At 40.8% G+C, this 439,592-nt stretch overlaps 9 protein-coding genes, 1 long non-coding RNA gene and 1 other non-coding gene across 32 annotated transcripts; 5 read left to right on the top strand and 6 right to left on the bottom strand.

Moving 5' to 3' along the window:
* The first annotated feature begins 20,196 nt into the window (after positions 1–20,196).
* Positions 20,197–69,404, top strand: WIF1 (WNT inhibitory factor 1). The gene is made up of 10 exons (XM_068934740.1): positions 20,197–20,438; positions 20,590–20,729; positions 46,304–46,412; positions 52,345–52,485; positions 56,610–56,705; positions 58,374–58,469; positions 59,909–60,004; positions 64,144–64,239; positions 64,863–64,958; positions 67,360–69,404. The coding sequence occupies exons 1-10, from the start codon at positions 20,306–20,308 to the stop codon at positions 67,479–67,481; spliced, it is 1,125 nt and encodes a 374-aa protein (XP_068790841.1). The 5' UTR covers positions 20,197–20,305; the 3' UTR covers positions 67,482–69,404.
* Positions 69,405–125,313: 55,909 nt separating this feature from the next.
* On the bottom strand, positions 125,314–180,587 carry TBC1D30 (TBC1 domain family member 30). Of its 5 annotated transcripts, XM_068934710.1 has the most exons (14): positions 179,977–180,587; positions 177,371–177,535; positions 149,521–149,582; positions 149,068–149,133; positions 146,624–146,749; positions 144,920–145,105; positions 142,738–142,906; positions 141,107–141,275; positions 136,111–136,216; positions 130,320–130,432; positions 130,013–130,152; positions 128,013–128,219; positions 127,749–127,805; positions 125,314–126,363 (listed from the first exon to the last, which is right to left on the bottom strand). In XM_068934710.1, the coding sequence occupies exons 1-14, from the start codon at positions 180,245–180,247 to the stop codon at positions 125,582–125,584; spliced, it is 2,619 nt and encodes an 872-aa protein (XP_068790811.1). In that variant the 5' UTR covers positions 180,248–180,587; the 3' UTR covers positions 125,314–125,581. The 5 variants fall into 5 exon arrangements, with proteins under 5 accessions (XP_068790811.1, XP_068790796.1, XP_068790805.1 ...); XM_068934695.1 differs by lacking the exon at positions 127,749–127,805 and having other exon boundaries at positions 179,977–180,387; XM_068934704.1 differs by lacking the exon at positions 177,371–177,535 and having other exon boundaries at positions 179,977–180,387.
* Positions 180,588–181,985: 1,398 nt separating this feature from the next.
* On the top strand, positions 181,986–203,990 carry GNS (glucosamine (N-acetyl)-6-sulfatase). Its single transcript, XM_068934643.1, has 14 exons — positions 181,986–182,323; positions 183,181–183,240; positions 183,936–184,142; positions 185,699–185,764; positions 186,181–186,279; positions 188,888–189,055; positions 192,733–192,815; positions 194,218–194,336; positions 194,993–195,096; positions 195,508–195,609; positions 196,830–196,937; positions 197,631–197,741; positions 199,673–199,833; positions 200,576–203,990. The coding sequence occupies exons 1-14, from the start codon at positions 182,072–182,074 to the stop codon at positions 200,649–200,651; spliced, it is 1,716 nt and encodes a 571-aa protein (XP_068790744.1). The 5' UTR covers positions 181,986–182,071; the 3' UTR covers positions 200,652–203,990.
* LOC104142058 (adipocyte plasma membrane-associated protein-like) lies at positions 203,527–215,274 on the bottom strand. Of its 4 annotated transcripts, XM_068934654.1 has the most exons (10): positions 215,157–215,274; positions 214,901–214,971; positions 214,662–214,751; positions 214,022–214,143; positions 210,604–210,702; positions 208,776–208,925; positions 208,219–208,331; positions 206,782–206,942; positions 205,777–205,972; positions 203,527–204,889 (listed from the first exon to the last, which is right to left on the bottom strand). In XM_068934654.1, the coding sequence occupies exons 2-10, from the start codon at positions 214,942–214,944 to the stop codon at positions 204,692–204,694; spliced, it is 1,173 nt and encodes a 390-aa protein (XP_068790755.1). In that variant the 5' UTR covers positions 214,945–214,971; positions 215,157–215,274; the 3' UTR covers positions 203,527–204,691. The 4 variants fall into 4 exon arrangements, with proteins under 4 accessions (XP_068790755.1, XP_068790773.1, XP_068790763.1 ...); XM_068934672.1 differs by lacking the exon at positions 208,219–208,331 and having other exon boundaries at positions 206,782–206,935; XM_068934662.1 differs by lacking the exon at positions 214,901–214,971 and having other exon boundaries at positions 215,157–215,259.
* Positions 215,275–216,918: 1,644 nt separating this feature from the next.
* Positions 216,919–331,492, bottom strand: RASSF3 (Ras association domain family member 3). Of its 4 annotated transcripts, none has more exons than XM_068934623.1 (6): positions 331,431–331,492; positions 297,032–297,156; positions 223,674–223,781; positions 222,090–222,357; positions 220,864–220,979; positions 216,919–219,774 (listed from the first exon to the last, which is right to left on the bottom strand). In XM_068934623.1, the coding sequence occupies exons 2-6, from the start codon at positions 297,083–297,085 to the stop codon at positions 219,625–219,627; spliced, it is 696 nt and encodes a 231-aa protein (XP_068790724.1). In that variant the 5' UTR covers positions 297,086–297,156; positions 331,431–331,492; the 3' UTR covers positions 216,919–219,624. The 4 variants fall into 4 exon arrangements, with proteins under 4 accessions (XP_068790724.1, XP_009670055.2, XP_009670054.1 ...); XM_009671760.2 differs by lacking the exon at positions 331,431–331,492 and adding an exon at positions 316,732–316,951; XM_009671759.2 differs by lacking the exon at positions 331,431–331,492 and adding an exon at positions 301,196–301,256.
* On the bottom strand, positions 223,789–237,528 carry LOC138066300 (uncharacterized). The gene is made up of 3 exons (XR_011139598.1): positions 236,955–237,528; positions 234,903–235,789; positions 223,789–233,376 (listed from the first exon to the last, which is right to left on the bottom strand). It is a non-coding gene; the product is annotated as an uncharacterized lncRNA (long non-coding RNA).
* A 3,263-nt stretch (positions 331,493–334,755) lies between the features above and the next one.
* Positions 334,756–365,429, bottom strand: TBK1 (TANK binding kinase 1). Of its 9 annotated transcripts, none has more exons than XM_068934530.1 (21): positions 365,317–365,429; positions 361,379–361,498; positions 359,387–359,527; positions 358,470–358,599; positions 357,718–357,899; positions 356,924–357,084; positions 356,421–356,531; positions 354,112–354,291; positions 352,435–352,631; positions 350,210–350,268; positions 348,308–348,399; positions 347,777–347,878; positions 343,791–343,869; positions 342,975–343,096; positions 342,772–342,848; positions 342,399–342,438; positions 339,916–340,017; positions 339,732–339,828; positions 338,607–338,713; positions 338,127–338,198; positions 334,756–337,345 (listed from the first exon to the last, which is right to left on the bottom strand). In XM_068934530.1, the coding sequence occupies exons 2-21, from the start codon at positions 361,463–361,465 to the stop codon at positions 337,294–337,296; spliced, it is 2,190 nt and encodes a 729-aa protein (XP_068790631.1). In that variant the 5' UTR covers positions 361,466–361,498; positions 365,317–365,429; the 3' UTR covers positions 334,756–337,293. The 9 variants fall into 9 exon arrangements, with proteins under 9 accessions (XP_068790631.1, XP_068790661.1, XP_068790694.1 ...); XM_068934560.1 differs by lacking the exon at positions 365,317–365,429 and adding an exon at positions 365,019–365,137; XM_068934593.1 differs by lacking the exon at positions 365,317–365,429 and adding an exon at positions 365,097–365,120.
* A 6,712-nt stretch (positions 365,430–372,141) lies between these two features.
* XPOT (exportin for tRNA) lies at positions 372,142–401,100 on the bottom strand. 3 transcript variants are annotated; one of them, XM_068934518.1, is made up of 26 exons: positions 400,743–400,999; positions 399,987–400,429; positions 397,054–397,187; positions 395,120–395,202; positions 393,855–393,911; positions 392,176–392,245; positions 390,245–390,463; positions 389,453–389,637; positions 388,896–389,064; positions 387,321–387,557; positions 386,982–387,020; positions 384,078–384,140; positions 382,982–383,106; positions 381,955–382,099; positions 381,679–381,798; positions 381,413–381,507; positions 380,513–380,582; positions 379,830–380,068; positions 379,042–379,327; positions 377,647–377,836; positions 376,252–376,368; positions 376,051–376,166; positions 375,522–375,569; positions 374,135–374,206; positions 372,879–372,935; positions 372,142–372,347 (listed from the first exon to the last, which is right to left on the bottom strand). In XM_068934518.1, the coding sequence occupies exons 3-26, from the start codon at positions 397,111–397,113 to the stop codon at positions 372,321–372,323; spliced, it is 2,889 nt and encodes a 962-aa protein (XP_068790619.1). In that variant the 5' UTR covers positions 397,114–397,187; positions 399,987–400,429; positions 400,743–400,999; the 3' UTR covers positions 372,142–372,320. The 3 variants fall into 3 exon arrangements, with proteins under 3 accessions (XP_068790619.1, XP_068790617.1, XP_068790610.1); XM_068934516.1 differs by having other exon boundaries at positions 399,993–400,429; XM_068934509.1 differs by lacking the exon at positions 399,987–400,429 and having other exon boundaries at positions 400,743–401,100.
* Positions 401,101–402,754: 1,654 nt separating this feature from the next.
* Positions 402,755–406,309, top strand: RPL18A (ribosomal protein L18a). The gene is made up of 5 exons (XM_068934497.1): positions 402,755–402,894; positions 403,308–403,487; positions 404,095–404,224; positions 405,663–405,772; positions 406,169–406,309. Exons 1-5 carry the CDS (start codon positions 402,877–402,879, stop codon positions 406,259–406,261), a joined length of 531 nt encoding a protein of 176 aa, XP_068790598.1. The 5' UTR covers positions 402,755–402,876; the 3' UTR covers positions 406,262–406,309.
* On the top strand, positions 404,848–404,979 carry LOC138065874 (small nucleolar RNA SNORA68). The gene has a single exon (XR_011138919.1). It is a non-coding gene; the product is annotated as a small nucleolar RNA SNORA68 (small nucleolar RNA).
* Positions 406,310–409,848: 3,539 nt separating the features above from the next.
* On the top strand, positions 409,849–420,638 carry KICS2 (KICSTOR subunit 2). Of its 2 annotated transcripts, XM_068934485.1 has the most exons (4): positions 409,853–410,186; positions 412,288–412,361; positions 412,440–412,576; positions 417,844–420,638. In XM_068934485.1, the coding sequence occupies exons 1-4, from the start codon at positions 409,952–409,954 to the stop codon at positions 418,658–418,660; spliced, it is 1,263 nt and encodes a 420-aa protein (XP_068790586.1). In that variant the 5' UTR covers positions 409,853–409,951; the 3' UTR covers positions 418,661–420,638. The 2 variants fall into 2 exon arrangements, with proteins under 2 accessions (XP_068790577.1, XP_068790586.1); XM_068934476.1 differs by having other exon boundaries at positions 409,849–410,186; positions 412,288–412,576.
* Positions 420,639–439,592: the final 18,954 nt, after the last annotated feature.

Genomic DNA, 439,592 nt, shown 5'->3' with positions numbered 1-439,592 from the left:
TATATTTATTCAGTTTTATCCAGTTGTTTCAAATACTACATGATGAACATGAAAGGACTTTATGCTTATAGAACTAAACTAAAAAAACTGTAAAACTAAACTGTCTTTTTACTAAGACAACTAATTTCCAAATGTTACAATTGCTGCCACCATACTAGTTCTGTGTAGACAGGCTCACTTCCACATCTCTGTTCTAAATTCTTGTATCTCCTCCTTAAAACATCCACGCAAGTTTTAGTAATGATGGTGAAGCCATCTTTGTTAAATATAACAGTGCTGTAAATGGAATCATATTATCTTTTGTTAGAGGATTGACCATCCCATTCTACAGCTAAGGCGGTGTGTTTTGCTAATGCATCTTTTCCTGAGCGCATCCCATTAATGTTTGAAAGGCTTACACCATCTCTAGTCTTAGCGTTGCTGCCTATTTCTAGCAAAGAGGCGAGGTGTCTTATGCTCGTATTTCCCCTTTGGTGCTGAACTGCTTGAATTCCCCTGCAGCATATTGCAACAGTGTGAGCACAGTGTGTTAGATACCCCACATCCTGCAAAAAGGCAATGTGTTTCCAGATTACAGTTCTTGCCTAAGTGTCCCACAGTAGTTTCACTCCCACACACTGGAGTGATAACCTACTATGACTGTGCTCTTGTCCTTAAAAGCAAACAAGCTTATTTCATAAGTGTGAGGCTTCCTGAGGCAATATAATCCCATCCTACAGTTAATACTTTGCCTTTGATATAACTTATACTGGTCCACAGAGTAGTAAGTTCTCAACTAGGTATTCATCCTTATTCCGGGTATATAATTCTTGGCTCATTTTATTATGAGCTGGGCTCTGGAATGGGACCATTATAAGCAATACAGCTGACTCCATATATTGAAAAAAAAAAAAAACACAAATAAGAACTGCAAACCTTTAAGACTTGCTTAAAAATGTATTTATTTAAAAATACGTATGGGGAGTTTATTCACATTGAAGCTTTTAGTTAAAATTTGCTTTGCATGTTCAATACTTTTCTCAGGAACTAGAATGATTAGGTATATTTATTTTAAAATATGAATCTGAGCTGTCCATCTCCCCAGGAACTGAGCTTAAAGAACACCAGTTGTTATAAGACAGGAGTTTTCATGACAGGGTCTTACAAAGAAATAAGAAGGAAAAAAGCTCCTAGAAAAACAAACAAACAGACAAACATAGATACAAGGGCTTTAGGATTAAAATAGGGGAAGAATAGTGGCTAAAACCTGATGCTTATTATGGTAGTCAGTTTTTACCTTTCAGCCTCTTTTGTGGAACGATACCAGAAACATTGCAGTTGCAGCAGAGGCTGATGTATGAACCCCTGAAAGCAAAAGAATGGTTGGGAGGCCCACTCTGAAGCTATTCAGAAAGAAAGGGTAGATCTCATAAATAGGGCAGTATCAACACGTCAATCAGTTGTTGATCCTTGAAACCTTCCTGCGCTGTTATCCTGCATCTCAGCGTAATTGTTGCTACGAGAGCAGCGGATGCTGTAATTGATAATTAAAATGGATGACAAATCAGTCTTTTAATTCATTCTCTAAAACATTACAGTAGATTACTTCCAGAGTATTTCATTTAAATTTGAAATGGAAGGAAGTGAAGCTAACCTTAGTGGTCTAGCAGAGTGTATTTTCATATTGTTTGACTACTCTTAACATTCAGAAACTCCGTCTAGGTATAACAGATATTTGCAAGCCAGAATTGACAGAGAGACCGCTACACACATATGGTGCCCTTCCAGCATGCTCGTGGCCAAAATGGCAAAATGGCGTGGCAATACACACTGTTCTGGCTTTCAGGCAACTACTTTCCTACCATTAGGTACCCGTTCCAGATGCTTGCTGTCAAGGACTAAGGAATGATAAAAACTAAAGATGCATCCTTAACTACAGGGGAAGGGATCTTGTCTATCTGAAATCAACAGAACTCTGCAAATCTGGAGATGCCTCATTTCTTACATTCCTGTACCTCTGTTCCTCGAGGACAATACCTGTGAGCACCATGTAGGATGTAGACATGTTGAAAACACCTGAGTTTTGGTGGGGGGTGGGTTGTGAGGTCCTGAGCAGCTTTTAATATGGGTGTAAACATGGCACTCTAGCTTGGGACCTTGACAGGCAGTATCTGGCAGCAACCTAAAGAGCACTGAGCATAGACGTAGCCACAAAGAGCTCACTGTTTACAATTCTATCCCTGACTTTGATCCAATGCTAAAATGCCTTGAAGATTTACGTTTATTTCATTCATCTAACAAGGTTTAAAAAAAGGAGCCATCATTCATGAAACAGAATAAATTAAGTTTATTTTTTACATTTTTATTTTAAGGTTAATGGTGTGATTCATCTCTTGTGCCTCAAAGCTCTTATTTCAGTTTATTCAATGAGTAAACAGAGTATAAAGACATGCAATAGACTATAGAGAAAAATAATTGAACTTAAATCAGTGAAATCAGAGACGTTCAGAATAGGCCCACCATTCTGCCTTCTGTGCATGTCATTAGGCTTTTGCAAAGCACTAAATTTAGTGTGTTCCAAAGTAGAATTATTAGCATAACTATCTATGCTACTTTAGCACTTAGAGACCTCACCTAGTTTCATTGCTCTCTTATACCTGGCACTGTACAAACATAAGAGAAGGCATTCCCTCTCTCTTGAAGTTACACTTGCCTTCATCACCTCCCATCTGAACTGCATGCAAGATACATAGGCAGGAAGCCAGCAGCCCTTACAAAACCCAGGTACCTACAGAAATCTCTTGCACATCTCAGCAGCATAGACTACCACAAACGTATCGGTCTCTCCTGCTCTCAACTTGAATCAATCCTTTGTTGGTAGTACTCAGAGTGGTGGGTCAGGCATCTTTAAAAGACCTCCTGAAGCTCCTCTGCAATTAAGTTCAGTGTCAATAACTCCACACACACACACATTTTCTCCCATCAGGAAAACAAACATCCTAAGAACCGGTCACAGACAATGGCAACAAAGTCCCACTGACCCTGAGGACTACCATGTTCCACTCCAAGTACATGCTGCATTTCTATAGCTTTGTTTTCTCTCATAAAAATCAAGTTCATTTAGGAAATGTTCACAATGTTTAATTTTTGGCCTAAAGGTAAGCTATCCACATCTCTGTTCTAAAGGCAGTTTGGTCCTGCCCTACCCAAAGCTTTTTTTGTCCACGCATCATGGGAGTCTATAGTCTACCACACACTCCTGTTGTAGCCACATGTCATTGCACTGATGTGCGCTCTGCGAGAGTGTTGTACTGAAAATGTTCCTTTGCCGCTGCTTACCTGTCCTCCCCAAACCATCTTGCCAATGATTTCTGCACCATTGCTTTAGCTTCTACTTTATGGGACATGATACTGCAGCAACCCCAACAGTAGGCCACGTTCATCCTTCAAAAGGCGCTGAAGCAGACACCAACGTACGCCTGGTTCCTTGGCAGGGAACTGCTGCTCCCACTGTTTGAGGGTAGAGCATGGCAGAGAGGACCAGGTCACACCATTCTGGAAGTCACCTAAGGTGTCTGTCCTTTACTCAGAAAAATGTGGCTGTAACCACACTACACTTTCTCCCCCTACTACTCTCTGGTTGACCCAAATTTAAGCAAAGTAAAGCATTCTTCAGAGCTAGTCTCCTTTGCCAAAATTGTTGAGCATCTTGATCGGAGAATGAAACTAGGGTTATGCAGGAACTGATGTCCTGGCTCTGCAATAACGTCCTCCACTTACAGAGCCTTTTGTTCCTAATGCCAGGTGGTCATTACAGGCCAGAGTTCTGCTTCTCCTCTTCTGTGCCAGACTTCATATGAAAGCTGGATCTTTCAAGTCCAGAGAGCCCATGTAGCATCCTGGCCAAAGATTTTTATCTAACTTCTCAGAGTGGAGACTCATCTGACAAGCCACCCTTTGATTATTGTACCTGATCCCCACCCCGCAAAAAAAATGATGGCGTTCACCTTGCTGAACTTGCATTAGAACTGCAGTCCTTTAACTGTAAACCGTTAGATCAGCACCAGTATTACTTATGGGAAATCCTCACAGCAGCAAAATCCTAGTCCTTTCCCTGCGCAGCCAGACAAGAACAATGGTTTCTGCCAGATCTATGACTGGAATTGGGCTTGAGAGTGGAACATCTCTCTTTTCACATGGAAAAGGAGCATAAAAAGAAAAAAAAACACACATAGAAGTAAAACCGGGAGAAGACACAGTAGAAATGGGAAAAGTGTCATAAAGAAATAAGGACGGTAGAAGAAACAGAAGAGAGCAGAGGGAACAGTAGAACATAGTAATAGCAAAACACACAACAAATGAAGAGGAAAATATTGAAATGGCAGCTTAATCCCATATGAGCTGTGAAGATTTATAGGATGGTGCAGAACTGTTCTTACAAGGACTCCTAGAGGAAATAATTGGAGGAACGATATGTACATTTATGACGAAGGTGGAAGAGGGCGATTTTCTGCTTTTCAACCTCACTGCACAGGGATTGGTAGGTGGTGTGAACTCTCCTCTTGTCTGTGCCATGACTTCACTTGAAATGGAGACAGTTGTGTTCCAGATGTGTGTAGAAGAGGAAAATAACCTTTGCATACCTGAAGAATCAGGGATTCATAGCACGCCAGGTAATATACCCTCTGAGCAACAGAGGAAAAGCTCCTCTAGCATATTCCTTTCCATCAACTGTGGAGACAGGATTCCCCACCTAACTTTTCTTTCTGAAAAGTTCCTGGGAAAAAATAAACAAAGTAGGAAAAAACAAAGGTTACCCAATATAACAGTATACTGAACAATTCTCCCCTGCAAGGAACCTGTTAGAAAGAATGAACCACTTGTATATGGCTGATGTACTACTGGAGGGTGTTCCTACACAGTTGTGATCTGAGCAGAATAAGAAATGGGAACAAAATAGCTGTCTACCTTTTCAATTCAAAACAGGCAAACAGACTAACAATGGGATAAGGACGTATTAGTATTCTTTTAAGGATAGGGATCTAAGATGCAGGGTAAGATACAAACTTCTCACACATTTAAGTTTCTACTTAACTTAGTCTTAAGCACCGTGAATAATCTTTAAAAAATGCTTAAATTAAACATGCACTTAAGTGTTAGCAGAATAAAGGATCCAAATGACTCACCCAAGGTCATAAAGACGACTGTGGCAGAGCTGTGAACTGAGTTAATGTCGTGAGGGCACCATACAGGAAACGAAGAGACTTGTACTTTGTTCTTGGCTCTGCCACTGCCTTGCTGTATGGCAAGTCACTTCCTCTTCAGGTGACTCAGTTTCTCCCAAAGACAAGTGGAAATAATGATTCATCTTTATAAAAGTCCTTTAAGAATGAGGATGGAAAATGTTATAGAAGAGTGAAGTAGGAATTCCATTCCAGTGCTTTTCCCAGCCCACCCTTTGCCCGCTACTTACTGGGTTTTTGGAGAGCGATGCCTGTTACCTTGAATGATATCCCTGTTAGGCATATCCAGCTGCAAATTATGTAGCAAAAGCATGTTAGTGAATGAAATGCAGGAGGACTTCTCTTATGTTCCCTAAATGAACAGAAAATGTACATTAAGGTTATTCCATGTTTACTCAATGATAATTGAAATAGGAAATTTTCTTTTTACAAAAGAAAAGTATTTGTGTTGCAGAGTCAACCAGGCAAAAAATAAAATGCCAAATTTGCAGTTGGCTATTCAGTCTGGTGGAAGAAGTATGTGACTATGTAATTAAAGATGTTGTTGTCTGTAAGCAGATAGGTGTATACTGTGGTGGTGAATATTCTGAGACCTGTAGAGGGATGCTGAGACAGTCACAGATAGAACTGAATGAGAATGAATTAGACCACAACAGGAATATTTTCCTTTAGAAGCCAACAACCTTGTCTAGAGCAGAAAAAAGAAAATATATAGGAGTTGAGGTAAGATGCTAGAAGTGAACAAAAAATAGCACAGACCTTAGGCAATGGCTTGGGACGGAGGGAAACTGAATTAGCTCTGCTACAAGCTTCCAGATGTAAAATAGGGAAGATATGTAAACCAAACTTTTCAAAAGGGGCCCTTTGTAATGTATTCATTATCTTCTAAGTGTCCAAATTCAGATGTAGATAAGAAGCCAAATTTTTAGAAATGCTAAGCATTCGGAAATCTACATGAAATTAATTGGAAAAGCACTTGGAAAAATATAGAAGGGAAATTTTTCCAGCTAAAAATTATAACAGCAACTATTATTAATTACTTGTAAGCACATTTTCAAAATAACGCATGCACATTTTCAACCTAATCTACATCTGCTATTTGTTATAACCGTATGACAATCTACAAACAGCCAATTAGCCAGCTGTATCTTATATTGATCAACAGGGCACGTTCAAATTAATGTTCAAATCTACATTTTACATATGCTGTTAGCATGCATAATGTAGAAATGATGACTCCATTTTATTCATAAAATGTTTTTAAACCCTCCGGCATTAAGAACACTGCAGTCTCAGTAAAAACAAGATCCAATAGCTCTTAAACGTAATTTTATTCTTGCTCTTACCCATGCAAGTTTTACATGCTTCTCTACAGATCCTAAGCTCAAGGACAACTACATGTCCATCTCTAGATAGAACTAAACCTGTTTTGATCTTCTAAAATAATAAATACATATGTATGAAGCAGAATTGTTCCATGACTAGCGTAGGTGCTTCAGTTACTTACATATCTCTTGGATGACGCTGTGACATTATTTTATATCACTGCCTTGTAATTTGGTTTTAGCTTTAAAATATATATTTTTGCTTTCCATGGCCTTTAAACTGACTCTCTGGAGCATTTTCTATTTAAATTATCGTTTAGTGAAGCCACGCTTTAAGACCTGTCACTCCTTACTAATTCTTCCAGGAAACATTTTACTATGCACAGAACAGAATTTTTTACAGCGTTTTACATCATTCATTCTGGCATTGTGTTGACTGTGCACACTCCCTTCCTCATTCTCTTAACTGTGGAAGTTTGTGCCCTTTTAGACCTATTTGCAGTTGTCATTAGGATTTTCTGATTTTTTTGTCCCAGGCCAAAGTCTGTCAATACAAAAAGGCTCTTGTGTGTTCTTTACAATCTGGCACTTGTATAAAAACATTTCTGGGTCCTGGCTATTGAGCAAAATCTCCTTCTCCGGGAATTAATAGGACAAATAGGAATCCCAGTGTTGAGTTCTCTAAGCAGTACAGTCCCTTTGTACGTCACGTAGGCACCCAGTATCAGCAGGGTCTCTTCTGCAGTAGACCACACAAACCCCAAATTCGTCTGGAAAGCCTACGGATTTCAGTAAAAAAGCAGCTCTACCCTGCTGCAGAGGTTCAGCAGTCTCTCTTATTTTTCCCAAATTTCCTAGCTTAGTTAGATAATTTTCAGATTTCCCATTGAGTAAACATGGAAGAACCTTATGGCAACTGAAATATATGTGCAAATACTGTGTTTAATGCCATGCGCTTCATATTCTCTTGCTGATTGCTTCCAGAATTTTTCAATTTACCAAGCACCTTGTCCTTCTATGTCTGTTACTGGATTTTTTCTCTCCACCTTGCAATCCTTGGCATTCAGTTCTTCAGCTCCTTTACCCTTCATTACCAAAAGGACTGTAAAGCCTTTGCCCTCTCTCCAGATGTTTTGATTCTCTGTACCCACTCCCACATGAAAACCACCCCTTTGACTCCCCCTAGCCAAATGCTGAGGCAGCTGAAAGTTGTCAAAGATTGTATTCCCTCATGTGGGAGAAATTAGGTTTACCAAGTGTAAGAAATACTAAGAGTTAGAAAACAAAACGTGGCACTTGAATGCCCAAGAGACAGAAAAATTAAAACTTCTTTGCAGAAAACAATTTACTGGGGAAGGAATATTCAATAATTAGAGAATGTAAGAGGCCCTAATAATAAATTCATTATTTTCTTGGTATAGCTTCTATTGTTTCAGATCACCAGTCTGTTAATTTTTTCCTCCATTGAGCTTTATAAATGATGTTATATTATACAGCTTCCTTCATACTGTGGCATGTTGTTATACCTTTGCATACTTCCCATGTAAGCAAAACTGCCACAAGTCACAGCTTCTGCTAACATTTGCATTTTGAATGTAGCTCCTGCAACGCAGTCCTTACAGGTGTCTCATGTATATGCTGCCGTCTCGCTAAGGAAAGTGGCAAAACTAAGGAATTGAAGGGGTTTCGCTTCAAGGAGAAAGGCAGCTGGATTCTCCTTTCTGTAAAACCATTATCAATAGGCTGCTCAAAAAAACAAACAAAAAAAAAGTGACAGGAAAGGAAGAGCTTACAAATCAGCCACTCTTCACAGTGTCATACTCCTCATACCACCTGAGAAGCACATGAAATCCAGGATAGAGGCAGTCTCACTCCAAGCAGCAAATAATCAATGTTATTTTGTGTTTCTACCAGAGGACCTGCATAGTACGGAGGAGCCTGGAGGTCAGGGCATTACCTCAGCAGCCATCTGCACAGTTATCCTGAGGAACACGGGGGCCTAGAAGATATACAAGATAGAAATCCTGGCCCCATTAAGTCAATGGCAGTTTTACCGCTGTTTAGGCTGGGATGGCAACCCGTGTGCCTGACTCATTTGCTGCAGAAACTCTGAACTGAAGGATGGGGATCCCAGGTCCATCCTTCTGACTGTGGCCCTCCCCACCCTTGCTCTCCTGCTTCCTCGCCAGTGCCAGAGTGGGGAAGGTTTGAGAGGGAGATTAACGGGGCCATGCTGTACTTTCTTTAGCACTGTTCAAAGCACTGTGTAGGCCCAACATGCAGCTTCTCATACAGCATGTCTGGAGCCAGCTCTGCATAGTGTACAAAGGCAACACGAGAATGCAGTTGAATGGCTGCACTTCAAAAATCACATGATTTTTGGATTATTTTGTTCTCCCGTGCAGTTTGATGCCAGAGGGGAACATATGGCCCAAAGTGATTTTTCCTCCGCTTTACAATTCACATATTCTTTACCATATGCTAGGCATTATTTCATGCTATGCCATCTATAATCCTTCCCATGTCTATTCTTCCCTACCCCAGAGTGGACAACGTACATTTGTCTTTCTGTTCCTAAGGTAATGTCACTCTAATAGTCTTTTCAGGCACTGGCTATATTTTTTCCAGGGATGTTCCTAGAAGATTCTGATATGCTCTTTGAGAAATTTTAATGATATCTTTAGTTTTAGCTTCAATTTTGTAAGCGCTTTATGTAGTCCCCAGCTTTCTTGCTAGGCAAGTTACAGATCACTTTATCCGTTGTCAATGAAGCTTGCATGACCCCATAGTTACAGAATTTGAGCTTTTAATCTCCAGTGTATGGCATATGCATCAAAGGCTTTGTGGGCAGCCACATTCAGCGACAAATCACATAGGTCTCATACATTTCATTCCTTTTCAGTGAGCAAGATTTATCAAATCTGCCTGCTACCTCCTCCAATAGATGTAAGTGTTCAACTATCTGAACCTTATGTTGTAAGAAAGTAACTTTCATGGAAGAGATTGCTTCCTTTTGTACAATACAATAACAATTTTTAAAGGATGAATTTCTGTCAGCCCTTATTAATGTTTCCCATCATTTCTAAGGTAGAAATTTAATTGCACCCACTGTGCTCTCCTTTTTCCCTTTTATTTTTTCTTTGTTAAGAACTGCTGGCTTTCTCTGTAAAACCCCAATACTAAATTCAGTATTGCTTAGCACAAAACAATGTCCACTGGAGTGGAAAAAATAAATCCCAGTACCCCTTCACAAGATCTAAGGAGATATGATTTGTCCCAAACAGACCAAAGCAACTAGGCGTTGTTAGAAAAGAGCTAAAACAGTTAGTCTATGTAGAAATGGGATAATGAACAACACTGGCAATTTCAGTAAGTCCTGAATCTAGTACAGACTGAATTACTACGGTTTGCATCTCATGACTGACTGACTTTCTGTCTGGTAAGGTGTAATCTTAGACTGAAGTTTCCCCTGTATTTGGGCTATCTTTACGGTCTCTTTTCCACATAATTATCTGATATCCAACAACGTGTGAGAACACACTGCACCTTCCGTCAGAGACAGGACATTTGGAGGATATCTCTTTTTTTCTACCCTGCTACTTACTACTTAGAGTAAGATATCAAATACCCCCTTGAGACCTATTGCTATCTGTCAAAATTGGCAGAAATAAACTGACAAGTTCACAGACATTGTAATTGCATAGATGCTGTTTCAGTCGTAAACCAGACTAAAAAATAACAAGATGCCCTTAAGAAAAATCAAGGATGTGACCTCAGCTGGAATCCTGTGAGCAGCCCTTGCCCACGTATCTCTAAAAGAGTATTGCAAAAGTAGCAAGTAACCAGAGAAGGGGGAAAGCAATGGCGAAGGACATGGAAAAAATCTGATAAAAAGAAAAAGCATGATGCTGCGCACTGTGAGAAAGGCACTAACAACTGGAATCATGATAATATTTAGAGCACTAAATGGTGGAGAGGAGAAGGATCAGGGATGTTTGTTCTCCCTGTTCTACAAAACAAGGATCTAGGAATGCTCATGGAAAAAGAAATGAAGAAACTGAAAACTGGCAAAAGATTTGCCCTTCATCCCCAGAACGAGCAACTAAACTGTGGAATTCACTGTGTCTGAGAGCAGCCTCCAGAGAGTGCCTGCAACAGCCTTGCAGCCTCATAAATGCCTCCAGCATTTCTAAAACATGAGACCTTGCAATACTCCCGGGCCAGGGCTCCAGGCAGGAGTCCTGGCACTCCACCTAGTGCTACGCGCATGTAAGAAGTGCAGACCCCAAGGCCTGAGCAAGAGCATCTCCTCATTGTGTTTTGTTTCCATGAAAGCAGGGCAAACAGCTGCCACCCAAGCCATTTCTCATAGGCACTGCATGAAATGTCTGCAGAAAGCACAGCTCCAGACCCAGTGAATCTGCTGCATGGAACAATATTGCCCACCGATATTTTTCAGAGAGGTTTGTTTCTTCTTCTTCTTCTTCTTCTTCTTCTTCTTCTTCTTCTTCTTCTTCTTCTTCTTCTTCTTCTTCTTCTTCTTCTTTTTTTTTTTTGCATGTGTGGAGGTAAAGTATGGAGGAAATCTAAAGTCTTTTTGTTTGCTGTTTTTCTTTTTTATACCACCTGAGAAATTCACCCTGGTAAACAGAATGACACAGTTAAGAGACATGGCATTTTTATATCTTCCTCAAAAGAACCAGGGTGGGCATCCACTGGAGTCATGACCCTGGGCCAACTGCCTAACTCAGCACTGCAATTTCTATGTAATGTTACATCATCTCTCAAGCATCACAGGGCAAAACACCTTGGTGAGGTGGTAATAATCTCTGTATTCACTAAAAAGTACTACAGAAGTTTCATAAATGCAAAGAATAAAAGTAACTCATAAGAATTTTTTTACATATATATTTTTCAATATAAAGATTTATTTTAGTGATTTCCAAGAATATTTCACAACTAAATACTTCAGTGCAACTTGAGTAAATTAATTTCAAATTTTCACTCTAATTTTAAATCTTATAAATAGAAAATGTAGAATAAATTATGCTTATGCTAAATTAATTTTAAGTATTTAGCTTAGTATGCTTTTCACTTGCTTTATAGACATATAATTTTCATGATTTCCCATATTTTCCAATCAAAAACAAATTTGATAAACAAGATTTGAGAAAACTGAAGCAATAAAAAAAATCACTTGTATATAAGTGATTTATAAAAGCAGAATAAAGTTGAACACCAAAGGTCTACATTTCTTCACTTAAAATTATATCAGTCTGATTGTTTCCAAACAAGGATTCACATCTCTCAGTCAAACACCAGATCAGTTTCAGAAATGGACTGAAGCAAAGTTAGAAGTCATAACACCAGGACAAACAGTTGGGAACTGATGCCTTCAAGCTCATAGCGATGATCAATTTTAGGATGAATTAATAGTCAGTGTGCACTGCTCCACTTTTAAAATGAGGCTATTAAAGTCTCAATTTACTACAATCTATTAAAATAATGAAAATGAAAATAAAAGCTCATAAACTTAAAGCAGTTCATATACTGAAGCTTAAAAGAAGGTAAGATCTGTTTTTTAAAAGCTAGGAAATGGCACACAAGTTATAAAGAGAAACAGTATGCAAAACATTGCAAATCTAAAAACTTCTAAAAATCCCAGAATGATTGATGAGTGTGCATATTACACACATTCATGCATCATAAGATGGTACTTAATGATACAGGTCCATAAAGCAAACAATGCCAACTTGGTGCTTTATATTTGCCCAGCTCTTCATAATCTGGCCCAGATCTTCTCTGGTAAACTATCCTTTTTAGAAGATATTTTCACACCATCGTTGGAACTACCCACCTCTTAAGGTGCAGAGAGAGGAGAGAACAAACATAAGAAAATACAGACAAGTCAATTAGAACGATAGCAACCCCATAAGTATGTATGGTCTAACCCTTTTGTGACGCTCTGTGCAGCCTGCTTTCTCTGGAATAAAAAAAAATACTTTTCCTGCCGTCTCCAGTTCATGTTGCTAAAGAGAAGCCCATTCTTCTCTATCTGGAGGATTCGATTACTAGTGAAGTCCTTTAGCTGGAAATCCTGCTGCTGTCCAGCTAGGGTTTTGAAATTTTAACACTGTGCTGGCACACAAAAGTCAACTGACACGAGGCTCTACCCTGCCACGTGTGTCGTGTCCAATGTACTTCACAACACCCCTGTCATCTGCAAGTATTAATCTACTTCATAGGACGCAAAATGAAGCAGCAAGGGATTAAGTCAAAGGTTTCAGCAAACTTTCATGGAGTTTCAGAAATAAAGAACAAATATTGGTGACCGCTGGGGAAAAAGAATTCTTTTAAGTAACTTGCTTATTGCCACATAGGAATGTGACATAGAAAAGGACAAGACCCTCTCTTTGTTCAACCGCTTTAACCATTAAATGATCATTTTTTACTCCTGCAAACGTCTATCTTACTTGCTATACACTTTTCAACTTAAGCAACCAATGAGGCATGGACTCTACAAATAATAGTCTTCTTCAGTACCCACCTTGATTCAGTTCCAGATCAACTCCATGCTCTCCAATTGATGAAACATGGATATTGCAGGAAAAGAAACAGAATAGGTAATGCAAAACTGCATTATAAGTAATGTAAAAGAGGAGTCCTCTCCTACCTTTAGAGCACTTGACTTTACAACCTTCAGAGTGTTCCTTTAATACACTTTCCAATACTACAATACATAATATATTCCAAAATAAATAACTGAAATGTTATATTCAGAGTAATTGATGCAGAAGACTTTGATTTCTTATATGAAATTTTAGAAACATCAACATACTCCAATTTCAGCAAAATTGGTTTTTCTAATAAAAATAGTTCTAAGAAATTTTTTCCTGCCAGCTCTGAATGCTTTAGCCTAGCCAAAAGGAATTTAACAGTATTTAATTCCTATTGACTAAACATTGTTTCCACTGAAACTAACAGGAATTTTATGATTCGCTTCAGTGAAGTAAACACAGGGAAGACTGAGCACTTCTGAAAATCCTACTGCAATCTGGCGTATCTCTCCTTATTTAAATTATGCAGATGTTAGTTTAGTATCATCTGTCAAAAATGCATTTAGTATTTCTGTACACCTGAGGGGACGCAGCATGTATAACCTTTGAGATGAAAATTATCACCTCAGGCTACATTTATGTGCCACTATTATTACTTATGGCTTTTTCTGCCTCTTTTTATATTACTCATAACCAATGATCAAAGGGCATCAGATATTGACTTCCATATCACTTCCTCAATATATTATCATTCAAAACCTTCATTCATTCCAAGATGGTCATGAGGAGGATGCTGTCAGTAGCAATAAATATCAGACCAGGCCACAAATAGGCTATAGATGCAGTTCCATGAAAGTTAGCAAATCTTGACAGCCACATTCATAAAAAGTCCTGTTTTCCTGCATGTTTTCCAATCCGTTAGAGAACTACAAAATATTAGCTTTCCCAAGTATATTCCAATTCACTTCATAAGGCTCTCAAGTCAATTAAAAGGCAATGTGCAATGCATGCTAGGAGAAAAAGGCATTTAAATAAGGGATCAAGAAGAAATTTAACGAGCTCCTGATTAGATCTTCACATTGCAATGCAAGCTTTGCAAACTGTATCCTTGATGAATCTCATGGCACTATTACAGCAGAAACGGACTCAGCTGAACAAAGAACACTGCAGTACAAGAGGCCAACCTCAGCACTAGTACTAGGCTCGTCTTTGCCTTGGTAGATGTACCTGGACAACAAATACACTGAGTCAGAATGCACACAGAGGAGTATATGGGCTCAGACAATCTGTAGATACAAATACATACCCACTGAATAATATTTCAGTCATTACTTATTTCTGCAGAAAGCAAGCTGTCATTACTGCAACCTGTACTCAGCACTATATACTACTGGAGAGGGAGATTTGCATTATACTATTACATGTTCAGAAATGATGTTGCATCAAGGAATATTACTTGGCCTTCAAATTTCCTTCCCTTATCTGATCTTAAGAAAGATTCTTTAGTGATAAATAACAATGCAAACAACTGTTTTAGAATACAAAATTCTTATCTATACTAAGGTCCCATTTTAGCCTCTTCCTAAAAGCTTTATAGTTCAAATGTTATTTTTTCCACTACATTTCTATTTAGTTACAAACTTAAATTTGATTGTATATTTTGGAGGTATGAAAAATTAAACATAGAATCACAGAATCACAGAATGATTTAGGTTGGAAGGGACCTCTGGAGATCATCTAGTCCAACCTCCCTGTTCAAGCAGGGTCACCTAGAGCATATTGCCCAGGATCACATCCAGACGGCTTTTGAATATCTCCAGCGAAGGAGACTCCACTACCTCTCTGGGCAACCTGTGCCAGTGCTCTGTCACCCTCACAGGAAAGAAGTTTTTTCTCAGGTTCAGATGGAACTTCCTGTGGTTCAGTTTCTGCCCATTGCCTCTTGTCCTGTTGCTGGGCACCACGGAGAAGAGGCTGGCCTCATCCTCTTGACACTCCCCCCCCTCCAGATACTTGTACACGTTGATGAGATCGCCTCTCAGTCTTCTCTTCTCCAGGCTGAACAGGCCCAGCTCTCGCAGCCTTTCTTCATAGGAGACATGCTCCAGTCCCCTCATCATCTTGGTAGCCCTCCGCTGCACTCTCTCCAGTAGGGACATGTCTCTCTTGTACTGGGGAGCCCACAATTCGACACAGTACTCCAGGAGAGGCCTCACCAGGGCTGAGTAGAGGGGCAGGATCACCTCCCTCCACCTGCTGGCAACACTCCGCCTAATGCACCCCAGGAGACCATTGGCCTTCTTGGCCACAAGGGCACATTGCTGGCTCATGGTTAACTTGTCCACCAGGACTCCCAGGTCCTTCTCTGCAGAGATGCTTTCCAGCAGGTCAGCTGCCAGCCTGTCCTGGTGCATGGGGTTCTTCCTGCCTAGATGCAGAACCCTGCACTTGCCTTTGTGGAACTTCAGGAGGTTCCTCTCCAGCCTCTCCAGGTCCCTCGGAATGGCAGCACAGCCTTCTGGTGTGTCAGCCTCTCCTCCCAGTTTAGTATCATCAGCAAACTTGCTGAGGGTGCACTCTGTCCCTTCCTCCAGGTCATCGATGAATACATTGAACAAGACTGGACCCAGGACTGACCCCTGGGGGACACCACTAGCTACAGGCCTCCAACTAGACTTTGTGCCACTGACCACAACCCTCTGAGCTCGGCCATCCAGCCAGTTCTCAAGCCACCTCACCGTCCACTCATCTAGCCCACACTTCCTGAGTTTACCTAGGAGGATGTGATGGGAGACAGTGTCAAAAGCCTTGCTGAAGTCCAGGGAGACAACATCCACTGCTCTGTCCTCATCTACCCAGCCAGTCATTCCGTCAGAGAAGGCTATCAGATTGGTCAAGCATGATTTCCCTTTGGTGAATCCAGGCTGACTACTCCTGATCACCTTCTTGTCCTCCAGATGCTTAGTGATGGCCTCGAGGAGGAGCTGCTCCATCACCTTTGCAGGGATGGAGGTGAGGCTGACAGGCCTGTAGTTTCCTGGCTCCTCCTTCTTGCCCTTTTTGAAGACTGGGGTGACACTGGCTTTCTAAACATGCTTAAAATCAAAAGATTTTTCTACTTGGGAGCACAAAATAAAATCCAGCAGTAGTAAAATTTCCAAAGGAATTAAAAGATGTGGTTTTATAGATATCTCAAGCTTCTACATGCAGTAATATTTTGGGACCTGTTTTTTTTAAACATCAGTTGAAAGTTAATCTCTCTACCTGTTTATCAGATTATTCAACAGGATGCATCAAAAATAGATGTATACTCTAATGTCATTTAAATGGCTTTCAATAGTCCAAACTATGAGGATTAGACCCCTATCATGCTCCTTAGGCATGTTGGGTGCAGTAGGAATAACTCAGCTGCTGAGAGCCACTTTGTCCACAGGGGAAAGGGAGGTGTTCCTGCATGAAGGTAACACACTAACAAGCCACTCGAATAGAAACCCAGCCTCTCTGCTTCAGTGAGCAAACCTGCGATTTGTATACCTGACAGGCAAATTATGCATACTGTTAGATGAAGAGGTCTCCTGGCTGTTGCAATGTAGAGAGCTTAGAAGGAATGTATCTTGGAAGAAACGTTTTTGCTCTTTTGTAAATCTACTTCATATCAATTTTCAATGCCTTTGTCACTTGGAAGTTAAATTAGGCACTCAACACTTTGGGATCATGAAGAAAGCTAAGTTAACAAAAAAATCAGCAATGTGGTGATTCATTAGTCCAAGTAGATCACGTTCAGAACACTACAACAATAGAAACTCCTGTATTTCTGGGTACACTTGAAGATGTCTTGTTAATAACAAAAACCAAATAGCGTGGTTCACAGTTCCCTAGGCCACTGTTGGGCGACGTGGTTTTAAACAGCACAAGTTTGAAAGCAGTCAAACCAGTGCTGCTGCCATGCATAAAGAAGTGAACTTATGGTTGGATGCACGGGCTTTCCGTTTCCATCATTAGAAAAGTGTAAGACATAGCGTTGCTATTGATGCAGACAATCGAATTATAAAACATACTTTTAGCTGAGCTTTTCGGGTGATTTTGACTCGCGAAGCGCTGGCAGTTTTGCTCCTCCAGCGAGTTGCTGTGAACAGCATCTGCCTGTGGAGGGCCACCTTGCACCAAGAGTCTCCCCACCGACGAAACCTCGGCAGCTGCCTGTGAGAATGGAAACCAGCCTCCGCTGTTTTAGAGGGGAAAAAAGGTGAAAGCATAGGCTAACAGTCTCAGAAGATAGAAAACACCAATTCTTAGAAGTAACCTTATAGCTGTATATAGTCATTTAAGGAATAAGCACATGAATATATATAAGAATATCAGATGAATATATAGTATAATGAATTTATAATACCACATGACTATGTGGTATAAAGCACATTTTAAACAAAATATCATATGGTATTTAATTACCCTTATCTCATAAGCAACTATAAACGGGGTGGGGGCTTTATTAGGATACATACACTAACTTCAGCTTTTGGATGCTAACTTTTCTGGTTGGGCTAGTTGCTAGGTGATTTAGTAGGACTTCATATACTTGCCCACAAATGTATTTCTCAAGTAACCTTGTGCAATTTGCTCCATCTCTGTATCTCAGTTCCAAATCCATAAAGCACAGTGAAACCACAAGGAAAAATATTTGGAAGTGCTGTGAGGTGCACAAATGCCATAGTAACAGGAGCCTTAGAGGTACTTGTGTACAGAAAACTTGAGAGTTTTCTGTTAATGTTCTGTTTCATAATCACAAGATATTTATGAATGTGTCTATTTACATACACACAATATGTAAACCTATATGTCTCTCTCCCTCCGTTATGCGTGTGTGCTGTTCAGACAAATTTAACAATGAAATTCAATGCAGTCAAAACAACAGAAATGAGGGAGATGCATATTCTAGTACAGTAATACTGGATTAGCAAAGTGATCCATCTAAGGTGGGAGAAGACTCCTCAGAAGGAGATGCAAGAAAACTCAGAAGAGCATGTCATTGGGGAGGTAGAGATTATTCTGTTTGTTGAAGCATAAAACTTTTGTTTAAAAAAAATCTCTATTATCAGTGTGGGTATGCTCTTCACACACAAAAAAAAGATAATGATGCAGCTCAGTATCCAGTGTCATTATCATGACACAACATGTGTCAGCTGACATGAAAAACATCATTCAAATAGATCTGCCTGAAAAAGCATGACTGTCTTCATATCGTTTCTGCAACTTGAAGAATTTAGCTTCAGGTAGTTAACTCACAGCTAACTTTTGTAATCACACTAACAGAACAGGATGGACACAGTAGTATCCAGGGACACTTTCTTAAGCAGAAAATACCCTCCAACTCCCTTCCAGAAAGTTACAGATAGAAACATAGGGGTTTTTTTCCAACCTTTATCTACCTTCCCCCTGGTTAGTTTTAACTTTTAAAAAAGGCACTTTTTTGTACCAAAAACAGAGACAATTTAGAAACAATTTAATAAAATTTGCCTTTAGAAGGCATGGCTCTGTTTAAGAATCCCCCAGCTTTTCTAGTAGGAACATTTTCAGCTCTACTTAGTTTTTTACTGGGCCAGTTCTGGTTTCTGTGTAATTAGCAACATATTCAATGTTTCTCAGAGTCTCCACTGTTCCTGAGACCTACAGACAAATGTAAGGTAAAAGCATCCTCCCTCTTTAGCGCATTTATCCCATTCATTCACCAGTACCCCAGAGATGAGGAAGAACTGCTTCTCAGTGTGGCCAGGCTGGGCGCTAGGCTGTGCAGCCCAGCCTGAGGGTGCCACGGGCACTTTGCCTGGCTTTGCTGGGATCCCTGCGGGATGCTCTCCGGGGAACACACATGCCCCTACCCAATGCACACACGTGCCATTTCCATCACGCCTCTCCAACCCCTAGCTCAAACACAGCGTGTACCAGGCAACTGGTGCTAGCAAACATAGTTTCTTCAAGCAGGCACAATTTTCTTCCAGGGTGCCTTTCTGGCCCTCGTGATGCCACAGGGTGCTGCCCGCTGCCCCCACAACACAAGCCCCAGGAGGGCGCAGAAGCACATAGCACCACATGCCTGCACGGCGTGTAGCAGGTGTAAGGCCAGCCCAGCATGCCTATCCCAGGTCTCCTGTGGCGGAGGAGGTGCTGGTCATGCACCATGTAGAGATATTTGATGGTGTCTGTGCAAGAACAGGCAGTCACATGAAGGCTAACTGTCTAATCACGCCATTGCTTTTACTTTTCATGGTTAAGCTGGAGTGCAACTGCCCTTCAGGACAGGGGAAGGAGCGTGACTGAAAGAGTGAAAGCAACAAACTCCTTGCTAACCAGAGGAAGGTGACATGGCTTCGCCTGGGCTGTGCTGTCAAGCCGGAGCAGCTCTGGCTAAGCCAAGGGACCACAAGGGTGCAAAGGGGGCTGCCCCCTGTGCCCATGGGCCTGCACTGCACTCAGCCTCCCATTCTGCTATCTGCAGCTGTGGGGCTAGTTAGCCCCACAGGCCTCTGGGGACACGGTGCTGGGGAAGATGGTGTGGGGGAAGATGGAGCTGCCTGTGAGCCTATGAGGAAGATGGCATAGGGGAAGGTTGTGTCAGGGAAGATGGTGTGGAGGGAGATGGTGTGGAGGGAGATGGTGCTGAGGAAGATGGTGTGGAGGGAGATAGTGCTGAGGAAGATGGCAATGGGGAAGATGATGCTGAGGAAGATGGGGTGGGGGGAGATGGTGCTGAGGAGGGTGGCAACGGAGAAGATGGTGTGGGAGGAGATGGTGCTGAGGAAGATGGCAATGGGGAGGATGGTGTTGGGGAAGATGGCATGAGGGAAGCTGGCATGGCAGAAGACAGCACTCTCCACAAGCCCGTGGGGAAGACGGCGTGGGGCTGGACACTGCTGCCCTAGATAAAGCGCAGGGCAAGAGCGCCCACGGCCCCGTGACCGCCGCCCCTTTCGCCGCTCCCCAGGGCTCCGCCGCCCCCGCCGGCGGCGCCCCCGGCCCGCCCGCCCGCCCGCCCGCCCGCGCCCACCTCCCGCGGCCGGCGGCGCCGTCCCGCCCGCCCGCCCGCCCGCCCGGCGTGTGGCGGCGCGCAGCGGCAGAGGGCAGGCGCAGCCGGAGCCGGAGCCCGAGCGGTGCGCGGAGCCGGAGCCGGGCGGCGGCAGCGGTGCGGTGCGGTGCGCGGAGCATGGCCCCCTCCAGCCGGCTGTGCGCGGCGCTGCTCTGCGGTGCCCTGAGCCTCTGCAGCCTGCGGGCCGCGCCGCGGCAGCCGGACACGCTCTACATGTGGATCGACGCGCAGCAAGCGCGGGCGCTCATCGGTAAGCGGCGCCTCGCCGCTCCGCGGGCCGCACCGCGCCGCACCGCACCGCGCCGGGCGGGCGGGCGGCCTCCGGGCCGGGGGCGGGCGGCAGCGCGGGGTGCCGGCGGGCGCGGCCGCCCTGCGCCCAGCCTCGCCTTTGCCTTCCGCAGGCTTCGAGGAGGATATTCTCGTCGTTTCCGAGGGGAGAATGGCCCCGTTCACGCACGACTTCAGGAAAGCCCAGCAGAGGATGCCCGCCATCCCCGTCAACATCCCGGCCATGAATTTCACCTGGCAGGCGACGGGACGGGTAGGGGTCCGCAGGGCGCGGGCGAGCCGCTCTGCACACCGGCCAGCATCGGGCGCTGTTAGGGCAGGGAGGCGAGCTCCGGCCGGGGGCGACCCCGCGCCTCGGCCACCTGCGGGCTGCGGCCGCGGGAGCGCGGAAAAAGCGCGGGCGGAGGCGGGGGAGGAAAGCGGCGGGGCAGCCCGGGCCCTCGGGACCTGCGGGCAGCGACCCCGCTCGTGAGCCCGGAGCAGGCAGCCCGAGTTCAGCAGGAAGACGTTAACTGCGGTTTAGATAAAACTTTACCTGGCGGTGCTTGCAGGGATGCAGTCTGATTTTCGCTTTCTTTAGCCGCTGAGCCGCTGCGACAGGTTGTTCATTGGTCTCTGGTTATTAAACGTGCATGCTCAACGGGTAGTTCTGGTACATAAACGCACTTCTGTCGCACAGGCACTTTTACAAAGTATACGGGCGAGACTGTGCAACTCGGCAGTACGCTGAACCCACAACTCCCTGTTTGGATTCTTTTGTTGAAAAGATAAGGATGCATGACGTGTTTTGGTGAAAAAGCATATGCACCGTTTGACACGCTGACGGCGTATGTTAAATTTGCATAAAGCTGTAACACGTTAGCGTAAGTTGTCATGGGTACAGAAAAAAGCCATTGTAACATAAAAATGATGGATAAAATCATTTTTCAAATGCTGAATGTCGATCTTATAAAATCAAGAGTTTGATAAACAGGAAACAGTACATGCCTTCAAATACTCCGTGAAAACTGGTTGTTCAATTCAGCTAATTGCAACTTCACAAATTTAGTTGTGTTTTTGATTGTTTAAAAATACTCTTTGCTTCCTTAGGACTTGTTTGACTTTGAATTGTTGTCAAAGGGCCTCATAGTTTTTACTGTTCTCACAATGCCTTTGGGTTTGAGAAGCTTTTCTTCTTCTTTTAAAGGTGATGGGGAATATGGAGAGAGAAAACTTCTTATGAAGTGACTTGCCCAAGGTCATTTAAGTTCCAATCCGATATTACAGAGAAAACAACAATATAGTGCATCAAGGGCTGACATGTAAATAACTAGAAATAGTTAGTTTCAGGATTGTATTTCTTGCCCCATACCTCTATCATCTTCTGTTGCTGTCCATGATAAAAATACCTCTTTTTGGAAATGAGACTTGAGAAGTTAGCCTGAACCCTACCCCTCTTCTCTTGTCCTTGGTTTTATTCTGTTCTCCCTCTTTTGCAGCCTGCAAGATAGCTCATTAGGCAAAGATGACTGTAACACTGATTTCAATGGGAAGAGTCACAGGCTCAAAGACAACAAAAACAATTGTTCCCCTTGATGCAGCTTGCAGGATGGAGCCCCTTCTGAACTGTGGCAAAGTGGCTTAACCAATTATTCCTCCTTCTCTTTCCTAAATTACTGAACTCTTGTTACACAAAAAGTACTCGATAAGTGAAATATGGAAATGGTTAAAGTAGCATCATCACACTACTCTGTTCCTAAAACAATGTTACCTTTCAGATATTTATAGTTCAAACAAACGCTAAAACTAAGAGACTCTTCATTCGGAGATTTTATAGTCCCATCTAGTCACCCCTTACAACTGCATCTGCGTGTAAAGTCTATATTAACTTTGGCACTCTGGTCTTACAGCTGTGGATATTTGAATACTTATGCTGGTGTGCAGATGAAGAGAAGGATTTCAACCAGCAGCCTAAGCTAAGGAAAGAGTCTCAACCCTCTGGTGTTGTAGGACTTGGGGAAAAAACTAGCATACTTAACAACCTGAAGAAAATGTCTACTCTTTGGAAGCACAAACAGTACTGCTGGTTTTTGCCTCCCTTAGAGGTGTTTTAGTACAGCTGCCTAACTGTTATAAACATTTCTTGTGATCTTGTGTGAAAACTAGGGCGTTTATGGTCTCTGTCCCACCCAACCTTTTACCCAATGAGAAAGGATAGAAGCAGGTATGAGTATTTTTGTAGTCCATAGGGCAGCAACCATCACTGGCACACCGTTTTTGATATATCTTAATTGGAGAGGGCCCACAGCGGTGTTGTAAATAGAGTAGAGTAAAAGTTATTTGTGGCAACAGAATTGTTTCTCCAGATTTTCCAATATTTTGTGAGGAGAGGGGAAAAAGACTATATGTAAGTGTTAAAATGTTTTTCCAGTGTTCTGTTTTGTTTGTAAATATACAGGTCCTAGAAGTTTCCGCTGATACATCCAGGGAAGTACTAAATATTTACTAAATATTTGCTACCTTTATTCTGGCAGAATACTTTTGTTTGGGAACTTCTTAAGTCAGGAAAGGCAAAGCAAGGGGAAAGAAAAAAGGCAAGGCAAAGGGTAAGGAAAAAATAGGGCAGGGAAAGACAAGGCAAGGCAAGGGAGAAGGAAAAAGGAAAGGCAAAGGGGAAAGGCAAGGGAAAGGAGAATGAGGAAAGGAAGGGGAAAGGAAAGGCAGAGAAGAAAGAAAGGAAAGACAGGAAAGAAGAAGGAAAGGAAATAAAAAGGAAAAAAACACTAGTATTCTTTGATAGATAGAAGAACGGCACACTTAACATTGAAGTAGTGGATTGCTTTCTGTCAGACAACTGTTAATTAGCATACCGTTGTCTCCTTTTTGGTAAAACTGAGGCCATTTCTTCCGTGGGCACCTTATATCTTGTGCTTTATAGACCTCCTACCCTTGTGTCCCACCAAAGAGATATGAAGATGTTTCTCCAAAGTTTAGGGGACTGGCAATAGTGTGTGCCACAGCCTCTGGCAGTAGCTAGACCCTTTTGGGGTCTGCAGGAGATCTTGTCTGTGTCACTGCATAGACCCTAACCATGCTATTGCAGGACCTCCAGTAATGTAAGGTTAAGTTTCTCCTGCCAGGCACCTTGGATCCCTGTTTACACCTGTGCAAAGTGGGTGTAAATAGGCTGTGGGCAGTTTACATCTACCTCATCCTAGGATAAGTAATAATGCAAGTTGTAAGGTAGTAGATAATCTAGCCTGGAGACTGGCAGTGCTTCTTGATGCTGCACTGCTGCCTGCGTCTATTTTTTAGTTCAAATATGTCTGTTGAAAGGAACATTTTAAGGGCTATATAATATCTGTATTCTGTGTAAATTGAAGTTGAAGTGGTAAAACCCCACTACATTTAGCAGTTATGCTTCTAATACTGTGGCCTGTGTGTCCTGGATCCATTATAAGTGCAAAATTTTTTGTAAGGTAAAGGAAAAATTAAAGCAATTTTCAGTAGAAAATAGGAACCAAAGAAAACCATTAGTTGCTTTTAGTCCTTAATCCATTAGTCCTAATTAATTATTAGGAAATATTAGGGGAAAACCAAAATTTAAGACTCTGGAGATGCTGAATGCCTACTTTTCCTAGTGAAGCCAAGATGAGCCACAGGTGCTGGGAAGGCTAGGATACTGCAGAACAGGACTGTTATATTTTTATGCACCTTATGTTTTTACCTATAAATTTAAACATAAAACTGAAGATGTTATATTTTCTTTGGAAAAAATATAATCTGGGCAATTTGGCAGTTATAAAGATTCGTCCTTGATTTGCAAGGTTTAAAAAAAAATTCCAGTGGTAACATATAGCATACAGCATACATCTCTGTAAACCACTAGAAGTCACTTGTGTTGCTTCATGCTTTCATTCTGTGTGCTTTTTACAAAAAAAAAAAAAAAGAAGAAGAGTAAATTTGGGAAGTCTTGTCCTCTGAATGCCAGGAGTGGGGAAGACTGCACCCATAGACTTCCCAGTGGGCAAGAATAGACCCTATTATGCTAACTAGTGCTGCAGCATGTTTCACTCTGTCCACCAGTGGAAGGTACCAAAGATTGCATCACTTGATGCAATGTTGTCACTTGATGTGATAACATCATTTCTGCAGTACTTAAGAACATATGACAATTATTCAAGCTCCAAATCTACAAACACCACTATGTATGCTTAACTTTCAGTGGGACTTCTGCTGGCAATACATTTAAATACTCACGTGAATATTGGTGGGAGGAATGATATAAAAAAAAAAGAGATTAATCGGTGCACAGGAAGCAAGTGCTCGCAATTCTGTGATAGAGCAGCAGCTGGGTTGATTTAATAGATGGGGCAGGAAAAAAGGAACCAAAAAGCAAGATGGAATTTTTGGTCTATAGCAATCTCTGGCATGCTCTACGAAAACAATCCATCTAGGCCACAACCTGTGCAGGCTGCCTTCTTTCCTTCAGACATGGGAGAAGTATTTGGGGTCATATAAACTATTGTAGAAGCTTGCTTCCTACTTCCAACTTTCATGAGTGCCCCATGGCTCCTCTCCTGTTGCATGGTTGAATGTGTGCCCATTGTGTGACATCTGAATACTCAGTCATGTGCCGTGTGACAGGAGGGTGGGCATCTCATCGTGTGTGGATATCACATGCATATTGTATGGCAAAGATATATCCAGTCATGTGCTGCAGGATGCACACCTTTTGGTGGTATGACAGGAGTAATCCAGCCAGGAGACAGGAGATGTGCGCATGTGCACAGCATGATCAAGTGCTGGGGAAATGCCTGTGCTCTAAGGGTGCTTCTGGTCACAGGACAAGAACAAGTGTCAGGGGATAAGGGGGACATCCCGGCAGGTAGTCCTCAGGACCTTTATAAGATGCAACTGAACCTGTCCTACTGGAAAAACTGGGTTGCTTCACATCAAAAAGTTATTGCTAACCATGAGTAAAGCAGAAAGATGCCCACCTCTTAGGGAAAGTTGGGGAATATATGTCATTAGTACATTTTCTAGCATCATTTCTATTTTGTAAAGTAGAGGTTAGAAAAGGGCATTAAGATTACAGCTCCTGGAGGCTTAGTCTGATCTCAGCAGTGTGACCATCAATCCCAAATAGCTCGATTGCTCTCTTTGGGCTTACCCTATTCCTGAGACATAGCCTGACAGTGATAGAAAAAATTAATTTCCAGTTACGCCAGGAGAAGTTTTATATTTCCTTGTCCTGAGGAAAACTTATAAGACCACTCATTATAAGGCATTATTGTTACAACTGGGAGCTCCTTTCAAATGTTACTATTTCCTTGATAAACTAAAAGAAAACAAAGGATGGTGAATTTCAAAACAAGTATGTCTTCAAAGGAACAGCTGAACTTTTCTTCAAAGAAATTGCTGAACTTTTTGTAACTCTTATTCATACCTAATGATACAGTGGGACTTTCCAACTTAAAAAATGTCTAATGTGCACAGTTCACTATGGCTGTTTTGGAAGTTTGGTCAAGGCAATTGCATAAACTTGCACTCTTAGGCTTTGCAGTAGTACCTTCACTGTGGCTTCATGTCAGCAAACAGAGGAAATACTTTGTTTTCTGACCTCTGTACCAAAATTTCAGTGTGGAATGTGAAGATGTTTACATACTGTGAGCATGATTTTTGGACAGGGGGTTCTCATATTGAAAGCACGGCTCCAAACCTTTAATATTTAGATTCTGTTCGGCTGTGGTATTTTGCATCTCAGTGTTGTAGACATGCCACCGGGGATCAAAGTAATGCTGTAGAGATCCCACTTCACTTAGTAAAGCAGGCATGTGCCAGCCATCTGTTGTATCTGATGATAGAAAACAGCAGTAAACTTTCTCAAAGTTTTGCCAAGAAGAAAAGGGGAAGGGGGTTTATTGCTCAGCAGAGATGAGTTACAAGGCACCTTGTAGGGTAGGCTACATCTGGTTTCCATAGTAATTTACATGGTATATGTGTAAACTACACAATTATTCTTTTTACATAGCAGTGTAAATAAATACATACATACATAATACATAGCTGTGTTAAATAAATCCTTCTTCAAGATTTTCTTTGATTTTCTTTTCTATATATATACTAATACATTTTTAACAAAAAAGCTTAAGTAATAAAATATTTTCGCTACTTTTACGGTAGTAGTTGCGTTGTACAACATAACTGTCGAAAAGTATTGGAACTCACAGGACACCCCAAACTTCTAGACTGTATTTTGTGAAAACATACAGATTTCTCTCCATATTGCCAATAGTTTTTCTGAAATATAAAATCCAAGGTGATCTGCTTTCCTCTTCTCTTTGTAAATGAAAATGTTTTCTGTCAATATCACTTCTTTTTTACAGGCAGTTTCCTAATTGCACTGTAGGGCTCTAAAGTTAATCCCATTGCAAGTAATGCCAGAGAATAAAAAAATAAGAACTAACTGTAATGAAAACTGACTAGAAGAATTTCTTAATGTATTTAAGAACTTATTTTTGATGTCAGGCTTTCTAAAGAGCTTTTTGGGATAGCTAAACTTTGGATCAAGTATGAATGACTTGCTTCTATTAAAGTGTCCAATGTACATTAAAAAACCACATTCTCTATAGGTCATGCCCAGTTGTACGATATATGGTGTGATCCAGGGCTTTCAAAAAACTGATACATAGTAGGTACTTGCATCATGTTGAATTTAAACTATTGTGTTTACCGTAGCTCAGAACAATGAGTTCCTGAAACCCTCTGAGTTTTCCATTTTAAAGTAGTTGAAATATGTTTTCCCTACTAAGAAAGTAATAGAAACTAGTTGCCTAAATATTCAAAATCAGTGCTTTAAATCTGAAAGATCATTGTCTCATTTACCTCTTGTGGCACCGCATGGTGATGGTACTTCTTACATACTGATCATCTTAGTTACTTTACTTAGTGTCTTTACAGACTCCTTCTACAATGTGTTCTCTCCCATGGCATTGTTAAGGCTTTTGACTCATACAGAATTTAGAGTCATTAGGAGTTTGGGACATAACAGCCTTTTACATTGCCAAACTTGTGTTTTCTGATCTTCTCAAAGGCTCCACGCTTACTCTGCCTATTTGTTTCATTAAAAAAAAAAAAACATTTAGTTTTTGCACAGTCTAGACTTTCCTCCTAAAGAGGAAAGATAATATCCACAAAGATAATATCAAGATCAGCTTTCTAAGATTTTCTGGCTGATACTCTCTTATGGGATAAATTCCCACAGGATTTCATTCCTCATAGTCCCTTCAGTCTTGTGGAGTGAACATGATGTGGAGTGAACGTTATCCACAACTTAATCAATAAGGGGACAAATTAATAAAAATAAAAACGTTGGTTTGTGGAGGTGGGTGGCTTAAACTAGTCAATATTCTAGTGATGACATCAGAAGTTTCTGATCCCTCCAGAGTCATCCAACATAGATACAGATGGAAGACTTAGAAGTATAGAAGACAGGAGAAGCTGTTGGTGAGGAAACTGGAGGTAGATTTGGGTTTAAGGAGACTGGATTTAACACTCACAGTGATGTGGCTTGACATTTGGGAAGAGAGCAGCTTCTACAGCTCTGTAGGTGTGTGAAACCACTTTTCTGTATGCTTTTAACTTAATAATTTGACTGAGTACCTTAGAGACCTCCCTATACCTGGATACCCCAGGCATACCTGGGCATCCACATCCTAGTCTTTTATTATACATGCCTCTCCATTCCTCTGATCATTCTTCTTATTCTTCTCTGAACTTCTTTTATTTATAGCTCTACATCATCTATCTTCTTTTAAGAAAGGTTGTCCAAACTTAGTATTCAAGAGCTGGGCCCACCGAATTTCTAAGAACGTAACGATGTTTTCTGTTTTGCTTTCTGCAGCTTTCCTGAGAGTTCTCATGTTCCATTTCCCCTTTTGACCACTTCTTAGTGCTATGCTGATCTTCTCAGGGAACCTACCGTAATCATCAGAGCATTATTTCCTGGGTATTAGTAATAGTTAATTTAAAATGCCTCATTATGTTTCACAGTTTTTCCATGTATCACACTTGTCAACACTAGTTTTGATCTGTGATTTTACTAACCAGCCACTTGGTATCATGTTAGCCTTCCCTTCACAGACAGCTTTAGTTGCGACCTCCCTAATATTAGTAAACTTTACCAACTCATTATTCATTCCCTTTTCTACAATTATTATGAATAATTTGAACAGTGTGATTCTCCATGGATCCCTTTGGTAAACTCTCTTCATTGTGAATACTGATGACTTACAGACTGTTTAGTTGAGTGTCTATTGATTATAGTCTTTTGCTTAGGACAGATTTCAGCTGTAGTCATCAGCTCTTCAAGTACCTACTGGAGCTTTGTTCAAAAGCTGAAGTTGGAAAGGACCTCTGGAGATCACCTGGCCCAGCCCCCTGCTTTCAAAGCAGAGTCAACTAGAGCAGATTGCTCAGGGCTGTGTCCAGTCAGGTTTTGAATATTTCTGAAGATGGAGACTCCAGAACCTCTCTGGGCAACCTGTTCTAGTGTTCAATCACCCTTATAATAAGTCATTTGTTTCTTATGTTTAAATGGAATTTCCTATATTTCATTTGTGCCCATGGCCTCTTGTTGTTTCAGAGGCTACCACTGAGAAGAGTCTGGCTCAGATCCACCCTGACTCTTCTCTTCTCTTGGCTGAACAATCCCAGCTCTTGCAACCTCTCATATGTCAGATGCTCCAAGCCCATAATCATCTTTGTGGCCTTTTGTTGGACTTGCTCCAGTATGTCTATGTCTCATCCTGGGGACACGGTATTACAGTCTGAGCAGAGGGAAAGGATTGCCTCCCTCAACCAGGTGGCAATTTTCTTCCTAATGCAGCCTAGGAGGATGTTGGCCTTTTTTGCCCTGAGGGTGCATTGTGGGCTCATGTTCAGCTTGTCCACCAGGACCCCCAAGTCTTTTTCTGCAAATTTGCTTTCCAGCCAAATGGCCCCCAGCCTATACTGGTGCATGGGGTTATTCCTCCCCAGGTGCAGGATTTGGCATTTCCCTTTGTTAAACTTCATGAGGTTCCTGTTGGACCTTTTCTCCAGCCTGTTGAGGTCCCTCTGAATGGCAGCACAACCACCTGCTGTATCAACTGCTCCTCCCAGTTTTGTATCATTTGCAAATTCTCTGAGTATGCATTCTGTCCCATCATCCATATCTGTAATGAAGATGTTAAACAGTACTGGCCCTGGTATCAGCCCCTGCGGTACACCGTTACTGACAGGCGTCCAGCTGGACTTCATGCTGTTGATCACAACCCATGGAGCCCAGCAGTTGAGCTAGTTTTCAGTCCACCTCACTGATCACTTATCTAGCCTGTACTTCATCAGTCTGTCTATGAAGATAATATTGAAGACAGCATTGAAAGCCTTACTAAAGTCAAAATAAAAAACATCCACTGCTCTCCCCTCATCCAGCAAGCCAGTTATCTCATTTATAGCTAGCTAGCAGGTTGGTTAAGCATAATTTCACCTTCATAAATCTATGCTGGCTACTCCCAGTCACCTTCTTGTCCTTCATATGTTTGGAAATGGTTTTCAAGATTAATTGCTCCATCACCTTCCCAAGGATTGAGGTGAGGCTCACTTGCCTGTAGTTTTCCAGATCTTCTTTTTTTGCCCTTCTTTCAGACAGGAGTGGCATTTGCTTTCTTCCAGTCCCCAGTAATCTCTCCTGATTGCCACGACCTTTCAAAGATTGCTGAAAATGACCTTGCAATAACATTGGCCTGCTCTACCAGCACTCATGGGTGAATCCCATCATGTCCTATGGACTTATGTACATCTAGTTTGTTTAAATGTTGCCTAACCGGATCCTCCTCCACCAAGGAGGTGTCTTACTTGCTTCAAACTGTCCCACTGGTCTCAGAAATCTTTTGCTCTTAGTAAATCTAGGGTGCAAAACAGCAGTAACACGAACCAAGGCTGGCTTGTACGATCACAGCAAAGCAGCAAGCCAAAATCTGCCTCAGATAAAGTATTATAAATAAAGCAAAGACAGTGATACTGTTGTATGGAAGCACTGAGAATATGGTATCCAACAACGGTTTCTTAATTCCACCGCAGCATATGCTTATTTAAAGTCTGCTTATAGGAGAGCACTTAGCTGCTCAAAAATGCTGAGGCGTAGCTGACTAGTCTATCTGACTTGGAAAAGAGAAACTTGCAGGATGGAAATGCCTTAGCGAAGGCTAACAAATGTTTAGGGATGGATTTGTTTCAACCAAGCAACAAGAAAATCTCTGTTTTGTGTGTGTGTTGGGGGGGGGTTCATCTAATAGATACGTTAGATGTATGAAAGTCTGCTTTGTTTTATAACTAACTGGTGGACTCCGTCTTATTAGGCTGTACAAGGGCAATTACCTTCCAACTACACCAGCACTTTCTGCCATCATTGCCATATACTTCAATATATAACTTAGAGACTAAACACCACTTTCAGAACTGGTCCCACAAATCCTCTGAAGTTACTTCTTAACTGGGATAAACAATCAGCTCAGCCTAACCAATGCTAAAGGAAATAAATATGCCGGACATCAAACCTGGCAGTCTGCCAGCCTTAGGTTTTGGCCCAACACCAGAGAAAACAAATTCCCCAAACAGCAGCCCACTAATGAGAAAACCTGTCACCAGCTCTGAGCACTCAAGCACAGAAACCAGTAGCACGAGCAGCACAGCCAGCCTTCGCAGCAATAGCTGGCCAGAGGACAGGGCAGCCTGTTGGACCATCATAAACATCAGAACAGAGAACTAGTTCTGAGCCTTGAGTCCTGGGATTATGAACCTCTTTTTTTCTCAGAGCACGAGGCAAGCATGGAGAGATCATAACTTTTTGATGAGCAGAAGAACATAGGCTCTACCTGCAATGTTTTCTACTTCCTCTCAACTTGCAAATGTGGAAATATTGATATAGTCAATGGGAATCTGAGACTAGAAACCACACAGGCAAATATCAAGTCTGCTGAACAGTAAGGAGTACAAATACAACCTTCAGTCTGTTCCTTTTAAACTGCAATAAACACTACTTTCATTTTTCCAGGTTTGAGCCTTAGCCAGTTCTCTTTCTTGCAGTGGTTCTGGGAAATAAATTGAATGTTGAAACAGAGTCCATTTGAGTTACCAGGCTGAAACAAATTTATTTTTTCCTTGTGAAGCCACGCATACATCAAATAGATGCAAGCAAATACCTGTGGGATTCCGTGCAGGGATGGGCAGGGAGAACAGACAGGTTGCACTGCAGAGCACACTAGGATCTGTCAGAGATGGAGAGGTGGAATAGAGTTATCTGTCTGACTCTGTAATCACAAGCAACAGAAAAAAGGCATAGCCACATTAGGAGTTGAGAAATAATTTGTTGGCAGGACGTGCTAGCACTTATATCAATTTTTGGTTCTTGACGTTTCCCCCCTTCAAGTTTTGCACAAGAACATCTATTCAGATTGAGTAGGCATGATCAGATTTCTGTATTTGTAAAGGGGCATAGCTGAAAGCTTATGACCCAGTACGTTGTTCTCTTCCAGCCAGGGCTGTGGCATGCTAGTAGTAGGTACAAGGTGGAAAAGCTTTTATTGTTCCACCTGGACAGAAACTAGAGGCCTTCATTGCATCAAGAACCACTTGGGTTTCACTCTTTTACTTGACCTATTGGCAGAATTCCTTTGATGGAACAAAGTCTGTGCCTTACCCTGCCCACTGATGTGGTTCACATTTGGATTTTATCAGTCTGAATATCCTGCTTAGTTGATGGACCTTTTTAAATTGTCCTGCCAAACATTGCAGTCATGTAAACCTCATAATTTATATCGTTGGTGCCATGCTGCCACCGTTACTATGATTTGTTTAGACAGCAATTAATTAAAACCTAGCAGTGCAATTGCAGTGTTTAAAACATTTCTGAGTATTCAACATACTTAAATAGGGCCTTTATTCATCCAAAAGTGAGGTTTTTTCTTCCAGTACAATATAATCAAGCAGTGTAATTTCATTCAATTAAATTAATGCAGAACAAGGAATCTGAAAATTTACTAGCAAGGTGAATGCTTACCTGAAAGTATAGAGCTTTCAGCCTCTGCATGTTCTCATGAAATCTGTCTTTTTCTCCTAATTCCCAACAACTCCAACAGAAACTCGGAGGTCTCATGAAGAGTGAGAAGCAGAGAGCCAGTTTTGTGCAAGATAGAAAGGGACACCCATTGCTCTTCTGTGAAAATGACATTGGAGATTCCTTTCCCTTTCATTCTTATATGACCACTCTTGTCAAAACTGCAGAAGATCTGAAAACTAATTCTCCTTGCTCTGAGGAGAAGGTCCGTCCAGTCTCCTATATGAGCTGTGTTTAGTTATTCTTCCCCAGGAATGGAGAAAGTGGAGAAGGCAGCCAGCCCAAAGGGATTTCTCTAAGCATGATGACACATATAAAGGAGGGCTGAAGCCTTGCTTACAATCTTAAACTGATATTGAATTATGAAAGTTTGCATCACTGACATTTGTTTTACCCATTACTGCTATGCCTTACAACAAATTTAATATTGCAACCCCAGCCACATTCATAGGATATTTTATTTTAAACACATAAGAGTCTACTCTGATAATAATCAAGAGACATTTGTGTTACGCATGCTTTTTTTCTCTTAATATAGACCCTCAGATAAGCTGGAAGGTGTGGTAATGGCATCCTTAACTTAGTGCCTATGGCTAAGTCTAAGTTATATTTCTGGCAAGCACGAGATGAGCTTTGACCACTTCCAATGCACAGAAAATATCTGAAGATACTTCTTTATAAAAGCAAAAGGCCTTAGGTTAAAATGTGTACAACCTGCCTATTGAAAACACAACCCTTAACTAAACATACCTTTCAGTATAGCATGGCACCTTCTACCTGAGGTGCATTGTTCACCTGTTGTCTTGTAAGAGTATGTTGATGGCCTGCAGTTAAATCATTGTTTTTCTGAAAACAGATTTCTACTACTTTAAAAATCTGCATTTGAAAATGTGGGTGGATATTTGCATATGACCAATATGGTTTGGCTTTGAGCGTTTTTTTTCCATACACATTTCCCCAAGAAGCATTTCTAATGAATCTTGTGGTCAGCAAGTTCTAGTATTCCTGTTTCTGCCACGCTTAATTCATATGCATCTCAGTTTGTTAGATAAAAGTGAAAGGTTGCAGGGGCAAACTACTGTATTAAGATAGTTGGTCTTTATGTGCAGGCATATTTTGCCTAGGCCCCTGCATGTCTTGAATGGTGAATGTGAGTTACTGTGTATCTGAATATTAATGTCTATGGTTGACTTAATTTTCAAATATTTTCAAAGGCTATTCAGTATTTACAAGAGCCATTCACTGTGAGGAGAGTTGCAGGTCCTCAGCACCTTTGGGAAATCAGGCCCTCTTGTCAGGTCTCCACAAAATCCACACTAGTATCAGTTCTTTAGCACTATAAGATTTATGGTTTTAGAAGAAGCTGTATGATATTATCTCTCATAGTTGAGAATTAGCATGGGATCGTACACTTGATGAGTTTTTATCTACTATAAAAAACAAGCAGACAGAGTTAAAATTGTATGTACAGCATTATTTATTGGTATTGCCTCATTTTTGACTGCTTACCTTGATACTGTGAGACGTCTCTAAAATTATGTTCAAACAAGAGGTTTGTATGAGCAGGTTGTATGGCATCTTCCCCAGCTGCAGCACTTCTGATCTGCACATGCATGGCCCTTCTCTGGTACCTCTAAGGAGATCCACATGAGGGAGCCCATATGCTGTGTGCACCACTGTAACTGCAAAGACTGCAAAAGAGTGTCAGGCTCACTCGAAGAAGGAGCGCAGATGTTCCAGTCTGGTTTGCTTGAGCACCTCGTGATCAAGAGCAGCAGAGTGTGTGCCTCACCTTGACAAAAACGGCACGTTCTTAGCTGAGGCAGGTCACCCCCTGATGGGTGGATTTCCTCACTGGCAGTTACCTACTATATGTATAACTTTTATGACCACAGAAGCCCACTGGAACAGCATACTTGTCCACTCTCTTGTGTAACTCTTCTGTAAAAACATTTTTCTAATACAGGGCAGACGGCCACCTGAAAACAGATGTGCACCATATCCTCAGTTCAGCAGCACAGCACACCTAAGTGGCATGCCACAGTCAGAAAGCTGTTACTTGCAGGTTTCTCACTTTGCTGAGAGATGTGGCACATTCACTTTAATGAGTACAGCTCCCTGACCACATTTTAGGAAGGTGTCTGGATTCCTGTGTCGCTCCAAAGAAATCTGTTAATAGGAACTGCCGCAAGTTTACAGACGTGGCAATCATGAGTGAACTGACTTATTCCCAATGTATAACCTTAATGAGCAACTGCAAGATCATATTTCTGATGGCAGGCTCATGTGTTTGTATTTTAGCTCAGAGATAAAAGGCCTGGTCTACGTGAGAGGTCTGGTACCATCAGGAATGTGTATGTTCCATTTAGATGCAGGTTCTGTTTGTTTCACCAGTGCATTGGAGGAACCAGCTTCTTACTGGTATTTCTGGGCTTAGTTTCTTCCCCACTGCATAGTAATGAAACTTGAGAGTGCAGTGAGAAATCTGATATCTGTCATGGAGCCTCACGGAAAAATTAGCCTCACTTCCAGGGCCATACTACAGCAGCTTCAGCCCAGCTAAGGGGCTGACACAGTCCCATCTCCTTTCACATCCCCAGTTACATCCCATTTCCGTTCTCTTTCTTGTGCCAGTGCTCGTGGGGCCACTCAGGGAGCTGATCTTATTTTTAGCTTGATCCACTGTCTTTGTTAGCTCATCACATGCCCACGTGTGTAGAGGGTAGGACTGCAGCAGCACAGTCTAAGGCTGCCTTGAGCTGCCCTGATACTGCATGTTGTTCCTGGTATGCAACATGCTGAAAGCTACAGAAAATAACAAAAACAAATCAAAACAAAGAAACAACTCCTAAAGCCCATACCTCTTCTAACTGGCAAAAATTCAAGCACAACCAAGCAAAATGGACTTAATTTGACTGAGCTGACTGGTATCAAAGTGAGTCCCACTGCAGATAGCTGGTAGCATTTGCCTGACAGGCTGGGGTGATCAGTGCTGAATTTCTGTACCATGTGGTGGTGATTCACAGTGCAGACCTGGCAGCTCAGCAATGCTGCAGCACAGGATGTTGTGCTACTTCGGTGTTCCTTCAAGGACTGAGGATCACACTCAGCCTAGAGCTACTCACTTACTTAGTCAATAAAAGCTGGTTTGGGGGATTTGGAGAACCTCCAGCAGCCTTTGCCTCCAGCTGAAGTTATGGACTGTCAGCACATCTGGGAAGCATTGAGTGACAAACAGGACAATTTGGCCTCAGTCTGCAACATCAGACCAGATTCACTATAACTGTGCGTCAAGGAATAAATTACAGCTCTTGATCTCAAAGCAAAACCCTTTAATCCCAAATGGGAGGAGTTGTCTCAGAGCAGAACATAGACTTCTGCTGTCACCAGGCTCCCTCTGTTTTTTCATTAGAGGTAAATTTGGGCTTGGGGAGGTCCACGCATTCAGTACATTCCTGGATTGTTGTCTGAAGCTGAACTGTCCAACTGTCATTTTCTCCAATAAAAAAGAAGTTAGGGCCTCTGCAAATTATTCTCATGATGAACTTTCAGATGCTGGGGCTCCCTGTAAGGATTTGTACTGGCAAACTACAGGTCACATATTATCCAGAACAAGGAACAGCCAAAGGGATGCTGATTTCACAAAATAAACTTCATATTGTGTTCCTGAGGAGGACTTACACCTAAGTGTGTGTGTGAAGGGTACACTTCTGGAAGCTCACCCTTATCCTGCTTGTCAGAATCTGCTCTGTTTCATAACTCTTCCTAATTTCTTTCATTTTCCTCTAATGAAAGATTGTCCTGGCCATGCCAGCACTGTCTACATCAGAACACTACTTTCGTTTTTAACCAAGTTCATCTGAACAAAACTTTTAGCCTAGAAAGTGCCAGGGCCACATCTTAGTCCCATTGAAGAAAGGAACGATAGCAGAAGGAGAAAAAAGCAAAAAACAGCATGGCACTTTGCCTAGGTTCATCATCTGAATCACCTCTAAAGGAAGATTGTGACAGGAAGAAAGGGAAGGCAAAAAGGTCAGGACTTGAACAGTAGGAAAGGATAATAGACTAACAGTGTCCAGGGAAAGAAGGAAGAAATTTTTGGCAAGAGGGCTTCTCCAAAAAAATTTTGCTAAAACTCAGTATAGTAATATAGCACACAGAAAACTCTCCGTGTTCTACAGCACAGGCCAGCTGCCTTATGTAAGTTCAGAACTCATCGCCTTTCTGGGATATGACTTCCTTTAGCAAATAAGTGAAGAGAAAGTCAGCAGAGACAAGGCCAGCTGGAGATGCCTAAGTTATGAGTAGACTCCCATCTGTAGCCAGTGGAGAGAGAAAGGCGTTTCAAGAGGACAGGTAGATCATACCCTAGCTGGGCTGAATTTTCTTCTACAACTGCTGGCCTCCCTCTGCTGAGCATACGAGAAGTCTAAGATGAGCAGGCTTTCAAGAAGACAGTTCATTTAAACTCTGGAAAATAGGTGGGGCCATTCTGGACCATAACTCAAAAGGCTAGACCCAATGAAGGCGATACTCTAAGCTAAGAAAGAAGCTGTACAGACTCTGCTCTGACTTCCCACATGTGCTAACAACCCATGACTTCAGCAGTCGGAAAGCAATCTGACCAACGGAAAAGTCAGTTGCAGAAATTGTTCAGTTCCTCATCAGAAACTGGAGGTAAGGTAATATTACCCTCTGTTATGAACATAAATCCATTTTGCTTTGATGAACTCGAGGTACAGTTACGGAGGCCATAGAAATCATCAAGGTAGGAGCCGTCTTTGGAGTCTGTGTAGTACATGGAAATGTTATTGTAATATATATCCGCTCACTGACACCTGTCTCAATGGACATATCAGCATCATTTCAGGTGCAACATCTAATATAAACGTATTTTTTTCAGATACATTGGTCAAATATTCTATTTAAATAACGCATTTAATTCTTCTTTCCTGGTAATATCTAGAATTTGTTTTGGTGAATGGCAGCATGTAAAACAAGAACAAAATGTCTCTTTAGCTATTCACAGAAAAGGTGTTTAAAATCCATGCAGCAGATGCTAAAAGAGAGCAGTGTTAGCAGGAAGTCATTCTAACAGCTAGTCAGAAAAGAGTTCAATTTTTTTCGAAATCTTTTCACCATAAATTTTAAACAACAGTTTGCTTGGAATATAATGCTAGTGCTCGTTATCTATGGAACAGTAAATAAACAAACTCTTACTTTCAAAGGTACTGAGAGCTTTCTTTCACTTAGATATGCTAAAGTGGAAGCATCATCCTATGAGACCCAGAAAGGACTGCAGTCTGACAGTAGCTGCTGTGAGTTTTCATAATTTTTGAGAAAGTTCATTGCTTACATTTTGGCAAGAGGTATTTATTATATAGGAGTGCCAGTTAAAGCCAAAAGTGAAACACATGGACTCAATAAAGGCCCAATAATGTGACCTTTGCTGTTTGCCACGCTTTTAACTTGTGTAAGTTATTGATTACACTTTCATGAGATCATAATCAAAAGGTTGTTCTTTGGTAATGGTGTGCTAGAGGAGTTTTATCCTGAACTTCAAAGCTGTCCTGTGAGGCTTAAGAACAAAGGGTTGAAAGTTTGAAGCGCAGCCAAAATGAATCTGTATGCATTATCCATGTTTACCACCATGCAAGAGGTGGATTAGCTTATTCTTCAGCTGTGAACTTTCTCTCATCACATCAGTTGAGCTACCATTTCTAAGATTTACATTTGTACTTTTGAAAAGATTCTGTTTAATTAAATGTAGTATTTGCTCAAATCTCCATCATAACTAGTCTAAATTAGTTAGTGCAATAATTTCCCTAACTGTAGAGGTTTATTGAAATTATTTGACATTCCCTGAATGCATCTAATTGTTTAATAATAAATAAATCAATCCAGAGCCTGAAACTGCAAACTGTCTACAGTCTACCTGAAAATGCATTCCCAGGGCTGGCTGACCCAGGTTTTCACTTATTTTTCAAGCTCTGAGGGAAAAGAAATAACCTTACGGTTTATTCTAGATATAGATGGAGCTGTGTAGATATGCTGCAGGTGGCAGGCCTGTACAGCTTCATTTTGTTAGAAACTAATGTGATGAGGCAGTAGTTTACTTTTTTTTTCTTTTTTTTTTTTCTCCTAAGGAGCACTAATAATTTATCCCTTTTGCATTAGCCTTAGGAAATTGGGGTTTTGAAAAGCCCTGATTATGAAATCTCCACTGGAGACAGCGCTGATCTTTCGCTGAGTGACAGAGGAATGAATTAGCCCGTGTTGTGCCAGTGCAAGAAATAGCTTTTCAGCAGAAAAGCTTTTACCAGTTCTCTGGATACCAGAGCAATATATTTCATTAAATATTTGAAGATCAGTGCAGGTTTGTGTATCTTTTACTTTTTAATCTGAGCTTTTACTAGTATTTCTGCTTTTGGTGTTCTGCTTGCTCCTCTCCCTTCCCCCAAAGTAGAGGTATCTAATTTTTGTCTGTGAGACGTCAGAGAAAACAATTGAAAGGAAACTTCTACAGCACATATAAATTCCAGTCTGGTTCTACCATTTCTTTTAGAGATTTTCAAGATATAATTAGCTGTGCATATGTAGCAAAACCCTAATGATTTATGTCTCCTTTTAGCTCAGTTTTCTTGGAAGTAGCTCTAGTAAAACAGAAATAAAATACAGAAAACCTGTTGAACAGGAAACCTTGTAAACAGGGGCAGTTGTGCTCCCTTGCTTTCTCTTTTATTTCTGAATAAAGCAAGGTAAAGAAGGAGTAAGACTCTCCAAGTCTTTTCTCTACGACTAGCCGTAAATTTATCATGACTTTCTACATAAAACTTGTAGGTTCTCAAGAAAAATAAAGGGTTTTTCCCATGTGAGTTGGTTTTTAAGAAATCCCGCATGCTGTTTGCCTTTGTGTGTACTTTTACCTCTCTGGAGGCGGCTGTGGATCTGCTCCTCTGCATGCTGTTCTCCAAGCCTTTTGCCTTGTGGATGGCCCCACTGATGTCTGAGCTCTGTCCCTGTTCCAGTTACTTTCTGTGTCATAGGATTGGTTCTGAGCTGATCCAAAACTGTATTTTCATTAGCAGATTGGTGACGGACAGGAATGTGTAACAGGTGTTCAACTTTCGGGTAATCTGCTTTTGCTGCTCTTGAGGATGAGTTTCAAACTTAAGGATCTGCTGCTGCATTTAGATTTTTCTTGTTTGTTAGTGTCACTCCAGAACCTCACTCTTTCTGCCAAGTTCTTTAGCTTCCAGTCTCAGGTTGTTTTAAAATGACATCTTCAAACACTACGGTACTTCCACAGCTCAAGATCTAGCAAGAGAAAATATCAGCCTAAAATGACCAAGTAGCCACCTTGTTTTCCATTTCTTTCAAACGTCAGACTAACTGCCAGAAAATTAATTGCTAAATGTAATCTAAATCTGCTACTCTGTGGCCTCATCAAACTTCTTGACAGTGGTTTCTTCATATTACTGACCTTTAAAGTAAATTACTTCCTCATTACTATAGCCTTGGAAGACAGGCTAGTATATTCTGCATAGATTTCGGTCTGCCTTTCCTGTGCAAAGCATTTGTAGAACCTTGTAATACTATCTTCCAAAATTCAGAGTTCCTTTCGATAGTGATCAGGAAATTTCTCATTTTTGCTGCTTTCTAAATCATACCGTTGAAGGATCTGATCTGCCATCCACAGCCTCATGCCGCAGGAGACATTAAGCAGCAGTTAGTCATCTTCCATGGAAAAAATCAGAGAGGTTTTGTACCGTTTGTCTTACAAAACACAAAACCATTAGAACCACTGTTTGAACTGAGTTTATTCCGCTGGGAATAACTCATTTTAACCCGCTCCTACGTGAATTTGAGTCCTTCTTGATTTTCTTAAAGTAGAGAAAAAGGCAGAAGAGACAATCCGCAGAGTTGTGTGCATTTCACAGCATCATTGGGCATCTGACACTGTAAAATAATTTGTTTTTCTTTGAGATTGCCTGTTTTGATGAATTCTAATTTGGGTCCGTCTATTTTAGAGATAAAAAAATCTCTGTTTTCTTCTTTTGTGTGCATCTCTACTTTTCTTTATGCTACTATTTCATTCCATTCCCATGCCCTTAGAAGCTTTCCCAGCACTTTGCTGGTACTGGAAAATGGGCCAGCAATTGAGAATAAGGTTATCCTGTCTTTTGTGTAAATCAGTTTTCTCAGAGTATATTTTTGCGAGAGTTATATATCACTTTCTCCATATTGTTAAGTGTGCCTCCCACTTTGGGACTGCCTCGTGAGGCTGATGGCAGGTATCTTTGAAGGTCACACCGAGGTGCAAAGAATGGTTTACACATTCTGTGACGAGACTGATTAACAGTTAAGGCCAAGCTGCCTTTTCTGGCTCTGGCGGTTAGCAGAAAAATAAAGCCTTGTAGGCAGACAGTTTATTATCTGCTTGTCTAAGGAGGGATCTGTATGTTGTTCATTACAGCAACGTCTAGACAGTTTTGCAGTAACAAAATGTGTTGCTGACGTACTCATTTCTGGCCAGAATGCATCAGTAGCCTGGTACACGCAGTACTGATAGAGCTTCCTCTCATTGTTGAAATTTGTCTCCTTTCATCTTGGAGCACAGAAGATCCACTTCTCTGACCTAATATTAACTAATGCAGTTAATATTTTGGAGAAGCAGTGATCCATGCCGTAAACACCTAACAAAAACATACATTGCCTCACTATGTGATTTTATTTATGGCGTACGCAGCTGTGAGCATCTGCTATGTATAATGCAGGCTAGAACTTTCTAGAGTGCGCATAGCCAGAAATAGCTATGGATCTGTGATAAAAAGGAACTCTTGATGAGTTTCTTTCTGTAAATGTAGAAAATTGGCATGAGGGTGTATCTGTCATGTAATTGATAACAGAATAGAACATTCAGCAATCATATTTTTAAAATAATGAAAAGGAAACATGGTTCATTTCTTACATCTATTTGCAAAGTTAACACAGATTCTCTTTTCTTCGTTAGAAAGGCTGCACATTTCATTAAGTTATTGAGCTGTGACATGCAACAGTTTAAGTTACTCTGCTTCGCTTTCAGGTACTGCCATTATTTCTAATGCTACATCTTTGATATAAAATGAAGAGAGCGTAAAGCACATTACTCTGGGTGCTTTGATGATTAAATATGAAACAAAAGCATGGTAGCAACAACATGGCATTTCAGCCATGAGACAACTATAACAGTAGATCTTCCACTGAAGACTGGCGTTCTGTAGGAATTTTAAGAGTATATCCTTTAAAACCCAACTGCCAACAGATGTTCTCTGCAATAGTTGTTAGAGGGTTTCATTATTTTTATAACCTTTTAAATTCCTCTAATTTATAGAAAACTTCAATTTAAAGTCCATAAAAGTTAATCCTGACCATGGAATTATTTGCCTAAAATGAAATTTCCTCCATTTGCTGAGGGATTTCCTCACATGGGGAACTGTTAAGAGGTGGCCATGTGGGGCTACCTGCTGCCTAAAGGCACCACAGTCCCCAGACTGTTCACACAAGGTCTGCAGAGGCCTTTGCCTCCATTTCTGAGGGTCTCGGACAAATTTTTCACACATACGTAAAGAGTATTCTTCCTCAGGTACGTACTGAAGTCAAGCCAAACCTAAAAAAACCCCTGCACATGTAAAGCGTGCAATTGTCAGAGATTAACAATTCACAGCAAAACCCATTTTCTTCATCATATCTAAAAACACCATTCCTGTCAGATTTTTAGCTTCAATACCAATTTTTGCCCTTCAAGTGACAGACAATTCATAGACTGTCTTCAAAAAAAGTCGCAAGAATGTTTTTTGTAATGGAAAAGGGATTATAGATTACGTTTTTTCCTCATTATCCCTCAACAGTATCTGAAGAAATTTCATTCACACTACCAGGTCACACACAATGACCGTTTTCAGTATGAATTAAACTAGTCAGTGGGCAGTATTAAAATATCTAGATTTTAATTGCACAGACCTATCTCATCAATTAACGATCAAGACTAAATTTCATGCTAGGCTGAAGCCTAGTAAATATGTTTTGAGAGTGTGTTGTTTGCTTTTCAGTCATGCTGATTAATGCAAGTTAATTGGCAATCAACTCAAATTACAGCAGGACAATACTGGAGACTAGATGTAGAGACTGTGTCAAGACAGATTGCCTCCGAACAGATAGGATCTGTGGCAGTCAAATCTTGTTTCAGATTCACAGGCTGGAGGAGTTAAACCACGCTCCTCCTCTGTGCAGTCTCTCTAGACTGTAAGTTTTGTATGTTATTTTTAAATCAAAATTTAACCAACTCAGTCTAGCACACATGATTTACAAACATACTCTGTAGCACAGCACACGCTTTAAAAACTTTGAAATCATGCTAGCTGGAGCTACTTAAGGAGTTTCAGGACTTCTTAGATAATACCATTGTAAGAAGTTCAGTTTTTATAAGCTAAACAGATGCGTGGGCATTTGTACATAAGTGGTGAGAGTAGGCATCTCTCCTCAATGCAAAGAGTGATTTTCCTCTTGAGAAGCCTGATGCTTGTGCAGAGTGTCTCTCGCCACCATTTAAATGTGTGAGCAGAACTTACTCCAGCCTCTAACATTAGTCATTACTGTGCCTTTATTCTGCTTAAAAGAACTCCTTCCTTGAAAGGCAGTAAGTATTGTAACTCATGTAGCTACCGATTCCCTTTCCCTCAGTGAACTTTCTTTATATCTTTGTCCTTAGACATCACTTTTGACTCTCTAGAAGTTGGGACTCCAGTTCCTTTCTTACCAGTCAGGACTCTGGCTCACGAACTGACCTGCTACAGTAGCATCCTTGGGCAACCTGCTCTCCCTGACCCTACTTGAGCAGGGGGGGCTGGGCCAGATGATCTCCAGACGTCTCTTCCAATCCCAACTGTTCTGTGATTCTGTGATCACTAGAATGGAAATATGGGAGTGGAACTATTTGGGTTAGTTACCAGTTATTGTTTACTAGAATAGTAAGAACATAATGTTTTAATAACCCAACCCATTATGACCTGGTTTAGATATAACCAAACATCAAAGCTAACCAATGAGAAACAGACAGTACAGCATTGACTTTGTTATTGTAGTATACTATAGATGTGTGGAGAGCCTATAATTATTTTTCTGAACCAAAGATTTGTTTGAGAACAAAAATGTTCACAATCTAAGACTTTATGGTTTGTTTTCATATTTTGGCATGGTATATTGTATTGGAAAAAAAATTCTTTAATTAAAAGCAGCCTTTTGAATATTACTCCAGACTTTAGTTTTGATCTCTTATTTTACTGCTTCTCTCCATGTCCCCTCTCCTTCCCACGTATCCTCCACGTGTTTAAGCCACCCTTAACTTTCATCGCTTCCTGCCCTACTTGTTCTCGTGTGAGTCCTTCTCTGAGCTCTCCACCCCTATGTGACACCCTGTGAAGACACCATCTGTGCAGAGTGTAGCCCCTCATAGCCTTCTGCATGCTGTTTGGGATCTCTCTGTCGTCCCCAGAGACAGCACAGGCTAGACATGGTGCCAGGGTTGATCAAGGCTTTTGTAACAACCTTTCTACCCAGCTCTCAAATGCTTTGCTGGTGTCACTAAGAACTAGAAGGGTCTTTCGCACACTGTCAGCGCTTCTGCTGGTGCTCAAGCTGGCAGGGAAGAAACAATAAATGTGACATACACTAGTTAGGACAGCATGGGGCTGAGAGGTCTAGGACTATAGGAAAAGGGGACAACCTGGCAGCGTGGGAGGACCAGAGGCAGTAGCGCACAGGGAACGGAGAAGTAAACAGGGTCAGTGGGGAGCAAGAACAAATAACAGGCTGAAGAAAACAAGAGCAAAAGGGAAATGGGACGGTCCTGGTATTAGAACGATCTATGGTATCTGTAACTTCTGAACATTTTCTTGGAGACCCTGGAACTGAGCACAGGAGTCACTGATCTCTATGTCCATCTCCTGTTAGCATGTAGCTAAGAAACGCACTGGCAAAACCTACATTTTTTTCTCTTTTGAGTGCTTTTCAAAGGGGGTAATCACTTCCTACTACTACCAGTTATTCTATTAGCGTAAGTGATAGAGCTCTATGCTATGAACCTAAAGGACCTACCCATGGCCTCATAGTTTGACAGGATGGAATTCATATCATTTTGATTGTTTCTTTTAATGGAAGAATACTCTGAAAGTTATTTTTAAAGGAGGTTTTAAACCCTGATTTTAAGAACCGTCAAAACAGTGGCTGCCCATGTCATTAGCTGTGGAGTTTGCAAGATGTGTAGTACCTTGTGCAGGGATATTACAAGAGAAAAAGGATAGTCTTCTGGCTCAGGATGTTGACTGTCATCTTGTAGAAATGAATTGATTGCCATTTATTAGTCCAAAGTTCTTGTCAAATTTTAGCTTTAATGTCTCTTTATTTCACTACCCTAGCTATGAAGTAGGTACAACAATACTATCTAATTTCACTGAATGTCTGAAAACACATTTAGCCAATGTTCTTGCTAAGACCTCAAGTGCTTTTCTGAAAGCAGCACATAAAAATACTTGTAAGGACATTCATAATCCCTTATATGCTTCAGGGTAAATGGGAAGCCAGACTTTAGGGAAATAATTCGTTTCCACCATCTTTCAGCACCTGCAGTTGTGCCTTAGGGAACGCCTGTCTGCATTAATGTAATGGAAGCCACAGGTAACTTCTTGCTAAGATGCCTACATCTCAGGTGCAAAACAGTGTATACATCTATGCTGAAGACACCTGACATTAGATGAGAGGAAACCCACTTTATGTCATATGTGAAGAAATATTGATCAAATTGCTCAACAGTGAGGCCAGGGTCCTATGGAAGAAAGTACCACGGACTGCAACCTGTACTACAATGCAGATGCATACAGGGAGTAAGACTAAAGTAGTGGAAAGTAGTTTTCTGATCATGCCAGTACCTCCTAGGGATAGCCAAAACAAATCATTTATCTTGGGGTAAATAAGGAGCGACATGAGCCAATAAGGAGCCAACTCTAGAGGAGAGCTCTCAGCTCCACCCCTTGAACAATTTAAGGAGCTGAGGTAATATTGAACAAGCCAATGCCAAACTGTAAGCGAGCAAGGTGTGTTAGCACTGCACTCCAGTAACATGGCTGCTCATCGTCTCGCACTGTTTCCCCAAGGCGATGCACTGGGCTGTGTGTTTCAGGCAGGAACAAGCCTGAATATCCTCAAGCCACAGTTGCTTCGTGCAGTGTGGGTATGTGGCCGATGGTGCAGGCAGGTTGTCCAGGCTCACCAGTCAGCTCTATGAGAATTCTACCCCAAAAAAATACCTTCAAGAATTAGCCTATTGTTGATACAGCTCTGTGCGGTCCATTAGATAAAAGATGTGGCTTGTAAAAAATGTCTTCTCTGTATAACATAAAGTTCACTGTATGCATGCCATTTTCCTTACTGTTAGGCTGATTACTGTGTGGTCACTTGTCAATCTCTCAAAGAGAAATTTATGAAAATTATTGTTTGCTAAAGATGCACTCAGGGAAATAAGATAAACAAATCCAGCAAACGGCATAAAGACTAAAAGTGTAATGTTTTTCTGCTGTGGTTTAAATGCTAAATATTATACTTCAGTGAATGCAATTAAAATATGTATTGATTTCTCATGTATTTTGTCATAGGCTGAGTACTTTTACGAGTTCCTGTCTTTACGCTCTTTGGATAAAGGTATAATGGCTGATCCAACTATAAATATCCCCCTGCTTGGAACAGTTCCTCATAAAGCATCAGGTTTGTGCTGTTGATATTATAAATTGTGTTCCTGTAAAAAATATTCCACAGCAAATAAAATCTAAATGTCTTATTATGAATTGCACTTTTTATTGCTAAAGAAATGCTTGCCACACTGCTGGACACTAAGTAGTTTATGAGTGCCTTGCCTGACTACAGCAGCATATTTTTTCTGAGCCAAGTCACATGAAGCTTTTATGTGTAGATAAAGCAGCAGAAATTTGTCCAAAAAACAGAGTGTACAATTAATGCATTTGAAACATTATTAATACTTAAGTTTTGCAACTTATGGACAACACAACCTTTGATCACTATAAGGAATAGTTATCAAATTATACTCCTTCTTAGAGGTTACAAACTTAGAGGTTCACAAACTTTATACTTTCAACTGGGGTCTAACGCTCTTACCAGGCATTCAGCGCAGAGACACATGTTCTCATTTAGGGTATTCCTTTAATTGTGCATTATCAATCCTCTGCTGGAATGTATAGCTCTGAATAGAGGTTTACCCAAGGCTGACAGGAGTGCTCCAGAACCACCGCAGTGCAAAGTGAGCCGGGTCAGTAAAAACAGCGTTCCATGAGAGGTTATCTAATCTACTTGACTTTGCTCTTCAGTGGATGAGAAGCAGTCTACATGACCTCCTACAGAAATAATATATGAGAGTGGTAGACTCTGGCAGAAAGGTGGAAATGAATATCTGGATGATGGCAGTGTCTTACGGTACAGTTTCATAATCAACCTTAGCCAACCTAAGATCTTGTGGGTAAAAAACGGGAAGGAAGTGAGAAGAGGAACAAGAGAATGATGCAGCTGCATATGGATCAAAGTGAAGCACTGGTATACAAATTTACATCTTTGGCCAGTCTGTTTTTTTTTTTTTTGTCTTCCCCTTTTTTATGTATAAGTTCTGAATGCTTGTATTTCATATCTTCCATTTTCAGCTTCTACTGGAGTGATATTGAAGTGATGTCACAGCATGGCTTTTTGCTGTGGCACCTGGAATTTAATGTAAACGGTTGAACTTTCCATTTACTGTGGATTGAGCGAGTGGTGTTGAAAATGGATTTGGGTGAAGAGAAGAGAGCAACAATATTTGTACCACAGTTGCTATAGTTTAATTGATTGCAAGCCCAATACATTTGCAAGTAAAGAGAATTACTCTATAAGTTAAAAAAAAAGACACAAAGGCAAAATTCTTATTAAGCAAAGTTCTCTCCATATAAAGAAGGTGAGATACGTGGGAAGCTCTGCACTCAGCATCCTCTAATCATAAACTAGTTTCTTGTTTGATTTTTCAATATTTAGAAAAGCTAGATCAAAATGATCCCCTTCTGACTCTGTTTAGGAAAGCATATGATCTACAGAGAAGCCAGAGATGAGATCTGAGAGTTCCAGCAAAAGTTCTGTTAACTATCATGATGGGAGGTCTGATTAAAAGCAAAAAGGACCAACCCTGTTGGTAGCACGGGTAGCTGAGTTCCAAGACTAATATGGATATGTCCATGGTGTTTCCTTACGTTGAGCATGTGCAGTGCACTAGTGTCCTCGGTATAAGTAAGCTGTATTTAAGTCATGTTTGGCATTATAATGTGTGTGGTGTTTTACAGCAATTGGTAATCAGCACATGTACAGTATTTGAGGCATCTACAGAATTTAACGGTGAGCCACTAATGCGATGATATTTTTTATGATGGCTACTAGCTGACCTTAATTAGCTAAGTAGCCTTAAATAATTGCATCCATAAAAATAGTGAATGGTTGCTATTTTGTAGTTATTTTTATAATTTATGTGTTCACAAACTATTTTGAAATCAAATCTAATTTGGCCAGAATCTATCAGTCGTTCTTCTACACATATGCGTGCCAGGAAAAAATTGGTCACAAGTTTGCATTTAATAACAAATCAAAGGTAATAGGTTATTTCTTGAAAAAGCATTTTAGCCCAAACAATTACACTAGGACAATTAAGGAGGAGTAAAGAGGAAAGACAGCTATATTAGACACAAGAGATTGGGAAACGAAAATGAAGATTAACAATTAGATATCTTACTCAAAGGTAGTTCAGCCAAGTGTTGTATGAAATTTTTAGTAATATAACTCTCGTCAAAATCAGTGGACTTTTAAAGCTTCTATGAGGATAGTTGCCTATCACCAATAAAGCACTAGAATGGCTTTGGTGGATTAGGGCCTCTCTAGCCTGGGTCTTGTCTTATGGCCAACAGTGGGCATAAGCAGGCCTGTGGAAGCGCAAAAAGAGTGCAAGCATACATGTACCCTCACAGCCTCTGACTAGCTTCAGCTCAGAGGATTTCCTGAGTCTCAAGTGGTTTGCCTTTTTTGGTAACCCTGCTTGGGTTAAATGTAAACTTTTGGTGTCTCCCATCCTTTTGCCAGGGAGTTCCACTGCCTCCTCCCGCATGAAGAGCCACCTCCTGTCTTTTGAATCTGGCTGCTACTAGCTTCATTTGATGGGCTCTAGTGCTTGCACCGGTACAGACAACAAACAGCCAATCAGTGCTGTCAGTTCTGTGCAGCCGTGATTTTACACATCTTTTCTTCAAAACTAGGAAGTTCTCCAATTCTTCTCTTTTCCAGGCTGCAGATTCCTAGCCTACTCAGTTGCTCCTCGTTGGACACAACCTTGTTGCCCTTCCCTCAACCTTTCTAAATTCAGCATATCCTTCTTGAGATGAGGAATCAAATTCTCCTTGAATTTAAATTAGATTTACATCACTTAAGTTCCTTTGAAAATCCCATCCCCAAATCCCAGGGTTGGTGCCCGATTGCACACTTAGAGCATTGTTCATGTTGCACCTAACCACATAGTAAAATATAACTGTATGATAGGAAGGCTTGAGAAGATGCCTTTCAGTGAGAGCTTAAAGAACTGAGACTACTTAGCTTAGTTTAAAAAAGATGTTTAAGAGGAGCCTTGATTATAGCATGTAGATAACTGCCCAGTGAGAAAAGATTGGCTGCTAATGTCACAGGGGAAGCCTGCTAATGTCCAGCAGTTCAAAATAAAATCAGAAAGTTCAAAACTAGATCAGGCATTTCTGATAGTGACAGTGATTTCCTCCCTTGACCACCACAGGGAGGAAGGTCAGACTGGCTGTTGATCTCAACATGACTATACCCAAAGGAAATGTAATGGCCTGCTATTAAAAAGGGGATGGTCCCCTAAGTGCTCAGAGCTGGCCAGTGCTGGTGCCAAGACAGCACCAAGCAAGCTGGCCTGTCTCCACACCAGCAGAGGCCACATGGCGCCCCAGGTCCTTACAACAGAGCAGCTGTGGCAGGGCAGCACAGTGCTCGAGCCAAGTAGCCCTTCAGCTTGGTAGGGGAGATTAACCGGGCAGAGTGCCATGCTGTCACGTCCCGACTGCTTCTGGCTCTGAATCGAGCTCAGCTGGATCCATCCCTGGTTAATGCGCACAGCTTTGCCCTGTGTGGGTCACGGCATGGGTCCATGGGCCAGACTCAGGACTCTTCTCTGCCCACTGCCAGTGTTGCAACATCTGAAATGTAGGGGCTGAGCCACCAAGGGTGCAGAAGCTCTCTCCACAGAGAGACTGGTGCCTTCCCCAGTCACAGCAGTATCTCTGCTTGCTTTCTGCCATGCTAACCATGAGGAACTATGGGCTACAAGGTTTGGTCAGCTCCCGCTCTTTTCTGGACCCGCATGCCTGCTTCTGCTGGGATTGGAAACTCAAGAGACATCCCTTAAGAAATCCCACTCCTTATACTGGAGATGGCTTTTGGTGGTGTCTTCTGCTTGTTAAACAAGTGGACAAAGCATTTGCTCGAGAACTAGAAGACCTGTGCTGTAAATACAAGAGTATTTACAACCACCTCAGCTTCCCTGTAATGGAGATGTGAATCTTTGTGTAACAGAAAGAAAAGGCCTTAGCTCCCAGACAAAAGGAATTAAATCCGCATCCTGCACATCCCAGGATAGTACTCGTATTACCAGCTAAAATTAAATTAGAAATCGCTGGAAAGGGAGAAAATTAGAAATCAGGAAAGGGGGACCAGCACTGAGCTTTGCCCTTCCACAGCCCTGCTCAGCCTTTCTGTGGGTCGCGAGCGCGTGACCACGTTTCTAGATGCAAGGAACTTTTGCTCTTCACGGTATGTCGAACGCAGCGCTGTGGCTCTGTGCTAAGCCTTACCTCAGTGACCTAAAGGGCTGGGGACTTAGGCAGGGGCTGGGGACTTGTTATCTCAGCTCCGAATCCCCACGGAGCTCAGTTAGGGTCTGGAGGCCAGCTGCTCAGAGGAGGCTGCTTTACAGCATTTTTGTGTGTCTAGAAGTCTAGGTATATGGGAAGTTCAAAAATATAGACATTTGCGTGATGGGGAGAGCTGGAATAAGGAGTTTCTGTCCTGTCCTTTTGGATTTTAGCCCTAGGGGATGTATGCCTGGTTTTTGCCCTGTGCGTTTAAACCCACAGGCTGACATAATTTACAGCCAAATCTGTGGGGAGATCAGGGATTTGTGACTGACTCCATGAAGACCAGATATAGCCCATGGTGCCATCCTTACATTTCTGCCACATCTTCCTCCCCATAGCTGTTTGTTCAGCTAAACCACACACGTGCTAATACAAGTCTCCTGAGCGCTTGAGTCTCTTGAATAATTTCCTACGCTTGAGCTAGAAGAAGGTTACTACAGTTTAAGTAGTGCACTGCATTTAAACTGTTTTTAATCCCCTGTAAGAGTTTTCTTCTTACCACATGGTTATGTGCTTTTTATAATAGTCTTTTAAAAGATCAGTGTAAAAGCCCCTCAATAATGAAATTGCTTTATAATGAAAACTACAACAGGCCTTTCACTCTGCAGGATGTATCAGAAGCAGAATGGGCTTTAGCAATAAATTATTCTGTATTTTACCAAGGCAACAAGTAACAAAAATGACCCAATTATGACTTGCAAAATTTTTTATAGCAAGCAGTTTAAATCAAACCAAGGGTAAGCTGTTAGCTCAAAATTTTGTTCTGAAATCTCAGGCCAACTTCAGAAAAAATGAATAAATGGTTACTATTAGCTGGATCTAATTTATAAAGGAGCTGGGAGGAGCCAATTTTGAAGAAAAGAGAATTATTTCATCTGAAGATTATTTAAGATCAATTGTGACAATCATAGAGCAGCATTCCATAGCTCTGAGGTATGAGGCTTGCTTCCTCATTAAAATACTCCGGATTTACTGGTCTTAATTATTTACTTAGACTCTTTGTAGTTCAAAAGTGTTTGAATACTTTTCCTGGAGAGCCAATCTCCAAATACCCATTACACTTAACAAGTTCTATCACAGTGATGTGTCTCTGTATTCTTTTTAAATATTTGCACCCATGAGCTTATTTATTAAGTGTACCATTTTGCCAGCACTATACAGAGTAAGTTTTGATTAAATCAATATTTTACCTAACTGTTAATTGCAATATCCAAAACAGGAAAGCACATCTAGTGTAATATTGTTTCAAAAATGTATGAGGTCTTTCTGCCGAAGTGATGTGAGAGCCAGTAACATTTAGACTCAGAAGATCAAGTCAGCTCAGGAAATGAAATACAGGCTTCCAGGTCACTTAGGTGGTATTGAAAATTGTGTCCTCAGATAATTCCACATGAGTAATTGCCTTGGCTGCAGGCAGAAGTATGTTTGTCTATGTTGCAGACTATTGGGGTTATATAGAAATGAGCCCAGGCTCATTTCTCATGAGCTGTAGTTTCAGTCCTGGAGCTGGTTATCAATAAGATGGCCTACGTAACTCTATGTTACATTTTTTCATCAGTGGCTGTACTTTAAAGTTAAAATGTAAATGCTTACTATCTACATTTTTATTTTATTTATACAGACACGTATATAATAATAAATTATTATTATTATTATTATCATTATCATTATTATTATTATTATCATCCTTTTAGTTGTTCAGATTGGATTTCCTTGCCTTGGAAAACAGGATGGAGTTGCTGCATTTGAAGTTAATGTGATCATAATGAATTCAGAAGGCAACGTTATTCTCCAAACACCACAGAATGCCATCTTCTTCAAAACCTGTCAGCAAGGTAACGCTTAAGAGGACATTACTAAATACCATTAGACTACATCATGTAATTCATGTTTTGTTCAGGATAACGGCTAGACAAGATGGAAGTAGAGTGGTCACACAATCTGCAGCAAGGGTCATGCATTTCAGGCTCTTCTGGCTCTGTCTGTGGATTTGTTGCTCATTTACTGTTTGAGAAACCTTTTTCTTAATGTGAACCATGCCACACTTAAGAGAGTCTCTTGTAGGCATTTCTCCTCCTGTTCACAGCTCATCATGTCAAGGATATTGATAGAAATTTAACATATGGCAAATAAATACAAATAGCAAACTATCTGAGGTGTTTTGAGAAGAGTTAGCAAAAACAAGCTGAGGCTAACACTTTCAGAAATGGCACATAATTTTAAGAATGAACTTCTGGGATCTGTGGTGGGGGCTTCAGTTAATGTTATCTTGTGCCACAGTTCAGCAGCTCCTGACATCTCAGCTTGCACATCTGAAATGAATCCAGAAAGCATAAATATGAACATTTTGCAGAAGCTGGCTTCACCTTCTCTGGAGCTCTGGACAGCAACTTGTTGTTGTTGCTGGATACAACATTGTTCACCAGCCGCAACAACATGTCATGTTGCCTGTTGCTGTTTACAAAGTTTATGAGACATAAACTTTGTGAAGTTTATGTCATAAACATATGAGTCAATGAGAGAATGTCCTTCTCCCTTACACGCATTAACACTTTATTATGCATGTTGCTTGTTTGATTTTAGTAAATTGTTTGGATAGTAAAGCATTATTCTGGAAAGGTGACGGAAAGTAGTCCTCAATATTTGCAGGCATCAGTCAATAAACGCACACAATGTCCTGACAGAAGAGCAACAGAAGGACGTCATAGAGTTATTGTAGTGTTTACTTGGAAAGCAGAGAACCTGTTCATTAACCAATCTATAAGCGCTATGTAAGAAGACCTTTTGGATTAAATTGATACACCACAAACAACTGTAATAATTATCATTTTGAATTGAGGCTGTGGAAATCGAAAAATAAGATCAGTATCTAGGATAAGGCAGTTATCCCATGTTGGGTGCAATTGTATCAGATTAACTCGTGGCAGGGCTGATGTACAAAGAGTGAGATTTTTATTCTTCTCCTATTAAATCTTTGTTCCCAGTCCCACACTTTCTTCTCTGCGCTCTTTTCTCTGAGCTAATTGGCCATAGTGCAGCTTCAAAGAGCAAGCGGCAGGAGTAGGAGCTGTTTATTCTCTGAAACCTCACTACACCTAAATAGCTAAGCTGTTTGTCTCCTTTGAAGCTTTGCTGCTGCCAATTAGCCTAGAGAAAGTGGAGGAGGGGAAGAAGAAATGGGGAGTGAAACGGGAAGGAAAATGGGTGCTTAACAGAAGTAAAATCAGGTCTTGTGTACGAAGTCGTGTGTCTGATGTAAATACAACACAAAACATTTCATGACTTTTTATTGTTACTTTGGTTCAAAGATACTAAACTTAATAAACTTTGGAAATAGTGTTGGGGTAATCTAATAGGGACAGCAGAGTTATGAGCCTGTATTGTGGAAAAATGTAGCATGAGCAGGGAGGGCTCCATCCTCTTTTTTTTGGTAGCATTCATCCAAGCGCTGGTTTCTGTGCTCTTATTATTATCACTATTTTTGCTGACAAAAAATATTTAACAGTCCAACAGTATGGGATCATACGGCTACTCGGAGGATGGTTTTCTAGTCCGTAGAGGTAGGCAGGAGAGTTTTCTCATCTCCTATCTTTCAGCGCATACTAGGGTAACTTCCATTCCTACACTCGATTTCATGACACGGATACAGCAACATTTTGGGCCAGATATTAAGAAAGATGAGAATGTTCTAACCAGTTGGTATTAGTCTAGGAGTTAGTTTCCTTCCTTTGAAAGAAGTCCTTCATGGCGAGAAGCTCAGATTCCTCCTGCCGGGGCCCCAGGTCATTGTTTCCAGTTATTCTTGGCCAGCCAGAAGGGGCCTCCGCTAGAGGAAGTGGAGAAAAACGAGGGAGCAATTTTGTGGGAAAGAAGAGTCTTTGTTGTGGCTAAGAGGTGGCCACACAAAAAAATTGTGTTTTCCTATTTTTCTGTTTGAAATGGGATGTATTTAAGCATGCATTTTCTGTAATGAATAGCAGCTCCACATTTGGGTATAAAGAGAGAAACATTTCCAGAAAGAGTCCTAGAGTGTAGTGTTGGAACAAAATAAGACAAAAAGCCTTTACCATTATTATTACCACTGCTAATAGCTTTACTTTGAGAGTAATACTTTTTGCTTCATGTGTCCGTGGCTTTAGATAGAAGAGCATTTTAAAATTTTACCTTTTTCCCTTGTCCCTTTCCTGTTTGTTTGACAGTTCTACACAGCATCCAGCCACCTGACAATTACATCAGATTTTCTTCCCTTTTGTTTACTCTCGGGGTTACCCTTCGTATCCCGTTGGATAGCGAAATATTGCAGGAGCACAGCAGGAACAGAATACTGCTCCTGGTTTCAACAGTTGCCATGTTTTCCTGTGGCTCTAATCAGCTATTAGTCAAATTTTCAAAAAATAAAATTTGTCGATAAATCTAGCTAATAGGTACGTCACCTGGCTGAAGCACTGTAAGAGCAGAGAGTCATTCAGGATCTGTTGAAGTTTGGGATTATGTTTTCCTTTGTAGTTACAGTTTGGAGTTACAGTTTCAAATATCTCTGTGTGCTGCAGAAATGTCTCAGGCAACCCGATCCACCTCAATTTATAGACATCCTAATGCTCCTTGCCACTATAAACATGTGCACTTTAAAGGCTGTAATTGTTTGAATTTGAACTCAGTTATTATTCAAGTGGGAACTGGAGTGAATCAATGGCACAGCTTTCCTGCCTAAGCATGGTAGGTACCAGCACCTCTGGTAAAATTAGGTTACAAGCCAGTAGAGAAGAGTTAAGGATACTGTTGGGAGGTATTGCCAGTTACAGACGTTTACAGCACTGTTACACCAAAGAGGGAACAAAGAAAAAAAGATACGATGCCACCATTGCAGCCAACTGCCTTTTTATAGGTGACCTTCCAGTTTAGATTAAGATGGTTGTAACAAGATTGCTCTCTGAGGGTCTACCTCAGAGGTTTTTGAACTCTGTCATTCAACAGGGTTCAACACCCTTTAGCAACATGCGGTTGGTAAAGATGCCGCATAGACAGACCTTGTCTTCCTGGGAATGCATCAAGAGGAGATGATCATACCTCCTCTGTTAAAGCTACCTTGCACCCCTGGTGCTCAATCACCGGATGCAATGTGCACTACTTCTCATGGGAGCAGGCAGCCTCTCACACCTTCCTCCTTATCTGTGAGAGATCTGGGAAGGTATTTTTGAGTAATTGCTTTTCTACCCTGCAGTTGTGTTTTCATTGGCTTCCATAGGGTTCCAATTTGTTCTGCCTCTTGTTCGATGGACTCTGACGTTTTGAGGCTGATGATGATACCCAGATGTATTTCTTGTCCTTCTGCAGTCCAGTCAGTGTTGCCAAATGCTTTAACCACTGTTTGATAGATAGCTGAGATGTGAGTAAGAGTTGGATGATGATATAAGATCACTCTGCAGGAATGCTTTTATCTTTCTTTCTTCCTTCATCTGGCCTTGAAGCTGACTATTTCATTTGAATACAGATTTCATCACTTTGTAACCTCAAGAGTAATGGATGTAGTAATTAATGCAGTGCAAGCTGCAGTGCAGTTTACTTAAGGCTGCACAACAGGTCCTATTTATTAAGGGCACTGCAAGTCCTGTAGTGGGTACCGGTTCATTTCTGAGTAGGACTGAAAGTGCTGGATTACGCAAAGGGTCCACACTACTAATTCACCTACAGAATACCAGAGGAATAGAGCACATCCTCTGTCAACAAGCCCATCATGTTTATCTGAACACACAGTCAAAACTGTATTTGTAGATTAACAAAAAGGACACTAATTTCTCTTGAGGAGTTTTTAGCTGACCTTTCATTTCTGTCAGCGTTTGCCTGCCTGTCAGTGAATATTTTTACTGTTGTATCAAAGGAATATATTGATCCTACTGAAAGTTGAGTGGCAGCTGAAGTATGTAATAACCGTCTAAGACTGTCATTATCTCTTATGAAGCGGAGTGTCCAGGAGGATGCAGAAATGGAGGGTTTTGCAACGAAAGACATGTCTGTGAATGTCCAGATGGATTTTATGGGCCTCACTGTGAGAAAGGTAATTTAAAAAAAAACTTCTCAACAGTTTTCTTTACCATAATCTTAACAAAAGTGTAACTACTGCACTGTAACCTCTTCTAAAAATGGGAATGGCCTAGTCTGAAGGCTTCATATATTTTGAATCTACACAAGTAAGAGAATTACTGCTGTGATCCATGGTTTAATGGAAACCTCCATTGCTTACAAGAAAAATGTTTTCTGAGAGACTGTTTTTAACAAAAATTGACACAATAGTTAAGGGATACTCAATCACGGAGACTCAATCTGGCAAAAAGATTAAATAGAATTCTTCTGCTAATGAAGACTAGCTGGGAAACACAGCCCAGGACTTCTGTTGTTCTGCCTTTGTTTATTTGAAGATAAGATGTAATTTGGAGGCAGAATGACAAAGAAGATGGGAAGCATGAAGGAAAGAGTCTCCCTTTTCCTTCCATTAGTAACAGCCAAAACCAGCATTTCTGGGAGGGAGGGACCTGAAAGTTGTTGTGAATTGGTGAGGAAAATAGCTCTTCTTCATACTTCTTCCTTCCTCCTCCTCCCGTGGGAACCTTTCACTGGGGTGACCCAAAATGGCGCGAACCAGCCCCAAGGACATGCTACTCCACTGTCATCCTTTGGTTGGCTCCCAGAAACTCTGGCCACATGTGAAATATTAAATACAAAGGGTCAGGGACCATTCTGTGGCCTGGAGGCCAGCTGACGCAGCACAGTTTGTGTTTGTACGTTTAAACTTTTTTACTCTCCAAAGCAAAAGCCTCCCAACTCCTGGCGTGGAGGAGCCCCAGGTGCCGCTCGCCCCGGGCCGTGCCTGGGCGCTCTTTGGGAGCGCCCCTGCCAGCCGGGGACAAAGCCCTGCCAGGAACGGCACTGACAATTTCACGGGATGGATGAGTCCGTGTCCCTACTCGGCCCTGAGCCCAGGCTCTGTTTGGCTCTCTGGTATAGGCACAGCCTCGCTGCATATAGTAGTTGTGGCCAACCACGAAAGGAAGTGCTGTTCCCTACTGGGCCCCCGGGACAGATTTGTGGAGTGGCCACAACTGTGGAGAAGTCTGCAGGAGAGCACAAGGGCTCTAAAAAATTTGGGGAGGGGCATCCAGGACAATTACCCACTAAACCAGGCCGCAAGCAGCTCCCCAAGCCTAAATTAGGTAGCCGTGCTAGTGCTCAGGTATGCAGAGGGTGAAGGGAAGGCTTCGTTGTAAAGCCCACCTGGGAACCCCACTAAATTATTGACACCTCTGAGCACAGCCCCTAAAGAAACAGTCTTGACTGCAGAGCTGAGACACAAACGGGAGCACAGGAGTCCCATGATAGAGAGGACTGGGATAACAGCAACTTCAAATTTCCAGAGGGTGTTGATGAGTCTAAGTGGGCAGTTTGCTCCCCTCAGTTCAGTGTTACACTGTACAGGGGACAGTTTTTGCTTAGAAATGGAATCAGATTTAAACTTAAATCTATCTTCACTTTTTTAGTAATACTGTATACAAATCACCAGATATCAAGCAGAAATACAATTGATTTAACTCACTAACAAAGTTCCTTTGTGAAGCCGGCTTGTTACATTCAGCAGAAGGAAAAGGAGCGTAGGGGAACTATGTTGTGGCTTTATGTGATCACTCACTATGCAACCAGCGATGTGATTTCTTCCCTTGCTTCTCCGCAGCTCTGTGCACTCCTCGCTGCATGAACGGCGGGCTCTGCGTTACGCCCGGCTTATGCATCTGCCCACCTGGATTCTACGGCATCAACTGCGACAAAGGTAACTGCGGGATACAAACCTAGGGACCTGTGTCTGCCCTCTTTTCCTATGGATGCGCTCCATATCCTGCATCCACTCTTTGTTCTCTCATGCTAATTTCCCTCTAGGAGTGGATTTTGGAAAGTTGAGCCAGTGATCAAGCAAGTAGCAGGTTTTAAAAGATGTAGTTTTGTGGTTCTTCTGTGGAGACTTTACCACAACTGGGAGCTGTAGTAAAAATCCAGGGACTTGCAACACGTCACAGGTATATGTGAAGGTGTCCACACATGCCTGCTCAGGGGAGGGTAGTTTACATAGTCGCTTTATTTGCTCCTTTAGAAGCTGTGGGTTCTACCACAGAATTCAGTGGTCTATGAAAAAACGATCTGGGTTAGAACTCTGGTTTTTCCTGAAGTGTTAGTACATTAATTTGTTCAGTCTGGACACTTAGAAAATAAGTCGTTTATTCATTTTTTGTTGCTGCATTGTGGCTCAGGGATGAAAAGGAACAGTCAGCTCTTCAGAGCAGTCCAGACTCCCATGCAGAAAGAAACAAGAAGTTTGCTACAGAAGTATAGCTGACCAGCTCATGGCAGAGAGGGTTACAGAACATCATGTTGCATTTACTATTGCAGAACCATATATGAACAAATGAAAAGGTCCTAGTGGAGTTTAAGCCAAAATAATGCCTTACCTTTTAGGCCTTTGGATACGTATGTATTCCATACGTATGTATTCCATACGTATGTATGGAATGTTGTCATCAACATCCTTCTGCCTTGTATCTCATCCTTGATGAGAACTTTGCCACATCTGAAAAATGTTTTAAGAGTGCACTGTGATGAAATGTGCCCAGTATCTTGAAGGAGGTTGAACTGTAAGATCAATATGAACCCCAAATGTTTAGTGAAAAATCTTGTCTAATGCAATGGAAGTAATTTAGCAGGTCAGAGACATAGCATTTGCGTCCATGTCACCATACAGCAAAAACTTACAGAGGTCTCTTTCTAGTTAAACCTAACATCTCCCAGGGCCCAAATTAAGAGCTGTACTTCTTCATTCAGTTAGTGAAGTATCTGCCTGTAACGGTGACTTCCAGTCCTAGATTATGTTCCTTTTACCATGCACTGGCAGTTTCAATAGCAATAATGACTTAATTCTTCGCAAGCTTTGCATGTGAGGATTGACAGAGCCATAACACAAAATCTCTCCTCAGGGTCTCATTGCTGTATTGTTTGTTTCTTTCTGCCCCTTTCTATTGACTTGTGCGTGTGCCAGCATCAAGCACTGTCAGAAAAACTGCATTTCGGTCTTCCTTTGTAAACTGAATGAAAATATGTTAACGCAGCTTTTAAAACCCTACTCAATGTCTGTTTAGGATGAGCAGTGGAAAACATTAAGGGCAAATCAAAGTGAGTTCATATTAGTGATTTAGTTTATTCCTGTTTTATTTGTTTTAGCAAACTGTACAACAACCTGTTTCAATGGAGGAACATGTTTCTATCTGGGAAAATGCATTTGTCCTTCAGGATTTGAAGGAGACCAGTGTGAAATTAGTGAGTATCATTTCTATGTGCTCCCTTTTACTTACATCAGGCTATGCTATTTACAGTGCCTTAAAGATGAAGCGCCACCTGCTTCTGCTAGGCCCGCAGTGAGGGTCTCAGATGGCAGATTGGGGTCCCTGAGAAAGCGAGGTGCCTTAGGCCTTGGAATGAGAGTCTTACTGAAAAGCTTTGACTTGTCACTTGACCATCTCATCCCCTGCCATGTTTTGGTTTTACTAGCAGCTGGTCTTGGAAACAACCCTTGAGTTGTAAGTATGCAATCACTACCCTGTGCAGCAGATGTGCTGTTGTGCCAAGCCCATGTGGAACAGATATTTTCAAAAGCTATGGCAATGCACACTTGTGTACAGAACATTAGATTTAAGCCCATAGCTCTGAAAGGCTACTAGAAACTGGGAGTGGAAGGGTTTGGGGTAAGGGGAGGATTGAACCGTAATCGCTGAGAGCTTTCACTTAACGTATTAAGTTGCATTCACAGGGCAACTTGAAAATCCATGTCACAAACATCAAAAGACTTGCTATTTTCAGAAGTTTAGCATCAAAGCTATTCAAAATATTTTAGCCCATGGTTGATCTAAGCGTTCTGCGTAAAGCTGGGGGTGGAGACAAGGCCAGGCTGGAACAGAACTGGGAGGTCAGCTGTCAAGCATTTGATCTCACTAAAAGAAGAGTTTTCTCACAGCTCTGTTAAATTGGATTAATTCTATAGTTCCCCACACTTGAATGGCGTATGAGCATTTTGGTTTTGAGAACATGCACCCGGGTCATTCTTTCCGGGCTTAAAGCTTCTAACAGATCACTGCACGTGGACCTTCCCCACCTTTCTGCTGTAAATAATCTCACTGACTTTCTGAAGAGCAAGGAGAGCAAAATTTGGCCTTGTATGCGTAAGAGTTGATTTCTTAGTAGGCATCAGCAGAGACAGACTCGTCTCATAGTTATGAATTTTATATCAACAAATACTAATTCACACATTTCACACGTGCAAATTTACTCTAATATGCTGCCAGCTGAGAGGGGACAGTAAACAAAAGTTATTACTGTGCAAAGAAAGAAGAGCACAAACACCATATGACCTACATTTTGCACAGTATTTTTGTGTAGATAAGAGCAGACTTAAGTGAATGCTTCACCGTATCCCTATGCATTACAAGACATCTTGCAATTCTGTTTCACCTCATCAAAATTTGAGCCAAGCAAGCAGCAAAGCTTTATTGTTATTAAATTAATAACGATGGTCCTTTGATATAAAGTCAGATCAGATGTAAGCAATTTCAGCAGTATGGATTTCGACTGCGTTTACCTTTGTTTACATCAGGTTCAAATTTAACACTTTGTCAGGACCTCATTTCTTTCTTTATTTCTCAGAAAATCTACTTTGTGGTACTTCTCAAAGGACGAATAAGATTTTATTCAAAGTCCAGGGAGCACGTGCTTTGTGTCCATGGCATTTTTTGTGGAGTATCCTTAGAACTAATATAAGATGTATAATTAAGAGTATTCCATGTAATTGGTCTGTCCGAAGGGCCCTTAAGTTCATTGTTGTTCACTGCTGCTTAGGCCAGGTGCAACTGACTTTGGCTTCTTGCAAAGGATTACCTGTACAAGAAAATTAAATTAATTAAAATGCAGGCAATAAGCTAGTTTCTGTTAAAAAACAAAAAAGAGAGAGAGAAAATTCAGGATCAGAGTTTGCTAAGAGCTAAACCGGGAATCTGTTGATAAGGAGGCTATGCACTTGCCTAGGCTTTTGTATAGCTCCGATGACAATTGTTAGAGCATGATTGATGGCTGCTACCACCTCTGGGCACTGCACCAGTACCAGCACAACAGTGGAGGACTGAAAAAAATGCTGGGCGAGGCTTATGAACATCAGAGGAGAAACAAAATTCATTCTGCTTTCTTAGATCCAGGGCCAGCTATATTCAGGCTTGGGGGTCTTGAAATAACAAAAGGAGAAAACTTTTGCAATAGGCAGAAAGCCATCTTCAGAAAACTGCAAAGATTTTTTAAATGTTGTTTAAAGTTTTTGAGAGCTTTTCTAATAGTTGAATCACGCCTGGGAAATTTACTCAGCTCCGTTTACAATACTAACAAGCATTCACAGTCTTCCAGTTTTTTTCTAACTATAGTTATGCGTTGTCTCTAATTAGTGTTTCAGTTTGAGTCTAGAGAGTTTTATTTTGTTTTTGAGTCCTCTCCTATTTGTTACTAACTGTTTTGTTGCTTTTTCCATTTCTCAGTTAATAGCATAGAGAGTTATTAGCCTTTCCTGCATTCTGTGAAAATATTTGAGTCCAAAATTAGTTGAACCATGTCGAGGCAAATGCTTGCTTAATGCAACACTGGAAGTCTGTATCACACCCTTGACCCATATTCTCCAGCCTTACTTCAAGAACTAGGAAAATTCCTGGATTTTCTTAGCATTGTTCCTTTCAGTCATTAATTACTGCAGATGCAAATGGGAGCAAATTAGAGTACCTAGCGGTTCCCTGCCCAGAGGCTTCTGCAGGGAGACTGAGCTTTTGCAGAAACTCTCCTTAGCACGGTTTGTTCTGTAGGCTGGTTATGAAGTTTGTTTCTGGGCTATTAAAGTAAGCCTATACATATAGGAACAAATGCTCCTTTTATATTGACAAGGTGCACATGCATCACAGAAGTTTGACAGGATGGAGAGCTGAGCAAGAAGTACGTGGGGTGTTTAGTTCCCAAGGGGGCACTCTGTTACTGAGATGAGCACGTTTGCTGAGGTTTCCAGCACAGTGAAACAGCAGTGGAAAAGACGAGTGTTGATGTTTAAATTACCGTGTGCAGGTCTCAGAGTTAACAGCCTTAAAAAAAAAGAAAGAAGAGAAAAGAAAAGGAAAGGAAGCCATTTGCTGCTCCAGCTTCCAATTCTTGTTTGTTTACAGACTCAGGCCAATATTAGTGCTAAGCCTAGGCCAGACATAATTTTTTTTCTGAAGACCCCCAAAAATGTTGTCGGATTAGAAAAGAAGAGAAATCTGGACAATAACAAGAGAGCTGCATTGCTACATACGGCCACAAAAGAGGCAAGAGGCTCAGAGTGTGGCTCCTGATGGCCTGATACTGCCCAGGGACTTGGAAATGAGTCGGCTTTAGCCTTTGCTAAGGAGCGTCCTTGCTCTGGGGTGCTGCGCTGGTCCTTTCCAGAGGCAAGTGAACGTGTAATTAGTTAAATAATGCAAACAAATTCTAACAAGGGAGTCAGTGACTGACAGACTGGGGAGGAGAGACCTCGCTTTAGGTTTGAGGTAGGCCCTCGAAGGCCCCTTGCTCTGAATCAGGCCCAGCAGGAGCGTAAACATGGGTCTCCTCCGTGACCGGTGAGCCAGGGCCAGGCTTCCTACAGCAGCGCGGTCAGAGCCAGGGTCTTCCTTCCGCAAAGCGTGCCTGTGAGGGAAAGTAGTTTCTAGACCAAAAAGAAAAGCCTCGAAAAATGTCTGCCAGGTCTAATTACAGTTACCAAAGCTGCTCTGTGCTTTACAGGCAGGAAAGAAGGGCACATTCTGTAGTGCGCCTTTAGTTTCTGAGCTGTGGTGTGGAGCAGTCCTCACTGCACCATCCACAGCACCATGGCACGCCAAAGCCTTTTATTACAAGCTGGCAGGCCCAACCAGTCTGTTTATTTTCTGCAAATAGCTGCCATACTTGTCAGTTCTGAGCTTCCCGTTGCTTAAAATATCTCTCAGATGCCACCAGACTTTCTTCTGCTTGTGCCCTATGGGCACGGATCCCATGTTTTGCACACGGTAGGAAGAAAGTCTGTAGGTTACCTCCTCCCTTGAGAAGGGTGAGGAGCAGGAGGCAATACTGACCGGTGGTGCAGGGGATCCTTCCAAGTCCTAGTGGCACAAATCCGGGCAAAAACTGTGGGCACCTGGGCACCAGGCTTTGGCCATGCTCCCTGCAGGCCTCCTTCCGTGCAGGATGCACGTCCATCTTGGAAGCACAGCCTTGCCGACGGGTCCTCCTGCCGGCTCCGCAATACCCCTCTTTCCCCACCATCAGATGAGTGTTTCAGGTACAAGATAGGCTTTTCAGACAGATGTCTCCAGTACTTGCAGTGAATTAAGGCCATTGTTTTTCATGCTTCCTATTTCTAGGTAAATGCTATCAGCCCTGTCGAAATGGAGGTAAATGTACTGGTAAGAATAAGTGCAAGTGCTCCAAAGGTTACCAAGGAGACCTTTGTTCCAAGCGTAAGTACTAAAGCCACTCAGACAGCCCTGGTTGTACGAGCACCAACCTCATATACAGTATCTTTTTACATAATGTCAGCACTAACTGCTTGTTGTCAAGGTATTGCAGGTTAACTGGCTTCCTGGGCATACCGCAGACACGAGCCTTAAAAGAGCTATGAAGCATGGAAACGTTTTCTTTCAAAAGCCTCCCCACAACTTTTTCTGTACTATGAGTTTCTTTAAAACAGTGATGCGTCTGTATAACAATAGCAAATATTGCTAGACGTATACTGAATAAAACGGCAATACGTTGCAGCATTAAAATCCTACAGGAGCATTTCGCCTGCCTTTCCTGAGCGTAACGTGGGCTGGATTCTCCTCTTGTCTGCTCTGGTGGGCGCTGAGCGCTGCTGTTTGGTCTGCTTCTCTCAGAGACGCTGAGCCAGACGTTTTAGTTCAATGGTGGGGTGAACTGCTTCAGGAGCCTGCCCACGTTCAGTTTGAAATCACAGATTTACTGTGAAAGCCCCAGGCAGTGCCAAGACTAACATATTTGAAGGAACAGCAGGGAAAGAAAATATGTAACTTAATCTCTGAATGAAACGTCAAGAAGTCAGATGTATGCTCTCACTTTATTACAGCTGTCTGTGAACCCGGCTGTGGATTATATGGCACTTGTGTTGAACCTAACCAATGCCAGTGCAAAGAAGGCTGGCATGGAAGACACTGCAATAAAAGTAAGTAAGTGAGGAATAAACCCGGAGAGTCCACATTGGAGACTCGTATAGAGCGGGTGCCTTACAGCGATGACTGCCTCAAAACCTTTCCACAACCGTTACTAACAAAGCACTCCCCCTTTTTTCTAATCTAAAAACAAAACAATAAAACTAAGGTTTTAATATTCCATAATTTTAACTACTTAAAAGGAAAACAAAATCTTTTAAAACTGCTTTACCAAAATCAGCCTTCCTTTTTATAATAGAAGTTCTAGATTCTCATATCAACAAGATTTCTAGAAGACCTCCATATCCTCCACCCATGGTATTGAACTGGTTTAAAGCCCTTCAATAATGCCCACTAATGTTAGCTGGCTTTAAAATGTTGGATAGGCATTTTTATAAATAAAACTCTTTCAGTTTTCAAAGCTGATTAAAATTAGGAAAAAAAATCAAGCGTTATTTAGAAACTTTGGGAAAAATTTGAAAGCTTATACAAAATATGTGCTTAGCAACTTCAAGTCTTCTCCTCCTCTTTCCCGCGCACACTGCACAGAGTACAAAATATGTTGTCCCAAGGCAAAGCTAAATTCACTAAAATGAATTTGTGTTTTGCTTGTGGATCCTTATGACATGTAGCGAAAGCGAAGCAGCTGATCATTTCAGGGATTTAAAGCAGCACTATGAAATGAGTTGAAATACAATTGGATGTATCCAGGTAGCAGGTAGCGAATTCACATGAAGTTTTGTATTTCATGTGAGATGATAGCGCTGTGAGCTAATTACTCGCATTGACTCTGTTAAGTGGCAGAGATAAAAAAAGTTGCAAAATGCTGTAGCTATAAAATGCACCAATTAGCCATAAGAAATGTGAATCTTACATGGCTGCATCAAATGAATGATCATTTTTATGAAATATTGTTGATGCTTGTGATTTACATCACATTAAAATGGATCAGAATAAATACAATTGTTTTGTAAAAAATGTATAGGATCTAACTATAACAGATTATGCAGTGAAAATTTGGTTTGGGGAATCTACTTCTGTGCTGTTAGCTAGTAGAGCGGTATAATTACATATTTCATTCCCTGAAGGAGAAATAATGTTGACATAAGTAATGGTTAGAGAAAAGGTACATGGAAATCAATACGAACTTCAATTCCATATTCCCATAATACTCTTATTATCTTCTTGTAGTGCTTTTGTTATAAGCAGCTTAGATAGCAAGAGAAAGAGTATGTGCTATGAGTGAACATCCCCAAAGAAATAATTAGCTCTACAGCGAAAACAAAATGCAGAGTGTGACTGCCATATAATGAAAATTCAGTAGTCAAATGTTACTGTCAGCTCCAAGATTTTGAAACCTTCATTACTTGGATTTAAAGTTTAGGTACAGTCTTGCTGTGTTTAGCACTGCAAAACACTTTGTGTTCAGCAAAGAGACTGAGAATGGGCCATTTGGGTAAAATCCACCCCTGTTTGAAGTGCCTGTGTAGGGCTTAAATTGCACATACAGCTCCGTGTGTGGCACTGCAATTCACTGCTTTCAAATAAAACCCAATATCGCTTGATCTTTAGAGAAGATTTATAGTCGATTTCAGAGACTTGCTTCATACTCATTGCACTGCGAGTTCAGCAGTCATACAGCGTTAGAGTTTGCCGCTAGAAACATCAAAGTTTAGAAGAACCTAAAACGTGCATGTTTGTGTGAAATGAATGGCTCCTCAGTAAAACTGCGCTCTAAAAAGAAGTGGTTAAAAAGACTGAATTTAGGACTTTGATTTCACAAGTCATTTCCGTGAGCTTGAAATGATGAGCTGGGTAAATGAAACTGTAAACAATCACAGCATAATACTTGGCATTCCATTTTTATTGTTCGTTTTTATTTTCAGCAGCAAAGCAGCTCTGCTAAGCCTGTTTGAGACGCCTTTTTTTTTTGCAGGTGTTTATTGTTGCCGCTGTTCTTTTTCTTTCTCTAAAAAAAAAAATATATATATATATATATATATACACCTAGCGTATATACCTACGGCAGGATGTCCCTTGCCCCAGAGGGACGCTCACACCCCATGAGCAGTAGCGCTCTTGGCGGCTTGTCGCCGGCAGATGCGCGTGGCTCAACACGTGCGAGCTGCGCGTGTGCGAAAGCAGGGCCGTCCGACGGCCAAAGTGTGCTCGCATGTGCTCAGGTCTCCGCTAAGGCGGGCGATGCGGTTGCCTCTTTCCAGGGGTAACTCCCGTCTCACAGCACGTCAGTCTTTCTCGGGGGCAGGAGAGAGGAGGCGGAAGGGGGAGCGCTTGTGCAACACCTATCTCAGTTCTTTGCTCAGATGGGGGGGACTGTTTCCGCTTGCAATATTAGTAGGGACCGGCGAGCCTGCTTCTGTGGTTTCTTTTCGCTTGAGCTGGCTAATTTTGCAGGGTACGGAGCCAGCATCCTGAGCGCCCTGAGGCCGGCAGGCCCCAAGCACCGGCAGCACACGCCTTCCCCGAAAAAGCCTGAGGAGAGGCATGTGCCACCCGAATCCAATTATATCTGGTGAACTCAGACATCTGAAACAGTTTGTGTTACACATAGTTCATAGCCTTCATTAACCTTTCATGGGTTGAATGGTAAAACGCTGTTCGTTACAGTTAAGATTACTGGCTGGAATTTTATTAGCTTCGTTATAAACCACTGAGCTGATATTTGCTATTCCTTTTATGTTTTATAAATACTTCTATAGCATGATTATATAGCCTTCTTCTTTCAGTGCTTTGGATGATGTTTTGTACTATATTTCAGTTATGTTTAAACTTCCATTTTTGATTATATAGCTGCAAATATTTTCCAAAAATTAGGTAACAATATTCCAGGAGAGAATCTCGTAGATGCTAACCCGAATCATTTCAATGACTACAGATTTATCTTGCTTAAGATAAAGGCAAGATGTCTTCTACATTTTTGCAATGGTGTGTTTAGACTTTGCCTTAATAAAAATAAATAAAATAAATAAGAATTACCTAATTTAAAAACAGAATAACTCAATTCAACAGTATTTTTGGTCTTTCAGTTTTTGGCCTTTCAAGTACTGTGTATTAAAAATACACTGCAGTAGCGCCATTTAAGCGTCATAATATATTGTAAACAAAGTAGAACTATAATGTATGAACTTTTTGCATTGGCTTGAAGCGATATAATATATTGTAAACAAAACAGCTCTTATGTAATAAACTTTTTATACCGGTTGTTATGTATAAAATAAAGATGCTGCTTTAGTTTTCCGAGTAGTGGTCCGTGTGGTCTGCTCCAGTTGCACGAGCACGGGGCGGGAAGGACGGCTGCTCTGGGCACCCACCTCGAAACGAGGAGGGACCTGGCAGAGCTTCCCCGTCTCTGCTTCCCTCCTGCTGAATGTCACTAAATCACTCCGGCCAGCTAGCGTGTTAGTTCCTCGGCTCTGAAAATTATTTCAGAAGAGCAATTTCTTCCCGTGCCTTTGGAAAGGAGGCGAGAGCACCACAGGATGGGCTTTGCCAGAGGCAAGTCACTGCATCTGCCTCCAGGGCAGCCTCCTTCCCCCTGCCCGGCAGGTCCAGGCGGCCTCGGCGAGCTACGGTGCCTTCATCTCGCAGCCTCGGCTGCCCCCAGTTTTCCTCTCAGAAGAAGAAAAATATCCACCTCAACAAAAAAATGCTGTCCCTTGCTCTACAGCAGCATCATCTGCAGGAAAAAGAAAAAAGATGCAAATAAAGTACACAGCGTGTTGCACACAATGTTAATGTTAATTGGTGAGCGGTTCTGAGTTGCAAAGGGAAAACGCTAGTTCACTAGCCTGATCCGGCTGGTCTTATTTAGGCAATGCACCTGTTGGCCGAGCAGAAAGATTGGCTCAGTTAGGCCAGAGAGAGGGAGGACAGCTCTCTAAGGCACAATTTGCTCGCTGCCCTAACGCGCTGGGAGCAGCGGCAGGGCCGGGCCGGCCCCCGCTCGCACGGGAGGCAGAGCCGGCCGCGGGGCAGCAGCGGCCTTCAGCCCCCACCTCAAGTTCGCGCTTGCCAAATATATGTGCTTTTAACCAAAACAGGAGAGAAAGCAGGGAGCGTGAGGCATGAGAGAAGACATTTGGTCAATGAAAGCTCTTTTGTCAGGGGGGGAGGATGAGGAAAGGAAGATTTTTTGATATTTTCCTTGAAAGTGAGCAAAGGAGGAGCTTAATTTTAGGATGAGGTGAAACGTGTCACCCCTCCCACCATCTCCTGGCCATGCTGACTGACTCTGCAGGGAGCGATGCTTCCTTCAAGAGAAACTATTTTGGAAAGGAAAGTCTGGATCAGCTGAATGTCCGTCACTGTCATTAGTTAACTAAGATACATTTGTGAGGCATGATTTTTCTGGTTTTAATGTGCTTGATTCTTCCCTGCTCTGCTGTATTTATCGTCGTGTCTGCTAATTCTAGCCTTTATTAAAGGACCTACCGATCTGCACATCTCCTGCTCTGCGTTTCCAGGGGTGTCCCAGGAGCCCTTCGTTAAGCATGAGTGTCACTTTTTGCTCTTTGTGTAACAAAGATTGCTTTAAATGACTGGTTACATGCTACAGGGAAAGGCACAGAAATTGCATACTTAGGGTTCCTCAGAAAATTTGACTGAACATTTTCTGATCCTGTGGATCGCTTTTTAAATGCTCTCTTAAAAATTGGGTTCTCTTAAACTGAGTAATGTATTTTGCCACTTGTTCCCAAGACAGTAAATGCTACTTCTTTGCTTTTTGAATTTCACCACTGATTTTGGGAAGGGTCAGTAATCATGAGGAGAGCATGGTCAAAAAAGTTACAGAAGGAAAAAAAAAAAGTCCTTAAAGGCTTGCAATGTGCACACTGTAACACAACTATTTTTTTGAATAACATCAGCTTTCTACAAGCCAATTTTCCACCAAATTGTCTCTAATGCCAGCATGAGCACAAAGTACAGGAAATCCTCTGTTTCATAAAAGTTTAAGTCAAAGTTCATGATATATGATAATGCCATGAGAAGACATAATTCTTCAGAAAAAGTCCAGCATAATGTTGGAAACAATTTTACCATTAGAAAATAAACTATAGAATTTATTATTCCTTATCACTCGACGGTGCATATGTAAGAGGTGCCAGCCCTGCCAACGTCCCTGCTCTGGGTGGTGTCCGGGCCTTGGTTGGAGCTATTGTGTTGAGCGGGGCCAGCCCTTGTGGTCAGTTCAGCTCAGGTCTAAAGACCCTGCATCAGCCAAAGTGCTCTGATCCATAGGAGGGATTCAATCCCCAAGGTCTTGCACTGTGAAGGTAACTCCATGTTCAGTGAGGTGACGAGGCGCTACAATTAGCCAAGCCAGGGCAACACCTTAAGATCATGGTTAGACCGGCAATATCCTCTTCAGCTCTCAACTGTACCAGTAAGATTGGCTCAGGGGATGCTTTAGTGCAGCAGTAAAACAGCAAGCAGCTAAAGAACAAACGCACGCACACACACACACAATTTCACAAGTAAAATGAGTCTCAGTTGTTGCTTATTTTTTATTGCAGCTCTGTGACGGGGTGGCTGCTGAGCTACAGGCCAGCAACATGTCGGTGGCTCTCAGCCCCAAGGTTCTGCTGGAGCCCAGCTAATTGCACCCTCCCGGGTGCCTGGCTTACGGCGCCGGTACCCAGCGCAGGTGTGGAAAGTGAAGCATGCTCAAATATTCAGGCAGAGCTGGGAGGCTGAGTGCATGCGAACAAAGTGCCAGCCCCAGCTCTTTGAAACAGTTGCATTTCATACCAGAAAGCCTGAGGAGACAGAGGAAAGACATGCACTGCAGGATTTATCTTTCTTAAGGGAGTTTAGAAATGCATGTAGTCAGAAGTCAGTCCCCCTCAGCTTGTTTTCTGATGCAAAGCTGAACTGTGCGCAAAGCGGCGCTGTGCACGGAACAAATAGGTTAGGAGAACAGTAGGGTTTGGAAAATACATGCAAGCAGATCTGAGTAGATTTATTACCTACCTCTGTGACTTTCTGAAGTTCACAACAGCATTCAGATTATATTATTTCCAAGCAAAGCATCATAATTTAGAGTTAAAAAAGAGCACTGTATATTTCTGGCTTAGCTCAGCATATTGTATTGTTTATACTAGCTACAGAGAATGCATTTTAATCCCTTTACAGAGAGCACGTCAGAGGCCAGGAACAGCCTTGTTGCCCAAATCTTTCCATGGGGATGTGAATTTTTCAAAGGGTTTTCAAAGCGCAGCTCATAGGCAATTAAAACGCCTGCGAGGGATGTCCTCACAAGTCCTTTCCAACATCTTTCCCAGCGGATCTTTGTTGGTTCTCCTGAGCGAGAGGGTCGGCCCCATGACAGAGGAGAGGAGGAGGAGGAGGATGGGAGCGTGCCCACGGGCTGCGTTCACCTCTGAAGAGACCTGGCATAGTGCTCAGCCTGGAGGCTGCCTTGTTTGTGACCACTTAGCATTATTTATGTTAAAACCCAAAGAGAAAGCTTGCTTTTCATTAAAGCCATTTACACATTTGTTCAGGGTGTCTAAATCAAAAGGTTAAATGTCCCAGGAGAAGGGAAAAGGGATGAGCTCTTGCCTGAGACAAGCTGTGCTTCCAAAACATGTTTTGGATAGTTAGAGTCCAGCTAGATTTTACAGGGAGAGCGAGGTACTGAACTCCTTGAACTTGCAGTGACACCGTTTACACCATCTGTTAGCACATTGTGCCCTTCCGTGCCTGAAAAGCAGAACATGAAAGCAGTGGGTCATGCACACAGCAGCTCCAGTGAGTACCTGGCCCTGTGTAACTGCTCAGCTTGATGATGGGCTTTCAGACACCTTCTTTCTGAGTCTCTGCCTATAGAGCCCATCCGTAATGGGCATGAAGGGGTAGTAGAAAACTGACCACTTGTGCTGAAAGGCTAAACAGCTGCAAAATCAAAAGGCAGATCAATGCTTCTTGCACCACTGGGTTTTGTAAAGGCCATGTTTGATCTGGGTCACACCTCAGTCTCTGCCTCCCCCTGCGCTGCCCAGCAGAGCATCCTGCGGCACCTGATCAGCCTGGGCTTGCAGGAGCAAACCCTGTGGCATCTGCAGTGCAACCTATGAGCAAGCACTTGCTAATATACCCCAATCACTGCTCCTGCAGGATGAAAGATGGAGACCCAGAGCCACCAAACCCAGGGCACACCCCCCCCGCTTCCTCAGGCTCCTTCAGCCAAGCCCACTGTAGACATGAAGCCCCCTTTGGGGTGGCAGCTGCAGCTTGCAAGAAAGATGCATCTACCTATGTTTAATGTCCTGCCCATCCTGTGTCCCGGATTAGAACCGTAGAGGCATTTATGCATATCCCAGATTCCCTTTATATTATTTACATATAAAATCTTGCATTTAAAGCACAGCATTTGGGTTGTAAAGTCAAACACTCAGACTTCAGGACAGCCAGACACAGTTGGCTGTATAACCCAAATCAGCTCCCCCTGGCAGGCAGGTATATGCTACAGTGCCGTCCCTCTGTCCCAGGGCTACCAACCTCTGCCAGGCCATGGGGTGGCAGTGGCCCTTCACTAGGCAGCTCCTCAGGCTTCTCCATGATCTTATCTCCCACAGCTTTCCTGTATGCTGTTCACCCTCCCTTCTCTGCTTTTCTGAGTTGTTCACTACCACCCTAGTACAAATATAAACACATTCATTATCTTCTCTCATCCTCCCCATCGGTCTGATAAAGGTCTAGACAAAGATTAAGAACAAAATACCCACTAATTCGGAGTGCCTGATATGAGACACATTGGACCTGTTTTCCAGAGAATGCAACTTTATAGCACTTAATATATCCAAAGACTTCAACTTCCATTGTGGCTGCAAGCGCTGAGTATTTCTGCTAATCACACTCAACTCTCACAAGCCAGAAAACAAATGTGCATCCCCCATCTGTGGTACCAAGTGATTCATTAGCATCATGTGAGTGCTGTGACAGAAACAGGGATCAAATTTGGGGCTCCAAGGCAACATTCAATTGCCTTAACCTTGAGACCATCCTCCCACTGACCTCACTCACTATCTGCCATTTAAATTCATTTGCAAATTTGGTAGGAATCCTACCACAGCATAACTCAGATCCTTTCCCCAGCAGGAACCACCCTGCTCATAGGTTCTTCAGAAAGTCAGATAAAATGTGATCACATAATCAGTGGCTATCTTTTAATTCATACACGTGAATACACATACACATACACAAAGCTGCCTGTATAACCTGCCAGGTCATTTTGTAATTCATAATTTTAGTATATAACATTTTGTAATCTCAATAAAATGTTCATCTAGCAGTGCATGCAATCATGGGCATGTGCAATTTCTTCTTTTAAATAGATCTAAGATATTCAAAATCTTTGTATAGCGTTTTACGTATGCCTCTCCTCTTTGTGTTGTAACCTCTAGCTCCACAGAGAAAACTGCACTTGGTAGCAGTAGCAGACAGCCGTCTTCTCCATGGATCTCATATACTTGGGGGTGAGACCCACACTCTGCTAGCAGGTTTTGTGGTTACTTTTTGAGAGCAGAGGAAAGAGACGTTTCCAGGGTGTGATTGAGTAGATGCAAGCTCTGCTGCTTGGTCTCTCTGTGCCTGAGCGCTTCTCTCCCATCCTTTCTTACCTATGTCAGACATGTCTTTATTTCTAACTTTCAGGGGCGAGGAGGGTTGTTTGTCTGCTTGCTTGCTTGCTTTGCCAGTCAGTTCTGGTCGTCTTCATAGGATCTTTTCATAAATTAGGTGGCAGGGATCTCTGGACAGTTACATCTTGGGCAGTGACTATTGTGAATGGGTGAGAGATGCCTTGACTCAGCCTCATTCAGATTCCCCAGCCAGCAACCTAGTGAGTTTAGCTGAAAGTTTTGGACATGGCCTAAAGTTAGAAGCAACTTGAAGGGATCAGGGCACCTCTGAATAAGTCCAAGCAGAAGTGGGCCTCTCTGCTGCATGCAGGTCCCTCTCCCACCACTTGCTGCCGGCATTCATGCTGTGGACCCTGGCCCAGCCAGGCTGGCAGCACAAGCCAGACACGTCTATCCAAGGAGGACAGTATGAAATCATAAAGCTGTTTCAGGGGGATACAGAAGAAAAGGACCACTGTAAAGCTGTCAGATGTCTTCAGTAAATAACAAATCAGACTAACTCCAAAGGCAGTTTCATGGCTGCTCATTATTGCCAACTTACTACCCACAATAGCCCACCGAGTTTCTTTCTTTCACTTCATATTTCCTAGTTTCCATTTCATTTATACACTTGCCAGCTCTTCATACCAGCAGTTCCAATAAAAGTCTAGAAATTGTTCATCACCCAGTGAATGCATGCTGCATTATTCCTAAGCCCATCAGGTGCTGACATACTTCACTCACCAGCATATTCCCCCTGTGCTGCTTCCTGCCTGCCCAGCTACCCAAGCAAGCTTCGCACATAGTCAAGGACCACCGAGACATCATTAATTCTCCAGCAGAGATTATTTGGAAAGGCAAGCTGACACCGTTAATACCTACTGTGCCAGGTTTCGGCAGCTTCTGCATTATCCATCATGCCCTGATCCCAGGAGCCTTGCCCAAACGGAGCCTGCCATGACCCTGGCCTGGCATTTCCCCTAGTCCTCATACTACCAATTACCAGACTTCATTGGACAAACTCAGCTACTAGGCAAAATCCTGAAGTGCTGGGCTCTGGCCTGCTTCAAGTCAGAGCTCTCAGTTAAAGTCCTGGCTCTTTCAGTGTCCTCAGTTCCACCACCCAACTACAAGGAGGTGGTCGTTGTTGGTACAACCTTTCCTCTTTTCTATCCAGAGGATGACCCTCCCAGCTAGTACATCTCCCACATGGTACTGCCATTAAAAGCTGTTGAGCTAAAAAGAAGCACAATTCATCTCAGTGATGTGCTTTTTTTAAAAAAAACACCAGATTATACAAAGGAGTAAAGCTTTCTTTCCTTTTACAGTTACGCTTACAGTTAAGAGGGTAGTTTCTGTACCAGAAATTTGGTACGGAGTCAGTATATTGCTTTATTTGTTACATGCAATGTGGTGATTCAGTAGTGACAGTTGCACCTCCAAGGCTTACTCTTGAAAGGAATCAATCATGTTTGAAATGCAGCCGAAATGCAGCCTAGCTGGAAACCGTCTCCCACTCCCCCCCAAAATTATCAGACCTTCCCAGTGTTTCAGCTGTCATGAGTTACACTGACTTGCTCAGCAATGAGGCATGAGGGTTTTTCTTTTTCTTTTTCTTTTTCTTTTTTCCTTTTTCTTTTTTTCACTTCTGGGTACCTTTGAGATCAGTGGGAATAAGAACAGAGTCACCAACTCTCCCCAGAGCCTGGGTCAGCTGAGCAGACAGCACTGCGGTAAGGGCAGAGGCTGCTCCCCCAGCAAGGCTGGTGCACCGACCCTCTGGGACCAAACCATTCTTTGTCAGCTTCATGGAGCTGAAACTGGGATCTCTGAAAGCCCTATGGGTCTCTGCAGCTATTCCTGAACATCTTTATAAAGCATGATTTAGTCGTTTTTCCCCACCACTTCTACTCTCTTTTTTGGATAAGGTAAAACTCGGTAACTTTAAATAAACAAAAAAAGTCAAATAGGCCCCAAGTACCTGAAAAAAAGCAAAAAACTGCATGTGTTCTGAATTCCTCACTGTTAGGCTATTTGGAAAAGTCTTTCAATACTGCAGTAACGATACGTTTAACTCTGCCCTTTCCCTTTGCAGTACAGCATTATTATAACATTTTTGAACACCTTATGGACCACCCACAAGCAAAAAGAGCAGTGACTGCGTGGCCAGTACAATGCCTTGAATGTGACGTTTCCTTGGGGATTTAAAGGACAATAAGAAAACAGTTTGTTGGTCTGTATTTTGACTGGAATAGCTTTTGATCACTCAGACGAGTCTGTTCTGCTTGAGAGACGCCAGTCTTCTCTGAAGCAAATCAGTCCCACAAACACCGAAGTCAAATGGGGGAACTGTTAAGTACAGAAAGTACCTGAAAGTACTGTTACATCCTGTTACAGTACCTGTTACATCCTCATGCAACAGCTCTGATTATGCTGCAATATTCTCATATCCATTGCAAAAGTTGTTCTGGAAGAGTTGAAGGTAAAAGAAAAGAACACAACATCTTGAAGGAAAGAGGAATGCAGATTCCCAGATTTCGTTTTAACTATGCTTCCCCTCCTAGCACAAGGGCATGTGGTAGGAGCACTACCATTTATTTTGCATGGCTACCGTTTCTTTTTCGTGTAGCCCCTTCAGCATCCCAGAAAAAAAAAAAAGAGAGAGAATAGTAATAGGGAAAAGAGTGGCTAATCAGGGGGTATGTTTTGTTCATCTTATTCAGGGCAACAAGTCAGGTCCCTTGGAACATGCTCTAAAAGACAAGCCAATGAGTGTCTCTCTGAAATAAACGGAGGAAATCTATTTAAAACCTTGCAAGCTGTTTACAGGAATTATAACTTCATCAGTTATTGATGCCACCTTCCTATCCACTGTCTAACACTCCATTCAGGCTTCCTCCTCTTACAATAATACAAGAGTGGTATTTCATATCTATGAAGTTATTATTAGGCAAATAATTTTGCTGTGAAAGTGGACTGCAGCTGTAAAACTGCTACCTCACTGCTTCAGTTGTGAAAACAACTGCTGTTCTGGATCAGTTTTGCTAGTGTCAAGCCCTTGAGATTGTCCCAGACTGGTGAGAATCTTACACTGTTTGATCCTGCCCACTTTTCCCAGTTTGACAGAGCTCTTCCAGCTGAGTTATCCATCCAGGTACAGATGGCAGCAGTGAAGAAGATCTGATAGTGGCTCTCTTCCTTTCAGTTCCTACTGAAAGATCCCTCACATGAAAGGGCAGGAGAGGGTGTTGCAGTGATGCTAATGTAATTTTCTATGACATACAAAATTAAAGATCTTAACTTATGTTTGTTGTTATTAAAGAGGTTTAGCACTAGTTCCAGAAGAAAAAAAAAGGAGTCCCTATTTCAGAAGAGGTCTTGGATAACGTACGAGAGTTGGGAAGAAGGCCGCAAGAGTTATTCAGAATCGTGGAAAAGCGTGTCAAAGAATGGGAGCCGCTGAACACGACTGAACAAGACTGGCTGAGCTGATCAAATAGCTCACTGCTGCTGGAAGAGAAATCTGTCTCTCTCATGCGCCATCTTCAAATGAAAAAAAGAAAGTCTTCTGCTGGATAAGCTAGCTCAATTAGCTGTCTAGCAGATCAGGTGAGTGGAAAGAAGAAGATCTTTAAAAGGTATCTCAGCCGTGGAAGTGTCCTCAGGGGCTGAAACACTGAATATAAAGAAATTTCAGACTGGATTCAGGGTACATGTTCTAGCAATGATTTAAGTAAACATTAGAAGCTATTTGGGACTACTGGCGAATTAAGTAACCATTAGGTCTGACTTGGGACTATAGCAGATTCTTTATCACCTTAGTCTTAAAACCAGGGCTTTCTAAAGGACACACTATTAGCTGAAGAAAGAAGTTACAGTCTTGATGCAGAAACGACTGGACAAGGTTCTGGTTCTTCCCACATTATGATCATCTGGTATGAGTTTTTGTCTAACAGTTTATTCTGGCCTTAAAAGCAGAAAATGACATAACTCCAGAGCTAGGGCCAAATCCAGGTGTTACATTCCTGATTCCTCTATGGTTTCAAATGACTTTATCATTCTTCTCATTCTGTTCTGCAAAACACGGCTGGGTAGAGTCGCTCCTCATTGTTGAACAGCTGCCGCGTTTCATTCCAGAGGTGCACAAGGCCTATTAGCGGCTGAAGGTACTATTGTGTGTTGTTTATATATGCTGTGAGTAAGAGGCATATTACAACTTTAGCTAGAGTGACAAAGCAAAGACTTCAAAGCCATGTCAAACCCTAAAATGTATAATTTCTGAAAAGCTGTGGCTTTTTTATTTCCTTCCTTGCTCTTGAGCTCTGAAGTATAAGTTTTTTCACTGTGCCGTGGCAACGGCAACTTTCTCCTTATCATGTTGTTAAGTGACAGGATTTTTAAAAAAACCTATTATGAAGGAGTCATGATAAAAATGTCAGAAATTTGCATCATTTAGAGATTGTGACCAGAGAAAAGTTCAAAAGAAGGCCAAAGAATAGCAACAAGCCTACAGAGAAGAGCCTTTATAAAGGCAGTTACTCATGAAAGCTCTGCAGCACAATGAATGGTTCAGTATATTTTAAATTAGGTGTTTTTGCAAATATGATCACATCCGTGTGGCCTTCACTTTTCTGGGTACCAAGTAGGGTCACAGTGGGTTACGTGATTGTTCCTGCGTATCTTGGCAAGTTGGGTTTTCCAGTCCTGGCCAAACTCCACCCTGGACAAGTGTTGCCTTCATTTGCTGGCAGATCATTCAAGGGATCTTTTTATTCAAGTGACAGCTGAAAGGCATTAAATTCTACAGTAAATCATTTAACTGGAGCCTAGAATGTGTGAACACTGAACCACAAACTCTGACAGAAGAGAATCAGAATTTATTTTCTGTTTTGAACAGTTTTAACATTAATGGCCCAGTTCAACCACATATAACAAGCGTAATCTGTTCAGTTTTCAGCAAGGTCTTCAACTGGATATTATATACCTCTTTGGTGGTTTCCTATAATTATTTGAGGTTTCTTGCTTAGGATTTTTATTTTTAAAATGAATTTTATTCTCTTAAAAGGTGACAGAATGCTAGCTGTGGAAGACAAAGTCTATCCACACCACAGTTTAGCAGGAGCAGTAGCAAACCTCCTACACTTCTCCTGATCCCACCATGCAGAAATGAAGAATGAGGGAAGCCAATTCGGGATGAAAAGCAAAAAAAACATGACACTGTTCACACTCATCCTCAAATTCTCAACTCCCTGGGGAGTCTTTCTGGGTTCAAGAAATGCTTCCTTCTGAGAGTTTTATAAGAAAAATATATATATTCTTACGGGGGAAAAAAAAGTTGGTTTTGACAAATCAGCATTTCCTCCAAGAGCCATTTCATTGCAAAGTCCCAAGATGCTCTATTCAGTATCCTCATCCAGCATCCAGCATCCAGTCTGGCTGCGTATATGCTCAAAAAAGAACTAAAATGGAAAGCCATGTTCTGAAATCAAAGGGGACCAACCAAGACAAGGAGAAAGCCACAGGCTGAAGAAAAGCGAGCTCAGCAGGCAGAAGAAGACAGCTGTTAAGGGAAGATCTGCTGGGAGCATCCCAGGAGCTGAGAATGGGAGCTGAGAGCAAAGGCTGCTGCTGGCAAACCAGCCACAGCCGGCAGCAGGGACAATGTGCACTAATTTATTTACCCTGCACTGGACTGCCCCAGCAGTTTGGGAAGTGGAGAATTAATTATTTATTATAACCATGAACAGTTCTACACCCAGATAAAGCCCAGCTTTTCACCTATACAACCATCAGAGAGCAAGCCTTGGCTGTGGGAACATCTGACGTGCTATAGCCAGGTTAGTGTTTGGAGATGGGTAACGGCATTACTGCCAGAGCATGTGGCTGCCTGCAGAGCTGGGTTCCCCAGGGCCTCCTGTGGCAGTGGGAGATGTTGCCCTCGCGAGTGGCCAAAGCTATGCAGAGGCAAACACATCATCTTCTGCCCAGCAAAGGTGCTTCACAGCCGCCAGGCTGCCTGGCTCCTCCGCTGGCCTCATCCGCACCATCCACCTGCCCATTTCTCTGTCGTGACTGCCAAATGGGTAGAACATCCCATCCAAAGTCCCTGGGCTACCAAACTTATGGGATTAGCTATAAGAGGAACCAACTCCAAAGCTACAGCAAAGCTTGCAGCAACCATACGTCTCTAGGTCACCCATTTGAGGGGAAGAGTCTTACATGCATAGCAGCGTGTAAGCAGGGGGTCCCTCCCGCCTGGGATCCCCTGCCACTCCGCCTTTACCAGGCTTCTTTCAGTTGCATCCACTAGTGTGGCACAGTAAGCAGAGGCTTTGATTTTAACATTGCTGCTAATTTCACCACAGTCAGGATCCATGTACTGCTCTCATTCCTCCCATCAGCTACCCTGTGGCGTACAGACAGTCAGTGCCACCATGCTCCCAATGTGTACTGGGTAGCTGGGAAGATAAATGCTGTAGAAGCACCATCCTTAGCACCCTGGCGTGACCATGCTGGACTCGCCAGCAATCCTAACCTCTTTGTAGTCCCATGTGTTTCTTTTGTACTGCGCTTTCACCCTCATTATTTTCATCTCAGCACAGCAGTCCATGCTGGTGGGGAGTTTGTCTTGTTCATTTGAAGCGGGTTAATAAAATAAGAGCTATGAAAGAAACTAAAAGAAGTGCCACATCGCAGAGCTAAAGAGCAGAAGGACTCAGGAAGCTTCTGCCCCGTCTGTGAGCGTCTTTAGCGCTGTGAGCCACTGCCAGGCCGCCCTGCGGCTGCCCAGGGCTCCCATGACAGTGGAATTTCAGCCTTTTCGACTTTAAGCAGTTTGGATGGCTCCTATGTTTGAAGTTGCTGGAACTACATCAAACGGCCAAGAGCAAAGAATGCCGTTGAAGGATTTATTCAGCCTGGATATGAGTGTTACTGATGGGAGAAAAGGGAACAACAAAGATTTCTCAGCCACCATTGTGATCTCCCCATTTAAAAAATAAAAAAAAAAAAAGGTTCCTTTTTACTATCAAAACCATTTGGCTGAACGTTTTACTGCAGACCCAAAGTAAGTTCCAAATTGCCTCGGTTGCATAAATACCTCTTCCACCAGTGAGCGTTTGCAAAAGGAAAACATTTATAATTGAGTAGTAAACCTTACTAAGTGGCAATCATGTGATACAATACATTAAAAAGAAGCCAAATGTCAAACTTTCAAATTGAAAACCTACAGCTGGAAATATGAATTCCAAAACAACAAGCAAATTAAAATGCTACTGTAATTAAAATAATTAGTTTCACATTGGTATAATAATACATCTTTGTACAAGAGGTAATAAATTGTAACTTTTTTGCATGAGGAAGCAGATTTTTTTTAAAAGATCATTTTTCTTTAGTTCCTGTTCTGTTTTCCATATTTTATTCCCACTTCAGTGAAGAACACCAATCCAACATATTTTCATCTTTATCTTAAATTTAGGCAACTGAGTGTAATTCTGGAGAATTAATTATAACAAAGGAATTTAAAGGGGGGGATAGAACACTGTCATGAAATATGTGTTATTTTGTCTGTGCTGTCATAGGTTAAGATTCGAAAGGTTTCATACTTGATTCCTCTGTGACTTTGGAAAAAAACCCTGTTCAGAGGGGTTTCAGAGTGTTTATATCCTCTCTTTCAGGAAAACTCAGTAGAAAATCCGTTGAGGCCTGAGGACTGCTAAAGCATATTAGGTTTGAGATACACATTGTTCCATACAGGACTGGGGCTCTGCTGTTCTTTACAAAGAACAAGCTGAGAGAAAACAAAAAGACACATTTAAGACCAATATATACTGGTGTTGTTCAACACCCATAATGCCCCCTGACCTGGAGAGAGGACAAAACAACAAGAGCGCATGGGTGAAAGAAAATACTTGAGAAAAGTGACTCCCCTAAAGGGAAGGTATAGAGAAGACGGAGCCAGACTCCTCCAGGAGGAGCACAGTGATATACCATGAAAGGCAACAGGCATAAGCAGCAGCAAAGGATATTCCAGTTCAGTAAAAGGAAACAAAAAAAGAATTTGCCATGACAGTGCTCAAACACTAGCCCACGACCTCAGAGAGGCTGTGGTTTCTCCATCCTCGGACATATTCACAACTTGCCTGGACACCGCCCTGGGCAGCCTGATGCAACTTCCAGGCTGGCCCTGCTCCAAGCAGAGCTTTGGACCAGGAGATCTGTAGAGGTCCCTTCCAACCTATGTTATTCTGTAAGTCTGTGATGGCCCACAGTGAAGGGACACATGTAAGATCACAAACAAGTAGGAACTGTACCTAATGTGTATGCTCTATTTCTGCATATGGTGTCAAGATAGGTTTGAGACAATAGATGAAATATTATCCAGTATTTATGTCAAAGAAGTGCAACAGGCATGATTTCCTCAGACCTCTGATTTCTTTTTTAAAGAGATAACACAGCCCAGGTCGGCTGGGATGCATAAGTAGGACAGGTAGTGCTCAAATCGAAACTTTTGCTCCATACCCATAACTGAAGACACTTGGAATTTGAGATAAGTCAGCCCTTTGGATGTGCATGTCCAAAAGACTTTTGGGGATGCCTTTGCACTTATAAGCACTGCTGTAAGTTTAAAGCACAATTTGCACTTGCTCTGCAGTGGTCGTAAACTCATCAGCCATTTATGATAGGCTTCGCACACAACCACACTGTGTAATGACCGTAACCCGGGGGACTGCAGCATTTCCTCAGGATCTGTTGCCACCTCCCTGCTGGACTCTGGGTCACAGAGCAGGAAAAGGTGGGAAGTGGATGGAGAGGGGATCAGGATGAGACAGCAGGGCAAAAATTTGCCTACCAAAGTGTAGAACACCTTCATTTTGTTTAAAAAAGGGATAGTGAAATCAAGGACTGATGGTTTGGGGATTTTTTTCTCCTGAGAACAGAAAGGAGAGGCCAAGCAGGACTGTATGTGAAAAGGGAAGAGTAGCAATGAGTCAAGGACAGGGCAAGTAGCAACCTTAAAAACCACCCCAAATGCTGCTGTCTCACTCTGACTGGTGGCCACTTACCTCTTATTTTCCTGCTCAGCACACAAAGCAAAAATCCTCTCCTTTCAGTGGTTTCTTTTTGCCTGGTGAGAACTAAAATACCTAAGTTTAAGTTAGTATTTCATGCTAGTTTGGAAATATGTCAGTTTTCTTGTGTGTGTGTAATATAAATACCTCCCACTGCAATTAGTGTCTGCTACAAGGGGAGGAACAGACTGCATCAACATTGCTTTTCTGCTGAAGTGCTGCTGCAGTTTCAGTTCATCTTATAAATGTGGCATTGTCTCCTAAAATTACATTACTAATTACAGCTAATACACCCAAGCCCGGATGAATGAAACTTTGATCTGGGCAGCACCCCTACGCAATCCCTCTGGCATGTAAATGGCAATTACACAACAAGGCTCAAATACAGTTTGAAAGTAAAGATGTAAGGCCAATTTATTTAGCACCCCTAGACTAAACAAGGTGCTTATTCCAGTGCCAGATTATGATTGACTGAGATTTACTCACAAAACATTTCCCACCGAGAATGTGCGACAAACTGCAATTATTACTAGTCTAGTTGGTTTTAAAAAAAAGCCCATCTTTAGCTGCTATTTTGGCTGGGCTGCCTGACCTTTAGAAATCGACTGCCAACTTCAGCAGCAGAACAGGCGAGGGGAGTAGGTGTGGGGTACAAAAACCAGAACAAGGCAAGCTAAGGGTATAGCAAGGAACAACAGAAAGGAAAAAGAAAGAGGAGAGAAAGGGAGAGAGAACACACTTGAAAGGGGCAAGGAAGAAAGGAGAAAATAAGAGCGATTAAAGGAACATAAGGACATAGGAAGTAAGCATAGAGAGGGGGGGAAAACAGATGTGACAAAATGAAGGCAACTGAGAAAGAGAATAGAGAAGACAGGTTAAAAAACAAAATGAAAAAGATTAGCCAAAGATAGTTGCCTTGACCACTTACCACACACGGGGAAGAGCTGGACCACATGCCTTCAGTTTCTGCAAGTAGCCAAGTTATGCTTCTTCTGTTGTAATCAAGCGCGTGAAATCCCATTTTCTCATATTAAACAGTAACAGGCAAGAGTTCAAAAGCAGAGATCTCCTCAGCACAGCTAAACCAGAAAGCACTTGCCACGTGGCACCTAGTCCTAAACGCTTCGTGTACTAGCTTTGCCACGTAAACCAACCTGAAAGAGCATGGGAAGACTTCACTTAAGAAAAAGTTCAGGGTCAGTAATTTAGCAATACAGCATCACAAAACTAAAGAGCTGCTTAGGAAGCCAGATGCAGAACAGATATACACATCTGATAAACAGGTATGTAGGGGGAAAACAGGTATATATTGGGGAAAAAAAATCAAAGAAATAGAATTTTTTAACTGCACAAAAACAGGGAAGATTTTTTTGTGCACTTCAGAGTTACAAGAGAGGATCACAAGCCAAATCACAATGGTGCTTTTTATCTTCTGTGATGGAAAGTAGATAGATACTACAGATATTTGGCTGATATATCGGTGGAGCTGAGGTAGATAGAAAAGAAAAACTGACAATCAATAAAAAAGTAGTCTGAAAGCATTTACAACTTTTTATTCTCTGAAGAGGCAGCAAAAATGTATTTAGAAGACACAAATCGCATCTTTCCCTTCTGCAGAAAAACCAAAAAAAACCCAAAGAACTATTGTGATAGGAAGACTGACATGAAAAAATAGAGAGATATACTCTGCTTGTCTTAACATGGAGGGTGATACAAAGCCAACTCCTTATTTTTTAATTCTTATTTACTCTTATTTTTAATTCAAGTCTTTAATTCAAGTCTTATTTTTATGATTTAATATCCACATTTAAACTTACCAAGATGAAGCGTACAGCTCTCAAATAAAATTCAGTTTTAACAGATGCAAATAGCAGAGTTATTAAAACATCAATTGAATAAAATTGTTTTTTGCAATAAGAATAATAATACATTTAATATAAAAATCTTAATGAAATTCAAGTCAAACAGAAGGCAGTTCAGTGGAACCCGAATGATGTTTTTAAGCAGGAACTAGAGACTAAACTGTGCAACAGTATAAAATCCTTTCAATGACTCACTCTAAGCTTATCTACTGGAATCCTGCATAAATATTCAAGGTAATTACTACTTAATCACTAAGTCATGCTGCCATGCGGGCCTAATTTGTTTTGAGAGAAATGAAAAATAGGAATTGTCTCTTCAGGCAACACATCAGGGCAGGAAACCCTAGGGGAAGTTCAGGTTCTTATTTGTGAGCATTATTTTTTTCAAGTTAAATCAATCAAGCCAAAATCACAAAGCAGATCTGACTGCACAATAACCTGGCCTCTTTCAATTCTTTGGAGTAGCAAGTAGGGTTTCTATCCATTTTCAGTCCCCACTCAGAACACCCTTTTCTTATAATTAGGAAAAATAGGAAATAATTTAAATACCTTAATACCTGAATAACAACTCCTGAAGTCGAAGGTTTCTTTCCATAGCCTTGTGTAGACTTTACAAGAACAAAGAAACCAAATACTTGTTAAGCCATAATGTTATGAGGCACCCTTTACAACTGGGTCCAGATCCAGCAGGGTTATACTACATTTACTTGTTCTGAGGGATTCATCACAGCCAGGAGCTAAGTGTGCACATGAAAATTCAACAGCTGGCTCTCATCTTTATGATTTTTTTAAAAACGTCTACCCCCTTTCCCTTGTTCTAAAAAAGCTTGCTAAAAAGCAGCACAGGCTTCTAACTCACCTTTTCCCCTGAGTGAATGAAAAGCCACCATAGGAGTTAAGGTCTTAAACTGAGACCATTATAACACAATCAAGTAATATCATGTTGCATGTGTTGACTTTGCCACCCCCTTAATTTTTAATAAGAACAGACTATACTGTGGTCGTCACGCTGAACTGAGGAGCACTGGGTTCAGTTCTCTGCTCTGATGCAAACTTGGACATGTGACCTTGGGCAAGGGACTTAATAAATCCCCATCAGTAAAATGAGGATAATAACCATATGACACATAGATGTGTCTATGTAGGCCTTGAACAAGCAAATTCTTAAAGTCTGTGACATCCTATGTAACAGTAGACATAAAGATGCCAGATAGCAAGAAGGTCAGAGTCTGACTAAAAACTGGTTTGAGAAGCATCTCTCTTCTGAAGCACAGTACCCAGGACGGCAGGACTTCCAGCATTACCACTTCAATGCAATAACAAACAATGCATCCTGTGGTCTTTTCCAAAGCCAGAAGCAAATGTTCCTGCAAAATATGCAATTAACAAGATGCTAAAATTGTTCTGTGGCTATGAAAGTGCTCAGAAACGTTCATTTTTAGCTTTCAGATTATTTGGATAGATTTTTCAAGGGACTAGGTAAAGATACTAGTCCTGAAAGAACCATTGTCAACTTTGAACTTGTGTGCCACCTTATTCCCATAGCTTTAAATCTCCTATAACGTTTAGATGCCCTCTTTTTGGTACTGGCAAAGCAGTCAAGATATTGTCATCAGATATGGTTTCACGACTGCTTAGGGTTCTTAGATACAGCCAAAGCCCAGAAGCCTAAAAGAAAGACTTCTAAACAAGAGAGGGCAACAGCGGTCAGTGTTCAGGCTGTACCTGAGACGTCACAGCACATGGAGCAGGTGCTAGTGGCTGCTCCATGCTATACAGGTATGATACAAACAGTTGTGGGCACAGGGATATGCAGGGCAACAAGACACTCGCTTTCAGCTGCTGGAAAAGGGGTTAACTAAGCACCTATGGTTGGGGTTAAAGACTAGATGCATAACAGATTTAGAAAGGGATCTGCAAAAGGAATATGGCACTTGGCACCCAAGAGTCAAGGAAATTCCTAACAGAGTAGGGCCCCTGGTACTCTAGACAAGCTTCCTGAGCTTAAAACTCAGAATGAGTTTCATCAGAAAGATGAAGGAAGATGCTTTCCTGATGCGCAGATGACTCATAAGTGCTTGAAAAAGCATGTACATTGTTTTTATGGATTTCACCTGTAAGCATCCAGTTCTGAGGCTTGTAGTCATGCGTAGTGCAGAGTTCAGCACTCTGCACTTTCAGAAGGGAGCAGGTGTCTACGGCTCAGTGGCTGGGAATGGGCAGAACTAGGCTTCAGTACCTCTCCTAAGGAGTCCTTGTGTTGTTTATCCAATGAGCAGTTCACCTAAAAAGGAGAACCAATGTTAGAAAAGGAAAGCAAACTCTGGGACCGTCTCTTCCCAGGAAAGGCCCCCAGTCACCAGTCCACACACACTTTTAGACCCTGTTTCTACATCATTGTATCTTGAATTCCTTGTTGTATTATGATCCAAGCTTACATACATATCTCTAACCTCGCAGGTGAATGCTTTAACCACCAGATTTTATAATAATGAGAAAGGACAGCCACAACTGTTTTTGGAAATCATAGGTTTAAAAGCTCATCTAGCAAAGAGAGGAAGAAAAGCCAAGTGCTCCACTTTCTGGGCTGCTTCCTTAATTATAGAACCACTGTAGTTTAGGCAGGGACCATGTTTTATAAGAAGGAAGCACTGATCAGTTCTTCCAAAGACAGCTTGTAGGCACTTCAGCTGAAAGAACCGGTTCAGGCTTTTTGCCGTATGTGAATGAAACTACCTTTTGAAACCATAGGTGTTGCATTCGGATAGCTTCCTGGTCAGCCCGTTGGCTATTGTGGATCTTCTGAGGGTCCTGGGCACTCAAGGAGCCAGGGAAGCTGGTCCTGGGATCTAGGTTCTGCTCTAGTGCAGAAAAGCTGCCTTGCATTGTCCTCCTTTCAAGCAGCTAAATCTTCTTTAAGTCTTATCTCAGGTATGTCCATGCAGGAGGAGAGCATTTGTTGCTGAGAATCAGAAGTAGAGATAACTATCTCTGGCCAACCATGACAAGTTAATAATGTTCACCCTGACATCACCCTGCTGGCGCTGGGGACTTCTTGTTGAATAGACAAATACCTGAAAATTACCATCTTAGATGTCTAGCTTTATTCCCATGCTCAGTCATGGACCAGAACTGCCTGATGCTGAAAGTCCCAGCAGGTTCTCAGGGAGTGTTCCAATACAAAGCCCTGCTGAGCCGCACATAAATCACTTTTTAAACCCAGCTATTGTTCCTGCAGATAATATCGCTTTTGCCACTCCTTTTTGTGTCTGTCTGGGGATTCCTGAGAATACAGCGCCTAGAAAAGAAAGAGAAGAAGCTCCAAATTTTCTCCAGGTCCCCGGGAATGTTTCCTGTAATTTAGTTCTTCCCCTAGAGCGAGAAGTCCCTCTCTGCTTATATGTGCATATGATAAACATATGGTTAGTTAGGGAAAAAGGCTTAGCTTTTCTTCCTCTTAAATCACTCTTTCAATGATTTTTTCACAGAACATAAAGAAGTTTATTTTTATCTCTATTTTAAAACTCAAATCCAACGGGACATCATATAAGATGCAGCTTTGCTAAAATCTGGGAGGAAAGGGTTTCTCTCTGGAGAAGAAAGCTTTGCATAAAATGTTTTTCTTCCATCTCTCCCCACCCCTCTCAATCTTTACCAACTGTTTAGAATGAGAAAATACCAGGGCTTTGACTTGGTCATTCTAGCTTTCCACTTGATCCAGGTCCTGTCAGCTATTTACTCCTGAAAGTCTACCTGGCCCAGCTGTGACCAATTTAACAACTAATAACCAGCCAAAAGCATTAGAGCAGCTTTATCAAGATTTCATTCTTGACGATTTTGCTCTATAATAGACCCAGCAGGACCCAGGGTTTACTGTAGCCTACTCTTCTAAGATAAGAGTGTTTTAGAAAAAGCAGTTCAAAAATAAATGAGTAATTTCTTAGATACAGAAACTGTAGAGGAGATTCTGCACTCTGCTGCTTACATGGCTGTTGAATGAGAGAGACTTAATGTTGGTTCCCTGTCACCGTTTTGAGATGGTGCCATTGCATGCTACCAGCTAAGGAGAGAGACGTTTCTGAACTAGAAAAGTGCAGGAAGAAGTCAGAGATCTCCAAGTAGCCTTGCCTGGAAAGAAAAGCAGACAGACAATGGAGAGAGCATTCCTGAATTATCGTGCCAGTAGGTTAGATACAGCAGGTAAGATTCTTTTTGCTCATCTTTGAACCGCCTCCATCCTCAGTGATGAGAAGATAAATACTTAGTTTACCAACTTTTTCTTAATTTTCTTTATAAGAGGAAACTAGAAGAGGAACTATTTTTGTAATCAGGCTTTTCCCCTCTCTACCCTCAAAAAAAAAAGGAAGAAGAAGAAGGAAGAAAGAAATTGTGATCTGTATAAATAGTCTGATTTCTTGCTGCTAGTGAGTAGCAGATACAGAAACCATTTTCCTTGCCCACAGTCATAATGAGTTTGAAAAACTTAATAATGGCAGCAGTGCTTCTTTTAAAAGTAATGATCCAGTTGTGAAGGCATGGCAGCTGCACCTTTTTGTCAGTGATTTTGGGGATTTTTCCACCTTTGCAAACCTAACATTACTTTTTATAGCTGCAGTTGCTGACTCTACACAGTAACTAAGCATTACTGTTTGGCATGGCAGCACTGAGAACAAGGAGATGCACCCATTTCGTCTGTTTATTTTTAAAGCTTCCTCGTTCTTGCTGTTTTTGTGGGTTCAAGGACTGTAGGTCCGTCAGCAGATAAAGAGGGCTTTCCTGATTGCTGAAGGCAGGCTCTAACAGCTGCTCTGTCCAGAGGGAAGGAAAGCTATGTTAAAGGAATAAAAAAAGACACCACAATTGTTAGCTATTTGCTAGTATGTTTAGGCAATGAGATCAGAGTGGTCAAGCTGAAGAAAAGTTTGCTCAGTTCTGATTAAGAGAAACAAAAAGCTTCTGGCACATAGGTTTTCATCTTGCAGTAAATCAAAGTAGTCTCTCATGAACAAAGCCCTTTTTATATTTTACAAACTATAAAACACTCCAGTGGGTGTTTACTTGTAAATGACAAACAAAATGACATGCAGATTTCACAGTACATTGGAAAACACTGGTCAGAAGTTAGTTTATATTCAAAAGCAGTTGTTGTAAAGTTGATTGTGTAACATGCTGATCTTTAACAGCAAACATCTGCTTATTCTTCTCAGACATTTATTTTCCCACTTTTCTTCTAACAAAATGCTTTGAATACTGGATAATGAAAGGATCTCCACGCCATGTAGAATATTCATGCATATAAAGTCAATGTGCAAGCATTTTCCAGACACATCACATGAAAGTTCATATGGTTTTACTACCAACAACGTACCCCAGAGCTGAGAGATACGTCTGCCACAAAGCATAGGTAAACAGAACTTCATTTTCATGTCTGTATTTCAAAAGATTATTCTTTAAACCATTCCAAGTTGTCTGTAACCATTGGGATATCGTCTACAATGAAAAAATGATGAGAAATATTTGCTTCCAAACATGACTCTCTAAGGCTGGAAATCAACAACACACATTGATTGCAGGTAAAAGCCATTTGCCAAGACATATTCTAAAAGGACATTCTCACTGTATACCTGAAAACCGCAGGTATAAATGTCCACATTATCAAATGTCCCTTCTACCTTTGTTCTGCTTCTTCTGAACATGAGGAAAAACTTTTTCACTGGGAGGGTGACAGAATAATGGAATAGGTTTCCCAGAGAGCTTGTGGAGTTTCCATCCTTGGAGATATTCAAAAGCCTTCTATGGGCTGTAGGTTCAAAATGCAACTCTCTTCATCTGACTGATACCCACTGAAACCTAGAAAATAGAGCAAAGCCCAAACAGGGTATGTCCTTTATATAATTAGGTTAAGAGGAGTTGGAGCTGTCTGGTTTGAAGAGCTGTGTAATTGTGGTGTCAGTACAGCTCAAAAATTAAAACAAAAAAAGGAATGAGCTTCAGGGAAGTCACCCACTGGGAATATTACTTGACCCCTGTGCTGACCATTACTCATTTCAGATGGATGTATTCAAATGGATGTATTTCAGATGGATGGGTGCATTAGAATTAACATACTGCACTTTTCAGAAGAGAAACCCACAGTAGCCCTTCAGCAGCTGTAGCAGTGGGAGCTGGGGACACTTTAAAAGCAACATTTTCAGTCCTCAAGGGAGGAGGAAGTGCCCTGTGCTACTCAACAATGATGTGAATGGATGAGTAAAAGCCACAACCAGGGAGGCCCTTCTAGCTGCCAACCACAGGAATGGCTGGAAGCAGGGCTTCTAGCAGCTGGATGTGCTGGGCCAAATCAGTTTGGGCACTGCACTGAGCGAAAATAAGAAAATAGTGGCATCCTCGCTGATTTATCCCTGGTAGGAGGATAGGGAACAAGTGTGACTCTGCCATCAATAAATGATAGGTCTCATCTCGCTTGATGTTAGATAGTGAGCTAAATTTATGCTAGTGACCACATGCTCCCTTTCTAGTCCATGGAGCACTTTGCTGGAGCAACTGCTCTGTTTGTTTGTTTAGGATGCTGTAGAAGTGCCTGATTCTCTCCCTTAATTAGAGGTGGCATCTAGAAGACTATCTTAGTTACAAACATCTACACTGGTCAGTTGAGATCCTTCTAAAGCAAACTGCCAGTGAGCAGAAGTTCAGAGTGTTTGGGTGCCTTGGCTAGGAACCTAACCATATCTTTCCAGCAGGTATGAATCATATGGCTGGGGAAGAATCAAATATTTCTGGGAAACAATATGTTGTGGGTTTTATATATAATACAGGTAATAAAAGAGTCATTAAGCACTGCATATTCTCCGCCTAGTCTGCATTTTCAGTGGCATCTACTACAGCATTCACCCCAGCAGTCTCATCCTGTAATAGAGCTATTGAATGGTATGAGTAGTGGAGGAAGTGCATAGCTGAAGGCACAGCTGAAGGCAAAAGGACTGGTGGAAGAACAGGCATGGGTGCTGCTGAGTGTATGTACTAACTAAAGAGGCATAGTACTGTTGGATAGGAGCTTGGAGCAGAGGGGCTCACTTGTTCCCAACAACTGCCTAAAATACATTTCTCTGCAGTGCACTCCACTTTAAAACAGTAAGGTAGGAGGGACTGTGAAGATAAGGCATTTTACTTGATGGTCAAGGTGGAGAACTGCACAGTGGAACAGGACTGTGAAGAGGAGAGAGAAGCTGCAGAAAAACAGGACTAAGAACAAATGAACAGGCAGTGGATCTTCCTCTTCTCCTACCAACCAGGAGAGTTTCTCCTCTCACCCTCTGTCACATGCTAAGACATCTCAGTCTCCACTCTGAAAGGCTGGTCACCATACCCATAACAGCTCTCAAGTACTAGAATATCGTCATTACGAACAGCGTCACATTAGATCATTACTGAAGAAACAGGGCACCTTTTCAATAAAGTGAGCACGGCTCTACTTTGCATTGTCACCCATTCGGTCAGACTGCAGTCAGGATGCTTTCCTGACCGAAGGGACTGTGACACTGAGGTGAAGAGAGAATCATTGGGAAAGGACCTTATCCATGAGGTAAGACACAGAAATTTCACATGCTTCAAAACTGCTGCAAGTCCCAGAATAATTCTTATCATGCTGTGTTGGCTAAAATAAGGATCACACAGAGACTGCATCCTGCAGGTGCTCTGGTACACTATTACCTGTTCAGCCAACAAAAGTGCTGGATTTGCAAAGGTCTGGGTGCCTCAGGATGCAGGAAGGAACATTCTGAAAGTCTAATTAGGCAATTAATTCCCATTGCCTACTTGCATATTTAGCATGCAGGTATCTTTAAAAACCTGTCCCCACAGAAATTAAATCTTTTTTTAGGACTTAGTATTTTGCCAGTCTGTTAGATGGGATTGTTTGACACTAACTCTCGTGCCCAGGGCTGTGACAATATTGAATGTAGGAAGTTAAATGCCATGTTATGGGCATGAATTTTTTCAAAGGCAACAGGGTACTAAAATCATTATCCAAAGCAAGGTTCACTCAGATGGAGCTCAGAGGAAAAGGGTAGAGGAAAGTGCCTCCCCAGTTTCACAATATTTGCATTTCTTCTTTTATTTGAGCCTTCTGCTCACTTTGTTGGTGCAAACAGAAAATTCACATCCCTGGCCTTGGTAACGGCTCCGTTTAGGCCAATCTCAGCATCACCAACCCTTAGCACAAGCAGACAATCCTAGATTTTATGCAGACTTAGAGATCTTTTCATGCAGAAACAGCTTGCAAGGCTGAGGAATTTTACCATGCTAATGTGCCACAACTTTGTACCCATTCTGCAGGTATCAGATTTCTTAGGACCCCTGTTTTCTCCCAGTAGAGACTGCTGCTAAGTTCAGACACAGAACTGACATGGCGTATGAGTGAGTTGGGACCACAAAAGGAACATCATCTTACACTTTTCAACACTGACGAACTCCTGAGGACAACACATTCAGCTCTCATCATGTTCTCATTCTTCTGCAAGTAAAGCTGAGCTAGGAGAAAATGGTCTGTAAAGTTTGTTGTCTTTCTTAAATAAGTGAAAATCTGGAGTCTTTGCTGGAACTTCCCTGCAATATTTCTTTTGGTATTGATAACTACTTGGTATTGATAGACATGTGGTAATCTTACTGCTTCAAAGGATGCCCCGCTCCTGAATATGAGGAAGCACTGGTGACACAAACGAACCTTTGCCATATCTTAAGGATATTCCTCTTAACTTTCTTCTCCTACAGAACATTCTCTGCTTTTTCAGGTATATTTTTTCGATCGGAGCTGCTCTTAAAATATGGCAGACTTCCAGTAAGATAAATGCAATCTGATCCCTGTTATTTATAGATATTCACACAGCAGCAGTTCAAATGTTGAGGCTGATCAAGCCCTTACCATTCCTTTTGAAGTTTATGGCAGATGAAGATACTGAAACTTTTTGAAAATGTGGACGTATTTATCCCTGAAACCTCAGAGGCACTTCCCTGGAACACAGTTAATAATACAGAGATAAATGACAAACTAAAATCAAGAAGCAGCATTCCTGGATGCTATGACAAGAGTTTGTTGTAGGTTCTGAGAAAAATTTTTCATCTCTCAATAGGCATGGCCAAATTCTAGAGATACAACTGGGGATTTGATTTCCTGTAGAAATCAGTGAAATTAGACATCTAAATACATACGTGGACCTGGCATAGAGATATATGAAGAGTTTCCCAATCTGGCTAAAATCCTGAGGGCCTCCACTAGATTATATAGCAGCTTCAGCCTTCCAAGCTCATGCTGTGAACTGCATTGGCCTTTACTCAACCCCCCAGCCAGGGAACCCCTGGAAGAAGAGACACAGTTGTCATGCCTGCCTCTGAAAACACAAGGACAGTGCTGAAAAGACTGGTCCTGAGCAGTTTATTCAATGTGACATAGGAAGCAGGGGTAGCACAACCAACAGAGAAGCCAACCAATCTTTAATCACAATACCTATTTGCAAAACCTTTGCTATTTCCTCTCCAGCATGTAGCAGGCATAGCCCAAACACAGTCACCTTATACACGAGGTCCTGTGGAGACAAACAAATAGTACTTGATCTGGAAATAAAAACTACCACCACAAGTTGGGACTTAGATCCTATTCTGAAGAAAGCAGCTCTGTTTCCCTGTCTCAGCCTGAGCCGTCTCACCCTAAGGTTCCCATTCCCTGCAAATGGCTTTTACTAGGCTGTCACCATAGGGATTCCCAGCAAGAACACAGATGACTTCCAGGCAAGCTAACTCAGTACAAGTCACTCTCTTTTCTTTAGCACAGGTAAGTGCAGTTGTGCCTAATGCCCACTATGGAGAATTTCTAGTCCTTTTAAAAGAAGTAGGAGCATAATCCAACTTTAGTTGTTCCAGTGAGTTTCCAGTGGGCCTCACAGATGAGGTGTGTTAAGCCCCTGTGAGAGTGTATAGATCTACATACATACGTACTTTCCACTTAGTTAATGTATTTTCTGTAACAATACTTCCTGCCTCACAGGACTTTGGGGAGAGATTGTAGAACTACTTTAAGGAGAAGGTGTTAACATCTCTTCCTAAACAGAGAGGACAAATGTCTTTCTAGCTGATAAGACAAAACAAACAAAATTTGAAGTTATCACAAGCCATTAGGAGCAAACCTGAGGAGCCTAAGTTGCATACCTCCACTGGAGCAGCCACTGAACACAGTCTAACACATTTATTCTTACTCAGCCCTTCTGAAGTTGGAAAAACACTATTTTTTCCATTTATACAGACAGGGCAAAGCAAGGAACACAGACTTACTGAAATATTAGCTCCTGTGGAGAGCCTGGTCCCCCTTAGCACCCTCTATACTAAGTGAACGGCGAAGTTTCTTACAGGCTGAAGTGCAGAGCACCTGAGTTAAGCTTGGCTTGGTGCCTGGAGGTACCCATCCCTTTTCATCATCAATGCTGACGGTGCACAGGGAACCACATGGATTGGTACGAGAAATTTAGTGGGTTCAGTTTCCCCTGTACCGAATTTCCTTCAGGTCAGATTTTTCTGGCGAATCTGGAACTTGGTCAGTGTCTTCACCAGCATTAGGCAATTCCATAATGCTGAGTTATCCTTGCTTTCTAGAGAAAAGCTCACCCAGAGTAATATGAATGTAGAGCCACACGGTTCCCTAAAACTACACTTCATTAGGAGGCAAAAGCAGGGCACACCCAGGAGTGTTGCTCAGTGAAATCCATTTCTCTTAAGTCTAATATTGCATCACAGAAATTCGCCATAGTAAGGGGGCACTGTTAATGCAAATCTCATTTGTATATGTTTTTCAGAACTATCTATTTTCTGTGAGTAATGTCTGCTGTTGTACATCTTTCCAGTGCTTTTTGAGGCTTTCCTATTCCCAGTAGAAAAAACTCCATGCCTTATCTTCTCCGTTACAAGCATTTTTCAGGGCTAAGGGATAACCAAATGTACACGAATCTGAGTGCTGACTGGATATTGCTAATCTAACCACAATTCCCACTGATGTCAATGAAAGCTTGAAGTATTAACCCAGTGCAGGATTTGTGTATATCAGTAAAACCGGCTAGTGCTAAGCAGATTAAGTGGTTAGCCTGAAATATCTCTCTGACCCTGACGTTCACATTAACATCAGACTTGTGCAGGTATCATGTACAGTCTTGATAGACAGGCATCTGAGCCCATACAAGGATATCATTGTAGGTTTAAGACTTAAAGATCTATTTTAGCCACAGTGCCCCATCTGAGACCGAGACTGTGTTAAGTGATGTACCAACACACAGTCAAAGAACCAATGTCTACAGTCCATGGCAGTGCACTGTGAACCTTGCAAAAGTGTGAAACAGCCTTCTTATAGCCCGTGCACCCCACAGAAACCACACTATTGGTGAAATTTGACACCTGGGTCTCATCTTAACACAGCTGAGATGCAGATGGGGTGCCTACCCAAACCCAAGAGTTAAGAAGCACTCTACATTCATCAGTTAAAATGGAGCAAGAAAACCCATTCTCAGGGTGCACATTAACCCAATCAACAAAGATCTTTGTCTCTGCAGGCTGACTTGCTTCATGTCATGCAACGAATCATGTACAGAAACAGAAGAATCCAGCTCTTAGCCTTACTTATCTGCTCAATTCTGATGTCCTATTTTATCTGTGCCATACCAGTGCATGATCCTGACTGCTCTCCTTCCTTCTGCACTGTGCAAGGTTCAGCTACAATGTTAAAGTATTAATTCCACTGTCCTTAGCACAAGTGCTATTATTTGTTGCTACTTGCTATAGAGAAAGTCAAACAGTTAAACATAGCTTGAAAATTGAAAGGATGACTTTCTCTAAGTTTGGGAATAGAGAATATTGTAAATATGTAAACAAGGAACAGGATAAAAAATTGTGGTAAGAAAGGTTAATTCTAAAAAAAAATGTATTGTCCTTGCTTGACTTTCTAGGTGACCACCAGATTGAAGAGTAAATGTTGTAAAATTTAGAAAATTAAAACTGGGGATGGAGAACATTTTCCATTTGTTTGTTCTGTCTGTTACAATTATGCTGTGGTTTGTGAATCATAAATCATGGAGTAGAAATGCAGCTACACTAGCTGAATTATACAAACTCTGTCTGGCACATAAATTTCCTGTAATCCATTTGTATCCTATGGTGGAGCTAATATGCCCACCTGCTTATTCTCTAGTCAGTAAACACAGAACAGGTGAAATAAGAAGGAAATTTAAATGAGATCAAAAGATATGTTCAAAAGAATGGTTTAAGCCATCTGGAGTTCTTCAGAACTGCCAGTCACAAATACAAGACCTGCTGGAATTTTAAGTGGAATTTCTTGCTTCCCTTTCTTTTCAAGCTGGAGGAAGTTCAAATGAACACTCAGCTAACAGTTGGCACTTTCTTTGTAGGAAGGTTCATTGTTCTGAGAGGTTAGGTCAGACATACACTTCAAGGATGCCAAGATTCAAACCCTAAAAGGTTACTGCTTTTGTCTAGGGAGCTCTTCAACACAGAAAAAGTGGATTACTCTCTATTTTTCCATTGTTTCTTAACATACTTTAACTTGTCCTACATCTTTCTTTAACTGAAGCAGAACAAATCTAGGAAGGCCACAGGAATATTTGTTTGGCTTTTTGTTTGGAAAGTCTCTTTGTTTAAAAGAAGCAAAATAAATAAAATAAGCCACAGCCCTTTGATTTCAGAGAGACTGGTCTGGCTACACAGTAAGCAAAGAAGCTGTGGACTGCCTTGCTATGATTGGAATAATGTGTTCAATTCCCTGACAGAATGAACAGGATTAGAAATCTAAAGGAAATAGATACACATGTTCAGTCCTAAAATTCATAACTGCAATTACAGGGATCCAAGTACTTCAAACAAACATCCAACAGCATTTGTATATGAAGAAGGAACATTCTCCCCTCTTCTTCTCTCCAGGCTTTTAAAATAAGTTTGGCAAAGGGATGCTTAATGCAACACATTTAAGATTCAAAAATGGTTTCAGCTCTATCCTTCAGGTGAACTCATTATCACAAGCATTGCATTCTGAAACATTAGCCCCTGGGAAATAGAGATGTTTCTCTAGAGAAGCTACTGGGAAATGTACTCCACGGGCATGCATTTCTTGTTTTGGAGAAGGAACATGGCATTTTGCAGAAATCTGGAGTAGGAGGAGGGGTTGGGTAATTCTTGCGGGTTGCCTAAGGAAGGCATGTGGCTTATGAAGCATGTTTGTCTTTTTATCTAACTGCTAAGATGCCCCAAAGCTAAGGTAGTTCTTCTTAAGTACTTCTACAATGAATTTCAACTGTATCTGGATGGACCTATGTTTGACACAGAATTTGCCTCCCATGTAGGCTTCATGGAAGCAAGACCTCCACTCCCTCCTCTGAAGAGTGGCTTTTGGCCACTCATGAACATATCAGGAGAGAAAAGTACATCTTTAAAAGAGAATTCAAGCTTGCATTTCCCCATGTTATGGAAACCATGGCCATAGCTGGGTCCCTATCTGCTCAGCCAGTGCCTGCAAGACCTACCACAGCGCTTGGTAAAGGCAGTGCCTGGCTAAAACTGAATCCAGTATTGTGCTCCAAAAGGCAACGTAGAACCCATAGGCAGCAGCACTGCAGACATTGTGACAGCGTGGACATGCAGAATGGGGTCCCAAAGCACACACCTCTTTCCTGTTTCCAAGGACAGCATAGATACCATGTTTAGTCTATATTTATTTTGGCCTTAAAACATGAAGGCTGATGTTTGCATGGGATATTAGAAATATTTCATTATAACAGTGTCTCAGTGTCTCTGAAGTGGAGACCACATTATGGAAGAACTCATAAAGGAAAGCAAAGTAAAAAAACTCTTTTATGTCTCCAAGAGAGACTTAAATACACACATTTCTATCATAAATGAAGCCCACAATAACCTGTATGTGCTGAGCAGTGTTTCATAGCCTAGGAAGTAATAAATTCAGTTACAGAAATCCAGTATATCAACCACACACATTCCTAGAAAACAGATATTTTCCTCTTTAGAATGTATATTGTAAATCCACATAGACTTTCACTAGAACACACAAAGATTTTATTTTAGCAGTAGAGTGAATTAAAAAAGATCTTGCTGCTTTAAAATGCCTCCTGTTCTGCAGGATTCTTTTTTGTTTTTAAACAGAAAATCTATGTGCACCAGTGGCATTCACCTGGCAATTGAGAAATCATCTTGCTAAAAACAAAGATCTACAAGAGCAAGTTCTTCAGGAAGTTCTCTACTCCCTGCTACTAAAAACTATACTAATACATACTAAAACATGAATATAATGAACATGAATATAATTGCAAAATGAACCAACTACATCCTCTAATGTTCTGTAAAAGATAAAATAGTAACAAATGAGAATTAAAGGGAGACTAAACAATATTTCAGTCAATAAACAAGGAGCTAGTGAAGTAACGGAGCGCTTGTGGCAGGAGCACTCAACTATAGCTGGGTAGAAACAATAACAGATAATACGCATTTGAACAACACCAACGGTAAATGCTGCAGGTTGAACACAAACACCAGTATCAATTTTGTACTGATTCTTCAGCATTCTCATGCTCACTGAGACATCATTGTCATTTCTTTTCCAGAACTCTAACATGTTTAACTTCAGTGTTAAATGGTAAGAAGTTCAGAATTACTTTTGTTCTCCATGTTTTGCCTTAAAGGAGAAGATCCATTAGTTGCAACTCAGAATTCACTACAGCTTACTGTAGAGAGACTTACTTACCCTTCATCCAGTCTGAGGCAGGATAGGAGGGGAACGAGAAAATGAAGTCAGGGGAGTAGAGCAGATATTAGCCTGAGAAGCACCAGGTATTCATGACATCTCACCTGAGTGGAAGGTGCTTTTAGGATCTCTTTGCCTGGGGCAGGAATTCTAGGGAGAAGAGCCTACGGCGGGGGGGGGGGGGGGGGGGGGGGGGGGACAGAAGGGTGGGATGCCAGCTAAAGGGAGAAAGGAGATTGTTTGTGTTTGTTTGGATACTGACATCTTAGAAAGGGCAGGTTTCACACAGGATGTACAACCACCCCCCAGCTTCTTCTGAACTATAGGGTAGATTCTTTGTGGGGGCCATGGAGAGACAAGGACCTGCACAACAGACTCCCCCCCCCCACTCCCGGTTGCAGCAAGCCACATGAAGTGGTGGCAGCTCAGAAGAACATAGGAGGTGCATCCCCTGGATACAGCCTGGGGCAATACCCTCTTGCTCCTGCCTTTGTGCCAGGTGGGGTGGGTCGTAAGTGCTCTGCCAGGGGAAGCTAAGGGGATCAAGGTGTGTGAGACTGAGTGGTGAATTACAGCGGATATAGAGAAAACTTGATTTCTGAAGGCCTAAGAGAGATACCTAGCGCCAGATACTCTGCCAAAGACTACTTAGGCTGGCTTACCTCACCTCGTGGAACCACAGTCAAACAATTCAGTGTTTCAGAAGAAGCAGCAGCTCTTCCCCATTTTCCCTTTGTCTTCAGCTGTCCTCAGACAGATGCTGCTCTTCCTAATTTCTCTTGGTGCTTGTTGGGTCAGCCTGTGATCTTATTTAGTTTACTAATCCAGCAAAAACAGTGGACTGTTCTGTTGGGTTAGTGAGTTGTTTCAGTTCACAGATGAGTCTGTCATGCACTAGCCTGGCTCTTAAAGAGGGATAAACAGAGAAGAAAAGACTGAGAGTCTGTATCTTTCGCCATTGGTGAGCCAACTGATGAACCTCTATGTCTGCGAAAAAGCTATCCAAGATGGACTACACAGAAGATATAGAACTGCAGTTCTCTCACTAACGGGATTGAAAGAGTTCATAATTTTCAAATGAAAGAGGAAAACTTCCAGCAACCTTGCTGGACACCTGCACATGGAGAGATGCAGATTGTGTGTAAAAATGAAAACTTCTTCACAGTTTGTCTTAACGATTCAGAAAGTAGACTTACCGCTCCTGGTTTGGCACGGTATCCATAGAGGAGTCTACCTATTGGTAGCCCTAAGGTTCCTCTTTCAATAACTTCAGAGGATTTCTGGGGACTAGAGATCCTGAAAATCTACCCCTTTATGTCTAGTGTGTTTTGCTTTGCACAAGCAAATCCAGAGACCTACAAAAGTATATCGGGCTTTGTTGGCTACAGAGAAAAACTTGATATCTAGTTTTAACAAAGTGCAGATGATTAAAAAAAATATTTTGTATTACATCCAATTAATATCATTTCCACAGCAAAAGAACTCAAGTTTTCGCTAAGTCAGAGGTCTGAATGATGATTGACTCCTACAGGACCTATCTACAATATTCAGGAAGGAGAAAATAAATGTTTTAAGAGTCTCATGCTGCAAATATGAACTTTTCCTTCATTTCTGAGAATCATAGACAATAGCTGAGTTCAAATATTATATCCAACATGGGAAGGATTTATATTTAGCTCTCCTGTTGACATAGGAACCATTCACAGAACTAGGAGTTAGTGGCAGTTTAGGTGCCAGCAATCATGATTTGATTACCTTTGTTTTGTGCAAGTAGAACAGAGTCCAAACCAGTAAACTATATACATCCTTGGGGCTTGAAAAGGGCCAACTTTCTACCAAGCTGAAAACAACTGACTCAAGTCAGTTGGGAGATGACTCTAAACAGAAAAATGTTAATTAGGAGATGTTTAAGAACATTTTACTAGATGCTAAGAAAGCCACAATACCACAATTGGGAAAGAAGGCTGTGCTGGTTACAAAATAACCTGACTTAGAAGGAAAGCAAAAGAAACTAAAAACATTTTTTGAAAAAGAAGAAACACAAGAAAGGAGACATTGATAACAATGAATACAGATTAGGAACTATGAACTGTAAAAAACTGATAAGACAAACAAAAATGCACAGATAGAGTTTCATGGCTGGCATATTTAAGACTAAAAAAGGAGTTTCCTTAGTGGACCAAAACAGAAAGGATTCCTGACTATGGTGGCATTTTATTACTGAAGAAAAATGGTGGCACTGCTGCTTTAAAGAGTGATGTATTCATTATTTGGGAAAAGAGCAACTGTTTCCTAACTCCTTTATAAACACATTCAGCCTTGAAGATGTAAAGCTGACCATATCTAGATTTAAATCCTCCCATATCTTTTCTTGTCTGTGTTTTCCCTTTTCCACACTAAACCAGGCAGGCTCAGTTCCCTTCAACCTTCTACCTCAGTCTCACGCTGTAGGCTGCTAAGGGGTCACATCTCCACCATTCTCTAAGGACAGCGTTGACACACTGCAGAGAGCAGTGTCCAAGAGGTGATACAGCACCCAGCTGGCCAAACCTTTGCTACACAGAGAACATCTTGGCTTTAGGGCACAGGCAGACATTTTTTCCCAGATCCCCAGGAGCAGCTGACAGTACGCAGAGCACCACCTTCTTCCCATCATTAGTGCCTGCTCTGTCATGGTTGCTACCCCTCCACCTCTGCCAGCACACAGCACACAGAAGAGCCCCTTAATCCTTACAGTGCAAAGACAGCCAGAGTAGATCAAACCCTCTACTCTTTAGCACAAGGCAAGGTCATTGCCTTTGCACAGAAGCAGAGCCTGAGCACCACCGTGTTCCACAGAGGCATTGCTCTCTTGGGCAATGTTTTTCACCTGAGCTAAGTCATGTCTTAACTGCTCCAGGCTTTACAAAGTGACAATTCACTTTAAAGCACCTTGTTCATATGACAGGAAAGCAAAACATAAGGCTAACTCTTTGCCTTACTCACACAGGCTTCATTTTAGCTTTTGGAAAATTCAGCTGAATTTAGTCAGCACCCTTTCAAAGGAAAGCTAAGTCCTCAGCAATGGTACTGACACCGTTTCTCGTCTAGCTCCAGGTGAAGCCAGGAGAGCTACTAGAGCTCCCCAGGTCCATCTGTCCTTTCCTTGCTAGTGTGGGATGTATATCCCTCCTTGGAGAAGGTAGTATAGTTAATACTGAGCCACACAGGCCAGCAGAAAATAGACCCTGCTCTCATTTTTGTATGATATTTTTAGTTTGGATGACAAAGGTAAGAGCACTGCTGTAACAGAGCACAGATGGCAGCAGGGCCACTATTTTGCCCTGTATTACTAGCAACTGGTTAAGATGTTAGAGCAGTATCAAGGGAGCATGGTACAGCATAAGTGAGTTAGAAACTAGATAAATTAAATGTAAATGAAGATAGGAGAATCACTCTCAAATGACTCTCCAGTTCTGCAAGGATCTGTACTTAACCTCATTTAAGTTAACATTTTTTCAACAATGACTAAAAAAAAAAAAGAAAGAAAGAAAAAAGGAAGCTGAGAGTCTTAGAAACCATACAGACAGCAACAGCCATTATCTAAGTCCTACGAGCAGTCACTAAATCTTAGCTGCCAGTAAATGTTGTAGATGACAACATTTCTTCCAGTAAAATGCTGTTTCAGGTTTCAAAGTCACATAAACCTGAAGTCCTGATTTACAAGACAGCAGAATTCACAGGGCAGATGAGGAAACAAGTGCCTCTTTGGCTTACGGGACCTCCTCAGGACACATCCCTGGAAATTAGGCTTCACAGAAAAAGAAGGCTGGGTGGATTTGTGAGTGTGGTCTGCTCTAATTCAAAGAAGAAAGGCTTATGAGTATGTTAGACAGGGAACCAGACAGGATTATGACAGTAGTCTCTTCTAGTCTTATAATACAGGGCAGAGAATAACAAACAGTTCATACAGCTTTACCTCTCCGTAGAATAACTCACTGCAATTTTATTTTAACATTCTGTATCTGACTGTAACAGATTTTCAGGATCCCATATAGCTTACACTCAGAAATATTTCCCCAGAAAAATAGAGAAATATTCTCTGTTTCCCCAGACAATCGCTTTTCCTTTTTCTCTCTGGCTTCCCCACCTCGTTCTACCAAGCAAAATGCCCTTTATTCTTTTTGTTAAAGCTTTGAAATTTGGAAAGAGGAGATCAAAGAAAAAATATCCTTGAGTTTGGACTAAACTTAACAGAAGACTGAGCAGGCATATTGGACACTATAAATAGATGACATCGCTGGAGGCTCAGTGTCTCAAGAAAAGTAAATACCTCAGCACTGCTGCCTATCTCCTATTCAGTCTTCTTTCTAAATTGGGTTTGTAAATCAACATATAATAAAGAAAATATTTCAAAAATTTTGGAGGGAAGAAGGAAAGGAAAATTTTCAAGACAAGCTAATTTTTTATGCTTGCATGGAAGCGAAGGGATTCAATGTAGTTAACCTGGACTAAATACACAAAACAGTCATTGTTTTAAACTCACAGAATCACAGCCTACGGATAAAAATCCAAATCAGGTGTGCTATGAACAGAATGGCAAAACCTCAGAAAACGATAAGCACCATCCCAGAGGTACATGGACGACAATAATCTCCACTAATACTTAGCAGGAATAAACCCAGTAAAGCTCTGGCTTTGAAAACAGTTTAGCTGATCATCACTGTTCTCTTCTTGGAAGGATTTTGAATGGGATCCTACACTTCTGGCACCTGCAAAACTGTCATTTGCTCCAGTGGAAGTTCTCTCTCCTCAAGTAATGCATAATTTAGCTGTTTTTTAAAACCTTAGGGATGAAGTGTAAAAGAGGTCAGTCAGTAAGACACATGACTACTCCTTTCTTGGTAACAGACAGACTTTCTAAAGTGGAAAAGTCACAATTACGTACCATTCACGCTACTCATTAACATTTAACAAAGAGTAAAGAGTAATTCAATTATGCCATTGGCATTGTTTACATAGTTTCAAGGACACTGAAAGCATGAAGAAAAATACTGTTGTTGGTTTTATGTGGGGAGCCCCTCGTCAAGCACTCTCCTTTTCTACCATGCCTGGAACTCCCCCGGAAATCAGCAGGGGACATCTGCCTAGTAAGAAGCAGAATCAAAATCTCAAGCCAAAATCTCTGTCCTCTACTGGATAATTCAGAGGAGAGAATTTTGCCCTTAATCTGTCAGACATCCTGGTCTTCTCAGGACCTTCACAATTTTATGACAAGGAGGATTTTCATTTGTTCCAATCAGGAATTTTCAACTGAATTTTAAAGAAAAAGTGGAAACATACTACAGTAAAATACTAAAGAGATGAGAACAATCCAAGCTAAGGTAAATGAGGTAAAGCTAGAAGAGAAATAAGCCTGAAACTTTCTGTTTTCAGGAAATTGCACACAACAGAACAATCTGTGCACAACTTAAATTTCAAAGGCCAGGGATTGTAACAATAGATTTTTGTTGAGACATGCTCAGGAGAAATCAGTTTATTCGTATAAGATTCAGGACCATCTAGATATTGTGAAACAGTGGAAGATTAAAACTAATACGTCAAAAGCATGACTGAGCGCAGAACACTCAGAGAAAGGGCACACTTTAGCATGTATTCAATTATGTGTTTTTAAAGTAAATAAACAGATATAAAATTGATAGTTCCAGCTTTAGTACCCGAGCAGCAAAATGTATAATCCATCAGACACTGGAAGGAACAAAATCCCACAGTTATTACAAAATGGTAAAAATCTCTGAAGGACAGTGCCACTTATGGACAGTTTAGAGGTTACCATCTTATACCCAAGAGAGAGCTTTTTGTTTTGAATTGGCTGTTGCAAAGAAACATTTCTTAAGGTTGTATGTGAGCTTGGAAATGATCATGTCTGAGTTCTGCTTCTTGTTGCCTTTAGCTCACTATGTCATACTGATCAAGTCAATTAACTTCTCTATACCTATGTCTCTCAAAATATAAAACATCAGTAATTTAAATCTTTGTAATCTCCAGACTGCACTGTAAATTCTTTGATTGTCATTTGCCACCAATATCAGCCTGCCATAATGAAATTCAAATTTCATTGATCCTTCTTGATGCCACAGCACACTATAGCTGTAGCAATAACAGTAAGGATATCAATCATGATATACAGAGGTCTATACATTCTCCATCTGTGGAATTCCTTAGCAAAAAAAGGCTGTTCATTGATCTTCAGAGTAGCTCAGGTAACTGTAATACTAGTAAGCACGAGGACGCCTTTCAAGGATGACTGCCTGAAATTAGAAAGACCCTGAAACAATCTTTCCAGCACAGAACCCTCAGGAATATCTATCTCTATAAGAGGCGTTGTTTGCCTCTTATACAACAATGTATCACAAATACTGGTAAAGGCCAGTTATTGTAACTGGTTAATGAGAAGATTGACTAAGCAATAGTGTTAACAGCATGAGTGGCTTCCTCCCTCCCTCCCTCAGCTCTTTCCTTCAGTGTTGCTATCTTATCTATTGTTATATTATACACTTGTTATGTATTATTTACTTAATTATTTAATTACAGGTTTCTATCCACACTTACTATTAGTCATAATACCGACGTCACACATGACAAGGTAACACATGGTGGCAGGAGCTGAGCTTGAAACAGAAGAGTACAGCTAAAAATGGAGAACTAGGAGAAAAGATAGTGGGTATAAAACATGAAACTGAAAGCTCCAAAGAAAACAGAAATCTTTACAAATGCAGCAGATAACTTTAGGGGTTCAAAGAACAAGAACTCCAAGAAGCTGTTCTTCAGCTTCTGAAGAAGAGAAGTGCAAAATAGCTAACTTCACAGTGATTCGGGTCAGAAGCAAGAGATTTAATGACAGAACATAAATTCATATATGCAGCTCTACTGGATTAGCCCAAGGGTTCCCCGGGCCCAGTCTACAGGAATGGCTAGATAAGCCTATGAAGGAGTTTGATAACAGGGCAAACACACTGATATTTCTCTGTTATAGCTTCCCAGTGATCAGCAGCCCTTGAGACAAAGGTGACATCTGCAGGTTAAGTAAGCAGGAGAAAGTAAGCCTATCTACACACTCTGCTATACAGATTTGAATAGTGTTGTACTCCCAGAAAGAATAAAACTTTCAAAAGACTGCTGTTTTGTAAGGGATGGAAATTTGACATCTTTATCTGAATCTGAGCTTTTGATTCAAATATGCATAACGGGAATTAGAATGGGAATCAAAGAACAAACCCCAGGAAAAAAATTTGGAAGTAGAACCTGACCTAGTCTTAGGAAAAGCCACTTGCAATTACTGTACCTGGAGGTTTGAAAGGCCAACTTGAAAAGTTTTTCAGAGAAAGCTAGAAACAGTTGCAGGGCACTGGACTAACAAACCATTGATTCATAGAGACATGCAGAGCCAAAGTAAAAATAAAAAAATTCAAGCAGAATTTTTCAAGAAACAAAGTGGAGATTGCACAAACTAAGGGAACAGAAACAATTCTAGGCAATATCCAGTCTTTGGAAGAGCTATTGTTTTTCCAAGAGACAAAACTTGCTTTCAAATATCTATAGAAAAGGACTGACTATACCTAAAAAGAAGCCAAACTATCCTCTGCACAGTGCAGTAGCATTACCTGTAGAAACTGTTCAGGAGATTATTTCTTCTAGTAACTATTAGGTCATCTGGAATATCAATGAGACCTGTTTTTTTCATAAATTAGACACTGATGTACAAGATAACATGACAGTAAAAGGTCACGCAAAACATCTCAGCTGTGAAGTACTAAACCAGTAGAATTCAATCATAGATGAGAAAATCACTCCTACCGAGAGTATGTGTAAGTGTATAATGAAGACAAAAGAAAAAACGTCAAGATTTTTCTCACGAATAGATCAGCTGCTCCAAAGTTTTAAATTTGTCAGCCATGAGGGTCCATAGAGATTCCTGTCCATAGGAAGACAAGAGCCCAGAGAGACTGAACAAATAAATGGAGTAAAAATAAGGACCAAGTATGAAAACAGTGAAGGAAAAGCCAGATTTGGGGGAAGATGCAGGGGAAAATATCACCTTATCCCTCAGAAGTAGGGTTGGGGGGGAGGATGTCACCTTATCCCTCAGAAGTAGGGGTGGGGGGGAGGATGTCACTTACCCCAAGCCACTTATCGCCACAAAGTCCCTCAGGTACTCTGGAGGGGTGGGCAGGAAATCACATGGGTGCTGAGCTGAGCACCAGAGCAGCCACTTTCTGTCTCTGCATGTCCAAGACCGGTTGGTGGAGGGTCAAACCTCCTTTCTGTTTGAGATAAGGGTCTAGACATCCACTAATGAGAGCAGAAAGGTGGCAAGGTTATCTGAAATATAAACTGAGGTAGGCTCAATCTTCTTCTACAGATAGAACATATAGGGGGTGCTTAAAATCTAAAGGCAAGTGCACCTTACAGAGTGAAAAGAGCCTTTACATCTAATCTAAGCAGTTAATGGAAATAAGCTTGGTTTTCTCTTAATTTTTCTCTGTGTGTTCTAAAAGCTTTGCAATTATGCTGTTTGTATTTCAATTTTTGTACTTCTGTTTCTTATTTTCCACTTCCCACATCCTGGCTTGTGTGAGTGTGACTTTGGAGCATGGTAAATAGCAAGGCTACCCCTTCTACAGATGTGGCGGTCATGAGATGTTTCCATAGTGCCCAACATAACCACATGTTTTCTACAAAGCCATGCAGGAAACAAAATGCTCCTCTCCTTCTCTGCATGAATATTTGGGCATTAGTAATGTGGCAAGGGGAGAGAGGGATAGAAGTGTCTTTCAGGGACAAATGTTATTCAGGTAAGCATCCTGGCAAAGGGAGTACTTGAATTCAGACGGTGCTAGGAGAATATGCGTCACTAAAATGCAGCAAGAAGTTTTCTGGACAGCTGGGTATTTTCCTACCCATGGTACTGGGTCAAATTTCTTTAAAGCTGATTCCTAAAGGATACTTTCTGAGATTATGAGGCCATTGCACCTGTCCACCTGATACGGCTCCCATGCATGGCAACAGGACATAAACAATGTAGAACACATCAGGAATTTGTTCTCAGAGCACTGACAAAAATCAACGGCTAAATCCACTGCTCTGTATCAAGTTCTTCACTGCATGAAACATGACCCCCTCTGATGTAAAGTTAAGGGAGCTTTCGGTGTCTTAGGAGATTAACCTAACAGAAAACATATGAATATTATGCTCACGACTTAGTGTGTTGATCCTCTTTCCTGAGAGATGTAGAAATCCTTCCTAATACTCGAAAGAGTCAAGTGCAAATCTCACGCTGATAAGAGATGTCCCAGGGGAATGTAGTTAATAAAAGCCCATCTCTTTGATGCTTTGTCCTACAGTTTGCTCACAGCTTTGGCACAGTTTGATGTGAACTTCAGAAAACATAAGGTCTTTCCAGAAAACAGGAGGCCATCTATAAATCCCTCAGAAAAACTTCAGCTTTAGTTCTATGTAACCAAGACACCATAGCTACATAGTAGAAGTTCATTTTAAAAAATAAAAAAAAAGAACTTTTGAACTTATATAGACTAACGTTCAGAAAAAGAGGAATGGAAAGGGAAGCTGTACTGGGTTCTGTTCCAGCCATGATTTGACACCTGAAGATTCATCTGATGTGATGCAATACAAAAGTGCTTTTGGAGGCACCTCAAAGCAGCATGAGATTAGCCTTGCTGCTGGCTGGGTAACCTGCCAGCTCTTCTTGGACCAGAGGGTGGGAACTTCTGGTCTAGCTCCTTACAGTGGGTCCTTATAGTGCATTTTCTAGGACATATATCTGAAGGAAGTTGGGGCTCCATGATTTGTTATTCTGAGGTGCTTAGGAATAAGGCAGCCATTCTAGAGAGGGGAGAGAGAGAAGCTCACAGGATCTACAAAGTCATGTAACAGGGAGCTATGACTGCCCTGAACAATAGTGGTGGAGGATAAATATCCTCAGAGCATCCCTAGATGTATGCCCCTGCCAAAGAACCCCCCAGCAAAAAAAGAATACATGTTCAGACAACAAAGACACTCTGGTTCAGCCAGCTCTGGGTCTAGGTGCCTGACAGGGCTCAATAGACAAGCAAAACAGAGGAACATGTGGAAAAACTGAGTAATTTTTTGTCCTTTTATTATTATTATTATTATTATTCTTTGGATGCATTTTCCTTCCTTCCCATTTCTCCAATATGGAGTTTCTGCAGTACTTCTATATTGCAGGACACCTGCTTCTCTGGCTTAAACTTTCCTCACCTTCCCTGCTTAAGTTCCAGCCACGTCTTGCAATAGCTTTTCTTCTCTCCTGTTTCAGTAGTATTCCAAGCAGTTTGTTAATCAAGCGGAATCACTGTGCTGGTAAATTTCCTTTTGGTGCCATTGTGAAATATCGAATAACATCAGAGATTTTCTCTAAACCGTACAAATAATTGGTTCCAAGTCAGAAAGCATTCTAAGCAACCTGAGACGCTTGTGAGCATGAAAGAAAAAGTGATAGATTACTTTCTGCTGAAGTCACAGCAAACAGTTGACAGAAGACGTTCCTTTCTCAATGGCTTATTGCAGATAGGAAGGGTAAAAATTACTGCAAAATGAGAGCTTATATACCTACTCTTCCTCAAGCCAAAAGTCACTCTATCCCTTCAGGGCTTCTCTGTCCTTTAATGACTTCCTTGTTTATTTAATCTGTGTATTGTATTCTTGCCAATTGCATCTCATTTTGCACATGTCCAAGTAGCCGAACTTGCAATTTTGGTTCAGTTCTGCTTTTGTTAGAAACAACAACAACAAATAACAAAAAGCACTAGCGTTCTCTAAGAAGGACAAAGATCTGCCTTAGGTTTCAGCTGCATCAGTGTAGATACTCCGTAGGCAACTGACATTTTTGTTGCACTTAGCTGTTACCCTCCAGTTAGCAAAAGCCAGAGGCCAGCCTGTTCTGTGGGTAGCTTATTGCTCAAAACAATCTGTTTATAGAAAGGCACTTGTGTATTGTGTGCCAAATGGAGAGAAGGACAAGTGGTCATGGAACTCCTCCTCCTCCTTGAACAGTGAAGTTGTGAGAGTAAAAAAACCTCAACGCTTCTCCAAAAAGGAAAATGCCAGAAGATTAGGGTGTTCCAAGTCAACTGAGGAGGTTTTTTTATAAAGCAGGACATGCGATTTGAGTTAGATCACTTAATGTAAATATTTAAAAAATAGAAACTAAAAATCACAATATTTCATTAAAAACGTGAGCATGAAGTGTTGTCAACACCTTTAGCTTTTTTTTCTTTATTTCACTTTCAGTACATCTAGCATAATCCATCCAAAATGTTTCAACCCCCTTTCTTATGAAATACTGGTCTACTTTTTCCTGTCATCTCTATACCTTACTCTCTGGTATCAAACTGATCTCGTTTCATTCAGTGCTATACTTTTATACATACATAATCTGTTAGTGATTAATGTGCCAGTGGACAGGGCTCAAAAACATACTGCCCAGATCCCCCCCCCCCCTTTTTTAACAAGTATTAGAAATCTGTGCAGCATTACACAGACTTTCCCCTATATAGCTCCTAAGCTTTCCTACAGTGAGATCTGTGCCTGCCAGAAAAAGGGATTTTTGTTCATCAGCCTGATTACGCTTTTCCGTTTAGCTCTCACCAGTAGCAAATGATACTCCAATTTCTTCTAAAATTTCTACAGTTCAGAACTCTGGTCGCAGACTAAAACTTGATGTGGTAGCTCAGGGTGGTCCAGCTGCCACCAGGGCTGGATCCCAGTTCTGGAGTACCCTTTCCCCACAGGCTATGTCAGGCTATGATGGTGGCAGTTCCTGGCTGGCTTGGCAGTGATGGGATGCTCCTCCCCCACAAATCTTCTTCCTTCCTTCATTGCCCTGCACAGCCTCCGGTGGCACCTACTGTACTGTCTAGGCTGTGGGTCTAAGCCACCAAAGGATGTTGTGAGGATAAAGCCAGGGAGCCAGCTTTCCTGTACTTCAGCCTTAAACTCTTATCTTCCAAAGAAAACAGCAACGCAGTAAGTAGATGGAAGCGTCCCACAGACCAGTAGTCATAACTGAAGACCTACGCAGAACCTCCAGCTCAAGCTGTGAACTTGGCCTGATTAAAAGAGACACTATGACCAGGGAGAAGAGTCAAGAGACAGCTTACCCTCAGGTCTCAGCTCCCTTTGACAGTCCCAAGAATATTCCAAACAGTAGTGGAAAAAGGAGTCCATCCTTCTTCTTCTGAGACCATAATTTGAAGGCAGGCAAGGACCTAAGCTGACATCCGCTTCACATCCAGAAGGGGGCTTAACTTCAAACAAGAGAGTGTAAAGCAAGCAAACTAAAAATCTACATTGCAGCAATATTGCATATGATTTCAAAAGCCAAAAAGAGAGGCTGGAAATACAGCTCAGACAACATACTCATATTGCAACACTTATTCTGAGAGTAGTAACTTGGGGATTACAATGTACGAGGCAATGTCCATCTCTGCATGGGAGTAGTGAGCAAAACAACATCGAGAATACATTTCATCTGTAACGACCTGCATATGCGAAGGGCAGAGCTTGAAAATGATGTGGACACATGTTCTTTCTGACAGAAAAACAGCAACAGCAAGCAGGACTTATCTCTGTTCTGTGATCCTGGATGGAGTTTAAAAGCTGGTGAATAATCAAGATGCATCTTAGCAATCCCATTTCCAATTAGTCAGTCCATTGTACTAGAAAACGAGAAGATAAAAGAAGGATTTTTTTTTTATTCCTACACAGATGGGATGGCTCTTTTCATCATCTTCAAAGTACCTTCATCAAAGCTTTCCATTTTCTCCAACAAAACCTGACAGCAGAACACACCTCAGAAAGAAAAAAATCTATATCTCATTCATTTACTATTCAGACAGTTTTGACTGCAGCAAAGTCTCAATGCCTACATCTTGTCTGAGCCCACCATTTGCCCATCAGTATAAACCTAGATCGAGTGATTTTAAAGGTCAACTTGTGCCTAGCTCTGCAGCAACGTTAGCTGTTTAGTAATCCCCTCGAATGACTTCTATTTTACTGAAGTGATTCCAGTGAGCCCAGGAACGCAGGCTGGGAGGTGTACTTCACCTGCAGAGCACCGCTTGCCACGCAGCGGGGAGGAGAAGCGCCGTGCCCAGCTCCCAGGCTGGAGCTTTGCTCCCACCTCCTTCCGCCGTCCACACTCTCCGGCTCGTCTTACTCTGAGAAAAGTTGCCTCCATGAGGCAGGTTTGCCCGCTGCTGGCTGTATTTACTTGCTGCTGGGAGTTTGAATCATCACTGGTTTTCAAGGGCAGCACCATTCTTCGCGACACCAAAATGCTCAGGAACCGTACTTCCAGCCTCCGAAAGCATCCGGATTAAAATAATGTTAATAACTTTGGGGTGACCCTTCTGATGTCTAAACTTTTGGCAACAACTTTTTCGAGCTCTTCCTCACACATAAGAGAGCTGGAGACACTTTGTTCCTGTTTTGGTTATGTAAAGAAAACTGAGCTGCCTTTTTTTTTCCTGGTAATAGCCTGATATTAGCAGCTGAGCTTCCAAAAAAACCCCACCCCAAGACAGTGACTTAATATCTAACTGTGAGAGCTTTGTAACATAAAAGACCAACAAATCTGATAGGGAGAAAAATGAGAGACATGAAGAAAATAAAAAGTAAAGTTGTGGCTGGTTCCTAGCAGTAGCGGAGGTGTCAAAAACAGCCTTGTTTGTTGCCAGATGGTGCACTCAGATTACTGTAGTCTCTTGGAAGAGAGATAAATCATACAGCTGTTTCCATAATTCCCCCGGGAAGCCTGGAGACATGCTGCAAATCTTGTGCAGGAGCAAGAAGAAATAAATATGAGAAGGAAAGCTGAAAAAAATGAAACATCACAGCTGGGTCAGGTACCACTGTGCAGGTTTTTTACCAGCTATGAAAAATGCTATTGATCCACTCGGAGAGGAAGGAAGGAGGGAAAAAGGATGGAAGGAAGGAAGGAAAAAAAATTCCTGAGTATGTTACTTTTGTGTAAATATTAAGCAGAATAATCCACTAAGGTTCCTTCGAAACCTTTAGGAAACCATACCTGATGTCTTTGTGGTGCAAGAGATGTAAGGTCGCTGCAGCTTCTGCAGGGCCGGTTTACGCTCGGCTTCGATAGATTTAGCTGAAAAGGCAGAATGGCTTCCCACGACGGACGCCCGCGGAGGAGGTGCCGCGAGGCAGAGGCGTGAGCGGCTGCCCGCTCGCCTTCCCTCCCGCGGGCCTCGCAGGCCCTTCTGCCAGGCGCCATTTTGTGCTGCCTCGGGGCAGGCGCCGCCATTTTGTGCCCCCGTGGGGCAGGCGCCGCCATGTCCGTGGCTCCTCGCGGGGAGCCCTCATGGAGCCGGCAGCCTTGGGGGCAGCCCTGCCTGCGCCTGCTCAGCTGGCGCCTTCCCCGGCAGCCGGGCGTTTGTTGGAATTAATTTATTAAATATAACAGGGCCCAGGGAAGAAGCGCAAAAAGCCGGTCACCTGAAAGACGCCCTGCGGACAATAACCTCCGCCTGCCCCTGCCCCTGCCAAGCAGCCGGCTGGCTGAGCCTCCACCAGCTCCCTTTGAACCCCCAGCGCTGGTTATTTTTTAATGCTGCTCTTGGCAAAGGGAGGCTCGATTTTACCACCAGTTCTGCATTCGTGTTCCCCCGATGGTCATTTGTTTTTAGGTTTTGCCCAGTGAATCAAAGGCAGATCCCAAACTACCCTGAAGAGCCGTGCGGCCTAATACAGCTTAAAGGACAATTGCTGTCTTTCAGAGCAATTTCCAGGGTTTCAAAACTGATTTATCTCTGCAGTAGAGCAAGAAAGAAACTCCTTTCAGAGACTCTCTCACTATAAGAGCTTTCCAGATCAGGTTTTTCACTAAGGCCTAAGTATTTCTGTGAACTGCATCGATGTGGAGAGCTCTGTGTACTCAAAAAAAAATCACATGATCAAAAATACTCTGCCGGCCCTAACAGCGGTGGCATTGACCTGTTTGTCACTGAGAGCCTGCGGGAGGACGTAAGCCAAAAGCAGGAGATTTATGTGCGAGGTAATTCCTTTCCTGGGGATCACACGGGCTTATGGGCTCAATGGTCTGGCTAGCAGTATTAAGATAAGCAACACTGCATGGTAACCGGCTAATAGGTGAGCACGGTAAAAAAACAAATCACCTGCCCATCAGAACGGCGTAGTTACGGCTTCGTTCTGTTTCCAGTTCACTTTTTTCCTGATACTGAATTTCATCAAATCCCGACCTTGCAGGCGTTGTGTCTGCAGTGCACTGGCTGCTGAGAGCTGCGCAGGGCTTCGCAGACCGGAGGGCATTGCCTTCGTTGCGGCTGCTGGAGGTGTCGTCGCTTCCTAGCATCCCGCCAAGAGTGCGATGCTTAGTGCAAACTTCCCATGGCATTAATTCAAGCAGCCCTTGATGCTCACTGTACAGAATGGTAATACCTGTAAGGTAACAAATATAACAGTTAAATGCCTGATGCACTGTGTGTCCCTGAAGGAAAAAAAACACACACACACAAATCTGTATATTCAAAATATGGACTAGAAAAAAGTAGCCTCTTTTTCATACCCTTTCTTATCCATCCATGCTGTCTTTTCCAAGCCCCATCTCAGTCTCAGTAGCCACTTCATTTTGCCCAGTGTAAAGCACAGTCAGTCCTTCCCTTAGCCAAAGCTGCCCAGATCTTGCCCAGATTTTGCCCAGACTGGCAAATAGAAATGGAGAAGCAAACTGGGCCATGATGGGTTATGCTAAATGCAGGACATACATGTGTTAAATTATTTCATTGGCACCTAGAGTATTTGGATTCATTTCTTCATTAATCTAAATAAAGAAACCCTAGGTAGAGATTATTCCCTGCACGCTGGTTCTCTCCCCTTTTTCTATAATTACTGTATAACGTAAAATCTAAACACACACAGGTGCTGGAATCTAGGTCACCTTCTCCCATCTGAATGCTCCAGTCACCAGGATAGGGCTTTTCTGGTTTGCAGCCTTTCCAGAAGATGCACAGACCCATCTGTAGCTATTCTTTTAAACAGCAAGACTGTTGCCTGTAATTTTAGAAGAGCTCGACATCTTCCTCCCCCTTCACCCTCAGGAAGCCACAGCCCACAAGATGAACTCCTTCGGTACAGAGTCACGTTCCAGCTCCCTGGAATGTGACTTCGGGTCTGCACAGTGTTGCCACCTCAAGAGGAGGCACAGAAAAATGCCACTTACGTACCCCAAAATAGGCGATAGCCCAATAGTTAAGACATTCTGTGTCAGGATGGGAGGTGTTGAGAGGAACTGCTCAGGGACACTGATCATGGACATCCCCGGGTGAGAACACCAGGCTGTAGGTTACCATAGAAAGTAAAACAAACTCTGAGAATAAAAGCAATTTTGGAAATGATGGCTTTCTTTGAAGCATATCTCAAAATGAAGGTTGAAAACAACCAGCTGCTGAATTTCCCCTGACATTTTTGGACTAATCACATTAGTGAGAGCTAAAGGCATATCTTGATGTGATGGCCAAAATGAGGCACATCAAGATTTGCTCTGTGTTGAGATTCATTACCAAATGGCAAGCAGCAGCTCTAGCTGTGCCAGCCAAACCCCAGAGTCAATCAGAGTCAGTTTTTCAGCTTGATTTGACTAGATTTTTGCTCACATGTGGATTTGTCGAGGGACACAGAGGTGTCATAAGCCAAAGCAGAGCTCTAGCTGCTCTGGGAGCGCGGGAGCCACGTAGGGGACTTTTACAGAGTGTCTGGGCCTCTGTTGCTAGGCAGTAGCTGAGCAAGGGGGGTTATATTTCTTTTTAAACATCTTAATAACATCTTGGTCCTGTTCTGAGAGCCTAAGCCCTTAGAGGGATCTAGGGTGTTTGCTTTCAAATGACCCCCATTCAGCTGGCGCTTTTCCCTTTGCAGTGAACGGGACAGTGTGCGTTCAGTAAGCCTGTGTCAAGCCTGTGTGTCTCTGCAGGTGTCTGTTCACTAATGTTTGCAAAGCATACTCCTGAAATATTAACCTGTAAATCTAGGCTCAGCTCATTTAGCTAGGATGCTGGCAAAGGATGCATCTGGGGTACACGTGGACCTGAGAAGTCAGTTCTGATTGTGGGGGACAGGCAGATGGACAGTAAATTCCAGCTCTCGGTAGGAGCAAGTAATTCTTCAAAGCACAGGATCCTAGAGACCCAAAGTTTCTCATCAAAATCCAGAAGTTTGAAAAACACTCAGGGATTCAACAGTAAGGTCCTTAAGGCAGTGAGCTGGCAAGTGCCTGAGAGAAGGTACTCATTAGTTTTGTTAGGTTTTGTTTTCATAGTAGTTTCAAAAAAAGGATTTTTTTTTTCCTCTTAACCTTTAGAGTGGAGCAGCTCAGCTACATTATTTATTCTAGAAACGTACCAGAGGCAGGACCACAGCTGAGTCCGTTGGGCAGTATCTGGCAGTCATTGCTAACCCACTCCTAAGACAAAATAAATCTCTACAAAGCACGCAGTGAATCTAGCAAGCTTCCTTCACCTGCTTGCAGCCTAAATGGAGTTTGCCAGCTCATCCTCCAGAGATTAAAAAAAATGGTTCTGCCTCTAATTAAGTAAGAGTCTTTGCAGTGCTTTACCGTTTCCAAAGATACACCGTTAGGCTGTCTGTGCGCTCACTGTGCTCGAGGTTAGCAAACTTACTAAGAGGAGTCAAATAGAGCAGAGGGACTGCACCCTGAGAACAAAGGTGAATGGCTTGGAAACTGTTCCACACCTGATCAAAGATGAAAAAAATTTCCCAAAAACTAAGATTATGGCTCTTTTTCCTTCCCTACAAATTGCAGCTTTTTAGCAGCATAGCTGGTTTTGTGTGGAGCAACAGTGGCATCTAGTGATCACACCTAGAAGATCGCTGAAGATTTACATGAACACAGAAAGAGACAGTATGGGCTAAGGGCAGAGGAAATAGCACAGATCTACTGTTGGCAGTGTCTGCAAACCCGGTCTGCGCATACTGGATCTCTGTCAGTTAGCAACATTTTATCTTCACAGGCATTTTTTTAGCATTTTTACTGCCAATGCTATTATGCCTTGCAAACTGTAACAGTAAAATCTCTTACCAACTCTGTCTTTCTGTTATACCGCCCTCGAGGGTTGAGCAGCAGCGTTGGACAGTTTGCCTCTCACACGATGACAAAAGAAGCTGCTCTTCAGCATTAAGGGAGCCCACATTTCCCAGTCTGGAAGGAAATTAGTGACTCAGCGCTGGCTAGCAGGGATGGAGAACGTGGCAGCCAACACCAAGTCATCTGCCCCTCTGTGGAGCAGACAATAGCCCTTCTATTCGCGCTGAAGAAAGGCCTCTTCTCCAAGAGTGCCGAGGGCCAGACAGTGAGCAGTATTGTTGTAGCTGGGTGAAAAGTTTACTAGTGCAGCAGAAACATAGTGTAAAACATTACTATATACAGTAATCTTGAGTTCAAAGGGGCAGGATGTCTAATATAACTGACTGGTAGTGTGAGAAAGACAAAGCAATCAATTTTGCTTCTGCGTTTTGGTGCAGATAAAACAGAGCAACAGGTCTCTGTTTGAAAGAAAAATTGGAAACAGTTTTATGAAGAGATGTCACTGGGAGAGTAAAGAAAATGCAATTACATTGCATTAAATGTTTCCAGTTCTGAAACAATTATAAGATAACTGATAACACTTTTGATCCCTGGAATGGCAAGTTCAGATCTCATACAGCTTCACTCAGCTCTCCTCTCCCTTGAGTGAGTGTCACTAATTGCAGGCAAGCTATAAATCCACAGTCTGTCCAAAAAAGTTTTGAACCTGTGTTGAATGGCCACTAAAGATTTTATCTCCTTTTCCTAAGAACAGGCTTGCCCGCTTGTCACTGGCCAAACTTGCCCATTCCTCTAGCCCCTCTGGAGTGTATTTGCAGTGACTAGCTCCTGCCTTTGGCTCTAGGCTGGTGTTTGTACCTGCGTGTCATTTGGAAAAGCCACTGGAATCTGTAGGAATGAAAAGCATCATGTGTACATACACGGGTAGGTTCACGTGGCAGAGAAACTATTATTGACAGAGAGCAGTAGAAGCATAGAAACGCCTATTAGGTGTGTCCTAATAGGGCTGAAAAGCTGGTTTGGAACTACCACCTGCATTTCCTTAACCACAGCGCAGCTCATCTGAAGCACTGCCTTTAAATCAGGAGTCTCAGCCCGTTTCTAAGGCTTTCAGGCTGAGGGGTGGGCTCCTGGTTCACTCCAACTGCCTAGCCTTTTTGGAGGACTCCCTGTGGCCGATATCATAGCATTTGCCAGGCAAGGGGAGTCCAGAGGCCTGTGAGCCTAAAGGGGAGGAACAACAGCACAGGTCAAAGTGGTAGCAGAGCCAGCAGAGAGGCAAACCAGCATGCAGCAGAAATTTATTTGTGAGAGAAAGTCTGTCCTTTCCTCCTACTGAAGCGGTGTAGCAGATTCATGCCCTTCGTGGTCATTGCATCAGCTGTGCTACCGCCACCACTTTTCCATCTAATTTCCCCCCTTTTTAGCATTCTCTGCCCTTCCAGGATCTCACACAATGACAATGAGAAATAACTGGGAGCTTTACCTATGGATTACTTGGAGTTTGATGGGCTGCTAGTCTCCTTTTCCCCCACAAGTGACTCGATACTTTTTCTCACACCACACCCTACATCCACAGTAACATATGTGACACTGAACACCATGTCCTGTTCTCCATTAAACCCTTCCGTAGTCCTTACCCCCACTGACTGTTGTGCCCATCCTTGGCCTCCTCATTTGCTGTCCTCTAGTTTTGTGTCATACCTCTGCTTTCTTAAATATACTGTAAATAGAGATTGGAAGATATATTTTTCACTATTTTTCACTATTACACTATTTTATTGGTTTAAAACCTAAAGAAACTGGTGAGATGGGTATGCATATATGGAAACACCATCTCACTATTGCAACCTCTGTGGACTCCCCCTTCCCACACCATTACATTTGGATGTTGCCATCTCTTGGTCTGCAATGTCTGGCCAAACCAGAGGCCCCCGCAACCAGAAGTCTGGATTTTCAGCAGCCCTGCAAGCACCACAAACGTCCGTCTTCTCCTCCACAAATAATTCAGAGTTTTATGCCCACTGAGTTTCACTTACCTTTCAGGTGCAAACAAGAAAGAGAGGGAGTATGATCTGTAGCCTTTCTGAGGAATGCTATTTGAATCTCATGTGAGTTATTTTCAGAAGAGAGATAATTTTGGAGTTCACTGAGTGTGTATGTGTCAGAGCGTATGTGGGAGTTTCCACGGAGTACTTTGCAGCAAAAAGACTATTCAAAGGGTAGTGTTAAAAAAGGCCTAAGTAAATTCGTTGCAACAGCTACTGCTTCAGACACACATTGTCTGGTGTTTATTATTCTTTTCATTCCTGGCCATGTCTCTATTTTTTTTTTTCATGTGAGGGAGGAAATTCCGATACTAAACCACCATTTCTGGTCCCTGCTGTGCATTCAGCTACCCAGACCAGCACCTCCCCAGTTTGATATGGATCCGCACATGAGCCACCGGCCTGGCCATCTACCCACCACAGTGCGATGTGCATAACACAGACAAAATCAGATGGCTGAAGGCTGGGAAGTTGCCTCGGGGGAAGGCTGTCGATACACCATGTTCCTACAGAACTCCTTCCCTAGGGATTTCCTACTGTTAGTGATCAGAAGCAGGATCCTGGGCTAAGCAGACCACCATGGCTGTTCTTATATTCTTGTAAACTCTCGCCAGATCCAGAATCAATGAGCGTGAACAAGATTTGAGAGTTCACAAAGGGAAGGAACAACCCAAATGTGGAGAGAAACAATTGCAAAAACTATTGACTACTGTGATGTAGAAAGTGTCTCTGTCTCTCTCCTGCTCCAGTATTCAAGATATGAGGCACTGTGGGAAGACTCTCCCCATGTTACTAACAATCTTAACAGATGTCAGAAAGACAACAAATGATAAGGAAAAAATGTATGTGCCCTTGAGAGAAAGGAGGGAGATGGCAACAGATCACACAGCAGCCATTTACCAGCCTGGCAGTGCCTGCTGCTGACAAAACGGATGCAGAGGATCAAATCCCAAGTACTACAGTGCATATGTGGTGCATATGTTCACAAAATCCTGCGCAAACGGATATAAACTGTGCTCTGAGTGGACACAAGCTTGCAAAGTCTTTGGGCTGAGCTGCCTGGAGAAGCTAGCTCTGCATTGCAGAGCTGTAGATAGCACAACAAGCTTTGCCCATGGTTACTTGGCCACCTCCATCCAGCTATAGCCTGTACCTGCCTGATAGCAGCACTTATTAGCTTAGTTATAGGGCAGTATAAGCATAGCTATAGCCTCTCCCCATAGTTGGCTTGTGCCCATCTGACTCACAGCACAGGCCAAGCAAAGCCAGGTGTGCCTGCAAAACAACTACGGTCTTATCCTGGCTAGGATTCAAGCGTTCACTCCCTTTTACGTCCCTTTTGCTGGGAGTGATCACCGGGCTGCAAAGTGGGTGAACTACATTACATGATTCAGCTCCCCACTGACGTCAGCCAAGTAACGGTCACTTTCAGCACGTGAAGGATGAAAAAGTAGGACAGTGAGGGAAAAAACAAAGTCCTTTCTTCTGCCAAGGATGTAGGGGAATTATTTTGGAAAAGATTTTTTTTATCATTTAAGAAATGACCTTCTGTAGCCATAGGAACTAGGCAAGACCTGTTTAGCACAATGGAATCTATATCCCATTTCTTGTTTTATTTTCCTTTTTGCACTATGAGTTATATTTACCTGCTAGTTGATATTTAAATAAACTAGTTGGCATACATCTCAATTATTTCATTATTTGCAGATATGCACTGAAGAAGCAAGCGTACAAGCAGCCAAACAGAGCAGAGAGAGCACAGTTCTTGCATAGTTTTCTCACTGAGATACAGGGCATATTTTCCTCATTGCTGAATACAGATTCAGAGCCTGCATTGAAATGAATGCAACCTAAAGGGAGCCACACACTGACCATCTGATCCTTTGATTTGCTGTTTATTAAAAAAACAATCTAAAAGAAGAACAGACAGGAGAAGCTTGTTTTCCCTTAAAATTCCTTGCACCTTTTGAGCTCCCTTCCCCAAAACACCCACAGGTGCTCCTACCCTCCTCCCAACCTTGCCATTCACATATATTTCCTCCCACAGCACTACTTCCTGCTGATTTGTAGTAAGACAATACGGTTTGATATGGTTTTATCAGAGAAAGACTTGGAACAGTTTTTGGTTTTTCTTTAAACTTGTGGTGAGCCAATGCTGCCTTGCGTTGTGTGTTAGATTAAGCGTATCAGAAACTGCATCTTGCGTGCTGAGGGAGTCTGGGTCCAGTCACTGACTAGCCTGAAATGATCTTACACTGCAAACTCAAATGACCTCCAATTCTGTGTCTTAAATCTTGTTAAATACTTTATGTTGGCCCAAGTGCTTCACAAAAAATAATTGAGCTCCTCATCAGAGCTGAGCAGGCAGATTTTCCTGCTGTAGCTTTCATTCACCACTTTTAAGATATCTCAAATTCCAGCTAATGCAAACCATAAAGGCTCTGCTCTTTGCGGGGAGGGGGGAGGTAGCCACAACACCCCACGTGCACTCTGACGCTGTGTTGAATCCACCTTTCCCACCCATGACCCTCCCAGACATGTACATCATCCCAAGGATGCCAAACTGTCACCAAGCAGGGCGAAAGCAGAGGTGTCAAAGTAGAGCAGTTTCTGGGTGTTTGAGGAACCAGTCACAAAACCAGTTCCTGCTGGCTGACAACACATGGGCTAGAGGTGCTAGTCTGCAGATCTCAAAGCACTCACAGGGCTCCATGCAGAGCCACCACTTTGAACACATCTTTCTCCAAAAAAAAGTGAGCAAAACTGGAGTGAACAAAGCATTGACAAGGGATGTGTCCCATTAAGATGAATTTTCATCTCTTCATGCTTCAGTGGCTGTCAGTGGAGCTCATGTCAGATGATGACTTTGGCTCCTTGCCACTTAGTCAGGTGACTATTGTCTGTGGATGGGCACTCATTGCCAAAAGGTGAAGTAAAACTACAAAATGGTGAAACCACCTACATTATTTCCATGTAAATAATTTCATGCGACGTAAAGTGCATTTTATAAAAGTTCCAATCAGATTAAAAGTCTCTTTAAAATTTTCAGCTTGAACTTTTACCTGAAATGGAAATACAATTGTAAAGGCTGTATTTTATTTCAGCTTAAAATAACCTTTTGTTGCCTTTCTAGCAAACATTTATATTAATTTGGACGCATTCTAGTAAGATTTTTGATAAGGATACAAAATTATAGTTTCTCTAGCTGCACTTGTGGATGAAATCAACTATTTGCTGCCTGCAATTCTGAAAAACTGATTTCTTCTATCAAAAAAAAGTATAGGCAACATTGAATAATCTCAGAATAGCTTCAGACCTGTTTCCACTTGCAGGACTGTAAGTATCCTTGCAACAGAATCAAATGCCCGTCCCTGGAGAGCTTCTATTTGATGATGTGGAAAAGCATTCTCATAAACAAACATCAGTCTGACCCTAATGAAGTAGTTTCTCCTGAATAGACTGCAGGAGCTTAAAAAAACAAACACCACCACATTCATTTGGTCCTGTGGAGGCCTCAGGGAGAACAAAATGCAGAGGTTTATACAAGGGAGATTCCTACCACTACAGTTCCCAAGGTCCTCAGAGTTGCAAAGCCACTCTTCCAAACTCTGCTGCATCCCCACACCTCATTTGCCAAAAAGATTCTCTAGCAAAAAATTAATTAGAAACTTCTATGGAGTTTCCTGGACCTCTTCTGAACATCTCTCCTCAGTATCAAGTGATGAAGTTGCTTTTACTGTATGTTGAGCAGACACATTTCTTTGGTCTTATGGGGAATATCTGGGTTATTGAGCAACTGAGGTAATTCTAGTTAGGGGAGACAAGAACATTGAATGTTGTCTTAGAGAAAAGAAATTTTCCCATAGCAAACTAATGCAGAGTTGCTGTGACTCCTTCTCCTCAGTCTGAACAGTCCAAGTACAGGCCCTTCAGAGCGTACTCATTGATACTGAGTAGGTCTAAATCTCTAGGATTAGTATTTTATCAGCATTTCTTTCCCCAGACCAGTATCTGTGCAGAGCTTGCTAACTTTTCATTATGTAATCACATCTTAATGTGTTGGAAATTCATGCACTTGTGACATTTTATCAGCTTTTTTCAGAATGACAGTCCTTTTATTTTCACTGGTTCAGTATACAGGTGCACAGTACACTAACGCTAGGTAAAAACAAGGAGATTGATTCACAATGAAATTTTGAAAAGAAGTGCATTTCCTCTGAATCAAAGTAGAAACGACTCTTACACGCTCCATAATCAGTGACTAAATTCTACATTATTTTAAATTTACTCATTGCTACGAATAATCATTACTGACAACACTACTGTGATCTGAAAATAAGGCAGGGGCAAGATCTGATCTACATGTGTTTCAAATTTATAATGTTCATACTTGTATATTATTTTATATCCATACACTTGTATAAAACACAATAATAAAATAAAGTTGTCCCCACAACAATAAACAGGGTATATTGTACAGCTTATAATTTATGGCATACAGTAAAACTGATGTCACATCCTATAGATTTTATGGCACAAATTAATAAATAGATGATATATTAACTTGTAAATTTAACCAAAGAAAAAAAAAAGGAGATATTACATACAGTGGGACTGATTCATCAGTACTGCTTTTTTCCCAGATTAGTGTCTCGGCAGTTTTGCATCACGGTAAACTTGTCAGTAATAAGGTAAAGAACCACAGTCAGTATGTACTATATGGCAGAGCTATAGTATTTTAAGAGCAACCTGAATTTCTGGAATTTGAGTGCTTGAGTTTGTAACCCTGAAGTTGAATTACCCACATTTAGTGCCTCTGCCTGCCTGTTTTAATATATATAGAAAAAAAATCTGTTATTTGTCTTATGATGTTAACCAGCTTTGAAGAACTTCTAAGTAAGACACATATCAAAAACATAGGCTTCTGAGAAAACGTAATGAGAAATTTAAAAAAGGGATTCAGTCAGAAGTAGAAATTCAGCTTATAGCTTAGCCAGCGCTGTTTCACAACAAACTAGAACCAAGTGAGGGAACCCATGGCAGTCCAGTGGATCCAATCCATTTATACAGTGGCTGATATGCTGACTTTTAATGATAAGTGGCACCCAAAGTGCCACTTATAGGGTCTATTTATAGGGTTGAAAATCCTAAACTACTTCGGAACATTCATATATTTTACATACTGCCAAGCAGGCAAATATTTAATTAATTATAAAAATGGCTGTTATCTAGATACTAGCTTTTAAGTCCACTGTAACCAGAATGTGTCATAATGCTCAAACAAATATACATATATACCTAATTTAGCAGTGCTGAAACTCTCCAGCAGTTATATGTAATAGAAAAATAGCAAGCCAGTGTTGTGGGCAGACTTATTCTCACAGTCTGTTATTTTTATGCTTGCTGACTACATTTATAAACTACAATATCATCAGAGGACTGCCATGGGAAGAAAAGCATGAAATGCTGTTCAAGAATGTCCAAAGCCAGATGGCCCAGTAGGTGAGTGGTAATATTCGACACTGAAAGTGATACTTTCAATTGCTAGGGCCGCTTGTGCTTCCGTTAGTTGTGGCTTCTCCAGCTACTCACAGAGCATGATGACGAGGTCTAATAAAGAAGCTGCACAACAGCCATAAAAAGTGCTTTTTGGATAGGTTTTACTGCAACAGATGGGCAATTTGTCCTTAGAGCTTTGACAGAGACAGGAGGTAGCCATGGGGGGCTGAAAGGTTAAAGGCAGCTGGCAGTTTTACATCTGGATTAGATTTAAAGAAACAGTATGCTTCACACTGTAAATCAATGTTTATTTTACCACGGAACCATCAGAATCTACAACAGGGTGCCAGAGTGCGTCTTCTCTAATCTATTCCATACCACACAGGGGCACAACTTTCAAAGACATACATTTATACCTCTGGTAACCACTTTTGTCCCCATTACTTTAATTAAAGTTTAGAAACTCTTTGGGACACAAATATACACGCATACATGAAAAAAAAAAAAAACACATTTTTTTGTTGCTGTCAGAAATAGGAAGTACCAGGTAGTACGTCACCGTTTCCTGGTCCCACTGTTGCCACTGACAGACTTACTGAAACTTCTACTCATTTGTGGAAAGTGTACAGTTGGCGTTCTTTCAGTGGGGCCATACAGCCCTAAATTCCTGGCTGTGGCTGACTTTCGAAGAGGCTTGACACTGGGAAAAGGGTTGAAGACTTGCAACTTCGGGTTACCGGGCTGGGGAGATTTACCCAGGTTTCCACTGTCACTGGATGAAGCAGAGGACTCAGATAAACGTGTTTGGCAAGACTGACTGGATGTTGACTCAGCATCAGCTTTGCTATCTGAGGCGAGTTCCAGCGCTTCTAGTTTTAGCTGAACCACTGACATGTTTGCGTTGGTGTCCTTAGAGACCGGCTCAGCACACTGTCTATCAGCTTTTTGGGGAGTCCTGTCATCCAAACCACCACCTTCTCTTTCTCCAAAATCAGAATGTGAGGAAGTCTCCTCCTTGGCACCAGGACTATTTGTTTTACAGCTCTCACTCTGCTCATCTATCAGTCCAACGGTATCCCCATAGCCCAGCTGGCCTTTGGCCCTAGCAATATTCTTTCGATGAACTCGTATGTGAGTGCGCCATGGAGAGTTCAGTTTGGTTTTAAGATCTTCTTGGGGAATGGGAGACATTTTCCCTGTAGCGTGACTTGGGATGTGAATGACAGCATTCTTGAGAGACCTGTTATTCGACTTCATCTTCTTTCCTAAAAGAAGGTGGTTTATCACCGGGGAGTAGTTTACCTGAGAAGGGAGAAGGCTGGTAACTGGCCCTTTGTCTGAAAGAAAGTGTTTGAAAGAAACATAGTGTTGTTAAGATCAAAACAAATTACTAAGAATCTGCCACCAAAGACTATTTTGATGCCTTTCCTGAGGTATAGCAAAGGTCTGTAGGACTGACTCTAGTAAAATCACTGAATTGCTCTTACATCTTGGAGTCAAACACAAAGCTGAAACTTGTGCGATAAAGTTTTCCTGTCTCCCTCGCTGCTTCTCACCCATGGGTAAGTCCTGAGCCAGACATGCTATGAAAACAAAGGGTATCAAAAAACAGCTCTGCAATTTTTGGAATTGCAAGAGCGAGCACAACAGGAAACTGGGTAGTCACACAACGCACTTGCATATCCATTGCAGTGCAATCCTTGCATTAGGTATAATCCTGCACAAGTTTTTTGCTGTTAATGGTATACTTGCTGTAACCAAAAGTTTAACGTTAATACTAGCCTTGGATCTTCCCTCTCCTTTATTTCTCTTCCAGCTGTAAGAAGCCATTCAGTCCCTACATGAGGTCAGTCACATAAGCCTCTCCATGAGGCCTGCTGGTCTGAAGAATGAGCCAATGTATTTTCAAATGGGTGAAACCACACCAGCTCATTTCCATTAGGTCCTCTGATTAAACCACAGCAATAGACTCAGAATTAGGTGACAGTTTGATTAAACCACAAACTTGGCCATTAATCATGATTAGTAAATTAGAAAGGTTTTTTGGCAATCCTTAGGAGTCAACATCTCACTGTTTGCACTATTTCAGCATGGCTACTGCCTTTGTTCAAAGCAGACACCTTGCCACTATTGAAAAAAAATTCCTTATAAATCAACTTAGCGTTCATGAAAAGTTGCAGCTGCATGGACTCAAATGCTCCAGGTAGGATGGGTTTAGCAAATCTAGGAGAGGAATAAACTTCTCTGCAGTGATCCATCTGCAGGGTTCCATGCTGACTTGGTAAGATGACTCGTAAGTGGGAAGGAACGAGTGGGGTGGGCTGTTTTCAGCTTGCACACCTGTTAAAATCTTCAGCTCCTCTGCTCATGCTAACCCTGGTGTTGCCCAGTTTGCCAGCTGTGGAAGTAGACTTTGTAACACAGACTGCAACATGAACTGATCTCCACCTCAATTCTCACACCAGTGTTATTAGAGCTAGATAGACTGTTAGCTGCAACAGGAAATTGGAGCCAGCTCTGTAATCTGCCATGCCCTGATGAACTCAGGAGAGTTAGGATGATATGTACCAGCTAGGAATCTACCTGCTCCTTGATCTAAAGTGTACTCATTTCACTTTTTACAATGCATCAGTATGTCAACTCCAAGAACGCCAAAGATTTAAATTTTTTAATCAGAGAGATCAACGCAATGTACCCAGATAGCAAATACATCTTTAAATACCATTGTTCAGCTGGTCCCTGGGACCCAAAAAGATCCCAGGGTCGTCACCTTCAGATCCTGACAAAAGAAAAACAAAAACATCACCTTTTCATTTACAATTTGTGTGTATGAAGTGGCATCCACTTTATTACACATGTGTTGTATAGGCTATCCTCTTTTGCTTTCTCTATTTGGTTAAATGTTAAAGAACATTATTTGCCTTGTCTCCTATCATGAAGTCAGCTTGTAAAAAATCAGTAAGTAAAGCATGTTTTAATATATTACCTGCTCTGATATACACATGGTGAACTTGCTGTTGCTGCTTCTTCTTTATCCTGGAATATTGCTTTTTCAGTGCATTAATATCAGTGGTCATACGCTCCATCATCATGCTGTTAAAAGCAGCATGATATTCACTTCGGCAAGAGTCTATTGCTCCTGGACTTAGTTCTGCAATATTACTGGAGCCCAGACTTTGCTCTTCATTCTGGTCTGCATAAAGTGGGAATAAAATGAAGATGAGGAATACATCAGCACACTCAAGAGTTCCTCCGATTACCTGCAAGGGAAGTGCATGCCTGATTTCTGCTGTCTTATTTACCTATAGCCTTTTGATGAAATCAGCTGCTATTATAACGTGCAAATTTAACACAGCTGTCATATTTTAATAAAAAGTATTCTATTTCTTTATATTATTATATTAAATATTATCATATAAACATTTTTAAAGAGAGTACAAAACCAGTTAACCTAACAATGGAGCGTGTGGAAATTCACTTTATAAATCACCTGAAAATACGCCAGCCTTCCCTAAAGTAATTCAAAAATTATTAGAGACTCTCAGGTGGTCAAAGAAGAGGCTACCACTCCAAGTTATAAAATACATTACAGTCAAGCAGGCACGGGGTTAAAAACTGACCTAGTGAAACTGAGTGAGAGTAAGAAGAGGCAATAATGGCTCCATAGGGACAAAGCTGCTAGTGGCAACGGAAAGGATGGGTGCAGAGCAGCTGAGGAGGAGGCTTCTCTGATCCAACAGCTGCAGAGCAACAGAGGCAGTGTAATTTATTTTCACAGCTGTCTTTGGTGCACCACCAAACTGGCACTCCAGGGTCAAGGGGTAATTCTTTTTCAAGGAATGTTTGTTTGTCTTTGGCTTAGTTTGCAATAGCAGCTTGATGTTCTAAGTGCTAGCTTGAAGCAGCAGGCAGAGTCCCTCAGGAAGGGAAAACAAAACATCACAACATCAAGAGGAGAATTCCAGCATGTAGGTTATAGGTCTCGGCAAAACCAAGCCACGAGAACGATGATGCGTAACCAGGTAACAGTGACTGCTAACATCCATCTGCCTTTTTCTAACTACAGCTATTCTGTTTGCAGGCAGAGCCTCTGAAGATCCAATGAACAATGCTGCCCTTACCCTGAACATCACTGAAAGCAAGCAATATTACCAGCTACCTGTGAGAGACACGTAAAAATCTATCTTTTCTTGTAAGCCCTTCTCTGAAAGTGCTGCACCTGTGAGAGAAGCTGTTGAGTAAGAATCCTCCCCCAGGGCATGATAAAATCAGTCTCCAAAGTCACTATTTCACAGACACTGATGCGAGTTAGCAAACAATCTACTTTTCTCAAATGTATCAGAATTTTACTCTGCTTACTGAGCTTGCACAGTTGAATGTACAATTCTGCCAGAAACTTTCTTTCAATGTGGAAGGATGTGAAAAAATGGTAACATTTTGTCAGAACACCTTAAACCGTACACAATTTAAAAAATAAAAAAGAAATTTGACACACCCAGAATACACAACAGTCTGAAGGTTTGGCCAAAAGCAAGGTGAGGCGGCCTGCAGAATTCAGTTGCTGTTTCACCACTGATAGGTTCCAATACTATTCAAGCATATGCTAATAAAAGTCAAGGATATTTATTAAATATACACTCTTCAGAAGATGCTAACTACCTAACAGCTGTCTTGGAAATTAGCAACAGGTAGGGGTTTTTGTTATATGCTTGCTTCTTTTTTGTGACTGGGGAACATTGTGGGGTTGGTTTTCTAAACATTACTAAGGCAAATTTTTACCCAATTTACTCTACAATACAGCCTTCAAGCTAAGCTTGGAAGGCATCTTTGCGGACTGCAGAGCAAGCCATGTGACATCTGTTGTAATCTCTATGTGAATTTAAAATATAATCTTCATAGCAGCTTTCACAGTTGAAGCTACAGATGATTTCTGCAAGGTCATACAGATCTAACTAGATTTTTCAAAATCAACTGAAGCGCCTTTACCTTTGATCTGTTTTTGGTACTTCTGGAGCTCTGGTACCAAAAACCCACTTAATGGTCCAAGACAGCCAATTCCATTGGCGATAGAGTCTTCGTCATCTGGGTCATTCTCCTCATCGCTGTCTCTGGTTCTGCCGAGCCGCCTGTCAAATGAGAACATAAGGGAAATAGGAAAGAAAGACATTCTTAAATATGATCACCAGCAAACAGCTTCATCTTCAGGTGCATATAAGGGAAGATGCCATCTGCCACTATCTACCTGAGATAAATAATGACCCTATATGCTATAAACAGTGCAGTTCAAACTTACCCGGAAAGTGAAGTTGATTTTACTGCAGCAGGGAAAGGAGTAATGTTGTATGTGTATTTCTCCCTTAATTCTGCCAACTGTGGGAAGGGAAACTGAGCCATGGTATAAACAGTCTAGGAAAAAAAAAATGCAAAATTGTCCTTTTAAGCAACGGACCCACAAAAAATTCTCCCTGAACAGATTTTCATAGTCTTACAGGACTAAAGGCTACACATTCTCATATGCCCTAAGAAAATGTAAATGGCCTAGTTATATGACGCAATCAATACTTCTTGTAGTAAAAATAAAGAATGATTCACTAGAAAAAGACCTGGCTCAGAGTAAAGAATATATGATAACATGAGAGGTAGCACAGGAGCATGCGCCTGTGAAATAGGTCTTTATGTCTGAGAAAGACCTCAGGTGGAAAGAGGATAATCAGAAAAATATATTGTTTATGGAAATAAGGATCCCTACAAGACTGTTAATTTTCCACAACAGAAGAATGTAAGGTCTTTTTCAGCTACTGTCCTTATGTAATAATCATTCTCCTAATAATCATCCGCTCCTTGCCAGCACTCTGCAAACCCTCCTCCTCCAGTTACGATTTTACTTATACGAAGGCATTACTGAGTTTTCTGGAATCTTCCAGAAGACCTACTTTTCTGCCCAAGTGCTCAACAAGATACTGACATTATCAGAAATAGCGGAGCAGATCCTCACTTGATGTAGACTGCTACTGATCTATTAAAACCAATAGCATTATGCCAGCTGAGCCCCAAGAGTTTCTGTGATGGAAATCACTTCCTCAGCACAAAAGCTATAGTCAAACAGGAAGGACTTTACATTATCCACCTAACTTTTCTCCTCTCACAGTTTAAAGGAAAATAATAAAAAAACACAAAGACTTGTTCTATGATGAATAAAGAAACCTCTCTGCAGTACTCTGAATTCAACACAGCAGTCCTTAGAACATAAAACCAGACTAATCAAAAAAAAAAAAAAGACTTTAATATATTTTATTTATTTCAGCACCCAGAGACAGAGAAGACAAATAGTTGCAAATGCATTTACTTTAGCATTATTTTTGCTTTAAGTCATTTTGTAATAATGGAATGTGTATCACCAGCTGACCTAGCATAAAGACAGATCATATTCATGGCAATACCATTGCTGATTTCTTCCTACAAATTTACTAGACTTCTTTTCCTGTTTTCACACTTACAACTATTCAGGACTTTCAAAAAATTGACACACAGTTCATTTGGAGTCTTGATGCCAAAAGGAAAAAGAAAAAACAGCTGAAACAGCTTCTCAGAGCTTCTTTGAAAATCATAGCTTTTCCCCTATTTTGAAAATTAAATGTCTTCTGAAAGACAGCAACTTAAACATTTCTCATTAGCTGTGACAGGAAATCTTTTTTCTTGTGCTATAAAGTCCGTGACATTTTCATTTGAAGGCAAATGGTCTCAATTAAGATGAAAGGAAATTCTGAACAATTTCTACATAATCCGTTCACGAGCAGTGCCTTGTCTGGGCTAAGCACACTAAGAAAGTCACAAAAACGGAGTCAGTGCTGGACCCTTCCTGACAGGAGGAGAAAAGAAATGCTTCTCAGTTGCAATGATGCAGGCAATTAGGAGCAGGAGGAACATTCCCGGCTGGAGCAGGCACAGGGCAACAGCACAGCTGAATAGGTTTCTGCATGAAAAAGCTTTTATACCTTGAGGTATGCACAGACTGTAAGGCAGGGAGAATGCCTTCAGAAACCCAGAGCATGCACTGAAGCTTCATCTCTCCATGAAACTACAATGCTGCTGTGAAAGACAAATATTCTCTGGGGCCTGAACAGTGATATCCTGGCAGTTTACCAGACCAAGGAATTTTATGATCTGAAGAAAGACCCACCTCCGGCCCAACATGTCTGCCTGTTTGTTTGATCTCCATCACACTTTCCTGTTTTTTTGCCATATGTCTCAACTTTCCCCCTTCATGGAGCAGAGGTGTGTCTGGTACTTATTTCTACTCTTTATGTCAACAGCCTTTCCAGGTAACTTGTTCCATATGCTAGTAACCCTTTATGTGAAACAGTCAACCTGGAGTCCTCCTTTTACTCCTTGCACCTACTGGTTTAGATTATGCTTTCAGCTTTTGCATGTCTCCAATCTGTGTCTTTTCCAGATCCTGTGCAATTTCTTCTATTTAGTGTACACACTTTTAACTTAATTACTTGTTATCAGATTAAGCTAAAGGCTTGCACTTGCCATCTGGCTAAGAGACCCACAAAAAAAATTTATCCTGGTGCAAGTTCCACTGAAAAGTCAAAAATTATGACAATCGACACCTGTGATTTCCTCCTTTCAGCAATGTTTCAGAGTCTAAGAATCTTGTTCCCAGTTTGTATGTGGCTTTGGATACCACTTGGTTAATTTTGGTGAAACCGTGCTAGTGGGGAACACCTACAAATAGTAAGCCTGATACAGCCAAACTCATTCACTTATTTATGGCCATAAGGGACAGATTCTGGAAACATTAAAAACAAAACCAAAAAAGCCTCTGTTCTGACCTTAAGTAAATAGCTATTTGTCAATCTTCTGCCTTACTCTGAAAATGCAAAGCCATTTATGCCCTCAGCAAAATACTCTACAAAAGTGATGGGCTAGGACTTCCAAAAGAGGGTAAGCAATTTTGCTTTTCCAGATAGCTCACAAACACTTCGCTCAACTGCAGTCCCACACTGGTTGAGAGCTTTTCTATCTCTCTTTTCACTAGGAAAATCAAAACAAAAAACAAACAAAACAATCTCCCTCCCTCCTCCAAAAAAGTTAATGACGAATACACTCAAATCAGGATAATAGTGTCTACATGAGACAGTCTAAAAATGTTACGATAACAGAGAGGTATTAATCCCTATTCCTCTCCACCACAGTAAACACACAGGGATTCCTCTCCTTTTCCTGTTTTCTTCTCATCTCCTTCACATTCGGATGTTTTTTAGTGTACAAACTGAACTAATTTAGTTGCTTATAAAAATGCTTGCTTTCTGAGAAGGCACGAAAGCATGTACTCATAAACCAGCACAGAGTGTTGAGAATATCTGTGGACACCTGGCGTACAGCCTTCTGTCTCCACGTTAAAACCAAAGGGGTTTATTAAAAGGCCAATAAAATAACCTTACTGAATACCGTATTTGTTTAGCTTCTAGTCCTGAACGCATACTCGGCCTAGCATCTGAAGTGTACAGCACTAACCCTTATTTACCTTAATTATTTAATCTGAAAAAGGGGTGAAGCTGTTGCCTTGCTCCTCCAATCCCTCCATGTTCTCCTCAGCATAACTTTATAAGAACTCTTGCCATTTAAGGGCCAAATTTGCAAAAGCTTTAAGCCCTCCAGAGTTTTAGAGTTTTTAAGACTCTTTAAGAAAAGAAGAGTTTTTAAATGATGAACGTGTACCAAGCATACATGCTGGTGAAGAGAACGAGGGCAAGAGTTCCTTTGATCTAATTTAGACGTCTGTCCTATCAACACTTGCTCCTGAGGCATGGGCCAAGCCCCCTCTAACTCCCATCAAAAGAAACAGGCCTTTTAGAGCACAATTTGTTTCCTGGTGGCCTAGAAGTGCCTGTAACTATTCACTGTCTTAAGTGAAGACACAGGTAGCTCAGATGTAAATATCACTGTCATGCCACTCTAAAGAAAAGTGAGATGACCGCGACCACTTCACCAATATGTGTGGGAAAGGCAAACTAGGATATTAACCCTTTCCTACAGTTGAGCCACCTTGGAAAAAAGGAATCAGGCATGAGTACCCTGCTCTATTGATTTTGAAAAAAAAAAAAAGGAACATTTTGAAAACAAAGCAGCCTAAACATTAATCTCTGGCTGATTCCTCTGGAAAAGCTTAAAACAATATATAAAAATGATGCTTTCAAGCAGCCTGGATCCTTTTGTTAATGCACTGTTTCACGTTTCTCTATTTTTTTTCTCCAACACAGAGAGCAAATAGTTCAAATTCAGCCAGGGACATGGGGAGGGATTCATCTCCCCTCATGGCCAACACCTACATTGCCTAATTCTCTTCACTGAGGGTAAAGGGAGTCTACAGTGAGCAGCTCGGATGGAGATGGCTACACTGCCAGTGCCTGCCTTTTACCTGATGAATGCTCTCTCAACTATTGGGTGGTTTCTTTGACTGAGCAGACACATGGAAAACAGACACATCCTTCTACTTTGCAAAAAAACTTTATATCTACTACACCACCTCCATACCAGTGCCAGTGACATCCTACCCTAACACTCCTATAAGTGGCACACAGTACACATGTACAACATGAATACACATATACTTTGCACTAAGTGTTTCTCGGTTTTTGCTGAAGCACAGAAAGACTGCTAAGTTATTATATTCATATATAATAGTTGCAACAGTTCAGAAAGAATCCTTCCAGCCCTGCAGTCTGTAAGCTACCTACGATTCATCTTCCATTATACACAACAGGGAAGAAGGAAATCCAGCACTCAATCACTTAAGCACACTTCAGCTTTCCCGATATTATTTCTTGTGACAAATGCCACATCTTGCTTTCGTATTGCACTTGAGGCCAGGAACAGAAATATAATGCATATGAGAAGGCATCAGCTTGTGCTGCCCTCCTCACACTTCCTCAACATCTAAACTATCTTGTGAGGAACCATAACATCCACTTCAAAAGCATGTGGGTGCCTCTGACCAGCTGCATTTCAAAGGAAAACAAAGCCACCTTGCTGACCTCTCCTATCCCTAGAACTCTCTCATTAGACAACCCTCCCTCCCCCCAAAAAAAATTCTGAAAGCAATCCTCTACTTTAGGGCAATATTTCATCAGACTATGGAAGTGTATTATCCCAGACAGCCAACACATATTGCTTTCAGTAATGGGTACACCACTTAGAGTAACACAGCTCACTTGCCAACTATTATAATAGACACATCCAACTTCATATTCTGAGACCAGAATTTTTTTTGTCCCCTTAAGGCAGGTCAAAAATTTCAGGTGAATTATTTGCTTCTGTATTTTCACCCACTTAATCACCATACTCTAACTCATCGAAAATAAAATTCCAGGAGTGTAGCATGAAGTCTTCACTAATCACCTAAGTAGACAACACCTCAAGGATATTAGAAAAAAAATGCATGCGTAAATCAATAACATAGCTCTGCAACACTAAAAGTCCTTTTTCCCAGAACAATGTAATCTTTGTTCTTACACAATGACGTAAGCTTTAAGAATCCAGTGAGTGCAATTATCTACAAATGTCTTTGTTTATAGTTCACTGACGACTGTTCATGGCTTTCTTTTAATTCATGAAGGGTTTTTTCCCTTTACAGTTGATAAACTCTAGCCTCCCACAGTGTCTGCAGAATGAAAAGGACACTCTGTAATGAATAACTAGCAAAAAAAAAAAAAAACAAAAGAAAACAAAAGAACACCCTACAAATAAGAGGCAGAATCTTTTACTAGTCATATTTTAAGTAACGCCAGTTGGGCACTATATCACAACAAACTTTCAGCTGTCAGTATGGCATCCAGTTTTTATCAAATGGAGCCTAGCAGTTTTCTACGCTTCATGTATAAGATAAGATTTCAGCTTTAATTGCAGGTCATCTATTCGTTCCACTGACATGTTAGTTTAACCTAGTTACCTTATTTTTTATTCTTGGGAGAGTTTAGGTTTCTGCAGTACCTGAATAAAAAGCATACTTCTTTAGAAATCAGTGTCCAAAGAATGCACAGAATACATAAACAATAATTATTATCACATTTACTCACCTGCATGAGTTCATTGCTGTCAATTAGACTGTCTTCCAGCATCTCCTGGGTCAGCTTGCCCATGGTACTGTAAAACTCATCTGCGGTTTCACAACACTCTATTTGCCTACATCAAAATACATGTTAGGTTTTTGTTTTATTTTTACATATGATTATACACTTCCAAACCAAATTTGAACTTTCTGCAGTCATAAAATACGCACTTCTATTAGTCACTCCAAGTTCACTGCAATCCTGCCCATGATTTCAAATAATAAAATCATGCACATCATATTAGAAATACTGATGCAGTAAAAGAATGGACTGAGCACAACTTACTGGCCTGACTGCCCATGATAAAGGATTCATGCATGTACGGCCAAGTTCTTCATCCTGCTCCTTTCACTTCTACAACTTGAGAACTGATAAATCTTGCCTCCTACTAATAAAAGGGAGTTTTCCCATCAGCTCAAAAAAAGAAGTATAAGGATTTATTGATTGCCTCACCACGCGTCCCTCACTGGGCACCAGCTAGCTGATTTCACTGGCTGAATTGCCTTTCTGCCAAATAGGAACATTTTGTTTGGCCAAGAAACATTCCAGTGGAGAAAATTAATATGTGTACATATATATATATATAATTGTATTCAATAGAATTGTGCTCACGTAACACAGAATATAGGAAAATTCTCTCATATCCTGCACACCTATGAACACTGTTTCCAAATTGTCTTTATTTTGAGAGATCCAAGCATTTTTTACGTTTGTTTACGTTTCTGAAAACATAAAATCGCTCACAGTGTGTCAGCTAAAGGAAGAGCAGAATGAGTAATAGGCTTTTGTGACCGGCTGTGGGACACACCTTAGGTCAGTCAGTAAACATCCTCTCCCATGAAAGGAAAAATTTGTTTTACTTCAGTCCCAATCAAGTGTAATGCTGGCCAGAAGAGAAATCTATCACCTCAGAAATACTAAAAATTAGTCTGAGCTTTAAAGCCTTGTGTCATCACACAGGATTCAGTGCAATAAGCGTCTCTTGCCAAATCAAGACTACAACATCTTGCACAGACATGCGAAAAACAAGACTGGGCTGCTCTTTTGTACATACGTGCCTACGAGTTGGTCAGTTCAGCTGTATATATTATAAGCCATTGTGTCAGAGCTTGATCAAAGGATACACTGGCCTGATCCAATTAGAAAAGCTTTTGAACTTAAGGCTCCCTTCTTCAGATCTCTCAGAATAAAAATTAATCTTATTCCCACCAGTTTTTCTGAGAACCTTTGTCTGACCTTCAAATAACAAAACCAATTAAAGATAGAGACGAGGAAGCAAAAAAGAGTAATAAACCACTGATCAGCTAGTTAAAATTAATAATTTCTTTGCACTTACAACAACTTCCACTCTAATATACCAATATATTTTGCAAATATTCATTTAACTTTACAGCACCTTCAAGGGGAAAATAAATATTATTATCCTCATTCTGTGGATTAGATGTTTATAGGCTTAAAAAGACTAACCTACAACTTTGCAATAAATCTAGAATAAATTAAAGTAATCCACATTTTCTTAATGTGGTTTGGGTGTCTTAAAGCTATACATAAATTAATTTTTCCTTCCTAAAAATATCCTTAAAGGAAAGGAGCATACATTCTTTGGCAGGAAATCTAGCTCTAATAGTTCTAGAAAGATCTACTAGGATGGATCTTCCATTGGAAAAAATCGTAGTTCAGGAATCACTTTGGCTGAAATCATTGTTTTGAGGAAATTTATTGAATGACCTATTATTAATCTAAACTTCATCTAAGCTTTAACTCAGGAATTTCAAATGAAATGTCTTGTTTGTAAGACAGGGCTTGAGATCCATTTTGCCATTAGCTTTTGGTCTAAAATGTAAGCCTAGGAACGTGACTTGCGAAAAAGAAAAATATAGGCTGGAAAAGTAAATTGCTTTTCTTCTCTAGACTTCACCAGAACAGAGAGGCATCACACTAACAGCTACTTAAAAAAGGAGCTCTAAAATTGCTCTCTGTTCCTTAAGACAGCAGTGATTCTGTCCAGGTAGCTGACTTGAAGAAAAATAAACAAATTGAGAACACCACCACAATCCCAACAGGTGTAAAGGTGGACACAGAATTTTTTCATGGCCTTTGGCATATAGTATCTTAAAGTTTTGGACTTTAAGTCTCCATGCCACCAATTTCAGTCTGGTAACATGAAAACATCCAGAAACACTGCTGAAGAAATCAGGTAAATACAGGAAAACCTCCAGCACACAGAGCTACCTCTAGTCTGTAAAATCAGGATTTACAGGATTCACTAATGGCATTTTTCCCATTGCTCCTAGTACACTGGGGAAAGTAGGACGCAGTGTCCTGAGACTGCCTAACTATGAAAAGATGACCATGATTTTCAGTTGAACAGCTGCTTGCAGCAGAACAGGATTTCTCTGCCATGGCCAGGCCCAAAATGCACTAACTTGAGGCAATCTCCATCTGGATAATACTGCCATTGAATATCTGCTGCTCCAACTCCCGTTCCCCAGGTGACACCACTATGTATTACAGTTGAGTTTCCTCAAAATACACTCTACCGTGAAAGGCAGTCCTTTGATCTTTCTATCAGGAAGACTTTCTTCTTTCACTCAGCAAGCAGCTCTAGGTTTCTTCCTGACTGTGTACAATCACGTTGTACAAGAATCCACTTCTGGCTACAGGAATCTTTATGGTTTTGACCCTTGCTATTTTTCTTCCTATGCTACTGCACACATGAATTACAGGAGGTATTCCTAAAACTAAAACACACTTGTTCTTACAGATCCTTTGTATTACCTATTTGTGACCTGGACCACTCAAAGAACTGAACATATTGTAGCCTCCTACTGTAAAATTACAGCTGCTGGAATGACCAAAAAAAGTACACTGCCTTTTTCCTTAAGGATTAGGAGACAAAATATCTCTTGATCTACCTTAAGTAGAATACTACCAACCTACCTAAATGGTAGTTAGGAAACTACCATTGAACTTTGGAGCTACTACTGAAACCCTAACATACTTTAGCTAAAAGAATGATCGAGCAGTGAAAAAAAATGTAATGGGTATATTGCCAATTATCATGGAAATTTACTGCTTATCTTCCCAAATACTTTTAGTGTCTTATGAACTCCCATTTCACTTTTGCAACGCCCCTATTTTTAACCTGCCCCTTCCTTAAGTCTCTTTCCCTCAAAACACAAGCATAACAGAACCTCCCACATTTTAAGAAAAGCACTTCTCACCCCTTTTTCATGTCTAGAAAGATATTTATGAAAAGTATGAAGATCATGAGACTGATCGTTGTCTCAGGTTTCACTTCTCTAAATCCCTCCTGTACTACTACAGCATTTAGTGGAGGAGAACTAAATGAAATCACAATCTCCTCCCAGCAAAAACATAGTGCCTAGTCTTCTTTCACTTCCTCATCTCATGTGATAACATTAACCACGAACCTACTGAATTTCAATCCTTGTTCAGTTTTTGTGACCTGTCTTCTTCTGCATCTCTGGTCATCACACCACTGTCGATTTCTGTTAAGCATCCCCAAATCTGTCCTGAAGCCACATCATCTCCCGCTCCTCCCATATAATAATTATGGAGGTATGCAATGTGATTAGCTTGCTCACGTGGTCATATTCTTATAGATGATTTCCTCACTCTGATCCTCCCAATTTTTGTAATCCATATGCTTTATTTTTGTCCTGATTAGATTTTACAGTAAATTCTTCAAAGCAGTGACTTTCGGTTTTATCATATTATGAGTCAGAACATTTATAATTTCAGCTTATAATTGCACAGAGATTCAGTGCAATAGGACGTTTTATCTAGAGCATAGCATAAAGTGCTAACACACAATGGGATTACATCTAGCTTAATCCTAATGTAAATGATTCATGAAAGTTTATTTCATTAATTGAAGAAATAAAGGTCTTAAGCAATTATTATTCTAATTATTATTCTTCAGATTAAAAATCAAATATACTAAATGAGTCTCCCGAAATGTTACTGGCCTGTGCTGCTAAATTATTCTGAAAGAAAAAAGAAAAGAAACCTTCAAGGACAGATCTGAATGTAAACTCCCAGTAGTTCAGTCTCAGGAAAAAAAAAAAAAGGGAAGGTGAGCATTAGTAGGTGTCACAAGAAAAATTTGAGGTAGTTGCTGATGTCAACTGAAAAAAGTTTCCAGCTGAACTTTAACAACTGCTTGGCCTGTAAAAGCCCACACTTCCGACTGAAGTCTGTGACAAAATTCTTATTTCTCCAGGAAGACTGTTCACTCTTTTTGGAAAGCAAATATTTGCTATGACAACAGAGACAGTTAAGAAGAACTAATAATCTCTTATCTTTTGTCATGTGTAGCAGGTTTCTGAAGCCATAAAAGATTTTAATAGAAAGTTGGCTAGAACATTGCTTAGAAGCAGAGAATTTCAGGAAAACTTGTTAGTAGAACTTAACAGAAAATAAGCATGAAATACTAAATCATTCTTTTAATAACATTTAACTCTTTTATCAGATAGAGCCAGTGGGCTCAAATCCTTAAGTCCCTCTGCCTGGAAGATGAAAATAAGGGAAATAACATCCCTAGCTTCAGGTACCCAAATAAGCCAGCCAGTCACCCTCAAGCCTTTCTGAATTTCTTGCCAGAGAGTATTTACTATCTCCATCAGAGTTCTCTGTACTTGAAAGTCTAATCAGTATTTTAGCATAGCATGAAGACATTATGCACAGACAATGCAAATAACTGGAGACATTTGCTGAAGGGTCAATTTATTATCAAGCCCATCTTTCTGCAATCACGATGTTCTCCAGTACATGTTTTTCAAGACACCGTAGAGACACTTCATACAGCTTTTTCAAAGCAGAAATATTCTCCTGAAAGACCACATCTTGTTTAGAATTGAAAACATGCTCTTCAGAACAACATATAAGTTATATACATTACTCATATTAAAAAGAAAATCAGATAAAAATGATCACTTACTCTCCCAACTTTGCCCAGATAGCCAGGGCTACTCTCAGTATAATTTCAGAGCCCTCAAAGAATACTGAATCCCAGATCTTCAGAACTGTATGGTTAGGCAGGCAAGTGGCAAAGAGGGTTAGAAACCATTGCATTGTGAAGACGTTTGTAAGTGGGGGTTCATAGCCTCCTGAAAAAAAAAAATCCTTAAAGTCATTCGGATCTTACTGTTATTTTACAAGGAGTATAAACTGATGCAGTTCTACATGCCAAAATCTACCAGTCATTCTAGCACCTCTGTTATTGCTCAAAGCCTTTTCAGGCTGCAGCTGTCCAAAGAGGAGCTGAGAACAAGAGCAATGGAAAAAGTGACATACCGAGTCAGCTTTCATTCTGCTGCACTGCAGAAAGCTCTAAGCAGCAGCGTTGGGAGTGGAGATGTCTGTTAACTCTGGAAAACACTGTCACACATTTTTGTATTGGAAAGATTGTTTTTCCTTCCCCAAAGCCACAAGAGCTAAAAGCTTTTTTTTTTTTTTTTTTAAAAAAAAAAGCTGTTTTTCTGCAGAAGCTAATGGGAAGAAAAAAGTCTTTAGCTGCATGAAGGTGACTGTCCTGTCAAGTCTTATCTATTGTATTAAAATCTCAATATACTGTCTTTGCTGAGCTTCTGCCAACCTAGCAGAAGTGGCTGTAACATATTCAGTTTTCTGCAATGTAAAGCAGTAGGCTTTCTAATAGTTTCAGACAAGATTTATTATTTCAGCCTGAAAACCTGAAATACTACATTCTTGTTATGCTCAGAGTGCTTTACGCATCCGAGTGCCAACTGATGGCTAGAAGACCGTGACCCAAAGAGGCTGCTGCCTGCAAAAAGGCTTTCTAACAGCAAATGCTTACTTGATGCCTTTTGCTTTCACACAGATTGATTGAGAACAGTTAGGAGATTCTTTATTTACTACTCCAATATGGTAGTAGATCTTTTCTAAGATGAAACTCAGGGTGCATTTAACTTCCAGACTGAAAAAAAACAAACCAAACCAAAACAAAACAAAAACAACACAATCTCCCCCCTCAAAAAACCTCAGCTGTATCTTGTTAAACAATTAAGTCTGGAAGAAATGCTGAAATCCTGAAATGCAAAGTGCAAAGCCAGCTTTCAGGTAGCAACACAGGAAGTGCTGGTTGGTATCTGTGTATTGCTAGGCATCCAGGTGAAGAAATAAAAACCAGTCAGCATTCACTCTCACATTGTAACTCTTCCCAACACAACTACGTAGGTTCTAGCAACTACAAGCAGCAAGCAGCTAGGCAGATAACTCGAGCTAAGCCAAGAAGCATCCCTTGCAAGGTAGCCCTTGTACTAAGCTTTGTTATGGTGCTGTCACTCCGTGTTTTATGTCCTTGTCAACAAAATTCTGTTTGCAGTCAACTGTTGAACCAAAGAGTCTCCCTATTTATTTTTCCTGAGAGTGCTGCCAATTTGTTAAGCTTATCAATAACGGAAACAGTCTTCTTTCACTTTTAACAATTTAAAATATATATTCCAAGCTACGTACTTATGTAAATATTTAAAATATTGTATTTTTAGACCGCTGTTGAAATGAAACAATAGCAAGAAGGAATTTAATAGCATTATCTGTTGAACCGACCTCCACTTTCTCTGTTAGCAGCTCTTTGCAGGGTGTCTAAGTGCTGGGACAGTTCAGGAAGTTTCATTCTTAAAAGATCTCGGAAAACAGCCATATCCACAGACAGAGCCCGGAGATTATTGACAAAGTAGCTATCAGGAAGTACTTTATCAATTAGGTAAATCATGATCTGTAAGAAAGGTAAGCATAAGTGTAGGACTTAACAATGCCTGTTATTTTCTAGGAATAATGGGGGAAAAAAACCTGTATATAATCCTAAAATCCTCTGTTACTGAACTATGGCTTTGAGCCAGTGGTGACACATGCCTCTGGTGTCTCCATTTACGTGGACTCTGAGCCCTGGGAAAAGCAATATCATTTTAAGCATCCACAGGCAATCCAGGTATCCACAAACCATCAAGGCACAGAAGGTAAGACAGCTTCTTGAAGCTGTTTGGACTTTATGGACCATTAATGACTGAAATCGATTTCCCAGTGAATTACGCCCAACTCCCAGACTCTGCAATAACCTAAGCATAGTTTTCCCCATTGCTCCAGTCCTGAGGGGACTCTGGCTTGCAGCTTTACAGGCAACAGACTCTGCAGCTTTTATAAAGTCACTCATCGCTTGCTTTAGACAAATGCAGTGACTACAGTAACAGAACACCCCTATGTGCCTCCCACCTCAGCACTCCAGAGGGTTCTTCAGCCCTCGGTGACTCCAGAAACCGCTCAAAACCCCTCTTTCTCTCTCATCCCTCCTTGCAAACCAGTATCTTTCTTCCTTAGCTTGCCCTGAAGTTGAAAATGACACAAAAAATGACAAAAGCCTGTTCCTTCATTCCTCTCTTGCCTTGACATTCTTCGTCTCTAAGATCATTTGTATCTCTCAGGTTCAAAGTGGTGCGAACTTCCAATTCCCAATTCCACTGCCCCCTCCTTTTTTTTTTTTTTTTTTTGCGCTTCTGGGGAAATTCAAACCCTTCGAAGCTCAATCCAACTCACGCACTAAGGTTGGAAAAAAATGACTTTATTTTGGATTGACATTTTTGCCAGCTAGGATTCATTTTGGTGCTAACAGCCTTCACTGATATACCTCTCCAGAACTGGGCATGCTGGTGCTATTCCATTGTTTCCATAGTATCTCCATAGTACACTACAATAAAAGACAACCCTAACATATAAGGATGCCCACGTTTCTTATAATTAGTTTGGACTTCGTAAACTTTACGCAGTCAGATTTCCTGTACCATCACAATATGTCTCAGGAGGTTCTGGACAGTACACGATTACAATAAAATATGATATGATTATAGTTGAAAACACTGATGAAATTTTTAGCAAGAATTATTCAAAGGAAATTTCCTCTATGATATAAAGTAGGCATATTGTAGTATTTTCTTACTATTATAGGTAGCTCTGTAGAATGAAGTATTATATACCTACTAGCTGGACTGCACTTCCAAAAGCTTTATATTTTAGGAGCTCTGAATGAACTTAAGTATTTAGCATACTTAACACTGTCTAAGGCAAAAGAAATAACTCAGTATCTCAAAAGCCACACTCATCTTCTATTAATTTGACCCCAACTCACATGTATGAGCAAGTTTATTTAAGGAAACTTGCACATGACTTTGGCAAGCCTTAAACCATGTCCTGTATTCATCTATTAAGCTGGACTTCAATTTCGTGACATACAAAGTTTATGAAGACTCTTTTTAATTGGAACAGAAAATGTCTAAGAAATCAACACTGGAATGAATAATGTAGCTCAGACAGTACCCTCAAAGCTATTTATTCCCATTTTAAATCATATTTACCTTGTGTTCTCCTAGCAATTTGCTTAAAAATGCAGCAGATTTTTAGCTGCCTCACAGAAGCTGTTAATCAAACTGGAGCTGCCTATGCAGTTTTGGGGAAGTATGGGCGTTATGGGATGACCTCTTTCAAAGTCAGTAGGTGTGTTCTCATTTTTTTTTTTTAAAGTCAAGCTCCACTTCTTACTGATTTAAATGTTAACAGTTGTAATATTCAAACTGTCTACTTTAGCTTAAACAGGATAACAAACAATCCATAGATATGAACCCGCATATCCCTTTGAGTCCTGCTCCTTTAAGCTGCCTACAAATCCATGCATTGGTTTATTCTAAAATTCACTAACTAAAAGCAATTCTTAATAATACAACCAAAAAATTTTACTCACTTTCAGGGCATCCCCTTCATTGCCCTCCATTACTTCCAGAATGAGTGCAGCTAGTATGTTAAAACCTTGACAATAGCCAACAGATTTATTCCATCTGGCATAAGCCAGCAGAACTCTTTTCAATACCACTCGATCTTGCTCTGCCTCCTGGCCACAGTAAGAACTGCAACCAGTTCGGTGAAGGTCCTTCAAAGAAGAAGAAAAAAGCAGAAAAGAAAAGAAAAAGAAAAAGATATGCATTTGCCTTTCCCCTTTAGCTCTCCTGCCTATCTCAGCTTTCCTTCCCCCTCCACCCTTCCAACAGGTACTGCCAAAGTTGATGAGAATGTTTTTTTTTCATTTGAAAACCTTTAGCTTCCTGAAGAAGTGAAATAGGTTGAGCAAGGTATTAAACAAACAAGTTACCTAAAAGATGTTCATATGAAGTTGCCACAGAAGACATTAGAAGATATCTACACTTCAAAGAGGCAAAAACATAAGAGCCGCATATTTCTTTTTAAAAATCTTCCTCCACAGAATGCTGTTTTCTCTGCATTTTATAGATTTTCAGAAGTCAGGCTTCAGAAAAATGTATTCTGCATATCTTAAACAGAAGCCTAAGGGAAGAATTTTTCTGTTTCCAAATCACTTTCATTGCATGGGACAACCATTACAACATGAGCTGTGTCAGCAGAATATCATTATTTGTTAACATTGCACAACATGGAATGAAGGATTAGAGCGGATGCTCATATGCAACTGACATTAACAGCAGCAATTTCAAGGTGTGAAGCTAGATACAGAATTTCTAGTAAGCATTTGCCAATGACCATCCTCTCCAAAACTTTGTTTTAAAAACCATTTTTTCAGTTTTTGACTGAAACATGCTTGATATTACCATTGCATTCTTTGAAGTGGCAATTTGTGTTAGAAAAAGAATACAGACAAAACGCTTCTTTTAAGATGACCAAATGAAAAAGAGCAACTGTTTGTATCAAAGCATAAAAGAACTACCAGGTTACTAAGGTTTCAAAGCATAAGAAAAAAACCAAAAATGATATTCAGGAGATTTTAAGAGATTTGTGAGTGAAAGGCAAAACACGTACTACAGTTTTTATTATCTCATGAGTAATATCTATAGCCTGAAATTGCCAAGTACTGGTGACAATTGTAATAACCAGGACCACAAAGTACTTTCCTCTGTGTACTCTAATTACAGTGACTACCGAACATAAACAATCTCTCCTACGTAAATAGGCCAAGATTGAAGGCACACCACAATACGAATCTGTTAAGCTCTTCCCCAAAAGGGGCCATCACTATAAACATAAAATGGCGGTCAGTTGAGAAAAATACATAGACAAAGATGTTTCACTACTGTAAAATAACTGAAAATATGCTCAGTAACTATATTATAATACTTTTTAATCCCAGCAAATATTTGCATTTATTTATAAAATACAGAGAAGAGGAAGAACTCTTATGTACCTTTGTATCCAGAAAAATTGGGCAAAAGTTTTCTAGGAATAGCATTTTTTTTCAGTAAACACCCACCAGATGAATGCAGAAGGAGGACTAAAAAAGCAGAAGAAATAATATTGGTGGGCCAAGGAAAATTAAGCTATAATTTGTGCCAATGCAGAAGCAGAGAGAAAAATAAATCCAAACTATGTTTCTTCAAAAAAATCTTCACTTTTCATAAAAAAAAAAAAATTAGTTAACTACCTTTACTATCTGGATGCCCATGGAGTCATCATCAGGATTACTTCTTTCATTGAATGTGAAACGCATTGTTTTATCCCAGTCAATGGCTATACTGTGTAAGTATTGATCAGCTAGGGTCAGCCAAACCTAGAAACATACAAAGCAAGTCAACAAAACACATTATTTCTCAGGTAGAATATGAGCAGTTTATATGTACGATTAGATGAACCTCAACAGCTCTAGCCATATGTGGTCTGCTCCTAGACTTGAATTACGCAAAAGAGAATTATATTTAAAAAAATTCTGAACAATAAAAGTCATATCTTGCTCCCTAAAACAGAAGTGAAGGAAACAGTCAGCATTAAGTGAACTGTGAACTTCTTAGAAAGATGCAAGTCCATTGTCAGAAAATGAATTCACATTAGCCCTCCAAGATTGTCATCCATCCTCCTGGCCAGGTCAGCCCTTCTAACCCTTCTAACCTCATAACCAGAAAAGAGTTTTATAAAAAGGTAATACACTCCCCCCCCCCAAGGTTTTCCTCAAACTCTACCATGGATCCATCTCCTGGAAAATCCACAAGAGAAATCCAGTAGTGCTTCTTTCTCCCACAGGTCTCTTCTGTTCAACATTGCAGAAGAGGTAGGTGGTGTCCACCCAAAGTACTACTTATATCAGAGTAAGTTACTCTGCTGGCACTAAACTGTTGGCACTACAGGTAGTCTGGAACACAGACATTTTGATTACCTAATAATCACCAAAACAAATTTACATATGCATATTCAAGTTAAAAATTTGACCTTCATTAAACGTTTGAATCATGAAAGAGACATGAGAGACCGTACAATGACAACAGCTAACAGTGGTGAAGGACTTCTCTCTTCAGGAAATTGAAAGAAATCACGAAAGCAAGTGGGAGAAGTTTTATATTAGCTGTTAACCCGCTCAAGTGAGGAAAGCGATTCAGACACTTCCCACAGATATAAACACTTAGATAGTTGCATGCTGAAGGAATTTATAGACAGCTCACAAAATCACAGATTTCCTGCATTTAAACATCCCTTCCTACGCTTTCGCAAAGCCTCCTGTGCAGGGGAATGTCACTGTGCTCTGCCTCCAAACAGCCTTTGGCGCTGCTGTCACCCTAGTGATGTTGTTTCACTGGATTCTTTACTTCTGCCAGCCCCAGAGAACAAATGTTACATGCCACAGCTGTAATGCAGATGTCATCCTGCCCCTTCTGTTGCTAGCAAAACAGAAAATCACCCATGCTGCCAACACATCAAATACTTCATTCTGGTGGCAATCTTCAAATGACTGGGAAACCAGGCAATAGTGTGAAAAGGCCTCATCCCTTTTTCTTAACACTGTTCCCCTGGTTAGTGTTATGTGGTCATGTGTGAGCAATCATATAGGGATGGGCTGGATGAGGAGGACAAGTGAGGGGAGAGACATCTGCCACTCATGCACCACAGAAAAATTGAAAGGGCACTTCTGAGAGACTTATGGAGTATGGAAAGCAAACTTTACAGGACGGAAAAGGCTGCTCAATGGATATAATGATTCACTGGAGTCGCAGATTAAAAACAGAATGGCAGTGGTGTGAAGAAAATGAAGCCCCTATAATTCTTCCATTTCTTTCCCCCAATTTGTAAACTGACTGAACAGTTCAGGCTGGAAAGATAGCAAGAAGAAAACAGGAAAGGAAAATGATCCAAGGCATCAAAAATATATTGAGCTACATATATTTAATATAGCTTTAAAAAATCCTCATCTTAGTAAAACTGCATTTTTAAAACTGAGATCACATTTCCCATTTAGTTTTTACAAAAGACAAATATATACACCTTTTTTTTTTTTAATACTAGGGAACATCAAATATTGTTAAAGCAAGCGATCAAGTAAAACTAGTGTAATCCCACTAGACCCTTTCCTACAACACTAACTCAGCATAATTTCACATTAATGGCACTTTCTACCACTCTATATCACTCCTGAATTCTCCTGTCTAAGCAATCTGCCTTTTCTCTGTCAAAACTTTCTATGAACACTCTTGCCAGCACTAGCATTTTTCAATTTCACCTACATAAGTATGACAGTCTACATTGGAGATTTGCTCTCCTTTTCAGTTGCTCTTCAGCTGCTGGGCAGCTTCATCAGTGCAATTTCTTGAGACTGACAGAATAAAGCAATAATATCTGCACCGGAATAAACTACCTAAGTCTCAGGCAGAAAGAACCTCACTGGTGCAAACATCATCTTTACTTGTCTCCTTGGTCTCTCTAGCTGCCCTATGAGGTGATCATTGAAGAATGCTAACCGTGAAGAATCCCCGGTACAAATTAAATTTAAAACTCTAAAATATTTGTTGAAAAACACTGGTAATATTGATGGTGTTCATCTCTCTCCCTCTTGTGAGAAACCCACAAGGTGACATGCACCACAAAATATACAGAACTACCTACCTTTCTCCGCCATTCTTTTGGTATGCCTGTTGGCAATCTGGCCACTGCTTTGAGTGCATCATGCCACTAAAAGCAAAGACATTCAAAAAGGGTAAAAATATGCCATTAGCTCAATGCAACAACATGTTAAAATCTACACCACCTCAGACATGGACATTCACTTCATTTCACTGCCCACATTTCAGACTTTAATTGCTTAATCTATTTTCAGGAAAAATATAGATTAATTAAGGATATAATAAAAATTTAATACTCTAGGATACAAAGACTTATGAGGTTTCTTAGAATACAAAGAAAGACTATTGCAGTTTCCAAATACTAACTGAACAACTCTTTCTGCAATCAGAAATAATATACAAATGATGGTGGAGCAATGGACTTTTGAAATAGGGTAAGTATCTTTATTGAAAAGAACCCAGTCTTTCAAGTCCAGAGAAAAATGAATTAAATTACCTGCTGAAAACCATTCTGACCTAAAGATGGCTCAAGAGTGAATTTCAATTTGGTATCAACCCCTAGAAACAAAGAGGGAAAAGATAAATGATCATGATTTTAATTTAGTTCAGAAAGAAAAAAATAATTCAAATAACACACGATTTCAACTACATTTGTTTGAATGACTACATTTCAACCTGTTTCTGTCAAGTTTTGTCTGCGCAGTGAATTCAAGGCATATGTTAAAAATTATATAAACAACATGTCTTTAAAATGTCATAATCTGCTCTTCACTCTTCTGCTGTAGTTCAGCATGATTCCTTTCACTAAAAATCATGTAGTTCACTGTATTCTAAAGGTAATATCTGAACATTGCAAGCTGCCATATGCACCCACAGAAAAAGCGTATACAGAGACAAAGAGTTTCTTTCCATCTGTTTCAGCTCCCTGATGTTAAAACACTTCATACTCATTTCTAATTCTGACATGTTAAAATTATTTTATTGCTCAGGATACTAAATATATTATAATTCCTCTGGATACAAACCACGTTTGGTCAGTGTTTACATTTAAACTTAGATGTTATTTTCACCATACAAGCAAAGGATGTTAATTGTTATGTAGATTGTTAGCAGGGATGCTTTGAAACATAATATTACATAAAATATTAGGATCTCAAGTCTGGCCTACATAGGATCTCAACTGCAGCATCTGGACATGCATAACAAGAATAATAGTAACATTTTTAATTGGATTAAGAATTACAGAGTTCTTTAGTCCCTCGAACGTCGCTGTCCAAAGCGCAGGTGCTGAACACTGCATTTCTCCAGTTTTCTGGCATAAAGGCGGTCTTTGTTTTTCCTCCATAATTTAATATGACGTATTGCTTCATTTTTAGAATATTACGCATAGCTTCTGCTCTTCCTAAAATAGCAAGCCTAACATTTTTGAATATATATTTTAACAGCCATATAAAAAGAACTTTAATCCTGCAAGGTGTTAAGTATATTAAATCCATGCAAATCAACTCTCCAGTAATACTTAGTGCTTTGGAAGACTAAGCCTATGAATCTGACAAAAAACGAAACTGTAGTGGCATTTGCTAGTGTTCAAATGTTAAACATCTGTCAGCATTTGCATACTGAATTGGTGATAAGTAAATTAAAACCTAGCTGCCAGATTAATAGAAAGACAAAGCCTTATCCTTCAAGGCTGAGGGGCAGGGGAAGGGGGAAGAGAAAGAAAAGACAAGCAAAATAAAAATCTAATATTGCTTAGAGCATTTTAGAATCACAACACTGCAACTTGGGGAGTGGTGCTGTTATTTCCCTGTCTCAGATTTTAAAAAAATGCTTGTCAAATCTAGGAATATAAGAGCGTCAAAACATAATGCAAATGTCTTGAACAAAATTCGAGGATTAACAGTTATTCCTGGAAGTAAGTGTTCATTAGTATTCCACCACAGGACTCCAAGGCACTCAGCAGGGATTCCTAATAGATAAATCTCTTAATAATAATTCAAAGCAATGTAATAATGCCAGTAACGTACCAAGACAAAATCATATCACATTTGCTACAAATGTGAAAAAGTAAGTCTCCTTCCCAAGCAGTCTAGTGGTAAGTACTGGATAACCCAAATATCAAAACAAAGACATCATGCCCAAAACTCCCTTTGTTAAGGTAACATAATTGACATGCTATCTAACACTGCCGGGTAGCAAAGAAGCAATAACCTTCCAAAATAATCACGTATTTGTTTCCAACACAACAGCCAAATATTGAGCACTTCACAGTTTTCCAAGATTTTAAGACCCCAGAAACAACTTCTCTCTTTGTCTTATAAACGCATAAGAAAACTGCAAACACAGACACCCGGGTATACACAAGAGCAAGCATGGTCAGATATTATCTCAGAGTAAAGTAGAATTATCTGTCATTCACATGAACATTATGACCAGGAACCTCACACCAGGTAGCAGATGGCTATAACTCTCTTGATTAAATGAGACTGAAATGAGACTCTTGGATCTCAGTCCATAAAGGCTTATCAAATCAGGGCAGAGAATTAAAAGGGTGTGAAAATTACTAGAAATAAGAATGGCATCATATGGTAACGCTAGGCTACATGGCTGGGTATCTCTCTACAGTACAGTGAGGAACCTCTCAGTCAGGCCACGAATCATAATGTCTTGTAGAAGCCACAGAGCCTATGTCCCCTTATTTGTTCCCAATCCCAGTTATATATCCAGAAATATGTCCAAAATCACATGACATGATGCTTTTGATCAGATCACGTGACAGGGGAGAGAAACAGGGAGCGAGCCAGAGACCATATGGGATGGCACCTCATTCCTGTTCATGTAATGCTTTGACGTATTTAGATTTCCTAAAACCAAAAAATTAGGACAGTGTTCAACAAAAATACTGTACGTAAACATAAAACGAAGCTGCAAGACAGACAATACAGACTGAGATGTTTACTTTTATGTAAGATTTCAAGGGCAAGACAGGTTGGGAAGGCTATCCTTCTAGGGACACCTTGAGACAAAGTTCAGCACATATATCCCTGGGACATCTGCAGGAAGGTGACCAGTGAGTTGGTAGCACTGCATTGCCTGTTATTTCTTTCCAGCACAGAAATCTTGCAATGCGCAGCTTCTGCATCCGCCACTGAATTTGTCCCTGCACTTCAGAGCTTCCCCGAGGAAATCAACGTCTATCCCCAATTGGTTCCCAAACCTTTCTACCCCCATCATTTCCCTTCTCCTAATGACTATCCCAGTCCTGCACATTTCTCCTTTTGCACTCAGTTCTATTATCATTTTCATCCTGCCCACTCTGGCCTGGACCGTCACCAGCCTTTCCCCAGGCCTCCTTTCACATATAATTTTCCCTATACTTCCAATCATGTGCTACATCTTACCAGTGACTCCATTTAATCCTGCATTCAGTTGCCTTCTCCCTACACACTGACCTAGACTCCCCCAACTCTCCAATCCCTTCTTGCCCCCTAAGCACCCCACACCTATCCAATCCTGCCACAGATCTTCTGCACCCATTTTCACTGGATTTGCCCCTTCTTATACATTATCTATTTCTGGGCGCCACCTTCCTCTCCATTACAAAAGCACATACTCTTTCTAAAAGAGACTCCTGACCCCATGGGGCCTCGTAGGAATTTTTGTTTCCAGCTCCTCTGCATAGACAGCCTGGCAGAAACGAACCATATATGCAGCAATAGCTCCTGCTCTCATGAACTATAGGCTCTGTCAGTAGAATTCAGACCTTTTAGATCAAGCCAGCCAGGCTATAGTGACATTTGACATATTAAGCATCACCTCCAGGTCATACACTTTCAACTAACACGTCATACACTTTCAACTAACACTTCATGCCTTAAAAAAATTATTAACCCTTGTAGGCAGGAATTTGTTGGGAGTGCACATGAATTAATTTTTTTCACAAATACAAACACACGTGAAGGTATTGGATATCTTTGTCGCTAGCCAAATTACTGAAGGGTAGAAGAATGCCAAAATACAGCCTGTTCTGTGCCCTTGCAACCAGGTCACCAAACACAAGTGCAGAAAAGCTATCTGAAGTAAAAACAGGCCCATCAGCCTTCCCACATAAAACACACTATAACTGCTGAAAACAAAAGCCTAAAAGGGGGAAGACCATCCTGTCCACCTGGGATTCTCACCCCTAGCCGTGTTCCATTGCACGACCAAAATGTAACGCATAACAAGCCACAAGGGCAGAGAAAAATACTGTGGCCAGCCAAGTACCTGGCTAAAGGAATCAAATCCCCACTCCTCAGATATATTAAACAGCTCTACTTGCACAACAGGATGCAACTAAAGTCTGAGAATTTTTCAGAAATACTAGAATGGAAGACTGTAGGAAGATTACCTGTTTTAACACATGCATATGAACTATAGAGCCATAGCTTCCAACTTATAAAGCACATCACTGTAGGTTCTTGGCTGTACTTAAAAGCTGCTGCTGAACCTCTCCCATGGAAAGTCAATAAATATTTTATTGAAAACAAATAAGGAAAAAGGCCTAAAGCAGCCTCCTGCTGCAGTGGGAATCAGAACCTGGAAAAGGAAAAAAAAAGGTAACATAAAATGCTACCTTATTGTTGCTTCTTGTTTGAGAATTAGAAAGATTCACAGTCTTACCCTGTAATTTATCTCTAAATGTATGTGTTCATCTGCAAAACAAGAATAAAAGTAATATTCTGAGTAATCCTGCATGGACTCACTTCTCTCAACAGCTACAGCTCACTAGGAAGTATCAAAGCACATCCAAAATCTACAGTCCACAGAAACTTCTCAATATAAACAGAGAGCAGATACAGATCACTAAGAATATCTGAAGGAAACTTCATTAAGCTTATTTTTAAAAAGTCTCATTAAAAGCTCCATCTCCATCACCACATGGAAACATGTATCCTGAATGATGTTACTGTATTCACTTACAAGTGAGGAATACGGAAACCCCAAACTAATGGGATTTCCTAGCCATAGGACTATGGCATTCATGGTTACACCTCCTATCACCTCTTCTAGTCTTCCTGAGAGTATAAGAATGTCATTACCCAGGTAACATCATTATCCGGAATATCAGAAGACTGGAGGGAGCAGAAGTCAGAGAGGATTATGAGTCAGGAAGCTCCTTTGATAACAGCAACCCAAAGAACCTATACCAGAATGTTATTATTCATAAGGTCTCAGATACAAAGTTCTCTGTCAGTGTCAGAGACTATCCAGAACTAATCTCAAGCACAGCAGTAGTCAGCATTAAGTGATTCCTAAAGCTGACTTGCATTTGAGTGTCTGACACACATGCAGCTAGTACAATGGGGAAACTGCATCTTACATATTTCTGTGCATTGCTCTAGGTTTTTATGTGTGTTAACAGACCTCAGGTTTATACATTTTTATATACCTAGGATTAGGCAGAAGATCAACAACGTTTTAGCTACTAGCGATGGCTCAGACATTATGAATTGAATTTAGATTTCCGATACTTCATAAAAGCAAAACGATCCAACATTTTGATAGCAAGCGACCAAGATCTAGCATCCAGTAACTACCCTCACGGGTGCTTTTGCTGGGAGCAAATCTCCCTAGAGCAAATACACGTTACTGACTGACCACCTGGTCCCCAAAAGATTTTAACATAGAAGTAGGGTCCAGAAAAAATAAAATAGCTGCAAAATCGATGCCTTCCCCTTTAAGAAAACCATCTCCGTGAATGTAGACAATACCCTGGCACAGACAAAGGCTGGGTGGGACGAGGCGGGCCCTGCAAGCCTAGAGCCGACGCGGTTAGCGGGGAAAGGCCTGAGCAGACTGAGCTTTACAGCAGCCAGGGAGCAGAGGGCGGCGAGGGGCCGCCAGGGCACCGCGGGGCTCTGCCAGCCGCGCCGCCGGCCCCTTCGCCCGACGCGCTGCCGCAGGCCGGGGAGCACGGCCGGGGCCATTTGCCCGGAGCCGGGGCGGCCGCGGCCGCCGCCCCCCCGGACGCAGCCTGCCCGCCGCCAGCGGCTCCTACCCGGGGGGTGCGTCTGCCGCCGGCCGCCTGCTCGGAGCCGAGCCGCTCCCGGTGGCGCGGGCAGGAAGCAGCCCGGGCCGCGGCCGCCCGCCGCCGCCATCCCCCGCGGGCTGTCCGCGGATTACGGGATTACGGCGCAGGGGTCAGCGGGGCGCAAAGGCGGGCGCCGCTTCCCGCGGGCGGCCGCGGGGATGCGACCTGCCCGCTCGGGGCCCCGCCGCTACCTGGCTCCAAGGTGCAGAGCAGCCGCGGCGCCGTCCGGGAGATGCAGCTGCGCTTCTTGAGCACGTTGCTGAGGATGGTGCCCACGCCGCCGCCGCCGCTGCCCGGCCGCTTGGCGCATCTGCCGCCGCGCCGCAGCGAGCCCGTGAGCCGGTCCTGCCGCATGGGTGGCCGCGGGGCCCGGCGGGCGCTGCCGCCGCCGCTGGACAAAACGACCGTCCGCACCTCCTGCGGGCCTAGGGCAGCCGGCGGGGCAGGGCGGGAGGCATGGCGAGGGCGGCGCGGCCGCGGCTCTCTTCGCTAGCGGTATCTGCAGTGCAGAGACGGCAAAGTCGAGGTGCAGAAGAGGAGAGGGAGGAAAAAAGGGGAGAGAGAAAAAAAGGAGTTGCTCCCGCCCACAAGCCTAGCATCACTGCCTGAAAATCCAGCAGCCTTTCCCCCTCCTCCCTCAGCCCCACCTGGGAGGCGGCGAGCTGAAGGGCGCAGTAGCTCGGCTCAGCCCCCCGCCAGCCAGGCGGCCCCCGAGCTCGCCCGCTCCGCCGGGGAGCCCCGGCGCGGACCGCGGAGCAAGGGCAGAAGGCAGCTGCTGCATCCTTCCTGCCTTCTCCCCTCGCTGCGTGCTCCGCCAGGCCCCCCGCGGCAGGTCCTGCGGCCCGGGCTGCGCAGGGGCGGCCCCGGGCAGCCAGCAGGCCGCAGGCCGCTTCCCTGGCTCTCACTCTTCAGCACAGAGATTTTGCACAGCCTCAAACTAACAGCTGTTTCTCTGCGGCCGAATCGGAACCTCACGTATTACTAATGACAACGTGCCACGTACTAAACGCTTCAAAAAAGAAATTCTGCCCAACAGCATTTTATCAGGTGCATTTTCAAGCGCTACGCTTTGACCTAGCAGCAACTTAAAGAGGGCGTGATGCAAAATTTCACTTTAAAATCAGCGGTTCGACTGACAAGAAAGAAGAGTATTTGAAACAACGATAGCTTTTACAATCTAAACCACTCGGGGCTTCTGTGGAAAAATAGATTTATCATGTCACATTAGTCAGACTCAAAGCTCAAGATACCAGGAGTCTACCTACCAATATCTGTAGCTTAGAAACAGCAATTTGCTCCTTTATTAAGAGATGTTTTCATTATTACCCACATTATAAAGATATGAGAAAACTGGCTACAGATAAGCAGTGAAGCCAATCATGCAAAAGATGCATGAAATAAAACACAGAAGCAAGGCTTTTAAGAAAAAAAAAATGAATTATAGCTATCTTTACAAGTTATTGTTAACTTTTCAGAGAGGTGTGATTTTGATCATACTCCTTTAAATATCTGGTTCAGTTTTGGAAAAAAATCACTACATTTAAGCTGCTAGCTTGCACTCTGAATAGATAATTAAGTCTGTGTGTTGGCGGTTCTTTTTTTAAACAAAGGTTACACTTCTCTACTGATGTAGATGATGCAGAATAACTTTATGTCAGTGCTATCTGGAGATGATGATTTAGTGGTTAAAGGATCAAATTTGAAATGAATTAATCTCCCTGGGTGTACAGATCGTACCAATGGGACTGCAACAGAAATATTTAAACACAGAAATAACCACGTAACCTAATATTTTTTTCTCTTTTTCTCTTCTTGGAGTGGCATATACACATCATTCTTTCATCATTTCAGGAATGGCTAATTCGACACCATACGCCTTTGGCCAAAGTCGCAGCATCCATAGCCAAAGTTTTGGGACCTGCCGTAAGCAGCTGATCTTGTTCAACCATTCAGTGAATCAGTCGTCCCACAAAACTGAGCATAAGCGTGTGTTACCTTCAATTTTCAAACAATTACAAATCAGGTCTAAGAAAGATGTCAATATTTAACTGGTTAGGATAACCAGCTGTTTTGGTGGAACCAAACTGAGAATCCAGTGTCCTCATTACTGCTATTTCTCCTCCTTGTCATCTTGTCACCCTATGGGAAAACTGGAAACAGAAATAAGACAATAATTCTGTGATTCAGGACATGGCTATTTTTAAGGACAGGCGAGGCATTACGGACCCTTGCCTACATGTCAGACAACTAATGCAACACTGCTCTTAAGAAAAATGCAGCAACAAACTGCAGTCTCCAGCAGGAAACAAAATGAAGAAGTCAAGCAATACTTAGGGGTTTGATGATTCAGTGGATCATTAGCACAAATGGTTTTAGAGACGTGAATAAGCCTCTCACCAAGCATACATATACATATTTTAAGATAAGGAGCCTAGCTTCTAGAAAAATGGATGGCACTGCTTTTTTAACTACTGATCAGGCAAAGCTTCTAATTTGCCAGTGGCAAGACTTGCTCTGTACCGCTCCCTGGACTTGCAGACATCTAAGCATGCTACTGTATGGCAGCAGCTTGTATAAGTGCCATAATCACCACTGTTATGCTGTAAACAGTCTTCAGCGGCAGGGGAAATTTCAAAGTGTGTTGGCACTACAGTTCACATAGACAAATCACCATAGCTGCAAGTTGGTGAAAAGGGAACAGTTTGCAGGCTTGGACCCAAAAATGTCACCAGCCAGCATGAATCCCGTTTGATCCACCAAGGCACAGAGGTCCACAAGGTCTCACCTACAACTACTGCCAAGACAGATGGTGCTCAGCGAGAGAGGATTTTAAAATCAAAGAGTTTTGGGTAGCCCAGATTCTTCAATTCCAGATATTTAGTAATTACCAATCTGAGACTTTGAGTCTTTTCCCTGTCATTCCCTGCTATTCCTTCCCACACCACACAGTCACCTTCTAACAAAACTTTTCCTCTTCTCTTAGTATCTCTTTGCAGTCTTATCAGCACCTGCTAAATATGCCTTTTTAAGGCCTGAGCGTACTCTATAAAAGATACTAGATCACAAGTATAACTTGCTCGATCATTATCAGTCTTATGCTGATTGTTCCTACAATCACTGCTAGTTTTTGACTAGGTTTTGACATAAAGAAACCAGCTCCATTTACCTTAAACCTCCCTGTTCCTCAGCCCATTTCTATTTTGTTTGCTTTGTAGCAATAAGGCAAAAGATGATCTGGAAAACGAACATAAGCAGATAGTGCGGTGGCAGGAACAGCAGCAGAAATGGGGCTGCATAGGAATCTTGCTATTAAAGAACAGGACATTTCTCTTTTTTACATGGAGCTTTAACTACCCAAATGCAGGACTACTGGAAGGTACTCTTCATTGGTTCTCTTCTGATATGTGCAAAGACGACTGAACATAATCAAAAGAGTAAAAATGGTAAGACATTTCAGTTGGGTCACTATTTCTCATGAGCTCCACATCCTTTCTTTATTTCATACAAAAGCATACAGACCTTCTGTAGCTATGATTCACATTGCAACATCTCAGTAAAAAGGTAAACACTGAAAGTTTGGGGAGAGAGCCCATTTACCATGCTTTTGGAAACCTATGTTAGCAAAAATGCTAAAAGCAACATGTACTTGTGATCTTTAATTAAAAACTTTTCTTTTAGAGGACAAATATTTAGAATCTCACGCCTTTCTTAAAATTTGATGAAAAATCTTTTAGTACCTACAGGTATTTGGGTAGATACATTTGAAAACAGGATCTGCACTATACTGTGTGCACACACATACATGAGAGGAAAGGCCAGCTCTGGGAAAGTTCAAATTTAAGCAGTCAAGACAACAAAAGGCAGGAAGGTTTAAGAACACCTTGCCTCATGCAAGAAGTCAAACAGAAGACAATAGAGCACCTTCCTGACCTCTAAACTGGAAGTGCATTTAACATTAAGTTACATATTATGCCTTAAACGTGATTTACGCTAACACTCTCTTGATTAAATAACAATCACTTTTATCTATTATCCATAGTTACCACAATAAAGCAGCTATTTAAAAAACAGACTATATTGTAACAGCAGCATGTTTTATCCCAAAGCATTTTAGAAATGACATAGAGGCAGTATCCCTATACCAGCTGCTGGAACAGCAGACAATTATTAGACAGCATGTCTGTATCAATAGAATGAGGGAAAAAATTATATCGCAATCACAAGGCAAAGCCTATTGCATTAACCACATCACAGGGCCATGGTCTGCTAAGCTCCAGAGTTCTGTATACTACCTTTAAGAGTCCACAAACTGTAATCAGGAAATGTAATCCCATTACCACTTGGCTTCAGTTAGCGCTATAGAAGTTAGCAGATCAAAAAATTTTAAACTCGTACCAACACATACTCTGATGCGCATGCTAGTTCCTCAGGAACTTCAAAGAGAAAAGATTTCACTTTCAAAATTCACTTTTTGTTTTGACAAAAATGGTGTATAACAGAAAATACACTGAATGAAAAGTGTCTGCTTTGGAAGGAAGGAAGACTAAGGCAGTCTGAGATTCTCCCAGGAGGCAAAACTATTTTAAATACAACATTTAGTCCATTAAGCTATCTGTTCCACTGGAGCCTAAAAATCCTATCCTACCCATTTCTATATTAGTTCTATTATTAAACATCCCTCCTGCCAAAAACAATCCCATTTCTTTTTGCTTGATCCTAAAAGCCTCTCCCTCTCATCTAGCACAGGCTTCTTAACAAAGCTGAAGTTAATACTTAAACATTTCATCACGACTTCACACTATGAGGTAATAACAAGCATGACGCACCAGGAGTCTCACACTTCTCCAACACACAAGATGGAGCTGCATCTGACAGCTTGAAAAGAGACCTCTGGCATGTTGGGTCCTCTGACACTGAAGGGGCGTGGATGCTAGAGTGTGTCTCCTTGAACAGAAGCGCCCAGAAGTTGTCATAGCCCAGCACTCCTCCCACCTCCGTTTGCAAGTAGAGCTTCATCTCCTGCATTGGTAATACCGCTCTGCAGACTCTCTTCATGACTTGCTACATCACACACCGCAGGTCAGCAGATGCTTTGATCTGTCAGCCTGCCATGACTATTCTGTGGGCCATCTAGCACAAAAGAGCCTGTAGCAATGTTTTGCATGGCCACAGTTGCATCAGCATGCAAGAAGAGAGTCTACTCTAAGAGTGGACCCATCTGTATTATACAGGAAGATAAGCATGATTTTGGACTGATAGATGAAATTCTGCCACCTAGCTAGCTTCTGCTGCCAAACAATCACTCCAGTCTTCAAAAAGGGCAAGGAGGAGCCAGGAAACTACAGGCTTGTCAGCCTCACCTCCATCCCTGCAAAGGTGATGGAACAGCTCATCCTGGAGGCCATCACTAAACATCTGGAGGACAAGAAGGTGATCAGGAGTAGTCAGCATGGATTCACCAAAGGGAAATCATGCTTGACCAATCTGACAGCCTTCTATGACAGAATGACTGGCTGGGTAGATGAGGGCAGAGCAGTGGATGTTGTCTCCCTGGACTTCAGCAAGGCCTTTGACACTGTCTCCCATCACATCCTCCTAGGTAAACTCAGGAAGTGTGGGCTAGATGAGTGGGCGGTGAGGTGGCTTGAGAACTGGCTGGATGGCCGAGCTCAGAGGGTTGTGGTCAGTGGCACAAAGTCTAGTTGGAGGCCTGTAGCTAGTGGTGTCCCCTAGGGGTCAGTCCTGGGTCCAGTCTTGTTCAATATATTCCTCAATAACCTGGAGGAAGGGACAGAGTGCACCCTCAGCAAGTTTGCTGATGATACTAAACTGGGAGGAGAGGCTGACACACCAGAAGACTGTGCTGCCATTCCGAGGGACCTGGACAGGCTGGAGAGCTGGGCGGAGAGGAACCATGATTCATGAACTTCTGGAACTTCAGGAACTTCTGATTCATGAAGTTCAACAAAGGCAAGTGCAAGGTCCTGCACCTAGGCAGGAAGAACCCCATGCAGCAGGACAGGCTGGCAGCTGACCTGCTGGAAAGCAGCTCTGCAGAGAAGGACCTGGGAGTGCTGGTGGACAACAAGTTAACCATGAGCCAGCAATGTGCCCTTGTGGCCAGGAAGGCCAATGGGATCCTGGGGTGCATTAGGCAGAGTGCTGCCAGCAGGTCGAGGGAGGTGATCCTGCCCCTCTCCTCAGCCCTGGTGAGGCCTCACCTGGAGTCCTGTGTCCACTTCTGGGCTCCCCAGTACAAGAGAGACATGGCACTACTGGAGAGAATCCAACAGAGGGCTACCAAGATGATGAGTGGACTGAAGTATCTCTCCTATGAAGAAAGGCTGCGAGAGCTGGGCCTGTTCAGCCTGGAGAAGAGAAGACTGAGAGGCGATCTCATCAACATGCACAAGTATCTGGAGGGGGGGGGAGTGTCAAGAGGATGGGGCCCGCCTCTTCTCCGTGGTGCCCAGCAACAGGACAAGAGGCAATGGGCAGAAACTGAACCACAGGAAGTTCCACCTAAACCTGAGAAAAAACTTCTTCACTGTGAGGGTGACAGAGCACTGGCACAGGTTGCCCAGAGAGGCAGTGGAGTCTCCTTCGCTGGAGATATTCAAAACCCGTCTGGATGTGATCCTGGGCAATATGCTCTAGAGGTCCCTGCTTGAGCAGGGAAGTTGGACTAGATGATCTCCAGAGGTCCCTTCCAACCTAAACGATTCTGTGATTCTGTGATATTGGTAAACATGATGGACAGCAGTTGTAATATAGGAGCTGCTATGGTGTTTCTGTGAGCTTCATGGCAAAGATGAGTTTGAAGGGACACACCTGAAGCAGGGCAAACAGGCAGCATGAGGTCAGCAAGAGGGATGAGGGATTAGGTTTTAATCATCAACTCAAGTTCAACTAAACACCTACAAGAAAATACGGACATGTGGGAAAGTAAGAGGTGCTTGTTTTAAAACCTGTTAAGTAGGGGATGGAGGTAGGAAGCATTAACTAACCTTGAATACTGACTATGAATTGACAAATAACGTGACAGAGAAGAATAGGTTGAGGAGAGCTTTGTATATTAAAGTAATGAGAGCAAGACATTGACTATATCTCCGTTGACTGTAAGGGAAGCATCAGCACCTAGCACACGTAAATACTTACATACAAACACTGAAACATAGGTGTATTCATCTCAAATTGAAGTCCATTATTGCATTTAATTATCTGTACACATATATATACACAGTCTTCCAAAAGAACATAAGTACATGCAGGGGAAAGAGTGTTGGCAGAAGTTTTCTATGCCCCAAATGCATCCAACTACCGTCAATCTGAGAAAAATGATAGATAAACTGGTAAAAGGATTTTCTCATGCTGTTAAATTATAGGGGAAAAAATTCAACAACAGCATCCAGGTTTCTTTTTTTTTCCCCATTAGATTCAACTTTTAAATAAATTTTGAAGTCTGAATTGCTCTTGGAGCTTCACAGTGTTCTATGTTGTTCTCATTAAGAAAATACAGAAAACAGTATGGAAATCTATTTATTTCATATATCTCCTTTATGGGCTGAATATAACAGTAAAGCAGATCATATACAATTACATTTCTCTTTCCAAAGTTGACATTTGCACCTTATGAGCAAGGTGAAAAGCCATGCTATGCAGGGATTGCCATAGTAACAACATACTTTAGACTTTATGCTACCATTTACTATAGCAGCAGTTAACAACTGGAACAAAAGTCACAGTAGTACTTATATACCCAGTAAAATATATACAGAGGGCATTTTAAATATACAGTAATGAATTGGAGTCTCAGAGAGTAAATGCATCTTTTTGCGAGAGAAATTCTCCTTCTCCACTGAAGCATAGAACTAAAAATACTCTTTTAGAAATAAGCATGTTAAGAAAAATCTTTGAGGTGGCACTACATAAAAATATTGCTAAAAACCATAAATATAAAAGTTAAGAAATGTTCCTTTCTCTTGCTAAATGATAGAAAGTAAATGCACATCTTAGCTATTCACATCCCAGAATCCTGCTTAAATGCCATGTGGTTATTTTAAAAAATAAATCACAGGCTTACAGAAAAACTAGAGCAACATACGAAAAAAAAGAATACTAAAAACTATTCCTTTGACAGGTATGATTTGTGGTCATGTTTAAGACAATATTTGCAGAAGGACAGAGATCACAGTGCATTGCAGGTTCCCAGCTCTACGACAGAGCTCTTATTCCCTTATTAGAATTTGATTATTTGCTTAGCAGCTAGCATAGAAATTGAATTTTACAGCGTAGTTTGCTAGCTTGATTGGTCTGAACTGCTATTTGAGAAATAGCAAGGTTTTAATCCCCCTAACATAACTAATGAAAGCAAAAAAAAAAACCACTGTGCCCCCAAGATGAGATTTATCCACAGGCAGAACAACTTCAAAAGATCATAGATTGAAAAGCAGTCCCCAAAGTTAGAGACCCGATGAACCACAGAGCACCTTTGCATTGGTCTGGGAAACGCTATAACGGACGATGCTTATACATAAAAGCTTTTACATATCTTTTATTACTGACTTCGCAGTAATCCTAAGGACATCTGTTAAGGACCAGGATCAGACTGTACAAGGCTTTCTAAAGACATGCTGCAAAAATACCTCAGTCCTGCACTGCTCAGAAATAACACAACCCCTTTTCCAGCACAGATCCCAGTACATATAGCCCCCACAGACATAACTCAGATGCAGGGGAACAGAAAGAAAACTGTACAAGAGACTCTTGACACAGTGGCTGTGGAGGGGAATGAGGTTCACTCCAACATAAGCTAATATAAGCCCCATTGATCTCTTAGGACCACAAATCTTGACACTCTCTGACCACACATACTTCAGTCCCTGTTTGCAGATGCCTCTAGTTCACCAATTAAATGGAAACTTCCCAATGAACTTTGTGTGTAAATGAAGCTTTTGCAGCCCTAAGTCCCTCCAGACCACATTATCCCCTTCTCCTCCTCTGTGGGCCATAGCCTCATGGAGCACATTCTACAAGCGCTGGAAGAGAGAGCAACTAACCTAAAAGCAAACAAAACTAGAAATACCACCTCCCGCTCTGTGAAGAAAGAAAGTAAGGAACATTAAACGCTTAAGCAAGTTTGACAGAGACAGATTTTTATTGGAATACATAAGTAAGCTGAAGAGGAGAAAATTGCTGTCACGACAGCATTACTATTCCAAGCTTTTTTACTCAACAATTAAATGACGTTTCAGTTCATAACCCACTCTCATAGGTTAAGTTTACTGAACTGAATGCAGTTAAGATTAATCAACGGCTTATTTGACAGCTACAAAAGCATTTAAGTGTGAATTTTGGTGACAGCAAAGGCAAAAACTAAAAATCAGAACTGCAAAGTTCTATATCTAGCTCTGGTTGTTTATTTACTACTACACAGTCTGGGACAACTCACGTCATTCCTCTGAACTTGTGCTTCTCCTCCCAGCCTTTGACTGGTCTCATCTCATTAAAAGTGCTTTTCAGAGTCTCTTACTCTGCATTTGTCCAGTGACAAGTGCATCAGGTTCCTGACTTCAGTAGGCATCTCTAAATACATCTCTATAAATGTAAATTCCTCAATTTAGAATTTTCTTTAAAATGATGAGCTGTGAACACCAATTACCTCCCCATTCTGACTTGGGGAGGTAACTGGTGCACCAATGCTTTTTCTTTCAGGGTCCTAAAAGGCCCAACAGCTATTGCAGCCAACCACCATTAGACCAGATGCAAAATTAACAGTAACATGTTAAAAAGATACATAAAACTGTTAGAACTCTATGATGCCTAATGCAACCTGAGGACCAAGCAGAAAAGTTCATGCTCTATATTTTGGTAGTATGTGAGGTATAGATGGCAGGGAAAATATTATAATGACTGGTACCAGGTTGCTGTGATTTTAGGAAGGCAATTATAATTATAGGCAGCTAAGTCTGTAAGCTTTTTCACTGTTGACAAAAGGTAAAAAGAGGTTTCTAATTTTTGCTAAGATAGAGATAAATAATGGGTTTGTGTCTTTTTTTTTAAGGAAAAGTTCTGGTAAGATGATGTAACATGGAGAGGCAACATGGACTTAACATCCTTTGCAAACTTCAGTTGTACCTGAGGAGCACTCATTCACTGCTCAGCAAGTCAAATTGGGTTATTAACTCCAGAGGGCAAAACATTCAGACTAAAATGAGAACCTTTGATTATCATTCTCCAGAGTTGCATTAGAACAGAATTATGAATAGCAGTATTGATCTGAGCGGACAAAGTTTGCAACCCACTTTTCTCACATCTTGTTTTCAAATGTCAAGCCTGTCACACAAAGCTGCAAAAATGTGGTTGCTCGCACTGCCTGATGCTCCATAAATTAGTCTATTCCTAGCACTAATTACCACAAGCAGCTGTTATCCTCCATTACATCTTCAGTATCCAGGAAATCTTTTCTTCAAAGAGTAACTCAACCAAAGAATGCTTAGTGTGTGCCACATTCAGAGATAAAATGCATCTAAATTATTTAAAGGCCATGTAGCCTGTTGGGCAGTTTCAATGAAGCCCTATTAACCCTCCTGCAAGTGCACAATGGTGAAAATGCTATTACTTCACTTGGTAAAAAAGAAAGGTTATTTGTACTGAAATATGGTCCATAAAAGAATAAAACAGGAAGTAGTGCTAAGCTAGACAAGCAGAAAAGACTACATGTACAGTCTAACTGCACAACTCTCTCTCAGTCTACTTCCACATATAAAAGCATGTCACAGAAAGATTAAAGATTAATGACATGATGTTATAGTTACAGAGCTCAGACAGATGCCCATCCTACGAGCTTATTCACACAAACCCTTACAACTTAATCGTCCAATATTTGCCATGGATGCCACGGGTTTTCACTACCTGCAGGAATCAGAGCAGGATCTGTCATTGGTTCAGAAATACCTAAAGGATTTGTGAGATATGAACACTGGAAATCTCCCACGGGCATTCCTCGCACATCATCTTTTGCAGTACCCCCTGTACAGCCAGCTTTCTATCAAATTCCTATATAAAGCAACGAATTCTTAGGTTATCTCCCAGACACCGACAAAATCTTGCAGCAAAGAGCAGGACTACTTTTGATTCTGTCTCTGATGGTGTTGCACAGAGCAGAGCATTGAGCACTTTGCTGAGAAGGTGCACAGCCCAGCTGCATGCTCCACTCCACCCCTGCCCTGCTGACACGCGCTCTGCCCCAGGCAGACCTCACTGGAACACAGCAGGATGATAAGCTCAGTTTCACACTAATCCTGAACCTACACAGAAATCAGTATCACAACTCATTTAACCAAAATAATTCAGGGAATAACACTAGTGAACTAACCAATCCCTACTAATGATTAGGTATCCATCTCAATGACTACAAATGACCAGAGGAAACAGTATAGACTGGCTAGAGAAAACTCTGTTGACTGGCTGAGTTATTTCTGAGGTCACAACTAGCTTAAGACGGACTGTAAATAAAGAACAGGATATTTCAACTTCCTTATTGTCAGCAGACAACAGGATCCTTCCTCCTTCAGGCAGCTACAATGCCTCCTCAGTTTGAGTTGATCAAAAATCGTCTCCTGACGTTACTGCAGTACTAGAGAAACAACATGTCGCTGATTTGAGAATCACCTTGCTCTGGCGAATTTGTATATAAGCATTATGCGATAAGTAATAATAGGAGAAAAAGACATAGGCAATAATCTGCCATCACTTTAATTCGCATTTTTAAGACTCAGCAAGTGTTTTACATAACGAGTACTATATTCAATGCATCAACTTTTCATGGCACAGCTGTTGTGAAAAGCATAATTCTGTGGACTCCAAATTCTACATGCATCAAGAAACTAATCCTGTAAAGTCAGCTCAGTAATAGTACTAGTAATATGGTTATAAGGAAGGCTACAGAAAAGCAGGTAAGTAGTCAGCACCTGAGTTTTATGTATATATAAAATATACACTATCTCTGATATAGCACTAATTCAACCATTTCACTGTTCATATTTATGGCATCCTACACCAGATGTGGCAAGACAAGAATTTGGTAGCAATTCTGCAATCTATACATTCATATGCTGAAGAATCTGCATTTTCTGTCACAAACCTGGCTTAGATTCAGCAGTAAGATTACTGCTTACAGAAGGATTTACTGAATTCACTGTTCAGATCCATGGTAAGCAATGAAATCCTACTTCTGTAAGAAAAACTTACTTTACATTGTATGCACATTCAGCTGTTAATATCCCATCAATTTCTGCATAATACATAAAAACATCATAGAACTATTTTGAGGGAGAAAGGGAGAAAACTGAAGACTTTATATAAGCAGTAGCTAACGGTTTTGCCACCTTAGGCGGCGACTGCAGGATGAAAGGGTCTCTTTCACCCCATCACAGTCAACAAGGACCACTTACAGAATGTGCCTAGGTGGCACAGTTTAGACAGATCAAGTTAGCCCCACTTGACGCTCACCCCAGAGGTCTGCCATCTCCTAAGACAAGTATTCAAAGTGGGAGGAGGAGGAGGACAGAGGATGCAGGGATATGGTTCTGAATTTAGCAGGGTCCACAGCTTACAGAGAAGTCAGACATCAGGGCTGGTGGACCAGGGTCTCCCTGCTCTCACCATGTCCACACTCCTTTGGGTAGAGAACTGCTGTCTCCCACAGGATGAGCTGCTGCACTCGGTAGCTACCTGTCTGGCACAATGCACCATCAGGCAGCCAATTCACAGCTTCTTGCTTCTGTTTGAGACACGTCTGGGGCTAAAACTGGGGCTCTACAGGCAGGAGAGAAGAGGAATCCAAAGGCCATCTCCTCTCAGATTATCCGAGCTCAGCTGCTCTTTTCACTTAGCTCCCATCTGGCTCTGAATTCCTGGCATCTCCCTTTCCTGGGAAAAATCATACCCCTCAAGAGGCAGCAGCTCCTAGGTCTCACTAAACTGAAAAAGCAGCAGCAGCAAGCTAGGAGGTAGTACCCCTCTCAAGGAAGTAACTGTTTCCAAGTCAGCTGGCTCCACAGTGTCCCCAAAAATATATCGGCAGCAGTGATCCCAACTCTGAATGCAGCCAATTTTCCATTAGAAGCAGCAGCAGAACAGCAATTAAAACAAGAAGGTGGCAGTAAAGTACATTCTTACATCCCCTGCTGATACTGAGCACTGCTTAGTATATGTGTAAGTGGTGAAGTGCCTAGATCCTGTTAAGACTCCCAAGGTTTCTCACAACAGCAATCCAAACTCTGGATCCTGCCACTAGTCTAAGTAACAGCTAAGACCGTATGCTTAGGTAAACCTTAAAGCAATTTAGCGGATGGAGCCATGATAAAAGCCATTTTTGAGAACTGTATAAGTTTTAGCTGATGATGGAATACAAAATGGCATTTGTTAGAATGGGGCAGAAGATAAATATCTCCAATGGAGGTAAGAAACTTCAGTGGGGAAAGTTAGGGACAGAGAAGCATACTAGAGAGCATCTGATACAGAAAAATATTTATTATAATTCCAAAAGAGGCAGAAGGAAAACATACAACTTCAAAATGAATTTTGCCTCTTCAGCTCCCTACACCAGCCATGCAATCCCAGCGCAGAGCAACCAGTCAATGAACTGCAGAGGTGGCCGGCTACGTATTCCCAGGAAAATCACTAGTAAAGTTAGTTGGAAACATTTCAACAGAAAGCGCTATCATAAAAAACATTGGCTTCTGAAGGGCAAAGACCTTCATTGCAGAACATTATATTTGATGAAAACATTTCTAGAAGCTAAAAGAGTAATTCAATTTTGATTCTTTTCAGAATAAAGATTTTAACTTCTTACTTTAGAACAGCTCATTATTTACCATGAAATGAAAAAGGGTGAGAAATGTCAAAGTCTGAACAAAGCAGTTTAGTTCAAAATGCAAGTCCTCAGAATTTTGCTTCATAAGCAATTGATTTTTGGAAGTGGGTGTTTCATTTCATGTTGGAACAAGAGATTGTTGTTGTATTCTTAAAGCAGAACTTCCCTCAGAATGAGCATTACAGGTTTTGTACTGCTCTAAGCACTAGTTTTTGCCATCTTTTGAATTTGATGCTCTGCAAGTGTGCAGACCACAGGAACTTTTTAATCAGATACAATCAAATCAGATGGTAAAGCTGAACTCTCACTTAAAAGAAAAAAGATAACTTCCTTTTAACACTAGAAGAACAAAGAACTTTTATTCTTCAGAGATCACTTTGGGTCTAAGATCAGTTTCTTGACTCCCAAGATGAAGTAAGTTGTCTGTCAGTGTTCAATCACACAATTTGCCAAGTTCATAATGAAAATGATTGGACAGTTTGCTAATTTAAAATCTGTATTACAGTTTTGTTTTTTACAGTGGAGAATATCAGCAAGAGAAAATAGCACAGTCAGCTGAAGCATTTTTAATTAGCCAGCCAAGGGTTTTAGCACAGAGCTGATCCTTTCCATGTGGATAACCTCTGCAGCGGCATAAAAATCTTACGACACCAAACCCTCAGTGACATTTAAGAACAAAACTTGCTGTCCTTACAAAGCATCAACATCTTGTTGCTCCATGTTCCACTCTTTCAGTATTGTGTTTGACAACACTCACTGTCCTCTTCCTTTTCCCTACACTGACCCAAATCCGTAATACCTGATCTAATTTACATTAGCAAATACAAAACATAACACACAACTACTCTTTGCAACATTACTCCATGACCTGGTGCACAGAGATGAATGATGCTGTTTGTAGTCCTCCTCCTCCTCCAGCCTAGTGCTGAAGGTACATGCAAGTAATCCTTCTCAGTTCAGGCTCCCATTGCAATGGAATAAACTTTCAGGTTTGCTGGAATCTTGCCTGGCTGAAGCTGAATGAAATACAAAATTAAATACCATTTGATTATTATAAGAGCATATACACAATTATAGCTGGCTTTCTAAAGGTTATCTGGTGATATTTTAAAGCATCACACCATTTATTAATAATGCGAGATAACACTGAGCAAGTCAATTAAGGTCATACCTTTATCTAGAGTCATTTTTCCCCATGCACAGCCTAAACCCAAGGGAAGGTGAACTTTACCATCCAGCTTGGAAGAACTGCAACCCACTGGCCAACACAGCTTACAGACCAAGAGCACAGCTACAGTCCCCACTGCACCAAGCTCAGGCATCTGTCCTAGCTCAACTTCTACCTAAATACAGGTTCTGCACCTCCCCTTTTCTGGCTACCTCATTACTTCACTCCCTGCAAACCAGCACAACACACAGAACGAATTACAAAATCCTTGATTACCAGTCCTCAGCCCACCTCCACATCTTGAGTCATAAGTAATATAGAAAGCCTTTCCTCTACGCAGCATAACTAACAGTTTGCTGACAACAGCACTAAATAAAAATCAATAGTGACATTGCATTTAGTTTGTACTCATGGCTACAGGGAGGCAACTGACTGTAAAGAAAATTCAGCTGGGGGAAAGAGAAGAGAATGCTTTGAGGCTGACTGGCTTTGGTAACAGTTTACCAAACAATGAAAGATGATTATCGCATTTTCAAGCTTATGATTCCATTTCTTTCCATTTTTCCTTTCCCGCAGAAACGCTTGCAGGAACAAAAGATCAGGCAGAACTCAATTAAGAACCACTCATTAGGAAAACCTAAAACCAACCACAGGCAGCATTTCTTAGGCAGGCGTTTCAAAAAGCTACAGTATCAATTTAAATTATGAAATTCATTAACACCCATGAAGGGTAAAGACGAGTAATATAACCAAGCACATAAATGGGGTAGTAGAGAAAACTACTCAGCTGAAACATACAGCCCCTTGAGTCATTTGAGGATGACTCATAAGAAGTCAGACTCCATGAGAAGCAAATCACCTATTTTAACTGCACCAGAAGAGGTATGTATTTTTGACAGATCAATTAAATAGTTTGTGCTATAAAAAGGTACTGAAGCAGATCCACCTGGCTTCAAATATTGGTGCTACTGAGTTCAATTTAAAATGTATTACTCTAACATCTGGAAAACGAGACATGCTTTTCCAGATGAATGATCTGCTTCACACCAACTCGGGAATCTAATCTTGTCACAGCAAGTACACAATAGTTTCTCTTTTAATTGTAAATGCAACAATGGAAATTGCACAGATACTAGTGCTTTTTTATTCTTAATACAGAACATCCTCTCCTCTAATATGTATTTCAGACTTTTGAGTAAGGAACATGAACATAATATCAAACCCAACTTTAAAATTTGGCCACTGATTTATCGTACTGGAGATTCAGGTTTTGTTGGTGGTGGTGGAGGTGGTTTTTCTTCAAAGGAGAAAATGCCACAGGAGCAGCATTCACTGAATATCTCAGTTGTTTTTTTTTTTTTTTTTAAATAAGGAATGAAAAGAAATTAAATCACATCACAGCAGAGATGTTCTGTGGTAAATCACATACATACAACTGCAAGAGTACCTTAAACTCCTGGGATATGAGATGGAAGAGATAAGTCAGTCACACGCATAACTTCACCTGGATAAATTACTATGCATGTACACAAGTGTTAGCCTCAGGTTAAGAAAGACATCTGATCCACAGTGACAGTCAAATCAACATTAGCTGTAGGATGTCTTAAAAATTGGATTGTGAACTACATTAAAAGTCCACAGCATATTGTATTATGTTTTATTAAAGCTGTACAACACTTTTCATTGTAGTATCTTCAGCTTCTTATATCTTTATCAGACTTTCACCCTATGAACTAAAATTTGCATGAATGGCTGCCTTGGTCTTGTAATACTCAGGGAGCCAGAGAGATTGAGAAAACAGGTGAGCAGATAACTAGTGCATGCAGACTAAGAGACTTAGAAAAGAACAAGGAAAAATATGAGAAAAAAAGACCAAATATGATGTGAGGAAAACTCAAAGACAGAGTAGTCTGACCAAGTGGCAGTGGCAGACACTGCAAGATAGGCAAGGTAGACAAGACATAGGGAGGGGGAAACAGAACAGGGCTGAGAAGTCCAATATTTAAAAAACTGGGATCAAGTGAGAAAAGGTAACAACAAATTAGGAAGGGGCAGGGGAGGGCACAAATGGGAGATGGAACAGGACATACAGACGAGGCAGGCTGAAGCTAAAGAGACATACTTCGGAGGAAGGGATGGAGCGAGGAGAGAGGAAATGGAAGGTAAGCACACAAGCACCTTTGCTTGTCTAGACCGCGCTTATCCACACACATTGGATGAAGATGATCTTGCCCAGCCCCCCCGCAACCAACGCATAAAATTACAGTATTAGACAGGGCTTTCCCAGTTTCCCTGAGGGAGTACCCACAGCCTGCTAGGAGAGTTGATGCTACATTGATGACACCAGGTTCTCAGGAGGTCAAGAAATGGGCAAGGAGTTCATAGCAGTCTCCTACCAGGGGAATGTTACCCTTCCTCCAGGACCACACAGCGTACCTCTTTGGGACCACATCATCCCAGTCACTGCTGGCTTTCTGTGCAAATAAGAGCTACTCAGAGATCACAAACAGTGCTACTAAGTATATGAGCAAACATCTGAATTTCTATAGTTAGACTCCAAATTATTCAGCCCCCACAGTCAGGAGCTTCTGAATAAGCCATTACGTCCACAGTCACGTGGGAGTTATTGATCTCAATTATAAATAAGCTGTTTGTCACCATTTGTTCAGCTGCTTCATATAAGGAACCAAACACTTTTTGTGAACAACGTTTATTTACCAGTCTGTGCCTGATTTTTAATCATTTCATCTAGTTATTGTCTGACCACATTTGTGAGGGACTTCTAACTTCACATTTAAAGAAAGGATAATGAAAGCCATCAACCTATGATAATCAAAGAGATAAACCTCAACTTCTGCATGAAAAAAAATATTCTGTCTCCCTCTGCTGGCTCTGCACTAAATCAAACCAGGAGGCTGGGGGGGCAGGGGGGCTGCAATGTTTATAGTCATCCTAGAGATTTCTATAAGGGATTCAGTGATGAAATAGCAGAAGAGTATATTTACCTTTAATCTCAGTTTCTAAACCAGTATTACAACAGAGTATATTAAATGTCTTTTTAAACACAGCAAGAGACACATTTAAAATTATAGCTACATAGAAACTTTCACAAAGAAATTTCATTAATTTGGGTGCTACTAAAAGTATTTTTTCATTAAAAAAAATCAAGAGACTATTATTGAGTGTTCTCTTGATATAACTTCAACCTATTTTATAATGAATCAGATTTAAGCATCCCTGCTTGCAACCAGCTGGCTGAGCCATAACCATGTTGCTGGATGATTTTACTTATAGATAATACATGCATTTTTTATTAAAATGACAAAAGATCAAAATTTGCAATTCAGTGAAATTCTAGTTTGCAATTTGATCACTCAAATTAAATTTAGTAATATAAGCAAGCTGTCCCTATATAAAAACAGGGAGAAAAGAATGAGATGTCTTTTACATACTGTTTGGATGATAGCTGCAAAAGTAATGGACAAAAATTATTTTTACTGATACACACACTTTGGTTTATTTTTTACTGAATTATGCTTTTCCCCAAATGATACAAGTATAATTAGTGTGTTAAGCTCTCTGCTTGCTAGGATGGATTTGAAATAGTTCACAATGCTCCAGAACAGCTTGATTCTTGTTATTATAAATAAATCAAAATTGCAAGAGTAAGAGATATGCGCACCTTGAAGCCGTATTTGGTACCAGGCCATCACTGTGATTTCTCTCTTACTGATTTACTTCACCAGAGTTTAAAATGTGTAGTGTAATAGACATTTTAAAAACAAAATTGGTCAGCCATGTATCTTACAAATCAAAAGTACAGTGCACTGTACTGCTCCTAGCGCACATCCAGTAGAGTAATTTATCCATCGTCCAACAGAGCCAGAGCCGTTATACTTCTGGCCAAAACGCACTTCACTCTGCAGTGAATTTTGTTTTCCATGGTAATACTTATCTGTAAGCAAAATATATGTCAGCTAACAGTGATAAGGATTGATAACATCAAGAAAAACACAGGAGGTTCTGAAGTCCATGCTGACAGAGCCCAGCACCAGCAGGTACCCAGTGCCTCTTTGCTCTTCCAGCAGTTAAAATCCTGCGCACACTGCGCTGGGTATTGTGCCGTGCCTCTTCAGTACACTGAGCAGAGACCAAGAGCCAGTACAGCTGGAAAACTGACCCGTGGAGGGTTTTCTGTGTGGTTTGCGGAACTTTAAGATATTAAACTTGAGAGTTCTGTCAAGTCTTTGCCTGTTTATTTTTTGTAGAGGACAAAACTAATGCATGATATATATTTCATCACAAAATAAGGGGTCAAATCTACCAGCACTGCAATAACTCCCTAAATAACTGAAATTGCCACAAGGAGCTAATTTGTCAGGCAGTGTTTAATAAAGGGTCTAACATAAAAAGCCAGAATTCAGCACCAAGACAGGATTTCCATTTGCTTTGAAACAGTATTGTTTGCAATTGTTCTGTACAGCTTATGTAAAGGGAGCATTCAAGCATCTGAATGTGATCTTAATGTTAATTTAAGATTAAAATGCCGTCTCTACATTAAGACTTCACTACTGCCACATTGGTAATTGTTTTTCTTCATATATACTATTAACATATCATGGAACTCAGTATAAACCAGCTAAAGAATCACTGTATTGTTATAGATTTTGACATTTAAAAGTTATTTTCATGATAACACAACTCCGTAGAGTTGTAGTTTACCACTAAGAAATTAATTTTAAAAAGGAAATTAATTTTAAAAAGGAAAATATGTAACAACTTTTCCTTAGCGATCTGGAAGTCTTGATCAGATTACTACCGGTTATCATAATGCTAACGCTGTACACAAAAGCACATTATAGAGCTTTCTGGCATGTAACATAACTTGGCAAATATACATTTTCATCAGAAAAAAAACTTTCAATAGTAATAAATTTCTGCAAATTAATATATTAAATTTTTAAATGAGAGGGTAGTCTATAGAAATACCAGTTTCCAAGGGCTTTAGTCAACAGAAAAGCTCAATTACATTTCAGTTATTTTCCATGTGATTTTTTTCATGTCCCATCACAGTAACTGTTCTTTTTTTAAAAGTTAGAAGAGGAGACAACAGATGTTTCCACTGTTAGCATAATAGTTCTGCTGAGATTTTAGGACTTAACTACATATTCAGCAGCTATACTTCTTAAGCCAGAAATCACCTTTTCCTAGGCACTCATTCCTGTTTCACCACCTTCTGCATCATGCACAGAACTGAATCAGAGAACCGCTACAAAAAGGATTTATCCTTTAATTAGATCACCTCTCCAATTTGGTTCATTATATACCATGCAGGGGTTCCTATCACTACAATACAGATGTTACAAATACAAGAATAAGTGCTTGGAAGGAGGAAGGCCAGTTCGGCCTGCCTTTGGACAGCTGTTCATCAAGTTGTGCCTCAAACACACGAGCACCAGGGAACGCAAAGTTGAACAACCTACATCAGAGGTTTATTGCAACGTTCTCTGTATAGTGCTAGTGTAGGATACAAACACAATCTCAATCTACTGCAAAGCAACTGAAGTCATCAGGAGTCCTTCAACCAGTTCCAGTGGCTTTGGATCAGATCTTAGAGTAAGAAATAAGTTTTAGTTGTCCTAGGATATATATCTATTTAGATTTCCCAAGATATAGACTGGAAACCAGCACTAGGTAAATACTTTTTATTATTAATAAAAATATCTGAAGAGATTTAACATACAAACTTATACAAAGTCTTCAGAAATCTACATACACATGCATGGATATTAGGCAATAAACTGCGTTACAGTAAAACTTCAGCTGCCATCTCAGTTGTTACGAGCATATTTAGAGCATAATGCTTCTTTCCATCAATCTAAGCATAAGAAGAGGTATCCAAAATATGGAAAACCACATTCATATTTAGGACAAAATGCCATATCCCTTGGAGTCAATAGGATTTTACCCGACTAAGGTAGTCACGGAGGTTCAGATCATCAGAATTTACAGCCAAAACCTCTAAATACTTTAGCACATGCAAAATTCAAATAGTATAATTTAAAATGAGACTACAGTGTATGTTTAAGTGTTCACAGTACTGAGGACTCAATTATCAAGCTGATGTTTAGGAGGAAAAAAGAGTAAGTGAGAAGAAGAAATATGGTAAGTAGTGCTTATCAGACAAGAACTTTCATGCTCAGTTTTAAGTAGAATGAAAGAGTGCTTATAAATACTTGAAAATTAAGCTTCACAGTAATAGACAATCCTTTAACTAAACTACATTAGCATATGCCACTACAGTAAGTTTTTTAATAAAATTTTTACATGCACCTCAAAGCTACTACAGGCATGTTGTGATGAGGCCATGCTTTATTTACTGTACCTGAACATTTCTGTACCTGTCACGCTGCATGTTAATGAAAAAATAAGATAGGGAATGTTAGGTTATTTTCATATATCCTTTCTAAAGGTATAATTTCTATTTATTTTTACTAACAATATGACATTCAATTTCACGTTAATAGAACTAACAAAAGCACTTCAGTGTATCTTTAGCTGATGACTTTGCCAAGTCAAATAAAAAGGTTTCATTTTGTCGGAACAAAAGATTAAACAATTAAAGAGCAACATTTCTCTTCTTTCCCATGCAGTCCTTTTGAAATTCCCCAGAAACATAGATGCTGATAAAAGAGGTCTGAGGAAAGTGAGTTTGTTTTACTACTATGCCTCACCTTGAATCCATTCAGTAGAAAGGAGTCACACACTGTTAATAGTATTCTGGGAAGATAATTATATATGCTGTCTATAGCTTCCAATTAGAAGCATTTCCACTTTTAGTATCTCCCTTATGCCATACAGAAATTTACAGTTAAACACAACACGCATACCAAAAAAATTCAGTTCGAGAATTCCTGCATGTAAAAGCTGGAAAGCTTAGCAGACAATCTACAGTAAGAAGTACCTCATCAACATATAGATCTGAGGCTACTACAGCACATCTACCCAATTGCTTAGACCAAACTGTACTTCATCTGTTCCCAGGCACACACCGCAGACATCATGGAAGCCAGTCATATGTAAATAACGGCATAACCTGACCTCTTGGTTTTAAAAATAATTTAGAGATCACATATAATCAAATGTGAGGGCTTAATTGAACTACAGCCCACATTAATGAAATAAACTACTTACACTAATACACACGTACACAGAACAGTACTTACGTCGTTTCTGGGAAACCGCCTGTAAACAAGCGGTGACAATATCACAGTTCTTCTGGACTTTATGTACAAGTCTGTCTTTCTGCTTCAGAAGACGAAGCAACTTTGCTGACTGAATAGAAATTCTGTAATTCAGTTCTTGTTTTATAGTTGTCAGTTCATCAACATCTGCCAATAAGCAGAGAAAATTACTTCAGTCCAGGCTAAAACATATGTAAATAGCTTATCGAAATTGATATGTATGGGGACTTGCCCCACAGACATTTACAGAAACAAACTTTCCACAAATTAGTAGTTCTATTGAACAATATAGTTCCCAGTTATAAGCATTTTCAGGATCTGAGCCAGTCTTTTAATTTTCTTTTAAACTGAAGTACTTATTGCACAGTGTATGAATATTAATAATTATACTGCTATAAATTGGAAACATGATGACAGATGTAGCCATAACGTACCCACTGGTTATGCTGCTATTGATATAACTTGAACTTTCTGGAAGCTGCCTGTGGAAAACACTCACGAGGAGCAAGCAAATGCTAACAGAGGAATACGTTTAAGAAGCTGGCCGCAAGGTTAGAAATGCAATTCCAGGATGAGTTCTAAGTGGAAAACTCTTTCCAATAAGAGGGAAACTAGATGACTTCGACTACTGAAGCTGTAGCTTCAATTATTTCCACTGGTCAGTCAAAGTGCCACCAGAGCTCACCAGAAAGACGCAGCTTGCTTCTAATACGCTGTTCTCCCTCATGTGGTGATCTTCCGGTTCAGAAAGAAAGGGAGTTGGGGGGCAGGGGAGGAGGGAAGGAGAAGATGTCTTCAGTCTGTTACATTTTTGAGTCTCTCCTCTGTTTTCAAAGCAGCACACCTCACCTGTGAAAGCTTGGGTTTTGCCTATCAGATGCTGACCTCTTCAGCTTTTCTCTATACTAGCCTGCTACTTTTGTTCCTTAATGCTAAATTCTCAAATCCTATCACTTTCACTCCAGTCGTGCCTCCCTGATGCTGCAAGGAAAGCAATCAAAAACCCATACTTTGGCAATCTGGCCCAGTGAAGAAAAGGTTTATGCACCCAGAAAAGAAAAGCTGCTATTAGTGAGAAGGAGAACAGTTCAGCTCATAAAGCCAATTTTTTCCAAAAGTTCTGGAACACTTAAAGAAAAGAACAAAGTAGAATGAGATGTTCATAAATCACAGGATGGTAGAGAACCCAAAACGACTGCAGGGAGGGTAGCCACTGTTAAGACAATCCTGTATTTCGCACCTTCTACTAATTTCAGCACCCACTGCTCACTCAGTGCCCACCAATCACCAGTACCTGCCAAGGGGATTTTAGAACCACATCTATGGATTTTAAGAGTAAAAAAATTAGACTGTATTCCTATTAACTTGTGCAGTCATCACCAAAGGAGTGAGCAGGATTTTATTCTTTCATATCCATCCCAGTTAGTTGTCTCTGTAACAACAACTGTATATCCTTGCAGCAAAATTCATGAGTTCGGATTCCAAAAAAAAAAAAAAAAAAGATATTCCAAAACAAGCAAATCTCTTGTTGAGACGCAAGTCTGGACACACAGAATAATACGACCTACATCTTGTAACATCATCTCATTCAGAAGCCAAACACAGAAGCAGAAAAAGCTATTTGTACAGGCCAGAAAAACAGGCAAGTTTATTCATTTCCTGCTTTTTTTTTTTTCCCCTCATCAAAAGCAAAAATGATTTAACATCAGGAGACAAGAGACTTTTGTACAGTTCTCCTAATCGGGCCGGTTGGAGTTGTAAATCATATCCTTTCATGAGTGTTCAGTGTCACATCTGCTTGGTTTCATTAGAATTGTTGGATAGTTTCATTTTGGTTAGTTGACCATTGCATTTATATTTTCTATTAAAAATTGTTTTTCCCCCTAGAACACTTGGGTTTATCTGCAAATAAACTAACTGATAATTGTAAAGCTCAAGTCTCCCAGAAATAAAAGGACCTGAAACCTAACTAAGTCTTATGACATAACACGTGTAGCATCTGTTCTAGCTTAAGAAAATACGGACTAAGCATATGATCGTGCACATTTATACTGTCTGTACAAAAGTTTGTTTCCTGAGGGTGTGCTCTGTCCAGAAATGCCTAATATCAAGATCAAGAAATCTTTCAGGAAAGAGAAAACTGGCCACTATTTAACACTTAAGAGCGAAGAAACCCACTGAGCCTACACAGTCACAGCAGCTTTGTGGCTTCCCTCACAGGAACCCCAACAGCGGGTGACACCCTTTCTGCTCCTGCTGCACCCGAAGCGCAACAGCAAGAGAACAGCACACTAGGCATGACTTTTAACAAGGTACTGGCTGGCTCCTTCCCAAGGAAGCAAGCTGCGCAGGGGAAACCGGGGAAGAGACAGACCTGCATTTAAAGATTGAGGTGACAGAGCATGTGCGTAACGTGCTCTTCCCCCAAGCAAGGACTACACCCTTTGAGCAAGGCTCCCTTGCACGGTCAGAGGAAGGGAAAGAGGAGACAGAGCAGTAACTTCCAGCCCAGACGGCGGCACAAAGCGGCCACAGGCCCCGCAGGATGCAACCCTCGCCCAGGGCAGCGGTGGCGAGGCCAGCGGTACCTTTCAGCCGCAGGTAGTTGATGTGGCTCGGCCGTTGCTGCAGCTCCCGGAAGACGCGGGAGCGGGCGCTGCCCGACGGGGCGGCCGCCTCAGCGCTGCCGTCGGCGCGGTACAGCTCGGTGAGCAGCCCGCTCACCAGCAATGAGGTGCGGCTGGCCCGGCGGCGGCTGCCGCTAGGACCCTCCTCATCCTCTTCTTCTTCCTCATCGTCGTCATCCTCCTCGGCCAGGCTGTCGGCACTGCTCCCCGCCCGGCCCAGCGCTGGCTCCATCTTCCCCGGCCGCCGGCGGCAGCGTAGAGTTCCGGGTTCGGCCCGTTCCACAGAGAGCGAAGGGGAGGGGGGGAAGAGCCCAAGCCGGCAGGACGCTCCTCCGCAGGCAGCAGTAGCCTCGCACAGCCCCACTCCCTCCCCCCCCCCCACACACCTCGCGGCGTGGTAGAGGCCGCCCGCGCGGTGCCCAGGCTGGAGGTGGGGGGGGGCAGCCGTTGCACCTGCTGGGGGGGGGGGGAGGGAGGTCGCCCCGCCCCGCCCGGGACGTGTCGCGGCCGTTGGCCAACGGACACCCGGCGTGGCCGGGGCCGGAGCGCTGAGCCACGCAAAACGTCCGAGGTGCTGACGGTGACGATCATTTCCCGGTTGTGCGTCTACCCAGAGGAAAGGTCACGGCTGTCTTTGTGTTTATCCCGTTCCTGTTATCTCGCCGGTTATGTAACGCGTTCCTGAGTCACGGTCCGGTTGTTTGTCCGTGCTTTGTGCCTCAGAGGAAGGCGAAAAAAAGGGCACGAAGAAACGTAGGACGTAATTCTAGTGAGACAACTATGAGACTGTAGCATACTAACGTAAGCAAGTCACTATGAGACACAGTAAAAAACAGACTTGATAATAGGATTTTTATTATCACCAGAGTTAGATGCACCTAGGATTTGGCTGTGGCAACCACCTTGCTACCAAATCATACAACCTGAATCCTGTGTATTATGCTGAGTAATACCACCGCTATTACAACCACCTTTCCCTAATACGCTGTGTGATTGTACCATGAGATAGCTATGCACAGACCAATCCTTTGTTAGTGAGCCTGCTCCAGTCCCACTGAAATCAGATGGCTTCTTTTTCCAGTTTCTCCCTTCCAGCAGATCAGGAACTATATAGATCCAGCTCTTCTTTTAAAAAGAAAAAAAAGCTGTACCAACTTATTTTAATTTAGTGGTCTCCTCCATACAGGTTTTATCTTCACGCTCAAGAACGTGAAACTTCTTCCCTACTGGAATCTTGCACAGGATCGAGGCAATAGGATTCAGAGCTGAGGAAGATGCTGTTAATTCACTGAGACCCTCTGCTCACTCTGGAAGGTCTACTGGTGTCATTCACTGGTCACACACTTCCTGGCTGCGTGTGCTAAATTCCTCACGAATATATGAAGTTCCCGGCATTCGCATTTCTCTAGCGAACTCCCCTCTGATCACACTCCTTGTCCTTTTCTCCCTTTTGGTTTTCCTCTGTATCAGTAAGATACTTTCCTTCCGGCTGAGGATTCGTTAGCTATGACATTAGCTAGTGACCAGACTGATAAGAGAGACAGACTGATAAGGCTGACTTTGCAAACTCTGCTAATTAGTAAAAGGCATTTGATAGCAGCCTGCAATATTTTGAAATAACAAACGAGGACCAAAACAAAGCATCGTATTGGTCGTTGTCATAGATGTCGCTCACAGCAGTCAGTCCATCCGGAAAGCAATAGGACGGTGTGAGAGCCGGGAAAGCCGCGGCGGGCGAGGGCGCAAGCGAGGCCCGAACCGAAACACTGAGACGCCGCCGCCACCGCCGCCGCCGCCGCCGCCGCCGCCGCCGCCGCCGCCGCCGCCGCCGCCGCCGCCACGCGCGCGCGCGCGAGCCCGCCGCATGGCAACGGCGTCCCCGGCGGGGAAGGGCGGGGCGGGGCAGGAGGGGGCGGGGCCGGCGGGAGCGCGCGGGGGGCGGGGCAGGGAGGACCGGCGCGGGGAACGGCGGGGGGCGGGGCCGCTCCTCTCCGCGGCGGCCGCCCGGGCCACGTGACACCCCCCCCCCCCCCGCCCGGCCGCTCTCCCTGGTCATATGCCGGGGGCGGAGCGGGCCCGGGCGCTGCTTCTCCGCGCTCCGCTCTCAGCTGCGCCGGTGTCGTGGGGGGCGAGAGGCAGCGAGTCCGTCGGTCTCTGTGTCGGCGCGATGTCCCCCGCGGCGGCGGCTGTGGCGCGGGGACTGGCGCTGGCCGCGCTGCTGGTGCTGTGCCCGGCGGCTGCGGCGGCGCGGAGGCCCAACGTGGTGCTCATCCTCACCGACGACCAGGATGTCTGCCTGGGCGGCATGGTAACCGCCGCCGGCCCCTGCTCCCCTCCCTCTCCCCGGGGCGCTGACGGGGGCCCGGCGGGTGAGCGGCGGCGGCCGCCGCCCCTCCGTGCGCGGGGGCCGCGGCCGTTAGGGGTGCGGCGGCCCCGCGTGCCCGGAGGGGAGCGGGCCGAGGCGCCGCGAAGCCGCCGCGGGCGGGCGCGTTGGGGCCGGCGGCGGCGCTTCGCCCCGCGCGGGGGGCGCTGCGCGAGGCCTCGGCGCCGCCGAGTGCGTGCTCGCGGCCCTGCCTGCTGGGGCAGGCCTGCCGCTTCCTCCCGCCGGCGGCCGCTGGGCTCGCAGCCTCCCGCCTGTGGGGCCGGGGAGGTGTGCCGGCGGCTTGGAAAGGGCCGGGCGGGCGGTGCTCCCGTCTGGGGATGGAAAACGTGGTATCTAGGGCTCTTCAAATAGCTGTGGAAATGGTCTTTTACCTGGTGCCAGGCAAAGTTCTGCTTTCGGGCGCTTGTGTTACACCAGCGTTTTCAAAAAGAGGCTGAAATAAAGTATCGTGGTGGGCTTTGCCTGGGAAGCTAGAAGCAAAGTTTCTCTGCAAAGAAACAGGCTTGAGCTGGAGTCAGTCAAGACTAGGACTCTGTAGCTGCAGGTAGTTGCTGAATGTCTGTGTACTTCTGCTCTAGTAGGCTTGCTTGCACAACCACTGTGCATTGCTGCGGTCACATGCAGTCGTAGCAAAAATACACTTAAGAATGACTTGCCTGGACACTACCTAGAAACTATGGTGACAGATCTTTTAGCTAGTTGTAGCGATAGCTTCAAGTTTACTACTTTAGCTATGCACGTAAAGACACTACCTAATTTTATTTTTGGTACCTTTTTTCCAGACCCCTCTAAAGAAAACCAATGCCCTCATTGCACAGATGGGAATAACCTTCTTAAATGCAGTAAGTTTTGCATTAACTCTTTGAACTGCTGAGGTATATGTGTCTGTACAGTTTACGTTTTGGGTAATCAGAAAATCTCAAAATTGTAGAGTACTTTGTGAAATAATTGCCACAATGTTTTTTTAAATCCAATCTCTATCTAGTTCCAGGTCTTGACATGAATATAGCTCAAGGTCGTATTCAGAGTCTGAGAGAGAAAATTTGACTTCCTGAAAGTAGTTGTGCTAATTTCCTGGAGCAGTAAAGTAAAACTGAATAGTCTAAATAGTTTTATAATGAACTGAAGTGCTAGAAGTAGTTACTTTAGTTTTTAGTCTTAACTTTATAATTGCTGAAAATCTGCTTCACTCTTCTTTTTCTAGTGTATTATTATGGCTATAATAATGGAACGAATCAAGTGGCACACAGTATTTTAATAGATACTTGTTGCTGTATATGAACTGCATCTAATTGGTAATGTGGGGGGGGGGAAGGGAGACCGTATGCTGCAGAAACCTAAAGCCAGTTTCATGTGCAGCTTTTCATCAGTGAAAATATTTGAGATGTAATTCTGTGTGCCCAAAAAAGAGTATAGTTTTTGAAGATTTTTAAAGTTGCTGAACTCTGAGCCTATTATCTAATACTTCAAAACTTCAATTTTGGGGGAAAAATTGTTTTGCACTATCAGTCTTACCTTTTTAATCCTGTCTTTCCAGTATGTTCCCAGTGCACTTTGCTGTCCCAGTCGAGCTAGCATTTTAACAGGAAAATACCCACATAATCATCATGTTGTCAATAACACTCTGGAAGGAAACTGTAGCAGCAAATCATGGCAGAAGATCCAAGAGCCATATACCTTCCCAGCACTACTCAAAACTATGTGTGGCTATCAAACGTTCTTTGCTGGAAAGTATTTGAATGAGGTATATTTTTACTGTGATGCACTTCACTTGCCTTTTGCACCTTTCCGAAATATTCAGTGGCTTTAAGTTTGTAAATGAATATGGATTCTCCAAAATATTTAAAATGGTATGGATCAGAGATTCCCTCTACTGAGGTAGGATAAATGAGATACAACGTTTAAATCCTCAACTGAACTTGCTTAAAATCAGGTTCTGTAAGTGCCTGAACGTTTTTTAAAAGTTAACTGTGAAAACATGATGGAATCCAAAGTTGAAGGTTTTTTGTTTTGTTTTTAAGTTCAGCTTTATTAATTGCTAGAGGTGATGATTTTAATGATGGTAACAAATGGATAGAGAACTAGCATGTGGTTTGTATGAAGAACACCATCAGGCCAGCCCTAGACTAGGCAAGCTGTTAGAATAACGTTACTTAAAGAAAAATATGCTTGTCTCAATATTCCCAATTGATATTTCCCCTTAAAAAGAAGATTGAATGTTTTCTTCTTAGCAGTTAATACATTATTTTAAATATTAAAGTCTTGTTGAGGCAAATTGATTGGGAGAAGAGAAATTGTTAGACTGCTCTACAGATGTTACCCAGCATTTTATTGCTGAATCACTTGCGTGGTGGTATTTGTTTGTTTTGTTAAACTAATTTATAGTTTATAGTACTTCATGGTGGGCTTTTAAAATTCAGCACTGATAAACCTCTGAAATTAGGCATGCCTCTTGCATGATGGAATTTCATTTGGAGCTAGATGAGTTAAAGTTCTTAACAGCAGTATTTTGTCAGCATTTTTTGGTGGAAAATGCTGGCGTTACAATAGAATAGCTGAATATGAATATTCATAGCCAGGCACAGATCTGTCTCTGCTGGTGTTACTGAGGCAGCTAGGGGAAGAGAAGGTTATTTTGCTGCTTTTGAGCATCCCTTGACTCAGCATAGTCCTCTGTCCCTGTAGTTAGGGGAACCATGTAGGTCGGAGGGGGTAGCCCTGAGAAGCAGTGTTGTGTCGCTCTGAGGCCCCCTCTGTTTTGAATTTGGCACTGATTTAGCAGCCACTTTCCCTTTTGCTGGCTTAAAGGCTGGCTGTTGTAGATCATCTGGCACTAAGATGACAGAGGCTAGCATTGTTTAAAGTTCAAGCCACCTCTTCAGGCAGGATGCTGGAGACTGTTGGTTTATGCAAAATTTTCTTGTGTGCTAACAGTTCAGAAGATACTAAACCTAAGACACGCATATGGCTTTTGATCACCTCTAATTACATGATGATATACCATATGTTCTGTAGGATCTCTGCGTATTTTCACGTGCAGAGTAAAACAGGAAATAGCGTTCGCCAATAGAATTTAAATTTTAAGCTTTCAGTCACCTTCCTTCTAGTTATTCTGCTCCCTTTAACAGGCTGTACATCTGTCTTATATGGGTATTTGGGTTTTTCCATTCTGAAGTGGAATTTGGCTTAATGGTGTTTCTGACTGGTGTTGAGTAAAGCACATGAATGTGAAACATAACTCCTGGCTTTTATTCATCATATTTGAAATGATGAGTCATCATCTACTTTTTTTCCTTTCAGTATGGAGCAGAGGATGCAGGGGGAGTAGGCCATGTACCTCCTGGATGGAGTTTCTGGTATGCTTTGGTATGTGGCTGTTGTTTTTAAAAATATTTAATTTAGGTTGCTTTGCAGTCTAACTTATGTTCCAATTTTGCTGATCATGACATTGCAGGCAAAGAGCATCTAAGAACTTAATGCAAAATATCTTTCATTTTTGCCTCTATTGCATATACATTCTTTCTTTTTTTTTTTTTTTTATGAAGGCTACCCCTACTAAGATGTCCGGGGGAAAAACTCTGACTTGTAAAGCCAAAAAAAGTATAACATAACACTAAAACACATGACATTGCTGAAGACCAGTTGTGAGAAGTTTGTGGTTTGGTTATGACAATACTTACATTTGACAAATACTTGCTGGCTGTTCATGTTGACTGTTCCAAGAAATCAATATGCATGTTGCTTTTTATAAGTGTATATATATGACTCTCTTCTTTTCACAGGAGAAAAATTCAAAGTACTACAACTATACTCTCTCAGTGAATGGTAAAGCGCGAAGGCACGGTGAGAACTACAGTGTAGATTACCTTACCGACGTACTGGTAAGAAGTAACACTGCGATACAGAAGCTGCTCATGACGGGATAATACCTCATGCTGGGGGGGTGGGGTTGGGGGGGGCAGAAGGCAGTTTATTAGGCTGCATTTGTTCATAAATACTACATGTCATAGTGGTGGGGGTTCACCAGCAAAACTAGATTCCAGATATATTGAAAGATGAAGTGGGCTGAGAGGTTAATGTTGACTTCTGTGGCACATGAGGAACATGATGCATGTAGGCACCCCAATATTACAATGCTAGATATCTGAGCATTCAGGAGCACTATTTTTTTCAGGCTTCTCACCTGAGTAATAATTTTTAATAATAAATTATTAATTAATAATTAATAATTTATTATTAATTGTTATCTTTATTAATTAATAGTTTGTTTCATTATTTATTAATAATTAATTAATAGCTTATTTCAAGACATAAGGGTGCTTCACTCCAATACATAACTTCTATAACAGATACAAATCGGACCAAGATTTCAATGGGAAGTTTGGCACTTGAAAGTAACTTTACATCGTGTTTTGTTTGTTAGCTATTACATTGTATCAGTATCTTATCTGTAATTACATCAAACTGAAAACTTGGAAATATAAAAGGCTAATCAATCCTGTAAAAGCAATGTATGGGCTGTGCTGAAATATGTAGCAGACCAGGGACGTTTTTAGCCTCTTTACCTTCTTACAGTTAAGACAGATAAAAAGGGCATAAAATAATTAAAAGAAAACTGCAAGAGTTACTTAGCTTTTTTTCTGCTTTATGAGTCTGTTTAGCAAGTAGTATTAGTGGTGGTGGGGCACACTCATTTGTGCACGTGCTCTCTCTTCCCCTCTACCCCCCCTCCCCCCCAAATAACATGCTGTACCAGCACTTAGAAAAATTCTTTGCTAATGATGAGAAATGACTGCTTATCATGCAGTCAATTCATAATCTTCCACTGAAACTCTTAACGAGTTTCATTGCCAGTGGGTTCTTTAACATAGAGACAGCTGCTTACTAGGAACTGAACTGATTGATGTTTCTTAGGACACTGAACAGCTGTCTGCTTTAAATTTAGATTTTTACACTGGCCTAGGCTAGATTGGAATTGATAGGATAGTCTCACTTCTGACTTATTACTGGTATTGTATTTGTCTTTTTTGATCTTTCAGCAGCTCATAAACATTTTGACCAATAGTTCATTGCTACGTAAACCACTAATTTGTGGTGAGTTGCCTACTGATGAAGCAGCATTACAATAATTTTCAGTGTGTTGCATTCTGTGTTCAGTGTATAGTTAGCAAATAGGTATTTAGCATTTCAAAGCTGGTGCTTGAGTTTAAGCAACTTGATGTGCAGTAATAGCCATGCCCATACTGGCACATCTGCAGTGATAGAGGATGACCAGGAACACGAATAAATTGCTGATGAGAAGTTTGCTGTGTTGCACAAGCTCCCTTCTCCTGACTGAGGGCATCTGCATAATTAAGTCTAATGCTGAGAATCTGGATCTGTCTACTGTGGTCCTGACATGCTACAGTTTAATCTCCTAACAAAATCTAAGTTGACTAGTTCTACATACTTCCCCACTTCTTCCTGATTTCTGAAGACCTTTGCATAGTTCTTATCTTTCAAGTCTGTCATCGTATAACTGAAGCCCAGTCCCAGTTGCTTAGGTGAACAAGTTGAGGGGAGGAAGGAAGAGGAGTTCCTACTGGGTTTTGTATTATGGGGAATTCCTAGTGTATTGTCTCTTGCAGAGGAAGAAGAGGAAATAGAGTGGGAAATGCTAATCAGACAGGAAAGGAGAATGTGATACTTGAATAGTGAAGAACTGATCTGGAAGCGCTAACTTTGAAGTCTTTAACTGCAAAGACCAACCAAGGGAAAGCTAAACTGTAACAACTCACCATCTCTTCCAACTTGCCACTTGAAATTGTGTATAGGCTGAAGTGAAAATGAGTGTGCAATAGGGAGTGGGATCTAGAACTATACTTTGTTGGAACTTCCAGCTTCACCAGTAGAAATGTGGCACCTACTGGAAGCTGGGAGTTAGCTACAGAATGAGCGTGTTATAAACACTGGAGCTGAAAAATCTTTTTAGAACAATTACCACTTTAGATGACAACCAAAACTGCCCAACTGATTTGTCAGGCAGGAGGCTGTATCTGAGAGCCTCAGAAGGACTTGAGACTGTATTAAACAAGAATTATCTTTTTCTTTTACTCAGTAAAGAGAAAGTTTAGGTGGATTTTGTAGATAGTCAAGAATAGGCAGAACAGGATGAAAAGCTGGAGTCATCTTTTACAACATTTTTATGAACTTTCCAGATCTAAATAATGTAAAGGTCCAAAGCAGAATACTGTTCAGAAATGTGGGATGGAGAACTTGTTTAACATGAACACTTGAGATCAATTTATCATAAGCTGCTATTTCGGATGTAGATGTGCAAGCAGTAAGTTTCTAAAATAGTTTAAACGTTCCCAGTGCTATCAAGCTCTAAATAAAATAGTTACGCATGTCAAGTTTGGATTTCAAGTACTCCTTTCTTTCCTTTGATGTTACAACTCTTTTTTTTTTTTTTTCCCCCCCCCCTCCCTCCTCCAACAAAACTGCTTGTAGGCAAATATGTCTTTGGACTTCTTGGAGTATAAATCAAATTTTGAACCCTTCTTTATGATGATCTCCACCCCAGCACCGCACTCACCTTGGATAGCTGCTCCACAGTATAAAAAGAGTTTTCAGAATGTCAGTGCACCAAGAAACAGCAATTTTAACATTCATGGAAAGGTAAGCTAACTGGAAAGAATCTACATAGATTTTCACGTGTTCATGAGAGCAGTAAATTAACCTGACTTGCATATTAAGTTTAAATGGTGAGAGGAATAAGATAATACCATGACTACAGGTTGTTTAGTTATGTTAAATGCATAAGGCTGATTATTGTGACATTGAGAATTTTGCATGCTAGTATCCTGAAAATAAAAAGAAATTGGTGGAGAAAATTATATGCAGTACAACAGAAATAATGATTGACAAATGGAGCAAAGGCTAATTCCTTGGCCAATTTCCAGATCTTTCTGAAGCGCTTCAAAAGTTCTTTAATTACCCTCCAGTATGTTTAAGAGAACACATAGGTAGTGAACTGTGTAAAGCTTCAGGAGAAGAATGAGAAGAATCCTTCCTTCCCATGCAGGTTTGCTCAGATGGGCAGGATTGTCTGTTATTTGAGTTCATGGAAAAGCTGCCCCTAGTTTACAGGCTTATCAGGCTGACCAGAGGACTTTCTGAAATCATGAGCCACAAGGCCCAGGGTCAGAAAGGACTTTGAGAACTTGTCTTTCGTTTGTTGAAATAATCAGACTTGCTGAGCCTAATGTTAGAAACATTTAGACATATTTGTAACAGGGCAGTGCCTTCTACTGCCAATTAACTTAGCCACATAATGTCCAGCTCAAACTAATCAGCTGCAACTTACTGCCTATAACGTAAAAGTGAAGGTCACAAACGCTTAATCTAGTAAGGTATTTAACTTACAGGGTTCTATATGCTTTTGTCCAATTAATTTCAAATATAGACTTCTCTACTGTTCAGCGTTCAACTGATTCACTTCAGGATTTACTACCTATCTTCAGTATAAGGGATGTCACTGCCTGAATGCCTGCCTGGAGCCCAGTGGTATATCTTTGAGGTCACTGTGACTCATGTAGTCCAGGGTGAGACTTTTTTTTTCCTGAAGATCATAGCTTGTGGAGTGACTGTATGCTTATCAGCATGATGTAAAATCATGAATGAAGGGGGAGGAAAGGCTGCAAGTAGTAAAGAACGAAACTTAATGGGTTGGGCCAAAGTGTCTATGCTAGGGAGGGGGAATTGGAATCTTTTTCCATGAAAGGATTCCTAACTGTGTCTTAGGGTCCATTACTGTAATAACCAAATGATTTTAAAATAATGAGCTAGAAATAATTTGACCAGTGAAGTCAGCAGCTAGCAAAAAAATACAGCATAGGAGTTTCTTTATGTGGAGCAAAGGCAAAAGCTCTGCATATGCCTACGTAATACAAGGCAAAATGACAGACTTAATGTTTGGTAGTTAATATCTTTGGATACAGAACTGTAATAGGTTTCACAGTAGGAACAGACTAACATTACTCCTCTTACTAGAGACAAAATAGCTATGATTGTTGACAGTCTGCTTTCTTTTAATTGGCAGCGTGTGGTCCTGAAGCCTAGGTCATCTTGGAGCTTCCCTCTTTTTCTAGGGCAAGCACAATTCTACAGCAGTAATAAACGTGCGTTCAGGCCCAGACCCTCAAGTCATTGGATGTTGTAATGCTTGCTAGGCAGCCTTGCATTGTACAGTCTTGATTTCCTGAACTAATTGCCTAGCTTCCTAGCATAGTGTGTGGGCAAGGGGTATTAAAAGGAGCCAACCAAGGGGAATCTGCATAAAGAGTAGATTGAAGTTCTTGTCAGGCTCTGGCCAGTTGTGAGCACTCTAATCTCTGCTTAAGATCCTCAGCTATGACCTATCACTTGGTATAAGTAGCTGCCTTATTTCCAAAGCAGGGCTGTTTGTACACCAGAGGAGTGGTAAAACTAAACTCTTCTGAGACACAAGTTGACCAAGATACATGTCACATGTTTTTTCTTGTATGGGTTGTTTTGCCTGCAAGATTAGAGCACAGCTGCGTTCAGATCTTGCTGGCTAGATACAGTATCCTGTCTCAAGGTCTCCCAGATTATCTTTGAAAGCAGGATACAGGCAGACAGGAGGACTTGGTGGACAGCTTTTTTTTCCTGTCTGGTGAAAGAAACTTGACAGGGACAGGCAAGGACCAGATTTGAGGACTCTGCATCAGTATCAAGTTTGCTTAAGTCCACAAAGGTGTCCAGGTGCTGTGTGAAGTTCCTGGATCTTCAGAGAAAGCTAGAAAGAGCAAAGTACTCCAGAACAAGAGGAAGATTCTACTTCATTAGATGGCTTATCAGTCTGACACAGTCCAGCTGTGCTTTGGGGAAGGCCCCTCCTGAGCACCCTTCCAGTGAAAGGTGTGCGGGTGAGGTTGCCAGCCTCTTTGTTCTTTGAAGAACTGCTGAGCTGGGGATGGGGTGTGTGAGGTAGCTTCTGTTACCTTTCCCTCCCCACCAATAGGTGATGAGTGCTAGGTGTTTGGTCTTGATCATCTGGGCAGCTTTCTTGCTGAGGTAGACTTGGCATTTCTCCGGAGAATTATTTTACAATTGCCATAAAAGTAAGATCTGAATGTAACTGAATTAAAATAAACTAGGCCTGAAAGTAATTCTCTATACCAGAAATCTTTCCTTCACTCTGCAAAAGTGGAGAGCAAGGAAACTAAGAAACTGAGTCACTTCATTGTGAGTCCTGAAAGCCTGACCCCTTTCAGAGTCAGTCTTGTGACAGGAGGGAAATTGCGTAACTAGAGGCTCTACAGAGAAAGCGTCCCAACCAAATATAGGCTGGAGCTGAGGATGATGAGTGGATGCAACTCAAATGATCTCTGACTTATTATTAAATGAAAAAACAAAGTTGCACTGACCTTTCCTTTATTCCACTCTCCACTAATATTAATCTGAAGTTGTCTACAATAGACCTTTCCATGTATCTGCACAGTGGCTGGCTCAGTTCAGACTGGTGCTTTAGGATGTGCAAATACATCATTTTTCATGAGTTAAACTGTCTTGACTGCTTTTTTGGGGGAGGAGGGGGAAGGAGGGAAGGGAAGGGCTGTTTCTAAAAATTGGGGATGAGGCTCGAAGATACAACCCTTGAGTAAAACAAACTTTTTGAGTAAAAAAAATCCAAATGAAAGTGTAGTATTTCTGCTCCCCTCTATAGCCTCCAGCCCTGAGTTCACGGGCTACCGTGATCTAATTAAGCACTATCCAAATTATGGAGATCTTTAGTAGTGCTGTTACTCTTAATGCAGGAGTTCCTACCCCACCTCTTTATTTATGTTGGGATGCTCACAAACCTGTCTCAGTCCTAAAGGAACCCCACTTTGATAACTAAGTCCAATCTTGTAATGCTGCTTAATCCTTCAGGGGTGTGTTTTTTTGCTTTTTTTTTTTCCTCCAGTCAGACCTCTACCAGGCTCCTTCCTGGATTTTTGGTAGCTATAGATAGAACTGGGAGAGCCATCCCCAGGTCCTTTCACAAATTTCTTCCTAGGCTGCTTTGAAAAGATCCACAGCTATTGTCTTCTCACCAAGGGCCGAGTATACTGGAGATATATTCTACTCTTAGTTCTTTACATAGACTGAAAGGGAAGACTGGCGTCTGGCCAGTTTGATAGCGTTACCTAGCTATTTACAGGAAGCATGCAGATGTTTCACCCTAAACAAGATTTCTGTTGTAGTCAGCCTAACAAAGGTTGGAAATCAGCACAAAACTGTTCTTGTACTTCTCTGCTGCACTAATCTTTTTTTGTCTTTTTTCTCTTCAGAACAAGCACTGGTTAATTCGACAAGCAAAGACTCCAATGACTAACTCTTCAATACAGTTTCTTGATGATGCTTATAGAAAGAGGTAGGGATCTCTCTTGATTCCAAAGACTCCTACTATCAGAACTCAGGTATTTTTTTTAAAGGGGCTGTAGTAAGTCTGACAACAGGTATCAAGTTACCTGTAATAGCTTTCTAGGATATGTCTTGTGACAGACCTTGCTTTCAGTTCACTTTTGCAAACTTTCAGTTGACTTTGGAAGTCTTTTGCTCACAAATGTTGCTATTATTTATCATAAAGACCAGTCATGCTGAGTTTCTTTACTGTCTCTCTGACTTTCCACGTACAACAGATTTTCACAAAACATATGCTTCTTCAGAGGCACTTAAATTGATCTTATTTGATGAATATCACAGAAGAATTTGGAATTCATCTGCCAGCTGGTCTGTTCTGTTAATCTTACCTCTTGGTCAGTGCTGCTCTTAGATGGGACTACCTGTAATAGCTGACTGGCCGAGGAGGATGGGGTTTTTTGTTTTTGTTTTTTTTCCCTCTTTTTTTTTAAGAGATTGCAGGTTGGGGGGTGAAGTGAAGGTACAGTTAATCTCTTATTTTGTGTGTGTGTGTGTGTGTAAAGGGGATATTGGTTTATATTGTAGGACTATTTTCTGTAAAAGTTCTGAAACAGACATTAACCTAACTTTAAATGTTAAACTGCGTTTTGGGCAGTTGTCACATGTTAGCTTGTCACTTTGGAGATGGAAGACCAAGTTGTTTTTTTCAGGCACTTGCTTTATAAAACATTTAAGTAAAATAATGCAATACAATTTTAAATAAAGCTTGAAGATAGTGGGGCCCGAGAATTGAATAACTTAGTTTAATTCAGCATAATACTAGACAGTGGAGGCTTATTATTGGCTTATCAGAAGCAGTCACTTGTCTCAACAGCAGATCCCATGACACAGGATAGAATAACTAGTAGCTGTTCAAGGCCTTTACATACACCACAATAATGGACCCTGATACTGAAAGAGTAATAAAAAATATCCGATTTAGTTTTCAAGCAGAAAAGATCCCCTATAGATAGATAAACTCATACCATGCTTGTGTTTAATATGAAAAACTAGGTACAAAGAAGTAAAAACAAGTGACCTTGCAGGAGATCACTCTGACTCTTTGCTGCTTGTATTGCTTCAAAGCTGTTCTTGGCTGCCTCCAGATAAGGTTACAAGTAATCGGCATTTTGACCTTTCTCAGACACTACAGAATAAAATCAACAAAAAATGAAGACAAACAGTCTATTTCTATCTTAAATTGCAGTGTCAAACAGTACAGTATAGTAATCTATCCAGTTTGTTTTCAGAATACATAAAGTCTGCTTACAGTGTGTACACTGCTGATTTAAAGCATAATATGAATGCTAACAGCATTCATAATTATTCTAAATTTTAATACTCTAGTATGAGTTATTTTTGTTTCTGTATAGGTGGCAAACTCTGCTGTCAGTAGATGACCTGATAGAGAAGTTAGTGAAGAAACTGGAATTCCATGGAGAGTTAGATAACACTTACATCTTTTACACATCAGACAACGGCTTTCATACTGGTAAGATGTTCATCGCTTACTGAAAAATCTGCAGACGATCTGGGAGTTGCTTAACTTGTCACCCTCATGACCGCTCCAGAAAATGGAGACAACAGTTACGGAAAACCATAGATGTGAGAAGTACTGATTTGAGTTGCAACACATTCTTGCATTGCAATTTTTTTTATTGTTCATTGAGCATTAATCTCTTCCACTGTATCGTGGTATATGTAAAATTCCACTGTATCGTGGTATATGTAAAATTCCACTGTATCGTGGTATATGTAAAATTATGACAGAAAGGGAGGAAAGATTTGTGTTTCATAGAGTTGCTATGAAAGAGTTGACCAGTAAAAATCTGTCTCAAAGAGCTGTCTTTGTATCATGTTCCACAACCGAAAAAGCCACATCTAAGCTGTTAAATCGTGTAAAACGTGGCTTGTACTTCCAGGTTCTTATTTCACTTCCTCCCACTTTGTTAATGTAGTTATTGTCAAGAAGCCCTTCTGACTTCTTAAAACTGGTTCTTGGAAATTATATGGAGTAATGCAAAACTCTTATTTTTTTATATAGACATATATTTATATGTCTATATATATATAAAGATAAAATGATGTATTTATTTAACCTGAAACAAACCATTTAACTTTCTTCCTCTTTCTGATTTTGTTGAATAGGTCAGTTCTCATTGCCAATAGACAAACGGCAGTTGTATGAGTTTGATATCAAAGTTCCTTTGCTAGTTCGAGGACCAGGGATAAAACCAAATCAGACAAACAAGGTAAGATGAGAAATGAAGACAAAATACTGATTTGCTTTTAATATTGTTTCATGGTTACCAGCTTTAGGTGTAACTTATGCTCCTGCACATACATATATTAATAAAAAATCTGTAGGGTCATACAAGATACAAAGACCTCATTTTTAAAAAAGCTATGCGCCCTCACCCTTGACCAGTAAATTGACAGAATTGCAAGCTACAGAAATAAACGAGGTGGGGAGATTACATAAGCTTTTCAAATTTAAAACAAAAAAATAGTATTTCTTGAGAATATTACAGGTTCCATTAGCCTATAAAGTTGAAATTAAATGCTGTTTAGATGTACCTGAAATTACAACTACTTAAGATAAAGAAGTCTTATTACATCTGCTAGGTTTCAGTCTTGAACTAACTGTTTCCCTCATCCTACAGATGCTTGTTGCAAACATTGATTTGGGTCCCACTATTCTGGATATTGCAGGGTATGACCTGAACAAGACTCAGATGGATGGGATGTCGCTACTGCCACTGTTGGTAAGTGGGCAGACAGGGATAGTAACTAGTAATTCTTATAAGGGTTATTCTTTAAAGTGAATACTACTTCCTTCACTGGAATAGGTGGACTTGCAGTCCATATTGTCCCCTTGACAGCAGCTTCACCTAGCGTTTTCCTAGTGAAAAAGCAGATATGCTGTTTAAATGCAAGTGTATTTTGAAAAGCTCTGCAACCTCAGGATCTCTTAGTAATACAAAGCTATGTCATCCTTTGGCTAATCCTGCCATTTGTAATCATTTCTGTTCTGAAGGCTGTATGTTGTTTCCACCTTATGCCCTCCTTCCTCTTTTGATTAGGACTTCTCAGTATACATATAAGACAAAAGCAGACTGTGCTTGCTTAAAACTTCTGTTTGCCTCAGTTCTAAGCAGAACCAGTGCTTCCCCCTAAACTCTCTGGCAAAACTTAGGTAGTTTCATAAAGTAAACCTGACCTTTCCAAGAAGTGAGCAGAAGCCTATTTAAATAAAGCTGCTTGTAGCTGATCCTTTTAGTTCTAATTAAATTTAGTCTATAAATTGAAGGCAGATTACTTGGAAACGTAGGAGATCATCCAGACTTAAAACAGTGCTTTGCTATTAAAACCTTGTATCCAAGCCTTAAGCTGTTCTGTAGCTGGAAGCAGGTAAAAGGCAGCTAGTTTAAATTCTGTCAGAATCAAAACTCTGGAACTCATTCTGTTATTGTACGTGCCTGTAATGGTGTTGTATGTTAACTTACAGCTTTTTTTTCCCTCCCTCTAGCTTTTAAATTGTAGCTACAAACAGAGCTGCTTAAAACTTAGTTGCTGCTTAAAACTGTTTCTTTTCTTATGCCAAGGCTATCTTTTTCCATCCATTGTGGTAGTTTGATTTAAAAACTAAAGAGAAACAGCCTACAGAGAGATCTTGTCTATAATATGGTGGTATCTGGCCACATGGCTCCTATTTTATCTTACTGTGTGATTCTTTATGAATCAAAGCTAGTACTCTAGTATACCTTCTCATCAAGGTTTAGTTTTTTTGGACTGGATCTCTGCCCTCCAGTTACACAAGGCATTCCAACCAAAGACTGAGTATTATTTTAAGACTGACTCAAATTGGAGACCGTGACTCAAACTGCTGTGTAATGAATGAAAAGCTTTTGCTATTCCAGGCATGGAAAACTTCTTCTGTTTCACAGTGCAATAAATAATAAGCCATATTAACTTCCTGTCCTAGAGAGGAGACAAAAATGTGACATGGAGATCAGACTTCTTAGTGGAGTACCAAGGAGAAGGATACAACGGCAGTGATCCTACCTGCCCTGGCCTAGGACCTGGTGTTACAGTAAGCAGAACAAAATTTGTTAATATTAGAAAACAGCTGCTGAGTTAACTCTGTTTGTTCTATGGCCTAACCTAGTTCTAGAAATAAGTTTCTAGAGACGAGTTTTTAGCATCGTGATTTGTAAGAGCTAGCTCTGTAGCTGCTGTACAGCAAAAACTGAGACACCCAACCATACGAAACGAATATGTCTGCATACTGTATAGAACACAATCACCCTTTCAATGGGAATCTGTAAAGGCCTCCAGAGCAGAGAATTATCCAGAAAGATGCGGGCTCGGGGAAACGGGTGGCAGTGATATAGTGTTCCTTATAAACCTCTGATGGCCTTGTCGCACAGTTCTTATCTGCAGTTATTACTCAAGTCACTAGCTATGCTCTGAAAATCAAAGGATGTTTGCTTTAAGTAAAGCATCCCTTTGATGTTGTTGTCTTAGTAGTCTGTTTTTGCTGTTCCTTTTGGGGTACTTGTATTTTGTCTGGGAAGCTAATGTATTATGATGAGAGTCGATTAGCAACGCTTTCTCAAATTTAGAAGAGCTATTTTTCTTTAAAATCTCTAGTGAGACTCCTGTTTTCTAAGACTTTGGTATTCAGCAATTAACTGCAGGTGGTTTGAGCTGTTACAGACTTTAGGGAAAGGATTACTAGTTTCCTTTTTTCTTCTGAAGTATTTGTTCACTGCTTTCTTCACAGCACTGTTTCCCAGACTGTGTCTGTGAAGATTCCTATAACAACACATATGCTTGTGTAAGGACACTGTCAACTTCCTGGGATCTGCAGTACTGTGAATTTGATGACCGGGAGGTAATTCTTTGTCTCACTAACAGATGTTAACTCGTCACAACTATGCTAGGCACTGTCTGCAGTCCTATCTGTTCTCAAGGTTTGCATAAAGTACTGCGAAAAGCAGATTAGCATTGCTTGCAGGATAAACAGTAAAGTGTTTAACTACTGATGAGAATGTTTGACCAAAACTCTGTGGTGGTGTGTTTTTTTTAAAAAAAAAAAAAAAAAAAAAAGGTGGTGGGGGGGGAGAAGGGGAATAGCCTAAACTGTGATAATTGCCTTCTGGTCATTAGTCGGCTAGCAGCCTCATGGAAAGCTGTACTAGGGCTGCCTTCAGTTCTGCCTTATCCTGATTCCATGTAGCAGATTCTTTTGTACTACAAATATATTTGTTACATAGTACCTCTGCTGCTGCTCCTCTTATATTCAGTTGCACCTCTCTTCCTTGGAAAGAACTGAAGTTTCAGACTAATCATTTCTCCTCTACTTGTCATGTGCTTGCCTGTTCTGGTAAAACAAGTATTTAAGTTACAAATTTAAGAAAGAGCCTCTAACCTTAGCTTAAGTTGTTTGGGTATATGGGACGTAATACCCCCCTGCAGAAGCAGCTCAGATCTCCCTAATGAGGCACCAGCTTATGCACAAAACGGAAGTGTTAAAGGGCTGATCTTATTTGTGCCTTTTTGTACACAGTTGCTCCTAAAAAGCGTATCAAGTTTGAAGCAACTACTTGGGCCGCAAATTTGATCAATCACCCTGTGACTAGATATATAGTAAATGCATAAATCAGGTGTTTGTAACTACAGCATGTAGTTATGTGACAGCATGCAAAGCACTTTCTAACAGCTTACAGTAAACTTAGAACTTATAGCAGAAGAGTAAATCCAATAACTTGGCTGTTTCAGGAAGACAAGAAGACTGTAGAGGTGACTAAGATGCTGATTAACAGACTGCCCTCTCCTTCCATTTGCTGACAACTTATGAAGAAGCAGAAGGAGTGCTATATCTTTCTCTGTAAAAGCAGACTCCAAAGCTGATCTCAGCAGATGTCATGTCATCTTTTTTTCCTGTCAGAGATAGAGCTGCTGCACTTCTGGGTTACCCAGTTTACCTGGGTCAGCTAAATTAGGACTAATAGTATCAGGAAGATGCAGGAATGTGGATTTTAAAACTTTGTACTGAACTTTATGAGAGAGCTTGCAATCAAAGCCTCTGCTGACATGTCTTTAAGTTAGATGCGAACCAGCCAGCTTTAACCAACATCTGCTGCAAATGCACCTACTGCAGCACAGACAAAACCTTAGCTGAATTCTTGATATGCTTGCCCAGTATTTGTCCTACAGAACGGTTCAAAGAGTTATTCTACCAAAAACTGAATCGGCCTTAAAATCTTCCAAGCAAACCTCCTAGTTCTCAAAGTACACAATAATAAAAAGCTTTCTTCTAGTAGGATTGCATGTTTGTATTCAGCGTATTTTGTATGTATAGTTAAGACATGTCTGAGTTGTACAGGTGTATGTACACAACAAGCATACAATGGTGACATGATGGTAATGAAGCTGTGTATCTGTTGAGATCAATTAATGAAATGACAGCCAGTTTCTCTATGGTCTTTTGCTTTGGATTTGTGAGCTTTAAGGCAGGGTCTATTTATCTGTCAGAAAAACGTCTACTACACAGCAGACTAAGTGTGGGGAGGAGGGAGGGGAGGGGTTGTGTGAAGAGTGGAGGGGAGTAAAAAGTCTTCCGATGATACTATGCTATAACAAAACATAACCTTTACCTACAAAATTCCCTGCCTTTGACCACTTAGCCATCAGGACCAAATATAGCTTGTGTACAGAGTGCTGCGATGTAACGTTTGATATTGTTTGTTGCCATAAACTGTTCTTAATGTTAATTAGCGTTCAACACTTAATACACTAAATGAACTTTCTTCTGTTAAACAGGTGTTTGTTGAAGTATATAACTTAACTGCAGATCCACACCAGATCAATAATATTGCTAAAACAATAGATCAAGAAATTCTAGAAAAGATGAACTATCGGTTAATGATGCTGCAGTCCTGTTCAGGAGCAACGTGCCGTACACCTGGCGTCTTTGATCCCGGGTAAACACTGTTTCAACTCATTAAAATACTTTTAAGTATAACCACATATTTTTAGAAAAAATAATCTTCCAGGGAAGGTATTTATGATGGAATAGAACATCACTGGCATATACACTTTTGTTTAATAGGGATGATTTCTTGATCCTTGAATAGTAGATCTTGAATAGAGGAGCTTACAGCTATACTGAGTAGTCAACAGACAAGCAACTTCAGGTTTGCCTGCAAATAAAGAGTTCTGCATATTTCTGCAGGCAGGAATTTTCTAAATACTTGCTCTGATTATTTCTGGAGATGCGGTTAGCAAAGACTATTTACTGCAGGACCCAAGCTGTATGTAGTATAGTCAACACTTGTAAGTAAATTCCACTTCTTACCTTAAAACTCAGTAATCAATTGGTCTGAAGCCCTTTTCTCTTAGAGCATTTAAAATGTCCTTTCAGTTGTGCTACGTGGATTTGTAGTGTGAGGCAGCAGAACATTCTATCAGAATGCACCTCCTGAATACTTATGTATAATAAGTATGGTGTTAGTATGGTGTAGCTAGTATCATCAGCTAGTACATCACCTCCTTAGTTCTGTATCGTTATGACTCATCTGTTGCAATACATAGAACGTCCCCACTGTATGCTATCAAAAAAAAAGTATTCATGTAGCATTGTGCCAGCTATTCTAGAAATATGCTATTTCTAGAAGTAGTTACTGCAGACTAATTGTAACTCACACAGATTGTTTCCTTTTATAGGTACAGGTTTGACCCACGCCTCATGTTCAGCAATCATGGTGTTCGGGCTCGCAGGTTTTCTGCACAGTCCTTATAAAGCATTTAAGAGCTTCTTGTGATCAGCTCCCACTGACCAGTTTTTCCAGTGACTGCAGCAGGTCTGTCTCTTAACTTTCATTGATCACAGCTGGAAGATTATTAATGGGCTGTTCAAACCCAGTTTGGAAGAAAAACCCTTGTCTTTAGCTGGCTGCCTTGTGCAATATGTATATTTACAGCTGAACTGTAATTCTAAACTGTCAGACATAACTAATCTGTCTTGCTCAGATATTTGGTTACCACCTTTGTCTTTCAAGTACGTTTTCATATCACGGGCACAGAGGTGACCTATGGCCTCTGAATCTGAACACAGTTTATCTTGTTCTTTAAGAAAAAAAAAATCAATAAATGCATATTTGAATCCGGTTAGATAGGCAGGTGCTATTGCACAGAAATGCTCACCCATATTCACACCCTGTCATACGGACTTTCTTAACGGCTAGGTTTAATTATTGGTTTCCTGTACTGAGCTCAAAGCTGTTAACGGCAATAGCAAACTAGCCCAAAATAGCATAGGAAGGCACTAGTCAAAACTGTAGGATCTGACTGGCAAGCGTCTTGTGCAGAATTAAAGTCAGTATGCTAAATACCTTCTTTTCTTTCGACAAGACCACTTCAAATAATAACAATGCATTTTGTAGATCTGCTTTGGTAGCTTGTAAACAAGAATGTGATTTCAAACTCATTCTAGTTTGAAATGCTAGAAGAGGTTAACACATACTACTGAAACTTTCAAGCTTAGGGTTTTAGGTTGCTTAGTGAGTTATCAAAACAGTGCTGACACTAACAAGAATTCAAATAAGTGTGTCTGTTTTGAGCTGATTTTAATTATGTTTCAATACATGAACAGGAATACTAAAAGTCAAAAACAAGGTACCACAATACAGTTGATCTTTCTCTAACCTCCAAATGTCTCCAGCTGCCTAACATCTTAAGCCAATTAGATGCTTGAAGTTAAATTATTTTGAGAGCAAACTAGATTTAAAAAAAAAAAAAACACACAATTTCTGCTGGGCAATAGTAAGAGGGCTATTTTAGGCTGTTTAAGTGCTTCACAGATTTGCTTTTTGGTTGAGACATAACTACTCAACCTGCAGTAAGTGGCCTTCGCACCAAAGGACTGCAAGCCAGACTTCTGATTGCAGTACATGATCATTTGTTTTGCCTTTGGAAGGGTGATGTCATCTTTTCAACCTTCTGGTTAGCCTCATCTGAAATACAGCCCATCAGGTGAAGCCTTCTACCAAGTAAACATGAAGTAGGCAACAAAGTATGACTCCTTCCAAATCTATGAAGGTACATACTCCAGCGCATACACCCACAAACTGGATAAAAGCAATGCTATATTAAGATCAGTTGAATTTTCCTCGCTTTTACTTCTAAAGGATAGATGTTGGTCTTCACGTAGCTTAGAGTTGTAAAACTTCTGTGATGGTATACAGGTTAGATATTTTCAGAGATTTTTGTCTCAAATCTAGCTCATTGTTTTGATCTCTAGAGTGACCAAACATCTGGAGGAAAAAAAAAATTAGCTTGAAAGGGAACTCTTCAGCTGAAGTATCTGTATAAATGCTGACAGTCTTGGTTACTGTCTGTCTAGTTGCATGCTTTCAGATACTCAGGATTTGGGTTTTTTCCTCCACTACAATCATAGCTTTATCCTGTTCTGTTTATTGAGCTTTTGTATTGCCCATCAATATCTGTCAGACTCTGGCTTCTCTTTAAAAATGAAACCAAAGTTGTTTTTTCATGCTCTCAAGTGTTTGTGGTTGCACACTGAGCTAAGCCTGAGGTTCATTTAAGTAGTGTTTTGCTCTCATATATTTAGCAACTTAAACTTGTTCTCTGCTTAAGCTCTTTTTGGTAGCTGTGTAGAGGCTGGAGTGAAATACACTTATAGGTGCAAGTTAAACCCTCAACAGTTCTATCGAATCTAAGAAATGACATGACAAACTTCTACTTAAGTTTCCGTGCAAGTTATCTGTGTCATGATGCTTCTTAAGAGGGGGGGAAAAAATGTTTGGGTACAAATGTATAGCTTGATTAATTTAGCACTCTCCCTTCTTAAAATGATCTAAGCCATAGCAAGCAAAATTTTTTTAAATGACTTATCGATTAAGTATTAGGCAGCACGTATGAAAGTTAACTGAACAGAATCAATATAGAATATTCAGTAAGTGGGATCAGAGAAAGCATTTTACCCAGACTAACAGTTTTGATATCTGCATACCTGTAAAGCATTCAGTCTGTAACAAGACTGAGTATCCTACCTTCTTTCACACACAGTGTCAGAGAACCACACTATACCTGCAATCTGTCACAGGTAATAAATGTCATACTAAACTCAATTTCAGAATAAAATTATTCAGTCCTACTTACCAAAAGAGAATAGCCGTTCAGCAAAAGCATGTAGTTGAAGGAAGAATGGGAACAAACAGCTGTGTGGCTTCCACTGCTTTTAGAAGTTTGTTGCAACTTATCTGCGATCTCTTTCCAAGAAGCAGTTAATTCCATGGGTATTTATTTTTACAGCACTGAATGGGCAGTATTAATTCTTATCCTTGATGATTAAAAGAATATTATGAAGGAACTTTAACTTGCAGCCAGATATAATTCCCAAATAAGTGATTTTAAAACTAAATGGTCTTCCTAGATTTTGATTTGATACATGATTTGATGGTGGCTGTGTATGTACCTTGTTACTGGAGGCATTTGTATTAAAGGAAGGGCCCTTACAGGTGCAGAGTTAGGCGTAAGTGAAACGTGTGGGGTTTTTTGGTTTGGTTTTTGGATTTTTTTTTAATTATCATTTTAGTTCTCACCTCTAGTTCTGATGTTCTGATCTAGTAAAGCAGATACTATACAGTGAGAAATACAGTTACTAGATTCCTTTATTATATTAACCTAAAATGAAAACCTTACTCAGTATCATTACTTCAGCCTAAGTGAATACAGCTAACTACATGCTTACCCAGCCTAGACCCAAAGAACTGGCATTCTTGTATTTTGGGAGTAAATACATAAAACACAAGCACGCATGCACACAAAGCAGGTATAAAATCTGTTCAAACTATCACATTTAAAACTGTTCTATTACACAAATGAAATATGGTATTTGATTATAACTAAACAATTGTCATTTTTTTATGGATTCAATTAAAGTGTATCTTATTTGTATTACTCTTCTCTGTATGGGAGCATACTTTGCTGTAGCATGTTGTGAGCATACTTAATTTCTGCTCTGTTTTGAACATCTGTTTAGAAAGTGCCCTTCCAGAGGACCCTGTTCACTGCTGCACTTTTGGGGAAAGACAAAATAAACTGCCTATAAAACTTTTGATCTTTCTGTTACTGAACTAAAGTTAAACCTTTCCAAAGGATCAAGCTAAGAGACTGGACTCCTAATTTATAAGCCTGTTCTCTGCCTGTTGCACTGTTACATACTTGCCACTAGTGAACTTCCTTTCCTTATAGTCACAGTTACTGGACTGACCTGCAGTTGATCCCTCTGTAGAGTATCTAGCAAAATACAACATGACTAATTTGCATTAGGGAAAAAAAATAGGCAAATAGGACAAAGTTTAAATGCAAGCTGTGTATGTTCAAATATACTTTCCTGGAAACGGATATGGAAAACAAGAAAAAGACAATGGAGAACTACTGTTTATAACTAAAAGCAGTATGTTTTCCGCCTCTGTAAAGGAGGAACAAGGGTTCTTCCGAAATATGAACTGGAGCTAAGAATAAAATATACAGTACTCACCTCAACACCCTATTAGAGTTGAATTCCTTGGACAACTCTGCAACTGTTTAAAAACATAGCTACTTACATCTAACCTATTTACAGCTGAGGCTTTCCCAGGCTTTTAAAACAAGCATTTCTGTGCTCCATTGCTGTTTAGCCATTTGGTATTAATTTCAATTCTACCTCTTCAGTGCTGCAGCAGCCCTCTGCTAAGTAGAGAAAATACTTAATAGCTGCTTGAAGGAATACTACTGTTTTTCTTTTGAGGCACCAGCTTATGAAAACGTGCAAGTCTACTGTAGCACCACAAGAAAAGGCAGTTCTGTATTACCTAGGTACATCTTCCCATTGTGTTCAAAGACATCACTGACTGTCCAAGTGATGCTACCATCAGGGTCGTGGAAGCTTTCCACGATGTCTCCTTTGTCATTAATTTCCAAAAACAAGCCATGCTTATGAAGAAAAATGTTGTAGAATGATAGAGGGGTCACCTGTTTTAGAAAAATAAACATATATTGTTAACATGTCATTCAAAGGGGGGAAAAAAAGAGTATGAATAGGAAGAAACAGAGTTGTTAATTTACTGCTTTCCAGATGTTGCGCTGGTCAGATTCAGCTGTCATTTATATCTTTTGATGATATCTACTGGACTATGTCTAAAGCTGGCAGCCTAGTAATAGCTCATTAATCTTAAAGTATAGTCAGTGTCTGCTCGCTGAAGAAGGTGTGAGTATTGCTTGAATCTATCTGAGCGGCCAACCATTTTCTAAAATCAGGAATAAGAGGGAGGTGATAGAGTGCAACTCACGCTCCTACTTCTGTTTTTCTTGTACAAGCTCTAGGGAAAAGACAGCATAGTTCCTAAAACAAGTACCATGTTTAGTCATAACTAACCACATGATTCCTGCAGGACCAGAATTACGTTCTCTTGGCTTTCTTTGTGAAGAGTTTGATTCCTACAGCAAAAGCCCTTTATTTTGCAGAAAGGGTTCTTTACCTGCTTTGAAAAAATACGATGTTGCTATAAACAAAAGGATCAGAGCTTGCAAAATAGGGAATGTTTTTGTCAAAACTGATTATTCTGCCTTACAGAGGGGTTGTTCTCAGTCTTACCACAATAATAAAACTGCTGTGGTTTAAAAATGTAAAAAGAAATCAATCCTCAAAAACACTAGTCTGCAGATATTCCAGAAGAGCCTAGGTTTATAGGTGTTGGGATGCTGGCTGGTAAAATCAAGCAATGTTTCTTAGATTTCCTAATGAAAAATAACAAGTAAGTTCCTTGGTACTGTTCATGCCTTAAAAGATTAACGTTTCTGTAAGGAAAAACTCCCAGTGACGCCAATAATTAAGTGACACTACACACTGTCCAAGTTACCTTTGCAATAAATCTCTTCAGGAATGGATAAGGTCCTAAAGCATCCAGAAAAGGAGAAAAGAAACTAGGAAAGCGAGCAGTAGATATTCCAACTCTGTATAAGCCTTTGTCTGATAATCTGATGTTGTCTGGATATCCCGGGAGGTTGTCCACAAAAACTTCTGTTTCTCCTGCATTAGCTCCACTCACCCAATAGCTGCCAAAAAAGTGAATTCAGTAAGTTAGTTACGGGGGGGGGGGGCCAGTGCAAAATACACCAAGCTTAACAGCATGGAAGACATGTCATTTTGTGATTCATACAAGGAATTGCTCAAAATTAGAGGAAGGGACTCTGCAGGAAGTAGTAAGGGCCAAGAAGGACTAAATTTGAATAGCAATGATGATTTGTCAATAAGCTTTCTATATGTAAAATAAACAGTACCCCCAAAAAAGGATCACATAGTGTTGCAACTCATAGAAAATGTGCCTGTTGTTAAATGAAGACTAATATTGTATTTGGCATCGTTTTTGTAGAAAGGGAACCTACTGCGTTTCTTTAGAGTTACTATAAAATGTAAAATTATAAAGCATTACAAAAACATGGATTCCCTTTAAAATGGGAAAAATGTGATATTATGCTGATGGGTGTAATCATGTAATGATATTTGCCCTTTGAGGTCTGTTTTAGGCAGTTAAGCTATAACTGTAATACAGACTGAGGGAATTGGAGACCAATACATCAGTAAATAGGTAGAAAAAAAATTTAGCAGTGGATAGAGCACCTGTTCATGTCTAGCTAGATTTAACTAAAACCTGAAATCCTTGCCTTAGGAAAAAAAAACTTTTAAGACTAAGTTTCCACTAGTAACCATGTTAACTGCATATCTTCCATTTAAATTCTAGAAAAGTGAGGAAAAACAGAAAAATAAGAAAACATGAAAATCATGTCTGCAAATTGATTAAAAATAGGCTATATATATTACTAGGTAATATTTTATATTCAGGAGGAGAAAAATGTTAACATACCGTATGATTCTGCATATGCTGGTTTCCGCTATTAATATGTAATCTTCATGGGGAGACAGTGTAATGCCATTTGCCATGTACAAGCCACTGAGCACTGTTCTCGCCGTTCTCGTTACAGGATCATAGGTCAAGAGGCGTCCAAGATGGTTTGTTTCTATTACCTTAACCAATACATCTAGTGAAAAATTAGCCTACCACAATACCTGGTTTCAATTAGAAAATATTTAGAAGTTTTATTAACCTAATTTAGGCAAAAGCAGATCTTACAGATGGCAGTGTCATCGTTATAAAAAATAGTAAGTTCACAACACTAAAGGTGCAACCTACTTTGTTCACCTTTTACAACAGTGAATTCCCAGACTGATCACAGCATTCTCAAAAAACCCAGGCAAGGGGTGGGTACAAAGCCTACAATTCAAAATTTGCTCTTCCATAGTTCCTCCTTTAGCAAACTGTTAAGGCCTATGAAGCTTCTATTACAACTGCAACTACAATTACAACAACTTTTTCCAAAGAACAACTACAACTTTTTCAAAATAAAACTGGAAAGAGTCCACGAATGTTTTTCTAAAGCAAGTAAAGAGCTGACGTTTTACTTCAGAGATAAAATAATTATGGTAAGTCTACTGCTAAAAAATCTGCAGGATAACTTTGGTGTATATATATATGTATAAATAAGCCTTTATGTTTGGTTTTTGTACTGGCAGCACCTTGTCAACACTGAACTACTAAATGGCAAAGATGAGTTAGGCATGATGCACAATCAAACAGTAACTCTGATAGCTTAAGAAACAGAAGGCTACACACAAGTGATTTCAGCTATTCTTTTTTTTTTTTTTTGTCCTTTAATAACCTGCATCTCAATAACCTGTCCCTTCTTCGTGCTTTAAAAAAATTATATATTCATGTTTTCATGCAATGCTTCTCCTGGCCAAATTTTATCCAGAATTCTCTGTAGAGATAAGACTCAACAGGAACTTTATCTCTGTGACCTCACTGAATTTCAACTTTACAAACAGTCTTTTCTGCATAAAGTTTTGTTTAAAGAATATGACTACACAGAAAAGATACCTTCAGGTACACCAGCAATGAGCTACCTTGCTTTTATTGCAGAATAAAAGCATGCTTGTAGACACAGAGGAACTAACATGCTATAAAAAAAAAATACAGATTATAGCATATCACATGACAATTTCTTTGAGTAGCCATACCCTGATTTTTTTTTCTTTTTTTCTTCAGAAGAGCAGCTACAGAACAGCACAACCCATGCTCTGCCTCAGGGCCTGAACATGCTGCCTTCATAGCATGCTTGGCTGAAACACAAAAGCACAAGAGAGGAAACTTGTCTCCTCTGTTCCTTAGTACCCAGTGCTACCAGTACAAAATTTAACACTTAAGCTTCCTGAACAAATGGCTAAGAAGAGTAGCTCTTCTGACCTCGTATTTGTGATGCCGCCTCTCCCACTTGCTACTTGAATCCGTAAAATAAATCAAATTTTTCTTTGATATTTCTAATCCATTTAGGAACTTGAAAGGAATTCCATCCACACCTAGTTAATAAAAACAATGACTAAAATAAGTAGAAATTCACCAAGTGTTCCAAATGGTTCAGATCCACACAAGTTTAAGACTTTCGCCATTTCCAGTCCAAATCTTGTAGTTAATGCTATCCTAAATTTTTCCCAAGCTAAAAGCCAAGCTCCAAATGACTTTCATTTGCAGGGAAAGATAAGTCACATCATTGCAATTCAATGTGACACGCACCAAACCAAAAACCCTTGACATACATTTTTGCTTTTGTTTTGTTTGATTTTTTTTAAAATAAATCTTAAAAATGTAAAGCATGTACAGTCAATGAGCTTTCAATCAATCATAGTCCCCATTATCACTAGTACTGATCTCAAATGATTGAAGTGCCTTGATTTTCCAATTTATATACATATATGAAGATAAAAAATGAGCTCAATCTACTTTCTCACTGACTGTAGCATCACCTTGTTCACTCGATAGCAGGAGGGTTTTTTCTCCTGTCCTTGGACTGACTTTGAACAGGCCAAAATAAGAATCTGCCACAATCAAGTTACCATCCCGATCTATTCGGACTCCATGAGGCCGGCCACATTTTGGTTCATAATCTGGAGTTCCTGTAATACAAATAGGAAAATGTATAAGACTAAGAGGCTGACAAAACAAAAATACCAAAATGTAAAGTCTGAAAAGCACTAAACTATCCTCCTTGAATAAATCAGATCCTTAAAAGCTTCCTTCAACTTTCTCTAAAAGTACCTCGCAAAGGAAGGAAACAACAGGATAATGTCTGCCTAGTCATCTCTGTTTCTTCTGTTACTTTAAAAAAATTTGCTCCCAACACTCAAAGAAATTCAGCACTACTCTATTTTCCCCCTACTACTTTAAAGATGACTGCAGAATTGGTAGGATTAGAAAATCAGTAAAACAAAACTGCCTAGCTGAGGGAAAAGAAATCTCTCCTCAGTTATTTATTTTTAAAGCTGCTGTTTAAATTCTATCAACAAGAAAAAGATGGGATAAAACTTCTTTTAGGAAAGATTTAACTCACTGCTTCCCTTCAGCTGAGGGTCCTAAGTTCCGAAAGTCACCTGAGAGTCCTGTAAGTGTTCCTCAGGTAAAACTATAGAAACCAGGTGTACCATGTTTAGTATTTTTATAGTAAATAAATTTTCCTGTGAGCACTGAAATCAATGCATCTTGATATGCACTATGATACTTCACCAAGGAAGGGACTACGTATGTAACAGCTCATCAGAGGGGTAACACATCAGTAACACAAGCTGACTGACTGTTTGCCAGCTGACAAAAAGTTAAGAGCTGAGTTCTGGTCTCACTGTGAATGGATCGCTCATTTTAGTCTCTCAGTTTCCATATGGTCAGTTATTTTCCTAAGACTCAAAAAAGTTCAGGAATCTGTGAGACTTGTTTCAAATTCAGTTGAGGTTACCCAATAGCACAGAGACTCCAAGGACAGGGAAAGCACCTACAAAACTGTCATAAATTCAGGAAGCCAGGCGAACACCAACCAACTGTTTTAACGGCTTTTCAGGCCTGCCTGATTCATCAAAAAAGCAATGGGATAAAAGGGTGTTTTTCACCCTTGCTTCAATGTTTGTCTCCCTCCGTTATAAATGAAAAAGGGAAATTCAACCTTGCAGTCCAGTTAGTGATGATGGTACCAGGACACTATTCTTCTGTCTCTCCCATTCGTTTGTAAGATCTGAAGTGTTTCTAAAACATGTTTTGATCTTGAGGCAGGAAAATAACAGGATAAATTGTGTCTTTAGAACACGCTCAAAAAGCTTTATATACATGGGCTTATATAAATTGTTATTCTTTATTTAAATGGAAATCCATGACGAGTCTATCCAAATCACTCTCAGGGACTACATGAGTGTGCCATTAAGCCTTAATACTGCCTATATTAGGAAAATTTGAATATGTAATTCATCTTAAGTAGAGCTGGTCAGCACCAAAACAATGAAGCTGTAGTACAGACAAGCCCCACAAAAGAGATTCTTAAAAAACAATTCTAGAGTAAAAGTCCAACTGGTTAATGAAGGAGGGCCTTGGTGGTACCTAACTGTAGAAACCAGTGGAAAAATTCCATTAAGGCAGTAGTAGGTTTGGGGGGTTTTCTTGGGGTTTTTTTTTGTTTGTTTGTTTGTTTTACAATTTTGCATGAAAGAATCAGAAAATGTTAGCAGTAGGTAAGAGGAAATTTCAATTTTCATTCAATGTTGTTCATACAAACAAATTAGTTGTCATTTTCACATAAAAATCATCACTTACCACATTCAGGCATATTCTGCCCCATTTGAGTAATGAAATGCAACTGGTCACCACTGATCATCCACAGTTTCCCATCCACAGTACCAGTGTAGAGATTACCTTAAAATTTAGGTATTTTAAAACATTGTTTTAAAAGGGACCAAAGCAAGTAAAACATACTATATAAGAAGGATAGTGCTCATTATTGTGATCCCTTCTTTCTCTCTCTCAACTTCCATATTTATATACAAACCAACATACAGCTTGCTTTTGAGTTATTTTCATAAAGCAGAAGGAAGAGCAGAAGGACAATCTGAGATTAGCAAAAATCTGAGTTGTTCATATGTTTATTTTAAGTAAACACCGCACATAAACAGCTATCTTTAGACTTTTCTGGGTTAGCAGAGAAGGACTGCACCCATTCTTTGGGTTATCAAGGACCAGACTGCACAGATTCACATACTGGCCATCAGTATCAATGAAAGCATCAAAGCTCATGCAATCTACTTTTCCTCCTGAGGGTCCTGCAATGTTAGCAGCTAGCCATAATGTTTTCCTTTTGCCTCCTGAACATTATAATGAATAATTCAATACAAGAAAATAATCCTGCTTCTACAACATCAAAATCCTAAGCAAAAAAAAAAAAAGTTTTTAAGTTGTGATGTTTTGCTTTCTTTTTTTAGCCATCAAAATAATACCAAAAATGCATATGTTTGCAATAGCTCTGCTAAGCTCTGTTTTTACTGTATGCCTGCTTAGTAATTGCTTTTTCCCCTGCTTTTAAAATATATGAATTAACAAGGCAAAACATCACCGAACATTTTCAAATCTTAGGACATTGTAACTCAAAAAACTTCCATACAGAATATCCAAGGAGAATCACTACTAGTGATTAAGCCACACCTTCCAAAAATAAAGCTGGTACCTCCGTAATCTTTGGCTTAGTCCAGGCTCTGAAATAGTCCAGGGCACATGACTAATCCTAGACTTACTGTTCAACAAAATACACTTTTAGCATACAGCTTGTTAACTGTCTGGAAACATTCCTCTGATATGCCTGTGATTACGGAGACTGAGGTAAAAAAGACATTATTTTGTTTACAGGTGAACTGCATCTTCAGCCTAGCCTTGTTTACATTTAAAAATGTATACTTGGCAACAGGCATTAACAGATACTGCATAAAAGATACACTGCCTTTCTGATATAATATTCATTAAGACCATGGATTCTAACTTTGTCCAGTGAGCACTTACACCAGAGCTTATAAACAGATATAAAAATGTTTAGCATCTACTCACTCACATCCATGGAAAAATACTAGGAGCTGATAGGACAGATTCTCAAGATATCAGCTGTCAGATCTAGATTAAAAAAATTGTCTAGGATTACTGGCATACAGAGGGCACCTGTTTATCCAAAGGGAGAGCTTCAGAGCCACTGTTCAACACAGTAATTTTGCCTGGGAAAAAATAAAGACTGGACTTTGCTGTCATCAAATATACTGGCATTCTAATGCCTCCCTAGGCATGCTGGACACAGCTGAAATTTCAGCTCACATACCAGATTCCATATTTGAAGTGAAAAATCTTAGACTTGTACCACTATTTCCTGTCATGCTATGCACTAAGCTACCATGCCATATTTAAATTTATATAGAAAGTACAAGGGGGTTTTAAACTTGACTTCTCTTATGAGTATTTGTAGTAAACTAAAGACAAAATATTATCTATTCTAGTTATTACCCATCATAACCCATCTTAACACATATGGAAAACAGCCTAAATCAGGCAACACCACAACAGTGACTACAGTCTTGGTCATATTGTATGATATCAACAGACGGAACCCAATCTCCTAAAATATCCTTAAAATTAGGGAATTTCCATGGTGGAATTAACACAATAAAAAGAAAAACCATCATCAAAACAATATTTGATACAGCCTCATAGAACAGGTTAGATTTGGCAACATGGAGCATTTGCAGGGCTAGCAAAGCCCTCATACTTAAAATATACTCTGCAAAACTCCAGTCATCAGCACTATACTTCCTGGAAGTTTTAAAGGAGGAGAAAGAGAACAAAAAGTGTGATAAAAAGACCATTTAAAATACGACTCTTGAGGAAAGGAGGAAGGAAATGGCTTTAAGAAACCAGTTAGCCATTTGCTAGGAATGAGTGCCTCAAAGTAAACAGCTGAGCTAAAGGTCCCTCCTGGTCCCATGCTGCTATGACTGAAAAAAAATTTAACTTCAGCTTGCACAATGGCAAACAAGAGCATTCCAGATGATTACCTCTTACCTCTGTGGAACACTGCACAAAACAATGCCTTTCAGATAAACATGTCCTGGGCTATTCAATATTTCATTGAAAAATATCATAAAACTAGCACCAGCAGTAAAAGAAGGTATTTGAACTGCCTGGCTCAAACTGCTCTGGATTTTGGAGCTGCCAATTGCTCAGTACTGACTTCAGAGGGAATCTATGTTATCCACTTCACATCAGGAAAAAAATAATCCTCCAAAACTGGCAAGTGCTGAGTCCACAGCACTAAACTGTTGTCCTAAACAGAAGATCACAGCATGCCTCCTCCATTTTACTTGAGCTCTCATCCCAGTCCCTACTTTATCTACACTCTGGGTAAGCCAGGTTGTTGTAAAGATGCAAAAGATGCCATGCTGCTAGTTACCTCTTCAGCCCTCTGCTTCCCATCATCTGTATGGTTCCTGCACCTAACATTTTGCCACCTCACAGCTGCCAGACAATCAAGATGAATTATGTGGTTAGCTAAGTGGAGGATTTACATTACACTAAAAAGTTCTTTCATATTCCAACCTGGTCTAAAAATATGTTTTTTGAGAATACACAAAGTCTAAAACAACTCAGTGTGCCTTCCCACTTTGGCTCTGTTGAATAACAACTTTTGAAGTAAGATTGTGCTGAACCTGGTAACGGACTGCATGCAGCAAAATAACACTGCTATTGGAGGCCTGAAATGGAAAAAAAATAAAGTCAAGCTTGCAACTAGCTCTGTATCAAAAGCCTAAGCTTATTCTCACATTTGGAAGAATACCCACAAAAATATTTAGTCGGTTTTGCACCTTTAAAGAATATGCAATTTTATAACTTTTAAAAATTGTACTTTGATACAAATTCTATGCATTGGCAATTTGTGGGTCTGCTTTTTAATACAGCAGCAGGACATTTGCTGCATCTTTGCAAGCATCAGACAATAAAACATTCTGGAGTATTTCCTGAGAAATGTCTACCCCTGTAAAGATATGGAAGAACATACAATTATTTTAATATTCTTGGAGCGTTCATTTAGCAAACATTCCTATTTCTCTTTCTTTGGCTTTAAACTCACTAAGTCCTTTATTTTAATAACTTGACGAAGCAGATGTATCTGGTTATTTTACCCATTTGTAAGTTATCTACTTGCCTTCATCATCAACAGTAAAAGACTCAGGACCTTTCAGTTGTCCCGTAAAGATTCTCTGTCCACTCTGAAGCTTTTTATTCACTTGCAATGATCCAACTAGGGCAGGAGGTGGCTTTTCAAATCTGCACCAAATGAATTATTTATAAATAAGATTCAAGAAACAAGACAACACTGGACTATAAAACTATTTTAAGGGAAAATAACAGGACTTTATTCCAGAGTGATAAGTAACAAAGTATCTTCTTTCTCAAAGGAATTCATTAAAAATACTACATCAGAAAAAATTAACAACTTTGTGGAGTTTGCAGGCACAGACTAAAAAGAACAGACATTTGAAAAGAAATCAATACACAAGCAAAACTGCCATCATCTTGAATAAGTTTTATTCCCAAACATGACTCTGAGATCTACTAACAATCTGTCTACACATATGTACGAATACTGCATTAGTCACCACCGTTTCACAATAAAATAATTTCTTTAAAAAAGTGCATATATTTTCTCACTTTTAAGGGATACACATGCATGCTTTGCCCCTGCAGGATGAAAGGTATAGGAAAAGTTTTGGAAACGCAGATATTGCCTGACCAACGCAAGCATGCCATTGAGCTGAGAAATAAAATTAAGCAGGGGAACCTACATGAACGGTTCTGGATCAATAGGAGACGGTAAAAAGTAAATGCTCGCAAAGGCTGCAATGACTGCAACTGGAAAACCCCACGCTGGGAACCTGGCAGGGAAATAAAACAATCGTATAGTCACGCACATACAGCAAGAGGGCGGGAAGGGAAGAAGAGAGTGTTCCCCCCCCCTTTTTTTTTTCCCTCAAAAGTTAAAAAATTTCATGACTAAAAATTAAGCCTGAAAGCAACCCCTTGCCTGCTCCCTGCCACGGAAAGGGCTGGCCCACCACTGGAGCTCATCTGATCCCCGCAGGAGTGATCCAGTCACTGAAGCAACAAAGAAGAAACACAAAAACCCAAAAACCGAGATTTCCCGGGCGAAGTTACGTTTCCAGCGTTATGTAACTGCCGTAAAGCGCCCACGCACGCAAGCTCCCTTACCCGCGCCACCTCCATGTCGCCCCCTACGCGCCGCCGCCGCCGCGCCCTCCCGCTCCCGCCTCAGCGCTTACATGGCGTCCCGGCACCCAGGCTGGGCGCTCGAAGCCCCGACGACGGCGGCTCCCCGCGCCAGCGGCCCTTGCTCGCCTCAACCGCCACCCGCCCCCTCATGGCGGCGGCCGCGCCCCCTCGCCCGCCCACCGGTGGGGCGCGGGGCGAGGTGGTGGAAAAGGCATGCAAAAGGCTTTTTTTGTTGTTCCCCCCCCCCCCATTAAAAAAAAAAACCTGATAGTGGAATAAATCAGCAAATAAAATGATGGCCGCCTCCTCCTCCTCCGCACGTTCAGCACTGGAGACTTCCTGATGGAGATGCTGGAGACGACCAGCCACGAGCTGCCTTTACGCAGAGGTTAAAGGGCAGGTGAATTTTAAAGATAGTATCTCATCTTACACAGATGAGGCCATCTAACGTTTCTGGGCATTCAGGTACGACTAGCAACCACGCTCGCTTCTTCTGGAGAAAGGAAACGGATAAAACGAGGCCAATGTTTTAGGTGAATTCTAAAGTGCTTTTCTGTTAAGTCTTCATTTTGGATAGGTTTTCTAAACATAAAATTAAGAATCTGAGGAAGCATGTTGTTAAAGCTCTACCACCGGATGTGCAGAATTACTTGCTTTGCTACACAGAGGAAGAGGAGTACCTGTTTAGTGTTAAAAAGCCACAAGTTTTAATTGTCATTTTAATCAGTAGAAGTCAGTATCATTAACGCTATGGCTCAAAACAAGAATTAAAAAAAAAGTATTTTACCTCTGCTACTTTATTAAATCATGATTAAAATCAGTGGGCTATGTCAGTGCAGCCTTAGGGGGAGGGGAGAGGGATGTGTGTTTGCATTTGCAGATGCATATAAACATGCCAATATGGATAGATTTTATCCATATTTGTTGCAAAATTAAAAGTAAATTTGCAAAATTAAAAGTAACACTTTAAAAGCTAGTCTGCTTTCACAGTAATTTTACAGGAAAAATTTTAGGCTGAGTCTTCTGTGATTTTATATTTAAGATCATTTATCTGTCTGTTTATTCAGTGCTTAAAAAGGGAAACAATTTCTTAATCGCGTTTCAGTCATGTATTAAAATAGCACCTTAGGAACATGAATTACTTTTTGTGTACTCTTCATTTACCTTTTCAAACAACTGGGATAGCAAAACTGACAAGCATTGCAACTTTCTGACTCCAGGAACGGTAAAAAAAACCTGTAAAAACACCACTGAAAAGCGTGTCATTAAAACTGCCATTTTCTATTGAATTTTAAAGAAAATGCCAGTGGAAATATTTCTACTACTTGTGTGTTCCAGGTCGGCTCTTCAGAAAAAAAGCTAAGTTTTGAACTACGTACCAGGTCTGTGTATTCTTTACAGACTCTTAAGCTGTTGTTTAAATAGCTTTTATTAACTGCCACCACCAGATACCTATTCCTAAGAACGTTAACACTAGGGAGGCCTTGCAGGAGCTCTTATTTATTTTTTCTTGCTTTATTTGAGAAGATTGATTGGTTAAGTTTTTCGGTGTTATTCTATGTCAAAATCAGGAGCCAAATTAAAACACAACTCTGTACTTCCAGTATACAAATATGATTAGGACACAGGCATACATATAGCTAGAAGTTATCTGTTGTTCCATACAAACTTTAGTTTATACTTAAGGCAAGCTGTATCGCATTACGTGATGTACTGTTATGAAGAAGTCTCATTCAGTATTGAAGTGATCACAGCACGAACTTCAGATAATAGAGTGAAGCATGGAAAATAAAAACACACCGCATAGCTAAGTACTGCCAACTTCAACTTTAATAATGGAACCATCACTTGCCATTTCAATAATAACTTTAAGGGGAATACAAACTTCCCTATAAAAATAAAAACTAAACTTGTCAAAATTATAAATAGTTTAATGTTTGTTTGTTTTTAAAAGACATACATTTTAATGTTTCCCTGCACCCCCCCCCCATATCATTTAATCATTCTGGTACCATCATATAATGAAATGAAAACAGTTTTGCAACAGAGCTTTCATAGTTCAATTTGATGCTAAAATAAAAAGAGAAAAACTGGCCAGGCATGACCATTTCTTTTAAACTAAAGCTGTTGTCATCGCCAGTGTGTAAAAAAAATTAATAACAACAAACCCCGCACATGACATCTTACAATAATTAACCGTGGACTAAGATAAAATTAAAATATAGTAAGTTTGTTTTTGGTCATTCCCCCTCCCCCTCCAATCAAAACTTGTAGTGCATACAACACTGATTGAGGTTTTTGGCTAAAGTAAATGCAAATGTGCCCACTTAAGAAGACTGATAGTTTAGTTCAAGTAAAAACAAAATTCACATATTTATATACTCCACTTTTAGACTCAAACAGTGTTTAAATCTGAGCAACAAATGGTTCAACATTAACAGCGATTATGTAATGATTATGGGCAGATACATAAATTAAGTAGATCTTAAGAGAATACCCATCAACATGCTGCTGTAATTCATAGAAAAACAAACTCTTAACAAAACATAAAAGCATTCCCTGAACCATTATAAAGTGTCTCACTTGAAGATAATGTTACTAACTCACACATGCACTACAATGTTACATGTGAAATTAAAACAAACAAGATATGCCATATATATACTTTATAGTTAGTCCTACTTTTAATTTCTCTTAACACTTTAACACATTATGATTGTCTCATTAAGTTTTCTAATCCTTTCTGCAAAAAAGAAAACTGAAGAGCTTTTTTTTTTTTTTTTAAAAAAATGTCTGTTACTGAGGAAAGGAAACAAAGGCACAATTAACATCAAATTAAGAGGAAGAACAGAAGCATCTTGGAGTTTCACACAGTATCCATTAGATGTCACCAAAGTGTTAACAATTCCTTGGGAATTTACAAAGAAAGTCCTAAAAAAAAAAAAAAACCTGCTGCTCTTATATCTTTAGCACTATTTCTTTTTAACTCATTAGCTTCCCTTCTGGCATAATGACTAAAGGTATCAGTTACTCAAATCTGCCTCATGCTTCTATTGCACACCCACTTCTTTGGTTTCTTTTGAACGTGCTTTTTTAGATAAATAACTCTGAAAAAACAATAATTACATTTACAGAAAAGTAAAAAGTTTTTACTTGCTACATTTTTCCTACTTTTAAATCAAGTAAATCAGCAGTCTACAGAATTTGATAATCAGTTGTTCAATTAAGAATTTTAAAACCATTAGGAAAAAACCCTCTGAATTACTAAAAGCAAAACTTACTAAGCTCAGTCACCAACACAGTCGAGTTCTAATTTCACGCTAAGCTGGGAACATGAATAAGAAATTCTACTTTCTTTGCCCGACTGAGCCTTTAGCAAACAAGGAAGCAGAGGAAGCTATTTTTGTCTTTCAAATATAAGTTGTCCACCCTAAAAATGGATCACTGAGCCAGAGGAAAGATCTGACTTACGATAAAGACCAATGCATCTGTAGTTACAGTTTGAACCTAAACACTCCGTTACCACGAGCTGGGTACTTCTCACGGAGTTATCCAAGACTAGTCATTGTCCGCATTTCAGAATTCAAGTAAACAGCCACTTGCTAGCTTTGCTGCACTTCTTGACCCCCCACTATGCATTTAGGAAAAGGCTTCTCCAATAATGACCTGTATGTGCAGCTCCACTTCCATTCTTATTTGGTTTTCCCCTCTCATTCCTTCCCATTATGTTTATTAATTATTTCTTTTCCAGTGTGGATTTATGCAATTTAAAAAACCCTAAAAACTTATTCACAATATTATAACATCCTAAAACTTTACTCATGTAAAATTAGTATTTTAACTTTCCTGTGTATAAATACTATTTCCATTTAAAACCAGTCCTTCTTTGTCAGCTGTTACAGTCCTTCCTCAGCTCTCACCTTCTTTTCAACTTTCTCTTTACCTTCTTCAGAAAGACTACTTTAAAGCCTTCCACAAATTTCACAGAACAAGCCATAAAATCTCACATGCCTTCCACCTATAACAGTTTTCTCAAAAATTACACAGTAACTATTTGAAAACAGAAAGGTAGTGCAAATCAATTTTATCTCAAAGATAGTGCTCCAACTGATTCTCATCCAGATAGTTTTATTCATTTTTAACTGATCAATTTGCACATCCTTACTTGTAAAGCTACCATTAAAGCAAAGAAGAAAAAAAAAAATCTTATTTCATAGCATCCTAGAAAATTGATTACAGTTTCACAGCTTGCACCAAGATAACTTGGAAAACTCTCTAAGCACATAGAGGGTTGCAAACTGATGTACAAACATGCAGAATCCCTTACTTATGGGTGCAAGATGCTAAGTGACCTGGCTTAGGGAACTAAGTCTATAGCGAAATTCAGGTACCCTGGCATCACAAAACAAGTCTTCTGAATAAAGAAAACTACTCTTTGCTGCTCTTTGTACATTGGGTTTGGCATGCTATATGGCATTTGGTAGCGTGCATTTTTCCTGAGTGTACTTTGGCCCTCTTTTAACCAGGTTTCCACACCCCACCAAGGGCTTCTTCAAGTTTGTCTCTGTAAGCTGCATAACGCTTCTTTAAGATTTGTAGTTGCTCATCTTCCTCTTTGTCCAGTATACGCAAGAAGTTTTGTAGTTCAGGAAGACTAAAAGCTTCCCACTGGAAAGAAAAAGAAAAAAAAAGATGAATGAGGTGAACAAGAAACACACGAGTAATTTATACATACAGTACAAACAAAATATTTGTCTGTTTAAACAAAAATCTAGCCACTCAAAACAGGTTAGAACTCAAAACAGCATCAGACACCCTCCTTGCAAATCTCATGGATCTGAAAACATTTCCTCTTCTAAACTGTTTTTTGTTCTCTAAGCAACAATGGGTCAGTCTAACTACAGATGAAGCGTTTATAAAAGGCACAAAATAAACACCATGAGGAAAAAAAATAGAAAAAACTTCTCCCATTTTAACGTACTACACAAAACAAGTTGAAGGCATTACTTATCAGGCATTTACTTTTTAAATTGATGAACACTCCTTAACACGAAAGACAAGAAACAAAAACCTTGAACTATTGTTAAGCAGTTTCACTTGCACAGTAGTAACCATGGTCCTATACTGTCTGCAACAGCCAACTAGATGACAACTAACGTAATTGTGTTTGGAAAGTGAAGATTCCTATGAAACCTGCAACCTGGCCACATCTTGTGTTTATACTAGTTTCTGTTCTAACATGTTTTGACAACTAATGAAATAGAAAGGATGTAATGCACTGGATAATGTCTTTCCAGATACTGCATTTTTCACCTTTCCTAACTATTCTAACTTTAAGCATTAAATATTGGGTAGCTTTTGTACTGAATTTACCTTTACTATTTTATTTCTAAATTAAGCTTGACACTCAATACCATTTGGATCTTTGTGATCCAAATTACGTGTTTTTTTTACATGTTATTGAGGTAGAAGGATTTATAAGGGGAAAAAAATTGAATGAACAGTTTTGTGGACAGTTTATTTATTTATTTCAAAATAAATAACTAACCAAATAGGACATGCCGAGAATTTAAAAGCAAGGTATAAACAGATTTATTGTTGCTTTTGGTTGACATGTCCCCATTGTGTACGCTGCACACATACACAAAAACGGACCCTCATATCAACACAGATCAAACAGGAGCCCATTCATCCATGAATAGAAACAGAACAACCCCCGCCTCCCCACCAAAAAAGCAAAGCATGAGCGTAACATACCATAACTTCTCCAGTTTCATGCTCACGTAGAACAAAACTAAGCATTTCTGTTCTGGGGCCTGCCACCAAACGCAGATAGAGCGGATGTTCTCGGTCTGAGAGCTTGCATGTATAAACTGCAGGAGAAGAATGACAGTAGTTATCATCTTTAGAAATAATATATTTCAAGTGTTTTGAATGATTAATACTAGCTAATGTTAGAAATTTTAAAAGACATGCATCTGTAGCCACAAAATTTACACATTCTGGACACTGTTTTTGCATAGATGCTTTAGGACAAACGTTTGGACAAAATGTTTTAGGCGAAGCTGAGCACAACACCGATGGTAACAGTGCAACAGTGCATTCAAATATGGATGAAATGACCTGTCAACAGAGCACAATATCTGAACACATGCAGGAAAGAAGAGAAAATACAACACAGATCTGTTGCTATAAATAAGCGTTTAGAAGATCAAAGCCGTAGTATCACCATTCTGAAACCTTTTCACTTGAGTTCTCATATACAAAGTCTAGAAGACAACTCTGCCTGCCTCCCTGATGTGATTGGCATGACTGACAGCCAGAAATGTCTTAGCACCTGACTGCTGGCAACATCCACTGAAGAAGCTGGATTTTAAGTGCAAGAACATGAAGTTGGCAAAATGCATTTTTCACTAAATTATTAGTTTTTGCATCTTTTGGTATTTTAAACCATAACATTTACCAAACTTAACACCAGTCAGTGCAGGGAGAGTCATGTGCACCAAGTGGCACTTAAGAACACAATGCAAAGATTGGGCACATGCCTGTGATGCTAATCATCTGATCAGCTGTCTACCACTGCATGGATTTCAGGCATTAGTTACACTGCAGTTTCTCTTTCTAATCTGTCCTGTAATTTAATCTCACAAACCTGCAATATATCAGTCTATCTCAAGTCTTAGGGCTCAACAGGGTGGTATCTTAAATGAAATGTAGTGGACTGCAAGGCACAGGAGATCAGTGTACATGATTTAATGGGCACTCCTGCCTTCAGCTCTGTGAAATTTCCCCAATTAGTTTACACTCATACACATATGACCTTTCACAAGAAACAGATGAGGCAGCCTGAATATGAGAGACGAGAGCAAGATTGTCACCTTCTTTTATTTGAATTTTTCCACCCTGTTTATTTCAGGCATTCCCATAGCACAACTCCCATCCCTGACCATTGCACCATCAAAATGCCACACTTCATCTTCTACCTTGGTCTTCCTTGTGACAGCGTTTATAAAGTGCAAACTTCGCAGGGTTGTCAGCTACCAAAAACTTCTTGAGCAAGGCCTCAATAACTTCACGCACAGTATTGGTGCTGCTTATGTGAAGTGTATTCACATAGCCATTTGGCAAGTAAAAAGCAGTTTCGTTATTGCTGTGAATACATCTTCCTTGGTTCAGGGAAGACTGCACAGTGATAGGTCTGCATAGTTCCATCTGAACTTTGATGAAGCCAGTGTAAATCCCATTCGAGTTCTACGGTAGGAAGACAAGTATCAGACAGTTAAAATTAATAATGACCAATTATGACATATTTTTAGTGGAGAGGACAGATTATATAATGTTCACAGTGAACAGAATTAAAATACCATTGTAATACGTAAGATCCCATAGGAAAGATGCTGCTTTACTAATTCAGACATTTATTCTTTCTGCTATTGCTGCCAAAAAATAATTCCTCTTTTAATAATTACAGCTGAATTCTAAGACTTAAGATGCCATCAGGCAAAAGGTACTATGAACCAATGATAAGTTTTCACGTTGGGAAAGAACTATGAAGCAGAAAAGACCACATACACGCTTCTTATTAACCATCAATTTTATGCACAAATACAGCAATTATCTCCCCACATTTCACCTGTGTTTGTCAAATTAGTCTAAGGGATTTAGATGGTCAAATGCTGTTGCAATTCAAGGAGCAGCAGAATAAATGCTAATCTAATTGACATTTCAAATTATTTATTCCAATTGCTTCTGAAAAAGAAAATAGCAAAAACTAGTCAAACATTACTGAGGTAGAGGACACTAGGCAACCTGGGTTTAGGCACAGAAAGCCCTGACCATATGAAAATACATAACAAAAATACGTTCAGTAGGTAGTTGTGCCTATAGGGTTTAAGACATAATGGATTTTCTAAATTTGCTTATACCTAAAGCATTAGAAAAACCTAGACAAAGACTCAATTACAGTTTGCTAGGCAGGTAAACGTGAATCTTATTAGAATGGTCTGGAGCAGGCTGGACTGAGTCCCAGACTAGGTCCACAATCCTTGGAAAAATCTACACAGGCATTCCATTGCCTATGTTATTTGGGGGGGGGGGGAGGGGTCTCATCATGCTGAAAAGCTGTAAGACTATTCTGAAAATTAAGGCTCCTACAGCAAATATTGTATGTTTTAACTTTTCCCATTGGTTGAATATCTTTACCAGAGAGATACTTGACAAACATTTCTTTATCCAAAAAGTATAAACATGCCTTCATGTTTACCTGCTAAGGGGTTTTCACCTAACAAATGTGTCAATTGTGAATTTATTTTAAAGGCATTAACATTTCAAATCACATATAGATTTGTTTCTACTACAGTTTCTTTCATTCCATGTAAAAAAGCTAAATGGACTACAAACATTTCAGACACAAGATCCAATTTCCAGATCTAAGAGCCTACAAAGTCATCAAGCCACACACACTTTCATATGTAAGATGCTAAGAATAAAATGATTCATAGTACACTACAAAGACTTCCAAGTCCATGTTCCTATTATAAATTACAGGAATTTTATGCAAATCTTACCAAGGTCATCTTCAGTTTATCAGTGACAGATGAGTTATAGCTTTGTATCTTCTCTTTAACTTCTTCTTTACTGAGATAAACATGAGGTTCTCTCTCCTTCTGAACATCCTTCAACAGAAACAAAACAGACAACAGTCTTAGAAAACAAAATAAAAACTAATTCATATGGCTTTGGATGTGAGCATTCTTAGTCCAAACGATAATTATTTCACAGAGGCTCGACATACAGTAATTATCTGTACAGCAGCAGAAAGGTCTAACAAGCCAGGCAAATCTAATGAAACACTGGAACTGAATGGAGACAGTTAAATCAACACGCCCAAAAACACTTGTGTCATTTTTTTTTGCCAACTATTTTCATTCAACTATTTATCAGCAGAATGTAAAACAGCTCAGCTCATTTCATGGCTGGATTTGTTCATGTCAGTGCTATGCAATATTGTTAAGAATACAGTTACAAATTTCATGAAATATTACTTATGGCACAAACGGCGAACTATTTCTAAACAGACAAAGAATATGTACAAGAATAGCAGCACGTATTAACAAGTGACACCAACAATCCCCAAGCATGCCAACAATGTAAGAGCATCTCTCCGTTCCAACATGACAGCATGTCACACACAGGGTCATTGACTGCTACGTGAACCCTCACAAGTTAAGTCTCTAACCGTACCACATTACACCAAATTCATGTTTTTTCAATGGGGAAGACCCTACTGGATTTTTCAGCTGCTGTTTTTATGAGCTTGCTACAGATTTTACATGCAGCAGTAAAACCAATCCCTGGAGTTGGATTTTATCCAAACAAACATTTGTTCCCAATCCACATTACTCCAGCAAACTAGCGTTATAAATACACTCCAATTTCTACCACTAGCACAAATGCCTTATATAGTAGGAAAGTGTTTCAGCTCTCAACTTTAATGATTTAAGATACCACTTAGAAAGGGAGACTTGGAAGGCTTGGAGCCTTCAGGGTACCTCTGAATACAGGAATACACAGTCACTGTATGAACAAACTGCCAAGTGACAGCATTTCAGTCTGTCATTACAAGCATATCCTAGTGGAGCTCATCCTAAGAAAGGATTTCCTTGACTGCAGCAGCCACTCCAAAACCACAGCGAGTCCTGTACAGCTCTTGGCACATCTCACAGGCACTTCACTCCGCCAGAACTAACCCCAAAGACTGGGGGGGGAAATACATCTGGTGTGGAACTGTAAGTTTCCATTTGTCAGAAAGAATCTGCAAAAATTGTTTCTGCCTTCTAACTTAAAACCAGCTAGTTTTAGCTCTTTTGGGCTTGGCTTTGCTTTTCCTATATGGTATTTTGCTAAATGATATGCTGGAGCTGACTTTCCCAGAGCTATAAAAAGGTAGGCGAGGTCCAAATGGAGAACTGGAAGCCAGAAACCCTGAATTCCTATCTGGACTCAAATACTAATTTTCTGCATAATTCAGAATGCATAGCTTTATGTAACAGATTAGGAAACTCGAGCAAAAAGGAATACCTGCAAAGTACAGCTCCGTGATTAATTCCTTAAGCACAACTCTTACTGTGATTCTGTAGCATCTTGTGCAGCAGCCAGCTCCACTGCAAGCATACATTATCAATCTATTACAAAATACCAAATTAATAAATGTTTTCAGAATCCAAGTCGTCTTTCTCACTAGAGAAATTAAGCTTTCTTGTCCTCTGTTTTTCAGCGCGCCCCAGAACTACCACAATAACTGCAAATATAACTTCATCTAAACTTTTCAGTTTATCTCCTCAGAGGCTCCGATAGCTTTGTCGCCTTCTATTTGGGACCAGCTGAATGGATAAAAACGGAAGAGGCACAGAGAAATCAAGCCAAGCAGTATTTTTTTCTCTGAAATTACAGTAAATGCTATTGCATTTAAAATATTCACAGTAAGAGTCCAGAAAGGAGAGCACTCCAAATGCTGACTTCAAATCATGTTGTGCGGTGGGCTGAGGAAACCTTAGCAGTGGATGCTAGAGGGACACAGAGCAATCTGCAATCCTCTAACCATAAGAATGTGTCAGAGCATCTCTAAGATGAACTTAGAACTTACTGAAGAACCCAAGCTCTAACTTGGAAGAATCCTTGTAGCTGCAGCCAAGCCCTCCTACATGAATACCAGTCAAAACTCATCTTCCTGAGACTCAAGCAGGTTGGGGAGTTCATGCCTCCAATCTGCTAGCACTAACGACACTGAACTTCCAGTAATGACACCTCAGTTTGAGTATCTGTAATTATTCCATTGCTGATCGTTCAAGGGTAGCTCTCGCCTACCCTCCTGGAGCTGACTGTCCTCACGAGTACTGAAGTCGTCCACAACATCCACTACTATCAACAGAAACCACTAACCAGGAAAGAGGAACAAAACATTGACCACCTTTCCTACGCATAAAGCCTCAACCTGTGTTTCACAAACATCTCAGCTTTTGTGCAACTCAAGGTCTTATCTGGCAAAAATTACTTTTAATAACTGGAGATTACAAAAAGAATCTATTATTTTTAATGGCACAGGGTAAGTTCACAAGGCTAACAGCTAGAAAACATCCTGTGCACATAAAAAAGAAGAAAATTTAGTAAAAAAAAAAAATTAGTAAGTATGAACAGACAGCAAGTAACTTTCTCCTCCTATTTTCATATACAAGAGTTTTCATATATGTTTTTGCTCCAAAAAAGTTACGTTTTCTAACAAAGTGATAGCAACTCGCTTTAGTAAGAACGGACATGACCCACTGTGATCCAGCTAGTCCTGTGGACTGCCAGGGAAGCAGGCACTACAAGGGAAGCCCAAGCATGACAGGTACCTAAGACGGTTCATTTCTGCTGGACAATGTCTCAGAGTCCTCTGAGCACAGGTACCTCTGTAACGTGTACTGGAGGGTACAGAGCCAAACGCTAAAGAGGCTCCTGATGGAGCCAAACGTGTTTGCAAGAGTGGGTTTGAGGCTGCTGGAGCTGATGGGAACAGTGGCAAAGTAAAGTGACAGCACATGGTGGTGGTAAACTGGAGGCAGTAGCTCCACCAGGCCAGCAGCGTGGGGATCAGGGAATGGGCCCACTGAGGTTCAGAGTAACACCCACCTCCTCAGGTGGGGCTCAGCCACAGAACTTCCCACCAACTGGCACCGCTGGGGGCACCACTATCCCTTCCTTTAGCCAGATGTGACTCCCTGATTGAACATACCATTGGAATTTCTGGCATCCTGCATTAACAGCAGAGGCCAGGGAATTTTGGCAAAGTCTAGTTTAGCACACAGAAAACGTAGACCCCTGTTTATGCAACAGCTTAGAGAACTTCATTCTGTAGTATACCAGCAACAAATGTAGCTATAACTCATTTTCTAAACAACCAAAGCCTCAAATATTATTTTAACAGCATGTAGAGATGTAGAGTATGCAAAACTGAACCAAAAAAAAAAGGGAGGCAGGGAAGGGAGAACTACCAGGATTAAAACATTAGCATTTCTAAGAATGGACTCACCCCTTGAAAACAAAACAAAAAAGCAAGAACTCCACACAACAGACAGAATCCCTGTGTACCTCAGTCATCATTTTCACCCCCATCCATCACCCCTGACCATCAAGACCCCAGATTGTGACTGAACAGTGGAGGAGATCTGTTACAAGGAAAAGCGACTCCATCCCAACAGGAAACCTAAGCCCTCCGAGAACTCTATGAGTGAATCTAGGGATATTCCTGTCCACTTCCAAACAAAAGCTCAGAAAACTCCAGCTGCGTGCATATCACGGGATGTACTTCAACTAAGCAAATGAGAAGTCCTTGCTAGCTAGACACCTGTGCCTATAAAGAATCACACTGCTGTCAAACAGAGTGAAGAGAATAAATCCCACATGACTGTTGTCAGGAGAAACAGTCAATGAAAAAAATATCTCACTGAATTTAGTATGAACAAGAAAGCCTCAGCCCACTATAATTCACTAGGTCAGTTGTTCTTGGTGAATACCGTTAAATAGCACACCCAGATTTGAGGCACCTGTGTATTTTGGTCTTCCTAATTATACTTTACCAACCCACAAAATGAACTTACTGACAAGATGGCATACAACTTTTCCCCAACAGCCCTGTAGCTGAATTGCTCTTGATTTACAGCAGCACCTAGCTTTCTCTATTACAGCTTTAGCCATGCTCTGAGTTAAAATGAATAAATGGATCTTCTTTGATCAATGTACTTAAAAGGTGGAGGAGGGGGGAATTTGGCAAAAATCTTGTTTCCACAATTCTCTTCGTTCCTATTGAATTAGTCACCTCATAACAGCATCTACTAAAGGAAGTCCTCTGCTAACTTTGCTTAGGTTCAGCAGATCAACTCCACTTTGTTATCTCAGTAGAGATATCTCTCATCTGTAGAAAACCCCAAGTCATCCAATACAACAACAGAGTAACAGTACTAATTAACTAATCTGCACCATGCTTTGCAATATGCTTGTATCACACAGTTTGGAAATGGCTGCTAAGTGGTTGAAACCATACTTTCTCAGAGCGGGACTACTGAGAAAGCAGCTACTCCAGCCTCAACTGTTCTGTGAAGCTGGAGGAAGCAAAGGACACTTCAGAGGTAATAAGATTTAGGTGTTCCTCTGACAGTTCTGCCTGGTCCGGTGAAAGAAGAAGTCACTTTATGTTATCCAGTGCTCAGGCACCACAGGCCTTTTCCACGGGGGCACTCCTGTGACCAACGCATCGCTCCGTGATCCCTGGCACTACTCCCCACAGGTGGTGCGCGGCAGACACGCAAAGACATGCTGTACATGCAGCTAGCCATGTCCTTCCCGCGCCAGCTCAGAGGCAGCGGATTCATCTCTGACTCCCAGTTAAATGTCCAGCATGCATGCCTTGCACAATACCCAGCATACAGATTTGGGATGATCTTTCTTCTAGAAGTAGTGCTGGTGATGAGTTTCCTAAGTGCAGGTCCCTGTTTACATCACAGGAGGAGTGAAGTGTCCGCGCAGGCAGCACAGCTACCCACGCTGTGCCCTCTTCTCTCAGACACGTTCTAGACCCAGATGCTGCTACGCTTAGCGAGGGCACTTTTGGGTGCCTTTTTGGCTGACTGGTGTTTGAAAAAGGAAGTTTCTGTATAAAAACAATACACAAACGTTTCAGTGTTGCTTTGTTCAAAGCACCAAACCTGAGTTAGGTAGAGCTTCCCCACTGCCAAGGGTTAACCGAGTCACAAGACAACGCTCTCAGTAAGGGCTGCCATGATGTCATCCTTTCTGCCTCCTAGCCCAGTCAAGAAAGTGTATTTTCCTCATCAGAACTCTTGGTCTCCTTCCATTCCCCGTTTCTCATGGTATCTGGTATTTCCTCAGCCCACATGGATGTGGAAGATTATTTTTTATCTTCAGAAGACAGCTGAACGCATCAGAACCTGTGTGGGTGCTGTCTTCGGGTCCAAAACACCAGCTATTAACTTCCTGTGAAAATCACGCTGTGCTTTCCAACATTTATAGCACCCACCACTGATGGCCATTTGCAGTAAAACCACTCCTCAGGTCACCCAGAGCAGCATTTCATTCTCACACAAAATTCCTAAGCAACAGCTGCCAGAGGGAAGAAAACGAGGCAAGTGGTTTCATTTCCCCAAGGAGAACAGTAGCTGTTTTTTCATTAAAACTCATGAGGCAATACTTCTTCACAGTTGAGCTTCCTCAAGAGCAGAAAATGTTGTGGGGGGGATTTTCCCCTCTTATCCTCTCCGCACTTCTCCCCCCACCCCTCCTACATCTCATTTATTGTATCGTAATATGTTTAGAGAAAAGGCACTCTTTTTAAATTTATGCCCAGTCCAAGGCCCCCAGAGGCTAGTTCAGTATGGATCCTCAAGGAACACAACTAAAATTATACAGATTCTAATTCAAATGAACTGCAAATCAAGTTGTAGTCCCAGAGAAGAAGAATCACACCAGATTTGGGACTTTTATAAAGTCCAGGTCCTACAGTTGCTGCCAAAGGCCAGCCTTGCATGCAGTAACAACGTGCTAACCCGAACAGCTAGCAAGCTGCTGTGGAATTAAGCTAGCAAACAGTTGCACAAGCATCAAAAAGAGATGCCCGTTTTCCTCAGGAGCTCTGACTTGAGGCAGATGCACAGCTACCCCAAACTGCCACTAAAGGCTTTTATTTAGGAAGGATACAAGAAGATCTCTCTCCTCTATCTAATCTCCTACTTTCACAAAACTTCTAGAAATATAGTAAAGGTAAACGTATGCCAGGAATGTATTAAAGTGTTTTTGTAGGAAATCTAAGGAATCAAAGACCTGTGGGAGCTTCAAGCCGACTATTAAGCACTGTCAGTCCCAACCCCCTGCTCTCACACTTCTTATTCATCCCACACAAAGTGACCCTTGATTCAGACATAGCAATGTATACATTCTGATCTTGCTGTAAGTAGCGACCAGGAATCATTTTTCAGGTGAAGCGCTGAGACTTTGACAAAGGAGAAATGCCGCCTAACTGCTCTCTCTCTTTTATATATATTCACATATACATATTTATTTAAAGACACAGTTAATGCATCTTACTTAAATCCTTTCTTTAACACAAACATGATGTAACTAATAGTGCTATCATGACCACAAAAAAGCCAAAATTTTGGGAGTAGAAAACACAAGAGGAAGAACGCAGAGAGGGACCTCTGATCTCTGTGAAGTTATTGCTACTTCCACAAGAAAGAATGCTTGGTTTTCTTAGAACCTGCCAGCACTCCCATAGGAAACAAAGAAATCGAAACCTTGCACTTAAATTACTTTGAAACAAACATCTTGCTTTTTCCTCATCCTAAGAGAGCAGAACAGCTTTGTCAGCAACTGCAACTCTTCCTTCCACCCAGGGCACGTCAGTCCCCAGAAGATGCACCCTCCTTTCGTTTGAAAGCTTGAGAATCACCAGATAGAGATACTGGAAATGTCCATCCACAAATAGTCATTCAGAGACACCAGTAGACAAAAAAAGTAGAACAGAGACAAATAAAAAGGGGGAATATTAGCTAATAAGCCTTAACAGGAAAAAAAAGCAGCTCCAAGCTCTGCACCTCCGTCCTCCTGTGGCTGCAGCCTGAAGCGTTTGTGTCCTCTTTAGCAGGCTGAGGATTTTCTTTGGGTCAGGGAAAAGGGAAATTTCTGACAGGATGGGTGAGGGCAGAATAACTCCTGCAAATTTTTTTTTCCCCACTCCAGCATATTCCCACTCCCAAGTCAGTGGCATACAGGGTAGGGAAGCAGTCTATAACACACTGAAGCAGGCATGGCTCACCTGAGCCTTAAGCAATGGCCATGGCAGCCAGGACGAGCTGGAGAGCAACCTGCACCACGTGCTCCTAAGGCAGGGAGGAAGAAATACCCCGCGGGTCAGGTACGGATCCGGCTACCCTGCGATTCTGCCTTCGACAGCAGCAGAAACGACGGCTATTTAGGGAGAACACGTGAGCCTGTCTGCTTTCTGCAGCTTAGCCCTGGCATTCCCAACTGTTGCAGCAGGAATGTGGTGGGTACCTCCCTGCCTAGTCCTTTCAGTATCCATTTATGGACTGGGTGCCTATGCAGGCACAGAAACCCTTTCTGAACCTGCCAATACCATCCATCTCCTGACCTCCTGTGGCAGCCAGTTCCTGAAATTCACTGCTGCAGTTTAGAAGTACTGTCATCTGTTTTAAAATCTAGTAAGATAACTTCCATTAAGCACATTGGGTGCCCCCTAATTCTAATATAGCAGGATGTGGTGACCCAGAGTTGCACATTCAGCTTATCCACCACCTCTGTGATTTTTTTTTTTTTTAAACCATGATCATACACTTCCTTTTCTCCTCTCTGAAGTGAAGAGCCCTAGCTTCTTTAGTCTTTCCTCCTAAGCAAGCTGCTCCATGCTCTTGATCGTTTTAGTGAAGGGCTACTAACTGCAGCATGGCCCTCTTGAAACAGGGTAACCACAACTGCAGGCAGAGCTCATGACGTGGGTGTACCAAAGCCTGGGTGCTCTTCATTCACCAATATGAAAACTGCACATGGGCAGAAAATCTGTAACTAAAATACCTGTAACGCAACTTGGTCTTTTCCCAGGGCACTTTCAGAGTGGTCAGAGAAATGCTGGGTTAGTTATACATGGATATCATTTTTGGCAAAATTTTGCATGGTACAGGCATTCCAATGAATAATTACTTGTTACTTTCAGACCATTTTCAGTTTTTGCTGACTACCACTACACCATGTGGGCTGGCATACTTACGAAAGCACTGAATGACAAAGAGTGAAGTGAAGTGTTATCTTTCCTTCCTGACCTCCCCGAGGTAAACACTCACGTGTTTACATGGTGAATATTTTTAAGCAGCAGAGAAACAAACCAAAACTTCTCTTTATTCCTTTTAACAAATTGTTTTCCTTCCAACAGAGACAATATGAACATAGCTAACGTTCAGACACTATGAAATGAATGCTAGAAAAATGAATCTATTTGTTGGTAACATTAAATGAAACTTAAGCAGCAATGTTAAGTTTATCATGACCTCACCTCTGAAAACCCCTGGTTACAAACCCGGTCATACCCTATATGGCTGTACTTTTAACTACTGGCATGCAACCCAGTTTTTAAAAGTCAGTCATCTGTTTAGAGTCTGAAAACCAACTGTATGAAGTATAGTATCTGAGGCCTGGCATCAGATTTTATCCCCAAAGACACAGCAGATTGTAGATTTGTACTCTTTTTCATTTTCTGATACGTTTTAAAAGCAATACATTACATGATTTTAAGTAACATTTCACAGCTATTTCAGTTTTGCAAATTTAAATTAAACTAGATTTAAGAACCAAAAACAAACAACAAGTTCTTTCCGGTATCACCTGCAGAAAATGTGAGTTGTGATAACTAGCTATTTAAGTAGGTAAGGGACTTAATGAAGTAGAATGAATTAGTACCCTCTTTGCAATCTGCACATCAAAATCTAGCTTTTAGCAGACACAGTTATACCATGTCATTAGGAAACAAGCTTATACGAGATATTATCTAGAAATCTAATTAATATATCTTGAAAAGAAGGTTAAGTATTGTTGGAAGCCTGAGTTATTCAGCCAGTTAGCAATCGGACACTTCAGTAATATTAGGACCCCGGGTCATTACACCACAGTACTTGGATGTGAAACTGAAATGCAAGAACCCAACATGCCCAATCTAACAAAAAGCTGAAAAACGTTGCTTGCAAAGACAAACACCTTGGCTTTCAAATGTGTTTTTCTCCATTTTGCATCAAAATCAGAACTGGAAACCAACCAGCAGAGAAGTACAACGCAGGAAGAGCAAGCCACGTGCTGAACAAAGAAAATGACAGGCAGTTTTTGCCCCACGAGTATTGCCTGCGCTTCTCAAATCCGGGACAAGCTGTCATGCGCCTTGTCTGAGCAGAAGCTGGGTATTGTGCAGGACTTTTACCATGTACCGACTCCATTTTTTCCTGTAGTCAAACCCAGGAGGCAAACACTAGTCTAAGCGATTCAAAGACTATGTCATCAAATTTTTGTTAAGCCGTCCGACAAAACCTGCTTACGTCAAGAAGAAGGTAACTACTTTCTACCAGGCCTCACTTTAGGTTGTGTGCTAGAAACAGTCAGTCTGTACACGGTCGAGGTTCCACCAACCACAACAATTTTTGTTTGGATTTGTTCTCCCTGAAGGGAAAAAAAAAAAAAACTCTTCAAAATTGCACAGTAAGAATTTTGATCTTGGAAACATTATGTAATACATTGGCTCTCCTGATACAGCACAACCCTGATAAACTGTTTCCCTGACTACAGATACCTAGAACAAAAACAATGTTATTTAAAAAGATAAAGAGTCTTCTCAAGCAAATACTGATTATGAGAGTAAGTTCCTTGCTGAGAAAGGTACAAGTTCCCTAAATGCTTTGGAGAAGTTACAGGATCTCTTTTGGTCAATCTGGTGCTGACCTCATATTTGAAACTTTCCAAAGGAAAAGCCCCTCCTCTACCACACACACTTCTCAAAAAAGTCCACAAAACTTAACAAGCACAATTATTTATTTTTCAAATAACATTTGCACTTTTAAAGGCCACAAAAATTTATGTCATTTATAAGTCATTAAAAAAGCTTAATTAGAAGCAATTTTTGGTATATTAAAAAGTATACATCCTCTAAGCCAAAAAGCCCATGTATTTTCTTAATGTTGAATATTATCATAGTAGAGACATATTTGCTTTCATAAGCATTTTCAGTCAATTTACATAGTTTGCTGCTTTACAGAGGTACACCTAATGCTAAGAGCTAAAAACTACCCCATCTAAAACACAATGTTTTCCCACAACTGCAGCTCTTCTTCAATAGAACAAGCTAGTTTTTCATGAAATAGTCCACAGGAAATATTTTTACACCAATACTAGCTATCTCATTGCATTTTGTATGATTAACACTCTCCTGAACTTCCACAGAAATATGAAAAGAGGAACCAATCTCTTCAAAGTAGTTACCAGTCTCTTCAAAGAAGCATCCAAATTAAATGTTTTACATAACGCAAACAAAAGGATACACCCCTGCAGTCTAGCTGGCATCTAGGATTTCTTTCTTCTCACCACCTTGCAGATGGTGAATTCAGTCAAGGGGTTCAGCTGAGAAGACAGCGAAGCCAAGAGCGAGTCTCTGAACCCTGATCACCTAGCCCCAGGCCACAACCCACAAGTCCACTTCCCAAGGGACTGCAAGCTCACACTTACAATGGTACCTGATCCTCGGGCACTTGCACTGTGAGGCAACTCATTCTGCAAGATTATGTCCTGAATAAAACCCATATAGCAATGAAAATATGCTTTCTGAGGTGTTGTTAATCTCTTGTTTTTCTGTACTTTGTTTTTATTACTCGCACGTACATTTAAACAGGATACCCGGCACTTCATTTGCAAGCAGAGTGGGACTGAGAGAAGGACAAATTTCTGAACAATTTAGATGTTCTTTAAAAAGAAAGACAAAAAAACACCACTAGCATTACAAAATGGAAAACTGTCACAAACTGTGACCCGACTCAACACTTTTTGTAAAAATATATTTGCTGAATAGGTGTTGGCTGCCTAGTTTTGATATGAACATGTTCTCCAGAATACACACACATTTATTTCTCACAAATGAATCTGGATGCCTCAAGTTTTAGATACTCAGGCTGGGACAATTTTAAGCGCTTACTTACTGCCTGCTTCTCTGCTAACCGTTACCACCACCTCAGAAACCAGTATGTGTCAAATTCTCAGCCATCACAGTCGTCTTCTAGTAACAGACCTACTACCAGGCCATGAAGACTTTTACATATCCAGCAGGATTCCTTTCTTAATTAGGATGAACACAGTATTTGTTCTGTTTACTATAATGGAGGTGAAAAGGAACGGGATTAAAAAAAAACGAAAACAAAACAATTAGCAAAGGAAAGTCTTTGCTGGTTTTTGTGGGTTTTTTCAGATAAGAAAAATTACATCACAGCTTATATAAATAACCATTAATCAAGTCTGCAGTGTAAGACAATTACAGTGCAATAAACACTTTACCACACAGCTTCCAAGTTATACAAACGCTGTGCTAGCCTGGTGCCATCTATCAGTGGACAGTTTATGCTACTAATAACTGCAGTGGTGACATGGGAACCTTGCTCCTTCTCCGTCAGCTCACAATTTCCATCTTCGGGCAGACAACTCTGTAGTAGTGAGTTATTGCAGCAATTGCTCTGCAATTCTAAGTCAGATTTTTTTTTTTTAATGCCATCAGTAGAGTATTACAGTATTAGTATAATACCATGCTAGCATTACTCAGATCAACATCAGCAGAACAGAGCGGAGAGAGAACAGAGCAGGAGGTCACAACGGGTAGGCTTTCAAGGGAGGTGTGAACAGAAGACGTTAAAACATGGTTAATGAACGTGTCACTGGAAAAGCTGGATAAACAATTTTTTCTTCTGAGGAAAGGTCAAGAGAATAACACTAAGGCTGCACTGGAGAAAAGGGCTTGCTTGCTTACAACCTGATTCTATGGCCCAAGTCCAAAGTCAAGTTATTTTGCCATGCTGGAGAATGGCCACCAGGAAACCTGAGAAGAGGGAAAAAAATTACATGCTTTGTTCTTTAGCAGCAAATGGGAGAATGTGTTGACTTTACAACCAGAAAGTTCAAAAGTTGCTTTCTTCTTTCCAAACAGCTATTTCCCTGCTTTTATGGGCAGGAAGCTACAGGCACAAGGAAACACTGCTGCAACTCCACCTTTCCTTAGGCCCAACTTAACGTTTTCAGGAAATGTAATCATGAAGCTCCTGAAGACGTGGGATCTGTTACAGCTGATACACATTTCAGGTGGAACAGGAAGACAGACTACTAGAGTTTATCCAAAAGTTTAAAAAAAAAAACAAAAAACAAAAAAAACAGAACACATTTGCTAATGTTAAAGAGAATAGTTTGTTCAGGTGGATTAAGTACCCCCCCCCCACACACACACACACACTCTAGCAGACACTCTCAAAGGAAAGGATAGATTAAAAAGATGGGTCACCTTACAGAGGGGCATGGGATAACTTGAAAAAACAGTAGAATCAAAGTTCCTTTAAATAGCAAATTCCACAGAACAGAGCCACAAATGAATTAACTTTTAAATAAAAGCCCCTAAAATATCATTGTTAACATTTAGGATAGAATTTTCTGTTAAAATAGCAGGAAAATCTAACTCACTAGGGAGAATCTTGTTGATTCAAGGTTGGGGGCGGGGTGGAACTTGTCCCAGTCTTGGGACAAAAAGCTAGCAACCTGATGCAAACTCTATTTTGACAGAGGACAACAAAATGAAAGCATCAAAAACAAAAATCATCTTACTGGAAACACAGCACTTGCTTTAAATATATTTATAGTATATATACACACACACAGTGTGTGTGTGTCCGTATGCATATATGTGTATGTATATAAAATTTAAACTTGTAAAGTTACTAAATTATACCACAAACTGGCCATATTAGAAGTCTATCAAACTCAGCAGCCATTCTTAGTATACAAATACACACTTGTACACCAAAACTATATGGGGAAAGCTGTAAGGGGAAATGCTTCAATAAGAGTTTGAAAAAAATGAGAACTCATTTATGACTTCTGACAAGCACAAAAGCATTCGTCCTGTAGACAGACCGATCGGTAGGTATCCCCTGATTCTTCCACTGAGAATATGTAATACAGGTACCCTAGCACAGCCTCTCAAACTGCAGACTTACCATATATGAAGGACCTCAGCTTCACATACTTCAAAAAATATCATTACTGTTTTAGTTCAAAAAGTTTGTCCTTTGTTCCAAACTCATATGGGCAATTTGGCTAGAATACTGAAATTTCAAACTTCTCTCAGCTGCTCCTTCATGTAACCTGTATTGTGGAAATGCTTCAAATTAGCGAACAAGATAGATGCATGGAAAAAAACTCTCCTGTCATCCCTAATTGCAGGGGGGTGAGAGGGGTGGCTGGAAGAGGAGCACACAGTTGTTTCTGTGCAGCGCTCTTGGCCAGCCGATACCACAATCTAATGCAAGACCTGCGAACAGAAGACAGTGGAAGCATGCAGAGAAGGTATTTGTTTTTCTATTTGAAGAGGCATGCATTTAGCATCCAAACAACGATTTCCATCTCAATGGACTGTATGTGGGATGCTGAAAGTTAAGCAACACAGTAAAAAGTGTCATTTTTACACATAAATTACAAGGCATTCTTGGGCTTCAGGTAAAGATGGCAGAACCCGGTCCTTGATTATTAAGATAAATTATTAGTAAATCCTAATGAAATCAGTCCAGTTACTCACGCAATCCTAATTCATTAGGATTATTAGGGTTACTCATTAGTAAACCCTAATGAAATAAGCAGAGTTAACTCACATAGCAAAGGCACTATAAACATACCAAGATGACACACACTGATGTACATGTGTACATGCACACAGAGAAAAGGTATGTTAAAAAAACAACAACCAAACAAACATGGTTAACAACACAGTACGGAAACACTAAACACATTTACTACGTGTTTTTAATCAAATGTGTTTATAATTCAAAGTGGGAAGGAGCCAGCCACAGATGGCTGTAGTGTTACAGAATCAGCATTTCATAAAATGAGCGAAGAGAATCTAAACAAGCAAATTTCAAAGGATGCAAGCGATCTTAAAAGAAGATAATTCTGTGGGGAGTACAATCTGAGATGTCACCACATCTCTCAGTTTTGCTTCAGTAAACTGCATTTTATATCTAATTTCTCAAGCTAGTGCATTTTACTAATTTACGTTACTGGAAAATTAACAAGTAAAGAACCCAAAACATACTACAGGCTTAACCAGACTAGGAAATGCCACACTTCCATTAAGTCATAACAAGCTTACTCCTATCCTAAGGAAAGACATTGCTCAAAAACAGCAACTTCAGGAGAGCAAGTTCTCCCTTCTTTGGGCTCCTCAGTACTTTCACACTGCCACATAATTGCACTAGAAATGGAGCACACCTACTTCCAGCCTCCCTCCTCCTCCCTCTCCCACACAGACGCTCAAGTTACAGATCTTACAGCCCATATCCAAGAGAGCTGAGGTGTCTGATCTAGGGACACAGCTTCCCAAAACACCCCCACATCTGACCGAGGTAGGCACTACCATGTTTTGTACCACAGGCTGCTTCCACCGCTGGAGCGCTAGTTGGGTGCCTGTAGTTATGACGGATGAAACTGGGCAAGAAATACTCACTTTTTCCACCAGGATTAATCATACTGAGTGATAAATACCTAGTTGCACTCATATCTTGTTCAGAACATCTCAGGAGTCCATTAGTAATCACCGCTCGTTTTCCCTGCCCACGCAAAGGACCTGTATCCAATCTGATTCTAAACTGCTTTGAATGGAATGCCTTTGCATGTAAATACATAGGCATACTGCTGTCAAGAAAGTCATATTTTTATTTTAGTTACTTCAGATGTTGCCAATAAAATAGGTAACAGTAATTCTCACTGCAGAAGTGGATTTTTTTAATGTAATAATAATACATAATAGGAAAATGACCAACTGACTGCTGTAATTGATACTCTGTGATCTTGTGAGTAGGGACACCGACTTCCAAGAGGCATTGGAGCTCCAGACATCCGTGGTATCTTGTGAATAGCCCATGAATTGCAGTTATCAAATACACTCGTATTTTTTATGACTGCTCATAATCTGGGCTCCTACCCCTTCTGGAATTTCTTGGCAAACTACTACTGGTTAAGAGAATAATTTGTCAGCACAACTGGAGATTCCTGGGAATACTTTGCAAAGCAGCAGTAAACAGTAGGCTTAGCAAACCTTTATAAAAGGTTACACATAACTTGGTATCTTAAAACATCCTCTCAAACAGATATCTGAGACTTACGGTAAACTTAAACACAAGAATGCTGAGATTATGGGGGCAGAGATAATGTTGCCTAGTTATCAGGAATGCTGGCAATAGGACACTAGATTTTAGCATTAACTTTTCTAGCATTGCAAGATCTTCCAGCTCCGACTGCTTCAGCCCAAAAAAGTACCCCTACAGAAAGGGGTACCACTGCCTTCTATCATCACAATAGTTGTTTACAAAGCATGATGTCTGCCCATGACCAAAATCTCCCTGATATTTACTATCTTGATCCAACAGCTTAAGTGACTGTGTGCCTGGTTGCTCTGGAAACCAAGGTAACTGGAATACAAATCCAGCACAGCAAGATTAAAAACTAAGAATTTATATAAGGAAGAGGAGCCGGGAGAGCACAGCAACCGTTGTTTAGATTTAGAAATTATATAGCACACAACACTCCCCCACGTCCAAACAAGCTGAGAAACTCCTAACATCCAGCTTTCTTATTAGACTCAAGAGCCATAAAAAGGCTGCCAAGGGACACCTGGCCCCTTAAGAGGCCTCTAATTTACTTTCTCTGCAGCTGGATAATGGGGAAACAGTATCTTCCACTTTAGCACTCAAATCAGGAATGACGGGCCATTTCAGATTTTCCTGTGAATACACATGTAATTTTAAGGAGAACAGGTTTAATCTAGCAGTCTTTAATTACATGCTTTGGCAGTAAAGTGCTAACCATAGAGTTATTAAAAAATGCTTTCTAGACACAAATATAGTACATATCCAAGCGTCAAATTTGCAACAGTAACTTGAAAACAGATTATTTAAGCAGAACAGAAACTATTAGCTCCATGAATGAAACTGAGTACACAAATATGTACTGACAAAAACTGCAGCAGAGAGCAATAGCCATTTTTTCAGTTGATCAAAACTTTGATCAACTTTGATGCCTGAGCTGAGGTTCACAATACTACACATTAAGACGACATTTTTCCCCCCCTCTCAAAACCTCAGTCAAAACTGCTCAATCACAGCAAACCAAGAGATTATAGGGAAAGAGTTGTTTTGTCTGTGATAAAAATTCTGATGTGTGCCTTTGGAGCAGCTGTAACAGGTTGGATAGCTAAAGAGTCCAGAAGGATAAGTGTGAATGAGTGGGGAAAAGTAATGCAGGAACTATAGGATCAAGGAGATAAGTAAAGCAATGTTTTCTTACGGTTGCTTTACTCAAGGACCACCTACAGTTAAGAAAACCTAAACGCATAGATCTTTTGGAGCGTTGTTATACTTGTTTTCACTGACAACCAAATAAAACGTAAGAATAAACTCACTCATTTACAGTTCAGCAACATCATTGTGTTTCTCCACACAAGATTGTTTTGCTCACACGTTTGCAAAAGCAGGCATTTTGAGTGTTTTCTGGCAATACTTTCAACCAAGCAGCCATGGCTGAGGTGGGGAAAAAACCCTGGCCTGCAAGATGCCTTCCTGCAGAAACTGGAAGGAGTCCAGAGCAGGAGGCAGGGATGGCAGGAAGAGGCTCTCTCCCTCTCTCTCAAGTAAATACAGCTCTGTGGAAATGGGTGTCATCCCCTGCCCTGAAATGGAGTTATAAGTACAAAATAGTCACAGATGATCACTAACGGCAGGTTCTTTGCTTGTAGGGGGTCTGACCTGAGACCTGATAGTAATTAGGATTTGCCGAGTAGTGAACATCTGCAATCAAAGTAAACACAAGGAGGTTCTTCTATGCGTTCTCTGTAATCATATCAGAACGGCAGATCTCATCAGATCAGCAGACTTTTTTTTTTTTTTTTTTTAATTACATAGACAAGGGGTTCAGATTTAGGTCAAAACACCTGAATAGGCTCCTACATTCCCATCTGGCCAAGAGAGCGAGACAGGAGGAGCAGCGGCTCATAGGTTAAACCCAAGTGCCAGGCAGCATAGCTGAGAAATCCTAGTGCATGCGAGACGCCTATGCAGGGCTGGCCGCTATGCCAAAGGGCTGGCCGGATACCTGCACCCCTGGAGAGACCTGGCAAGACACACATCCCTAGAGGGGAATACCTAAAGGGAAAGCAGACACCTAGATAGAGTTAGGCAACCAAATCTCAGCCTACACATTGATTTGGCAGTGAGGTGAACAGCCCTAAGCTCAGCTGCCAGCACTGACAGTGCAATACTTGCATTCAGACTCCTCTGTGCAGGTGTTTCCATCCAGAGCTGAATACCTACCCCAATGATGCTAGTAAGAGACAGACTCAGGAAACAGAGCAGAAAAACAAGGGGATTTTTACCACGTAACACATAGGTAAGCTATAGATTTCCATGCTACAGGATACCAGATGCTAAAAGTTTACATAGGTTCAAAAGCAACTATATTAACTCTCGGAAGAAAATAACCCGAACTGTAAGTCACTACAGACTGGAAAAACACTCGTACAATGATGTTTGGACAATTTGCCCTCTTCCTCCGCTCTTCCCCTGGCACCTGCCTGATGGCAATTGCCAGACAGGATACTCGTCCAGACAGACATTTCTTTTGACTTCAAATAGGTAACAATACACTCCCTATGTTTCAGCTTCCAGCACTGAATGGGAATATCATCACTGCAATCAGAGAGAAACAAATCGCGGGTCCCAAACCTAAGCCCAGCTAACCAAGGTGACTGGCAGACGACATCAGCACAGATCCTGGGACAAATAGCTATGAATGACGTAATCCAACTCCAACACAAAAGCGACTGCTTAAAACCAGAAACATGAGTAGTAGTGCACTTGCAGATGGGGAGAAGCTGTTAACATGTTATTATTGGAAGGCATGTTCACAAACATTTGTGAAATATCACAGGAAAAAAAAATCATATGTTGAAGTGATTTAATTTTTCTTTTAAAGCAAACTTTGAGTATTGTGCAAGAAACATATGGCCTTATGCCACATATTCAATAATAAAAAGGGGAGAGACTCATCAAGATTAGCATCATCCTTTCTGCGTACTGGCTGAGGCGAAGACTCTGTGGGAGGGATGCTGGCAAGCAATAATGCAATTAAAAACTGTAGCTTAACCCAGAGAGACAAGGAGGAATAACTCTGGCATTTGCAAACTAGTGACAACCTGACTTAGTAATTCATTTCTTTTTTTAAATAAACAAACACTCACTTTCATGTGGTCATCTCTACTAAGAATTATTTTATTACCTAGAAAGCCCAATCCAGAATTCAAGTTCCATGGAGCTAGGATTCATCAAAAAAAAGTATGAAGGCCGAGATGTTTTCAGATTAGAACAGTTATACTTAACTTTATACAACCGTGCCCTGGCTTATCCGTACACATAAATTTACATGTGTATATATACACCTAACCAAGAATTTCTTAAATTCTACATACATACATAATTGTTTTAAACAGATTTTTTTTTCCAAGAGCTTCCCTCTTGAGGGAAGAGGTTATTTAGCTTTTTGCATGAATGGTGTTAATATTTTAACGCTTTACTATAAAGTTTTGTTCAGTTATTGCTTACATAGTTGCTTCTGATTAAATACTGTTATAGTAATCACTTTCTTCTCCTTCCTAATGTGTTCCTCTGTTCCTTCTCAGTACTGCATTAGTGCTTCCTCCAACCACCAGACAAGATGGTCACCACCTGAAGTTTAGTTAGACCATTCCATTTCTCCGTCTCTCTATTTCAGTTTCATGAACAATTTGTCAGTACAGGCCTTGAATCTGAGGTCGTAGCATTTTACTATTAAAAATACCCTCAATTTGTTTCAGAGTTCTATCTGAAGGCCCAGAAAGAAGCTAGGTATACAAGCTTTCTCCTGTCCTACCAAAGGAAAATTGGTTTCTTTTAGAAAACTTTTTAGAGAATCACTGTTCAGAGATCTCAGTTACACACACACACACACCCCCCGCCAAGACAGACCTTTACACAGAAAGGAAGCCTGGCATTCCAAATAACATGGCCAGCTTCATAGGAGCCAGCTCTCGTTTCAACCCAAGAGGCAGATATGAAATTATTACAGCTGGCTTTCATTCTGACAGGTCAAGAGATATCTGCAAATATTACACACGTATGGAACATGAGAATTAATCTATCTGGCCAGGGCAAAAAAAGAAACAAGAATTACCCCCTCTGTTAACAACCTTCAAGGCAGACAGATCCATATTTCCTAAAACCTGCCACTCAACTGGAGCAAGCGTCAGTAGCCTTCAGAGGTGCCACTTCTGCCTGAATATTGAGAAAGGAAGGAGGAGAAAAGTGGGAAGTCCACAACACATATAACCTTACCTTAGTAGAGCTATCAAATAAAGACTGACTTAAAAGAAATATTAGTCAAACTGTCATCCCTTGCTGCAAGGGGGAAAGAAAAACACATTTAAAGGATAATAAAGAAAGTACAGGCAGATAGGGTATCTGGTCAAGAGTTCAAAACTGCATTCAGGTTTCATGGGGTAATCAGATACTGCATGGACCCAGCATAACGGGATACCCTTCCTGAGCAAACAGAAAATCACTGGCTGGAAGCTAAACAGGGCAGCATCTGTGGTCCTTGGTACTGGAAGGACCAAAACCTGACTTGTGAGGTAACTTGCAGTCAATTCTTCAAATATATAGCCTGCAGTCAGTCAGCAGAACTAAATCCCTTCTTGCAAGGCAGGTATTTTCCTCACTGAAATGAATACTAGTGAGAGAAGACAGTGCAGATTCTACAACATATATTGTATATGTTAAAAATACAAACATACTCTGTAAAAACCCATTTGGATACTTGTCATTTACAACAATTCCCTAAGCTGGGTAATAAAAATAATTTTACTGGTAGAGACAAAGAGCTATGTCTAGCACCACAGAAAAAGGAAACTGAAGTTCCTATGACCTTTCACTTGGAGCTGCAACACAAAACAAACAAAAAAAGCAAAAATAAAAAACCCCAAGTCAACCCGCCTTTGTTCATTTTCACATTTTTTCCAGAAACTTCCATCGATGAGGAAGCTGGAGGGAAAAGAAAGTTGTTTGAAAGTACTATGTGAATAAGAACCACCTTAAAAAAATCCCACCCACCATCTGTTGCAATTTATAGCAGAGACATATTCAAGCATGCACACCCCCCCCCCCCCACCCTGGCATGCTACTCCTCTCTCTGGCCCCCTCTTGTATGATTCAGGGAATTCTGCCTTGAGCAGCACGAACTCATAGCTACGTCCCAGGGAGTTAGATAAGAAGATATGAGTCTTCCTGCATCTTCTGAAGTCAGTGAGCACCTCGGCATTTTGCAAGTTTTGCCCCTACCCTGATTTTGCTACTATCCCAGTTTTGCTGCTGTGCCGCAGGAAACCCTTGGCCTGAGGCATGCATGGGAGGAGATGGACTATTAACTCATCCTGAATGCCAAAAAAGGAAGAAGGGGGGCTAAAGAAGGGGGCTATGCCATCAGGAGAACGCTGCTCCAAGCAACTGCTAGCAGGTCAGAACGGCAATGCCTACCACCAGCAGGAAGGAGAAACTGAAATATTTTTTTTTCCCCCAAAAAGCAAGGCTCTGAAGGACATTTCATAGCCACCCTCAGTCAGCTAGTAGACAGCTCTACACCCACCTGCTCAGAGCAGGACTGGGAAAGCCCAAGTACAGGTGGGTTAAACCTGTGATATGGCTGCACCAACACAGTAAGAGAAATGAGGCTCCTGCCACTTCTGGTTGCAAAACAAACAAAACTAGTAGCCTCCTACACAGGACTTCTGAAAGACAGACGTTCTGAGTGTAAATTAGCGTATCACCTGTGGAAGACTGTGGGTTAAAAAGAGAGTGCACATGAACCTCATACTCCCCATGGAGGTCTCCTTGTTGGGTAGGTAAGATAGATATAATGGCACTTGGGGTGAAGAAAGCAGCTACAGAGAATACTCAGGAGAGCAAGAACCTGCCTGGGAGGCAGGAGTGGGATGGGAAGCAGGCAGCACGTAGCTGCTATTTGACAGGGAAAAGGAGCGGCTGTAGGAGGTACCAGAGATGCTAAAGATCCAGTAAGCAGTATGGCACGGACAGAATGGATGGACTGAGCTGCAGATACGCACCCAGGCCGAGTCAGTGCACTGGAACAGAAAAGACCAGGGAGTGCTCAAGCAGGGCGGCCGTCCTGCAGCAGGCAGCTGCTGCACCCGAGAAACATGAGATTAAAGTCATCACAGGGAGCAAAACACAGTCGAGCAGGGCTGGCTGAAGGTAACTGGGAAGGAAGGGGCACGAAGAAAAGATACAAGCTGCTGCCGTGAGTGGGAGGCAAACGCAGTTACGGTTCGTAAGTCACTAGCACTTCCCAGCACAAGAGCTTCAGCATCACGGGGGCTCGTGCAATAAGTGAGCAATGGCCACGGTCGATCACGTCAAACAAACCCGTTTTCTACCAACATCAAGCCCTCACAGACCTCCATGCACAGGTGAAGAAACATTTTAAAGGAGTAGTCTGAAAAGGCATTTATGTTGGATCCTGCTATGCTGGATACTCCAGGACGTACCAGATGCTTCTCCTCAACTCAGTTTCAGGATTTGCTATGAGAGAAGGCAAAGGCTTAGCGTGCTGCCTTCCTGACTTTTGGCTCTCTGGACTCCAAAGCTTATCCCAGCCAAGGCTCTGCCTTTCCTTGCAACTTACCCTGCTGCCTGGTTTAGCATAATGTCTTTTGATCTCCATCCAGCAGCTGCTGTCTTCCTGCCCCATCCTGGGGCAGTCTGGGAGTGCACAGAAGGAGGTAGCTATAGCAGCCTGCAAAAACATCACTGCAATTCACGCTGCATAACAAGGGAAAAAGGAAAAGGAGAAAAAGAAGAGCAGACTGCAACTTGTCAACAGACTGGTAAGTCAAGTAGTGCAGCTTGCTCAGTCATACAGTACACTGGGTAAAGAGAAAACCGGAGGCAGTAAAGCTTGGTGACCTAGGAGCATTGGGAAAAACAGCACAGTTGGTTGCCACTAACTAACGGGGACTGAGATGTGTCTCTCTCCTCACTTGGGGAAGCCAAGCGGAAAAAAAAGAAGTAATTTTCTAGAGTTGAAAAGTTAAGGGGATCAAAAGTGCATGTCAAAAGCAATGGAAAGCAGATTCTTCTGCTACAGAGGTGCACTTTAATTCATCCAAGATCCTCAAAGGTCTGGAAGCAGCCATTACTTCTAGAATCCACATACCTACTCAGAGCTATCAGGTGTCACTGACTAACTTCAAATTAAAGCACATGAAAAATCAAAAACAAGGTTGTTCCTATTCCTACATATAAACCCAGATTTTAAAAAGGCAGTGCCGCCAAGTGTTTTATTTAAAAGTACCTATCACAATAGCTAAGACCTTTTAGGAAGAGTGTTTGTTAAAGAATATTTAAGTGTAGTATTAAATTGAGGCTTACAGACATCAAATGCTATTTCCAAATTACCTCTCATTTCAACATCATATTCAATAGGTGAGTATATGAAAAAGGCTTTTTGAACTTCAAGAATCTGAGGCCTGATTTTCATAACTGTGAAGTGCTTGCAGTTGTCATCAACCCCTTCTGAAGGTGTAGGACTACAGAGAGCTTACACTAAAGAAAAAAAAAATCCTTTAATTCTTTCCACAGAAGACAAGCCAGTAACAACAAAACTTTCTTGCACAGCAAAGTCCAAAAAGACTATGAATTTATACGTTAGTGTTTAAAAACTGATCTTTATGTTTAATAAATGGTTAGACTTCAACAATAAAATGAGGTTACTTTCTTACTAGATGCCATCTGCAGTGGTAAAAGTGAATCATGAACATATGGAAAACACTACATGGTAGTTTTGCCTTTTGTGATTTAAAATGCATTTTTGTGATTAAAATGAAAAAGACAGGTTTCTTGCCATTTTCAATATGTTACCAATTCTCAGTTTAATTTTGCTAAAATAATTCCTTTTCAGCCTGACACTCGAGAGTAGCCAATAAGGAAGACTGGTGGCACTTACAAGAATCGATGTTCTTGCTTATGAGATGACAAGTATTTTAATGGACCCATTAAATATGTTTTAGAATATCAATTCAGACTTGCAATGCAATTCACTTTTCAAAGAGAAACCCTTAGCCATTAGACCTTTCCAGAAGACAAACAATGCCTTCAGATTTGAAGCTGTGCTTCCAAGTTAATATTCCCCAAAAACAAATAATTCAAAATTGAAGCTACAATTTATTTTCTTAATGTTCAAGACTTAAGAGCAGTAGGTAGTACTATATGGTGTAATACATCACTTTAAACCACCATCTAAAAAGAATTTTTTTTCTACATTGTATAGTCAATCCTCTACTATAGGGAGGTAGAAGAAGAGCCTGGATTTATCTGGGTAATGGAAAGAGAGGGGAAGCACTGCTAGCAGACAGCACGATGCGAAAACACGTAAGCAGTTCCATGCTCTGACATGGCTGGTATTGAACTACTGCTCTAAGTTCTGCTGAACCAAAGTCAGCTCCCTCACAAGCATGAAGGCATCCCTGCCAGCACATGCCACTGCAAAGGGCTCCAGCGCAGAATTTGTTCCACGTGGAGCGGTTTAGCCTACTTTCCACACCCAAACCAACAGGCCCTCTCAAACCCCAACAGAAGTCATCTTGCCTAGCAAGATTAAGGCTCTAAACAGATACACGCTTTTCTGCTGAGAGACATGCTCAAGCAGCCCCTCTTCCACTTTTTCCTGGATGAGTGGTCATACTGAGCTCCCTGATCTTATATACTACAGCTGCTCCAACAGCTGTATCGGCACAAGCGAGGGTAGAGGGAACCAGCGCTGCACTGGGCATGCAGCGTTGCACCAAAAACAATTCATGTCACACCACATTCTTATTGGCTGTAGGGAGCAAACACTAAAGCATAACCATGTAGATAGACTTGGTCAAACAAAAGTGTGAAGTTTTCCTAGGTGGTGTGCCACAAGCTAACAACTTGCTGCTCAAGGACAGATGGGGTATTTCACTCCCCTGCCCTATAGCCTGACATCTCTGCTCTGTCAGATGATGCTCTCTCATCATCTGTTTCTGGGTTTTTGGTTCGTTGCTTCTTAAATGCAGAATATGAAAGCCATTTCCAAGCAGAACTGGAAAGACAACGTGCCCTAATTTTCACTGGAATCCTTAACATAGCTGTGTTCTCTGAGGAAAGTCTGTATCCAATGAGACCACGTCTTTAAATGCCACCTGAGAAAACTACTGAGTAAGGCAAAACTTCAGTATACACAAAGTTAAATCTAAGGGTCAGATCCAGAAAGGGATTCACTTTCCACATGTCATTTGCATAGGTATCGAAAGATGATTTGTTCACTATCAATGAAGCTATTTGTGAAAGTGCATCATATTGATTATAGATGCAAAATTGTTTTATTCTATTGTTCTCAACTTCAGAGAGTTTGAAGGTCTCAAAAACAGCACTCTAGTAGGAAAGCACTGCAGGCACCAGGATTGGGACTGCTTGTCTCATCAACAGGAGATAGCTCAAGAGCCCAAACAGTAAGGGATGAAACCTACTGCAGTAGCTCTAGAGAGCCTGTGCATGGCCAGTCCTTTTCCAGACTTGCAAGCCTGCCTTAACAGGAGGAGTACTTGTAATTACTAAGGCCAGAGTTACTAGGTATGCCTGAACAAACAGCAGAAAGCCTCAGAAAGTCAACATGCACCTTCAACTTGGACTCCTCCTCAATTTTTTTTTCTACTCAGATCTGACTGACAACCTCATAGATGGCCTCTGCACCAGAGCAGAGTCAAGCCTCTGTGGTTGTGCCCACTCCACTCTGTAACACTTCTGCAAGCAGAAGACACATTTCCTCTGTAACCAAAGCCAGCTGACACAATGAACTGTCAGTTCTCCAGCAAGGGACAACTGTCATCTCCATCAGATAAGCATCGTCCAAATTTTGATGGGGGGGAGGAGAGAAGGGGGGCTGCACTAAAGAAAAATCGTCTTATGGAAAAAGGCTACTTGAAGTGACATAAATGGCCACGTGCCCTTTATGATACTAAAGAATTGCTGAGATCAGTTTTACGCATTCCAAAATTTTAATACACACACTCAGAACGGTATACACTTAATGAATTTAAATACAGCCTCACACATTCAGTCTGACTAGTAACATTAAAACCAACTGCTGTTGGAAACAAATCATGGAAAACGCTTATCCAGTAAGTATTTCAAAAGCACAGAACTGCAAACGTCTCACCGCCCTTCCGCATTCAGAAGTAGCATTTCCTTTATTTACCCTTCTAATTAGACTTAATGTTTAAAATTTCCTATTGTGCTTCATGCATTTGCTATAAATCATTTGTTTATGAACCATCCTGCAGTATGAACCATGTTTCTTTAAAGTACCACTGTCATCTTATGCAACTGATCAGCTTTGACAATAAAGCAACACATCCTTAATGTAAAAGGAAGCATGGCTATAAAAGGAAAGCATGCAGAAGATACTGAAAGTCAGTTGAATGGCTAACTTGAATATCCTGCTATTTTATTCAAAACTATTTTCTTGCTTTAAGGTATTCTTACAGATACTACAAATACTCAAGCTTCCCTCAACAGCCTCTCAAGTTTACTGATACCTTACCTTATTTTTAATTATACTCTAAGAATCTCACACACTTCCTACCAACTTGCTGCTAAGAACAAACATTGCCATTTGCATGGCTCACCTCAGATGTGTAATCGGGCTTCATAAATACAAAGAACTCAAAGGAGCCCTGTTTTCCAAAGATGAAGGCGATAAAAGCAGTAAAGAAAAACAACCTATGAGAGCAACCTTTGCTCGGATATATAGTCTCTATTGCATATGACTAGGTCATAAATACACTTCCAATCAACAAACCTCCCTCCCCCTCTTAAAATACAGAAGATTGCATCAAACGGAAGGACGTTCTGCGTATTTGTTTATAAGTCACAAAGTTCTCAATCCTGACCTCCTTATAGCAATTGCTGAGTTAAAAAAAAGTATGTGGGGAGGAATAAAGTTTATTCAGGTCAGACAACTGCAAAAAACAAGATATTCCTTTCCCTTCACTTTATAGGAAAGGGACTAATGTAAGTAAGATGAAGACAGATTTGATCTGTTTTTCCTAACAAAGGATTTTCTAAGGTTTGCTTTGTCTGGAGGTAAGCAGTCTGGTAAAGAGCCCTTCAATTTCTGCCATATAGGGAAAAACGGGCCTACATGCACCGTTTTTCACAGGAAGTATTCATGGCTCACTTAAAGTACTGATTAGTGGTTGTTTAAGATGTTACAGAATTAGTTCTACAGAAGCTAGAGAGTTTGTTTCCAAAACAAACAAAACATCCACGCATGCCTAAACGCCACTCCTTATTGGAAATCATCTCCAATATCTCAAAAGCTAATTCCATATCAAAGTATGTAATGAAAAGCCAGACTGTCTGCTTTAAAAGAAAGCTAAATCCTTTGAGGTTTGAAAGTTCATTAAAGACGTATCTGTCCATTTTCACCTTTGCCTACTTTCCGCTAACCATTCAGGTCACGAGAGGTGCAGAATCCTGCCTGAACCCCAAATGGGCGTGCTGCTGAGGACAGCTGACCCAGGAGCTTCCTGGCCAAAAATACCTCTTTGAAGAGAGTCCTGTAACTCTTCACTCTAGAAAAGCAAGGACTGAAAGGCAGAACCGGGGTAAAAGTAGAAAGCTGAAGCATCAGGCACTCCAGAGGGAAAGGAGGTAATCTCTGTGCTCCAGTAAACATACAGAAGCCTAGGGAAAAGGTAGGCAAGCCTGGGAGCATTCACAGCCCCTCGGTACTTAAAACGCTAAAGCAGGCTGCCTTTGCCAGCCAGGCAGGCTCTCCACTGTCATAGGGAAGAACTAGAAATTCATCAAACAACTGTATAAGGAAGTATCTAAACACACATAGGATGCTTGCTGCTCTCTGGACAAACAGAACTGACAACAGTACAGTCCTGAGTCAGCAGCAATGCACTGCTGATACAAGACAGTTCACTGTCCTTCCTGACGTGGAGCAAGGTGCCACCACACCAGCAGGAAAGCAGAGGAAGGGCAGCAGGAGCTACAGGCCAAAACCTACACTTACAGCAAAACTCCTGCAACAGTCCCCTGTGGTAAAGAGCCTAAGCTAGCTGCGTTCTGGACTGTTGCAGGCTGTAGGAACATGGTGTTATTTACTGAACTTTCCAAAATTTTCAGGTCCTTTGTTCTAGAAAAACAAGGTTGTTCTAAAAACCTTTTCTGACTCAAATGACCCAAGGTCAGGGACAGCATTAACTCCAATTAACACTGGAAGTTCTTCCAGTAGCCTCTGAAAGGGTAATGAAAAAAAAATAAGTGGTTTTGCATGCCAAGGAACTAATGAAGCCTGGTTTCCTATGGTCTCACGTACAATCTGCTTGTAAACTAACTTGCACAAGACTTTCACATGGATGGCTACAAAAGTGCAAGTTCCAACCGATGTTCTTTTTCACTCATACGGATTATAAAGTCTCTCTTTCACAGATTCCCTGATGTCTCATATGCCATCCGCTCACACTGCTGCCTTTCTTCTGGTCGGAGCACTAACAGGACCTGTCTCTGCAAGACCTGCTTACTACTTAACTCAAACCTGTAGAAACTTCAGTATCTGCATGTCCCCCATCCCACTGTGAGATCTAGCCAACACGTTCTAAGCTTAGAAGAGACAAAGGAAAGACTGTCAAAATCTTGCTTCTGTAGGAAACAGGGCTAAAAATGGACAGCCAATACAGTCTTGAGATCCTAGCACCAGTGACAGAACTAGATAGCTTTTGTTTATTTAAGTTACACTTTCACTGGATTAACTGATTCCGAAGCAGCTACATACCACAGTTGAAAACATTGAGACACAGTGTAAAGATACTTTTATTTCTGCCACCCATGCTTATACTTGGTCTATGTGCAAGCAGCTTTCAGCTTCTCCAGACATCAACCAAACTCTTTGCACATACACTACATATCCATTAAGTCACAAAATGTTCTAATAGCAATAAAAAAAAAAAAAAGAGTTTAACAGGTTCAGAAACACCATTTCTGAAAGAGCTGCTTGCCACTGTTACATCATTAACGTGAACACAGGAAGAGCACAAATCAAATTCCTCATGCACCTTTATTTGAATACTTATACAATTTACAAAAACAAAAAACAATTTTATTTCTCTCAGTGATTTTAGTTTTACCTTCAGGGGTGAAGGTCACCCCTGAAGATGACAGGTCACCCTGAAAAGGAGCGAGTCATATCATTAACACAGAACATTTTCAAATTAAAAGAAAAAAGACATCATCTAGGTTCAGGGCGAAAGAACAAACAGGAATCAAAGAACAAGACCTCCTTGAAAAGGCAGTTTTGAACTTTGCAGCAAAGGGAGAGAGAATTTGAAACAGGACAGAGCTATGATTGCATGGGCATTTGCTAAGTAGGTCTGTGTATTCTGTCGTGCAGAATAATAAAAAACTCAAGAGATAAGCACTTCAGCCTGTATAGTGCTTGGACACCTTCCCAGAATTCAGGTCATAAGCAAGCAATGAAGGGTGCCAGAGCAAACACTTCCATGCAACTGGTCTGCATCTGCCTGTCTAGCCAAAAGTTAAATGATGCACTGTTTTTTACTGACAGAAAGGCAGTGCAAAATTACAGTTAGCGGGCAGCAGCTTTGTGAGTTTCAGTCACTCGCTTCCACACATTATCACCGTGTGTCAACACCCACGTTCTGAATACTGCTATACTTAATATACACTTAATGCACTCCAATGTGTTAGCTTAAAAAAAACATACATCTCCTGGCTTCTACGTTTATTTTCAAAACTGTTCTTTAAAGGAGGACAGCCAAAGCATCTTGAAGTCTGCTGGAGAGAGTCATCTGGATTCCAGCCTAGCCATATTCTGATAAAAGAGTTTCAAGTTCAGTCTCAAACTACATCCAAACTCTAAAGAATATTTCTTTCATCCTGCAAAGCAAGGTGAGAAACTAACATTAGATCATCATTGCTAGTATTCAACAGTGACAAACGTGCAACAGTCTATCCATTATCAGCAGCCATCTTCAAATCTTCCACAGAACAGCAGCCAATAAGGGATTTACAGTTAATAATTACCCAACATACTGCTGCTTATGAATAGGTTTGCTTAACAGATGTCTGGTAAGCGGTATTAGTAAACATTTTCTGAAAAGCACGTGTGTGAGATGAGGTACTGTTTTGCGATGTCTTCAGGCATCACAGATCCACAGAAAGAAATTTAAAAGGACAGACAAAATAATAAAGGTTGAATTGATGGTATCAGCTCAAAGCCAGTCCAGCCAGTCTTGACAAGCAAAGAAAACAAAACAGGAGGTAGAGGAAAAGATGACCAAAAAAACACCACACGCCCCACAGAGCTTTCCCAGTACACAAGCTGCTCCTGTAAGTGCTGCTGTCTGCAGAGCACAGACCCACGGTCCTTCTTAGGACAGGTCACCATTCCTCTTCCCTGCACCACTCCAGGGTGCCCACCAACTCACACCTGCTAGGCTACAATGCACACCACAATCTCCACCCAGCCACCAGCCTTGCTGAGTTTAACTGTCCACAGTGTCCAGTTGCCACCTGAACTTCTGCTCCAGTTCCCTGTAGGTGCTCTGGGCCCTCCTGCTCAGTGCTGTTCAGCTCTTTGGACACCTCTCACCCTGAGAAGGCCGTGCCTGCCCAGCTCCTGGCACCCCAACCAGCACACACCTGAATGACCGGAGCCACAACCTCCTCCCAGCAGCACGTCCTTCACCCACACAGAAATCTCCCAGGGAATCGCCCCTCTTCCCAAGCAGCTCAGTTCCACAGATGCCTTACCCTAACTGCATGCCGGAGCTCTCTCAAGGGGAAGGAAATTGGCCTTTTCCCCAAAGCCGCAGCAGCACGCCCCTGCCAGGCTCCCCGTTAGCGTTGGGGCATTGCTTGGGGAAGAGCACGCTCAAGAGGAAGCTCAGTCGGGCAGCTGCCGCCACGTACACAGGCTAGTGCGCTCTAGCTCTCGTCTCTACTCACACCATCCCCTTTGCTCTTGCAAAGGTTTTCACTCTCCACAGAGTTGCTACAAGGCTAGAAACTGAGCTAGCACAGGAAGATGGGGAGCCAGGAAAAGGAAGAAGGAAGAGGCAAAGGCCCAGCAATTTCCCCTGTGTCCCCACACCCTGACCAAGCCACGAAGTGTCCCCACAGGACCACACCCACACCTTGCCCCTCAGAGCTGCTGATGGTCACAGCTCCACTTTTCAGCTCTCAAACAGAACCGAAACTCATTTTATATCATATGAAATATTTATATCAACTTCAGAGTTGTCCCACTGCACCACATTCATCTAAGAGCTGAGTTTAGAGACTATTAAAAAAAATGAGATACAGCCCTCAAACTGCCAAGCACTTTCAGCTCTAAGAGACATCATTTAGGCTCTGGGCCATCTGTTCTTGCAGGCGTTACCTAGTCCACTGTTAACAGTCCGTACTTGTTCTCTATTTGTTTTAACAAAATACCCAAAGCAGATTGATGTATTTGTAAAAGAAATATGAGGGAACAAGGAAAGGAGGGAATTTCTACATATCTCATGCAGTAAGAACTACCACAGTAATAAATAAATTAAAAAAAAAAAATTAATCTTCCAAATAAAGTATCATTCTGCACATTTTAAACTTAATATTTTTATTACACTGATAACATACACAATTACAATATTTCTCATGACCCTGACTAGTCTAGGACTACTCAGCTGAGTCCTGTCCTATTTTTTCCACCTTCAGAAAAAGTGATGTTGCCTTACAGTTTGATCAAGAGCTTATCCGGTGATGCTCTCCCTCTTTGAAATGGGCAGAATACATGAATACATGCGTCAGGAGTCAGGATGCTCAAATATCCCCATTTTATGATTAGAGAAAGGGAGAAGGACTATAAAGCCAGTCTTCTCTCTTTTCAGAGATCCAACAGGAGAGCAAGATCTCCTGCAAAGAGGAGCCTCCTCTTCTCTTGCTGTAGGTTCTTCTTCATCAGCATTTCTCTTATGTCTTCCATCCAGTAACCAAGAACAAATGATTCCTCCCCTCCCCCAGAGCAGCTGTGGTGCCCCAAAAGCTGCCCATAGTCACACTTGTGAAGACAGCACTAATCATCATGCCATAATCAACAGAAGTCTAAAGTAATAAAGTGGAACTCATAGGCAGTGATTACCACAGGCAGGTGGCTTCAGCTGTAAAATTTTGTATGAAGTCACATGAAAATAGATACTGACGACACTTTTGCCAAGCAGATTAAAATCTTCTCAACCTTCCACCAAAACCGGGAAGTAGGAAAACCTACTTGTAGTTTTAAAAAGCAAACAAAAAACCCAAGATACTTGATTTCTATTAATAGGCTTATGACTACAGCGGAAATTCTTATAAATTCTTGATACTGAAGATACTCAAGGCACAGGAAAGAGTACAACAGAGTGATGTTACTTTTTGGTGTGGCATGACATTTAAAATACATTTCAATATATTTAAAACAGTGCCCTCGATTTTATTCTCTAAAAAAATGAACTGGCTTATAAAACCTGTTAAGGGAACAATCAAGGGATGAAGAATAGGTGAATAGGAATAAGTGCTAGAAATATACAAGTGATACATTTATTTTTTAAATCAGCAATCTGCAAGCAAATCCAAAGTTTACATTGCAGGCCTATTTAGCGCACTACTTTCTATCACACCCTAAAATGTGAACAGTTTTTCCCATGGAGTAAACTCTACTGCTTTCTCTTTGCTCATCTCCTTTCAGTAAAATTATTCATGGAAGAAGAAAAAAAACAAAAACAACCCCCACACTCTGCACCTTCAGCCTACCTGTAGCATTCCTATTGAGCAACCAGTTAGGAAGTCTGTCCAAAAGCTCTTAAGGCACGTTTTCACTGCACAGTCTGCTGAGGCTGTTCCGCCGAGCGACCCCCAAGTGCGGCTCCATGAGGTAAACCAACCCCAGACAGGGCTGCTCTGGTGCCACGATCCCTACCTGCACACTCCTCCATCCACTCTGGCACTGGTACTGCTCCTCATGCAACCACACAGAGAGCTGCTTCAAGGGAGGGATCTGGCTAAAACTCACCTAATTAGTTTAAACTAAAGCTGCAGTGAAGCCACACCCATGCTCTAAAATAACTTTAGACCTGCAGCATCCACGCTGTAGGGGTGTTGCTAAGACATTACAGGGCACAACCCATGGAAGCAGGACAAACTGTGAAGTCTTTTCATGTTCTGTCTTGTGAGACATTTGTTCCCCTGGGTTGGTGGAATAAATCTAGGATGTTGAAGAGCTGGCTATTCTCAGCACCCTTTACAAAATAGCCAAACAAAAGCATACGCCGAGTTGCATTTTGACATAAACTATATCCTGTGAGCCAGCTTAAGTTTCATTCACCACATTTTCACCACAAAATCTTGTATATGAACACTGCAACAAAAATGGAAATGGAAAAGTGATTTACGGCAGTTATGAATCCTGAAGAAAAGACTGTATTGAATTACAGATAACCTGTGTTAATAAACAGTCTAATAACTAAGGGGCATAATAACTTATATCAGATTTAGAAGACTTGTTTGTGAGAATGCAGTCACAGAACCATACAGAAACCGGAGAAGAGCAAAGAGGCAATAGAGCAAGCACTACCCAGGGATGTAAGTCTTCATGCATGCCTGAAAGAAAATGGGATCCAACTCTGGCTTAAAATTTCAGTAGGTCATTCCCACCAAACTTCAACCTTTTTTGCTTGTTTGGGGAGTGGTTTTGTCTTAAGTATTGCAAACAGTCAGATCAAAGGAATACAAAACGTTTGGACTTGGATGGGAAGGTAAAGTTGAGGCCCACTTGGCAGCATATACTTAGGGGACAGGGTAGAGTGAGAAAGGATCCCTGGAAGTACAAAAAAAGCCGTTCCTTCCTAGATCCATGGAATGGCACCACATTTCTGCTGACTGCACCTAGCACGTTGTTCCATGCAATGCTTCATACCTCCGAGATAATGAAATACCAACGCTAGTGCTAGCCATACTACTTCTAATAATAATACTGCTTTACTGTCTTTTGTTTCTGCCACCATAATTACTACCATATTGTGAAACTATTTGCTGAAAGATGATTTCTTCTTCTGTATCTTCAAGATCTCTATCTCCAAAGATCAAAAAAAAATAGTCTATTGCTTACAGAAGCAGTTTAAATCCAGACGTAACATATGGAGCATCTATCCCAAATTCTCCACACACTGCTCTATCCCATTGTAAAAACATTATAAGCTTTATTACATATTACAAGACTTTTCTGATGTCAGCCATAAAGGCCTAGACAAAACTATCCTCATTTTAACACAGAACCCTTGATTTACATTGAAAAGCAACAAAAAACACCAAGGGTGGCATACTAGCATCTTTAGCACTCACTTCACCAAGCTGCTTCAAAAGCTACTTTGAGCTGTGAATTACAAAGAAGCTTGCCAGGCCTCCAGTCAACTTTGGCTGTCAAAGGAAAATCACTAGGTTTTCTATTACTTTTTTTTTTCCCCCTCCCCCCAACACCAGGCTATTTTCACACAACATGTCATTTTATCATTTCATGATGCAAGCACCTGCTTCACTGAAGGTCTATTATCTTCATATCTCAAAAGCTACATCTTCATATTCCAGTGGTAAATAAAATTTTACAAATGCCTCAGGGAAGAAATCACAAATTATTAAAATCAAATATGCTTTGAAGAATATTTGGGGTCTGGTTTTGGTGGTGGGGAAAGATGTTCCTTTCATTTTTTTAATTAAATCAGCTGTGAGTTTTAAAGTTCAGAGCACTAGAAAATACTTTGATGTTTCACTTCATAAAACCATCAACCTTTTAGCACAGTATAAACAATCATGTTCCCCCATCTTGAGATAAGCTTCATGCTAAGTGAACATGTAACTGAATCAAAAGCAGCTGTCAGCTTAGACAGGCCTGTCAACTCTAGTCGTAAAACAAAATAACTTGTGACATAATTCTACTAATATCTATATTATTAAAAAAAACCATTACTAGGCAGATGCATGCTGTAAACAGAAGACATATAGAAAGGTACTAAGGGCGTTTCATAATTTCTGTTCTACTTGAATAATCTGTAACTTATTCTTTGATATTCACATTCAAGCATGTCTCCCAAGACTGAGAGGCCTTAAGAAGCAATGGAAAAACAGAATGGATATCTGAAATGCCAAAAGTCTTCCTACAATCATTACAATAGAAGTCTCAGAATAGTCTCTGAAGTTCAACAAGCAGCAGGACTCTTCTCTTAATGTGTTGCCTTGAGAAGACAATTGAGTCTTTCCTGGAATTTAACTCAGCTGATGAAACATTCAATTTAAAAAACACACACACACACACACACACTCATTCCCACTGCTGCCATTAAGACGCACAGTAATGGCAACTGGAGAGCAAGCCAGAGTCCCCATGGGAATAAGCCAAAACAACAGGGTGCTGCCAATTATTCTACTGACTGAAAACCCCTTTCCCAAATTCATCTCAGGCACAGGTGAGCGCAAGGCATTTTGTGACAAAACACAGGATTAACCTCCCAGGAACCTCACTGTAATTCTGTGATCAAAGGGAAGCCAGGCTGATTTGCATTACAACACCTGCTGTATTTCAAACAAACTTAACTGACAGCTGGGCATTTCAATACCATAACCATTTTATAGACAAGCTTATTCTTATTCATAACCTGAGACAGGTGTATACCAGGAATTATTTCTCCTCTATTTTATAACACATCTGCCACTACAGTATCAAGGCAACTATAACTGTGCTATGACTTAATAAACAAAAGAGAGGAAATCCTGATAGAATATGCTGTATCGGCAACTAAACCACTTCATATTTCACTTCCAATGACTTTAAAAAGTGTCACTGGTTTTCCTCCTCCCTTAAGTTTTCATGTTTATTTGGGATAACATTGCATATGCTTTGATCAGGTTTAAAATGGGAGAACTGTCTCCTGGCTAGTTAGCACCCAGCCTAATCCAGAATTTAAAAGCCCACCATATTAAGTGAATGAGCTATCTGCTTCATTTTACAAAAATGCAAGAATTCAGAACCAGGCTGACAAAAAGCCCGAAATCCCACAGCCAAAGCCCACCTCACACCACCCTCTTGAAGTCAGCAGAGACATGAACTAGTTTTGATAAAGGCGTTCTCCTTTTTTTAAATCTCTAATAATATAGTCTATTGAATATTTTCTTGAGAACACAAGTTGAAACTACAGCACAAAATTAAAAATCTTGTAAAAATATCTACGTCATTACACTTCGGTTAAAGAAAGATGGTCAAGGCAAGCTGAATTTTGCCAACATTATTCTTTTCTAAAAAATGATAACAATACCGCTTATACAAATAAGTGACCAACCAAAGTTCAGAGAAGAGGATCATATGCTCAGCTGAACACTAATACATTTTTTCAGATTCTATAAAAACAACTTGCTCCCATGAAGGCCAAGTCAGATCCCTAAGCAATACTTTACAGCAGAGACGGAAGGTATTAGATTTGTCAGCAATTCTGTTGTGAAGTACATCAGTGCAAACGAGTCTCAAAAGACCGCAAAGAATAAGCAGGTTCTCAGGTGGGCAGGACCTTGAAGAAGGGACGCACACAAAAAGGCAGTGCATTCAGTATAGGAATAGTTCATTACACACTGTCAGTAATGGAGCCCTGATGAAAACATCAGGGGAGAAGCACAACACAGAAGTGAGAAATAAGGGAACTTAAAGGCAATTCTTCACGAAATTAATTCAACCTTAGATTGAATGAGAACAGAAAAATGCAGTCGAAAACAATGTGATGATCTAATTCAGAGGTTTATCTGACCGCTGTCCAGAAGTACTTACTGTCTCTTCAGAGAGCCAAATGTACATAGTCTCTTTTCTTGCCATTCAATGCTATATTAAGTGTTGATTTCCCATGTAAATAACCAATACTGGATTATTAAGTAGAAATGGATGATCCAATCCTCAAGCTCCAAGACGGTCCACCCCATAAGAGTATCTCATCTAGCTATTTTGAATCCATCAACTTAGATCCTGAGATCCACTTCTCAGGCTCTAACAGTAGTTAAACGGTTTTCAGTAGAGAAAGAGAAGATTAAGACTTTTGTCATTAGTCATCATCCTAAGCTGCATATTCTTTGAAGGGGAAAAAAAAAAAGAGTGCTCTTAATTTAAGAACTAGAGGATCCCCAAAGATAAAGCTAGAGACTCTCGGGATTTGGTTTACTTTTACCTGACCTGATAACTCAGGCTAGAACTATAAACTGCCCTTTCTATTAGATTTTTATATCAAATTTAGCTTAAAGATTTGCAAACACTTACATACATAAAACAAGATTTTAGAGTTCAAGGTTACAGCTTACGCAGACGCTGCATTTAAAAAAATGCTGTGTTATTTCAGGCTCGCCACAGGCTGGGAACGTTATGACAAGAGAAGGATTTCCTTAATGAAAGATTAAGTTCTCCTTTAAAAAGTATAATTGTCTTCTGTTGATTATATAGGAGTCTGATTACTGTTAGCATCAGGTTGCCTGCACAAGTGATGTTCCCATGATTATGCGTCTGGTATTCTTCCAGTACCAGCCTTTGTATATGGGCGCCTGATGCACCAACTGCTCCAGGTATGAACTTCTTATTAAACCGTCCATTTCTGTACAGGACATTAGACAATATTGCCTGGTGCACAAATACGTATAGACCACATTTTAGCCTGCACATGCAGCAGAACATAGACAACCCTTTGTCTTTCAGGAGCTCAGACTAAAAGGAGGAAGATAATCTGAGTCACAAATCCACTTCCCATCTTAAAGGGGGCCTTTACTGTACCACACATGCAACCATAATAATTTACTCTAATTTGTTCTCAGAGGCAGACAAGTGATCCACTTGTCATCCTGCAAGAAATGCTGCCAGTCTAAGCAAAACCCTTCTTCCTCCTTCCTTCCCTAATCATCAAAAATAAAAGCAACTCCCATCTCAAGCCTTCAGCTGCAAGGGCACAACTGTCAGGTCCGCACCTTGCGGTGAGTCAAGGATTTCAGCAGTTTCGGGAGCACCACCCATTATGACATTCGCCTGTTTTTCCTCATGAAACCACAGCCACCGCACTGGTATAACCTTTGGATCACAGGTGTCTCTGCTGCTGGAAACAAGGAACTTGCATATTTGGCAGAGGATTAAAATGAACTCTGCTTCTCCTTATATTTCTGTTCCTTGGTATTCATTACTCAGGTTAAACAGTCTGAACTGATAGAGTCAGAAAGGCTTCTGAGGAAGCCCTCTCTCCTCACTGCTTTCTAAACTTAAAAACACATGAACACTAACAAAAAAACACATATATTGAATACACTCTAGGCAGGTCATGAGCCAGCATAGCAAGGGGATCCGCTCCTGCAGCTTGCTGCACCATGTACCTGCTGGGTGTTTTAGGCATAGCCTCGGTCACAGAATCACAGAACGGTTGAGGTTGGAAGGGACCTCTGGAGATCATCTAGTCCAACCTCCCTGCTCAAGCAGGGACCTCTAGAGCACGTCGCACAGGATCACATCCAGGCAAAGTTTTGAATATCTCCAGCAAAGGAGACTCCACTACCTCTCTGGGCAACCTGTGCCAGTGCTCTGTCACCCTCACAGTGAAGAAGTTTTTCCTCATGTTCACATGGAACTTCCTGCATTTCAGTTTATGCCTGTTGCCTCTTGTCCTGTCGCTGGGCACCACGGAGAAGAGGCTGACCCCATCCTCTCGACACCCTCCCTTCAGATACTTGTACACATTGATGAGATCGCCTCTCAGTTTTCTCTTCTCCAGGCTGAACAGGCCCAGCTCTCGCAGCCTCTCCTCATAGCAGAGATGCTCCAGTCCCCTCATCATCTTGGTAGCCCTCCGCTGCACTCTCTCCAGGAGTGCCATGTCTCTCTTGTACTAGGGAGCCCAGAACTGGACACTGCACTCCAGATGATCCTCCCCCTCTCCTCAGCCCTGGTGAGGCCTCACCTCCCTCCACCTGCTGGCAATACTCTGCCTAATGCACCCCAGGATCCCATTGGCCTTCTTGGCCACAAGGGCACGCTGCTGGCTCATGGTTAACTTGTTGTCCACCAGCACTCCCAGGTCCTTCTCTGCAGAGCTGCTTTCCAGCAGGTCAGCTGCCAGCCTGTCCTGCTGCATGGGGTTCTTCCTGCCTAGATGCAGGACCCTGCACTTGCCTTTGTGGAACTTCAGGAGGTTCCTCTCCAGCCTCTCCGGGTCCCTCGGAATGGCAGCACAGCCTTCTGGTGTGTCAGCCTCTCCTCCCAGTTTAGTATCATCAGCAAACTTGCTGAGGGTGCACTCTGTCTCTTCCTCCAGGTCATCGATGAATACATTGAACAAGACTGGACCCAGGACTGACCCCTGGGGGACACCACTAGCTACAGGCCTCCAACTAGACTTCGTGCCACTGACCACAACTCTCTGAGCTCGGCCATCCAGCCAGTTTTCAATCAACTGTTACACATCATTTTTGCTATTGCTGGCAAGCTAACCAGAGCCACAAAAAAACAACAACAACAACAACAACTCATCACTTACTTTATAAAGGGTAACACAAGGCATCTGTATATGCCTATATTACAGAATTTCATGCACATCAATAATAACATTTTTTTTAAAAAAAAATCATAGTATAGTAGTTCAAAGAACAACTATCGCAAAAAAAAAAAACAAAAAAACCCTCAAAACACTTACGCTGATCTAACAACAACATTGAATCCTGAACTTACTTATTTCAGACATTGGGACAAACAATGAAGGTCAATTATCCCATTATGCAACATGGAACCATCATACTTTTAGTCTTTTATGCACTGCCAAAGAAGATGCCAGTTTCTATGTACATAAGCATTAGGGGTCACACTGAAATTCTTAGTTCAGTTGCTACAATTTATATGGCTTTACCAGATACTTCTCAAACAGACCATGAAGACATTCAGTAATTAAATGGCTGGTTCAGAACAAAATGATTTCCGTAATCTTAGCTTATGTGTCTAAGTGAACACGTGAAATCAATCCACTGGTGAAGGCACTGAGAATAAGTCCTCTACAATAAAAGTTATTATCTATCAATAAGGTGTTAAGCTATTTTTGCAGTGTCAACAAATTTATTCTGTCCCAAACTTTGCTTCAAAAGGGACAAGCCAAATCATGAGATCCTCTGCTTTGCTGGCAGTAAGATTAAGTGCTGAGTTATTAAGCAAATAATTATCATCTTCAGTCACAGCAGAATTTGATTTTCAATTTTTATTACTACTAATAAGGCTTTAAAGAGATAATATTGATTGGGTACTGCAGATATGTAATACAGACACTAGGTACCATGAGGGAAAGTATAGCATAGTTAAGACTATGCACTTGAGCATACCTAAGATCAATTAAAATCCAGAAAACAAAAAAAGAAATGCTAATTATGGGCCACAGGGATAACTAAAATATTACAGAGAGTAACCCGTTTTGTAATCTGTTGCTAAACGTTCAGCCACTGCTTTTCTATTTTATTCTTGTATATAATTTCTGAAAGAAATGCATTTGCAGACACCATTTTCCACAGTTACTTATCATGGGCGCACCAAAATTTCTTTGGTAAAGCAGAGAACCAGAGAGAGAACCTGACAATAAAATACAGTAAGTACTCCTCAATGAGCAGCATTATTTTAATACTTGATGTTTCCTCTAAGAGGCAGATGAACTACTACTTCTTTTACTATTATTTTCAGGACAGCACAGATTCCTCCTTATGAAGGAACACAAATTCCTCTCCAGCGCACACACACACAGATGAATAACTAGAAAATGATCTTAATTGCTACATAAATCACATGCGGCTACTTAACATAGCCTGCATAACATGTCTGCATAGGAAGTTGTCTTGTCAAAACTGTCTGCAGTATTTCTTCAACCTTGTAAAAGAGCCAGGATGCCAAAGGAGAAAACAAAAGCAATTACTCATCCTAAGTCAATTAATACCTCTCTGGGGTCCAAAGATGTGTGCTCTTTATTACAGGCACCTAAAAACATAAAACCTTAACAATACTGTAGTTAGGTCACTACAGTGCTGAAACTGACCTGGACGGAAGCACCCTGCACTAACTTCAGGCATAAAAAGGCATTCCCCTAAAGTCAGGGTGTTACACTGGTTTTAGGAATTTTGTAAATATGAAAGCACCATTACTTTTACCTCTGAGGAAAAGCACAGTATGTGTTAAAAGAGTTCTGTCCTGATGTGCATAGCCTGTTGAAGTCATCAGAGACTTAGCTTTCTGTCAATAAAAGGAGAGTTTAACTACAGGAATCTATCATTCCAATTTATTTCTTCCTGAAACTCACGTCGCTTGGCTTGGTTCACAAGTATATTGGCACAGGCAGATGCTGCATTACAGATCTATTGCTTCATCCAAAATCCTCTGTTAATCAGTTTACTTAGAACTGTTAATCCAATACCAGTGTCACTGGCTCTTTAAATGACGGACAAAAAGGCAGCATTCATATTTACTTCAGTTTTACCTCGTATTTTTGTTCCTGCAGTAGCTAAATATTAGCCAGCAAGTTCCTCTAAGATGGCTGTTCTGATGTTGTTCTCCTATTGTCTATAGCAGAAATAAGAAATTATGAAAAGGAGGTACTAATCCCCCTTCATTCCTCATATAGCTTTAAAAACAAACACACACACGTATATACACACAGCTCCCCCCCTCAAAAAACTCACCTACTCACTCCATTCAGATAATCCTGAGCTCACATGCTCTGCAGAGCATTTTTGTGAGTTCACCAGACTCCTCAACCTAAACAAAACTCCTCATGTCTTACATGTATATTCATATGAGTCTAAACAAGAATCTAAGTTTAAACATTTTGGACCATAAGATATATAGGTCGCTAATAACTGCCACTAAAGTCAGAAGGTAAAAGCTCCAACAGTTCCGCCTTTTTGCCTTAGCACTTAGATAAGGCCCAAAGGATTATCCCAAACTCAATTACATTACTGAAATTTAAATCTCAAAATATCCATGCATACCAGGCACTCCTGAACTTAACAGTAATAAGTTTAGCTACTGTACTCCAAAGCCCAAAAGGGGACTCCAATCTTTTTTTCCCCCCCAAGCAAAAAAGACAAGAAATATTAGGGATTATTCAGTGATATTCAAGTGAACCTCAGTAACAAAGCCAGTAACACATTACCGGTGCTCCAAACTTCATGCTAATGGTGAAACAACTGCCTGAGATATGCCTAATATGGTATTAATATAGTAGACTACAGAACAAAGTGAAAAGATAAAAAGTTAATAATTGCCTAGTCTGAATACTACCTGCCAAGTTGCTGCACTCAGGACACTTAAATTGCTGAATGTTAACATCACTCAATAGATGTTTTAGTGGCTTAAACATCTCTTGGGACAGTACATTAATCCAGCTCTTCCAAAGAGATTTCTTAATCTTTGTGTATTAGTACTTCCCATCTCATATATAAAAACATAAGCTTGGTTATTAGGTAAGTCCCCAAAATACAAATCAATGTTTATCCAAAAAAATTGTCATGATAATCAGCGTACACCAAGTTGTAATTTTCCTCTGTACAAGGATCATAAATGCTGTCTCGTCTTTGCAAGTTGCTAGGAATCAGTAGGTGATTTCGAGTTCAAATTCAAACAGCTACGCTCTACACTACTTACAGACAAACTTCACATCAAGCACTCCAGGAGAAGAACAAGGCAGAAACACAGAAGAGAAATAAAAGGTATGCTAGTTTACTCTGACAGTGACATGGGCTTAAAATAGACACAATCTACCATGCTCATTCCTGCAAGTGGTAACTTTCAATTATTTCAGCTGCAACAATGTTTATCCCATAACATTCACTGACTGCTAGAGATTTAAAATAAAAATGAAATGTTGTACTTGGTATTTTTAGTTTTATTTTTAATAAGCTTCATGACTACATGTCAAACAAATTAACCTTTTTGGCTCCAAACAAAGCCTATAATTAGAATCCTCATTTGTTCTGGTAGTCAGGAGAGCCATTTTCTCTGGGGAATGTTACTGAGAGGAAACAAGAGTCGTAACCGACAAACTACATGAAACTTTTTAATAGTGGACATTAACACAAAACTTAGGCTAACTAAAGTGAAATAGTTACATATAGCATTGTAACCTCAGAAACAGATTTCTTCAAAAATAAAATTCCTTTGGTTATCTTCCTCTCTGTGAAATGCTTCAAGTCATAGTGCAAATGCTTGTGGAATAGTCCTTAAAAAGGGGTTCTGCACACAAAAGTTCCTAATTTTTCCCCACCTACACCAGCTCACCCATTAAAAACGCTACACCTTTCTCTACAAACCACCTCTTCTGCCAAGAGAATAAGAGACCTCCCTGAGACTAGTTAGGGATGAGACTTTCACCCACTGCCTTTCATCTCTTCCCTTCATACCTCCACCACTCTCCTATTCCCTGTTTCATTTCCTCTGTTTTTATTGATGTCCTCTCCCAACCTGCCAGCCACCTACCACTGAAACACAGAAGATGCAGTATGAAAAACAGTGACATAGCAGGGTACAGCCTCTTGCAACACAGTACCCTGCAGGGGAAGGAACCGAAAAGGATCTTCATGGTCTGGAGGCCACGAAGACCAAGACCAACAAAGAGAAGAGAGGAGGAAAGATCTGACTTCAAAAGAGGAAGGATCAAATTTGGAAGTGAGGAAATGAGAATGTTCTGAGGAGCAGAAGGAAAGCGTGCATGTCCGGAAATCACCAACAGAAACCCCTATGTTTTTCTTGCAAGCACTTTTACAGCCTAAATGAAATAACCAAAAACAGAGCATGAAAAATATGATTTTTTTCTTTAATTATAATAGCAATATCCAAGTGTTACACTTCCTGGCTCAAATCTCCTTTATATCAGGCTTCAAACACACTTTCTGTGCAAACTATTCAAAACTTCTGATGCTGCATACAAGCCTCAAAATTTGCCCTCTGATAACTGAGATCCCCTGATCTTCACAGCACTTTCAGTTTCTGAAGCAGTGTTTCCCCCAAGTACAGTATTGTCCTCTCCCCACACCAGACCATCACACATGGGGGCAGTCACAGAACGAGATCTCTCAGTTGTTGCCCATAGCCTTATTTCATGTTTCTAACTGTTCTAGTTCCCAGGGGGTTTAAAAAACAAACAAACAAACAAACAAACAACAACAACAAAAAACACAGAGCAGACAGAGCCAAGCCCAGGGCTGTCCCCATGTGTTTGGAGCGCTGGAGGGAAGACAGGAACTTGAGGAGGTTGAGCACTAAGCCAGATGCCAATGCCAGTGCTCAAAAAGCACCATTTACCAAGCTCTGTAAGAAAGGAAAGGGGCAAGGATGAGGTTTTACATCAGCATTGTTCAAAGCAGACGAATACAGGGAATTGGCATACGGAAGGAAAGTGTAAAAAAATACACACAGGAAGATGAGTATTCCTCCAACATATGGTAGGGCTTGCAGGAGCAGGCATGACTGTTTTCACTTTTCCTGAAAGGATGGGGGTTGACGGGAAGAAAGAGGCAGAGAAAGGGGTCAGCTTTCAAAAGTTTATAGAACAACATCTCCTTATGGTATTTTCTCTACAGGGAATGGAGGATTTCCAAAGACTCGATCATACAGAAGCACAGGTCGGATCTTCTAAAAGCGTATGCACAGGAATAACTTTACCTTACATAAGTAGTCACATCAGCAGGACAAAAATATTTACAGTTCCTCTTTCTTCATCTATTAAATGAGTCATTGAAAACATGCAGTAGAGCCACACTGAGCTTAATCTAGTCTCTAACACTTGAATTTTACAACAGCCACAGGTGATACACGGAATGTTAAACAAAACTGAACTTTTGTGAACCACAACGCAGCATAAAGCAACCTGCATTTTATGCACTTTGCCCTGAGTCTGAAGTATTCCTTGCTTAATTTCCCTTTCACAAAATTATTTTGGATTAACCATCCATATCATTTTTATTAGACAAAAATACGCGAAAATTATGTTTATTGCCTAATGAATCCCAGATTCCATTTACTTCTTTCCTCCCCCTTGTCATTTTACTGACAGGAGGTAGGGGCAGTGATGGAACATGTAAAAGTCACCTATTCTAAAACATAAACATTAAAAGGAGATTGTTATTGGGAAGGGGGAAAAATAGACAATGAATGTGTCATTTGAAACATGAATGTCTATTTAAGTGTGAGATCTATTAGCTTCAAGATTGCCTTCAACCAAATGAAGCCACGTACATTGGATCACTAAACTCAACTTGCCCTGGAATAAAAGCATTTTTCTCAGGGGGCTTCTAGGAGGAGGAGGGGCTTGGCAGCCCGTTGCACTTCCAATAGAAGCGATTCCCTGCCCTCTACAAGCTCAGAGAAAAAGCATCAGAACTCCCCAGGAAGAAGGCCCTGCGAACTGCACACCACACCACAGCCCTGCAACACCACAGTGCCCATCCTACGCTATAATGGCTTCTATGCTGCCGTTTTTCAGAAGTGGTAGAATAGAGAGAAAGAGACAAGTTCATCTCTTTAAATACCCTACCGAAGATTAGGCTTCACAGACAAAGCCAAAAGGTACTATTATGAGATTTTTACATTAGAATCGGTATTGTTCCATTTATACTGTCTTAGCTGTATAAACGGAGGTATTTAGGTAAGTTGTCTCCTCTCCCCCCTCCCCGTTTAAACAGAAGACAAGTATTCACCAAGCTACTGCATTTCCTTTTTTCCTTCTTAAAGACTTAAGTGTGCCAAAGGTACCTGTGCTCATTTCTTTGGAAATCTAGACAAAATAAGTCAAAGAGCTATTACTGTGTTTGTCTGTAAGCACAGTTACAAGCTGAAGATCTAACCCTTTTTTTTTTTTTTAAACCAGTGAGAAAGGGGGAAGAGCGAGCTAAGACTGAGCAATACAAGTAATTGCCAACCCTTAAGTCTTCTGCAAGCAAAAGCCACACTGCAAAACTTATTATCTGTATAGTTGAGAAAGACAAGGAAACAATAACTAATAGCTCCAGTCTTTTCTCTTAGCTCAGGGGACATAGTATACATTTTTTGCCTAAACCTCAAATACAAACCAAAAGCAACGTCCTCATACATACAAAGAGTCTTATTATGATTGTTATTGCTGGAAGGGTAAACTCACTCTTGCTGGCCGCATGACTGTTGAAATCTACATTCAGCATTGTTTGGGGGATTTTTTCTTTCCTTTGTAACTCAGCAGCACAGCTCAAGTAGTAGTAACTTTATGACTAGAAACATTTAGCTGTGTGTTTTTGAGTTTTTGATGCTGCAGAGTCAGCGACACAGTGAATTTATTCCAGGCAACCCAATATGTATTTACACATGTACGCTGCAGCAACTCACTACAGTATTCCACTGGGGAACATTATTAGAGCAGGATATCAAATGTTAAGCCCCCCTCGTCCCTCCACCCCCCCCCGATACACTTCATTGGAGCAGTTAACATCACACTAAGCAACTTATATGCTTGCACAATCTACTACTTACATAACTAGCAAGTAGTAAGACAACTCATATAACAGTATTATAAAGACACAAGTATGTTTTTAGGACCTGAATCAAGATCTAGGCCTTCTAACATCTCCTTAGCCTGGAAGCAGTTAGCTGTCTTTGTACACGGTACTGTAACAGGGTAGTCTTCCTCTTTAAGGGCCAGGTGGTAGCCAACCCTGGCCAAATAGGTTAGCATATGCAGTTCAAGGACACTCGACAGGGCTCGCCAAATCCCATAGCGTCACTCAGATTAGCGGGAAGTTGATGCACAAAATGAACGAGAAAAAGAATACCTCTGAGGAGGGGTACAGTGAGAAGCATCCACGCGAAGCAGCAAAGAAAAACTGGTTCCAGACAATTTGCACAGGGCACCCAAGCTCAGATGCGGGGAAACAGTGAGCCCAGACTCCCTGCCTAACTGGACAGAGGAGGTTAAAGATCAAGAAAGCTCCATGCACTTCTCTGAAGGGGAGCAGGAATTATCTGAAGGGCAGTTAGAGGGTTTAAGTTTTAAACAAATCTCAAATGGGGAATAACAGTCGGAGAACCTTGGAGAAACGAAGGTCAACTTTCCACAGCACAATATGACCTAAAAGAAACAGCAAAGATGAGCCTTGACAAGACCACAAGGTGACCAGAGGGCATCCCAGGTATCCAGGCTTCATCAAGCAACTTTTAACTAGGTCTCCACAGTAGTAGTATTACTAACACCAAAGTGCAGTGGAGAAATGCCATCAATAATTTGTACAAAGAATTAGAAAGAGAAAAGCTAAAATCAATGGGGGTAGCAGGGGAAGGGCTAGTATAAAGAAAACAGACTCAACAGCTTACAGGTTTCCAAAGACTAAAAAAAAAAAAAACCTATCTCTAGAAACAGATCATGTGCTTCAGGAAGAGAGAAAAGTGAGAGGGCTGGACTGCTTAGTTCAAGAAACACAAAGTTTACCCTACGTGGTTTAACCACTGTTTAACCCATCTGACAGACGATTATTCTGTTTTGTATCGCTGAAGTGATCTTTGCTGCTAGGAGAGACTGGCTGGTTTCGGTATAGTTTGAAGGCTTCCTGAATACACTACTACCAAAACTTCTCACTGGTCGTGCAACCTGGTAGATCCTTCACTAACATTTCAATGCTGGCCACAAAGGGGTTTTGTTTTCCTAAATCGGTTCTTCACTTCAAAGTCCACTTGCAACCGATTTCCTCAGCTTGAATTTTTAACCCAAGATACTTAAACACCACTTACGGCCTTTCTCTGCCAACAAAACGGCTGAAAAGGCTGTCATGCATCTCAAAACTAGTGCTAAAACAAATGAGAACGAAGACGCCTGCTCTACCGAAAAGGAGGGCTGAAAGCACAGCTGATAAGCACAGCTGATAGCAGGATTACTCACTACCAGAAACGTGTGATTTTTAATCAAATCCCCAGCCTGCCAGAAACTGGGGCGAAGATCTGCCATTTAGTTCTTTCGGCTAGGTTTTCAACAGGTGACAACGAGCCACTTTCCGCAAAAGAAGAATAAAATCTAAGCAGAATCTAAAACCCGTAATAAAGCGCTACTTTACAGCGACCGTCAACCCCCTATCTGCGTGGCTCCCTCTGGGTCACGCTCCTGCGACCAAAGCCAAACCGCCGGGCTCAAATCCCAGCCTGGGGCTCCCCGCCATACCAGCTAGCGCCCAGAGGGCTCCTGCCGCCTTTTCCCCCGGCCCGCTCCCACCGACGTTTCGCCTCCGGGGCGAGCACCGGAGCCGAGGCCACGGCCTCGCTTCGGGGCAGCCCGGCGATGCCCAGCCCGGTCCGGTCCGGTCGGGTCGGGTCTGTCCGCCGGCGCAGGCAGCCCTCCCCCCCCTCCCGCCGCAGCGCCTCGCGCCCCGCTCGGCCGTTACGGCCCCGCCCCAACGGCCGGCAGCGCGCGCGGCCGGGCCGGCGGGCAGGGCGCCGCTCGTGCGCGGGGGCAGCGGCGGCGGCGGGAGGGGGGAGGGGGAAGCGCACACGTGGAGGGAGGCCCCGGCGCGGGCCGGGCTGAGGCGGCCGCGGCTGCCCCGCTCCCCGGCGCGGCGCGGCGCGGCACTCACTTGGGAGGCAGCCCTGGTCTTGCCCGGGGGCCGCCTGAAGAAGGAGGTGCGGGCGGTGAAGAAGTACTCCTCGGACTCCTCCTCCTCCAGGCTGCTGTAGCCGCTGCTCATGCTGCTGGTCCAGGTCATCGGCGGCGGCGCCGGCTGCGGCTGCTGCTGGGGCCCGGCGGCGGAGAGCGCCGTCCCGGCCGCCGCATGGGGCCCCGCCGCGGCCGCTCCTCTCCCAGCGCCGCCGGGCCAGGAGGAGGAGGAGAGGGGGGAGGAGCTGCCCGGGCCGCTTGCCTCGCCCGGCCCGGGTGGGTGCGCCGCAGCCGGCCCGGCCCCTTCCCTCCGGCCCGCCCGCGCTTCCTGCAGCGCAAGTTTCCGCGGGGCAGCGAGGGAACCTTGAACTGGCGCTGGTGGTGTGGGCGGCCGGCCTCTCCTCATGTGATCAGGCCCGCAGCCGATGGAGTAAATGGGACTCGTGGCCGAGGAGCGCAGCTTATGCAGCTGCAGCAGACGGGGTGAGAGAAGTACGCAGACAGCAAGAACAGCGAGAACTGGAACTGGGAAACGTATTTTAAAACACAAAAGTTCTCCTGGGCTGCAGGGCACAAATCAACCTCAGTTATGGACGGGGGAAATGACAGCGAATCCCCAAAGGCCAAGTCACTCCATATTTATCTGCTTCGGAGTTTCTCACATATTCCGCTAGTCTATCTAGGGGTGGTCACCGTCAGAGACAGGATGCTGGGCTTAAGGTACAGCTTCCTGCGACTACACTGTTGCCCAAAAAGCAGCCTTGCCCTTCCTCCACGCCCTCAGCGCTGTGTTCCTGGTGTCTCCCTGCATCTGTCCTGGTGATCCCGGTCGGTGGTGATGGTGACTCAGACCGGCCACAGGAGCCCGAGCAAACCCCGAGGCTGAAGGCACAGCGGGGAAGGAGAGCAGCCTACCCCTTCAGCAGCAGCATTGCCTTAGATTAAACAGATTTGAAATTCCGTCTTTACTGAGCGGTGGTCAGATCCAATATGTCCGTTCCCGTGGTCTGGATATGCAGCCACAGATTTATCTGGCTACGTCTCCTACTCCTTCCCTCTACCGTCTCCATCTCACTGGCCCCGTACAAACTCCTAAACCGCTGCATGTGGCTCTTCCTGTTCCCACTCTTAAATGAGGATTGCGTCCCTGTCTGTCCATCAGGCACTCTTCCCCCACCAGTATCCATATAGTCCGCTGTATATATTGATAAAGTCACCTCAACATCAGCAAAACAACTCACACTGAGAACTAAGAACAGCTATTCACTTGGAGGAGAGATGTGTTTTAATCCTTGTTTTCTTATCGACTCTTGAGTCTCCCAGGTCTTTGTGTTGAGTTTGGCATCTGTCATACTAGGAAGGTAGCATAGCTTTTAAAAAGCAAGTCATTGAATTTAACAGTGTGAATGAGTCACACATGAGTCATCTTGACCCTACTTGTTGGTAATGCCAAGCTTCATGGTATTCAAGATAGATTTAAATTGAATGCCAAGTTATTTGAATGCAACTAAAAGAGTATTAACATGCTTGCTTTAGACAAATGAGCTTTGTGTTACCTGGTTTGCAAAGACCGGCCTCGTGCCAAAAGGAAGTACCACTAGAGATCTCCTGGGCTTGCCTCTGAACCTACTTAAGACCCAGTAACCTCAGTTTACAAAGTTTTTGGATGTAAAGCCCCTAACAGTGACCATGATTTAAGATGATTAAGGTTTTAAAGTGACTTGGGTGCACTGCAAAATGGGATTTGTGTTTCCAAACGACATAGGTGTTTTTAAATGTTATTGGACTGGCTCCCCAGCAACAAAAGGCGTTGTGTGTTTGCATAGCTTGTTTGCTTAGCTTCAGCCTCAAAACTGATAGGCTGTGGGTGGACCATGGCGCTGGCAGGGAGGATCATTAAGACAATAAGCTGCTGCAAGGGAACTTCAGTCCATCTGTGCAATATCAAATGTAAGTCTTGGGCTCGAATTTGTACGTTCTCTGGCAGCAAAGGCATAATATTTACCTTGTCTGTAAAGAATTATTTACACTGATATCACTGAAAGATTTAAAGTGTAATTTCCTCCTGTTTCAACAAAAGCTGGTGGAAAAATATATGTCTATGTTCTTCATGATATATCTTCCAGTTAGTTCAGTCCTCAAATGTAGCTCCGTTTTTAAACCTGCTAACTTTGACAGGGTCCTCTTAACTTTTTGAGACATGATTCGGAATCAAAAAATCCCTTTGAAGATATGAACAGATGTGCGATCTTTCAGTTTTGTTTTGCATGGTGCTTGTAAACAAGATACCAAAATTCTGTCAAATATTTCACAAGGCTGATATTTAAAGAGTAATTGGTACTGCTACACTACTATACTTCAGGTGTATTTTTTCTAATGAATTTTAAAGTAATCCAGGTCATCTCAGAGCTTGTAGCTGGGCTAAGTGTTGTACATTGTAGTCAGAGCTGAAAGACTCTCAACTGAGGTATCTTCCAGGAAACTTGTATAAACTAATGATAACTCTACCGACTGCGTTATTGGGACAGTAATTCAACTCAATGAAGTTCAGATAAAGTCTGCTTATTTATCAGGCCTATATTTTATTTATGATAGCACCAATAAGCACAGATTTTCCTTCATTAAGCACAGCCATATGTTGTCACTTGAGATACTACTACCTGGTCCACTCTAAACACAGGCTACGTTATAATGAATATCATGTGCCCACTAAAATTTCAAGAAGCTTTAAAAGGAAAAATAACTCCCCCTTGGACATTTCCTTTCAGCTTCCATCTGTCAGTAATTACTGTTCTTTTACATTATATCATAGACTGGGTTGATGTTACGCGTCAAGGCGCTCTCACTGGGAGCTGCAAGGGGCTCTATTCTCTGCTGGTAGGACTCAAAAGGGCTACGTAACACACTGATGCGGGGCTTACACTTCCCCTCTGGATTTTACTGTTCCCCTCAACAGCGTATTTTTTAAGGTCTCCGTCCTCAAATACTTTTCCTCCCTCTTGAATGCCTTTCTTAATCTCACCTAAGCAAGATCGGTCCAAGGCTTTGCATTTGCTTATTAGGGACTGTGTTAAACCTCGAGACTACCAGGCTTGGATTATTTTTGGTCCACTCTGACAGGCGTCTTAATTACAAATAACACTGCGTAGTGAACACAGCCACATACAAGATAAAGTTAATAATATACATTCTGAGAGCATACTTGTTCTTATGGAGAATTAATGAAGCATTAGGTAAAAATAATGAATTTCAAAGCCAAGAAAGGTGGCACAGGATGAAGATTTAAAAACATATACAAGGACTAGCAGGCTGTCAATCAGTCATTCAGCGATATAAAAATTCAATCCAGTGAAGAAGTAAGCTGGCAACCAGTTATCATATGATCACACAGGCAACTGGCAAGAAGATGGAGATACATTTTTTTAAGAGCGATTACATTCAAATAGCAAGTCATTCTACTAATGCACCTGTGAAGAAAATGAGAAGAAACTTTTTTGGTTTTTTAATAAAGCTTGATGACACAGAAATATAAATTCGGAATATTTTTAAACTATAGCCCGCCCAAGCCAGTTAAAAGTAGTGACTCAAGTAATCTGACCAAAAATAGTAATGGGCACTCTGTGTTCCAAAAAAAAAAAAAATTCTCATGCTTAAACTCTTAATAAAAGGCAATCACAGGCAAAGATGAACCATGTGATTTATAGCTATTTGTTATGTAAGGGGGAAAAACAATATTAAAAATCATTATTACATTCAGGGCTAAAATTCAGCTTTACATTACTTTGTGGTTTTGGAGAGTCACTCCAGAGAAACGAAACAGCAAGTATAGCTTCCAGAAAAGTGAAAATTAAAGATGAACTTCTACAATGGGAAAACGGGTGTGAATAACTTGATTAATCTGGTAAGGATTTGGACTTTCAACTACTGTAACTGAAGCAACCCTTAGAATCAGATACCAAATTTAATAAAGGTGGACAGCTTTACAGGGTCTTGCAGCTTCATTTGTCTAGTTGTGTTAAAACAGTTGATCGCTGCTTTCTATAGCAACCTTTTAGGTATTTGAGGACTATTATTGTTTCCCCCATTCTTCTCTTTTTCAGACTAAACACAGAGACAACTGATAAAACATCGTATAGCGTTTACATTAATTCCATCAGCAACTGCATGGTGTTTACATGTTTCTAAAACATGCCCTCAGCCCTCTGACACAGAAACTCAAAGAACTCATTAAAACGGCAAATTTACTAAACAGTCACTCGGCTAGTAGCACTGCTTTGACTCTCCAGGCCCACCATGCTCAGTTCTGTCCCCCAGCCTTTGTCTTTTCTCCAGGTTTTCATCCAAGTGTATCAAAAGACACTGTATCAAAGGAGCAGGAAAGCTAAAAGCAAGATACAGCACAGGCTTGGAGGGTCCTGTAACATTTAAGATTAAGTTTCTACTTAAGTAAAAACAGTAGCATGGAAATCTCAAGAGAATCTCACTCAGTCTTTTTAGCCACAAGGATAATAAGGAATTAAGTGCATGCCTACATTTCAGATGTTTTTCAAAACCTATTAGCCTATGAAATACTAGTGCCTGACCTCAGTATCAGGGAAAAAGCAGATGGCTTGGCAGGTCTCACAGTCAGGCTAGATGCAGCCTCAGGGCTGAGGGAGGTGTCCACGTCTTCCCTCCTTTTCTATTTCCCCCCCAATTTGGTGGCCAGGCAAGGTCAGCCTGCGAGGGTGTTTAGATGCTCCGGCAAGAGGGACCTGTGGTGGCCGCGCGGCTCCCGGGCTGCTGGCAGCAATGTCTGGCAGGGTCAGCGCACTGAAGGGAAGCAGGACCTGGGCTGCAGGAGGGACAGGGTCAACCCGGGGACTGAACTTCCTTATCCCCTGCCCCCTCCCAGTAACTGTGCGTTGCTTTCAGCACTGGCTTGCAAGAATTTCATAAGTGACCCTAGCAGTATTTGTAATTTTAATTATTGAGTATTTGCAAGATGCCCCTAGCTCCGTGCTGCTTCAGGAGCTCTTTGGGTCCCTTTGGGAACCTTGCCGTTCTCGCTCTCTATTTTCTGTCTTTCATACATCTTTGCATGTACAGTCTCTGATCCCATTAAGGCTTAACTATGTACATAGTTTTATGTGTGATTAGTCCCTATGGTACATACTACATCTTAAAATAAGCTCAGGAGTGAAACTAGTACGTTTCATACCTAGTAGCACTTTGGATTTGGCTTGTTTGTAACATTTTACGATGAAATATAATTATTCCGTGATGTTCATGATGCAAATTATGTTTGCATAGCAAAGAGAATCCCAAAGGCAAGTTGCAGAGGAAGAAATACAGAGTGTGTGACAGAATACCCCTTTAAAATCAAGACTAAATAAAGTAGGGATCATGTGTTTTTATTTTTTCTAAATTCCAGCTGAAAACAGTGGTAATTTCAAATGATCAGAGCAAAGTAATAAAGTTGAAATACAACCATCACAGAACAGCCACTCAGGCCTGTAGTTTCCTTAGACCAGCAAACTTTCTGTTTACTCTTTTCTTCCATTTGTCTTGAATTAATAGCTCAGGTCTGTTTAGTACCATTGGCAGCAGTGACAATTACACTTTGATTCACTCTCAGCAACTTGTTAATTCAAACAAGGTCGTTCCAGCCACACAGACATATGAGTGCAGACTGAAAACAAACAGGAGCCAGCTAAACAGCCTCTCCATTTCCTCGTGAAAAAATGTGATGGGGACATATACTTGCTATGACAGATACAACCATAGCCAGCCTTAGCAGGAATCCTTCTTCAGCTCCTGAAATTCTTAATTCTGCTCAACCCTTAGGACCCTTCGGTGCAGATCTTTCATCCAAAATGCTCAAAATGAAAGGGATGCCTGGAAACTAGAAATGATCTGTGTACTCTCTTTCTTACTCACATGTTCACACACTTGCAGTCATACGCTAAATCCACAGTGTGGATCTGTCAGCGTAACTGGACACAAGCCAATAGATGCCAGGGCAAGCTCACTTCCTCTGCCCCATCTTGGAGTTTTGTTGCTTGGAGCTGTCAGGTTTACATTATCTTGAAGGCAAATTAAAAAGGGGATAGAAAGAGGAAGTTGTGCTTGTCTCTTTTTTTATGATGCTGCAAACATGTGGCCACCTACCACATGCACAGTCTTGCTGAAGCCATAGAGCTACTCAATTTTAAACATGCTTATAGTTTGGAGGATTGGGAACCTTGTCTTGATTCCAGCCTAGAGTAAGAAAGATACAGCTGTGTCCTTCTTGACAGTATTGGAATTACCATCATCTCTATGTTAGACTTTGACAGCTTCCCAGAATATTCAAGAAATAACCCTTTTTATCTCAAAAGGATTTGAATGTCATTGGACCCAAGTTACCAATGTGACACAAGACTGACCAGTGCCAGATTGCAAGTATGAGTCTCACCTGGGGAATATTTATGGGGTTTGAAGACGCTGCCAGGGAATCTGGCCTTGGCATGCAGGAAGGGCACCAGCCTGCCACCGCAATGTCCTGCCCTCATCCCAAATCCACTGGGACCGACTGAAAGACTCCCATTGACTTTGGCAGGATGTGGATGAAGGTCAGAAAGCAATCCTTTGCTAAGTGTGTGTGTGTGTGGTTTTTTCCGGGTTTAATATTTGCTTGAAAAATGTATTTGCATTCCACTTAGGCATAAGTACTCTCTAAAATTGAGACATTTGCTAGTAATGTTTCTTTCTTTCAGTCCTGTTGACTATAAACAGAATTATTAAACAGGTATTTCCTCGTCACAGATATAAAAAGGTAGATTTTACAATAAAAGTGATGAAGAAATATTTCATATGTCTGTCATATGGTTAATGAGAGGGTTTCAAAGAGCTGTGCAAATATACTGAAGCAAGCTTTGCCATACTCCTCACTCTCATTTCAAAGGCTGGGTTTCTGTGGCACAGACAGATCAGCAGATGTGCCAATATTAGCAACAGCTCAAAGCTGAAAGCAATGTTATTACATTTGGAGATCTGTTCCCCTTGGCATTGGCCTTTTTAGCTTGTGCTGCAGCCAACCCTAGCAATGTCAGCCCACAAGGCTGTCAGCATCCAGATGTAGCTCGAGAGCCCCGACTCATCCTCCCTTGTACAATCCCACTGGTGGGAATAGTCAAGCTCAAGGGTAAGTAAAGACTGACATAAAGAAAGCTCAGAGGTCTAAGGAGTGCTGTCATCTAATTCTCTGTAAGCACCAGGCCTTGCCAGGATGAGTGGTAGAGCCGCTACACGAGAAAATACAATCCTAAGGAAAAATTCTGTAATAAAGTGTACAGAAAACAGACATTCTCCTACTTTTAATTCTCTTCCTAATTGCTAGCAGTATGTAAAAATACTTGGGGCAATAAAATTAACTAGGACCTTCTGTTTTAACTATAGAAACCACAACTGTGGAAGCTCAGCATGCTTCTGAATACCAGGAAAATGTGAGCCCTAATGCACTGTAGCTGCAATCTGATTCCCAGCATCTGTCCTAAAACCAGTAAATTGGTGGGGGAAGGGGCCTTCTGATCAGGGAATCAAGTTCGCATTGTCATTTCCCAGACAAAGAACAAGAAATTCTCATGTCAGACTATGTAAGGGAGGTCATTTTGTTCCGTTTAAAAATAAGTCTAATTGTGATACGTAGTAGAAACTCCCCGGAGACTGTCCACGCAAGTTTAGGACTTCCTAGTAAATAATCTTGACAACGGTCCGTAAACCCAGATATCCCAGAAAGACATTAGGGTTTGACAAGGCAACAGGTCTGAAAATGTGCTGCTGAAAGCTTGTCTGCTCCTTCCAATCTTCCCTTCGCCGCCATCCGACAAGATTAGCCGTGAAGTCCCGTGCCCCACACCTGCGAGCCAGCCCTGTCAGCTGCAACGCTGGGGTTTATAACGTGGCAGTCCAGCTCATGCGTTGACGTGTGCTCACGTGCTCACCAGCTCACGGGCCCAGCAGGCAACAGAGGAGCTGCCAGCTGCTAAAGCAAGGTAATGATTTTTTTTTTCTGTACCTCTCCAATGCTGCACAAGATTAACATGTTTTGACCTTCTCAGCAGGATGTAACCACCTTTGAAAATGTTGCCCTAAACCTGGCTTTTAGCTGTATCTCGCTAACTCCTTTCGCATTTGGTCCGTGTCCCGTTCACCAGCCTAAGGGGTTCCCGATTCCCACATTTGCTGACTTGCTCTTCCTCCTCCTCTGCAAGAGTATCACTGTGGGAAAAAAAGTGGAAGGGCAGTTTAAAGAGGGGCCACGAATGCAGGGGCTGGAAACAATGGAAGTGAGAGATATGCCAATAGGCCACAATAAAAACCAAAAAAGAAAGGGAACATTTTGAAATAGGAACCTGATTTTTCTATTCAGAATTTCTGGAAATCCCAGAAATTCTCATCAGAACAAATGACCAGATTTCTGGGTAGAAAACCAGCACACGCGTAGGAAAGCTGGGGTGTATGATTCTAATTCTGAGGAAAGAGTTGGAAAAAAAGATACCAAACAATTAAGAGGGAGATTATGGGAAAAGTAGAATACATGAAAGGACAGCTAAAGAGCGCGTATGTATTAGGCTTGTGAAGATACTGCAGAACTAGAAAATAGAAAAGCAAGAAAGAAAAATATGGTGCTGGGTTTTTTTCCCCTTCAAAACTGTGGAAAGATGTACAAAGCATCTTGAATCCATAATTTAGCAGCTTTAAAATCAGCTTCCTGGCTTCAGATACAGAGGGAAGAGGAAAGGAGGAAATCTATGTCTTTCATTAATGAGAAGCCCAGCAGAGCCACAGACGGCACCGATCTGGTCCTGAGGTGAGAGGCTTCCTGCTTTTGTACAGCGCCAGCCCTCCTCCGCCTCCATTTTACCACTCAGCCCTAGCAACAGCGCTTTGGGAAACAAAAATGACCAGAGGAAGAAACAACATTTACATGCAGCAGGGGCACCTTCACAGCCTGGGGGAAAGAAGAAGGGAGATGGGGAGGCCCAGGAGGAGCTCCTCGCGCAGCATTTGCTGTGCGCAGCCTTCGCTGCCCCCACGGCTGGTCCGCTACGGGCTGAGAGGTCAGAGCCCAACCCTGGGCTGATGCAGCGTCAAGACGACACTGTTTATTTTTATCTTCTTCATTCATGAAAACGCCCTGCTTTATGACTGCCTGTTCCAACCCAAGGCGGCCTCCCGCACGCCTGCGTGCATGCCACCACCGAGACCCTCACTCTTTCTCTAGTCCCCCACGTAGGTGCATCAGACAGAGGTTGCAAAGGAGATTGTCATTCTGGCATTTCATATACTTTTGCCTGTCATATACTTTTGCCTGTTTGTTATAGATAGCCTTTTATATGCAGTACGTACATAATGCTCTATGACATAGGATTTATAGGACTTAGGCCTACGCTGTCAAATAATTTAGCTTCTCAGTTGGCTCCCAGGCGTGGTGCTCTGACAACCTACGTTAGCTGTTAGTTCATTTCTGGGCCCTCTTTCAGAGTCAATCGACACACTCCCTTCGACACGCGACCCAGTTATGTTTCCAGGGATAGTTCGTTCCAGACATCGCTCGTCTCGGCAGTACGGACCATGCTGCCTTCCTCTGCTCTTCACCATCCTCTCGTGCTCTCCCCACGGGCATCGTGCCTGGCCTGAGGCCGAGGATCGCTCGCTGCGGTGGAGGCCTTCAGCGATGCAGACACATAGCCACGACCGGCTTACAAGCCGTGCTACACCTACAGATCTTTTTTCAACCTTATCTTTAAAAGCAAAATATTTAATTAATTTAATTTTACAGTTACTGCTTATTTTTATATTGTTTATAATGTTATCCTTGTTTTGTAAAATCAGGGGAAAAAAACTATTCTTACAAACTTTTCTTGGCTAATTATTCTTCACAGTGATTTGGAAAGCAAGGATCCAAAATTTTAATGCTGTTTTAATGTGGCTGGAGAGAAACGGCGGAATAACATGTAAAAACAGGTTTTACATTGGAGTGCTTTTAAATGTGAAATTTTGCCAACTGCAAGATGTAACAAAATCTATAGAGATCCTACACAGAACCAATGTCTCTGGTATTTTCCCACCACACTAATGTCCAAATCCTGATGTCATGACCAAAGACTGATTTTCTTAAGACTTTAAAGAGGTGTAAACTGTTAGCTTCTGGAAACTGAATTAAAATCTTAGTTGTAAACTAAGGAAACCCAAAGAGATTGTTATAAAATCACTTGTGATTGTTATCCAATCCCTTTTCTTCAAACATGGTCATGGACTCACTACAGAGAAGTATTATTTACATACCACTGTTTGAGAAATCCGATGGGTTTAAGTTATACATGGGAACGAGGCCTTTACAAAAGAACAGTTTGTATTTCAGCATTGCCTTTCTAGGATGGCTTGCGTCTTATAGAAACGTCTTTAAAAATCATTGAAAATATTATGTCCAAAGGAAAACTAGGGGGGGAAGGGAGCCAGCGGAGCATCTAACTCAAGCTGTTTTGCAACCTATAACTGCAGCAGCATTCAGTACAAAGCATTTGCTATATTTTCTACTTAAAAGCCAACTGTTATTTTAAATGAAAATGGTTTTGTATGTGCTGCACCATTACATTACACAGACAGAGAAGTCCACGCTAATTAGCTGTTTACCTCTGTGCTTTACCACAGCACATAAGTTATAATCAGAGGAAGGAAACTCCTAGGAGCGCTGAAGGCTTTTAATTGTTTCGGAGTGCAGCTGGTTTGAATTACAGCAAATCAACACTGCTCAAGGTCAATTCATAGTTCAGCAAGAGCTGCTTCACCAAGCGAAGTTAGTTTGTTTACACCTCCTCTGAAGAAGGTTTAACTGCTTGGTTACTTATTTTATCGATGTTTCTAGGCTTAAGAAACACTGCAACAGGTGAAACTGAAGGCACCTAGGTTGCCACAGCCATTTCTTTTATATCTTGTACCACAGCACTGGGCAATTTTTAGAGCAGCTAAATATAGCTTTTTTCCTACATTTGAATGCTGTACTTCAACATGTTTTCTTTTCTATTACTGACATAAAAAGGCTCTCTACAGACTCATGAAAACATCTCCTACAACTCTGATTTTCTTTACTGGGTTGAGATTTGCCACACAACCAACACAACTAGAGATCGAGGTCTGACATGAGTGTTTGCTCTTGCCGTTGCCCTTGCTATCAATCTGATCTGCCCTCTCCCAGAGGTTCCTGGTCCCTCTGCAAAGATGGCTCAGCTGTTCATGAAGCAGCTGCCGAGCTGCCTCAATTGAAAGCTTAGCATGTTAGGATAAACTGGAACCAATTTTGATTTTTTTTTTTTTTAATAACACTAGACTGAGATTTGCCACAGTAGAGCAGCTGCTTCATTAGCTGAGCCATCCCTCAGGGGGAAACGGAGCTCCCTGAGAGGCAAATGGGTGGGCAGCCGGCGTGCAAACTGCTGTAGTGATACCAAGGTAAGATGTCACTGCTCAGAAGTTGGAGACTTCCATGATGGGGGGAGGAACACAAAGTGCTTTGGGGCACAAAGCACCGCCCTGAGTAATTCAGGAGCACTTTCTACTGCCCTGTACCAGCCAAATCCAAGACCTATTCTGGTAGCTGCTATTACAAAGGCAATCCTACCGATACCGACTGTTAGAAAACTGCATTAGGCAAAAACAACGTATGATTTGTGTTTTTAAAAGAAGAGTCTGTGTGTCTCATACATTATCTTTGAGTTCTGACGATCAGTGATTATTACTGCCAATGGTACATTGTCTCTATCATTCATCTTCTCTCTCTCCTTCCCCAGCTGCAGTGTCAGACCCCCATGCGACCCCAGGGCAGCCCTGTGTCTCCCCTCCTGCACTTGGCATCTGGAGTGCCAGACCTAGAGGGAAACCACAGCAATGGCCAAAGGGAGGTGCTGGTTGTGTGACTCAACAGATCTGCAGACGTGTGCCTCTGCCCATATGTGCAGGCAACTCTATACTCCGGGTGCTCCTCTCCTCCCCTGATATGTGACCAAATTAGTGGAGTCACAGGGTAATTGGAAGGTCTGCTGTACCTCAAGGATAGAAAGCAATCAGTGAACATGCAGTCAATCTGCAGACCTCAAAATGTGTCAGATGCATCACAGAATGCAACCTCACAGCACAACTATGCTAAAGAGCTCCCACTCTTTGCTGTACGTATAAAGGCATCTACCTACTTTTCACTTGGATCTGAAAGTCTTTTTAAAAACTCTCAGTTTTGAAGATCTACTTTTAAATTAATTTAGGAAAACTCTGCAAAACTTTTTAAAAGAGGCTTGTGGCTGGGCTGGGAGGATGTGAGAGACAGAGGCACACCAGCACCGCTGCTATGTCATATGTCAGAATTTTACATCCGCTTCTGGGAAGCAACCTCGTGCCCTAACCCCCCACGCCGTGCCACACGCTCAGCGGGTGGCACTTGCCATGTGGCCTTAACATCTGCACCCGGATCTGCCCTTTGGGAAGGATCTGCCTCTCAGCACTTGGCTGCTTTCCGAGGCCTCTCTGCTACTCCTCGGGATGGCTGACAGTGGTCGCAGCCACGCTATAATCTGGCAGATACCCTTACAAGGAAACCTAGTGCTACTTTCCCCTCCTCAGTGGGAGCATGGTAGGCATATCCACCACTGTAGATCTATCAACTAGCTTTATGGGGTTCATTTCAAATAACTTTGGGAAGCAAATGGCAGCATGTGCTCTAGTTCTCATTCTTCACATAGATAATAAGCTAAGGTGCATTTAGGAGGCAGCGTGTAAAGTTCTTCTAGCTCCTAACTTGGACAAGGGATTGCAGGCATCTGGGCCAGACTGCGCACGGCTGCCAAAACGAAGCAGACGGATGGGAGCACAGCAAACTCTCTCCGATATCCTTGCCAGCAGATTCTGCAGGTCAGCTATTGAAATTATTTTCAGATCAGCATATTTTAAGTTTTGAATGCAGCCTTTTTCAAAAGGCCAAAGCAAAAGTGTTTGTAAAGAAGTGGGTGTTCTTGGAGAAAAGTAATTTCCTAAAGAATCCATTTCCTAATTAAAACAGCAGAAAGGTGGACCGTTTTCCTAAAACTGGCACAGAGGGCATATCTGTGACACGGAGATAATTACTGGAAGTAACTGAAGTGAAACTGCCAAATCTGACTACAGCAGAATTGCCAGAGATTTTCCCCTCCTTAATTGCAGCCAAAAACCACAGGTGACTTAAAAGAAATGAAAGTGTGAGGAAGAGTGTGGAATGACCAGGAAATACTGCTCTTATGCACTTTGCTTTAACACAATATAGAGGACTGGTCTATGAAATGCTGCCACAGACCTTAGCATTATGGGCAATTGCCAGCTAATCTTAAAATTCTAGTAGCCTGGGGATGGATGGGATCCAGACATGCACGTTTCCCTCGCCTCAGAGGCCCCATGCCTGCTAACCTCTCTTTCTGGTGCCAGAGGTGGGGGTAGCTCCTGTCCCCAGCTTCAGGAATGCTCTGGGACAAACTGTGCTGACTCTCCAGCAGAAAATCTCAGTCTAAACAAGGATCAAAAATATCGTTTGAGGATTTAAAAAAAGACAGTTAATAAGTATTTACAAACTGTTGGTGAAACTGAATCTGTTGCTGCAAAACTCTGATCTCATTGGCTCCACTTGACCCTGTATTTCCTTTTTCAACGTATAAGCTAATGCAGTGGTCTTCATCCTAAAGAGTGAGGTTGCCCCAGGGAGGTCCAAACTGTGTGATGGGAGGTAGAGGGAGAGAAGAAGAAAAAAATGTGCATGGGTTTTGTCTGCCCCCTTTGTCCCTTTTTTGTTCTCCTCTTCCTCTATATTTTAGGAGAAGGTCTGTCTTCTCTGCTGCCCCACTGCCTGGGGCTACTCTTTCTGCCAGGATACAAGAAGGCAGCACAGGACTAGGAGTTGGTGGAGAAGGGATGCAAATGGGCTGGGGGAGGAGGTGGGGGATGCTCACATGGGATGAGATACATTACTTATGTCCTTAGCTACATCTGTTAATTGTGGGGAAAAATTTAAAGGACTCAGTAAAATCATAGTTCACAAATGCACACAAATTCCTTTCCGCAGATTGCCGATTCTTTAACAAATTCAGGCATATTCCATGATAAATCACTCTGCAGTGCTTGATTTCAGTACAACAGAAGTATGGGTAAGGCATAAACAAATTAAAAACCTATAAGGTTTTCAGAATGTAACTCTACTTGCTATTGATACACAACCGTGCCACATAGTACATTTATCTGCCCTCAGTGCAATTATGAGCAGCAGATAGGCAAACAACCTTACTCACAGTGCTAGTTTCCAAAAACTTCAGTTGTTTCTGATTCCTCAAACTGACTCTTCAAACTGAGACATTTTTGAGGTAGAATAAAATATCAGGTTTGCATTACATGAGCACCTTCCTCTCCCTCGAAAAAGGAAGAAAGGAAAGCAGGAGGGGAGACACTAAAAATTAAATCAGCACATCTGAAAACTATGGCCAAATTGACTTGCTGAAGGCCATATCTAATCAGTCATTAGTAGAGCAAGGCCTTCAAGTCTGGCTCCTCACTCCCAGTTTCATGCTCTTAATTCCTACCTCCAACAAATTGCTTTATAATAATCCTAAGACCTTTCTGATTAGTCATATATGCAGATAAAGGAACCTCTCTCCAAGGTTACAGTAAAGGAAAATATTAATCAGGATAGCAAAAGGAAGAAGGTTGAGGGGAAAGGACAGTGCAAATGGAAATCTCAGAGTGGAGCATGTACTGAGAGCAACCTTTCTCCGAACACATCGTGGGAAATGTAAAAGTAGTGGGCAGCCTTGCTGTACACAAGTCTTCTATCCTCGACAAAAATGTTGCAGAATAGTTTGATAAGGTCATTGTGATACAAAAGCTTAGTGAAATCAAGACAACGTAATTTCATCCTAAAGTCAACTAGGTGAGGGTCAGCCCCAGATAGGATAGGTAGTGCTGACCTCATCCTGCTGCCCCGGTGCTTTGTTCCCACTTAGGATTTTAAAGCAAGATAATCACTGACCGTATTTATCTTGTTGTAAACAAACATTCTGTCAGAGAAGACAAAGCCTTAGGAGGGGATTGACCATGGCTACCTAGACACTTGCAAGCACTGGCAGAGAAAGACTGAGACGCATGGGATATGATTTAGGCAAAGCAAATGATTTTAGCTTACGGAATTGACAGCAGCACATTGACAGGCAAAATATCTTAAATGGGCATCTGCAGCCCTCCACTAGTTTGTGGGACTAGATGTAACATATGTGTTAGAAAATCTCTTGGGGGTCCACCAATGAATGTTTTGCTCTCCAAGGTAACGGGAAGATGAAGAATTTTTCATTTTCTCTGAGGGGACCCCTTGGATGACCAAAAGAGGCAGGCACGCAGAGACCTACTGGGTTTATCTTCTTGGGGCACTGTCTGCCTCCCAAGCAGCAGGGCTCCAGGGCCTTCCAGGCCAGTGGCTCTGCCAAAACTCTCACCTAGAGGAGGCCCCTTAATTAAAAACAGGGTTACAGAGAAGAGAGTTAATAGAAGATGCAGGATGCTGTATAGGTTTTACAGGGAAAACAATATACCTTCCCATCCTCACTTCATGACTTTGGATTGTTGCCTCTCCCTACCAACTCCTGACTTTGCAGGTGGTCCAGCTCTGCACCAAGATGGGAAATGTAATGGAAGTAGCTGCATCCCACAGCCCACACATACACAGAGGAAAATATTCATCTAGGTTTCTCTTCATCAGTCCAGCTGAGGAATGTCTGGAGGTTACACATGAAACGTTTGCAGAGATAAGATACAGAAGACATGCTTAATGAAAGAGATGTTTCAACTAATTACTGTTTTACTTGTTAAGTGAATATGTCACACCTTCTCATATATAATTTCTTCCTTTTTCCGTCCTGGTGATAGGTGAGTTTCTTTTCTCAGCAAGACAAAACAGACATAGATGCAAAAGAAAAAGGAGTCATAAGACATTCAAATGACAGAAGTAAAAGTCTATCAAGATGCAAAACCAACCTCTGTATCAAAAATCTGATACAGAAGATCACAACCATAATGTAAGGCGTCTATCTTCAATAAGGTGACAAAAGGACTTTATCTGATTTTTGAAAGGGTTGCTATATCATTTGTGAAATAAACATTGAATGAAATAAAAAATGAGTAGCTGTTCACCAGCATATTATTTTTAGAACAAACCAAACCTAAAAAGCTTGTAGGAGTCTAAATTGTGTAGCTCTGTCTCTGTGTTTGGAGGAAACAGCACAACAGCCTTTTGGAGCTGGGCGCCTTCCTTCTCATGGCAGTAACAGACCAGAAAGCCCCAGGAACCAGAGGTGAAGTATCCCCAGTAGGACCTATGCTGTGGGAATGGAGGCTTACAATAGGCTAGATAAAAGCGGAGAATGCAACATGACAAAGTAAACATAGCCTGAGCTCTCTCACAATTGCTGTGAGGACCCAGCACTTTCTGGTCCAGCTAAAGTCAGCTACTTCTTTATGCTTTGGGTGAGAAAAAAGACCACTCCCCAGAAGTTTAAATAGTATGAGTCCATTGCCACTGCTTTTAAGTGACACAGTGACTGGTGACAGTTTCCTTCCTCCTAATAAATATGTTGAAGCATTAACCTGAACTACACAGCTGAATTTGTACATGCTCATACACATTATTTGTAGTGTAAACAAGAAATACATATGCTCTTATTCACATTTCCTGTGGAACAGACTGACATGAGACAATATATACAAGAATGGAGCTTCATTGTAGATCAAGAGCATTGGAAGAACAAGGGCAGCCATCTAGCGCACGTGCCAAGCCAGTGAGAAACAGAGTTTATGGAAACAAGAGGGCTTCTCTGTCCACAGTTTGGCAAGAAATGCACAAGTTTGGCAAGAAATAAGGAGAAGGACCATCAGGACAAAGACTGAGAGCAGGGCACCAAGGAAAAGCCCAGAGGGCAGCTTCCAAGCAGTGTCCTCGTTGGAGGAAGTTGTGAGTCAGTAAGCAAAAATGCTCATGTTGTTTGACTCCTTTTGGGAAATGAGGCTTTACACTCCTCTGTGATAAACAGGACTTCATCAAAACAATACAGGGCTCTCTCTGTTCTCTACCTGTTTTTCTAACAGTTGTCTGTGGGACTGATGGTTGGCAAACTACTTGGACCAAAGAACGGGAACAGACATTTTCATATCTTCACCTAGCAATGTTATCATTAAAAATAATCAAAAACAGCTCCCCACCTTCCTTCCCCACCAGGGAAGGTTTTGCATCATGCTTTTCCTACACTGAGTCAAAAGGCAGCAGCAAGCCCTTCTCTGTAAACTTCCAACAGCTGCTAACACCACAAGTCAACAAAAGAAGCCTGATACCTTTAAAAAAAGAAAAAAAAAGAAAAAAAGAAAAAAAAGAAAAAAAAAGGTGACGCTCCAAGACTATTTTAGCCAAGCTGGATGAGAATGTGGGAGGCAAGTTTCACAACAATCCTGATTTTTTTTTTTAATCAACTCTCCCTGCCACCTTGTTATTTGCTTAGGCCAGGTCTACAGGGCGTGAATTCCATAGTCTGCGATCACTATTCCAGGCCAGCCTGCTGCCCAAACACCCAAATGCAAAACAAAATCAGTCTTGTGAATGAGAGCAGTAGAAAGCGAATGACAGTAAACATTTTTTTGAACTCTCATTGCATTCGGAAACCAGTCACCCCTGTGGTTTAGTAGGTGAAGACAGCCCTGCCACGGCTGCTGGTAATTCCATTTTGGTCAAGGTGTTTTATGGACGTAAAGCAAAACCTCAGGCAGTCTGTGAAGGGAGGAATGAAAGCCTCTGTCACCCTATTTACCAGCCCATCCATCTCCTCCCTAGTGGAAGGGGAATTTAGTTGTTTGTCTGTCATCTATTTCATATTGACTTTTGGGCAAAGGCAGTGCTGGGAATGCACAGGAACGGAGACTTGCAGGGACTGGCTCTGACCCCACACTTTCCAGTCTCCCAACCAGTGGGAAATTTATTTGCATGCTTGGAGAGTCACAGTATTTGTTTTCAGTTCACTAAGGCACTCAAGACACTACCATAGTTGGTGGTTTATCACCAAGCAACTGGGCAATTTACACGTACAATCATATAACATATGACATATAACGGCAAATTACTTCTCTTCAAGGACTTTCATGCACATTTTTATGCAGGCAGCCAAAATCGATTTGCCTATATACACCCCATCAAAAACAATTCTCCTAGCGACTGTTGTCCTGATCTGCACTTTGAAAACCCACCCTAAAGATAATAAAGAAACTGTACTCTGATCTCTTTACTTCAAACTACCATAAACCCAACCTGCAGGATGCCAGCTGGTTGCCAGTTCCCCCCATGCGCAGGCAGAGCCTGGCCACCCCTCGCATTGGCATGCAGCTATTACCATGTTATACAATGTGCACAACACACAAAACTGAATATTTTAGAGGATCGGTTCCCCTTGAACTTTTTCTCCAACAAGCCCAGGCAATGGTTTCCGAATATTAGAGAACCACCTGGAACTTGCAGCACATGCAGTTCTATATTGACGATATTTCATTTCTAATGTGATCATCTGTGCTCTGCTGGGTGTGCTGAGATACTGTGAAGATATTCATCACTTGGAATTAGCAAGAAAAGTGCCACAATTAAAAAAATACAGTTAGCATTTTACACAAAGTATACAGCACAATATTGATAGCACAAACTGGAAGGGATGTGGGAAAAAGGTTGTGGTAAGTATAGCCTGTACTAGAAATAAATGATGGAAGAATAACATTGATCTCATACTATAATGATAACTGACAATATTTCAGGTTGAAGCTGGTCACATTATTAGGGAAGCACTGCTTATTGTCTTCTCAGGAGACTATACGAATGACTTGAATATGAAAACATGTGACTTAAAAAGCAAAAGTGTATTTTAAGTGTTCCATTAGTCTAATAGCAGTATTTCCCTGTAATTTGAAACCTTGCCTGCTTCTTTTATATACCTAGAAAGACAGAGCTGTTTGATTGGAGTTGATTTGGTTGCTAAACAACCAATAATTGATCTCCCTAATTGATCTTCATTGGATTTCAACAATGCATTGTTCAAACAGTGCACTTGCTACCTTCCTGTTTGAAAGGCCAGGCCTGTATATTATAATCCAAGTACTTTAAAGGGAAAATAAATTCTTATGAAAAGGCTTAAAGATAGATAAAGATATGAACAGGTGTGATTTTAAAATATTTTTTTAAACCATAATGCTCAACAACATGAACATCAGTCTTTACTCTGACTGCATCTGTGGTACGTCAAACTCCCATCAGGTGCCAATAAGCTGAAGTTTGCTCTGTTAAATACATGAATTCCAGTATTATGTTATTGGCTGTATGATGATACAGGTCCATTCACCATGTTCCTGACCCAATCTCATTGGGCTTCGAGCAAATCGAAGCTTCATATTCACCAGCATTCCCCAGAATGCCTATATTTAACAAAAATCCTGTGCATGAGATGAGTTACTTGGGAAGGAGTACAGAGATTTTTGACCAATTTAAAGCTCCTTAAGCCCCCTTGATGCATCATACTTACTATACATGCACTCTGCAGTGAGTCTATAAAGATTCAGCATGGGATAGCCAAGATTTCTGGATGCCTGGAAACCTAGGTAAAGCACAACCCCTGACTGAGGTGCCAGGCACCTGGAAATCCCAGACAATCATAAAAAAATCCTCTCAAATTCTGACTAAATAAAAATGCCGCATGGGAAAATGAGACATTTCCAAGAAACCTGAATTTGTAGTAATTCTAGCAAAAGGTTCTTGCTGACACTTTCTGACAAGAGATGGGAAACCCCTGACCCACTGGCTGGAAAGAGATCATCAGAACGAAATATGGTAACTTGTTTTCCGCCACTTTTTTAAGTGAGGTTCCTCAGGAGATCAGTAGGAAGGCAGCTGAGGGCTGTAAGGACTGTTCTGGCAGCAGAATGAACATATAACTTTACGGCAGAGCTCAGGGCTTAAAGCAACTGTGGCTACAGAGAGGATATATGCACACAGTCAAAGCCAGACTGAAGTCCTCCTTTGAAGCTAAAGCTGGTCAGAGATTATTCCCTGCCCCCTGGTGGAAAATGTAGATGAAAGAAAAAGAAAAATCTAATTTGTTTTAAAATTGTTTGTGTAAAATATTACAATTTTCATCAAAAGATAGAAAACCACAAATGTCAAAAAAGTGCCATTTCCTGGAGAAAGAGTATTTTCATGAAAAAAAGCATACCGTCAAAGATCCAGTTTTCAATGAAAAAATCTCTCTCTTTGTTTAAATGCCTCTTTTGGATGAGCCCTATCCAGTCTACACTAGCAAACCTGACTGACTATTTCATGATCCCTACTCCAGAGAATATGGCTGCAGCTACATTAAATAACTTCAAATATCTGATATAGTAAATTAGACCTTTTTTAGAAGTTGTAATGCATCTAAAATTCAAAGATTTTAAGCTAGTATTGTGTGAAGCAGTATTTGTAATTTGTGAAGGGTGGGTGCAGATGGTGCTGAATGAAGAATTATTGTGGATGCCTCTTAAAATACTTTTTGAAAGCTTGTGACTAGTTTCTAGCCTATATAATTAATCAAGGCTTTTTTCTATGCAAAGTGGATTTTTCTAAAAGTAGTCTGAGCAATATACTCAATTGGAACTGAAATCAGCTCCAGATTTAAAACCACTCCCAGTCACAAACAAAAATGAAATTATGTGTAGCCTGCCAAAATGAACGTCATTCAGTGTTCCTCTTTTCCCTTCAACTACCACCAAGCATAATCAAGTTTAATAGAGATTTTAAATACACAAATCATAAAAACCATGCACATTGTTCAGAGTATAAGCTGCAACTGCGAACTAACATGGGAGAGCAATCAACAGCTCAACAGTAGCTTTTGTTAATATTCAAGAGATATGAACATCTCCCTGGTGATATTTTGTTCTGTATTGCCAAGTTTTTTTTCCCAAATGGGATATTTTTGAATTCTGATGTCAAACCACCTCACCTCTGGGTAGGAAGAACTGAAATTACTTTCAGTAATTACATTTAGATTATAAACCCAGTGCTCATCCAGATCCCAAAGCTTCCATTGTTGCACTCTGAGATACTATCAGGCTTCTTCACAGAAGGTCCATGCACTCTGAAGCAATCGTGGGAAAAATGGGGATGTTATTATCCAAGCCAGCTGGGACATCCTCTGTTCCCTTCTATATTTTACCAAGTGCCTAAGGTCTTGTACAAACATGATCTACAACCACCCTCTGTCTTTGGAAAGCTTGAGTGCAGTGGGACCTGCTTAGGAAGCCATGTCTTCTTACAGGAGAGAAGAAACTGTATTCACAGGTCACACAGAACAAATCAATAAATTTGATCTCTCTGGAGGAAAAAGCAAGGTAGAAATAAAACCCCACATAATTACTTTGATACTTCCTAGACTTGCAGAAGCCCTCCGCAGCATCAGTAGTTGTTGCTCCTGAGACAGGGCGGTCTGGTACCAGAGGGCAGGATTACTGGAAAGGGACCCTATTGGGCTCCATTCATTCCTCTTTGCCCATTCCCAGAGGAAACTGGCAGCTTTTTCCTCAGGTTTCTGAGAGCTCTGTTGCAATATCACAACGAACTTACTTAGCTCCTTCACCTCCTCTGTTTAATGAAGCCTCTTCAGAAGGGAAACATTTAAGGCCACAGAATCAGCAGGACCCATCCCTCTTCACCTGAGCCATATATTTCTGTCATCAAGCACTTGCAGTACATGTGAAATTGTGACAGTTTCATTTACAAGTATTTAACTCCACAGTCTTGCTATTCTTTCAACATAGGTCCATAATGGAATTTTCCTAGACCTTTTTATAACGAAGAATATATCTGTTTATATAGAAGAGAGCTCAAACATTAGGGCTTTCAGGCTCCAAAGGCTTGTAACCTGACTGACAGCAGGTCTATATTCCAGATTTTGAAACAAGCTCTGCTGCAATCCAGGCACCCCTAGGTCATTATAGCAGTACAAAGTGCAGTTTGTATCACCTGGATCATTGCCAGGCCAGTGTAAAATGGTCTTAGGCGTTACAGAGTTAACATTTGTCTGTCATTATACTTAAAGCAGTCATCTCCCTGTGTGGATGAAGATACGTAAGTATAAAGTTGCCACGTCCCTTCACAGAGAAAGAACTAAACCATACCAGGAGGTATGAGAACTCCAGTATAACTCTGTAAGAACTCCAGTATAACTACCTTCAGCTAGTGCTTTGCCCACATAACATTATTCGGTTTTAAAAAACAGTACACCTGAAAACAAAATGGTTATCTCAACAGAAAAAAGAAGTGCACAGAGCCTAAGACTAAAGCCTATTAGAAAGGTATTCCTCTCCTTAAATATTATTACGTTCCAGCAGTTCTCTGTAATCCCTTCACATTTTCAATGCACACTCACTGTAGGGACAGGATATCCACAAACGCATGAATAGCAAGTCTTTGCAGCTGTGCATTTTACTAGCGTAGCAAAGAAGCTTGTGCAATATGAACTGCTTTTGCATACCATGTGATTTTCAAAGTCACGATGCAGATAGATAAAGCAAAAGTTGGCTTCACTGGAACCCTTACCAGTTTGCTCTTCACTGGGGACTGCTCTATGCCAAATGTCTTATTAGCAAATAATGTGGTGCAATAGGAGCAGGTCTGTATAGCAGAAGAGCTGGTGCTGAGGACCCGAAGTCCTCAACATACACACTTCAAACCCTTGCTTCAGATGACCTCTGTTCTAGTTCTGTGGACTGGATGCCCAGTAGTGGCTGGAGCACGCTAGCTGCACAATTTAGGGAATAATTTGGTTTCTCTCAAAAGAAATCAACTTTGTGCACTCCAAGGCTGCTCGCTGATATGAAGCAAAGCAAGGTAAGTGAGGTCAACTGGGAGATTCGCTTCAAAAGCACACTTCTGAGACTAACTAAAACCGTACAGACTCAACCCCATCCACTAGAGCTGTTCAGAATAAGAATACAAGAATAATTTTACAAAGGAAAAATATTCAGCCTTTTCCCCATCATCCATCTCCTTGATTATCTTATACTAAACACCTACTCAGTTGCCTATGTGAGAAGGAGAGGGAGATAAAAACTTCAAATAGAAACAAAAAATCACCTTTGGGCTGAGACTAGCTCCAGAAAATTTTAGCACAGAAGGGAAAAGCGATTTTGAAAAGGCAGCTGAGGTAAGAGTTACATTTCAATAACAATAACATGTAAAAGCTCTTGTAAAAGATGTTTCCATTCAGAGATCTTAAAATGATTTTTAAAAATCGTAACTTCTTTATAACCTAATGAATCCTAAGTGCTAGAAAGACAGAGTGGTATGAGCAGTAGGAGTAGAGCAAGGAGTGAGCTCAAACATCGTGGCATCCAGCGGCAGCTGTGGGAGCGCTGGGCACGCAGCATAACCGTGCGCAACGAAAGTACCTTCACTGGGTATGAAGCATTTCAGTTTTTGTGCAGGTAAGTGACTGTTGCTTCAAAATCAATGGGTGATGAATGCTGAAAATAGCATGTGAACTGTCACCTATGTGTATCAATTGTCAGGCATACACCAACCCAGGAAGCTAGTGAGGAAAAACGAGCTTTGCTGGCAACTGTCGCCCACAGCAACCAGCCAAATTGTGACTTCTTCCAACAGAAAGCAATCAATAGAAAAGGATGGTATTTCTCTGAGACAATCTTGTGGCATACAAACAAATGCACATTAAATCCTGCTTTCCTGAGGGTTAAACAACAAGAAATATCTTCCTTGCTCAGTATTCAGAGCTGCTCTATCTAAAGAAAATACTAGTTCTTTCCTATATCTCTTGCACGATCAAGTGTGTCTTTTTGACTATAAATGGCTTTTAATGGCCTTCTCTTTCTGGTCCTGGGATACTTTCTTGCTCATACTCACCCCTAATCCCAAAACTTGTGTTGTTGCGCCTCCCTCCCTAGCCCTGCCACTCCTCCTTTCAGCATCTGGGTTATTCCCAGTCACTCTCCTGCAATGGCAAGTCATGAGGAGCACATGAGAGACAACGAGACAAGATGACGTGTCCTCAGTCACACTTTGGGTGACAAGACGTGTCCTCAGTCATACTTTGGGTGACGGGAACAAGCACCTCCCCCCAGCAAATAAATGCTGCAATTGCAGAGCAAATTCTGCACTGCTGGGGGCACCCTCAGCAAGGACATGGAGGAATATTTTGTGCCCTATCAGAAGCTTCTACTGGTCAGGTGTAAATTTTCATAGAGTTGAAATCTGGCTAAGTTTGAGTGGACTTTCATGGATGACAAAAGTAAAGGTAGTTGAAAAAGCAAAAGGTGTGAGCTAATTCCTTTTAGCAAGCACTCAAGACGTACACGGTTCATTATCGCTGCAGGAGCAGCTCTGCTTTTCAGAGGATTTCTGCACTTCTGCCTGCAGAAATGTGCTGCTTTGGCCTGGTCTCTGAACGAAGCAGGGCAGGGGAAGGGCCCTGGCGCTGAAAAGCAAGCAGTGACACTACACAGAAGGTTAAGGAAGGAAAAGAAGAGGCACACTGTGACCACTTGGAGCTGCTGGGGAATCCAGGCAAGGACATTTGAAATTATCCTGCAAAGGATTTGATGAGAACTGGGGGATTAGCACTAAACTCAGACAATACTGGTATGATCTTTAATAGCAACAAATAGCCAAGACCTCAGTTTTATTTGCCCCCCAGTGGGTACTACATTTGGCAGCACAGGACATCTGGGTCATCAGTTCACCCCATGAGCGGCTTTACCTGATGGCTGAATCTATCGAATGGGGAGCTGCAGCCACACGTCTCTCCCTGGCCATGCACGGCTGCTCTCACCCCACAGTGACCTCGTTCAGGAAGCCAGACCAGCAGGAAAAATATTCACTTTTTTGTGGGATTGCTTTTCAGCTAGTGTAGCTGAAAACTGATGGGGGCAGGAGTGCCCCAGCTGGCAGCGGCCCGCTGTAGCTTGACCCACCCATACCGTAAACCACAGTGTTAGGTGGGAAATTGAGTTTTGCTGGCCAAGTGGTAAGTGAGACATCATTCCCGAGCAGCTGGGCAAAGCAGGCAGACCACACTTAGTTATACAGCTGACACGAGAAAGCGGTAATTACGTAAATGCAAGATCTCTTACCTGACCGTTGTTGTTAGATCGATCTAAGGGGTGACACGTAGCGAGGCAGTCCATTAATTTCCCATTCCGCCGGCAGCCCAGGTGCACCAGATCCCGGCAGTGAGCGTGACAGGTATACTTGCAATCTGCAAGACGCACACAGACAAGAAAGCGGAAGAAATGTTTAGAAAAGGAGCTGCTGCAGGCAGAGCCTTAGGAGGGAGACGCGTGCCGATTTGCTGCGCGATCGCAGAGAAACTATTTCCTACCTCTTGATTGAACCTCCCTGCCTGTAATACAGATAATAATGGTTACAAACTATAACAATAGTTACAAATTATCCCAGATGTGGGATCGCTGGAGCACAGCTGACAGCGCCTGTCACACCTTCCTGTGTCACATTGACACAATCGCAAGGATGCAATTCTCCAGTTAGATCAGAGCTGCCTCGGTACTAACTTTTTGCAAAGAGTCTGTGCCGGATGCTACTAATTCGCTATTGTAACGTACGCGCTAAAGGGACCGTTTCCGGAAGAGACACAACAGTTCTGTTCTTCAGATAAAAAGTTCTACATAAGTACAATCACTGTTACATGGTTGTACGTGTTTTAAACTTGAGGGTCTCTTAAGAATATGCACATGAATACTGAAAACTGAATGAGAAATTTATCTGAAGTTATCATTAATCTGCTAAGCCACAAAGCCACCTTCAGGGACAGTTCAGAAATTTCACTTTCTGGCTAGCAAAAACCAACAGGAATGACTATTAGAAACACAAATTAATGACATCAGACACAGATGACCCCATCTCTACTCCCAAATTAGATGATTCATATGACTTCCATTTTCTGATTTCATATGTAAGAAGCACTTAATGGTATTTGTAGAAATAACCTGTATTTACCTCTGAAGCCTTGCTGTTTTCCTACGTAAGTTCGGTAGAGTTCATTACACCACTTTTGTCTAGCACTGAATGTGACTTTCTATTTTTAGACTCTGTTTTAAATTGTTTGTAGTTTTGCCAAAGAGTAACCGCTTGTACTTGAAGTTTCCATCCTGGGGACTGTCAGGCTGTTTGGTTTAGAACATTTAGCTAAAACAACTCAGCCATTTCTAAGAATGAGTTTAGGAGGAAATGCTTTGATTTTCCCAAACTAAACTATTCTCATAAATACATTTTTGTTACAAAGCCGTACACCTTCCTGGGTTAGAGCAAAAGTTTGAATTCTGGATGTGCTTTTTGTTCCTTTGTCAGCCTTTGAAAAATCTCAGTTCCCTACATGTTTGCTCAGAGTCCCATTTCAGTTCCTGAAGAATGAATTCTTCAAGGTTCCCATTTACGATGAATACTTTTCAGCACAGTGTTTTGAGGCCAGGGAGCAGAGTTTCTCCTGCAATGGCGCTCTGCCTGGCTGTGGACTGGACCTCCAATCTTTACTGTAAGATTCTTGTATGGGCAGATCATCCAAAAGTGAAAACGTGATGTGGATCAGGTGTAAGCATACAATCACATTTCTGCTCAATGAGCCAGAGTGCTTGATACAGAATTTATGCTAGATTCACACTAATGTAGCATGAAATACATTTTATTTGGCACAAAGCCTGCCAATACAAAGCCAACCTGTTAAAATGTTTTGAACGTGTGACCCAGCAGAGAGAGCCTATCCTGGATCAGCACTCTGTACCACACAACTGTGACATTTCTGACCCAGTAGACTTAAACCAGACTGACTATATCAGTCTCATCACATCACATCCCAAGTCAAACTCTTCTTTGGACATCAGCAAATACCTACCAGCTATGCATGGGGCAAGAAGAATCTTGCTGTAGTATAAATCAAGATTAGATACAGGAAGAAGGCTCTACCTCTCAAAAACCTTTATTATACATAATGCAGACTTTGGAAAATATGACGCAAAATAGGCAGAAGATTGCGGGGGAAAAAAAAGGATGATGAAGGCAGCTGAATGGTGCCCGGGTTGCTGTTCCTTCACTCTTGTGTGTCATTGGCAAGTCATCATGCCAAACTGCTCGCAGTTGCTGACTAATGTCTCACCTACTGGGTGCCTTAATCTGATTTGCAGAAAACATGGAGCATTCCCAGCTGCAAATTCTCCAGGGAGGGGTGGCTTACTATAGCTATAATTCCCTCCCACCATGGGTGGAATGGCATGTGGCGCACCGCACAACACACATGCTGCGAGATGTCGAGCTGCGGAGCGACCGCTCCACCACTCTCCTGTTGCACCTCGCTGCCTCCTCTGAGCAGTCAGGTCCTCGCTCTTTCAAACTGGCCTCCCAAAATAAATGACTGCTTCTAGCTTAGACTCCTCTGTGGCTCTGTTGTGTGTGTACAGCGCAGGGATTATCTTTCAGACTGCTCGCTCACCTCATAGGAGCTCTTGAAGAAAAAGGACGCTCTTATTTGTGAAGCCTTTGAGGGAAAAGAGTAATTTCGTATTTAGGAAGGCACCTAGTAAGATGAAGTTGAAAAGCATTATCCGTACGCTACAACATTAAACAAAATACTGCCCTGTTGTTCATTCAGTCAGCGTGCAGGGTAGCACTGCCTGTCCTGCATGCCGCAGGAGGCACAACGCTCCGTGGGAAAAGCAGGATGTGAACACATAATTAAAAATGACATTGTAACACATGTGCAGAAGAAGGCCAAATGAAAGTAACACCTGAATTTCTTAATTTTTCTTAACTTCTGAGTTCTTTACTTGGCAAATTTAGTTATCTTTTAATAGTTTTTTTCTCTTGGTTTCTTACAAAAATATTTAAGAGATTGCATCACTTGTCTACCTTTCCATCCTTCCCCTGCAAATCTGAAAGAGTTCACCAATTTCAACCAAATATGACCTAAGAGATATTTAAGATCATATCAGTTTTAGGAAAATTACCTCCTGGGTAAGGGAGGGAGACCCACACTAATCCTCACACTCAGGGAAAGGCAGGCAAAACTCAGTCATGATACAACTGTTTGACAGTGTCTGGACAACCAGTTGCTACCTGTCATCTCCTGGCCTGTGAGGAGGTTACAGGGAACGGGGATAGCTAAGGGAAGGATTTAAGGGACAAAAGCCACAAATCTGTAAGAAATCAGGTTTCATTAGTTCAACAACTTTTTTTGGATGGTTATGTGAACATCTAAACATAGCATGCACCAATGCTAAAGACTCATTTTCCTAAAAAAATAATAGGAAAAATCTGCTAGTTAAACAAAGACAGGATTGCTAATTGAATTAGAAAACATTTTCTCTCAATGTTATTTTCTTTGTCATTTATATTAATTTTAATTTGTTTGTCTATAATGTCATTTGTAAGACAAGCCCATAATTTCCTCCCAGCTATTAGAGACATAATTGCAAAAAATGTAAAAGCTTCATCTCTGAAACCCCAGTTAACAATTTTGATCATAAACTAGATTTTAATATACTGCACATAAGTTCAATGAACACAACAAAAAAAACCAATAGTTTATTTAGAACACTAATAATTACAGTTGTTTATCTATGTATTTTTTAAAAATAACTTTTATTACATTCGTGGCGGTGCTTCACAAACATGTAGATAGCATCAAATTAAAAATAATATCCTCTTTTTTAGGTGATTCCTTACTGGAACTAGCCCAAAATTGCCATGAGTTCAAAAATTACCTATTATTCTGCAAATGCTGTTTTGGTAGATGGCATATTGCTTGGAAAGTCATCAGAACCAGGTGTTCTTTTCTCATGTGGTCTGAAATGAATTCCGGCTTTTGAAATTTAAAGCTTTGGGGTATTGGGGACTGTTGATAAAAGCATTCACTGACATTTAGAAATGCTAATAGGTTTATTTTACTTATTCTAAAACTGTCTTATACACTTAAGTTATTTACAAAAGTGATGCATATAGAATATGCGTAACATTTACTGCATCACTGGTACATACAAAGTATATCTGTATTTATGAAACATGCAAATACTATATTTTAAAAGTTGTGTTGTCAACTACTGAGATATACTCTAAAACCTTATTATTTCAGATTTTATTGCAACATTGGCTTGACTAGAGTAATTAAAAAAAAAAAAAAAACCTCGGTAAATTTTAAAATGACATGAAATCAAAACTACTCATACTCTGCCTTCATGAGGGTGAACTGTAAGGCTCCAGTACATTCATTTTATGTGAATAGTCCCTACCTGATGCTTGGGTTTTCTTCACCTGAAACTTGATTTTGCTTGATAGCTTGTAAATAGCTGTTCCCATAACGGCTTTGCTCCAAGGCTGCACAGTAGAAAGCCAGCAACTGCACAGGGAGGCAGCTCAGCAGATGCGCTAGCAGCAGACCCCGGTAATTGAGCATCACTGAATCAGATGGAGGCAGGCAGAGGCTCAAGAGCAAAATCTCTCCATCCTGCTGTGGGCTTCTTCCTTGCCCAATAAATGTGCATGTTCATCACTGTGATGCCCAGGCAAATTTAACTTTCAAATAGCTATGCAAAAGGGTTGCTGTGCCTGAGCGACTGAAGCACAAGGGAAGTTCAAAGTCAAGTTTATATCAGACGTGTTTGTACTATTTTTTAGCTGCCATAAGCTGGAAAAGTCTTTATTTGAAAGTTTGAGGAGGGTACAAAATTTGGTTCTGCAACTGCTTGGGTTAGGAAGTTAGCCAGTAAAATCATCTTTACTGGACAGCCTGTGGCTTGGTTCCCAGCATCACAAGAGTGATTACTCCTGTAATAGCACTATGGAAAGTAGGCTTATAAAGCTTCTTGGAAAAATATTCAAACTATGTAAGGTGATTAATACTTTAATTCTTAACTGATACTCAGCCAGAAGGTCACAGAAGGAAGGAGGCTGATATTATTTCCATCCAGTAACATTTCTTCAGCAAGATAGAATTGCATTGTATTTCTCCAACATATTGACATCAGCATCTCATACTTCAGCTCATATCTTCCAAACTCCTGTAAAGTTGTATTGATCTACAAGAACCACTTTGCCAGCTGAGGTCTTCTAATTTACACCACTTCACTCTGCTTTCACCAGTTACACAGTCTAGGCCATGAGGCCTACCCTGGAAAGGTGTATCCCCTAGTAAGAGTCTGCTCTCGTTTTCCCAGGGCACAAAAAGATAATAAAACCGGCTTAACTTACTTCCAGGAAGCCAGCTACAAAAATCTCTAAAGCAGCTCCCTACCAGAGTGGCACACAGGGGCTGCATCAGACCAAAAGATGTGGCCACATGTGCCTTCTCCTTCAAGCAGAGTAATACTCTCCACTGAAAAGTGGCAGCTCTCCCTCATTCAATCCCCTCTTCCCACAGCTGTCGCAGCCCACTTGAAACTATTAGCAGGTAAGCATGAACAGCAAAGGAAGAAGGCTTGCAAAATGCTGGTGCCAAAGCTAGGCTGCAAGATTCATATTTAAATACATCCACAGAAGCGGAGGGATTATCAGAGGCAGTGGCACTCACTCCTTACAGAGAATTCAAATCAAATTGTGTGTGTTCAGTATCTTGGAAAAATCAAGCCGTTCTTATGCAAGTGTCACGGTCGGAAAGTTCCAGCCGCTGTATCAGTTTTTCCATCCTCTCTTCCCTCCTGCACTGCAGAACGCAGGAAACTACCAAGCAGCCGCCCTCTCCTTCCAGCACACAAACAAAGCAACAGCTGCGCAGAGCCACAAGCGGCAACGGATCCCCCTTCGGTCTTTCCTTGCACAGTAATAGCAAAGAACCTCATATGCTTTTATTCAGAAATGTAAGTGATGCTCACTCTTAGAGAAGCACTACACTAAACATAAAAGATCATTAACATCTGTAACATTGTAGTATCGAAAGGACAGTAGATTTGTAAGGTGTAAGGAAGAACATAGAAACCCATGAGACTTTGAACAGCGATGTCAAAGAAGCGAATGCAAGTGGAAGAATGCTAGTTGATAGAATAGGCTTAATAGTATAAATATGTTTTTCCTCAGCTTTGCTAAAATCTTCATCTTTTGCTTTCGTACTACTGGCAAATAAAAATTGGATTACAATCTTTGATTAGTCAAAAACAAACGAGTACCTCTCAGACTCATCCATCACTACATCTAACATATTCACACATTTTACTAGTTAAATCACAGACTTTAAAATGTTATTTGTGGTAAAACCCTAAAAATGAAGCTAAAAATCAGAGGAATATAGCTACAGATAAATGATTTCTCAAGAAAAGTCAAACCATGATCTATCCGTCATTTTAAAGAATTGCAGCTTTATTGACACCAATCAATGAAAGTCAGGATGTGATACACTACTCTTTATGTTGACTATTGACCAAGTGAACAGAATCATTTTGAACAGACAAAGAGAAAATCATACTGAAAAAGTAAAATGAGCCAAGGTACTAACTGTACCAATATTGTCCATTATAAAAGAGGATGTCTCGGGTATCAGAGCGAGTCTTAGGTTAAAATATGAATCGAATGCAAGTATGGCACTTTAAAATATGCTCAGTTTAATCAATTTCTATGAGGAGAAAAAGATGACATGTATATATGAGACAATGTTTTAATGACTGAGTATTTGAAAATAATGGTATTCTCATGAATTGAAATCTGAGGCTGGTGTTTGATTTATATCTTTGTTACTTCAGACCAACAAGAAGAATTACTTTGGATGCTGACTGGAGAAACTGAATTTCAAAGCTCGTTTTCAGAAAGAGCAAGAAATAACTTGTTATGAGATACTGAAAGTTTGGTTCCCATTTCTCCATAGGTCCTGCATTCTTACCAAACCGAAAAGAGCACCCCTGGAATTTTTGTGCTTTTGAACAGAAGCAAGAAACGATTAATATACGTTTACAAGAATTTTGCAAGGATCTCTTTCCTAGCAGTTGTTAGTTTTTTCTGGCTGCCCATTTGTTCAACCCCACATGCTAGCATTGTGCAACCCACATATTTACATAAGCATCAGACAAAACCGAATCTCTGTCAGGCTTGCAACGCCACCTGCAACTGTCAGCCCCATCCAGGGTCGGGAACTCTAGCTTGGGAACAGGATAAGCTCCTGTAACCAGCTATATTAGGGGCTACTCATGGTGGCTGAGATAAAATTAACCAGGGGGGCCCACAGCTGCAAAGTCATGTATTTGCATAGATTTGGACCTCAGCAGGATATGGGTGCGTGAACTCTAACACAGCAGTCCAGAATGTAGCCCAAAAGCTCAGCAAGGTTTTGTCTGTGAAGCATCTTACAAAGATAGAGTTTGGCTACCGCACATAAAAATAGCTCTATTACTGACCAGTTTAAGTTTCGGAGTTTTCAGACGACCGTTCCTCATCTAGGCAGGCAATAACCTGACTAAGCCACATCGAAAGGACATTATGTTTGCGAAGCAGGAGGGAGGCCCCAACTCCAGGGAGGCCCCAAGGAACAGATGAGGTATAAAAATCAGCAGCCTCCATGAACCTCTGCTTCTCTAATGTCCTTGCCTCCTGGGAGCACAGGGACCCCATCTCTGACCACCTGCATCAGGTAACCGTTGTCAGCTTATCAACTGCAAAACTGGACGGAGGAAAAGGCATTTTGGATTAAAGAAACAAAACTAGATTTTCTTCCATTTCTATCATTGGTATCTTTATAAACCTCTATAACCGTGTAGTCTATTTTGGGACTTTTAAAAACCTGTTTTCATCTGATCTTATCTTAACCTGGCTTGTGCTAGAGGGTTTGCTAGATAGTTGGCAAAGACCAAGACACATGATTTCTGTGGATATGGGCATCCTCAAAACAGGGGTAGTAAAACAGGCTAACCAGGGCGAACATCCTAAGACCCCAGCATACCTCAAGATGAGGAGGAGACATTGCCATCTAGCTGCACATTTAAGAACTAATAATGTAGGAGGCTGCACGGAAGAAGTGTCTTCAAGTGACCTCCATTAGTCGCGTGAACTTGCAACTAGCAGCCACAGAGAAAGCGCCCGACCTTTGAGGGAGCTTACAACACTAAGACTGTCTACTTGCTATACCAGTGATTGTAAAACACACCTAGGAGGTAAGATTAATGCCTACCTTCAGCTACTAAATTCTACAGCGGCTCTTAGATGCTTGCCTTTCAGCACCTGGCCCTAAGTGACGTAGGAACATAAATCCCATTGATTTACTCTAGAGCTATTAAAGTCAATCTCATTTCTTTGTAAAGCGCAGTTGTATTTTTATCAACATGACAAGTTCAGTCTCAGGTCCTCTCCCTCTTTCCAGTGCTTGCAAACAGGCTCTGGCTAACACTGGTCACAGGAGACTCTTTCACAAACCTGAGGTCCGGAATGATCAGCCTATAGACAAGCCTTTGCCCCTGGAAACTCCTATTCTCGTTGCAGATAGATAACATTCTGCATGCAATCCTCTTTACAACCACCATTCCTGCAAAACTGTAGCATCCAGTGTTTGCCAGACCACCCTGAAATAATCATATAATCCATTTGCAAACAGGATTGAATAGATTTACTTCATTCAGTCAAGGTAAGGGTTAAAATGTTCATTTGCAATAGTGGAAACAGTTTAAAAAACAAAAGCACAAGGCAAGATTATATTTACTAATCACCGTCTTCCTTATCTGTCTGAGCACCAGCGCTAGCTTGTGAGCTGGGCTGCTTCACCCTCCAGGCTACCCCAAGGCTTGCATGCCCTTGGCAGTTCTTCGATCTGCCTATTTCTGGGAGGGAGACAGGGGCACAGAGCTAAAAGCTCTCCTTCCCCAAAGTGGAATTCTTCCTTGCAAGGACTTGACACCACACTCGCTGGAATGAGCTGGGCACCAGAGCACCATGCAGCAGCGCGTCTGTGTGAAGGAGAGTAGATACTTCACTTCTCCTTCCTCCTGCTCTGGTCTCTTGCTATACACATCCGCTCTGTTCTGTAGTTAAAATTTCCAGGCTACAGCTTTACAACCCCCTGAAAAATCTGTGTGAACTGCACACCTTGAAAAACAGTCTCCTTAGGCTGAGAATACCCCTTTTGCTGTGAGCTTTGCCTAAACACCAAATGCGAAATGATGACATGGGGAATGGGGTGTTTCAATCGAGTAACCTGCACCCCGTGCACCCGGCTAGCTTTCTGCTGTGCCCTTCTGGGGACACTGTCGCGTTCTGCCAGAAACCTGAAGACTTAGCAAACCTTTGAACATACCATAACGTTGTGATCGCCTTGCTTCCCAAGGTGCCCAACACAAAAATTGCCAGACATGGCAAAGCTCAATCTGCTAATAAGTGCAAAGACTAATAAATTATACCCATACTTTGCAGCTAGCAAGAAGGGAATGAATAAATGAACAGCTCTCATTAATACTTTTCCGGAGATGAGCCCTCTTACAGCTGGCGCACTAACTGCTTCTTACAGCTGGCGCACAGATATTACCGTCTTCGCCTCTCCAACAGAGTCGGCGTGGGGAGGCTGAATTCTTCTGTAGAGTAACTTCAAACAAGGGATTATAAACCAAACTTAGTAGACATCTTGATATATCACCTTATCTGTGCTTTTATAACAGACTTGAGAGAGCGCTTTTGTACTGCCTGGCACACGTAACAGTGAAACGCGCACCTATCACATGGGGCTGAGGAGAGAGAACTCCAGTGAAAATTTTAGGAACTTGTAGAACAACGAACGTTATTTATCATGTTTGACAATGAGAAAACTAATACACCACAAAAGAGCTATATTTCTAGCTCAAGTGGAAAAAGACTATTTCTGGAACAGAAAACATAAACCTTTTCGTCTGTTTCTGACGTTAACAAGCTGGGGCGAAGTTAACTACAAAGAGAAAAAAGTGCTCTGTAGGTAAAATATAAGATTCAATCTGCAACTTAGAGTAATTTATGTACCAGTTGATTTCCCACAAAATCAGTAATTCCTCCTTTTATGCTGATTCCTGTGCGCCTGCAGTAACCGTGAGGCAGCTCTAAACGAGGCTGAGCGGCGCAGGGGAGCGGGCGAGGGGGCCGAGCGCGGGCGCAGGAGCGCCGGCAGCCCTGCGCTGTGCCATGCGTGCCACGGGGCAGGCTGGGGCCACACCAGCCCACGCCTGCTTCTCACTACCTTTCCCCATCTGCTAGGCGAGGCCAAGGAGCTAGAGAGGAGCCGCCGTGTTGCACCGAGCTCAGGGTCGCAGCAGCCACGTGGCAACGGAGCGCCAGACGGTAGTAAAACGGGAGCTACAGCCCCTTTCCACTGATAGATTTGCCCACGGGCGTGCGGAGCCTAACTGCAAACCTAACGCACTGTACATGCTGCCAAAAGTTTAAAAACAGTCTAGAACGTCTTTAAATTAAATTACATTTTCATATGGAGCTTGCAAAAACCTGCATACTGAAACCCTCTCCACCGAGAACGCGGAACCTGAATAAAATGCAGCTTGCTTAGATCAGTTTTTAACATCTGGCTTGCTTTCTGCGGCTGTCTCAGCAAATGCATTTAAAAATCCACCTTCGAGAGTACTGCAGGCACAAGATTTTACATTCGGTGAACATCTGTCCTTGGAACAAGTATACATTTCTGAACTGAAAATGTAATGGAAAATAATTGAAGCATTTATGTTTAAAAGTTCAAAAATTGGCCCAAATTATTTAGGTAATACTCATGCTGGTATTTTGGGACATCTCCTTGAACTGATTGTTAGCCTCTTTTCAACATTAAAAACTTCGAAAAATGGGGAAAAAAAACCTTTCCACATCAAAAAAAAAAAAAAAAAAGTCAACCGTTTGTTCTGTATGCAAATCCAACAAAAAAATAGCTGGTTCTTGAAAGCATTTACTCCAGTGCCCTCTATTGCTGAACACCTCTAACAGCTAGCATAAAGGTAATTCACAAATCAGTATTTTCTTTTGGTTTTCCAACAAGAAAGAATTGGAATTAAAAGTATGGCTTAGGCTTAGCGACCTGCATTGCCAAGGAGCTGTGAGTTAATGACCAGATTTGAGTTAATACACTCCCTTTTTTTAGGGGAATTAATAGTACAATAGAGGCAACATTTTCAGGTCATGAAGTGGATTATAGAAAAGAGCTCCTGAGAACTCAGGAGACAACTGATTTATCTGACCAGAAAATTGGGAGTTCATTCGGAATCTCTACTGAAGGATCAATGTTCACTCTATTACCAGAGATAAAATTATATTCTGGCAGGACAAAAGCCAGACCTTTAACCGAAAGATTACTTTCAATGAAATCTAAATACTTGAACTTTCTGCTAATAAAGCCTGGAGTCTGCTATGTTTAAATATGAGATGGGGAAAAAGTGGAATCAAACCTGCCAACTTAAATGAAGCTTAACATAATAACGCTTGTGCTTGTTCAGAAGAACGACAGAGTATTATGTATTAATCATCTCTAATACTGAGCATAGTCCAATTCTGAGCATGATCTTGCAAGCTGCATCCAAGGTTGATCTATATTTACTGGATGTATCAGGCTATAGTGTTACATTATCCCTTTAAAACAGGTAATTCCACCCTACTAATTTATTAATTTTCCTCTTCATAAGTGACCAATCCACAGCTTTTATTTCAGATACCTGGGTCATCATTCCCACCCTGACTGCAGACCTTGAAGCAGAAGGCTTGCAGAGGTGCTTACTTTAATATACACAGTTGTTCATCCTCTGGTCTTCCTGTTTGCTTCCTACTAGTCTCCAGGGGAGCACAAGGAAGCAGTGGGGAGCAGCTCCTACTGTTTGACACTGGCAAAGGAAAGAAGTGTGGTAGCAGTAAAACAGAAAGTAGAATTAAATCTTCCAAAGTACTTCAAAAAATTCTCAGAAGAACAAACCCACACACGGCACAGGTTGTTATAGCTTTGTTATAGCTGTGACAGGTGATACTGACAGCTGTCACACGGTGAGGACGTTCACATCTGTAATCCTGATCCATGCAGGGGTTGGGTCTGTGAGATGAAGTTTAGTTTCTTGAACAGAATTTTTACTCATATTTATTACAGGTTTATAAAGATCTTAATAAATCAAAGGAAGCAAATCAGGATTTTCCTTTGGAAGGGAGGCAGAGTAGCGAAGGAGATTTGCCTTGTTCCACACATAACTGTTAGAGTCAGGGAGAACGGAGTTTAGTGGGATGCCGCATGTCTCATCTAATTATCTGAGAGACGGAATAAAACAACACATTGATGCAATTTGCAAAAGACACATAACTCGTAAGAGTTGTGAACAGTAACTACAATAGAGAAAAACATACTATAGTTTACACCACTCTTTTAGTGTCCACTAACAGAGTGCATCTCCCTTGGAAAAATACAAACTCACAAATGAGTGGAGAATTACACAGAAATCAATTATAGTGAGAGAGGCTTTGGTTTTCTCCAGTCTTTACCACCATTGCACTTGAAAAGCACAGGAATAGATGGACTGGATTAGACCAAAGGTTCATCCAGGCCAGGATCCTGTCTCAGGTAGAGCCTACCAGCAGATGCTTAGAGAAAATGTATGAGAAAAAGGTGAATTTTGAGTGCTATTCCCTCTTATGCCCTCCTAGGCTCTGGTAATCTACAGTTTAAAACAAACAAATGAGCCAGAGGCTGTAACTGCATCTTTTTATTTAATATCCCTTGATGGATCTTTCCCCCATGAATTTATCTAATCCCTTCTTGAATACATTTATACTTCTAGTCTCCCAAACATCCTGTGCCAATGAGTTTCACAATTTAATTATGTGTATGTGTGTGTGTGTGTGTGTGTGTGTATGTGAAAGAGGAGTTTGTTTGAAGCCTCTTGTTTGACCATTTTATGGCATGCCCCTGAGTTTTTATGCTATGAGAAACAGTAAATAACTGTGCTTTTTTCAATTCTCTGTGCTGTCCATATTTGTTCAGTAGCATGTTCTTAGTCAGTTGCCTCCTATACAAATCAGAAAGCCCTGAAGTGTGGGCACAATAGTTTTATATAGCATAAGAAGTTTTCTGAGTTTTCATTCTATTTTTTTTTCCTAATACTTCTATATATTCAGTTGCTTTTTACCCTGAACATTGAGATGAGTTTCTTCAGAGAACCTTCCAAGTGGGTAAAAGCTAAATTAGAAGCCACTGCTCTGTGTGTGCTGTCCGAGTGTTTTCCCTCATAGGTATTAGTTAATATTTATCAGCACAGAATGTTGTTTCTCTGTCCAGTCACTCGGTATGATAAGATTCTTCTGCAACCTTCTGCAGTACACTTAAAACTATCCTGAAGACCTGTAAACATGACACCCCACAGCTATCCTCTTGGTTAATAAATATAGTGTGCAGTATGGATCCCTGCACAGTTTCCTCTAGAATTAGGTAAGCGCACTTTTATGCAAATAATACAAGAAAAATTATATATATCCTTAAAATAAAAAGAAATAGAAAAAGCACATATATAGATGATTTTTTTAAAAGGATCTTTAAATACTTCCATTAATAATCTATGTATACTTATATAAACATTGGGCACAGGTGCTATTCAACAACGATTAAAAACATTCAAATCAACAGCTCTGAACTGTCCGAAGTAGCTGAACACATATAACAGTAAAGACTGCACCCAACCCTACTACAAACAGAAAACCTACATGTATGGTCTGATCATAAACGGCCATTGTCTCTTACCTGCTTCTGCTTCCAACCTGTTGAAGTAGTATATGCATCTCTAGCATTATATAAAGAGCAGCCATGAACTAGACATTCAGGAAAAAAACAGATAAAGCAATCAGGAAAAGTTGGATCAGAAGTTTCGGTTACCCACCTCAGCAGGTCCCTATAAGATATGCACTTGGGTCACTGTATTTAGGGCCCAGAACAGCCATCTGCAGCCACCAGTTCACCTTGTCTGCAATCACATTAGGTTTCAACAGAACTGATTTCTATCCAATCTAGTTTCCACTGAGCCAGCTCTGAACGTGTCTGCCTGTTCCTTATCCCAAATACAGCTAATTAATCCTTGAAATGATATTCCTTTGGAGGCAACCATGTCATCCACCTATTTGGAGTTAAATGCTCCAGGGAAACAGTTTCTGAATGTCCCTACACTCCATTTATCACTGAGGTCAGGCAAAAACTCTCTCCTTGATTCTCTCCCCTGAGTACCCTGCAAGTACACTAAGCCCTGGCTTGGCCTGACTATCTACCCCACTACCATGCATTACTCCTACTCAGAGAGCTTCTTCTGCCAGCAGCTGATCCTAAGAGAACTGGGGCCGCAGCAAACTCTGGGCGACAGCAAGGGTGTCCCTTTTTACTAAAACGATGGGGGACGTACAGGCACTCACTGGATAGTTGCAGGCATCCACATGGGAGACACGGAGCTGACTATGCAGGCTGTAGAGGTCTCACATGCCACCGTCCCGTGTGCACAGGGAGGCAGCAGATGGTGTGCTGGGGGCACTGCAAGACCCAAAGCTGTGCAGCAGACAGATCTCCATGGCTCATGCTGCCCCGTCCCAGCCCCTCACAGCAGAGACACACGCAGAGTGCACAGCCACGAGAGCACAACCCCTTTACAGCCCCCAGGGCTGGCCAAGAGAGCCTCGCCACCCCCCTTAAGTACCTCATCTTAGTCATCCGTGAAGTTTTGTTTGAAAAAGCACAGCATGAATTAGCTCTGCAATTTCAGACTCACCAATCTGTGCCCTGTGAGTGGGTACAGTCCAGGTTGATGCCAGCAGTAAGCAGGTCCTGACACCGAATACAGATCAGTGCGGGAACCAGGAGCCAAGAAGCCTGTCAATGCTGTCAGGAATAGCGACCCCTGCATACTTACGACACAATCCCGAAAATAAATAACCATATCCATTACAAACTGGAACTGTGCACACAGCAAGCCAGTCTCTTCCCTGTGGTGTGAGTTTACAGCCATGAGCTCCTTAAGTATTAATTGGCTCACACCTATCCAAGCACCAATTAAACATGAACTATGGGACAATACTGCCATTCGTTTGATGGTTGCCTCTCTACACCCTCCACACCACCTCTTTGGAGTAGAGAAAACAGAGATCTGTAACTGTAAAGATGGTCCTCTTTCCTCGTAACAGACACTAATTTCAAACACTTCTGCAACTGTGTTTCGACAAGAACACAGAAATACAGTGATATTATCTGTTCATTCGTTTCCCAGCTACATATTCCCATAAATGCTGGGTAAGAATCTGCTACTTCTACATACCCAAAGTATTCCCAGAAAAGCACAATTTAAAAGGTTATGTAAGAATATGTGTGCGTACAGTATATGCCACAATATTTTAACTGGCCAAATGTAAAAAATAAGAAATTAATTCACAAATATTTTAAACTAAACCTCTTTAAGTTGACATATCACAATAAAATTATTTTTTGCTATTACTCTGTGTCTTACAGATTTCTCTTTTTGGCTGAACACATTTTGGAGAGACAGTTCAAAAGTTGACTTTTCTTTTTGTGTTTGCAGAGAATTTTAAACCTATAAGTGTATTCTTTCAGCAGGAAGCCAAATGAAGGGATAGCACTATATTTCTGCCCTGGTTTCCATAGATTTTGCAGAATATTCATTCTTACATACACATGATTTTATGATGGATGCTTGACCATTCTGGCCAAAAATCCTTCAAAATCAATTAAAATAATCTATTAACTTTAATGTTAGAGAAGGCCTAAGAGAGTAACGCACTAGAGCAGAAAAGTTACACAAAGTCCCCACCAACAGTGCAATAATCAACTTATGACTACATGAGGGATCCAGTTAGCTTAAGATTCTGTCAATAAATTCCCACTTCTGCCCTCGGAAAGACCTTCCTACGTACCCAGTAGGCCAGCAGCTCAAGCTGTAAGAGCTCTTACTAGCTGGGAGCTTAGAATAAGGCTAAGTTGGTAGGATTTGGTGAGAATATAAGGCTATGCAAAATCATCCATCTGATACTGCCTTAATTTACTTTATTTATTTCTTATAATAGCTTCAAAGCAAGCAGGGTTTGCTACTGGGACACTTCAGTCAAAGTAAAAAATGATTGCAAACATTACACTTTTCATGTTTTCCACAGGATATAATGGGATGCTTTTTTGATGAACAGGTCTAAAATCTGTTTTTCTTCTGTATAAGGCTAAAAAACATCATAGAGGTTTAAATCAACGCAGATCATAAGCTTGTCTCTGCCAGTGCTGTGTTTCAGAAGAAACGGCAAGAAGCAACACCACTTGTGGGATCTGAACCACAAAATTATCTCAGACTAATCCCTAATTATTAAAAATTAGTTTGAGCACTGAAACAAAAAGATTTCTGTCTCTTTCAAAGCTTTTCTTGTAAGCTTTACTGTCATGATATTGACTATTCTTATCCTTCCAGATCCTCTTTAAACCTTGTTACATTCCTGACCTCAGCAGCATCCTCTGGTAATGAGTTCTACAATTTAATTATATGTTGAACAACAACAACAAAAAAAATGCTTTGAATTTGTCACCTCTCACATGTACCCTTACTCTTCTGCTGTGAAACAGACATGCTATGAAACAGAGCACAGGAGTTATATCTATTTTGTCTTTTCTGATCATTGTTTTCTATACCCTTATCATGGCCCTTTATGATAACTTTTTCTAATTCCTTTACGTTTCTCCCTGACTTCTAATTATGCACTTTATGATGATAAAACTTGTTGTCACATGACCTGTCAGCACAAATTCTATAAAGACATTGTAGGAAAAAATCTAAACATATTCAAAGAAATAAAACTTACAGAGCCGTAAATAATACATCCTTCAGGTTAGAGGTCTTGTAAAATGTTACATATCCTTGACTAAACTAAATGCTCTTAAAACATTAGCAGCTACATTTAGTATATTCTGAACCACAGCTAAAGTCTATTATTTTGTTCCTTCAGCAAGTAATTGTACCAAGAAGTGACTGAGCACCACCCTAGAATTTTCCTCCTAAAAGAAGCTTTTTGAATTATGCCCCCAACATAGAAAACTGTGCCTAACTTCTACAATATTTACAGTGCTATTTAGAAATGAGTATGTCAGAGGAAGGCAATTGTTCATGGCCAAAAGTCCCAAAGTATCCATCCACGTAGAGGCTGGAAAACTAAGGACTTTTAGGAACAGAAACCGAATTATGCTTTGATAGATCTTGTAAAAGTAGCCTTATCAAATGCAGCTTTCTGATTACAATTACCTACAAGAGTCCTAAATTCACTGTCATACATAAACACTAATTTTGTGCTTCAGCAGATGTTGTTGCTGGGTCAGACAGAGAGGACAAGGATTTCTGAGACATGGAGGGATGGAAGCAGAACACAAGCAACAAGTCTGAGGCACTGTGCAGGGGCCTAGTGCCCATCTGTTGACGCAGACTCTCTGGGACACTCAAAATCTAATGAGAAGCATATTACAGCATGTAATCTTTACTTGTCCTAACATCAAAATCATGAAAGTTTCGCTGTTTTGTCTTTGAAGGAGTAATTTATTTGTTACAGCATAAGTGGCTAAAAATCATCAGTAGGTGATACCAAAAGCTTTAATTATTAGCTGGGTTCCTCACCGTGGAACGAGCCGAGCAATGCAGAATTATTCTGCTGGCTCATCCTGGCTGACCTAATCGGAGAGATTGTGTTAGAGTCAATACAGGAGCAAAAACCAGCAGAAAGACAAAGAGACAGGGAGAAAGAGCTTAAAACTCTAGTATCCTGGAGGCTAGGATGAATCTCTCTGTTTAGGAAGGTAAGTAGATGGTCAATAGTGCTTGCACCAGACTCATATGCTAGAGAATTCACTCAGAAACAGGATGGAAGGCCAACTGGGTTAATAGAGTTACAAACATGCGATGCTGCAGAGTTAAGGAAATGTGAGTAATTTCATAACGGGAGTAAATGAAAGTGAAAGAATCCCAGCAAAATTCCGGCCACTCATGTAAAGGTGAAATGTTCATGGATATCTGCGTAGCTACCGTTTCACACCACATACTGTCTTTGTTAAAACCAAACAGAAGTTCTCAGGCCAAATAGGAACCGTATCAGCTCCTTTGTGGCAGGAATGTAAGGACCTCAGCTTCCACTTTATTATAAATGCACTTGACAAGACTAGCTTCTATAAAGTTATAACAAGCTTGAGTTGAATTTTTGTAATTAAGTTTCTATTCAGATACAACTTTGTGCTAAAATGTCGGATTTCCACAATTTTGGTGACAATCACCTCATTCTATGGGTGGAAAAGGACGTGCAGGGCACTTCTGATACTATTCATAATTTTAACTCAAAAGAGATGGTCATATATACACTAAAATAAGGGTAGAAAGGAAAACTTATTCAACCCAGTAAGCGTAGTGGCAGGTAGGAGAACAAAATCTACAGAAAGTGTCATTTTAAAGGAGTATGACTCAGAGTTCACATTACTTCTTATTACAAATCATAGATGAAGTTAATCTTTTATAGCATTGAGGGAGAAGATAACTGGAAAATACAAGCATTTTCACGTATGACTAAGTCAGTAATTAGAGCTTTCAACAAAATTGATAATTTTTAGCCATTTATGCTTTAATAACAACAAAAGAGACACATGAATGATTTGATGTGCCATGAGGACTAGAGTTAACCCATATTTTGTTACATACTTTCAATCACAAAAGAAAACAGAGGTTAAAGAATTGTTTTAGTCGAGGAGAGTTTTGTCATGAATTCCAGTGAACTGTTTCCCTCTGGATATTTGAAAGCTGTGAACTTCACACAGGAAGAAGTCATTTAGGCATGTGGCAAAACAATGTTTCTATGATAGATTTCAAACAGACCAACTTGTCCTTCTTATTTCAGATTCACAAGTCTGTCATTTGGAGTACAACACTAAATAGCTCAGCTGCAAACTGACCCAAATCCTACTCTACACAAACTGATTTGGTATTAATGTTGTAATATTTGCAGAATTAACAAGTTCATCATTTCATTAAAACAGTCCTTGTCAAGAGCAGTACCGTCTTCTACAAGCAGTCTTTGAAGAATAACAAGATGAACTCAGCTTCTTAAGCCATGGGGAGGTCATACTTCTCCAAACTCCCTGGAATATGCCTCAACCCTGATCTTAATAGACACTTCTAAAGGCATAGGGCAGTCTTTCAGCTTCAAGGACGTTAATGAAAATTTTAATTAGAGGGATGCAAACGCTTCTCCACTAGCACTGCACAAGGATCAAAATACTGAACTGTCTTTAGAAGCAATGACTTTTTCTAACTGGTAAGTTGAGTGGTACTGCATTTCAGCCAGTAAAATCGAAATTAAGGGCAGTATATCATTGCCAAACACCAGCACCCTCCAAACTGCTCATGACTGTATGAACACTAAGTTCAAGTTCACTGAACAACGAGTTAAGTGCTTCAGTCAACTCACTGCATATAGCCTTCTAACTAAACTAAAAGGTAAGGCAATTCCAAATAATTTTCCGGTAGGTCTCCAAGTCATATCAGAGCTGCTATGTACATTCTTAAGGGAGAAACAAGGTATTAATCTCAGGTCTATAAAAATGGAACACCAAGTATCACCAACAGGAGTATTAATATGAATAAATTATAAGGCTGCAAGAGAATTCCTCATCTGAGCAACCCTAACTTTCTATTGCGTTTCCAAATTATTTTTACAGTTTTGTCTAGTGAGCCTCATAGAATGCAAAAATTTAAACAATGCTGGACTGGAAAAGTTACTCAGCATAATGGAAAGGAATTATTTTTTCCTTTGAATCCCCTTTTAGCAGGAAAAAACATCTTAAGAAACACAGCGACAGACTTACCAGCAGACTTCCAGAGAAGTTTTACTGTCCTCCTTCTTGAGCTGCTCCATGATTTAGGAAACCAGTAAAAAAACCGTGCTATCCTTCTCATGGTTTTGCTAAAATTGTTTCTTATTGCCATAGCTGAAAGTGCTCTACAGCGATGTCAAAAGCAGCAGAAACATGTATCCGGAATGGGAGAGGAAAGCCCACGAACACCCACACACTGTATGCTAGCTCTGAGCTCGGAGTCAGCCAGCACGTCTCAAGACCACCTGTTAGTCCTAAATCCCCTCCCTCCCAGTCACTCAGCTCAATGTCGTTTAGACCTCCCCTTTTATTACAAGAAGCAGCTATATTAATAGATGCTCTGGCTAAAGAAAGACTAACGCTTCAGAATCTTAACCTGGCACTGTGTTTTCAGTAATGCTAAAACAGGAAATGTTTTCCTCAGAAAGGTTTTGAAGGGCTCACTGTTCATCTCTAGCTACCTTTTCCAGTTTGTAAACAAATACATGCCAAAACTTACGGAATAACTCCCCTTTCAAAAGCTCTTTATTTTAATCAACAGGATATTCTCCAGAGAGAGGGTCTCAAAGATCTTCTTATGAAGTTCTTAGCAATAAATTTAACAGAGATTTCTATAGATAAACAGGGTTTTCAAAAAGCAACTTCTACTTTTAATGGATTGTAAGGCACACGTAAAAGTCTCATTATCCATTGCCACAATTTATTTAAGTCTAGCTTTCATTAATATATAGCTATCCAAATAAATTATTAGCCTCTCATACTGAGACCACATGCTTCAAACAAGATATATATTTAAATATAAATCCAGAGATGCTATGAATTAACGTAAGCCCCCCAAACATTTATCACAAATTCTAGCATTCACTTTCAAACAGCAACACTATGTAACCATTTCCCAAGCTTTGCAGGATCTGAACTATGTCACAAGGTTCTCTTCAGCTTCTCGCATCTTATTCAATTTTTTTCTTCTGCTAAACATGAACGGTAGAGAATACTGAAAATGAAGACGAATGATGTTACTAAACAAAGGTCCTTTTATATCAACCTTTAAACTACAGTAAGTAAGAGCTTTGTTACACTAGCTATGTTCACAGCGCACATTTAATAACTCTTCTAGAATTCACAATGTATTTTTCAAGGCTAAAATATGCGAAATATGTAACCCCGTTTTATGCACCAGGCATTTTTAACATACTGCCACTTCTCAAGATCAAGCTAGATAGATTGCATTTCCTTTAGTCAATATGTCTCTGAGACAAAATAAACATTTCCATTTATACTGTATCTGTCACAATTCTTCAGTCAGTGTCAATTAAAGAGCAGAAGTCAGGACTTAAGCTGCCAGACAAGTCTATTCTTCTAGCTCCGCCCCATCATACCAGTAGGCATTTAGCAGCAAAGTGACAGTTTTAGCACAAGCAGGAGGTCTGTCACCCAATTCAGCAAAGGCAACGATTGCAGTTAAAGGACCGACAGCTAATTTGCTTCTTTGAGGAAGTGACACAGTTTTGAATGATTTAACAGCATCTACCAATTACTGAATCAAATAACAAAGATATCACTAAAAATTATACATTAGAAAATCTAACGGAAATCAAGGTGACATGTAAAAAAACACTTGATATTTCAGACTAGAAATGAATGCATGTTAAGACTCCAGTTTTCCAGTTTGATGAAGAACCCACACAGATAAAAACTTTTTTAAACTTCAGCAACAGAACTTCGCTGTTATCTTGAGCAAGATAAAAACAGCACAGGAAGATTTTTCTAAATTACACAAGTATTTTATGAGGCTTAAAGAATAATCAATAAAACACACCAGAATTTAACACCATACATGGGTAAACTGACTTTGCTTATAAGAATAATAAACCTGTGGAGGTTTACACCTTACAGCACTTAGTGCTTTACTGGAATAAAAAAATACACACGAGCATAACATGTTACATATTACTTTAAGGCAAAGAGAACCCAATCTATACATAAAAATGTCAGTTAAATAAATCTAACAGTTATGCTGTACAGCAAACTAGCTAGCATGCACGAGAACACGAACCTGAATTCTAGCTGAACTGAACGGCAGCAGTAGTTAACTTAGCAATAACTTCATGAGTCCTCCATCACTTCGAAGGTTTTAGGCTCTAGTTAAACCAAAAAGTAAAATTAATGGATGATATTCCACAACTTGTATTACACAGGTCATCAGATTAGGAAACTGTGATGATTACAGTAGTTCCCGTTAACCTCAGCTTTCCGCTTTAGAATATGTGCCACTGTACTCTGCACAGTAATGGACCACTTGTCAGCCTGCATCAGCTTTAATCGGCTGGGCTAAGGAGAGTTCATATAACCCCTCCTAAGGCAGCTCTGCTTATGTTACATTGAAGCATTGACTGAGAGTTAGAGATCCACTGCATTTAGAAGGTACTACACAAGGCTAGATGTGTACCTTTCAATCTGCCCTGATGACAAGGTGGTGCAGAGAGGCTCTCCAAGGAGAGCAGAAGGACCTGAAATGTGATCAGAGCCACACTCTTGATCCCTGCCTCCCTTTAAGGAAAAAAGCTGTGTAAGGCTTTTTCTTGGAGCAGATATCAACCCCCAGGTCATTCTCTGCTGTCAGACCCGTGTGCTAGAGTGGGGGAGGAAGTTACTCTCCGCACTCCCTTCCCACCTTCCTGGGAAGGGAGGTAGACAGCTGTCCCCTCACTACGTGGACAGCCTCTGACCTTCTGCCTCCTCGCAGCGCTGCAAAGGTCAGATCACAGCAAGCCATAGGAAGGGCAGAAATAGCACATATAGGCTCCACGTATGTGGTGAGGTTCCTGAGTGCTCTCCAGCCACAGGCCCAGAGGTGTGACAAGGCTCCCCCATGAAACGAGCGCAGGGCAGGTACCCTGTTCTCTCAGCATCTGCCCCACAACCCTATTTCCACACAGAAACATGTGTACATAAGTAGGAAAGAGGCCCTGCAAGATCCTAACAGGCCCCCTAGGCCCAAAGGGGTGCACCTGGAATATATCTATGCAGCAGTGCAGATGTATCACTGGCTCCTCGTGACATAAAAAGCTATAAAGATTAGCTCTGAACAGAGCTGCATGGTGTTACAGTGGCTGCTTTATGCTAGCCCTACCCATGCTTACCGGTGAAGCCAAGTGGCGGAGGTGAGAAAATCAAAAAACCTTAACAAGCAACACACCCCAAAACCTCGCTGTTACGAAAAGTATTTTTAAACAGCGAACTGCAAACAACCAGTGGTGTCTGACTGGGAAAATCCTCTTGGAATTTGATAACTTAGTATAGTTTAATTATAGCTAATATAGTCTTTCTGTGTTAACCATTTGTTAGAGTAACACCATAGTGCTGAAACATCACAAAAATGAGGTCCAAGAATGAAGCTCCAAAACAACAGATCTTCAAGAACATGGTCAATGATGCTGGTTAGGGGACGGGTGCAGCATTTTCTCTCCTCAAAGGCAAAAGAAGAGCAGCTCTCCTCAGTGAGGAGCTATTACCACTTTTATTCCTCTCACCTCTCAGGCAGCAAATGACTGGGATAACCAAAGGATTTCAATTGCTTTGACTTATGCAGGACTTCTCCATTTAGTCTGGATTCAGGCACAAAGATCTCCATGCATCTATTCATAGTGGGAATTGTGCGTAGGAAAAGCTATACATTCTAAGGAATACTTGTTTGCCTGCATTAACAAATGGCCTGATTAGCTGAGCTCAAAACAAGTTTTTGCCTTCTTTGTAGGGATAACAATATATTTGGAAGGTCAGACAGTCTCCTTCCAATCTGTCACGTCGGCTTGTTGCACTGTGCTATATGCCACACCTACAGGCAGAGTTCAGTGGTGAAAAATATCCGCAGGCCAATCTTTTGAGAATACTGTCTATGCTGATGGCACTTGAGCTTCCAGAGAAAGAGGAAGAGGTTTCCCGATCTCCACGGACCACGTCTCTTCAGTCTTTGCCTGAGAGAGTTCTGAAATGGATCAAAAGATTTCAGCAACACCGAACTGGGTTTTACAGAGAAGCACTGCACCTATGCACTGGACACCATGTAATGCATGAAACATATTTAGCTGGAAATAAACACAAACTGTGACCTTCCTTCAACCCTGTTAATTATGCGTCAGAGTCAACTCCGAGGGAGGGGTCCTGCCTGACTAGTCCCTATGCTTCAGCACTACCGGATGGCGTTGGCATGACACTGTCAGGACATAGCATCACAGATTCTGTACTGAAACATAATTTATAATATCACTATGTGTGATAAAGCTATGCAGTTGCTAGGAAGCTTATAATGAACACAATATAATTACTAAGAGTACAGACACAAAAACTGCTGCATTTGTGTTTAGTTCAGCAAAACTAGCATAATACTTCCAATTTCCAGCTCAGCTGTTCATCCATTCCTAATCCAAATAAGGAGCTATATTTGTGAGCTTTCTAAAAAACCTTTTGATTCCTAGCAGCTGCACGTATACAAAAAGAAGGGACTAAAAATGAATCAGTGATTGGTAACTTTCTAAACTTTGCCTCAATTCAAAAGACGGAATCTGAAAACCTGTGGTATTCATACTAATGTAAAATACATTTGTTATTAGACCTGTTTGGAGTTTAAAAAGCATGCGTTATCTGCAGACAAGCTAATAAAGTTAAAACAGAATTGTATAAATACCTTTTTAGCTGTGAGATCAAAAGTATTTCACATTTGATACTCTGCTACTGAAGCTTTATTACCAGAAAGTAATATAAGTAACAAATAAATAAAGAAAATTGACAAGAGAAGGGAAAAAATGTTAGAAGATAGTTACAGTAAGAGAAAAAAAACCCTAAAAAACATAATGCAATCAAAACCTCACCTGACAATCACTACACATCAAACTAAACCACTACAAAATCTGTATCATTAGAAAATCTCATTCTACATCTTTTCTGCAACAAATCTATTCACCATAGAATTCTAAAATTTTAAGGAAAACAGTATGAAATGTGGATAAAACCCATCCAAAACAGAGAGAAAGCAAGTGAGCAGGAAATAAGCACGAGCAGTTTGTCTAGGCCCCCTTTCATGGGTCTAAGGAAATCTCTCTTTATGAGCAGTGTAGCTGAGATTTATCTAATTGAATACAGATGTCTGCAGCTGAGTTGGTTGTCAAGGCTCCCTTTAGAGTCAGCAGAAAAAGATCAGGGCCTCTGGGCACAATTCTCATCCTGCACTAAAGGTGTAAATATGTCAGATGAACTGTGCCCTGCAGTTTCTGAAAGAGCCAGGATGCCATGGCAGAAAGCAGATCAGAGGTTAGCAGGGTATTAGTCCTTCTTAGAGTTGGCTCACAACAGCTGTAGAGACAAGAAGCAGCATCCTATTGTTTCAATGGTACATGGAACATACCAAATCAAAATCCCTGAGGTTGTTCAAGTATGTCATCCCTGTCAGGGATGGAGGGTAGAAACCAAAATGACTGAATTCAGAGCAGAGAACTAAAAAACTTCAGTTCTAGTCTCAGAACTGTGTCACAAACGCACAAAAGCACTCCCTGGTATAACAGGATTTCAGTTCATTTCCTTCAGCCCTCAAGTGATATTTACTGAAAATAAAATACTTAATATAAATTCAGCCTATCAATCACGACTTAGGGTCCTCTGAAGTTAACTGCTTACTTCTTCTACAGACTATCTGTTGGGGAACTGGGTTTCTCCCACAAAAAAGAGAGAAGAAAACTTCTGTCTTACAACAGATCCAACAAGGCACATCCTGGATTCTACGGAAGAAAATCACAGTCACAAAATAGGTTTGCTCTGATCTATTAAGTCCTCATTTATACAATACATTATACTACTGTGAAATATTTTCACACATGGTTACATGGAAAAGAATATCTCTTTACATATTTCAATAATATTTACTCTTGATTCTCTTTAGCACAGTATATTAGGCGTATACTTATTCTACAGCTGTTTAGCACTGTTCCCTGTTTCGTTTTGAATACTTCAACCTGTCAAATCTGCAGTAATATACTTGATGTTCTTTTCCTGATGTTGGAAATGTGCAGAGGCAGGCAGGACTGGCAAGGACTGGCACAGTACTATGATGAAAATGAATATGTTAGAGAGCACATTGCTGCGGTGATATGGCTGAGCGCCATGACAATAATGGACTAATTCCTGGAGACTACTGCAGGTACTGCAAAATTAAATTTGAATATGGATTAAAAAAATAAATGCAGAAAAGTTGTTTACAGTAGAAATAACAGAGTGGTGTTAATTTTAGCTAGGTAACAGGTATTATACTAGTAGCAGTAAAACTATGAAAAATGATTGAATGGTGTTTAAAAAACTGGTTTCGTACATACTTTAGAATACAGAAAAAATAAAACTCAAGGCTAAAACTGGAGAGAAGATTCTGAGTTTTGTAACACAGCTTGACACATGGGATTTGACTCAGCGGATGACAGATCAACTTGCCTGTGGGCTTTGGGTGACTTTCTGCCAAAATTAGTAGATTTCTCACTGGGAGCTTGCATTGAACTACCTATAAAGGAAATCGGGTCGGGGCAGAAAAACAAAAAAAGGTGTTAAGCATTGCTAAAACAAACAGTTTGTTCATCCTAATTTAGTCTGTTTAAGACAAAAGTAACCTGATCTTTCTTTAGGGTACAATAAAGCAGGGATATCCTTCTTTAGATCTTTGCATGCTGTATGAACGACTACATGCTGTATGCACTTGAGATTAACCAGGATGCACCCTGTACATTTATTCTCTCCAGGAGAGCAGAAGGAAGTTTTCTATCCCCCATGCTTTATTTTAGCCATGGCAGCTATTAGGTAGAAGATAATGTTTAGAATTGGAGTGTAACAGAACAACGCACAAAAGAGATACTGCAGAGCTCATCTTTCATTGTAGCCCTTTATGCTTTTTCCTAAGCTCCTATACTCACTGTCAGGCTACTGAGCCCAAGACACTATAAATGATGCGCTCTTCTGATACTCTGCTGAGCAAAATCAAAAAGGCATTTGTCCGTATTCAGTACAGTGCAGAGAAAACAGACATGTCTAGCAGCTCATAATGCCATCCAGCCAAAAACAGCATCATTTTTTTTCTGTTGTGCAAACTGCTGACCTGCATTTAACTGTCTGGATAAAGAAATCCATCCAATCACACTAGAGTTTTCTGGTAAATGCTACTTAGCAACAGAAGGAATAGATGACCACGATCACTGGACAAGAACCGAGTTCTAATTTTGGCTTGGCCACTGACCTCCTATATAACCTTGAAAAACTCATTTCACCTCTTGGTGCTCTCATCTGTGTCTGTTTCACTCACAGCACTTCAGAGCGGGGACTGCTTCTTACTGTGCAGGCACACTGTCTCCCAAGGACTTAGTCTGGCTGAGAGCTCCTTTTGCTACTATAATGCAAAAACAAACAAACAAAAAACATATAAGCAAATATTTCAGAAAAAAATCTTAGGAAGGAACTATTTTATCAGTTAATCCAAAAATATATTAATCAGTAAAAACTTCAGCTTTATCTTTTTGCCCAGTGTATTTTTTGCACAGGTAGTGTTAATTCCCTAGAACTCCAGGACAAGCAATGCTAACTGCATGTTGAACTTTGAGCACGGTAATATTATATAAAATGGACTTCAGGATCCAGCAAGTTGTGCAAAGCTTTCAAGTGACAAGGCCAAGTATCTCCTTCTTTGGTCCCCCAATGCTTTCTAAGCAAGCAGAACATCAGGAGGTATCATGCCAGCAAGTAATGGTAACAATTGCATTAACTATTCAAGACCTTCCTTGCTTTGGTAAACAGAACATTGCTTTGATGTTCTGTTACACATCTTGAAGACATCCTAGGGTATGAACACTGCCGGCAGAAACACCTATTTTATCACTATTTCATTAGCAGACTCCTTTCTACTCCCATATGAGCTCCTAAATAGAGTGTTTATACAAAACCTAGCCTTATGGTATCTGGCTTCCTTCCACCTTGCACAGCATGTGACCAATGAAACATGCCTGGGCAGTGAAGACTCCTACGTATTTGTAACAGTCTTGCAGGAATCCCCTGCAGAGTGATTCCAAGGCATATGAGAAAAGACAAGCAGGAAACCCCATAGCATTTTCCGAGCCTTTCGATGTTAGCACCTGAATGTTACGGAGTGAATTTTTTATTTTTTCTCTTCGCTACTATGGAAATTGAATAATAGCTGCTTTTATTCTCTGTAGACTTACAGAGTCAGCATCTGAGATGCTCAAATTCTGAAGGACACCATCATTCGTAATTGACCATTCATGAGATGGTAAAGACAAGAACAAAGGAGATATTCAAAGAGTTAATCAAAGCCTCTACATATGACAGCGTGTCGCTTAGGTGCAGAAGGTGTTTCTCTAACCAGCAGACAAATATCAGAGGCCAAGAAAACAGGAGCCATAACAACCAATGAGCTGGAAGAGAAAGAGTTACTTTCTCTGCCGATGAGCGGAAAAATGGCCCATCACAGCCAGGGGAGCCCTGTTGTAGCTGAGGAGAACACAGAAATGCACTGGGACAAGCAGAGGAACTGACGGAGATAGCAAACTAGCAAGTATTACCGTTGAAAGCAAATTCCAGCAAAGCTACTTCTTGTTTTAAATTTCCACATCTGTTCCCTCTTTTCTGCACCAGGCACAGCAGCCTCCAGCTTCGCCAGCGCAGACTTGCCCTCTTTGGAGCAGCAGTTCACTTGGGCTCTTCCATGCCCCACAGGGAAACCAGGGCTTTCTGGGACCTGAGCTCCACTGGCACAATCCAAGCCTCAGGCTAGCACTCTGCCATCCAGCCCCTACAGATTCCAACAAATTTTGATAATTTGAGATTTAAAACAAAACAAAGAAAATTTTAAGAACTGTGTATCATAAGATAACTCTCTGTAAAAGGAATAGGAAATGAAAAAGGACTCTCACCTCCACTATTTCTAATCTCATCTACAGTTCTCACACTTAAGATAAAATTTGAAGATAAAATTGGAACTTGAATGGTTTTGGTAATTGAAGTAGTAACTCGAGATGTAGTTCTAGCAATTTAATCTCCTCATTACACATCATTAAATATGAACACATTCCTACTGCAGAGATAGCTGATAAAGTCTATCCTCTTTTTAAAAAACATTAAAATGTATGTTCCACACATTTGCCAAAGGAAAAAAATCCTTTTGAAGGAAAAAAATCTTTAATCCCTGTGTCTGCCCCCTCCTTCTGCATGTTACCTTCATTCTGTAAGAGGGAATCAATTTCTTTAATGTTGCTGTTAATTCAAATGCATTTAGGTAACACTTTAACTTGTCCCAAGGGCGGTTTTTTTTTTTCCACGCAGACTTAAAAAAGCCCTCTTGTAAGAGATAAGTATCAGACATTACAATGGAATCCCTCAGTCCTTTAACTGCACTAAAGCAGCAGTCATCTACTGAATATTCAGAGCCAGTATCAAAAGAGTATTTTTTTTTTTTTAAATGAAATGAGGCCCCTCATCAAAGGCTAGCCTGCAGTTCCAAAGTACCCATTTCTGATGGAAAAAAATCAGAAGCCCTGATAATCCCTGAAACTGTGCTATACTCTATACAACCAGGAGAAGGTTGCTAAAAAAAAGGAACTCTGAAAAATGGTTACAAAGATGTAATAGGTGATTCACTGAACAAAGCTGAGATGACATGAATAGTAGATCTGGGGGGAAGAGAGAACTTGCCATTGTATCTACTAACAAGGGCTTCTGCATCTGTGCAGGGCACCTTGCAACAGAATAGGCTTAGAGAACAGGCACAGAAAATAACACTACAAGGAAGGAAGGAATAGACTCAGAGACATAACTACAGACTGTCACTTAAAAGATATCCACTGACCTGATTCTCATTTCACCTTTAAGAAGACTCCACCAACCTGAATTCTGACAAAAGTGGTTTAGTTTTTCCTTTTAGCACAGAGGCAGCTTAACAATACTTGTGAATCTTTCTTTGGTTCTCAAAGTCCTTGCAGTATTTATGCCAATACATATGTTGCTACCTAGGTGACAGTCAGTCTTTAAGAGTCAGTCCATCAATGCCATGCTTTTAACAAGAATTATCTGTGAATTCCCAACCCAGCCCCATCACTTAATACTGAAAAGGAATGATCTGTTTTTCATGGTACCTCTAAATATCCTCTGTCTTCAGGAAGTTTGAAATGAAAGTCATAAATTCTGTAATTTCTCTATATTCGTGTAAGAGATTTTAAACTTGCCTAGAAGTGACTGTAGAGATGTGTGTATGTTATATGTAAACATACAAAATAACACACAACATGGGTAAAACTTCTGAAAAGGCCTCGTAACATTTCTATTTGGTTCAAAGAAAAAGTGCATCTACAATAAAAGTCTCAATAGTCAAGGTAAACGAATAATAATTAAGTCACGTAGTGCCCCTGCCACCAGTGTAAACTTTGTCCATTGACTACACCATATGGGCAATAAAACTGTTAAGAAACTGTATTCCAACACCTAGTAGCATAAAGGTAGACTTTCATCTAAAACCATTAGAAATGCCTCAATTTTCAAATGCCAAATGACAAGGCTAAACAAGAACTCCAGAGCTGCTACACTGCATAACATCACATAGCATGGAACCATCAATATACAGTATAAGAGATCGAAAGAAATTTTGAACACTAGAAAACCACTCTTCAGCTATAAATCCTTGCATTAGTTTAAATTAGAATAACCCAGGTTGCTTCTGCTTCAAATTAGTTTGCACGAGGAAGTCAGATCAGACGATGACATTCTGCATACTTAACAGTATCATCTCCAAAAACAGAAGTGAAAAGGTGAATGGCCAAGCCACTCTGCCCTGCTAAACCAATTAAGTCTCTCTTGAAAAGTAACCCAAAACAACAGCAAGAGCTCAGATACCACAAAGCATCTTTTTCAGAGGTATTTCATTACAGTTGGCTTTCTTCCTGGGCCGACATCCAGAAATACCAGCATTGCTTCAGTTTATTCCAAGTAACTTGTCTCTTTGATGTCTGAATTATATGCACCTTGTGCACTGCATTTGAACAGAAGATCATTGATCTCCTTGAACTCCTTTCTCCATTCCATATTTTTTCAATCTTTAGCTACTGCCTGACAATAAACTTCTGAATTATAAACAAAGATTTCAAAAAAATGAGAAAGACCCTTTACTCTGTAGCTCTTCATTCACTCCAGTGATATCGTGTTACTTTATTACATGTACCAAGCAGCGCACAAAACCCCAGAGATGATCACTGCCCCATTGTGAAATTACAAAAGCAAAATCTCTACTGAAGCTTGGCCACGTTAGGCTCCCCTTCTCTGCAGCAGGCAGGACAGAGGCGCCCAAAGCAGACCCCCTCTCCCATAAACACATTGCTGTTCTTTTCTCTAAAACAGGAATAAGTCTGCTCACCTGAATACTTCCAAACATTACTCTTCTGATGTGCTCTTTAGCCACTTCCCTATCCCAGATAGGATTTTATGCGCTTCTTATTTTTCTGGTTCTTATACCAAACCAAGCACCTCTAATTCTGATGTTGTTTGAAAGCAACAAATCAGAGAGAACTGACTTCAGTCACTTCTCAAATAGGAAAATATAAATATATAGAATACTTATATGTCTTCCTGGCTCAGAATCATCATGCCAATTTAGTATGAAGTTCCTTCTTTATCTGCAGTGGATCATCTGGAAGACGCTGTTGCATTCCGCTTTTTAGATGACATATAAAATGCAGGTCCTTACCACTTACAGCTTTTTGGAAACACGGAACTATTTTAGAATCTTTCAGCAAAAGAAGGGCACTCTTACATTTTGCTAGACAGCTTAAAAATCTTTGAAAGGTGCTTGCAGTTGTAACGTCAGCTGTAATTTTTCCTTCACAAGGGTTACCTAAAGTGTACCACCACAACGTTGTCTGTGGAGGCTGCCACAGTGGCCACAAACCTAGCTGTAGTCACTGTTGCATCCACCGCAGGATGCAAGGCCACTGTAGCCACATTTTAGAAGTTGGCTGCTTTTGTTACATCCTTGATACGTTTTTGGTCTGTTAGCTCTCTGAAGTGGGGAAGATCTTTTTCTTCTGTATTCATACACTCACACAAGAGCCCATGACTAAGGGTGCAGATTGACATCTAGTCACAGTGTTCATTTAGCAATTCCACTCTTGAGGGCACCCAGCATCTTGTTCCCCCAGGGCACTGGACTGCTCTGACAAGGCTACTGTTTTTGTTGCCCTGAGCCAATTTTTCAGCCAGATCAGTTCTTCAGTTTGGCTCACTGGTGTGCCTGCAAATGAGGAAAACCCAAGTTTTTTGCAGCAATCTTTGCACGTCTCAGCTATTGTTTCCTTTCATCTCCGTATCACTCTGCTGCTTTTAAATGTTATATTCATGCTAAGTTAGAACTGCTGAATGCTTCCTGTGCTAATTAAACAGTAATTTCAGAGAGCAGCTTGAAGTACCACAGCTCATAAAAATGGAGCCTGTTGTGGAGAAGAAGGAAAAATGCTATAAACTGTCACTGTTCTGAGAAAGCGTTACTGGAAGATATATAATCTAACATGAAATTTGAAATTCTTGTCACAGGAAATTTGATCAAAAAATCAAAAATACGATTTTAAGGTCTTCTTTCACATAATTATATTATATGTCCTCTCAGAACAAACAGTGCACTAACTTAAACAATAAATAAAAATTATGTTATTCTCACATCCAAAGCATTTACATTAAGATGAGGAAACTGTAAACATAGAGCTACATAAGATGAGCGTAACAGTGAGAATAGCACAATATCATAAGAGAAAACTTGTGCCTCAGCAGAGGACGATACGAGATTATTACACTTCCTTAAACTAGAACAAAACAGTAAGACAGAAAAGATTGACCTTTCTGTCCTACCTTGGGCTTCAAATATCTTCTGTTAAACAAAGGATCAGTGATGTAAATCAAAAGCAAATCACACATCTTAACATGTCATTCCACTAAGGATAGTGCTAGTTTATCCTTAATAATGTAATTTTAATTTTTTTTTTTGAACTGAAACTATGAAGAATGTGTCTCAGAGTTCTTAATGGGGAGATCTTTTTCCTTCATTACATTTTATGAAAGCACTGAAAACGAAACAAGATACGCAATGTTTTTAAGTGATATCAAAGCAGTCACAGCAGAAGTACTCAACAGATAGAGAGACAATTGCTCCCTTTGTCATGAGTTCTGTTCCTCTCTGTATCAATTTTTTTCTCTACGATTTCCCAGTAGTGCAAATGCTGCTGTAGTCCCAGCAAATAGTTATGACACAAAAACGGCAGGGATTACTCCTGCTGATTTTTCAGTACATGGTCACGAAGAAAAACATTAAGTCAACTTATTGGGAAAAACACCAACAACTCACTAAGGTTCCTCTTGTCCTATCACCACTGGTATAACAGCATGATAACCATACGCAGCAATATTGGAAGAAAAAGGTATAGTCACCAAAGCAAACACACCTGCTGGATAGCTCGATAAAATTCATCTTGAGATGACCACAAATGTGGCCAAATGCTTTTAAAACTGAGGGATGGCAAATGAGGATTTTTATTTACCAGGACTAGATTATATTTCCCTGTCATAAAGGGCAGGAGCCAGGAGATGAATGAAATCACTGTATTTCAGAGTATTTCTGTGAAAGAAAACAAACAGACAACTCAATTGTTTTCTACACAGTCAAAGACAAAGCCATCTTTGTCTGTTATCAATCAGACCCAAAGGTCCAAGAAGATATTTACTTGGTGGGTACATGATGCATACTTGAGACACTTAGTATCTCAAGACCGAGTAAGACACAAGGACGTTAAGAACGAGACAGTACAATTTCCATTAAACTTATGAAAGCATGCAAAACCCTCCAGAGTGCCACTAACCACACAGAGCTAGAACCTTCCTGCTGTACGTAAACCAAGCGTTTTCATCTGCATTACAGTATGTCCATGCTATTCCTTCTCACCAGTTTTATGGCATAAAGAACAAGGCTCAACAGCACCCAACAAACCCACAACCCACTATGTACCAACTTTTTTATTTGGGAAAAAAAGAAGTCCCTCCTTCAGGCCAGGAAAGAAATAAGACTCTAAAACCCCTAACAGTGATAGGGAGACACACGAGCAGTTTCCTACCCACGGCGACTTAATTCGTTGGGTAAAACTCAGGTGCCTCCAAGCTGGTGGCGTTCCTTCCGCAGAAGCACGGCGCCAAGCGCCAAAGGCCCGCGCTGAGGATGGAGGAAGCGGTGCTCAGCGGTCTTCAAGACCACCGTCTTGGAGACCCGCAGGCTGGGCCCGGCCGCAGTTTCTAAACCCAGAAGCGGGTGAGGCCGTGCTACGGCTGGGCCAGGCCACCACCTTTCCCACAGATGCTCTGCAGAACAAGCCCACGCCACCGAAGTTACCCAACTCCCAAAGCCTCCCACGCCTCCCACGCCGTTCTCAGTTAACCACCGCGACCCGCGTGGGGAGCGACCGCCCTCCGCCGCACCCCGCGGACCGGGCACGGCCGAGGCGCGTCGCAGCGCGGCGCCCGGCAGCCCGCAACGGCCGCGTCCTCCCCCCATCCTGGCTTCTCCCTCAGCGGGGCGGCGGCGGCCGGGCGGGGCCGGTCTGGGGCGGGGCTGCGGCGCTCACCCTCACAGCGCAGGCCCTGCGAGAAGACGAAGCGGCAGCAGAGGTCGCACCACGTTCCCGTCGCCGCCGCCGGGCTGAAGCGATGCCCCGGCCTGGCGGCTGCTGCTGCTGCTGCTTCCTCCTCCGGTGCCGCCGCCGCTTCGAAGACGGTCCGGACGTGGCGGGTCCGCGGCGGGCCCGGGCGCCGGCGGCCGTACACGGGGCTCGGGACGCCGGCGGGCGCGTCTAGCGGCAGGAACATCTCCCGTGCCGCCTCCTTGCGCGGCGGCTTCGCCCGCCGGTCCCCGCGGGCGAGGCTGCCCCCCGGCGGCGCCGCCGCCGCCGCCATGCCGAGCCCCCGGCCGCTGGGGTCGGGCCGGCGCCCTGCCTCTCCCCTGTGACAGCGGCGGCGCCTCCCGCAGCGGGCGCTGCGGGCTCTGGCAGCACGGCGGCGGGGGTGGGGGGGTGTCGCCCCCGCCGCGCCCCGCCCGTAACGGTCACTCGGGGCGGCAGGGCTGTGGGGGGGTGTCGCCCCCGCCGCGCCCCGCCCGTAACGGTCACTCGGGGCGGCTGCCGCCAGCCCTGCCGCCCTGTAACGGTGCCTGGGCGCGTGATGGACCTAACCCTCCTCACGTAAAACCGTTCGGGGAAGAAATAAAGGCGGCCCAAAGCTCTGAAATGCTCCAAGTTTTTACTCCCCCCACCCCCGCGCTCCACGGCAACATAAAGCAGGTGAACGGTTTAACTCGCGCTTTTCACCTCCAATTTTCAGCGCGTTTACCAGCAACGTTATGTATCATCGACAGAAGATATCCAGGAGGTAGGTTTTTACTATGGGAGATAATATAGTAGACTAGATCGCTACTTTGTTCCCCCCACCCCTCCCCAAGTTTCCACAGGAAGCGTTTTAGGAAAGTCCCTTACCTTGCAGAGAAAATAACAGCTATTAGCTCTCGCCTCGTCATGCCAGAAACGCTGTGCAAGACGTGCGAGGCATCGCGCTGGAGAAACGCAAGCAAGCGGTGAAGGCGGAGGGGCTGCCAGCAGACTGGATTTCAGCCCCGCAGAGCCATATTCTGCACCGCCAAACAAAATCTCTCTTTTGGTAGCACAGGAGCAGCCAGCCGATCACACAGCCAGGCATACAACTCAGATTTAGCAAACCTGCACCTTCAGAAAACGTTGCCCTTGAGCTTACTAGTACGTGGTTGTCACACATCCCAAGCATTAAAAATGCCTATTTTAATGCTGCCTTTCAGAGATCTTAAAATGGCATAAAATAAGCTTGCAGGAACCAGGATAGTTTCGTTGTAAGGCATTTTTTCTGCAGACTGTAAGGTATGCTCCTACCCCACTTAACCCTGCAACTGGCAGCGAGCTCCCCCAGATATCACCCGGGAAGCAGCGGGACAGCTGTGCCAGCGCTATGCGGCTCTGCCATGAGTTAGCAAATGCGCCTGCCAAGCCAGCTAATGCCTCGCACGGCTCAGCGCCTCTCAGAAGCCGAGCCGCGCTCCCCCTGGCACAGTGCTGCCCCACAGTCGGATAGGCCTGCTCATAACCGGCTCCGGAATTGCTTTAAAAAAAAAAAAAAAAGAGCACGTTATACACCATAGATATATTCAAGGAAGCAGGAGCACCCATCATGCTGGCACATGGGGCACTGACAAGAGATGGTGATGGATCTTCAGTGGATTTTGATTAAAATGATCTTTAATTACCCCAAGCAAATAGCCCAGGAAGTGTTTCCCACGGCTGAACAGTAGTGCCATAACCCATAACTTGATGGGAACTCCGTGAAAGCCTGGCTAGTTACATACTTAAACACTTGTGCAAGTTTTCTGGAGATGAATACAACCTTGAACAGCTACAGCATGCCCCTGTTTGTAGCACACCAACAGATCTACCTGTTGCTGTCTCTCTTCCTTGTCAGTATGAAGCAAAGTTCTCCAAAGCACATCTGTATGGACATCTACAAGCACCAAGACCATGCGCTGGGCTGGTACGGGTGTCACAAGGCTGAGTTGCAGCTCCAAGAGCACAGGTCCCACCAGCATCAGCTATCCTCCTCCAGGTCATCTCCTGTTCATTGGCTGAGGGGTACTACCCCTACTGGATTTGTGGTGAGTGGAACAAATAATCAAAGAAGCATGCGACAATTACTGTCTAGAGCACAGAAAATTAAAAGTAGAAGTGGAAAGGTTATACAGCCTTGCCTCTGGCTAAGTAGGCCACAGGAGCTCCCGCCCGTTAACCTGTTCCTAAAAATCTCTGGTTACAGATACTGCTCAGTTCCCATAGCAATCTGTTCTGGTACTTCACTCTATTTACTGTAAGAAAGTTTTTTTCCAAACTTCTAGTCTGTTTTTTTTGTTTGTTTGTTTCTTGCACTACAATTTACACTCAGGAGCCGTAGTCCTAGCACCACAGACATGCATAACTCAGGAGCTCACTCAGGAGCTGTAGTCCTAGCACCACAGACATGCATAACACTGATCTTCCGCAAGAACATTTAGATAAATGAAGACTTCCGCTCTCCCCTTCTTCCGATGTTCTCGTTTTTAAGCCAACTCCCATTTTTCCAGTCCTCCTCAGGTGAGTCTTTCAGATCCTACCCATTACTTTTCTCTCTGCCTTAGCCTGCACAGACCAGGGTGTGATTCTAACCCACCGATTTCCAAGTCCCTAGCTAGAAGCCATCATTGGTTCAGCTAACCCAATTTAGCTAACCAAATCAATTATTGTGCCATTCCTAGAAAATAAAGATTTAACATTAACAGCAAGCTATGCAACTGCTTTGTAGTAATTCTGTGCTTAATTTTACCCAAATAAATCTATGTAACTCCACGTTCCAGATCCTCCCCTTTCCAGGCTTCAAATTAAAAAAAAAAAAAAAACAAACCACCCTTCTGTTCAGCCTCTGTAATGCTTGTCATAACACTGTATCCAAAATTATTCTGTGATTACCACTTCTATCTACAGTAATCTTAACTACATTAGCACTGATTTAGCTCCACTCGTGGAACGTTTCATACAAAGTAGGGATTAGGAGTTTTATCGCTGTTAGAACTAATTTTGATCAGCATGCATTTCAGCCCAGTAGTTGGAAAATAATAATACTAGAAAGGATTAGTGGCCCTACCATATAGTCTATGTTAATGATTCTATTGTATGGGACACCTTCTGGACAACCGACTAAAGCAATCTAAACAGTAATTTGCTACTTCTGATTTCAGACTTTATATTTCATGTGAATTTAGGGGGAAATAAAAATCATAAAGCAACACTGAAATTAACAAAAAGTGAAATTATGAAAAGACTTAAAAAACTAGGTACACACCCTACAGTAAGTGGTTGATGATGTATTTATGCAATTAAGTCATTCACTCATGCATTTTCACAATTCATATGAAGACAGGTTTGTTCAAGTAACAGATAATTAATATACTAAACTAAACCCCCCAAAACAGTAAACCAGCTTCAGGAGGAAAGACCATATATTACTTTCTATTACTTCTTCTGGCAAGTCAGCGGAATGACTGACAGTATCAGGACACTCAGTTTGAACCAAACAGTTGCACAGTACAACGCGCTGCACTTCAACGTGAATAATATATTTGTTTCATAAGAAGGTAACCAGTAGATTACAAACTGGTTACTTCAAGTTCCTTAACCAGTGCTTAGTTAAAACTACTTTAGAAAAAGTAATTTTAACAAGGTTAAGATTACTGATGTATTTGACAACACTAAAACCAGCAATGTTTAAAATGAACATAATGTAAAGTAATATAAAACATTTTCAAACATATAAAAGAATGCCAACATATCCATATATTGCTACTACAACAAACTTTCCTTTTCAGACTGCTTCAGTATAAAGGAATTATATATGCCAACTAACACTCAGTTTCTTTCAAAATTAAGAACCTTTGAAATAATAAATGTTTTTTTTACAGAAGTAATGTTGAAAAAACACAACATTTATGTACAATTTAAGAGCCCAATTTTTTGAACAGCTATATATCTCTTTTGCTGACACTCAGTGAGACTATGGACATGAATAAATGAATGTACAACCAGGCATTAAAACATTCCAGTTAGACATGATTCAGGTACTTTGAAACAAATAATTAAAGAATGCCATGGCTAACCAAAGAAAAACATGCAACAGAACTGTTGCACTAGTTTTGCATAGCTACCTTTTTTTCAAAAAAGCTTGCAAAGTATGAAGCTCATCACATGGGTGTCTGAATTTCCTTTTAATATGTCATTCTCATCAAGAACACTGGAATGCAGGTGTCAGGGATTTCAAGTCAGTGAGTATCCTCATCTTTTAACAATGAAAGAACCAAGTACAAATTTCATAAGTTTCTATTTAAATATATTTTAAATACATTGGGTAAGTTTTGTATTTTGGGCAGAACGAATAAGCAGGGACTAAAAATCACAAAACTCTCTGATGCTATCAAAGGTTACCACCACTCCTTAAGTTTTACCTAGAAGTCTCACTGTTAATTATGAAAATATCCTGGAAACAGCTCTTCCTGTAGATGCAGTATAGCAATTTAAAGGGCTACTTGGATACCATTGACCATCTGTGGCCTGGTTTCCACACAGAAAGAATGAGAATACTAAATGAGTCCCGCAATATGAATATGCTCAACACCTTAAACAAAGATAAATGCTCTTGTGGCATTCACACAAAGCGTGGGACGTTTTGAGCCGTTTATGTTTTTTGCTTTCCTTTTCTTGTTTCCTCTCCTTTCATATACTTTGGAGCAGACTGTTTCATTCTCCATCTCTACAACCTAATCATGTAGTACTAAAAGTAATACCTATTTATAGTGGAAAATAAACATACATAGGGTTACTAAATTCTACCCCCCAAGTTCAGTATCTCAGTCATAAGTCAGCAGTGCATGTGATCTCTTTTCAGGATGTAGAAAAGATCTAGATTAGAATTTTCTAATATTAAATTACCATTCAAACATGATTCTATCCAGTTTACTGACTACTAAAAAAATTCCCATAACACAGATTTTTAACCTTTTTTTAATTTTTAAAGCCTGCAAACAGGATTCTGAAAAGGCTACTGTATTCTAAGATCCCCCTTCTCTTGTGGTGAACAACACAATTTCAGGGAAATTCTGAAAACTGCATACCCCACAAAAGGAATTTTTACATTTGATAGGACAACCTGGGGGACAAAGCTCCATATCAAGACCAGTCAAATAATTACAGACAACATGGCACCAAATATGGACAAGGACTTTAAAAAAAAAAAAAAAGCTGTGAATTTATTTCCCAAGTAGAAGTGAACCAACAGTTTGGACATGAAGGAAAAAGAAATGCATTTCCACTCTTTGTCTTATCTGTGCTTTTAGTTCCTATTTGTGTTTGTTTAAAGAGATCTGATTTAAGACAGTCTTTATGTTCGGTAAATGATGATCACTGTCACTCAACCAGAGGCCAAAACAATAGTGGTGATTAAAGGAAACCCAAAACACCTTTACAGACGATTCATAATTTGCAGAGTTCTGAAAGTTGCAATTCTCTTGTAGTAAAGAATTTACTGAATTCTGAAAAAGGGGCAATATTCAAACAAGCGTCAGTTCGTCAACAATACTTTTGTCTTTAGGATTTTGCCAGAGATCCTTCAATATGTAAGTTCCCTGCCAGAAGTAATTATCAGCTAACATTGACAAAAAAGATATATATATATATATATATTTCTTTTATATTTACATATTATACATATTTACATTTTTAATACTACAATTGCAGAGAAAAAACTGGGTACAGATTTATTATCTGTCTTTAAATGCTCCAACAGTATTTTTTCCCCTTTGAAAAATTTACAAGTCCTCTTCACGTCCTCTGATAGCTAGATACAGTCCACGTTCCGCAGGCCACCATCCATAGTCAAAGCACCGAATCTAAAATGGAAAAATAGTATATTCTTAGCTGATTAAATAGATTCACATCCCAACACACACACTTTTATCTAATTATTTTACATGAAAAGAAGATACAAGGAAGGACACGATGCTCTAAGTATAAGATGGAGGGGGGGGAGTTCAGCTTGAAGCTAAGCTCAGCTGTACCAACACTTTACCACAAAACTTTTAGTAGATTATTTTTTATCATCATCATTAGAAAACTGACCCAATGCTGACAGCTTCCATTTGCAATGGCTTCCTTAGAACCAAAAGTATTTCAGTATTTGCACAGAAAAAAGCAAAATCATTCTCTATGTGATAATGAAAACAGTCTCCCAGTATTGTGAGAAATACATCGGCCTGTGTCTCTTTGCTTTACAGAAGTACGCTGCAGACTGCATTCATTCAGACTGGTATAATTCCACAGTTGTTAAAAATGATATCTAAAAGTGAAGCGTTAAAAGGCCCCAGTAAATTGCTGCAAAAATACTGGGTTTAAATTCAGAATTAACCTCTCTGTACAACAGTTATTTCCACCAGCTAAACCGAAGTTACCTTAAGGAAGAATGACATGACTGTGGTGTCAGAGTGATTTTATGGTAATGTTTCAAGGTTTTGAAGAAAGCTTGTTATATCTCAGATCAGCAGTTCAAAAACACGTTTACTGACATCAAATACATTATACAATTGTTCCTTAATTTGCCTTCCGGATCTACAAAATGTTCCAAATTTAGACTGTTCCTAATATCAGCCAAAAAAGGAGAGAATGATTGCTTGCCTCTCCAAAATGTGATTGTTCTCAGCCAGCTCTTTAACAACCCCTTCCATTTCTTCTTTTAGTTTCTTCATACTGTAGTAACAAGAAGCAAAAGGAAGGTTACAGATTTTATGAGAACAGTTATCTACTACTACCATTCACCACCACAAAGCTTTCAGCAGCTTGTTATTGCATGCAAGAGAAGGGAAAGATACCAGGTTGGTTATTCAGTAAAAGCGATGGATGAGATATTAGTGTTGTACCCTACTAATTTCCAAATCTGTACCACTTCACAATATAAATTTTTTTCTGCAATAAATATAAAGCTCTTGCTCTTAATAGAGCAGTCACTTAACTGCTTTATAAGTGCAAAGCTTAAGTCAAACATAAAAAATTTTAATTCACCTGTATAATAGATATAGAATATTACATGAAGCCAATATAGAATATTACATGAAGCCAATATAGAATATTACATGAAGCCAATTAAGAAATTCTTACCCAAGAGTCATTTCCACTAATGTGTTTGAGCTTGGATAAACTGGATTCATTGCATGTTTCATCCCACTAGAAGCTGTAAACATTTTTTGTGGCAGAGCATCTTGTAACTACAGTAAATAAAAAGCAAATATAAATTACAAGGTAAGTTGTCACATGTATCTTGGTGTTCACCTTAAAATATTAAATTCTCCATTGCCACAATGCCTCATAAAATCATTACAGTGGCGAGCCATCTGATAGTCTGCAAATTCAGCTCATAATGGCAAGTTTTGTATTGACGTGACTTATAGTTCACTGATTTGTTCCATCTTCTTAACTGCCTTATATTTTGATAATAAACTCTCTGAAGGAGGGATTATCTGTCTGTTATGTTTGTTGATCTCCTAAGGCAGCGGAAGCCTAATCAATAACTGGCCATCTGTAGCGCTACCAAAACACAAACAAGTAAAACACTGTTTTCCACCGTTGTTCTACATCAATACATCTACATCTTCTACATCAATAGCTTCTACATCTATCAGCTGTTTTTCCTTCATTTATATTTTCTTAATGAAGAACAATAATTTTATTGCAAGAAAATGGCCTTTTGCACCCTGAGAATTATGTTTTTTGGTGATGTGAGGACACTGTATTAAGTTTGATGCTCACATGTCTCACTAACTAGGTTCCACAGGAAAGAACAGCTCTTCTCATTCTCTCAAATTTGAGGTAACTCTAATAGCTTGCATCCTGCAGAATTAATGTCCAAATGTTAGTAATGTTTTTATGCTTCATAGGGGTATTAAAATAATCCTCTAGGTGCTCAGATACTATTATGATAGGAATTCCACAGAACGTTTCTCAATGAATCCAAATCCACTCGCACAGATTTTTTTAGGCACCGCTAGGCCTACGAAAAGAAAAAAAGTCAGATTCAAAATCAGGCTGACTTCTATGCTACTCTTCCACTAGCAGTGAAGCTACTGCAGACCATACTGCAAATACTATATCCATGCACTCCTATATTTCAATGCAACTGCATTAGTGCAATTAAGTTTCACAATAAACAACAATACTGATACTAAACAACATGGAATAGAGCTTTTTAGTTTCTCAAGCACTTGGCATAATTTAGAAGCAATCTACCTCATTTATATAATCCTGGTATTTGGATACCTCTTCTTCAATATCAAAACACTGGTTGCTGAGAGCGAGTAACTGTTTCCTTATATGAAGCATTTTCCTAGAAAAAAATAAAGTTTTATTTTAAAAACTTCCTTTTAAAGAAGTGGTGCAGGCAACACTACCAAATACTAAATAAATATCTTACCTTGTCCAGTCCTCAGCCTTGTCCAGAAACGTATCATACTTGCTGACGCATTCATCTTTGAACAGAGCTACAGCTTTTGTAGCATGCAAATACAGCTTCTGCCTGCAACACAGGAACAACAGGAACAATGTTGTTATTCTGCTTTCAGCAGCCCATTCCTCTAATTCACTTTCTGAAACTCGAAGAACAGATACATGCACTTAAAACCCCTTCAGCCAACTTTCACTCATGTTGTTCTAATGCATGAGAACTCAGCTCACTGCATGAACTGACAGGTTATGTTTCAAAAATAGTCCCCGGCAAGGAGAAAATGTTTTATCTGTAGCATTTAGTTTCAATTACTTGCATATGAACAATTGGTCAAACGTCTTCTCCCAGGCAACGTTCCCACGTGCAAGTATATTTAAAGAAAAGAAATTCTAAACAGAAAGGACAGAAACTCTTACCATTTTTCATTTGTCCTGTGCAGACACTTGCAACCTTCATTACATGCAAGTAAATTTTTTGTGCTGAGTAATATACATGCAACAAAAATACTGGTTTTGTGTGTCAGCTTAAGTTTATGACAAGAGAAAAAAAGCAAGCAGCTAGAGATAAGGACAGGAAAACGAAACAAAACCCAACATTGGTTAGCACTGCAGACGGTAGTTCCACCGTAACTGCCCTGCCACGCTATGCATTGCGCTAAGAAGTGAAACTATGGCATTTAAAGTGTTCTGACACTGCAGTTTAACAACTGCTTCTGGTATTTCACTAAGTCTTGTGTGATAGCTACTGGTTAATCAAATGCTCGCTAGAGTGTGGCTAGTTTGTCATCAGGCATGCATACCTGTCATTCAACCAGGAAATATCTGATCCAAGTGCTGCTCCCTTGTCTATCTAGTAGTTAATATTACAAAGACCAGTCACTCTGGCTAACGGAACAAAGTTCTTAGATTTCATTTCTTAGATCAGCAGAGCTCAAGCTACAGCACTGCAGAACAGCAGGTACTTCACACAAACCACTGCAGTTTCTCTCTTGGGTCAATCAAGTAAAATTGGATGCAATTAGGATCTCAAAGGTGCCTAAACAATCCTGAGGAGACGCTTGAGGCAGAAAATACATCACTATTCAAAAGCATGGAAACGAAGCCTATTTGTTTAAAGTTTTTCACATACTAACGCAAGGACGCATTATGAGTGGTAAAAAAAAAAAGCCGTAAAAGCCCAGTTTGCCTGAGGGAGTGCAGCTTTAAAATGAGCTACACATTGTGTCCCTATGTTGGCCAGTTTTCCAATCATATCCTTAAGAACGTTAAGGTTGGAAATTCTCTCTTACGTCATTAAGTTCAGTTCCTTGCTATTGCAGGCAATCGTGTGTCCAACTCACTTTCAATTTATCAACATTTGACTTAAAATTAGTTAGGTTTCTTGCCCCTGTCCTTTATCTTAAGGGGAAGTCTCCTCTACTTGACAGTTACCCCATTTAGCTTTCTCTAGGGGAAATCAGATGACATGGTTGTGAGATTACCACTGACTTCTGCACCTTAGCCTTCTATCAGTAATTATCAATGAAGCTACTAGTGGTAGCAACAGCAAGCATTTTTAGAAAATGACACAAAGGGTGTCTAAGTTCCTATAGCAGCAAGCAGAGTCTAGAGAGCTATTCCATTGAGCAGGCACAAGGAGAACGACTCAGGTACCTAAAAACAGGCATCTAGCACCATTTGAGATGCACAAGGACATTCTGCCCTGCTTCCAGCTGTCCATCCAGCAAAGGTGCAAGTCTCCCATTTGTTTTATGTTGTACCTGTCAGTCCCATAAGCACGCTTAATATCTTGGGACACTGGGCATCTGCCTATGAGGAACTGAATTGAGCCTGAGACATCTACTGCAGGATGAGCAGAACAGCTCAACAGCTAGTCAGTAGAATCAGAAGGGCCTTAATGGGAGCGCAGACACCCGGGTTACAGACCGACACTTAATATAGGCACTTCTCAGGAGCAGCAAATTCTTCACAGGGGTGAGAACCGCATTCAAATTTTTATTTTACATACTGTATTTCCTGGATTAAGGAACTCTATAACGTAATTCAACTAACCCCTACTTTATTCATCGGAAGAAAATTATCTCTGCCTTAGTTACAAAGTCACTTCACTGCTATTGAGAGTTTTTCTCTCCCTAAGGCAAAAAAACCCCCCTAAAATAGTAACAATTTGTATTTCCTAAAGTACAGTTACGTCCAGATAAGGAACAGGTATTAACAGCTACATTTAAAAGGTGTATCAGCAGAGGAACTCCACTGCCAAAAAGCACCTCATTATAATTTGTTGGCGCTCCAAGTATTTACAATGTTTGCAGGAAATTAAAAATAAGTCCACGTCCTAAAGAGCTTACTATTTACAATTAACAATCACTGACAGAAGAGGTTGTTGCCAATAGCACTTGGAAGGACCTGAAAGCAACAAGGATGTTTCCTAAAAGTAACTTCAAAAACACTTACTTGTCAAACTTGTGAATTTGTTCTTCATTATAAGGAAGCCCTAGGATTAAAGCAGACAACCAAATATTACAGTTTGTTAACTGTATTTATATAAAACTCCAATAAAGTTACCCATTTTCTATATGGTTTCCTCCTCCTAACGCAGGTAAGGGGCAGCAATTTACTTTCTTCCAGTGTTGCTATTCACATTTCTGAGACTAACTAGTGTTTTATTCATCCAGGCTTTAAGACAGTACTCAACTGAGACAGCACTACAGACACATTCACTTTTGCTGTTTTCCCCACTGCTGCCATAAATAGCTTAGTAGATCAAAGACTGACCTGTCCTTTACATTATAATTCATGTTAAAAGTAAATCAAGTAAGTTACTTACTACGTTCTGCTTTGTCTTTTTTGAACTGATAATAAATATCTGTGATGGAACACAGCAGTGCCTGCAGCCTCTCTGGACTAGAATGACAACAGGAAGAAAATGATATACTTTATATATAAACTCAAGTACATATTAATGAGTTTTATGAACTGCAACTCAGTGCAGAATTCAATATATATTAAAACAATGAAACAGTTTCTTACTTTCTGTCTTTTGGATGCATGCCTTCCTGATTTGCCCAGGTATCAGCCAGTAAACCACCAGGAGAAAGTTTGTTTTTGATATCTTGAAGACTAGTTTCTATTGTGCCCTGAGAGCTGGAGAGCTACATAAGAGCAACAAAATTAAATTTTACCACTGGCTAAAGGGAAAAATTACTTCAGGCTTAAAACAGACCAAGTACCTTAGTACTATAAACTCATTTGTGTAACCGATATTCGTAAAGGAACATGCCCAGTCACATACAGAAAGTCTGCCTAAGCTTCTCTAAAAGCAGATAAAACATGGTATTATTAAAGAAAGAATCTTCTTTGAAGCTGGCATCCCACTAGTTAATATTTGTTTTCTTTCAGAGTTCTCAACAATAAGTTTCTGCCTTTCATATATCCTGTACTTGCTTCTACACTTGTTCTTTCAGTTTATTAAAAATTCATATGATTACTATTCATGTAACTCATAACAACTCTTATATTTCTTTCTCCCTCAATTCAAATAACCTCCAAAACAGAAGTGCATGAAGCACCTTTTGTTTTCTAGAATGGAGAACTTTATACTTTTTCTCATTTTCAATTTTTCCTTACTTGTCTGAAAACGTGATACAAATTTTAGAGCAGACCACTCTGAGGTGCGTGTACATGTATCACTTCAGAAAGCCAATGAGGTAGGTACAGTGTTCTTTCAGGAAAGGGAAAAAAAGCCTCAAACTAAAAGATATACTTATTATCTGTGTGACTGTGTATTTGGATTTTTCCTCTAGAAACACCTTTTTGGGAACGACACTAGTTTTGTAAGACACTTACACGCAACAGTTTCGCATGTATCTCTGAAATTTCATCCACTTCTGAGGTTTCCAGATTGATCTGCATTAAATTCTCGTATCTGACCACAAAAAAAAAGCATAATAATAAGAAAATAAATGAGAGCTGTGAATATACTCAACATTTTATTTGAATCTAAAGATTAACAGTAACTACCACTTCCTTTATATGAAATATAATATTTAGCCATCAACCATGAAAGACAAACAACCTCAGAGGCCAGAAATAACAAAGGAAATATTTTAGTTTTAAAAAGTCTTTGATTTTTTTCTTCTTCTGAGGTGTTTTGCTTTGGAAACTTATTGGAAAGGTTGAGTTACCAAAACCTTACAGGCTGGACTACTAGCACTACCTGTTCATACTGATACTTTCCATATGAGCATAATTCAAGTGCTAAACAGATTACTGAGGAGATTTTTAATGCTGAGTCTCAGGTAGTTTTTTTTTTTTCTTCTAAAAACACCATCAAAACAGCTCAGCTATTTTCAAAAAGATACATTCTTTGCTCAAGCTGAATACTGTTTACCTTTTCACATAAAAGCTCTGAATTCTCATGCTGTAAAGCACACCCTAGAGAAGGCATAGCTTTTCCAGAGGACACGCGTCCTTTACTAACTTCAGGAAAGTCTTCTGAAAGTAAATAAACTGAAAATTCTGCCTCTACATAAAAGGCTGAAACAACACATGCAAGCACATAAGAAGCAAATTTCTATTCACGAGTCCTACTCCAGTCCGCAAGCCAACAGTTTTTCTTCAAACTGCTGCTCTGAATTACAGAACAGCTGACGTTGGAAGGGACCTTTAAGGGTCATCTAGTCCAACCCCCTGCGCAAGCAGGGTCACCTAGAGCACGCTGCCCAGGATTGTGTCCAGCGTGCAGTGCCTGCAGTCCAGATGGCTTTTGAATATCTCTAAGGATGGAGGCTCCACAACCTCTCTGGGCAACCACTTCCAGTGCTCAGTCACCCTCAGTAAAAAAGCTTTTCTTTTATGTTCAGCCAGAGCCTCCTGTGTTTCAGTTTGTGCCCGTGGCCTCTTGTCCTGTCACTGAGCACCACGGAGAAGAGTCTGCTCCCATCCTCTTTATACCCTCCCTTCAGATATTTATACACATTGATAACATCCCCCCTCAGTCTTCTCCAGGCTGAAGTCCCAGCTCTCTCAGTCTTTCCTCATATAAGAGATGCTTTAGTCCCTTCATCATCTTAGTGGCCCATCACAGGACTCGCTCCAGTAGCTCCATACCTCTCTTATACCGGGGAGCCCAGAACTGGACCCAGCGCTCATGGTGCGGCCTCACCAGGGCTGAGCAGAGGGGAAAGATCGCCTCGCTCGACCTGCTGGAAATACTCTTCCTGATGCAGCCCAAGATACCATTGGCCTCCTTTGCCATAAGGGCACATTGCTGGCTCGGGGTCAACTTGTCCAGCAGGACTCCCAGGTCCTTCTCCACAGAGTTACTCTCCAGCAAGTCAGCCCCCGAGCCTGTACTGAAGCATGGGCTTATTCCTTCCCTTTATTGAACTTCATGAGGTAAATGAGATACTGTTGAATGCACTGGAGTTACAAACTGGAATCTAAAATAGAAAAATGATCTATTCTGAAATCTAAGTGGTCGCCTTCTGCTGCGTCCTCATAGAAAGGGGGAAGGAGCCATGTGAACCATATACAGAGCGAACAAGAACCAGTTCTGTCAACTAACAAACTGGTTCAAGGGAAAATTTGGATTACAGCCCTGATGATTTGTAACTAGGCTATCCAGGTATACTGCTGTTTAGCTAGTTATCAGCTTTGCTCGTTTCACCACTGATTTTTTTTTTTTTTTTTAAAGGAAGTATCTTCAAGCCCAGACCTGTCAAAGTTGCTACAAATGTGATTGACATGGATGCAGCAACTGTGACAAATCCTTGGTATCTTCAGATGCTATATGCAAGCTGTTCAATTTGCACATACATAGCAGCTCCAACATGGCTGAGATCTGCTGGAGCTATGCTACAAGCACAACAGCTCTGCATATGTGCATTAATCATCTTGTAGGCATCTAGATTTTCAGACCAGTCTGAAAGCAAGTTTAGAGAATCTTGTAACCCAAATAGCATTTAGAGGAGACTGGGAGTAGGTAGCACAGGGAAACAATTATCCATGGGAGAATCCTATGAAGAGGCAGGGTATAAGGATTGTATCACACTGTCTAAGAACAAAGCACCATAAAGAACCAGCTGATAGTAATTATAGAAAGGCTAAACAAAGACACTGTAAGGACATTTGAAAAGGTGCTGGGAAAGGTGAGTGACTGAGAACTGGATATTAAGTGGGACTGGGAGATGAAAATGAAAAAGGAAAGGAAAATACGAAACTTGGGCGGAGAATTTGGTGGTTCAACTCCATCTCCTGCAGACAGCATTTGATTGAAAGAGTCAGAGCAGAAGAATCTGCCTACTAGAAAATGTTTGCTTCCAGAGCTTGAAATGGATGATGAGAGAAATAAGCATCACCATTCTTCTGTGGTCTTGAATCTCAAAAGTCTTGTCTCTTTTATGCTACAAGATAGCAATTATTTAGTTGATCTTTAACGGGAGAGGGGACGGGGGAGAGGGACTTCTGTGCAGTTTACTTTTGGCCTCCTTATGTGCATGTACTGTGACAGTCAGAGAAAGGTTCACATACTATTCTTGCCAAAGGATCCATTTTATAGAGCTCTACCTCATTCATTAAAGATGAAAAGGGATTGCAATAAAAGCAAGAACAACATTTTAAGACAGCTGAAGGCTAGGCAAGTCATTTAAACCAGAATTTTCAGATTATAAGCTTTATTTCTTTTATTTTACAAATGCTTGATTTAGAACCAGTTTGATTTGCAAAAGCAAGCACTCATTGCTACAACTAAGGGAAACGGAAACTGTGTTTAAACATATAAACTAGTATGTAATAAAGCAACCTGAAAAATCATGGCCTGAGCATCTCCATTTGGCATCAAAAGTATCTGTGGATATTTCTGACCTTTATTTTTATGTGCTTACATTCACAAGTTGTACGGTGGGAACAGCATCTCAGAGAGATACTCATCTCACAGAGCTAGGGCTAATAAACACTGATGAGGATAATTACTTGTTGAACCACTGCTTAGTGAGGAATACTAAAGAAAAGCCAGATGAAGAAACTAATAATTCTGTTTGCAGAGTAAAAGTCTGAACAGCTTGCAGCAAATAAGCTGTTCACTATTCGACACGTGAGAGAAGGGAAAAAACGTTCAGCAACTTTCCTTTCAATATATCCTTAACAAGGGAGAGTTAACATAGAGGGTGGTGGTGGGGGGGTGGGGAGGAAACTCTATGCAAACATACAGGTAAGGACTAGTCACAACATAGATGCACAACAGCGAAACTGGTATTATGAGAGCAACCCTAATTTTTTTCCTATGTTTTTGACTTTACAGCCTTACTAGTGATCTCCTAATGCAAATTTATAGAAATATTTTACAGCTGCTGTATCTCCTATTTCAACATTAAAATGCCTTCCACGGAGAAGGTGCTAAGGTCTTAAAGCTGTGAAAGTGGCACTATTTAAATTCATACAAGCAAACAAGCATACAGGCATACAAGCAAACTAAGTGACAAAAGTACTATTGTAAGGAAAGCTACTAGATTCTCTGTCCAGACTTTACTATGGCTCCTAAAGTCAACAACAGCAAGTGAGCTGTGTCAGAGAGGGAAGGAGAAAAAGAATATACGCTACCCAATAGTAATTACCTCTTCTGACTAAGTTAAGGAGCAAAATTAACACTCAGATTTGAAAAAGATGAATATGAGAGCTGGTGCTTAAGTCACTGACATTAGCAAATTCATTCCAATTCCAATTTAATTTTTATATGCAAAAAAAATCTGTAAATAAACATAACTTAAAATACAGTTGTCATTAAAGACAAAGAAAAAAAAAATCAATGTATTCAGTGTAGTGCTTCTACTCACATTTTCTCAGCTCTCTCAATGTTTCTGCTGCAGAAATCCAGCTTGATGACAACCTCTGTCTTTCTATGAACCATTTCATTGTAATCATCCTTGATTATTTCCCTAGAAAAGTGAAGCACTAATCTATAACAAAAAGCATTCAACTGCCATCTTACCAGCAATCAGTAATACAGTAATACATCTGCAGTTATAAATGTTTGTAAGAATTACTATCATTTAGAATTGCGTTAGCAAAATCGTCACACACTCTTGTGCAAGCCACTCAACTTCTCCCTGTACAATACTGGAAATTATAATTAAACTCACCACAGGAGAACGTGAAATTGCAAATATATAAAAATTCTTATCAGACAAAAAGATCTTTGTTTCCTCAGCATCAGAAAAAAAAAGAAATATTTCAAGACTACTCGTTCAAGGAGAAAAGGAAACCTCCCAAGGTGCTGGAGGATCACAGAATTACGTATTGACAACCAAGACACATTTCAATTAAAACAATACATCATGCTCACTGAAATTCAGTCAACTGCTTACATTAGCCATCGTATTCCTTTTCGCATCAGTTCCTGGTAAAGCAGCAAAGAACTGGCAACTCTACAGGCGTAACATACGATACCTGTTACTGCCTGGTGGAAAAAATAAACAACGTTAGTACTAACTAGCATTCTCTTAACAACTGTTTCAAGTCAATTAATCACAACAAAGCAACACAGATTAATAAAAGAAACAGCAACACGAAGGTGGCAGTATAAAATGCATAACTCTGCCCAAACATTAGTGGGGAGATAACCAAACACTCATTACGGAGGCAGAGCTAGACGCGGTAATGAGTTTTTCCAGTTATGCTGGAATATCAGTTAGGGATGAAAATAAGTCTCTTATAAACAAGAATGACTCCACTTACTGTCTGGGTTTACTTCAATTTTCTGGCAAGTCACGAGTACATTTGTTCAGTAGTTCAGGTATTAAGCATATACATTAAATGAAAATCAAAAATTACACATTTCTAAATCCTAAGGCTAGGGCCTCTCTTCACTCACCTAGTTCCACGTACAGGCTTGCTGTACTATTTAGAAATTATAATTTAAAATATTTTAAGTAACTGATATCAACTGACAACTTTCTATGTAATAATTTGAAAGACTTCTGGTTTTCAGGAAAACATATGCTTTTAAGACTGCTCTGCCTGAACACAAGGCTCCTCAGCAACCATTATTTTATAGACATACTATCAATGATTGTCACAAAGTCAACCAGCAACGCACATTCAGTTCTTTTAGAATAATGACCAAAAAATTGTCATTATTTTGTCACTACTTTTCTCCCATAGAGCTTCTGAACACCTGCAAGAGAAGCAATTTAAAATCTACTCTCCTGTGGAGTCCTAGAGATTCCTCTCTGCTGAGAAAAAAAAATGAATTAATGTTTTTTTTCTCACGTTAAGTTTTTTTCACTATCTCGAGGGAACACAAATCTGTTGTGAACCTGGCTAACTCCAGGACTCTAAAACAGCTTAAGGCTGCTCCGTTCCCCACATCACTGCATCACATAGTAACAAAGCACTTGGACTTCAGAAGGCAGATTAAAAATATGTGTGTGTGTGTGTATATATATATATATTTTTTTTTTTATTTTTATATATATATATATATATATATATATATATATATATGTAAACAAAAATAATCTTTCCGGTGCATGGATTTCTCAGTAGATAATGTTTAATGACTTTTTCAGAAGTATGAATGGATAAAGTTAATGTTGGTCTAAACACTAACTCCTAAAAAAAGTAAGACAAGCTCCTTCAAATGGATAAAAAGGGAATCAAATAAACCTTACATGGAAAACACTTAACTTACTGAAAAATGTATTTAGAATGATTTAACTTCAGCTATTTGTATTTTTTATGGAACAAGATTATGAAAAACCATCAGTTAACTGACTTTGCTCTAAAATATTCATCTCCCCTTAGTAAGAAAGTTCAGTGAAAGTATCTTTTAAAACTGATGGTATTATTAGGAACACGTTCTCCACCAACTTAAGCAAAACTATTAACATAGTTATTAACTCAGAAAAATCTCTCCTTGATTGGAGGGGAAGTTTTGTTTAAGTAATGACTTGTGAAAGCAGTTCTTAGCTCTCTACTGTGTTTGATTTACAAAGCAAACAGTGAAATAAAGATGGGGAATTATATATTTTGGTGAGAAATAATATCACATTTAAGCAATTAATTAAATATTTTGTAAATAAAGGCTGGCTTTAGCAAAATACACTTGTGAAGCACTTGTTAACAAATATATACATCTCTATCAATCAGAATTCTCACTAGCATATTAACAATATTTTTATTAACACCGTTCATCTGAAAATTAAGTAGCTTTCGTTTCAGTATTGTTATCTGAGATGGCTATATAAAACAAAAGAATAACAACTCACTTTAGCCATAATGGCATCCCCATCCAAGTCATAACGTTGATGTACTTTAGGAAGTAAGACTGAAATATAAAACAAATATATCTGTATTTTCTTACTTTCAATAAGAGACTTAAAAAGTCTTAAGAAAATAATAAATACACTAGTATATTTGTTAGAAATACTTATTATTAGAACTCACAAACACAACCGAGTCAGGAGGCAGGAATGTGAAACGGATCCCATTTTGTTCCACTACCTACAACACCTCTATATGAGAAAGCATTAATGGGTATCACCCACCTCAGTATATCATCCTCCATTGCTCCCTAAGCCTCTGCTACTGGCAGCTTACAAAAGCAGGGCAAAAGGTAAGTCCCTGTCAGATTATCCCACCTTCCCACAACTTCCTGAGATCTGGTGAAATCTGTGTTTAACAAAACCCTTCATAGATTTTTTTTCCCCTGTCTTTCATTAACGGAATCTTTCTGAACCCATCAAAACCTTAAACTTCTACATCCTGCAACAAAATCTGCAGCTTAAGTATGCTTCGTGTAATGAAGCATCTCATCTTGACTGCTTTTGAATCTGTATATGACAAATGAATTTGATATCTCATGGTTCTTCTATTAGAAGAGAAAGTAAGCAAGCCTTATGCAGCTTCTACATGCTGCTCAGATGTCTATAAAAGTTGCATACTCTGCTTCTCCATCTCCCACCTCATCTCTTTCTTGGCTGAAAACTTCTAGTCTATTTAATCAGTTCTTTCATCATCCTTATTGCTTTTCTAGGAACATATTTTAATTATTCTCTACCTCATTTGAGAGAAGAGGGAAGAGGGCCTAGAACTGACCAGAAACTCAAAGTTTAAGGTGAAGGCACGCTGTAACTTCATGTAGATCCATTATAATGCTTTCTCTTTTGCTCATTGTCCATTCCTAACTTTGCCTGTGCCATTTTGACTACCACTGAACATGGAGCAGATGTCTCCACAGCACTGCCCATTAGAACTCCAAGGTTTTTTTCCTGAGTGGCCAGGCAGAGCAGTACCAGTGCAGAGCCCCTCACTAAGTTCAGATTGTTTCCTCTCTCCACCCTGTACGTTGTTTTTACCTGTAGGTACAGGCATATTCATCTCATCTGTTACTGCCAAGCATTTTAATATCATGTGGTCCTCCTACAAACCTTCATAACCAGATGCTGCCTTTATTGCTCTAAATAATTTTTTATCTTCAGCAAACTATCTCACTTCCTTTCTCTAGATCACTTCTGAATATGCTGCACAGCAGAGATTCCTGCAGGGTTGCACTAATGATCTCTCTACACTGAGAAAGTCATCTATTTGTATCTTTCAGCCCTATGTTTGTCCTCATGGGACAAACTCTCTTCCTTCTAATTTCATGGCTGTTTAGTTTCACTTAAGACTCTTGGGGGCACAACCTCACTGAATACCTTTAAAAAACCTAAGTAGCCAGCATCCACTGCATTGCCTTTGTTCACATGCTCATTGACCCTCCCAGAGCTATGGCAGGATATAAAAGCACTGTTGATCCTTCCTCACACTGCACATCTACTTGCACTCTTTCAGCACCTCTGGGTGAGTGCCAGCTGACCCTAGCAGTCACTAGGAATAGGACATACTGACAAAACCAACACCGCTCCTTCAACTTGAGGCTCATCCTCCAGCTTCTCTCTTATAAAGAGGGGCTCCAGCACAGGGACTTCTCTCAGCTTCTCCACAATGAGTGCAAATGTACAAACTTAATGCCATAGCAGACAAAAATAAATTATCTTTTTTAAGCAAAGGTAAGCTGCTAAGATCTCCTCTGTTAACAGAAAGACTAATCACATTAAATGGAAATAAAACAAACAAGCAAAACTTGAATTTCCACTCTGTGGGCAGTGGAACCACAGAACCAGCTCTGAATGACATTCTATAAAGTTCCTTTCAACTCATTCAGAATGAAATGCTTCAGAAATCTCAGAACTCCACATGCACCACTGCCTCTTAACAAAAAAAATGCTCATGTTCACAGCACCTGAATGTTACAAGCAGCCACTATTATTGTAAAAATATGCTGGATACTCATCATTTTCAAAAAACTGAACTGCTTGCTTACAGTCAAATACCAACAGAGATTATTTTTGAAACATCATGTCTACGATACACCAGACATGAAACCATAACTAAATAACCAAAACTATTTACAAAGGGTAACTCTAAGAAGGAGGATATGACAGCCACACACCTTCTTCGTAGATTAATCCAACAACATTCACAGCCTCCCTGCTTACTATAATGATAGGATTCTCCTCAGTAGTTCTGGGGAAGTGTTGTGCCAGTCTGCCAGGCTCTAGTACTAAACGCCGACCTTCATATATCAATTCTTGATTCTGAGATGGTATTTTTGTCTGTTTGTAGACCAATTCATGAAATATAGCAGCTCTGTAATACAAACAATATATTCATTACCAGTTAGATTCACTAAAATACAATAGCTTAGCAACTCATAGCTTTGTATTATTTAAATAAAACATGTCTTTTATTTCCGTCAAATTAAGAGTTGCTTTTAGACATAGAGCATTTAATTTATAAAAAGAATAAACAAACAAAAGCAGGACTGCCTAAGGCTGCAGCTTGCTCTGCTACAAAAATAAAAGGCTATTTCTTGCAAAACATCAAATTCTTCTCTATGCCTCTGATTTTCCACCAAAGCATAGTTTTGTAAACGTCTATGTAAACAAATCTGCTTTGGCTTGAAGTCTGAAGGTGAGCACAAACAGGCAACAGCAGATGAAGGAAGGGAGCATACTTCAATTTTCTTACAAATACCATTTTCTTAAAAGGAGAGGGTTGGTTTCCTCAAAGATAAAAAGCCAGTGTTTCACATGTGAAACAGCACACACCCCAAATTCAACCTGGATGCTAACAGGTGGACAGATTACCTCCTAGAACAACAGTGATCAGGAAGAACAAAGACACTTTGCTGTTCTATTTCCAGTACACAATGGATACAAGATACAGAAAATGATGATTAAAAAAAAAAATCACCACACTTAAACACACTAAGGGAAAGGACTGGTTTGTCTCTGATGCAGCACTAATACACTCCCATCTCTTAATATGGTAGCTTGCATTTAAATAATAATTAAGATAAATAATAACATAAAACTTAGAAAGTGAAGTTCAGACAGCAATTAGAGGTACAAACAAGATTTCTCTGCAAAAATAGTGCCTAGGCTCTCTCAAGATACAAATCAAAGAAAGGAAAAGAATAACTGGAAAAGGTCAGTGCTGTATCTACAACATTTGATGCAATGATTATATCTGCTCTCAGAGAATAATACATGCTGTGTATTATCTGTTATAAGGCAGAGAAAAGGCATTTATTTTTACATCAAACAGTAAACCAGACTTTACAGCTTTAACATCAGTGCTTGATGATCATAAAACAAACTCCAAATAACTCAGGATCCTAAATGTGCCACCTATAACTTCTCTTGGAAGCCGTGTAAGATTTTTATGCCAGACATGATGTACACGTTTTATATTTTTGATGACAAGATAAGCAAAACAGTTTTGAACACACTCTTTGAAAAACTATCTTGTAAAGAAATGTATTTAACAGTAGCATATCTGAACCTGGGCTGGGTTGTTAAAAGTCAAGCACTGTAAAATGTCCAAAGATTAGCAGGTTCTGTCACTGATTAAGACTAATATGAGTTGATTCAGCCTTCAATTATTATAGTAGAACTATTTTATTATCAACATACTTTTATGCACAGTGAATACAGCTGATTACAAGCTTACAGTTAGATAAACTGTCAAGGAAAGGCTAGTGAATTTGTAACATTGGTAATCCTGGGTTACAGTACTGTTTGACTGTATAAGAACAAGGAAATTAATATAGAGAAAGAATACTTACGTATTATAGCTGTGAATATAAATTTTGTGCAAGGTCATCTGCTGTAGTGAAAAGATGTGAATTATTATTCGGTGCAGCATGTCACTTGTCTCTGCAAAGAACTGGTCAAATCCCCAGCACTTTTCCTGGTCTGCTTCAAGAATATTTGCAAGGACAGGTGTGAGCAGTACTTGTAGACCCCTAGAGTACACCAGGAAGAGACATGAAAACTTGGATCTTCTCACGGGGTGACCAACTGCAATATTTCACTTGACTTCTCTCACGAATGCAAGTCTATCTTTTACATCTTGAACCACACTCCAGGTCTTTTTCCCCTCTCTGCTGAACGACAGAACGTTCAGTGATATTGCACACTGTTTTTCATTAATGGTAACACATACATTTTCTTCTTCCTTTTTAAGTCTGACTATCAAATATTCTTTCTTTGCTATCTGACAAACATTCATAGACACTGGAAAAATGGCAAGTAGTTTAAAAAGCTTACGTCACAAAGGTAGAATCATCTTCTACCGCTGCTGGGCAATAATCGGTTACCCAGCTCACTCTACATACCTATCACAGTTAATCACTTTGGAGCATGTTACTACCATTTATGGTTTGCTGGTTGAGCTGTTTGTGCGAGCACACTACACTGCTTTCAATCGAAATACACTGGCTTCGCAGAGACTTATTATTTAAATAGTTAACACTAATGGAACTCATCTTGATTGAGATAGGCTTAAATAAGTACTCCATGCATGCAGCTTAACTGGCAGATCAAGGCAGAATAATACCACGACATCTGGGAGCAGGGCAATGAGGAACAGCTAAGAACTGCAGCAAAGAAGAACGCGCAGTATTGTCTTATGGGCATCACCATTCTAGGAGAAGGGCCGTTTTAAGTTTCTTGCATTTCTACTTTGAGAATCCGAACTGCAGGGAACTTTCTGGATCCTACTCCTGTGCTATCACGCACAACTTCTTCATCCAAAGTCTTAATGCTATGCACACGTATCAGACTTGCATCCAGCCAGAAAGAACCGGTAACATTGTGAAGAGAGTGCCAACGGCTTAGAATCACACCAATGGCCCTATTATAGGTCAATGGATGCCAGGCTCGTAACTCACTTTAGTACTAAAGTCATAGCAACAAACGTTGTTCGAATGCTGCTTGAAAATATTACTATAAACAGACATTCAATTAAAAATATGCTTTCTTATTATTGATTCTTTACTGTACACAATAAGCAGAGAAAATAACTAAGCAGTATCATGAAAAATACTTACAAATTGCAAGTTCTGTATTGCAAGAGTTTTATATAAGCTTCTACTCTATACCCCTTATGAATCCAAGTATTTGGCTTTCAGGAAAGTTTGTTTTTACAGCCTGTTCATAGAACAATTTCTCTCTCCCTTCTCCATGAAAGGGAATAATAGCTCTGAATAAGCACTCAGCAAGGTACTTAAGAACATCTTTAAAATTAAAGTACTTAAGTAGTCCCAGGAAGATAAATACGTAAATGAGTTCCCAGGAAGATAAATACGTAAATGAGTTATGGGAATTTTTTTTTTTTAAGATAACATTGCCACCACATCCTTCATGTTATGATTGCTAAGGAAATTTGTTTAAAAAGGGACAATCATCCTTAAGATGCTGAAGGCTGGATTACATTGGTATGAAGATTTCAGTTTTTCCTTTACACATAGCTTTCCATTATGCATATCAGCAGGAATTATTCTTTATGTCCCAAATGGTCTGCATGGCCCCTCCTACTGAGTATTATGAAATATTAAGCCAAAATGTCAACAAATGAGATAGAATTTTCCAAGACGCTATGCAAACATGTTAAATGCACTTACGTGAATTGTTTTCTGGAAAAAAATGCAAGTCACTTTGAACTAACTTTTCTTATCATTTAATTCCTACTGCCTAATCTTTGTAATGTCGGAAGTCACACCCTTTTGCAAGAAAGAGGGGATGTCTGCTCAAGGTTTATATGAAGCACCACATGTCCATAACAAATCATTATACTCCTTTCTGAGGGTGGGTGGAGATTGGGATGGAGAAGAAATAATAATAATCTTTCTTCTACCCATACTACTTTATAATTTTAGGAGCTTATTTGTAAATTAGCAGTCATACAACTATATGGATAGTGTGGAAGAAAAATCATTTGATAACCTAGTGATACACTCTATAGATCTACTGAAAAGTTCAAGGAAAACAACTGCAGCAGCCAGAGCTCTGTTCCAAAGGCCTGGTACTGAGAGAACAACAGAAAAGCTCAACCAAGTAGCACTGAAACACTTGATGAGAGGTTCAAACTTACTTTGAAAGACTACAAGAAACAGGCATCTCCCAGCTCCACTCAATTGGTCCATTTTCTGCTTTCTGTATTCCAGAAATAGCACCAGAAGGCTTTCCAGTTATTATTTTATACCTGTCATGTATTACAAAAATAATAGAATCTTCAATTACTGCCTCTTACATACAGGTCTAGTAAACTAATCCTCAAAAGAGGATCAATAACGTTAAGTATGTATTCTTAAGTGAGTGCAAACATTAAGCTACTCTGTTGTTTAGGGGCAGTACAATAATTAGGGAATTTCATTGACAAGCTGACATACACAGGAGCGATGCTAAAATAGTGATCTTAATGAAAATGAAACAATATGGGCTGTGCTGGAGAGGCAATCTTGTCCACCTCAGATTTGACAAAAGTTTAGGAGACTTACCGTTCACTGGGTGGGCATAGAAAGTATTCTTGATAAAAGCATTTTATGGACTGCCTTAATTTATGAACAGATAAAATTCTTCTTCTAAATTACCTACATCACTTCCTTGTTTCTACGAGGTCCTTCAAAAGGTCGGAAAGGCAAACTCCCTGTTGCAGCATGGTAAAAGGTCACCCCTATGCTCCACAGATCAACTGTCGCTCCATATTTTTTCTGATGCTCTTTCCTCAAAACTGCTCGCTCATACATATCTGGATGCTAAAGAGAAAAAAAAAAACAGGTAAAAAGAACTTAGAATTCCTTTATAAACAGTATCAAGAACAAAAACCCAATCTACCATTTCAGAGCTGAATAACTATGCATTCTAAACCTTCGCTTCTTTAATCAAAAAGCAAAGTTAGCTTGAATCATAGAATTTGCTTAAGTTTTCACCACAAACATTATTCCAACAGTATCACAAAAGCGCTCACTACGTATATGATAGACACCTTTATTAAGGTTTCTCAATCGTATTTAAAAATTTTGCTAAAAATAGACTACTGGAATAAAACAACCCTAACGATGAGGAGAACACCAGTAATCCTTCAGATGATGTTGAAGCAACAGAACCTAAAGGTTTGCAAAAGGTCTACAGCAGAAGAGACTATCGGTCTTTTTAGGGGACGGGAGGAAGCAAATTATGTCGAAAATGTACTTGCATTGATGCTTCTCTGCCTGACCCAAGATGAAGAAGGTGGAAAGTTTCAGTCTGAATATTAATTTTTTTAATTAATTTTTGAGGGTTTGGATATGAATTCCCAACAGTCTGAACTTCATCTATTCAACTTCCATCATAAAAGGCCCCAGGCTTCATACATTTCTTCAACAGAAAGTAAAATCATACGGGCTTACTAAATACTCTTCTGTGCCATAGAGAGAAACAAATTGTTCATCATCTTCCAGTTCTCTTGCAGCACCAAAGTCTGTCAGTTTGTAAACAGATTGACCGTCTTCACCTATAACACGCATTATATTGCCTGGTTTGATGTCACGGTGCACTATTCCGTTCTCCCGGAGATGATTCATCCCAGCCACTTCAATAAAAAGCAATACAGAATTTAACATATGTATATGGACACACACTGCATAAGCACTGAAATGTAACTGAGGCTAAAAAGACCCACGTGTTTACTTCCTCTTGGGGAAAGGAGAATGTGAAAGGGCACCAGATTAACAAGACGACCAGAGAATATTCTGAGCATCTTTGCCTCTTCTTCTTTCCAACACCTAAATAACAGTACTTCTTGCTCTCAGAAACATCTTTCCCATAAAGAAACAGAGGAAATTTTTACAACCGCAAGCAGACATGGGTAAACCTCATTAATTCTCTATTTCTGAGATGAACAATCACAAGAGAACACTCCAATGCATAACAATCTTGAAACAGAAAAAATAAACTAACTAGTGTTTTAAGCAAAAATGGCTTCTTAATGCAGCCACTTACACCAGTATAAATAAAAGATCTGACTCGGTACGAGCGTGTTCATTTGTTAAATTAGCAGACAGTCATTCAAATGCCTTGTCTCTTGTTATTTTAAGATAAACAAAACTAGCATGAGTCTGTTTTAATCAATACATTAGATTAAAATGCAAAGTCTACATACCCACATCTCTCAAAACAATTAAGAACTCAGACTCCGGTAAACCAAAGGCATTAGACGGCTCTTCTAAAACGGTATATAAACTCCCACATGGACAAAATTCCATAACTAGCACTTTATGTCTAGTTGCTGTCTGGAAAACAATAAAAAAGTTCGTGAATAATGTAAAAACAGTATCAGAAATTATAGCCACAGGAGCTTATTTTCAACAACAAAAAATCAGTAGCTAGATTACAAGTCCCAGTCTGCTGGTCTTCTTTAAAGGAGGCGCAGACCAATTTTTACAGTGTTCCATTTATTCTAACTTTGAATGGGGAAAAAATTAAGAAAGCTTCCAGTTCTAGGTCCTTACAGAGCAGGTAACAGTGGAAAAACAAGAAACTGCAACAGGGAAGAGTAGACAGCAGCAATTCTCCTTCTTTCCTCTCAGTTTACTAATCTCTGCGTCTGGTCATTTCACCTAGCCAGTCTCAGTTCCAGCACTATCATTGTAATTCATACCTAGATAAAATTCTACATGTGCTATGTCATTATCTGAATTGGTTATAAAGCAAAACCACAAAATTGTCAGGATTACTGAAATGTCTCCAGTTTTCAAGCGTTTACTGTACTTGAACTACGTTCATCTTTTCTGCAACTATCCATCTTAGCAGTCTATGTTACATATTCATATATAAAAATAACTTTAAAATCCTAATTCAAGATAAAGCTTAGGACAGTAGCTTCTTCAGTCAGCTCTGAAGAATCAGAACCTGTGGTTAAACATTTTTTATTTCCAAAAAAGTCATTCATAGCAAAATGTAAAATTAAATGCAAAATTAAAAATGTACTTTATCCTTTATAACTGATGCTCTAAGCAAAAAGACAGTTACTGTGGTTACCACCATGCATCTCAGACCACAACAACAACAATACATTACCTCCTCTTCAATAGCAAACAATTTGACAATATTTTTATGATTCAGTTTCTTCAGTACTTCAAACTCTCGCATCTGAACATCCACAGGACGAAGGAAGCTTATACTGTTAAATACTTTGACGGCATACAAATCTCCAGTTTTCTGTTTGAAAAAATATTCAAGTTGCTAATTAAACAGAAGCATGAGACTGTAAGTGTACACATACCCATCATCCAAGTGTTTTGAGATCTTCTGATGTGTGCGCCAGCATACCCAGATTGGAAATGCTTCAAAATAGTATTTTGTGTTTAGTTGGAAATTAAGATGCTAATTAAAAAAAAAGTGATAGGTATGCATTGGTCTAGCTTAATACAGACTAGAAGTAAGGAGATTAACAGAAACTCAGTATAAACCCACAAAATCTAAAAAAAACCCCCCAAAACTAAGCATTTTAAAAAAAGAATAGCTAGCATAACAAAGGCCACATATTCCAAAATGACCCATAAACTCAGCTGAAAAATAGAAAGAGAAATTTTCAGCAAGAGGTAAGCCACTTGTACCAACTGGAGAGGCAGGCAGCTACTACAGCTAAGAATTTTGGCCTGCTCAAGTTAGGAGACAACTTCAGGAAGCTGAACATTGCCCTCTTTTTTCTTTATTGCTCTGTTTATATTGATAAAGTAATATTTTATTTTTTTAAATTAGGACAGTGTCAAGCACTACACATCATACGCAAAATCCTCAGTGGAATAAACAGGTACATAAACCGACTCAAACGTACCTAGTAAGTGTCAGGAGTGCAGCCAAGAACTTAATCAGAGATTAAAGTTCTTGACTGAGACTAAGCCTCAACTTTTTCATGCACCTACAACACCAGTTTAGCGTGCAACTCCGTTCCACACTAGGAATGAGTTTACATAAGAAGAATCTGTTGAACACAAGGCTGCTAAAGGACAAAGCTTTCCTGCATTCACACTTGGTTTGTTGTACAGCACACTTGTGTGCATCACTGGTGCCCAAGTACTGTCTTTTTCCCATTGACACCAAGCTGCAAGTTGTGTTCTCAGAGCAGCGAGGGTGATGAGAGGTGCAACCACGAAACCGTAACAAGCTTTTTCAGGGGAATCACACTGTGTTGAAATTCACTTGGCCAGAGAAGCGCACTACCTGTTAGCTATTGCTTAGCGTTTCCTTGTAGAGTTAAATGAGGAAAGTAGGGAACACTGTAGCTGATACTGAACTTCATATTGTTTTCACATACAGTATCATTGCTAAAAGGGAACTTTACTACCACAACTAGGCTTATCTTCATTTCGTGACACATAATGTGAAATTCATAGGAATGAAATAAATTTTAGCTCCTGAGGTTACAACACATGCAATAGCATAAAATTTATATGGCAAAATTGCTCAAAGATGCATTTTTTTGGTATTGATTAGTCAAGGCACGTGCCACCCAAGAAAGGTCTACAGACAGGTCCTCAACATGCATGAAACACTGACTTAATAATATATGGTCAGATATTAACAGCTGCTTCATTAGATACGATTTCATATCATAAATGAAATGTTCTTAAAATATTACCATAAAAATCACAGAAAACATGTTTTTAAAAGAACCGGAAAAATACCCAGAGAAGAGAATGTAACAATGACAAAAATAACAAGTCATGTTAAAGAAAAAAGAATTTTAATATGAATAATTTTAAGTCAGGAATTATTTTTTCCATAAAACTGAAAACTGAAGGAATGAAAATTTAACTTTAGCTCTTAGTATTTTAAAGGCTAATAATAATGTATTGTAAATATACAAACAAACCACCACCAATAACTGTACAGAACTCTAATTCAATGGATGAATCCATTCACAATTACAAACCACCTATGAATAGTTATAAAAACACATTTGCTTTAGGCCCAAATCTTGAACAGTTTTTCATGATTCCATGATGCTACTCATATGTGAAAACATTTTACTTTACGTGCTACCCAGATTAGTAATTCCTCACAAACCTTGTGTCGTCCACGAAAAACATTTGCAGTAGCTCCTTGTCCTAGAATGTCGGACAAGAGCCAGAGGTAATTTGAAGTGCTCTGCATCTTTGCTCTGGATTAGACAGTTTTCTTCTTGACCTTAAAAATAAAAGGTTAAATATACCCAATTATAATTTATTAAAATACATGACGGGGACTTTTAAAATTAAAAAAAATTAAATACTACTCCAAAGGCATAGTGAAGAAATTAAGAACAAATAAGCAGAGGAACGGGAGATGAAATAAACAATCAAAAATAAGCTCAGCACTAACAGAAGTTAAAACTAACATCTTTAACATCTCCCAGCATTTGAGGTCTTTACTCTTCAAATCCTGTTTGCAAAATTAGCTGGAAAAGTGAAAGCCTTATAATCATTGTTCTACTGTAAATATGTCTTTAAATGATACAGTAATGAAAATTACAGGAAAAACTGATAATCATGTGCACAAGATCTTCAGGCGAGCAGGACCTCTGTAACTGAATTCCATGATTCAGTATACATGACAAAAAACCCACAACATAAGAGATGGTGGCAGAGAAGTATATCTTTAAGATCCATTTGGCTCTGGAAGATAACTAAATAATAGAAGATACAATCATGCACTTCAGTACAACCACGGAAAAACTGGACTGAGTTCTTACAAAAAAACTAGTTTTACATGGGCTAGGTAATTAGTCATGAATATTTTCAACTCGTTAGAACCATCAATCACAACTAGAAGAAATTAAAGGACGTTTCTCCCTCATTTCTAAACTCTACTCTATGGCAGCCTGTGTTAATGGCAGTTACTGAAGGAATTAACAAGAAACAACTAATTGGTAGCAAAAAGAAAGTTAAAAAAAAAAAAGCCTTTCCAGTAACTACTGAAAGAAGAAACATGAAAACATTTCCTGTGCATGTTCATTACCAGAAGGTAGTCGGTACTTTTGAAGAACTCACTGGCTTATAAACCAAGCCCAAGCCAAAATCTCGCTCGACATTTACCACAGGGAAGCTGAGGAAGTTGCTCTGAGCTCAAGAGCACTGGCAAGCTGTCACGCTCTAAAGCGCCGGCCTCCTCGCTATTTCTATCGTACCCGCGCAACACAGCAAAGAGACAGAAATTTTCACATGATTTCACCTGAACACATTTCTATTTGTAGCAATTTCTGAGATTATACTTTCATTCAGCTACTTCCTCGTTATGCTGATGTGCAGTTTCTTATCAACCTGTTCCAAAACATCCGGCAATTATGTGTAAAATACAGAAAGCACAGATGCTACACAAAGACTTGACATTAGTCCAAAATAAAATTCAGGATGACACAGCAACAGCATTAAAAAATAACAACAACGAACCCCGCTAATTTCTTAATGCCTAGACAAGGGAAGGAAGGTTCTACTGAACCAACTGAACAAGACAGCACTTCTTAAACCAATTCATTGGGGAATCCGTAAACAGCTAGCTTGTTGCACAGTGACACCCTTTCAAGGCATTTAAATGCATTAAAAATAACTAAGAGGTACACCATGAGTTAAAAAACAAACAAACAAACAAACTTACGTTACTCCGTTAACTCTGCTAAGACAACTTACAATACTGAAATAACATAACTTCTCCCGATTGGCAATTACCATAGATGCCCAAGAACTGTATGATGCAGGCACAGAGGATAAGGAAGACATCTGCAAAGAAATTTAATATATAGCCCACTCTGAAAACCATTTGGAAAACGGTCTTTGAATAAACAAAAAAAAAATTTCATAATTAAAACCCCTAATTGTAACATGCCAGCTGGCACATTACAAGTCAATATGTGTTTTGCCACCTAGTTAGAAGCAACATTCATCACCTAATACCAAGACCCAGAAACGTAATGAATCCTTTCTAAGCAGGCAGCAAGTGTGAAGAAGGATCAAGTAAAGACCGAGTTCCTTTTCCTATGTCTATTAAAATCCTAAAAATCTTAGTAACCAATTGGAAACCGAATTATCATGTTGACTGAAGAGACAGACATGTCATAACTTATACACAAGATCAGCTCTCTTCCTACACCCTCTTGCTTTCGATTTAAATTTGCATCAAGATCAATGGGTGAAAAAACAACAAAAAAGACAAGGTTGTGACAGATGAGCTTGGATTTCATTCACTAGATTAAAAAAACTCAAACAAATAGTAAATCACTAACGTGTTCTCAAGATTCACATTTTCAGTAATAAAACTAAAAAGGTGTAATTATGCCAACGGTAACCCCAGGAACATATCCAGAGCCAAAATAAAGTCAGCATTGCACTATTACACTTTTCTGACAACATATTGTTTTTATAATAGTAATAAAGTCTCAGCCTTCAGTTTAAAGGCATAAAGTCTCCTTCAGCTTTTTCATCTTCAAATTACATTTAAAAAAAATCCAATAACTTCCATAATGTATTAGAACGCTTTACTTCTGTTTTCTCCTCTCTTCCCTTTCTGGATTCACAATATCTTTCTTTTCCTAGATTGACTCAGAACGGATCTTCTCTAAATACTCAGTATTTGTGGACATGTTTTTTTTTCTCCATGTCTCCCATTATCTTCCTAAACTCATTCACTCGCTAAGAGTTTCATATTCAAAGAAAAGATTCTAGATGGATGACTGGTCCTGTTAATAAATTTAATACTGAACTTTTTATTTCTTCATGCCTCTCTCCTGGTCATAAACGCTAATACTAGATGAGTCAAAAGTTCCACACTGAGACCTAAAGGTCTCTCTCCTACTTCTTTTTTTTTTTCTTTTGGATTTATTCTCCTCCATGACTCAGTAGTATTTCAAAGAATCAGGGGCAGGTTTTTAATATTGTTCTGCTTCTGACGACACCGCTTCTTTACTGGTCAGCGGCGGGGGACCGTAAGAGAAGAGGGCTGCATTGCTAACGTGGCTTTCCCCCCTCTCCCCAAACTCCTAACGCTGTAACGCAGAAGGAGCACGGGCTGCTTCTAATACGAAGTTCAACGTTATCTCGGGCATACCGGTTCAGCGTACGAGGCAGGCAGATCCCCTGTTAAGAGCTACCAAGCAGAAGTTCGCCAGGCGAGCAAGAACAGACGATTACGTTAAAACGAGGGCTGTTTCTGCCAACAGGCAAAGTCCTGTCTGCCACCAAAGCCGACAGCCGACAGGGAAGCTGCTGACGTTTCTAGTCAACGTTGTATTCGCGCTACAGGGTGTGGTAAACATGAAGGTTTTGCACTTTGCTGTACCCCCTCTCTAGAAAGGGGGAAGTTTCTTGCCCAGAGGCTCCCGCTGTCCTCACCCAGACCCTCTTCCGCCGCCTCAGGTCCGAAAGCTGGTACCCGAACCACGGAAACACCCCGGCCGCCCCCCCGCCCCCGCCCGCCACGCCGGGGGCTGCCGCCGCCGCCAAGGGCGACGAGCCCAGCTCCGCCTGCGACCCCGGCCGCTGCCCTCGCTGTCGCCAGCCCGGGAGGCCACGACACGGCCTGGTCCCCGCCAGCGAGGGCCGATCCGTACCCAAACGCCGTCCTGGAAAGCTGCGCAGAGCCGCAGAAACCGCCCGAGCCACCCGCCGCACGCTCACAAACGCGCCAGGAGGAAAACACGGGCTTCCGTGACCCGGCAGAGGTTTTATCTTCGCACCTCAGCACCCTCCCGGCGGCGAAGCTTTACGTTACCGGCAGGCAAAGGCTGGGCCAGCCGCGAAGCGCCCAGGCTCACCGGGGCGGCAGCAGAGCGGCTCCCCGGTGGCAGCGCGCCGGGGCCGCAGCCCGCGCCCCTCCGGCCCGTACAGGCCGCCCGGCCGCGGACTCCAGTCTCCCCCCCCACCGCCACCGCCACCGCAGCCCGCGGGGAAGGCGACCGCCTCGCCCAAACGGCGAGGAGCAGCAGCAGCAGCAGCCGGCCCCCGCCCTGCGCCCCCCGGCCCGGCCCCACGCACCGAGCCTCCTCGCACCCAGCCCTCCCGGCGCTTCCGGCTTCCTGAGGCGGCGCCGGGGTAGGCGGGCCGGGCTGCGCCGCGCCGCGCCGAGCGGGGGGAGGCAGCGCCTCGGCGCCTCCCTCGGCTCAGGGCCGCCCGCGCGGGGCGAGGCTGCCGGTACCGGGCGGCGGGAAGGCGGGAGCAGAGAGAGGCCGCCATCAGCCTCGAAGAAACGCCCTATAGAAAAGGTTCACGGCTTCTTTGGCCGTTTTAGCTGGTGCGGTGTTTAAAATCAGTATAGACAGCCGCTTCGGGGGAGGAATTTCTGGGTTTTTTGTTTGTTTGTTTTGCTGCGTAACTGGTTCAGCCGCGGTTTCGTTTCTGTTCCCTCGCTGCCTTCCCCGGGCAGGACGGAGTGGGCTTTGCCTGCGCTGGGTGGTCTGCGTCAGGTGCTGGCCCGTTGCTGCTTCGTCATGAGGTAATAACGGATGGTTCCCGCCTGCTGGGCGAATTTCAGTGTCACCCTTTTTTCATTACATCTCGGTGTTTTTCATACATTCACGCCCTCAGTTTTTCACTTCAAAACCTGGAAGAGTCTTTTTCGTTTTGTCTCCTGCCTTTTTTGTTTTTGTTTTTTTTTTTTTGGCCAGCCCTGTAATGTCACTGTTTTCAATAAATGGAAAGTCGCCTGTGCTGCTTTTATAAGATGCTGGTAATTTTGTGAGTTATGTATGATGTTACTTATGCATAAATACGGAGGGAAAATGGTCTAAAGAATCCCCCCCTTCCCCCCCCCCCAAGACTGTCCTTTTTCGGTTCATTTTCCATTTGGAATCTTCCCGAAGCTTAGAAACTTGTTTTCTTGAGTAATTGATGTATAACAAGACACCAACCTTTTGTTTACAGGTTTTGTTTGTTATTATTTCCACTTAGGCTTTGTCAGAATTCCAAAATTTCACTAGTTCAGTTGTTAGAGGCACTGAATTCTGTTTCGGTTTAGTGAAATTTATACATTTTCTGTTTAGTGAAACTGATACATTTACTTTGTTGGTGCCTTTTATACTGTTAATAAAAATGGTTAATTTATATTCCCTGTTCATTGTCATTTGAGGTTTTTTTAATAACGCTTCTGTATGACACGTGGAAGAGCTCCATGCCACATTTGCATTCGGTCCTTGCGCCTTTCAAAATCTTGCAGTACTCAGAAGTCCCATGGTTTATTTCTGCCGTTCCCCTCCTCTGTATCCAGTTATACGTGCCTGGGTTTTGTCATCAGCTGGACAGCTATGAGTCAGCTTTATATTCTTCAAGAATATTCATCAGATTGTTGGTATGGATCTTAGCAAAATCCCTCTCAAAATCCGAAAGACACCAATAAACTTTTCTTTGTACGCTGAATGTATGCTTGCATAATGCCCTTAGTGTGAAGATTGCTTCTACTTCTGAATAAAACCGGGCGGATCGTTGTCTCACTACGCTGATGCTTTTTGGAACCAACCGTCCTAAAATAGTGCTGAAATGAGAATCCTTCAGAGCGGAAGGGATCTCTGGAGGTCTCTCGTCCAACCTCCTGCTCAAAGCAGAGTCCAACCTCCTGCTCAAAGCAGAGTCAATACTCAATATATGGCTTAAAAGTGAATTATTTCATGCTATGCACCGAGTTTGGTATTAGTAATTTAAGTAAGCGTGTTCTGGCACCCAAGGACAGAGCATTTCCACTGCCGCAGCATTGTGCCCCGGGTCTGGCTGCCAGCCCTTCTCGCAGCACTTAACCAGGGCACGTGCTTTCCTCACATCTTGAATCCATAAAGATGATTCATGCATGTGGTCCATTTTCAATGACATTTGTAACCTAATCAGTGATCCTTACGCAAGGAGTATTTTGTCTAGCCGCCTTTCAATGTTTCACAAAACAGACCCCAAAAAGGTGAATGTCATCACAGCTGAGCTCTAGAAATTTTCGCTTGGCTTCCCCCCCGTTCTTTTAAATGTATTAGTACAACTTTTGGTGTTCCTCGCCTCTCTTGGATTCTCATTTCTGTTCACTGATTCAGCAGTCTGCGGTTGTTTACTACTGCATCTCTTCGTACTAGCAATATGGCTATGTGTATTACAGCTAAAGCTGGCATGTTGCACACAATCTTCTCTTGTACCGATATGAAAGCCAGGCACTTAGAAAATAAAAGGATATTGGGAGAAAAATCAGGTTGTTGGAACATAGGTGCTCCAGAAGAAAGTTGGGTAATTAGCATAATTGTATTGGAAATTACAGATAGTAGATACTTGCCAATAAAAAAATCAGATTGCATTATCTACGTTTGAAAACTTTTGATTGAAAAAAATCGCATCTTCACTGCACAGCAGTCTTACTAAAAGCAGCACTGCTAACTTTCCTGAGAAGTCAGGTGAAAATTCCCAAGCTCACTAAACATAGTATTTCTCATATCATTAAAGAATGTTCTAATTTTCTAGGAACCTAAAGAAAATAAGCTTTTGAGCCATCTTATAGTCAAATTGCCTGCTACACTCAATTTAAATATTTAGCGGGCATCACAGCTGAAACAGGATAAGCACGTTTATTAAGTAGTTCATTTCACTTCAGTTAGAACTGCCTTTCATAGCTGTAAATCATTTCAGCTTTTTTTCATTTCTACTGCAGTTACTCAGGGAGGGAAGGGAAACAATTCAACGATGTACAACAGCTCTTACTGTCTTTGCCTTTTTCCAGCTTGCCACCAGAGAATTCATTCCAAAGCTGTTCATAAATCTCACACATTACGATAAATGCTCACAAGAAGATTTTAGTCTAAAAGTATCTATGTATGTTAAATAGTCAACCAATTATACTCTTTGTCTTGTCCCACAGGTAAGAAGCAAGCTAGGAGAATTCAGTAGAACAGTGGCTAGTGCTGCTAGTCAAAAATATATATATCGAATTAAAATTTCCTGTTTCTACCAATTTTTTGAAATGTCTGGGATATAGAGAACAATGAACATAAGGAAAGACAGAGAAACAGAATGTGAGAAGGAAAAGCTTTCTTGCTAGAGCAACAAATGCAAAATCTGACAACCGGTCTCCGCAACCATCAGAGTAGGTGTCCTCCTACAATGTGCCTAATTCACATGACCTACAAATACCCACCTCAGAACAAATCAGAGTTATCCCCTGCCACGGCCCAGTAGAACCTGTGGACAAGTACAGCCCCCCGTGTCTGGATCAGAATGAATGTGAGCAATCAGTCGAGAACAGAAAAACCCACTGAGTAAGAAAACATTTCTCAGAGAATGATTACTCTGTCTCTTGACTTTCCACTTCTGATACTCCAGGAACTTAAAACAATCTTTGACTTGGCGGAAATGTATTTTCTAGCGCATTTTGTTTTTTCTCATATTTGCTAACACCACAATATTTCATAGATACTACCTGCCTCTTTCTCGCTATCCCTTCTGACTTTTATCACTTGTCCTCCTTGCACTACCACAAATTTCTGCTCTTTCCCTTGTGCTGGTGCGTGTCAGACCCTTCACAGCAGTTTCAGCATAGTAAATCAGTTTAAAATGGTTTCTTCTGTTATTTTCCTTCACTGTACTTTCTTTGGTCTCCTATTGGCTTAGCTTACTGAAATGGCTCAATTAAAGGTTCAATGGACCTATGTCACTGCAGTTACAGGGCCCCATAGCCAAGTGTTCCTGAAAGGCTCTTGCTCCCTCCTCCACCTCAGCTACACGGAACAGCCCGTTTCCTCAAATCAGCAGTAGTTCTTGTATCACTCCATGGTGAGATAGTTCAAGGCTGGAAAACTAAACCTCCAAAAAAGGTTGAAGAGCTTTCTAAATAGCTTTCAAAAAGCTATTCACCTATTTTGTAAGATTAGTTTTGCACCAGATACTGTCTTGTTATGGAGTCAGAGAAGTGCTAAGGCTGACTCAAGAGAGGGCATGGGGCAGACCGCCTCTCTGGACAGTAATTAGCTGTTGAAATGGCTTAGCTGCTCTGACAAACCACTCCCTGAGAGAAATTGTCCCGCCTCTACTTGCCTGAAATTCATTCGTTCTATTTTATACCTGGAAAACGGCTTGCAAGCTTGATAAGCCTGAAACCTGATCTGGCCTTAATAACTGTACCAGCTGGTAAATAAAAGATACCATCTGCAAACCATGCCTTGTATCTTTAATAAGGACTTGCAACTGTTTCCTACTTGCACATTTTATGCTGCAGTAGAAATTTATGTTGTGCACAAAAGATAAAGAGTTATTATTGTGATGATGGCTTATGCATTTTCAGTCTGGATAGGGGCATTTTGACCAGTGCAGGTGCACAACAAGGGTGTACGTCATAGAGGAAAGCTGCAGAAGGTTTTATTTGGTACGGACTTCAAGTCAGATGACCATCTATTGTCCGAGGAAGAAGAAAAACGTGTAAATGCCAACCTAAACTCTTAATCTCCTCTCTTTGTCTTTTCCCTCCTCTTCTACCCCGCAAAAGTGCTTTGCACTTGGTTTACAAGCACATTACGAAAAACATCTAAACACCTTGCCTGGAGAGGCCAGTTGATGTGCTCATCCAAATCTTTCTTTGGACATAACAAGTAAAGTGCAAAGATCTTGTCCAGTCCAGATTAAAAAAAGAAAAAAAGGAAAAAAAGTAGAAATCCATGTCTTCAAAGTGAAAATCTAAAAACTCATCAGTAGCCTTTCTAAACCCTGTCTGTTTGCAAAGGTAGTTACTAGGTAATTGCTACATGCCCACCACATAACCCAACGGGGATATAACCAGCTAGGGAGCCGCGATCTCTGCCCAGCTGAAGGGAATTGCACAGGAGTGATCTGCTAGTAGCCAGAACGAGCGCTGTTTATGTATTTACCTTTTTTGAATCCTTCAAGCTAAGGCAAATTAGTTTCTCAGAAGATACAGTCTACGTGACCATTCATCTGACAAGATGTTCTTTTAGTCATCTATGGAAGGTCAGAGTACAATTTACAATACAGCAAGGCTGCTGGCTGTCACAGAAAGCTCCTTCCTGCACCCACAGGCTCTCCACTTTATACCTGTTCTCACCTGACGCTACAGTGGCGGGCAGCTAAGGAGACACATTTTGATGGGGAAGTTTTCTGCCACTTTAACTTTCTGAATGGCTCATTATGAGCGTGACATGAACATGAAATTTGGCACAAAGGAAGCTACGTGAGGACAGTGGGTATGGGGAAGGAGGGGGCAGCCCCTTTTGGCAGTAGCCAGGCTTTACATTATTCCCCCGAGACTGTGATTTGATAACAGCTAAATTATTCTTTGTTACACAAATAGGACAGAGGCAATTGTACTAACAGAATTGTTAACTGTAGGCTTTTTCATGTTATTGCACAGCGCTGAAAATAGCAGTACTATCCTGCCTTCAGAAGTCTAAATGTTGTCTGTCAGACTAAGTCATCCCATTGCAACGACACTCGAGCAAAATCGTTTTTAATATATAGTAAAAAAAAAAATAAGGAAGGGCTTTTTTCACTCTCTTTTTTATTCATCTTGTAGTCTGATTAGTGAAAGTTTTCCTTTCCTCATGATAAAGCAGTGATAATTGCGAGGGAAGGAGACTGAACTAAACACAGGCACCCCTCTGTCAGGGAGCACCACACAACAGCTGCAGTGGTCAGGCCCCCTGAGCTGGGGCAGAGCAGAGAAGCACAGGCTTACACCACTATAGGAGAAAAATGAAAGTGATAGTGGACCTAAGGAACCTTAAGTGTACAAAAGCCAGGAACACAAATCCAATAGTGAGGAGCGACACTGACCTATCAAAGAACAGTAAAGGTAGAAGTAGGATGGAAAACAAAAGTAAGGCACCTCCTAAGCACCTTCTACTTTCCTCCTTCAATGAGGAGGGTGGGAAGGGCAGCAAGTATCCACAGTGATCACCAGTCTCCCCTCCTAGGTGGCGTTTTTAACCACCTCCCCATTTATTTTCCATTTAATGTAGACGAAGAACCTAGCACCATGCCCTCTGAAGAAATGCTCAATCTGATTATGCTAGAGCTAAGTCAGTTTGTCAGTATGAACATCTATTCTTGAGAGTCCTGTGCATAGGAAGACTCCTTTTTTTGTTCTCAAAAAAAAGTTATACAACAAAAAACAGAAAAGCAAAGAAAAACTGACGAAAAATGTGTTGACATAAAATTGCAAACAGGCACGTTGCTAAAATCTCTGTATAGATCATTGACGCTACTGGAGTATTTTAATGAATGCAACTCTTTCTTTCTCCCAGGATCTTCCACACACAAGACTGCAATACCACTGTTATCACGCACGGATCAGTAAAGTTGCCAAGTTTTGCTCAAATGTAACAGCCAAAAGACCACAGCACGTTGTGGCTTCTGAAGACTCAACCAAAATGATTCAAAGAGACTTAGTATTTCACTAGATAAAGTTTTATTTTTTGATTTAAAAAAAAGATAGAACCAGATGCGACTTTTAAATGAAATCATTTATTAAACCAATCTGTTTTATAGGAGGTATATATATATTTTTTATCATTTAGACAACTTCAATGAAATGACTATCTACAAAAATGGCTTTGATTGTTTTATTTTCATGTCACCATACATGAACAAATGAATTTTATGTCTTATGAAAACATTTTACTCAGTATCAAAAATGTACACATTTTAATAACCATTACTATGGTCCTAAGGGATTTTTACATTTAATTTCAAAAATAAGTCATTTTATTGCTGTATATGTTACAGCATAAGCTTAAATCATCCTATACATAATAAAAGTGTTGTGTAGGTATACAGGAAGTTTTTCATGTTGTCACATGCCTTCATGTTTGAGACAGAAGTGGGGCATTTGCGTTTCTTTCCTTTTTTTTTTTTTAAATGTAAAGTCTAAAACATGTACTGATGTGAGCACAAAGCAACATTTAAAAAGGAAAACAAGACCAGTCTGAATGGCACAAGAGTTAGCATTTTTATAAATTAACAACCAGAGTTCCTGATTATGGAAAGAGATACATGAGATTCCAGTACTTCCCTTAGGGCTTCGCTCTCTGGAAGAATACCTGTTAACAATTTACAAAAAACAACTTAAGACAGAGGAAGTGCACTTTAAACAGTCCAAATCTCAGAACTGTAAGACAGTTAGATACACCTAATTTTCTTTAGCATCCTGAATCACTGATCTCAAGGATGCGACTTGTGCTATTTTGATTACACTCCTCAAAACCTTCCAAATAAAGCGTATTGACATATTCTCTGCAAGTACAAACATCACCTTTTTGCTCTTTCAACTAAACAAACAACATAAGCCACACAAACACAAAGCTACTGAGGATATGACAAGGTGCTGAGGATAACAAGTGACCATTCCTCAGATGTAGCCTTTTTTTTTTTTTTTTTTTAATTGCTACTTCTTTCCAAATAACTACTTGTATTACTTGGAAATTCACAGTACCTAAAAGCTATAAAATCATTTTAGTCTGAAGTTAAAGCAGTCAATAATTACATTTTTTTTCAGGTCACTACCATGACTGAATTACATGACAAAATTCAGATTGAATTAAAGATTACTTAAAGAAACAAAAAATCCTTACCTTTAAGTAATTTTTAAAAACTTTAGCATCAGGCTGTTGAAGTGCTTGACAGAATTCCTGTAAGAGAGAATAATGAAATGCTAAATAGCTAAAAGAAGCAGAAGACAACCTGAGACATGTTAGGAGTACAAAAAAAACCCAACATCTTTTATTTAGCCATTGGTGTGTGTTTATTTTCCCTAACGCGTAACACCACCACAAACAACAACAGTAGCAGCATGTTGTGGCTAAAAAATTCATAACAGGCTATAAGAGGAAGACAAAATGCATTCTGGGTGAAAGAAATTTATGTTTTCAAATACAAGGTACTAAGTTCACACTTAGTTGAATAAAGACAAGCAGGACTGTCTAAGAGGACTGCAATCAAGGAGATTCTAAACAAACTTGTCCAGTAACTTTGGGTGACTTGAATTGAATACTTCAGATAAACATTTACACTTAAAGTAGTATACAGAACATGAATTGCATTAGATTACAGCAAAATGCATTAGATTACAGCAAAACACGTCTATTACTGTTGAAAAAAATTATAACCTTAGATCAAAAACCAGCACTGGGACAGATGAATAATACTTGATCTTTACACGTTTTTAATGCTACTTAAAAGCACTATCATTTAAGTCTTTTGCGTACAATTATATCCTAAAGCAACAAACCTCATTACTACAGTTTCCATATCTGGTGCAATTAAAATTTTATCAGTCAACAGCTAATGATTTCTTCCTGGTAACACAGGAAGCTTACCATATGTCTAGCTATGCTTAACATTGAGACAACAGTCAGGTATGAAAGATTTTGCTTTCGAGAACCCTCTCATACTGTCTATTACTCTGAAGTAAGTGGAGGAAAAACAAAGTTGTACAGCGTTTTGACAGCAGAGCCAGTGCTGTGGCCAGAATATCCATAGCAATGAACACAACCTTTATTTTTTACACTTTTTAATACTTTTTTTTTTTTTAAAATACATTCAACATTGTCACTTCGAGTTCTTATCGTAAGTATTCTGACGCTTTTTCCCCTCAAGTTAAAATGAATTAAGTAGAAATACAGCTTAGACGTGCACTGGACTCTTTTCTGCAAGGTATTCTTGCAGTAACTTCACTCCTTACACTAAAGGAATCATATTCTAGTATTACATATCAAAATAATCTTTTATTGAGGGGCAGTAGGAGACTAATTTTTCCTAAATACTTTTTGTTCCCATTTAAAGTTTCTGCTAGTTAGAATTTTCCTAGTGTTCTTTTAGGAAGTCTTACCTGAATTATTTCAGGAGCTACTTGCAAAGACGGCAGATATTCTTGCTGAAGATACTGAATGCATTCAGGACCCTAAGGAAAAGCAGTACACAATTTGTTCAAGTATATTTTTGTATATACTTCGGGGAACTCATAGCCTTACATTGTATGGTACAGAAGAAGAGTTTGAAAACAGATGGTCTATTTGACTATTTTACATAGAAGGGGTGCATATCAAATACTAAAACGTTCATATTATTTTCAGTTGTTAGTGAAGGGAAAGATTTATCTCAACCTTGGCATTAAGAATTCAGCATTTCAGTACCTTTTGTTACACAGAAGAAAAGGTTTTTGAGAAATAGCACTGAAATAAGAACTACAAAACAGCCAGTCAGTTTCTTGTGACGCTATGTAATTGGAGGTGGACAAATAGCATAAAATGGCACAACTCCCAAACCGTTGGAAGAAGCGGACAGATCTGTTTTGTCCAATATATTAGTATTTGTTTTCTTCATCTGCATTTATCAAATACCTCTCACAACAAGAGGTTTTACTGCACAGTGGTATACAAACAAGACCCAATACTTCTACACGAGGAAAATGAATCAACTGTTTCATTCAGGTGTAAGTTAGCCATAGAATTGGAAACTGGTATACAGTTCACAGGACAGGTATAAAAAGATTTCAGATTGTTCTGCTATAGTTGCATTGCTAGCGTTAATAAAAGTAGTATTTGTAATTTGAAGCATTTCATTTACCAAAGCTCTATTTCCTATGGATTTGTCCTCTTGCTGCTTTTGGGCATAAAGGAGCAAACGCTCAGGTGGCCTCCTCAATTAGAACACAATCTCTTTTCTGCCAGTTTACATAGAAATTTTAAGCTATTTATATTTGCAATTTTTTTTTTTTTTTAACTTGCATTTGACAGAGGGAGAAAAGTCAGTCAGCAGTTTCAAAAGTGTAGCAGAAACAGTAACAGGAACATAGAAACTGCATGATTTCCCATTAAATTGGAAATATGCTAAAATGTTAGTTGTTAACAAATGCAAAATTCCTTTTTCCCCTAAATATTTCTCAATCAAATCTCTTAGATACTGAAAGATACCTTTTTTTTTTTTTGCAGAAGTACTACAGAGTACCTCTCTAATTGCTCTTTTACATCAGTTAAAGTACTATACCGAAAAGCAGAATGACAATTCTTCAACTAAATTCAGTAACAATCCAGTGACCATATTTTCCTGTGAACTGTCAAGAGTTTGGATTCTATATTCCTGCACAGTATTATAGCCATCCTCTTAACTTAGAGACTGAATTACTATTCTATTTTTATATAAGTATTTCTAGAAATTGATAAAAGCACTATAGAAGCCTGTAAGAGTTATTCCCTGCTAAGTATTATGAAGCTTACCCTTTTGAGATGAATCGTTTTTAACGTCACTGCACATTCTGATAAAGCCTGTAACGTAATACATAACGTTAGACTGTTCAGTTAGCCTTTTGGTTAAGTATTTAAATCTTAAGCTGCTAACAAGGCCCTAAACGAGGGCTAGTTCAAGTCGTCATCGCCTCCTTTTCCCTCACACAATGCTAACTGAAATTCAACCATTGCTTCCAGTTTTCGCCCCGCTCTAACCAGAACAATCTGTCACAGCCGAACCCAACTACAGAACGGCCACCTGCATTTGCTTGCTTTCCCTGAAATTAATTCATAAATAATACCGGTCAATGCTAAACAGTCAAATCTGCAATTCTCTAGCTTGACTTTAGCCATAGATAAGCTACAGAATACAGTGTCACACTTCCAAAAATTAACATCCTAGTACCCCATTAAAAAAAATAAGGGCTTTTGTTTGTGAGACAAGCCAATCTTTGATACCACATGGGCACATCATTTATCTGTCCCGTACAAATGAAAGTAAAAATTCTGTAATACACACCAATACTGTCTGGGCATCTGCTAAATCAAACGTTTGCTTCAAAGGTGCTAAGAAACACGCAGGGACAATGTGCTTGTAGACAAAGTCTGCAAAACCTACTGGTCCATCTTTGCCTCCTGAAAAGAAAAATAACGTTCCTTATTTTATTCTTTCTCATGATTAGTAGCAGCTAAAAAAGGAATTATTAGAAGACAGTCTTACCCCAAAGCTCCACTAACTTAGAAAGAATAATAAAACAAGTTTTCTGTGCAATAGGATCCGGGTAATCCACTGCTCCTTGAATGACAGTGAACAATACTCGCTCCACATTCTGTGCACCTTAAACAGATTACAAATGAGCTTGTAATTTAAACCTGCATTTTAAGATGTTTCTGTACTTTTACACTATTGCATATCAGAAAAATACCACCCTGGAAGATACGTTTCAACTTCAAAATACTGTGCAAATATTGTTCAACTGTGCAAAAATAGTTTTTCTGCACAGATCTCATATTTTTGGAAAGCTTCCCCCAGGATACAAAACAACCCTTTCAGGCTATAATCCATTCCTTTTAATGATTTTAATGTTTTGTTTGCTTTCTGGTCTTTAATACACTCTAAGGTGAGGGGGCACACTGACTTTTTCTCTCTCTCTCTCTTTTTTTTTTTTAAAACACAAATACATGTTTTCTTCTGTCTAAACCCGGTACACTTAATCAAAACTCAGCAGTACTTCATTAGCTCACATGCGTTCTAACATATGCACAGATTATTATTTTTTTTTTTTAAATCATACTTCAAACTTCTAGGCTGCTTCCATACTTATTTCTGTTCAATTCCTTTAAAATGTCTTAGCTGACCACAAATGCCTCTTTCAAGAACGCTCTCACTACTTTTAACACCACTGTTTCCTTTCCCAAAGGTATTATCAGTGTTTTAGTGACAGAAGAAGGAGATCTGAGCTCCCTCTACTAGATGAGTCTAGTATACATTTGACATATACATTTGACTTTGAATTTCTGTTATGAAAAACAATAATTAACATTTTGGCACTAGCGGTGGGGAAAACCTGGTAACTATATATTTGAGAAGTCAAATGATGCCTTCTACCATAGATGACAAGATCAGGTGATAGTAACAAAAGAAATTAGGGAAGAAATTACGGACATATATTTCAGAAAGTGAATAATTCAGGATGAGATAAGAATATTATCAGCTGTGAGTGGTCTTGCCCAACAGTTTGAACATTCATACAAGTTTTGAGCATTGCTATCCGTTTTTAAATATCTTCTTGTAGAAAGGCATTTTATTAAACTCTGATTTGCAAATCAAATACGATGCTGCATGAGACACTAATGTTCTCCTTACAAGTTGAAAAAAAATCAATATTACTTGCATATGACCACTAGGAAGAATACGTCCATTATAGTCGGATTTTACAAACCCAAACTCTGTTGCTTAGACAGAAAAAGTTAAATACAGTATTTAGCCCGCTCCATCTTAACACAGTTAACAGTACTTGACAGGAACTAGGCTAATGATTTTAGTAGACAAATTTGTGGTTATATTACATGAGAATAGTTCAGTTTCTCAAAGGATTGCAGTGTGGTTACTTACCTTGATTAGCTATGACTTCACTCATTCCACTGCCGGTTACTGTCTGCAGAAAAGCAAAGTAACTCCTCCGTAACATTTGTTTCTCTAAAGCAGCAGACTGGTCATTTTCTTCTGCTGGAAGGAGCAATACTTCAAAAATAGCATGAAGTAGCGGCATAAACATCTGTTGCAGAAAAGGTGAAACCTGTGTCTGTGGAGATTGGAAAAGGGTATCAACTCATACAGTTACATCAACTGTTCCTTCACTGTCTACTCTGTAGAAAGATATTCCAATTAGAGGTCCAGATGCCAGATCTATCCAGGGAAATTATGGCTCTGTTTTACTGTTCACAAAATGTATTTCCCTTCACTTTTAACAGTTTTACTTTTGCACCCTACTGAAAGACTTATTTAAGCCCCTTTAAAGGGCTTCTTGACCTTTTCACATAGCAATCAATTTCCCATTCTATTTGTAACTGCACAAGGTTCTTGTGGCAGCTCTATGAAGTAAGCCAGTAGTAATAGCTTAGTAACTTAACATTGTAACGCCTTTGCATTTAAATTGTTTGAAACTAGGACTATGTAGCTCTCAAAGGCTGTACTTCAAGATCCTTTGCTGTTAAAAAAAAACACAAAAAAAACAAAAAAAAACAACCATCAGCTGATGATACCACTTCTACTTAATACATACCTTGTGCCTCTGTTTCAAGAACTCCAAAGTCTTTCCAAGGTTTAAAAACCTCCATATTTGTCGACCTGTTTTGTATAATACTACATTAAGCCTCAGTGTATGTTTTTGTGTAAGAATACTGCATCAAGTTCTTGTAAATCAGTGTTTCTCCCTATATGCACATCAGATGTTTCTATATACCTAACTATAAATCTCATCATAAAAAACAAGAAAATGTACTTCAAAACTTAGCAAACAGTTGAAATTATTAGGTTAGCACTTTTTTGAGCATAAAGTTAATTGTGCCAATAAAAAGAATAACATTTGGCTGTAAGTAGTACTTTAAGTATTAAAACGAAAGTCTAGAATCACACAGAATCACACAGAATCACAGAATGGTTTAGGTTGGAAGGGACCTCTGGATCGGGATCATCTAGTCCAACCCCCCTGCTCAAGCAGGGTCACCCACAGCACGCTGCCCAGGACCCTATGCAGATGGCTTTGGAATATCTCCAGCTAAGGTGATAAAGGAATATAAGTTTGAGACTAATCAAAGAAAAACACTCATTTAATTGATGCGTGCCCAGCAATGTACGACTGTGGGAGAAAACTGTTTCCTAGTCAGATTCGTAGAAATATACGTATTTATTAACTGCGAGGTAAGGTTCTGACACGTTCCACCCTCTTCTCTGCACTCAGAGAACAGCTATTAAGCAATGCTCTGCCTCCCAAAAGCAATATCATACCTTAAACTTAGCTGTTATTTGGTTTATAAGAGGAATGAATTCTTGAAGATCTTTCGCTTCACAATCTTTGAGCATGTGCTCAGAAGCAGAAGGAATGAATGGAAGAACTTCTTCCTCTAGGCAAATAATCATGCGGTGAAGGAAAGTGCGGACGCCACTTCTCAGAACTTCCTTCTGTAATGGACAACTAAGAGCTGGCAAAAATGTCTGTAAGCAGTCCAAATACACTTCAGAGCAGCCACACTGTTTTACAGTCTGCTTATTGCTGAAAGCCTTGCTGGTTCGGCTGTAAAAGCAATACACCAAGTTTACATAAGTTCACCTTCCAATATGACGGAGAAGCAGTAACATCTAGCATAACGTATGCTTTAAAACCCATGCACTAAACTAAAATATTACATTTCCTAAGATGGGAGGCAAATACTGGAAGTAACAATTACACGATATGAAGCAGGCTATACTTTGGTAGCTTTTGGAGATTTAAGTCTAACAATTCACAAGCAACATACTATCAAAAGAGCTTCAGACAATTCTTTGAGGAAGCTATTTCCTAAGGAATGAAATAGATGTCAGTTTGTTACAGACTTGCTCAATATTCTCTTTATCTACACCTCTAATAGACTTTTCTTAGAGCACTTAACTCATTTTCCGGGCTGCTATGGAAAATTCCACAACCAATAAAGATTTTCTAGGTCAATAAAGAACAGGTAGAAGCTCAACCCCTCCTTGCATGAAATTCTTTACGCTTCCCTTTTACTCAAACCAGAAACAGTCCGCACTGTACCTACCTAGCAAACCCAACAGCGTGATTCAGGCAGTCTGCCAGGGCCATCTGCCTGTCCTCATCTTGTGCCATCATCAGTTTTTCTAACAATACTTTAAACTTTTCCATTAATGGAGTCAACAAATTTCTCATTAGAACCTGTTTCCTTTCTGCAGAATATTCACTATTAACTATTAATACTCCAGCCGTTTCATAAATGAATAGTTGATCATCACTGCTCAAGAGAGCCTGGTAACCATTTTCCTAGAATGGAAGATAATAGACAGAAATTGCTAAACACATTCTTATGGAAGTCATCCGCTGATAAAAATTTAAAGATACTACTTTTTCTTTAATCACTGCATAAGTAATCTCTACAGAACAGTTACAACAATTTTCATCTTCTCCTACTTTGGTAGGAACATCAAAAATTCATAAAACATAAGAGGAACAACTATTTCTATACAGTTCATAGGGATTATCTTCTATGTACCCATCTCTAGCCTAGACTCCCAGAAACTCAAGTGAGCAGTTATTAAAATTAGGTACAAACAGAAGCATGCAAGTGATCTCTCATCAAAAAAGCAAGAGAATTATTTGTGTTTAAATATGTTAGTGTACTAAACTCACAATTCAGTAAATACTTTGGTAAACTGATGAATAAGTGCAAGTCTTACTTATTACAAAAAACCTGCTTTAAGTACTCACAGGAGGAGAAAGTTCCAGTAGGTCTTGTATTCTGTTCAGAACATCTTCAATAAAGGGATTCATTTGCTTACTGAAGTAAAAAATAAATATGCAACATTGTTTCAAATTGTATGTTTGTACAGAACTCACAGAGCGTTTTAAGTCATAAAGCTTGCTGCTAAACTATCTTTTCAATATAAAAGCCACCTTTTAAAAAAGTCAAAGTATTGCTGTAGAAACACCTGGGTTATGGATATGGTGCTTGTGGCAGGCCAAATAGATACAAGGCACAGTTGGAAATCAGTATTTCTTTCTCTCTCTCTCTTTTCTTTTTTTTTTTTTTTTTTTTTTAAATAAAACATGCTAAAATAGCCCCTCACTCATCTGAGTGAAGTACTTCCATTAACAGTTGAGAAAAAAAAACCTGAACCATTTGGAACCTGAACTGTCTCGAAGCTTCTCCTGCCTCTATATTCAAATACATGTGAAATCAGACCAACAGGATGAAGTTTTTTGAAGGGCTTTAAAAGACTGAGTTAACTCCATCTGCATAAGTTTTCTGCATATTGAGAACTTGGTTAGGGGTGGGAGGTGAGTTACTATTGTGAGTTTCCAGATCTGCACACTCTCAGCTGTGCTCACTGAACTGAGGAAAAGGAGGATAAACATTTATACTGTTCAGTGTTAACAGCTAACAGAAATAAGCTGAGCATATCAAGTTCTTTATGACAGATTTTTCCAGCGCGCTACCTTGGTATTTCAAAATAGGACATCTCCATTAGAACGCTGTTCGGATGTATTACTTTAGTGCAGTCCACTTAAAGCCCAGCCTGTTCCAATGATGCTGTAATGCACTGAATTCACCATAATACAGCCTTTCTGTACAATTTGGATGCAACATTTGTAACAGCTTTTACTCACTTAAGAGACTTGACAAATCTGGAAAAGAGGTAAGCTGTTCGGCTTCGCACTTTCGGACTCGCATGGCGAAGACCACGGTGATCTAAAAATGCCATCTGTAATCAAGAAAGTATTGCAGTCTTACAATCCCTGAATAAGGCTGGAATAACTAATCATGCAGCAATTTAAGCAAGTCAGCTTTCTCAGTGACATTCAGAACAGGAAAAAAGTTCTTGAAATTAAAGAAAGGCTTATCTAGTTGAAAGTGTAAATGAGAGGGAACTTACTAGAACAGTTGGAATGTGCTGAGGTTCAACAGCAAAGAATTTTTCATATCTAACCACTGTTTCAAAGAATTCCAGGGTCACTGATGTATGTTGATAGGCACTAACACCAGAAGTCACCAGCTACAGATAAAAGCATTAACAAGTTAGCACTTCAACCGTTTATAACATTAAACTACAATTTAGGAGACATACCAATAATTAAGATGAACCATTCAAACTGGAACGTTTTAGTCTGTCCTAGCATTTTAAAGTAGTTCCCACATCACACATACTTACTGTTCTCATCATATCTTGCAAAGCCGTAGCTTTTGTAACATCACCAGAGAAGTGAGCACCATGAGATACAGGAAGAGCCTCAGCCAACATATACAACAGTCTTATTGCTACTTCTACTTCCATAAACCGTGTAGTCTGCCAATTCCTACACAAAGGATAGGAAGATCATATTAGTCAATTGTAGCTTATGAAACAATCATCAGTTCTACAACGTCACTATGCTGCTTTCTTTCAAATACTCTTCAGACGCACAGCATAAAAAGGACAGACTGATTTTAACTACGCAAGTGAACGCTGTGAGACCTAAGCAACATTTCAGGATGTTTTTGAAAGACCTTATACATAGATGCATCTCTTCCATCCCAGCAGTACTGATTTCTCTTTACCAGTTTCAACTTGAAAGCTATAGATTTCTCCAGAAGCCTTTTTTAGGTATGAAAATAGCCTACTTTGAGGTGTGGATGAGCCATTCAGCTTCAGTTAAATCAGTCAATGACAACACTCTATTACCAGGTGCCTAACTAGGAGGAGGGCTGTATGTATACAAATAGGAATAACGTTAATTTATGTACATACAGAGCTCTCAGGATTGGTTCTGTCCTTTTTTTTCTGGTTTTTAAATAAAAAAACACTTCACTGTTGCTTCTTTTCCTCTGTCCAGCCTTTTTCCTCTGCTAGCAGTAATACATAAAATTATTTTACACATGTCATATGCATTCCCTTGAGAGATAAAGTAAACAAATGCATCTGACCAAGGGGCTGTTGTGCAGGTAAGTGACAGAGATCACGAGACATCTCCAGGAAAAAAAAAAAAAGCTCTCATTTAAGATTACATAAGGAAAGCTTTCTTCGTTATACAAAGTCAAGTTTATGATAAAGTTGTAACAAACTTATTCAAATCAATTGACTTCTCTTTGCCACATCATGCTTATGTTCAGTATGAAAAACCAGGAGAGTAAAAAGGCAAAAAAGCTAAGGACAGTATGTTCACATAAGAGCAAAACAAAGAAACAAGCAAAAAACTTACTGAAGTGTAGTGTTAAAAACTCTGCGGACAGATGCCAACAGCAGCTCTGGTGAGACCTGAGCAAGTCTGTCCAGCAATAGTTTCAACTGTTTTCTGTACTCTACAAACATTGCTTCATCTTCACCCTGCAAGAGAGTCACACAAAGGAGCCCATATTTTCAGGTTTAAATACATCCAGGACTGTTTTAGATAATCACACCCAGAAAAAACATGTACCATACAGAAACAGTTTACCAAGCTCAGAAAATTTGACAGTGCTCATCTTATGCTCCTGCAACATAACAGTAGGCTCTTTTATTGGTTGGTTGCAATTCAGTGATATGTTGACACCTACTGTGTTCAGTCCAGAAACGCACTGAAAAAGGCTTTTCAGACTGAACGTAAAGGCTAAAAGCAAATGAAAGAAAAATGTCTTGGCACAACCTTACCCACCTCTTGAAAATTGAGTCTTTCCTCATAAAGAAGTTCTTCCTCAGCCTCTAATTTAGTTTTAAAATTAAACTGACAGAAACATTTATCGTTGACTGCATAGAGTCCAAGTTAACTTTTTTTAGACTATACTTTCTTACCAGTTCAGAGCAAAAGTAAGTCTGCAGAACACATTCAATTATTATTGCTGGCTAACAGAGATACAAACACGTGAGAAAAGCGAAATCAAGACAATCAAATCAATCTCTTCCTCCTTTAGCCTATTTTTACAGAAGTCAGACCTCCTCCAGATGTTGCCAAGTAGCACCTCTAAGAGCTTCGTTACAGAATATATTCCTCAAATCTTTTGCATGACGTAGGAGTAATGCATGGAAACATGCAAACTCCCTCTGAATGAGCCAGCTCAATAACTATGCTTAGCCAACAGCACAACTACATTCGCCTAGGAATCGTTCTGTGCGAAATGCAGCCATAATTAACTCATTAACTGAACTGGCTTGGATAACACCCTTTACTGTATTGTTTCATACTACGCAGACACGCCCTTAGGTTAAAAAGCTTTCCACGCAGAAAAAAATACCATCGGAACTGATTTTTAAAGCGTGAGCAAGTTTTCTGCATGTAATTTAAGTTGCATTTCAGTCTGTTTGTTTACACATCAGAATACCTCATTTTCAAAATTGTATTCTTCATCATATGTCAACTTCTTCATAACAGCCAACATGATTGCCTGAGGTAAAGAAACAAACAGAACTATGAGTGCAGAAGCAGTCAAGTGATAAGAAGCAACACTTAAAAGCCTACAGTAAAGGAAACATTAAAGCTTGTGTTAAAATATTCACAAAAGTTTACGTTAATTCCATTTGAGCTACGAATTTCAGAGATGCAGCAGCAGTAAGAGTCCATATTAAAACAGATGCATTATATCCAAACAATACACAGAAGCCATTTCAGATACGCAGCACAGATGACTCAGCAGAGCGCTCAATTTTTGGCAGTATTATCTGGCTTTATTCCTTGCTTCTCATCTGTGCTGTTCAGTTCCACACTGAAAATAACAATTAAGATGACTGAATTAGATGGAGGACTCTCAGCTCTCAGGTTGTCTGAGATCCTATTTTAAACAGCCAGGTCAGCTTAGCCATAACTAACTTCTCTAACAGTTCAACATCCCTGAAAGGTTAATTTTTTGCCAGGTTAACAAACTGAATTGCTTCAGCAGCAGATCCAAGAATAACAGCTGGGACCAGTGTCCGAGAGAGGAGGAGAAGCAAAACCTTCCCCTTTTAGCAGCAGCAAGTCGTTAGATCAGTTCAAGCAACGATGTGCAATTTCACCTTTCGTAAGGACTAAAGACTTGATCTCTACTGAATCTCAAACTCTAGGTGTATCACTTTGATTTTACTAAGTATCAGAAATCAGATGATAGACTAAGAAATCAGATGACAGTCTGGCACAGTTAGCTAAAACAAATGTCTGCAAACCTACTATATTTTAATTTTCACTTCAAGTTAAACTGTTTTGGGAAACCTACAAAAATATATATTAGCTCTAAGTCTTCCAAAAGGACAGAAAACTACTCCAAACACTTAGAAGTGAATCAGAAACATACCATTTTTATGTCTATAATAACAATCAAGTGCTAGAAGTCCATGAGAAAAAATTAAGTAGCAATTGGCCATTACATAGTCATACTCCTATCACAGGGAATGAACTCACTGGATACTGGAGAAGACTCAGCAGAGCGATAACAGCTATTTGACCAGCTTTATAGACCACCTGATGCCTATACCTACCAGGTAAAAAACAAACTCAAACATCTGTCTTTTGATACTGGTTAAGTTCAGCAGGTGACAGCTTTTCATTCTAATTGTAGCAAATGAGAATGCTGCTGATCACGTCTGCAAAAACTTAATTAGCACTTGTGATTCTCTTCCAGCACTGGAACTTCTGAATGCAGGTTTCCATAAGATTCAGGTAAGTAATAAACAAGGGAATAAAGCAAAAACAAACAAACAAAACAACCCTCTCCCCCACACAAACAAAAAACTTCTGATAAATTAATCACGATCGCACGGTTTTCATTTTAAGTACAAAAGCCATAGCTTCTTTAACATCAAATTGGCAAGTTGGGCCAGTGAGTTAAACTTAGGTTACTGAAGTGAAATTATTGGTAATCTTGCAGAAACAGATACTCGTAACAGATTGATGAAGAACATAGTCTCATAGTAAGAGCATGATCAGGCTTTCCATTGATAACAAGAGTCCTGCATCAACTGTGGGAAGCCTCCGCTTCTCTGCAAGGAGCGAAATTAAAGAACTAAAAGAACTATAAAATGCCAATGCGATATGCTTGTAGCCAGAAATGCCTGGAAACGTGTACCTTTAAGAATTAAAGATGGGATCCTGCTAAAGGGGGGGGGGGGGGGGGAAGAGGGAGGAACCAACTTTGCAACTTGGACTGTTTCCAAACACTTTCTCATTATGAGTTAGATGAAAGAAGGAAGATTGATGTGACTGCTTCTCAGTTTAAAACAAATTTTTGAGAAGTATTCATCAAAATTAGGACGTACATATTAAGAATTGTAACAGGAAGTTCTTCAGTATGACAGCTAGTTTAAAAAAGAACCAAAGACTTAGGACAGTGCCACATTAAAAGTTTAGTGTCTTGTGCACTTCAGTGGTAGTCTGATTTTATCCAATTATGAAGAAGAGGGACAGAAGAAAAAACCAGAAGGTTCAGTGATGTTATGAAACTTTTCTATAATGTCAGTTCATCAGATTAAAACAGACACATTAAGCAAAACCAGATTAAGATTATCTGGACACAGCTAACTGAACTTAATTTCCTGTTAGAAGAACAAGTATAGAATTCAATTTTGTTTGTAAAGAAAAAGGAATCACAGTTTTCAGTCGTATCAGCCTGCAGAAGACCTGCAAAAAACCTAGCCAGTTCAAGATTTGATTTAGTGTGAAAGTGAGGAAGGTCCACAGAGAAGGACTGCGTTGTAGTAAACTTGTTTGGTTTATATCTCCAAGACTGGACACAAACCTTACTAAACTTAACATGTACAGCTGCTCATCCTAAGCACATTTGAATAGCATCTTTTTCATAAGTTTCACATATTATTGAAGGTTGAATTTATGACAACTCTTTCCATACTTCTTCCAGTCCCTTGGAAATACAGCAGGTTTTAATAAAGCTTTAGGGAAAACCTCCTCTTCTATCTTGATCTCAGAACAAAATATTAACAGCCTCTCCAGGAGCTTACCAAGATGGGCTTAAGATACTAGAGTTGTTTGGGAAGACTAGCACTAAAATAGCTTTCATCTTCATACAAGATTCAATACAGGCTTACTACTTAAAAGAAATAACTGAAGTTACTGGGTAGAAGAAGATGGAGCAGTTCATACTGTCCTTACTTTTAAGTTTTCCCTTTAATTATCGTCCACAGGCACATTTTAAGGCATATGAACACAAACATTATTTTTTTCAGTAAAACAAAAGTGCTGTCACACAACGTGTTCTGGAAATAAGAAACTCTACTCCAAATAAAGTTTTAATTCTTACCTCTACATTAGCTTTTTGTTGGTCTGAAAGTGCAGAAAGCTATAAACACAAATTTCAAATGTTATTTCTTGCATCATAAGTCTAATAGCAAGACACATTTGCTTTTCTTTAACAGCCATATGATCCGCAAGTATTCTTTCCACTTAACACAGGATTTAACCCAATTCCTTCAGATTTCTAAAAACTGTATAAATAGTATGCCCACAGCCAATAAAGTTACCCAATACTACTTGGTCTATTTTGCAGTCAGCTTGCACAAAGTATTTGCTTCATATAGTCCCAAAAAATCAAAGTAAATAAGTCCAAAAGTGATGTTACACTGAAGCCAGACATATTTACTTGTTTCAAGATGTGAAGGTAGTCATAGCAAAAGCCGATGATATTAGATGAGATGTCATCATCTTCATGAATGAGGAGCTGCAACATTAGGGCCACTTTTGCTTCAATAGCTTGCAGAGTGTCTTGAGCACTCTTTATATCACCATTTTTTACCAGTTTAGTCCAACTAGCTATCAGTGCTTGCCCCATCCCGTTGACCAGCTTAGAAAATCTGGCCAGAAAGTCCACGTCATCTTCCTGAAACAAAACAAGTCTGATTAAAAATAATAGCAGAGTTCAGATTTAAATGGCATGAGCTTACACACAGTATTGCCTGCGCTTAGTATGTACATAGGGTAACGCAAAGGCAACTTTTGTCTCCTAGGTGGATAGTATAATTGCCTGGTTCGTTTTCCCTATGGAACGGAGAGAGAAAAATTAAAGCAAAGTTAGAGCTGGCTGCCCTCCATCATGCAAAAGCAGACTGATTCATCTCTTCAGATTAGTTAGTTTCTCTTTTCACTTTACAGCAAAAAGTACGTTCAAAATTCTAGAGGAAGCATGTATCTACCGTAGATTAAGCTGCGTAAGAGGAAAAACACTTTGTGGGAAAATGTCAATGAGTTAACAGCTATAGTTCACTCCAGAAATACTGACAGTGAGCAGAAGTTATCAGTAATCCCTCTAAGGGTGAATGATTATTAAATACTTATGGCCTGCATTTGCAAAAAAACCCCTGACTGCAGTTGAGAAATATTGCTAGAACAACCACCCCAGAAACAGGCTTTGTCCCCTGCCAAAACTATACAAAAGTACAGGAATGCCATGCCTTCTTCAGAAAGACTGAGGTAAGATTATTAGAGGAATGATTCCTGAATTGGTTAATGAACATTTTCTGCATTCTAGTAGGCATACAAATTTGAAGAAAGCTTCACAATAAAGAATTCAACTGCCTTGCAATTGAAGAACTGGAGCCTTATAAGAACTATCTCCTCTTTCTCTATAGCAGGTAGCAAACAGCTGTCCCTCATGCACTTAAGCTGCACAGCAGAGTCTTTGGCTGGTAAGTATTTTCCCAGCTCACAGGAAAGAATTTCGAGCCTCCTGTGTGACGGTACAGTCATGCATAAGAGCATAAAACTTTAAGAAAGCTATCTTTCCTCTGCCTAATTATGTGCAGCTGGTCTAAGGTCTCATCCTAAAAAAAAAACCCACCACCAACTCTGCCTTGGCTGCAGTATTTGTACTTATGACAGAATCATTTAGAAGGGCACTGAAACACTGAAGAAGCATAAACAGCAAGCACAGTACACTAGGAGAGGAAAGGAGAAAGGGATTGCAATTGGAGAATACCTTGACTCAAGAAAGAAAAAGTTAGCGAGGACAAAGGAAATGGAGCGCGTTATATTTTAAAAGAATAACAACTACTAATAGCAAACTTAATTTAAATATCATAAAAGGGCTACAAATGTTTAGTATTGGTGCAAAGGCACAGACAATTTTCCCCTGCTTACGTAGAGTGATTTTTCAGTTTTCTGCTCATCTGCTTGTTTAAGAAGCGTTTGACTCACTCGTATTCAAAATCGATTTACAAACCTGATCAATACTGAAGAGGCCAGCAGACTGTAATACTTGACACAAAGATTCAACCAGTTTTGTTTTATCAATTGGGTCCATTCCCTTATTTACAATTTCAAACAAACAATCACAGGCTTCTTCCCGGAGAACTTCCACAGACATGTGACCTAGCAGCATATTTATAAACCTGGGAGAAAATTAGAAGTTGTTACTTTTTTATATTTATATATATATATATATATATATATAAATATATATTATTATATATATGCAGTAGCATCATATAAAAACTTGATATTATTTGTTCACATATTTACAACTTGGTTTTCCTTTTAACATTTTAAATTCTACTGTACTGATTAAAACTAGTATTTTATACATTTCACAGAGAATCTGGCAAACTGTGCATGTCTATTTTCACCATGGTATCAGCTTGGAAAGTCAAATGCTTTATTAAAAAAACAAAGATGCATGTATAATTAAAGTCTGTATTCAAAAAGGAGTTTTACTGTAGAATCATAGAAATACAATCAGCATGCTATTTTTACAAAGATACGCTCTCAAAAAACTCCTACCTTTCATTGGCTATCAGGCTCAAATCTATCCAAGATACATAAGCTCCAACGACTTCAAGGCACTGGCAGGTCAACTCTGAGTTGTTATACTGATAATTTTGTAAGATTTGGTACCACGATTCCACCAAACTTGGAATGCACTGTTCCCTCATTGTATCTTTCAATAAGGTGTTCCTACGAGCCTCCTATCAATACAGTAAAAGGATAAATTGATCTTGTCATAGAAAAAGATAAACTAGTAGCATTTTCCCGTCCTCTTCCAGATACTGTTTGTTCAAGCAAGATAAATAACAAACACAAGTCAGAAACCCCAGAAGAGTAGATTACTCCTACTTGCAAGGAAAAACAATCAATACCCTAGGTTTTCCTTTGCTTACTTTTTCTCCCATAATGCCCAAACACTGAAGAAAGGCTGACAAAGAGAAAAGTCCTCTAGAACATCAGATAGACTTTTGATGTCAGGATTCCTTAAAAGATGCACTAGTAGAAATTAAAATTTTAAAATGAGTCATTCTAACACTAAATTGGCTAATTCAATCCATTAGTTTTTGTTTCCTAGGTCTTCTCTGTGGACTGCAAGAGCACTTTAAGCAAAAAAAGTAATTAACTGAAAAGCATGAAACCACAAAGAGCATTAAATGACATATGGCTCTTGGATCTAAACCACCTAATGTGTCTAAGGTAGAGTTGCCATGGGGGGGGGGGGGGGAACTCTGCAAGTTTTCTGATCTAATTGAACTAGAGAACTCTTCTGAACTTTAAAGAAAATGATAATGCAAAGTTATAACTTGCCTCTGATGTATGAACAACATCGCGGTCTACCAGCTCAGCATCAACAGCCATCAGGATTCTGAGGTACATATCCACTCCTCGTGGATTAAGGTCAACTACTGATAGAATATCAAAAAAAAACTTGGGCCATTTTGTGAGATATTCAGTAACAAAAAGCAATGCAAAGACTTGCGCTGCTTTGTTGCGAATAAAAGTCTTCTCAGGCTGGGGATTCAGCATCTGGTAGAAACAAGACATTTTATTTATATATTCTTATTAAATTAGAGAAGTATTATTTATGCTTGTTGATTTCTGTACACTGATTAATATATTTCCTCCCCTCTCTTACTGGCCAAGATAAAAAAAAGCCTTATGTTTCCAATGATTTTGAAGAAAACTTAGCAAAATTTTAATGAAGTAGAGGCAACATTCTCTCTGGGTGATACAAAAGTCTTTTATTCAATAGTAGGACGTTACATGCATTATTTAAATAATAACAGCAAGTTTGTTAAGTTGATGGAAGGAATAAACAACAACTTGTAGAGAGCAAGATATGGTCCTCTTGTGGTTAACTTCTGCCTAAGTTAAATGTTGGTTTTAAGAACATTGAGATGTGCTTCTAAATCTCAACTTATCAGAGAAAGAAGGAATCTGTCACTATCAATTTCTCTCCCTCCTCTTTTTCCATAAAATCCCGCGAAAGGGGGCAATTTGCCACAAAGGGAAATTAAAAACAATTTTAATTCATTTCACAATGGTATTCAAGTATTATTTCAAGTTGTATTATAGCCTATTCTTACTGTTCAGCTTTGTACAAACAAGGCAGATATGAATTTCCAGTGCAGAATAAGTGAAATGACAGCTAGATAATGGTAGATATAGGCATGATCTGTATCAGCCCACTTGGTGGTTTTGCTGGTTGCAGACTCTTGGGTCCAGCTGACATTTACTGCAAGTCCAGCTACGGTAGCTAGTTCCAGTAAAAGGTAATGACAGTTTAGACTAGTAAAATGCAGGTCAACTGCTGTGAAGTGGAATCACACCTCCGCCCTTTTACCATGTAGGGAAGATGAACTTTCTTCAAAAGGTAGAAAGAGCGATTCCCCCCGCCCCCAACAACTGCCTCCAAAATTAACTTCAAACCGTATCAACACATACTATTTCATTCCATTAATTCTTGAGATGGAAGGAAATCAATTAGAGGAAACTTGATGAAAATCAGCAAAAATTAGAATACACTCACCAACCTTCCAAGATTACATACTTACAGTTTGGCTAAATGATGACTAACACGGAATCATTTATAACTTGACCATCATTGAAAGGTTACATTATAAAGGAGGGAGAGGGAAGGTTTATACACAGCATGAAGGTGACAGAGGGAAAGATTAGGACGTTTTGTCAGCAGTACGATTTACGTGATTCTGACAGATTAAGAAAACTAGAAAAAACTCTATTGGTCCTACGCTTACACAAGGAAGAGCATTCAATTTACTATTATAACATTAATAGAGGCATGGCCTGAGTATTCTTTTTGTTCATTTATGAACATCTGCTAGTGCTCTAATAGATAGGAGTTAGGCCGGGAGGGTCTTTAAAACAGGGTTGCTGCTCCTGTTCCAGACACCCCGGAACATGAAGAATCTGGATTAGCTCTCTGAAGGCAAACTTCTAATACTCCGTATTCGACACACAATGATTAAACAACCCCTCATTGTCTGACATAAAAGTTTCACAATCGGTAATAAAAAGTTCAAGTACAGACTTCTTTGCAACAGATAATTTAAAGAATTTCTAATGGTGATTAGCATGTTAAAAGCTTTTCACCATCAGACACTGAAGCTTTTCAGGAAGTTGCATTTAAACTCAAAGTACAGGTTGAACACTTAACCTGCGCTGAACACATTATGCTAGCCTACTAATGTAAGACTGCTGTGAAGGAACACACTTACCTGTGCTTGCAGCCATGTTATGAGCGTTTCCCTTATTAGCTGCTGCTGGACTTCAGTAAGTTCAGAATATCTGAAACAAAGGGTAACAAGATCAAAATATGACTTTGCTGCATGACAACTGTAACACTCCATAGGCACAAACTATTTTAATAGCTGCACTCCAGAGTAGTGTAAATGAAAGGTTCCTGAAAAAGGTATTTACACAGCTATTTGCATGTTACAGTTCTGAATCAAAGTCTTACAGAAAGAATAAGGAAAGATATTCTGCCCGTAATAATGAATCACACAGAGGCGTTAGTGCCTCCTATATTGGAGCAGAAGCTTGAAGTTTTACAGGAAGGCTGCCCCACTATCAGGGACATAACTTATTACCCTAATAAAAAATACACACGTTTGACTATAACCCACAGGGAGAGGAAAGAGACACTTCTATATAGTCAAGCTTGCTTAGTGCACTCTTCAAATATTCTGTCAACACTGAGCAGAAGCAAGTTCTTCAAGGTTTGCCTATAATGCATTTATTACCACAGATAAGTCAAAATTAAAAAGCAAGCAAGGAATTTGCATTTAGGTGATACATATACAAGTCTGCAGAATTTAGCATTATAACCAGCCCGCTTCAAATACTATCTGCACACCATGTTCCTTCCTAGGACTAGAGGAAAAAAAGACTCTCCCTGCAATTATTCCTCCAAGCTGCTCTCGGCTCTAGTACAGACCCCAACAGCTGCTGCTGCGGAATGGTGCCCCTTTCAGCCACCTATTTATTAAGGAGAAGAAAAAAAAAAAAAATTCCACCTTAAAACGCTAAGAGAAAGAAAATGATAAGCATGAGAACAAGGAAAGATGTACTGCAGGAAGCAGAGGACAGAACTGTAACAAGTGGAGGAAGGAAGACAATGAGGTAAAGCCAGGTAAATAAAACTTCACAAACTTAAATCTTTAATTTCTGCTCCAATACAGAATTGTAAAACCCACATGCAAAACACCTCATTGCTATCTAAAGTTTGATCCACATGTTCATTATATTGCAACCAGCCACGCCAATACCCAAAGAGGCAGACACCTCTGCCACGATCTGAAGGTCCAGGCCCAAAGTGCAGAACAACTGTAGTTCCATGCAAGGCAACCTATGATATTTCAAAGTAATTTTTTTCCTAAAATTATGATGCTATGTGAAGACTTTGGTGAAAAGACCACTTTCTCGCAACATCTCTGCCACGCTTATTGCATGAATAGGCCTTTGCCTAGGATGCTGTATTGATTATGGCTGTTACTTGCAGAATCCAATCTCTTTTCTGCAGAAATTGGCAAGGGTGCAGAGTAAGGTGCACTGCAGGTGGGAAGAGCTAAACAAGTGTAATGCCATCCTTAGTAACTGGCTCCATGTTGAGCCTTGCACAGGTTGGACTGAGAAGAGCATGATGTTAATAAAAAAAATGCTACTCTTCTCCCAAGAGAGGGTGAAGGAATACAAAGAAAAGTCCTGTGGGCTGAATTAAAGCCACCTCATCAATGACGCTGAGCTAATGGCTTGCGGAATCAAGGTTCTGAGAACTTTTATTCAGGAATGGTAGGAATGACAGATACCACTTTAAATCTTTGCAAACAGCACAGAAAATGGAAATACAGAAAATGGAAATAGCTTTACATAGTCAGTATCAAGAAAGACTACTTACTTGAACTTAATTTGATGTTCTAGAACTTGAAAGCAAAAGAATTTGATGTGATCATCACTAGAAGAGAAAAATACTTCTGTTACTTGTGGCAATATTGTGCACTTCTCTGGGGAAAAAAAAACATTCCCCAAATATCGCAGACAGGTGGTCTCTAGCAAACCTAGAATTGCTATACGTCAGAGAAAAAGCTATTGCTCTTACTTCAAAACAAAAGTGACAAATACTTAAGCAGTTCATATGTTATAAATGAACAGTTATTAAATTAGTATTTCTACTTCTTATTTTTCCTATATTCACCATTCACTGTTCTTTGATTTCTGCATTGAATATACAGCACTACAATAACTATTGTATCCTGCCTTAAAAACAAACAAACAAAAAACTATCAGGCTTCAATAATATGTTTGAGGGACCATCGGTACACTGGGTGAGAGTTGCACACTGTCTAAACAGCAAAACTAAAGACATACTGAGATACAGTTTAAGGAGGACTGCTCCACATGCTATTTATTTTAGACAGACTGAAAATTTTAACAATAATCAGCATGCATTTTAGTAAATACAAATTACAAAGTGTTCTTCAAGTTTGCATGTTTTGTAAAGCACTGCATACTCCGAGGCAGTCAGAGAAGTTTTGATAAATAACGTACAAAAAGCAGCAATCACTGTAAATCATTATCTGCTTATTGTTATTCAGGAGATACGTAGCTGAGATTCCTTCCGACCTGAATTACTCTACGATTCTATGATAAAGTAACAGCCTAGTGTTTGAGATCTAAATACATGCCTTCATGTAAACATACTAGCAACTACACAAGCTTTGCATCTGTTTCATGAAAAATGGGATGGCCTGCTCAGTAGGAGAGCGGGAACAATGAACTATTTTCAGGCTTACTGCATATAAAGCCCATATTTTCACAATTAAAAGATTCCTAGCATTCTCTCCCCCTCCCCAAAAAGATAGTACTTCTATAATATCAAGGCACTAGAACTCATTCTTTTTTCCTGGATTTCATAAAGCAGCAGTCTTTGAGCTACTAAACTAATATGGAGCTTTATTTATACATTGCTCCTCCCTGGAAGACATTATACACAAGTTATAGATGAACAGTGATACTAAAACTGTATGCATTGAATTCATTTTAATGTACAGCTTCCCAATTATCCAATTCACAGTTTGCCTGGCTATTATGCTGTAGAGCTAAAAATAAGTCGACCCACACATATTGCTAATGAAAATAAGCAACGATTCTTGGTTACATTACCTGTATATACTCTGAGCTAATGCTTCTGCACAGACTTGCCAAGCATCCTGAGATACCTTCAGCTGTTCAAAGTAGGCTAGTGCCTGCAAGCATCCAAAGATGTTTCATTCAAAACAACAACAACAAAAAACAAACCCCCTAAAACAAAAAAAAGAAACACTCCACAGCAAGACACGTCATTCACATCAGACACACAGTTAAACACCCTTCCCTCAAGAAGCATGAACTGTATGTGGATATATCCAAGTATTTATGGTTCCTTCACTACCATGTTGCAAGAGTATTTCTAAAAATGCTAATAGTAAAGGTGCCCATTTCCCTTTTACATCCAATATACACATTCTGCTACTTGAATATACAATTCATAGAATCGGAGTAGTTCAAGTTAGAATGGACTTCTGGAGACAGTTTAGTTCAAACTCCCAGCTCAAAGCAGGATCAGCTAGAGGAAGTTGCTTACTGACTCGTCTACTTGGTTTCTGAATATCTCCAAGGATGGAAGTTCAAGTCCAAGCTCAAATTTTTTTCCATATGTTCTAAGTAGAAAGTTATTTACATTTTTCACTGAAACGAATTCACTCTTCTTGTTGCACCACTCTGGCTGCACTCCACGTCACAAGCTCAAGAAACCTTCAAATACATGTTTCACTGATCACCTGCCAATTCTCTAGTTTATGAATCTATGAAAAAGACTAGAAAGACCTGTCCGTTTCTGCCAATTTGTACATGCTCAAGTTGCTTATCAGACCTTCTAAATAGCTTCTATTAACATTTAATTTAATCTAGCTGCTTTAAGATTTAGCACAGCCTGTTATAAAGCAAATGAAGTAATTTTTGAAACAGCAGATTGAAGACATCATTTCAATTCTATGAAAGTTTGTATTTCAAAGCTGTCTTTTTTCCCTTTTCTTTACTTCATAACTATTTCCATTCATCAGTTTCCCAAAGTAGTTATTCAGTGGATCGAATTAGTTATTAAAACAAGAATTAACTTCTTGGAGATAGTACTATTAGTTTCCTTATACTGAATAGTCTTATTAAAATGGTTTGATAGCCTCCTTTATATAAGCTACTTCTTACATGAATACTGAAATGTTAAGTCACCTTTTACTACAAAATATTTCAAAAGCATACAGGCTGCATGGTTAAGAGGTCAATAAATCTGTAAGCATCACATTTTATAGTGGCATTCTATTAACAAAACACTAAAAATTAATTATATCCATCCTTCCAAGCAGGGTAAGCACACACAAAAGACATATTTAACAGGCTCCTTTGCAACACTCAGATGTATCAAGCCATATTCTTGGATATTATCATCCTGAATTCTGAAAGATATTACTAGAGGTCATCGGGTAGACAGTCAAATCAATTTCATAAACTATATGCAGAAAATTCTGCTCTTTAAATAGTTGTGGAAATTTTGAAGACTTTTCATACAAGCATCTCTTATCTTTTTGTCAAGTTCTCACACCATGATTACTTTCATAAAATTACATTAGCTAATATAAGCTTCACTATAGTTAAAAATACACATTTCATTAAAAGACACTAAAGATACGTAAACACTCAAGCCCAAAAAACAGCTAAGAATTAGGACAACTGCAAGCAACTCTGTTTTCAGCGGATATTTTTAATTCTGGGGGAATCTACTTGAGGTGCTAAGCAACAAGCACAGAGAACTCAAAGGACTGAAAGTTGCAGCCCAGAGAAATAAATTCTCTGTACGTCAAGTACAATTTCATAGAAATGGTGACACACGCCCTTTAGCTTACATACATACTTCCTACATGACTTTCAGTTCAGTACACGCCACCACAATCCCTTTGTGTCAGTTAACCGAAGAACAACTCGTGGTCAAGAAAATATTAGATTTTTTTTCATTGAAACAGCACCCCCAGTTATTAAGAGAGATAAGGAAGTTAATTACGTACTCTTTGTCTGAAGTCTGCATCAGCATTTGGATTTAGCCCTAAAAGGGCTTGTTCATCCATCTTTGTTGCTATACTCTTTGTTTCCTATTCCTAACAGCTTTGCCCACTTCTTCTAGAGGGGAAACTACAATCATCTGAAAATACAGAAAGAAAAACTTTACTTGCTCATCATCACAACAGAACATAGTAGCACGATAGCAACAACCACAGCAGTTAGCACACAAAACACAAACATATAGTATTCGCCCCACCAAGACAACAACATGCATACTTCCACTACAGACATCAGAAATTTGAAGTCCTTCATTGACAGCAGAATTTGCCTAGAAAATAAACTGTTTTAAAGCAATAACCAAATTTAAACTTTTCATCTATTTGAGCTTTGTTCAAAAAAAAAAATTTTGTTATTAACACAGAAACGGCACAAAGTATGCTATTCACCTCAAAGGCTTGAGCTCAAATTTAAAGGGCAGAGAAAAGTTCAGCAAGATGTGACATAAGCATAAATCAGGTACTTTACAAGAATCCAGATGTCTACCATTTCACAAGGCTAGCAAGTGCAAAAATAAGCCACTCTACTCATCTCAAATATTGTTAGATGTTTCCTAAAACCATTTATAAAGTATTTCCCCTAGGGTAGCAAAACCATCGGGAGGTCTTTCTTCTAAAGCAAGCACACACAAGAGAAGTCTCACAGAAATTAACCACAAAATACTTCACACTGAGTTGTTAATCAAGTTACCTGTTTTTTATAACGGGTGCTAATTTACTAGTTTTTTTTTTTTTTTAAAGAAAATTCTGTGGAAAAAATATTAATCAAGCTGGACAAACGTTCTAAAGACATCATGTAGCTCTACAAGCCATTCGGCACTGCTCTGGATTAAATATACTGGATAAAAGGTTTTGTCAAACACCCATATGTTGTTAAACAGCAAAATCCAACAACAAAAAAATCCATCTATCCTTCAAAAAAAAAAATCTAGAATGGTAACATGGTTAATTAGGCCTGAAATAAGGCCTTATTCCATAAGTATGCAGAATGTGGGGGGAAAGGAAGATGACAGGCATGAGGAAGAGATGAAATGCAAAGGAACTGTGGTTAGAAACCGCCTACATGCCTACAGGTAGAACTTCCGATTTCTTAGTATTGCGTGTCTCGTGCGTGCTCCACTGTTCACCCTCCCCCTCTGCTAGAAAGGGGGCATGGTGACAACTGACAGCAAGCACGCAAAGGAAAGCCCAGCATTTACTAAGATAACAAACAGTCACTTCTATAAAACTCATTACAGAGTAAATTATAACAAAATATATCATACATAGAACTGAGTTCATACCAAAAAAATTGCAGGTTTTGACAGTATAGAAACCAGAAAATTCTCTATTCTGGAACAAAGTAATGATTTGTGGCAAACAAGCTTCACACACTGCCTTACAACACTCAGCAAGCCTGTTCAGGGTCAAAACCTTTAATCCCTAAAGTTGTTCTGCTGAGTCTCCTCCCTCTGTACCCTCCCCCCAACTTCTTAGCCCAAAACAGCCAGAAGATTAAAATAAAGTTAAAACGCTGAGGGGAAAATGCTTTTTTGACAGCATCTTTCAGTTAGGGTGTGGCCCACAGTTATACAAATAAAACTCCTAACATATACAAGCATATTTTCCTGATGATATCCCTATACCATCTGCTCAAAAGACTAACCTTCTACAGACTAGTGACAAGTTTTGCTGTTAAAAGTAACCTGACTCAAGGATGTATTCTCTTCACAGGTTCAGCTAACAACAATGCCACCCAATTCTAAATATCTTATATACGCTACATAAGCGCATTTAAAGTTTGATCTTCCACCACATGCTCTGTTCTAAGAGTTTCAGTTGGCTAGTCAACTCTAGAAGATAGTTAACGAAACAGCCATCTCAGAAGATCACTTCAAATACCATAACTCAATTAAAAAAAAAACAAGCTTTATTTAAAAATAGCTTCAACTAACATTAAGTAACATTAAGAATTAATATATAGCTGTGTAGAAAGTATGAAGTCTCATTTATGCGGAGTTGTTTTGCTCTTTGTTTTTAAACTGGTACACTATGTTTAGTAGTGATCTGATCTTACTACAAGTAGCAGAGCACGGTCCTTTACAGCAAGGTCATACAGGTATACATTCCTCTCACTAACACAGTCTATTCCCTTTCAAGTATCAAATACTTAAAAGGGCAGAGACCGCTTACAGGAAAAAGCTGCAGCAGCTTCTTCCTGGAACTCACGACCAAACTTCTATATGAAAGCAGCATTTTATACTTGCCTGGACTCCAAGAAGGTACACATTCATAGAAGTAATCTACTCAGGGACTATTTTATATTTTGCACAAGAAAATGGTGATTCAGAATCCATACCGAATTATCATGACAGGAAAAATATGAATTGAACTTCAAAAAAATATTCCCCCTCCCCTCCCAAGAGGAAGGTACAACGAAAGTGGTCACACTTCAAGTAGGAAGTACTGCTATTGCAAAAATACTAACACGGTCAGGGGTATGTAGACATGCCTTAACAATGAAAGCTTTCACAGCATTTTGACTATAGATGTTAATGGTTAGAACAATTAGTATTTAAAGAATCTCATTTACAGCACTGTTTTAGTCATATAGAACATTCTGATAGCACACAGGAAGCCAGCTACATACTTCATTTTGATTCCCTTAAATTTTCTCCCTAGTAAAATAAATAAAGTAAAAGATCATCTCTTGCATTCTTTTGAAGCTTGCCACAAGTCTTGAATATATTTACATCCTCTTAGGATCTGAAACCTTTACAATTACGTATACAAAGCATACTTAAAAGGAACATCTCTGTAATGGTTACTTATCAAACTTTTAAACTGGACTAGAAAGTTCTTCCTTTGGGGAGTAACAGATTAGGTCTTGATTTCAGGCATACTCTTACTGGCCAGAAATTCTCTGCGAGGACTCAAGTCTTCTTGCTCCCTCAAATTGTTCTTTAGAAGAGCCAAATCTCCGAAGGGCTCAAAAGCTCAGCCAGCGGAGATGATCGGGCACGCACATCCCACGGCTTCCAGCTCCGCAGCGAAGACACCAGAGCTGTAACTTAAACCTCTTCAATCCCTTCCTGGGGTCACGGCAGAGTGACAAAGCACTCCTCCTACGGCGTGCCGCCGCTGCAGCGCTGGGCGGCCGCGCACGCCGCTGCCTTTCAGCGTGCTGAGAGCAGCTGAGCAGGCAGGTACGTGGGCAGGGCCCTCCCCTCACGCTGCAGTTTAACAGCTTACGGCCACTTTCTCCCTCACCACAGGTATAAGAAGCAGGACACCGACCGAGACAGCTTCCGCACCAGCGTGCGTGCAAGAGCCCTGTAAGCTAAAGCTTAAGTAGAAAAGAAAAAGCCTGGTATTTTTGAGAAGAACCAGCCCCCCCACCCCCCCACCCCCAGCCCTGGCCGCCTCACAGCGATGCGGCAGGCCCGGGGCGGGGGGGTCGGGCAGCCAGGCAAGGCTGCGGCGCCCCCCTCCCCGCTTCCCTAACGGCTGCGGCGGCGGCGTCGGGCGGAGGCGAACCGGTAGGGCGGCTCGGGAGAGCCCGGCGCCAGCCAGGCAAGCGGCGGCGCCACCGCCCTGCCCGCCCCCCCGCGCCGGGCTGAGTCACCCCCTCACCGCGCGCCCCCCACCCCGGCCGTTACCTTCCCGGTCACTCCGCCATCACGGCGGCGCTGCCGGCTCCGACCCCCGCAGCTCCGAGGCCGCCACGAGCATAGGGAGCGGGCCAGGCCGCGCCGCCTCGGTTGGCGGCGAGAGAAGGAGGAGGCGGAGGCGGCCCGAGGGGAGGCGCCGCCGCCGCCCTCGCGCGTGCGAAACGGCCGCCCCGGGAAAGAAAAACGCCCCCACCCTTTGAGCCCGCCCGCCAGCAGCGGGGCGGCTAGCCACGCCGTCGGACTACAACTCCCGGCGTGCTCTGCGGCCCCCCCTCCGCGCCTGCGCGAAAAGGAGGGGCCAGCCACCCGACAAGGCAGCGACGAAGCTTTCCGCACTCACCTCCCCTCTGCCACCCGGCTGCGGGCCGCAGAGCATGCCGGGTTATACCGCCTCCCTGGCCGCGCGGCGGCCCCGCCCCGCCCCGCCCCGCCGCGGGGCCCCTCGGGAAAGCAGGGGCGGAGGCGGCCCGGCCCGCCCGAAGCGCGGGCAGCGGCTGCTAATGGCTGCTAATTACGCTCAGGCAGGCACGAAGGCAGCGTGGCGCCAGCTTCACCCACCGCTTTGGCTAGGCAGGATGCCATCGGCGAGGCGGGCAGGTGCAAGGTGGAAGTATTTTATGCGCACCCAAGAGGCACCGTGTATCTATCAAAAATGTATTTTTTCCCCTAAAACACGCTTTACCCGCTAGTCGTTAAAGATGAAGTTTTAACAGATAGCTACGAGATAGTCCTGCGTGTGGCTGTAAAGTCGCTTAATCGTAAATCAAGACTCATCTGCTCCATCCAGAAGCTCACTCTAGATCTTGAAGTTTTGTTTCGTTCTCCCTCCTTTGTATGTCATCAGCAATAAAGCTGAAAGTATTAGTAGCTGGTCATGTCACTGCATGTTAAGCTAAGACACAACATATTCCTTTGAAATGATGTTAGCATCCTAATTCTGACCAGAATAACTCGTTCAATAACTGGCACAAAAAGGGCCTAAGCTCCCATCCTACAAAAGCACCAGCACACACTCATCTTTAAGCAGACGAAGAATGCAACGGATCTGACTGCTACTAATGTCACATTGGTCTCTTTTCTGCAAATTTTTGTGCCACCATCAAATTTAGGAGTGTTTTAGCATGATTAAACGGGTGCATGTTTGTAAAATGAGACTTAAAAGAACAAACACAAAAGAAGTGCAGTAATAAGCATTTAGGAAATTATTTGCCTCGCCAGAGCAGTTTGTATTGTTAATAGTCTCTTTCAAGAAAAAAGAAAAGTTCCAAAGCTATGGAAGGACAATTTTCAAAACCATAGCCCACACAACATTTAAGGAGAGACCCTTACCCATCGTTACTGCAGAGCCATTTCTAATTAACAGTACACAGGAGTACAACCATTCAGGAAAAACTATAGGGAAAAGATACCACGTCAAAAACAAACCATAAAATATGGTAAACGATACCATACTAAAACATCATAAAAATATAAGATTGTAGCGCTGTTAGGGAATTCACATTCACTGCAGCTTGCAACCTCATTCTCTCACGGGATCGCCGGCCAAGGGCCACCTCTGGGCGCCGTGACCTGCTGCCTCCCCTGCCTCTCACGACGGCAGCACGGGGGGAGGCAGGACGTGAGTCACCTGCCCGCCTCGGACGCGGACACGCGCAACACGTGTTCGTGCCAAACCGGGCGACGGATCCGCCAAAAAAGTCATCGCCACCAAAAATCCAGCAGTGCCGAAGGGCACGGGGCGGCCCTGCGCGGGGCACGGCAACGGGGCAAGCCCACGCGCCGAGAGCCGCGCGCACCCGCGGCCGCCCTGACAAGGCGAGAGGGCCGCAGGGCTGCGCGGGGGTGGGGGAAGGGGGAAGGGAAGGACGAGGCCCCGCGGGCCCGGCGACCTCCCGCCGCCGCCGCCGCCGCCTCTCCGGCCACGCGGGCCCCCCGGCTCGCCCCGGAAGCAGCGCCGGGCGGCCGCTCGCGCAGACTGACGGCTGCCTCGCCCAATCACGCTCTGCCCGCAGCCAATGGGCGGAGAGGGTGCCGCGGGGGCGGGGCCTCCCGCGGGCGGGTGGAGGGACGCTCCTGCGCGTTAGCTCTTTCCTTTTCTGGGGGCCGCCGAGGAGGCAGCACCATGAAGGCGTCGGGCACCGTGAGTGAGGCCCCGCGGCCCGGGCGCGCCGCTGGTGGGGTCGCGGCGGCTGTCGGGAGCGCGGTGGCGAGGCCTTGCGGCGCTGGAGCAGGGCCTCCGGGGGCCGCGGCCCGGCCCGGAGGCGAGCAGCCAACATGGCGGCGGCGCCGCTCCTAGCCGGCGTGTGAGGAGGCCGCGGCGCCTCTGGCCGGGGATCGCGGCCCGGGCGGGCGGTTCCGCTCCGCTCCTCTTAGCGGGAGCCGGTGGCCTCTATCCTCGGCGGTCCCCCCTTGCTCCCGCGGCTGCGTTCTCGGGCGGAGGCGCGGCGCCTTGCGGGGGGCAGAGTGGGCCGGCGCGGGGGTCGCTCCGTCGCGGCGCTGTGGCGGGCGGCGAGCAGGAGGTTCACTGCGGCGCTGTCTCTCGTCCCCCTGCAGCTGCGGGAGTACAAGGTGGTCGGGCGCTGCCTGCCCACGCCGAAATGCCGGACTCCGCCTCTCTACCGGATGCGGATCTTCGCCCCCAACCATGTTGTCGCCAAATCCCGGTTCTGGTATTTCGTTTCCCAGCTGAAGAAGATGAAGAAGTCTTCTGGAGAGATTGTGTACTGTGGCCAGGTACGACATAGAAAAACCTGACACTCTTGGAGGCTTTTCAGGAATTCTGGCTCGTTTACGTAGAAGGCATTTAGATGAAATACTGTTACTAATGAAGTCGAACTCTTTTTTACCTTCAGCTACTGTGAAGCTGGGCAGCCCCCTGCAAGTGATTGCATGTGTCAAATGAACTAAAAAACTTAAATTCACAACATTCAGAATTCTGCTAAAATAGATCACTACTGCAGGTAGTGCTGTTGTCTGTTTTTTATGGTTGCTTCATTATGGCATATATCTCTTAGGAACCATCTGGACCTTCATAATCTTTGGAAAATAGATACTTGCTTGCATATACTCTCACATTTTGTTGCTTGGAGAACGTTCTTTTCCGTTTCCTTCAAAGATGATTTAACAGCTGAAATCTAAATGTATTTTTTCATTTCCACATTGAATTACCAGAGACTTCCCTGTACTATGATGGTATGGGGAAAGAGAGCAAATAGTTGTCTTGGACATTAAAGCTATCTGTATTGCTTTACATTACAGCTGTAACATGTTTATTCCTAAACTTGTAAAATGCTGATAATGTACTGTCTCTAACCATTTCTGTGCCCTTGTGTAATTCCAGGTATATGAGAAGTCCCCTCTGCGGGTAAAAAACTTTGGTATTTGGCTACGCTATGATTCTCGTAGTGGAACTCACAACATGTACAGGGAGTACAGGGATTTGACCACAGCTGGTGCTGTCACTCAGTGCTGTAAGTACATATAACCATTTGAGATAAAATGTTAGGACCGGTTTACGAGCAAAAGTTTAAATCCTAAACTGGTCGTAAAGCTTAAGTAGGAGTGCTGACTTGATCCATGATAAGGTAGCTTAAACACTGGAAAAATAAAGTGGTGGGAAGCTGCTGGAGAAACCCATAGATGTGTAGGTATAATGTATGTAGTATTTTGTTCGTTAGCACTCCTTAGGCAATTTCTGTAGCTGAAAATATTCCCACTTGATCTCGGTGTGACTCTTTACAGTTCTAATCATCAATTTTGCTATATAGGTGAAGAGTTTTGAGACTGTTAGGGGCTGTATATATTTCTTGTATTATACTTACTGTTAAAAATAATCAAAAATATTTTTCCAAGTCTTTTGAAAAGATTATTGCTGATACTATGTGGAACATACTAGGATCTGGCTTCTGGAGAGCTAGGTTTCCTAAACACTGTTTTTTCCCTAATTTGCATTGCTCAAAGATCTAGTAGTCTCAGTTCAGAGAGCATCACGGGTTGCTCTGATTTTTAGTCTGTTATCTAAAGGAGTTGAGAGAGAGATCATTTTTATAGCTGAGGCTGTTGACATTTGAATTCAGTGTTCAAAACACTGTAAAATGCACACAAAAACCCAAAGAATATTGTTCCCAGTAATGATGTTCTTGTCATGTGTGCAAATATTATATGTATCTTGTCGCCTTTCAACAGCTGAAGTGCTATTGAAAGTGAAATTTAAGGTTCTACATGTAACTTATAATACGTTCTTTTAATTAACATACTGTAGGACTACTTAAGAGGTCTGAGAACCTACTTAATTTGTCATTACGTAATGACTTTGATACCTTTATGCTCCAGACTGCTTTTGAAGGATAGGTTTTTAATGGGTGTTTTGCATCTTCACAGGAAGTACTGTAAGCTCAAGAATATTTAGCTAGCCATGTCTTATGTGCAAAATAGCTATTGACGTTGTGGTTTTAAGGTAGTGATTAAAAAAACAAAGCTAGGAACTGCAGTTCTCTTTCCTTGCATCTGCCTCTTGGAAGGCGAAGGGAGCGTTTGTTGAAATTCAGTTCTTATTTTTCCTGTAATGATATTTCAGTATTGATTCTGAATCACCATTTTCTTTTGCAAAACATAACAAGTCCCTGAGTAGATTACTTCTGTAAATGTGTACCTTCTTGAAATCGGGCAAGAATAAAATGACGTTCACGTAGAAGCTTGGTCATACGTTCCAGGAAGAAGCTGCTGCTGCTGCATGTTGATTCTCCGGTCAGTGCTTCAGACATCACTGACTAATAATACTCTTTCTGATATGCGGAGTTGCCTGAAAATTTGGAAAGTGGTGGACACAAAAAGATGGTATTAAAATTTTGAACTGGGAATGTCTTAAGTCATTTTAGGATTTATTTTTAATGAGTTCGGTTGTTACAGATCGTGATATGGGAGCCCGTCATCGTGCCCGTGCTCACTCTATTCAGATCATGAAAGTTGAGGAAATTGCTGCTAGCAAGTGCCGTAGACCAGCAGTCAAGCAGTTCCATGTAAGTGAAGTAACATGGCAGGAGAGCTGGCAAGAGCTCTCTTGCCTGGCACAGCTTCTTTTTGCAGACAAAAATAGGAAAGGAACCAAACTTGCATGTATAACTTGAAAACCATTTTATATCGTGATCAAGATTTTTAATGCTAGAACTACTTGAGAGAAAGTAAAATTGAAAAAGCATACCTTAAGTTACACTAAGCTTGCCTTTAACAGGAATTTCTTTCAATAAGAATTACACAATCAATGCATCTGTTGTTAGTTACCATGAAGCTTATCTAACCTGTGGATGTGTTACTTCTATACAAGTTATCAGTCAAAGCTTACCTGTTTACTGCAAATTATTTTCTATTATTCATCCATTAGCTCAATTAACGGAAAAACTTTTATTTCCTTACAGGACTCTAAAATCAAGTTCCCTCTGCCACACAGAGTTCTGCGTCGCCAGCACAAACCACGTTTCACCACCAAGAGACCAAATACATTCTTTTAAATACAAAAACACGCTGTCAACTCTGTTGTAATAAAGGTCTTATTTGAACCTTTGACTCTCAGTTTTCGTTTGGAAATTGTGCCCCTGGTGCTTAAGAATTCCTCTCTTCCCCCTTCTGCAAGTTTTCTGTAATCTGTCAGCAGCTTGCTTCTTATAGCTGTGATTGCCCTCAAATTGAGGCGACTGTAGTTCTGCTTTGTTGTGTTAGTAAAACAGTTCATTGTGCTTTGTAATCACAGCTGCTGTTAGGTGCTGATCTCTGGTACCAAAATGTACCAAAAATCAAGAAAACAAAACATCTTCATAACTCTTCAGGTCAGAATAAGCCTACTGTTGAATAACTATAAAATCCTATGTTCTTGCCCCTCAGGGCCTGTTGAGAGAGGAACTGAGGAAGAAAGATGGCATTTTGTGTGTATGCGGAACTTGAACTCTTCTTCAATTGCAAGAATAAAGAGCTTCTCATAGCTTCAGTTAAGCTGAAGTTTTAAGCATTTAAAGCCCAAACCTTTAGTTCTTGCTTGATCCTTTCCAAATATGTTGCATTCCATTCTAAATTAAATCGAGTACACATACAAAGACTGATGCCTGCCTCCAGGTAAAAGAAATGAAGAGCCATGTCAGACCTTTTTTTGTCAGTCCAGTTGGTCTGATAAGTAAGTGCTGCATGGGACCCCAGTCATTAGACTGACATGTGCAGTGTAATATTAGTCTAAACTCCTACATGATGTAGTTAAACTGCCTCAGACTAAAAGTCAATTTTCACATCTGGTGCCTATTTTAAATTGTAGTATGTTCTGATTGTTTCCTGCAATTTCAACTTGCTTTGAATGCTTGCTGGTCTGCTGTTCGCTTTGAACATTCAGCTTGAGAAAAGATACACTTTGAACTGCTAATGAAAATCTGAAAGGCTTTATAATGTCAACAAAAAAAAGAGCATGTTTTGTCCTACTTGAGTAAACACCACACTTAAGCTTGATGTGCCTACTGATTCAAAACAAGTATTTCCTAATGGATCAATTCTTATCTTGCTATTGTTATGTGACAAGGTTATATGTTCCTATAATTGTGCTGTTTTATGAACAATTCTAACGATGATCAGAATGAGTTGTTACAATATATGACAGGATCTGCTGCAGCATAGACATTAAGAAATGTGAGCTATTGTTCAAATTCACGATAAACATGGCTCTATAGTAAAGTACAAGTTCTCTTCTTTTGGGTAGGTCACCTCAATGACAGAAGATAAACCAAGCCAGGCTCTAGTTTTTAAGCATAATTACCTGAGCATTCCTGTACATGATACATCTTTGCCTGCCTCTAGTAATTCTGGATTTTATTTTTCAGTTAGACTATGTGGCCTATGGCTGCAGAAACACCAAAATGTATCTACCTGTATGTCACCCAAACACACAACCTTCTCGGCTTGCTGAACAAGAGGCTAGTAGCTCTTTAGTTTAATTAGCACATGGGTCTTGCCTAGAGTTACAGAACTGATGCTCTGTTCTGTCAACAGTTCAAAACAAAAGTAGATGTCAGTGAAGAGCAGAGAAATACTAGCCAGAGAGGAAACTGGGAATATTGCAATTTTGGGATAGCGGGAGTGTTGCAGCTCAACCACCAGAGGAATTGCCTGTTAAGCGCAAAGGACTAGGTCAGTAGACCATGGGGCTGTTCCACAAGAGCTGAAACGATCAGTGCTGCTGCAACTTCATTCTTTCCAGGGCCTCGTATTTCTGCTCGGCTTTGCATTGCACTCTTCACTTTCATGGTAAATCAACACAGGGAGTTGATCTGTCCAAAACTTAATCCAGATAAAAGGGGATTAATTTGAACAATTCACGATCTCTGAAATGGCTTACCAGCAGACTGCAGAAGTTCAAGTCTGATGCAAGGGAGGAGAAACTACAAACACACAGTATTTAGACAAGCTGGAGTACCCTGCAGGAGTTGACTGAAATCAGGTCCCACAAGGAGAGGTCAGAATAAGGTCGCCCACAAGCTCTTGTATTTTGGGTATATGGAATGGTGTTTAGGCAAGAGCACTCTAACATGAAAATGGGTTTCAGATTTGTTTCAGAAAAAACAACAGTTTTTAAGAGCAGACAGCTCATAATAGGCACCAGTGCTAGTACTGCCAATCTAAAATAAAACACGCTATGAACCTGGCCAACACACAAATAAATAGATATACCTATCTATTATATAGATATAATTATATATAATAATAATTATATATATATCTCCTAGATATAACTATATCTATTTATCCTAGATATACCTATATCTATATAAATAGATATATCAAATAGATATATATCTATTTGATATATAAATAGATATTTGATTCTTTGCATCTGCCTTCTGGCTTTAGAGCCTTTAGGACGCAGGGTTTCAAGATTTTCTTGGGAAAGATATTGCGAGAGCGCTCCATACTAAAACACTAAAAGCTTATGAAATCTGACAAACCTTTAGAAAATACTTGGCAAGGCCAAGTAATTCTGAACATAGCAAACACTGAATCATCAAAAAATTAGTGCAAATTCTCAAATGCAAACTCTTCTTCCATCTGAACTTGGGACAAGTATGCAGGATTTTGCCTAGTGTAACACAAAATGTCCCACCAGATGTGACTTGTTTGAATTCAATCTCTCTTGCTTAGCAGAAGGCACCCCTCCTCATAGTCTCAAATGTCTGAGGTTCATAGTAACATAAATTCAGAATTCAGTCATTTATAACTCAGCTATGGCTAGAATGTGGTAGATAACATGCCACCTGCACACAACAAGCTATGAATCCTGAATTGAGTAAGACAAAAATAATCATAGAATACTTTTATAGTTACCAATTTTAGAATTTTAACTTAGTGTGGGATCCTGAGATCCCATTTCCCATGTGCCATCTCTGTATTTATGTCCCCCTTTCCCACTGTAACTAGAATTGGATAGACATGTACTGAAATGACACCTTGATAAGTAATTTTCCACACAAAGTAATTTTTTTTTAAACTCATAATCTGCTCTTAGAAACCAAACATACCTCACTGCAGTGCTGAGGTAAGCAAAGACTGTCCTGAAGGCTGGAGCAAGCACATGTTCAGCAGGGCGAAAGGTGACAGGCTACTGTTTCTGGGGTAAAGATACTCAACCCCAGAAAATTTAGGGACAACTTCAGGATAGAGCAACGCACGACGGGAGCAGCTGCGCTGCCTCCTCCGGCCTCAGAAAAAAGCAGCCGGGGCGGGTGAACACTGACCCCTGCTCGGCCCAGGCCCGTCTCTTTCTCACAGGGGAAGACAACCCCACAAGGCTCCTAACCCCGCTCCACCTCCCAAGGCCACCGAAACGGGGCAACCCGCCGCCCCTCTAACGGCCGCCCCGCGCCCGCCCAACGCTCGTGCCACGTGACCCGCGCGCGCAGCCGCACGGCGGCGGCAGGCGGCCGGGGACTCGCGCCTCACGTGACACTGAGGGACACCCTCCCCCTCACCGCACAGGTCCCCCCCCCGTCACGTGACAAGGACGCGCGAGGAGGGGGCGTTGCGGCGAGAGCTCCTTCCCTCCCGCCCTCCCTGACTCACGTGACCGCGGCGTCGCACCCGGAAGCAGTGGCAGTTCGGGGGCGGCGGGAGGAGGAGGAGGAGGGGGGAGGAAGGAGCTGCTGCTGCTGCCGCCGCCGCCGCCGGGCGGGATGGGGGAGTCGATCCCGCTGGGCGCGCCGGTGCCGGTGGAGCAGGCTGTGCTGGAGACCTTCTTCTCCCACCTGGGCATCTTCTCGTACGACAAGGCCAAGGACAACGTGGAGAAGGAGCGCGAAGCCAACAAGAGCGCGGGTGCCAGCTGGCTCGCCCTGCTGGCGGGGCTGGCGCACCTGGCCGCCGCCGAGAAGGCCTACCACAGCATGACCTTCCTGGGCCAGAAGCTAGGTACCGCCGCCCCAACCGCCGCCGCCCCTCGCGCCCGCACCGCGGTGGGGGGGTGGGTGGCGACGGTTGCTCTCCGCAGGCGCCTGCCCGTTGGGCGCGCGCCGGCGGCTCCCCCTCGCGCGCTGTGCTCCAACGGCCGCCTCGCGCCCCCCTCCCCCCGCCTTCTCCCTTCCCCCGCCGCTCTTGCGGGCAAACGCAACGCGCTTGGGTCGTCGCACGCGGTGCGTGGGGCCAACGCAGAAACGGGCTATACCCTCCAGGCCACCCTTTCAGAACAAGTAAGCGTGCAGCCGCGGTGCAGTTTACACAATGGCTGTGCAAATCGATGCATCTCTGTTGACTAGTAAGCTACCTTCTTACGGTTCCTGAGATTTAGCCAGAAGCGTTTCTGTGCTGGGATGCTCTGGCTGAGAATCTGGTGAAGGTGAGCCCGGTGGGGTAACCAGGGCTAAAGCTTTTTCACTTTGCAGTTTCTAACTGCACGCATGTAAGCACATGTGTAAGCATGCAGCGCTGGGGATAGCCTCCTAAAAATTGTTATTTAGGTAGAGACTGCAGGATCTCTGTAAACTCTGGCCACAATCTCAGCTCCTTCCCACTTTCTTAGTCTGAATAGAAAAAACCCAAACTGGCACAGCACAGGTAATCATCAATGCTGCCCTCTGGGCAAAGCTGCTTATTTTTCTTTTGAACTAGGGAGTGGTACGGAAAATGGATCAAGGGATATAAGTCTGATATGCATCTTACTGATGCAGTAAAGCATCAGAATTCCCCTTTAGTGCTTCACATTATTTTACAGTAAGACCTTTACAGAAAACATTGTGTTTGTAAAGCTGAGATTAAAAAGTAAATGTGTTACTTGAAGAAAGGGTAGAACTGGCAACAGTAGGGACAAGGTTTTATTTGTTTATATACTTCACGAAAACAGCAATGGAAGATTCTTCATGTCTCCTGACCTAGGGGCTGCTTGTGGCCTTAGGAAGGTAGCTATTTCTTTGTAACAACCAATTCTCTGCTTTTCTGCCTGAAATTGCTAGTGTTGCTTTTGATCGTTATATGTGTAAGATGGGTGTGAAAAGTAGTATCCACCATTCCAACGTTTCTAAGCAGTTTCAAAGCAGAAACTAAATTTGGAATACCTTTAAAAGTTGTGCGGATTCAATCTCTGTGCTGTTTCAAAATTACCACATTTTATGCTGCTGCAGGTCATGAGTGAATTTATTAATAAAGTCTGTCTGTAAATTGAATTATTAAATAAAGGTAGTATCTTTGTACAGTCCTCCTTTGCTAGGATCAAATTTAAATATCTTATACTTTTACCCTCCACTGTTTTTTGAGTTCTTCATACTGTCAAGCAGGTAGAGAGGACCATCAACTTCTGTTTTTCTCAGTTTTTCGGGAACGTTAAATGTGGAAATTTTTTTTAGCTTTTTTAGTTATGGATTGACCTGTGCTGTGGGCTTTCTGAGGTAGACTGTGATTGTTTTCCCTTGGATTTTTAGTTTATATTCAGATTGTATGGGGCCTGGAAACCTTCAGTTCATAAATACAGATATGGTCATGTGGTTCCTATTTAAAGGTTGCTTTCCAAATGCGAGTGTTCCTTGTTTGAAGAGGTATTGTTAAGAGAAACCTCTTTAAAAGGCCTAGAGTTATTAATTAGCAATGGAGGCTATTAAAATTTCATGACGACTTGATTCTTTATCTTCCATAGATAACAATATTTCCAGGTCATGTATGATACCAGCAAAGTTAACTGGACGTTTGCTTTCTGAAGGATCATGCCGTAACTATGGCAGATATGAAGGAGTTAGGAATTTTGCTGCAGCCCTTGGCTAAAAATGAATAATGAGCCCTTGGCAAATGAGTGGAATTAAGTCAGTTACATAATATGCTTCTGAATATGTGTTAGGTATAATTTAATTCCGTTATTTACAAAATAATATACTGAACATTATTTCTTGATGGAAAAATACTGTGATCAAGCAACACTTGGGAACACCTAGTTAAAAACAAGTACAGTCATACACGGTTTTCCAGTACTGCTGTCTGTCTTTGCTGTCCCTGGATTTTGGTAATACCTCCATATTTATCTGAACAGGTGGTCAGTCATTCTTCAGCCGAAAGGACTCCATCCGAACCATCTACACATCTCTGCATAATGAGCTGAAGAAGGTGGTGGCGACGGGTCGCAATGCACTAGGAGGAACAGCTCCTCACTTGGAAGAGCTGCTTTCTCACCTGTCTGAACAGCTCTGTTTTTTTGTTCAGGCTCGGATGGAAATTGCTGACTTCTATGAAAAAATGTACACGCTCAGCACCCAAAAGTTCATTAACTCTGAGGAACTGGTAAACATTTTGGAATCCATCTTAAAGAAATACAGCTCAAGGTCAGTGCTTGTTTCTTGGCAGTAGGTACTCAGATATATGACAACCTTCAACAAATGAGGTTGAGGCTCAAAGCAAGCCCAATGACTTTGCCATCCTTTGATTGTTAAGCAGCTCAGCCCTTTGCATGAATTCATACCTGTTTTGGTGAGCAGCATCAGATACTGTAGCTCTCAAAATATGACTTTTCTGCAAAAAAAAAAAAAAAAAAAAAAAAGAGATTCTTTCTGCTGATCGTGATCTAGGAGCTACCTTCCCCATTCCGTAATTTATATCCAGCATATGAATATTCAGCAAAGAGGGAAGGGTCATTTTCCTCATAAGAGTTGAAAGAATTCTCTCACTGTTTCATGAGGGGCGAAGTGGAAGCAAGACTTAAAACCGTGTGAACTTCAGTAAAAATGGATGTAGAAATATTTATTTAAATGTGACCATTTTATTTTAGACCAGAATATATGTCTGCTTCTTTCATTATAAAAGTTGCATATTAGATTCAGTATAGGCCTATCTGCAGTTAAAAATCAAACTCATTTCACATTGGGTTTTTTATTTTGTTTGTTTTTAATAGCTGTCTGGCTGACTTAGAAGGGCTTTATGATGCTCTGAAATAAATTCTCTTGAGAGTTATTGCAGTGAGCAACAGGAGCACCTCTGAGTGTCTAGTCCCTGCCTTTATGATTTCTTGACATTCAGATTCAGCAGTTATATTTCAAGGATACTAGGATATTTCTAAATGATTCTAGGATAGATATTTTACTTAGAAAACATGGGAGCTTTGCAAGCGATGACATCTAAACAAGAAAAAGATTCTGAGGTAAATTTTACGGCTGACTTTTCACCAGACTAAAGTTCTACCTCTCTATTTTAAAAGCAAAATGAGGAAGCTCTTGTAAGAAGATAACTTTCAAATGCAATTTTTTTTCCCTATCTTTCATAAGCAAAAAAGTGGCTAGGAAGACATTTGGCCTGGATGTTCTGAGGTTTTGTTTTTTGTGAATATTAAACTAGATTTTTAAAGTGTGCACACAGGAAAAACCAAAATAAGTCATTGCTGCTTTCTGACATTCCACATCTAAGCACTGCAGCTGACTCACTTATTTTCAGAAATAGCTTAGGCGAATTGCTACATGACTGTGCTATTATGAAGTTAAAATAAGTCTAAATATTCTGCTAGTGATTTTTGGCAATTCATGGTCTGTGAATCCTTACAATGTTCAGGCTGTTTGTTCAGTGGAAAATGAAACTTATTGTTGTGTTAAATAATTGTGTTAAACTTATTGTGTTAAACATTCGTTAAAGAGTAAAGGGAGGTAAATTTGTTTAAAATTAATTTACATTGTACACTTTCTAACATTTTTCTGAGCAAGTGGTGAATCAACAGCAGTATTAAATCTGAAAACCAAAATTGATACTCTAACAAAGTGACTAGAGACTGCTATATGTGAAATGCTTTCCTGTGCTGTGTGAAAAATTTCACTGTCATTGTCTGTTCTTCTGATGTGTTAGTTTAATCTTTCAAAAAAAAAAAAAAAGGCAGTGTCTCCCAGGGAAAATAATGATCTTGCTTTGGGTTAATGAGCCATCTCTAAGATGCTCTTAAAGCTAATTCAGTAACTGCTCTGTACTCTTCCCCGGTAATGTACAGGATGCTTCTAAAAGAGAAGTGCGGATAATGGTATATTACTTTAGTCCAAATAGTTCTTTGTATTTCAGAATAGTTTCTAGTGGCTGCTATGTCAAAGTTCTCTGGCTGGAAGATATTTCATTATTATAGTCTGTAGACCCTCTCAGGTGAAAGGCCAAATAAACTCACCCTTATCCCATGTGTTCTCTTGGGAATATGTTCCTCACTGGTAGTTTAGGATGTGTACCATTATTTCAGTCAACAGTTCTAAGGCCAGACAGGATATTTGCTCTCTAGATAGTAGGTTTTGACCTTGATTTCTTTCTTTACATATGCAAATAAGCGTTCAGATAACATAGGGCAAACGTGCTTACTGGTAAAGGAATGGAAGAACTAATTGTCCATCAGTGATCAAATCATATTGCCTTTGTCTGAAAAATCAGAACTCTTGAACAGTTGAAAGCTATTTTGTTACTACTTATTGTCTGGTACTGGCTGTTTACAAGTCAGTGTTGCTGCTTCTCTGTATTTCTATAAGGTACAACTGGAAAAGCAACTTTCTGAATTTTTGAATTGTTGGTTTGGCTAGGATGTTAAATGAAATAATTTAAAGGATACTGCTGCTGATGCAGGTGCTGTTTTAAAGTGAGAAAGTAACTAGTAAGCCTATCCTCGTGTGTGTTTTTTTTAATGTTAAATGCTTTTTATCTTGTCAGCATTTTGTAAAAGTATGAGTTTTATAGAAGATGGAAAAAGCTGTAGAACAATGAGGCTTCTGTAAAGCCTGCAAAATATAACTTGAGCATCTCTCTGCTTTGGAGAACGATTGGGGAAAGAATTCAAAATTTCAATGCGTTCTTTAGTTCTTAACACTCTGTGGCTTACTGAAATAATATAAAAACCTGTCTGTTTTATGTGATTCCAAGCTTAGTCAGATGCTTCTGTTGTGAAAGTTAATTACTGAAGATATACATGGTACTTAACCTGTTAGTTTATTCTGCAACCATATCAAGCTTCTCAGCTGTGGCTGAGATGTGTATTTTTGGATTAAAACAGTTTAACAAATCCTGCTGTGCAATGAAACGTGAAAATAACTGAGCCATGAAGCAAAGTGGAAGTGGGAAGCTGTACATCATAGTGTTAATACAGGAGACTTGGCACTATTGCATTAGTATGAATTTTTTAGTTGCTTTTAAAGCTGAAGAGTAACCTTAGGTCAGTCTGACTGTAAGTGTGTTGAAACTTACATTGTACTAAGTGTATGCTTGATGGGAATATCTGGAAGAAATAATCTTCATAGTGGAACCCCCCCCCCCCCAAACATTTTTCTGCTGGATAGCAGAAGCACTGCAAATACGTAGTGTTGCTTATTAGCAGGATATTAGTTTTAATTGACACTTATTTTTTTTGGAAATTCAGATATGCTCTGGACTTGTCAACCCACCAAAACAGCCAGTAGTCACTGACTGCTTTGCTGTAGCAGGGAGGCATGAACCTTCCTGACAGAATATTGTGCACAGAAGGTGGCAGGTCACCTAACCTAGCTTGTTTACAGAACATGGTGCATCAGCTGATCTGCCTTACTCATCATTTAATTTTCTTTCAAATAAATTCAGATCTTAATAGCAAATCCTTTTAAGACTTGTATTGTGGCTGTCAAAAAAAGGGATGCTTAAAAATAACATCAGACAACTTTCGCAAGCCAAGAAATAATGTTTTTGCTAAGAGCTTGATGGAAAATCAAGGACAAAATAGTGAAAGGGGAGAGGAGAAAAACCCTAAAATTCTAGTTCTCTCTTCTGGACTGTAGCAAAATTAAATGCTTTGGTTCTGAACCAAATACTTCCAAAACTGATTGTATATATTGTGTTTTGGGAGCTGAGGGGGATAATGGAGTGGTTTTCACTTTGTCTGAAGATGAGCTGTTAAAGGTTGGGGGAACTGAGTATGAACTTCTCTGTTTTAAGGTAATATCAAGACCCAGGATATTTTTCTGAAAGGGACGAGATCTATCTACCTTTCCTTAAATAGAAAGGTCATATCGTCATATCTTGTCTTTGAACTATTGGTTGTTCTGTATTGGAGATGACATTAAAAGCCCTAAATGCCTATTATGGGAATCCTTTTACTAAAAAAGCCTCATTCTTAACTTTTAAAAGAATGAGTCTTCAGCAAAGTATTTAACTTTGGTAACCAGAACAGTTTTGCACAATTTTAATTAAAAGTGTATTTATTGCTGATGTTATAAACTTACAAGGGAAAGGGGCTTGTAGGCTGGATCTGACTTCTTGCCCCCCCCCCCTTCTTGTATTAGATAGAAAACATAGTGAAACGGTTAACCGTTCGCATCTTCTCTGCATACCAGCAAAACCTTTGAACACTTGCAGCCCCTTGAATGGGTGTGGTAGGCAGACTGGGGAAATCTGTGGCAATCCAATTGGTGCATGATTTCCTTGCTAAAAACATCATAAAGTTCCCGTGGAACATTGAAACTTTGAGTAGGAAAATGACGTTTTAAGCATTATGCTATTTTTTTTATTCCATCCTCTTATGTAGTAAGAAGTGACCAGGAATATCGTTTTCTTGAAAAGGAACAAATCTTGCCCTGTGAGTTCTGTACACGAGGCTATAATTAATCTTGAAGGAATAGCCTGTAATACAGGAGTTTCTATTGATGTTATCAGGCAGTTTAGAATATGAATTTTGCTACATGAACTGTATTTCCATGCAGTCTGCAAACACGAGGATGTGCAAGTGTTTTGTCCCTAAATAAGGGGAATTCTGAAATACAGATTTTCTGAGGGAAGAGAAAGCTACAGAATGCATCTATAAAATTCCATTTAATTAAGGTCTGTTCCATCCTTCTGTAATAGCACTTCTACCTTGTACATGAGATTTTTTTTCTTCTTTTTAGCATCTGTTAAACAAATTGAGAGCTGGTCTTGTCCTGAATTCTTAATGAGAGAGAAATTGGTCAGTAAAGCATCTTCATTGTCACATGATTAAATGCTGCCAAACATTTTTCCCCTTCCTTGCTTTTAGTACACCAAGGCTTAAGGTTTGAGAGCTGGTTCATTGGTGAATGCAGTTAATCGTGGTTCTATTGACTAATTTTCTATCACTGTTTCGTTGTGAATTAAAAAGGGTGTGTGGGGGGAAAGCTCAGCTTAGCTTCCCTCACAGCTTTCCTACACAGCCAGTGAACTGATAACGTTAGATAATTTTCTTGGTTTAACTAAATGTCTTACTGCTGTTCCAGAACCATCAAAACATATTTTATCACCAGGAGGAATGTAAAGTTGAAACAAAAACATCCGAATTTAAAGAGAAACGGTGCTTTAGTATTTCATGGATCGTGATAAACAGTGATTGTTTTTGGTCTGACCAAATATGACTCCCTTGCTTCGATTAAAAAATGAGTGGCAGGTGTTTTTTTTTTAAACATGAAGAATGCTGTATGTTAATGTTTATGCCAAAATTATGTTAAAAAGAATTGTCTTTAAATTGACAAGATTATTCTTTGTTTTATACTTTCGTCTGCTTTGATGTTTGGTTTTCTGGCTGTGAATTGATGTACTAACTGATGACTTCACTATTGTGTGTGTACAGCAGTTCTCATGTTTTGAATAATGTTATGTTTTCTAGATTTCATCACCCAATCCTCAGTCCTCTTGAAAGCAGTTTCCAACTGGAAGTAGATGTGCTTGCACATCTCTTAAAGGCTCAGGCTCAGATCTCAGAGTGGAAGTTCCTTCCATCCCTGGTCAACTTGCACAGTGCTCACACAAAACTACAGACTTGGGGCCAAATTTTTGAGAAACAGCGAGAGACCAAGAAGCATCTGTTTGGAGGGCAGTCTCAGAAGGCTGTACAACCTCCACACCTCTTCCTCTGGTTGATGAAACTCAAAAACATTCTCCTTGCCAAGTTTAGCTTTTACTTTCACGAGGCCCTCAGTCGACAAACAACAGCATCTGAAATGAAAACTTTGACTGCTAAAACAAATCCTGATTACTTTGGGAAAATTTCCAGTTTTATCCGGAAATACGATGCTGTCAATGTTTCCCTAATCTTTGACAATCGTGGATCAGAGAGTTTTCAGGGACATGGTTATCATCATCCTCATTCTTACAGGGAAGCCCCCAAAGGAGTGGATCAATACCCTGCAGTGGTGTCTCTGCCCAGTGACAGGCCTGTTATGCACTGGCCCAATGTAATCATGATTATGACTGATAGAACCTCTGACCTCAACAGTTTGGAGAAGGTGGTTCACTTCTATGATGACAAAGTCCAAAGCACATACTTTCTGACTCGTCCTGAACCTCATTTTACCATTGTAGTTATTTTTGAGTCCAAGAAGTCAGAGAGGGACTCTCATTTTATTTCTTTTCTCAATGAAATCTCTCATTCCCTAAAGAACTCCAAAGCTTTTGCAAGTTTGAAGCCTGGATCCAAAGGGTAAAATACATACTACTTGTAAGTTGTCACGGCAATGTTCTAGCCTTGGGGGGAGCTGTAGTTTTCACGGATTACATAAATTCATGATTCTGAGTCTAATTAAAAAGGAACCGTTATTTTTAATATGTTGTCAGTTCCTTTTTTTTTTTTTTTAAGCTAACAAGAAACTTGAAAAAATTATTTTGGGCACTGCTTAGTGGGACAATTTAATTGTGGGCTTCTAAACAGCCTCAATGGGATTTTTGTGTGGTTTTCAGTTCACAATATGAATTATCTTTTCAGTCCATAACTACTTTGCTCATGTCAAAATTGAATATATGCACTTTATCATAGTCTGCTCATTGACTGTCTTTTACAGAGTTCATTGAAAATGTGGTTAGGATGGAAGATACTATCTTTCAGAAAACTGCGTTACTTGACAGGATTTATATCTGGGAACTATATGCTGATACAAGGGAACATTAAAACATGCAAATCTGCATTGACACATATTAAAAAAAATGCATCACAGAAAGCATTCTTGTTAATTATAATTCAGTTTTCAAATGCTTTAAAAATGATAGTTGAGGTCTCTGACACTTCCATGTTAAACAGCAGTCTCTATTATGAGCAAGCTGTAAAGTATGAAGCTTTGTTATTTCTCCAAAATACAGATTTAGGCAAGTAAACCTGAAGCGTGGGTTGGAAGTACAGTATTCACAGGAGTGTTATGACACTGTGTCCAGTACTAATCTTGGCTTAGATTAAATTGCAGAAGGCAAGTTGAGGTTGAGCAGGTATCTTAGGAGGAACCTATCAGTGGGGAAAAAACAACAAAGCTCTTTCAAATTGTGCTTTTTTTCTCGCTACTTTTGCAAAGCAGTAGGAAATGTCCTTTTAAAGTAAAATATCCTGTAACTTGTGGTTACGGTCAACCTGAATTTGTTTTCAGATTTTTTTTTTATACACATTGTTTTTTCTTTCTGTTCAGGTTTGAATAATTTCACAATCAAGCCAAATTACTTTCAGAATTTAGATTTAAATAGTTATATAGCCTATGCAATGTATTTACCTCATTCTAAAGTCTCCCTCTCACCACTTTCCACACCTTAAGTCTACAAGTGAGAGTACAGTTTCTAGTTACTCTGCAAGTGCTCTATTTATTATGGAAACAATTATTTGCAAATATAATACAAGGGTTAAGTTGGCTGTACTGTAGCCTTATATTGTTTGATTCTTCTGAGCATTAGCTATGCCGTTCTACAAGCACTTTTGTGCAAATTCAGGAGGGACTAATATGGGTCTGACATGTGATGCGTAGACCCTTTGACACCCTTTAAGGTATAACAACAACAGATTTATTTTAAAAGGGAATTTAAGTTAAAATGGTGATTTCTCTTCTGCGTAGATTTGAAATGCAAAAGATAACTTAACAGACAGGACTTTTATTGATTCGCTTCCTCCCCCCACAAAAAGGTTATGGTAACTTGTCTTGTGTCTTGATACAAAGATCTTGATGCAATATATTTCTTTACAATCATGCAATCAAAACAATGAACAGAGCATAAGAGCTCGCTTCAGAGCATAAGCTCTGACTTCCTATTTTGTGCCAAACAGAGCCTTTCATGCTTTGCTATATGTTCCTCTGTTGTAAATATCTATGCCACTTCCTTTTATCTGAAGTCTTAACCTGACTGCAATATCACTCGTAAAGTTTTAAGACTGTTTTTTACCACTGGAAAATAGCAGGAGTTGCAGATACACCAGCAACTGGACAGCACCTAATTGTGATGGTGTTACATCTGCAGCTTGTGTTGCCCTTTTAACAGGACAGAAGGCTGCTAATGGCAGTATTGAGAGAGTTTGTATGTTTTCCCTCTTTGGGACAGTGACCTTGTAATAACATTGTGCTATTGACTTCCTCAGCCTAAATAACAGAAAAGAGGCTGTTACCAGAACTGGTTCCCAGTCTTCAGCAGTGTAATAAAGTGTTGCACAAATTCTGTCTGCTTCTACAGTATTTTTCTGTGATATTAACTGTGAAGGGGGGTGAGGAGGCTGGGGGAAGAGAATGTGTGGGTGCCAATACCTTCTTGCTGATTTCTGAGTTGCAGAGGACTGCATTATTTAAAAGGTTATATGTTGGAAGAGGTGAAGGCGAAAGCTGCTGCCCTGTGGAGCAGAGCTGCAGCCTTTACTAGTTTCTGAAACGGCTGCAGGCTGCAGCAGCTGTTTTTAGGGAGAAGGGGAAAAAGAGGACAACTCTCACAACAAACCGCTCCTGTCACTGTTTTTGAGTGGTTTTTGTGGGAATGAGGAAGGTATTCTGGGTGATGCTTACGTGCAGGAGGAGGTGAGAGTTGCTTCGCCCTTTCTGAGTGGCAGGGTTTTCTTCAGAGGATTTTGGGGAATGGGCCAGAGGGGCCATCTGGCTCGTGGGTAAGGATTTCTGTATATTTAGGCTGATGGAGAACCAACTGGAGCCATGCCTCTCATGGTGTGGAAGAAGAGAGGGAGTGGGAGAGAGGTGCAGACAAACTGTGGGAGAAAATGGGTGCTATCAGGTAGGAGAGGGGACCGAGACTGTGGAAAGCATGAGGAATGGCCCTCCCAGCAGTACTATGGGAGCTTTGTCTGGATGGGATCCCAGCTGTTTGCAAGGGAAAGTGATAAACCATTTGTATTTTGGAGCATAGGAAGCAAGTCGCTTCAAATCAAAGATTCTGCGTTCATATTGCGCAAATGCAAACGCTTCCCCCGCCCTCACCCCTGGCATGCAGGGAGAAAGCAAGCATTATGCATTAAGCCATTCCGACTAGTATACTGCACGCTTTGTCCTTAGGAGTTGCTCAGTTCTGTTCCTGCCATTTTATGGGTGTATGGAAAGCAGTGTCTTTTCTTGAACTTTGTGTATTGTTATATTAGGATAAGTGAATTGAGGCTATAATGCTAGTGGTTGAAATAAAGTGTTGAAAGGAGAAGATGAGTTCCTTTAATTACAGTAATGGTGTAATGGTGATTCTTTTTAAAAAGAATTAGGGTGGAGAAAAGCACATCAGATGAAACTTATTCTCACCTACAAAGCTCAGCGTTTGGCTTAATAAAAATAGCCAATTTTTATCTGGTCAGGAAAACAGAATGAAAATATATTGACGGAGATTGTAGCAAAAAAGTAAATATTTGCAAGTAGACATGTTTCACCTACTCATTTTCACCCATAAAAATGTCTTTAAATGATTTTAGAAAAGCGTCACGTTTGTTCACAGTTACTGAGTTAAAAATTTCCACTTGATTATATGTAAAACATGTAGATGCTAGTAAACTACCACATGGCGAAGCTTAGTTCCTTTACGTCATAGTCATGGAGCATGTAGTGCTCCAGCTGATGAGATGCAGGAAAGGGGATCAGGACAAGAGTAATTAAGCTCAAAGCCTTAAGTGAGTGCCATAAACATTCTTTAGCAATTGTGAACTTGACATCTAGCCTCTTTCTATTGTACTAATCCAGAATCCCACTTCTGAATTGCTCTTAATTTAGGAAGTGTTGCAGTGTGGTTATGTGGTATTGAATAAATATGGGCTTATAAATATTTTTTCTAAGTATGCAAGCTTGGGAGCCTAGAACAGTATTGACAGACATTATGAAATGTTGTGGGTCTGTCTCTGTATTTCAGAATTCTTTCCCTGAAGCTCTCCCTATAGGAACTCAGCCTTAAATTAATAGGAGATGGAGAGCGGAAAATGTAAGCCATAGGAGGAAGCTTGGGTGAAAGCCTCTGCAGAGGTGCTGCTGCAGATAAGTAAATATAACAGAATCTGTACTGGATAATTTTGCAGAGCTGAGATATGCTACGTCCAAAAACTATTGAGGGAGCTGACTACATGTGTGAGGAGTGAATATTTATAGATGTGTTAGTCCCTTTCAGGTATAAGACAGTTTCTTATCTGATGCCTTGAGGAGTTAACCTTTTAAGTGATGATGATGACGTAAAGGGGAGACCGAGTTCTCTACTGTATAAAATTGGCTAGGCCAGTAATGAAAATTCTGCATAATTAAGGGGGGAAAAACATGTGGAATCGACAAAGTTGATCAGAGACTCTGATCTGCCAGCTTTTCTTTTCTAGTTCCAATTTAAATAAGTAAGGTTGAACATACTAGTGTACTTTAAAAGTCTTATATAAAAGATTACTTCAAATGCAAGATGTAAAGATGTTTATGGCAAGAGAATGAGAGCCAATGCTTCCAGCCATATTTAAAAGTTTAAAACAGATATTGAGGTTTAATCTTCTTGGTACCTACTTAAGTTGCTTAGAATAGCAATGTAAAAGCTTATCTTGTAGCAAATTTCATATACCTCATCACTTAATTGAGTCCATGAGGATTTTGGCAGAACTTTTAATTTAGTATCGCAAATCCTGGAATGCAGATTTGACTGCAAAAAGTATTCTCAGATCTCTTACGTATTTTATATTTATGTCTTGTAAGGTGTTTTTTTTTTATTTCCTAAAATAAAACATCCTTCCTTTTCTACCCCTTGGCATGAAGACTTAACATAGGAAGTTGAAACTGTTAAGGAATACATGCAAAGTCATATATGTACAATGCACATACTCTTCAGGTTTTAATGACTTAAAAGTAAAGTACATTCCTGGTATCTGTCTGAAATACCAAAGCTCAATGTTTATCTAATTCACTTTATACATACATATATATTTACACACTATAAGTGGAAATAATTTTCTGGCCATCTCCCAGTGAACTATTGCTTTTTCCCCAGTGCAGCTCTGGTTCACTGTTTTTCATATATGAGTCCTTAGAGACACTTGTGCCCTTTCTAGTGATTGTTCTTTGTTTGAAATTGGTTATTTGGGGTTTCCTTTCTTACGTGTCTATAATGCCTGCTGCTGCGGATCCGTCTATTGCCTTTTACTGTAGTGGTTCCTAAACTTGTGACCAAGCTTCCACACCTCATTTGCCAAGTCTCATTTTTGTCACAATATCTGCTATAAGAACAGTGTCGCACGCTGTTGCTGGCCCTGGAGTTGCTGTTAGCTCTTTGATCGCTTCCAGAAGTGCTAGCACTAAGCTAACTAGCTTGGCTGACACGTTGGTGCTTCTGCTCTGCTTTCCCCTGAAGTCCCATTTTCAGACTCCCAGAAAAGTGAGCCAGCCCTGGGTGGAGACAGCAGAGGTTAAGCACTGCTTGTTTTTTTGGTCTCTGCCTGACCCTCAACAGTAGTAAGTTTGTGTCCTGCCTGTTGGGAACAACTGTTTTGCTGCTTGACTGAGATAGATAGGCTTTTGGCTGTGTTTGTGTAGAGGTAGAAGTCATTTATAGGAAAAGCAGCAGAGACCTCGAGAAATGAGAATATGGACAAAGGACAACGGTAGGGTAACGCTTGTCAGAACAAACACCCAAAATAAAGAAGTAAAATACATGATGGAATTGGACTTTAATTTCCTTTTCCTGTTATTGAAGGACAGATCTATAGTCTCCTTTGGATGATAAAGGGTACAGATTGTGTTGCCATAAAATTATTTAAGTACTCAATCATTTTTCTCCGGGAACTGCCCCTCTGCCTTTCTTATGTATGCCTTTCTTATGTATGTATGCTTTAAATACATTATTTAATTTATTTTTAAAATAGCTATTGGAGCTTTTGTGGGAGAGTTTGCCTGTTTGAGTTCCGTGAAAAAATAGGCATTCCTAAGTTTCAACCTAGCATTGCAGCTACTGGGTTTGTGGTAGAATTTAACAGAGTTTTCTACCTTGTGACTGGGACCTGAGGGCACCCCGGTCATGTATGGCAGCAATAAGAATAGAAAAGTGCATTAGAAGAGAAGGCAAGTCAGTACAAGATGCACTGGGGCAGATAATGAGAGCTCTAGGAAAGGCAGGTGGGGGAAAACAGAAGCAAAAGAACTGCAATGCAGACAGAACTTGAGCAGAAGGGTTTTGTTGGCCTCTCTGCATTGCTGGACTAATTTTACAGGAATCTATATACATTTTATGTCCTGCAAAACCTGCATTAAACCCTGCTTGTAGTAGCAGCTGCTTGTTTTATGTGACTACCTTAAAATAACCGCAGTATTTCTGAGATGGGAGTGTTCAATCTTTAGGTAGTGACCATCTTGGCAAAGCAGCTGCTTTTGGACAGATGATTAAGACTGGCTTTGCTATATGCCATTATTGACTGGTGGATAACTTGTTCTGAGTTAACATTCAGAGCATTGCAAAGTGTTGCTCTATTTGTGTAGGTCACTGCTAATCATATAAAATATTTAGTGGCATTATTTTTCTGGTGCATGCATCATTTGCTACAAAAGTCCTGAGAGTTTTCTTAGTGTGTGAAAGTCAAATTCCTCAGGTTAGGTGCATAAAGAATCAGCCCTGCCATGCTGAGGAGTTATGACCCCATATTGGGATCCACAGCTTTGAGTAAGACCTCTAAGTTTGCTATGGGGAGGATTAGGCACTGCAATGTGGTATTCTCAGTGGTCAGCGGCAAAGTGAGGACCAGCAGGAAGTGCTAAGAGAGGCCTGGTGAGTTCGAAGAGCCAGCTCTTGCAGAAGGTGGCTGGCTAACTGAGGGAATGACTGCAGCAGGGTGTCTGTGTCAAACTGAATTCCTGGTCTTGAATCTTCTCTTGGAGTTAGTCCTTTCAGAGAATACAGGCGGAGGAAACGTCGTCTCCCACAGTACTACATAGCCTGATGATCCCTTAAGCAGCTACTGAGAAAATGTTAGAGCCAGGTTCAGTGTTTTCTTTGACCAAGGGAATCCAACCTTACATCTCCCCTCTATATATTCATAGAAATGTTCTGGTCCCTGGACCAGAAACTCTGGGTATTTCCTTGCTCTTTTGGATGAAAATCAGACTTCCTCTCTCTGGCTTCTGCATTCACATTTTTGCTGGATGGTACCACAACCTCAGCCAGATGGAAGAGATTCACATTCAACACCAGGATGAGAGATTAAACTGGAGAAACTCAACTATTTCCTAGGTGGGTGCTGCAAATGGACAGTATCAAAAGAACCATCTCCTCAGTCAGGAGCAGTGGTGCCTGCTGCAGTCTGGGGTTACGTGTCCTCACAGCATACTTACTTGACCTGGTTCCTCAGGGACTGAGAGGGATGCTTGTTTGAGAACCTCATGGGGCTGTGCAAGACTCAGCATCTCACCTAGAAGTAAAACTCTAGGAACATAACAACAATTCACAGATGAAAACTTGGGTTTTGAAATCACACTTTTCACCTGAAGGCTCTATAATGCTTTTACAGTGGGGCAGCGAAGACTGGTCTTGTCCCTAGTGGTACAGCCTGCCTGTCTATCGGATGTCCCTCCTCCCAGGTAAAGTAGATGTGCCTGCTCTGGGAGATGCCAGCTTTTGTCAGAGAGATGGTATGAGGGATTGAGAGCACTAACAGGTTTAGCCTTCTGCTTCTAATTTGATGTTGTGAATCTGTCAGAATCATTTAAAAAGTCAGCCAGCTAAGGCCTGGTATAGGTGTAGAAGTTATTTTGTAGCGCTAACTTGAGTAAGGTGTCGGAAGTCTTTTGAAGACAAGATGTATAAATCGAGTAAAAATATCTTCCTCTTTTCTCCATGCGTATGTATTAGGAGAGAGCAATGGCAAATTATTTTAAATAGTCATTGGATAATAGATGTTTGGGAAAAGTATGTTCCTCATTTATTGTTACGTAAGCAGAGAATTAGTGGGATGAACCACATTGCGGCCCTGGCCCCAGGCCCCCAAGCAATTTATCTACGCTCTTTTGCCTGCAAATTCAATCTTCTTACATAGAGCAGATCAACTGTTTACCATGCTGAAGGTGCGTACAAAGCGTACTTTATATGCTGAAATTACACTTTGTACACAAGACAGCTTTGGTTGGAGAACTCCATAGTTCCATAATCTGAGTTTTTTCCGAAACAACAGTAATAAAGGACTTCATATTTGGAGGAAAGGGTGGTGCAGAATCCCCTATATTTCTTTGAAGGATATGAGCGTATACTCGTCCCCTATTCGATGCCCATATGGATCTGTCTCAAGACAACTGAACTGCTAACTGTACCTCACAGCAAGAAAAACAGTAGGCGAATTTCTAAAGTTGTGCATTACTCACTATCTATTAGATACAAAAATAGATGGACCTGAATCTTGGATCAGGCTAGTGGAATTTGTGGCACTATCTCATTTTTTGCTGCCCCTGTGGACTGAAATGATACCCTAAATCCGTTGATCCCTGAACATGCCAAGACTGCATTATCTAAATATGACTTGGGTGCCTCAGGTCCATCTCTAATTAGGAATGATTTGTTAAAATGATGGCTGCTAGATGAGGATCATTCTAGCCTTTTCTGTATTCTGTTTCTTCACCTGATCAAAGTAGTAAAAGAACAGTACAAGAAGCTTATTGGTGTTTTCCTAGTATGTCCAGCTAGTCAAGATGGAGGGATAAGTCCTGAAACTGAACTTCTTGCCGTATCTATCTGTAAAGTTGTCTACTGTTACATCTTCAGGGAGTTGATAGAATAATAATACATTAAAGCATAAACGTCATGCTTCATAGTACAGGTTACTCATGAAGCAATAAAGAACTTTTACCCAGTTGGAAGGTTATTCTGTGACTGTACATTATAGGGATTTTATTGTTTCATGCATTTCATGATAACCATTTCTTAGATACTTCTTTTTATAAGTTATTTCTAGAAACAAACCAGATAGAAATTTTTCCAAAGCAGGCATTCCTTAGAGACTGTGCATTGTAGGCACTACCTTCAGCTGAGGTAAGCCCCTAGCTGTTTATAATTTTTGTACCACTTCTTAATGCGTTAGACCAATAAGCTGAACTACGTTTTTGCTTCCGTACAATACAAAAACTGCCACTAGAGGGTGGTGTTAAATTAAAAAAAGTCATTTTTGAATCAGTTTCTTTTCAGGATAAAATAATTTATACTCTCCTGCACGTTTATAAACATGGGATACATTATATTGCTCTAGTTAGATTTATTTTAGTATTGTTGGCTTTTTTTCCCATCCAGTGATTTATGTGTTCTGTTTCAACTGTAAACAGCAATGACAAGTATCTAGTTTCATACCTTAATGTATATATGAATACTAAAATGATGTTTCATCTTCTTTGTGAGGTACTTCTTTTATTAAATTGCCAAAAAATCTGTAAGAAAGCTTTTATGATTTTTCTCTTGAAAAATACCCGTTGACTGAAAATTCCATTCCGTTGTAGAAAATAGGTTTTTTTTTTTCTCCTTCTTCCCTTTTTTTTTCTTCCTGAACAGCAGGAAGACTAAGTTGTTTTTTTACCAAGGTAGTGCAGCGTGATCTAAATAAGAACTTTGATTTTCAGTGTCAAAATCCACTTTGGAAATTTGCTAATGTCCAGTTGCAAGGTTACATATTCCAAACTCAAATCCAGTACTAGTCAAGATGTGGTCTTTGAGTGAAGAAAATGTGTCCAAGACTGCATCATTTTAAACAGGTTCCTGGAAAGGTTTTGCTTTTTTGTATGTATTGTTCTCTCTTTCTCTAACCTGAGAATTGCAGAAGTTGCCTGTCAAAGGGTGAAGGTGTGACAGCACCCAACTGGAGGTTCCCAAAGAGGTATCTTATGATCTCTGTCACTCTCTCCTTAGTGTGCACTGGTTAGCTTCTCCATAGAGGGCATTAATTTTGGGAGGAAAGGGCTTTTGAGGAGACAAGGGGAGCAAGCAAAAGGAGCCTCAGGCTAGTGATTAACTCTAAACACAAACTAGAGGGTTTTGATAGTCTACCTGAGGCAGAGCTACCATGGCTGGTATTGTTATAGCAGCGCTGGACATTTAAATGTAGCATTCGCTAAGGATAGAGGCTGCTGGAGGCTGAACGTGGGCACAGGGACCGGGCAGGCACCTGGTGCCTGGCTGGCTCCGGCGCTCGGGGCAGATCCTGCTGACCGTGTGGGACCCCGTGAGCCCTGCGGGAAGCTGCTGGGGCCACTGGGGTGCGAGGGCCGCAGGGAGCAGCTCGCTGGTCCCAGGGGCTCAGGTGGAGCTGGTGTGCCAGCAAGGGACCAGGGAAAGGATGCCCGGTTCACCTTCTGTCCCCAGTCTGTGGAGGAAAAAAAACCCCAGTAATAATTGTATTTATTCTTTTTTGTGTGTGCCAGGAGATATCAGGATGAAAAACGTTATCTAGCAGCTAACTGTTGGGCTTTGATGTATATCTGTGAAAGTTTTAATATGTGTTTTCCCTGTTGCTGTTTTACATCACCATACATGATGACAACTCTGCCAAAAAGCAGCAGCCTAGACTGAACTAGCATACTAAAATGATGATAATACAGGCTGTCGTGAGCACAGTAAACACATTCTTTCGACGTGACTGTGTTGCAGTCGTGGCTCTTCAGGGGACAGGACAGTGTCTTTGAACTGATATTGTGACTGTGTGCGGAGGATGCAAATGGGATGCGTAAAGCCACCCCGTAGCGCACCGGTTTAATAGAACAGATTTCCAGTGACTCATCGTGAAGACGAAAATTTTCCAGTCGCATTTAATCTTAGCCAGATAAATCCCCAGAGGAGAAGAGAAAAAAAAAAAAGTAAAATTCAGCCCCTTCACCAGTATGGTGAATTTGGGCTCTGAGAGCGAGGAAGAACTCGCCTGGCGCTGGGCTGGGGGCTTCTCGGCGTCTTCCCGGCGCAGAGGAGGTCAGGGTCGAACCGCGGGGGGCGGCGGGGGCCTGGCCCGGAGGAAGTTTCGCCACGCGCGGGGTGCTGGGCGAGCGGGCCATTCGGGTGCCCCTGCAGTTCCCGCGCCGGCGGGGACGTTCCCGCGGTGCCCTCGCCACCCGCCGAGCCCGAAGTGGTGGCACGCGGTGGCACGCGGCAACCCCTCCCCGGCACCTTTGGAGCCCAGAGAGATGTAGCTGGTTGCCATGGCAATGAGGGAGCAGGGGTTGTCATGGCGATGCAGCAGAATTTTTCCTCATGTTCCTCCTCCAAGAGGGTGACGGGTGTCTTTTTGGGGGTCTCTGAACCTGACCGTTTGCCTCGTGTCTTTTTCCGTGGTAGAAACATTCGCACTCATTGCAAATAGTGTATGGACTGGTCTTTTTGTACAGTTCTTTGGTTTTCTGAGGCCTGATGCTAAATTTTTATTTCCGAATTAGAAAGCTAAGGACACCTCTGGTAAGACATAAATTGCTATGCCTAACGTAATTATGTACGCTATTATATAAGATGTATTAATAAAAAATACTTCAGCTAGTGAGGCTGTTTCCAGAGACTTCTTTAATCCTGTGTGGGCTCTTCACATCTGTATGTGCACATAATACAATTTAATAGGACATTAGATGCCTATTTAAAAAATAATTTGAAGCTCGTCTGAAGTAAATTTTCTTCAGATATTCTCTTTTACTACAGAATAATGTATGTTCTGTCTTGGAAACACATCTTTGTTGCAGTATTACTTGAATTGCCTTTGCTCCATATTCCTTTTCAGGCTTTAAAAACAATATACTATTTTTTTTTCATTACTCATGAGCTTTGCATCAGTTTCCTCCTATGGTTTTTTTTTTTCATATAGGTCACCAACAGGACAAGTATACTGTATGTAAGTTATGTTGCTTTCAATGATCCTTTCCTTAGGAGAGCTGATATAACTCATAATTAGCCCTATAGAAACACATAGGATGACTATCAGCTGTGTTTTCTCAGTTGTGTAAGAAACTAAATTCCGAGACTGAAAAAGGACATTTTACAGAATGTGTATTTCTTTAGTTTGTTGGAACAAATCTAGGCTGAATTACTGCATGCTAGCTCTTCTGGAACATCAGGCATCTTTTTGGAAGTGTCCTGGTGTTCATTTATAATGAAACAGTAAATGTCCTTCACTTCTCTTTTTCCACTTTGGCTTAACTCATTTGTCAACGCACCCTCCCACCCCCCAATCCTACAACATGTAGTGTGTAGAGCATATTCAACTTTTGGTTTTATAAAGTTAAAATCACATCTGTGACTTGACTGAATATGATGGCTGTTTTTGAAAAACAGAACATTTTGTGCTTAATCTACTTTTAAAAATCCCTAAACCCTTCGTGACAGTTAAGTTTCTGTGCTAAATCATACACCTCAAAATGAAGCCTGAAAATAATATTAGCGTTGCTTCAAGGCAAGGAGTATATGCTGCTTTCATAAACTGTTATTTGCAGGCACCAGGGAGTCTGGCAAATGGAAAATCTGAATTTTGGCTGTACAAATTAATAGCACCAGTATTTCATAAATGTCTTAAATATTTTATTTTGGTCTGTGCCTTTTAGCAGATAAGTCTTGTGTCTGCTGGCACAACTCTATTTATTGCCAGGGAACATAAGAACAATATTGGCACAGAAATGTGCTGTTGGGATTTGGACCTGTACAGTGCTGGGTTGGCATCTGGATTATGCTTGAGGCTGAGTATCTTTGGATTTAGGAATGTAATCACAGTGATTTTTTTAAGTCTTTTTTTGTCTTAAGAACCCCTGATTACTGTGGACTTCAGCATGTGACTAATGTAAAGAGCACTCGTTGGCTCTAGATGCGGGAGTGCTTGTTCTAGTTCCTCTAAACAAAGTTCAATTTTAGAGCATCACTGTTGTCATCTAAAAATAATAGTTTCTTTTATTTTTTCCCTTGTTCATGGATTTCAAATTACTCCCATAAATGATGTTAAATTCATTGACCTAAGAATCTAAGTTTTCAGAAACCTACAGTGCTGTTGGCACCAACATGCTCGTTTAAGCACAAAAATGCAGCCTCTGGGTCAGGTAGATTCTCAGCTGCAAGTTGCTGGAAGTGGCCAGGCCAAGAGGCACGATGCCGGTGTGTGCTGGCCCTCTTTTTCCAAATTTCTGTGGATGTCTCTAGGGGCCCCTATTAGAGCCCGGGTACTGAGCTGGGCAGACCCCTTGTCAAACCCAGTGCAGCCTTTCTTGGGTCCTTGATGCAGGTTTGACAGAGCAATTAGTTTTATGTAAAACTGTGTAAAATACTGGGAAGGTGTTGCTCCCTCTCCGTAAAGATCTTGCAGGTGTGACACATCTGCTGCGTCGTCTTGAGTTCCTATGGGTTGTTGCTTTTGTTATTCTTTACAAAACATTCTGTGCTTATACTTACTTGAATCTTTCAAGTGCTGGAGTTAAATCCAGAAGCTTCTTGAATTGTCTCATCAAGACAAAAAATAATCACAGTGTGGGACAATGTCCAGTGCCCTTCTAGTCCTGCAGCTATTATATAAGCCCTGGAAACCATGCAACACCTCCCCAGCCCGTACCCCAGGATCTGCTGGGTTCTGCTCAGCCTGCATCTGATTGCATTAGTACAAGGTAGTATCATAGTGCAATTACAGATAAGTGAAATCATTATTATCTGTATGAGAGAATTCATAGGAACTTTATTTGGATGTTTATTCACGCATAAACTGTGATGTTAATTCAGAAATATCTCAGCTCAGTCCCAGATGAGGTGATGCCAATGAGCGAAGGTTTCTAATTTGTATTATTGTCCCACAGCTACTGCAGTGAGCGACTTTTGCCAAGTTACCTCAAGCAGCCTCATAGCACAGTGTTTTTTTGCCTTCCTTATCAGCGTTACTGGTGATTAAAAAAACCCTAGTTTTTGAAATCACAACTTTGGAGTTACTTTGGAATAGATTAGAAGATTTATGCCCAGACTTGCTGCGTATTCCCTGCCTCTGCCTTACAAAGAAAAGGTAAAATGTCTGTCAGCATATCTTGAGAATGGTGAATTCAACTGTTTTCAGCTCCTGAAAGACTGTAAAGCTCATTGAGACGAAAGGTAAAAGTTGAGGTCGTGGCTGGTAACTTCTCACAGCTGAGGCTTTTCACAGAATTAAAGGACTTGCAAGCCCACTGGTGAATACATTTGTGTTTTGTGACTACTGAGAGAGCTTTTCAGTGGTGTCAAACTACTAGATGCAGCCAGAAACTCCCCTTTTGGGAAGGGGAAACTTTTGGGAAAGTGTTTATTTGCAGGAACAGTACTGGTTGAGAAACTTGTTCAGCCCAGTTAGAAGGAGGGTTTATGAAATTGCTGCAGATATTTTAATACAAAGCTCTGATGAGTGAATGTTTATGTGAAAGATTTTTCTAAGACGTTCAACAAACTATCAGAGTTATTGGATGAGCAGAGGCGATCTTAAACAATAGTAAAACTCCCCTGAGCTCTACAGCGCTGGTTGCTTACCTGGCAAGGAGCGTGATGAGATCTTGCAGTATGCAGCAAAGGACCTACAAAGAGCTGCTGAAACAAACTGGCATTGTGGCCCAAGCCTTTTGCTCTCTGAATAAAGTCAAGCAAAAGACCGTGTGCTCTTGCTGTTCTGCCATGAATGTCGCAAAGAAGGGTGCTTGTGGAAAGTGCAAAGGAAATCTGGGAGGGAGAAGTCTGTATCCATGGGAAACCAACTGGAGTACTGGTAAACTGATTTTGATGGTGGGAAACATATGCGCTATGTTAAGGAGAATTTCGGCTTGCGACATTTTCACACTCAACCCACCTAAATATGTAAATGAATGTATATCACTAGTACACCTGGGGAGCGTGATCCCTATTTTACAAGTCTGTTGACTAGGAAAGGAGGTTAGGGAGTTTCACCCAAGCTGTGAAGAAGGGAGTTTCACCAGGCTCATGAGGGCCTCAGGAGGAGGCTGCTGCCTTCTGTCTTCCAGATTTGGGGGTAGAGAGGTGTGAAACCGTTCTGTCTGTAGCACCCGAAAGAGCAAAGCACAGCTATTGTCCTTATCCTCCCCGGGGTCCAAAAGTACCTGATTGCTCAATACGTGGGAGAAGTGAAAGAGGATGTTGTAGCAGTTTAATGAAGTGGCTGCTAAAAAATAGAGGGTTATTTCTCTATAAAACACTGTAAGAGCTCACCAAGGGATGCTTAATGTTAACACAGTCTTTAAAAAAAAAAAAAAGTAGTATCAAAACCATAACATCTAAAAAGTCAGTGGCTGTAGGAGATTTACATATCATGAATGATTTACAATTAGAACGTAAAAGAACAGAGTTTCCATGGTTTTCTGTGGTTTGTGTGACTTACAGGTAGCTAGGAGCTTTCGGTAGCCAACAGATAAGACCCTTTGAGTTTGGAGTAAGACTTGCCACTAACAGAAGTTTTATGAAAACCTCTGTTTATTTGATTTATCTGCTGCATATTTCAGTGGTTGAATTTATTCTCCTCAGGGTCCTGCTGAGCGAAGGGAGGGGTGTGCTTCTGGGGAAAATGAAAACATTTGGGTTTCAGTTCCCTCATATTGCTGAATTAAGATTCCCTAAATAAAACAAGCAGTTGCTAAATTTTTCATCTGTCTCTGTCGAACAGTAGTTCTTAGTCTTTACCTTTTCCTTTGCATTCTTAAATATTATTTTAATAGCCATATTTGCCCATCAACAGCCAAGTTTCATATTTGGTGTTTTGCCTAGTACCCCTGAGGATTTCTGTTCACAACTGGGCTGAAATGTCATAAAAATATTTTGTAGAATTGACCAGCAATTTTCCTGTAAAGTGTTATCCTATCTGGAAATGCGGATTTTTGAAAACTAAAATATTTCCTGAAAACATACATACCTCTTACCAATATTTCACTCCAGAAAGCATGCAGAAAAGTATTTTGCTTCTGTTAAAATGGGATTATTTTAAACAGGCAGTTATAATGAAATGCATTTATCTTGTAAGAGTGAAAGAATTATAACAAAGCATTTCAATTTTATAAAAGAACATTAAATTTCATTTAGGTTAGAGAGTTTTTCTTCCATTTTAATTATGAGAAGTATGTTGAAGCTTGTAGAATGTGCTGTGAAAAGGAAAAAGTGTTACGAGTTGTCTTTGTTGTCTCTCTCTGCAATGTTTAATGTGTTGTTTTATGTCTTGTATTACTGAGGTGTTCAGCTGTGCAAGAAATGATTTTTTTTAGTTTATGGTTGACCTTTGGATTGCTGAAATTTATTTGCTGTATGATATCTTTACAGTGCAGCCTTCTGTAATTTATAGTTTGGATATAAAGCACTTCAATAAAGATGCAATGTAGAGTTAATGTCTAATATATAGAATGAAAAATGCAGCTGTAATTCTTCAGTGTCTCTGGAAAGACTGTGGGACGCGTTGGCTTGATATTTGAGTGAGTTTGGAAGAGAGGGTGTCACTTTGGAAATAATTAGCCATATTTTAATAGAAACTAGTCAGGGGTTTGGACAGCTTATTTTGGAGTGTTTTTGCTTTATAAAAATCAAAATGGTGTATTTCAGAGCACAAGCCAGTAGGCTAAGTCCTACGCTTTCGTATAGGTTGCCTTGCTTGTTGCTTGGGCACGTGTAAGGTATTTCCCTCTTGCTCTGGCGTGCAACGCAGTAAGAGCCAAAAGCTCGGACCTCTCTCATGAAATGTGCATTCAGTGCTCGTTCAGAGGTAAACCCTACAGAAAACCCATGTACATTGTGAGCAACTATTATGAATTGAAGTAGGAATTTTTAATAACTCTGATACCCTCAGGCACAAACTAGAGCTTAAAATAAATTTCTTTATAATGAATACTGTCGGTACTGCATGTACCTAGCAGGACTGTTTGCTTTGGCTTCAGCAGGGTAGCTTTACGAATAGTCACCTCAGAAAACACGTATGCAGAAGTGTGAGCTCTCAGTTGGAGTGGGAGGTGAGGGAATGAATTTTGTAGTCCTTTTCTTTGCCTCTTTCTGTCTGGAGTTTTGCCTCCTTCTTCATTAAGACTTTTGTCCTTGGAAAGACATTCCCGTCTGCCAGACCTCCTGAATATGGTCCTTTCGGAAAAAGTTTCCTTCTCTTTCTAGTAAACCTTTCTCTGCCGTGGGCATCTCTGTGCTCGCTGCCCTTGAATTTCTCTGCCCTTGGAGACTTGCCCCAGCTGTTTCCTCTCCTGAGCAGCTCGGGGCTGCGATGTGGCTCACACACTGCCGTGGTTCATCTGGACTTAGGAAACGAGTCCGAAACCAGCAGCAGGGGACACGAGTTGTATTGAAGAAGCAAAAGAGGGAGTAAAGCTTTGCCTCGCAGCTTGGCTTCGCCTCCCGTCCCCGCTTGGCTACGGCCGACTCATTTCTTCCCCTTCAAAATACTTGGGAATCACGATTCGCTCTTCACTTCATCCCTTCCATTTTATCTCTTCTATTGCCTCCTCTTTTCCCCGGTTTTTCCTCCAGAATTTTCTTCGTTCCTCCCTCGTCTCCTTTCCACCCTTTATAGATTTTCCTGCCACGAGGGAGCCTCTGCCCCTCAGACCTCCACTTTCTGCTCGACCTCTGTGGCCCTCCCAGCAGCGCTTTCTCCTCCTCCTTTTGGGAAGAGGTAGAAGAATAGTGGCTCCTCTTCTTTGTATTTTTTTTTCTTTTTTCCTTTTTTCTTTTTTCTTCTTTCTTCTTTTTCTTTTTTATTTCCTATTTTCCCCCTTCCCCCCTTTTCCCCCTTCCCCCCTTTTTTCCCCTTTCCCCCTTTTTTCCCCTTTCCCCCTTTCTTCACCCCTGGGGGACCCCCCAGCCACAGAAGCTGCCCCTTCACCCAACCTGATGCAATTTTAAACCATGCAGCTAGTAAACGGCGAGAGAAGCAGCAGGCGGGCACACCAGCCGCGGTGCCCGCGTAGCTAGAGGTTCACCGGGAAAGCCCCGCGGTCCGTGGCGGGCACCACCATCGCCCTCCCTCCCTTCGCCGCCGTCCCTGAGCAGCCGTAGCCTGGAGCTGCTGTTTGTGCCTCGAGCAGCGGACACCAAAAAAATTGTCCTGGGAGCTGCTGTTATGAAGTTTATCCGGAATTCAAGTACTGCCTGTCATCTGAATTGCAGCAATTTTTCTGTCCTGATCTTCCAAGCGTTGGAGGAAACGGCCTGCAGCTTCCCTGGGCCTTCGCAGCTTCCTTCCCCTCGTCCTCGCGTCCGGGAGCGACCGCGCCGCTTCCCGGGCGGATGGGGGGAGACCCTGATGCAAAACGCCTCCTGCGCCTGTCGGACGTGGGGGAGTACTTCAGAGTCCGTTCACAGTCTTTCTTTTGGGAGGAGGGGGGACAACATGGAAAAGCCTTTCTAAGTAAGTGTGTAGTCACCAGAAAACCTGAGCGCTTTCATCAAAGATTTTCTTCCAGCTTCCGCACAAACGAGAATAATCTCCTTGGAAGCAGGTGCTGAGCAGTCAGCAGTGCTGCAAACAGAAAGTGCGGTCGGGAAACTTTGGTTTTCCTGGTAGGGGTTATACGGCAGCAAACACCAAAGCAGAAACAGTGACTGGGAATCTGGGGCTCTTGTGAGTTGCCTCTTTAGCAAAGTTTTCTGCTTCAGAAATGCAAACAGGACATTTCCCAGAATCTCAACGTTTGCAAGGTTTTGCCTTTCATTTTATACCTCTTCCCCGAAAATTTGTGTTGGGGAGATGTCAGAAATTGCTGCCAGGGTGGAGGCGGGTGAAGGGAGCGCTGGGCTCGTGTGCGGGCTGGGAAGCGAAGGAAGGAAGGAGGGAAAACGCAAGTGTGGGGTGGGAGGGGGGATGCGGGAGGATGAGGATGGGGAAGGCCAGCAGTGAGTCTGGGTAGAGGCCGCTCAGTGGGCACTGGCTTTGCCTTCTCGCTGTTGCATTAGAAAGTGACTTCTTCCCCCAGCCTTTCTGTTTCCTTTCCGTTTTTCCCTGAGAGGGAATGTGGAGATTAAGAAGGAAAAAATCCTGAACCTCAGCGGTTATAAAGGAGTAGCTGTGTCAGTCTCTGGCTTTGCCAGCCAAAATAAGTGTGTCCTGTCTTCAGCGCACCTTGCATGCAGGTGCACCTCTGGAATTTTTTCTTCTTTTGCATTGGTATTTATACATCTTGATGTGCTGTATTTTCGTTTGTGTATGTGTTTGGATGGGCAGGCATTATCCTGTGAGATACAGGTTATCTCTCTCTCTAACAAATCTACTCCGCTACTAAAAATAGTTATACTGCAGCTAGCAGTAGACATTTATCCAGAATGTGAATGCCTCGTGAATGATGAAGAGACGAAGAGAGTTCTGTCTTCTTAATTGATAATGGGTCAAGTCCTATTCTCAATTACGGCGTATTTTTACCACTCCAACAAAATAACTAGGCTTATTGTCCTGTTACCAATGTTCTTTCTATCATCTGAAGAGCATCCCATGTTCTGGTCCTTCCCCACTTAACATTTGCCTTCCGCAGAGTGGGACACCTGTATCTATTAAATACTTACGGCCAGGAAGGGGCTGTTCAGGGTTTCTTCACCATAGTTTATGGCTGCAGAGCTCACAGACATGAAGAAAACCATTTCCAGGAGATGAGAATTGAATGACAAATGCTCGAGGAGAGAAGAGCACCTATCTTACTTCAGCACTATCTTGACAGAAGCTAGGAACAAACCAGATTATCTCTGACTGTTATTCACTGTAGTACAAGCAACACTGAAAAATATTCCTGCACATAAGCTTAATGACAAAATGATTTATATTTCCTTTCGCAAAATTGCCCTGCCTTGTTCTGGGGGGCTTCCTGCCATATACAAATGTGCATTTTCTGCCTAATGTTTTTATTTGATACTGGGATCCTTCCTTTAATCAGCCGAGACATAACTGCTCCTAGTACTTGGAACAAGCAGATGTCTTACAGGCACGGATGAAACCTGAGCCACTGCTGGTGCTAAAGGCTTTCGCGTGTGGTTTTAGTAAACAAGAAGAGCCTCAGGGACAACCTCTGCCGCTCGAGTGGCTTCCTAGGGGTTTCACAGGTTGCATGTTTACCTCCAGTCCTCCTCTGAGCGAGCAAGGCGTGGGCTGACTCCGGCAGCACTTGAGTCCCATTTTATTCTAGACCACCACATCCGGGATTTGTACGGTATCGTGGTAAAGGTACAGATTTGGTTGCTCTGATGCATTTAGATTGCTGGAAGTGAAAAAAAAAAATCTCACTGAGGTTATGATGACCAGAGCTGTCAGTGGAGCTGGCTGCAAGCTCGGTTGGAGCTCCAGCGGACAGGAGTAACGCCATCACCCAGCACCACGCGTGCAAACATGTCCTGTTTCTCAGTTAATTTGCAGCAGCAGCTGGCAACTATTTGGAAATTTGTAAAAGGCCTGAGGCAGCCATTTTTTTGTTGTCTCAAAAAAATGAAAATATTGAGGAAAAACTGAAATATTTGCAGGAACTGCCTTCTCATCAAAATTTAACTAAAAATGACAAGCACATTAAGTGTAACTGGATTATTCTATGAATAACGTTGCTGGATATATTTATGAAAAAGCTATATTTTCTTTAAAGTAAAAATAAATATACCTGATATTAGAGGTGGAACTGTAGTGCAAACAAAAATTACCTGTAAATATTTGAGACTATTGATATACCCTTAAAATAGGAAAAAGTAAAGGTACTGAAACAGCAGTTACCAGTAATATTTACTTGTAAACAGAAAATCAAGTTTTCTCTATAGAGGTCAAAACTAGTACCTAATATTATAATGCAGATACAGAAAAAACTTAGGTTTATATAGGAAAACTTGTAAACTGACTGCTGCTTCACTGTACATGTGAGTTACAATGAATACACAGGATTGTACGAATCCTGTGCACAGGATTATAATAATTAGTCATGGATATACACAGCTATGAACAGCATCTAGGTCTACAGTACATAAGAAATTTAATTGTCCCTAAACTTCTAGTATTTGATGAAGTACATTTTTATTACTTAGAGCAGTTTGAAGGATTGAGGTATAACAGCAACGTCACTGTAATCATTGCCCTGACTCATTGTCCCAGAGGCACGGCGATATTTTGGATAAACGCTTCTTCTTGGGCTCTCACCAAAAATTCCCCTTTCATTCCTGAGTCCTGCTATTTGAGGGGGGAAAGTTGTCGGCCATTTTTTGTTTGTTCTGGCCATTGGATCTCTA

The sequence above is a fragment of the Struthio camelus genome, chromosome 1 (assembly GCF_040807025.1).
Source record: "Struthio camelus isolate bStrCam1 chromosome 1, bStrCam1.hap1, whole genome shotgun sequence".
NCBI classification, from domain to species: domain Eukaryota; kingdom Metazoa; phylum Chordata; class Aves; order Struthioniformes; family Struthionidae; genus Struthio; species Struthio camelus.
This window is presented reverse-complemented; position numbering and strand designations above follow the sequence as displayed.

Bases quoted from the DNA above. Each gene is read 5' to 3' on its own strand.
- GNS (XM_068934643.1), top strand. From the start codon at position 182,072: ATGCCGGGGGCGGAGCGGGCCCGGGCGCTGCTTCTCCGCGCTCCGCTC. The intron at 197,742-199,672 runs GTAATTCTTTGT...TCTGTTAAACAG, and splicing joins GTGAATTTGATGACCGGGAG to GTGTTTGTTGAAGTATATAA. The intron at 199,834-200,575 runs GTAAACACTGTT...TTCCTTTTATAG, and splicing joins CCTGGCGTCTTTGATCCCGG to GTACAGGTTTGACCCACGCC.
- TBC1D30 (XM_068934710.1), bottom strand. From the start codon at position 180,247: ATGGAGCCAGCGCTGGGCCGGGCGGGGAGCAGTGCCGACAGCCTGGCC. The intron at 145,106-146,623 runs GTAGTTAACTAA...TCTTCTTTGAAG, and splicing joins TGGGCATCCAGATAGTAAAG to GACCTTCACCGAACTGGTTG. The intron at 127,806-128,012 runs GTAATATATTAA...TTCTTTTGTCAG, and splicing joins CCATGTGTATATCAGAGCAG to GATCTGAAGGTGACGACCCT.
- XPOT (XM_068934509.1), bottom strand. From the start codon at position 397,113: ATGGATGAACAAGCCCTTTTAGGGCTAAATCCAAATGCTGATGCAGAC. The intron at 387,021-387,320 runs GTAAATATGTCT...TTGTGTTTATAG, and splicing joins ACCTTCACATCTTGAAACAA to CTTTCTGCACTTTCAGACCA. The intron at 372,936-374,134 runs GTAAGACTTCCT...TCTCTCTTACAG, and splicing joins TAGCTCCTGAAATAATTCAG to GAATTCTGTCAAGCACTTCA.
- TBK1 (XM_068934530.1), bottom strand. From the start codon at position 361,465: ATGCAGAGCACTTCAAATTACCTCTGGCTCTTGTCCGACATTCTAGGA. The intron at 356,532-356,923 runs GTAGGTAATTTA...AATACATGACAG, and splicing joins CGTAGAAACAAGGAAGTGAT to GTATAAAATAATAACTGGAA. The intron at 348,400-350,209 runs GTGAGTTGTTAT...TTTTTCCACCAG, and splicing joins GGGATGCCATTATGGCTAAA to GCAGTAACAGGTATCGTATG.
- WIF1 (XM_068934740.1), top strand. From the start codon at position 20,306: ATGGCCCCCTCCAGCCGGCTGTGCGCGGCGCTGCTCTGCGGTGCCCTG. The intron at 20,439-20,589 runs GTAAGCGGCGCC...TGCCTTCCGCAG, and splicing joins GCAAGCGCGGGCGCTCATCG to GCTTCGAGGAGGATATTCTC. The intron at 64,240-64,862 runs GTAAGTACTAAA...ACTTTATTACAG, and splicing joins AGGAGACCTTTGTTCCAAGC to CTGTCTGTGAACCCGGCTGT.
- LOC104142058 (XM_068934654.1), bottom strand. From the start codon at position 214,944: ATGAGCTCCAGTGGTGGGCCAGCCCTTTCCGTGGCAGGGAGCAG. The intron at 208,926-210,603 runs GTAAGTGATGAT...TTTGTATTACAG, and splicing joins GCAGAATATGCCTGAATGTG to GAACTCCAGATTATGAACCA. The intron at 206,943-208,218 runs GTCAGAAGAGCT...GTATTGGTTAAG, and splicing joins GGCGGCATCACAAATACGAG to GTAATAGAAACAAACCATCT.
- RPL18A (XM_068934497.1), top strand. The intron at 403,488-404,094 runs GTACGACATAGA...GTGTAATTCCAG, and splicing joins AGATTGTGTACTGTGGCCAG to GTATATGAGAAGTCCCCTCT. The intron at 404,225-405,662 runs GTAAGTACATAT...CGGTTGTTACAG, and splicing joins TGGTGCTGTCACTCAGTGCT to ATCGTGATATGGGAGCCCGT.
- RASSF3 (XM_009671760.2), bottom strand. From the start codon at position 316,852: ATGGCAATAAGAAACAATTTTAGCAAAACCATGAGAAGGATAGCACGG. The intron at 223,782-297,031 runs GTAAGAGATCTT...TTTCTGTTGAAG, and splicing joins GATCTAACAACAACGGTCAG to GATGTTCAGAAGGAGAGAGA. The intron at 222,358-223,673 runs GTAAGATTTGCA...TTCCTACCGTAG, and splicing joins ATAAACTGAAGATGACCTTG to AACTCGAATGGGATTTACAC.
- KICS2 (XM_068934476.1), top strand. From the start codon at position 409,952: ATGGGGGAGTCGATCCCGCTGGGCGCGCCGGTGCCGGTGGAGCAGGCT. The intron at 410,187-412,287 runs GTACCGCCGCCC...TTATCTGAACAG, and splicing joins CTTCCTGGGCCAGAAGCTAG to GTGGTCAGTCATTCTTCAGC. The intron at 412,577-417,843 runs GTCAGTGCTTGT...TATGTTTTCTAG, and splicing joins TTAAAGAAATACAGCTCAAG to ATTTCATCACCCAATCCTCA.